This window comes from Gopherus flavomarginatus, chromosome 3 (genome assembly GCF_025201925.1).
Source record: "Gopherus flavomarginatus isolate rGopFla2 chromosome 3, rGopFla2.mat.asm, whole genome shotgun sequence".
NCBI lineage: Eukaryota > Metazoa > Chordata > Testudines > Testudinidae > Gopherus > Gopherus flavomarginatus.
Window position 1 is genome coordinate 218,955,190 of NC_066619.1, and position 576,716 is coordinate 219,531,905.

Below are 576,716 nucleotides of genomic sequence, written 5' to 3' on the forward strand. Positions count from 1 at the left end.
TTTGTTTTTGAAATGCGATGCCAAATCTGAACATTGTATTCAAGCATAGGCACTGACTCCATGGGTGCTCCAGGGATGGAGCACCATGGAAGAAAAATTGGTGAGTGCTCTGCACCCACGGGCAGCCAAGCTCCCCTCCTGAGCCCCACCCCAGTTCAGCTCACCTCTGCCTCCTCCCTGAGCACACTGCATCCCAGCTTCTCCTCCCAGCACTTACCACTGCAAAACAGCTGTTTCTCAGTGTAACAAGCTGTGGGAGGGACGGAGGGAGGAGAAGGGGGAACACGATGCACGCGGGGAAGAGGTGGGGCCAGTGCAGGGATTTGGGGAAGGGATTCAATGGGGCAGGGAAGCGGCAGAGTTGGGGTGAAGACTATGGGGAAGGGGTTGGAATAGGGGTGGGCAGGAGGCGGGGAAGGAGTGGAGTTGGGTCAGGCTGAGGGAGGAGGTGGTCGAGCATCCACCAATGGCAAGAGAAATTGGCACTTCTGTATTCAACAGGAAGGGATATCAGTGACTTACAATGGTTCAGTATTATTCACTAGCCCTTTCTTAATACAAACTAATATACTGTTTACAGTTTTGACAATTGCAGTATGCCTCACATTTCAGTCAGTTGCCCAGAAGAATGCCTGGTGGTGGTTGTTGTTGTTGTTTTTTAAGCAAGGGGTGACAGTGAAATTAGAACATTCATCATGTAATACTTAACTATTTTCCTGCTAGGGTGAATTACCTTGCACTTGTCTCCATTGAATTTCATCTGCCATCTTATTCCCAGTCATCTCATTTTGGTTCTGAAATTTCTCTCAGTCCTTTCTAAGAATAACCTGTACACTATGGGCTCAGTCCTCTCTAAGTGTGTATCTACACTGCAGTTAGAAACCCACAGCTGGCCTGTGACAGCTGATTCAACCTTGCAGGGCTTGGGCTAAGGGGCTGTTTAATTGTGATGTTGATGTTTGGACTCAGGCTAGAGCTCAGGACTATACCACCTTGCAAGGTCCTAGAGTCCAGGCTCCAGCCTGAGACAAACTAAGACAAATTTCTGCTTCTCCCAATTCTGGAGGCTGGAGAGGAACTGAACTGGCTGCTTGCCAAAGCTAGAGGAACCACATAGCTGCTTTGATTTATGAGTGCTGGGATGATTGCTTAGGAACCATTCTACTGGCCAAGGATTGCTAGAGTGCAATATGTTACAGCTACTTCCCTTTCACCCTAGTCCCCAAACCCCCCTATAAAGAAAGCATGTAGCCAAGCAGGGGATTTCCTGTGACAAGAAGATCCCCAGCTGCCACTTTAGAGCAGCTTTAGGTACTGAGTGGTTCTCAGTTTGGGGCCCGTGGGCTGCTTATGGCCCAGTCAGCACACAGCTCTGGCCCACATGACATTCTGCTAAAAAATTTTAAAGATTTCTCTGAGGTGTGTTGAGTCGTGAAGTCGAGCAGTTAGTATAGTTGAGTGTCACAGCAGTGTTATGTCAGCAATTAAGTAGGGCACATGAGAGAAAACATATCACTTTATTGTCCACGGAGACATGTAACCATTGGTAGCTTCAGCAAATGATGAAATCAAAAACAAGTATGAAGGAAAGAAGCATCAGAGTTTGGCAGTAGAAGGAAGAAAGGTAAAAGATGATTGGAAAATAAATGTTTTCAGTTACAGAAAAATGGGAAGCCATTTTGCTTATTATGTTGTACAGCCCTCACTGCATGCAAAATATACAATATAAAACATTGAGACAAAACATCAAGACTTTCAGAGTAGATAGCCAGAAAAATCTGAAGATTGAAAGTTGAAAATGAGTCACCTCAAGAAATCGCTAAACAATGATCAGAAAGTGTTGTGTGCCATGTTTACTTGAGCAGATGCCTTGACACTTGCATCTTACAAAAATTCTTGGATGCTTTCCAAACACTGGCAACCATTTAGTGATGGGGAGCTAGTAAAACAATGCTTTTTAGAATCCGCAAAGTATCTCTCTCATGACTTCAAAAACAAAAACGAAGTCATAAGAAGCATAAAAAATCTGCAGTTAAGCAATGGAACAGTATGTTGGCGGATCTCAGATCTTTCAGAAAAAAAATGGCAGTACAAGTTAAATCAAAGATTGCCTATTCTTGCAGTTTTAAGTTTAGCAGCTGATGAACCAACAGACATAGGAGACAGAGCACAACTTTGCATTTGGATTCAATGCATTGATACTGTCGCCTTTGAAATTATGGAAGACTTGCTTTTACTCCAGTTATTACCTGATCAAACTTGTGGGGAGATATGTACATTGATGTTTGCTAAGCCTGCAATGAAATGAATGTTCTGCTAAATTCAGTTGTTTCTGTTACTACAGATGGAATCCTGGTTTGACAGGTAAACATCGGGGACTAGTTGCCGAACTGACAAAGAATCAGGCAAATTTGTTGACATTTCACGGTATTGTGCATCAACAGGATCTATGCAGCAAGTTAGGAGAAGGCCTCATGAAGGAAATAATGTACATAGTTGTTAAAGTAATAAATTATATTTATGCCATACCTTTACTACATTGCCATTTACTTTCTTTGTTGCAAGTAATTGAGTCTTCATATGGAAATAAACTGTTACATACAGAAGTAAGATGGATAAGTCGATATAAGGTTCTTTAAAGATTTGCTGCCTTACTTCTAGAAATTGTGTGGTTTCTTTCTGAAATCAAAGAGGAGGATAAATATCCTAAATAAAAAGATGACAACTGGAAGAAAGATTTGCCATTCTTTGCTGATCTCACTGAGCATCTAAACAAGCTGAATGAACAATTACAGTCTGAAGGATAAGTAATTGATGAATTAATGTGCGCTGTTGCCAGTTTTAAGATCAAGCTTGAAATGTACATTGCTCAAATTAAAGGAGACCTCACACATTTCCTGATATTAAACAAAGCATGTGAAGGTGCTCTGGAAAGTGACAAAGAGAAATATTTGTTGCTTTGGTAAAGCAGCTAATAGAAATTTTTTCATCACGTTTTGGAGATTTCGTGAAAGTAGAATCTGCTGGTGCTTTTCTATGGGATCCTTATACCTTCTCTATTTTAAAATTTAAAGATCTTCTGCAACATTTAATGTTCCAGGCAGGAACTGGAAGAGGAGCTGTCAGATTTGCAAGGACGGGAAGCAATTTATACAGCACAGCATGCAACTTCTATTCAGGAATTATGGAAATGTGTTGTGGGACAAAATATGTGTCTTTTGAGTGCCAAAAGAATTTGAGTCTCTGTTTGGACCAACTTACATTTGTGAATGTACATGCTGAATTAGGTCTTGATATTGTGCATGCTTGACTGATGCAAATTTTCATGTGATGTACTGTCACCCATCTTCAAACTGATTGTGAAGCAATTACTGTTTTGAGCAAAGGAAGTTGCCAGACCTCCCACTAATGTAAGCGTGGGACCAAATTAATTTTACAGTTAAAGTTTGACTCACTTTGCTAATTTACAATGCTCTTGGTAGACTTTTGCTAATGTTGAAATGAAAGGTACTATATTGGTTTGATTTCCATTGCTGTCAGATAACAAATACTAAACTTTTTTTTTTTTAGATGTACAGGTAGCATATATATTATGTAGATGTATATGCAGCCTGCAGTGGTAAATAGATTGAGAGCCACATTCTGGCCCAAAGATCTGGCCCCTTATATTAAATAACACTGAGTCATTGGGACACCCATTATTAATTTCCTTCTGTGTTGAAACTATTTATTTTTATTCTTTGTTTCCTATATCTTAACTAATTTCCAATCCATGATAGAACTTTACTTACACCCTGCAACTATTTAGGTTTTTTAATTGCCTCATCTGAGACTTCATGACAGGCATTTGTGAATATCCGGTATATTGTATATGCCAGTTTATCTATTTGGTTTCTGAATTTCTTGAAGAGTTTTATTAGGTTGGAGAAGCACAATTTCCCTTTGCAGATCCATGCTGATTTAACACTATATTATGCTCAACCACTGAGGTTTGACTTTTTTTTTTCTAATTTACCTTGTAATGAAGTCTGCTATTCACAGGCTTGCCTTTTGTAAAGAGAACCACAATACTGGCTACTGTCCAGTCCTCCAATATAGATTTTAATGATAAATTAACTATTTTTATTAGCCATTACTTCATTCATCCCATTCTTACCATCCAGTTCTGGTGAGCTATTACAATTTAAATTATCATTTTGTTCTGACATCTCCCCTTTTGTCATGTCAGTTTCTGACAGTGTCATCTTTATTACCTGAAAAGAATTGCTTTAAAAGTGGGAATCTATCTCCTGATCATCCTGTGTGGTGAACAGTGATGGAAAAAAGACATTTTCCTTCCTCTTTGTGGCTGTTTCTCTTACTCCCTGGCAATCTAGTGTGATATAGACTCTCTGACTACAGATGGCCAGGAAACCAAATCTCAGTTCTGTGAAAATATGAATTTTTGGAATTTTTTTCCATCATGAGTTGGGACAAAAGGCTATAACCTCAAAAACTGGAAACTCTAAAATTTGGTGTTTCTGAAACAAAATATGCTCCCTGCTATCCCAGCTTGACCTTCTGGCAGGCAGCAAAGTGAGGGACTCTGGAGGCCTGGGGTCCCTAGCAGCTTGCCAGGCAGCTATAGAGGAGTCAGATTGGGCAGCTTATCAGCAAAATGAGGTAGGATCAGAAGCTAAAATAGGAATAGAACAAGTTAAATATTATTTAGACAAATTAGATGTGTTTAAGTCACCAGGGCCTGATGAAATGCATCCTTGAATACTCAAGGAACTGACTAAGGAGATATCTGAGCCTTTAGTGATTACCTTTGAAAAGTCATGGAAGATGGGAGAAATTCCAGAAGACTGGAAAAGGGCAAATATTGTGCCTATCTTTAAAAAGGGAAATAAGGACAACCCAAGGAATAACAGACCAGTCAGCTTAACTTTTTGTACCTGAAAAGATAAGGGAGCAAATATTTAGAAGATAATAAGGTGATAAGTAACAGTCAGCATGGATTTGTCAAGAACAAATTGTGTCAAACCAACCTGATAGCTTTCTTTGACAGGGTAACAAGCCTTGTGGATGAGGGGGAAGCAGTTTACAGTCATGCTGGAAGGACAGAATGAGTGGGGTTCTGCCGGGATCATTTCTGGGTCCGGTTCTGTTCAATATCTTCATCAATGATTTTAAAAATGGCATAGAGAGTACACTTATAAAGTTTGTGGATGATACCAAGCTGGGAGGTGTTGCAAGTGCTTTGGAGGATAGGATTAAAATTCAAAATGATCTGGATAAACTGGAGAAATGGTCTGAAGTAAATAGGATGAAATGGACAATTGGACAAATGTTCAATAAGGAAAAATGCAAAGTACTCCATTTAAGAAGGAACAATCAGTTGCACATATACAAAATGGAAAATGACTGCCTAGAAAGGAGTATTGCAGAAAGGGATATGGGGGACACAGTGGATCACGAGCTAAATACAAATCAACAGTGTAAAACTGTTGCGAGAAAGCAAACATAATTCTGGGATGTATTAGCAGGAGTATTGTAAGCAAGACAAGAGAAGTAATGTTTCCGCTCTATTCCGAGCTGATTAGGCCTCAGCTGGAGAATTGTGTCCAGTTCTGGGCACCACATTTCAGGAAAGACGTGGGCAAATTGGAGAAAGTCCAGAGAAGAGCAACAAAAAGGATTAAAGGTCTAGAAAACGTGACCTATGAGGGAAGATTGAAAAAATTGGTTTTGTTTAGTCTGGAAAATAAAAGACTGAGATGGGATATGATAACGGTTTTTAAGTACATAAAAGATTGTTACAAGGAGGAAGGAGAAGAAAAGTTCTTCTTAACCTATGAGGATAGGACAAGAAGAAATGGGCTTAAATTGCAGCAAGGGATGTTTAGGTTGGACATGAGGAAAAACTTCCTAACTGTCAGGGTGGTTAAGCACTGGAATAAATTGCCTAGGGATACTGTGGAATCTCCATCATTGGAGATATTTAAGAACAGGTTAGACAAAAACTTGTCAGGTATGGTCTAGCTAATACTTGGCTTCGCCATAAGTTCAGGGGACTGCGTGATGTCATGGTGCACTCCATGGCTGAAAAACAAGAATTGAAGGAGTGGCAGGACAGTGAGAAGAGGGACTGAAAGGAGACCACGGTGCACCAGAATGAAGCGACAGAGTGGCTCTTATACATTATGAATGGCCAAAAGAACATGTTTCAGGCACTACTAGAACAGCAAACTGAGCAGCTCCGAGCCTGCCCTCCCCAGCAGCCACAGTCGCAAAACTCTTTCCCATGTGCGTCCTGCCCCCCGCAAGTCACCGCCAACACACTCTTATCAACCTCCTGGCTCCAGGCTCTCCACTGCATTCCACTCCTCCCATATCACAGTCCAGCACTGTGGACTCCCAGTACCCACTTCACTCAACACTCTACAGTTTAGCCCTGCTGAAGTACGGTACCCGCTGCATTGTAGTCCAGAGGAGAAGGTTGGATATGATCCCTGGACATACAAAAATCTTTAATTGTCCTGTAACCCTACATCCTCCTGGGACCCTCCCTTCCACCATCCCTCTCAGTGCTAATGTTTTTGTTGTTTGTCTCCTCTGGTTTTTGTTTATTAATAAAAGAATTGTGTCGGTCTGAAAGCAATCTTTATTCCATTAACTGAGAGCAAACAGAGCCCTGCAAAGCAACAGGTAATTTTTTTAAACTTTCATACTGCGTCGTCTGCACCAATCACAATTACCTCCTAGCATTACAAGCACTGCACTCCCTAGCGTAGCAACAAATATTAATGGCTTTCAGCTTCAAATTGCTTCCTCAAGACATCCCTGATCCTTATTGCCTCATAATGCACCCTTCTAATAGCCCTGGTCTCTGGCTGTTCAAATTCAGTGTCCAGGTGCTGAGACTCAGCAGTCCAGCCATGAGTGAAGCTTTCACCCTTCCCTTCACAAATATTATGGAGTGTACAGCACGTGGCTATAAGCATAATAATATTGTCATCATCCATGTCTAGCCTCCCATATAGGCAGTGCCAGGGGGCCTTTAAATGGCCAAAAGCACACTCAACAGTCATTCTGCACTTGCTCAGCCTGTTGTTTTACCACTCCTTGCGGCTGCCAAGATGCCCCGGGTATGGCTTAATAAGCCACAGCATAAAGGGGCAGGTGGAGTCTCCCAGGATCACAATGGGCATTTTGACTTCCCCTACAGTGATCTTCTGGTCCAGGAAGAAAGTCCAAGCTTGCAGCTTCCTGAACAGTCCAGCATTCCAAAACATGTGTGTGTCATTTATAGATTCATAGATTCATAGATTCTTGGACTGGAAGGGACCTCGAGAGGTCATCAAGTCCAGTCCCCTGCCCTCATGGCAGGACCAAACACTGTCTAGACCATCCCGGATAGAAATTTATCAAACTTACTCCTAAATATCTCCAGAGATGGAGATTCCACAACCTCCCTAGGCAATTTATTCCAGTGTTTAACCACCTTGACAGTTAGGAACTTTTTCCTAATGTCCAACCTAAACCTCCCTTGCTGCAGTTTAAGCCTATTGCTTCTTGTTCCATCCTTAGAGGCTAAGATGAACAACTTTTCTCCCTACTCCTTATGACACCCTTTTAGATACCTGAAAACTGCTATCACATCCCTTCTCTGTCTTCTCTTTTCCAAACTAAACAAACCCAATTTTTTCAGCCTTCCTTCATAGGTCATCTTCTCAAGACCTTTAATAATTCTTGTTGCTCTTCTCTGGACCCTCTCCAATTTCTTCACATTTTTCTTGAAATGCGGTGCCCAGAAATGGACACAATACTCCAGTTGAGACCTAACCAGCTCAGAGTAGAGCGGAAGAATGACTTCTCGGGTCTTGCTCACAACACATCTGTTAATGCATCCCAGAATCATATTTGCTTTTTTTGCAACAGCATCACACTGTTGACTCATATTTAGCTTGTGGTCCATTATAACCCCTAGATCCCTTTCTTCCGTACTCCTTCCTAGACAGTCTCTTCCCATTCTGTATGTGTGAAACTGATTGTTCCTTCCTAAGTGGAGCACTTTGCATTTGTCTTTGTTAAACTTCATCCTGTTTGCCTCAGACCATTTTTCCAATTTGTCCAGATCATTTTGAATTATGACCCTATCCTTCAAAGCAGTTCCAATCCCTCCCAGTTTGGTATAATCTGCAAACTTAATAAGCATACTTTCTATGCCAATATCTAAGTCATTGATGAAGATATTGAACAGAGCCAGTCCCAAAACAGACCCCTGCGGAACCCCACTTGTTATACCTTTCCAGCAGGATTGGGAACCATTAATAACTACTCTCTGAGTACAGTTATCCAGCCAGTTATGTACCCACCTTATAGTAGCACCATCTAAGTTGTATTTGCCTAATTTATTGATAAGAATATCATAATACACCTTATCAAATGCCTTACTAAAGTCTAGGTATATCACATCCACCGCTTCTCCCTTATCCACAAGACTCGTCATCCTATCAAAGAAAGCTATCAGACTGGTTTGACATGATTTGTTCTTAACAAATCCATGCTGGCTATTCCCTATCACCTTACCACCTTCCAAGTGTTAGCAGATGATTTCCTTAATTATTTGCTCCATTATCTTCCCTGGCACAGAAGTTAAACTAACTGATCTGTAGTTTCCTGGGTTGTTTTTATTTCCCTTTTTATAGATGGGCACTATATTTGCCCTTTTCCAGTCTTCTGGAATCTCTCCCGTCTCTCATGATTTTCCAAAGATAATAGTTAGAGGCTCAGATACCTCCTCTATTAGCTTCTTGAGTATTCTAGGATGCATTTCATCAGGCCCTGGTGACTTGCAGGCATCTAACTTTTCTAAGTGATTATTAACTTGTTCTTTTTTTATTTTATCTTCTAAACCCACCTTTTTCCCATTAGCATTCAGTCATGCACCTTTCCGGACCAGCCTGCGTTAATGTCCGTGAAATGCCCACAGTGATCCACAAGTACCTGGAGAACCTTTGAGAAATACCCCTTCCGTTTAATGTACGCAGTGGCTAGGTGGTCTGGTGCCAGAATTGGAATAAATGTGCCATCTATCACCCTCTGCAGTTAGAGAAGCCCATTTGTGCAAAGCCATCCACAATGTCGCACACATTGCCCAGAGTCACAATGTTTCAGAGCAGAATACGATTAATGGCCCTGCACACTTCCATCAGTATGAGTCCAATAGTTGACTTTCCCACTCTGAACTGGTTAGTGACTGATTGGCAGCAATCTGCTTCTCCAATGGCAGGGCAGCTCTGATTTTCATGTCCATGCACTGCAGGGCTGGAGCGAGCTCATCACACAGTCCCATGAATGTGGCTTTCCTCATCTGAAAGTTCTGCAGCTACTGCTCATCATCCCAGATGTGATGACGATGTGATCCCATCACTCACTGCTTGTTTCCTGAGCCCAAAAGCAGCGTTCCACTGTGATCAACACCTCCGTGAATGCCACAATCATTCTCATGTTGTAGCTACTACGCGTGGTGAGATCAATGTCAAACTGCTTTTGCCTTTGTAGTTTATGGAATAAGTCCACTGCCACTTGTGATGTGTTATTGAGAGTGAGCCACATATTGGTCAACAGTGTGGTATCCATTCCTGCAGAATGAAGAGGCAGAGTGTGCAGTACACAAACCATTTAAAGATGCCGCTAAATGCGGACAGAAGCACAGGGATTGCTGGGGTGCAAGGCAATGCATGACAGGGCATTGGGACAGGACCCAGGATACCCTGCAACCCATTCTGCCTTCCCACAACTCTTAGCGGCAGAAGGAAGAGATGATCTGTGGGATAGCTGCCTAGAGTGCACCGCTTCGAATACTGCCGCAAGTGTGAACACGTTATTGTGCAGGCAGCTGACTGTGAACACACAACATCAGTTTCCCTTCAGCGTTGTCTGAGTGGCGCTGTAACTGCTGATGCTGTAACTCTGCCAGTATAGACATATCCTCAGCTTCATTCAGGTGTCTTCATTTTGTCATCTGTTGCATTGAAAGATTAAATTATGATTCAATACTTAAAAGCAATTTATTAGCTAAATATTCTTTTTTATGTTTACTCATGAGAGAGTACATTAATTGCACCAACACCTTTTATCAGTTACTTAAGTTTACATGAGAGAAGATAACATGAACTCCTGGATTGTCAAATTCTATTTTCAAAGAATTATCTTCCTTTGATCAATGGCATTCACGTCATCTCAGTGACAATCTGGGGATTAAGTTCACTAATTAAAATATCTTTACTCTTTAACTACTTTTTAGAAACTTTTCTTATTGTCTTTAAGATAACTTTTAAGGCATGTTTGCTTATACATTTCTCAATTTTGAATATATGATACAGTTGTGCTGCTGCATCTATTAGCAGAGAGAGCAACAAAAGCTTGAATCAGTACTTGTTAAATTTCATTGTTATTCATTTCAAATCTTTTTGGTAAACTTTCAAAGCAGTGTGGAGGAGTTCTGCACACAAACTCCATTATTTATTATTGATCTACTGAATCTTAAAGAGGATTTGGGCATTCAGCAACAGACCATCCATCAAAGGTTTCAAATAAATCATTGTTTGATAAGTCACCTATCAGTTGCTCTAGTAACAAGAATGATACTTTCAATTTTTGTCATTCCTGTAGTTGACAATTTACATTGTAGCTTACATTTATAAAAGTGCTCTCTAACATGGTAGGTGTCAGTTTGTACCACTGTGGATAAATACTTAAATAGACAGCAGGCCAGACAGAGAATGACTCTATAGGCTGGTGCCTGAGGCACCCACCTGAGAGATGGGAGACCTGGGTTCCAATCTCCCTACTCCAGTCACTCTTTCATTATTTACCCACAATGCCACAGCTTCAACAGGAGAGTGTGAGGGGACTCTACATCAGAATATCACATAATGCTCTAACCACTAAGCTTTCCTGAGAGGTAGGATTTGAACAAGAGTCTCCTTTCTCCCCTTTAGGCAGAGGGGAGGAATTGAACCGGGGTCTCTCACATCCCAAATGAGTGCTCTAATCACTGGAGCAAAAGTTATAAGGTAGAAGACCCCTCCTCGTCTTTTGGCCATTTTGTGTGGAAAAGCAGCAAAGAATCCTGTGGCACCTTATAGACTAACAGACGTTTTGGAGCATGAGCTTTCGTGAGTGAATACCCACTTCTTCAGATGCATGTGGTGGAAATATCCAGGGGCAGGTATGTATATGCTAGCAAGCAAGCTAGAGATAACGAGGTCAGTATTCACCCACGAAAGCTCATGCTCCAAAACGTCTGTTAGTCTATAAGGTGCCACAGGATTCTTTGCTGCTTTTACAGATCCAGACTAACACGGCTACCCCTCTGATATTTGTGTGGAAAGAGACAGGTTCCTAAATTAGTAAACAAGAAACTGTTTAGGTGCTAAGACACTTGACTCCAGGATACTGGTTCCTGTTTGTGGATCATTAGGCAGAAATGACCACTCCCTGAAGCCAGGGCTGGCTCCAGCTTTTTTGCTGCCCCAAGCAGTGAAGCGAAAAAAAAAAAAAAAGATAAGGTAGATTGGTGGCACTTCGGCAGGGAAGAGAGGGACTGAGCAACCCGCCGGCGAATTGCTGCCAAAGACCCAGACGTGCCGCCCCTTTCCATTGGCTGTCTGAAGCACCTGCTTCATTTGCTGGTCCCTGGAGCCAGCCCTGCCTGCAGCTTGGATTTAGGTGCCTATCTCCATGAGAGGGGCAGGGTTTAGCACACACAATCCTTTTGGTATCTCCCATTGGCTAGCTTAAGTAGTTTCCTGCTTAGTGTGCTGGTTTTTGTAACACCTAAAACTCTTTGTGAATCTGGGCCTACACTTCTAAATCCTCAAACTTGCAAATACTTGAACATGTTTAATGTCATGCACAAGAGTATCCCCATTGAAGTAAATGGATCAATTGATTTCACTGGAACTACTCAGGTGTTTAAGTGTAGGCCCTGTACCTCCGTAAGTTCTGATTGTTTCTCTATTAATTGTGGGAACAAAGTTATACCTGCAAAATAAGCACAGGTTGAGCCCATGTGCCCCATTATTTGTAAATGACCAAATAAAGGTTGGGAGGTTCAAAATAAGACCGTGATACAGGCATTAGCATTCCTTATGCCTAACTTCCATTCTCCATAAAATTATTGAATGACTATTAAGAGAAAAAAATCACTAAATATCTGGAGGATAACAAGATTATTAATATTATACAGCATAGGTTTAAAAATCTTGCCAGAAAATACTTGATTCTGGTTTTGAAAGAATTTCAAATTTATTGGATGCAGGGTATGGAATGTATGTGCTATATGTGAAATTAGTAAAATATTTGACTTTATTTCTCAGAATCTTAGTTGAGCACACTTTTGACAACAGTACCATACTGTATAAATTGCATACATGTGAGATACAATACATTTATTGAGTCCTGAGTCTCAATCACACTAAGGCCTTGGCAACATAAAAAGGCCTTAAAAGCAATAGAAATGGTGCACTGAGACTAGCTCTTGTGCTAGGAACCCATTTCCCTGAAACCACTTTTATCCTTTAAAAAGAAAATGAAATGAATCAAGTCTATCATGCAAAACAACACAAGCTACAAAATCTAAATGTAAACAGAAAGTTTTTTCACTTGTTCTCAGTCCTATATCTTGCATTTTCTTATTTCTTCACATTATTTGCACAACCACCCTCCCTTTCCCACTCTTTCCATTCAGGGTGTTTGGATGATGCTGAATATAAAGATTCTCCAGTGATAGAGAGAGACAAGTTTATCCTTTGATTCCAGCACTCCTTGTCACTGGTTCACTGTTAAAACTACCCATGTCAATGGAGGTAAAACATGTTTTTGGTGAAAGCTTCCTATGCTTATGGCAAAAACTTGGTAAATCATACAAGAGGGACAATAAACCCAGTAGATCTTTATTCACCATTGTCTTATACCTTGTATAGTTATTTATACTAATGCAAAGTGAATGCTGAGTAGTTGATAAATACTCCTTTTCTGATCTGGTAATGTTATATACTCACTTAGCATGAGTGCAAAGCATTCGAGAATCAGGATCAATAAATTGACTGCAACAGCATGATCAGCTTAATGGCATTATGTATCAATAACGTTTTAATAACAGTAGTATTGATACAGATTTGAATGACTAATTGAAAATAGACATTGTTTAATACAATCAATTAATTTAGGACAAGATTCAGAAAGCATTACTCATGCAAAGTAGTCCTTTGAATCAATGGCCTGCTATGTCCCTACATATGCTTTGTTTTAATTTGCCTATATTCGCTCATATTTTATGACTGAAATACTATGTTAGTTATTAGCACTCTCTGAGATGTTTCCATCAAAATATGTGCTATACTGGCAGACCAAGTGCCACCACATGCCAACGCCCCTAGGTCTCAACTGAACACTGACAAATACATAGCTGGAACCAGCCTGGCTCACCTGTGTGCTAGTATTGTTAAAATAGAAATTAGAGATGTAAAACTGTGCTTATTGTGTAGACTTGAATGCTTATAATTTGCTGCATGCATTAATCTCACTTATGATATCTGTATCCCATGTTATAAAGTAAAATGTCAGTGTTTGCTCAGTAACTGTAAATCACGAGACAGGAGAGAAGCATTTAGAAGTGTTAATAACAGGAGGTGTTGTCTACTGTCCAACAAAAGGTGCCCATCAACACCAGCTGGACTATCATGAAACATCAGAGGACAGAATAATTTGTTGATTGCTTTCTCCTCCCCAGTGTTTGGCTTGGGGTAGCCCTAAAGAACATATAGAGCTTGCTTATTATAGAAGTGTCTATTGTGCATTGAAACTTCTGTGTGTATATGTTTGCCAGCTTTAACCTTGTAAATAACTCATTTATTTTTCTTAATTAAGCATTATTTTTGGTGTGAGATCTAAGGTGCAATTGACCTGGGGTAAGCGACTGGTCCTTTGAGACTGGGAGTAACATGAATATTGCTGTGGTTTTTGGCCTAAGATACCATCCGTCACAAAGGCAAGCTTACTTGGAAGGATAGATAGACTGCACTACCCAAGGGTACTGTCTGTGATTCCATGATAAAGGCAGTTATAGTGCTTAAGGAGTTTATACTTGACAAATGATTGGCGAAAATCAAGTATAAAGCTCACAATCAATGTTTGGGGTTTGTTCCTTGCTTCTTAATGACCTGCCCAGTGGTTGGCATTCATACTCTTGAGCCACTGCGGGACAGCTTGACAATATAGTTTCATAATTTTCATAATTGTCTTCTTACTCCCTTCCTTCTCCCCATATTTTTCCATATATTTATAGCTTTTATCTAATTTACCCATTTCTTTTTCGCTTTTGTCTCCTTAATCAATTTGAATCCTGGTTTGTCTCATATTTGTATCCCTACTCAAGGCTTCTTTGTTCTTGAGAACTATCTTCCATCTAATCAAAGTCCTTTAGTAATGATGCATTTATGATATTGCACCACTTTGCAGAATAATCTCCCATTGTATTTTCCAAACAAGATTTCTGCTGAAGTATTTAATTCTCATATGGCATTTACGTTTTTAACTGTGCATTTAATTCTTAGCTAATTGCCATCAATATTTATGCTATTGAACTTTTATCCTGTTACATCTTGTATAATTGCTACCATTAGATCATCTCCCAAAGGTTTTCCTTTCTGATTCATATACTCCACCAAAGTCATTCTTTTTCAAAGCTTGTTTTTTTATAATGGTATTAAACTATGTACTCAGTTTATACTTTAGTGTAGAATTGAGGTTGATGACCTTTTAAGTTAATTTTAGTAACCACTTTCAGTTTCTAATTTTAAAATAAATAAAAAAATTACTGCTAGAGTCGTCCACTCTGCTTTTTTCCTTTTTTTTCTTTTCAAAAGTTGCTATTTCAGTGAAATCGGGCTTGATTTTTGAAAGCAACTTCTTAGGCCAGATCCTCAACTGGTCTACATTAATTTGTACATCCTGCAATTTTCATTGACTTCACATTTACCCGTATATTCCCAGAGCCTTAAAATTCGCCCTTTCCTGCAGCAATGATGTGTCTTTACTTTAATTGGATATGCCATTTAACCATCTTCCAGAAGCAGAAAGGAGAGCTTTTCTCCTTCATTCCATCAATCTGTAAAAGCTTTACATTATGCTGACCAAAGCGAGAACCCAGCTCCTCTGATCGCATCGCTGCTGTTTCTAAATCCTGAGAGCACAGGAGGCAACTTAACTCTTTAATAAACTTGGTCATAAAGTTTAAAAATAACTTGTCTCTAAGATACTAAAAACTAATACCATACATGGTGAAAAGCTTGACAAGAACATTTTCCCCATCTATATCTAGGAAGAATGGGTTACTAGAGTCAAAGATGTTAACATTTCATTATTTTATTCTGTTTTTCCCCTTGTTATTCTACTAGTGAGGGGAAATAGTAGGGATATGTCAGCTCAGATTACAGCTCAGTAATGTCTGACAATGGACCACAGTTTAGTAGGCCGAGTTCAAGCAGTTCATGGTGAAGTACAGGTTTAGACATGTAACTGTTCGTCTCTATTATCCCCAAACCTGTGGGTTGGTGGAAAACTGTGTCAGAATAATAAAGCATCTCCTGAGAAAGATTGTGGAGTCAGACTCTGATCCATATTTAGCACTATGAAATGACAGACTGAGGTTTACAGAGGTTGTCACCTCTTAAACATTTTATTCAACAGAAAACCTAAAACAACAATACCTGCAGTGTAAGAAACTGATGTGAGAGTCACTTGGCGCTAGAGTGACCAGATAGCAAGTGTGAAAAATCGGGACATGGGTGGGGGATAATAGGCACCTATATAAGACAAAACCCTGAATATCAGGATTGTCCCTATAAAATCAAGACATCCGGTCACCCTACTGGGGGCTTGCAAATGTATAAAGGGACAGATAAAGCAACACAAAAATTCAATATGCTATTGGGTCATGGGAAATGCTACCACTTCATGAAAATGGTACTGTGTGCCTTTATGATGGGAAACAATGGTTGCAAACAGCAGTGTTTCACAAGAGATTACCATGTGGTCATATGAGTTTGTCACCCCTGCTGGACACATCCTGTGCAGCAATAGGCAAGACTTTTCCATATCCCAGAAAGGAGAGAAATAAGAGGTGTTGTGAGTCTGCTGTTTTGCCTGAGAGGATCTTAGATGGGCAATAACCACAGGAGGTTGTGACAACAGAGCCCCCAGATGTGGAACAACCAGAACAAGTGGACTTGCCACCTCCCGTCACTGGTCCAGGGAAACCCTGTAGGTCCAAGCATTGGACTAATAGAACATAGTAAGCGTAGTTATTAGGTTGGTTATAAGTATTTGTAATTGTGAGGATTCCCTTAGTGTTATTGTTAAGTTTTGACTTGGAAGGGAAGATGTAGTTTTGGGGCCTGAGCTTCCCAGAGAGAGTCTGGCAGGTGAAATGTTTGCTGTGCACGGCCAGCTGGAAAGGGACACAGTATAAAGCAAGTTCTTGAAAGCACTTAGTGAGCACTCCAGCTGCCTTATTGGATGCCATTATGTCAGCTTGTGTGATGAGTCATCACTGAGGCAAGACAGACCCTGCTCTTGTCCTTTATAATTGGCTGAACCAGCTGAGTGTTGTTTGACTCACACAATATTTTATGTGCAGCAAAATTAAGGAATGTTTGTAATAAGAGATTTAAACCAATGCAAAAAAAGCCATATCTATTTACGGATTGCATGCAGGGAACAGGGTATTTAGCACTGTGGTGCAGGGCAGTAGATGTCCATTCAGGACTGAGTACCCATTATTTCCCTGGAATGACAGATAGTCTGTAAAGTCTTGCTTGGTTATGATTCCCAAAGATTATTTAAATGATTAAAAACATATTTTGATGAGCTCCTCAAATCAAGGATTTTATATTGGAAAACTTAAAGAATTAAGGGGAAAATACCCTTAAAGGAAACTTGCTTATGCATCTGGTTGGTCAAAGTGTTTTTAATAATCCATTTGTTTCTTCCCTATTAGGTAGTGACACTGCCGTGGAAAAGGGGGAAGGAGTGGGCAATATAATTTGATATCACACACAAGACCCTTTACAAAATCCTATTGCTATGTCCATAGCCGAAATCTATGTGTACTTCCACATTTTGCCCTAATTTTCAGGCTGTGCTGGCTCCCAGAGAGCTTTTTGAACAGACACAGCTCGGTAGACAGCAGACCAAGCACCTACAAGTTCTACTGTATGTGCATGCACAGAATTGTTTGAAAATGTTGACTCTTCTTTCTTTGATGTCATATACTGTACCTGTGCAAAATCAAATACTACCCCTTGTGGCATGTGATCACAAAGACAATTAAGTCCAGAACCCATTTCTGGATTCAGATCATGAGGAACTTTATTGCTATAGCTGCAGAAGAGTATCCCAGATGCTTTTTTGCAGCTATAACAATGTCAAGAAAGCTTCTGATAGATATAAAATCATTGTGATGGATACATTATTGTTTTAAACAGAATAAAGAGAACTGTCTTAAAAATCCCAGTGGCTAGAATTCTGCCACCACTCAATAACTGAGAATTAGCAATCCAGCAACTCTGGATTTTTATGGTGGCAATAAGATTAAAATCATACATTTTCACAATAAGTATTAAAAATAAATGGAGGCTAATAACTAGTTTATATATATATATATATAACTGTTCCTCAGTAGGTTTTGCATTTTGAATTATGCATATACATGACTCATCTTAGAAAAGAATAAAATGGGTATTAAACTAAGAAACCTCAGAATAAAAGAGCTTCTAAAATAACATGTGCACTTATGAAGGCCAGATTTAAATACCAAGGAGGTCATCTCACAAGGTAGTGAATCACTGCTGACAGTCCTCTCTGCTGGAAGGATTATGTGCTGACATCTCATTATTAAAGTACAGAAACATGAATAATTTGTCATACATGATGCCCAAGAGATACATGCACATATTCAAGGTAATAAAAAGGCTATGTAAACTACTAGGAGAAAACAACTAAAAGTATAGAAATATTTAATTATTTTTAAATAAAAAGTTACATATGTTTAAAAATAATCTCTCAAAAAACAGGAAAACAAACTATGACAAAACCAAATAATTGCTAGTGAAATATACTGTAATTTTACGCATGTCCAAAGAACTTAGTTTTTTCTCACTTTTTTTAAGGCAGATGTGATCTTTTAGGTATAAACCCTTCAACTGCCCTACTGATGTTTTTTAAAAATATCTAAGTATTTATTGACTATATGATATATATTAACAATGAGCAGGAACTGTTTTCAGTTCTGCTCAGTGAATCACACAAATACGTTTTTGATTTCTTTAAATAGTTTTTGATTACCATCAATTAAGTTATTCTGAAACAGTTATCGCGATCACACTCATCTATCTACTGAAAAATAATGGAGAAAATGAAAGCAAATACTGAACTGAGTTAGACCTGAAATTCCATTAAAAACTTGTTTAAGGACAATGACTGAAACCAAGAGATTACTTCTTGCTCAGTATAAAGAACCCATGCTACCAAATGCATCAGTTTAGAAGATGTTGCAAAATTTGAAAAGATGTGCTAGGCATTTGCAAGGTTTATTAAAAATTGGTACATCCATATAGGGTTGTATGCTGATTTACCCACATTGCACCACTGAGTCCCAGGGCTACTACTCCCTTCCAATCCTCACACAGGTAAGTGGTTAGCGGGCAGTCTTGTCTCTATCACCCAATGCACTAGCCAGAACAGCTGAGCTGTCACAGGAAGTGCTGCAACCTGCTGCTGGGCTATGGCAGCAGCAGATTTCTTTCCTTCTGAAGTGAGGAGAGAAACAGGGAAGGAAATAGTGAGCCTTTAGGTTGTAATTTCTTCCCTGGATTGCCACAACTATCCATCTCACCTTGTAAACATAAAAGGCTAAATCCACAAAGGGGACTTGCACTTGTAACATCTAATTTATAGGTGCCTTGGCACTTAATGGCATCCACAGCCCTGTGTTAGGTGCACAGATTGCCCTTAAACCCTGCCTCTGAAAAGGAGTTAGGCACCTCTATCTACTTCGGATTCACAGCCATGAACACTCTTCAGCGGTTAGGTACCTAAGTCAGGTCTGTCCTGTCTTGCAAAAAACTGGAGGAGGAAGTGATGGTGCCACTATACCTCCTCCTTATAGCTTAGTGGTAGACCACTCAGCATGTGGAAGACCTGGATCCCTACTCTGCTTGACATGAAGCAGAGACTTGAATCCAGGACTCACATCCTAGCTAAGTGCCCTAGCCACTGGGCTGTAGGGTATTCTGGCCTTAATCTCTCCTGTTGAAGCTGTTCCACTTTTCATGAAATATCTAAATTGTCATTGGATCAGGGACTGGAACCTGAGTCTCCCAGCTGACTGCCCTAGTCACTGGGGCTATAGAATCTTTCCCTCTGGGGCCCAATGAATATTTAAGTATTTCATTTAAAAAATAAGCTGTTTTAAGGAACAGAGTAAATTCTTTGAGGAACAAAATCTGATTGATATGGACTCGGGGAACTACAGACTGGTCAGCCTCACCTCAGTCCCTGGAAAAATCATGGAGCAGGTAGTCAAGGACAAAGGTGTCGACTTTGCAGGTGCCCTGGGGCTGGAGTACCCATGGGGAAAAATTAGTGGGTGCTCTGCACGCACCAGCAGCCAAGCTCCCCTTACCCCCTGCCTCACCTGCTTCTCCCCTGAGTGCACTGCGTCCCCGCTCCACTGCCTACCACCCAGAGCTTCCCACCTGGCTGCCGCCAAACAGCTGTTTCGTAGCATAAGCACACTCTGGGAGGGAGAGGGAGGAGCGGGAACATGTCATGCTCAGTGGAGGAGGCAGGGAACAGGCGGGGCTGGGGCGGGGATTTGGGCAAGGAGTTGGAATAGGGGCAGGGAGGGGTGGAGTTGTGACGGAGACTTTGGGGAAGAGGCTGGAATGGGCAGGCCTCATGGAAGGGGTGGAGTGGGGGTGGGGCTGGAGGCAGAGGGGGGTTGAGCACCCACGGGAAAGAGGAGAAGTCAGCACCTAGGCTCAAGGCAACCATTTTGAAGCACTCGGAGGAGAGGAAAGTGATTAGGAACAGTCATTATGGATTCGTCAAAGGCAAGTCATGCCTGACCAACCTGATTGCCTTCTATGATGAAATAACTGGCTCTATGGATATGGGGAAACCGGTGGATGTGATATATTTTGACTTTAAGAAACCTTTTGATACTGTCTCCCACAGTATTCTTGCCAGCAAGTTAAAAAAGTATGGATTGGATGAAAAGATTATAAGGTGAATAGAAATCTGGCTAGATTATCGGGCTCAATGGGTAGTGATCAATGGCTTGATGTCTAGTTGGCAGCCGGTATCAAGCGGAGTGCCCAGGGGTTGGTCGTAGGGCTGGTTTTGTTCTTTATTATATTATTTGTTCTTTATTATATTATATCTTTATCAATGATCTGGATGATAGGATGGATTGCACCCTCAGGAAGTTCGCAGATGACACTAAGTTGGGGGGAGAGGTAGATATGCTGGAGGGTAGGGATAGGGTCGAGAATGACCTAGACAAATTGGAGGATTGGGCCAAAATAAATCTGATGAGGTTCAACAAGGACAAGTGCAGAATCCTGTACTTAGATCGGAAGACTCCCATGCATCACTACAGGCTGGGGACTGACTGGCTAAGGAGCAGTTCTGCAGAAAAGGACCGGGGAATTACAGTGAATGAGAAGCTGGATATGAGTCAGCAGTGTGCTCTTGTTGCCAAGAAGGCTAATGGCATTTTCGACCGCATTAGTAGGAGCATTGCCAGCAGATCAAGGGAAGTGACTATCTCCCTCTATTTGGCACTGGTGAGGCCACGTCTGGAGTATTGCATCCAGTTTTGGGCCCCCCACTACAGAAAAGATGTGGACAAATTGGAGAGTGTCCAGAGGAGGGCAACGAAAATAATCAGGGCTCTGGGGCACATGACTTACAAACATAGGCGCCAACTTCTCCTGGCGCTGGTGGGTGCTTGACCCCCCCACTCCCAGCCCCGCCCCAACCTCACCCCTGCCTCCTCCTGCACCAGCCCCACCCCCATGTCAATCCCTTCCCCAAAGTCTCTGTTCCAACTTTGCTTCCTCCCTGCCCATATTGGACCCCTTCCCCAAATCCCCGCCCCAAACCCTCCTCTTGACTGCCTCCTCCTCTGAGTGTGCCACTTTTCCACTCCCTCCCACAGCTTGTTCCATCAGGAAAAGAGGTGGAGGCAGAGGTGGAGGCAAGAGGTGAGGGAGAGGAGCTTCTCTGCCGGTGAGTGCAGAGTTCCCACCAATTTTTCCCGTGGGTGCTCCAGCCCTGGAGCACTCACGGAGTTGGCACCTATGCTTATGAGGGGAGGCTGAGGGAACTAGGATTGTTTAGTCTGCAGAAGTGAAGAGTGAAGGGGAATTTGATAGCGCCTTCAACTACCCGAAGGGGGGTTCAAAAGAACATGGAGCTCGGCTGTTCTCAGTGGTGGCAGGTGACAGAACGAGAAGCAATGGTCTCAAGATGCAATGGGAGAGGTCTAGGTTGGATATTAGGAAACACTATTTCATTAGGAAGGTGGTGAAGCACTGGAATGGGTTACCTAGGGAGGTGGTGTAATCTCCATCCTTAGAGGTTTTTAAGGCCTGGCTTGACACAGCGCTGGCTGCAATGATTTAGTTGGGGTTGGTCCTGCTTTGAGCAGGGGTTTGGACTAGATGACCTTCTGATGCTCTTCCAACTGTAATCTTCTATGATTCTATGATTGTCTCAGATTTCCACACAATTGTTCATGTGCAAACTTTGTGATAGCAAGTGTTTTATATAGCAAATGAACCTCAGTTCCTAGTCTTCTTTTTTCTTCTCTCTTCAGGGAGGATAAAGGTAGAGAAAGATTTTTTGAGGCTTGGAGTACAAGAATTGAGATCATTTGTAAATACCACACTACATTTACTACTTCTACTCTAATCTGTTTTAGTTTGCTCTATGTTTATATAAATCCTATGGCCTAAAGTTATTGAGGATAAGGAGCTCTCTGCTCACATTTGTTGAAGGGGTGGTGGTGGAGGGAAGCACGGGCACAGAGAAAGCTTGGTTTGCATAAACTGTCTACCTGGAACTCCTCCAATGACACTTTGGAAGTCACCATAATTGTACATGAACTCAGACTTGGTTGGGTAGTAGAATGAACTAAGAAAAGAAAAAAAGGCCTTCTACCTTGTAGTAAGGATTCTTTTCAAAGGTTGTCTATAAACTGGTTCCCTTCCATTAAAGTCCTATGCTTGTGGGAGGATTTCTCAATGGGAGAAGACACAGAGGCAGCTCTTTCAATGGGTGAAACACAGAAAGGGCTTTTCTGTGAAGCTGCAGAGAACACTAGAAGAGCTCAAACAACTCTGGTGAGGCTTCTCCTACCCAGCCACTAAATAAAATTGAACACACAGTAGCTGATATGTTACTGTTTCCTTTCTTTTGAAGAACTTGCACTATTGGGAGGGTTTTTCAAATAGTGGTTCTGCATTGGGGTACAAAATAGAGGGCTCTTTGCTGAAGTCACAGAGGACAGCAGCAGAGATGAGTGAACTTTGAGGTCCCTCCCTCCCCAACTATTACAAAAGCTAAAATAAATAAAACTAATACTGGGTTAGGTGTTGGAGTCTCAGAATAAGACCAAACAGCAATTCCTAGGAGACTGGAGACAGGCCTTCAAGTGCACCTCAGAACTCTGTGGCTATACTGCCCACTGACATCAAACTATGACTTGGGTTGGGAATGGGGACAAGGACCGTGATGTGGGAATGGACAGTTGCCTGTTGGGCTTCACGCTAGCAGGTGTTTTGAGTTAACAGGCTATAGCCAAAGTTATTGTGGGGGGGCAGAGCTTTATTTATCATCCATTATTTATCATCCATATAGACATACCATGCTGTTTTCAGTTCCCCCAATCAAATTCTCCTTGTTTCATAGGCAGACTCTGCTTGTGAAGGGAAAAGTAGTGCCTATTAAAGGTGCCCATGGGAGGTCCTTATTGAGCCCAGAAATACTCTTGGGGTGTGGAGGGGCTCGAACTGATGATATTTGTTAATTTTAAGAGGGACTAGTAGCTATTTGAATCTGGCCTTGTTGCTAAAAACATCTAGCAAAAGGGTAGCAATTATGTAACTTGTCTTTGAACATATTTAATCAAAAATCAATTTTATAAGGAAAACTTTGCTTATCTGTGTGACTGAAAAGCTGTCAGCCATGAAAATGGACACAAATCTACATTGAATCTGTTGTTGTCTGCTTTACCTTATCTTCAGCGGCAGACTTCTTCCTAATACCAACATTGACAGTCATAGGGAAGACTACCATCAATTATGAACTGATGATTTGAAAACAATTTTACTATGAAGCACTTCACTGCTGATCATCTGCTCCACTATCTGTCCTGCTGCAGTATATTAATAGGTCCCAATGGAAGGCAAGGACAAGCTGTGTATATCTAGCAGTGCTGACTCGCACACCTCTTTACCTGATCAGCAGTGAAGCAGTTAAAAACACAATTTATGTGAAGGCCTTCTCCCCTGCAACTTACAGCTATTAACTTCTCTCTCTGTCTGCTACTGTTTAGCTCTGCCCATCATTTTGGTACACAGTGTGTACAGAAATCGCTGAACAAAATAAATGGCTCTTGATCTGTATTTTAAGAAATCTCTTTTCTCCTGCTGCTGCTGCTGCTGTTTTTATACACAGAAATCCAGCAGGAAAATATTTCATGTACAATAAGTCTGACCATGCTGGATGACAGGTCAGGAGATGGTGTCTACAAGTGATGAATCTGACAACTTTTGGGGGTCAGTTAATTTGAAAGTGGAACATTGTCTGGGGAAAGTGTGCATTGCTTTTAAAATATGGTTCCCCAGCATAGTCCAACAATAGAATAAATGAGAATTCAGTGCTAGTGAAAGGAAATAATTTCCTAACATGTGATTCGAGGGCCATTAATCTTGGGTGCCTATCCACCAGTTTGAGTCCGAAAAACATTTTAGCTCAGCAGGTGATGATGTCAGTGACAAATGAACAAGATTAAAACTAAGTGATCTAGACAAAGTAAACTTTCTCAGAATGAATTTTCCCATATTTGGAAACTGTTATGATAGTTGTGTTACAGGAAACAGGCAGATCTAGTGCCTTTGTGAATTTCTCTCAACTCAATTTAAAGAGGAACAATCCCATTAGAAACAACTTTAAAGGAGAGGATATGCATGAAAGCAACTGGCACTGTTATTTTTGATGCTAATGTAGGCTTCAACTGGGCCTTAAAGGCACAGCCTTCCTCTGAATGGTGGGAAGCTATGTTGCCCTAGGAGGCAGTGCAGAGCTGCACATCACACAGATGTGTGCACATTGCTATACTCCATCCTCTATATGCCAGATCAACTCCGTAGACCAGGACTTTTCCTTTTTCTCAGGTTAAAGTTATCTGGCTTTTGCTTTTGAGCCAAGAAGTCTATCTGGGCTCTCCCTTATTGTGCACCAGTGAAAGGGTGAGACACAACTTAACCCTTAAATATTCATGCCTGAATATGTACTTGTTGTTGAAACAGTTAATTCTCTCAGTTCGGCTTCTATGTCTTTAACAGAATCATAGAATATCAGGGTTAGAAGGGACCTCAGAAGGTCATCTAGTCGAACTCCCTGATCAAAGAAGAACCAATTCCCAACTAAATCATCCCAGCCAGGTCTTTGTCAAGCCTGACCTTAAAAACCTCTAAGGAAGGAGATTCCACCACCTCCCTAGGTAACTCATTCCAGTGCTTCACCACTCTCTGAGTGAAAAAGTTTTTCCTAATATCCAACCTAAACCTCCCTCACTGCAACTTGAGACCATTACTCCTTGTTCTGTCATCAGGTACCACTGAGAACAGTCTAGATCCATCCTCTCTGGAACCCCCTTTCAGGTAGTTGAAAGCAGCTATCAAATTCCCCCTCATTCTTCTCTTCTGCAGGCTAAATAATCCCAGTTCCCTCAGCCTCTCCTCATAAGTCATGTGCTCCAGCCCCCTAATCATTTTTGTTGCCCTCTGTTGGACTCTCTCCAATTTTTCCACATCCTTCTTGTAGTGTGGGGCCCAAAACTGGACACAGTACTCCAGATGAGGCCTCACCATTGGTGAGGCCTCATCTGGAGTACTGTGTCCAGTTTTGGGCCCCACACTACAAGATCACATCCCTCGATCTGGTGACAAAGCCTCTACTCATACAGCCCAAAATGCCGTTAGCCTTCTTGGCAACAAGGGCACACTGTTGACTCATATCCAGCTTCTGAATCATGGAACATCTGAATTAAGGGTATCAAAAACTTATCAACTAGCAATGTTCAATTTATTTCTTCACCACAGTTATCTAATGAATTTATATAGTAGAGCAATTCAGGAAATTAAAAAAAAATCATGATTGATCTGTTACTGTATAATGTTCCAGGATTACTAAGCCCTGTGCCTATTTTGGAAGAGCTTATAGACATACTGGCAGGACACAAATATACACCGAAGAACCGTACAGGATATCTATTCTTTTCCCCTATAGTAATCTTGTCACCTGGATCGATCAGTCCGTCAGCCCTCACAGAGAGAGTGCTGATCACAACAGGCCATTCATGTTGTTCTAGCCAGTCCTTCAGCTACCCACTGGCCAGGTCGTCAGTGGCACCGAACACCCGATCGGCATAGCACACTACATCCCAGAATCACTGAGCTCAAGTGATTTACTAGTCTAAGGGAATCGATTTATTGAGTCTCGTCTAGATGTCCCCGAATAAACGCTGGTACTCCACCTTGGCAAGAGGAGTAAGTGGAGTCGACGAGGGAGCCATGGTGTTGACTCGCCGCAGTGAGGATGGCCAGGTAAGTCAAACTAAGATACTTCGACTTCATCTATGCGAATAGCACGCTGAAGTTGCGTATCTTAGTTAGAAAACCACCCCACCCCACCCCCAGTGTAGCCCAGGCCTTAGCCTCCCAAGTATCTGGGATTACAGGCACACACCACTGCACCCAACCTGTAATATATACCCTTCTAAAAAATAATGGGTCAGATCAGGGTAGGCAACCTATGGCATGCGTGTCAAAGGCAGAATGCAAGATGATTTTCAGTGTCACTCACACTGCCTGGGTCCTGGCCACCGATCCACGGGGGCTTTGCATTTTAATTTAATTTTAAATGAAGCTTCTTAAACATTTTAAAAGCCTTATTTACTTTACATACAACAACAATTTAGTTATAGATTTATAGAAAGAGACCTTCTAAAGAGTTAAAATGTATTATTGACACACAAAACCTTAAATTAGAGTGAATAAATGACGACTCGGCACACCACTTCTGAAAGGTTGCCGACCCCCGGGCCAGATTTTGCTCTGAATTTTACCTGTGCAAATTTGGAATAGTTTTCTTACAGTCAATGGTTACAGTCACTTGGTGATTACCTGTTATGTTCATTCCCTCTGGGGCACCTAGGATTGGCCACTGTCGGAAGACAGGATACTGGTCTAGAAGAACCTTGGTCTGACCCAATATGGCTGTTCTTATGCTCTTAGGTAATGGATATGTTTACACAAGGATAGAAAACCCCTGTCTGGTCTGAGTCAGCTGACTTGGGATCCTGGGGGTCAGGCTCCAGGGCTGAACAATTGCTGTGTAGATTTTCAGGTTTGGGCTGGAGCCTGAGCTCTGGGACCCTGTAAGAGCCCAACCCTGAACATCTACACAACAATTTTTAACCCCAGAGCCCACACTCTGTAAGGCCAAGTCATCTGCCCCTGGCCAGCAGCTGCTGTGGCGTGTGGCTTTTATCCCTGCGTAGTTGTACCCATAGCATGGGAGTGAATGTAATCAAGCCTAATAATGTGTTCCAACTCATACCAATATCTAACCACGAAATCCCTGGTCCTTTCTTTTCAGACAGTAAGGGTGCTCATACAAAGGGGTTATTTTCATGCTTACACTTGCGGTGAGCAGGCATTACAATATTGACAACTTTGAGCATATCGAACAAATATCTGTTTGCTGTTGAGGAAACTGGATGCTAATCTCAAAAACAGCTCAACTATTTTCTATTTTCACTACCAATTAGGCAATAAGGCTCAATGGTTATAGGACAATCAAAGCCCTGGTGACTTACAAGGCATGATCAACAGTAGAATTTAATTATGTAACTACATAGGCGCTACGAATAAAAACTATGCACCTTCCCTCTGTAGCATAGTCTCTAAAGGAACTATGGAATACCTTCAAAAGATATAAGTTACAATAAAAGCAAAGGAACATGGCTAAACTAATAAGCCCCAACTTTGACCTGGCTTTCCTTACATCTGCGTTCAAAGCCCAGATTCAGACCATGGCTCCATGGTGCCTTTTACTGTGTGTCTGGTTTGAGTCTCCAACAGTGGATTGTCTGCAGCAAGCAAACTCAACCCACCCAGCCCTCTGCTGGAGTATTTGAGCCAGACCTCCCACTAATGTAGGTGCTTCTGCCTGGAATGGGACTCCTAATCATGCAGCAATAGAAAGCTACTCCTACTTGGCAGAAACTCAGAGGAAGGGTAGGTGGCTATGCCACTGTCTGTACTTACGTGGTGTGAATCTTCTCTGGGGTGAAAAATTAATTTACAGTTTCTTTCATCAAGTTTGGTAAATCTAGCCCTCTGAATTTACCTTTCACCCTAAGCAAATGCTTCAATGTTCATTCCGGGGGAACCATATCAGTGCCTGGAGTCCAGCATAAATAAGATCCTTCAATAGCAAACCACTGTGCATCTGAAATGTAGGATTGTGGTGAAATTTGATAAAGAAATAAGACTTCCATTTCAAACTATCTAAGTGTCAGCAGAAACCAATGTGAGGTAGGAAATAAAACATATTTATAATTATTAGAAAGTTTTTGAATGAGTCTTTTGAAGAAAAGTCCCATTTAACAAAAAGAAAATCCTTGAATATCCAGACAATAGCAGACTGAAATAGAGAGGACTTAGCTTGTAAATATGAAAAAAATGAAATTAAGTTGACCTAATACTCAAGGCTAGATTAAGGTATATATACTGTAGGTCCATGGCTAAGGACCTGGCTCCCAGAGGGATGCAATGAGATCAGAATCTCAACTTTACTTTTTTTTTTAAATGTGGCTTTAGACCTCATAGATCTTTATGAAGAAAAATATTGAAAATATGAACAGAAGGCAAACCAATTCCGTGACATCTGCCCAAGTGTGCTCAGAGCATGAACCACCCACTCTGAGAGAGGGGAACTGCCCCATTCAGTTTACTGACTCTGAAACTTGCTGCTCAGGAATGGGGATGACACAATCCCAACACCATAATAACAGAGGACTCTCCATTTGAAGAACCCTCCCTGGAGCCAGTCTATCATGTTTCTCCTGAGGTGGTATTGGCATGCACTACCCACATAGAAAAGAGTGGATGGAGGCTGAATTCTCTCTCTCCAGAACAGATTTCAGCTTGCCTGAAAACAAGGAACAGTAGTTGAGGGTGTAGGGAAGCCCAATCTGCCCAAAGGGATGATAGGACCCCACCACCAACCTTGCAGAGAGTTCTCATGTTGGTAGCCTGTACCATTCTCACCTGAATGAGAATGCCTTGGTGTTTCAAGGGTGTGGCCAGAGCATGGGAATATGATCACAAAACATGTGTCTAGGGCCCCATTACGTTAATCAATCCCTGCAAACATCTATTAATAGATGACAGGTTTAGAAATACCTCTTAACAGGAAATACAAGATTTAGTTATTTATCCCTGGCTTTTAAAACTAGGACACTTCTTTTCATATATCCATAAAGTCAATAGACAATAGTTCTAATCATCTAGACCACTTGAAATCAGGTGAACAGCATCATGAATGGATGTTCAGGGGCTTCCTCGCCTTTCTTTGCCCCATATACTTGCACATCTCTTTCTGATACTGAGGTCCTTAATTATCTTAAATATTTAAAACTCTGGCTCTCTGTGAAAACAAACCTATCTACTTTTGGTGGTTGTAATGTAATTAATTTTTGAAGCAGGCTTTTATGGTTGTTTTACAATTTGCATCTCTTCTCACAGTCTAAAGTGTAGATGATTGAATATAATATGAATTTCTAGTGTAAGCCCTGTTTTTCTAAATGAATTGTTCTTTGTGATTTCTACCTCCATAAATAATTGCACAATAAACCACATTGTCCAATATCTGTTCATTTTTATGTTTGATTTGCATTTTCCTTTTGCGTATGGTGGGTATTCCTTGGTTGTATCTTCTGAAGTTATTGGATTACCTCTGCTATACAGTAGCTCTAAGTACATTTAAATCTGCTATGTGATAGAAATCTGAATTAAGCAATATCAGCATATTCAGAACTGCTTTGCATTCAAAATGTTAATTTCTCATAAATGTTAAACTTCATCAAACTATAGTAGTTTGTTTTGTTTATAATAAATAATTTTGAAACATGAAACACATGGCACTTTAATCATACATCAGATCAGTATTGTGAAATCAGATATTGCTCCAGAGATGGGAACAGATTTTATTGGAAAACGATGAATAGTTTTTTTCTTTTTTTCCTTAAAGAAGAGTATGAATCAGTGTTGCTGCAGGTAATATTTTATTATAGTAAATTGCTTGATTAATTGGTTATCTAGTTATTCAGATCTCTAAAAAATGATGCCAATTTGATTTAAATAATTGAAAATCTACAAACCAGAAATACTTAAATTCATACAGCTGGTTTTTGTAATGATAAAATAACATATTTATTTCTAAGATTTCTGAACCCTATTCTTTCAAAGAGGGCTAGATCAAGAACTAACAAACTGTTAATGTGTGTCAGCAGGATCCATATTGACAGTTAGTCTGTGGCAAGTTAGTGTGGAGTAGCCTCACATTCCAGGTTAACTGTTCATGGAGACAAGCTCTTAGATAAATTAGTATTTTGCTAAATCATAACCTAAACAATTACTTCAGTGGGATTACTTGCGATCTTAAAGTTAGGCACATGCTTAAATCTCTTGGTATCTTATTGAATTAAAGTCTTAATGGTCTTCCAGAATGGATGGCCTCATTTTAGGTTGCTTCCACTGCCTCTTCTTTTATGGGTGAATAAGGTGAATTAGGGACCATTTCTCAGTGTAACTCAGCAGCTCATATATAGATATGCAAAAACATGATGAGAGGAAAAGATGTATATAGCCCAGGGACACAAAACCATGTTGCTGGTCAGTGAAGTGCACCACTGGCACCTGGGGGGAAGTCAGAGTTCTGCTTATCTTTTTTTTTTGCACTATTTTATACTTTACAGTGGCTTTTCTGAAACCAGTGTTTAATGTAGCCTGCTGCAAATCCAGGTGAGTTGTTGCACACACTGTGTGCTGCCTGGATAACAGGTATATCATAGATAAACAGTGCTGTGATACTTAAGTTTAGAAACTATGGATTGAATTTATTAGTCTTATAAAGGGTAGAATGGTGATGGTAGATTTAGACTTGTATTGTGTAAGTGAAATGAAAACAGAATTTTCATGCTACTAAAATTCTTTGCCAGCGGAAGTGTAGGCAGGAAACAGAGCTTAATTCATTCAAAGAGATGTATGTCTACCTGTGATGGGGTGTCTTCCCAACACTGGCCCCTGAAAGAATTGAATTAGGCCAGCTGGGCCCAATCAGCAATTAAGCTGAAAATGGAGAGATGGCTAACAGGAGGGTGCTAATCAGAAGGAAGCTCAACTGTGAGGGAAAGGCACAGCTTTTATAAGGCCAGGAAGTGGCAGTAAGAAGCCTGCAGTCCCTCTCCTTGAGGTAGGGGAGATAGGAATTCTGGAGAAAAGGGATTAGAACTGGGGGAAGAGTTTACCTAGTAGACCTAAAAGAGATGAGCCTGACTCAGAAGGCTGAGAAAAAAGAAGCATGAAGAGGCCTGGGTAGGAAGTACTCCAGTAAAGAAAGTAGTAAGGTTGATGAAGATCCAGCCCTTAACAGCTCACTATAGGGCCCTGGACTACTGTCTAGAGCAGAAGATGGGTCTGGGTTCCTATGCCATCCACTAGAGAGTGGTATTGCCAGGGGCAGTGAATGGGAAGATTCTCTGAGTCACTGCTGGAGTGACCTAGTCAGGGCAGTGTGTATAAGGATTGCCTGATACTGTTTATGCAGCAAAACTTTGAAAGCCTGCCCCCGAAGGGGAACTCACAGTGAGACCTGGCTGGAGACCAAGTCACAAAGCAGACATTGCAACTCTGTGAGTATGTGAGGAGCTGCAATGGTTGGATCAATGAGTAGCAGTGTCTAAAAGTCTCTTTTTGTAGGTCTGTCTACAATCTCAAATGAGCTGCTTGCCTGGTCGCACCACCACCTAATGATTCAGATTTATTAAGATACTAGAAGTCTAAATACTAAGATTGGTGAACTGGAGTGCCTCATATTAAATGATGGCATTGATATGCTAGGCATCATGGAAACTTTGTGGAATGAGGTTAATCAATAGGACATAGTAATAACAAGGTATGCAATAATATATATATGACAGAGTAGGGTCGTGCTGGTGTGAGAGGGGCATGGCATTGCGAAAAACTGCATTAGCTAAATAAAGTAAAAATCTTAAATGAATCAAACTGTACCATAAAATCTCTATGAATAGAAATTCCATGCTTGAACAATAAGAGTTAAGAAATAGGAATATACTACCGACCACCTGATCAGAATGGCAACGGTGACTGGGAAATCTCAGGGAGATGAGAGAAAGCCAGAAAACACAATAATGGGGGATTTCAACTATCCTTGTATTGGCTTGGTATGTGCCTCTGGAAGGCATGAAGGATAAAATGTCTACACACAATAAATGATCACTTCTTGGAGCAGCCTGTTCGGAACCCACAGGGGAGAGGAAATTCTTGATTTAGTCCTAAGGGACCATAGGATCCATTCCAGGAGACAAATCTATTTCATCGTGGTTGCTGTTACTGAGTGGTTCAGCTATGTTCAACATCCTTATGGAAGGAAATGCCAAAGAAACCACCACAGTAGCATAAACTTCAAAAAGGGAAACTATGCAAAAAGGAGGAAGCTAGTTAAACAGAAATTAAAATGAACAGTCACAAGGAGAAAATTCTGCACACTGTATAAAGACTATTTAAAAACACAATATGCAGGCTCAAACTAAATGTATACCCAAAACAAAAAACAAAACCCAACAATTAGCAGACCAAAAAAAATACCACCATGGCTAAACAGCAGAGCAATATAGGCAGTTGGAGGCAAAAAGCATCTTTTAAAAATTGGAATTCTAGTGAGGAAAATAAAGGAGCATAAACTCTGGCAAGTCAAGAATAAAAGTACAATAAGGCAAGCAAAGAAAGAATTTTAAAAGCAACTAGCTAAGGACACACAAATTATCACCTCCTTTTTTTTTTTTTTGGTTGCTCCATTAAAAAAAAAAACATTAGAATCAGAAAAGGTGAAGAGAGGGACAATGAAAATAACTAGGGTTATGAAATACCTCTATGAGGGGAGAGGAGAAGGAGACAACTAAGAGGAGGTATGATAGAGGTTTATAAAATCATGAATGGTATGGAGAAAGTGACTAGGGAAAAGTTATTTACCCCTTCACATCACACAAGAGCTAGGAGTCACCAATGAAAATAGCAGAGTAGGTTTACACCATATCTGTGGAATTCATTGTCATGGGAGTGTTGTGAAGGCCAGAAGTATAACTGGGTTCAAAAATGAATTAGATAAGTTCATGGAGGATGTGTCCATCAATGGCTATTAGCCAAGATGGTCACAGATGCAGCTCCATGTTCTGGGTGTCCCTAAACCTGCATCTGCCAGAAACCGAGATTGGATAACAGGGGATAGATCACTTGAAATGACCCTGTTCTGTTTATTCCTTCTGAAATATCCAGCACTGGACACTGTCAGAGGCAGGATATTGAACTGAATAGATCATTGGTCTGACCCAGTATGCCATTCTCTTGATAAGTAGGGCCTCACCAGAGTCCACTTAATTCTGCTGCTGTCCTTTTAATAGTCCCTTGCTGCAGAGCCTTCAGTCTGCCTTGTATCTTGCCACAGAGTCCCCAGAGGAAAAGAAATAAGCCCACTTAGGATCCTTGAGTACAGTCTTGGCTATGTGCTAAATAGTGCATTTCCAAAAGATTAGAGCTCTTTCTTTTCTTTGAGAGCCTCCTACCACCCAAAATCCAAGTTTATGTATAGCCATGATTACTTTTGAAGTGTCAGTAGAGGAATTATGGATAGACAGCTTCAGCAAATTAAACTCTCTTTGGTGGTCCTCTTCCATTTTCACCAATAGATCTCTTCCCCTCTGGTGCTTCTGATTTACATCATACTAGTATTCTTATAGAACACTCCATAATTTGACAATCTGTAGTGAACCATTTTTTCCCTTTGGCTGATGTGTGTGGATCTTTTCCTTATATGGAGGAAAAAAAAAAGTGTTTGCTTTTAAGCACTCTTCTGCAAACATTGTTTGGGAAATATCACTCATTTTTATTTAATTCTCAGAATTTTAATAAGACACTGAGCATTAATATTTAAATTCACTTATAAAATTATTTTCCATGGTAGTATTTGCTCAGTTTTATGACTAACTGAAGCTCAATACATTTGCATTTCAGGGAGCTCAGATGAATTACGAACTCTTGTCTGCCACTGTAAGTGGAGTTCATTTAGACTCATGTTCCATACAAAAGAGTCCCTAAAGACACCAAACAAACTACCAGAAACTGTGACTGATGATGAAAGCAGAATGAGAAAGCATTGTGAATCCTATGCAAAACTGTTACTCAGTAGGGATGGTTTTGTGCATTCAAATTGGTGTTACACTGACTTGACTGAAGTTAGTGCCACTAAAAGAGAATAAATAATCATTTTTAAATTGTGCAGTTTGTATAACCTTGGGTAATCAGTATTACATTGCTTAAAGTAAAATTCATTTCCTCACAGATATGTGCTGATGTATCTGATGAAGTGGGTATTCACCCACGAAAGCTCATGCTCCAAAACGTCTGTTAGTCTATAAGGTGCCCCAGGATTCTTTGCTGCTTGTGCTGATGTAATATTCCTGAGGGTTATGTACTAATACCCTTTCTCATAATGATTTCGATGGGATTATGCAAGGTGTGAGATCTATTCTATATGTGAAAAGAGGAGGATACAACAGTATGCCCAAATTTCTTCTCCATTTTAAATTAGATGCAGAACTATTTTTCATTTTCAGTCCAAATCTTTTTGTAGTATTCCTGATACCCTTAAATAGCTGTGTTCTACCCCAGAAATATTTGCATATCACTGTTGGATGCGGGCAAGAGATCATATGTACTGTTGTTGTAGTATGTAGTATGAGATCCTTCAAGGTATAAGTAATTCTATAAGTGGAAAGCTTCTGCCAGGTGTTGGTGAGAGGAATGGGATGAGTTAGAGTAGTTAGGGGTCCCTCTTGCAAGCAATGGGTTTGTGTATGAAAGAAGAAAATCTTGGAAAGGAACAGGAACAGAATTAACTTGAGAAAACACTCTCCCATGGTAACACTTTCAGTAGTCCTTTAACTCAGTCCCCCACATGTCCATATGAGCATTAAATAAAGTTCATGTCACTTCTTCATACACTAAGCCCTGATCATGGTTTGGTATCAGTGGTAGCCTATTCCCAGCATCCTGACATGCATTCAGGAAGGCTTGTTTCTGGTCCCTTGGGAAGTGCTACCTGGTCCTGTCCTGAGGCTTCACCACATAATCCAGCTATCATGAGTTCAGCTTTTAGTGGCCGGGTAGAAAGTACCTCACAGAAATTCACTACTCTGTTGGTAAACTCTACAGTTTCACTGAAGACCCCTCTCTGTGTTCCACTCCACTGAGGAGGAGCTGCCTCTGTGTCTCTTGCCATTGAAGAATCCTGCCATTAAAACAAACAGCGTGGCTTTCCCTTGGACTGGACAGTCTGGGGCTAAGCAAGCCCTGATTACATGATGAGTCTGAGGGGAATCAAGTGATCTCAGGTTATAAGGCAGCAGGAAGCAACAGGGAGGGGTAAACAGAGACAGCAAGAAGCAGGAGGAAACTCTTCAGACACTGAGAGGGACCCTGTCCAAGAAACAAAAGAGGTACTTACCGCAGACCCTTAGGGAGTATGGGACTGTGTTCAGCTGAAACTGGAGAGAAGTCTACATGGACTGGTGTTTTGTTCTGAAATGTTTTGTGTTGGACTAATAGGAGAGAGACCCTGAACTGGAGTTGGTCTCTGGAGGGCCAGTATGCACCAGAGGCCTCAATAAATAGGATCCCTTTTGGGAATTCTTTGAATTACTTTTAAAGGGCCCTGAAGAGACAGCATTACCCATGGGTACTGGAACAATTTTCATAGCAGGGGTGCTCATGATAGAAATCATGTATTTAGTGTTTATTACTATTTCAAGCCAGGGGGTGCAGTAGTTCCACTGGCATGGCCTAAGAGGCAGGATGCCATGGAGCAACATCTGTCTGAGAGGAGTGCTCAAGAGACAAGAAGAAGCCACCTCACTACAAGGATCTTCAGTGGAAAGGAACCAATAGCAGAGATAACCTTTGGGGAAAAAAACCCTTGCCATGAGTTAAAACCCCTTTTCTCCTAGTACAGATCAGTTCCACTACACAACCAATTCTGAGACTATAGTGACTCCTAAAGTATCACTAGAAGAACCCAGGGCACAAAACTTATGCAAATCAGGTTTGCTGGAGCTGTACTCTTCTTGTTCACTAACAAATGGGAGCAGATAGCTCTTCATCTTCAGGAACTACAGGCCACAGGCTCACTTCACTGTAGAGGTATTACTGAACAGCAGTGTTCATAAGGCTATGCAAATTACGGTCCTATGAACTCACAAAGGAAAACTATACTGGAGCAACCCTACTTTCTTTCACTGCTTCTTGTTCTGGAGGAAGCCTTTCAACATTCTATTAGGGGTCTGCATAGCATCCCATGCTAGGGAGCCTGCCCAGGAAATACAATGTGCTGAATCAGAAAATCTCCTGAGTCCCTAGGCCTTCCCTATGCTTCCTGTGCCTTCTCCCACTTTCTGTGGAGTTTTTTTGGAGGGAGAGTGCTATCTAAGGCCCTGTGTCCAACTGTGCTTTGTGGGCTGCTGGCACTACTGTATCTCCTCGTAGCTTAGGTTCCACTGGCAGAAGTTTATTGGTCCCAGAAATTATCAGCTCCCATCTGCTATCACCACTGGCTTCCCAGGAAGCTTCATATTTGTTTAGAAAATAAATTCCATGGCTTTAACTGATATTTCACACGTTTAGACTTTTGTGTGTGCAATATTACAACTGCTTCTTCTTGGATTTCTCATTGGTCTGCATCGGTCTATGCTGATATTAACTTTACTGTACAGTCTGTAGTAGAAACCATATAGAACTAGAGTCTGTCTCAGAGTTCTAAAAGATGTATAGTGATGTACACCTACATAAATAGATGTTAGTGATAAAAGTGGCCTTAATAAGCAACACACACCACAGAACTATTAAAAGAGGCAGAGCTGCAGCTGTTGACCTGTTGAAGGGAAAATTGTGCTCTTATGGGAAAATTGAATGTCAGTAGCTCTGATTAATTGAAGGAACAGGAGAAGATCTCGTGCTTAGTGCAAATGCTGTTGTTGCTATTATAGCAGCACTTACCTACTTATTAGAACTGGTTGGAAAACTTCCTGTGGATTTTTTGGCAGAAATTTGTTTATATTTTTTCACAGAGCTCTACTATTTATTCTGTCTTCATCAGGGTAGTATCTGAGCAATCTGGGCCTGATCCAATGCCCACTGAAGTCAATGGGAATCCTTCTGCCCATCAAAATAGGGAAATTGATTTAATGGGTTTTGGATTAGGTTCTTGCACCTGCCATAATTACTAATGATGGCTATAATTTGCCACTACCTCTGTCTCTATTCAGCTACTCTTGTACCATGTATGCATGATTTTTGCTCTGCCTTCTTTAGAGACTCAGATCTGTGAGCTGCTGAGTGCCTCTTTCTTCTGTAGAATTTTGTGGGGTATCATGGTGCTCAGCACCTTGAAAGACTAGGCCCCTAAAGAGAACAATATTTTTCAGGGCTCTGCTGGTGATTTTACAAGTGGAGTGTCTTTTCCCCCTGGGCCCTGCTCTTTTGCTCCCCTATTCCAGTTTCCATTTTGTTTCTGTGGTAATCTCCTGCCTCTATTCTGCTTCTTTATCTCCCCTTCCAACATAAAGGATAAAAAGAGGGATAAAACAGCCATTTTATTTTCATTTGCAACACAAAAGTAAGACATGAAGAGACACAGTAAGACTGAAATTTTACACATTCTTTGTTCATCTGGGAGCTAGGAGAAATGTTAGCTTCTCTTACAAGGTGCTATAGAGGACACCAAGTTCAAATACTCAGAATTGTGCTTCATAATAATTTCTATCAATCAAGTACATGTAAACCCAAAGCTGGATGAGCTTGGAGATAAATCTACCTGAGAAGCAGGTTGCTCTCTTGCTTGCCAATTTCATATATACACAGGGAAAGCTGATTTAAAGTCAACAAAGAATTTTAAAGTGACAGAAAATTCTATGCCAGTAGGAAATGAGGTTTTATTTTATATGAAGCAGATAAGTTAGAAGCAATTCAAGAGAAGCCAGATGATGTTATGCCCAAATTGATGAGAGGGATGGGTTATATAAATAACAGCAATATTTATGGGGAATGTAGTGAAGTAATATGTGAGAAGTGGACAAATAAACAATCATTCCATAAGAGTTGAAAACTAGTCACCACTTTAAAGTCAGCAAGGATATATGTTGCTGGGTATTAGTAGCAGGTGGGAAGGAGAAAACTTAGCAAGCATGGCTGTAATAATGTCCAGAGCTTTCATGAAGCTTTTGATGTTAATTCCATCTTCTCCTAGTGTTTTCTCTGGCACCAATTTTCTCCCTCCAGTTCCCAGTTCTATTGTACTGTCTGTAATACTCTGGGAATAGCTAGTAAGAGCTTACACTGTGGAAGCCCTAAAACTGGTTGGATTTAAATGTAGTGATAGGCTATGGCCCCAGAGATTTGACCTAAAACATGACTTCAGAGTAGGAGAGCTGGAAGTGTTGCATAGATGGCTAGAGGAGCCCAGAGCAGCATATTCGAGATGGATAGATGAAATGTAATTGAAAACATACTACGATTCCACAGTTAGATATGGGGATGAAATATCCCCTAACTAAACATACAATTACAATTCAGAGGAATATGTGGCCAAAAATGACTCAGTGCCCATTCCTTTCCCTATGATGGCGAACATCATGCAAACCGATACTAACTACCTTTTCCTAGAGAGACAAGGTGGTTGAGGACAATATCTTTTACTGGACCAACTTCCATTGATAAGACAGAAGTTGGTCCAATAAAAATTATTACCTCACGCAGCTTGACTTTTTGATAACCTGGGATCAACACAACTACAACACCACATCTTTCTTAAGTTATAGGGGGTGCTGCTGCTCAAGTTGGGTGAGATAAATACTAGAATACACTGAATATCAGCAGATATTAAACTCCTTCAGGTTCCAAAATATAGCAAATATTCTTATTGTTGTTTGGTACATACTTTATATTGTTCACTAATCCCTGCCACCCACAAATTTATAAGAAATTATCAACCACCTCCTCCCATCCTAGGTCCTATGCAGAACTGGGTAAGCTATTCATAGAGGAAAATTTGTCTGTAGAATTTCAGACCCAGTTTGTGAATTATCTGTGAACAGACTGATTTTTTTTTCATTTTTTTAAAAATCATAATAGGTTGAAACATGTTAGCCTGAAGTGATACATGCAAAGAGTTCAAGTACATGAAAGCATATTGCAAAAAATCACCTGTCTGTTTCTCAGATCACTTGACATATATTTGTAAATGGGAAATTATAAGCCAACAGTAGGACAGAATGTGCAAGCTATGATTCCACTGACATCACAAAGGGAATCCATAAATTATCCCAGAATTCTCCATTGAGAGGTAGCTTAAACATATCTGATTTTCTTGCTTCTTAAAATGGGAAGGGAGAAGAAGAGTTCAATGAAATGTTTAATTTTCCATTAAATGTTAATGTACATATTTTTGTATATTGTATAAATTAATCTATATGAGGTCCTCAATATATTTAAATATGAAATACATGTTTTGAGCTAGGTCTGAATATTTTTTTTTGGAAGCAGAGCTTTAGTTTGGACCCCTCTTTGTAAAAGTATTTCTGTAGAACCAATAATCCAATAAAAGATCACTGTAGAATTAGAGTCATCATTCACTGTCACACATAGTAACATAAACAAAAGTGAAAATGGCAGCCAACAGAATAATAAAGAGCATTTCAGCTATGTTCATTTGTTGTATGAAACTGTCTCCTATTTGAAAGACTTTTCTCATGAACTCGATCTATTTGAAAATCAGTCACACAGATGTGTGTGTTAGTAGCATAAATGATGAGCCGATTACTTTGGAAATTAACACATTTCTGAGAGTTACTCTCTCGATGGTTAAAATAGCACATAACATTCTCTTGAGCCAGGTTGTTCTCTTATTTCCCCCCTTCAGATCTAAAAAAAATTGTTTAACATTCACCAAGGCCCAGGTCCTCAGTGTTATTTAGGCACCCAGCTCCCACTGATTTCAATGGAAGCTAAGAGCCTAAATACCTTTTGAGGATTTTGGTCTAAGTGATTAAAATAAGGATGGACTTTGTGATATTCTGTCAGCAGATAGTGAGACCAAATTACTGTTTTTTCTTTTGATATTTACCTGATCACTAGCATTGTCAGAATATGCATAGCTACTCTCTCGTTACATCTTTCATGGTATGTTCAAGCAGTTTAAAAATCCTGGGAGACAGCAATGCAACCCACCTGAAACCCCAGAACTGTTGTGTTTTCTAGAGTATTTTCTTTGTGATACTTTCTTAATTCTTAAAATTCCTCCCAGTAAATAAAATCTCAAACCCACAATGTCCTTTTTACCAGGCCTGAGGCATGAGAAGACTATTACAGCACTGCTGACTGCTTGCTGGTTAATCTTCTCTGTGCAGGTTGGAGATTGAACTCCAACCAGTTAAGTATTAATCTTTACCATTGGCTCTGTCTGTTTCTGCATATAGTCTCTGTATAAAATTTCCATAGAGGTCTCCGTATCACACTATCACGTGTATCTGATATCCACTTCTTGTGATTTTTATTTTCTGATTCTGATATAACCAGTGTCTCCAAAGATGTTGGCGTCTATTCTAATTGTCAGGTTTCAGAGTAGCAGCTGTGTTAGTCTGTGGCCTGGTCTACACTACGCGTTTAAACCGACTTTAGCAGCGTTAAACCGTTAAACCTGTCCACACTACGAGGCCCTTTATATCGATATAAAGAGCTCTTTAAATCAGTTTCTGTACTCCTCCCCAATGAGAGGAGTAGCACTAAAATTGGTATTACCATATCGGTTTAGGGTTAGTGTGGCCGCAAATTGACGGTATTGTCCTCCGGGCGGTATCCCACAGTGCACCACTGTGACCGCTCTGGACAGCAATCTGAACTCAGATGCAGTGGCCAGGTAAACAGGAAAAGCCCAGCGAACTTTTGAATTTCATTTCCTGTTTGCCCAGTGTGGAGCTCTGATCAGCACAGGTGGCAATGCAGTCCCAAATTGAAAAAGAGCTCCAGCATGGACCGTATGGGAGATACTGGATCTGATCGCTATATGGGGAGACAAATCTGTTCTTTCAGAGCTCCGTTACAGAAGACAAAATGCCAAAGCGTTTGAAAAAAATCTCCAGGCTACACAGTGCTGCATGACAAGCGTAACGGAAAGCTAAAGAATCAAATGGACACTCATGGAGGGAGGGAGGGGGTACTGAGGACTCCAGCTATCCTACAGTCCCCAGCAGTCTCCAAAAAATATTTACATTCTTGGCTGAACTCCCAATGCCTGTAGGTTCGAACACATTGTCCGGCGTGGTTCAGGGTATAGCTCAACAATTTACTCCTTCCCCCCCACGTGAAAGAAAAGGGAAAGAAATTGTTTCTTGACTTCTTTCAATGTCACCCTATGTCTACTGAATGCTACTGGTAGACGCGATGCTGCAGCAGTGGGGGGAGGGATAGCTCAGTGGTTTGAGCATTGGCCTGCTAAACCCAGGGTTGTGAGCTCAATCCCTGAGAGAGCTATTTGGAGATTGGCCCTGCTTTGAGCAGGGGGTTGGCCTAGATGATCTCCTGAGGTCCCTTCCAGCACAGCAGTATCCACTCCTCTCCCCTCCCTGGTGGCAGATGGTGCAGTAGGACTGCTAGCTGTCCTTGTCATCAGCCTGTGAGTGCTCCTGGCTGGCCTCAGGTGAGGCTGGCTGGGGGCGCCTGGGTAAAAATAGGAATGATCCCCAGTAGATGCTACAGAACAGCTGGTAACTGTCCTCATCATAGCAACTAGGGGCTGAGCTCCATCAGCCCCCTCCGTTTCCTGTGTAAAGAAAAGATTCTGTACTGCCTGGACTATCATAGCAGCAGGATGCTGGGCTCCTCTCCTCTGCATCGCTTAATGTCCTTCCTGGACTGTCATAGCAGCGGGAGGCTGCCTCCCCCTCTTTTTATCTCACTAACAAGTCACTGTTTCTTATTCCTGCATTCTTTATAACTTCATGACACAAATGGGGGGGGGACACTGCCACGGTAGTCCAGGAAGGTTGGGGAGGAGGGAAGCAATGGGTGAGGTTGTTGCAGGGGCAATCCCCGTGAATGGCATGCAGCTCATCATTTCTGCGGGATCTGACATGGAGCAGCTGTGCTCTCTGATACACTGGTTCTCTAGTACACTTGCCCCATATTCTAGGCAGGACTGACTCTATTTTTAGATACCACAAAGGAGGGATTGACTCGGGGAGTCATTCCCATTTTTGCCTTTGTGCCCCCGGCCGACCTCAGCCAGGGGCACCCATGATAGCAGCAGACAGTACAGAACAACAGATAACCATCATCTCATTGCCAATTTACAATGGCAGCAGATGGTACAGAACGACTGGTAACCATCTTTGCTATCATGCAAAAGTAAATGAATGCTGCTGTGTAGCACTGCAGTATTGCCTCTGTCAGCGGCATCAGGTAGACATACGGTGACAGTAAAAAAAAAAGCTGAACCAGCTCCATGGTTGCCGTGCTATGGCGTCTGCCAGGGAAATCCAGGGAAAAAGGGCGCGAAATGATTGTCTGCCATTGCTTTCCCAGAGGAAGGAATGAGTGACAACATTTACCCAGAACTACCCGCGACAATGATTTTTGCCCCATCAGGCACTGGGATCTCAACCCAGAATTCCAAGGGGCGGGGGAGACTGCAGGAACTATGGGATAGCTACAGAATAGCTACCCACAGGGCAACGCTCTGGAAATCAACGCTAGCCTCGGACCATGGATGCACACCACCGAATTAATGTGCTTAGTGTGGCCACGTGCACTCGACTTTATACAATCTGTTTTACAAAACCGGTTTATGTAAAATCGGAATAATCCTGTAGTGTAGACGTACCCTGTGTCTGCAAAAAGAACAGGACTATTTGTGGCACCTCAGAGACTAACAAATTTATTTGAGCCTAAGCTTTCGTGGGCTACAGCCCACTTCATCGGATGCATGTAGGGGAAAATACAATAGGAAGAGATATTATATAAGCAGAGAGCATGAAACAATGGGTGTTACCATATACACTATAAGGTAATGGTAATACCTTATATAATAATAATAATTAATACTGTATTTTCCATTACATGCATCCTATGAAGTGGGCTGTAGCCCAAGAAAGTTTATGCTCAGATAAATTTGTTAGTCTCTAAGGTGCCACAAGTACTCCTGTTCTTATTCTGATTGTGTGTTTCTAGCTACTATGACATGACATACTTCTGATTTAGATATCTGTTGGCATTGTACGGTCAAGTCATAGGTGCCTTTTAAGTTTATTTTACAAATCTGTGCTGACTGTAGTGGTGGCCTTACCTGTATAGATAACTTTTTCATCAGTGGTTTTTGTTATCTGGAACTGTCATATGTTCTATTGCTCTCAATAACATTAGTTCACAAAAGTATATGGGACTTCAGGATCCTATTTCTGTAACTAAAGTGGCATGCACTACAGCCTTGCAAGTGCTTTTCCAAGAAGCTTGGAGAATATCACCTACAGTGCTTTAATATCAGACAGTACCTCAACCTGTACTCCATATATGTACTGATGAAATTTCTTTGTGGCAAACACAATAGCAAGTAGTTTTGGATCAGGAGTTCTGGCACGTGGAAATATGGCCTCTGCCTTGCAGTAGACAAGCTCCTAAACATTCTTTGGATACATATGTCATAAACAGATGGTAAGGGGGTTAATGTCTCTTGTACCTGTAAAGGGTTAACAAGCTCAGTAAACCTGGCTAACACCTGACCAGAGGACCAATTGGGAGGCAAGATACTTTCAAATCTTGGTGAAGGGAAGTCTTTGTTTTGTGCTGTTTTCTTTGTCTTCTGTTCTCTCTGGGGTCTGAGAGGGACCAGACATGCTCTCCAATCTTTCTGAAAAAGTCTCTTCTATTCAATACTGTAAGTACTAGATAGCAAGCGGATTAGGCATTTGTTTGTTTTCTTTATTGCAAATGTGTATTTTGCTGGAAGGATTTTAACTCTGTTTGCTGTAACTTGTATCCTTAGGCTGGGAGGGGGAGTCCCTCTGGTCTAGGTGAAGCTGAAAGACCCTGTAACATTTTCCATTTTGATTTTACAGAGATAATTTTTACTTTTTTCTTTCTTTAATTAAAAGCTTTTCTTTTAAGAACCTGACTGATTTTTTTATTCTTGTGTGAGTCCCCAAGGGACGGGGTCTGGACTCACCAGGGATTGGTGGAGGGAAAGGAGAGAAGGGGGAGGGAAAGGTTAATTTCTCTCTGTGTTAGGATCACTGTCTCTCTCTCAGGGAGAGTCTGGGAGGGGGAGAGAAGGGGAGGGAAGGTGAATTTCCTTTCTGTTTTAAGATTCATGGAGTTTGAATCACAGTGATCTCCCAGTGTAACCCGGGGGGCAGGAAATTTGGGAGGAAGAAAGGAGGGGGGAATGGTTTATTTCCCTTTGTTTTGAGACCCAGGGGATTTGGGTCTTGGGTTCCCCAGGAAAGGTTTAGGGGGACAGAGAGTGTACCCAAAAACTATATTTTGGGTTGGTGGCAGTGTGATAAGATCTAAACTAGGAATTAAGCTTAGAAGGGAATAAGCAGGTCCCCACTTTCTGGATGCTAAAGTTCAAAGTGGGAAGCAGACCCTGACAATATGCTTGAAGGGTGACTAGCTTGTTGCAGTCATAGAATCTGACTGCTGATGTGTTACAGAACACTGCCATGTTCCCATGACCACTGCCAAGCTATACTCTTGAATAGCAATTGTCTCAGTGGAGCAGTCAAAGTTGCTTCATCTGAGCCGTACTGCACAAGGAATGTGATCCCCAGGATCTTTTGTAATGCCTTAGGTCCTGCAGAGCTTTCATATTAGTTATGACTTCAACTTTACTGTCATCTGGCCAGATTCCTTGTGATGAGACTGTTTGTGTATTTTGGTGTTTTATCATGAATTGGATTTCATCCAGGTTGAAGCTGGTATTCTGTGCTTGAGCCCTTGTCCTCTCTTTCTCAGTATTTGATCATAGCCTCCCTGAGTTGGTGCTATCATACCATATGCTATTATACAGACAGCTGCAATATCTCCAAATGTTTCACTAATTCTTTTGTTGAAACACTTCCCTAGTTGACTTTACTCCAAAAGGTAGATAGAGAAACTTGATCCTGCCCCAGGGAGTATTGAAAGTGCACAGTTCATTTGATTCTTTATCTAAGACGTGCCAATATCCATCTTTTTAATCAATTATAGTGAATATGCTTTTACCAGCTAGCTGACATTGGGCATATCATAAACAGATTGTTAAGGGTTAATGTCTCTTCTACCTGTAAAGGATTACAAGCAGGGAACTGGACACCTGACCAGAAGACCAATCAGAAGACAAGATACTTTTAAATTTGGGTGGAGGGAAGCTTTTGTGTGTGTTCTTTGTCCGTTGTGTGTTCTTCTCTAGGAGGGTCTGAGAGAGACCAGACATTACTACAGGCTCTCTAAGTTTCTTTTCAAATAGTAAGTAAAAACAGGCGGTTTAGGCTTTTTGATTGTTTTACTCTATTTGCAATTGTGGATCTGGCTGGTTAACTTTTATATGTGTAGTTGCTGGGAATATTTTGATTTGTATTGGTACTGGGGGGAAAGTCTCTTTCTGGTATCTGTAAGCTATAGGACCCTGTAATATTTACATCTTGAAGTTACAGAGATAATTCTTTACTTTTTCCTTTCTTTTATTAAAAGATTTCTTTTCAGAGAACCTGATTGATTTTTTTTTCTTGTTTCCCTTGTTTTATTGGGATAACTCACCAGGACAGGTGGGGGAGACAGGAGGGGGGAGAGAGAGAATCTCTCTTTGTTTTCCTTGAATCTGTTTGCCTCTTTGTGGAAGGGAAGGGAGATGCGTCTCTGTTTGGTGATTTAAGAGGTTGGATCACTATCTCTCAGGATAGCTCAGGGAGGGAAATTCTGGGAGGGGGAAAGGTGGGGGAATGGTTTATTTCTCCTTGTTTTAAGAACCAAAGGGATCTGGGTTCTTGGGGTCCCCAGGGAAGGTTGGGGAGGTCAGAGTGCCCCAAAACACTATATTTTTGGGTGGTGGCAGTGCTATCAGTTCTAAGCTGGTAATTAAGCTTAGAGGATGGTCCTGCCATGAGGGCAGAGGACTGGACTCGATGACCTCTCGAGGTCCCTTCCAGTCCTAGAGTCTATGAGTCTATGATTCAGGTGCTAGTATTTCATTTTCTGAACTCTAAGGTTCAGATCTGAGAGGGAATGCTATGACAGGGCATCAATGAGGAACTGCCCCAATGAGTACTGGTGATAGAGTAATGCTGCTTCAGATTAGCCTTAATAGTATCCCTGGCATGCAAACAAATCCATATCTTGCTGCTTTTCTTCAGTTATGACCCAGCTGTTAACTCGTAGATTGGGTGCATTCACTTTGTCTATCAACCTTTTCCTTTTCTAAATGTCTGAGTGCATCTCTGGGTCTGTCACTACAAAGGTTATATTTCTGCAACCATATATGACTGATGGGTATGTATATATGTGATGCTTTTCATGGAACACTGCTAGTCTCCTGAAAACGTCTGGGTATTATGCAATTAATTCTTCTTTATTGCTGAGTGCCTTGGTATGCAGCAAACGTATTTTGCATATTAGGCTTAGCTGTGTGCAAACTTCCCAGGGCAGTGTAGATAATGATGGAGATAATGGTGTAGATAATGATGAAGAACTGTCCTTGTCCTTGCTGCTATTAGTGTGAGTTCTCCTTCAAAGTCCATTTTGGAAAGTCCATCTGCTATAAGCACAACATCAGACGGTTATCTGGATGGAACCTAGTTACATCCGTTTTAAAAAGTGAATTGGTAATACATTAGCTCTAGTTCCAGTATCAAGCTTGAACTTTTTAGGTACATTCATTATATAAGTGTAGACTACCAAGGTTCTTCTGAGTACTCTGTGCAATGTCTATTACCCTGTGATACTGTATCTACAAGAAAAGATTGCTCACACTCTAGTTTAGCTAGAAATTTGCGGCTTTATCTTTTTAGTAAGTTTGTTGTTCTGTACACAGAATAGTGATTTAATTTTCCATGTTTCTTACTTCTAAGTCTGGGCAGACCCTGGTGGGTGTGTCTTAGCACAGTATGTGCACAGGTCTTGTCTGAGTTTCTGGTATGCCTGTTTTGCTTTGGCTCTTAGGTGGTTGGGCACTGCACATCCTGCTCTGAGTAATCTTTTGTGTAACAGCCTGTATGAACTTGTCAGTATGTATCCCAGACATGATTATTTGTGTTTTCATGGCTTTTAGATATCTTCAGAGCCCCTTTTTGCAAGTCCGAATCAGGATCTATCAACAACCTTTCCTTTAGTCCTTTATCAGTGACACTGAACACATCTGAGTATGTCATTTTCAGTAAATCCAAGCTCAGTTTCTTGCCACAGCTCTGTGACATACTTGTCTGTCTGCTCTTCCCCCTAGGTGTGGATGTGACCAGAAGGGATATCATTCAAACACACTTTCCTAGGCATTGTTAAGACCACACAGAAAGTAAAAGCATCTCTGCTGTAAGACTGTTTTATAAACTTCCAGAGTCTCTTCTTCCACTGTGTACAGTAAAATGACACTTTTAAGTCCTTATTATTATCTGTCCTGAACTTTCATATAGATGTGGAAGGATTGTTCCCAATTCTTAGCAAAATTACCAAGGAAAGATGAAAGCAGGGAGTGGTTTTCAACCCTGCATATTTGGATATGTTTAATGTGATGTCCTAGTTTAAATGCTTCACATGTGGCTTCATTTCTGTGTACTCTTTATGTCAAAGTGCTGTGAACCTTCTGGTTGGTTTCTGCTGATTTGCCGTGTTTTCTCTGCATAGGTGCTGTAGGTATTATCCCCTGCCTTGAAGTGGTTTCCATTATATACAAGGCTGACAGTTTGGTTCAGTGATTCTCAGCACCCCCACTACACAAATTGTTCCAGCACCACTGTGTCAAGCAGTTGACACCATTTACTGATCCACTGTGCTCCTAATGGAAAACAGCCATTTCTTCCTTCATGCAGAACGTGGTTACTTCTAACCACATGTCCTGATTTCCAGCATGGCCAGGAAGTCGAGTGTGTTGTCTCTGGAAATGCTGCAGCCCCTGTACTTCAGGAACCCAGAGTGAGTCTAGGGATATAAAGTCTAAATCACACCACTCTTTATTAGATACTTAAGAATTTAATTTAATAAATATAAGTTGGCTTCTACAGACTGAGCATGCAGATGCTGAGTATACCTGCATCATGTGAGACATCCTTCACAATGCAGGGCTCTATGGTGATTACACAGGACTCATTTTAAAGGGACAATACTGCAATATACATGTACCACTTGGATGCCCAGAGCCAGCTAGTACCTTCACTCCATAGAACCTCAGCTGAGTTTTAACGTAGGGTAGCAGAGGTACCAACATCTGCACTTTCCTATGGATGACTCCACCTGCTTGTGCAGCTATTGTAAAGGCATGAGTTCAATTTATATGCCTCTGCACCCACAAGTGTAAGTCTTGTCTTAAAAAATTCACATCTACTAACCACTATTCTTATAATAGGAGCTCCCTTTGAGAACAATAAATCCCAAGAAAAAAGGAGCTGGATATTTCAGGAAAATGGAAAAACAATCCAATGCTTTCAACTTTAGGCTGTTGGTTTGGATTAATCCCAGGATAACAATTACCATGTGATAGTTTATTATCCAATCAGTCAAATGGTGTCAATCAATTCCCAATAACTGTAGATATATTATAAATGCTGCCCTTACACATTACCACTACTTAGCATCTTTCCTGACAAAAAAAAAAGTTGGTAGACACACAAATTATAGTGGGTGCAATAGGCACGGACCAGATCTACTCTTTTCAGCCTCTATCAGAGTTTAAGCTTCTGAGTAGCTAACTTTCTGGATTTGTCAGGGTGGATCTTTTCCTGGGTAATAAATTAACAAATTTAAGTAAATATAACAAAAATGACAACCAGGGGAAATATTTTTATATATAAGACACATACTTATTTGGTTTATAATCCTTAATACTGGGCTGGCTACTTTGTGATGCTTAACCTAAAAAATGGAAAGTCCAGCTTGTTTCTGAAAGTCACTGCCAGGGGCTGAAACAGATTAATCTCAGAAGCACAACTATTGAACTCTTATTCATAAAGATGAGTGTTTTTCCATTTGCCCAAACATGGAATTTGGGATTAATATACTTAGAGCTTGTCTAAAGGCTTGTTTGATTATTTCAGGTAACAATCTATATCCACTATTTCTCCAGTCACTCTTACCTTTCTATCTCAGTTGTTTCCCAGCTTGCCTCCTTTTCCTTCTGTCAATAACATGGTATCTAATTCAGCTCAGCCTTCTGTACTCTTGACTTCTCTTATTTCTCCCACAGCTCTGTCTACTGCAGCTGGCTGAGAAGCTTTTATCCTTTTCCAGGAAAACATCAAAATTTTGAGTCCTTGTCCCAATTCCAAACCAGGAAGAAATGTCAAGATGAAACCAAAAATACTGCTACCCACCATAATTTGGTTCTCTGCTCATTCTCACCTCATCTGTTTTTCTCCTTTCTTACCTTTTGGAGACTTTGTTCTTTGTTATATATTTTTTATGTTTATTCCATCTTCTCCTACTCCTTTCTCTGGCACCAGTTTTCTTCCTCCAGTTTCCAGTCCTATTGTACTCTACATCTGGAATACTCTGGGAATAGCTAGTAAGAGCCTACACCATGGGAAACATCTAACCCAGGAATCCCTGGGCTGGATTTAAATGTAGTGGTAGGCTCTGGCCCCACGGATTGACCATTGATGTAACTTCAGAATAGGAGAGTTTGAGGGGAATTGTTGCAGAGATATCAGGAATGGGTTGGGAAGCCCAGAGTTTTTGAGATGGATATTTGAGATGGATAGATTAAATGTATTTGAAAAATATACTATTATTCCACTGTTAGATATGGGGATGAAGTATCCATAGTTCTAGGTAAGAACAAGGACTGTGTATTCTGTGGAGGCAGCATGCTCAGGGAAGGGTAGAATAATTGATATCATGATCTCCAATGACTTTGTTGCAAACCAAAGAAGCAGTATTAATTAGTTCTTCCCTTTTCCATACAGGCCTTCTCTGTGAGGCAAAGCCACCTCAATGTGGGATTTTAGGGTGAAGGAGAGACAAATGAGGAATTGTAGCAAACTCCTGCAAAAATGCACCAAACATGGAAAAGCACCTCTGAAAATGGATTTTCCTTGTCACATATGATGTGCTCGTAGGCTGCTAGCATTCTCTGCTTTTCATCGACAAGTAGAGGAGAATTATGTTTTAGATGTAATAAAATGGAGATTTCTCTGAGATTCTGATTAATAATGTGTTTCTGATCTTATCAAATAATTAAGTTAAGAATGAATATCTGTGTTTTAAGTTAAAATCTTGAGATTTATGGAAAGTAAAAAGAAGTCGGTGCTTAAGAAATATAATTAAAAAGGTAATTTTGGTTGGTCTTTGCAATCTTTTTAATCTCCAAATGCAAGACTTCAGCTGCTGTAATTGTAACTCATGAGAACCTTGAAAAGGTCTGAGATTTTGATAGGCCCTGTAGAAATTTCCTTGGTTCAAGCTCTTGTAATTTTAGAATTCTGTTTTTATTTTTGGTTTAATGGCAAAAAAGCTAATCATGCCCTCCCCCCCCAAAATAATCAAGACCTGAGGAACCTACTGATTTGCTGTTCTTCCTCAACCTATTAAGTTTTTATCCTCTTAAAATAATCTGAGCGGGAATAAGGGCTATAAAGAAAGGAAGAAAAATCTGTTAGAGATAACTGAGAAATCTTCTAAATATCAGATCACTAAATACCCTGCCACTTTGCTTTCATTTTGTTCTGTATTCAGTATCTTCACTGGTGCCATTCTGGAATCAGTAAGAATTTCAGAATATGGTGTCTTGAGTAGAGCTGGTTGGAACACTTTTGAAGTCCAACTGCTTTGCAAAGATGTCTGTTTTGATGACCTTTTTATTAGGCAGCTTCTTGGTCCAGGGATCTTTCTAGAGAAACTTTTTCAGTGGTGTGTAGTTTCTGGTCATATCCCGTAGCTTCATAGTTATTGTACTTACTTGTGATGTGGGAGACCTAGATTCAAGTCCTTGCTCTGCCCAATTCAAGGTTATCTGGTCTTAAAAATTCTGCTTTGAATCAGGGAAGTGTCAGCTTGACTCTTAAATACTAAAAAAGTGGTTGTAGTGATGATAGATGTCTAGATGAGCTTCAGGTTTGGATAGGAGCTAGCTGTGATGTAGACAAGCCCAAGAATGTTGGTGGGCTAGGGAAGCCACCACAAAAACCTGACAAATTTATACTGGTGCCCCTTAGTGATGGAATGCAAACACCATTTCTAAGGTAGGATTAACACTTGGGGATGCTGTTAGGTCCTGGGCTACTCCTGGATGTCCAGATAGCGGCTGCAGCCACAAGCACTTTTTTCCATCTGCACTTAGAACAAGTCACACATCTTGCTTTCCTGAAAACATTGCCTCAGTTGTCAGTTTGTCACCTCAGTTTAGATCACTGTAATATGCTTAATGTGGGACTACAATTTGGGATCACTCAGAAGCTTAAAATAGTCTAGAATGCTACAGCTTCCTTATTGTGGAGTTGCATATGGAGTTGGATCAGTGCTTCATATTCTATGCTAGCTTTTAATAAGCTTCAGGGTAAAATTCCTTGTGTTGGCTTTAACCTAAGTGGCCTGGGATCTGGTTACCTGAGAGTTCACATCTCTCCCTTTGATATACTGCCAGAGTTGAGAACAGTAGAGGTACTCAAGCTGGAGCTTTGAGTAAATGAGAAGAAATTATTAGAAGGATGTTCTTTGTGAATGGTCTTGGGTTTTGGAATTTGTTGTCTCACACTCTGGACTCCAGAGTCTAGATCTGTTAACTTGCTTAAGACCAACTTCTCTTTTCTCTAGGACTGTTGAGGAGTAGGGGTGGCTGAGGTGGGTATATTTATGGGCCATTTGTTTCCTTTTCTTTGAATGTGACCTTTTTTAATTTATGCAATAGTGCACGGAATTGGTGTCCAAAGATATATTTTTAGAAGTATGAAGAAATTAATAAAAAATACTCCCCGTTATACAGATCATCTAAAGATCTTTCTGTCATTGTTGGTTTCTCAGTGGATCCCTCTCACTGAAGGGGAGGATTTTCATAAGTGCAGAAATGTGAAGATGTCTCCTCAGCCCCTTATCTTCAGTTTGAACCTTCTCAACTCCTCTCTCAGCTGCAAATCCATATACCCAAATCTCCCACCTAGAACTAGGCAAAATTTTTCAGCCATAATTTATTCACTGAAATATTCAGTTTTTGGTTGTCCTGGAAGTGTTAATGAATTTGACAGAATTCTCATAATAACTTTTGGCAAAACAAACAAACTGGGGCCAGAGGGCTAGATTCACAAAATGACTGGAGGTGGAGGAGGTAATGCCCTTCTCATCACCTTCAACACTTTGTCTAGGGAACTCACCTGGGATGTGGGCCTTGTGGGTTCAATTCCCCCTCTGCTAAAGAGTGGGAATTTGAACTTGGGTCTCACCACCTCCCAGGTGAGTCCTATTAACCAGCAGGTTATAGAGGAAGATGAAATTGTGGAAGAACAAATTTAAAAACTGCTCCAATTGTTATTTAATTATTTATACAAAGTAGAACAGCTTCAAGATAGACCGAGAAACCCACCCCCAGAATAGCTTATGGAGCCTAGTAGTTAGGGCACTCACCTGGGAGGATAGGAGACCCAAGTTCATTATGCTGTTCCACATCAGGAAGGGAATTTAAATACAGGACAGGGGGATTGGATTAGGTTTGACCCAAATCTTTAGAATTGCCAGTGAAATGAAAAAAATGAATTGTAGGAGCAGAGCTGAGCAAACCTTTGAGTAAAGATATCCTCAGACTCACTATCTCATTCTTATCAGCTGCTACTACATGAACCAAGAGCTCTGAACCTGAATGATGAGATGGTCTCAGGCCTATCCACTTTCTCCACTTGCCATGGCCTTTGGTTCTCAAAGTGCCAAGAACTAAGGATCACTGAGGCTTCTCTCTTTCAGTTTTTATTTATGAGAAGACACCAGTAGTAGTACACAAAGAATTTAAACTCTGAAATAATATGTCTTATTCATGCAAAAAGAGCCCTGAAAAAGAACAATTGAAGTAGATGACAAGAAGTAAAGCTTAGTTGTTAAAAGTGCCACAGCTTTCTAAGCTTTCAGAAAACCTCAACAGTGGTCAGAAATGGAATCAATGTACAATTTTTGAACTTTCTTTTAGTTGAAAGCTATTTAAAAGTTCAACTTTTTAATCAGTGTCTCACACAAGGAAACAATAATTGAGGCTATCTAAGTTTTTATATGCTGTCCTTGGGCGTGCAATAGTACTTTGTTCTGCATTTAGGCGGTTAATGCAGTAGATGCTTACTGTGGGCACCTAAAAGGGTTTTGGGTGCTCAGATGTGAAATTAGTTGCCCTGAGATACCCAGGGCCTGGTTCTCTATTCTGCTATAGTGGATTTACACTGTCATAATTGCATAACTTGTATGGATTCAACTGATAATGGAGTGGAGCATCAGGACCATATTTTACCTCAAGGGCCCATTTTGGAAAAGTGCTCTTCTGTTAAATTGCCATTAAATAACTTGAATGCTTCTCCAAGGAAGCATTTAGCTCTGAGGAAGTTGCATTTTAGTCCTCTTTGGCAACTAATTAGTTAATAATGAACTCGTCATTGAATACACATGTACAATTTTATATAACTGGTGTGATGGGGCAAGGCCAGATGGCTACAGTAAAGTACTGAGGAACAGGTATGTTAGCCCCAGGCTAAATAAATACCTAGTACCCTGGTAACCAAGTGGCAGTTGCTCCAGGTTAATCAAGGCACCTGGGGCCAATTAAGATCTTTCTAGAAGGCAGTGGAGATAGCTACATTGATTAGAACACCTGCAGCCAATCAAGGCAGGCTAATCAGGGCACCTGGGTTTAAAAAGGAGCTCACTCCAGTCAGGCGGGGAGGAGCCAGAAGAGAGGAAGTGCGTGTGAGGAGCCGGGAGCAAAAGACACAAAGAGTTGAGACTGAGAGGGTGTGCTACTGGAGGATTGAGGAATTATCAGACAATCAAGCATTATCAGACACCAGGAGGAAAATCCTGTGGTGAGGATAAAGAAGGTGTTTGGAGGAGGCCATGGGCATGTAGCCCAGGGAGTTGTAGCTGTCATGCAGCTGTTATAGGAGGCACTATAGACAGCTGCAATCCACAGGGCCCTGGGCTGGAACCCGGAGTAGAGGGCGGGCCCGGGTTCCCCCGAAACCTCGCAACTCCTGATCAGACACAGGAGGAGTTGACCCAGACTGTGGGTCTGGGTTCCACCAGAGAGGAAGATCACTGAGGTGAGCAAATCCGCCAATAAGCGCAGGACCCACCAAGGTAGAGGAGGAATTTTGTCACGCTGGATAACCTATAACTATGGATGTAACAAAGACTATATGAAATGAAGTCCTGGACTGCTACTATACATCACCCTTACAACACATCTCTATTGCTCTCAGACATCTTCTACTTGTACATCTGTATCTTCCTTTAAATAAGAGACAGTTTTCCGATATCATAGGAAATCTTCTCTTGTTTGTCTTCTGTGGTACAATCCCTGCCATGTCAATAAACCAAACTTATTTTCCCCAACCTTCTAGGCATTAGTCGCTTTGTGTAACTATTTTGCACAATGCATTTTTAAGATACCCTAGTATCAATGAAAAACATAGAAAATACTGATCCACAATTCTCCAGATACTTACTTATGTAGGTAACTTTACATCCAGGTAACTTTCCATAGCATTTTAAAATATTTCACCAAATTGTTAGAACATCATCACCCTGATCCTCACACTACCAGCACACATTGTCCAGGAAACAATATTTGAACAATAGTTCAGGAATAAAATTAATTTGTATGATCTAAAATTGTACTTTTAGTTTCAGCAGAAAATCTTGCAGTAATTGTGACCAGACTCTCATCAAAATATTCACATAGCTCACATTCCCATCTATCATTGAGAGACTAGAATGCACCAAGAATGAGTCCTAGCATAACACTGCATACACTTTTGAGAATGAGGATGCAAGTTTTAATATGGGAAGGTCTTTAGGATAGGACTTTGGAGCTCTAAGCAAGCAGGAATTACACTTTTCACGTGGGTTTCAAAACTCAACAGATGGCCAACTCTTGGATGTGTCTAGCTGAGGAAGTACTGTGCAGATGATAACATGGTCTTGTGATAGGTCATACAACCAGCATACTGGGCAACACAGTTTTAAGGAGGTATTGTGGGCTCAGTCAGCCCTGCCTGCCACACATGTGAGAGATGAAGAGGGGAACTTAAAAAGGGAAATCAGAACACAGTGAGCAGACTTCCAGGCTTCCGTTCCTGGACAAAGGGCTGGCTGAAGGCAAGAGGTCCTCAGACAACCACTTCCTGACAGACCATCCCTGAAGGAAGGAAGGGCCTGACACACCCTTGGTGGGACTATTTCTCCATATTGGCCTATGAGCTCATAGATTAACAGAATTAAGGATTCATTTGTGTTCATTTCTTATGTTTCTTGCCAACCCCTAGAAAAGGTGGACTGTCTGGGGCTCAGCTGGAGAGCTGAGATTTTTACAACCGTGCTGTCATGGTGGAAAACCCAGACATTGCAAAACAGATTTGCAGGTGAGTGCAGAGGCCTAGGCCAGGGGACTCAGTGACAGTGTGTTGGAGAATGCAGGCATGATCTGCGCACCCCTGAAGAAGGAGGAGGCTTGAGTGACCTGAACAGCTGAACATCCTAGGTTTAAGGACATAGGTTGAATATCTTCTCAAATGAATGATCGAGAACCAATAGCTCCAGATGCAGCAGCTCCTGGAGAAAATAACTTCTCACCAGCAACAGCTGCTCTGGGATGTAGCAGTGCAACAGCAGGAACAATAGCAATAGTTGGTCCAATAGGTAGCGACACCAATGCAGTCCAGAGGATCCCTGGGGTTTCCCCTCCAGCTCTGATGACTGATTGCACTCATAAGACTCCATGAAATTGGCCCTGAGGACAACACAGAGGCTTTTATTGCCATTTGTTCAAACATCACAATGGCAGCCTAGGGGAGTGGGATGTCTTGTTAGCACTTTACTTAACCAGGCCTGCACAGATTGTGAACCAAGGGCTGGATGCAGTGGCAGTGCAAGACTATATCCTGGTGAAAGTGATTATACTGCACTACCTTGATACCATGGAAGAGACCCTTCAACAGCAGGTCCATAAAGAAAAATATCCCAGTGGCCCAGAAATTGACGGACTTGTGTTTACACTGGTTGAAATGGGAGCCCTGGACTGAAGTCTAGGTTTCTGAGCTCATCTTGGATGAGAAGTTCATCCACATATTCCTGGATGGGAATGGTAACTGGGTACTTGAACTGTGGCCAGAGACCCTAGTCAACACAGTCCAGCTTATAGATAACTATGTGGTTGCAGAACTGGCTTTGTTGATGTAGCATGAGAATCTACATGAGACAAAGGGTGGGTGTCTCTAGAGCCTGAAAGAAAACCTACCCAGGAGGATTGGAGGCACTGATGACACTGTTCTGGGCCCAAAGGCTGGGGACCTGGGCTGGTTCTCTTGATAAAACCTCAACACCCTAGGCCTGAGTCTGTAGCCTCCACGGAGCAGGAACAGACAGACAGACTATGTAAGGAAAGTCTACCTCAAGCATAGTGGAACTCACTTCGTAAGCATTAGGAGTTTGGGTTTCATATCGGTGCTTAGGACACCTGTATTGAGAATGGCCCTATATGCAGCATGGTTAGGTAGATGGTAGAAATTTAAGCCTGTAAGCTAACAGTGGCTAAAATAACTGTCTCCATCTGGATAAATGGGACAGAAATGATAGGCCTGATGGATCCTGGTTGTAGTCAGGCCCCAGGGGAAACTATTTTCTTACAATGTATTCACAGGGACATAAGACCTATCTTAGTGTGCTGATCAAATTGATTGTAAGTGTCAGGAATCAGGACCTGTAGTAGAGTCAGTCTCCAGGCAACCTAATGAGCACAGCTGGCCTGTAATAGGCTGCCAGATTGGTTGGAAGTTGGCAGACCATCTCGTAAGCCTTGCAGCAGCTCAAGACTAGTCTACCCATTTTCTTGGGATGAGCAGGGGAGTGTTACTCAGAAGTACTGAGTGAGATTGAAACTGATCCATAGCCCATCAAGAGGCAATCACAGGACGCTCTGGGAGACAGCTCAGACCCCTGGCCACTAGCAGGTGTAGGCAACAAGCTGAACCTTGGCAAGAAGATATCTGGCTAAGGGGAATTCCCTCAGAAGCTCTATCTAATGATTAAATGATAGTGGGACCTCTAACAAGAGGATGACATATTAACTAGAGGGTGACCCTGCCAGCAGGTAGGGGATCTTGGGGGACTACTGCACTGGTGGGGTGCAAAATAAACTTTATTAAGAAAATGCAAAAACAGGGAAAATTCAATAGTGAGGGGTATGGGGTTTGTTAAGGTAGACAATTGGGGAGGGGTTTCTTTTAGTAAATAGTATAGGGGTTTCAATAGTGGGGTACAATACAGTGGGGTACAATACAGTGGTGTAAATGTAAAATGTGAGGTGTGTCAGAGAGAAAAAGGGTAATCAATGGGGTTTTATGCTAGACTTCAGTAGTACAATTGAGGTGTGGCAGCAGTAGGAGCGAGGTGAACATGGGGGGGAGGGATTAAAAGAGAGAGAGAGAGAGAAAGGCAGTGGTAGAGGAATGAGGTTGGGGGATGGGGGAAGAGGAGCACGTGGTGGAGCAGAGACCAAAGGCAGAGGCGCTGCAGAGGGAGATTTAAACTCAGGGAGACACAGAGAGCAGACAGGCTGCAAGTTTAAACAGCAGAGAGACTGCAACGAGTGACTGGGGAGCTCGGGGGGAGACACGGGCAAGCTTGGGGGTGGGGGTTAGGGCAGCGGGAAGACAAACTTAACCACAATTATACAGAACACAGCAAAATCTTATTTATGATCTAACTTAACCAAGACTATACAAATTAGCAAGTAACAGAACACAATGCAACAATTATTTTTTAAACCTAACTTACAGAGCACAATACAAACAATTCTTTAAACCTAACTTAACCACAGCTATGCAAAATGAAATTACAACTTATCTAAACTAAGAACCTGATTCTAATAGGTGCACCTTACACTATGCTGATTCTTTGATCGGGAGGGGGAGCAGTTCCAGAGGGCAGAGTGGTGTGTGCCCAGGGTACAGCCCGCGGGTGGGGGGGTGTGGCTGCAGCAGTGGGGCGGCTGCAAGCCGGCGGCCCAGACTACAGTCCAGGAAGGCACAGTTTAGCAGCGGCACAGGCTTATTTTTAGCAGCAAAGGCGCTGAGGAGCAAGAAACAGATTACAGATACAGACCAAGGAGTTAGCTTGGATCTGTCTGCTGGGGAAACAAGGCCAGCAGCTAGGACAGGGGGAGTCTGCAAGAGGGAGTTCTTACCAATCCCCAGGACAGCAGCAAGCACAGAGGCAGGAACAGCAGGAGCATCAGAGGATGGAGAAAGGACTCGATTCGCTTACAATAATCAGGAGATCTCCAGGCACAAATTCGTTGTTCTTGGGAGGGGAGTTTAAAAACGGGGGTAAGCTCAAAAACAAACGAGAGCGGGGAGAGGGCCCCCCAAAGACCCCTAGCTGATCAGACCAGGTGGCAAAGCAAGGACCTTCTCAGAGGTCTGATCAGAAAATGTCCGGCTTTAAAGGCAAACTCAGGCAGTTTCCCACCAGTACTTTTGATTGGCTCCTCTTGATACAGGGGAGGGGAGAAGGCAGGGAAAGGCTGCAGGTAAGCATAGGCATGCCTGGGCATGTTCTGAGCCACAGGTATGACTCATATGCTTAATTAGTTGGCCACTTCAGGTCTTGCATTTCTGGGCAGTGCCCCCCACACCGAGCCCGGGTCTGAACAAAGGAGCCAAACAAAGAAGCAAGAAGCCCCCTCCCTAGGCACAGCAATGGCTCCAGTTAGTCTGTACAAGCCATTCCTATGAATAGGGCTGTGACTTTAGTTAGCACAACGGCCGGGAGGGGCGGCCACACAGGACAAACAGAAAGGAGAGGGGAAAAAGGAATGCAGCAGGGGGACAGCTGTAACAGACAGAGGGATCAACTTTGTCAGAGATTAAAGGGAGGATGAAATCTTGAGTCAGGTCTCTGACCAACTGTCAGTGGTCAACAGGGAGGTGATAGACCAACACTGAGCAGAACAGTATTGCTGACTTGAGTTCCAGGCAAAGCAACTCTACTGCAAGGAGAAAAACTTATAGGTGGACACAATTCCATTACAACTAATTGTTGGTATCACCATGAGGTTATGCAGTTGGCTCACGCTGTCCCCTCTTCAGGCAACCTCAGCTATGAGAAGACTCCAGGCAGGATTCTGGGTTGCTTCTACTGATCCAAGATCATCAAGAGGTCAAAGACTTTTGCTGCTCCTGGCCTTTAGGGTCAATGAGCTGTCGCTTAGGAGTGACCAGGGCTCCTCTAGTCCCTCCCCTGGTGGTGGGCATTCAATTTGAAAGAATAGGGATGTAGCTGCACAGATCCTTTGAAAAGAGTGAAGCCACATATAGGAGTGTATTAATCGTACATGATTACACCACCCAATATCTCCAGGCAATCCCACTGCACTCCCCAAAGCAAAGGCTCTTGCAGCACAGCTGCTAAAGATCTTTGTCATAGTCAGTGTGCCTAAGGAGACCCTAACCAGTCATGGCACCAACTTCATGTCCCATCTGATGAAAGACATATGTGATCAATTAAAAATGAGGAGCACACAATGTCCTATAATCTTCAGATTGATGGTCTGGTCCAATGGTTCAAGCAGACCCTGAATATTATGTTAAAGTTTATTGTCGTATATCCCAGCCACTGGGGTCAACTGACCCTCCTGTTTTATTTGCCATTTGGGAGGTACCCCAATAATCTACTGGATTTTCCCTGTTCAAACTTTTATACTGGAGACAACCCCAGGACCTTGCCTATGAGATGTGGAGGAACAGACTCCTAGAACATAGTATTATACAGTATGTACTGAATCTCTGGGAGAAGTTTGAAATGATGGGGGAGTTTGCAAAGAAAACCTCCTTTAGTGCTCAATAGACCCCCCTATAACAAGAATAGCTCAATAGTTTGAGCACTGGCCTGCTAAATCCTGGATTATGAGTTCAATCTTTGAGGGAGCCATTTAGGGAACTGGGGTAAAATCTGTCCAGGGATTGGCCTTGCTTTAAGCAGGGGGTTGGACTAGATGACCTGCTGAGTTCCCTTCCAACCCTGATTTTCTGTGACACACATGTGGATATTTAAATCTGGGATTTAGGAACTTGCCCTATTCCCCAGTATAGAGTTCAATTTACTGGCCAAGTGGCAAGGATTGTATATTGTAAATCAGGGTGGGGCTAGTTAATTGTGAAATAAGACAACATGACAAAGGAAGACAATACATGCCTACCATATTTCCTTCCTGGAAGAATTGTAAGGCTTGTTTATCTCTCCTGATTTGTTGAAGCCAGAATTGGGAACTGAGTGTCCATCTCCCAGGACCATGAGCCTGTACAGTTGGGGAGGGATCTTCTGACTGAAGCAAAGGGCCCCAGTAAGACAATTAGTGAATAGCATCTCTGCAGTATTTTCATCCTGGTGGGACACACACATCTAATTCAACATCATGCCCAAATAGAGATGGGGCAATGCATACAGGAGACCACTCATCTGCTTCCAAAAATGTATGCTGCAACAAAAGAGAAACTCCACACCAGGTTTGAGTTAAAATTCATAGAAGAATCTCACAGCAATTGGCAGAAAACTAGATGGCAGTATCTGGTTCTGCATAAACTTTAGAAAGGTTAATGCTCTCTCTAAATCTGATGCATACCCTATGCCTTGAGTGGATGAACTACTGGACCATCTGTGTGAGGCCTAGTATTAGACCTTACAAAGGGATACTGGCAGATCCTATTCACAGTGGAATCACTACTCCATTTGGCTGATGTCAATTTAGGACTATGCACTTTGGCCTCCATGGGGCACTAGTGATGTCCCAACTGCTCCTGGACCAAGTCCTCTCACCACATGTCCTATATGATGCAGCCTATCTGGATGATATGGTTGTATGTAGCCAGGATTGGAATGCTCACTTAAACAGGTCACAGTGGTCCTCTGATCTCTATGGGAGGCTGGCCTAACTACAAATCTGGCAAAATGTAAAAGTGGAAAGGAAAAGACCAACTAGGATATACTTTGGTGAAAGGGCAGGTCTGGTGCCCAATGAATGAAGTCCAGGCCCTAAAAGCCTGCCCAGCATCAGTGATGACAACAAAGCTGTAGAGGTCTTTACTACTAGTGAGTTAATACTGCTGGCTTGTGCCAGTGTTTTCTGTCATAGTTTTCCTTACAGACCTGATTAAGGACAGCAGTCCCAGGAATGATTGCTGCTCCAAAACCTGCAATAAGACATTCCAGGAGTATAAAGACCACATGTGCAAAAAGCCTGTCCTGTTCAGCCCATACTTTTCAAAAGAATTTATTTTTCAGGCTGATGCTTCAGAAGCAGATCTGGGAGTAGTGTTATCCCAGGAGGTAAATGGAGAAAGACACTGATTGCTATATCTTAGCTGCAAACTGTTCCCTTGGGAGTTAGTCTGGTAGGGAAATGGACTATGGATTCTCTCAGATGTTACCTCCTGAGAAACTTTTTTAAATGGGTCAACAATCATACCCTTTTGAGGAGGCTAAATGCCACAAAAAAGACTAGCTTCAGGCTTATGTATTGTGCCTGTATCTCTAGCCCAGGGCTTTTCAGACTTAGGGTTGGGACCCCTCAAGGGGTTGAGAGGTTATTACATGGGTGGGTCATGAGTTATTACATGGTGTTAAATATATAAAACAGTGTTTTTAATTTATAAGGGGGGGCACACTCAGAAGCTTGCTATATGAAAGAGTTCACCAGTAAAAAAGTTTGAGCGCCACTGCTCTAGACATAGACTTTCCAAGTACAACATAGCATTCTGATGAGCCTTTCCAGCCCTATTTTTTTTAAACCAAGGAAGTGAGGGACCAGAAAGCTGTCTTCAGTCCCCCAGATAGCATCTTGAGGAGGAGAGTGTGTGATGAGATATACAACCCTCACACTGGGCAACACAAAGTTAACGAGACATTGTGGGCTCTGCTGGCCCAGTCCTACCACACCTGTGAGAGATGTCAGACTTGGAGAAAGGAGCTTAAAAAGGGGAAACACAGTATAGTTGCCATGAACTCCTTGGATGACTGCTGCCTGAATGGCCCTCTCTGAAGGAAAGCAGGGGTCTGATGCTCATACATCTTTGATGGGATTATTTATCCATATTTAGCCTGTGAGCCTAGTTGGGATCATAGCTTAACAGATGACCTTTGAAAGAAGACAGCCTTAGCACACCTGTGGGACAATTCCTTTGTGTTAATCTCTTTTTTTGGTTCATTACAACCCCAGAAGAGGTGGACTGTCTGGGGCTCAGCTGGAGGGCTGAGGCTTTTACAACTGGACTAGCCAGATCAGTATGTGGCAGAGAAGAGGCCTGAGTGAGTGTGGAGGCCTGTGTTAGGGGGGTGCCATGGGGAAGGGACTCAATGGTGCTCTAAATGTAAGGTAAAGTGATCAGCAAAGCACTGTATTTCACTGATATTGCTCCTCAAAGCAAACTTGTGCCATTAAATTTATTTTCTATATTGTGTTTTATATATAGCAACATTTCATTTCACCATGTCAGTAAGTCTACATTGCCATTACACTGTCAAACATATTAGTGTTCTACAGAAGCATTTAAGGCATAACACTGCAGCAGGGTGCATTGCTTTTTGGTGATTGGGTGTATAAAGCAACCCTACAAGCCTTTTTGACAGCATCTGTCTTTGCACCTCAAATGCAAGAGTAAAATGATTTGATGCGTTATGTCTGCTTCTGTCAACATGAGGCACTGTGTGGCTCCAAATAATGTGATGTGACATATTACTGAAACTTAAAAATGCTTTTGAAGTCTGCATAATGACAGATGGAGTAAAAGGGCTTGTTTTTGCTCCTTTTATATATTCTTACTATATGACTTATGTAATATCACTGTTAAAATAAAACAGTCACAAAAATAAGATTATGGGTGAGGGGAAAAGGAGAGACTGTGCCCCTGTACTTCAAATAAAAAGTAATTAGAAAAGAAGGCATAGGTGCATCTGTAAAAGAATCTTTAAGTGAGACACAATACTCTTTCACATACAAAGACAGTCTAATCTTCATGTCTACAGCTGAGGAGAGAGCAAGGTAGTGAAAAATAGATACTGTGATGGAGCGCTGCACTCCAGCACACACCCTTATGGCCCAGCAGGTGCATTACATTCAGTAGTACCCCTTCAGCCTCTTTCAATCAGTTACCCAGATCATATGTTCAATACATGGTGTCTGATTAATTCAGTCTTTGCACAAAGTGCAACTCATCTTGTTAGATGCCCAGGTTCACCCTACACTGGGTTCCTAGAAGTCCTGGTCAACCCTCACCCCTGTTCAAAGGACCAGCAGCTGCCTTCCTGAAGTGGAATGGTACTCCATAATGGTCACTGTCTGAAAACAGGAGTTGTGAGAGCTGGACTGTACTCCTTGGAGCTGGACTGTAAATTAGCCAATCCATTTCTCTCTTAAACTATGACCCCCCCAACTTGTCTCCTGGAACAGAGTATATATAAATTAAATGTAGTCTAGATGCCATTGCTGTAAGGTGGGTGCATAACTAGTTGACAGACCATACTAGAGTTATCAATGATTTGCTGTCACAGTGGGAAGGCATACTTAGTGGGTCCCTGCAGGGATATGTCCTGGGTCCAGTACTAGTGAATATTTTCATTAATAACTTGAATAATGGAATGAAGAGTGTACTTATAAAATGTGTAGCTGACACCAACCTGATGAAGAGGCAAGTCTGTGTGATTGGGGACTCCCTGCTAAACAGAACAGACAGGCCTGTCGCCAGAGCTGATCCAGATAACAGATGGCTGTATTGTCTGCCACAGGATGTGGACTGTATGTCCATAGATCACTGCGATTCTGAGAACAAAATTGCTGTTGTTGCTGGAAATGTAAAGCTGCAGTAAACATATAAGATGTTACATTTTCATAGCTACTAGCAGTTATGTGTGTAAACGTTTTAAAAATTGGGCTGCCAGGAAAAAATCCACCATATCCCAGGTCACATGTCCTTGCAGAAAAAGAGGTAAAAGTGAGGGGAATCTGTTAATTTGTTTTCCACTTCAACAATATGCTTTCTCATACCCATAGCCGAGACAGAATGTGATACCACTTAGCAGACAACTTCAAAATGTTTATAAAATAAAATGCACATGGGAATAGTGCATCTGTAATTTGAAGTGGAAATTGGGGCAAAGGCTTTTATGAGCCCCAGCAATGGCCAGTAGGAATGATTAGCATTTTAAGGGGAAGCTCATCAGACAGGCATATGAACCCAGCATTCCATTTATTATGATGACAGAATATTCAGAATATTAACATGAGTCTTCTCATCCACTTCCAGCACCTCACTGTTACACTGGAAAATCAAAAACCTGATTCTATGATGCCTTGCAAGTGTAGAGTGAGTTTAAATGCCATCATTCTGATTTGGGAGTGTCTGATGTCCTCTTTGGACTGCTGCAAATAACTACAAGACTCAGGATCAATATTAACAGGTTTGGGGTTTGTTTTTTTTTGTAAAGACAACATCTGACCCGATTCACTACTGCTTTACTACATTTTTTTCTTGTTCGATTTCACTGCAATCAATGGAGTTACAGTGGTGTAAACCTGGAACAATATAATGATGAGTTAGGCCCACTCTCTCTTAACTTTGAGAGCAATTGAGGTGTCTCTATTCAAGATTGGATAAGTCTTCAACTGTAATTGTAATTGTACACTATAAAACAACATTTTCTTCCAATCTTACACTATCACTGTGATGACTGTGGTATAAATGTCTGGACTGGAATAAAATAGAATCTGAGTCTCTCTAGGCACTGAAAATAAAAAGTGGGTGTTTTTTCCCTAAAGGTAAAGAATATCCTAATATAACTTTGTGTTATTACCAGAAGATAAGGTCAAAAACTACACTCTTTTCTGTAGATGGGTGGAATAACTTGGGAGCTCAGAAACCAGTATGGCTCATCATGGAAGAGAAATGAATGAAGCAGGGGGTATGGCAGGTGGAATTGCAGCTGAAATGAAAGCCTTTGAGTGAAGCATGATGATGGCAGAATCCAGATGTCTCTTCCCTTGATCTTATTATAATCATCACAAAACCTGACTAAGATATAGAATTTAATGAAATGGCCTCTTGTAAGCAATGGTACAGACAACAGGCTGCAAGCTGATGGAAATATATCAGTCATTGAGAAGATAAAAGTTAGAAAACAAAGCCTTCTCCCAGAAGCAAGAATGCAGGTTCTCTGTGTTGCACTAAAACTAACACTTCTTGAAATTTAGCGAAAAATGTTATACAATGGGAACTAAAACGATGGTTACCTCCTACTCACCATGAAGAACAGATGAAATTAGCTGCTGACACTTTTGATGCCATATCAGGTACATAGACTGCATATGTCAAAATATTTTTAAAGACATTGATAGATCTAGGATAGATTGTCCCCATGCTTTCTGAAGTTGTGATTTAGTGAACCATTTATGGCCAAACCCTGAACTGAAGTACAAGAAACTAAAAAAATAACTATATAGCACTTCTCATTTTTAATATACTCATACTTAGCGATATGAATTGCAAGAGAGGAAATTAGGAAACCAGTAAAAATGTGGCCAAGTTACAAGATTTGATATGTTTCAACTTCATCTTTTTCCCTCCTACCTTCCCCCACTTGACTATTGACCAAATAATTATATTGCATTTTGCCTTTTTTTTCCGGAGGCATTTTCTTTGCCTGACCCAAATTCTTCTGGTCTATCTTATATCAGTTTTATAGTGCTGTAACTTCACTGGATTCCGTGGAGTTCTCGTGATTAATACAGGTATAATAGAGAGCAAAACAGGCCTATGGACTTTGCAGAACTTCATACTGTGATAGTAGTTAGAGATCCTAATCAAGAATCAAGGCCCCATTAGGCTAGGGATTGCATACACGCACCTACACACTGAAAAGACAGTGACCTTTCATAATCTATATAGCAGTGAGCTGAAGTGAATTAAGTGAGCAACAGAGGGAATATTTTGGTCCAGAGTGTCAAGGCAGAAAGAAGCAACCTTCCCCATCATGTTCTTTATCCAATATTTCATGTTTACTTTAATCAGTGTCAGCATATCACTTGTGGGCACACTTCAGCAATGTGCTCCCAGAGTTATTTATGTACTACATTTATGTTTGCCATGTCTTTTATTTAAGGATGCTTCTAAAAACATTTTTTATAAACTTGGCATGGGTCATTATTCATCTTTGTTATATGGACAGTGTACTAGTTACTTGGCAGCCAATACATGATTTATTGGAAGAGGGCTCTCAATGCCTGCAGCACCTGTTCCTCAAAATTGGTTGAAGTGGGAGTGATTTCCTGTTTGAGAGTCATGTATATTGTTTTGATTATGTTTTTATAAATATTTTGTTACTTAATATGGAGAGCACAGGTCCCCAATGAAACCACAGATGGGGAGGGGCTGTGCTACCAACCAAATGACAAACATAAATCAGTGTTATTGAATACAAAAATCTGGGATTTGATTTAATATGTGCTTAAGGCTCTGTCTTTTCAAGCTGTATATTTGGAGATTGAATGGCTTTTCTATTTTGTTTTATTTTTCACTCCCTATCTTTATATAGGCACCTGTCAATTTGTTGTATATTTTTATTCCTTTGTTCATCCTATGCCATTGTGGATGAATTACCGGTACGTATTGATGAATATTGCCAGCAATTGGGTACCATTTATCAGAATACTATATACTGTATGTTGGACATTTTTTTTGCTATTGTACATATTTTCTGTGGGCTGTATTTACATTGACTTAAGTTCTGAGTAGCTCTTATGTATCATAGAAGTTAGAGATGGAAAATAACTGTTAGGTAGTCTAGTTGATTCCCAAGACACATGCTAATATGCAGTATGTATATCTTCCAGTACTTTGTCCAACATAATTTAAATGATTCATCTGATAGGACTTCTACTATCCCTTTGAGAGATTATTCCACATTCAGACCTAATGTTAAGAGATTTCTCTTGGTGTGCAATTTAAATTTACCTTTGGTCACTCTTGGCCCAGAGAGCTTAGCAATATACAATCCTGATATCTATAAGTTAGAATCCTAACTTCCCAGAACTCTGTCATTCCCTGAATTGGGACATCATGGAGAGGACTCTTCACATGGATATGACCATACTCAATATGAATGGACTGGGGTGCTGTTCACCTCAGCACTGCTGTGGTTAGCAGTGAGTGAACTCAAGAAAGGTCTAGAAAGGAGCAGAGAAGTATATCATACCTCCTCGACTCTTACAGTCTGGGACAAACATAAAGTCACCTCAGGTTGCCATTCATGGGGAGTCCTTGTGCTTCAGTACTTTATTGAATATAGATGGCTTGAAATATGTGCTTGAATGTGTTGATGCATCAGAGTCTTGATGGGTAGATCATGGATCAGCTATAAAAATATTGGATGCCTTTTTGAATTGGACACACCCATCTTTTTGCTTCCCACCTCTTACAGCTGCAGATATTGTTTTCCTACTGAGATGCCTCTAAAGTATTTGTGTTAAAATATTCCAAGAGCATGAAATGTGCCTGAATGCACATAAAAGTTGTATCTACAATCAAGACTGTTGCTTTATCTAGTATTTTCTCATTTTTGTCAAACATGATATTTACAGGTAAAGGTTTCTTAGAATTTATGTTGACAATGGAGAGAAAGAGGAAAAATTATATATCAGATGCTTAAAAGGAGAAAAACCTTCTGAATGTTTGATTCAAACACCCCATTTCCTAAAGGAACTTATAGATTTTTGTAATAAATATGCCTTGGATCCAGCCCAGTATAATTCCATTGACTTCAGTGCATTACAAAGTTTTCTCCAGTTAAATTCTTCTTCTATTTTTATTACTTTTCCTTTTTAGACTTATTTCCTCTCAATAGGAAATGACACAGTTCTTCAAGAAGGAAACAAAATACGATGCCTAGCCTTCCATATAACAACCACCTGTGTATATTCTTATCTTGTGTGCTAATCTTGGGGATGATCCATCTGTGCTTTATTTTACTGTTCAAGCAACATTATTTAAATGGTCACATAGATCCCTTGTGACAGGAACACACAGAATAATTATTGGCTATTTATTTTCTTTTAAAACTTTTCACGATATGCATATTCTGTAGTAACTTTTAAAGAGTCAAATATTTTCTAACACATAGTGGTATCTGGGATTATCATTATTTTCCCCTATACTATACTTAGAATAGGAGACTTCTAAGGCAATTGTGTCTAATGGTTGGCAAATGTTGACTAACATAATATCCTCTTTTATATGCATTAATTACTAGATTCTGCCACTTCTTGCTTACACTGAGCAGTACCCTACTCTACAAATACCAGTGTGACTTCTTGTGAAGTAAAGGCTAGATCCACAAAAGAATTTAGAAACCTAAATTAAAACATTAGATCCTCAAAACCTGTGCTCAGCTTCTGCTTAAGCACGGTGGCACCTAAATGCCCTAGGCACCTACATCTCAGTTGATGAAGTTCTGTAGGTGCCTAAAAATCTGCTGCTGGGTATCTACACAGATGACACAGTCCAGACACCTGGATGCCTAGCTCATGCCCAACTCATGGTTGGGTCCTTGACCACTCCCTCCATATCTTTGTGGGACCAAAGCCTCAGAGGCTGCCTAACAGATTGGGCTCCATACAAAACATGACAAGATGAGGTGGTTGTTTCCACACCCTCCCTTATAACTTGTAGCTTGATATTTAGGGCACACACGAAGATGTGGGAGACCTACATTCAATTCCCACCCTTGTCTGATCTGAAGCAAGAATTTGAACCCCTGGCTCCCACCTCTCAGAAATGTGCCCAACCTACTGGCCTATGGGATATTCTGATATGGGTCAATCTCAGTCTCTCCTATTGAAGCTGTTCCACTGTGTATACATATTTAAAAGTTTATTGGGCCACAGAGACAGTGAGAGGCAGAGACAGTGAGAATTACTCTATAACCCAATGTTAAGATACTCTCCTTACATAAAAGTGACCCAATTTCAAGTCTCTGTTTCAATGAGAGTGTTCACAGCTGTGAATCCCAAGCAGAGTGACGTGTCTCCTTTGGAACTGGATTTAGGCCCCACCCCTTTCCTCAGCATTTCATATTGCCTGGCTTAAGAGAATTGCCATTCAGCTTGCCAGCTTCTGTGGATCCCATTCTTAGATGCCTAAGTCTCCCCATGCATTATACAGGGAGTCAGGGTGCTTAACTCAGGGCTGTGGATTCTAATAGACAGCAGGACACACAAATGCTGGACATTGAAACATTGAATCCAAAGCTATGTCTACACTATGAAGTTTGGTCAATACAGGTTGCCACCAGGATGGAGGAGTAAGACTGACTGTCCATCTGCTGAATTTGAACAGACTGATACAAGGACTGTTGGAATAGTCAACCATGAAGTTATGTTGTTGATGGAGGTTTTAAAGGAGCATATTAACACTCAGCAACAGAAGAGTTTTCTGTAGATTTCATTAAATAGTATCTATCTTGTTTACTTCACAACATACAGCACTATGAATTCTGTAATGTTTGGTGTACGTTTATAAATCTAGTTGGGTCTTTGCCTTCTATGTACTCTGAAGTGCATGGTGTGAACTAATAATTCTACCCTGACTTTCCAAAGATAGAAGTTTGTGTGCAAATCAGCAGTTAACAAAATCAAAGTGCTAATGAACACCTACAAATTGAGACTGAACCACTTTTCATAATCCCAAGAGGGGAAAAAAAATAAAACAGGAAACATTTATTTTGATTAATATAAACAGTAGCTCAATGCAGTTTGTTGTGTCTACATACACACCCACTGATGTAGTTTTCACAGGTTGGTATATGTACAGCTACAGTTCTTGTTGTCTCACCATGTGGAGTGCTGGGGAAAGGATGTACACTAGTGTCATATGGAACATTGGGGTGTAGGCAGCAGCAGCCCTAGGATCAAGAGCTTTGTGACTAGCTTCACTGAAATCAGTGGAGAGTAGGACACTTGCAGAGTAAGATGCTACTCAGCAGAGTAGGGGGTTTGGAATCAAGCCAGACTACAAAAAGATGCTCTCCGCACTTCCAAGAAAAGAAAAAAAACCTGCAGTAAGAATCCATTTTTCTAGATTATCTCTTGATAAGATTAATTATTTAAAACCATTCTGAATGGTGCCTTTAACATTAAAGATGTCTCACATGACCGTCTCACTAGCTAGAGGACTAATTTTGTGGCCCCTGCACTTCTGTAGATCTCGTTGAAGTCGGTGAAAAATTTCTATGCACTGGTGCTCCAGGGCCAGATTTTAGAGGAATCTCTATTTCCATTAAATATAGACTGGAATTTGCCAAATATTTTCAGGTCACATTTTTACTATATGTTTTTAAATGTGAATTGAAAGTAACCATAATTGTGCATATGGTTTGGTCTTGGAACTCTTATTTTGAAGTTCTGATACTTATAGACCTGCTTCTACAGTGTTGGATAGATTGCCTAAACCTAATCTCAGGATTTGGCCTGGGATTTTCAAATGCATCTGAGTGATTTACAAGCACAAGTTCATTGACTTTCAGTGAGACTTGTGTTTCTAAACCTCTTTTGCACATTTGAAAAAAATCTATGCCTAATGATAAAAGGATATGAACCAAGGAGAAACTTTGAGGTGCAAGAAAATGTACTGATGTATACTGGATCTAAGCAAGTGCTGCCCCACTGAGACGTACCTGTATGAAAAATGTAACTAGGAGATGTGGCTGATTTTTAAAAATAAATGCAGGTAGAGAATCCAAATGCATATCTGTAGTATTGATATGGTGCCAGATTCTGTATCTCTTAGTTATGCTGCACCAAATTAAAAAAAAAAAATCTAGTCATTTACTGTAAAGCTCAGAGGCTGAGTGCCCCAGAGAAAAGCAGGGACACCTAGGGTTGCCATCTGTCCAGGTTTTCCCAAGATTTTCCCTTTTTTGAGATATATGTCCAGGGAAATCTGTAAGGGTGCTCAGCACACACTGCCAGCTGTCCATATTTATTTAGTCTATATCATCCCTGATGTTCTTGTAGATCAGAAGTTGCAATCCTCATGTCACCTATTGCTAGAGATAAAATAAGAAAGGTTTTATTTCATTTAGAAGTTTCACAAAATTCAATGCTGAACAAAGGTGCAGAATTACCTTAATAGGCCTACCTCCATTCTAGCTTCCATTAATTAATTATGCTCCCTGAAAAGCTACTAAGTATGCTTGGGATCATTTTACCCTCTAACTTCCCTTTTTCAATCATAACAATGCTCATGTATACTTTTTGCACAAGCAACTCATATAATCTTGTTGGAAATGTAGCCCTAAGAATGTATAAAAAAAGAATAACATCTTTATTCTGCTAATTGGGGATGCAAAGAGCATTTACCATTTCAAAATTAATTCATCTAAGTTTCATTTTTGTTACACTTCAACAAACACTGTTGTGAATTTTTTAAAGGGTTTGTCGATGTATGTGGATGTGTTACAGTGAATGTAAATATGGGCTGTCATTACTCAGATGTTCTTTTGAGTGGAAAATAAAGTTGATTAAAGTGAAACTTAAAGGTTGATTCAATATTTTTTATTCATATCCTTCTGCTTATGAATCTATTTATCAAAAGGACAGTATCACAATGAAAATGATACATTTAAACACATTTCTCTACTTGTGATACTAACAACATCTTGGATTATTAATAGTAAATACAATTAGATAGCTAATTTATTTTTCACCTAATAAACTGTTTGATTACTTATGCTTTTTGGACAATTGGTTGCATTTTTAAAGGTATTTAGTGTTAAAGATGCAAAGAGACACCCAACAGATTTTCAAAAGGGCCGAACTCCTATCAATTGAAATCAATGGGATTTACATGCCTCTCTGAATCTTCAGGCCATCTAACTGCCTTTAAAATTCTAGCCATAATACTATTTCTATAAAGTCAGTGGGAAGGATCCAGTGGATTTCAATGAGAGTTGGGAGAACATTCAATTTTACTTTTGTTTGTTGTGAGTTTCACTTTCTAGTTCTCGTGCACTAGCACAATTCCATTAAATGCATTTCCAGTATTACAGGGAAATGTAGAATTCAACTTTTCCCCCTCCCCTAACACACACACCCTGTTTTCACAACCTTCTGTTAATCCTGAAACCAATTCTATTCATTTTACAGTTTTTTTGGGCCCAGTTACAGTATCTGATGTATTTGACAGTGTTCTTTTTATGACTGTGGGACTACAATGAACCGAAATTTATAAAATAACGTTTGTCAGAAAAGAGAATATTTTCATAAGATAAATCTTTTAAGGGATTATTGAATCAATGTCTTTATTAGTGTAGAAATAATCAGTGGTAAAAGATTTTGAAGACAGTAGTCTCCATTTCATCTTCAAAATTAATTTATCATGCACCTTTGGAAAAATCGATAGTTGAAGGCCAATGCTAGAGGTTTGGTATATAGTAATAGTATAACTAATAGTGGCACAATGAACAGAGAGAAGTAGTGCCATAAGGTTACTGAAGTGTAGAAGCAGGACTCTCAGGAGAAGATAGTGCATAAGGATATTACACTCTCCCAGAAAAGAGATGTCATGGGCATAACGTTACCCTCCCTCTTCATATGATCACAAATCTCATCATATATAATATTTTTTGAAAGCCTTATCTCCTGGAATCATGTGACTACACAACTTTCAGAGAATTTCAGGTTTCGTTACAAAAAAAAAGTTTCTAATTCTCATAATTGCAAGGAAAAGTCTGAAAACACGAACCCCAAAGGCTTGAAAAGTCAGAAGTAAAAAAAAAACAAAAAACAACCATGTCTTGAAAATCCTGATATTTTAAAATTTCTCATCGTTTTGGGGGCCTGACTCCTCATTTTGAAATGCTCGAACTTCTCAGTATTGGGTGAGAGAGCCAAAGCTCTGCCAACTGCACACCCACTCCTCTACCCAAAGTTCAATTGGCTCACACACAAAGGCAAAGAGCATTCTTTCAGCTTGTTACTGTCCCGAATGGTAACGAAGACCCTGTCACAATCTTGTCCTTAATAAATAAAATGTAAAAAAATCCTCACAAAGATGGGGTAAATTTAGAGCATGATCCAAAATCAAAGGAAAGACTCATTGATTTCAATGGATTTTGCATCAGATCATTAGTTTAGGAAATGTACAGACCTCATTTAAATTTAAAATCATGCTCCTACTGAACTCAATGGCAAAAGTCCAGCTGACTGCAATGAGAACAGAAGCTGGACCTTCGTTGTGGGCTCAGAATTTCTGAAGAGCAGTGCCTTGTAAAATGTAACCACAATTAAAAAAAGTAAAAGGTATTTTACTTTGTCAAATCCTCTTTCTCTGGCCTTGTCTATACTAGCAAAAATCCATAATGTAGATGCTGTTTATAACAGAAAAAAGCTACTGGTATAGCTTACAGCAGTACCCAGAACAATACAAAATATACCCGCAAAAGGACATTTTTGCCAGTGAAACTGCATCTACCCTAGGGCTTTTGCCTCCACAACTATATTAGTTAGGGGTGTGATTTGCCCCGCCCCGCCCCGGCCACACACACTCCTAACCAACCTAGCTATGCTGTTAATGTGTAGATCAGACCTCTGTGTCCTCAGTTATCTGCTCAGTTACTGCTAAAATAAGGCCTTTACTATTATCAGTGATGGAGGGGGTGGGGGTACCATAGTTATAGCACATCAAGGTATGATCTAGTTTGCCTCCTGCATAATTAACAGAAGTTCTAACGAGAAGGAGGCTTATCTGATTTTCATGGAGAATATTATCTAATTTAATGTTTTACTTCTTCTCTTTCAATTCAAATGGGATAATATTTAAAAGACCAATGCCCCACTTTTCAGAGGTGCATCCACTGAAAGTAGGCCATGTTTTTTAGATTCCAAATTTTAGGGATCCCAGTTTAAAAATGTTGGCCTGATTTTTAGACTGTTGCAAAAACTATTTCTCCAAATTTGAGGATATAAACTTGGAAAATCTTAATTTTAAAATAAAATTCTCAAGTGTAAGAAACTACATTAACTTTTTAGGCTTTATGAAAAAAGTCATATTTAATCCATTCTTGTCTATTTTCTTACATCTTGCTTCATCATCTTCTTCAGCTCCTCAATCACCTTCTTTTCAGAATTCTTCTCCTCTCCCTGATAGAGAGAGACTAAACTGACAGTCTCTCCTCTCCCATGCATCCCTACAGAACAGTTGTGTTTTGTTTAGATTTGCTGCATCATCTATATAATGTTACATTCCTGGCATCCTAGATTTCTCATGTGTACGGCTATGAGACATTAAATTGACCCAGGACATACATTATGTTCCTGCATCTAGCTCATCATCAACCTGAAATATCACTCATCAAGGCTTCTGATAAATTGTATACAAGGTCAAAAACAGGTGCCTTCTGGGATGAGTAGTCATCTTTGTTTCAGTATCTCATATCAACAGGTTTCATGGAGTTAAAGTAATAGCTTGGCTGCCTCCTAAATGACCCTTATGGCTTAGGTGGACAATACAGGCACTATGCCTCAGTTCCCTCTCTTGGACTGTTCAAGAAACTCATAAAAACACTTTTGTCTAATCCAGTCCCTTCTTGGCTCATGTTTTATTAAATTAACAAACATTCAAAATAAAGTTTTCAAGACCATCCAAAAGTCCAGAACAACAAAGTTGTCTTTCTCCTCCCAGGGCTACCTGCTTTGGCAGGCATGCCCCAGCTCTATCTGGCTGCAGTCTTAGTCCTGACTCTGTATTACAGACCACCCACTCCTAGCAGTCTCTATTCACTGAACATTCCCCCACTTTATCGCAGCTTCCTGCTGCTCTTTATAGCGCAATCAACCTGATCTCTCCCAAGTGTGGGTCATTCTGTAATCAGGGTTGGCTAATCTCAGCTCTTAAAGAGTTAGCTTCCTTGTTATAAGCCTGCATGTGCAGAGCATCACATAAACCTCTGAAAAGCTCTGAGATACATCAGCTAAGAGATAATTGTGGTAGATTCCTGCAGCGTGTTGTGATATTCAACCTTCATTACTCCCTGAAGAATTTTCATGTAAGAAAGCCAGATTTTACTGATCAAAAGTGCTTCCTAATCATTAATATTAAGACAGTACATGCCACTTTTAGAGTTCTACCTGCACTGAAGATAGCTTTTATTCTCAGTCTTACATTGCTTTTTCTTAGTTTTAAATCATAAGTATATACACTTCCAACATTCATTCCAATACAAGTTAGATGTTTCATTGAAGATGAGTTTTAAAATTCTCTGTAATGTACACAGGGTGGTTGATGTGGAATGTGAAGCTCTGTGGGCATAAGTCATGTTCTGGAAGAAAAACTTTAGCACCTGAACTCCTTTGAGGAACAGTCAGAGATCTTGATAACAAAGTTAAGGTTTATTCCTCTCACGCTTTGACACAGGGCAGTTTTCCTTTCCTTCTCCTTTCTTCCCCCCTCTGCTGCCAGTGTGAACTGGGAATTGTAGTTCTTGAACTCAAAGCTACAGCAACCACCTAAGAACAAACTTATGAATAGAAACTAGAGTAGCTATCCACACCTAGCTAAATACAACAAAAGGCTCTCAAAAAGTCAAAATCATAATATAAGAAAAATAAAATCTCATAGTTTCTCTAGAAAAACAGACTGAAATACAGCAAGAATTAATTTAAGTAAAATCAGGTCCAAATTGCAGTGTACTCTGTGTGGGTGCCCAAAGCAGAAGGTGCAAAGAAAGAGCCTTCCTACCCTTTCCTCCAGGCCTCCTCACAATTGCAGAAATTACTTTCTCTCCCAACCACCAGGGCTGCTCTGGAACAAGGCTCTTGTAGGCACTAGCCTCTCCAAAACCAAAGAGGGAGGGGTAAGGAAATAGTTGGTCCCCAGCACCAGAAGATGCAGCTGCACCAGTTGTAAAGGGGAGGTCACACCACACCACACAGAGCTCTCTAGCCTCCCCGAGGCACATCTCTTCTCAAAATTCTGTCTCTATCACTCTAATAAAGCACCTACTCACCAGAGTATCCAAATGCTGCACAGAATAATGGTTCACTGCAGCCTAAAACAAGATGGTATTTTTTTTTCCTGTTCCAGGGCTAAGGAACATGACTGTGCCTGTGTACACATTTTGTGAATGTCAGTTTTAGAGGAAGGCTTTAATGTGCACCAAAAAGTCAAACAAACAAAAAAGACAGGATTTAACTCTGAGCAAACCTGTTTTATAATGAATCTGTCTATTGAATAGTGAAAAAAATAAACTGTGAAGTGACTGCAAAATATGGTGCGCACACAACATTCTTTGTCATTTACAAAGGTACTATATCAACCCTATGTAAAGCTAGTCTTTTAGTTTAGTTTCTTTGAATCCACAGTTTGCAAGAAGGCTTTATTTACCCAAACTGAAGAGTTTGTTTATCTGTAACCAGATATTCCATTTTGGTGAGGGAAGATTACATGGATTTCTCAGGATGGATTTTCAAAGTATTAGCATTATACAGAATGCACATAGAAAAATCCCTTTAAGAAGTAGCAGAATTTGTGCATATTCCTCCTCCTCTACTTGATTTGAAAGAATTGCCACTAAATATTTAAAATGCTATATTAATGAAGAAAAAATAATATATAATGCTAAATATGTGAGACTGAATTCAGATTTTTACGCAACACAAAATAGATTGGAGAAATTTCTACTATTTTTAATTGCATACTTGGTTTTCTTTGTGATTCAAGTCTTGGTTTAAAAAAATATATATCTATCCCATAGAACTGGAAGGGACCCCAAAAGGTCATTGAGTCCAGCCCCCTGCCTTCACTAGCAGGACCAAGTACTGATTTTTCCCCAGATCCCCAAGTGGCCCCCTCAAGGATTGAATTTACAACCCTAGGTTTAGCAGGCCAATGCTCAAATCACTGAGCTATCCCTCCCCTAATTGCCGCAACTGAACTTGTAGTGTGCTTGTACCCCACGGCAATGACACAAAGGCACAGCAGTGGGAGCAAGGATCATAGTTTTCCCTTCCTACATACCTAAATTACCTTGAAAAGATCTATCTGAGTATATACCAAGTGTCATCTTACTGGCCCAAGTGGATAAAGAAGAAATAAAGAAAACTCTATGAAAAGGAGATAAACATAAAATTTTCCCACTATCTTATGTTCCTCCTCCTAACATACTCTATCTAAAAAACTCATGTCACAGATGGATCAACAGTGGCATCAGAAAAAGTACAGCTGTAAAAATCTGGCCAATAGGTGTGTAATTCTGTATTTGCTAACTACTCAAAAAACACCAGGAGTCTGAAGAGTCCAACACAATTGTTTGAGACAGAAATAGAGAAAATTAATTGTTTCTCACCAGCTTAGTGCTCATACCACTTTCTGCCATTCTCTGCCAACTCTGAGCATCTGTCAGGTACTCCACCATATTCCACAACTGAGTAGGAAATTGTTTTAGTTAGGAATACATAGTCACGAGTTCTCAGTGCTTCTATATTTTAACATTGCTGCAAATTCTTGCATTCTTGTGAGTTTAACAAAATTAAATTTAGGTCCAAATTTATGGAATAGAGGAGATGAAAGCAAACCTGCTGTATTGTTTGGAAGTATCAGGTTGGAAACCAGGAGCCCAATCTTTCAGTGAACTTATTGAGAGTACGTTGGTCCAATTGCACGCAGTTCACCGATGGATCAGGGCTCAAATGTGACACAATACTTATTCTTCTGTAGGTAATTGTTTTAAATGTTAAAATGCCATATATTTTCACAAGATCTCAGTTATTTTGTTTCCAGTGGGCACCTGCCCAGAGTGAGTTATTGACATCAGCATTCCAATAGAGCGATAGCCACCAATATATGGTATGCAAACAGTCATGCACACATTGCAACGCTATTTGTTATATTTTTCCCATAGATAAAAAGCAGAACTTGTCTCTCTCCATCTGAATGACTTATTTCAGATTAATAAAAAAACCCAAAAACAAATACAATGTATCTATGGGTATGTCTACACTACGAAATTAGGTCACTTTAACAGAGTCGATTTTTTAGAAATCAATTTGATACAGTCGATTGTGTGTGTCCCCACTAAGCACATTAAATTGGCGGTGTGCATCCACAGTACCGAAGCTAGCATCAAATGGCGGAGCATTGCACTGTGGTAGCTATCCCACAGTTCCCGCAGTCTCCACCGCCCATTGGAATTCTGGGTTGAGCTCCCAATGCCTGATGGGGCAAAAACATTGTCATGGGTGCTTCTAGGTACATGTCATCAGCCCCCTCTCCCACCTGTGAAAGCAATGGCAAAAAATCGTTTATCGCTTTTTTTTCCTGGGTTACCCATGCAGACAACATACCATGGCAAGCATGGAGCCCGCTCAGCTCACTGTCACTGTATGTTTCCTGGGTGCTGCTGGCAGATGCAGTACTGCAGTGCTACACAGCAGCTTCCCCTTGCCTTGCCTAGCTGACAGCATATGGTACAATACGAAGGTCGGGAGTGCCTGGGCAGAATGGGTGCTCCTGACCAGCCTTGGTGAGGTCGGTCATGGGCACCTGGACAAAAATGGGAATGATTCCAGGTCATTCGCTTCTTTAAGTTTGGTCTAATGGACATTCAGTCCTACTTGGAATATCATGACAGCTGGAGGCTTCTGCCTCAGGCTGCTCTCCCAGTCAGCAGCACCACGCGGTCGCACCTACCTCAGCCTACCCCTTGCTCCCATGGCTCATGAAGCCTGGACAGTAGTAAAGATCAGTTCAACCAAAGGCCAAGAAAGTTTATAATGGTAGTAGAATGTACCTTTGGATGTTTAAAAGCTTAGTGACTCGGTTAGACCTCAGCAAAACCAATATTCCCATCTATATTACTGCTTGGTGTGTGCTCCACAATATCTGAGAGAGTAAGGGGGAGATGTTTATGGCGGGGTGCGAGGTTGAGGCAAATTGCCTGGCCACTGGTTACGCGCAGCCAGACACCAGGGCGGTTAGCAGAGCACAGCAGGGTGTGCTGTGCATCAGAGAAGCTTTGAAAACCAGTTTCATGGCTGGCCAGGCTACCGTGTTTGTTTCTCCTTGATGAAAACCCGCCCCCTTGGTTCACTCTACTTCCCAACTCTCCTTCTCTCCCCACTTTGATTTCCACTTGCAGAGGCAATAAAGTCATTGTTGTTTCAAATTCATGCATTCTTTATTAATTCGTCACACAAATGTGGGGATAACTGCCAATGTAGCCTGGGAGGGGTGGGGGAGGAGGGAAGCACAGGGGTGGGGTAGTTGTAGGGGCACCTCCTAGAATGGCATGCAGCTCATCACAGAAGCGGCATGTCTGGGGCTTTGACCCGGAGCAGCCATTTGCCTCTCTGGTTCTTTGGTAGGCTTCACGCGGCACTGCTGCAGGTCCCTGTTATAAACTCTGTCCTTCATGCCCTTGGAGATTTTTTCAAATATTCTGGCATTTCATCTTTCGGAATGGAGTTCAAATAGCATGGATTCATCTCCCCATACAGCGATCAGATGCAGTACCTCCCGTTCGGTCCATGCTGGAGCTCTTTTGCAATTCTGGAACCCCATGGCCTACTGTGCATATGAGCTCTGCATGTTCACCTGTGCTGATCAGCTCACTACGCTGGCCAAACAGAAAATGAAATTCAAAAGTTTGCAAGGTTTTTCCTGTCTACCTGGCCAGTGAATCTGAGTTGAGAGTGCTCTCCAGAGTGGTCACAATGGAGCACTCTGGGATAGCTCCCGGAGGACAATACTGTCTAATTGTGTCCACATTACCCCAAATTCAACTGACCAGGGTCGATTTCAGTGCTAATCCCCTCATCGAAGAGGAGTACAGAAATCGATTTTAAGAGCCCTTTAAGTCAACAAAAACGGCTTTGTCATGTGGACGGGTGCAGGGTTAAATCCATTTAAATTCGACCTAAATTCATAGGGCTAAGAGAGAGAGAGCACAGTGAATCACCCCTTAACATTCTACATCTGAACTGGAACCCTAAAGCGAAACTGGCTCACAACTGTCCCTGCAGCAGATAGGAACTAATCTATATTTAAAAATGGAGGACATGGAAGGCCGAGTGACAGAACTTAGCTTTAGTTACACAGATGTGTGTATTGCACAATATTCTTGATATCTATGCCTCTCTGTATACAACTTACTTGTTCATGTGAATAGAACTGAATGTTTTGTTTAAAAATTTTGGTAATAAATATGATTTAAAGATGTGTGTCTTCACTGTAAGGAATGTGTGGTATTGTTAATCAAAGCATGTGGTATAAACAAGAAATGTGGTCAAATTAATATCAGGCATGTTGTGATAATGTATGATAAAGTACCAGATAACCAGAGGGACAAGCCATTACTTAATGATACATGAATAGTGACTGGTGGAAAGCTGTGTAGGATTGGACTCCTGTACATTAAGGAAGCTTTGCCAACATTTGGTATTGACTTTGGGAATATAAAAGTTGCTTTTTCATTTCCTCTGCTATAGTAAATACAAATTGAGTATAATGGATGGAATTTGCTACAAGATAGTCGAGAAATGTTTTAATGACTATAGTGGCTAAATACCTACCCCTTCTACCACATGACAGGATCTACTTTAGCTTTACAGATGTAATTTTGAGAAATAGTACCCTGGTAACATTGTCTACAGGCTGACAGCAGCAGTAGCTATAGCAGAGGCAATATCAGCAATTACATGCCCCCCCGACACAGTTTTGATTGATATTCCAGAATCCACAGGGAGTGTGTGACAAAGAGCACAATAGGGACTGGCCAACTTTACCTCAGGAAATATTACTTCTAGTTGTGTCACATGCGTTTTGCATACAGGATATGTGAATATACACAGAGAGTGTGTTTTATGAAGTGCTTTCGATCCAAAAGCATCCTTAAGAACTTGTGTGCCTAAAAACAATTAAAGCTCAATACAAAACGCTTTCAAACAGCTCCAGAATATTACTGTTAATATGAACTATTCCTTTTGAAGTAGGAGGAAGGAATTCTGTTATTTTGAGGGAGGAAGAAGCTTTAGAAATCAGGCAGGAGTTTCAAGATGACCGACATACAACTGTTTGCTTTCTTGCTAACTAAGACTTCTAAGCTTAGGTTGGTTTTTGGTTAGTTGTTTCTTATTCTAACTTTTTTGAAGATCGTAGCAAAGCAGTTTGTGGCAGAGCCAGGAATGGAATCCAAATCTATCTGCTTCCAGTTCACAGCCTACAGCTTAAATATGAACTGTTTATTTTTATTACAAGTAGCTTTATATTATTTTAGTTTACTTCTACTTATTTCTGCCATTATTTTAGACATAAAAACATATCATAAACTTTCCTTAAGAAACTGGGAGGAATCCAGACAAATCTAACTAGTAAAAACACCATACTGTATTAATATAGGATTGGAGGAAGGAGCTGTCAGCCATGGCATTCCTGAGCTGGCTTGAGGTGCCTTGTCATGTTAACAGTTTACAGAGTCAGACAAGATTTCCGCTATTGGTGATATTCTTTTGAAAACTATGCTGGCTTCATTCCAAGTTTTGGAGCTGGAGACTTATGCCTTCGCACCTTGTCTAGTAAACTGTGTCTACTTTACAGTAGTTAGTAATTCTCCTGGAAAGCTGAATACAAAAGTGCTTTCTCTCAGACTGAGTAAAGAAAATCCTTTGCCTAATGGGACATTCTGGATAAAATTCAGTTCACAGAATCTAAGCTGTGACTACAGTTCACCGACCTCATTTTAACTAAACTCCCCAGGAGGATGTAACTTGTGAGAGTCCATCCATCAATGTTAGGGTGTAAGTTAAGAAGATGCAGTTCTGGTTTAAATCATGAGTGGTGATCCCAAGGGTAAACAGTGGTGGAGGAGTGGATTGTTAAAACACAGTGGTGGCCTCTGTCAAAATTATTTCCATAGATCTCAGTGGGAGCAGAGCTGAGTTTACAATGAGTGGTTTTGAAAATCCCATGCACTAAGCCTACTCAGCATAATCCAGACAAAAGTATTTAGTGTATTGACACAGTTGAAGGATGGAAAATCAATAACAAAAGGTAAGGATAGGTTTCAGAGACCAAATGAGAAATCTTGTGGCATTTCAACTTGCCTGTGAATATTTCCCCTAGTGACTAGTGAATATCAGGGAAAACTGTGTTTAGATCAGACATCCTGGTATGATCAAGCTATGCTCACTGCTAAGGCTGATTGGAAATTTTCCATCAAAACAGTTTTGGATTGGAAATTTTTTTTAATGGAAAACAAAATATTTGTCAAAAAGCCTCTGTATGGAAAATTTTGACTTTGTTAAAATAAACAAATATCCAAAATCTTAAAAAAAAACCACTCAATAGGAATAATTGTGTTGACTATGTGATGCCATAATGCATTGTGGGAGTTGTAGTATGGATGCCCCAGGACCCTCTCTGGATTGGTTTGTCCAGCTGGACTGCATCTACCATGATACAGAGACTCAGGAAGACTGTGGAAGATGTAGTCTGGTCAGGAGTAATGAGCATGGTTAAACCACTACAGTCTGAGCATAAAAGTATGCAGGAAACCATCCCATTTGCATTTGTACTATCTCCTACTTACTACCCAATTTTCAGCCTAACCACATCCTCTCTTGTAAAATAAAAGACTGCTACAATTTAAATAAGAATGAAACTGATTCTACACCAAATCTCTAAAAATCTGCAGAATGCATTAGTAGTAGTAGTGGTAAATATTGGTATTTTGATAGTTCCCAAAGGCCTTCAGCGCCATTTTGTTGAGTGCTGTACAAACACAGAAGAGAGACAATCTGTGTCCCAAAGACCTTATGACAAACAAATGAAACATACAGGGTAAGGATACCACACACTGAAAATGAGTAGAGTGGAGAATTGGCCCGGCTTTGTTCATTACATATATAGTTAGCTATCATCTCAATTTTATCCATTTTTAACTGGGATTAGAGACTGGGAGATGGGAAAGATGAATACCACAATGTGTCAGCTACCTGGCCATGATCAGCAGACTGATTTCTGTAGTCATAATGGAAAAAGATGTGTCTTATGGAGGGATTTGAAGGAAGATAAGAAAGTAATTGTTCAGCATATCAGAGGAAAATAAATTCTATTTCTTTGCTTTTTAAAACATTCTAGAATCCTGTAGGAAGGACATCATTCTCTGTTACATTTCCTAGAATGATTTTAAATAAAAAATCTAGCTAGATCATTTTCTGTTTTAATTCTATAGATCTTTTTTCTTTAACAGCAATAGCTTCGATAGTTGTTGGGATTTTAAACACAGTCTCAGTAGTTTCAAAACTTTTCAGTAGAGAATGTGCAAGTTACATCTGCCAGATGCTACCTAATGTATTAATTATTAACGTAACTAATAATGAGCCATACAGATGAATAAGTTCACTGACAGATACATGAATGTGTACTAGAAAATACTGGGGGAAATTATATAATTAGATTCACAAAGACCCACCTTTACAGGTATTGTTTAGAAACTGGTAAAAATCTTAAAGCTAGACAAAAAAGAGGACAAAAAGACCCTTTTGTGGAAGGAAGGATGATACCGCAGATCATGCAGTTGGCTAAAACCACAAAAGTGCTTCAAACTGAATAGAAATCAGATATTAACTAAAACTTACTAACATCCACCAAAGATGAAAATAAAACCCAACATCAAAAGACACATGCAAATATTTTCTTTTAATTATTGGAAATTTGGACAAGATTTTTCATAGCCAACACTTAAAAATATCTTTCTAGTTCTATATCTTTTCTCCCTCCCTGAAAACCCTGCCTATGCATGCCTATTAAAACAAAACAAAACAAAAACAACAACTTTTAGAAGCCACATGCTGCCTCAGATTCAGCTGATTAGTATTGCCTCAATTCAGACTTTCAGTTAGCCACAGCGGGGCTAGTGTTCTAATGGTTAGGTGTAGCTAGGAAATAACTCCAATTTTCATTCCTTCTTTGGCTGCAGACATAGAGGTCACAACCACCATTTCAGGTAAGAGAAGACAATAATGAAAAGCAAACAAATCTAAACCAATTTTCAATCCCTACAGGAGCTCCTTTTTAGATAGGGGAGTCTAAAGTTTCCTTGTAACCACAGTTTTGCGGCACCAGTTTGCCCCTTATTAGAAAAATGGAACAACCTAGTTCTTTTTATGATTTGGAGATATATTAAGAAAGATGCTTGCAGTGATTTAGGAAGTAAAAGAATACTTAAGTCCCGTTTGCATCCCACCTCTATCACATTCACTCACTGAGATGCACACACATATAAAGGAAATTCCTAAATAGGAAAAGAACTAATCAGTGATTGCAAACCACCCCCAGAGATTGTGAGGGGGCTAAGCCTGTTCTTAAAGGGGTCCTTAAACAAGAAACAGGATTACCAATAAGAAAATCTGTTTTGTGTTGAGATCTCCTTCCCCAAACAAATCAAAGGAGACTAAAACTAAAATAAACTTTCTAACCTCCTCCCCAAATGCTAAGTAGATAGGCCTTCCTATCACAAATGGGTAGTTAAAAGGACAAAGAATCATAAAAGATTCAGACTGTACTCAAACTTTTAAAACATAAAAACATACATTTTTCTCCACCTTCAAAAAGTGATGTTATATATAGTTGATGCCTTAATTACAAGGGTATTGTGGGCTTTTGGGAAATATGAATAACTATATTGTCTAGAAAGGGAACAGTTTCATATCCTTAGGACTTGTGAATCATAGTCAAGAACTTGACAAAGCTTTTACACTGGAAAGAAACATTGTTCTCTTATGTGAAATTTTCAGGGATGTTGCACAATACTTTTTAAGTTAAGGCATAGACTTGCTTAGAGGAATTATCCTTAGCATCTACTTAGACAAGTGCATTTTTTGTTTATCCTTTTAAATCTTTTGGTTTCTGTTGTGCGCTATTAAAATATGCTTTTGTTTGTGGAAACTAGAACTAGCTTGACTCTACTGAGTTGAACAGATTTGCTCTATATTTACCTCTGTGCAACTGAGTGCTGAATCTGTCCCCAAAATTTTTCATGTATTTTGCTATGTAGCATTGAAAATAAAGATTATAAAACAGTAGATAGTGCAGTAGTGTCTCTCATAGTGGAGAAAAGACAGGATTTGGCTGGAATAAATATTAAGATGATTCAGATTTCTGGACATAATAAACCCTATGGGACTCTCTGGCTCATAGACTGACTTTAAACAAAGTGTATGCTGCTTACTATTCACAAAGATGTCTGTACATGTCCTAGCATGAACTAAGTAATCATGGGAAGAACTGTTGACTACCTTACAATAGCTACATATGTTCTTCGGAGGGGTTGTTCTGTCTTGGTAAGCACCTGTCACTGTGGCGTCCTGGTCTGTGGATAGTGTTCATAGACTCTACTACAATATAAATACTACTACTAATAATAATAGTAATAATTAATTAAAAAAATTCAGTAAAGTAGTTACAGAATTTGCAGAAACAGCAGACCTGATTAATAGATCTTTGCCACATGAATTCCCCTGAATATAATGTATCCCAACATCTAGATCTGAGAAGATACTAGAAAAGATATATTTTGCAACAAAGAGAAGTCAAGGAACTAAATATTAAGGGCGGTGAAATGGGAAAAAAGAAAGGTGAAGTGTGGTGCTATAATATTCCAGAATATAAAATGGTACTTGTACTTAGCAGTGGAAGAAGTCACCAGAATCATATTTGTGCATCTTTTTCATACTTTGCTACAACTGGAACTATTTGGTCAGGAATCTACTTGTTACTGAGCACTTCTGAAAATCTGGCCTCCTAATTAGAGGTACCTAACTGGGATCTGAAATCTTTTGGTTATCATTGGCAATAATTTACAAACTTGCATCCTGGGTAAAATAACTCATTACCATTCAGCAGAGGACATTAGCACACCACACAGCAGGTATTAGTGCACATGAACATAGGACATTTTCTGATGTTTTTCCATTTGAAAATTTCAGTTTGCTGAAAGCTAAACATTTTGCAGATGCATGTCACTACCTACATTCATTTTGAATGAAAAATTGAAAAGATGTTTCCATAAAAAGGAATATTTCAATTTTCCATTTTGAAATAATTTTTAATTTCCAGTGTTAAAATTTTATATTAATAAAATGAAAGGTTTAAATGTATTGTCAAAACAAAACATTTCAATCAACCAGCAATGATTTTTTTTAAAAGTCTAGTTTGTGAAAAATTTAAAAATCTTTTGGTTTCATTGAGCTCCAGAACAGAGAAATATCTTAAATAATGAAATTTCCCCTGAAACAAAATATTAGGTTCTTGCACAGCTCTACACATCAGCCAGTCAGTTTTTGGTCTTTTGGATGTTCTAGCAAGTGGAAGGTAAAATGTGGCAAGCCTAGAACCACATATCTGCATTCCAGAATATCTACAAGCCATAAATCTATTGAGCTGGTTGGCTGCAATTGTAAGGCAAACCATAATATTGAATCACTTTAAGGCTCCTACGTCTTTCCTCCTGATTCCACTTCTCATTTTCTGCCTTTCCTCCTCATCCTCCCACTTCTCCTTTTCTGAACAGAGAGTTAAAAGACTGTGACCAATAGTTGTTGTACAGCTATCCTAGCAAAACTAATCTGCACTGTAAGTGAACAGAAAAAAAAAAGACAGAAATAAAATTTTACAGTGACTCCCAGTAATAATAATTAATCAAGAGAAAAGTGAGGATTATGTAATTAGCAGTGGAGAAAGTTATGGAGGATTGTTGTCATTTGTGCCAATGGACATGGTCAGTTCTCTACCGCTCTGATTACTGCAGTGTGACTGTCAAATAGAAAGTGAAATATCCATATGCCTGAGATGCACTTACGATTTTTCTGCAGTATGTGTCAGGTGGTTTTGGTTTTTTAAATATAAGGTAGGTTAGGAAGGAGATCCACTGATGAGAGGAAGTTTACAAACATGCAAAGAAACAATTTAGCAACCATTTAACACACTCCAAGCTTTCTACGACACTTAAACTAGCTTTGTGCTCAAGAACTATGGCTAGATGCTCTCCTCCAGCCTACATCACTCAGGAAAGCAAAGAGAGAAAATAGGGTGCAAAGGATCCATTGCTCACAGAAGAGGGGGAGCTATACTGTGAACACAGAGCAGCTGACATTTTGAGGATTTCTATGGCAGGTGGTCAGAGTTTGGGATCAGCAATGGTATGTGGTGTGTTCCTCTGCAGACCTCACAGATTTTTAAGAGGAAAAGTCTAGAGGAAGGGAAGGAGTTGATGGCAGTATAGTTTACTCTGAAGCAAGGAGAGGGAATTTAGGGAGTACAGTTAAGGGGCTAGCTAGCCTCACAAATCCTCCAAGACCCACAAGGATTTTCCCAAGGATCTTTGAGCTCCATGATGTTTTTGGTTGTAACTCCTAATCATTCTATATGGGTGCAATCCTGCTTCTAGAAGAGACTGTGGCAGACACTCCACTCACTCACTCACTCTCACTCATGCCCGTTACCCCAATCAGGGTATGGGCCGCCAACAACAGATCTCCAGAGTCCTCTATCCTGGGCCATTCATTCTAACTGATTCCAGGTATAGCCAGGTGTTTCTTGGACGGCCTCTTTTCCGCTTGCCTTGAGGGTTCCACCGCAGTGCCTGTCTGGCGATGTTAGTTGGCTGCTTGTGTAGTGTATGTCCTATCCAGCCCCACCTTCTCCTTCTGATTTCTTCCTCTGCTGGGAGTTGACAGGTCCTCTCCAAGAGGTGGATGTTACTGATGGTGTCTGGCCAGTGGATCTGGAGAATCCTTCTGAGGCAGCTTTTTATGAAGATCTGGATCTTCCTGATGGTTGTTTTGGTTGTCCTCCAGGTTTCAGCTCCATACAGTAGGACTGATTTCACATTGGAGTTGAACAGTCGAATTTTTATTGCCAAAGACAGCTCTCTAGAGCTCCAGATGTTCTTGAGCTGTAAGAAGGCTGCTCTTGCCTTACCAATCCTTACTTTGATATCTGCGTCTGTGCCACCCTGCTGGTCGATGATGCTACCTAGGTAGGTGAAGGACTGCACTTCTTCGAGGGGGCTTCCATTCAGTGTGACTGGGTCATTGCTAGTGGAGTTAATCCTAAGGATCTTGGTCTTGTCCTTGTGAATGTTGAGGCCAACCTGTGATGACGTGGCTGCCACTACGTTGATCTTCTCTTGCATCTGCTGTTTACTGTGCGAAAGGAGTGCAAGGTCATCAGCAAAGTCCAGGTCATCAAGCTGCGTCCACAACGTCCACTGGATTCCGTTCCTACGCTCGTAGGTGGATGTCTTCATAATCCAATTGATGACAAGAAGAAAGAGAAGTGGTGACAACAAGCATCCTTGCCTGACTCCAGTTTGCACCTGGAAGCTGTTAGTAAGCTGCTCTCCATGGATCACTCTACAGTGTATACCGTCATATGAGTTCTTGACTACCTTTGCTGGGATGCCGTAGTGCCGAAGGAGCTTCCAAAGGGTCTCTTGATCCACGCTATCGAACACTTTTTCATAGTCAACAAAATTGATGTACAACAAGGAGTTCCACTCTATAGACTGCTCGACTATGATGCGAAGCGTTGCTATTTGGTCCGTGCATGATCTGTTCTGCTGGAAACCTGCCTGTTGATCTCATAGCTGTGGATCGACGACATCCTTCATTCTCTCTAAGAGGACTCAGTTGAAGACCTTCCCTGGCACCAACAGGAGTGTGATTCCTCTATAATTGGCACAGTTGCTAAGGTCTCCTTTCTTGGGGATTTTGATGAGATATCCCTCTTTCCAGTCTACTGGAATCATTTCTTCTTCCCAAAGAGAGGGTACAGCATTTCCACTGAAGCATCCAGGTCTGCTTTCAGGGCTTCTGCTGGGATGTTATCAGGTCCAGCCACCTTCCTATTCTTCATCATGGTGATGGCTTTTCTGATCTTGTCTCTGGTTGGTTTATCGCAATTAATTGGGAGGTCCTCGTTAGCTGAGTTGATATCTGGTGGATTTGGTGGTGCTGGTCTGTCCAGGAGTTCCTCAAAGTGCTCCACCCATCTGTTCATCTGTTGTTCTATTCCTGTTATAGACTTTCCCTGCTTGTCTTTAACGGGACGTTCTGGCTTGCTGAACTTTCCAGACAGTCGCTTAGTAGTATCATACAGCTGTTCCATATTACCGCTGTATGCTGCCTGCTCTGCTTCTGCTGCCAGTTCAGCCACATACTCTCTCTTGTCCTTCCTGATATTCCTCTTCACTGCTCTGTGGGCTTCAGCATACTCTTTTTGAGCTTTGGCCTTTGCTGCTCTAGTTCTGCTGTTGTTGACTGCTGCCTTCTTCTTCTTTCTGTCTTCTATCTTGATCAAGGTCTCTGCTGTGATCCACTCTTTCTGCTGGTGTTTCTTAATTCCAAGCACTTCCTGGCATACTGACCTAAGTGTCTCTCTCACTTTCTGCCATCTGTTTAGTACACTGTCTTCCTCTTCCTCAAACCGATTCTGTAATACTGAAAACTTATTCTTCCGCCTCAGTCCAAAATCTTCCTTGGTCTTATGGTCCTTCAGAAGGCTGACATTGTACTTCACTCTTCTGTCTGACGCATCTATCCAGTTCTTTTTCAGCTTCAGCTTCAATCTGGCCACCACTAAGTGATGGTCGGACGCCGCGTCTGCTCCTCTTCTAACTCTAACGTCCTGCAAGGATCTTCTAAACTTCTTGCTAATGCAGACATGATCGATCTGATTTTCTGTCGTGCCTGCTGGTGATATCCAGGTACTCTTGTGGATCCGCTTGTGAGGAAAGATGCTACTTCCTATGACCAGGTTGTTAAGTGCACACAAATCCACAAATCTCTCTCCATTCTCACTCATCTCTCCCAGAGCGTGGGTCCCCATGACTTGTTCGTATCCTGTGTTGTCAGGTCCAATTTTGGCATTAAAGTCTCCCATAAGGATGATGATGTCTTTGTCTGGGAGAATCTCTAATATTTTCTGGAGTCTGTCGTAAAAATAATCTTTGTCCTCCTCTTCACTGTCATTAATTGGAGCATAGCACTGAACAACATTCATCTTAATTCTCTTCATTTTAGTTCTGAAGGATGCTGTGATGATCCTGGGACCATGTGCCTCCCAACCAATCAGTGCTCTCTGTGCCTGCTTGGACAACATGAAGCCTACTCCCTGTGTGTGAGGTGCGTCGCTCTCTTCATGTCTTGAATACAGCAACAGCTCTCCTGTCAACAGTCGTCTCTGCCCCGCTTGCATCCATCTTGTCTCGCTAATGCCTAATAGGGTCAGGTTGTTGCTCCTCATCTCTGCTGCAACCTGTGCCGTCTTTCCTGACTCGTACATGGTCCTCACATTCCATATGCCTATAGTAATCCTCCTGGTTGCAAGAAGGGTAATCGGCTTAGTGGCTTCCTCATGGCTTTTACCACCCAGCATCATGCATCTTTGAATTGAAGACCCTTCTTTTTCCAGGGTAAAAGTCTCTGTTGTCTCTATTGTTGGCGTTTCTGTAGCAGGTTGATTTTTTTACGGGGTGGAGTTGCTAGCCCCACGCCCAATCCTCCTCCTTTATCCTGACTTGGGACAGGCAGATGGCCCCAAAGGACCTCTCTGGTGGAGTTGGCAGACACTCCACAAGATAATAATTGTGATTCTGAACATTATATACTGTTTTAGGCAATGCTTTTGTGGAGTAATCTGTGTACTTGTAAGGAGACGGTGTTTCACCATGGTCAACACAGAGTTTATAAACACCATGTAAAATCCAAATTTATTTTATGGGATTTGGATATACAGATAGTTTAAATAATAAATACAACATCTGTCTAAACTCTCTACCAAAGCTTAGTTGATCCCAATTTCCTCAGCATATTTTATCTGACCCGGACCTTGCTCCCCTTTGCCCCTGAAAGAAGTTCCAGTCCCTTTTTTGTATCCAGATTGGAGTTTATTGAATCCATGAGCTAATGTGACACTGTGGCAATCACACTGCATTTTCATGACGGTGTATGGGTATGATAACTTGCTCAACCAAGCAGCTTTGTATCCATATACAAGACTATGGTCTGCAACCCTGTTAAAGTTTCAGACATTGAACCTAGACTACTTGGGTAAGAGCCAAAATTAAACAGTCATTCTGGAATACCTTGGTGGTATATGTAGACACCCAGATGAATCAAGTGTTGGAATCCCCTCCCATCCTAATTTTGAGTAGCCTTTCATTTGTTTCCCTGTTTTCCCCTCCCTCTTTAGAACCACAAATACCAAAGCTACTGTGAATATCTTAGAGGTGCTCTTCTCTCTGTGCGTGAGGAAAAGCTCTGAAATTTCACTCCCCCACATGCCAATATTTTACTTAATACAGTTAACTGTGCAAAGAGTAAGAAAAAAACATGGAGGCGTGGCACATACTATTTCAGTGAATTGATATCTAAATTGCAGTACTGTCAGTTTACAAAATTTCTCATAAAACATTTATTATTCTTTTATTTTTATATTACATGGCTAATTGGAGATAGTTGTGCATTCCTTATTTACACTGCTTAAAATATTGGCACAGAAATAGCATTAGATCTATCTTATGGCAAAATGTCATAACATGATCCAATTTCTGGGGAACCATATGGCAATGGTACAGCCATCTGTTTATCTTGATAGTCCTTTCTTGGCAAGCTTTGCACCCATATGGGTTATTGGTGCCCTCATCTGTGTATATCATGAAGAGAGCTAAAATCAAAATCCATAATTTTCCATGGTATTACTTTTAACAATTACAATAAACATAAAGATCACACTATCCTCCTGTTTATCTTTATCCATTTCTGTTTTGTGCATACTTGCCTTCTTCTGTGAGATGCAGGAACAATCTGATTGTCAGAATTTGTGAAAGCTGTCAACGCAAGCTGTCAGGTTCGAGGCATCATAATCATCTCAAAGGACTGATAGCTTCTGCTTTGTGGATTTGAAACTTCATCACTAAAGAGATGAAATGATCTGTCCTTTTACGTGCTGACAGGGTAGCAATTTTGTGTCAGTGTAGAGATTCTCACATTCAGGCAATAAGGCCACATACAATGTATGCAAAGTCCTTTTACGTTTTCTGTGACAGCTATTTCCAATAATGTCTAAAATACTTGACATGAGCTGTTTAGAATAATTTTCAGTTAGGGAGATTGTTGACTTTCAGCCTATGTGTTCTCAAACTTGAGGGAAATCATTTTTATATCCCATTGAATAATCTGTTCTTTTTAATTTCTTTTTATGTGAAAGAATTGTTTTAAATTGGATGTAATCAGAGTAAAACTAGAACATTTTATACAATGATATATGCACAAACATACATGTTTCAATTCATGTCAGAGTAGATGAGCTCTTTTTTTGTTTTTTTGTTGTTTTTTTTGGGGGGGAGGAGGGGAATTTCTTCATTTAAAATTAATTTACAGCTTTGTAGACACCAAATAGCAAAATTCAAAGATGTACTGGACAGAAAATATTGTTTTGTGAGCAATTCTGAATAAGATGCATAATTAATTGGATTGCTTCTCTTATCTATGTGTTGACTAATGAAGTGCACTGAACTGTTGCATTCCGCAGATTTGTAACTTAGCTTCTTTAAGAAATCCAATGGTTTTATTTAACAACGTTATTGCTTTGTGTTCGCAAAATATTGTGTTGTGTACAATATACTTGTTACAATTCATTTTTATGAAATTTAATTGGATTATCTCATGTTATAGTTTTTCTATCAGTCTTGATTGTGTGCATTTTAATTGTTCTGGGCCTATTGTTGATGCCATTAAAATAAATAGCAAAAATATCACTGATTTTAAAGGATCCTGATCAGGCTCATTGTCTTGTTAAATTGTTGTGGTTTAATAACAAGCCACTGGTAGAGCACACATTCTGTCCATTTACCTCTTAGCTGAATTTGATCATAAGGCACATCATTAATTCTAGACTCAACACATCCTCCTTTATTTTCACAAACCTGAGACTTTATTCTGCCCCCACTGAAGTCAGTGGCAAACCTTCCATTGTCTTTGGCAGGAGCAGAAAAAAGCCCTATGTAAGCAAACACCTGTTAGGGGGAGGCATGCATCTAATATAGTACCATGTAAAATATTATGTATAGTGGATGTAATTTAAAAGTTGTTCCATTTCCATGACGGTTTCTATCTTATTATTACCCTTTATACCATACATATTGCCTGTAATGAACAGAAGCAGTAAAAACACTCCTCCCTTACTCTTTCCTCTGCCATTCCACTTTTGTGCACCATGTGGCAGAACTATTGCAGTTTTATCTAATCTCTCTTCAACCACAGATATGAATGCCACTGTCTCAGTGGGGACTGTACTCCTTCAACCCTGGTGCCTAAATCAAATTTGGCCATAGACTAGGTAGAAAGATTGTGTGTGCATATCACTTTGGTAGAGAAGGGAACAACGTATCTACATGCATGGTAGACCAGAGCTGAGCCAGAAAGGGGTTGTGTTTGTTTAAATGATTGAGTCTTTAATTCCCTGGAGAAAGCATTCTGAATTTAATTTTTCACTCTCTCACTGTTGTGTTCAGCTCTCCATACCAGGCACTCCAATGGTTCCTCCTCTTCCTGAGCCTGTTGTGTTCTTTGTCTCATTTTGGTTTTGAATAGAGATCTGCCACTTCGGATATGTCAGAACTCAGGAGGGATGGTATTTGTGTTTGTACAGTTAGAGTATGTCTACACTGCAATTAAAAACCCACAGCTGGCCAATGCCAGCTGACTTAGGCTCGTGGAGGTTGGGCTAAGGGGCTGTTTAACAGCAGTGTTTACATTCAGGCTTTGGCTGCAGCTTGAGCTCTGGGACTCTTCCACCTCACAGGGTCCTAGAACCTGGGCTGCAGCCCAAGTCCAAAGGTCTACACTGCTGTTAAACAGCTCTTCAGCCCAAACCCCATGAGTCCACATCAGCTGGCATGGGCGAGCTGCAGGAGTCTAATTGAAGTGTAGACATATCCTAAATGTACAAACGAAAATGCTTTCTTCCTGAGTGTTGTGTATTGGAAACTGTTAAGATTGTAAGATATTGCTCTAAAATGTTTGTGGGTTTTCCTAGTCCTGCTTGCAGGCTAGTTGGCTCTGTAGGAAAGTGTGTGATTTGGGTCTAGTAGCAGTCTTCAGAGAGCCAGCCTACAGTAAAATAGGACAGTTGTGCCCAGGGGCATCTCTATGTTTTTTGCCACCCCAAGCACGGCAGGCAGGTGGATTCAGTTGCACGCCTGCGGGCGGTCCGCTGGTAACATGGATTCGGCGGCATGCCTGCGGGAGGTCTGCCAGTGCCGCGCCATCGGCATCCCTGCCGCCAACTTTCTGCCAAAGCTGTGGGACCGATGGACCTCCCACAGGCAAGCCACCGGAAGCTACCTGCCTACCGCTCTCACAGTGACCGGCAGGCCACCCGCTGCAGCTTGCCGCCCCAGGCACACGCTTGCTGCACTGGTGCCTGGAGCCACCCCTGCTTGTGCCTCTCTATTTTAGGGAGCAGCCTGCTTTATGTATCTCTTTTTGGTTCTTGTGTGTTATCATTCTGTATTGATGACACCAGCTTCTGTACCAGCAAGTGTACTTTTATAGTTTCTATTTAACTTCTCTGTGTGTATGACGTGAACATAGCTCGGCATTATGTTCAGCTTTTTCAGTCTTTTCTTGCTCCCTTTCAAGCTATTAACTGAAAACATTTATGTTTAAAAAGCTGGATGTTTCTCCAAAGTCTCAAAGATTCTATTTCAGTAACAGTTTGAACATAACTTCTTGGTCCCCGTTTAAAAAATGTCCCTCCCCAGTCACTTAGATTCAGTCTTAGAGGGTTTGTTGGTCCTAAACAAGCTTCTTTAAACTGTATCCTGTCCTCTAACAATCCACTGTTGTTCCAGTAATACCCAAAGAACAGAAGGCCAGGTTGGGCAGGATGAACAAACAGAGCAAGTAATCGGATGAACTTACCCCATATGAGACATTGATCTAAAAATTTCAAAAGCACATCAGTCTGATTTTCAAACGTGACTTAGGAGCCTAAGTCTCATTAAGTACCTAAGACACAAGTTTAATTGACTTGCAGTGAGACTTAGGCTCCTAAATCACGTTTGAAAATCAGACTTAGATGCTTTTGAAAATTTTACCCAGGGACAACATGAAGCTTAATTACTGCCCCTCCTCCTCCCAAACCCCTCCCTGAATAGTTTTCATAGCTGCATCCTTTGCATTGGGGTCTCATAGCATCCCAAACACACCACTTGAATAGTGAAGATGAGGGATGGTCAGACTGGGCAGGTAATGCTGGTCACTTTGACTCTCAGTTAAGTGTTCTTACATAACTTCTGGCTTTTCCCATGGGTGCTCAGAATGATCCATCCCCATTCAGATCTCAAGGGGCACTGACAAAGTAACTGTTTTAATGAAAATAGTTCAGTGCCATCTTAAAATTACACTAATCAATTGCTTCTGAATACACATAGCAATAATCAAATGAAATGGTCACAGTATACAGTTTGTTGCCTATAAGAGGACTGAATGACAGCCTGTCAGGGTTCCTTCCCCACTCTGAACTTTAGGGTACAGATGTGAGGACTGCATGAAAGACCCCCTAAGCTTATTTACTAGCTTAGTTTAACAGTAAGCTGCCACTACCAAGCATGTTCCAAATCTTAGAGGAGAGCCACTTGGAACTCTGCCTTCTCCCAAATATTTCCCAAGTCCCTAATCACCCCCTTTCCCGGGCAGATTTGAGACTAATTCCTCCCCCCCAGGTCCTTAAACCCCTTTTCCTGGGTAGGCTTGAGAGTATATCCTCACCAGTTAGTCCTGGTGAACACAGATCCAAAAGTCTTGGATCTTAAAACAATGAAAAAGCAATCAGGTTCTTAAAAGAAGAATTTTATTAAAAGAAAAGGTAAAGTTCATCTCTGTAAAATCAGGATGGAAATAACTTTACAGGGTAATCAGATTCAAAGAGCCCGGAGGAACCTCCTCTAGCCTTAGGTTCAAAGTTACAGCAAAACAGGGATAAGCCTCCCTCTAGCAAAGGAATATTTACAAGTTGAGAAAACAAAGATAAAACTAACATGCCTTGCCTAGTTGTTACTCACAGGTTTGAAATATGAGAGACCTGTGCAGAAAGATTTGGAGAACATGGATTGATGTCCAGTCCCTCTTAGTCCCAAGAATGAACACATACCAAAACAAAGAGCACAAACAAAAGCCTTCTCCCCCCCCACAAGATTTGAAAGTATCTTGTCCCCTTATTGGTCCTTTGGGTCAGGTGTCAGCCATGTTACGTGAGCTTCTTAACCCTTTACAGGTAAAAGGATTTTGGTGCCTCTGGCCAGGAGGGATTTTATAGAATTGCATACAGGAGGGTTGTTACCCTTCCCTTTATAGTTATGACACAGCCCTAATACAGGCTTTAATGTTTTTCTTGTCACTGGCAATAAGCTGCATAAATCTGCAGTTAATGAACTCATCAAGTGTATTCCTGACTTTACTAGGAAGTGTAAACTTACCTCTTGGGCCACAATATTTAACATATGAATATGAATACTATTCATACCATTCAGGGTGTTGTCAGGAATAATTCCTTTAGTCAGAAGACCAGCATACACACCAGCTTTACTTCTGGTCTCATTAAATTGCTCAGCCTCATGGAGAGGATTCACAGTGAACTACTCCTGTACAACGGGGAGGGCTAGCATCATGCTAATGCATGGGTGGAAAGTACTGTGAAGCACCCCCATATCACTGCTGTGAATGTTGACATTACCACTGATGGCAACACTACATCTTTTTCAGGGTGTGGAGGGCAGGATTGTCAGCGATTGCCTAAAAAGAAGAGTGCAAAAGTACAGTAATTTTTTCCCAGTTAACACCCAAAGTACATGTTGCTATAGTGGGGTAATGGCACTGCAAAGCAGACTAAAAGGAATATATTTTCACAGACTTTAAAATCATACTGTACTAATTGTTTTTGGGCAGTAACGAGGTGGGTGGGGAGAGTGTGTGTAATGTAGTATGGTTAGATACAGTAGTGGAGAATTGGAAAATATATGATATTTAAAAAAAACAACAAAAACAAATGGTCCTCAATATATCTGTCTGATATTGCCATGCCTGAATGCATAGTGAGAATAAAAGGGATTGTTAAAGAAACCAGAGAGGAAAGGTAAAACAATGGCCTAGATAAGGAGCACCCCCTCAAACACAATAGCCTGGTTTATAATAATGAAGAAGATCACCTCAGCCCCCAGTCCAGCAGGAGGGCCATTTTGCAAAGGCTGAGAAGAAAGGGAGATCAAAAGAGAGATCTGTTAAATGATATGCCCTTCAAAGAGGGAAGGGTGCTCTCAGCTGCTTCTCCGCAGCTGCAGGCTGGCACAGAGAGACTGATTGTAAGTCAGGGTCTGCAGCAAGAAGACTTTAACTTGGCCCCCAAGAGAATAAGGCACACCAAGGATAAGTCATGTCTTCCTAGTGGCTTGAGGATAATGCCAGACAGATATAAGACAGTATGCACATAGGTCTCTGTTATTCTGTACTTCTCTGAGTGCTCTATACCTTCTGGAAAAATAAATCATACTGTCAATCATAAAAATAAATCATCAAATTGAAGAAGTTGCTCCTGTGTCACTGCATATGGTTACAGTCCATGAGCTCGCAAAGGAAAACTCTTGCAGATGCCAAGCCCACTGGGCCTGCTTAATAACAGGGTTGGCAACCAGGCAAATAGGCAGAGACCTAGTCAGGGAGTGGTTGGATCAGTGGATGGGACCCTATTCCAAAGAGAAGTGGAGCCTGCCACTTGAAAGGGGTGCACTTGGGGGACTGGAAAAGTGTTTCAGAGGGGGCAGCCTGCCCAGGGGCCATGGCAACAGTTTCAGTTCTCATGGCCTACTTAGTACATAGTAAAAAAATAAACCGTACTGCATTTATTAAAAAAAAACTAGTACCTGCTATCTTAGGAAATGTCATCACTCTAGGATGCCATGGGGTTATTGTGTCTGAATTATTTGCTCTACAGGAAGAAATTTTTTTAAAATATTTAAAATATTTTTAAAAATCAGATAGCTGATAAGATTTCTATAGAGTCTTTGGGAATACAAACTGTGCAGAAAGATGGATTGTGTCAGTTAGAATGGGAGAACAGCAAAAGTTATATATGCTATTTCTGAAGTCTGTATTAGCAGATGAATTGAAGTAATAAAATTAAGTGTGCCTATTGTATTGGTTTAAATGTAACAGCAAATTGTTGGCCAGATTTAATAACATCTCTATCCAGATTTGATGCTTTTGTTAATTTTTATGGCACAGACTGATCCTTCATAAACAAGAGATTAACTTCAGTTCAGTTTCCCCTTCCTCTTCCTTGCATAAGTGCCCATGAGAGAAGCTAGAAGTCTCTAATTTGGATATGGAGGATGGGAGAGCATAACTTGGGGGGGGCTGGACTCCATGTTTAGGGAGTTGTCAGGAACTCAACTTGGGAGTTTCCTGATCCCTCTCTTATCATGTTTAAAATATTTTGTTTGCTTGTTATAAACACTAACCACTGAGGAGAAGATCTTGTTGTTTCCAAACAAGACTATTTTTCCTGCTCAGTCATTCCATTGCTAACGGATGTGGTACTGCTAAAGTCTAATTAAAGCTGTGCAAACCTGGCCAGTTTTGGTTACATAAGTTTTATCTAACTTATTGTTGATTACATTTGCATGAGCTTATCCTTATATTCCATATTTTTTGAATTCCTAAATTAATATGGTGAAGGGAAACTCACAATAAAATTATATCAAACTGTATGAGTTTTGTACACTTTTGTGAAGGCTCCCAGTATTAGCATATGATCAAGAGTACCTTTCACGTGACCAGCTATCAATAGTTTTAAGGAACTAAGACATTAGGCATCGAGACACTTTTGCCTATCCTGAGAATGCAGAATGTTACACTCAGCTGATTTTGTTTCTATGAATTTGGCAGAGGTATGCATGGTTTGGAGGCTTTTGTACCAAAGGTATGCATAGACAATATGTGCCAAATACTGCCAAACTTCCCATGGGTTTCAGTTTGCACAGAATAAAAATCACCTCACTTTAAAACCACATTCTGATCACTCTGTTCAACGAAGAAGTCCCATGAACATTACAGGGACTACCAGCATGAGTAAAATGGCCAATATTGGCCCCTTACTTTGTGCAATGTTTTTCACATGTGCTGTATCCAAGTTATCTTATAGAGTTAAATAGTGTACTTACTGAGCTTGCGGTGGGGCAACTGCCCCACCTGCATGTGAGAGGGGGCTAACGTAGGCCAGAGTGCCTGCACAGGCTGGCAGCCAATCAGGAAAGGACTTACTGAGAACCAATGAGGGCTGAGATTGGAGATAGCCAATCAGGGCTAAGCTTGGCCCTATATAAGGGCTGCCCAGGACAGTAGCAGGCAGCTTCTCCCAGACTTTCAGAGGGGAAGGTCTGTTTCCTGAGTGAGGAGAGCAACACCTGGGACAGCACCGCACAGTGCTGGGCAGGCTTGGGGAAGCTACCCACCAGGCTGCAGGCCCTGAGAGAAGGGCCTAACTGGTGCAAAGGGGAAGCAGCCCAGGGAGAGAGGTGCACAAGGGGAGAGAAGGAGGGTGGGGAGGCTGCAACTAAAGGGCCCTTGGGTTGGGACCGGACTAGTGGGTGGGCCTGGATCTCCCACCCCCCTTGTACTGCACTTGGCCATGCAGTATGGCTGAAACAAACTGCAACTGGCCCTTGAGACAAGGGGCTAGACTTTGGAGGTTGTGGTTGGCCACTAAGGCCAGTGCAAAGACTGTTGCTAACATTCCCCCCCTCAAAAGGGGATGGGGATGGACTAAGGGGCGCTGCCAAAGGGCAGCATCCTGAAGAGGACACTGCTGAGTGGGGAGCAGCACAGGTCCAAACACCAGCAAGGAAGAGATGGCTGGGACACCACTGGCAGAGGGTTCTCCGCATGAACTGAGCTAATTCTCAGAGGTAACCAGCAGGAGGTGTTGCATTGGTGAGTCCCATCCCTGGCACAGAGCTAAAAACAGATAACAGCAGAAATAGAAATTAAGAGTTCCAGACAAGGGAGTTTTATTGCCTTAATTATTTAAGATCAAATAATTCTGCTTAAATGTGTTTTAATAACTGGTAATCAGCATCTTGGAGAATACTTGCTACTGTCAAACATATAAGGAAGAACACTTTGTGACCGATTCTAAATGTAACTTTAACTTGGCATTTGAATTCTGTGAAATTCTCAACTCTCACTTGAATTAAACAGCATAATGGTGACTATAAATCATTAGGGTATCAACTAAAATGAAATGAAGACAAATTCCCAATAAATATGTTGGCATCATTGTGACAGCTCACAGGAATCCTCTGCTCTGCATCATTCAAAACGATTTTAAAAAAAGGATGTTAGAAGCACACAATTGTATAGAAATTGCCTACAGTAATAGGCTCTCTCATGAACTACTATGTTAAATTATGATCACTGGTCACTATTTCAAAAAAGGATATAGCGGAAATAGATGGGTATCCCAAGATTGGCAAAGAAAATAATTAGAGGCACAGAAAGAATTGCATGCGCAGATTGGGGCTGTTAAGTGTGAAAAGGAGACAGCTAAGAGGGGATGTGTTCAAGTATACAGAATGGTCATAAAAAGGTAGATGGGGATTCCTGTTTATTTTTCTTCATAGAACAAGAACAGGGAACATACAAATTGCCAGACAGCATCAGACCTGTGATCTCAAAACTAGTCCAATGTCCTGTCTCTGTTGTTGGTTAGTACCAAATGTTATAGAGCAGTGGTTCTCACCCTTTCCAGACTCTCTCTGTATAAACCAAACAACCCCAAAACAACCACTTACTTTCTAGTGATGCATTCAATAGCTATGGCATGAGTCAAGATGACAGATGCTCTAGAAATATAAGAGCTTATGCAATGGAAAAGTGTAAGTACTATTAACTGAGAAAATACACGTAGACCTGGTTTTATGCAATATTTGGAAATGTTCAGTATTCAGAGCGATAAGAGTTTTGTCTAGCAGAAAAATGCTAAGATCTATATGGTTAAAAATGAGAAGATGAAAAGTCAGTAACATTTATAATAAAGCATGAAAATAAAACTATTAGCTGGCCAGGTTTCTGTTTCATTGAAAATTAAAAATAGAAAGTGAGTCAGTTAATCAAATGTGATTTCTTTGGTCTTTTTCTGTTTAGTATGAAATACAAAATAGTGAGTATGAAGTGACAACTGAAAAGGTGTCAGAGGCCAAAGAGTAAATGAGTATGTAAAGTTACCCTCCCTTTTGATACCTAACTAATTCCTCCAGGCCAGTATTGAGATACATTTGTGGGAGTAGGGGAGGACAGCCTGTGGCAATGTTACACTTCATTCTATAGGATTGGCTATGCAACAACTTTCAGAAGTACTAACTTTCCTTTAAAAATTGAACATAATAAGAGAAAAGGCAAACAAAAAAAATCACTTGCAACCGCAAAATATGAGTAGGTGAATTGAGAAGAAAGAAAAAAGTAAACATTCAGATTAGCATGTAGAAAGGCCCAATAATATCATAACACCACAGAAACAGCCAGGCTCTAGCTATTTCACATCATTTTATTTGACTACTTGTTACCCCCTACCATCAACTTCCAATCCAAGAGCACTGAAACCTCTTGTGAGTTATTCTCCTGAATTCAGACCACAATTTCTGGCAGCAAGACAGTTTCTGATCATTAATTACAGCACTTCCCCAGCTATCTCCTGGTGAGTGGTGTCTAATTCTTGACTTGTCCTTCTGCTAGGAGACAGTGTCATCGTTACAGCACCTTGTTTAGGATGCTGTAGTTAAGATTCTGTCAATATTTTCATTAACTCATAGTTTCTGGGGTTTCTAAGCTTATGGCAAGTATTCTGTGTGCAACTGAACAGGACATGACAGAGCCTGGGGCCAAAGTTTATACAGAACATTAAGACCTACGGGTGACAGAGATAATATATAAATTAAAAATCCCTTATGAGTGATATGGACGTAGATGATGGCAGACGTGTCCAGCACAGCATCTTAACCATTTGGCCTTTGAACATCCACATGTATTATTATATCACCTTAAATGTCTTTCATTACTAAAACATCTAATAATGAAAAGCTGTGACTGCTGTGGGATAATATGTCAATAAGTGATTATTTGCTAGTTCTCTCTGATACGCTAACATATAACTTGCCACACAGAACTGAGAAAATCACTGTTAACCATTTTATCCTTGATGTGTCTTTTGACTACACTAACATAGTTCTTGTCTGAGAAAGATGACTCATCCTTACAGCAATGACAATTTGTTGCTACATAAGTCACATAATGCAGGAATTACTATAGTGTTGGGTCAGAGATACTGTATGGTCCAGTTCTTCTCTACCCTGGACAACTAAACACTATAAAAAAGTAACAAAATTAAAACAAATCCAGCAGCCTATCACTATAAAGACCTGCTGAATTAATAGGTGGAATGCAGAAGCTCAGAAATTTTCTGTCAGCCTAAAACTCCCAGCCCTCTTTCCATACATCCTTACAGCCTAAGAAACTGGTGATGTCCCTTGAATGTCAATAGATTTGGGGTATTTCTGACCGAAGAGAGAGTTTGAATTCCAAAGGCATTGGCACCTCACTGAAAATGCCCCGCTGCAGCTCCCTGTCAATTATATGTGGTGGGTTCCAGGTTAATTATCTCTACAGATCTAACAAGCCACCTCCCTCACTCAAGATGTGAGCATGTCATCTACATCAGAGGGGCATATATAATCCCTGCCACATTTTGTGGTGGTTTTTCTGAACTAACTAATGTTACTTCTGTCTTTCTGAATTGAGCCCTGGATACCTAGCTCTTATCCACACTCCAATTTCTCTATCTCAACAAGAAGCCAAAGCACACAGCAGCAGCTACTGGGTCAAAATAGAGACAGGGCTGGATGTTATCACCATATTGAAGATACTTGCCCCCCTTTATTCCCTCAGCACTCTGGGTAGCTCTAAATTGTTTTCTGGAAGCAAACTTAAAATGACTCTTCCTACAGTAGAAATTCTGGAAATATCACTGAAATCTCACATTACCGAATGGTTTCTACACCAATTAATCAAGTATTTCTTGGCATTTTTCAAATACAGTGCCCACAAGGTAATGCAAATTTATTTATTTAGGTGTGAGAGAGAACTTTTCCAGCTACTTACAAGGCATTATTTGGTAAATAGTAGCCTGTAAAATGTGTGGTTTAATGTTGCAGTGTGAAATTTGCAATTTTGCTTCATGAAAATGGCACATTTTTCAATGGGGGGAAAACACAGCCTCAGTATGGTAGACAGTAAAGCTAACCACTTAATTTCATAGCTATTGTTTGACTTTTAGGCATGTAGGAGTAACTCTTAGATTTTTAGTAGTGTTTGTAGACATTCAGTTGATTTGAGGAGATGGCTATTAATGGTTGTTCTATACCTGACTATGCAGCTCTACAGGAGGTGATTGAAAAAAATCTCCCAGAGGTAGATCCAGGGGGAGGCTGGTATTCCTGTAGCCTAGAGACCTGGTGGTTGGGAACATTAGTTGATACTCATAAGTGTATCACCATTTTTGAAGGAGCCTGACATTTGGAAATTTTTATTACAGCAGCTCACCCTGTAAGTAGAAAGTGTCTGAGTAACAGATGTTCTTATTTAGAAAGGATGTTATGGAAAGAGCAAAGCACTAAATATGCTGTAGCCTGTAAACTTCTCATTTAATCATAGAAAAGTCTTAGACTGAAGAATCTCTGATAATAAAAATAATGTGTAATTACATATTTTAAGGTGCCACTTGATGAAATAATTTAATTTGATCTGAAGTTCTATAATGTATTCCTAGCTGACATGAAAAGATGCTAGTTCGTTACTTCATAGTGAATGGTTTAATGGCTCAGTCTGCTCTAACAATCCAAAGTGATACAGGGACAACAGAAGTGTATAGCAAACTCTGGGTACCCCTGAACCATGACTACACTATTTTTGTGCCTCCCGAGCCACATTCTACTGAAGTAAAGAGAGAGAGTTAAAAACCTTCCATCATCATGCCCAATAACACCAATTTTAGAAGACAGTTTGTAATAATGCAAGTCTCTGGATCTGTTTCTGTTCCCATTCAAGTAAATATTTAAACTCTCATTAACTTAAATAGAAGATTAATTGTGCCTATTATGAAACAGTGCAGAGGTGCTTTAAAATATGTGGTGAAACTGCACCACTCCCCTCCTAGTAAAAACTCACATTCCTGACTCTAATCCTCTACTTAATAACAACTCAAGTTGTGCAAAACACAGTGGGCTGCTTAACAGAGGTTCATGTGAAAATTTTCCTTTGATTTCAATTCACATGGCCTCACACCCCCAGATATGTGCTTTGGCTCATAGCAAAACTCAGTCAAAATCACTGTGCCTTACATTGTTTTTCAGAGAGAAGATGAATCATTCCATTTATCTATTCTACAAAAAAAATAAATAATAAAGGCACCAAGAGCTAGTCAATAATTAAGAACAGTGTGAGAAGTGACTAGTACCAGCGGAGCACAAAGTGCATTTGTTATCAGTGGACACAATACTAGACAGTGTCTAAATGATTCCATAGGCTTTTTCAGAGACATGACTAGAAGTTTACCAAATCAACAGTTTCAGGGTCAATCGAAGAAAATCAATGATTGGCTGTAATTATTTTCTTCCCCCAATTGAAAATGATTGTCCATCCCAAATAGTAAGCAGAATTATTTTGAACCAAATTCAGTAACTGGGTTCCACTGCGTGTGTGGTTTTCTCCCCCAGCCCACTCCCACTATGAACAAACTATTTGCAGCATTCCCTCCTGACCAAACAGAAGGATCTACTGCCTTATTTCTTCAAAGCTTGCTTGATGGTGCCTACCTAGTTACATATCACAAATATATCTATACTCCTCACTCTTATTTCCAGTACCTCTTATACAGAGGGCAGAGCATATGTACCAAGGGTTCAGATTGTGTGATAATCTGCTGTAAAATTTAGAGTTCACTAGTCAAAATACTGCTAGGCAAGTCTTTAGTTTTATACTATGGGCTGCATTTTTTCAAGAGGGGTCTCACTTTGACCTCTATTTCTAAATCTGCAATCCACTCTGTAAAACTGTAATTACAATTAACTGAGGACCCAGATTATGGCATTTTGAAAATAATGTAAGTGTCTGATTTTTTCAGTGCAATCAGGTTGCTGTTTAAATGGTATAGTTTGTGCCAGTTACTGATCACAGTCATAAAACTATGAGTTGAAAGCTGAGGCCATTTTTTTTAAATGTGGCCTAATGTGCTTAGTTATAGCCCTTCTAGAGACCATGGCAGAGAACATGGAAGGTTTGAGTGAAGGACATAACGTAATGTAATTCTAATTGCTATTGGCTGAAAATTCTGATCAGGCACTTGTTGTGAAGAGGGTTTTCAAAAATACAAACTCCTTGCTTTTTGGAATATTGATTAGCAAATAAGTTGTACCAGTCAGGGAAAACTATTTTTCATGAACTATAATCTATGTACCAGCTCTATTATCAAAGCACTTTCCATCTCTCTCCACAATCCTCTTTCTCCATCTCCCACACACACAAATGCATATTCTGTGCAGTGGTAATGCTTCTAAAAGCCCATAGGTTGTCCATAATAAGCAAATTCTTTCCATTATATCCAGAGAAAAATAGGTTCAATGTAAAGTGTTTTGCTAAATCTGTTTTTATCTGCTCTGATTATCTGTGATAACAGCATACTGTGAATGGAGTGCACATAATGGACTTTAGGAGGGATAGCAAGCTGCTTTGTACCTATAATTTAGCTCATTAAAAATGTATGGTTCATATATTGCTTCTATCTAAAAGCATTTGAGACCTTTGATGTTTCTAAATTGGAAGGAGCATAAATATTATTAAAATTAGCCAAGGATACTTGCAATTGTCAACTGATGTTTTGTTTGTTGGAATATTGTTCCCTTTCATTTGAATGGCTTTCTGAATTTGAGGTTATAAAGGTTATTATTGTTAGGGAAATGTAAGTGCATTCTGTTAAGGGGGAGAAACAGTTCCAGAAACTGGAAGTTCTCAAAATGTATTAGTTAAAACTTCTGAAACATGTCTCCTTTCAGTTTCCCTAGCCCTAATTCAATCTGTTCTATAGGTATACTTACAAGCAAACCTTTTATTAGGACAGTATAAAGGAGACCAGGTAACACATTTCAAATGGATATATATTAGCCATAAATACATTCAGGCTAGAAATTTGAAGCAGGTTTCTAACCATCAGAGGAGTGAGGTTCTAGAAGAGAATTCCAATAGTAATACTGGGAACAAACAACCTAACAAGTTTTAAGGAACTTGATCCATTTATGAATGGGGATATATGTCAGGGTTGCCTGTGTTAGCAGGGCACTGGAATCGATGACCCAAGAGGTCCCTTCTGGTCCTGTGTTATGTGATGGTGGTGTTACTTGGTGACTTCACCCCTACCCCCAGATTTTGTGTAGTAGCTATAGTATTTGTGTCCATTTTCCGGGCTGTAGAACTTAAGGTTTATTAGTATTGAATCTCCTCTCATTGTCTACCGCTTCCATAGCTCTGATCTCCACAATGCACTTTGGAGTGTGGTTTGGTCTTCTCACTGTGTTCTGAAATATACACATACACACACTCCTGTATTAATAGAAATAGTCAGGCGAGATTTTCAAAAGTATTCAGAAGCCACAAATGGGACCATATTTTCTAAATAGCTCCCATTGAGAATGTTCTGTGCACTGAATGAGGCTGAGGTTAAAAAAAGTATGTAATCATGTAATTAAAACTGTACTATAATTCATTTGAATGGGGGTAAAGTTAAGGTTGTACAGGAAACCTTAACTATGGAATTTACTAACTTTGGAGTCCTTGACATTGCAAGCTTAACAAATTTAATGTATTTTTTGTGTGTGTAATAGATTGCTGTTGACACCCAACTCTAGCTTATTGAGAATACTGGATCTTATGCCTCCTTATTAACCCTGCTAACAGACCCACACATTATGTATTTGTGTTATGATACTACCTATGGACTCTCGTCCCAGCCCAGGACCCCATTGTGCTAGGCACTGTACAAAAAACAAAACAAAATGACAGTTCCTGGGCTGAGGAGCTAAATTTAAGACAAGACATATTAGGATGGTATAACAAACAGAAGGAGCACAAAGAAACATTGAGACTATACTGGTCATTGTGAAAAGCAGTGATTACAGTATGCCAGCTGCCTAAGCACTGTCAAGTTTAAATAATAGCAGGGACAGGAAGGAAAGGGTCAACCAAACTATGCTGGGAATCTCTCCAAGAGATAATTAAGCAGCTCTACTACTGCTGTAGTCTTGCTCTCCCTCCCTCTCTCCCTCTCCATGTAACTGGCTAAGCAGCCTGGGGAACCATGACACATCATTATAAAGGGTGTAACAGAGTGTGTCTGGCTATGATGCCATGGTGTTCCTGAATGCATTGTACCTATGTCACCCACAGCACTTTGGGAGCTCCCATTGAGTCAGTGCCCTCACTCCTGGACTTTGACTATTCCTACCCTTCCCACCGTTTAGCCCTTAATGTTTGGAAAGCATTCTGTGGTTTCTGGATTCATAGATTCTAGGGCTGGAAGGGACCTCGAGAGGTAATCGAGTCCAGTTCCCTGCCCTCATGGCAGGACCAAACACTGTCTAGACCATCCCTGATAGACATTTATCTAACCTACTCTTAAATATCTCCAGAGATGGCGATTCCACAACCTCCCTAGGCAGTTTATTCCAGTGTTTAACCACCCTGACAGGAACTTTTTTCCTAATGTCCAACCTAAACCTCCCTTGCTGCAGTTCAAGCCCATTGGTTCTTGTTCATCTGGGCCTCTAAGAATAGAACAAGTTTTCTCCCTCCTCCTTATGACACTCTTTTAGATACCTGAAAACTGCTATCATGTCCCCTCTCTGTCTTCTCTTTTCCAAACTAAACAAACCCAATTCCTTCAGCCTTCCTTCCTAGGTCATGTTCTCAAGACCTTTCATCATTCTTGTTGCTCTTCTCTGGACCCTCTCCAATTTCTCCACATCTTTCTTGAAATGCAGTGCTCAGAACTGGACACAATACTCCAGTTGAGGCCTAACCAGCACAGAGTAGAGCGGAAGAATGACATCTTGTGTCTTGCTCACAACACACCTGTTAATGCAGCCCAGAATCACGTTTGCTTTTTTTGCAACAGCATCACACTGTTGACTCATATTTAGCTTGTGGTCCACTATAAGCCCTAGATTCCTTTCTGCGGTACTTCTTCCTAGACAGTATCTTCCCATTTTGTACGTGTGAAGATGATTTTCCTTCCTAAGTGGAGTACTTTGCATTTATCTTTGTTAAACTTCATCCTGTTTACCTCAGACCATTTCTCCAATTTGTCCAGATGACTTTGAATTATGACCCTGTCCTCCAAAGCAGTTGCAATCCCTCCCAGTTTGGTGGAATATATAAACTTAAGAGTACTTTCTATGCCAATATCTAAGTCGTTGATGACGATATTGAAGAGAGCCGGTCCCAAAAGAGACCCCTGCGGAACTTCACTTGTTATACCTTTCCAGCAGGATTGGGAACCCCTGAGTATGGGTATCCAGCCAGTTATGCACCCACCTTATAATAGCCCCATCTAAGTTGTATTTGCCTACTTTATTGATAAGAATATCATGTGAGACCACATCAAATGCCTTACTAAAGTCTAGGTATACCACATCCACTACTCCCTTATCCACAAGACTCGTCATCCTATCAAAGAAAGCTATCAGATTAGTTCGACACGATTTATTCTTTACAAATCCATGTTGGCTATTCCCTGTCACCTTACCACCTTCCAAGTGTTTGCAGATGATTTCCTTAATTTCTTGCTCCATTATCTTCCCTGGCACAGAAGTTAAACTAACTGGTCTGTAGTCTTTTTATTTCCCTTTTTATAGATGGGCACTATATTTGTCCTTTTCCAGTCTTCTGGTATCTCTCCTGTCTCCCATGATTTTCCAAAGATAATAGCTAGAGGCTCACATCTCCTCTATTAGCTCCTTGAGTATTCTAGGATGCATTTCATCAGGCCCTGGTAACTTGCAGGCACCTATCTTTTCTAATTGATTTTTAACTTGTTCTTTTTTATTTTATCTTCTAAACCTACCCCCTTCCCATTAGCATTCACTATGTTAGGCATTCCTTCAAACTTCTCGGTGAAGACCAAAACAAAAGTTATTAAGCATCTCTGCCATTTCCAAGTTTCCTGTTACTGTTTCTCCCTCTTCACTGACAGGGCCGGCTCCAGGCCACAGCACGCCAAGCGAGTGCTTGGGGCGGCATGCCGCAGGGCGGCATGCTGCAGGCGTGCCTGCGGAGGATCCGCTGGTCCTGCTTCTCTGGTGGAACATCCACAGGCACACCTGCGGGAGGTCCACTGGAGCCGCGGGACTGGCAAGCGGCAGAGTGTCCCCCGTGACGTGCCGCCGTGCTTGGGGCAGCGAAATGGCTAGAGCTGGTCCTGCTCACTGAGCAGTGGGCCTATCCTGTCCTTTGTCTTCCTCTTGCTTCTAATGTATTGAAAAAGTCTTGTTTCCCTTTATTCCCTTAGCTAGTTTGATCTCATTTTGTGCCTTTGTCTTTCTAATCTTGCCCCTGCATTCCTGTGTTTGCCTATATTCATCCTTTGTAATCTGTCCTAATTTCCATTTTTTATGACTCCTTTTTATTTTTTAGATCATGCAAGATCTTGTGGTTAAGCCAAGGTAGTCTTTCCCCACATTTTTTATCTTTCCTACCCAGTGGAATAGCTTGCTTTTGGGCCCTTAATAGTGTCCCTTTGAAAAACTGCCAACTCTCCTCAGTTGTTTTTCCCCTCAGTCTTGATTCCCATGGGACCTTATCTTTCAGCTCTTTGATGAAACTGCAGAAGTTCAGGTTTATTATTATTATTACAGTATTGTTCACTGCTAAACAGACTAAACCTTTATGCACAGGAGATTGTATATTTCTGCAGGTCACTAAAAGCAGACCATATTTTCTGGTGCTGTTACATATTGGCAAATAGACTGTGATTTGTTAGAGACATCTTGTAATATTCCTATGTTGGTTCTGTTAACTCTATTGATTTTTCAATAATTATAGGATATCGGAAAACATATTGTCAAAAAGTCCTTAGGCAGTCAGGCTGTTGGTACTCTATATAATAAATGAGCCCAACTGGCAGTTTTAAATCTTACATTTCAGAAGCATAAGTGTATATCAATTAGCAGACTAAAGCTGCTGAACAAGGCAATGTGCTAGTTACTGTTGTAGATTCATGCTCCACTGCGATGATGCTCTGCTTAATAAACATTTAATCAAGAAGTCAACAAGCATAGACTTCAAGCCACAGTCTGTTGTAGTGTAATGGAATTTTTAAAAAGGATGGGTGTATACATTCGTCATGAGGCCCTATTCCTGCAGCCCCTTGCACATGTATGTAAATTTACACAAGTAAATAATACTACTGTGGAAGTTCACATGGATGAAATTACTTGTGTGTAAATGCTTGTACAAGCTGAAGCTCAGCATATGTCTACACTGCAATAATTTGAATTGCTTTAATCTCACTAGCTCAGATACAGGAACTGGGAAACCTCAGCAGCACTGGCTTCACCTGTAGAAACCCACTTGGTAATTGGGCAGCTAGAGTTCTCTGAATGCTGTGCTCCTGTGCCTTCACAGATCTAGTAACTAACCAGCTAGATTAAAGCTAGTTTATCTACATAAGCTACAATCATGTCCCTTAATTGTGGTATAGACATATCCTAAATCACAAGGGAAGCAAACTCTGTGATCTTCACCATAAGAAACCCCACACCTAACTTGGTGTAACTAAGGTAAAAGGCTCAAGTATGCTAAGGTATAAGGCTCAAGTGTGGAAGAACATGACACTGAAAGTCAAGATTAATTTTACTTTGGCAGAACTATGTGCATGAAATTTGCAAAACCTTTGCAATTTGCCTAACTCCTAGGAAGTGGCATTAATCCTTCCTTTTCCTGTGCACTAAATTTGCTCTCATGTTTAAAAACAAAATCTGAGAGGGAAATGAGTGAAAAGTGTCAAGTCGCCAAACTTTTACCACCATATATACACTTAAATTTTCCAAAAAATTCAAAAAAAAAAGGGAGACAGAAAATTGTTTCCTAGACTCTCTTTGACAAGCATGATTGCTTGCAACCCTTGACAAATTTGAGTAGGCTGAATAAATTCAATGAAATGGAATACCTGTTTAAATGGGAACCTTCTATACAGTAGTGCACATAGAACATCACAAAATACAAGGTGCACACTGTACATTTCCAGCACTATAGAACCCAGAGAATTTATATTTTCCTACTTTCTACCATGTTATTTCTTTTGAGTCATTTTTGTCAATAACATTTTACTGGGAGAGGGGGTGGAAATAGTATCAGATTTTTCTCTCTCATGCAGCCATTTCTTGCATTTTAATGCATGGCTATTTCTATTTGTACAAACCTGAAAGATATCAAAATGGTGAATGTATTTTTAGAAGAGGAGATAATGCTTATAGAAGTGTCGTATTGAAATGTAAGTAGTTTTGTTAAGTACTTAATTTGAACATGCTGAAGACAAAAATATACTTTAATCACCACAACTGTTCATCTCATAACTGAGATGGATGACAATCCATTCTCTGTGCAGGTGTGTGTGTGTTTGTGTGTGAAAGATACAGTAAGTGCTGAGTACAAATTCTCAAAGCCTTATGAATATGCATAGGTATCTGTGAGGATGCCTGGCTAAAGGAATATTTTCAAGTGATAATTCCAGAGTTTTTCTCACCAGTCTGCATGTAGTTTGCCATCTGTAAAGTCTCTTAAAGGAGTATGAATATGGAATAAGTGCAAGATGTAACTGTGGCCTAGTTACAAAATGACTTGGCAGATTTTGTGTTGCTTGCTCTGGAGAACTACTGCAAATATGTCCATTCAAGATTTCATTTAAGTTATGTTTATAAAGTTATGTTTATAAAGTAAGTCAAATCAGTAATAGGAAGCATAAAAAGGATAAAGCATAAAGCATTAATATGTCAGATCTAGAAACCTCAGATTTTTGCAGCTTCAGTCCTATTGCATGTTTTATGAATATTATTTCTCTGTGTGCGCCACCCTGGGGGAACCAGGGGAGTAAAGGAAATTGGAGTGATTGCATAGTTGTTCTCTGAAAAGACCATTCATCTGTCAGAAGTACTATATCAAGGCTGACATATTTTCAGAGCCTGATAATTTGACTGGAAATACAAGTAAAACCTTAAAAGCCAAATCACTTCTATTTTTATGCTAAACCGAAGTAAAAGGTTCACTGCCACTACCCAAGCAATGCCTTCAATAATTTGTCTGAAATAAATTATACAACCAAGTGAAGCATTTTTTTCCCAATGAAGAGGGAAGAGCAACTCCATCTGGATTTAAAAATATGATTTGACCTACAGTCATGTAAATCCTAAAAGAGGAGAAGGATTTCTTGGTTTTATCTGGATCAGATGACACAGAGGTGAAATACTGCATGTGAGAGATACTATTGTGAGGCAATAACAATGTCATTTAGCACACTGTTCCCCTCTTACTGAACACAACAGCAATGGTTTGTGAGGTGGAATAACTGAGGAGTAACACATCCCACCAGAAGATCCCAAAGCTTATGAAACTTTCTTTAAAGTACCATTAAGAGTAACTTGAAACTTACATAACAAATAAAACCCTGGCTTTAACACTCTGCCTATGCTAGATTGTACCTAGCATTTATCAAGCGGGTAAAGGGGAAAAGAAGAGGGTACAAGGAGCCTGCCTTCTCTCACTCTCTAGCCCCCCTCATCCCTGTGCACAAGCTAAGCATGCTATGAGCCTGTGTTTGTAAGATTAGAAAACTATAGCATTGACAACAATGCTAGAAACACCATAGATGTGGGAGGAGCAGGACCACCATCCCATTCCATGACACCACACTATTCTTTAGACTGAGCCAGCATTGTTGGAGGAACATGTTACATACTGTTCAAGAGTCTAGTGATAGCTTCCTATGTATGTATTTCTCTCTCCCATTCCTCCAGAGTCTGAGTCATTGTGCCTGCATCATTGGGGACGTGGTTATGGGAATACTAATGGAAGTCACTGCATGACTTGAGTTAAAGCAGGGCTACTTTTTGTGGCATGGCTGAAGAGGGTCAGTTAACTCTAAGGTGCAAATATATATCAACCATGTATATCTTTGGAAAAAAGATGAAATGGGGGTTAAAGGCAGCACTAATTGCTTATAAGTGTCAATCTGCAGACGAACTATGAAAGGGTATCATTGTGCATGTATTTGTGCTTTGCTTTTATTTAGTAACAGTAGACATTGGGAATGTTCATAGTGGCTCTGATGTATTTAGGCTATGGGCAAACTGAACCTTCTACTTCAGTACAAATTGTGCATAGATGTGCACAAACTGCTCATTTCTATGTTGCCTCCAACGCACAATGAAGTTTATATGGAGTTGAGTTGCAGACTTCTCTATAAAAAGGAGAGAGAGAGCACATTCTGAAGCAGGTTAATTGTTGACCATGAAAGTGTAATAAATGTTCCTTGAATAAACTGCCAGTATCCTAAGATGTAGTCATGAAGAAAATAAGTTTTATCTCAGGCATTGACCCACTCCTAAATCCCACATGAAATACTGTTAGAGAGCCTTCCTAAGCCTTCATTGCTGCCTCTCTTCTGTTGATGGCTTTCTATATTCCTACTAGCTCCCAGATACCATGGTGCAATACTTAGATTCATTACGTACAGTTCTATTAGAAATACGTAGATTCTAAATTTCACATGGAAGATATATCTGGTCTCTGTCTGTTTTGAAGCCAAGGGACGAATAGTTCTCCCAGTTCAGTGCACATCCATAAGCAAGCTGTAAAAATACACTTATTTATTTGGGTTTGGAACTAATTTGTTTCATTTTAACTGTTCTGTATGAGAGCTGATGAAAGCCAGTAAGTATGATCCATGGGGAAAAACATAACACTTTCAATCTTCAGTGGTTCAATAGGAGTCTCCTCTGATTGAGAACCTTAGAACTAAGTTGCTGCTGTGTGGAATGAAAATTGTTGCCTTCCCCCCCGCACTTTCATATTTACTAACTTTTGGCAGTTTTAATGTAGAACTAATCTAAAGATCTGATTTTTTTTTTCCAAAGGGCTGAGTACACAATTTCAACTAAAGTTCATAATTGAGGCAGTTGTTTGATGCCTCTAAAAATCAGCTCCTACGTGTCTGAAACTAGATCATTCATTGATAACATGCACTGAACTGGGAGCACTATTTGTCCCTTGAAAAGAGGATGTATGATGCATCAACAAAATGGGAGTTTTAGCTTTCACTTGAGAGAGAGAGTTAATGTATCCTCAAACTAAAATATTGAATACCCATCAAAACAATCAGTCAAATGCAGTTCTATAGTTATCCAAAAAAGGTGCTTCTATCAGGAATTTCCTCCCTTTTTTCAAGGTATAGTAAAATCTGCATCTACAAGTTTAAAAAATTATTTTTTAAAAAATCCTCTTTGAATGTTACTGATGGTCAAAGAGGCATTTGAGTCCTAGAATGTGATATAGCCACAGGGAATTTCCTCACATGGGAGAGAGGAATCTTTCCTCCAGGGATTGGTGTTGCACAAATATCTGTGCTGTGAGATTCTAATCTCAGGTGGGCAGCATGTCTGTTTAAAAAATAAATGAGAGAAATAAAATGCATCTGTTAGAGATCATTTGGTCTCTTCTAACCAGATAACAATGACTTAATTTAAATCAGCAAAGAATCCTGTGGCACCTTATAGACTAACAGACGTTTTGGAGCATGAGCTTTCGTGGGTCTATAAGGTGCCACAGGATTCTTTTGCTGCTTTTACAGATCCAGACTAACACGGCTGTGAGATTCTAATCTCAGGTGGGCAGCATGTCTGTTTAAAAAATAAATGAGAGAAATAAAATGCATCTGTTAGAGATCACTTGGTCTCTTCTAACCAGATAACAATGACTTAATTTAAATCAGCAAAGAATCCTGTGGCACCTTATAGACTGACAGACGTTTTGGAGCATGAGCTTTCGTGGGTCTATAAGGTGCCACAGGATTCTTTGCTGCTTTTACAGATCCAGACTAACAGGGCTATCCCTCTGATACTTAATTTAAATCAGAATTACTAAATAAGTTACAATCACTAGTTTGGTCTTTTTGTACCAAATTTTCAGAAGGATTTCAACTTGGCCTCCATTTTTAGAGAAACTTTATGGTGCAAGTCACTTACACGTACAATTGTTTGTGTACTAGAGCTGATGCATACATTTAGTGGAACTGACGTTCACAAATTTCTGTGCACTAAGTGACAAAATCTCCCCGACCTTTATGGCTTCAGAGGTTCCTCTAGCACTGGAACACATCAATTTCTGCTGTGTATATGGGAGTGAAGGATAAAATAACTGCTTAGGGCCAGGAAGGGCATGTTCACTTGCTGCACACCACAAAGCCTTCCTTGGTGTTGGCCTCCTACACCTCAGTGCACAAGAGGTAGGAGGAGATGGACCAGGGGCAGGCTTGGCAACAAGATAGGGCTATTCCTGTTTTGTTTTCCATCCACTGTCAGGCCACATAAAGAACCTGGAAGTCTACAACAGCCGATATGATCCAGGGCCTTGAGATCTATTGTGTATATTTCTTTTTGTTATATATAAGGATGGGCTAAAAAAAAGGCACATATACTGTATCTGCAACAAAATAAAATCCATTTTGACTTAATCCAAATATTTATTTTAAAAAAAGAAACAAAAATATATATTAGAGATTGGAGACTCATACCAATGCCACGGAGAGACAAGAATAAGGGATCTTGTTGCCATATTCTTCAAAGCAAGTCCCAGTATTAGATACTAGATGGCTCAAAGTACATGTTAACATATGACGGTATTTTTTAAATTAAAAATTACCATCTTGACTGACCAATTGCACAGTAAGTTTGATTACAGTGAACACCTTTCTTCGCAAAAAAGTTATAAGTGATGGAGATGCTGACCCGTCCTGATAGGTACTTGATATACCTCTGCTTTACCCCAGGAGAAAACAGTTAAAGATGTGCGAAAGCTGCTTAGAGATATATAATTGATAGGCTTCACTTTTATAATACTACTGAATATAGAAAAGAACTCAAGCAAGTAAGAGATCCTTTAAAGCAAGAGAGAATAAAGAATATGCTGTAGTTCTAGGGTTAGCCTGTCTTATGAGCATTGCTTATTGATGTCCACTGGAATTGCTGCAAAAGACCATAGAAAGAGGAAACTCTGCTACATTAATATTTTATCTCACTCACTTCTCCTTAAAACCCAAGGAGATTTTTTTGGGGAGGAGTTGGTTGATTTTCTTATCCTGCCTATGATGTAGAAGTGTTTGCCTTTGTGATTCTATTTTTTTAACATACTGAAATTTAATCAAAACCTTTCCTTTTATAAGTTACATCCTGAAATCTGTTTTCTTTGCCTCTAACAAACTGAGTCAAAAAGGAAGCTTCCCTGCCATTTTTATTCAGTTAAAACTGAATAAAATAGTAGTTTAACCTCTTTGGGGATAACAGGTGACATATCTGTATGATATTATACTATGCAAAAATAATTGAATACCCAGTGATCTCTTCATGAAATAAAGAATCTTGTAAATATCCAAATAATAACTGAACTGAAAATTGATTTTAAATATCACTGCCCTACCACAGAGATTTAGTTTGGAACTGAACTCAAATGTATTGACTAGATAACAATTTACCTTAACATTTTCAAAAATCCACTTAGTGAAGTTAGAAAAAGAAAAGCTGGCGATTTTACCAATCAAAAGCAGCTAGAAATGGACTTAGCCATTTAACAACTATGTCAAACAAGACTTTATGGCTATATCACCTTCTCTTACCTGAAACTTTCCTACCTGGATGTATCACGAGCCATAGGAGTAATGGGAATGACAAGGTAAAACATTCTACATCCAGTGAAGGCCAAACTGTAGTTCTGTTAATAGACATATTTGTCCCCTAACACTGATAATTCCAGAAATATCATACAGTAAAGTAAATGGTGTATGACTGATTCTGAGATATCATTTTTAGTAGAATTCTCTTTAGGAGCTGGAGAATTATATCCTATCATCATACATTAGCATCCTACTAGTCTTGTCTATTTTATCTGTACAGCAAGGTATTTTTAGTACCATATATCATTAGCACCTACAATATTCCTACATAAATTATAATTCTAAAAATAAAGGACCAGATCCTCAGTCATTGGAGCTATGCCAGTTTACACCAGCTGAGGATTTGGTCCTACATTCTTAAATCTTATATCTTTATAATGGTTTAGATAAAGCTTTAAATGTAAATATACATGACCAGTTAAGTAATTATGCAAAACAGGACCTGAAGAATTAGGCAAATGTATACCTGTCTTGAGAGAGTGAGAGCCAAGTACCTCCAGCTGCTAGTGTCTCTGAGTATCTACAGCCCAATGAGTGTTTTATTGCACTTATATTTAATTATACACAGAAAAAGCTATGAAGAAATCAATAACTGTCATAAGAGCAGAGTTTGAATAGTCTACAGCAAATAAGGCTTCGGGTCATTCATTGAACAATGAATTGAAGACAAAATATTGACTAGTTGTTCATTAATTGAGCACCATCCATACTGCACAGTGCTCTGAATAAGGCAGGGGTCTTCTGAAAAACCCAGTATGTGATCAATTAAAAAATGGACCATAATACATACACACCCAGGGACTGAATTAAAGTGGCACAGGCAAACTTAATATTGGTATTTTCTGACATTTAATTGCTTGACTTTGTACCCTTAGTCCTTTGTACCCTTTTCTTTTGGGGGGAGGGAGGTGAGGAGTAATTTCCCAGTTCTTTAAAGAACGGCAAACAGCGTGGGGGAGGGGACAGAAATTTCATCGTGGCATCACATTGACACCACATGGGTCATCAGTAGGGTTGAAACTTTTAGGTCCACCACACAGACCTCTGTCACTTGAGCTAACAAAAACTGATGGCAGTTAATCGCTTATTACTGCTATGTGGACAGTCCTAGAGGGGGATGAGACTTTCAGTGGGTTCCACAGATATTTACTGACAGCAGTGGATTGGTGAACCTCAGAGATTCTGGGTTCCATTCCAGGCTCTGGAGGTGGTGTGGTCCCGTGGGTATAGACTCCTCTGTCCATTGCCTCCAAGCTTGGAGCCCTTCTGTCCCATCTCCATCCTACCTCTCACTGTCCCAATCTTCTGTCTACCCCACACTTGTCTCCTTACCTAACCAGTCCCGGGCTCCACTTCTCAGGCTTCTGATCCCAATCTCCTTCTCCAGCAAGTCCTAGTCTCACCCCTCCTGACTCCCTGTTCCTTGCCCGCTGTTACTTCCAATTTTCTTGGCCAGCCACCATAGTCCTGGGCTGGAACACAGTCAGTTGCTCTGTGGAGATGGAACACATGCCATCTGACCATCACTAGGAGCTCTAAGAGGCTCAAGCATGCGCAGTGGGGATGGACTCTTCAATGATTTGGGCTGTTCAGCTCTTGCAAGCCTCTACTACATTTGCAAACTGGACTTTTATTAAAGGCTTATAACCTGGCAAAATTTTGGCAGGTTTTCCTAGGGATGGCAAAAGGCATGTCCCTGACACAAATGCCACCTTTCTGCCAAATTTCAATCCAAATACTCCAAAGCATAGAGGCACTAGGTGTCGAAGGAAAGCCTTCAGAAGATGTCTTTTTTTTCTTAATAATGTGAAAAACACATTTTCCCCTAGCCTTGTTCTCAGAAACAGCTGAGCCATTTTGGCTGATGTTTTCCAAAAGCATTCAACCTGAGGCAAACATCTAACATGAAAAATTTAAGTGCAAATTTTTAAACTTTAGCAAAGTTGTAAGAAACTGAAATTAAGCTCTTATAATGGGAAGTTTCAGGCAATCTTAATATGTAGTGCCATCTATAATTTAAAGCCCTTTCTTAATTTTAGCTATTATATACACCAGTGCTTGGTCTGGAACAAAAAGCAATAAATGTTGCTATATGTAGTATTTATATTTAAGTGACTGCATTAAAATAGTTTGAACTGAACACATAAATATATCAATAAATAATATAACACCTGTGACAGACCCAGGCCAGTGGGGTGCAGGAGTCTGGTAGAGGGCAAATATACTAGTCACTGGGTGACTAGTTTTCTGTTCCCTGAGGGATCAGAGCAGGGTCTGCACTAGAGTAGTCAGGAATTTGCTAGAACCAATTAAGGAAGACAGGCTGATTAGAACACCTGCAGCCAATCAAGGCAGGCTAATCAAGGCACCTGGGTTTTAAAAAGAGCTCTCTCCAGTCAGATGGGGAGGAGCCAGAGGAGAGGAAGTGCGTGTGAGGAGCTGGGAGCAAGAGACATAAGGAGCTGAGACTGAGCGGGTGTGCTGCTGGAGGACTAAGGAGTACAAGCGTTACAGACACCAGGAGGAAGGTCCTGTGGTGAGGATAAAGAAGGTGTTTGGAGGAGGCCTTGGGGAAGTAACCCAGGGAGGTGTAGCTGTCACACAGCTGTTACAAGAGGCACTATAGACAGTTGCAAATCCATAGGGCCCTGGGCTGAAACCCGGAGTAGAGGGCAGGCCCGGGTTCCCCCAAATGTCCCAACTTCTGATCAGACACAGGAGGAGTTGATCCAGACTGTGGGGGAGGTCACTGAGGTGAGCAAATCTGCCAATAAGCGCAGGACTCACCAAGGTAGAGGAGGAACTTTGTCACAACTGGTGTCGGGGGTGGGATCTTGGTGTACACAGTGCGGCAGAAGGAGAGTGATTTGAAAAAAAAAAAAAGTAGAGGGTTTATTTTTTTTCACCACAATGAAGGACTTAGTATGGGCATTGATACAAGCTACAGCAGCCCAGCAGGAGGCTACTCGTGTCCAGGCAGCTGCCCAACAGGAGGCAGTGCGGCTGCAGCAAGAGACTAATCGCCTGCTGATAGACCAGGCTTCTCAAGACCGAGCTATGTTGTGAGAACTGGTAAACCAGGTAAAGACCCTTACAGAGCTGAACCGTGGCCATAATAGGAGGCAGTTCATTCGGGCCAGCCATTGGCTGCAGAAAATGATGCGGGAGGATGATGTAGAAGCATACCTTCTGGTCTTTGAGAGGACGGCCCTACGGGAGGCCTGGCCTCGAGATCAGTGGTCTGGCATCCTTGCCCCATTCTTGTGTGGAGAGGCCCAGAAGGCTTACTATGATCTGCCTGAAGAGGCTGCAGCAGACTACTCCCAGCTGAAAGCAGAGATCCTGGCCAGATCCGGGGTAACGACTGCAGTGCGGGCCCAGCAGTATCACGAGTGGAGGTACCAGGAAAATAAAACCCCGCGGTCGCAATTGTATGACCTCATCCATCTTGCATGAAAGTGGTTGTGAACGGAGTCCCGGAGTCCAGAAGAGATACTAGAGGTTCTGGTCATCAACCGATACATGAGGAGACTACCGCCAGACCTTCGTGCCTGGGTAAGCTAGAACGAACTCTCTGCCTATGATGAGATTGTTGCACTGGTAGAAAGGCGAAGGACAGTGAGGGAGCTGACCCAACCAGTTAAGGAAGAGGTACCCCGGATTAAACTAGCAGCACTAAGCCCTAGAGCTCGAGTGATGGGGCCACCAGGAGAGCCCAGGTGGAAAAAGAGAGGGGCTGAAGGCTCATGAGAAGCCACAAAGAGTCAGAGCACTGAGAGAGAAGAGGATCGAGATGTTAGACTGCCCAAACCAAGAGACTGGGGAATGCCTAACGCCCCATACAGATGTTATGCCTGCAGGGAGTGGGGACATATAGCTGCACAGTGTCCCAATGCTGAGAGCCTATGCAGTGTAACCTGGGGAACTGGGCAGACTCATGCTCCATAATCCACCTTTTGGGGGTCTCACTAACCCCACACATGTACACCAGACCAGTAAAACTAAATGGAGTAGAGACCACAGCATTGTTTGATTCGGGGAGTGCTTTCACGCTTGTCTCAGGGAAGCTTGTGAAGTGTAGTCAGCTGCTGTGGGTTAAGTGTACGGGGATAACATGCGTCCATGGGACAGCTGGTTACTACCCCACCATCCCAGTAAAAATTGAGATTCAGGGGAACACTACTGAGGTAGCAGCAGGTGTAGTCCCTAAACTCCCGTACCCGGTGCTCATAGGGAGGAACTTCCCATGATTTGGAGACTTACTCCCAACAGGAGGATTGGAGAAAGAGGGGAATCCAGAAGTTAGTGAGGCATCCACAGTAGACTGTCAACCCCCAGTCTTCTCTGAAATATCCCCAGATTTATTTTCCATTCCCAGACATGGTAGAAATTTGAAAAGGGAAAGGAGGGCAGCTAAGGCCTTGGAAACCCGAATACTGGCCCAAAGCCAGAGGGTCGCTCTCGTAGGTAGGCGGACCTGAGCAGCTGAAAAGGAGGCCACCCAGGAGGGAGAAGCTCCTGAGTCTGACCCCCACCCTAATGCTTCTGAACCAGTAAAGGCAACAGAGACTGGGCCCCTAGATCTTGGGCAGATTAGCCCCGGAAAAGGAAATTTTGGACGGGACCAGGCTGAAGACCCAAGTTACAACAACATTAGAAAGGAGGTGACTGAAATAGATGGGGTCCCCGTGGAAGGGAGAACACAGGGACCAGGACCCTACTTCATAATGAAGAATCTCTTATACCGAGTTGCATCAGTACAGGGGCAGAAGGTACAGCAGATCTTAGTACCTCAAAAACACCAGAATGCTGTATTAAGTCTTGCGCATAGTCATCTTTTTGGGGGCACTTGGGGGTAGAGAAGACCCTGGCACGAGTCCTATGATGGTTCTTCTGGCCTGGAGTACCTGAAGAAGTGCAAAGGTACTGTGCATCCTGCCCAGAGTGTCAGCTGCACAGTCCCCGTCGCCACCTGAGGACACCTTTAGTACCCGTTCCCATCATAGAGGTCCCCTTTGAGCGAATAGCCATGGACCTAGTGGTACCCCTGGAGAAGACGGCTCGGGGCCACCAATATATACTTGTTGTTTTGGATTATGCTACTCGCTACCCAGAAGCCGTCTCCTTGCAGAACACAGCCTCTAAAATAATAGCCAAAGAGCTGGTGGGGATCTTTGCCCGAGTGGGGCCACCAAAGGAGATATTAACAGACCAAGGAACCCCATTTATGTCAAAACTAATGAAGGATCTCTGTATGCTGCTTCATATACATATCCTGAGTACTTCAGTCTACCATCTGCAGACTGATGGATTGGTAGAAAGGTTTAACCGAACCCTCAAGGCTATGATAAGGAAGGTGGTAAGTCGGGACGGGAAGGATTGGGATGCCCTACTACCCTACCTTATGTTCGCTATCCGGGAGGTACCTCAAGCCTCAACTGGGTTTTCCCCCTTCGAGTTATTATACAGGCGTCACCTCCGTGCATACTAGACATCGCTAAAGAGATTTGGGAAGAGGAACCCAATGAGGGGAGAAATATAATTTAACATGTAATACAGATGTGAGACCGGATAGCCCGTGTCACCCCTATTGTACAGGAACATTTGGAAAAGGCATAGGAGGCCCAGAGAACCTATTAAAATCACCAGGCAAAAGTCCGACAGTTCCAACCAGGGGATCGGGTGATGGTGTTTGTACCCACGGCAGAAAGCAAGCTGCTGGCCTAATGGAAGGGGCCCTATGAGGTGGCTGAACCTGTGGGGGAAGTCACCTACAAGGTGCGGCAGCCAGGATGCCAAAAACAAGAACAGATTTATCACATCAACCTTCTGAAACCCTGGCATGCACAAGAGGCGTGCATAAGTGTCCAAAAAGACCTAACCCAGGAAAACAAGCCTTCCAAACATAGGTGATTTAACACCAGACCAGAAGAATGAGGTGTCTGAGATGATCTTCCGGAACCAAGATGTGTTCTCAACAAAACCAGGTCGAACAAGCGAGACATAGTGCCACATCGTCATGAACCCTGGGGCCAGAATAACAATGAGGCCCTATCGGGTGCCAGTGGCCAAAAGGGAGGAAATAAAAGCAGAAGTAAAAAAAATGCTGGAGTTGGGGATCATCGAAGAATCCCACAGTCAGTGGTCCAGCCCAATCGTGCTGGTGCCCAAACCTGATGGCACCACAAGGTTTTGCAACGAGATCCAGCGACTAAATGAAGCATCCCAGTTCGACGCGTACCCCATACCTCGCATAGATGAGCTAGTGGACCATCTGGGTAATGCCCGGTACTTGACTACTCTAGGCTTGACAAAGGGGTACTGGCAGATTCCCCTTGCAGAAGATTCAAAGGAAAAGACTGTATTCTCTACACCAGAGGCTCTTTTTCAATATACTGTCCTCCCTTTTGGACTACATGGGGCCCCAGCTACTTTCCAGCGCCTCATGGACAAACTATTATGCCCACATAACGGTTATGCTGCTGCCTACTTGGAATATGTGGTCATTCATACCCCAGACTGGGAAACCCACCTAGAGAAGGTGGAGGCAGTCCTTGATATCTTCAGGTGAGCTGGCCTTACAGCAAACCCTGCCAAGTGCACTGTAGGGTTTATGGAGGCCAAATCTTGGCTACATTGTGGGAAAAGGTCTGGTAAAACCCCAAGTGAACAAGTTGGAGGCCATCCAAAATTGGCCATGACCACGTTGCAAGAAACAAGTCCGGGCATTCCTATGTGTAGTGGGGTATTACCGACGATTTGTCCCCCACTTTGCCACAAGGGCAAGCCCCCTGACAGACCTAGTAAAAGCCCATGGACTTGATCTGGTAAGGTGGTCTGACACAGCAGAGGAAGCATTCACAGACCTAAGGACTGCCCTCTGCAGTAACCCTGTCCTAATAGCCCCTGATTTCACCAAGGAATTTATCCTGCAGACGGATGCATCGGAAGTAGGGTTGGGGGCCATTCTATCACAAATGGTCGGGGAGGAGGAACACCCAGTTCTCTACCTCAATAGGAAACTCCTTCCGAGGGAATAAAAATATGCAATGGTGGAGAGGGAGTGCCTTGCCATAAAATGGGCCATGGATGCATTGCGCTACTACTTGCTTGGGCTCAGATTTGTCCTCGTGACTGACCATGCCCGTCTCCAATGGATGCAGCAGAACTAGGAGAAGAGCACAAGGGTGACCAGGTGGTTCTTATCCCTCCAACCTTTCCAGTTCCATGTGCAACACAGAGCAGGGAGCCGTCACTTCAATGCCGATGGCTTGTCACGTGTGCACTGTCTGGCTTCCCAAGCTGCCGAACCTCTTGGTGTTGAGCAGGAGGGAGGGATATGTGACAGACCCAGGCCAGTGGGGTGCAGGAGACTGGTCAAGGGCAAATATACTGGTCACTGGGTGAGTAGTTTTCTGTTCCCCGAGGGATCAGAGCAGGGTCTGCACTAGAGTAGTCAGGAACTTGCTAGAACCAATTAAGGCAGACAGGCTGATTAGAACACCTTCAGCCAATCAAGGCAGGCTAATCAGGGCACCAGGGTTTTAAAAGGAGCTCACTCCAGTCAGGGAGGGAGGAGCCAGAGGAGAGGAAGTGCGTGTGAGGAGCTGGGAGCAAGAGACATAAGGAGCTGAGAGTGAGAGAGTGTGCTGCTGGAGAACTAAGGAGTACAAGCATTATCAGACACCAGGTGGAAGGTCCTGTGGTGAGGATAAAGAAGGTGTTTGGAGGAGGCCTTGGGGAAGTAGCCCAGGGAGGTGTAGCTGTCACACAGCTGTTACAAGAGGCACTATGACAGTTGCAAATCCATAGGGCCCTGGGCTGGAATCCAGAGTAGAGGGCAGGTATGAGTTCCCCCCAAACGTCCTAACTTCTGATCAGACACAGGAGGAGTTGATCCAGACTGTGGGGGAGATCACTGAGGTGAGCAAATCTGCAAATAAGTGCAGGACCCACCAAGGTAGAGGAGGAACTTTGTCACACACCTTTTATTTCTATAGAACATTCCTTTCTAAACAGCTTTGAATTAGACCTCAGAAGACTGTGTGAAACAAGGAAGTATAATTTTTCCCTGTTTTCACAGGTACAGAGAGAGATTAGGTAATTTGCCCAAAGGCACAGGGATAATCTCTAGCAGAGCCGAAAAAAGAACCCAGATCATTTCATTCCCAGTCTTATTCTCTAGTGCCTAGACAATGCTTCAAAATCCCTATATAAATAATTTGAAGGCTTTTTATTTATACTGTTTTAAATTCTCTCTAACTCAGGTAGAACATGTATACAGGACCATATAATCCAATAGGATCTGAGGTCCACAGCACTTTCCAGCATATACTGGTGCTTTAACCTGAGTTGCTCTGACTTCACTCTCAAAAAGTCCACTGACTCTTTGAATTTGAGATTACCCGTGGAGAAGATGTAGTTTCCTGAACAAAAATGTGTGTCTTTAAGACTTTCTATTTTCTCCAGCAGAGCTGAGTTTTAAAACTTAGAACTGTTCTCTTTCCTTCTTCAACAGAAAAAAAAAATCAGCTATATTAAATATTGGCATGAAATCCTAGCTCATTGAATCAGTAGCAAAAGTCCTATTGACTTTAATGTGGCCAGGATTTCACACTGGCAATCCTGTTTTTTCCTATCACGAGCATTTCAGATAAGATGCTGTTAAAGTCAGGGTGGTTCCAGTTCAAGCAGATGATATGTCTTAAACTGTTGTGGGTCACGCAGCATCCTAAATCTTGTGGTTTACGCTCAGTCTCTGGTAAACTAAAGTTAAGTTAAAACAAAGGCACCGATCCTACAAATCCTTCCACACACACTTAACTTCTGTACTCATGAGCAGTCCTATTGCCAATTTGGGGAAAAATCAAATTTCAATTATACCCTAAAGCTGTAAAATCTAAAATTGAAGTACCATCTTTTTCCTCAGTCAGTATTTTCCACATCAGATTACCTAAATTTACAGATCAAAAATTAATTTTCTAATGTCTAGTTCCAAGCATTCACCATCGGATAAACTGATTTTTCCACCTTTGACATCATCACCAGTAACAATGATTCTGAAACTAGAATAGATAATATTGCTGATGATCGTAAGGCAGAGCAGAACTAATCTAGCTTTATCACTTTAATTTATAGCTTCAAGATATCTGCAGCACTAACAGTAGTAAAAGCTTATTTTTGTTAGTTGTTTGGCCAGCTGTGATTCAAAGATGCATCTATTTAGAACGGATGGGCTCTTGCATAAGTCAGAATGTGTATACAAATTAATTTTGTGAACCCTAATAGGTTTTTGCATACACAAGTACTCAGTGCAGGTCAATGGTGTGAGTGGGAGGAGAATATGTGCAAATGTGGATTTGTGCATCTAAATATTTGTATATAGGGATGTGTAGATGTTTTATGTGCAGACCTTAGCCTCTCTCCATAGGTGCTGGAGCTAGGGATGTGGGGAGTGCTGCAGCACCCCCTGGCTTGAAGTGGTTTCCATTATATACAGGGTTTACAGTTTGGTTAAATGGCTCTCAGCACCTCTATTCTACAAATTGCTCTAGCACCTCTGCCTCTGTTTTTTTGTTTGGTTTTTGTTTGTTTGGTTTTTTTAAATTCCCTCTGTGGTGTGTTTCTAACCACAAATGCACTTGAAATATTTTTCTCTCCACTGTTTCTTTGTTTTATTTCTTTTCTGTGTGCACATCGCTATAATGGAGAATAATTTGGCTACAACTTGTATGATTTGTTTTTTAGTAAGGTTAGATAGATTGGAATCCTTGTCAGCCAATCATTATGCTTCCTCAATATTACCTATTAAATATCAATTTCTAGACAAAAGAGAGCCAACTTACTTTCTCATAGTAACATTTACTTTAATAACTGTGAAGAACAATGGGCATAAACTGAGATCATCTGCTTTCACTACAGTATTCTACAAAAAAAGCACAATCAGTAACTCAAATAGTAAAAGACTGATATATTTATCTGGGATCACACTATTTAAATATTAAAATATTACCACTTTGGCCCATCCCCTATTTGGAAATATGTTTCCTCCATTTTAAGAAAAATGTTGTCATTTTATGTTCTATTACTGTAGTAAATTAAGATGACTTTTGCCAGCTACCTATAAACAGCAAACATTGTACTTATATTTTACGCTTCACTGTAACTCACTTTCCTGTTGATGGTAGCAATACTTAGCCATTTAAAAAAAAATCATGTAGCTGCAGACTTTTATTGTTTTGACAAGTGCAGCATTCTTGAGCTGTGCTAAATGCCAGAATAAAGCCATATCAAAATGTAAAATGTTAACCAGAAGTGCCATTGTGACCTGAGAAAAAGCAGTATTTAAAACGCTCAATCAGAAAAGATTGTTGATATTTAAAGAGAATATGCTGTGACTTTTCCAACTATTAGAAGTGCAGAATTCTTACTGGCAGCTTGCAAGAAGAGACATGAATTTAAGAAGCATTCACATGAAAGTATAAAAGACAGACAATTCCCTGCTGTTTTAGACCAGTGTCCCTGTTCTGTTCTCAAGTACATCAGGCCTGTCGAGACATCTCAATTCTCTTGCTGCTAACAACAAAACTATGTAAATGACAACAATTCATTGCCAATGCCCAGTACATATAGTGCAATATCTCAAATACTAAATTTCCAATCAATTGTAGACTGTAAATGTTTACGTTTAGATGTCCCTTAGCCCCTAAAGAAAATAGTTTAGACTTGATTATTTAGAAGTTTTGCATACTGAAATACTCAGTTATTTTCCAAATGTGAAATACAGTGCTACCAGTCAATGGGCCTGATTTTTAAGTTGCTGAGCCCCTAGAGTTCCCATTGATTTCAAATGATCTTTGGGGTGCTCAGCACTTGAAAATCAGCCCATTTGTTTTGCCATCTGCTCATTTTATCACTTTAAGAATTTGCTTCACAATATTCAAAGGATGCTTTGAATGCAAATCAAAGCCAAATGATTCCTTTACCAAATGTGGATGGTAACTACATTATCAGCAGTTCATGGATACATACTGTAATATTTGAAAACCAAGCGCAAGTGGAAGTTTGAGCATCCACAAGCATAAGACTATTCTAGCTTTTCAGAAACTGTATTATATATGAGTAGCTGCTTTTCTCCTCCAGTGGCAACCATGACTATAGTATCAGAGCACCTCAGATACATGAATGAATGTATAAAATTCATAACAACCCTGTAAGGTAAGGAATAATCTCCATTTGGTGGACTGGGAACTGAGGCATTGTAACTTGCCCTTTGTCACAGAGAAAGTTTGTGGAAAAATCCAGCAACAGATTCCAGGAGTCCCACATCCCCGACAAGTGCCTTAACCTCAGCTTTTTTTTCCTGTACACACCCCTCACTTAAAGAGAAAGGGTGGCATTGTGTATAGGAAAAAGAAGCTGAGGTTAAGGAATATATATAAAAATATTTTAACTCTACTGTTAGGAACCTAAGGATGCGTGCACTGGTTCCATAGTGTTCTATCCACTTAGCATTTAAATTTATGCAGAGGTTTCAAAGCAAGATTAGGCTAACATGTTCAGTTAGGAAAAGCTATCTGGGGGAAACAGAGCCAATCCATTTAGAAGGCACAGAGTAAGTTTGGACAATTTCCCTCTATACCTTTCTCTCTTTCTACAGTCACTTTACAGAGGTGTAGATGACCACGCATTGGGCAAGGCAATGGAGAGTTGGATCCCTTGATTTTCAGATCTTAGGCTGTGTTTGCGGAAGAAGAAACAGTTCTTTATTAGTAAACTGACCCAATTTGTCATGCAATTTATGAGACAAATGGAAACAGCACTGTGACATTTTTCCAAAGTCACTCTTTAGGGTACAGATACACTTTAAATTTCTCAACAAGTATAGATAATGAAGAGTAGAAGTATTTGCAAATGTTCCTTAAGGTCATTTCTATTAGACGAGTTATAATTCTATGGCGAAGTTAAAGTATTTTTATAACTGTTCTTTGAGATTTATTTGTAGCTCTTTGTTTCAGTTTCAGTATGCTTTTAATATTTCTCATTCTTTTTATTGGACTTGTGCTTTTTTAGCATAATACAGGAATCACACATTCCTACTATGATTGTGGGAGTAGGGAGGTGGATGGTGGATGTGTAATTAGACTTGGAAGGATTACATTTGTAATGGTAAATGTCGTTTTCACTGCACACATACAAACCAATTAAAATATTTCCATTGATGATGATAAAAATTTACAGATAGGCAAAGTAAGAAAAATTATGCATGAAAACTTATTAGTGTCAAAAATCTAGTGAGCTAGACTTTTGAATAAGGCTTCTTACAACTAAACTAGCGAATGAATAGTAACAACAGGTAGAATTTGATTTTAAAATATTTACTTTGTGTATTGGGACATGATGTTGGCAATCTGTGTTTTCATTGTTTATAAAGCTTTACCTTTTTGAATCTCAATATCTACTGTCATTAAACAATGTGAAAATAAATAGATGAAAATTTAAAAAAAGCTTAAAAATAAACAGCAATATTATCTGCTGAAATTACAGCCCCCCACACATCTAAGTCTTCCGAGCCTATGTACAATCCAGGAAACTATTAGAAAAGCAAACTGTGGTGATGGGTGAAGGTGATGATGGTAGTCAAGAAACTTGGAAATCCTTGTTTAGCACACAAGCAAGATGAATTTGATAGTCACCACACAATTTGACAAAATGTGTTATGACTGGTCATCCTTACTTAAGAGAACCTATTGAAAGTGCATTGCTATAGGCCAGGACTAAGGTATATCTGAAGAGCTATGTAGAAAACCTGACAGAGCACTAGTTTACAATTCCAGATTCTGATACTCTTAATCACACCAAATAGTGCCCGCTAGATAAAATTCACCCCTTTGTAAAGGGCCACACAAGGCCTGTGAACCACTTAAATCCCAAACAGGGCTTCAGTGAGACTTGAGTGGAGCATAGATCTTATGGTGGCCTGTTGCACAGGGATACATGTCATCATCTATGCTCAGCTGTCTACAGTGCTCTTATTGTCCTTTTCAGGAGCCCTAACTTACTCTCAGATTTATAGACAACATATTACAAGAACCAAACTTGTAATCTCATTTTTTAAAAATCAGGTTAGTTTGACAAGATTTATTTGCCAATCAACATGGATTTATGGAAGTAATTACATTACTCCCCTTTTAATTCTTTATTAAACAAGTCCTGTAACAGCCGCTCAAAAGAGAAAAATTAAAAAGTGAAACCATGCCCAGAAATAAAAATGTGAAAGCTATGGATAGGATTTTCAAATCAATGTAACATTAGCCTACCACTGCCCAAACTGAAGTCAATGGTAAAACTCCAAATGACTTTAATGGGTATTGAATTAGTCCATTGCTGAGCACTTCTAAGAATCCACTATACAACTGTAAGACTCCTCTACATGAAAATATCAGCATTATTTCATATTTGACAGAAACAGTAGTAACAATATGTGAAAGAATACATCACTATGATACGGAGAGAAAGAGAATGTAGCCATGACAAGGAAAATTTAAAAATACAGTTTCATTTCTTCCCTTTTATTTTTCACATTTATTTTTCTGGATCTTATTATTTCTGGAATATTTGTTATGTTTACTTGTTTTGTGTTTAAATTTCACAATGGACAGGTATTTATAATATTTTTGGTAGCAAATTTAACTATATACATCACTGCCAGCTCCACCCATACTGCACACTTTTCTCAGACTCTGAATCACACAGTATTTTTCCTCAGCAAGTCTGCATGTCTTCCTAAGTATAGTGTGGGATATTGTGGAAGTTTAGAGCCATTGTTGAGAACATGGCAGATGTTCAACAAATTGGCAAGTCATTACTTCAGTGTTTAATAGTGCAGGAATGTAGTTTGTGTTTGAGACCCATGCTGAAATTTACTGTGAACTGCACCTGTTCCAAAGGTAATAGGGCACAGGATGGTTTGCTTGAGGTGCTATATGGAATCATGATTTTTTTAAACAATTTTTTGTAAACTTAGCACTGTACACTCTAATGTTCTGCTTCTTAAACTAATGCACATTGTAAAAGGAGGATGCATAAACCAAATGCACCAACAACTTAGGTGTAATACTCAGAATTTGTTCTAAATCTAGAGAGAGAGAATTATCTGTGACCACGTATTCTTCTCTGACTTTCCTTATTGGCAAGATGGCATCAATGCTGCACACCTTTTTAAGTATTAGAATCCTTAAGTATGTTTTACCATGATCCAATAATAGAAAATTTCATCACTTTTCATGGTAACTTAAGAGATACATTTGGGTTAAGTACACTACATATTAAACACAGAAATCACCATATTTTTAATAGTCATAATGCTGAAATAACTTAAAATCTAATTCACTTTTTCCCACTATCTGTGTTTGTTTACATGACATTGAGTTTAGACAAGATAAAATAACTAATTTCACATTCTGGTTCTTGCACACCAGCCGAATGCTGTCATGTCTGGGGAGTAAAATACTTGGAAGAATGTTTAGCAAAAACTATTTCACTGGAATTTACATGTAGCCCTGTTGAAAAGTGGAGCAACTACAAGGCTACTCATCTGCCAATGCTTCTCTGTCCCAATATGGAATGAGACTAGAAATTTTTCCTATCTTAACAAGTTATAGTCAGTTGCGTTCTCACTAATTAGGTCCTTATCTCAGAGAGCAGCTACCTTGCACCCACTTACTGGCAAGCTGCGCTTACAGGGTTTGACATAGAGGAAAGGACAAGAAATTTAATGGTAAAGGGGCAAAGAAAACTTTTCTAGTGTGCCTCTTGGAGGTACTGCAGTGAATCATGGGAGTGATGGTCTGGCAATCTGCACACTGACAAGACAAGTAGGAGTGAAAGACTTTACAAAAATAACTAATTAAATAAAAACACGGTCAAAGTCTAAAAAACTGTCAGTAATAAAAAGAATGCTAATACTCCACTCCTTGTGTTTTATAGCATCTGAGAGTATTGCTCTGTAGCAAACTGAATCACCTGCTCAACAGCCTGTTCTGCAGAACAAGCCTTTCTTGTTCAAATAAAAATGTAGGAATAAAAACCACAGGATTATTTAAGCTTCCTCCATAGTTGTCTACGGTGATCATTTTCAAACTCTTAACTACCAGTACATATCCCAAGACAGACTCATTCTGCCAGAAGAATGCAAAGCTAACCCTGAACTGAAAAACTTATTAAAAGCAGGTATCTTCTGAATAGTTAAGTGAGTTGTTCATCATTTCAGGAAAAAGCAGAAAGATGGAGGTAGACCTGGTTTTCGCATAGCACAGCTACAACCGGATGTAATAAAATCTGCTCTCTCTGTGTTCTGGTTTGGACACAGAGTCTGTCACAAGTTTGTTTTTGAAGGTCCTGCAATAACTATGGACAAATCATTACATCAAAACATTGCAGTATGAGGAAACAGAGTGAAGTGAAGTCTTAATTAAGGAAGGATACATCTACTCATAAATTCATTCCCTAGAGGGCTAGTCTCTCACTCTAATTGAATGCCTCAACCATGGCACCAGCTAGTAGTCATTTCCTTGACACCAGGGATTGTTAGGAAATATAGTTATTTTCATTCTAAAGAGATGCTTAGGGCTATGAGAAAATTGTTGAGTGGGACTCTATCCTTCTGTACATGCCCAAAGATAATGCCAGACTGGACTGCTAGTTCTTTGAGTATGATAAAATTGATAGCTTGTCTTATGAGGAGTACTCTCTAGGCATGAAGTCATCATGGTATCATTTGTCATAATCAAGACAATCATGTCTGTGTCCAGTGAATAGAGAATTACTTTGTGGCTGGCACTGTGTATAGAGAATCTTCTGAGAAGAGTACTGAATTGTAGTGCTTATTGGTTGGTGACTGAATGTGAAAATTCTGTGCCATTTTGAGGAAAGGGGTTTCTAAGGGCCTGGAGAACTTTAGATCAGTCAGCCTAACTTTGATACCTGGAAAGCTATTGGAACAAGTTATTAAATCCTCAGCTTGCAAGGAGCTAAGTACAAAAGGGTTATAAGGAATAGCCAACATGAATTTGTCAAGAACAATTCATGCCAAACTAACCTAATTTCCCTCTTTAATGGGTTTGCTAGTCTAGTGGATCTGAGGAAAGCAGTAGACATGATATATCTTGATTTTAATAAGGCTATCGACACAGTCCCACATTACATTCTCATAAGCAAACAAGTGAAATGTGGTCTAGATGAACTTACTACAAAGTGGGCGCACAGCTGGTTGAAAGACTGTACTTAAAGAGCAGTTAACAATAGTTTGCTGTCACACTGGGAGGACATAGCCAAGTGGGATCTGGCAGCAATCAGACATGGATTTGGTACTAGTCAATATTTTCATTAATGACTTGGATAATGGAGTGGAGAGTACGCTTATAAAATTTGCAGATGATAGCAAGCAGGGGGAAAATGCAAACACTTTGGAGGACAGGATTAGAATTCAAAATGACCTGGATAAATTGGAGAGTCGGTCTGAAATCAACAAGATGAAATTCAATAAAGACTAATGCAAAGTATTTCATTTAGGAAGGAAAAATCAAATGCACAACTTCAAAATGGGGAATAATTGGCTAGATGGTAGTATTGCTGAAAAAGATCTCAAGGTTATAGAAAATCACAAATTGAATGAGTCAATGTGATTCAGCTGTGAAAAAGGTGAATATTCTGGGCTGTGTTGTACCTAAGACACAGAAGGTAGTTGTCCCACTCTACTTGTCACTGAGGCCTCTGATGGAGTACTGTGTCCAATTCTAGGCACAGTGCTCTAGGAAACGGGGGTAAATAAGGGAGTGTCCAGGGGAGAGAAACAATTTTTTTCTTTTAAAAAGGTTTAGTAAACCTGATCTCTGAGGAAAGCTTAAAAATACTGGGAACCTTTAGTCTTCAGGATAAAAAAGACTGAAGGAGGATCTGATCATAGTCTTCAAATATGTTCAGAACTATTAGAGGATGGTGATCAACTGTTCTTTATGATCACTGAAGATAGGACAAACACTAATGGGCTTAATCTGCATCAAGGGAGATTTAGGTTAGAGATTAAGAAAAAAGTTCTAACTACAATGACTATTAAGCACTGGAATAGGCTTCCAAGGGAATTCCTCCTACTGGAAGTTTTTAAAAACAGGCTGGGCAAATACATGTCACGGATGGTCTAGGTATCTTTGGCCCTGCCTCAGTGCATTGGGCTGGACATTATGACAACCTGAGGTTTCTTCTAGTCTTTCAGTTCTATGATTGTATGGAAATCTCGGCCATAACTTACTGTAACCTCTAAATTGGATGGAAAACTTTGTAATGGGTACTTCTCATGTGTTTACACAGTGCCTAACACAATGGGGATATAATTTTAATTACTGTAAAGTGCAAAACAGCTAAGGCAGAGTAGGAATTTTAGTTACTGTTTTCTTTCTGGTATATCTTCAATTTATTTTTATGAAGAGAAGGGAGTAATTTTGACAGGGGCTGAAGACCCACAATATGTCTCCTACCCCAACATTTGTTTCAGATAGTAAAATACTGTTGTTTTGGGGCTCTAAATGAACTAACAGACTGCTTCAAAGTTGTGTCATCTGCCATTTGATGACTGACATTAGAACTCCTTCTAGAATTATCATGTGACATTTAATTTTGAGCCCAGTAGTAAATCATCTGAAATGAATAATGTGAGCAATAGTTTCTCCATAGATGTCAATACGTAATAAGCTAAGGCTCAAATCCTGGGATTCAGTACACAGCCTTAGTGGTGGCACGTGTATTAATGATCTCCTATTCAAGCTAATCTCCTATTCATGGGCCTGAGTGTGGGGGAAGCAATATTTCTCCTTAGAGTTTCTGCACAGCTATTCCATGGTATGACGGGTTCAGTCACAGAAACCCCTTGGGACTGTCACCTGATGCTGAAATTACCTCTGAGCCCGTTTTCTCATATGGCTTAGGATTCCAGAACTCTGTCTTGTTGAGCCAGACATGCTAATCTGCTGCAACATGGACCCAGCTCTGAACCTTGCCCCCAAAGCTGTAGGCTTTAACTGAAAACCACACAGCACGTTACCTATCTCTAGCACCCAGACACCCAGCTCTCAATGGGATCCAAACCCCAAATGAATCTGTTTTACTCTGTACAGGGTAAATGCATAAATTGTCCACCCTCTCTAACACTGATAGAGAGAGATGCACAGCTGTTTGCTCCCCCAGATATTAATACTTACTCTGGATTAATATTAATAATTAATAATAATTAATAAACAAAAGTGGTTTTATTAAGTATAAAAATAATATTTAAATGGTTTCAAGTAATAACAGACAAAACAAAGTAAGTTACCAAGCAAAATAAAACAAAACACGCAAGCCTAAGCCTAATACATCAAGAAACTGAATACAGGTAAAATCTCACCCTCAGATGTTCCAATAAGCTTCTTTCACAGACAAGACTCCTTCCTAGTCTGGACCCAATACTTTCCCCCATACAGTTCTGGTTAGTTCCAGCTCAGGTGGAACCTAGGGGTTTTCTCATGATTGCATCCCTCTTTGTTCTATTCCACCCCCCTTTATATCTTTGGCACAAGGTGGGAGTCCTTTGTTTCTCTCTGGGTTCCCACCCTTCCTTCTAAATGGAAAAGCAGGTTTAAGATAGATTCCAGTATCATGTGACATGCTCACATATTGTGTGAGATTTCATTACTCATTGGCTGGCACCCACGTATACAGGAAGGCTTACAAGTAAACAGAGCCATTTACAACCAATTGTCCTAGTTAATGGGCGCCATAAAGATTCCAAGTCACCATTGATGACCCACACTTTGCATAGTTACTATAGGACTTCAGAGTAATACTTCATATTTCCAGCTTCAGATACAAGAATGATACATCCATACAAATAGGATGAACACACTCAGTACATTATAAGCTTTGTAATAATACCTTATAAGAGACCTTTTGCATAAAGCATATTCCAGTTACATTATATTCAGACTCATTAGCATATTTCCATAAAACATATGGAGTGTAATGTCACACGTGGTTCTCCCAAGAATGCAATAGCCTCCTGTTGCTTGCACTCCTCTTGCAGAGAGCTGTGGCTGCTGGATGAACAGAGATGTAGATCCAACAGATGACCCTCCTCAGGCCTACCATGAAGTGCTCCCAAAGATCCCTGCACACTGTATAAGGGGATATATGTTGCCTGCATGGCCTCCAAATCCTATTTCTCTACAAGAATGGTATTACACTTGCTCAAAGTATGAGGCACTTTGTACTATGAAGAGGAGGGCAGATTTGCCCTCTGATAGGGTCTTTCAGGCCTTCTCTGCCCCCACCCCCCATTGAAGGCATCAATGCCCTGACATATCCTGCCCAAAGAAAACCCACTCAGACCAGGCTAACAGCAAAACTTAGTCCTCCAGAGGCCTAGAATGCCCAGGAGGAAAGACTGCCCAAGTGGGAGCCAGCAGGCCAGTTAAGAAGGCTTATTTGCTTCTTCTCAGGGCAGTGTGTGTTGAGACTGGGACAGAAAATGAGTGCCTCCCTGCTAATCCAGAAAGACAGAGGCAGGTCAGGACCTTGCTTTCAAGTGCTGCAACTAAGTTCTTGTCTTTGAAGTTTGTTTGTTTGCTAAAGGCATGGGCAGACAAATTCTGAATTTTGCTATCCTTAGTTAAATGATTAGAGACTGACACCAAGATTACAGGTTGGGGCCACCCTGCTGTAAATAGGCAGCAATAACTTGTGGACTAAAGCAGTTAGTGCTTGCAGCACTATGCTTGGCTTCACAGAAGTGCTATGGAGCAGCCCCACATGTGATGTGCCCCCTTTCTTTGTTTCAGGTGCAGGGAGAATACTTGAGATGCCATGTATCTCAACAAAGTTGAATATAAAGAAAATGATGGCTAAAACACTTTACTGAAAATCTCTGTATGCCTTGGCTTTATAGCTCAAGTCCTAGTTTCCAAAGTAAAAAAAAAATCTCCTCTGTAAAAGTAGGGAAGAAGCTGAACTTGGTAACACTGCTGATTTGCAGCAAAATCAGAAACCTCATCCCCTAATTTGCTTTCTGATTCATGGTCATGCTTGGCAGGAGGTTTGTACATTTTGTAAAATGTGCATCATAAATATGCATCCCAAGCAAGACTAGGACTTACCAACTACACTGTTTTACTGTAGGAAAGCATTATCATTAAAAGTCCATGTGTGGCTTGCTCTGTACTGAAAGCCATTGAATTAAAAGGAGATTTTTTTTTCTTTCAAGTGCTTCCCCAACAGCTGTCACAGAATATATACGCATGTAAAAGATAAGTAGGCTTAAATTTTCTGATTAATACCATCACTTATTTAAAAATGTGTATAACTTGTAAGTAGCAAGCATTGGTACTCAGAGTCTGCAAGGGAAAAGCTCTCTGGAAGCACTTCCCCTATTTGTAAGACAGTATCGTTCCTAGAGCCCACCAGGACAAAATTTCATCCTGTTCCCTGTCAGGATGAAACATTTCAACATCTTTTGTGGAAGAAGAGGAATAAAGAGAGCCAGCCAACCCTCAGAACAGGAAGTAGCTCAGCTGTTTAGGGTGCTTTCCTGGGATATGAGAGAACAAGATTCAAATCCCTGCTCCAAATGAGTCAGAATAGGAGCTTGAATCTTGTTCTCTCTCATAGACTCATAGACTCTAGGACTGGAAGGGACCTTGAGAGGTCCTCGAGTCCAGTCCCCTGCCCTCATGGCAGGACCAAATACTGTCTAGACCATCCCTGATAGACATTTATCTAACCTACTCTTAAATATCTCCAGAGATGGAGATTCCACAACTTCCCTAGGCAATCTATTCCAGTGTTTAACTACCCTGACAGTTAGGAACTTTTTCCTAATGTCCAACCTAAATCTCCCTTGCTGCAGTTTAAGCCCATTGCTTCTTGTTCTATCATTGGAGGCTAAGGTGAACAAGTTTTCTCCCTCCTCCTGATGACACCCTTTTAGATACCTGAAAACTGCTATCATGTCCCCTCTCAGTCTTCTCTTTTCCAAACTAAACAAACCCAATTCCTTCAGCCTTCCTTCATAGGTCATGTTCTCAAGACCTTTAATCATTCTTGTTGCTCTTCTCTGGACCCTCTCCAATTTCTCCACATCTTTCTTGAAATGCGGTGCCCAGAACTGAACACAATACTCCAGTTGAGGCCTAACCAGCGCAGAGTAAAGCGGAAGAATGACTTCTCATGTCTTGTTTACAACACACCTGTTAATGCATCCCAGAATCACGTTTGCTTTTTTTGCAACAGTATCACACTGTTGACTCATATTAAGCTTGTGGTCTACTATGACCCCTAGATCTCTTTCTGCCATACTCCTTCCTAGACAGTCTCTTCCCATTCTGTATGTATGAAACTGATTGTTCCTTCCTAAGTGGAGCACTTTGCATTTATTTTTATTGAACTTCATCCTGTTTACCTCAGACCATTTCTCCAATTTGTCCAGATCATTTTGAATTTTGACCCTGTCCTCCAAAGCAGTTGCAATCCCTCCCAGTTTGGTATCATCTGCAAACTTAATAAGCGTACTTTCTATGCCAACATCTAAATTGTTGATGAAGATATTGAACAGAACCGGTCCCAAAACAGACCCCTGCAGAACCCAACTTGTTATACCTTTCCAGCAGGATTGGGAGCCATTAACAACTACTCTCTGAGTACGGTTATCCAGCCAGTTATGCACCCACCTTATAGTAGCCCCATCTAAATTGTACTTTCCTAGTTTATCTATAATAATATCATGCGAGACTGTATCAAATGCCTTACTAAAGTCTAGGTATATCACATCCACCGCTTCTCCCTTATCCACAAGGCTCGTTATCCTATCAAAGAACGCTATCAGATTAGTTTGACACGATTTGTTCTTTACAAATCCATGCTGGCTATTCCCTATCACCTTACCACCTTCCAAGTGTTTGCAGATGATTTCTTTGATTACCTGCTCCATTATCTTCCCTGGCACAGAAGTTAAACTAACTGGTCTGTAGTTTCCTGGGTTGTTTTTATTTCCCTTTTTATAGATGGGCACTATATTTGCCCCCTTCCAGTCTTCTGGAATCTCCCCCGTCTCCCATGATTTCCCAAAGATAATAGCTAGAGGCTCAGATACCTCTTCTATTAACTCTTTGAGTATTCTAGGATGCATTTCATCAGGCCCTGGTGACTTGCAGGCATCTAACTTTTCTAAGTGATTTTTTACTTGCTCTTTCCTTATTTTCTCTTCTAAACCTACCCTCTTCCCGTAAGCATTCACTATACTAGACATTCTTTCAGACTTCTCAGTGAAGACTGAAACAAAGAAGTCATTAAGCATCTCTGCCATTTCCGAGTCTCCCGTTACTGTTTCCCCCTCCTCACTGAGAAGTGGGCCTACCCTGTCCTTAGTCTTCCTCTTGCTTCTAATGTATTGATAAAAAGTCTTCTTGTTTCCCTTTATTCCCATGGCTAGTTTGAGTTCATTTTGTGCCTTTGCTTTTCTAATCTTGCCTCTGCATTCCTGTGTTATTTGCCTATATTCATCCTTTGTGATCTGACCTAGTTTCCATTTTTTATATGACGCCTTTTTATTTTGTAGGTCACGCAAGATCTCAAGGGTAAGCCAAGGTGGTCTTGTGCCACATTTTCTATCTTTCCTAACCATCGGAATAACTTGCTTTTGGGCCCTTAATAGTGTCCCTTTGAAAAACTGCCAACTTTCCTCAGTTGTTTTTCCCCTCAGTCTTAATTCCCATGGGACCTTGCCTATCAGCTCTCTGAGCTTACCAAAATCCACCTTCCTGAAATCCATTGTCTCTATTCTGCTGTACTCCCTTCTACCCTTCCTTAGAATCGCAGATTCTATGATTTCATGATCACTTTCACCCAAGCTTCCTTCTACTTTCAAATTCTCAACAAGTTCCTCCCTATTTGTTAAAATCAAGTCTAGAACAGCTTCCCCCCTATTAGCTTTTTCAACTTTCTGAAATAAAAGGTTGTCTGCAGTGCAGTCCAGGAGCTTATTGGATAGTCTGTGCCCCGCGGTGTTATTTTCCCAACATATATCTGGATAGTTGAAGTCCCCCATCACCACCAAATCTTGGGCTTTGGATGATTTTGTTAGTTGTTTGAAAAAAGCCTCATCTTCTATGAGTGCCCTAACACCAGTCATTTTCTTTCAATGTCTCCCGTGGGAGCTGTTCCACTTTGTATAAATTAAACTATCAGTGGACTAGAGACAAAGAGACTGACTGACTGATTTTAAAGGCCCTTGGTTGGGGTGCTTATGTTCAGGATTTTGATTCAGGTTCAAGTACCTACATTTCCTACATCTAAGATGAGTGCTCTAAATGCTGGGAGGCTGTTTGTTCTGGGATCTCTTGCTATTTCTCTTATTTTGACCAAGAAATCTTCCTAATGAAGGTTTAATTAAAATGGCTATATTCCTGTTACAAGTTTTGGTTTTGATGAATCAGCATTTTTCAATGACAAACTGTTTAGTTGAAAAATTTCTGATCAGTTCTAATTTTTGCTGCTCAGTGTTCTAAGTTACATGTGTGATATACTGTAATATAAGGGCCTGTAACTAGGAGTGGTTGAATAACATAAAGTAGAAATTTTCAATGAATATCAGGAAAATTTTCCTTACAATGGAATCTTTTTAGCTATATATGTTTGTGTACCTTAAGGCCTGATCCTGTTCCCATGGAAGTTGATGATTGGTGGGAGTAAGACTGGGCCCATGTCCATTGATTGTATGATTCTATACTTTTCCAGATAAGTGTTCTGTTTAGAGGAATATGGATAAAGCTAAGTAAAAATACTCAAATAAAAATATAATATATTAGAGTTTTCTCTTTTTGAAAATGTGTGTGTGGGGAACCTAATTTCAGCACAGCAGTTTTTATGTTTGTGCAATGGAATAAGCCAAGGAAAGATTTTACTACTGATAAACATGTCAAAGGGAACTTTGTCATTTTGAGGGGAAAAACTGGAGGATAAAAGGCTGTTTGCTGCCATAGTTTTGTCAAGATAATTATTTATGTGGTCAGCAACAATTATCACAAATACTGGATAAATCTTAAGAAAGAAGGAAGGTCATTTCTTAGGAGAGAACCTGGTAAAATTTTTCATCCAAAACTTCTGTTTGCCAGAGAATGCAGATTCAATTCAACTTGAAACGCTTTGTGAATTCAGGGTGAGTTTGGCAAATTGTTTCGATCACTCAAAAAAAAAAATCAGGAGTGAAAAGTTTCAAGTTTTTAGACTAGGCCCATAGGGAAATTTTAGGTGCCATTCATGAAATGGAGAAGGAGGAGGCCCTTGACACACTTATATCCAGTAACCCTGGGGTTAGGATGCTCATCTGGGATGTGGGAGATCCAGGTTTGAGTCTCTGATCTTGAATCTTCCCCTTCCATGTGAGTTGCATAACTACCAGTCTATAGACTATTCTGGGGTGGAGCTATCTCACAGTTTCACTTTGTATAAAATATTTGAGTAGTCATTCGGCAAGAGAGAAAATGACTCAATAGCTTAATGGTTAGGGCACCCACAAGGAGGGAAACACCAGGTTCAAATAATTGCCCTGCTGAACATTAATTTTTGTCTTTGTGTGTCATTCACTCTTTTTTTTACTTCCATATGACAAAAATAGTTTTAAAATTTTTTCTTTTTTCCGAGGGAGAAATCCGTTCTAGGTTTTCAAAATCATACAGAAAAGGTCAAAGGAAAAAAGTCACAATGCAGTCAGAGGCTATTGAAGCCATGGGCACAGAAATATTGTGAAAAGTATTCCCTACTAAATAGTTCTTGCATGAAATAGGGCGAGACCAGCATCTGTAGAACCTGGGAGTTATGATCTGATTCTAGTCTTAATAGCGTCAAATCCCAAACTGTATTCCTCTTCTACAAATGATGGAAAAGGGTAACCTAAGTACAAAAGTTGCCATTAACACCTCCACCCGGTGTCTTTGTCAGAACTGTGGCAGGTACCTTTCTCTCTAATTTTGAATGTGGTTCTGGAGCCCAAACGATAAGTATTTTCTCTCTCTTAAACATGAGATTAGTGTGGAATGACTACGTCTAAATCCAGTGGACTCAGTTCTCAATAGAATTCTTAAGACCAGTATTCTTCCATAATGTGTAGAAACAACCTTGTATGCATTAACTTACTGAAGTGTTGATCTAAGACTGCATAAACAAAGGTGTCATGACGACATGAATCAGGGAAGACTTTCTACTCTTTCTTTCTGAAATAGTAGAATGGGCGAATGAATGAGTGGAGCTGAAAAGAAGGAAGTGTAGAGGAGTCTTTCTGCAGCATCCCAATTTTGGGATTGGTAATCCATTGATCCAGTCCTCAGCACCCTTTAGATCAGACTAGTAGTTTATTAGCTAATTAGAAGTAGTCCAGGGACCAGCAACAAAAATGAACAGGGATAGAAAGGATTGGTGTATGAGAAAAAATAAGGGTAGGATTTTCAAAACCACTCAGCACTTGCCTAATTGAAGTCCATGGCAGTCTTGCTGTTGATATGAATGGGACCAGAGTTAGAATAGTACTAATTCTGGATGCTCTGAATAGTTTTTTTCATTTTTTAATTTTATTATTGTGTTCTCCATCTTTCAGACTATTTTTTTCCTTTAGCTCAGGACATTTTTACTTTTCTTTAATTCCTGTTTTTCATTAATTTCTTTTTCTTAACACTCTTCCCCCATTTCCATAAAATGAGGAGAGAATAGGCTGAAACCTGATTAACTAGTGTAATCCATTCCTCTGGTGGAATATGTCCACTTTATAACTTATTTTTTCTAGAGTTTTATTCAGAGCTTCCGGAGTCAGGTTCCCTATATTTTCTTAAAAGATGGCTCAAGCCAGAATGTGGAACAATTTAAAAATTGTAAGTTCTATATATGAAACAGAAAATTACATAGGCCTCTTTTAGGACCATGTTGGGTTGCAAACTCATGGAAAAATGTGATGTCTGCCGTTGTTCCCTGTATCTCGTTTGGTGATACTGCTTTCCAGGTTTTGCCCTCTCACTGTGTGCATGTTTCTCATAATTTTACTATTTCACAATTTTTTTCATCATATGCCCTTACTCATAATTGAGCCAAACTTCTTTGTCTTTCCTCTACTCCTTCAATTTTTCCTTTTTTCCCCTTAACTCCATTTTGTCTGCCTTTTTATCCTTCTCATTTTATTTACTTTTCCTACTCCTGCTCCTGGAATCAATGCTTTCTTCTCCTCCACTCTTCTCTATTTTTCACCCATTTCCCTCTTCTACTTTTCTTTGTCTTTACTATATTCTCTCTCCCTTGCACTGTATTCAAATTCTCTAATCTCCTATATCATTCATAATGTTGGAGATCTCTGAAAATGGAGAAAAACCAGAATATCAAAATACTTACTTTATTTGGGGGACTCATTTTGGAGTTAGCAGAATCCACCTATTAATTCAGTTCATACTCTATGTATCCCTTTTCTCTGTATTTTTAAAAAGTAAATGAGTTCCCAGTAGAACCGTGAAGCCATGGGAAAAATCCTATGTTCTAGTTCTCTTGTAAAATACATGCTGAATATTCTCAAGCATATGAGAGAGGGAGAGCTCAGTTAAAGTCAACTGAGAAATTTCCAAGACCCCCCCAAAAAAAACCCCAAAACACTTCAAATTTCTATTGCTGTATGGGCTCCTAAATGATTTCTTGACTGGTCGCACTCTCAGAGAAAACAAATGTATCAATTATGTAAATACTGAACTGGCAGTGTTCAGCTTTCACTTTCATCCAGTTCTACCTGGAGAATAGTAATGAACTCACAAGCTCTTCTAAGCACATCTAAAGAGGCTTGTTTGGCAATCTTCTTTCTCTTGAGCAGCTTTAGGCAGCTGTAGTTCTCATTGGCTAATATGTTTTACTAAAATCTTTGCTATGTCCTTAAGTATTACTTATATCCCTAGAGCTTGAATCATTTGTGTTCTTGTTCCTCTATAGAGTGATACATGTGGCCTCTCCACTATGTAAAAACTTATGAATTGTCACTTCATTGTATGCAATCTTGCATTTGAAATGTATATTTTCATAAGTAACCCTCACAAAACCCTCACTACAGCAACAAGCAGCTGAAAATCACAGTTCTCTGAGATGCTTGTCTATGGGAATTGGAAGAAGTAATAAAATTTGGCCAGTAGACTAAGGATATTCAACCAAGTAAACGTAACAAGCTGTCAGTGTCCTGTTGGCTATATAACTTCAGTGGGTTTCCTCTCAGTTGTACTGTATATTGGTTGATCTTTTGCTTTTACCCTGCTAGTCTTTTTATTTTTGTAAATAATATTTATTATTTTGTAATCCAGACAGAATTATTAGTGAGAGAGAACATAAAAACCTATGCCTCTAACTTTCTACATAGTTCTGAATTTATTTACAAAGCCTGAACCACTGTCCCTTTACTATGTTTTAATACAACATTGCTTTAAGTTCCTAAGACTTGATGTAGAATGTGTAACTATTGGTAGCTTGCAATTTCTATTTTTGTCAATCCAATAAAAGACATTATCAGCTAATGTTGCATTTTAGGTAGTAAACTCTTTTGAAGAGATTGTAAACTTTTGTCACTGTTTGGTCCCTGATTGCTCCCTCTGTATGCTGTCACAGTACAAATAATAAATAATAGTTTTTAGTTAGTGTTATCTGCATGAATTGATAATTTTGAACACAATTGTCAGTGCTTGGGTAGCATGGTAGTGAGATGTTTTTATATGGAATATATCAAATCTATTTTCTTATAGGTCCTGATTCAAACCCCATTGAAGTCAATAGGTTTCTTTTCACTAGCTTTTATGGGCTTTGGATCAAGCCTATATTATCACTGTGGTACCTGAGCACCTGCTGTCAGATCATTGTTCTGAGAATTTATTTGGTTTCCACCTGAATCTGACAGCGTCCTGAATCTTGATTTCATTTAACATTGGTTTCCATTCTATAATACTTAGGTGTACTTTAGTATATTTATATCAAACAGATTTTTGCAGTCATTCAAAATGTGTGGTTTTATTGTTCAATTCAACTAAATCCACTTGTGGATTAAGATATTTTAGGAAGGTAAGATTCCAATAACATTGGTCTGATCAGAAACTGTGCCAGTTTTCCCAAATGCCTCTGTCAATACTCCTCACATGAAACACTGCTGCTTTTCCACATATTGGCTATATATTTTTTAAAGATGAAAATCAGTCAGGCCAAATTGGGTGGTGAGGATACATATTTTTTATTTATTTATTTTATGTGGCCAAATGCCCATGTAGGTTTGAGGTGAGGGTAAATTTCCAGTGGTGAATAAGCAATTGACCACCCTACACCTTTAAGCAGGGGTGGTTTTTTGGCTTGTCTGGCTGAGTGAAGGGAACAGTGCTTTTTGGCGGGGGGGAGGATAAAAACTGCTGCAAAAGGGGCAGAGTGGTAGCTAACTGACTCCCTGGGAATGCAGGGTTTGAAAAAGGTGCCTGGATCCTTCCTTTTACACAGACCAAGGCTGCTCCAGGCAGACACAGAACAATGAGAGCGGGGAGGATCAGGGGGAGGTTTACCGTACTTCTCTCTTTTCCCTGGTTCAGGCGGGGCGAAGCAGGCATAGTAGAATGAATTCACAAAGGGAGGTGCAGATGAGTAGCGAGGTGGCTTGGAGTCAGATTCTATCCCTAGGTATGCAGATGAGGACAGGGAGGGGGAGTGTGGCCTCCTCTCACAGCAGCTGTGCGATGCACAGAGCAGAGGTTTAGGGAACAGGGTTTCTGGTCTTACCTGCTGTGGGCAGAAGACAGCAGGGGGGTGGAATTTTGCTTCTCCCTCCCAGTTAGTGTCCGTGGAACAGGGAACTGGGGAGGAATCAAACCCTGCATAGGATGGGCAGTATCCTTGCAACAAGGTCGAGAGGCTGGGGAAGCCTGGCATAGTGCTTTTCATTGCCAAGGGCAGCCTATCAGTCTTGGGAAAGGGAAGCTCAAGGTGAAGCACTCACCCAGGCAAGTGAGCTAGCTGCATTTGATGGTGGGACAGTCAGCTGGGATTTGATACAAGTAATCAGGGTTATTGCATCTGAGGTTGTTTCCACAGCTTTGCAGGCTGTACAAGGTGTAATGTTTCGCCTAGATCTAGGACATTCCACTCAGGTGATTGCAGGAGACGAGGCAGACCCTGAGGGCAGGGGTGAGTTAAATCAACAACGGGTAAAGGTTCCCAATTGCAGAGGTGTTTGGTTCCGCTTTGGGGAGCGAAACTAGAGGTAGTTCAGGGTCCCATCGCAAAATAATGTAGCAAAGGTGGGGATTTCGGGCAATAGTGGTTCCTCTGAGACTTTAGCCCCAAAAAAACAAACAAAAAAACCCACAATGAGGTATCAGATGGGCCAGCCAGAAATTATCTCAGTTTGTCAGGGAGGTGGGGTCCTTAATCCCTGTAAGCAGACGCAGAGTATTTCAAGGCTGATACAGGCTAACTATAAGTTCCTCCAACATGGGGACAGCCATGGGACAGGTGTCGTGCTAAGGCTGAATTCATTAGCTATGCTTATGTTACAGCCAAAGCTTACCCAGAGAGAAGCCTGCCCTTGATAGATATATAAATATAATTGTGTGGGCATGCAATACATTCAGTGGCATACCTCTAATCACAGCAGTTGCTGTTGCAGCATCAAGTGGGTATGCAATACATTCATAGGCATACATTTCTTTATAGCAGAGGCTTTTGCAGCATCTGTACATTCAGGCATGCATTCAAACATCTTTTGTAGTGATAATCAGGATGGTCCATTTCCAACAGTTGACAAAAGGTGTGAGTAACAGTAGGGAGGAAAAAACAATAAATGGATACACATCAGACATCAGGAATTATAACATTCAAAAACCAGTTGGAGAACAGTTCAATCTCCCTGGTCACTCAATTACAGACCTCAAAGTCGCAATACTCCAACAAAAAAAACCCCTCAAAAACAGACTAAGTGAGAAACTTCAGAATTAGAATTAATTTGCAAACTAGACACCATTAAATTAGGCTTGAATAAAGACTGGGAGTGGATGGGTCATTACACAAAGTAAAAATTGTGTTTTCCCCATGCTAATTCCCCCCACCACTGTTACTCAAGGAGCTATGTGAACAAGGAGGTGGCTAAATTCCTTGGGACTATAGGAGGAACAGTAATTTCACATTCTGGCATAGTATATGGGACAGCAGAGTTGTTTTGGGAGCATGGGGTTCACCTGTACAACTTAGGTACTGTCATGTTTTTAACTGATGTAAAAGATGGCATTAGAAGATGTCTGGGAACCTGACTGGGTGTAGGAGGGGGCAGCCAAGCTAATTTCTAGAGCTTCCTTGTGGTGGACGTCCAGTGCAGGTACTCCATAGGAAAAGTATACAGTGATCGGATAAATGGCTTGGAAAAGGACTTAAAAAGAGGTATTAATTAAAGGAATGAATGGGGGGCAGTTGAGGACTCCTATGATTGGTACGGCATTCTTATAGCCCACCTTAACCCTCCTACAAAGTGGGGGTGGATGGTAAGTTCCTGGCAATGGATTTGCTGGAGGGACCGGGAGGGAAAAAGAGGGGGAGCTGGTGGAAGCCCCTCACCCCAGGTATGATAAGGTCCCAGCAATGGATTTACCAAAGGAACATGGATGGAAAAAGATGAGGAGCTGGTAAAAGCCCCTGGGTAATTATGGAATAAACATGGGGTTACCTATACTGTACCCTGTTATCTGCCAGGTAGTTCCAGACATCTAATAATAAAGTTGTGGCCTGATTAAACCCATGTCAGATGTCTCCTGTTCTTCTTTTGGCATAGCCAGACAATTAGGTTTCCATTTCCCATTTTCAAACGAGAGTTAGGAGTCTAAGGGTGATTTATTTGGTCTCATGGGGCTCACACTATGGGGCTACAAATAACAGCGTAGACATTCCTGCTCAAGCTAGAACCTGGACATTGAGACTCAACGAGGAAGAATGTTCTCAGAGCCCAGGCGCTGCCTGAGCAGGAACGTCTACACTGCTATTAGTAGCCGGTAGAGAAAACCCAAGTTCGTTAACCTGGGGTCTGAGGCTTGCTGCCCTCCTCCCCCTTTTTTGGCACTGTAGACGTAGTCTTAATCTTGTTGACTTTGAATGAGACTTAAATTCTTAAATGCCTAAGTGACTTTTGAATATAGTATTTAGGCCCATAAATCCCTAAGGCCTTTTAAAAATTTTTACTTTAGACTAGGGATTGGCAACCTTTGGAACGCGGCTCTCTAGGGTAAGCACCCTGGCGGGCCGGGCAGATTCAGCCAATCATGGCTCCCACTGGCTGCAGTTTGCTGCTCCAGGCCAATGGGAGCTGCAGGAAGTGGCGGCCAGCACATCCCTTGGCCTGGGCCACTTCCCGCAGTCCCCATTGGCCTGGGATGGCAAACCGTGGCTAGTGGGAGTCACAATAGGCTGAACCTCTGGATGCGGCAGGTAAACAAACTGGCCCCTGCCTGCCAGGGTGGTTACTCTGGCGGTCCGCATGCCGATCCCTGCTCTAGACCATCAAGCTCCTTCTCATTTGTGACTAGAACCGATTAAATAATATTCATTGAATGCTTTATTCAACAAAATTTGCAATATTTTTCAAATAATATTGAACAATTCCTCCACCTCCCCTCATTCATTCAACTCAAGCATCAACATTTTCCTTTCTAGGAATTTTTAGCAACCATTCATAAAATTCATTGGTGCACCAGAAGTGAGATGTTGGATTCTTTTACTATTCTGTTTAATAATTCTACATTCTGTCCTGCATTCAAAATTAATTTGTTTGTCACTTACTAATTCTTAATATTGTGCCACTTTTCTAATAATAACAAGTAGAAGCATGAATGGGAAAGGTTATTATTTACTAGATACAGCTCAATGCACCATGTAATCAAATCCTTTGTCAGAGCATCCTGCCACATAATCAGATCTTGTGAATTGTCAAAGGCACTTTTATAAATTTATATATTCATTTAAAGCCTCAGTAAGCTTGTCATGGTGTGGGATAAGTACATTTTTCCTTTAGTTGTGTATTGTTCTAGATCTTCATGTATTCAGTAATTACATTTTCTTCAAATACTTTTTCACTGCAGAAACTGTAACACATTCTCTCTACACCTACATCAAATTCATCTCTACAGAGCACAATACATTAGGCTATTGTTGAGATGATTTACCTACAGCATGCTCCCTAGATGACGATTTTCAAAAAGTTTAAAGACATCTTCCACATACCCTAATAAGTATTTTGCTGAGACAAGTTAATAAATAATAATAAAAATACCCAAGCTACTGTGAAATTAATCAGACCATCCCACAAAGAATGATTTTTAATAAAAATTCTGTGAGGTTTGTGACTTTGGCTTCAGTCTCATGTTCTGTTTCTAACAGGCTGTTGAACACCTTTAGAATTTTTATTTACTTTAAGGAACAACTGGAAGTTTTCTTCATAAGGTTCATTGTATTGATTAGAATGACTAAGTCCAAAATCAATCTGAACCTCCCTGAAGAGGCTGGTTGACTCACCACTAATAGAGAAAAATGGTATTGCACAAATATTCTTACAGGACAAAAACTGCATATTCTCTAAGGAATCACAGTAGAAGACATACAAAACTGCCAGAAAATATAACATTTGCCACAAAAAATATATATTTGTTAGGTATTTATATATAAAAAAATGCATGTGTATATATGTATATTTCCAAAATGTGCTTTTCCATATAGGCTATGAACTCAAAGAAACATTGACATTAATTTAAATCTTCCTTGATACCTGAAAGTGTTCAGAGCTCTGTTCTAATTTCTTGCAATATTTGCAGTCATACATCCCCAAAGAGATAGCTTGTGTGTGTCATGCAAGTCATTTTTACAGTTCAAGCATAATACCTGGTATTTAGTGTCTACTCTCCAGACAGGCGCATTTAATCTACTGTAATTAGATGATGATGATGGAGATATCTGCCAATTAAAAAAATCAAGCAATGTATGTGTCATGGTACAATTCCCTACTCTGAACCTTAGCGTCCAAAAGATGGGGTACCAGCATGAATTCCTCTAAGCTCAATTCTAGCTTAGAAGCTGTAGCGCTGCCACTAATCAGGAATTCCAGTGCCTGGTACACTCTGGTCCCCACAAAACCTTGCCTGGGGACCCCCAAGACCCAGACCCTCTGGATCTTAACACAAGGAAAGAAAACCCTTTCCCTCACTGTTGCCTCTCCCAGGTTTCCCCTCCCTGGGTTACCCTGGAAGATCACTGTGTGATTCAAACTCCTTGAATCACAAAACAGAGAGGACAATTCACCTCCCTCCTTCTCTTTCCCCCTCCCAGACTCTTCCTGAGAGAAAGTAATCCTGGCACAGAGAGAAATCAGCCTCTCTCTACCTCTTCCCTCCTTTCTCCCCACCAATTCCCTGGTGAATCCAGACCCAGTCCCCTGGGGTCTCACCAGAATAAAAAAACAATCAGGTTCTTAAACAAGAAACTTTTAATTAAAAGAGAGAAAAACAGTAAAAATGATCTTGTAAATTTAAGATGGAATAGGTACAGGGTTTTTCAGCTATAGGCACTGGGAACACCCTCCCAGCCTAAGTATTCAAGTACAAATTTAGATCCTTTCAGAAAAAATACAAATTTGAACTCCTTCCAACCAAATACACATCTACAAATAAAGAAAACAGACATAAGCCTAACTCGCTTTATCTACCTAGTACTCACTATTCTAGATCTATAAGCACCTGTATCAGGGAGATTGGAGAGAAACCTGGTTGCACGTCTGGTCCCTCTGAGCCCCCAGAGTGAACAACAACCAAAACTAACAGCACAGCACAAAAACTTCCCTCCCTCAAGATTTGAAAGTATCCTGTCCTCTGATTGGTCCTCTGGTCAGGTGACAGCTAGGCTTACTGAACTTGTTAACCCTTTACAGTCAAAGAGATATAAAGTACTTCTGTGCTATTAACTTTTCTTATCTGTTTATGACAGTATGTAAGCCAGAACAATAGCAAGAAGAAGGAAACGGGTTAGGGGAGAGAATAAAAGTATCCCAATGAAAATGAAGAACAAAATAGCTGAAGTGGAGATGAGTGACAGCTTTCTATAGCCAGCACAGAGAACTAGTGCAGTGCAAAAACTTCTAAAATAGGCTTGCAAAAGAGCCAGCCAACCACTGGAAAAAAAATATTTATCAAATAAATTATTGGATAATATTGCCAGAATTAATCTAATAAACTATATATGTAAATTCACAAAATTCGCTGAGCAACGACTCAAACAATATATGGATCACATCTTCATATCAATGACTTTATAAACTCTTACCATCAGCCTGGTCTTGCATGATATTCCTGATTAATGAATACTTTATATATTGATCTTCTTTACATCAAGAGACACAGAGGTCAAGAGAGAACATTTTTCAGCAGGTGTGGCTTTATGTCCACTGCGATTTCACAAGTGTAGAATAGCCTGTCTGTAGTATGGAATCATATGGAATTTTAATGGTGATTCCAATGTAGTGAATTTTACCCAGTGTGCCTGGCAATTTGGAAGATTGGTTAGAGTACAGAGTTGACTTTAATGAGACTGACATTTGGTCCTTCTGTGGACACTGGTGCATTGCCCTTGAGATATTGGCTAATAAGTAATAATTACATGTTATATTTAAATATATTCTATATCTGATTAGTGATAGCTAGGGCCTAGCAAAGTGAAAGGATGATCCATTTGTTAGCATCCTAGCCCACCACAGTACTTGAGATACCTAGGTTCTAGCCCTTGCACTACCACAGACTTCCTGTGTGCCCTGGGCTCTCTGTGCTTCAGTTCCCTATCTGTAAAAATCAGAGGGATGTTGAGATACTATAGAATTGGAGGGCACAGAAGTACCTAAGACTGACTGACTGAACAGCTTCATAAAGGCCACGTGCTTGTAGCTTGTTGCTTCTTTTTGATCAGCTCCCAGCAAGCAGCGCAAGGGGGGACAAGTAGGGCCAAGGGGGGGGAGAGAGTTAGGGGTGCACAGCTGCCCCCCTCCACAGTCCCAGACTGCATGCCGGGGGTATCTAGTCACATAGAGCTTTGGGATTCTTTGGGATGGGCTTGTTTTGGCCTTGTTTTCAAATAGGATTAGCTTGATTTTTGGCTTATTGTGAATGTCAGGGTGCTTATTTATGATGTGAAAGTTGGTAACTGTGATGAGCACCTTAACTCTCTGCTTCTCTGGCAGGTGGTCTATAGGGCTTTTGTCAAGTTCACAAGTGAAATTGTCATGAGCCTTCCAGGTGGGCCGACAGGAAGCTGAAAAATTCTGTTTCAATTCTGCTGTAATGGAATGAAGAAAAATCCCCTTTTTGCAAATTTATTTTTGACATTTTCACCCTGGTTTGGAACAAAGATGTTTTGAAAAAGTGTGAAATTTTTCGCAGGGAAGTGTTTCCAATTTCTGGTCAGCTCCATTATCCACACTGATCAGAATGGTAGAAAATGTTTGAATTTTTGTCTTGGTTTGTATTTGGTTTTGAGTTTAAAATTGGGTCAGTTCTTACTTCTGATGAATTGGTTTAACAAAGCCTTAGGAATAACTTCCAGATGACATTAAATCAGGAAAAAGAAAGTTGTTACTGTCCTGTTTTTCAGTCTCTCTTAAACAGAACACCACATAACTTTTACAACCATAAGAATTTGTTTTGTAAATACTGTTACCATAACCTGTCAGAGCGTAAGACTACACATGTCCTTTCTAAACTGACTTAGGGAAAAGAATTACTCAGTTGCGTGCAGTGTATGTTTATGGTTGGGCCAAATATTTTTCCTACTGATGCCATTAGAAGATTTCTGATTGACTTTTAATGAGACCAAGATTTGGCCCTTGCATTGTGTGTGTGTGTGTGTCTTAACCTTCTACAACACTAATTTACCACAAAGATAGAAACTGAGAAAATCTGAGTAAGGTTTCTTTAATTTACTTAGCTAATGAGGAATATGATAGAGAATCATAATTAATATCCCTCATTATTGACCAACAGTGTGTCCCTGTATCTGCCTATGATGATAAAGACTTGCACAATCTCATAAAAAGCAGCAAGAGGGCAGTTGGTGAATTTTCCTTTCAACCGCCTCTACTGTGTTCTTGGGCAAATAAACAACTTAGACAGACTAAAAATGAGAGAAAGGGAGAACAAACATTTACAAGATAGGTAGGACCAAAAATGCTCATGTTGTCCTGACCTTCTACTAATAAATGTTAAAATAAAGAGCTATTTAACTTCATGTTGATAGTTATTCCTGCAGTGCATGCAAGTATATTTTAATTAAAGATGGGAAAAAAAGTTATTTAGATAATGTTTTTGACCTCCCTAATTACCAGCTATAAATATATTGACCCAATGTTGCTAGAAAGCATATTGCAAATGAAACCCAACACATCTTATTATTTTGTTTATTATGTGGTGTGTCATACTGACTAAAATATTAGATGCTTTCCAAACACACAGCAGGTTACAGTCCTTGTCCCAACAAGTTTACAATCTAAAGGGACAAAGACAAACAAAGGATGGAGGGAAAGGATGTAATGGTAATACTAGGCATGTGTTTTAATTAAATGTTTTTATTTTTTTTAAGTTTAACACACTAAAGTCCCCTTCCCCTTTCCTCTCCACAATTTAACCATCTTTTCTTTTCTCCTGCAGTTATTACCAGTTCCAGTTCCAATGTACTTATGTTCCTCTTTCTTGCACTCAATTCTTCCTCCATTTACAGATTACCACTTCACTTACAGGTGAAATAGATAAACAGATGGCACATTTTATTCTTTAGATGATGATGGTATTGGTGATCATGTTTACATGCTGTCCACTAGATGAGTCTTTGCTTATTTATTATCACTTGTATTGTATAATATCAGCACATGATTGGGACAATCTGGAAAATCACAACAATACTAATTGTATATTTTTAGTTTCTAAACTGGTTAGTCTCTCAGTATTTCCACTTTCCAAAGACACTTCAGGTGCCATTCACTGCAGTACAGATGGCCCAAGAATTGAAGGTCACTGTGTCCTGGAATTAAGGGGCAAACTCAGCCCACAGTGCAGAGCAATTATAGCCAAAGTGGAAGGGGAAGACTTCTCCCTAACAAGCCATGGAGGGAGAGGCTGTGCTACTGCTTTGCAGAAGTTACTTCAAGACAGCTGAGGATGTAGCCTAGTTGGATATTTGTTTATCAGTTCCAATGCAAAGATGTCTTCCACAGCCACAGAGGTGGCAGCTGGATGTGCTGCTGATGGTTTACATGAGGTTTAGGTGATGCTTAGATTTATGTGGGGCCTCTTCATAGAGCTAATTTCTCTTTTTATGTATGTGACCAGATGAAGGGGGCTTAACCACTGAAAGCAGAATTGCATTTTTGGGACTAGATTTCTGCTGCAAAAGGTAGATTAGTAGCAGACAGCTTCTTTTGGTAACAGAAAATCTTTTGAGTGAGATAAAAGAATTGACAGACAAGTGAAGCATTTGCTTGAACATATTAAAAAGTTATTTTCAATAGATTATTCCTTTATTCTGACAACGTTCCGTGTCCACAATTATACAGTCAGGAAAATTCAGAATAAAGTACCAACTTTGCAGCGGCTGAATGCTGCTTTTAGATGTTCAGATGATAATACTTGAATGTTCTCCAATGAAGTGAATAAACTTTTATCATCTCCTCCACAGGGCTAATATGGATTAATTTTACTTAAATCAGAAAACAGGAAAAGAGTGTGAGAAGAAAAAGCTATGTAAAGGAGAAAAACCTATTGCACATACATTTACTAGTAAAGTATCTTAGAGTTGCTGCAATAATGAATGTGGTCCTTTGAGCAGTGCCACTATAAGATTCTTATTTCAGTAATTCCTTAGATTCATAGACTCTAGGACTGGAAGGGACCTTGAGAGGTCATCGAGTCCAGTCCCCTGCCATCATGGCAGGACCAAATACTGTCTAGACCATCCCTGACAGACATTTATCTAACCTACTCTTAAATATCTCCAGAGATGGAGATTCCACAGCCTCTCTAGGCAATTTATTCCAGTGTTTAACTACCCTGACAGTTAGGAACTTTTTCCTAATGTCCAACCTAAATCTCCCTTGCTGCAGTTTAAGCCCATTGCTTCTTGTTCTATCCTTAGGCCCAGATGAACAAGTTTTCTCCCTCCTCCTGATGATACCCTTTTAGATACCTGAAAACTGCTATCATGTCCCCACTCAGTCTTCTCTTTTCCAAACTAAATAAACCCAATTCTTTCAGCCTTCCTTCATAGGTCATCTTCTCAAGACCTTTCATCATTCTTGCTGCTCTTCTCTGGACCCTCTCCAGTTTCTCCACATCTTTCTTGAAATGCGGTGCCCAGAACTGGACACAATACTCCAGTTGAGGCCTAACCAGTGCAGAGTAGAGCGGAAGAATGACTTCTCATGTCTTGTTTACAACACACCTGTTAATGCATCCCAGAATCATGTTTGCTTTTTTTGCAACAGTATCACGCTGTTGACTCATATTTAGCTTGTGGTTGTCATAAACAGATAGCTAAGGGTTAATGTCTCTTTCACCTGAAAAAAAAGTAACCTGAAGCACCTGACCAGAGGACCAATCAGGAAACAGGATTTTTTTCAACTCTGGGTGGAGGGAAGTTTGTGTCTGAGTTCTTTGTCTTCTGCCTGAATCTCTCTCAGCTAGAGAAGGATTTTTCTATTTCCTGCTTTCTAATCTTCTGTTTCCAAGTTGTGAGTACAAAGTTGGTTTTTTGTTTTGTATTTACATGTCTATAGTTGCTGGAGTGCTTTAAATTGTATTCTTTTGAATAAGGCTGTTTATTCATATTTCTTTTAAGCAATTGACCCTATATTTGTCACCTTAATACAGAGAGACCATTTGTATGTATTTTTCTTTCTTTTTTATATAAAGCTTTCTTTTAAGACCTGTTGGAGTTTTTCTTTAGTGAGGAACTCCAGGGAATTGAGTCTGCAGCTCACCAGGGAATTGGTGGGAGGAAGAAGTCAGGGGAAAACCTGTGTGTGTTAGATGTACTAGCCTGACTTTGCATTCACTCTGGGTGAGGGGGGAAGAGAGATTGACTCTCGGTAATTCTGTTCTCCAGGCTGGGAACGGGGAGGGTGGAATCCCTCTGTTTAGATTCACGGAGGTTGCTTCTGTGTATCTCTCCAGGAACACCTGGGGGGGGGGAAGGGAAAAGGTTTATTTCCCTTTGTTGTGAGACTCAAGGGATTTGGGTCTTGGGGTCCCCAGGGAAGGTATCTGGGGGGACCAGAGTGCCCCAAAACACTCTAATTTTTTGGGTGGTGGCAGCAGTACCAGGTCCAAGCTGGTAACTAAGCTTGGAGGTTTTCATGCTAACCCCCATATTTTGGACGCTAAGGTCCAAATCTGGGACTAGGTTACTGACAGTGGTCCACTATGATCCCTAGATCTCTTTCTGCCATACTCCTTCCTAGACAGTCTCTTCCCATTCTGTATGTGTGAAACTGATTGTTCCTTCCTAAGTGGAGCACTTTGCATTTGTCTTTATTGAACTTTATCCAGTTTACCTCAGACCATTTCTCCAATTTATCCAGATCATTTTTAATTTTGACCCTGTCCTCCAAAGCAGTTGCAATCCCTCCCAGTTTGGTATCGTCTGCAAACTTAATAAGCGTACTTTCTATGCCAACATCTAAGTCATTGATGAAGATATTGAACAGAGCCGGTCCCAAAACAGAGACCTGCGGAACTCCACTTGTTATACCTTTCCAGCAGGATTGGGAGCCATTAATAACTACTCTCTGAGTACGGTTATCCAGCCAGTTATGCACCCACCTTATAGTAGCCCCATCTAAATTGTATTTGCCTAGTTTATCGATAAGGATATCATAATACACCTTATCAAATGCCTTACTAAAGTCTAGGTATACCACATCCACCGCTTCTCCCTTATGCACAAGGCTCGTTATCCTATCAAAGAAAGCTATCAGATTGATTTGACACAATTTGTTCTTTACAAATCCATGCTGGCTATTCCCTATCACCTTACCACCTTCCAAGTGTTTGCAGATGATTTCTTTAATTACTTGCTGCATTATCTTCCCTGGCACAGAAGTTAAACTAACTGCTCTGTAGTTTCCTGGGTTGTTTTTATTTCCCTTTTTATAGATGGGCACTATATTTGCCCTTTTCCAGTCTTCTGGAATCTCTCCCATCTCCCATGATTTCCCAAAGATAATAGCTAGAGGCTCAGATACCTCCTCTATTAACTCCTTAAGTATTCTAGGATGCATTTCATCAGGCCCTGGTGACTTGCAGGCATCTAACTTTTCTAAGTGATTTTTAACTTGCTCTTTTTTAATTTTATCTTCTAAACCTACCCCCTTCCCATAAGCATTCACTATGTTAGACATTCCTTCAGACTTCTCAGTGAAGACTGAAACAAAGAAGTCATTAAGCATCTCTGCCATTTCGAAGTTTCCTGTTACTGTTTCTCCCTCCTCACTGAGCAGTGGGCCTACCCTGTCCTTGATCTTCCTCTTGCTTCTAATGTATTGATAAAAAGTCTTTTTGTTTCCCTTTATTCCCATAGCTAGTTTGAGCTCATTTTGTGCCTTTGCCTTTCTAATTTTGCCCCTGCATTCCTGTGTTGTTTGCCTATATTCATCCTTTGTAATCTGATCTAGTTTCCATTTTTATATGACTCCTTTTTATTTTGTAGATCATGCAAGATCTCGTGGTTAAGCCAAGGTGGTCTTTTGCCACATTTTCTATCTTTCCTACCCATCAGAATAGCTTGCTTTTGAGCCCTTAATAGTGTCCCTTTGAAAAACTGCCAACTCTCCTCAGTTGTTTTTCCCCTCAGTCTTGATTCCCATGGGACCTTGCCTATCAGCTCTCTGAGCTTACCAAAATCCACCTTCCTGAAATCCATTGTCTCTATTTTGCTGTACTCCCTTCTACCCTTCCTTAGAATTGCAAACTCTATGATTTCATGATCACTTTCACCCAAGCTTCCTTCTACTTTCAAATTCTCAATGAGTTCCTCCCTATTTGTTAAAATCAAGTCTAGAACAGCTTCCCCCAGTAGCTTTTTCAACCTTCTGAAATAAAAAGTTGTCTGCAATGCAGTCCAGGAACTTATTGAATAGTCTGTGCCACGTGGTGTTATTTTCCCAACATATATCTGGATAGTTGAAATCCCCCATCACCACCAAATCTTGGGCTTTGGATGATTTTGTTAGTTGTTTAAAAAAAGCCTCATCCACCTCTTCCACCTGGTTAGGTGGCCTGTAGCAGACTCCTAGCAGACTAGTAGTAGACTCCTAGTAATGAATGTGTAAGTTAATTATGCAACCTGATACTCTGGTGCAGTCCAAGAAACCTCTTTATGGTTTAAAACCTAGCCAGTCAAGATTTGCAATGTCTTTCAACAAAGCCCCAATACAGGAAAATGAGCATGTGTTGTCCTAGTCCTGTTTCTAGTCAACACCATAGAAAAGAAATTTGTTACCAAGATGAGCGTAATTTCTGGGGAAAACCCACGTAAGGTTCAGAAATAAGCAAATATTACCTTTTCTATCTATCTTTCTCTCTTCTCTCTCCCCATTCTTCTGACTCCTCATCTGGTTATGAGTCTTCTGGCTGAAGTGGGTGGTGTTTTCTCAAAAAGAGAGAGCCTTGCAACATGCCATGCAAGTGTTTAGACTACGGATTAATCTAATGTCCTCTGAAAGCTGTTCCACACTGCATGCTCTGCAAGGGCCTTGTGTAGGGCTTTTAAAGATGATTGTTTCAGAAGACTGTAGCTGTCCTGAGGGGCATAGATGGAAGTTTATTTACTGAGATAGCTTTGAAGACCAGGGCCAGGACTGTGGCCTGGGAGGAACTGGCATATATGACTAATGTGGGTTGGGAGGAATTGGCATACTTGGCTAATAGGCCCACTGTGCTAAGGATGGTGAAGAGGAGCATTTATCTACCACCATCCTTTCCATACTTTTGGAGAGGTATTGGAGCCATTGTAGTGCTGTCATAAACAGATAAGTAAGAGTTAATAGAACAGAAGTACTTCATATCTCTTTTGCCTGTAAAGGGTTAACAAGATCAGTGAGCCTGGCTGTCACCTGAGCAGAGGACCAATCAGGGGCCAGGATAATTTCGAATCTTGAGGGACGGAAGCTTGTGTGTGTGCTGTTAGAATTTGGTGGGTGTTCTCTCTGGGTTCTGAGAGTGACCAGACGTGCAACTAGGTTTCTCTCCAATCTCTCTGATACAGTCTCTTATATGTCCAGACTAGTGAGTACTAGGTAGATAAAACGAGTTAGGCTTATGTTTGTTTTCTTTATTTGCAAATGTGTATTTGGCTGTAAGGAGTTCAACTTTGTATTTTGCTGAAAGGATTTTAATTTGTACTTGTATACTTAGGCTGGGAGGGTGTTCCCAGTGTCTATAGCTGAAAGACCCTGTAACATATTCCATCTTAAATTTACAAAGATAATTTTTATTGTTTTTCCTTCTTTAATTAAAAGCTTTTCTTGTTTAAGAACCTGATTGTTTTTTATTCTAGTGAGCCCTCAGGGGACTGGGCCTGGATTCGCCAGGGAATTGGTGGGGAGAAAGGAGGGAAGGGGGAAAGAGAGGTTAATTTCTCTCTATACGTTAGGATTACTTTCTCTCTCAGGGAGAGTCTGGGAGGGGGAAAGAGAAGGAGGGGGGGAAGCTGGATTTTCCTCTCTGTTTTAAGATTCAAGGAGTTTGAATCACAGTGATCTTCCAGGGTAACCCAGGGAGGGGAAGCCTGGGAGAGGCAACGGTGAGGGAAAGGGTTTACTTTCCTTGTGTTAAGATCCAGAGGGTCTGGGTCTTGGGGTTCCCCGGGCAAGGTTTTGTGGGGACCAGAGTGTACCAGGCACTGGAATTCCTGGTTGGTGGCAGTGCTGCAAGTACTAAGCTGGTAATTGAGCTTAGAGGTATTCATGCTGGTACCCCATCTTTTGGACGCTAAGGTTCAGAGTGGGGAATTATACCATGACATGGTGTGCAACATGTGGGATAGATAGATAGAAGTCAAAAAGCCAGTGAGGTTTTTATTTCTCGCCCTGCTAGCTATCTGCAGGCAGACTGAGAGGTTTGGGTTTAGAAGCAAAAGCCAGTAGGATTTTTTCTTTCTCTTTTCTCTCTGCTAGCTGTTTGTAAGCAGGAGAGAGGGTTTTTAAAACTACATCCGGAAAATTTTTTCTTTTTCTCCTTTCTGGTTGTGCAGAGAGACTGCCTGAAGGCAGAGACATTAAGTTTAACAAGGGTCTTTTGTTAAACAAAGGGACTCCAGTTGTGAGTCAGCATACACCAGCAAAACACATTTGCAAATGAATGTTTTTTTTTCTTTCTAACTCTGTCGGGAATAGCTAGGTAGAAGGAATTAAAAAAAGACTCTGTTGCTAAGCAACCCTAAGGAGGCAACAGAGAAGCAGCATTTCAGGCAGTAAACAGCAGAGGGTGCCCCAACACAAGAAAGCAGAAACCATGACTACCAAGGATTTCCTGAAACAGGAACGGGCTAAACTGGAGGCAGAGGAACAAAACAAAGACGCAGACCACAAACAAGACATGGAAAAGAAACTACAAGAACTAGAAATAAAACAAAAAGAGATGGAGCTAAGAGAAAGAGAGGCTGCCCACAGGAGAGAGCTGGAGATAAAAGAAAAAGAGAGGGAAGAGAGGGAAAAAGAGAAAACACGAACTGGAATTAGCGCAGGCTAAGCAGAATAATACAGTCAACCCTAACAACCCTTCTCCAGTTATTGTTCCACATCTCAAGAAATTTCCCACCTACAAGGCAGGTGATGACACTGAGTCCGTCCTAGAAAATTTTGAAAGGACCTGCAATGGGTGCAGCATCTCTGAAGACCAGTACATGATAGAGCTGAGGCCACTGCTCAGTGGACCCTTAGCAGAGGTGGTGGCTGAAATGCCTAAGAAGAACATGAACTATTATAAACTTTTTCAAACCAAGGCCAGAATCAGAATGGGGCTAACACCTGAGCATGCCCATTGGAGGTTCAGAGCCCTAAGGTGGAAACCAGATGTGTCATTCACCCGACACGCCTATCACATTCGAAAGAATTATAATGCCTGGATATCAGGAGCCAATGTTAAATCTCTGGACGACATGCACCTCCTAATACAATTGGAGCAGTTCTTAGAGGGTGTTCCTGAAGAAATAGAAAGGTACATCCTAGATGAGAAGCCCAAAACTGTAACTGAGGTAGGGGAGATTGGAGCCAGATGAGTGGAAGTGGCAGAAAAGAAAAAAGCTACTAGCAAGGGGAGCGAATATCACAGGGGTCACACCGACAATAAACCCTATACCCAAAGGCAACCAAGGCCCCACCTACAACCCAAGAAAAGCTGCCGACTCCCTATTCTCTCACCTTACCAATCTCCAGTAACCCACCTCGGCCCAGTGACCAGTCAGCTGGGTGATGCTTCAAGTGTAAAGAACTGGGACATATAAAGGCCAACTGCCCCAAGAACCCCAACCGAGTGCAGTTCATTATATCTCCATCACTCCAAAGATCCCCAGGCCCAGATGCCTCTCAAATACCCTCGGAGCAAAGGGAAATTTTGAGAGTGGGCGGAAAGAAGGTTATCGCATGGAGAGACATGGTGGCACAAGTGTCAGCTATCCACCAATCTTTAGTGGACCCCAAATTCATCAACCCAAAGTCGCAAGTGACAATTTACCCCTTCATGTCACAAGCTGTAGACTTGCCTACAGTCTACAATTGCCTACAATTATCCCATCCCCATGCTACTGGAGGAAGACTTGACCAACCAGGTAAAGTGGGCCAAGAGGGTGGGAATGGTCACACATAGCCAAGCCAGGCAAGCTTCCAGACCCATCCCTGTTCCTGAGCCGTCCACAGGTTCCCCGTCTGTGTTAGCAGAGACTCAGACAGAGGTAGTGGACCTGGATTCCCTGCCAATGACTGTAGCAGCCACAGTACTTTCAGTCCCAGACCTGGACCTGGAAACGCAACCAGCACCAGAACCATTGCCAGCACTGACACCAGCGCTTGCAAATGCATCTTCAACCCCAACACCAGAGGGCGCCAGCGAGCCAGAACTGGCAGAAGCAGCAGACAACCATACCCAAGAGGCTCAACTGGAGCCTGAAATACCACCTGGTGCCCCAGCGGGGAGTGGTTCACCAGCCACGAAAACAACCCCATCACCTACATTGCTTCCAGAGGGACCAAGCCCAAGTCCACAGTCTAAGAAAGAACTGGTGTCTCCAGCCTCCAGAAAACAGTTCCAGACTGAGCAGGAAGCAGATGACAGCCTTCAGAAAGCTTAGGTGGCGGTACGGAGCACCCAACCGCCTCTCAGCGCTTCTAACCGATCCCGGTTTGTTATAGAACAAGGGCTTTTATATAAGGAGTCTCTTTCTGGTGGACACCGGGAAGAGTGGCATCCACAAACAGTTGGTGGTTCCAACTAAGTACCGGGAAAAGCTCTTAAGCTTAGCCCACGATCATCCCAGTGGCCATGCTGAGGTGAACAGAACCAAAGACCGGCTGGGGAAGTCCTTCTACTGGGAGGGGATGGGCAAGGATGTTGCCAAGTATGTCCGGTCTTGTGAGGTGTGCCAAAAAGTGGGAAAGCCCCAAGACCAGGTCAAGGCCCCTCTCCAGCCACTCCCCATAATTGAGGTCCCATTTCAGTGAGTAGCTGTGGATATTCTGGGTCCTTTCCCAAAAAAGACACCCAGAGGAAAGCAGTACATACTGACTTTCGTGGACTTTGCTACCTGATGGCCAGAAGCAGTAGCTCTAGGCAACACTAGGGCTAAAACTGTGTGCCAGGCCCTAACAGACATTTTTGCCAGGGTAGGTTGGCCCTCCAACATCCTTACAGATTCAGGGACTAATTTCCTGGCCGGGACCATGAAAGAACTGTGGGAGACTCATGGAGTGAATCACTTGGTTGCCACCCCATACCACCATCAAACCAATGGCCTGGTGGAAAGGTTTAATGAAACTTTGGGGGCCATGATCCATAAATTCGTGAATGAACACTCCAGTGACTGGGACCTAGTGTTGCAGCAGTTGCTCTTTGCTTACAGGGCTGTACCACATCCCAGTTTAGCGTTTTCACCATTTCAGCTTGTGTATGGCCACGAGGTTAAAGGGTCATTACAGTTGGTGAAGCAGCAATAGGAGGGGTTTACACCCTCTCCGGGAACTAACATTCTGGACTTTGTAAGCAACCTACAAAACACCCTCCGACGCTCTTTAGCCCTTGCTAAAGAAAACCTAAAGGATGCTCAAAAAGAGCAAAAGGCCTGGTATGATAGACATACCAGAGAGCGTTCCTTCAAGGTAGGAGACCAGGTTATGGTCTTGAAGGCACAACAGGCCCATAAGATGGAAGCATCATGGGAAGGACCATTCACGGTCCAAGAGCGCCTGGGAGCTGTTAACTACCTCATAGCATTTCCCAATTCCTCCCTAAAGCCCAGAGTGTACCACGTTAATTCTCTCAAGCCCTTTTATTCCAGAGACTTTCAGGTTTGTCAGTTTACAGCTCAGGGAGGAGATGACACTGAGTGGCCTGACGGTGTCTACTATGAAGGGAAAAATAACGGTGGCGTGGAAGAGGTGAACATCTCCACAAACCTGCAGCGTTTGCAGCAGCAACAGATCAAGGAGTTGATGCACTCTCCCATGAAAGTTTCCCAGAATAACTGGTTAAAAATTGTCCTTATAATGTGAAGAATCTTGTAGTTTTACATAATTAGTAGTGTAGGTAAAGGTGTATGTGTTTATTAATCTGTTTATTCTAAGTTCTAGGGAAAAATCACTGCCAGTGTGGTCCCACACTGTCAGCGATTTGGGGGGCATGTCATAAACAGATAAGTAAGAGTTAATAGAATAGAAGTACTTCATATCTCTTTTGCCTGTAAAGGGTTAACAAGATCAATGAGCCTGGCTGTCACCTGAGCAGAGGACCAATCAGGGGACAGGATAATTTCAAATCTTGAGGGATGGAAGTTTGTGTGTGTGCTGTTAGAATCTGGTGGTTGTTCTCTCTGGGTTCTGAGAGTGACCAGACGTGCAACCAGGTTTCTCTCCAATCTCTGTGATACAGGTTCTTATATGTCCAGACTAATAATTACTAGATAGATAAAGCGAGTTAGGCTTATGTTTGTTTTCTTTATTTGCAAATGTGTATTTGGCTGTAAGGAGTTCAACTTTGTATTTTGCTGAAAGGATTTTAATTTGTACTTGTACACTTAGGCAGGGAGGGTATTCCCAGTGTCCATAGCTGAAAGACCCTGTAACATATTCCATCTTAAATTTACAAAGATAATTTTTACTGTTTTTCCTTCTTTAATTAAAAGCTTTTCTTGTTTAAGAACCTGATTGTTTTTTCATTCTGGTGAGACCCCAGGGGACTGGGTCTGGATCCACCAGGGAACTGGTGGGGAGAAAGGAGGGAAAGGGGAGAGAGAGGATTACTTCCTCTTTCAGGGAGAGTCTGGGAAGGAGAGAGAGGAGGGGGGAAGGTGAATTTTCCTCTCTGTTTAAAGATTCAAGGAGTTTGAATCACAGTGATCTTCCAGGGTAACCCAGGGAGGGGAAGCCTGGGAGAGGCAATGGTGAGGGAAAGGGTTTTCTTTCCTTGTGTTAAGATCCAGAGGGTCTGGGTCTTGGGGTTCCCCGGGCAGGGTTTTGTGGGGACCAGAGTGTACCAGGCACTGGAATTCCTGGTTGGTGGCAGCGCTACAAGTACTAAGCTGGTAATTGAGCTTAGAGAAATTCATGCTAGTACCCCATCTTTTGGACGCTAAAGTTCAGAGTGGGGGATTATACCATGACAAGTGCAGTGCCATCTGTTCCAGCTATGTGGACACATCAGTAACACCTTTGAGTTATTTGTGTCAAAAGCTGCGGAGAGGTTAAATAGTAGAACCAATAGATTATGTCCAGGCATTAAGGAAAGGGAAAGGCTGAGCTTTGAGATCAAGTGCTTTTTAAGTGTGGAAGAACAAATCTCTCCTAGTTGATTGTAATAGGGATTACAAATTGAAACTAAGTGTCTCACAGATTTAAGGTCAGAAGGGACCATTATGGTCATCTAGTCTGACATCCTGCACAATGCAGTCCACAGAATCTCACCCACCCACTCCTGTAACAAACCCTTAACCTATGTCTGAGTTATTGAAGTCCTCAAATTGTGATTTAAAGATCTTAAGGTGCAGAGAATCCTCCAGCAAGAGACCCGTGCCCCACACTGCAGAGGAAGGTAAAAAACCTCTAGGGCCTCTGCCAATCTTCCCTGGAGGAAAATTCCTTCCCAACTCCAAATATGGTGATCAGTTAAACCTTGAGCCTGTGGGCAAGACTCACCAGCCGGCACCCAAGAAAGAATTCTCTGTAGTAACTCCGATCTCACCCCATCTAACATCCCATCACAGACCGTTGGGCACATTTCCCTGTCTGAGTTGGCCAGCTAATTTTTTACTGCCTGAATCACTCCCCCTCCCTGCCCCGCCTGGAAACAAGAAAAGAGGAATGGCTTAGCAAGAATAAACATATTTGGAATATCTCAAGAACAGATAGGACAGGAAGCCATTGGATAAACTTCCAAGGGAAGTAATGTCAACAGTTTCAGAAGAGGTGCTAAGGTCCTTTTATAACTCAGATGGTGCCTGGTATGTCTACACTGCTCACGTTACAGTGCAGCCACAGCATCAAAGGCATTTCCCAGCACACCAAACGTTTAACAGAATAACTAAAGTTCTCAAAGGCCTGAGGAGCCAGAAAGTTTCCTAAGGAGAACTACCTGAAAAATTCCAGAATGAGGTAAACCTAGAAAAAGGAGAATATAATCTGTGGATAGCATGGATACAGTGTCTAAAACAGACAGGAGCTACAGGGCAGCATCTTAACCCCATTTCTCTGGATTTACAAAATAAAATAAATATTTAATTATATTAGCCAACTAGTAGAAAGAGTATTGATTCCTATTTGACTTTAGGCTATTGAGGGATATTGAAGTTTCTTTTTACATTACTGTGCTTATTGGCCCATTTTTGTACAATAAAGTTTTCTTATTGATATGAATGTCATGTTTCAAATTAGGATTGCCAGAGAAATGCAGTTGGTAGTTGTCCAGAATTCAAAAAAGACATTTTTAGAAGAACAGAAATATGTTAAACTGTTTTGGTCTAGTCTGATACCAGACAACCAAGCATAATTCCATTGAGAAGTCATTGGAAGTTGACTCTGTACATAGGAGGGCAGAGCTGGACCATCCTGTAGATGGTTCCACATTTAAAACTCATACCAACCCTTTTTTGATGTTGCAAAATGTCCAGGTAAATGGATTGTTTTTTGCTTCTAGCTTGCTTGAGTAAGAGCTGAAAAAGAGTGATGGCTCTTTCCCTTTCTGTTTAACCTTTATATCAACAAAGTACAGTAACAGAGAGATGGAAAGGAAGCCAGTTATTTTTTCTGGGTCAAGTCATCTCACCTTGGGCCTTAAGACTTCTTATAATGTGTTGAATTATTGTATCTGCCTCTGAACTCAATGGAATGAAGGGCTCCCAACACCTCACATGCTAAGGCATTATCAGACTTAGGCATCGTCAACCATTAATCTGGAAAAGAAGGGCAATTCTGATCCTGCTCCCATTGAAATCAAATAGTTTTGTGTGTTTTTTTTGTTTTGTTTTGGAACACAGCACAGTCCACATGCCCATCTGAAACCAATAGCATATAGGCAAGAAGTGTGTCTGCTTACCAGTAACTTGCTTTACCTTCTGCAGTTGAATTTTTCCAAGCCTGTTCGAATAAGCCCGGACACTATTGCCAACTAACCCCCAAAATCAGAAATATAGATTTAGCAAACTAATCCTTTTGGCAGGATTATGTTAATTTTGCAACACCAGCCTAGAAATGCTTGTCTTCTGGAATGTCCTTGTCTTGACCTGTATTTTACTAGACTCAGATAGTGTCTGTGCTAGATTTTCCACTGTCAAGGTTTTTTCCTCACTTTGAACTTTAGCGTCCAAAAAGTGGGGACCTGCATGATCACTTTAAGCTTAATTACCAGCTTAAATTTGGTATGCTGCCACCAGCCAAAAACATAGTGTTTGGCACACTTCCTGTTCCCCCAAAACCTTCCCTGGGGAACCCAAGACCCAAACCCCTTGGATCTGAACACAAGGAGAAATTAGCCTTCCCCCCTCTTTTTCCCCACAGACTTTCCCCTCCCTGGGTTACCCTGAGAGGCGAAGCAGTGCATGATTGTACACATTCAAGTCTATACAATCAGTTACAAAATTCTTTGTGACAGCGTTGCTCTTCAGACACTTAGAATGAAGCTTTTCCTCTATCTGTACTTAGTTGACTGGAAAATTTATGATTTTGAACCCACATTTTCAGTCTGAGACCAATATACTCCATCATGAGGAAATTAAAATTTAACTAATGTTGTGGCTCTAGACTGACACTTCAGTCTTAATTCATCCTTAATACAGCAGCACATATGCTATGTAAAATCATTCATTGTTTTGAGACTCTGCAAACCCTAATTACATCAAAATGAGTTATTAATATTATATTATTTATTTGTACTCTGATAGTGCCTAGAGGCCAGAGTCCTATTGTGTTCATGTGTATATAGAGAGCTGTTGAGAGGCTAATGAGAGGATATATAACAGAGTCATAAAGATATTACAACCTAAGTATAATTTCAAATCTTAAATTCTAACTCTGTTTATATTTTAATGGGATTAAGCCAGCACGTTTGTTACTTTATTGCAAAGATCATGTTTAATGATGTGTAAATAGTTTAAATATTTTAAAACACTTAAGAAAAAATAAAGGAATAGACCCTTCTTCTTCGAGTGCTATCCCTGTGGGTGCTTCACTCTAAGTGATGGCGCGTCCCGGCGCCATTGATCGGAGATTTTCAGTAGCAGTGCCTGGTTGGGACGCACGCACTCAGTTGGTATCTCCCATCTTGTTGGAATCTTCCTGAGTGCGTGCGCCCCACACCCTCCTCAGTTCCTTCTCAACCGTCCTCAGCCAAAGATGGAACTCAGGGCAGTGCTGCCTTTTCTTCCTTGGTCTCTATAGGAAACTTTAACAAAGAACATAGAAATAATTATTAGTTACATCCCAGTTGTTTCCCTTCCTTTAGTGTAGTTACCTGGTTAGTTACTTAGTTAAAAAAAAATCCCTCAGGCTTGTCTCTGGTTGAGACACTCTCCTCAGCCATCTCTAATTCATAATGCCAGGAGCTTCAGGATTCAAAAGTGCATTTCCTGTCAGGAATCCATGCCATGGACAGATGGGCACTCATGCTGTGTGAAGTGCCTCAGGGACACCCACATCCCTGTGAAGTGCGTCCATTGCACAAGCCTCAAGTCAAGAGCTCGTGGTGACAGGGATCTGCAGCTCAAAATGCTGATGATGGAAAAATTCTTACAGCCACTTTCGGAGACGGGAAAGGTTAAACCCGTTCCCACATGCTCCCCAGCCAGATCAGAACTGGTGAGCAGCATTGCTTCACCCTTCCTGGAATGGAGGCAAGAAGCAGAACAGTCTCACAGGAGAGACTTTAACAAGGGTAGGGGTTCTCCCGCGAGATCCCTACCGTCTGTGCTGACAGCACCAAAGGCAGGTGCCTCAGCTTTTTCTAGTGCCTCAGCTGTGGCTTTGACAGAGCGCAGAGGCAGGGACCCGACCTCCCATGTCAGGAAGGTCCTTGTGGCTCCAGTCCCCTCGACACCGCAAACGGCCGCGGTGCCGGCAGCGCGCTCTTCCTCGGCACCGCAAACGGCCGCGGTGCCGGCAGCGCGCTCTTCCTCGGCACCGCAAACGGCCGTGGTGCCAGCAGCGCGCTCTTCCTCGGCACTGCAAACGGCTGCGGTGCTGGCAGTGCACTTCTCCTCGGCACCTCAAACGGCTGCAGGGCACCTCCAAGCAGTCTGCAGCACTGCTGTCACTTTCATTTTCTCCTGCTAATGAGCTAGAGCAGAGAGCAGGTTCAGCTCAGCCCAGGGAGCAGGAGCAACAGTTTCTCACTCAATGTGACCTTTCAGTGCCACCTGAGCCTCACTCTCCGCTCTTAGATACACAGGGCTCATTTTTTGAACCGCCACTCTCTCCATGTGAGCTGGTTTTCATTGACGGTGAACTTGATTTACAGCAGCAAGTGAAGTTCTCCCCTCCTGCTTCTCCACAGGCACCTCTGCCGCCTCAGGTCACGGCTCAAGGCCACCACCCTCAGTTTCCCTACTTTGCCCCCCCATGGGCAACACTTGGGTTCTCCTACCCTGTGCCTTGGCCTCAGTGATACTCTTGGCAACATACACCTACCAATCATCCTCCTTCTCTTCCTCAATCTCCTTCTCCGTCCACTTTTAAGGTGCCTGAGCCCCCTCCTGAATATGCAAGTTATGCACCATATCCTGACTCACCGACTCCTAACTCTCCATTAGCCCTGGACGGAGCCCTCCTCCCTCTGCCTCCATGGGCCGTGGACAACTGTAAACAATTTGAAGAACTTTTCAGGCGGGTGGCACTCAGTCAAGATATCCCCTTTCAAGAGGTTCAGGAGACGCAACACAGACTCCTCAGAATCCTTCAACCATCTGCGCTCTCAAAAATTGCACTCCCTATAAACGAAGCACTCCTGGAGCCAGCTGACACTCTCTGGCAAACCCCAGCGTCTTTAGTATCAACTTGCAAAAAGGCCGAATGTAAATACTATGTTCCTGCTAAGGACGCTGATTTCCTATTTTCTCATCTACCACCAAACTCCCCTGTCATGGATACAGTTGCACAGAGGATGAAACAGTCACAATATCGACCCACCCTGCAAGACAAGGACCTTAGATGCCTTGATGTCTTGGGCCGCAAGGTTTATATGTCCTCCACACTACAATTCAGAATTGCAAACTATTCTGCTCCCCTCGCCAGTTACGACTTTGATAATTACAATAAACTTTTGAATTTGCCTCCTACATTCCAGAGGATATCCTTCAAATCAATCCTAACTGAGGGCCAACTGATTTCCAGAATGGCCCTACAGGCATCTCTAGACATGGCAGACACAGCAGCCCGTACAACTGCAACTGCTGTGGTTATGCGCAGATCCTCATGGCTCTCTGTATCTGGCATCCCCAAAGAACTGTAGACCAAAGTGGAGGATCTCCCTTTTGATAAGGACAAACTTTCTCCTAGCCTCCTACCCTTCCCTCTTCCCCGTCCCTCTTCAGGGACCCTTCTCACGACCACTTACTTCGCACAGAAGTGGCACATCTTCTACAACTAAGTGCAGTGGAACCTGTGCCGATGCAGAATCAAGGGACAGGTTTCTACTCCCATTACTTTCTAAGTCAGAAAAAGACTGGAGGATGCAGGCCTACACTAGATCTATGCCGACTGAACAAATTCGTCAGGATACAGAGATTCAGGATGGTCATACTGGGCACAATAATACCTGCACTGGATCAAGGGGACTGGTTCACAGTCCTCGACCTACAGGATGCTTACTTTCATATATCAATTCATCCAGCTCACAGACACTTCCTATAATTCACAATCGGTCACGACCATTTTCAATACAGAGTTCTTCCTTTCGGACCCTCCACAGCACCGAGAGTTTTTTTTTTTCCAAGACTCTAGTCGTGGTCGTGGCTCACCTCCACAAACACGGGGTCATGCTGTTCCCCTATCTGGACAATTACCTCATCAAGGGCAACTCCTATGGTGAGACACTTCAAGCTACCCGTTTCGCCATCTCCCTCTTTCACAGCCTAGCTCCAAATAAACATCCAAAAATCCACTCTGACACCGAAACAGATTGAGTTCATCAGAGCTCATCTCGACTCAATCCAGAGCAGGGCCTCGCTCCCATATCACAGATTCCTCGCTATCACGCAGCTCAAACGCACGTTCTCTATTCGTCCTATGACACAGGCAAGACTCTGCCTACAGTTCCTTGGTCACATGGCAGCCACCACCTTCGTGGTTCACCACACCAGGCTACACATGAGATGTCTCCAAGGCTGGCTCAATTCCAATTTCAAACCCAACAGACACACCTTAGGGATGCTGCTAACTCCTCCTCCCAATGTTATAGCTTCCCAACGTTGGTAAACAAGTCCAGAAAACCTCTGCACAGGGGTTTCCTTCCAGCAATGTTCCCCAACGCTCATGCTCACCATGGACATTTCCCTAATCGGTTGGGGAGCGCACCTAGGGCGGCACAGGGCACAAGGCGGTGGTCCGCATCAGAGATGCACCTACACATAAATCTCTTAGAGCTCAGAGCAGTGAGGCGAGCATGCCTTCACTTTCTTCCCCTCATAAAGAACAAATCTCTTCAGGCCTTAAAAGACAACATAGCATGCATGTATACATAAACAGACAAGGGGGAGCCCAATCACGTTCCCTTTGCATGGAAGCCATTCAACTATGTGGAGTTGGTGCATGCGACATCGAATACAAATCATCGCTTCCTACCTACCAGGCTGCCACAATACTACTGCCGACGCACTCAGCAGGCACTTCTTGACACAACGTGAATGGGAACTACACCCCGCAGTACTCCAACAGCTCTTCTCCCCCTGGGGCACCCCGTCAATAGATTTCTTTGCCATGACCCAGAATCGAAAATGTTCCGTTTTGTTCCAGAGTGGGACTCAGGACTGCATCCCTAGGAGATGCATTCCTCATTCCATAAAACAACTTCCTCCTATACGCCTTCCACCAATCCCTCTGTTACACAGGGTTCTTCAGAAGATTGCGGACGAGAAGGCCCGGGTCATCCTTATTGCCCTGGCTTGACCAAGACAGATGTGGTATCCCTACCTACTCTGCATGTCCTCCTGTCATCCACCTGCTCTCCCCAACAGGCCAGGACAACAAACGGGTTCTTCACCCCCAGTTCCAAAAGCTCCTCATCACAGCCTGGTTCCTTCATGGTTCCAAACCCATGAACTAGCCTGTTCCGAGCCAGTCCAATATGTCCTCCTGCACAGTAGGAAAGACTCCACTCATAAAACCTACCTGCCGAAGTGGAAGCATTTCACCCTCTGGTGCTCACATAATCACTTAGCACCCAATAACGTGACCCTCCCTAACATTCTAGACTACCTCCTGAAACTAAAACAGGACGGACTTTTGCTCAGCTCCATCAAAGTACACCTGGCGTTACTTACCACCTTCCATGACCTATTAGACAGTTATTCATTCTTTACCCACTCCACCATAAAATGCTTTCTCATGGGCCTGCAAAATCTCTACCCTGAAATTTACCCAACAGCGACTGCATGGAATCTTAACCTCGTTCTTCATGCTCTCATGAAACCTCCATTCGAGGCCTTGGCTATCTCATCTCATCTCCATATGTCCATGGAGGTGGCTTTCTTAGTTGCCATAACTTCAGCAGGGAGAGTTGGTGAAATGAGAGCCCTAATGGCCCACCTTCCCTACACAATCTTCTCCAAAGACAAAGTCACTTTGAGACCACATACTAAATTTCTTCCTAAGGTGGTATCGACCTTCCACCTCAACCAACCTATATACTTACCTACTTTCTATCCCAAACCTCACAAGACTCCGCAAGAGGCAACCCTGCATACTCTCGATGTCAAGCGAGCAATTGCCTTTTATTTAGACAGGACTAAACCGTTTCGTAACTCCCCATGACTCTTTGTTTCCATTACCAAAAGATCGAAAGGTACGGCTATCTCTAAACAACGTCTATCCAAGTGGATCTCTGACTGCATCAGATCCTGTTACCATGCGCAAAATCTTCAACCACCCGAAGGCATTAGAACTCATTCCTCTTGAGCCATGTTGACATACGTTGCCTTCCTACACAATGTTACCATTCCTGACATCTGCAAAGCGGCTATGGGGTCATCTGAACACAAGTCTGCAAAACGCTATGCTCTCACACAAGACACCACGGCAGACACCATAGTAGGCCATATAGTACTATCTACAGTACTCACTGCCGCATCTCCAAAGTCCCACCAACCATAGTGGGTTCTGCTACACATTCACCTAGAGTGGAGCACCCACAGGGACAGCACTCGAAGAAGAAGAGAAAGTTACTCACCTTGCAGTAACTGAGGTTCTTCGAGATGTGTGTCCCTGTGGGTGCTCCACTCCCCGTCCTCCTCCCCTCTACTTTGGAGTACTAGTATGATTCTCCACGGTAGAGAAGGAACTGAGGAGGGTGTGGGGCGCACGCACTCAGGAAGATTGCAGCGAGACGGGAGATACCAACCGAGTGCGTGCGTCCCAACCAGGCACTGCTACCGAAAATCTCCGATCAATGGTGCCGGGACACACCGTCACCTAGAGTGGAGCACCCACAGGGACACACATCTCGAAGAGCCTCAGTTACTGCAAGGTGAGTAACTTTCTCTTTAGGGGGGGGCATATCCTACAGAACATCCATTGATGTACATAAAAGCTTTCTTCAAAGATTGAGGGTAGCACACTGTCCTATATTTGGATTTTGGGGCCTGATCTTCCATCCCTTGCACCTTATCTAGTCATTTGTCCCTTTGCAAAGTGGGTGTAGGAATTTAGATTCAGAAATGTTAGTGTTTTACACCCACTTAACAGTCATTTTCCAAATGTAAAAGTGAGTGCATAAGATTCACGGCAGGAGTGATCCAGATGTCACATACACACATTCTACTGTATCACAAGATGCAATGAGCATTTTGACTAGAAACAAGGAACTTCATGATAGGTTCAAGGTGCATTTCTCACTGGTTTTACTTTCCATTATGAGCCTGACATTTCTAATTAGGCTAATGGAAAAGCAAGACAAAAATTGTACCATAGCACTGCCAATATCTTCAAATTGCTGTGAGCATGGGGGCCAGCGAAGAAGTCTGATGTAATTATTCAGTATTCTGCATTTATGAAGGTGAGGTGGGTGTGTATATCAGACACACACCCACAAATTTGACTATATAAAATAGATGTAAAAGAGAAACCGACTATGGATTGGATATCCAAGAATGGATTCATTAGAAGTGCCAGTCAGGGATTTTTTTCCCTTTATTAATTTATATCCAACTCCTGTCAAGGTGAGTTAAAATCTATAGAAGCCTTACTATAAGTGATTCCTGAAAACCGTATGAAGGTGACAAGCCACCATCTGTCTGCTCCATGACATGATGCTTCTTATATAGCCCGAAGCTTCATTTGTTTTGTTGCTGCTATCATGTCTTTCCATCATATCCCATTGCAACTTGTATCTAGTTTTATGTCTATTGTCACCTCTTGGTCTTTTTAGTGGCAGTCCTACTTTCCAAGTTTTGCCAGGCAGTATGGATGGCTTATATTGATTTGCCAAGATGAATTAACTCTGTGATCTCTACCTATCTATTTTCAAGCCTCTCTAGGTTCCTTTGTCTAATTTTGTTCTACCCACTGGTATGGGAAACAGCTCCAAACTTAGTGGAAAAGGTTAACCATTGTCCTCACTACTTTATAACATAACTTTGGAATTTTGATTGTACTATATGGACAAATGTTCATCTTTCAACTTTTCATAGATTATTAGGAGTTAAGGGTTATTCCATGTAGTATGTCATTCGGAAAAATGTTTTTCCTTTATATGTGAACTATGCTCTTGAATTTGGTCTAGGAGACCTAGAAACACAATAAGCTGAGCGTGTTTAATATATCTGTTCTTTGAATGAGTCCAGTCTGTACAATGGATGGGTTTTCTCAATTATCAGAATTTCTTTCTCTATTTTTTTTTGTCACTGAAATACACACACAAAGAAAGATTTTTAGGGTCAATGGGATCCTGTGTTTGAATCTGAAGCCAGAATTTGATCCTTAAAAACACCTCTTTGTAAAATGAAATTGAAAACCAAATTTCTTGTTGCCAATTCCTGGTGACTTCCAGGTAGTAATTAAAGATTGGATTGTACTTTTGGAAGAGATGAGAGGGTCTGAGGACATGAAAGAATCCTAGAGGCCTGGTCAACATTCCCTTATTCAATTACAAGAAGTTTTATTCAATAAGCTAAATTGTCTGAGCTGCTGGAGTTCCAAACCTGCACAACACTGGGGTCTTTGCCCCCGGTCCAGGTAAACACTTTTAAAAACTGCTTAACTTTAAGTGCACAAGTAGTCCAATTCAAATCACGGTCACATCAGTGAAACAGGTCATGCTTAAGCGCCTTCCTGAATAAGACTACTTTATTGAATCAGGGCCTATGTTTGCTCCAGCAACCTACATAGTCAATGTGTGAAGAATATTATGGTGGGATAAAAATCCTAACCTTTAAGGTGTTTAGAAGCACAAAGTATAATTTTGTTTTACAAATTTACACTTGCAGTTATGTGTAAACAGTCATTTTCCTTCAAAAGCAGCCCCCTACTGCTGAATGATGTTGATTGCTGAGATAACAAGAATGACTGATATAGTTAAATTCATTTTGTTTAATTCTCTACTCCTTTCCCTTTCACTCCTTGTTTCAGGTTCTATTAGGGGAAAACAAATTTTCACTAGTAAAATTCAGAAAACAATAAAGGGTAAACACTGAATCTCTCCACCCCTTCTTTCACACAACTGGTATAAAAGCAAAATGGACCATTTTTTTAATGGGATGTAGCTTGCAATATTTGGAGTGTGGTTGAATGTAATTTCAAGTTTATTTTACATCTCTAGTGTGTGACACACAGCTATGCTAGACAGGCTGAGTGGCTGCCTGAGAAGCAGAGCTTTGACTTGCATAGGAAGACAATTTTGTTTAGATGTTCTAAGAGAAAAAGCCTGTGGATTTTGACATTTTTCCCTTTTACAGAGACAATTAAATTATTCACTGAGATCTCTGGGGATTGGTGTGCTGGGGTTCCTGAAGTTAAAAAAGAAAATGGAAAATTGCTCTTTATTGCTTACCTTTTGACTGGAATAACTTGCCTGCTGATCTGAACGATGCATGAAAAAATAAATTGTCTTTAAAAGGCCTTTGCTTGTTTTTAAACTCTTTATTAATCATTAATGTCAAACAAATTAAGAATGATCTTGTTTCTCGCTTACTGTCACTGTGTATTTTATAATGCCAAGCTTCTTGAGCATAGATCTTTCACTGTTGCCTGCTGTCATTCCAGAACTCTCCTGCATATTTTTTTTTTGTTTTAAAAGTCTTCATCAAAAGAAAATTTACTTAAAATACAGTTTTTAGTTAGTATCCTATGTTTAATTCCAAGTCAAAATCATTTACTGAATGTTCTGAAAATAAAAAACTGAAGCTCTGTTCCCAAAAAGTAAAAAACACTTTTTTAAGGCCAACTCAAGGCTTGGGACTAAGACAATCAAAGACTTCAATTTTTGCTTTATATATTTGGCTTTGGTGGGCATGTTTGACTTTCCCCACATACCCTGAACCATGTGACAAGGGGGAGAGAGAATATATCATGGTAAAATTTCTTTATGTAGTAAAATTGATTGAAATTACAGCACATAGAATAATCCCTTTAATTTCTCTTAGGAATTGTGAAATTAAGAAATATCCTGTGACTCACTTTAAAAATAAAATGTTGGCTTAACTACCTGAATAGTTAGTACCTTGTGAAAACATCATAACTTTCACTGTTCAAAAGTGTTTTTAAAGTTGAACATACTTAATAAAGAAATATTTCTTGTTCAATTTATCATATCTCACCTTCCCTTATCAGTTGAACCTGCAGAGATTAAATTATCTTCAGCTCCATTAAGAAGAGGAGAAACCTGCTTATTGTAATTGCCTGTCATTTTGTCTTTTTCTGAGTTTCCATGCTTAGCTTAAATGGCTAGAAAAATACATTAACTGTTAAAAGAAGGTTTCAGAATTTATTAAATGAAATATAAAATTTCTTTCCCTCAACTCTAATACATTTTAAATTCTATACTGGGATTTTAGTGCTGCGTTAATTCATACACAATTATTTGGATTTAAGAACATGACATAAAAATATAGTAGCAGATCCCTGCTGTAGGTGAGGAGCAGACCACGCTCGAGAGGCAGTGCAAGGATAGTGTGAAGCTCACCTTTGCCCTTCTCAGTCCTGGGGCCCCTGAGAGCTGATCTAGTAGCCCAGATAATGTGTTAGAATTGTCTGATGGTTTCTCTCAGTTACAACAGCTGCCAAAGATGTCAAGGGGCCAAAACTGCAGGAAGGGATCAGCAGGGTATAGATAGGTCCTGGGATTTCCTGTTTTTCTCCAGCTACACCCCTCCAGATAGTGTGATGGGGGGTGTTAAACCATATGCTACTTCCATACCACTGAAGATTGAACATTCCTTAAACCTGGCGTGAGACTTCAGATGGAATCTGGCCAGCATAATTTGCCATAGTTGTGTGGCTCAAAGGGGTAGCAATATTCTTGAAAATCTGGATCATAATGACAATTCTTGCTTACTCTAAAGCTTTCATTTTGTTTATCCACAGCTCTGCCACCATGCATAACATTCTCTACTTTTACATTATAAATGCACCTCTTTAATGAATAGAAATGAACAAAAACATTTTTAAAAGCATAAGAGTAGACAGCTGGGGGAAAAATACTCAGTCTGTTCAGTACAAGGAGATTTCTGTTAGGGTCATGAATACTACTTAAGCAATAGGCCATTAGGGCGGTATGGTTATCATGAAATAATCTCACCCCTGGAGAGTTAACTATGTACCAGATGCAGCCATGTGCCTCCAAGCACTCAGGGGTATACTTATTATGATAATCACACCTGCTGATTTTGCCTCATTGCCACTATAAAATGTCCTTTATTTTGTCTCAGTACAAACATAACACAGCATTTAAATATATTATTCTGACCACAGGAAATTGCCAATTAATGTTAGAATGGTGAAGCAATTCAGGCTATGAGGCTTCTGCAAAACTACATTAAAATGCAGAGCAGCCCGTAAGAGATAATACTACCACAGTTAGTTTCAATAAATGTATCTGCCTTTCTCAGAAGTGGATGGGGCACAGTAATATATATTTAAGGTCTTTGAGTAGTTGGAAAATAGGTCCTTGTACTGTGCTCCACTAAGGGAAGTGGAGGGGATGTGGACTCTCAAATAGCAGCATCAGCTGCTGTGTTTCAGGCCCTTCAGTGACCTCTGTTAGGATGCCATGACATCAAGCTTGCAACAAATCTGTGGATCTGTAGAATCATGGTTCTATCAACTCTGTGATACAGAAGTGAAACCTGGGCTCTGAGGAAGGCTGACGATCTCTGGATTATGTTTTCTATTCTACTCATCTCCATCCGGGATGCTATTCGAGGAAGGACTGCTAGGCAAAGAGGAGGGTAAAGACCCTATTTGCACACAGACTGGCTAACCTAGTGAAGAGGGCTTTAAACTAGGTTCAACGGGGACAGGTGTGCAAAGCCCATAGGTAAGTAGGGAACATGAAGACCTGGGAGATGGGTCGGAAACAAGAGGGAGCGTGGGCTGTAATGGCACAGAGAAAGGAGGGTCAGGGCAAAACTAGGAGGCAAGATCAAACCAGTATCTTAGATGCCTATATACAAATGTGAGATGTATGGGTAATAAGCAGGAAGAACTGGAAGTGCTAATACATAAATACAACTATGACATTGTTGGCATCACTGAAACTTGGTGGGATAATACACATGATTGGAATGTTGGTGTGGATGGGTATAGTTTGCTCAGGAAGGATAGACGGGAAAAAGGGAGGAGTTGTTGCCTTATATATTAAAAATGTACACACTTGGACTGAGGTGGAGATGGACATAGGAGACGAAATTGTTGAGAGTCTCTGGGTTAGAATAAAAGGGGTAAAAAAAAGGGTTCTGTCGTGCTAGGAGTCTACTACAGGCCACCTAACCAGGTGGAAGAGGTGAATGAGGCTTTTTTAAAATAACTAACAAAATCATCCAAAGCCCAAGATTTGGTGGTGATGGGGGACTTCAACTATCCAGATATATGTTGGGAAAATAACACCGCGCGGCACAGACTATCCAATAAGTTCCTGGACTGCATTGCAGACAACTTTTTATTTCAGAAGGTTGAAAAAGCTACTGGGGGAAGCTGTTCTAGACTTGATTTTAACAAATAGGGAGGAACTCATTGAGAATTTGAAAGTAGAAGGAAGCTTGGGTGAAAGTGATCATGAAATCATAGAGTTTGCAATTCTAAGGAAGGGTAGAAGGGAGTACAGCAAAATAGAGACAATGGATTTCAGGAAGGTGGATTTTGGTAAGCTCAGAGTGCTGATAGGTAAGGTCCCATGGGAATCAAGACTGAGGGGAAAAACAACTGAGGAGAGTTGGCAGTTTTTCAAAGGGATACTATTAAGGACCCAAAAGCAAGCTATTCCAATGGGTAGGAAAGATGGAAAATGTAGCAAAGACCACCTTGGTTTAACCACGAGATCTTGCATGACCTACAAAATAAAAAGGAGTCATATAAAAAATGGAAACTAGGTCAGATTACAAAGGATGAATATAGGCAAACAACACAGAAATGCAGAGGCAAGATTAGAAAGGCAAAGACACAAAATGAGCTCAAACTAGCTATGGGAATAAAGGGAAACAAGAAGACTTTTTATCAATACATTAGAAGCAAGAGGAAGACCAAGGACAGGGTAGGCCCACTGCTCAGTGAGGAGGGAGAAACAGTAACAGGAAACTTGGAAATGGCAGAGATGCTTAATGACTTCTTTGTTTCGGTCTTCACTGAGAAGTCTGAAGGAATGTCTAACATAGTGAATGCTTATGGGAAAGGGGTAGGTTTAGAAGATAAAATTAAAAAAGAGCAAGTTAAAAATCACTTAGAAAAGTTAGATGCCTGCAAGTCACCAGTGCCTGCATCCTAGAATACTCAAGGAGTTAATAGAGGAGGTATCTGAGCCTCTAGCTATTATCTTTGTAAAGTCATGGGAGATGGGAGAGATTCCAGAAGACCGGAAAAGGGCAAATATAGTGCCCATCTATAAAAAGGGAAATAAAAACAGCCCAGGAAACTACAGACCAGTCAGTTTAACTTCTGTGCCAGGGAAGATAATGCAGCAAGTAATTAAAGAAATCATCTGCAAACACTTGGAAGGTGGTAAGGTGATAGGGAATAGCCAGCATGGATTTGTAAAGAACAAATTGTGTCAAACCAGTCTGATAGCTTTCTTTGATAGGATAACGAGCCTTGTGGATAAGGGAGAAGCGGTGGATGTGGTATACCTAGACTTTAGTAAGGCATTTGTTATGGTCTCGCATGATATCCTTATCGATAAACTAGGCAAATACAATTTAGATGGGGCTACTATAAGGTGGGTGCATGACTGGCTGGATAACCATACTCAGATAGTAGTTATTAATGGCTCCCAATCCTGCTGGAAATGGTATAACAAGTGGGGTTCCGCAGGGGTCTGTTTTGGGACCGGCTCTGTTCAATATCTTCATCAACGACTTAGATGTTGGCATAGAAAGTACGCTTATTAAGTTTGCAGATGATACCAAACTGGGAGGGATTGCAACTGCTTTGAGAGACAGGGTCAAAATTCAAAATGATCTGGACAAACTGGAGAAATGGTCTGAGGTAAACAGGATGAAGTTCAATAAAGACAAACGCAAAGTGCTCCACTTAGGAAGGAACAATCAGTTTCACACATACAGAATGGGAAGAGACTGTCTAGGAAGGAGTATGGCAGAAAGAGATCTAGGGGTCATAGTGGACCACAAGCTAAATATAAGTCAACAGCGTGATACTGTTGCAAAAAAAAGCAAACGTGATTCTGGGATGCATTAACAGGTGTGTTGTAAACAAGACATGAGAAGTCATTCTTCTGCTCTACTCTGCGCTGGTTAGGCCTCAAATGGAGTATTGTGTCCAGTTCTGGGCACCGCATTTCAAGAAAGATATGGAGAAATTGGAGAGGGTCCAGAGAAGAGCAACAAGAATGATTAAAGATCTTGAGAACATGACCTATGAAGGAAGGCTGAAAGAATTGGGCTTATTTAGTTTGGAAAAGAGAAAACTGAGAGGGGACATGATAGCAGTTTTCAGGTATCTAAAAGATGTCATCAGGAAGAGGGAGAAAACTTGTTCTTCTGGGCCTCTAAGGATAGAACAAGAAGCAATGGGCTTAAACTGCAGCAAGGGAGATTTAGGTTGGACGTTAGGAAAAAGTTCCTAACTGTCAGGGTAGTTAAACACTGGAATAAATTGCCTAGGGAGGTTGTGGAATCTCCATCTCTGGAGATATTTAAGAGTAGGTTAGATAAGTGTCTATCAGGGATGGTCTAGACAGTATTTGGTCCTGCCATGAGGGCAGGGGACTGGACTCGATGACATCTCGAGGTCCCTTCCAGTCCTAGAGTCTATGAATCTATGAATCAGCTGCTCCATATTAAGTGGTAGGATAAAATCAGAAATGAGGATATTCTAAGCCACACCCAGCAACTATCTCCATAGCTGTTCAATTTTGGCTGCTTTCTTGGTGTGGGCATATTATTAGAATGGAAGACCAATGAATTACAAAGCATGAATGCCACTGTATGGTTGGCAATCACATGAATGCGAAGAGCTTTGGTGCTGTGATTAAAATTGCCAGTGATGGACATAAACTGAATATCCAGACAAACCACTGTAAGAACCTAGTCAGAAATCGATCCGAGTGGTGCTCAGTCTGCCATGTCCCTTTGGGATTTTGCCATGATAAGTGGAGAAAGGAATATGGAGGAATAAGGAAGGCTCCTCTTTCCAGCATCAAGTTGTCACAAAACCTCAGTGATGACCCCATAAGAGACAGTGGCAACAATGAGAGGAATCTCTCACTTTTTAAGCAATGAAGCTCCCACTCCTTTTCTCTGGAGGCCGTGGTTAGGTCAGCTGTCAGCAGGAAGGCAAGGCAATCATGACTTTCCAGGGAATCAGGCTACCAAGTGGAATCAGGGTAGTAATGCACAATAGAGAGGCTCTGGTTAACATGTAAATGTGCCTCCTATTTTGCAGATGTCCCAAGTTGCCTTAGATACTTCCATGGATCATGGGAAGTCTAGGAACACTCTGAAGGACCATCTGTCCCATAATTCATTGCAGTGAAACACAATTCAGAGAATGTATTACGAATTATAGGTAAATCTATAGTCATCTGCTTCACTGCTGGTTGGGTGGCAATTTTTGTTTTTATTTTTTAAATAAAGCCAGATTCTTTTAAAACAAGCTAGCATGAGCTGTCTGAAAGACCTGTGTACAGCAAAGAGTTATGTTAGGTCAGACAGAAGGAAAATGAAATGTTTTAACATCAGTAGGAGTGCCCATGTGAATTTTCATAGCTGTTATGTAACACTGCAGACTATTTGATATGGCTGAGGACATGATGGTATAAAAGCTCCTCCATTAGTGTTAAAAAAGATCAGTCTGTAGACTTCATAGTTAGTGTACTGAGTCTGATTCCATCTTGCAACCTACACTGGGATTTGTGCATGCTCATTTGAAGGCAGAATTTCACCCTAAAAAAAGAGTGATTTTCAAATGCTGTGTTCTAATTGATGTCTTGCCACAAAGACAGAAAGAGGAGCAAAAGGAGCTGGAGAGTAGAGAAAACAAACTTAGAGAACACAGAAAAAAGAGTGGGGGAAAACACACGGCAATAAGATATTAGAGTGAGAGAAGAGTGGGGGAAACAGGCAAATAAGATATTGGAGTGTGAGAGAGACTTGAAGAGTCAAATTGGGAAAATTAAGCAAAGAAAAATGGAGAGAAGTGGTACATAAGAAAAAAATTGACTAAATAGGGGATGCAAAAAGATATGGAATAGAACAAAACAAAATGCATAGAGGAAAAAACTAAAACAGCAGTGATAGTGACGCCTGGGGAAACTCATGATAGTCACTGCAAGCACCAAGAACATGTCCTACAACAGGAGATGATCATCATATTACCTCCATCCTTGTGAACCTCAGGTGTTCATATAAAATGAGTTCTGGATCTGAACCATTCCAGGTCTGGTTTGGGAAAACCAAAATATGATTGAAAAGGCTTTCCAAAACAAAAATAATCCAGAGTTTTGCACTTTTCTTGTTCTTATGGCAAGTTCATATTTAAAAGGCATGAATCAACTCTATAAATAACATTTGGAAAACAGAACTGGAAATATCTTGGGGGATCATCACTATGGTTTCTTATTATTTGTGGAGGACCTGTCTCAACTGTCAATCTCTATCAACTTTTATACCATATATAGAGGATGCAATTTTGAAAAATGATCACCAATGGACTTAATGTCTTCTCATGTAGCTCCTGATATATGTATTTCTTTTAAAACATATTGATGATCATGGCTCTACTATTTGTTTAGACTTGCTTAAAAGATATATTTTGACACAATGCTTTTGAAAGCAGTCAATATATTTAACACTTTAAAATCTTATACCATCACCTAGTTCTTCATTACCTGACACAAAATATATCCCAATGTTTAATATAGTTTGTAAGGATGAAGGTGCATAAGGATGAGATCAGAACAATAATCTGTATAGTGTGATCACAGCTAATAACAGAACATACTATCATCTGAATTCCATGGGGGGTGTTTTTAAGTGGCTACTATTAGTAGTAGTAAAATATTTATATTATTGGGGACCTGAAGGGCAATATTCATATTAATCTGTTAGCTAATAGAGGGAAAGAGAGAGAGGAAGAGAAGTGAGAGGAACTGTATAACATACATTTGATAGAGATTCAAATTAGAGCCAAGAACTCCTCTAACCTTGCGGACTTCATCCCATGAGCTCATTGTCACTTGACTATTCCACTTTTAATAAAAACTGACTCGAAAGCTGTACCACCGATCTACTAAACTGTCAGGAAATTGGTAATTACCAAATGGAATTAACAGCAGATTGCAATCTCAAAGTCATCCTCTTGTTGAGTAGGGAGGAAGAGAAGGAAGGATGAGGCAGGCATTTTATGATATGAGCTTAGGCTTCAGGGATAGAGAGAGTGGAAATTGGAATGTGACATCATGCAACACTTTTATGTTTTTCTTCATAGGTGGGTGGCAGGTATGGCTTAAGTCCACAACGTGTGTGTCAAGACTTTTGAGTATCGTTAACTAAAGAATATTGGGGCATTAGAGCTTTTTTTGGCTTGGACACTATTTGTTTAAGCAACCTTGGTCACTGAGTAGGTTTCTAACAGTTTTAAAATGTTATCGTAACCCAAACTTAATATAATTCTCCTCTCTTCTCACTTCTCTCCCGCACATACTCTCATGCCCTACAAGAGGATTCCAGGGGAAGAATTCAGTAAGGTAATTTCCTCAACATGCAAGCAAAACATTTTGTAATTAACTGTTCTCGCCTATTTTAGCTTATGCAGATGTAAGCTATCTAATTGCTACTTTATTAGTTCTGCTTAGATTGGATGTCTTCTAACGACATCTGTACGTTTTGTGCTTCACTGCATTATAGAATCCATTAGTGTGTTCTTTATAGAAAAACTATATTGCTTGAGTTTGTGATTGAAGAGAATTACATGCTAAATGCTTAACAGAGGAACTCTGTTTTTTCCTATTTAGTACCAGGACTAAAAGTCTAGTAAAGTAAAAGGGTCTGATTCTGGCTATCTACTGTACCTGTGTAACCTATCTATCCATCCACATATGTGCCCCTCATCACCCTGAAATTTGAACATGCAATTTGCTACATAGGTCATCTGGATTTAGGAAATAAGAAATAGAAGCAGATCAATTGTGGCTGGAGATTACACTAGTTGAATTCAATTAAAATTCATGAAACTAGCAAACAGAAGTTCAAAAATTTATTAATTTGTTTAAAACAGTCTGAATACAACAAATAACTATGATTAAAGTGAATGATATTACTTAAGTTTTGGAGTATATTGATTTTTTTATGATGTTACTTTTAAAAATAAATTACTGTTTTGGATGTGTAAACTGCTATGGCGTAATTTATTTAGTGCATTGATTTATAGTCTTTTAACTAGTCTCATATGCCTGCTGTTTCTGGATCACTTGAAAAACAATATGCCATTTGAGTAAGTAGCACTGAAAAGACAACTTACGTGCTAAGTTACTAGAGAGCCAAGGTGAGTGAGGCAATATCTTTTATTGGACCAACTTTGCTTGTTGAAAGAGACCAGCTTTTGAGCTACATTTTTCTTCTTTCCTTCTATTATTTTACTTCTATTGCTAATTTGATTGTAAGCCTTGATATTTTATCCTCTGAAGCACTTGTATCAACAGCCGAGTTACTGTTTATATAAGGCATGAATACTACATGAACAGTTTGATCCAAGGACAATAATAATTTGAAGTACAGGATTATAATTAAAGAATAATGTTCATGCCTGTGGAGCACATAAAAAGCGAATGTCTTTTTTGGGTGATTAAATGCTGAAATGAAGCTGAAGCATGTGAGAGATGCAAAAACAACGTATTGAAAATATATTCCATTGCCATGAACGTTATTCCTATTCTATGAAAAGATAAAAGAACTTACAAGTAACCAAAACAATAAACAGAAGAAAAGAAGTAATGAAAGACTGGTGCATTCAGTGATGTCACATTGGGAATTGGGTGAGGATGAATAATTCTTCAAGAACAAGATTTTAGAAATAAATAGTTAGGTTTTCCATAATAGTCACACAAATGAATTAGTCAAGTATACCAGATCCTATACATAATTATTTTCAATAAAAATAGAATGTGCTTGAATGAATATAATTTTGCAAGACCAGAATAGTTACAGGGCCAGTAAGTGCTCCCCTAGTGTTTCCAAAGCACTATATGCTGGCTTCTCTGTGCAACTATCGTTGGCAATATTATCAAGCAAACTCCTTCCAAATTTAAGGCAAGAATCAATAAGTGTTTCAGTGGCATCCATGAGGAGATAATGCCTTTGTTTTGTTTTTTTTGCTGGGCTGTGATCAGCTAAGGTTCCTCTTTTCTATAAAAAACAAAAGATAAAGTGGTTCATATTTACCTTAAATAAACTTGATGCCCAATTCTGAACTGTCCGTTACAGCTATTCCCCTATTCCATTTTGTTTCCCCAGACTCCATTTTGTTTTCTGTTCTCCTGTGGCCGCCCTTCCCTGGCTGTTAAGTTGTTTACCAGGGCCACTGCCCTTCTCAAAGGGAGGGCCCCTTAAGTTGTTTAACAAGAGCCATTGCCCTTCTCAAAGGGATGGCCACTTGTGCTGCATGCTAAGTGGGACCACTGCCCTTTTCAAAGGGTTAGTCCTGTTATCACCTCGTTGAACCTGGGCTTGGTGTAGGGTAGGCAATGTCCAGAGCTGCAAGGCCTATTGTGGTTTTAAGATCCTGGGCATGAGTCATAGTCTCATGTGCTCTTGAGTCACCCATTGCACAGGACTATGTCCAGGCATGTCTCTGGGCTTACCTTCAGTTTTTCCCCTGTGCCCCCTCCCCTGTGACAGAGGGAGCCTATCAGGATTACTGGTGGGAAACTGCCCAAGTTTGCCTTTAAAACCAGACATTTTTGAAACACACCTCAGAAAGGTTCCTGCATTGCTGCCTGGTCTGATCAGCCAGGGGTTCTGGGGGGTCCTTTCTCCGCTCTCGTTTTATTTTTGAGCGTACCCCCGTTTTTGAAACCCCCCCCACGAAGAATGAATTGCTACCTGAGAGATCTCCTGATTATTGAGACTGTACCGAACCCTCCTTGCCTCTTCTGATGTTGCTGCTGCTTCTGCCTTTGCTGCTGCCTTGGGGACTGGTAAGAATCCCTCTGTAAAACTTTCTATACTTTTATTTTATTATTTTAGCTGCTGGCTCTGTTTCTCCAGCACACAGACTCAAGCTAAACCTTGGTCTGTGTCTTAAAACCTCTCTTAAACTACAGGGCTCTTTGCCACTGCTAAGCTCTGCTCCTGTGGGCTTTGCCTTGGGGCTCTCTGCTTTCAGCTGTATCCACTGCTGTAGCCACCATCCCTTGGCTTCCTTGGGAGCTGGGTCCTGGATACATACCACTCTGCCCTCTGTAACCTCCCCATAGCATAAGGTGCACCATAGGTCTTGTTTTTTTTTTTAATTTAATAAGTCATAGTTTGTTAAGATTGTAGAGCTTGTAAGTTTCTGTGATATTTGTTGTGTTGCCTAATTGTTGGTTAAGATAAGTTTAGAAAATCATTGCCTGGTTGTATTCTGTAGCTGCTTGTCATTTTATATAAGTTTGATTAAGTTAGGGGATAGATAAGGTTTTTACTATTTGAATTTGTCTTCCCACTACCCCCCCCCCGAGCTCCCCAGTCACTCATTGCAGTCTCTCTGCTGTTTAAACTTGCAGCCTGTCTGCTCTCTGTGTCTCCCTGAGTTTAAATCTCCCTCTGTAGCGCCTCTATCTTTGGTTTCTGCTCCACCATGTGCTCCTCTTCCCCCATCCCCTAACCTCATTCCTCTACCACTGCCTTTCTCTCTCTCTCTCTCTCTCTTTTAATCCCTTCCCCCACGTGTTCACCCCGCTCCTACTGCTGCCAAACCTCAATTGTATTACTGAAGTCTAGCATAAAACCCCATTGGTTACCCTTTTTCTCTCTCACACACCTCACATTTTATATTTACACCACTGTGACACATTTTTACCTAGAGTTGTTGGTTATTTAACACATTTTACCCATAACTGTTAGTTGGTTATATGCTGCTGTGACACACCCTTTACCTAGAAATTGTTAGCTACCTGTTACATTTATACTTCAGTGTTAGTTGGTTACCAACTGTATTGTACCCCACTGTATTGTACCCCACTATTGAAACCCCCTATACTACACTAAAAGAACTCCCTCCCCAATTGCCTACCTTAACAAACCCCATACCCCTCACTATTAAATTTTCCCTGTTTTTGCATTTTCTTAATAAAGTTTATTTTGCACCCCACCTGTGTGGTAATTGCTCCCCAAGATCCCATATACCTGCAGGCAGGGACGGCAGGGACATGAACATGGGAAGTCAATGCTACCATATATTGGACGCTTAGCCACCTTGGTCAGCAAAGAACAGTAGGAAGTGCCTTGGCCCAGAATGGACAGGGATTGTTTTCATCAGTAAATAATTAACTACCAGCAACCTTAAATCTTGTGACGCTGCAAGTACCATTTAGTACTAAAGATCTTTCCAGATGCCAACCAGTATCGACTCTATCCTTTTGGATATGTTAATAGAAAAGATGGTGAAATATAAACTGCAACAGCAGTTTTCACTTAAAGCCTCTTAGGACTCGTCCATTTTGGTTTCAAACCTATACTCACCAAAATGTTTTGTACATATATGAGTTACATGCCATTATTGTGAGCTTTGTTGGTCGTAAGGTGGTACTAAGCTAACTGTGTAACATTTGTAGCCTGATTTATGGTGTGCTGATAATATTAATTTGGATAATAAGGGGAATTTAATTTATCATTTTAATTTCTATTTTAATTTATTTTATTATAATTACTTATAAATATTAATTAGTATGGTTTATAGGCGCACCAATCTGTTTGATCAGAAGATAAAAGTTCTTGTCCCGAATCAGACACCACAGATTTTACAAAGGATCCTCGGGGGTATGACAGGAAGTTCACACTGAGACATATATAGCCTTAAAGACTTTTTATTAAAATCAATGATAGTAAGTAAATGGTAAAATACTCAATTACAATTGCATTACTGCTATTCTAAAGATACATATGATAATATAGTATTATATGCAACAAAGTTTTGGTTAATATACTCACACCTTTCCTTGATCACCTGGTGGTAAGAGACACAGGACAAGCCCTGCAGTGCAGGTTTCTCAATTCTTGAGTGAGGTATGCAGTGCTTAGAAAAAATCTAATACTAAGAGCTATAAAAACTAAATTAGGGTTTACCAGACTAACAAACTTAAAAACAAAACCTAATAAACAAAACTAAGAATACAATGTAGGGACCAAGCTTAGCCTAGTTCCCTTGAAACTTAATTTAAGAACAAGTACAGCCTATTAATAGTAGCAGTCATTGTAGATAGATAGAATAGATAGAGATAGAGTAGAAACAGAATAAGTAAGAATAGAAATGGAGTACTCTGTTGAGGTGGGTCACCTCTTTTATAGGGCAAAGTGCCAGAAATCCTTCCTCCTATGCCCAAATTTCATTCCTCACCCACAAAATGTTAGGGTATGCTTACCCCATAGGCTAGTATGTATGTGTGTAAGGATGACATGTATGTACGCACGTCTGGTGTAATTGTTAAGTCTGTGGGTACAACATTGGAAAAAACCCTATGCCATTCTCCATTGTGTATTGGTCTAGATAAAGGTCTTAGACATAGGCATGAGTACTTATCTATTTAGGTAATGAGATAAAGGTCAACTTTGCTTTCTGAGTAAAAGGTCTTAAGCTAAAGCAAGTTAGCATATTTATATTAACATACAGGATATGACTTGTAGGTCTCTTGCATTACAGCCAAACTTACTTTAATAGAAACCTATTACAGTAAACCAAATACTTAAATTATAAGAAAATATATATATATATATATATATATATATATATATATACAAGCAAGCAGGTTAGTCCTACAGGCTACACATTGTAGGACTCACAGGGTCATCCTTTGAGGCATTCTTGAGGACTCCCCCTTTTGGAGCTGCACAGGCCTTATTACTTGGGAGAATTGCAGCACACTAGGCTACATTCCATCCATATACATATGACCATTAGTTTTCTGTCTCATCATTAATGTAAAAATGTGCTCCTGCACGGAGGGACCATTGCTATGCCATCAGATGCCTGCCTTGCGAGTCCTGTTTTGTCTTTATAGATGTGAATTTCATCCTAAGTGTAAATAGTGTTGTTGCCATGATGTCTCAAAGAACTACAGATCTATATGAAAGATAGTTGCCTCATGCACAGGAAAAACAGAGGTGATGTAGATGGAGTATGGAAAATCATCTGAGGAGCTAGCAGCAGCTGTGACTTTAGTTTGAATAGAAAGGGTCTGTCACCTTATTATTAAGAAGTGTGTAATTTTGGGGTTCTTTTAGACTCAATACTTGTCTTGAACATGCATATGGCAAGAGTAACCAGAAATATTCCAAGAAGCACCACATTCACAGCATGGTATGCCAGCAGCTCATCTGTATGTAGAGAAGGGAATAGGATACAGTACTTCAATATTTATAGAACTCGAACTTACAAATGTATTGTGTTAGCAGAGCTCAAAGACCATGCCATTTGCTTAAATAAAAATTATTTGCTATGAGGGATTATTTTATTCATTTTCTTCTGACATTTCTGAAAGTGAAATTTTGGTGCCCAGAATGCTTTTGTTGTAGCAAACAGGCTGATATAGGCTGACATATATTAGCACAAATCATTCATTGAATAATTACACTGGTCTACAATTTTTGAGAAGTCGTCTGCTTCAGAGATAAAATGTGCTATTTATTATGTATTTTGATGTGCTGAATTCAAATATGACAATTAAAACAACTGATTGGCTACTGTGTCTAAGATATTTAAGTTTTTACATTTTATGTCTATGTATATTATGTAGATAGTAGAGTTTTAATCATAAATTGTAAACCTAGGTCTTTTCATGTGTTTATGGTTGCTTTACATGATAATATTTCACCTGTCCTGTTTATGTAACACTTTAAAAATCAGCAAAAGGGTTCTATAAATAAAATTTATTATGAAACAAAAGGCAAAAAACTATTATGTACATAGTTTAGTCCTATTCAGTGTCTACTCGGCGCTTCTTGGCTTGTCTCTTGTATTCATTAAATGGAGCATCTCTTGTCACTGTCCAGCAATAGTCTGCAAGCATTGATGGGCTCCATTTGCCCTGATAGCCTGCCAGGAGATTTCACTGCTGTAGTCTGGAGCCCAACAGCTCTGCCTTACTCTTGGGTAGTTCCAATTCCCTGACAAGGTCAGGTCAGTTCACCTTGTATTATGAGGTGTGGTTCAGAGGAGGAGGATGGGAGAAAATGTGGGTCCTGTGACATTGATGGTTCAGGACCAGAAGTTTCATCTCTTCCTCTTCCTTGTCTGACTCAAGTGAGAATGATTCTGGTGCATCAGGAACCGGCAGTCCTTCTCCGTGGGGTACTGGGCGTATAGCTGATGGAATGTTTGGTTAATGCACAGTCCACTTTTTCTTCTTTGACACACCTTTCCCAGCTGGAGGTACCATGCAGAAATAACAATTGCTGGTATGATCTGTTGGCTCTCTCCAAATCATTGGCACTGCAAAAAGCATAGATTTCCTTTTCCTGTTCAACCACTGGCAAAGATTTGTTGCACAAGTGTTGCAGCATATGTGTGGGGCCCACCTCTTGTCCTGATCTCCAGTTTTGCAGCCAAAAGAAAGGTGATAGGCTTTCTTAATCATAGTGATTATACTGCGCTTTTGTGATGCAAAAGTCACTTCACCACAAACATAGCAGAAGTTATCTGCACTTTCACAGAAGTACGAGGCATCTCTGCTCGCTTTGGCTAAACAGAAATGTGTCCCTTTGCAAAATCAAACACTGACAAAGAAGAGAGCACGACACTGTATGATTTCTAGAGCTGATATAGGGCAATTTGTTCAGCAGAGTGATGTAAGCTTCGTTATGATTGCATCATCCATGACTTCTAGGAACAACATGATGCAATTCATATCATGTATGATGCAATTCCAGCTTCAGATTGCATCATTCATTGTTTTGCCTCAAAAGCAAGTACTGTCCAAACCCAGTCATAGATTTATTCATAGATCCAGTCAAAGATGTATTTTAGTCATTTCTGGTTTAAATTGAGATCCCTTCCCTTTATAACTCACTTATCCTTCGCCATTCCCAAGTCAAGGGTCGTATAAACTGACCCAATAGCATATCTTGAAAACTAGAGCCAATCAACAATTTTAAGCATCATTTTTGTTCTCAGTGACTCAAAATTAGTAAAGTTGGACTACATTTATTTCAGAAGCATTTTGGCTGTAGAGCAGTGTTATAAATAACAAATTCATAAAAATCAAAGCATATTTATGGATACCTTGCAAACTGAAAAGGGGGCAATACGCAATGAATACATTGTTCTTTGCAAATTAGCTGATCCATTTCTATGACACAATACATTTACTTGAGTTTATTCTTGGGTGTAAAATTTCCCTTCCCCTGCCTCCCCTTCAATTTGAAGAGCAGGCAGCTTTAGTGGGAGTCATAAGGTTAACTGCACCCTAGAAATAATTTAATTGTATGTTGTTTGATTTTTATAATCTTTAATTATCCAACCCCATCAGGACTGGCTCCAGGCACCAGCAAAGGAAGCAGGTGTCTGGGGTGGCCAATAGAAAGGGGCAGCACATCTGGGTATTCGGCGGCAGCTGAAGTGCTCCATCTCTTCCTCTTCGTCGGCACTTTGGCAGCAGCTCAATCAGGTTTTTCTTTTTCTTTTTTCTTCACCGCTTGGGGCAGCAAAAGAACCTGGAGCCAGCCCTGCATGGCAGAGGGAAGCACCGGGGGGGATGGTTATCCAACAGCATCAGTGATTTCTGTCCCATGGGACAGGGCTGAGCTCCCCACTCTGTGCACTGTGACCTGGCACATGTGGGATCTTAGTACCTCTCGGGCTTGGTCCAGCCGTCTCTCCATCATGAATTCTGAATGAGTTTCAGCATCACTCATGTTCTGGGGAGCTGGGTCCAGCCCCATGGGAAAGTCTTTGTGGCTGTGGGGTGGCCTTGCTCTCCACCCTGCACTCAACCATCCCCAGGCCTCCCCTCTGCACCAGGCTAGGATTAGAGTTGTGGTGCTGGGATGGAGGGAGTGATAGTTGGTTTCCCCTTTGGACTTCAGTATGGTGCATCCATTGAATTCACCCTATCAGAGAGCTGAAAAGTGTATATGCAGTCCATGATCAATGACTTCTTGGATCTCCTTCTGTAATTAGTGGGGTAATCCATAGTGTCTCTTTGTTGATATTTGGTTTCACTCTGGTAAAAATAATCATTGTTCCTAAATAATCACATTCAAATATTCTGGAGATCATTTTTATTAATTTTCTTAATTCTCATATTTTCTTCAAATCATTATGTAGATTTATATCATTTTCTTGTTCTACTGTGATGTTTCAGAAGAATATTTCCATCACATAGATATTTACAGTCTTTAATAAAGTAATCTCACATCATTTTGTAGCATTAGCAAAATTATAATTTAAGATACAAATTTCCCACTTACATAGAAAACAGATATGGAGTTTTAGAGATTTGTTGAGATGTAGGTTATTCTGTTTGTAACAGCATTGATCTTTGTACTCTTGCATCCAGATTCCATTTTGATAGGCACTTTACAAATGGATAAATAGATGAAATTAAATGGTAATGTGAATTTTGTATGGTAGATAGCATGCATAATCCTGACTGAAGATAAATTTGAAATGACATTGACACCAACAAACCAGTCAGGTGCAAAAAGGAATGACTGCAGACCTTTTTTAAAATTGTTTATCATGATATATGAGATCTCTGCTTGCACATTAATGTTGGGCCAAGGAAGAAATGGAAAGTGTATTTTGTCATCTGCTGTTTTGTTTTATATTATCTTACTATGTTTTTGTCTGTTCAACAGACACAAATACTCACATATGCTGAAATGTAAGTGGACCAAACAAATAACCCACACAGCTTCATCCATTTGGTTTTCACAATTGCACAGCTGTGAGTGATTGATAGGCTTGCATATTATCATAATTTTGCCACAAAAACCATCCTGAACTTTTATGCCCAACAATGAACCAGCATGACTTATAAAGCAGTCTTTATAAGTCTCCCACCTGTTAAGTAAAACTATTTTAGTCTCTGTCAAATGCTTTTCCTGTAGAATTAAAATCAACCTAGCTTTACTTGATAAGAATCCTTTTCTCAGATGATGATAATGTAAAAACTGGTATACATTGGCGGGGAAAGAAAAACAAACCTTGGATTGATCTTCAGATAATAGGGTGAACTTTTTTGGGAAGATGGCAGAGAAAATGTTGGAATTGTTTGAAATTACGAAATTGAAACAATATTCACATGTAAAACTTATTTTGCTTTTTTATGAAAGTCTAAAATATGACTAAAAAAAACCAACTTATTTGCCTGAAATAATAACCCTAGTGGGTTTTCTAAAGAGTGAGTATCACATGTTCTGCAGTTTTTTTAAGTAACTGAGCTGGGAGGGCATTGCCATGGTTTCTCCCCTTCTTTCTGTTATCATAATTTTGAGTTGCACTTGAGCCATGCAATATTTAGCCTGTCTGACAATTTCAGGAAGCCAGAATACTGTCCCATAAAATGAAATATGCCAAATGCCACTAATGTACTGGATCATTACAAGGGCACAAGCTCCAATCAGATTAAACAAGGAAGCACTTTCAGAGCAATGTATATTTTATAACCAGATTGGATGTTTGTTTAGAGGCACACAAACAGCTTTAAAAACAGTAATCCTGTGATGTAATCTGATTGTATTTACACTGTAATTACACAGTTACATGCTTACTGATTATCAGGTAATTATTCTTACACTTACCGTACCACGGGTAGAATTTCCAGTTATTTAAGATTATGGCAACATATTAGTAACAATATTTCTAAAATCATTCCAAAGTCAAATAAGGTCTAGTCTACACTAAGAGTTTATGTCAAATTTAGCAGTGTTAAATCAAATTAACCCTGCACCCGTACACACGACGAAGCCCTTTACTTTGATATAGAAGGCTCTTAAAATTGATTTCTGTACTCCTCCCCGATGAGGGGAGTAGCACCGAAATCGACGTTGCCATTTCGAATTAGGGTTAGTGTGGCCGCAATTCAACAGTATTGGCCTCTGGGAGCTATCCCACAGTGCACCATTGTGTCCACTCTAGACTCATAGACTCATAGACTCTAGGACCTCGAGAGGTCATTGAGTCCAGTCCCCTGCCCTCATGGCAGGACCAAATACTGTCTAGACCATCCCTGACAGACATTTATCTAACCTACTCTTAAATATCTCCAGAGATGGAGATTCCACAACTTCCCTAGGCAATCTATTCCAGTGTTTAACTACCCTGACAGTTAGGAACTTTTTCCTAATGTCCAACCTAAATCTCCCTTGCTGCAGTTTAAGAACATTGCTTCTTGTTCTATCATTGGAGGCTAAGGTGAACAAGTTTTCTCCCTCCTCCTGATGACACCCTTTTAGATACCTGAAAACTGCTATCATGTCCCCTCTCAGTCTTCTCTTTTCCAAACTAAACAAACCCAATTACTTCAGCCTTCCTTCATAGGTCATGTTCTCAAGACCTTTAATCATTCTTGTTGCTCTTCTCTGGACCTTCTCCAATTTCTCCACATCTTTCTTGAAATGCGGTGCCCAGAACTGGACACAATACTCCAGTTGAGGCCTAACCAGTGCAGAGTAAAGCGGAAGAATGACTTCTCGTGTCTTGTTTACAACACACCTGTTAATGCATCCCAGAATCACGTTTGCTTTTTTTTGCAACAGTATCACACTGACTCATATTAAGCTTGTCGTCCACTATGACCCCTAGATCTCTTTCTGCCATACTCCTTCCTAGACAGTCTCTTCCCATTCTGTATGTGTGAAACTGATTGTTCCTTCATAAGTGCAGCACTTTGCATTTATCTTTATTGAACTTCATCCTGTTTACCTCAGACCATTTCTCCAGTTTGTCCAGATCATTTTGAATTTTGACCCTGTCCTCCAAAGCAGTTGCAATCCCTCCCAGTTTGGTATCATCCGCAAACTTAACAAGCGTACTTTCTATGCCAACATCTAAATCGTTGATGAAGATATTGAACAGAGCTGGTCCCAAAACAGACCCCTGCGGACCCCACTTGTTATACCTTTCCAGCAGGATTGGGAGCCATTAATAACTACTCTCTGAGTATGGTTATCCAGCCAGTTATGCACCCACCTTATAGTAGCCCCATCTAAATTGTACTTTCCTAGTTTATCTATAAGAATATCATGCGAGACCGTATCAAATGCCTTACTAAAGTCTAGGTATATCACATCCACCGCTTCTCCCTTATCCACAAGGCTCGTTATCCTATCAAAGAATGCTATCAGATTAGTTTGACACAATTTGTTCTTTACAAATCCATGCTGGCTATTCCCTATCACCTTACCACCTTCCAAGTGTTTGCAGATGATTTCTTTAATTACTTGCTCCATTATCTTCCCTGGCATAGAAGTTAAACTAACTGGTCTGTAGTTTCCTGGGTTGTTTTTATTTCCCTTTTTATAGATGGGCACTATATTTGCCCTTTTCCTGTCTTCTGGAATCTCCCCCATCTCCCATGATTTCCCAGCAATCTGAACTTGGACAGCTATCTGAACTTGGATGCACTGGTCAGGTAGACAGGAAAAGCCCTGCAAACTTTTGAATTTCATTTCCTGTTTGCTCAGTGTGGAGAGCTGATCAGCACAGGTGACCATGCAGTCTAAGGTTCAAAAAAGAGCTTCAGCATGGATCGTACTGGATCTGATCACTGTGTGGGGAGAGAATTCCAGGCTAGCAGAACTACGTTCCAAAAGACGAAATGTCAAAACATTTGAAAAAATTTCCAAGGGCATGATGGAGAGAAGCCACAATAGGGACTCACTACGGTGCCACGTGAAAGTTAAGGAGCTCAGACAAGCCTACCAGAAAACCAAAGAAGCAAACAGAAAGTCCAGGTCAGAGCCGCAGACATGCTGTTTCTACGCTGAGTTGCATGCAATTCTGGGGAGGGGGGGCACCACCACTACCCCATCTCTGACCTTGGATTCCGAGGAGAGGGTAATCTCAGCCATGGTTGAGAATTCTGTGGACGGGGAAGATGAGGAGGAGGAGGACGACCTTGTAGAGAGCATACAGGACTCAGTTCTCCCCAACAGCCAAGATCTTTTTCTCAGCCTGACTGAAGTACCTCCCAACCCTCCCAAGGCAGTATCCCAGACCATGAAGCCATGGAAGAGACATCTGATGAGTGTACCTTTGTAAATATAAAACATGGTTTAAAAGCAAGGGTTTTTTAATGATTGATTTACCCTGACAATTTGGGATGCATTCACGGCCAGTACAGCTACTGGAAAAGTCTGTTAACGTGTCTGAGAATGGAGTGGAAATTCTCAAGGGACATCTCCATGAAGTTCTCCTGGAGATACTCCAAGAGCCTTTGCAGAAGGTTTCTGGGCAGTGCCGCCTTATTCTGTCCTCCATGATAGAACACTTGACCATGCCATGCTAGTAGCAAGTAATCTGGTATCATTGCATGACAAAGCCTGGTAGCATATGGTCCCGGTGTTTGCTGACATTCAAGCAACATCCATTCTTTATCTTGCTTTGTTATCCTCAGGGGAGAGAGATTGTTCATGGTAACCTGGTTGAAATACGGGAATGTAATTAAGGGGACAGAGGTGGCTGTTCCTACTGGGCTCTTTGCCTGTGGCTGAAAAGGAATCCTTCTCTGCAGTTAGCCAAATTGGGAGCATTGGCTCTGAGCTTTTCGAGTTTGGCTAGCAGGGATCTTCCCTGATACCAGCCACAGGGTAGGGGAGAGATAAAGTGATCATTCCAGAGAATTGGATGCGGGGGGGGGTAGTTTGGTTTCTGCTGCTACACGTTAACAGGAAAACCGCAGCACTCAACAGGCTTTGCTTGGTATGTGGGAAAGCAGGGCGCTGCTTTTATGAAGGCTGCAGAAGCTGAAAGACAGTGTCTTACCATGGCCGCATGCAAACCGAATTCTGTTGCCCGGACCTGCGTCTGTGATCTCTAAGACCAAAGTCGCAGGCATTCAATATTAAGATGCAAAATGCAACTTTGTACTGAAATCACATATGCTATGTAATGTGAATAGTGTTTTTCACTGTGAAAGAGTATAAGCATTGTTCTGTAAAATGTATCTTTTTAAATACTTCTCTCCTTTTTCTCCCTCTGTCCCGCAGCTGCAATTTTTTCATGCCTCCCTCCTCCATCCCGAAGGCTATCTCAGATAAAGCGGCGAAAAAAAAGGGATGTGAGATGAAATATTCTCTGAAATCATGGAATCGACCCGCAAAGAAGGTGCTCATCTGAATAAGTGGAAGGTCACCCTATCCCAGTACAGGAAAGGTGCCAGTGAATGTGAGGCCATGAGGGATGAACGTGAGAAGACGATAGATGCTCGAGATGATAGGTAGCGGGATGCAACACTGTGTGATCAAACTGACATGGGTGGCATCTGGTGGAGCTTCAGGAATGGCAGCAGGATCACAGAGTGCCACTGCAACCCCAGTATAACCACCCTCCCACCTCCCCAAGTTCCAAAGCCTCCTCATGCAGACGTGTAAGAACGCAGGGGGGGAGGCTCTGTGCACCCTCCCACTCCACCCCAGTGGACAGCCCAAGCAAAAGGCTGTCATTATTTTGAACTTTTGAAGTGGCCTTTTCCTTCCCTCCTATCCTCCTCCCAAACCCCACCCAGGCTACCATGTCAGTTCTCTCCCTCTTTTTGTAATCAATTAATAAAGAATACATGATTTTTAAACAATAGTAACTTTATTTCCTTTGAAAGCAAGCTGTGATCGAAGGGGAAGGGTGGGTTGCTTACAGGGAATGAGTCAATCAAGGGGGCAGGTTTTCATCAAGGAGAAACAAACAAAACTTTCACACCGTAGCCTGGGCAGTCATGAAACTGGTTTTCAAAGCTTCTCTGATGCGCAGTACTACCTGGTGTGCTCTTCTAATTGCCCTGGTGTCTGGCTGCGTGTAATCAGCGGCCAGGCGATTTGCCTCAGCCTCCCATCCTTCCCTAAACATCTCCCCCATACTCCCACAGAGATTGTGGAGCACACAGCAAGCAGCAATAACAATGGGAATATTGGTTTGGCTGAGGTCTGAGTGAGTCAATAATGTGCACCAGTGTCCCTTTAAACGTCCAAATGCACATTCTAGGACCATTCTGCACTTGCTCAGCCTGTAGTTGAACAGCTCCTGACTACTGTCCAGGCTGCCTGTGTATGGCTTCATGAGCCCTGGGATTAAGGGGTAGGCTGCGTTCCCAAGGATAACTATAGGCATTTCAACATCCCCAACTGTTGATTTACTTCCCAGACCAGAAAACACTTGCTGCAGCTGTTTAAACAAATTGGTGTTCCTGAAGACGCGAGCATCATGAACCCTTCCTGGCCATCCCACGTTGATGTTGGTGAAACATCCTTTGTGATCCACCAGTGCTTGCAGCACCATTGAAAAGTACCCCTGGCGGTTTATGTACTGGCTGCCCTGGTGCTCTGATGCCAAATTAGGATATGGGTTCCATCTATCGCCCCACCACAGTTAGGGAATCCCATTGCAGCAAAGCCATCCACTATAACCTGCACATTTCCCAGAGTCACTACCTTTGGTAGCAGCAGCTCATTGATTGCTTTGGCTACTTGCATCACAGCATCCCCACAGTAGATTTGCCCACTCCAAATTGATTCCCGACTGACCGGTAACTGTCTGGCTTTGCAAGCTTCCACAGGGCTATTGCCACTAGCTTGTGAACTGTGAGGACTGCTCTCATCTTGGTATTCTGATGCTTCAGGGCAGGGGAAAGCAAGTCACAAAGTTCCATGAAAGTGCCCTTATGCATGCGAAAGTTTTGCAGCCACTGGGAATCGTCCTCCACCCGCAACACTATGCGGTCCCACCAGTGCTTTTTTCCTGGGCCCAAAATCGGCATTAACAGCATGATCTCCAAAGTGCCGGGGCCCGTGGTTTGAGAGAATTCTGTGTCCATGTCCTCATCACTCTCGTTTCTGCGCTGCCGTAGCTGCTGCCTCCTCACCTGGTTTTGCAGGTCCTGGTTCAGCATATACTGCGCGATAATGCGCGAGGTGTTTACAGTGTTCATGACTGCTGTCTTGAGCTGAGCAGGATCCATGCTTGCCATGGTATGGCGTCTACACAGTTCACCCAGGAAAAAAGGTGCAAAATGGCTATTGCTTTCACAGAGGGAGGGTTGAGGCTGTACCCAGAACCACCGGCGACAATGTTTTTTTTTGCATCAGACATTGCGATTTCAACCCAGAATTCCAATGGGCGAGAGAGACTGCGGGAACTATGGGATAGCTATGGGATAGCTACCCACAGTGCGACACTCCAGAAGTCGATGCTAGCTTCAGTACATGGGTGCACACCACCAAATTAATGTACTTAGTGTGACTGCATGCACTCAACTTTATACAATCAGTTGCCCAAAATCAATTTCTGTAAAATTGGAATAATCCTGTAGTGTCAACATACCCTAAGTGTCATTTCTCAAGATTGTGGCCCAACTTGCACAGCCATTCTGGGGAGTGAGTGGCCAGATTCAGAAAGAAGAGCAGCCTCAGTGGGTCTGTTGTCCCCTCCCCCGCAGTTAAGTAAATTAAATTAATTAAATATGAAAGTTCAGAAAAAAGTACATAATTGAAACTCAGTAAGACTATGCATTATCTTAACATAAGTGCAATATTGGAAAAAAGATAAAATCTTAGTATCAAGCAATTATGTATATTTAAAATCTGCTTTTATAGCACTGCTGTTACCACTTACTATGCTCTTCTATTGGGGCCAAATTTTGCTAATCTTAATCACATTCAATTGCACCTTATTCCATGAGTAGACCCATTAGTCTTAAGGGGACTGATCTCAGATTAATGTACCACTCAATGCAAATAAGAGTGGTACATCTGGGGCTCTCTATAAATAGCTTCTTGTAACACTCTTAGGTCCATAGAACCTACCATCTAAGTACATAGACAAAAAATACAGTATGTTTAGTAATATACCTGAATGGGCAGAGCTGCTGGAACAATTTTTGTAGTGGGGGTGTGGAAAGTCATTGAACCAAATTGTAAAACCTGTATATAATGGTAACCACTTCAAGACAGATGGTGCAACAACACCCCCTGCACCCCTAGCTCCAGCACCTATAGTTATGAGTAAGAAAATGTGAATATAAATACAAAATTAAATTTGAGTTTCTGCAAATGTTTTCTATTCCCAAACAATAGAACAATAAATAGATAACTAAATTTCACTATATGTGATTTTGAAAGATACTTTTTCCTTTATATAATATGGTTGGAAAATATACAAGTCTTAAATTCATTTCTTAAGTTTGTATACTCCTTGAGAGCAAAGAAGCAATCTTTGTGTCAATAGTGTACACTAACATGTTGGTCTTGCCATATAGGTCTCAATCTTGTTCCTATGGATAGGAATGGGAGTTTTGGTCATGATTTATATGGGGACAGGGTAAGATCTATGGTGTGACTCAATTATTTTAGCACCAATTTCTCATGATGCTGGTCCTGATGATGTAGTTTCTGCTGCCCTCACATCACCTGAAGCTAGTGCTTTGACATCTCCTAAATCTTCATCTGCCAAGTGGAGAAATAAAAATTCCAACACCAACAAAAAGAGTTACGTGTTCAACAATGCCATTTGCTCCAGATCCTTTGCATGGTGTATGTGAACTAGGGAAAATTGACTTGGGTAAAATTTACATCTGCACAATTTCTTTCACTGTTATAACCAGGATTTGGGCAGCTTGACTTAGTGGTCAGAGCAGAAGTCAGGCCAAGTTTGATACCAGGAGGTCAGACTCAGACAGATAACCAAGGTCAGGTGTCAGGAGGCAGGTGAGGTCAGGTTACCAGGAGATCAGCAGCAGGCAGTAGGTGCAGGTATCTCATGGGAAGCAGTCTGCAGCAGGGAGAACCCAGTTGGGTGGACAATTTCCTCTTCTTGTGCTGGTTTTATATAGAAACTGTGAACCAATCAGGATCCACAGCATTCTGCCAATCAGATTCCAGGATTGGAGAAGTGTGTTGGAGTTCAGCTCCTATTCTGACAACAGTTAGCAAATCGCTTCGTGGCAGATTGGAGCTTATTAGCCCCATAGAGTCCTATGGGCCAGAGATCAAGAGGCCCAGTCCCTGACATTTATGAAGCTGAAAGTTCTGGGATCACCAGTTAGGGCTTGGCTCAATGAACCTGCAGCAAGAATCTTGGAACCCCTCCAGCCTGGGTTCTGAAGGCTTCCAGACTTCTTACCATGGATCTGGGAAGCTGGTAGTCTTGGAAGCACAGCAGCTACTATATTAAATTGAAATTCTTCAGTTTTATTTCTGCTATCTGAATAGCACTTGTGAAACTGAAAAGACTGTCAGTTGCAGTATTGTAGCCTTGTTTGTCTCAGGATATTAGAGAGAACAAGTGGATGGGCTGGTCCAGTAAAAGATATTACCTCACCTACCTTGTCTCTCTCAGCCTGTTGATTTCACTCAGCCCATGACTGTATCCTGGGAAGCAGATTTTGTTAAGGAAACACAAAGAGATGTTTCTGAATTCCTTCCCCCCCCCCCCCCGAATTTCTGGGTCACAGGAGACTTTTTAAAAATATTGAAATTTCTTTGCAAAACAGAAATCTCAAATCTCATCCAGCTATGCTTGTGAAGTAGGCTACAGACCCTGACAGAAATTGGGATAAAAGGGGTTAACCTGATCAGGAGGAGAAAACCAAACATGTGGCCACAGTGTAGGGATCCACAAAATGCAGGGTTGGGCCAGCTGTAAACAATTAATTGGCTGCTAGAGAGCAGGGTCGGCTCTAGGTATTTTGCCACCCCAAGCACCCCTTGCCTGCGGGAGGTCCCCGGTCCTGCGGATTTGGTGGCAAGCCTGTGGGAGGTCTGCCAAAGCTGCGGGACCAGCAGACCCTCCACAGGCATGCTGTTGAAGGCAACCTGCCTGCCGCCCTCACGGCTACCAGCAGAGTGCCTCCCGTGGCTTGCCGCCCCAGGCATGTGCTTGGCATGCTGGTGCCTGGAGCCTCCCCTGCTTGAGAGAGGAAGGTGCTGTGGACTGTCAAGGTCTAGTCAGTGATTTAGGCACAAATGTCAGTGAGAAAGCTGAAGCTGAGTAACAACAGGCACTTGGGTGATCCCTTTCTTAAAGTGAAATTTCCCCTCTGTGCACAGGGCCATCACAAGGCCAATATGATACTTTTAAGTTCTCAAAATAGGGTTTGTACTGCCCTCTTAATAAGATTGAATCTTAGCTGCAGAGAGGTAGATGACAAATAAGCTGCACTCTGGACCCAGTCCTGTTTCCACTGATATCAATGGCTAAAACTGTCATATCAGTGAGAGTCTCATCAGAATGGGACATGGATGAATCAAGCAACTGTTTTTGTTTTTTTAAATATTGCTTTGAACTTTAGCTGAGGAAAGAGATTTTCACTTGTTTGGCTCTAAAAATAGCAGACAATATTTTTGCAAATATTGCAACATATAGGTATCTAAATTGCACCCTCATATATAAAGTTGTTTGTCTTTACACTTGTCATGCCTTTGATTGGTTTGCCACAGCATTCCTGCAAGAGTAAAATACCAATATAATTATTGTTAAAGTAACATCAGATTTTTTTTTAAACTGTAGCTTGAATAAAAACAAGCAAGGTGCACCAGTTCCATCCTGTTCACCATTTGAGATAAATTCACTACTGTATGGTTTTTTTGTTTGTTATTTTACTCTCTGGAATTTTAAACTTAGTAATATTTAGTTTTTATGAAAATCTTTGCACATTTTGAAATCCAAAAACGTATTTCTGTTCAGCTAAATGCAGAACTGCTTAATGTAAAGATCAGCTTCTCATTTTTCATCAATAAAATGTAGACCAACCTTCAGCATCTTTATTGAATTTCTAAATGGGTTTGCCATGTTTGATGTGTAATTAAGGCTGCAAATAATGTGAGGAAGCCATTTTTTTTACCTCCACTGACACCTATAGTGACAAACATATCTGTAATAAAATTAAACATTGCAGGAAGCTAGACAGAAGCAAAAATAAAATTAAAAATAATTGATGAAAAAGTAATATATCATTTCTGCAGATGAGAAAGGAACATTGTGATAGAAAGCTTAAGAAACTCAGACACTGAATTAAGATAACAGTACTGATCGAATTCCTGAAGTTAAAATCCTATATATTTCTTTATCCAAACTGTAACTTTTTAATAGGGCTGTTTTGAACAAAGACACTAGAACTATGGAAGTATACCAAAGGTTCGGGTTAGAAGAAAGAGACAGAGGCCATATCTACACTACAGCTGCTACCATGGCACTGCTACAGTTGTACAGCTGTGCCACTGTAGTGCCATATTGCAAACCTGTCCTATATGGACATAATCATTTTTTCTGCTGATGTCATCAATCCACCGCTCTAAGAAACATTAGCTAGATCAATGGGAGAATTTTTATGTAAGCCTAGCCAAATCCACATCAGGGATTAGGTCAAGCTAACTGTTGAGCTCAGGCTGTGAAATTTTTGGCAGCTCTAAGCAATGTAGCTGCATCAATCGAATTTTTAAATTGTAGATCAGGCCGGAGAGAGAGGATCTATGGATGCCATATGAAACAAGGAGGCTGGTAGGACAGGGCTGTAGTCCACATAAAATTCTACTGGGACTCTCATTCTTGGCTTGTTGTCTGACATTTGGACAGCCCATGTTTACTTATCAGCTGAAGAAATGTAGTTATTATTTTAAAATTTTAGACCAAAATTTTGAGACACTCATTCTGTTTTCAGCTGTTGACTTTGGTATTGGATTGGTTTATTTGTTGTAAATGTAGTATTCACAATCAATAATAAATATCGTCTAAAAAAAGAGGGATCAAAAATCATATTCTTAAGAGATGCATCACCTGAGATAAACAAGGTCTATAATGGATAAAGGACCCTGATTCTTACTTTCTCAGAACAGAATTCTGAACACAGTACATCAGAACGTAAGAATGGCCGTACTGGCTCAGAGCAAAGGTCCATCCTGCCCAGTATCCTGTCTGCTGATAGTGGCCAATACCAGATGTCCCAATGAATAAATTATCTCTCTCCTGCCATCCATCTCCACCATCTGACAAACAGAGGCTAGGGACACCATTCCTTACCCATACTGGCTAATAGCCATTAATGGACTTAATCTCCATGAATTTATTTAGTTCTCTTTTAAATGCTGTTATAGTCCTAGCCTTCACAACCTCTTCAGGCAAGGAGTTCCACAGGTTGACTATGAGCTGTGTGAAGAACTTCCTTTCATTTGTTTTAAACCTACTGCCCATTAATTTCATTTCATGGCCCCTAGTTCTTATATTATGGGAATATGTAAATAACTATTCTTTATTCACTTTCTCCACACCACTCATGATTTTATATACCTCTATCATATCCCCCCTTTAGTCTTCTCTTTTCCAAGCTGAAAAGTCCTAGCCTCTTTAATCTCTCCTCATATGGCACCCATTCCAAACCCTTAATCATTTTAATTGCCCTTCTCTGAACCTTTTCTAATGCTAGTATATCTTTTTTGAGAGGAGACAACATCTGTATGCAGTACTCAAGATGTGAGCGTACCAAGGATTTATACAAGGGCAATAAGATATTATCCGTTTTATTTTCTATCTCTTTTTTAATGATTCCTAATGTCCTGTTTGCTTTTTTGACTGCCGCTGCACACTGCATGGACGTCTTCAGAGAACCATCCAAAGTGACTCCAAGATCTCTTTCCTGATTAGTTGTAGCTAAATTAGCCCCCATCATATTGTATGTATAGTTGGGATTATTTTTTCCAATGTGCATTACTTTACATTTGTCCACATTAAATTTCATTTGCCAATTTGTTGCCCACTCACTGAGATCTTTTTTAAAGTTCTTCACAGTCTGCTTTGGTCTTAACTATCTTGAGTAGTTTAGTATCATCTGCAAACTTTGCCACAACACTGTTTACTCCTTTCTCCAGATCATTTATGAATAAGTTGAATAGGATTGGTCCTAGGACTGACCCTTCGGGTACACCACTACTTACTCCTCTCCATTCTGAAAATTTACCATTTATTCCTACCCTTTATTCCCTGTCTTTTTACAAGTTCTCAATCCATGAAAGGATCTTCCCTTTTATCCCATGACAACTTAATTTAAGTAAGAGACTTTGGTGAGGGACCTTGTCAAAGGCTTTCTGGAAATCTAAGTACACTATGTCCACTGGATCTCCCTTTTCCACATGTTTGTTGACTCTTTCAAAGAACTCTAATAGATTAATAAAACATGATTTTCCTTTACAGAAACCATGTTGACTTTTGCCCAATAATTTATGTTCTTCTATGTGTCTGACAATTTTATCCTTTACTGTTGCTTCAATTAATTTGCCCAGTACTGACATCAGACTTACTGGTCTATAATTGCCAAGATCACCTCTAGAGCCCTTTTAAAATATTTGCATTACATTAGCTGTCTTTCAGTCATTGGATACAGAAGCTGATTTAAAGTACACGTTTCAAACCATAGTTAATTGTTCCACAGTTAAACACTTGAGTTCTTTCAGAACTCTTGGGTGAATGCGATCTGGTCCCAGTGACTTGTTACTCTTAAGTTTATCAATTAATTCCAAATCAACCTCTAATGACACTTCAATCTGTGACAATTCCTCGGATTTGTCACCTACAAAGGATGGCTCAGGTTTGGGAATCTTCCTAACATCCTCAGCTGTGAAAACTGAAGCAAAGAGTCCATTTAGTTTCTCCGCAATGACTTTATCGTCTTTAAGTGCTCCTTTTTTATCTCGATTGTCCAGGGGCCCCACTGGTTGTTCAGCAGGCTTCCTGCTTCTGATGTACTTTAAAAAAAAATTATTACCTTTAGAATTTTTGGCTAGCTGTTCTTCACACTCCTTTTTGGCTTTTCTTCTTACATTTTTACACTAATTTCAATTTACCTCACTAGGATTTGACTTCCATTTTTTAAAAGATGCCTTTTTATCTCTCAGTGCTTCTTTTACATTGTTGTTAAGCCACAGTGACTCTTTTTTTTAGTTCTTTTACTGATTTTTTTTTTAATGTGGGGTATACATTTAAGTTGGGCCTCTATTATGGTGTCTTTGAAAGGTATGCATGCACCTTCCAGGGATTTCACTCTAGTCACTGTACCTTTTAATTTGTTTAACTAACCTCCTCATTTTTGCATAGTTCCCCTTTCTGAAATTAAATGCCACAGTGTTGCACTGCTGAAGTGTTCTTCCCACCACAATAATGTTGTTATAATATGGTCACTATTTCCAAGCAGTCCTGTTATAGTTACTTCTTGAACCAGATCCTGCGCTCCACTCAGGACTAAATCGAGAATTGCCTCTCCCCTTGTGGGTTCCTGTACCAGCTGCTCCAAAAAGCAGTCATTTAAAGTATTGAGAAATTTTGTCTCTGCATTTCATCCTGAGGTGACATGTACCCAGTCAATATGGGGATCATTGAAATCCCCCAATATTATTGAGTTTTTAATTTTGATAGCCTCTCTAATTTCCCTTAGCATTTCATAGTCACTATCACTGTCCTGGTCAAGTGGTCAATAATAGATCCCTCCTTTAGAGCACGGAATTACTATCCATAGAGATTCTATGAAACATATGGATTCATTTAAGATTTTTACTTCATTTGATTCTACATTTTCTTTTCCATATAGTGCCATTCTCCCTCTCTCCCCCGGCATGACCTGTTCTGTCTTTCTGATATATTTTGTACCCTGGAATGATTGTATCCTATTGATTGTCCTCACTCCACCAGGTTTCTGTGATGCCTATTATATCAATATCCTCCTTTAACAAGAGGCACTTTAGTTCACCTATCTTACTATTTAGACTTCTAGCATTTGTGTACAAGCACTTTAAAAACTTGCCACTGTTTATTTGTCTCCCCTTTTCTGATGTCAGATTCTTTATGTGAATGTTTCTCATCTGAATGTTTATCCTCTTCCATCCTCTTCTCCTGACTAAAACCAAGAGAATCTCTATCAATAGATTCTCCTCTAAGAGAAGTCTCTGTCCGATCCATGTGCTCCTCTGCATCAATCTCAGAGTTTAAAAACTGCTCTGTCACCTTTTTAATGTTAAATGCCAGCAGTCTGGATCCACTTTGGTTTAGGTGGAGCCCATCCTTCCTGTATAGGCTCCCCCATCCCAAAAGTTTTCCCAGTTCCTAATAAATCTAAACCCCTCCTCACTACACCATTGTCTCACCCACGCATTGAGACTCTGAAGCTCTGCCTGCCTACCTGGCCCTGTGCGTGGAATTGGAAGCACCACATTCAGTATAAAATACATTCACATAGATAATTTCAGTGGTTTTTTCTCTTGTAACTGAGGCCAACAGTGGGTGAAATGATAAAGATAATATCACTGACCCCCTGAAATCTGGTCTGCCTGCTGCTTCTTAATGAAACCTAAGGAAAATGTGAAGTTGATATGAAAGAAAAGTTTCCGAGCTTAGTCTGATTTTGTTCCTTGTTTAGCATATTCTAAAAAAAACCTGCTGTAGATAAGTGTGGCAAGAAATAAGGCACAGATTAAATGAATGTCTTCTTGAATAGTGATAATACTGGGGATTTGTAGCCAAGAGACAGTTTGACTCTCTTTTATTTATTTCCTTTGTCCTTGAAGTTTTCTTCTTTCTGCCTTGTTATGCCCATTCATCTAACTGGGTATATTGGGCCACTTTCACTTACATGCATTAGTACCACATCTCATAATGTCAAAAGAATTATTCATGAGACAAGTGCTCACCAATATGCATAAGGGTTGCCCAATATAGCTAATAATTAGTACCTGTATGGTGATATAGTATGATGTAATTAATGCACCAGTGCCCAATTCACTCTGTGCCCAATCCACAGAGGATATGAATTTGTAATAGTCCCCAGCTACAGAGCCTCTCAGTGGAGCTGAAGCTGTAGGGATTCATTCTTTCAGCTCTAAGGGACCTGAATTCAGTTCCTGGTGTCAGTCAAGATGACAGCCATGAAATAACTGAAAACCTTCAGAGATGTAAGAATGAGTCCTAGGCTAACATCCTCTGTGAATTAGGCACAGAGGTGAATAGGTAACAGACATGGATAAACAGGCTTCACTAACATGTATACAAGCAAATAAAAAGGCTGTATTTGACTGTCAAAGAAAAGAGTTAATATCTCTTTTTTACAAGAAATGTATACAAATGAAATAAATTGATTAGCTAACTAAAGAGAAGGGAGAGAGATTTTTTGACATGGAGCTAATTAAACTGTAGGATTTTCTATTTTGTTTTCAAACAATGTGAGGATTGATCCATGTGGTGTTAGAGGTGTTAAATGCATGTTGTTAACATTCTGACTCATTTGTATAATGCCAACCAGTGTGATTTAATATTTTTGCCCCTACTTTGGTGATATAAACAATATGTATCTTTAAAAATCTAGATGCTCTTTTAGAAAATTATCCAGCACACAATGTTTTAGAGGATAATTTTAACTGTACAGTTGATGAAGACACTAGTGTGAGATTCCAGACGAGTTCAACATTATCTGTTAAACAGCTGTCAGTGACTCAATTGATTCATGGCAGAATTTTACCTCTCATGAGCACCAGCAGAAATTAGGGTGACCAAATAGGAAATGTGAAAAATCAGGGGGAGTAATAGGAGCCTATATAAGAAAAAGACCCAAAAATTTGGATTGTCCCTATAAAATCAGGACATCTGGTCACTCTAGCAGAAGTTGCTTTATTTTTTTCTTTTCGAGGCCAGACTGGTTTTATGTTTTTAGAAATTACTTAATAAAATGATATGCAGGCAATACATTTCCAGATGGGCTCTCTGATTTTACACTGGTTTTGCTTTAGCTTCCCATGACTATAACTTATAATGATGCTTTAATACTCTTCTGTTACAGGATGCATGTTTTCAGTCTGTTTGGAGTAGAATGGGTTAAATCCAGGATACTGTTTTCTTTTTGGGTGACTGTGGTAGGAGGTGAGTATTAAATGTTTCACATTAAATGCCAGAAATATACACAAGTAACACTTAGGGTCAGCTATATAAACTGAGAACTTGTCTCTTGACCTCTCCGTCCTTCATCCAGATTGTGAATGTTTGAGGGTATCATTATAGGCTGATGACTTCCCAATGTGCAATGTTCATGACCTCAATATATATAGGCCTTAGACTTCTGGATCATTTTTGAGGGGTTATCTTTGTTTGGATTAATGTGGTGGAGGAAATGCCACACTTCCATCAGGGGCTGGGAGAACTTTTGCTGATCCCAGATTTGCTGGGGATAATGCATTGAAGCTGAAATACTTTAAAAATTTTCCTGAGGAGCGATGTTCTTCATTAGAAAAGGGTAACAGTTTAAGATAAACTTGAGGGGAAATTATGAAGGTGAAGGTGATATTTGCCACAACTGTCTTTTGGAAGATGAATATTAATCTCTTATTTTTTTGCACTCTGTGGCATACACTCACCCTTCTGCAACATCCTATATTCTATTTAGAAAGAATCCTAGTGTTCTGATAGATGTCTATGGTGAAAGAGGGTCAAAAGCTAAGAGACCTTGAAACCTGATGCTGTGGTTATTGGCTATAGTCACGGGAATTCATTTTTATTTTTGACAAACTTTCATCTTGGACGCAATTGACTTTTACCTTCCTAGGTAAGGGGATTTATGTTTTGGTCATGTGCTGATTTTGTTAAAACTTGACTGAACTGATGGACTTGCCTTACCTGCATTTTGTAAGTGTTTTAATTACTCAAAAACTTTTGAAGATTAGGAAATAAGGTAGTCTTTTGATTTTACCAGGGCTTCTTGCAGAACTCTTTTTTCATAATGCTGTTCTTTTTACAAACCATTTTTATGCCAATAGATTGGTTTTCTGTTTTATTGAGCCAGATATAATTAATTGGTACCACATTATAGGCTTTAAAAGTTTTATGTTGATCTCAGCAGATACCCTCACTGCCAGGCTTCAGCTTAATTCTGTTCATCATGCATCCAATATTTGGTGAAAGGTAAAATCTGTCTTCTCTTGTGGCATAAAATAATTGGAATTTTGTTTCTTGGACAAAAATGTCCCCTGAAAAACTCTGTTTGGTTTTTTTTTATTTTCAATAGCTCCTGCCGTTGATCAGATTACAGGACAAACCTCATAATTTACTTATTTTCAGTGATCTTTATATATTCATTTTTGATACGCCAAGTCAGAAGACATTATACATGATTACTATAGAAGTTAGTTATTTTCATGAGCTCAAGGATTTTCTTGATACTGTGAGGTGAAAGATTCTGAGAGGCTAGCATAGAGAACTGTATATAAACCTCTAATCCAAAAGTAACCGAGTGATCTTCACTGTGGCTTAACCTACTAATGTTGCCACCAATCTAACTGCTGAGATATCAGTGTCCTCCTACTCTTTTTCTATCCAGTAAAATCAACTCTTATTTTCATGTTTTACTGCTATCCTAGGTTGCAGCCTCTTCTCAAAGTGGTTAAGAAAAATGTTAATGTACTTTCTATTGATTTTTCTCTCACTGTGCATTGTTTAATGAACTACTGGAATGCGTAGAGATACAATGATAATGATAAAGGCAGTATAAGAATATTTGTGGAGTAAAAATAGGATTCTACTCCTCTTTGCTATTAGATAATAGTTTGGAAGAAGGCGTGAAGTATGCATTACTATCTTTCACTGTGTCAGGCAAAACTAACTAGTCTAAAAAACAGTAGGTATCGTTTTGGAGTTTCTTAATTTCTTCCATTTTTAGTGGTTTAGAAATGTGTTTGAAATTTAGATATTTTACAGTAATTCATTATATTGATAAATATATTGTGAAATGGGCTGTTGATGCACTTTTATACTGCTGATGGAGAATTTTTTTTTTAATTTGTAACTTTTCCTGTTGTGTTTCTTTACTGATTTGATAATCAAACTGGATTAAAAAAAATCAGTTTTTCTCTTTCACATACATACACAGTAAAAATGAGGGTGATAGCATCTGACCTGGGGAGAGGAGGAGTGGAAGAGCAGGCAAGAAAATGAAAATAAGGATGAGGGGTGAAGAAGAAGAAATAATGAATGAATGAAGAAAGAGAATAAGTAGAGAGAGAGGGGGAATGAGTGAATGATGGTGAAAACAGAATGAGAGCAAAACTAAAATAACAGGTGGAGGTACTTCATTGAACTTTAGTTTTAAATTTGAGATCAGACAATCATTTGTTCAGCTACCAGAAGACAAAATTGGAGAGAACATTTGTTTAGCAGAGTCTCCGCTACCTGATTACAGACACGACTGTAAGTGAAAGTACAGGAAAGTACAGGAAAGTCTTTCCTCATATAATCTTTAGCTCAATTTTATAGACCCAAGAGATTTTGTTAAGTATGTGTGGATTAGCTTTCAGACTTTCAAGTGATACTGAAGATGAACCGAGTCTTCAACTCTTTGAGAATCACACTACTAATTTTGACTTGTCTGGGACTGTGGGGGAAAATAACATGTTTTATTGATTGAAAAACTATGAATTAATATTTGCACAGTACTCTGAAAACAAAGCACTCTGGGCAATATTGTGCACGGTCTATATACAGAGGCATAGTGTGGGGACAAGTTTCCAGGAGCCTATCACCTCTAGAGCAGGTTGCAAAAGGGCCAGGCATAATTGCAAGGGAGCCTGTGGATGGTTTCCTCACTAAACTATGGAGGGCTGTGGAGGCCTGGGATGGAGCAGGCCCCATTTGAATTCCTCCACTGGCTTCTTAGTCTCTCCTACATAACCATACTTGACTTCATATTCAAGGCCCATCTCTATTCTGGCCTATTACTTAATATCCTCTGTTTCTTAGGGTGTTATGTTCCACTTCTTTGTTTTGCCAGAGATGCCAGCCTTGATCCCTCATTTTCTGCATCTCGAGCAATCAACTTCATGCCTTCTTTCATTCCAGGTCATTACCTGTGATGCCCTGCCTGAACCGTTCTATAAAGCCAGTATACCCTTCTCCGGCAAAAACCATTTTTCATTCACCTAACTTAGTATGTTTCATTCATCTGACTTAGTATGTTGCCTAGCACGTTGTGAATGCTACTGGCAAAGAAATAATAAAGCATAATCTTATTGAAAAAAACCTTGTGTGTGTTAGTTTCCTGCCTATCCCTAGGGAGGTGCAATCAACCAAGTAATATAATAGAGAAGGGAACTAGAGACTTATACACCTGTGCAGATACTCTGCCCAAGAGATGTTAATAAGTAGCTCTTATCCTCACTCCTTTATGCATTCAGTTGGGTTAGAAGGAGTGCTGAAAACATAAATGCAGAATTTCGTATGCATATCAGACATTTGTTTGTGAAATCAATCAAATGTCAATGCTATAAAGAGATACTGAGGGCAGAGTTTATGCATAACAAACACAGGGAAAGGAGGATTGTGTAGGTGTTTCAGGAAGAGAAATAAAGCCTTGCCTAGCCACTCCGAATGTGAGATTCCTGACTTGTACAACTCTGCCATTTTATTTTTCTGTTTATTTGTCGACAAAAGCTCCAGTTCCTTCCACACCATTCAGATTCATAGCCCAAATTCAAGTTCTAGAATACAAAACGTCTGAGGATTCCACTCTCCCCCACTTCCCTTGTATATCACTTTCCAGATTTTTGTGAATTCCTTAAGTAATCTTGGGAAGAAAAAAACAAAACAAAACAAAAAAACCTCTCTTCAAAACTTTTATCTTATTTTCTGGTAAAAACATAACTTTATCTTTTTAATATTGAATGAGTGTCACTCAAGCTTTTCTTCTTAGAGCGTCCCAATCAAATGATGAAAGCTGATAACGATTTCCTGAGGCAAACTCAGGAAAACAGTCCTAGCTCTTTAGAACTGAAGAATGAATCGTCATGAAGATTGTTTCATGTATATAGCCTCTGAAAGTGCTCTCTGGGAAGAAGTGCCAGCTAGATAATTGTTACTCCTTCCAGCTGGCAGGGGAGCAGCAGGGACATTGCCAGAATTAATTACTGATTATTATGAACAAAGATATGGATTTTACAAAAAATACTGTTGTCTCCTAGTATTGTTATCACTAGGGAGCATAAGTGTTTATTTCTGTATGACAATGTAATTCTGCTAATATACCATTTGATTTTTTGTGGGGGAAAAACATAAACATTTTGTCAGTTTTTGTGGGTGGGTGGGGAAACATAAAACTTGAATTGAACTTAATTGTTATTACAGATGAATAATTTGGGACTAATTTACATTGCTGTTGTTTTATTAGTTATGTAGTTCCCCCTGCGTTATGTGTTGAGTCCAGGCGTTATTACTTCATTTGCATGCTGCCCATCCCTTCCTTATCCCATTAAATAGATGGTTGCCAAATGTCCCTGTAACTAGTGGGGTCCCAAAGCCATGTAATAATATTCACCTACTCTTTTTTTTGTCATTTAGAGTCTTTATCCTGGGGCAGTATTCCTTTCAAGAGCCTGTCACTTGCATATAATTTCTCATCCACAGAACTTTTTGGAGTTTACAAAAGATCCTTTGCATCAAATCAGTTCATTTTTGTTTTTTCATACACAGTAGGCTTCACACCCCCTGCTTTTTGGGGTGGTTTGTAATTTCCAGGGTCTCCCTAAATTTTTCTGCAGCAAAGAGTAACACACTATGAAATACTTTACCATTTTCAAAACCGAAATGTGTTCACTCAGACTCTCTCTCTCCTTAATACAATATTATTTTAAAGGACATAACCATGGGTTTGCTGGACAACTGCAGGACAAGGAGACATTCCAAAGATTATACAAGCTCAGAATCTTCTTGTGCAGGAAGCATGCACAGATTGACAATGCAGTATTACACGTTTAAATACATAATATATCCAAATCCTGCAAGGCTTACTTAGGGATTATTCACAGTGACCATGTGAGAGTTTTGCCTGATTGCAGATGAGCCCAAATGTCCTGGAAAATGTGAGAGTTTTGAGAATGAATCTGTATTCAACTTGCTCATATTGTAGGCTGAATTAAATCTACAAGTCAAATGGAATCAATCCTTATGTGATCTCCCATACACTCCACATTTTATGGCATGCTGTGCATTTTAAACAAAGTGGTTCTAGCAGTGATTTGAGTTACCTCAGTGTATACATAGAATAACTTCAATCACTTCACTTTAATTAATCTTGAATTTCATTGGTCTAACTGAAATTAGAATCTAACCTAGTAAAAATAAAGGGTGATTTCCCATTCCCTTTTTTAGAAGGGTCCTTTTGCCACATAAATGTGTCTGTAAAAAGTTCCTGTAACTGGGGAGTTCATTTGTACAAACATTTCACTATTTTGATAAGAAGTACAATATGTACTCTGAGGAGAAACAAAACAAACTGGCAGTTCATTCCACTGTGGGAGTAAAATATTTTTCCTGATCATAGCTTTTCCCATGAACTAAGTAAATTAGGGAAATAAAGACCATTTGCTAAAATTAGATTTTACTCCATTTAACAGGTGTTTTGGTCTATTTTACCCGAAGGGTAGATCACAATGCAGTCCAAAAAGTTAATTGTTCAATAATTGTACAATCTGCACATTAATTTCCAACAGTTTAGTCTATATTATAGCTCTATTAAACTGTTGTCATTTATCTTTGGATGTGTTTTATTTACCTGTGCCCAAGGGTTACTATAACAATAGCTTCTTTATATTCTGAAAATGTTTGTAATCATCATAGCTGATGCAGTTTGTAGCATTTGATATATGATTTAAGAAACACAACTGGACTCAGTGGGCTATTGTAACAAAATTAGACCTCTTGGGATATCTTTGAAAGAGGAAAATACAAATTCCCTGCTTATCTTACAAACTTGCTTACAAGACTGAGACTTGCTAATAAAATAACCCTGTCATCAGGATGTGATGTATGGTTTTAACACTAGAGGGGACACTGCCAAAACTGCTAGGTTACATCTATACACCACTTCTGGTAAAGATGCTCTAAGCAAACAGGAGAGAGCTCATTCATCACCTTAATTACTCCACATCCCATGAAAGATTGTAGCTATGTCGGTGAGAGAAGCTCTGCCACTGACATAGCACTGTCTGTACCTGTGCTTAGGTTGGTATAACTTATGTCACTCAGGGGTGTGAATTATTCATAAGCCTGAGCAATGTAAGTTATACTCAAATAAGTTCTAGAGTATACAAGGTCTTAGGTGTGGACATCTATGCAGGAAAGACAGACAGACACACGCTCTTTAAAAGTTCATAATATTCAAAGTGTGCATGTAGTGCACTTCCTAAAAAGTATTTCAGTAAAATAAAGCATAGACATACAGTAGAACAGCAAGGACCTAATTTTCAAACTGCTTCTGCTCTATGAGCATACAATGTGTGTGAACCTCATTTTATGTGTTAAAACTACACTACTGTGCACAAATATGCATTTTCCATCAACATATTAGATTATATGCCCAGTAACATGCCTCATATTTGCAAGTGGGTGTACATAAAATGTATGTGCTTAGGAGATGAATGACCTTTGAAAATGTGGACCTAATTTTCTGACCATTGAGCAAAAAAATTGATGTTTATAAGACCCATATCAGCTCCAGTTGTTCCTGTTTTCATACTCAATATTGGTCTGTTTCTTTTCAGGAAGCAGAAGTTTCAGAGCCCTTACTTCCCTTCCTTCATCTTGGAGAAAACCCAACTAAAGAGTCAGGGAAAGATACTCTGGCCTAGTGAAATAACCATACTCAAAAATAAAACAGTATATTTTCTATTTTTCCAGAAAAGGCACATTGGAGACCTATCTATAGCCCATTAGTTTTCTCTCTAATTATTAAGTTACCTGACCATCCTATAAATAGCCGCAATATGAAATTTATGATTTTTCTTTCCTAAACTAAGTGATACAAGTAAACCTCTCCACTTAAAGATATTCACTTCTAGCAAGGGAAATAATTCATAATCTTCTTCTCCCAAATCTATACATTGTGCTGCTAATTTCCTGTCAACCACATTCTTGTCTTCTCCTCTGTCTCTCTCAGCATATCTGTTACACAAATCTTCAGTTTGAATTGGCTCCTTGCCTAAATGAATATCTCCCCAAAGGTGAGGTCTCCAACCATTTTAGAGGGAACATACAAATGTTTAAAGGAATTATAGAGATGACACTCTTGTCCCTAGAAGCACTTCTATTTTTAAGTATTTCAGAGGTCTTAGGCAGCTCAGCATTTACACTCGAATGAACACAGGAGCAAAAGTTGACAAAAAGCTAGGAAGTGACATGACGAAAAGCGGTGAGAATTCTAGTATGTATAAAACATACATTTGGATCCTTTAAAAGGTTAGGAAATGACTCTTGTTCATTTCCTCTCATGCAAATGTCATAGAATATGGAAAAAATGGTTTTCCCCAAGAACTCACAACTGATTCTAGTTCCTTTAGTGTTACCAATGTACAATATATACATGTTATACTCTAAATACCACCTTAGGAATGCTAAGGTGTATAATTCATACTTAATCTACTGTGTTGTCTGCAATAACACAACAAGCTTTTGTTTTAAAAAAAAATTCAATTATTTTTCCAGTAAGTGTCAGGAAAATAGGTTTTATGACCTATTCCTGATTTTAATTTTAACAGCTAGCTATGCAAATCCGCTGCCTCGCCTGACCAGGCTTACATTATAAATAAATGCTATCCTGAAGAATTTTTCTTCAAGAATTTCTAAACTTTTAATTGATAAACAGAGTTTTGCAGTTTTAAAATAACTTCCAACCTAAATAATAGGGTTACACCCTTGGGACAGTACAGCCTTGCCTTTTGATATTTACTTTTCATGGTTCCTTAATGCCAGCATGCTATGAAAAAAAGATGAGTTTAAAGCATAAAACGGCTTTCGAACTCTGGTGGACATCAGTGAAGCTTTTTGATTGCCAGTGACCGATGCCCAGCCTTTGCCAATAATATCTAATAAATGCAGGGGTATGGCCTTTTATTCTTATTTTTAATATATTTTCCATTTAGACAGGACACTCCATCCACTATATATTGCACTTTTCAGGTGATTGAAGTCCCAGTCCCTTTGGCCTCAAGCCTCAGAATGCAAACACAAGTTCCAATAATCTCCGCAAATGCACCATCCATCATTATTATTGTCTTCCATTGTTACGACACTTGGTCGCTTTAGTATGTACTTATATTTTGAAATAATGAAAAATCATGTTTCCTGTCCTTTGTAGAGCAGGTGGGCACTTGCATTGTTTTCTCATGTTGATAAGCTGCTCTCAACTGTAATTATTGAAGTCCTTAGCTAATGCCAAATTGCACCCAAAGAAGTGCATTATCACTAAGAGCTTTTGTTCCTGCCAGGAATACAGTGAGCAATAGAACTTACTTGTGTTATTCATTCTCTATGCGTCCTGAGTTTAGTGACTACAAGTGCTTTAGGAGGTAAAATATTGTACTGGCTGCTAATTATATGTGTGTGTGTGTGTGTGTGTGTGTGTCTGTCTGTCTGTCTGTATTCATTTTCTCAGTCATTTATTTTGAGCCTTTTAAATGGTGCCAATTTACAAAAAGAATATAGGTTCTAAATATAATAAATCAATAGTACTGTTGCATAGGATTTCTCCAATAGAAAATATGTACATATATTTACAGAATTATATATCCGTAAAGTAATATACATTTTCAGTAGAAAACAAAAAAATACTGTAGCTCACATATCATTGCAATGGATTAAAGTATGACTTGTGCAAGCATGTATACAGTAACCATACTGTATCTTGTCTCTACACTTCATATTCCTTAGATCATGCTGGATAAAGCTGGTTGGAAAACTCAAGTTGTAGTTTTATTTTTCTGTGTTCACCAGCTCTAATATTGAAGTAACAGTCATAACTTAAAAAGGAAACAATTGTAAGCTATTTGCTTTCCAAGTTATTTGCTAAATACTTTTTGGGAAAAGACTCACTTATTGCTGCTCATGTTGGAGTAAATCCATTTCACCTGCCCGAAGCCAAAGAAATGGTATTTGTGGGAGTGTATTTCTAGAGTTGTTTGAAATCTTACTAAAGTCTAGCTAGGAAATGAGGCTGTGTCATAGTCCCCTCCCAGCTGCTGCTTCTTTCTGTTGTTGGAATAGAGCAGCAGTACCCCCATCTGTTTTATATAGAGTGTTAGGTGATTATGCATATCTAATAACCCTATCTTGTGTCTCCCTTCCTATGTGCTGCCTGTCCCTGGTTTGCCCTAATATACCTACCACACCACTTTATATGGGACAATCAAGGACTTTTCACAAAAAACAGTGGGTGCAGAGATCCCCCTGAACAATCACCCCGTAGGTACCAGCCCTGCCTGTGAGACTCCCTGTGGTACAGAGACTCTTGAACCATCCTTCACTTACTTCGAATCTGACAGTCAATAGGTAAGTTACATAACACTATAACAACAAGGGCCACTCTGTGTAACCCATAGGAAACTATTGCTTTACCCTGAAGACTTTTGTCTATCACATTTCATATTAAAGTTCAGTGGAATAAAGGGCTAATATATGATTGATAGATCTGATAAGCATGCTGCACAAATAGATAGCTTGTGTGATAGATAATTATAAGCAAACCATTAGAAGGCATTCCGGGTGATTATAGGTCACACTTATAAGCAACCTGTTGGACTCTAACAGCCTCTAAAAATTTATTAACTGTTTATTAAAACATCTATTAATTTATTAACTCTTTGAAAACTCTTTATAAATTTCATTTTAATATAAAGTGGGACCAAATGTAGTTGTATTTGGACCCAACAGAGAAGAAAACTAGACACAGAGGGAGCTGATAGAAACACAGCTGTATTGGTAGCTTTCTTTGTTTCTGTAGCAAAACTGAAAACAACAGAAAAGTGAGGCTTTGCACTGGGGGCAGGGTATGGGTGGGGTTGAGAAGAGTTTGGGCATGGCGAGCACGATGGCCCATCAGCATTGCTCTTTTGAGTCCCTTTACAGGGTTGAATAGTGTAAAAATAAGCTGAAAGTAGCAACACTCATCACCGCATTTGAGCAGCAACTAATGATGGAATTCCGTGTTTCAGTCAAAAAATTGAAATTAACAAGTCAAATTAACCATCAGGAAGGTAACATTTCTACTGAACAGATTGGTATGTATCTCACACATTCTGAAGATAATGAGACTTTCTCATTCTATTCGCATATAGTTCTTCTCAGGCATGGTGAGTGTTCTTGAAGCAATGGCAATTGGTTTCTTCATGCCATTAGGAAAATTTGCGAAAGAAGTGCACCCACTATATATTGTGAAGCATCACAAGTCCATTTTAGTGAAGCATCAAAATGTAAAAGAGCTGTTGCTCATGTCAGCAGTTTCTTTGCTTCTTTAAATGCCTATTCAAGCTCTTTACTGCATTTCCATTTTTTTCTTTGCTTGTAACGGTTCATGTAAAGCTGCCAATATCATCACCAGATCAGACAGAAATTTGCCATAATAGTTAAGCAGCCCTTGAATGAACATAACTGCGAAGTGTTCTTTGGTGGGGGTGCTTGAAGAACTGTCTTCTTTCTCTGGCAATTTCCTTAAGTTCCTGGCATTAATTACATGTCCAATGTATTCAGCTATGAAAGTCTGAAATCTTGCATTTGTGTCAATATATTCTCAGTTCATGGTCTCCCAAACACTGCAAAACAGCACCCTAATTTTGAAGATGATCCTCTTGATCCTTTCCTGTAACAATGATGTCATTCAAATAATACTAAATTCTTTTCAGTCCCTTCAGAATTTCACCCATGGCTTTCTCGAACATGGCACATGCTCATGTGATACCAAAAGGAAACCTGTTGAAACAAAATGAGCATTTTTTGTACATTGACTATGAACTATTTGTGAGATGCCAGATCAATTTCCATTTGTTGGTATGTGCTAAGCAAATCCAATTTACTGAAACACTGTTCTCAACTGAGAGTATCAAACAAATATTCAATACAAGGCAGTGAATACTGGTTTGCACATAAAACTGGATTAAATGTTATTTCAAAATCTCCACAGATTTCAACTTGCACTATCCTTCTTGATCACTGGTATGATGAGTGTAGCCAATCACTATGTGAAACCTGTGACAAGAACTCCAATCTTCACTAGCTTTTTCCAAATAATCTTCCACTAGAGGCTTCAGAGCATAAGGCACACTCTGGGCTTGCAATATTTTGGCTTGCTGTCAGACTTAACAGTAAGCTTCACTGACACATTACTCATCTGTTCAAGCTGTTTTTCAAAAGCTTTGGAGTGTCTGCCCAGTATTTCCTGATAATGTTGAGGTATTGCCATGATTGCCTGGATTTTGATCCAATTCACCTTGAGCTTCTCAAGCCAAGATCTGCCAAATAATGATGGATACATTCCTTCAATCACATACAGAGCAAAACAACAGATTGTCCATCAAATTGAACTTTCATTTAGAGTGTCGCTTTTGAGAATACATTTTCTTGGCATAAGTGTTCAAAATTGTGAAGATTTCTTCCAGAAAAACTTGTGACAAAGTCTGGTGATAGATAGGAGCAGAATCAGTGAAACAACACCTCCAATATCAAACTCAAGGGTGTGACCCAGATGCCATCTCTGACTACATGTTCTGATAACATGTGTAGTGCTAAATCTTGATCAGGTCATGAGAACGCTTGTCTTTTTCCACATTATGAATTTCCAACTTCTGTCCTTTCTTAGGTTTAGTCTTCATAGGTGGATGTACAGTTACTCTGTGTTGCTGGTTGTTAAATGATGAACAAGTCATCACAATGTGTCCTTTCTTTTGGTACTTCCTGCAAGTGACCTGGCATGCCCATCAATCCTTCTCAGTCTATGTAGTTTGTTTGCAATATACATATGGATATTTCTTATGTTATCATGGTCTTCTGTCTCTCCAATTCACGAGATGAACTTCTCAACTCAACTCAATCCAGAGAATCCTTGTTTGTGGTATCTATGGCCATTATTACTTCAACAGCCTTCTTGAATGTAAGTGTTTGTGTAGTAAGTAGCTCCTACCTGATCTGGTCATTACATAAACCAGACACTAATTTGTCATGTAGGGAATCACTTAATGTCTGTCCAAACTGACAGTTCTGTGACAACTAACTTAGAGCAGCAATGAACTGTGCTACTGACTCTCCACTATTTAATTCTGCTATCATCAGTGGGATAGGAGAAAATTGTTCCTGCTTTTCGATAGAAATTGCAGCCATATGACACTTCCAAGCACAGTAGGAGACAATAGCTCACACAGCAGTCCCTATGCCTTTGGACCCATCACAGTCAGCAAGATTTGGAACTCACTGTCCATCTGTAATGGTGTCGCTTGTTATAAATTGCTGCAAACATTTGAGGTGATGTTTCACAGTTTTCATCAAACTCACCAACACTGCTGACAAAAATTGCCATTTCTCTGCTGTCTTGTTAGACTTCACACCTCCTCAATATCTGCTCTAATGCAAGGTAACTCTTTATTGTTACTATTTGTGCTCGACCTGCCTCTTGTGGTGGCATGTATACACCAAAAAATGCACAATTCTTCCTTTACCTGCATGTGGACTGCTTGTGCTAGCTATAGACACCCAGTAGAGGCTAAGCTGTTTCTCCTACTGCTTGCACATGATCAGTCAATATGACTGTTTTCTTTCCCCTCACTGCTTTGTTTGCAGGAGCTCTGGGTAGCAGCCAGATGAACTGTTCCCTCTTTTTATAGTATTTGCTTAAGTTTTCTTCTTCTTGCTCAGGCAATGGGAGCACTGGACACGTGAGATAGAAATCCTCTGTTGCCAAATGTTATATTTGGACCCATTAGAGAAGGAGATAGAGACAGACACAGAGGAAGCTGATAGGAAAACAGCCATCTGCTGTTCTTGCTTAATTGTTCTTACAAGGAAAAAATAAAAACACAAAAGTGAAGCTTTGCACTGTGAAGGCGGTAGTGATAAAATATTTAAAGGGACAGAATATCAGAATTCTCATTATCTTTTAGTTTATTTTTGGTACTGTATCTGATGCTTAAGGAGCCATCTGACATGTATAATTGAGTTATGTCATGTGATTTACCTACCAGTTACTTTCTGCATGAAAGGTCTTGTAATAACATAGAATCCAACTAGATGTTATCACAATATAAGAACTGTGGCCCCTTTTTCTGTTGCAAATTTTCTACAAACGGATTAACATGTTTTTTATGAAATTATCATTCATCTAGTAGATTTTACAAACCTCTTTGGGCCTATTAATCAATACGTGTTCATAGCAAGTACTCATTCAAGTATTCAGTATTTGGAATTTGCTTCTGAGATCTGTGACTGATTCCCTATGTCATGTTGTATGGTTTCTCTTCCATGCTTGGATGACCGAAGAGAAGAAATCATTGGTACACTGAATGTCACGGGCAGTGTGTGATGCTAATTAGGATCAAGATAGATAAAGCACAAGAAAAGCAAATTCAGAATGTTTTAGAGCATGTGAATTTTACCTGCTTTTTAAATTAGAATATAAATAATCTATTAATCAGAATCAGTGCCAACCACGACCTTCATCTCACAGAGTTCTGAAGGCTCCCTGTGATTCACTGCATTTCTCTGCTGTTAGTTGCCATGTAATCTTGATCCCAACCTCCTGACCATGTCCGTGCTAGCATGAGCTACCCAAGTGTCTTTTTAGTCTCTTCCTCTACAGTTCAATGGAGCATGGGGACACAGTTGTCCTCTGTTAAACTGGCATTTATCATCCTCAAGCATGCCAGAAACTATACAGAAAGTCTGAATGGTCACTCTCTATCATTTGGGAGTAACTGGTCACATAATTATTTTAGTTATCCTAGTTGCTTTCTAAAGGCAAGGTATAACAAATACTGGATTATAAGTATGCAGTGATACTGCTTCACTATACTTAGGGACCAGCGGACTCTGTCTCTTCATGCTGGCCAGTAGCAGTGATATGTACTCCTCAGTGTTTAGGTTTAGCTCTTTTTTGAGGAATATCATTCTCATTGACACACATTTGTCTACATACTGTATGTATGTGGACTCTAGATTATAAATTACTTCCTGATTGAGAGAGAGAGATCAATTAGATGTATTAGTTGTCCAGCAGACATTCTCATATATCCAATTTTCCCTGGTCACATTCCCACCAAGTAATTACTATGCCTGTTGCTCTATTTCCTATATGTTGCTTCAGTTGCTAACTGGTCTTTTTGGGACTGATGACTTTGCTTCCAGTCTGGACCTTGATGGTCACAGGACAAAAAAGATGGCCCAATATCTTTCCCAAAGGTGGTTCCAAATATAAATAAATTGTGTGGTATCGGGAAAGAGCTAAAAGATGGTATCTGAAAGTAGGCAAACAAAATGGAAGCATAGAAGTATTTTCAGAGCCCACTTAGAGCTCTTTCTGTATTTGAATGTAAAACGGGTTAGGCGATTGTTGTATCAACTAGGCAAGGTACTAACAAACTTCAACAGGACTTTAAAAATAAAGTGGAAACCTCTTTACCAAGCTGCTGCTGCACCCTCTGTAACTCTCACTCTGCCTTCTCAACTCCTCCCCCCTCCTTCCTGTTTCCTCTCCTTTCAGATTCCCAACAGCCAGTGCTCCCAGTTATAATAATTACAAGAAACATCTAAACACCACACTCCCTTCTCTCTTAAGAAACTCTCCCAATTAAAATAAACGTTGTTCTAACCACAGGAACAAATAGGAAACAAGACACTATACTATTGGCAGAAATATTACACTGAAAACACTGTAGATAATACATAAAAGAGTCTGTAGTCCAGACAGGTGGTTGTCTGGATCTGACAGGCTGTCTCTCAAGCTCTGGTTCCAATGCAATGTCTTGTTGTGTTGATACTATGGTGAAGTGATCCAATGCAGACTGGGTGTTGGCATAATCTCCTCTTGGTGCAAGATAAGAAGGTAGGTGCAAGATAAGAAGCATTCCATACCTGTCCATCAGAAAGTAGATAGGTGTAAGGTTCCTTTTTCTCTATGATTTTAAGAAGAGCTGTGAATTTATGGTCCCCTTTGCGTAAAATTCCAGGTTTTCTTATTCTGACGAAAGAACCACACTCAAACTTTGGTTCCTTAGCACCCTGCCGCTTGTCTGTGAAAGCCTTATACTTTGCTTAGTTCTGTTCAACTGTTTTTCTCACATCATCCTCGGGTGGGGCCTCAGGTCGTGCCTTTAACAATCCAGCAATGCTCAGTTTAGTATTCATCTGTTTCCCATGCAGGAAACAGGGGGGGAGGGATAGCTCAGGGGTTTGAGCATTGGCCTACTAAACCCAGGGTTGTGAGTTCAATCCCTGAGGGGGCCATTAAGGGAACGGGGGTAAAAATCTGGGGATTGGTCCTGCTTGGAGCAGGGGGTTGGACTAGATGACCTCCTGAGGTCCCTTCCAACCCTAATAGTCTATGATTCTAAGTGATCTTTGCATTGTGGCATGTCGTGTAGGTATGCTTGCAAGAAATCAGTAGTGAAGGGTATCCACACATGCCCTTCCAGTTTAGCAATTTGGAAACTCTGTTTCAAACTTCTGTTAAACTGTTCGATTTCCCCATTGGCTTGAGGGTAAAATAGGGATGACCTTCTGTGTAAAATGTTCCTTTCTGATAGAAAAATTTCAAATGCCAGGGAAGTAAATTGACTACCATTATCTGAAACCAGTTCTTTGGGGTTACCTTCCCTGCTAAAACTGAAGAGAGGAACTTAATTACTATAGCAGAAGAGATCTGCAATGTAAAGGCTACCTCAAGCCATTTACTGAAAAAGTCTATTAAAGTGATGGCATAACGACAGTCAATTTGAGCAGTATTAAAGGGTCCTTGTCATAAACAGATAGCTAAGGGTTAATGTTCTTTTACCTGTAAAGGGTTAACAAAGGGACCCAAACACCTGACCAGAGGACCAATCAGAAAACAAGATTTTTCAAATGTCAAGGGAGGGAAGTTGCTGGGTGGGTGTTCTTTGTCTTGGTTCGGTGATCCTCTTGGCTCTGAGAGTGATCTCTCTATCTCCAGGCTTTCTAATCTTCTGTTTCCAAGTTGTAAGTACAAGGATAGTAAGACAATAGGTTTATATTGTTTTTTTTTTTGTATTTACATGTGGGTAGTTGCTGGAATGTTTTAAATTGTATTCTTTTTGGATAAGGCTGTTTATTCATTTTTTCTTTTAAGCAATTGACCCTGTATATTGTCACCTTGATACAGAGACCATTTTTATGTCTTTTTCTTTCTTTTTAAGACCTGTTTGAGTTTTTTCACTGGTTAAGACTAAGGAACAAAGGGAGGGGGAAAATCTCTTTGTGTTAGATTTACTAAGCCTGACTTTGCATACTCTCTGGGTGAGGGGAGAGAGAGATTTGATCCCTCGGTACTTGTGTTTCAAGGACTTGAAGCAGGGAATATCCTAGAGTACCCAGGGTGGGGAAATCTGGGAGGAGGTAAAGAGAGGGAAGGGAAGTGGGTTATTTCCCTTTGTAGTGAGACTCAGGGCATCTGAGTCTTGGGGTCCCCCAGGGAAGGTTTTGGGGAGACCAGAGTGAGCCAGACACTGGAATTTTCTGGCTGGTGGCAGCGATATCAGATCCAAGCTGGTAATTAAGTTTGGAGGTTTCATGCTAGCTTCTCATGTTCTGAACTCTAAGGTTCAGATCTGAGTAGGAAAGTTATGACAGTCCTACAATGCCAATCACCACTATTTCCCATGCAGATTCAGGAAGAGGAACAGGCTGTAATGGAGGGGTACATGTCACTGCTGTCTTATCATGCATTTGGCAAGTGACACAGGATTTTATGAGTGCTTCAGTTTGAGAGTCCATCCCTGGCCACCAATACAGATCTCGTACTCATTGTTTGGTTCTGACAATTCCTTGATAAGTATCGTGTGCCAGGTGTATGAGTTTTGACTGTAATGCTTCTGGCACAAGTAGCCAATGTGTACCTCATAGCAAACAGCAACTGAGCAAAGAAAGTTCATCCCAAACTCTAAAATAAGGCAGCAAAACTGGGTCAAGGTTTTTAGGGTTACTGGGCCATCTCTTTGTCAGAAATTCCCATAGTTTTTGTTGAACTGGACACGTTGAACAAGCAGCTTGAAATTGTTCTCTTGTAACTGCAGTAAGAGTGCTTGTAATAAGCGCATTGTAATAAGCGCAACTACTCCATCTTCATCCTCCGGTGGACCTGCTGGTGAGAAGGCAAAGGCAGGCGAGAAAGGCAATCAGCTACCACATTTTTGTTTCCAGGCTTATATTCCAGTTTATAATTGAAAGAGAGTAGTCTTGCAGACCATCTGGCAATACAATATTCTGCTCTTCCCAGTCCTTTTGTGGTGAGCAATGTTGTCAAAGGGCTGTGGTCTGTGTGCAACTTGAACATGCAGTTCCACAGGTAAGTTCTCCATTTTTCAGTAGCCCAAACACAAGCACGTGCTTCTTTTTTGACTGTAGAATATTTTCTCTCAGCACTACTTAGTGTCCTTGAAGCAAATGCAACAGTCCTCTCTGTGTTGTCCTCATGAAGTTGTGTGAGGACAGCCCCAAGTCCATAATCAGAAGCATCAGTATTTACAATTGTGGTCAATGCAGGACTAAGTAGTGCAAGTACTGGATTATGTAGAATCAAGTCTTTCACCGTTTCAAAACTAGCTCATGCATCAGTTGTCCACACTAAGGTTGAACTTCTCCATAGCAATTCTCATAACGCTTCAATGACAGAAGCATAATTGAAAATGAATTTTGCATACTAGGAGGTAAGACCCAAGAAGGAATGTAAGGTTGGCAAATCTGTTGGAGGAGGAGCATTTGAAATTGCCAGGATATGATCTGGATCAGGCTGTAAAATTGTATGCCCCAGAAAGGAGAGTTCAGTTTGTCTAAATTTGCATTTGGACCTATTGAGCTTGAGGAATGCTTTGCTGATGCAGTTTAGTACAGACTGCAGGTTATTGTCGTGCTCCTCAGTAGTATTTTCAAACACGATAATATCATCCAAATAGCACTGAATTCCATGTTGATTCTTCAGAATCAATGACATCATTTTTGGAAGGCACTTGAGGCTGATGTGAGACTATATGGAACACATTTAAAATGAAATAGTCCCTCATGTGTAATAAATGTCGTGAGGTCTCTGCTATCTTCATGCAACATAATTCTCTGCAAATCAAGGGTAGAAAACATCTTTGCTTCATGGAGTTCTGCAAATACTACTTCTGTATGAGGAAAAGGATGGCTGTCAATCACAATAGCTTTATTTGGTTCCCTTAAGTCCACACAAAGGCGAATGACTCTACCCTTCTTCTGCATCACTACTATGGGTGAAACCCATTCTGAGGAGTTAATCTCTTCAGTAATGTCCATTTAAACATGTTTTCCAAGTTCCTCTGAAACAGCTTCCACGACTGAAAATGGTAAGTGCCGTAATTTCAGTCATACAGGCATCATGTTATTCCACATTTTACCTTTATGCAGAAACCCATAAGCACAGTCAAGTTTCTCCTCAACCTGGTGTTGGGTCCCAGCTGAAACTGGTGTGTGTACACAAGAGTGCTTTGCTGAGGAAGATCAATTCGTCCATTAACTATCTTGAGAGTTAAAGCAGCCAATAAATCTCTGCCAAGGATAAGAGTGCCTTTGTGGACAATGTAGAACTCTGCAGATACACAGCAATCACCAAAAGTAACTATTGCTGGCAGGCAGCCGTGTACTGTAATATGTTTTTTCAAATAGCACACCAACTGAAGTTTGGGTTCAGTAAGAGGCACATTTTTAAAGTAATGCAAATAGATAGAATCAGATAGTATAGATACTGCTGAGCCAGTGTCCAACATTAGCTGAATAAAGTGTGATTTGCCTGAGGGTATGACAGAAATGTTCACAGTGCACTTTATCTGTTCTGGAATATGTGCAGTAGTGGTTTTGTCCATGCTCAGCACAATAACTTCTGGTATTGTAATTGCATGCACCCGTTGATTGAACTGGCTACTGCGACATACTTTAGCAAAATGCCCAATCTTTTTGCAATGATTGCACTGAGCTACTTTTGTTGGACATCCTGTGTAGCTTGCAAGGTATTGTGGGGATCCACAGCAAAAGCATGCTTTTACTGTATTTTGAATTTTCTGATTCAGTGGCTTTTCATTAGTTTTCCTCCTGCAATTGTTTGTCTTCAGCAATAGTGAACTTTTCTGCAAAGGAGTCACAGCCTGGACTGTGCCTCCTGTATCCTGCTCATTATTTTGTCTTCAGCTGTAGCTGATTCAATCTGAGTAGCAATGGTTATTGCTTTTCCTAGTGTAAGTTGTGGTTCTAGAAGCGTTCTCTTACATGAAGCATGGTTGTTTTCTCAATGAGCTGGTCTCTTATCATCTCATCTGCCATATTCCCAAAGTCATAAGTTACAGTCAGACTACTTAGGGAAGCAATATACTGCATTATGGTCTCCCCTGGTTTCTGCTCACGCTGGCAAAATCTGTAATGATTAGCTTCTACATTCACTTTTGGCACACAAAAAGTTCTTTAATGCAGTGAGTGCAGTCTCATATTTATCATCTGCAAGGGGAAAAATGCAAAATATATGCTGCCCTTCTGCTCCAAGGCAGTGGATTACCAGAGCACGCTTTCTTACTTCAGTAATTTCTGTAGCACTGATTTCAAGCAGGAAAGGCTCAAACACAGGGATCCAGGCAGTAAAAGTAATTGGAGGCTCACCTGGGCTTTGCAGAAAGGGTGCAGGTGGATTCAGAGGCAGAAGATCCATCCTTGTCGCCAAAGTGTTGTATCAACCAGGCAAGGTACTAACAGACTTCAACAGGACTTTATTTTTACAGTGCTAACCTCTTTACCAAGTTGCTGCTGAACCCTCTGTAACTGTCACTCTGCCTCCTCAACTCTTCCCCCGTCCTTCCAGTTTCCTGTCCCCTCAGACTCCCAACAGTCAGTACTCCCAGTTCTAATAATTACAAGCAACATCTAAACACCACAGTGATGCCTGGCAACTCAACTATGAAAACTTCTCTCAAGAGCATATATTAGATTCCCAGAGCACTTTGAAACTCTTATAATTGTTTTTCAATAAAAAATGTTCTACAGTTTTTATTAAATGTAAATATAATCTGTTTGAATATTGCATTTTGATTTTTGATCTAAGCAGACACTGTCCTATGTGAATAACAAGAAAGGGATACTCGTAAGGCTCAATTATCTGTTGCATTACATCTTGTGTAGTCATGCTTACCTGTGCAAGTGAGTGTAAAATATTCCCAATTCTGATTTGATAGTGTTTTACACCTAGTTTGCACAGGTGTGCATGACTACACAAGATGCAAGGCAGTGAACAATCAGGCTTAGATACATTAATTGCATTTGTTGGACCAGCTTCTGTTGGTCAAAGAGATAAGCTTTCACGCGTACACAAGCATCAACTTCCTGGACAGTCATGATCAGCATCAAAAACACAGACAACTATATACAAGAAACCCCCAAATCACCATAATTACCTTCATAGACCCAGTAACTACCCCAAATACACCATAAATCTTTTCTCTGCAGTCAGGTACTCAGATAGCACAGGATATGCTCAGAGGAGAAAGTCTAGAATATATACCTCAACGCACACAAAAAATACCTTTACCAAACAAGGACACTCCATCAGAGAAGTAGATCACATCATGGAATGGGCCACTCAAATACTCCCCGAGAAACGGATTCAATACAGAAATAAAATCACCTTTGATCGCATGACCTTAGTTGTCACCTACCATCCCACACTGCAATCATACAGGATATCATCAAACAATTAAAACCCATAATCGATGGGGACCTCATCCTGAAATAAATCTTTCCTAAACCCTCTCTTCTGGCCTTTAAATGACTTCTAACTTCTCTAAGCTCATCATCAGAAGCAAGCTCCTACATATCAGGACTCATCAACTGAAAGCAGCACAGATGCAAAACCTGAAGACGTATATCCACTGCTACAATGATTGTCATCCACTCCACCCCACCCCACCCAACAACATACCTTTCAAGATTCATGGATCTATACATGCTTATGACCCCCTGTGATATACCTCACCCAGGGCATTAAATGTCCCAATAGCAACTCTGTGGGTGAAACTAGACAATCACTGCACTCTTCAATGAACTCTCACAAGAAATCATAAAAGACAAAAATCCTACATCATCTGTTGGCAAACACTTTTCACAAAGTGATTACTATCTGACTTATCAGTCTTCACCCTCAAAGAAAACCTGCACCATACTTTCAAAAGACGAGCCTGGGAGCTTAAATTCATAACTTTTCTAGACACTAAACATCATTTACTGATTTATGGCTTATTACAACCCATCAACAGCCCTTCCCCCAGTTACTCTGCCTCCCGCCCACCTCTTTTCCTTCCTATGACTGGAGGCATGTTAACGGGGCACTTCATCTTGCACGGTCCCTTGAAATATATGTTCACTACTTATACTAAACAATCTGTTCCACCTTGTATTTAGCAATGACACTCTAAATTAATTTCCCAGACCTGAAGAAGAGATCCATGTTAACTTGAAAGTTTGTGTCTCTTGCCAACAGAAGCTGGTCCAATAAAAGACATTACCTCACCCACCATGTCTCTCTAATATCCAGGACCAACATAGCTGGAACAACAATACTGCATACATTAAGTGCATTTATAACTCAAGAGAGCAACTTGAGTGAATTGTTCATGGCAGGAACAATTTGTAAGTAAGCCTGATTATGAGAGGTCATCACCCAGAGAGTTAATGGGGAGAGAGTGGGAAGAAGAGAGAAAGACAGTTAATATGGTTAGAAAATTCCAAGGTCAGGCAATAATGTGCTCCATAAGCCTTCAAACCCATAAAGCTTCATAATACAACATATCAGCTTTTGCAGGGCTTGGGAGGTAGTGTTTATAATTGAAAACTTTTCCTAATCTACTACCAACACACTGGTGGCAGTTTGTAATCTACTTCTCTATGCCAGACACCGAATGCTAGATAGCATCTGATTACCTAGCTATTTAGATAATAGAATAGTTGAAATTTAATGGTGCTGTCAGCATACTACACCTAAAATTTCTTTCCTGCTGAAAGAAAATAACTCTATGGCTACAGTCATTGAACACATAGAACCATGTTAAATGTAACCAGGTTCTGACATGTACATCTGACATGGTAAACATTTACACAGTTCAGTGCACCAATATAACAATATTTTCCCAGCACAATCATGTTCGAAGTCTAATCACACCAGTTTCACTTTGCTAATAGTTTGTAATGATATTGTTTATATCAATGTGTCCTCTGAGAATCTGACTGCTATATGTTTTTGGCAAGGACCGTCTTTTCCATTCATATGTGTGTACAGAGTAGAATGGTAGGGTCCTGACTAAAGCATGTTGTTGTTATAGCAAACCTGAAACTTGTAAATTCAATTAATACACTTGATACTTAGTTATCTATTATTGGAATACTATTGTATTTGGGGTGGGGCACTGTTTTTTTTTTCAAACAACAATGTTTCTATATCCAATGTCCAGATACCTGATGCTGAGATGGTTAATCAAATGAGTCATATAGGACTATGCACTTCGCAAGTGGGACCAAGTGAGCATACACATGCAGCTACTAAATCATCTGTGACAGTGACAGTAGTTAATTATGATGGGAGACAGCAAATTGGAGGCCAGTCGACTCCATGAACTGTCAGTGTGTATAGAATGGAACATGCTTTACATTTCTACAGCAAGTCGAAAATTTATGTCCCCCACAATTCAAGCTCCTAATCATCATGCAGGCAGGCAAAAAGATTTGTTTGTGGTTCTCATTGTTGCCTTTGCTTTTCTTCTTCCTTCTTGATTGTTCCTTTACTAATCCTCCTGTGTCTTGACATTTGTCTCTTCCCTAGCTATGTTAGCTTACTAATGTACTGCTGCTTTGAACCGAAGGATCCACTTATTTCCTGATGTGATCCTAAAGGCCTCAAGGTCCACATTTTTTAAATTGTCCTCTAAAATTGAGGGTAGAATTTGAGATAGTGTAGAGGACATGGCCTGAAACAAGAAAGAGCGGGACCCAGGTTCAAATTCAAGATAATGCATGGGAAAAAAAAAAAAGGGCTGAACTGTTGAATACAGCTTTCTGCCAGTGTTATTGCACATGGAATTCTTCATGATCTAGCTGCTTTGCATGCAAAATGTCAGGTCTGTGTGTACATATTGCAACTGAATGCACAAATTGATTGGTTGGCTATGCATTTTGAGTGTCACATGTAGCTTGTGTACAGAAATACAAGTTTAGATGCGTGCAAAGATTTTGGATGAAAAATTGTGGGTACAAAATAATATAGACACAAAATTGTACCTGAAATTCTACAGGTCAATATTTTACACCATTGAACATTTTGAAAGTTAATACATTGGAGGCATCTTTAAGGAGTTAGAGCAGGAGTCGGCAACCTTTCAGAAGTGGTGTGCCGAGTCTTCATTTATTCACTCTAATTTAAGGTTTCGCATGCCAGTAATACATTTTAATGTTTTTAGAAAATCTCTTTCTATGTGTCTATAATATATAACTAAACTGTGGTTGTATGTAAAGTAAATAAAGGTTTTAAAATGTTTAAGACACTTAATTTAAAATTAAATTAAAATGCAGAGCCCCCCAAACTAGTGGGCAGGACCCAGGCAGTATGAGTGCCACTGAAAATCAGCTCGTGTGCCGCCTGCGGCACACGTGCCATAGATTGCCTACCCTTGAGTTAGAATATTATTTTGATTTAAGTGTTTCTGATTTTCACATACACCTCTTAAATTTTGGTTATAGCCATTTTAAGGGCCTTCATGATGAAGCTGCATAGATAAAGCTGATTCCAAATAATACAGTCAATTAATTAATTTTGCTTTCTGCTCAATTGGATTGAGATTGCCTCTCTTGTATTGGTTATCTGAGTTGATATAAAATTCTGTCAAATCTATCTTGGTACTTACATAGTTGGTGCACAGTATCTATCTTGGTACGTAGATAGTTTTCATCACTACAGTACTCTAGTGTCAAAGAGGTATTCTTTCTTTTTCCTGTTAGGATGAGTGAACAAGCATTTATTTCTCACTCAAATATCTGCACATCTGAACATAAAATTCATTTCCTGTGAATTTTTATTTACCTGGCTTTGAAATACAGTTTCTACAAAGATAATTCAAATGTTCACAGAAAAAAGTGCAGATATGGTCAAAGTGAATTCTTTAAAACACTCAGAGCAATATACATTCTGTCAACCTTGAAGCTGCTTGGGAATTAAACTGGATCAACTTTTTAATCTGCTTTCTTCTGTAATTTTAAAAAATTCTGGTGCTGGAATTAAATAACACTTTTAAGGAAAATAATTTCATGGAGTTAGGAAGCATTAATGAACTTTTTTTTTCCGAAAGAATAATGCTGAAATTCTCCAGTGGAATATGATGAATGGATAGTAGTTTTCCTTTCTTCCTGAAAACAGTGAAAGCACTGCAATTTTACCTTTTTCTCTAAAGAGCTCTTGGTAACATGCTGCTTGGCAGAACCTTAGTCAGGATTATTTCCCTCCTCCTCCATCTTTTCACCAAGACACCAAACACTAAAGTTTCACCTTTATGTGGGATTGCTAAGGCCCTAGATAATTACTAGCACTGGGAAAAACCTGCTAGTTTCAGTTCATGTGGGTTTCATGAACTAAAACAAGTGGGACGTGCTTTCAGATCTTCATGTATGCTTCAATAGTCATTTTTGTGTGGAACACAGAACTTGAGAATAAGCCTATATAAATCACTATGTAAATAGAACGAAATCAGCAAATTTTGATTCACCTTCTGACCGTGCTGTGCTCTGCCCTAGAGGTGACTTTCCCCTTACCTTAAAGAGTGCTTTAAATGGCAGACCAATGGCCAGCAGCCTTCTGGGCACCGTTGTCTTCTGGTCTGTTTCCTTCTCTGCTATTTCTCAGAAGACCTTAAAATGCCGGTTTCAGGATAAAAGTGTTTTATCTGGCAACTCACACAGATCAAGATTTATTTGTCTGTGGGAGGGTGGTTCCGTTTTACCTCACCTACTACTGCTGACTAGAGAACATAACTGTAGTTTGATTAGTGTGTGTAATGTGGCCATTTCCAGATACCAGGTAGGAGACTCAACTTTCTGGTTTGGATTCTAGTCATAAAATAGGGCACTTAAGGTGTCAAAGAAGAAGATGAAAGACTAGAATGCAGACACATGAACAAGATGAGATGAACTGGAAAGAGGAAAAGAAAGTAATAATTGACAAACGGACAAAATTTAACAAGTCATCTTGCAGTCTCTCTTTGGTCTCATGTATATATTGAATAAGCAGGGCAGCAAAATAGAGGTTTTAAGAATTCTCCACATAGACAAATTGTCATATTCTTCCCTTACAATCTCTCCCGGAGGATCAGTGGGTAAGTTAACATGACATTCTGTTCAATGGTACGAAGGCAGGTTACATATATAAGTCAACAAATGATACCTATTGTCTACTGCCAGGACGAGGTCATCTGGAGAAGTACCCATGTTATATCTAAAGCCATATTAAAAACTATCATGGAAATATAAATGCCAGATTTCATCACATTTGATAATCTTCCCAAAAGGAATGTTTAGAGGCAGAGTTATAACTGGTGAGATTCTCATCATCAAGAAATGACTTCTTGAGCAAGGGCTTAATGATTGCTCATTTGAGGAAAGCTGCATCCATCTCTCCCATAGCTGAGTGTTAATAAACTAACCATCAACAGGTGTAATACCACCACACGTGCTTTTACAAACAATGTGCATTGTAGTAAACATTTTTAAATGTACAAGATTGCTAGCCAAAATGAGTCTAGATTGCTATATAGTTTAAATACTTATTCCATGGTGTGAATATACATAAATGCACCGCATACATCCTTAAAAATGTGTTCTGGGCATTACTTTATAAACATAATGCATGGTTTTATTTAGTAAGAGAGAATTAGTGTTTTACAGACAAATCTAGAGCCTGCAAAACATGTCATATTTGGCAACCTTAGAAAGAAGCTAATCACAGACAGGCAGTGACTGTGCAAGCTTCCTCATTCTATCTTGCCAATATTCCTCAATTCTGACCTTGAAGAAAAACCTATGTAGCTGTATGAATCTCTACTTTTATATTTTCCTAAAATTTGCTCTGTCTTCCGACCCATATTTTTAAACCCAAGACCTCATAGATCAACATTGTAACTGACCTAAAATATGTGAGAAACAACCCATATTTTCCTGAAAATGTTTCTATGATGCACGTTTTTTTAGGAGGAGATGCTCAACCTAAAGTAAAGCTTATCTCTAATCAGCCACTTAAGAAACTAGCAGAAATCAGCTACCCAGGAAAGGGATGCTGGTGTACTTGAATTAAAAAAAAAATGGAATCCTTAGAGATACTTTGAAGTGTTGATCATTTATATACATACTTATTATATTTGTTTGATTTCTTCTATTTGTACTATTTGTAAAAGTTATATTCACAAATACATAGCTTAGCATTGCTCTGTTCTTTAACAATATGTATTTCAAAATTTCCAGATATTTTATGATCTGTGCATCCTTTTCAGTAAAGACACAGCTATATTGTAAGGTGGCTTTTCATCTGTGAAATGCCTTAGAGGCAGTGACAAGTGTCAGAAATAAAAGAAAAATGATCCCAGACTATTCCATGCCTTTCACTTCATCCACTGACATGTAAATATACATAGCAGCCAATGTCCCCAGAGTGAAAACTGGTAGATTGCAGTGACACAAGGTGGATGGAAGGGATAAAGGGATCCCAACATTTTGATTCTTGCCCTGAATATTAGCATTTTGTTCTCTTCCCTTCCCTCTCTAATAAAGAATTTATACCTTCTTTCCCAAAAAACAAATTTCATTCAAAAAACATCACCTCCAATTTCATTTTTAAACCACCTGGTTTCCTAAAAGAACATTTTATGACTTTTTCTCCCACCTCCAAAAATATCAAGTTTTGAAACACTCCCAACACAGAATCAATCTAATTCTTAATATCTAAACTCTGCTCCAATCTAACTTTAATCAAAAACTCCCTCGTCCCTCCTACATCCCCTGCAGGGGCGGCTCTAGGTATTTTGCTGCCCTAAGCACTGCAGGCAGGCTGCCCTCTGCAGCTTGCCTGCAGGAGGTCCCTGGTCCTTCGGATGCTGCAGCATGCCTGTGGGAGGTCCACCAAAGCTGCTGGACCAGTGGACCCTCCGCAGGCATGCCACCAAAGACAACCTGCCTGCCACCCTCAAGCGACCAGCAGCGCACCCCTTCCCCCCGCTGCTTGCCACCCCAAGCACTCGCTTGGCGTGCTGGTGCCTGGAGCCACCCCTGATCCCCTGCAAAGAGTCTCCCACAAATGTCATTCTAAACAACCCTCACTTTGATAAACCTTGGGAAGGACAGCAAAAGGCAGCTCTTCTTTTGGAATTCTCAGCTATGAAAGGGGAGTGACTGAACAGAGAGGATCCTCCTTTCCCTGTCCTTAAGATGGAAAGTCCTCTGGAAAATTAAGATGTCTTCCCCTTCTATCACAGCGCTGGTTGGGGCACATCAAAGATTCTATCATTTTCCTTATGAATAGGGAACTTTCTATTTCCCTTAACTCTGTCTGTAAACCCACACTCTATTTTTATATCAGAGGGTTAGTTGTGTTAGTCTGGATCTGTAAAAGCAGCAAAGAATCTTGTGGCACCTTATAGACTAACAGACGTTTTGGAGCATGAGCTTTCATGGGTGAATATCCACTTCGTCAGATACATGCCACAAAAGCTCATGCTCCAAAACGTCTGTTAGTGTATAAGGTGCCACAGGATTCTTTGCTGCTTTTACTCTATTTTTGGACACACGTTCTTCCTCCCCACCTCCGTTTTCATATGGCATAGAAATTTGGAGCAGGGGGGAGTGGAAAGAAAGTTGCATGTGAAATATTGAGTCTTGCAGCTGGGGAATCAAATTGCAGAGAACAAATCTGCTTAAAGCTACAATGATAAATAACTGGCACACTTTGAGAAGAGGAAATACTGCTTAAGACTTAGCTCATAGTTTACAAGATATACTATTATTTAGACAACAAGAAATTAAACATAAATCATTCAGTACAATACAGTGATATAAAGTAAATTCAGTTTTGCATTGCAAAAATAAAGCACATTAACGTCCATGGATTATGTAACAAGCTATACAAAGAAATAATTTTATAAATCTGTTTGATGGCTTGATGCAGTTATTCAGATACATAATGTAACAGATTTAACTGGGTGAAGGCCTTTGATTTTGGATAAATAAAATACTTCTGGTTTAAGCTATTTGAAGTAAATAACTAAGTAATCACTTTTTGTGATGGTTCTATGAGCTTAGGACCAAGCTAAGCCCTCAGTTCTAGCCATGTAACTCGAATAATTTTCATTGGTTCACACAGATGTAAGGAAAAGCAAAATTTGGCCATGTAATATGTAAGGGCCCACTCTCATTGCAGCTATCTGCAGAAGAGAAGATTTGAGGTTTTATTTTTTTGAGTTATTTTTGTAGCTCTTTTTTACTCCTTGCATGGAGTAGCCGTTGGAAAGTACATGACTTTAACCAGTTACCATTAAAGTAATTATAACATGTAACCCTTCTGCCCCTCTGAGTTGGCAGCAACAAGGGCCGGGTTCAATATCCAGGGGTTCTGTTTCAATAACACAATGCAAAACTGGCTCGAGCCCCCACCCAGTGACCTGGGACAATTACATACCACCCCCGCGGGCACCTCTAGGAGGCAATACTTCTCCACTCTCAAGCACGGAATCTGAGTGTAGCAAAATCCTTTTAATAAAGGAGGGAAACAATGCGGCATCAAGTTGGATAAACACCACGAACAGGATTATAACACAACCATAAGCAAAAGCCCACCTCCAAGTACGTTTGGCAACATCCTTTCCCCCTTAGGGTCTTAAGGCCAATCACCCCAAAGTCCAACAACCCGAAAGTCTCTGGTCAGTGCCATCCCAGAATTCAAAACTTTATCTGTAGAGTTTTACACCCACAGCCTGGGTGAAAATGGTGGGGGGCACACACAGGGTGTTAAGGGGCACCTTACATGGGCCAGGGCCAACTGCTTTGCCTCTCCATGGAGTTCTGCTGCAGCCTTCACCACGACCAGCTCCACTACACCAGCTGTGCCGCTCCTCCAGCTGACCCGTGAGCCACTGCAGCCGTCCCCGCAAACCACTCCACTCCGCTCACTGTTCCATGGGCTGCTCCACTCTGTCAGCCACTTAGCGATAGATCTTCAGGCTCCCCCACTAGTTAACACAGCACTCAGTGATCTCAGCTCAGTAAGCTTAGCTCTTTTAGTGATTTCAGCTCTTAGTGATTTCAGCTTGTAGTAGGGGAGCCCCGGTACTGGTGCACCTTTGGCCCAACATGAATTCAGCTCAGCAGCCTCTAGATGGACTCCTAATGGAATCAAAATTAGCTCTACTCTTCAACAGTGGAGAAAGGAGGATGTGCAATTGGTGTATCAGGCCCTCAAAAGGGGCCCATACCATCAGGGACACACACCAGTCCCCAACCTCTCTCATTTCAATGGGATTTGGCACCCATGTCCCTTGTCCAGCAAGTGCTACTTAATTGATATTGAGACATCTCTGTCATAAAGCAGTCTCATAGTTCCTCATTCACATAATCAGGGTGACAACACTTTATTCCTCCTGCCCCAATAACAAAGAAATTGGGGATCCCAGAGCTGTCAAAATAACCATCCCAATCTGCCATGGGCTATGCTAGGTGGGGTGGGTGTGCCAATGCAAATACCTAAAATTCCTTTCCACACTCCCCACAATTCACCACCAGATGTCAGAGTAGAGCTCATCCTGACTCTGCTTACAATATATTGCCTGTTTCTTCCATCCCTATCCTTCTGATTACTGTAACCTGACAAGCTCTCCCTTTGCTCAAACCTAGCCAGCCACCTCATTCAGGTTCTCTCAGAACAAAGCTTTCTTTACGAGTTATTCACCAGCTTTTCACCTGACTTTGGAAGGGACAATCTAAGGCTCTTCATCTCCTATCACAAGCAGGCTTTTGGAAGAAATGGCATGTCCCATGTGACTCGCTCAGACACTGGAAAAACAGCAATAAGCAACAATATTATTCCCAGCTACCACCCAACCGTGTAGGGAGAATTTTCTGCTACCTCTTTGAAGCAGTCTTCAGTTGCTTTGAACTGCTTGAGTAGCCAGAAGCAGGATCAAGAGTGTAACCCAAGGTCTCACTGAGTACGTATTCAAGTTATTGTTCCAAGGAAACTGCATGCAGCATTGCTTGTAATGAAACATATGCATGGCTGCAGTTTTTGGGTTACAGACATCAGCTGGGAAGATTTTTTGGCTAAAAATACCCCAGTTTAACACATACCAACAATAGCTCTTAATTACTATTATTATATATACCTTGAAATACAAGTTTATAATTAAAAGATTATACTATTTCTTTAAATCATTTTTTTTTTGTCTAGACAATGTCTTTGAGTCTATTCTGGAATTTTGATTCTTAACATTTACTTTTAATATTTTTCCTTAAAGAAAAAGTATTTTTTTTTATTTTTAATGTTAAATATAGTGAGTATTATCTGCCACTGATTTTCTTGAATATTCAATATGGTGTACAAAAGCAAATTAAACCAATAGGTGACATTAATTCAACATGAAATCAGTTTTCTCAATTTTATAGTTCCTTTCTATTAAAGGAAGATCTAAGTGTGTAACCTATGTTTCATAACTGGGAATAGTTACCAGAATCATAACAGCTGGTTCTGGCTCTTCCCCCACCCCCCAGATTCCACTCAGAATGAAGCCATTACTGTACTTTGGCTCACCAAGGTAATTAAGTGTTTTAGCAGCTTCATTAAGAGCCCCGCAAATATATTTCACTAGAAAATAATTTCTGTTATCTTCTAGCTGTCTAGAAAATGAAGAATTTTTTTAGTGAGAGAAGTCTATAGTGCTATGTTTCTTCACTTTAGACAACAGCCTCTTACAAATCAGTAGCAAATGATGCACAAAAATCCCTAGGTATCTTAAAGAGGAAAAAATTACATAGGTAAACAGATAAATCTTTAGTATATTTGTCTTTCTGGGAGCAGCTCCTGCTGTTGGTCTCTAACCTGCGGGGCATTATTCTTCTCTAAATTGCCAGTAGTGTCCCACAGCTCTGTGATAAATAGAAATCACTGAAAGAAATAACGTTCATTCTAACACACAGGAACTTTCCAGACAGATACTGGCCTCTGAGAACAAACATTTAGACGAAATAGATTAGTTGCAATTGCAACATATTTCACTCTGGGACTATGTAAGCAGACATTATCCCAGCTGCGCAAATAAGTGGCTTTATGCCACTCATTAAGTAATAAATACATTTAAAAGATATTCTAAATCTTTAAGGAAAACAGACAGAAAGATCTTTCTAAATCCGCACGTATTGTTATGTGGAACCAGTGACTTATTCCCATGCATCAATTTAAAAAATCATTAATAATGTAGGTGCTTTTATATTGTTTTGTGGTGGCGAGTTTCATTTACCAGACAATTAAGAAAACAGAACAGAAACTGCAGCACTGGAGAAATGCAATTAAAAGCATCATCTTAAAAAAAAATCTAGGGTAGAAGTTGACTCACTTACTGTTGGTTATATTGTGGTGAAATTTAGCTTGAAATTATTTTTCCATATTTTCCTAAATCTGACTAAAGACTTAAACCTGCATGGTATGATCAATACTCTTTGCATGTGGAGTGGGTGTTTCAAACTATACTCTAATAATATGAATAGCTTTATAGAGGGACTGTGCTATAATGGAGATTAATTGCAGGGTTGCTAGTGAGGAACAACACAAGGAGTGAGTGAATAATGAACTTAAACATGGATCTTGTTAATTCTATGTTTTCTATTGCACTTGGTTTTAGGTAAAGAGTTTAAAGTGTCCAGTTTGTTAGCACTCTTCTGAGGTTAAAATTAGGGTTAAAAAGTGTTTTAAAAAATGTACTTATTAAAAAGAGACTTGAAGAAGGAAAGGGTGCAGACATGGCAGGTTGGGGAGGGAGTTTCAGCCATAGGGATCCTGGAGGAAAAAGGCAGAAGTATCAAGAGCGGTAGAAAGACACAATGTGGGTTAAGTTAATTTGGTGGAGGCATAAATGTCAACTTTTCCTGGAAGTGAATTAAATATAATGAAATATCAAAAGCTTTAACTTTGGCTTATGATGACTATTATTTTTATGCTGCAGTTAAAGAGAGAAAAAATAACAATAGGCTTTCTAATTGCTGATGCATTCTAAATGTTAAACAACTGCATTACATTCTGGCATAGTCTTGTGGGAACTCAGACACTGTCTTTTTTTCCCTATACAGATTCTCCTTTTGTCCCAGACTTGGGATACTATTAATTTTGTTCTGAACAAACATTCTGAGATATTTTGTTGATTCTTTTGTGTCCTCTTCTGTGTTTCTCTTCCCTGACCTGAAAATCTAATGGCTTATACCACATAAAATACGTAACACCTCCCACTCCTTTTTCCACTGACCTGTTCCCATGTGTATTACCCACAGTTATGCATACCTATACTTAATCTGCTTTTATTCTCATTCACACATTTAGTCTTTCACTTATGTGATGTATACATATAATGTGATATATTATAGTGTAAAGATATTTGTGGGTATATTTTTCCTATATAGTGTGAGGATATGTATACTGTTTCTTGAAATCTGAAGCAAGTGGCTTGGCAAAGTAAGTGGGCTGAGGAAGATACTAGACAGGTGGAAAAGTGACTTAGGGAAAGATTTTTAAAGTTATTCAGGTCCCTAAAGATGCTGATAGGTACTTAGTGAGATTTTCAAAAGTTCAGGGAAAGTAGGGTACATCTGCACTTTGAGCTGGAGGTGTGATTCCCAGCTCGGGAAGACTTACTCACATTAGTTTTTGTTGAGATAGCTTACTAAGAATAGAGTATAGCCATAGCAGCACAAGTGGTGGGAGAGGCTATCCACCCTGACTATATGCCTGTGGTCTCAGATGGGTATGTACTTGGGGCAGCTAGCTACTCTTGCCTCTTGTGCACTCTTTTTAGTCTACTAGCACAATCAGAGCTAATGCAAGTATGTCTCCTTGAGCAGGGAAACACCCTCCAGCTTGAAATGTAGACATACCTATATTCATCATATTTACAAAAGGGAAGAAAGAGAACCTGGGGAACTACAGACTGCTCAACCTCACTTCAGTCTCCAGCAAAATCATGCAGCAAGTCCTCAAGGAATCCATTTTGAAGCACTTGGAGGAGAGGAAGGTGATCAGGAACAGTCAACACGGATTCACCAAGGGCAAGTCATGCCCGACCAACCTGATTACCTTCTATGATGAATTAACTGGCTCTGTGGATATGGGGAAATCAGTGGATGTGATATATCTTGATTTAGCAAAGTTTTTGATACGGTCTCCCACAGTATTCTTGCCAGCAAGTTAAAGAAGTATAGATTGGATGAATGGACTATAAGGTGGATAGAAAACTGGCTAGATTGTCAGGCTCAATGGGTAGTGATCAACGGCTCAATGTCTAGTTGGCAGCCAAGTATCAAAGGCGTAGCCGTGTTAGTCTGGATCTATAAGAGCAGCAAAGACTTATAGCACCTTATAGACTAACAGACGTTTTGGAGCATGAGCTTTCGTGGGTGAATACATGCATCTGATGAAGTGGGTATTCACCCATGAAAGCTCATGCTCCAAAATGTCTGTTAGTCTATAAAGTGCCACAGGATTCTTTGCTGCTTTTAGTTGGCAGCCAATATCAAGTGGAGTGCCCCAAGGGTCAATCTTAGAGCCGGTTTTGTTCAACAGTTTTATTAATAATCTGGATGATGGGATTAATTGCACCCTCAGCAAGTTTGCAGATGACATTAAGATGGGGAGAGTGTTAGATAAGCTGGAGGGTAGGGATAGGGTCCAGAGTGACCTAGACAAACTGGAGGATTGGGCCAAAAGAAATCTGATGAGGTTCAACAAGGAAAAGAGCAGAAACCTACACTTAGGAAGGAAGATTCCCATGCACCGCTACAGGCGGGGACCAACTGGCTAAGCATCAGTTCTGCAGAAAAGGACCTGGGGATTACAGTGGATGAGAAGATGGATATGAGTCAGCAGTGTGCCCTTGTTTCCAAGAAGGCCAACAGGATATTGGGCTGTATTAGTAGGAGCATTGCCAGCAGATCAAGAGAAGTGATTATTCTCCTCTATTTGGCACTGCTGAGGTCACACCTGTAGTATTGTGTCCAGTTGTGGTCCCCGCACTACAGAAGGGACCTAGACAAATTGGAGAGAGTCCTGCAGAGGGCAATGAAAATGACTAGGGGGCTGGGGCACATGACTTACAAGGAGAGGCTGAGGAAACTGGAGTTATTTACTCTGCAGAAGAGAAGAGTGAGGGGGGATTTGATAGCAGCCTTCAACTACCTGAAGGGGGGTTCCAAAGAGGATAGAGCTTGGCTGTTCTCAGTGTTGAATGACAGAACAAGAAGCAGTGGTCTCAAGTTGCAGTGGGGGAGGTCTAGGTTAGTATTAGGAAACACTATTGTACTAGGACAGTAGTAGAGTACTGGAATGGATTGCCTAAGGAGGCGGTGGAATCTCCATTCTGAGAGGTTTTTAAGGCCTGGCTTGACAAAGCCCTGGCTGGGATGATTTAGTTGGTGTTGGTCCTGCTTTGAGAAGGAGATTGGACTAGATGACCTCCTGAGGTCTCTTTCATCCCTAATATTCTATGATTCTATGATCAATTGGAATTTTCAAATCTGATTAGGCACCTATCTATATCTTAAGGTATTAATGTACCTTTTAAAAATCTCATAAGGGAGGAGGGTCCCAGAGCTTGGCCTCTAGCCCAAGCTCAGACTTCTACACAGCAATTAAATAGCCCATAGTCTAGGTCTCAAGAGCCCAAGTCAGCTGACATGGGTCAGCCATTGGGTGTTTAAATGCAGTGTACCATATCCTATGTCTCATTAAAAATCAATGAGGCTTAGGTGCCTAACTTACTTAGGCGCTTAAAATACCTAGAAGGTTTACAGTAACCCCCAGAGAAAGAGTAGCTTTAAGGATAACAATATTTTACTTATTCTAATAAAGTTCCTTGTTCTGTATTAGACAAAAGTGACTCATTTTCTCATCATCATTGTCAAGCAGTATGGCTTAATTTGTAGCAGTTTTATCTCCGGGTGGTAGTCATGGCTGAATCCTAGAGCACAATTACTCAGCAAGTTGAACTCTGTCGGGTGGCTTGATTGTAATGAGTACCTCTGAGCCTGCTTAAGCCTGAAGAATCATCCCTGAGGCAAAGTGTGAGATGATTCAGAAGTGCAGATCTTGTAACAGACCTCACATAGCCAACATGGGTTCAGCCAATCTACAGATGAGGACCCACCTAAAAGATCACAGGGCAGGTATATAAGCTCCTAAGTGAAGCAATCTCTCTAGTCTTCTCAGCATCACTACCTTGCTGGGAACACTCACATTGCAGTAGTCTCAATAGGACTGCCCTTGCTCCTGCTGCTTCTCCAGCCAAATCTTGCTTCTGCTCTATCCCCTGCCTGTTTCCATGGTAGCCAGCCCCTGCTCCAGCCTGCATCTGTTCTTGCTGCAGACAGCTGCTCAGAGATTCTGACATTGATTTGAGTGTTCTGTGTGAGCTTTACCACTGCTGAGACTTTCAACCAGGACCCTTATAGTTTGAAAGTAACAACTGTGCCAGATGAGACAGAAAGATAAACTTCCTCTGGCTAAAACAATATAAGTTCTAAGCTTCTTGAGTTGTAAATAGCTGAGAGGGGGATTTGAGTGCTTTGAGTTTTGCTGACATGATGGTTTGAAGAACATGAATTTCAAATTTATACGTGAGAATACTTGTAAAATGCGCATTGTGTGAATATTTGCATCAGCCCAGTTTGCATGCTCATCCTCCGGGGAGAGAAGAAATGCCATATCACTTAGCTGACCAAGTGTATCTAATCTATTCAGCTCAAGAAGTGAGTATTGAATACTCTCTGGGAACTATTTGTAACAAGTCCATAGAATTGACCACAAAAAAAAGGCAAAAGAATGTTCTGAATAATGAATAATTCAAGTTTCAGAGTGCTAGCCATGTTAGTCTGTAACAGCAAAAAGAACAGGAGTACTTATAGCACCTTAGAGACTAACAAATTTATTTGAGCATAAGCTTTCGTGGGCTAAAACCATCTTCATCGGATGCATGCAGTGGAAAATACAGTAGGAAGACATATATATACAGAGGACATGAAAAAATGGATGTTATACTAACTGTAAGAAAAGTAATCAATTAAGGTGGGCTATAATCAGCAGGAGACAAAATAATTTTGTAGTGATAATCAGGATGGCCCATTTTCAACAGCTGACAAGAAGGTGTGAGTAACAGTAGGGGGGAAATTAGCATGGGGGAATAGTTTTTACTTTGTGTAATGACCCATCCACTCCTAGTCTTTATTCAAGCCTAATTTAATGGTGTCCAGTTTGCAAATTAATTCCAATTCTGCAGTTTCTATTTGGAGTCTGTTTTTGAAGTTTTGTTGTTGTTGTTTGAGTATGGTGACTTTGAGGTCTATAATTGAGAGACCAGGGAGGTTGAAGTGTTCTCCAACTGGTTTTTTAATGTTATAGTTCTTGACATCTGATTTGTGTCCATTTATTCTTACTCATTTTTCTCTACACAAAAGAATAAATGGACATAAATCAGAACATCAGACATCGGAGAACACTTCAACCTCCCTGGTCACCCAGTTGGACTATTTTGTCTGCATAGTAAAATTTCAAAGCTGCATGAAGTCAAAGTTCAGTTCTAAACTTTTGAAAGAATAACCATAATGTTTTGTTCAGAGTTATGAACATTTCAGATTTACCAACAACCTCCTTTCCTGAGGTGTTCATAACTCTGAGGTTCTACGATACTTGGTGAACTGATCATACCTTTGCATAACTGTTCTATTTGAAGTTAAAGTTAACTTGAAGATGGGAACAATAAATGTGATTTGATTTCCCTCCCAAAACAAGACAGCATTTTAAAATGGCAGTTTCTCTATTCTTCCTATGCCAGTCAGAGTAGGCAGGAGAAAAGTCATTGTTATGTCCTATTTTTCTGACCATTTTGGACAATATTTTATCTCTTTCTCAGTTGCACTGAGTAGAGGGTGCTGTACAATGTTAGGAGAGAAAGGTGGTGTTATCTACAAACAAAACATTGGGACAGTGCAAAAAGCCCAAAGTTAATTAAAGTTAATGCTAACAATGCATCATTAAAACAAACCAAAAGAGAGGCAACACTTTTGAGATAAAAATTGTCATCTTGAATTTAGATTAAAAAAACTTAATGAAATTTTACTAGAACTCTTTGTCTGTGAACTTTCTTTAAAAATTATAATTAAAAATAAGAAGGCTAGAAAATATGTATTGTTTTCCAGGAAGGCAAGTGTCTCTCTAAGCGGCTCAGATAAATAGGTACATATTTTGCTAATTGCAATACTTTTGAAACTGTTTATCATATATTTGGTAGACTAATACTCCCACTACCATTTCTGTACCTAAATTAATTTTAAAAAGAGATTTTTGATTAGCATATTTAGTATCCAAAGCCTGAAAATGTTAATTAGGAACCATTTTAAAAAGTGATTTTTTTAAAGCCCATTATTTTATGCTATCATGGCTCTGATTAAACTCTTGATTTGAATTGCTAATTCAATAGTCATGGAGGCTCACTAAAATCCATGAGCTAACAATCCTTATGAAATGATGATTGCATTTAAAATCACTTGATCATTATAATAAAATTTAAATTAATTATTATTTTTTCCTGAAGGATCTGTTAGTGCTTTACAAACTTTTTGACAGTGCTTTTTATTCCTAGTTCTACAACTCTGTCAAGGGTTCACCTACATGAAACCAGTTGCCAGATGTGGACTATCTATGTACAAGACTGCTGAACTGTATCCTCCTCTAAATAAAGTGAACAATAAAATATCATCGGAACTTAATATGCTCTAAAACAAATTTAGCTACAGAGTCATAAAGCAGCATTAGAAACCAGTTATTCTCATTTTGTTTTGCAATCGTTATAAAACTTGACAGTAGTTACTATGATTTCCAGCAGATTTTATACAAACAAATTAATAAGGTCATTCCAAGATTTACCCCCATAGCAACTTTTGCAGCTGAAGATGTACTGCTGGGGCGGAGGGTGGGGGCGTTTGAAGATATTAACATTAAGTACAACCTTGACATTAGAACGGTATTTTGTTCCTTGTTTTGTGCTGTAAATCACAAACGTATTCTCCTCCTGCCTAAATAATACAACGTAGAAAGTTTCCAAGTTATCAGTTTACAGACACGCTTAACGTAGTCTATAACAAGTTCAAGACAGCATATAAGGAAATGTTAAAACATATCCCACATGTAGTGTGAATTAACTGAAAAATTGTTTTTCGAAAGGTGAAACCTATATCATTTACTGCAGCGGGACAAAGCAGTGTCTGTAACCATTACCTGGGTATCATGTTACCAAGAAGATAGCCACCAAAGCAGCACTACTTCATCACTCACAGCTTGGAAATGTTGGCTGCTTGTTAATAACACAAACAATGCACTACATGTAAAATGATGTTGATTACCAAACTCAAATGAAAACTGGTCTGTGCAACTAAACTCATAGATTTTAAAGCCAGAACGGACCACTGTGATCATCTTGTCTGATTTATATAACACAAGCCATAGGACTTTCCTAATGTCACCTTGATTGATCAGTCCACCAGCCCTCACAGAGAGGGCTATGATCACAACATATTGTTCGTGTTGTTGTAGCCAGTCCTTCAACCAACTGCTGGCCAGGCTGTCCATGGAAAATTCCTAATGGAACTGGAATATATTTTTTAGATTAAAATCTGATTTTAATCTAAAAAATTTATGTGACAGAGAATCTATCATAACACTTGTTAAGTTGTGCATGTGTGTGTCCTCTACAGGTTTCTGGAGTATCTTGTGTTCCCACACAGTGTAACTCCAAGTCTATACTATATAGTTTTGGTATTTTTACAGGTTTACATGGATTTATATAGCTGAGAGTTAAATTTCAATGAAATATAATATATGAATCAGATGAAGTTGTGAAAACAATGAATTTACTGAAGTAGACATTACAGCTTCTGATTGTTCTGCAATCATCATTCTTCAGCATGAAAAGCAACTATCCTTTGATTCCTTTATTTGAATAAGTGTATGTCATAAGATCCTAGAAAATTCCATGGTTATAGTTTGCATAAAAAGGTGGGTTTATGGAAAATCATGTGGTAAGTCAATTCTGACTTTCAAATGTCCCCATGGCCTGGAAATTCTCTTAGCAGCTGCTGCTAACTCTAATAGGCACAGTTTTTTGGACATGTGTCTGCAGTTGCTGTCAGAAAAAATGTAGTAAATCTGGGTGTTATTGTTTTTCCATACAACAAATCATATCGACCTATTCATCTAAGCAGCAGCTGCCATATGTAGATCTCTGGGGGTGCTAACAAATTTAATAACAGGAAAGTGAGCAATCATAACAATCATTTAAAAAAAATCCTTGCATCTTGTGATGATATTGATTTTGTGGGATTTCACTACTGCAAACTATTTGTGTCATAACTTATAAAGCAATTTTTATTTGCTTTTAATTATTTTACCCTTTTTCAAAAGCATGCCAGTTTTCTTAAGAGTATAGTAATCTTAGTTGTCAAGACCAAGTTCTTGTTCAAGTGTGTTAATACAACCTAATTAAATTATCCTTCCAAGTATCTATCAGCACATTCGGGGTACTTAAACAACTGTCTCTTTTTATCTCAGATATGGCTGCATGCGTTGACTGGATATCCCTTTTAGTATCATTACTGACCTCCTAGGAATGTTGTGATTAATTAGTAAATGTTTGTAAACAGCTTTCAAAGCCTTGGATAAAAGGTCCTAAAGTAATGCACAATTATTATTTATGTATCTCCTTTACATATGTAAAGTAAGCAATATAGTCTGTTGAGTAATGATTAGCACAAGATCTTACTACTCAAACTGACAGTGAAGTTTGTAAATAAGGCTTTGAATCTATCCTCATAATGTGATTATGAGGATTGGAGCCAACTGCTTCTTCACAACCAGACAAAAAGGAAAGCTTGACTGTTAGTGGGAAAGGACCAGAGGGATAGAGAAAGGGGTTCTCAAACTGGGGGTCAGGACCCCTCAGGGGGTTGCAAGCTGTCAGCCTCCTCCCCAAATCCTGCTTTGACTCCAGCATTTATATAGGTGTTAAATACATAAAACAGTGTTTTTAATTTATAAGGGGGAGGGGGTACACTCGGAGGCTTGCTATGTGAAAGGGATCACCAGTACAAAAGTCGGAGAAAAACTGCCCTAGCAGTTGGATGTGTCTCTGAGGGAAAGAAACTCTGAACTCGATCTATGTCATTTGCTTAAATTTAAGACAGAAAGAGAACACAAGATGGAGAATTCACAGTTCTTACTAAAAATTAGAACCTACTTGAACATTTCTGTTAGAAAATGCCATTTCATTGAACTTTTTTTTCCTTGGAAACATGTAAATTTGGACAAAATTTTGCTTTAAAAAACACATTTCAACCTTATTGGAACTAAATGTTTTAATATTTTTGTTGTTGGTTTGTTTTGTTGTTTTTTGTTTTTAAAATTTATTTTATATTCTCAATTATAATGTCATGTAGAATAAAAGTTGAGATTGAATGTAATGTTTGGTCAACCTGAAATGAATGTTTCAATCAACCCACAATGATATTTTCTTTTCAGAATTTCATTTCACAGGAAATTTTGATTGTTGGTTGTTTGCTTTTCATTTCAACTTGGAATGAAAACAAATTTCAAAATGTTAAAATTTTCCATTGAACAGAAATTCTAAGTTTTGAACAGATCTACTAGGTTGGGTGCTTTTCTAAAGATATGCTCTAATTCAAACAAGATAATCACAGTGGTCCCTTCTGGCCTTACAATCTATGAATCTGTAAAGGCTTGGTTTTGCTGTCACTGCTCTGTGGTTAATCGCTCACATTTTTGTGGAATTTCTCCTCTTAATCACACTACTAGCATTGATTGCTGATGAGTCAATATTTGGTCTAGCTCTAGGCATTCCATGTCTGATAATTCCTCTGGATTCGTATTTTTGGGTATCAGGCAGACTTTTTCTGAAATACATCCTTGAAAATACATTCATACTGGAAATGCTGAGAAACTCTAACAATAGCTACAAGAAATTCAATCCCCTTGGAAACAGAGACAGCCTGCTGCCAGTTTTATTGTTTCAATACTTTATAGTATAAATTTAAGATCAGAGACTAGAATCTAGCGCTAAATTTATTTGTTATAATGCATTAATATTTATTTAGGTGAGTCCGACTCTAAAACTCAGAGCTCCAGTGCCCAGGTTGTAAGCTTATTTGACAATCTCATACTATCACAGTAAAGAGTCTTGGACAAATACTTCAGATCAAACACCTTAAAACATTATAAATGTAATTAAATTTAATTAATTCCCCTGACTAAATCCACATGTGAGTTCTCCCCATATCACAATCTAATCTTACATACCTCCTTGTGGACAGGGAGAAAAGATGCACTTCCCTAAGAGCTAACAAACTCAGGTTGTGATGGATGGTCCATCATGGACCAGATTGGGAAATGAGTTCCAAAGGCACACAACCTTAATGGAAAGCACCTTGTCACCAGCTTGCTTTTTTATATCAATGGGGTTCCAGCACTGGGGGCTCATCTCACCACAGCTGTTGCAGCATCTTACAGAGAGAGAAGTGGTCTTTTGAATAGGTATCACAGGTCATTTATGACTTTGTAAGTCAAAACATCTTAAAATCCACTCATAAATCAATAGGCAGCCAGAAAAGATAACAGAGTACCAGTTTAATGTGATCATGAAAAGAAATACCAGTTAACAAATGGACAACAAAATTCTGCACCAGCTGGAGACTCCAGATGGATTTTAAGTAAAATGAAAGAAAATGAAAGAAAATGGATAGAGTAGAACCTCAGAGTTACAAACACCTCAGGAATGGAGGTGTTCATAATTCTGAACAAAATGTTATAGTTGTTCTTTCAAAAGTTTACAACTAAACATTGACTTAATACAGCTTTGAAACTTTACTATACAGAAGAAAAATGCTGCTTTTAACCCTCTTAATTTAAACAAAGCAAGCAAAGAAAGTTTCCTTACTTCATCAAAAAATCTACAAGGTGCGAGACTGTATCTACCCATGGGTTATTACTGTACTTTTCATGATAGGAATCCCATGGGTGAGGTAGCCTTGTGGCACTATCACAATAAAATTAGTATTCCAAAAGAATGAGCGAATATTTCCCCAGTTCTTTTCCACAGCCACTAATCAAAAAGAGGAACTATGAACATACATCTAAGCTCAGCTTCTTGTGATAGTCCTTTGGTAATTCAGGGCTCTCTGGTCACAGGGCTTGTAGATGCTGAGGATTAACCCTAAGCATAGTAATGAAATTATTCAGAGATTATTTTACAGAGCGAGATCATGGGGAGAAACAATAAGTTTTTGTCTCAAGCAGTAACCCATGTAATCAGCCTCACGCTGAGAACCATTTATTACCATAACATGTGATACAGAAAAATCTAAACAGGCAATAAGGGATAAATTTTCAAATTATCACATACCATTCTAGCTGTGACTTTCCCATTAACTTCAAAGAGTCGTATTGCTCAGACCAGTTAAAGCTTTGAAAATTTACCCCTATAAATGTCTCAGAACAAATCTTGCTAAATACCATAATATAATTTTTCTCTATTTTATTTCACTTTCACTAGAACAGTAGAGAGCTCTCCTCTTGAGCGTAGGACATTACTCCAATTATAGTAAGACATGGCCAGAAGTTACAGCCTTTCATTAAATATACATAAAGAAGGAGAAAGAGGGGAAGCCAATGAATATAAATCATATGAAACAGATACATCATTTTACATTTCTAATCACTATTTAAAAAGTTAGAAATAGGTTTTTCTGTCACTAAGAAGCTTTTACAATGGAATTAGTGACAAATAAATCAGGAGGCTATCCAGAAACGTAACTAAGAGAACAGGGAAATAAGTATGTGACAATGCTTCTCTACTATACCTTGAGGTGTTATGGTGGCTTATGCATCCAAAATGAGGATATAACAAAGAGATGCCAAATTTTTTATCCCAGCTACTCAAACAGAAAGTTCCATACTCCTGTCTACCCTAAGCATACTGTCTATTATATGCTCAAAGGCCATAATTATTCAAAAAATAGACATGTGAGAGCACCAGATAATTAGTCCAGTGCAGCTGGTATAAAAATTACTGGCACAAATAGTGGTACCATTAAAAAATTGGCTCTAACATATACCACCAATACCCCAGAGCAAGTTAAACACAGAGAGCTCCTAGTAAATTGTTTAGAACCTAGAAAAATACACACAGAGGGCACCAAAATTTTAACACTACTGAGCCAGTCTGCACACACACAGAGAACAGAGTTAAATTGACCAATATTTTAGGCTGCTTTCTGGAAAGTTTATTAAAGTAATTCGCTTTGTTTCTCAAGCAGAGCTAGATTCAGGCACAGGCATTACAAACTAGTGCCCAGGACCCTCACATCTGTCTCTCATAATGATGCCAGAAGCGCATCTTTCATTACAATTATTTTCTGGTTTTATGGTTGCAAGAAAAAGTTTGACTGTGAACTTGGATATGAACTGACAGTGAAGTCCCCCTGACTCAGCAGAGAGCCTGAAATAATAGTTCTCTGAGGTAGGAACTGCTTTAGTCCTCACTCCTCCAGTACAGAGCCCAGGACCCATAAAGAGGGGGAGCAGTGGTTTAAGGACAGGGAGGCCAGAGCCTTCTCCACAAGAACTGTTAATGGGCCCCCACCAATCCAGCAGAGGGCACCTATGTGAATGACCTTTGCATGAATCATGCCAATCAGAGGTGTGTTCACAGTGCCGGGGCATAAGCCTACATTGCAATACACATAAGGCAGCCTGGTTTACTTGAATATGGACCTGTTCATAACAAAATGGTGCAATCCACCACAGACTAGATTATCTGTGTGGACCCTTTTCTTCTTCCAATCTTTTTTCTTTCTTAGTACAAATAAGGAGGATCTCTCTGCCTTCGTCGTGTCTCTGCTATATCCATGCTTCACCTCTTCTCTTTGTTCCTCTTACTTTCTTTTCTGTGTGCCCCACTTTCTCTTTTATCTTCCCCTCCATTTTTTTTAAAAATAATATATATTTTCCTCCTTCTTTTTTTTCAAAGTTATCTCTTCAGCTGCATTTTTTTCCTTCTCATGAAAAATCAACACTTGAAAAAGGATCACCTCATGGTGGCCAAACAGAAGGCAATCCTTTCTGTAAATGTTACTTTTGTGTAGCAGGCATGGTCATATCAGTGTCAGAAATATAGTGAATGACTCATCTGGCTCACTTTCTCTTCTTGACAAAATATTGGTTTTTTATACTTTATGGTACATGTAGAATTTATTGCTTTCCTTTCCTTTTTCTTTTCTAGCTCTTATTCTTTCATTCCCCTACTTTATGAAAAAAAAACAGACTTTAGTCATCAAGATTCACTCAAAGTCATAATTCTTCCATGTGTTAAGACTTGTCTGTGTGCTTTCTGTTTTTCATCAGTGACACACAGACTTTCCTTTCTACTCTTGAACATTTTTGTTCCTCCTATTTTATAATGCATGCACAGTTGTGTAATAAAGACTCATCAAAGTCACCACTGTTCTGCATTTATCTGCATTGAACTGCCTTTATTACTCTTTTAAATGTTCTCAGTCTTTTTTATCTAGCTACATTCCCCTTCCTTATTTACTGTTCCTCCATCATCTTTGTGATTCACACTATACTTTGTTCTTTGTCTGTAATTTTCTCAGCCTCATATACACATACTTTCAAATGAATCTTAAAAGTCACAAATGTTAGCAGTGACTTTATTTTAAGTTATCAATGTGAATTTTTGTTAATTAGTATTTATTTGTATCAATACGCTCTTTCCTGATTTATTAACCAAGGGTACGTTTTCAAACATTTATGTGAGGGCTTATCCATCAGATTCCCATTGATTTTAATGGGAACTGTAGGGCACAAATCCTGAGCAGTGCTTTGAAACTGCTCCAGATTGGGTACCTATCAAAGTGCTTAATAAAGCTGCTACCTGCACCAGATTCCAAATGTAGAGCCAAGTTCTCCTATTGACCTTCACATTGAGCTGTGCACAACTCCAAAGGGTAAAATTTAGCGTACAGTGCACATAATCAAACATACAAGCTCAATGTCTTTCATTCCTCATCCCTGACATACTTGTTCAATGGACTAGTTGTCCCATTACACACAGGAGTAAATCCAGAAATGAAACTCTTTCTGTGTTGCACATTTTTGGATCCATCTCTTATCACTATGGGTCTGTGATGTTAGCTCTGTGTTAGTATCATAGTTCCACTTTTGATATATCTTACCCCTGTAAACTGACTCCTGCTTCCCTACGGTGACACATAAAGAGGAGATCAACCCCATCTACTGTTAACTAGTTTTGGAAAAAAAAATTAAAAAAGAATTAGTGGCCACCATGCTGATACAGCTTCCCCACAGATACTTGCACACTTGGTACAAACACATTAGGGTTCTGTGTTTATCTTGCATTGGATAACATGAGAGCAGCAGGGAGAACTAGTGTCATAGAATTACAGTAAAATAGTTATTTTTTTAAAAATGGAGATATATTTTATAAGCAGCACCAACTTATTGATGGTCTCCCTAGATACTTTCTACTATTAATCTTGCAGATTAATTTTTGTCTGATTTATTTTGTACCCTTCTAATGGCTGGATTTATTTAAGAAGTTCATCCATCAGTTGCATTATAAAAGTTGGGATAAATGTACAGAAGCCTCTGTATTGAAACCCTTCATGTAATATGCTTGATAGATTTGCCTATCTAGCCCTTAAGAAGGCACAAGGTGGCTACTATTTTGTTTGTTGTGCCTCATTCTGACAGCTGAGTTGTAGTTTCTTCTCCACTTACTTGTGTCATTTGTCTTAATGCGTAGTTTGTCTATCTGCTGCTTCATTTGCCTTCCTAGCCCTCTGCTCTACACACCATGGTCCTGGTTCATGGCAGTCCATGGTGATTCATTTCATGAAGCTAGTCATCTTCATTCCTGCAGTAATAGCTAATGATATCTGTTTGGGGCTGCTCCAGTCTGAAATGTGACCTGGCCTCATATGGTAGCCGAAGTATTTTAGGGAAGGTGTATCCCAATGATTTACATAATGGCAATTGATCAAATCCTACATTCCTTGCGCTTCAAGGGAAATCTGCCTAGCTCTTCAATCCTTCATCATGTTCCAACTAGGGTTTTCTTCATTTTTTAAAACAAAAACTGGAATCTGCTTTTAAAAAATTGTTCTATACAATGTTAAAAGAAGGAAAATCTATAAAATTGTAAAGATCTATAGTTTGATTTAAAAGTTCTGTAGAAAGAACCTTATCTCGGTAATCTGCAAATACAAATTCATCTACCATCACATTGCTCTGATCTCTCTCTCTCTCCCTCCCCTCCAGATCTGTCTCCTTCTGTCCAAACTAAAATCTCAGCCAGTGTCGCATTCATCTCCTCATGGATGTCAAGCCACCTCAAGCCAAATAATTCTCTTAATGCCTAGTCCTCCCCACTATCTTCTTTCTCAATCACTGTGGACAATACCATTGTTCTGCCTGTCATTCAGGCCTGTAACTTGGACATGGTCACTTTAACATGTCACCCCTATATTTGAATTCCTCCCCTGGCTCTACCTTCACTATCACATATGCTGCTTGTCTTTATTTTCAAGGTCCTTCACAATCAATCCCCACCCTACCTATCATCTCTCATTCACTTTTGAAATGTGAATTCCCACCTCCAATTGGTCCATTGTCCATTGTTAAATTTTCAAATAAGCAGCTTTGTGCTTTCTCCCACGGAAATATTATCCAGACTCCACTGAAATTAATGGCAAAATATCTGTAAACTTCTGTAGGACCATAATTTTTCCCTTTTGTGAATATAACTTACAGAGTTGAGTCTTATTTCCATACAAGGGACATTACATCCATTTGTACTGCTTTGTGGCTCTTTGTCCGGAATGGAACCAATGTTCCTACCGTTGAAGGGGCTGGATTCCTGGAGACCATGCTAAAGGTGTGTACATCTCCTCTGCCTGTGCCATATTAGTAGGGCAGGTTGGAGCAGGGATGTGGTTGGTGGACATATGAGGTTCAGGGTTGAAAATATCTTGAGCCATTAGCCATACTCCTCTCTCCTTGTAAGAAGAGAAATTATGGCAACAGGCTTGATCCTGAGTCCTCAGTATTTCTCATGGAGCAGTTTTTCTGGTATTTGGATACCTTATATCCTCCTCTCTCTAGTCCTTTGAGCTCCTCCCCAAGCTCAGCTAATTGGATTTAGAGGAGATTGACTTTTTATCTACTTTCTATTTACAATCACTACCGCAATATTAGAAATGTAATACAAAAATTATGACTAAATTAACAAGGTAGCAAGTTAGATACTAAGGGTTGTTTATGCATTTAAACTGTAAACTGATGATAGTGTAACAGTCACATTCTATCCCAGTAGCTTCAATACTGTTCAGTTTGGCAGCCCCTTCATGCTGTAAACCAGATGGCAGAGATCTGGGGCTATATCATTGCATAAGTTTTATAGCAGCACTATTTACACCACAGCAGCACTGAGGCTGGTTTTCTGAGCCTTTCTATTTTAGAATCCTCTTTTTTACAAAGTGTATAACTCAAGCATCAAAAATATCACTCCAGATTCAAATTGCCATCAAAGTTCTCAGCCTGAAGGTGTGGCTGTGTTTTTAAATTTCAAGGGGAAAATTGTTTTCACTATCTTTTAGTTGCTGAAGATTTTGGCTTCAAAAGTTTGTTAGCATTCCTCCAAGGTAAAGGCTGTTTTATGGGATTTTTTTTTCAGCCAGTAATATAAAACGTTAGAGTATTTTCTTAACTAGAATAGTTTGCTTTGTAATTATAACTCTATGCCTAGTGTCATATAACCTTAATAATTCTTTTTCTGCTGGACACTCACCAGTCTCTTATGTACACTGGATTCAGGTACTTTTAAGCTTCCATTGGTCTGGATAGGCTCCATCACTGTTTCTTTCTTTGGCCTCTCTAGGACACTTCCTGGGTCAGATTTTGTTTGTGACCTCTTCTTGGAAGGGGGACCTAGCAGTCCAGCTGCCTCAGCCTCCAGGACCAGTGCTGACATCCCCCCAGGACACCCTAGTTTCCTAAGCACAGCCTTTCCCTGAGCTCTGCCCCTGTAGGTGTTCTCAGTTACCATTTACCTTCCATAACACACAGACTTTGCAAAGGTTTCTACCACCATTACTCTTTACCCTAGATAGCACAAGATATAAAGATTCAGACAACACAACAAAAAACCTACATTCCCTTCCCAGACTTGGTTCCCTCACCACTCTTGAACATTCTTTGAGCTCAGCTCAATATTTTAAAGAGACCAGATCATTTCTCTACCCTTTCTCTTCTACCACATGGCTTCTTCTCCAGAACAAATAATCTCCTCTCACTCCTGCAGCTAGTTTTCTACCTCTGGTCTCTCTCTGTGTCTAGTGAGAGGCCCTTTCTTTTATAACCTTCAGTCCTTTTTTTCATGTGACTCCCTGATCAAGCTTGTTAGGTAATCAAAATCTCCTGTCAGGCAACATGCATTTGCTTAGTTCAGACTTGAAAAACTGGTTTACCCTGGTTAATAAACAACTCTTTCCCCAAGGGGGATTCAATGTAAATAGAGGACCAACAAAGTTTAATCACACACACACACACAAACACACACACACCCTTCATTGTTAGCTTTGCATCACAATCAATTCTAATTTCAATCCAACATGAAATTAAAAGGACAGGGAAGACAGTCAAGCCCCACTTTCAAAATGAAGTTTGCAGTGTGACACAGATACATATAAATGGTCCCCAACATGAAACAGAATTCAGAAGCTGTAAATAAACAAATTACCCAAAATATCACACCTGGTTATAATATTCAACCGTTATGGGGATTATTATGCCAAGGACAAGGCATTCGTTTTTTATCAACCCAGCCACTCAGTCTACTTGCTGTAGCACCATTAGGGTTTTTTTGTTGTGGGTTTTTTTGGTTTTTTTTACTGTGTTTGGGTGCTTGAAGGTCAGTTAATACAATGGGTTCCTCTTCCTCCCTTGACAGCAAATACTCCCTTTTCAAAATTGTGCAAACAGCAGCTGTACACCCTAAATAAACAGTCTAAAGCCAAAGCAAAGCTGCATTTAGTTCTGGTTCTCTGCTGCCTTGTACCTTCTGCAGTTATTTACATCTGTGTAAATAACCAGATATTCGAGTTCATTTGAGAACAGAATAAGAGTCAGAGAGAGAAGAAAAAAGATAAAAAATAGTTATTCATTTGTTTCTCTATGTAGATTCCAAACTACAGAAAGAAAGAATTCTGAAAGCTTCAGTTACAGAGGTCAAAGACTGGTAATTATATTCTACATCTTGGCACCCCTGATTCATTTTCTACACAATATCCAAACACTACAGTGAATGAGGCAGCACCTCTTTGGACCCTAGCCTCATTAACTATACAATACAATCTCTTTCACTGCCCCGGAAGAGTCCTGGGGAAAAATAGAGTCTGGTTATGGAATTAAAGAGAGTAGTGTAATCCAGAATTATGTTTGCGCAGGCAACCAAAGCTTTAGTGATTTCAGAGCTTTTGAGAATTTTAGTGTGCAATCTTACATTCTTCTAATGTAGATTATGTATAGAATCTTCTTGTTTTCATAAAAGAATAATGACATAATGAAGAAACACCTTAGCTCAACAGTTACTAGACAGCAATCGAACACATATACACCCACAACGAGACAAGTCCTACAATGTAATGAGCCAAAGCTATGTCAGAGTCATGCCTTTTTTCCTGTGTACCTTCAGACATCAAATACAAGCCCTGCTTCTCTAGACATGCACTCTCACACACCTTTCTCCATGAGAGTTTACATATTAAAATTGAAATTTCACTTATTTTTTTAATGCACATGTGCCCAACCCCACTGGAACCATGAGATATGGAAATTTGTACTGTATAGAGTATGCATGTATATTTGGGACCAATGGCACATTAGCAGTCAGTTAGTTTTATTGTATAGCAAAATCCAATGTGAATGCACAACTTTAAAGATGACTTGCAAATGAGGTTTAGAAAAATGAGGTTGATGCTGTTTATTTTGTTTGGCCTCTTGAATATATAAATAAGGCCCAAAAGATTTATTTTTGGGGAAAGTCATTTTACCGGTTATTTTTACCTTAGAAATATCAGGAATATAAAATCTATTTTTTTTTAATTTCTGGTTTCACTGAAGAGCAAGTAGGATGTATGAGGGCTATTTGTTGTGAATTTTTAATACTTTCTTTGAAGGGTCATAGTCATTGAGTTTAAGTTAAGAAAGGACCGCTGGATCTTTAAGTCTGACCTCCTGTATATCACAGGCCAGCAAGAACACCCAGCTCCCACACACTAAACCCAACAACTGAAATGAGACCAAAGTATTACAACCCACAGGAAACCAAGCGTAATGTGCCACAGGCAGAGAATAGAAGGAACTGAGGTACAAATGTGCTTGGGGCCCCCACAGTGGCAGGGAAATGATCACATCAGATATATCCAGATACTTCCTGACCCCACGTTTAGTATTCAGGGTGAGGAAGTAGAGCCTTTAACAAAGTCTACCTTCATCCAAAATTTTAATTCATACTGGAAAATCAGTAGGTCTGAAAAACAAAAAATCCAGTTTTAAACTGTCTGACCAAAAAAAAAAAATCCTTTCTTAAGGGCTCACTTACTATACTCTTGTGATTGTGATGTCACCAGTTCACGAGTTCTCCAGCCAACTGAGTCTTCCAGCACACAGATGATGTGAATTTGTGATACAAAAAAACAGTAAAAGGAAACATATATACAAGGCTTTCTTCAGCATCACAAAAAAGCAACAACAACAAAAAAGGCAACAGTAGCAGTTTCTTTTTTCTTTTGAAAGTCACCTTTTAGCCTTTATAATTTAGCTAACTCACTGCCAGTTTTCACTGGTCCACCAAAAGGCAGTTCTATGCTCCTATCAAATTTCATTTTTTTTCAACCTCTTCTTCTGAAGCATTTTTTATATAGCTGCAAAATTTCTTGTTTCTCAAAAACAACAGAACTGTTGCTGCTCAAAACTTCCTCATAAAAATATTTTTGGACTGAAAAAAGTTCCAATTTTTCATTGCAAATGTAAGAATTTGTCAAAGTTTTAAAATTTCTGACAATTACTATTTTGAGTGAAAAATGTTTGGGCAATTTAGTTTAAGCATTACTACATGCTTCAAATAACATGCTGTAAATTATAGCCATGGTATTGTCCCTGAAGGAGACTATGAAAAGCTTCATCTATGAATTTCTTAGCTTTTGTGAATTTACACTTAGTCCTTAATTCCCATTTTTTTTATTTTTTACAATTTACAAATCAGTGTGTTGTAATGAAACATACTCCTGAAATAACCTCTTGAATATTAACCTAACACAATAAAAATTTTAATTACTCCAGAAAATTAAGAATTGTGCATTAAAATTACTTTCTCTAGTTTATTAAAAAATAAATAAAATTTGTCATATCCACTGAATTAGCAAGGTCTGATTTGGATTAGAAAAATTACCAGTATTATTCAAAAATATTTATAACAGGTTGTAGTGTGGCTTGGTTAATTTTTTTTCCTGTTTTGTTTTTTGTTCGAAGAATGAGAGGCCAAGGCCATGTAGTCTTATGGGACATAATCAGCAAATAGAAATCAATATCCTCCTGGCATGCACTTTCATAAAGAACTCCATTTAATCAAATTTTATTTTAAAAATTAAGTAATACCAAGACCCAGTTGATTCAATCTCTAAAGTCAGTTTAACAAAACAGGATTATTTTGAAAGAAAGGAAAACCTTCTACGGTGAAATGAGTATTAAAAGCAGCATATGTTTCCCTGATATGAATTCTCTGGGAAAATGTCATATGGTATAATTTACATATCAAAGCATATTTTAATATATTCAGGATTAAGAATAGTAGTGAATGAGAGATGATGAAAAATCTATCCTGGGCCTGAACACTGAATATTTTTTATTATGAAAGGAGTCTGAGAATTCTTTAAAGGCAGATGAAATGTGTCTTCCAGTCCGCTCCTCACAAATAGAGTTATTCCTTTCCTCAAACAGACCCTAAGAATTCATCAGCCTGGTTTGTCAGTGATCCACATGTGACACTGCAATCCATTGACTGCACTACCAGTTTGGTTTTGACACATCTCAAGGTCTTGATATTTTATTCAACAAAGTCCTATATAGTTTGGATGTTGGCAGTGTTAGAGCCCATCCATTAGTTGAGATTGGCTGGGAAACTCTAGCTCATGTTTCACCTTTGGTTCTAGAATTCACATCTCCTGTTGGTCTAATGAAGCCTGAATTTGTATGCTTATCACTGAACTGAAGTCACTGGGCGACTTAAGCAAACGTCTACAGTTTTTTGGGATTTTTTTTTGTTTTTTGTTTATTTTTTAATATTGGGAATAAGGCCAGAGAATATCAGCAGGCATATGTTTTACAGAGCAATAAGCACTACAAAATTAATGTAATTAATAATACCTCAAATTAAGAGACTTTTTGCCAAACAGCAACGGTTTTACAAGTGCATATATCCAGTCAGAAGATTAATACAACAAAATCCAGAATGCTTTTTTTTATTTACTGATCAGTAAAATAACCAAAAAGACATGTTGTACTTTATTGAGTTGTAGAGAACTCACATTTCTAACTTTGGGCTAGATTGTGCCTTTGATTTATGCAGCTGAAAAAGAAGAGAAGGGGGAGGAAAGCCCCTCCTCTTCATCCTCCCCCTGCATAATTGTTTAGGAGCTGGATTTTAGCCTTGGATCAAGTATAAAACATAGTCCCTTTGTTCCATAAACTCCTCCCACAAGTAATCATGTAGGTAAGGGGCTGGAAGTCACAAAAGCCATGGTTTCAACATCCTTCTAATACACCTACTAGCAGAGCTGATCTGGTATATGTGGGAGATGTAAACTGACTCCTTTAAACCAAAGCAGTAATGTATTTAAGATTGCTTTAAAACAAAGGTAGGTGGTGCGGGTATGGGGGTGGGAGGAAAGAGAAAAATCTAAGCTCATTAGGCTTGTGTTTCAACTATAAGAAAGTTTATATTCTATCAAAAGGCATAAACTTCAGCTGATCAATAGCATCAATAGTATTGTAATTCCACTGATTTCCATTAAATGTTAAATATGTTATATTGCGCTCAATTTTAAAAGAATTTTGAATATCCCCCATATCTTTTTTCTTGATTCCTTGAGTGACATTCCAGCTGTTCCTTTCATGCATTACTTTCCATTTTGCTTATTTCTATTGTGTCTCTAAGTGCTAATATATTTGCTTCATATATTCTTTGTTTTAATTTGGAAATGGAAATTGCTTTGATTCTTTACTATGGCATATTCCTGAACATTGTAGATTTGGAATGTTTACAGTTCCTATCTTATGCCTTTTATTATTTTGGGGATCACACAGTTTGATGAAGTATAATCCAAATACAAAACAAATCTAGTATACACAAAAACACAGCTGTCAACACAAACACAGAACCTCAAAAGTTTCTAACATGACTATAAACAGAGCCCTATCTATGCAAGAATTGTGACATTCCATTGCAGGTTAAGGCATGTAAGCTCTAATGGGAATGGAGAAAGCTGGATACCTTGAGAAAGACATTTTAAGAAAATTGAGATTAATAAAATGAAATGGAGTATTTTAGAAAAAAACTTTGCAATATGAAAAATTTCTTATATCACTGCTGATCTCAGTATATATTCTGAAAACTGAGAAAAGTTAAAGAACCTAAAACTTTGCTAGCAGTGAATAGATAACACATATAAATGTCAGTTGTTAACAAGGCTGAAAATATATCATTTTATAGTCCATGGAAATGAATTGCCACTCTTTTATACATAGATCAAAAAAAGAAATTGTATAAAAGTGTAAAACCATATCAACAGAAATGAGACTGTCTGAATCCATATGAAATATGTCCTGAAACACAATATAAAGAGGTAAGACTTTTCTGTCAACTTATGTTGCCACATTTTGAAGTCATCCGAGAGATAACAGAAGATTTTAGCTGATTCATTTGGATATAATTTTCTTGGAATTTTAGGACAAAAAGTAAATGTAGAAACAGTACTATAGATTCCATCTTAAACACATTATTTTATTTCTGCAACTAAATATTTTTATAATACTTCACAAATTAGTAACAGATAAGAACTTGCCCGTGTTCAAAGTAAACATAAGTCACACACATGAAAAAAGATATTTAGTCAGTTGTGAAAAATAATTCATTTTTCTGCAAATGGTGTTAAATCAATTTTTAGCACCAAGGCTCAGGGAGCTGCCAGTTGCCTTGAAGATTAAGAGCTTGAATCAATAGCATTACATGTTGTTGATTTCATTCTAAGGAACAGATTATAGGTCCTGGTCAGAGACTGACATTCATTTTTATATTTGTTAACCATAAAAACCATTTTAAGCAGGTAATATTTATTTTTAATAATTTAGTACAAGTGACTTTGTTTTATATACGTTTTCATTAATCAGTGAAAAACTGCAACATTTGCCATTTCCATCATGATCAACCCACTAAATCTGTCATCCTTCCCCAGGATTTATATGGGAGCCTTCTTATTAATCATTTTTATTCAGTGACAAAAAGAATTACATTTATATTACAAATATTTTTTCTTATTTTAAATCTGTGTCTTAGGTTAGCTTTACCTAAAGTAGCAGATGTTAACAGTGCTGTAAATTGGTGGAAAAAAATAAAAAAATATATGAACAGGAGAAAGCAAGGAGAATAACACCCTAAAGGCAAGGTTCTTACATGTCAAGTGCCCTTTCTCAGCTTCAACCATTCATTTTGAAAATGGCCTATCAAAAAGGCTTAGAGGGATCAGTTTAATTACTGTTCCTCTGACATGTGTAATATATTTTCAGGAGCAGGCCCATACATTTATTTAAGGCCAAATGTTGTACAACAAAACTGTCCTCTGAGGTATTTCATTCTACCATCTATTTTTTTCCACCTGGACTATATGGCCATTTTTTTCTCAATATCTGTCATTCTGGAGACATTTTAAGATGAGCCTTAGATTATATTCTTCTTTAATAGGACATAAGCTACCCAGGGAGGGTGGGGGGAAATGCAAGAAAAAATTTAAAAAAATTAAAACACAATCTTAAATAAAAGATGTCCTGTCTTCTAGTTGGTATATATAAATACCAGGGGGAGAATAGAACCTGCATCAGTATTTGCATCCTATGCAACAGCTAATTCTTCTTGTGTCCTGAACTTAATCAGAAGCTAGAGCTGGTTGCTGGAAGATTTGCTAGGCAGTGAATTAAAGGAACAATCCTCTGAGGTGCTGAGCTCACGCTGAGTTCAATAATAGATCCCTATTACTGCAATTGTTGTACCCCATTGGCAAGATGATGAATAAATTCTTCTGCATTTTATTATGACTGCAAAAGATTCCAAGTGCTGCTCACAAAGGAAAAGGAGCATCTGATGTCTTAAACAAAATATGTTGTCCCTTACAATGCCAACTTAAAATGGGGTTGGGAGAGTTCATACAATGAGTAACTGGGTGCCAAAAAAACTATAGAAAAAATAAAAAATTAAATAGATATCTATTTTTCTTATCCCATGAACCTAGTAACTAACAAATAATCTTAAATAAAACTAATATATTGCCCCTAGCTGACATGCAAATGCTCCTGTGACCTAGTCCTCATAGCTACTCCTGCAGAATGAATTTTTTATACTAATAGACTCTTTTATCATATTGTATTACAAGCAAATTTGTTTTAGCAGTCTCAGTCTGATGGTGGAATTTATCTCTGAATCTAGAAATTCATCAGTTTGAGTAACATAGTGCTGTTTCAGTTCTATATGTTAGAGTAATGCACATAAATAGTCTTTTGCCATTTTAACATATCCTGGGGAGCCAGAGAGTGATGCACAAAGTAATTAGAACCCTACTCCTGAATCTTTAGGTCTCAATATTGATATGCTGTAATTGTTTCTTTTTCATACATTATATAATGTTGCAGCACTAGGCTGTCATCTTATTTGCTAAAACTAGTAAACAGATTTTTTTATGGCTAAAATGAACAGAACTTCATTATTTAATATCAGATTAAATTCCATACAGCCCCTCTTTTGTAATAAAAATAAACAAACTCTTCTTATGTCCAAACTTAAGACATATGCTATGGTAATACTTTAAAAAAAATAAGAACACAGGGTAGCTGAATGACAGATTTTTAATACCACATTAAAAAGGGACAGTTAATTTCTATTTCCCCTTTTTCTTCATCCATGGAGAGCATAATATGATTTTCTTTTTCTCTAGACTGTCCAACCCAAGAAAGAAAAACCTGTTTTGCTTTGTGCTTTTCCGTTCAGGATGTGTGTGATGATTAATCATTGTATGTGTCTAGACCCCTTGGTAATCTCTGTCCCTGTTTCTGTCTCTACATTCATCTTTGACATCATGTCTTTAGTTTTAATACAGTCCGATTGATTTGTTTGCAGCTACAATACTGTTCTCATTCTTTTTTCCCCCACTGAAACGTCTTTATAGAACAAATACAAACTTGCCCATATTCTCAAGCTGTATCAAACTGATTTGAGAGAACACATTGCAAAACTTAAATGTATGGTAATGCAACAGCGGAAACCACAGTATCTGTTTAAAAAGACGGAGGAGTGAAGTTAAGAAAACTAATATTTATTAAGACTTTCCAAAATCTTAAGGGTCATATTCTTTCACCTTTATTCAGATAGGAACCTAAATCCACAAGAATCACTGGGAATTACAGGTACCTAGTGCTGCATGATTAAGGATGGTAGAATTGGCCCTGTAAATGCATTTTTTTAAAATGTCTGCTCCCTATAGGCAGCTAAGTGGGCTTAGAAATTCATAGCGTTAATCTCCTATCACTCGCATTAGTGTAAATCATGAGTAACTACAATAAAGTCAAAAGAGTTACACTAGATAAAACTGGTGTAAGTGAAAGGAGAATCATGCTCTCAATTCTGCCCAGACAATCCCTAAGAAACCAGACAATACTAAGACAATACTAATCAAAGCTCTTTGAGGATTTTTCTTTTTGCCATCTTTCTCTGTACTCTCACTCATCTCTTTCTAATCAAACTACATTCTTCACCATATCTCACATTAACTGATCTGAAATTTGCTTCCCATTCTTCCCTCCTAATCTGCTTGATTTTCCACCTGCCTCCCCCGGTGACTCCTATTCTCCTTTCCCAAATGTCTCTCCCTCTCCTGTGCATGATTGTTCTGTCCCTAAAAGGTTTTCCTTTCCTGATTTTCTGAAGATTATAATGTAGAGGCTTGTCAATCTCAAGGCTATCAACCAGCAATATTGTGACATTTTGGGGATCACCCAGACCACTAAGGGGTCCTTTCACCACCTGCTCTTTAACCTTGGGTGCCTTTATGCTGTGCTGCTTTGGCTCAGGTCCCTGACACCAGTAGCTCTTCCAACTGTGAGACTTCCCCAGATTTGTAGTCCCTGATTTCTTAAGTATCAGACACTCGACCATTCCCTTCTGATTTGTCAGCCCTGAAAGCATGAAACCAGCCTGCCAGTTATAAGTTTACTTTACCACCCAAACTTCACATAGTTTTCACGCAGAGACCTGCTTGGGGTAAAAACAAACAGAAGGTTTATTTAACAGAAAAAAATGACAGATTCAAAGATGAAATAGTAAGGGAAAGCAAAAACATACAAGTTACACAGAAAAATACATTAAAAAGTTACACAAGTAAAGACGAAACCACAGGCTTTACACTTCTGTATTAGATACATTCTTTTTTTCTAACAAAAGTTACTATTGCCTTTCAACAGTTTCCCAGCATACCTCCTAGCCCTAAGGGGGATTCAGTTCACAGACAGCCTCCCACCTTTGAGACTGTCCCTTAAGTCTTGGATGGATTTCATGTCAAACCCCTTACACTGCCAAATCCAAAAGCAAATCCTAGCCCTGAATTGGCCTCAAACTCAAAACTTTTGCCTGTAGTGAAAGTGGCTCCAAGTGACACCACATACAAAATCCATTTCTCTAATAATAAGTAGGACTAGATGTAAGCAAGTTTGCTCAGAGTAAGAATGGAAAGCATGTGGGCATTAGGTGTGTTGTAATTAACTTGGGTAACAATCCCATTCTTACTGCTTCAGCTTCTCATTACACTTAAGACAGCATATTGGTGATACAATTTATTAGAATGCAAATAGTGCACAAAGCAAGCATGGTGAGTGGTCTGTCTGTTGTGCTACAGACATTAGAAATGCCTCACTTAATGAGAGGAAGGGTGCCAGCTTTCCTTAACTACAATATACAGAGGTCTGACACCTAAAGAAACCACCTCTTTGTGCAGAAAAGCTATACAGTTATCACCTACGCTTCAACCTGCTTCTTCTGAGCTAGGGTGATGGGTGTATGCACTCAGATACCACCCACTGCTTAAGGACGCTAGCACCATGCCTTAAAGGCCCAACTGCCATTGTTTACTCTTAACTTTGAAAATATTTCCATTGGCATCAAACTACTACTCAAGGGTTGAAAGAGTTGGGACTTTGGCCATTGACTTCAATAGATGTGGATTTCACCCTGTAGAAGAATACGGATAGCAGAATCTGGCCTTAAATCAGTAAGTGATCATGCCTATCCTCTGGCAAGTTCTAGAGTGGAGAACTTGGGCCATTTGAGACTACATTTCAGCTCTCACAAATTTAAACAAATATTATTAAAACTTTTCATTCCAAAACAGATTTTTTTTTATGTTGACTACGATAGTCTCTGAATGTATTTAGTTCCTTTCTTTGACCTTTTATTTGAATTCAGTTGCCTGTTTTTCTTTAAACATATAGAGGGTTTATCTAGTATTTTTTAATTGTTTTGTTTTTACTTTGATTTACAATTGAAACAGACTATTCTTTGCAGGGAATGGTTGCTTCATAATGAAAATGAATAATTATTATAAATATAAATTGTGTGTAGTTATGCTGTGGCAGAAGAGAAGGCTGCAATGGATATAGTTAAGCTTTGGTTTTGAAGAAGTATCTGATATGTCGCTTAAGAGAGCAATGTCTGGATTTCAAAGAACTTATAAGGAGAAGAAAGTTTGCAGGTTGAGTTGAAGTTCTGGAAAGTGGCTAATGGACAAGAAACAGGTAATAGTAAATGGATTCTTTCTGAGCTTGAATGAGGGTACTAGTAAGTGTACAAGAATTTGTATTGGAGCCCAATATTTTGTTTAATACTTCCTAACAGTTTATGGATATTTTTCATTGATTACTTGGATGGTACCTTATTGTGAAGAAGAGCAACTAATGAGGACCAATGAAGTCTGATACAAGATATTTGGTTCCCTTATCTGAACTCGTGGGTGATGAATACAGGTCAATGAAGATAAATGTTAAATCTTGACTCCTGGAGAACAAAAATAAAGTAAATAGAGGCTCAAGTGAAAAGTACTGTAGCAAGAAAGATTTATTTGTTACTGGTGTCAAGTTTTAAAGCCTTCAGAGTTCAAAATAATGTACAGATAGAGGCAAAAAGCCAAAATTCTCGTTGTATTCTATGGAAATATAAGTCAAAGGTGATGGTTTTGTTAGAAAATGAAAGGTCTGGAGGAATAAACAGAGAGTTCAGAGTGAGGAAATCCAGATTTGCAATCGAGGCTCATCGCTAATTTGCTATGTGATTTTTGGAGAACCCAGTGTAAATTGCTATATCTCATTCTTTCCACCATAATAATGGCCTTCCTCCTGGGGGAGTTATGAATGTGAGTGTGATTGAATGTCTGCAACTTTGAACTACTACTACTACTACTACCTAGCTCTCATAAAGCATTTTTCATTAGTAAATTTCAAAGCACTTAAAATTTTGTGAATGCGGAAACTGAGGTACAGGGTGGTGACATGATTTCCAAAAGTCAGGCCAGTGAATAAAACCCAGCTCTTCCAGCTTTCACTCAAGCATCTGTCCACTAGGCAACATTGCCTCCTATGGCTAAGTATTATTTTCAGTGCCTAGATACATGTTCTATAAATGACTAAAATACATAGTGATGGATTTCCTATAAAGGCACAGGAAAGTTCTAGTATCTGGTACTGGTTATACTTTCAAAAAGAGGAGTTGTAATTGCTCTTTGGGGTTCAGAAGAATAGAAGCACTAATCTCAGTTATAAATTCTGATCAAAACTCTGATGAGGATGAGCTTATTCTCATAAGGAAAAAAGGATATTTTGCAGTGACCTGACTTTTATAAATTATGAAGGTTATTTCTAAAACTGATTGATTAAATCTTTTCCAAGGGAAAATAACACAGAGCAGGAAGTCATAATCTTCAATTCAGAAACTGAGAGGAGAAAGGCCTGAACTAGTTAAGGCAAACCTTTTTGACCTAGTAGAAATCATAACTACACAAGTTCATTTATCAGGCCTTTGAAACTTCATGTAGATCAATGCTGATGAGATGAGATTCTTACTTTCCAGAGACACTCTTCTTTATTCCTTAAGCAGGCAAAATGGAATGAATTACAGCAAAAAGAGGCCAATATAATAGCATCTTAAATGCTTAGTGTATGAAGATTTAATCAAAAGAGGTTTCATTATCATTTGTCATTGTTTCCTTTTGATGATGATGAAGATGATTACTGATCTACCTCCTACCATTCACAGAGCTCAAAGTGCTCTACAAACATTATAAACTGATTTATAAACTATGGACAAGATTGTGTCCATCCTTTCATTGGTGAACAGGAGGGAAAAGATGCTGCAAGGATTTAGCAAGGCAATCACTGTCAGGTACTACTTTAGCTTCTCCAAAAATAGTGGAGAGGGTCCAAAAGCCCAGTATTCTTCACTGACCCATGGATCCGGCCCTGTCTTGGTGAGCATATGTTACTTTTTTTTTTCAAAGGGTTTCCCAGTGGCTACTCTCCACTTAAATTCATAGGTAGCATAGTGCTTGCCTGAAGTACAGTGCCTCTAGGATCTCCTGTTTGTGGAGGAAGGAATGTGTGTGGTAACTCCACATCATCTCCTACTTCAGAGAATTCATTCCCTCACCACATAAACACACACTCGTCACCCACCTTGAAATGCAATGACCTCTAGGAATGCGGCAGCAATGTAACCGTTTCCAGGAATACAGTATAGCACAGTGCCATGATCTCATGACATAAGGGCCTATCCTGCTTCTACTGATGTCAGTGAGAGTTTGGATCCTTAGCTTACCCATGCTAATATATCGCTATGTTTGCAGTTTCTTGCGAAAAACAGCAAGCTTCTCTCATGTAAATATTTTGTTCAATCACATCAGTATATGAAGACATTTTGAACGATGTGCATATTGGAGAACCAGAGGCATATTTATCATTTTAATTAATATCAGGCTTTGTTCTTTTGGGAATAATTATTAATAAGAATCCAGAGGCAAATTACAGGAAAAAAAACCTGCTTTATTTACAGGGTGATGCATAATTTCCCTTTACAAATGACATGTTGACTCTTACCCAACATAAAATGTTCAGCTACATGTCTGATAATTTTGTCCTGTTTCAAACTATCTGTCTGGTACTGAAGTTAGTCCTACTGGCCTATAATTGACAGAATTGCCTTTGGGGTCTTTAGCCTCCAGTCATCTGGTATAGAGGCTGATGATAGAAATATGTACCGGTTAATTCTGCAGTTTCGTATTTCAGTTCCTTTAGAACTCTTGGGTGAACATCATCTGGTGCTGGTGACATTACTGTTTAATTTATTAATTTATTCCAAAACTTACTCTATTGACACCTCAATCTGCGACTGATCCTCAGATTAGTCATCTAAAAAGAATGGCTCAGGTGTGGGAATCTCTCTCACATACTCTACAGTGAAGACAGATTCATTTAGCTTCTGCAACAACCTTGTCATCTTTTGGTGCTCTTTTAGAATCCTGATTTCCCCCTGGCCCCATTGATTGTTTAGCGGGTTTTCTGCTTGTAATGTATTTTTAAAAATTGCTGTCAGTTCCTGTATCTTTTATTAGTTGCACTTCAAATTCCTTTTTGGCCTGACTAATTTTATATTTACACTTGACTTGCCCAAGTTTATTCTCCTTTCTATTTTCCTAAGTAGAATTTCACTTCCAATTTTTAAAGGATGCCGTTTTCCTCTAGCCACCTCGTTTACTCTGTTGTTTACCCATGGTGGTATTTTTTTGGTCTTCTTAGTGTTTTATTAATTAATACTACTAGTGCTAATAATAATAAAGTATTTATTTGGGGTATACACTTAGTCTGAGCCTCTATTATCGTGCTTTTAGATAATTTCCATGCATCTTGAAGGCATTTCATTCTTGTCACTGTTTCTTTTAATTTCTGTTCCGCTAGCTTCCTCATTTTTCTGTAGTTCCTCTTTTCAAAATTAAATGCTATGATGGGGGGTTTCTTTGGTATTATTCCCCAAAAGAGATGTTAATTTTAGCTATATTCTGGTTGCTATTACCAAGCAGTGCAGCTATATTAACCTCGTGGACCAGATTATGTGCTCCACTTAGGACTAAATCAAGAATTGCCTCTCCCCTTGTGGATTCCAGGACAAGCTGCTCCAAGAAGCAATCATTAACAGTGTCTAGAAATTTCATCTCTGCATCCTGACCTGAGGTGGCACATATCCAGTCAACATGGGAATAGATGAAATCTCCCATTATTATTGAGTTTTCTATTTTTGCAGTCTCTCTAATCTCCCTGAGCATTTCACAATCACCATCGCCATCCTGGTCAGGTGGTCAGTAGTATATTTCTACTGCTATACTCTTATTAGCCAAGCATGGACTTTTTATCCATAGAGATTCTATGGCATTGTTCCATTCATTTAAGATTTTTACTACATTTGATTCTGTGCTTTCTGTCACACATGGTGCCACTTTTCTTCCAGCGGAACCTACACTGTCATTCCTATATATTTTGTACTCTGGTATTACTGTGTCTCGTTGGTTAGCATTGTTCCACCAAGTTTCTGTGGAGCTTATTATATAAATGCCCTCATTTAATATCACACACTCAAGTTCACCCATCTTAGTATTTAGAATTCTAGCATTTGAATACAAGTATTTATGAAATTTGTCAATATTTAGTTGTTTGCCTTCATGTGATATAATTGAATGGAACTCATTTTCATTTGACTGTTTTTCTTCAGTTCCTTTCTGTGTTTTATCGACTTCTCTCCTCTTCTTTTTAGTAGGATATAGCATATCCCCTTTAATAAATCCTCCCCTAAGTGATGTCTCTATCTGAACCATGTGCTTCTCCACACTTATTGACTTTCCCCAGCTCTTAATTTAAAAACTTCTCTATGACCTTTTTAATTTTACATGCCAGCAGATCATGTTTCAAAATCATACATTTCTATTGTGTATAATTATTTGCATAATTATTACTCAAAAAAGTATGTTTTATCTCATCAAATGCTTCTTAGTGGCTATGAGTCATAGGCTGTAATGCATCAAATATGGGCAAATCCTTCGAAATGATCTGTCTGTTTAAGAATGGAGGTATGAACTTGAACAGAATTATTTCAGTCAGGTTTTCTAAGTAATTTAAGGTAATATTAAAGCTCTCCATTCATTCAAGCAGATTAGTTGACTTGCTATTAAGTATTTTTGTGGAAAAAAAGATATTATATTCTTTAACGTTGCGTAGCAAACTGAGCATATTTTTTATTCAACAGTGATGTTTCTCAGATCAAATTTTGTCCACTGCCTTGCCTTCATTATATTCTGCCTTTATTGTATTCAGCAATAATGCAAGAAACCTACAGGCGTGTATCATGTAAAACATTAGTTGAAGCAGTAGCATAAGGTTTGAGCCCTATGAACATGAGCACAGATAAACAGCACAATAGTCACCCCTAACTTTTGGGGAACTGAAAATAGAATATGAGGGGAAGTTTATCCATAACCACACCAGCCAACCATAGAAATATCAGCTAACACCAGCTTTTGGAAACTTTTGGAAAGAACATCCAGAGACACCCAACAACAAGAGTGCCAGAGTTGAGATCATTAATATACAAACCTATAGAAGAAGGACACCCCAACATTAGTAGTGTGAGGAAATATAAATAAGAAAGAGTGGAGAAACCCCTACTGAATATGTATTAGACATGATGGTATCAGCATAACATAAACGCTGTATCCCAGCCTGTGTGCAGTATGGGACAGAGAGATGTAGTCTTTAGGAAGTGGCAAAATGATGGCCACTGATGATGATAAGGAAGGGGATGGTGAGGAGGAAGATAATGGCTAACATTGCAGGTTGTTCTGCAAGGAATTGTGTGAATATGGATGTTCAGATGTACTTCCTGTATTATCTCTATCTACTTTACTGAGTTAGAGTGTTCGTGACTTTGCTAAATGTGTTAATAAATGATTGTTAATATAGAAGAGTCTATAGATCTATAGATCAGGCTACAGTAGAGATATATATATATATATGAAGGCAGTGAGTAAAATATATTTCCTTCTGCAGCATTTCAGTTATATACTAGAGCTAGACTTGCTTCCTCTCTGAATTTTAGTAGTCAACAGGATTTTCAGTAACATCCTGTTTGGTGGGGAGAGGAAGTATCCTGTGAACACTAATTTCTTGAAGTTGCCTCTCGGAAGTAATACAAAAGTAATGACCAATTAACTAATTATGAGGTTTACTCACAGGATAAAGTCAAGCATTGAACAATCACTTATTATTTTTATCCAATCAAATCCTTTATAAACCTCCTCTGATTAAATGTTTGTTTATCCACAAGTAGATCTCTTAGGAACTGTAGCTGTAAAATCCCTTTAAAGAGAATGAGCTAGGTATAATAATTCTACAGATAGAATGAGAACAATTGCTTCTGTACACAATTAAAATGTTGTATATTTGTGACTCAGTCATTTTCTGTCAATGGATCCTTCCCTGTATAGTTGTTGCCAGAAAAACATTCACAGTTTCCATGCAGTGTAATTTGAGAGACCACAGTATTTATTTTCCCGTAAACAAATTTAGTTTGAGCCCTGACTGTCCCTCCCTATTGTTCAGGGGTGCTTAGCCTCTTTTGTACAGAACTTTGGATTAAAAATATCATGTCAGGGTGAAAAATCAATGTTAATCTATTCAGACTTTATATCTGATACATCAGATCAGGGTTAAGAATGAATAATAATTATATAAGTCATATATTTTTTCAAAGCAGGATGATCTGATTTCAAGTTAGTACCTCCTGCCAAGTCCATTAATATACATACACCTGAACCAGATACTTTTGTTGATGTGAATCACCAGAGCGCCACTGAAATACATGATGCAATGCTTATTCACAACAGATGAGAATATGGCCCATGTTCTTTAGGTTAGGACAATGGGTATATATAAAGGGCCCTTAAGAGATTGAGAGGTCTTATTTGGAAATAAGATATTAAGTTAGTCTGTACAACACAATTGTGTGCATATGACTTCAAAATAACTTTTTTAATTGCTCAGGAAAAACTGGAACCAAGCTGTTTGATCAAAGCAAACAATACAAGCTTGAACAAGATGCATTATTCAACTGACATTTAAAAATGGATGGTGATAACCTCCTCAGACAGTACAGCTGTATAAAAACCTATATGTAGAATTCCTGATGTTAGAATGGACATTTCAGATCAAAGGAGTCACAGGTTATAACTGAGAGAAAACAAGATAGTAAAAGAGGAAGAGACACCTAACCAAGAAATCTGAGATTTTTTTCTCTGACATGCTGCTTTCTGAAAGGATTGAGAAAAATGTATGAGTAATGCATGCAGGAGATGTGTTCGAAAATCTTGAAGTCAAATTATTTTGCATATTTGCAGAATATTTCTAACAAGGGAAATTTACAAACTAACTGGGATTGTATTTTGCAAGATGTCAATCTTTTCCCTCAGTATAGTAACTCAGAGACCTGGTATAGGTTCTGATGTTTCAGGATGGGGAAACTCACTCAAAGAAACAGCTAGAGAATGTTGGCTGGTTTATTAGATTGCTGGGCCTGGGGTTAATGCTATGGTCAAGTAAGTTCAAGAATCTCCCCTAGAGGAATTTGGGGGGATCTCTTTTATTTTGATTAGCCCTAGGAGACATCTAAATTTAAGAAATAATCTGTTTCTGCTTCGTTGCAAACATTATTTGTTGTTTTCATTGTGTTAATTCACATTGTCACATTAAATAAAGCTTGGCTTAGGTGCTCTTCTTATCACAGGGCGAACATCCTTGGCAATATACGACATTGTCATAACATTTTTTCTCAGATCTGGACCTTAGCGTCCAAAATATGGGTGTTAGCATGAAAACCTCCAAGCTTAGTTACCAGCTTGGACCTGGTAATGCTGCCACGAGCCAGGAATTATACAGTGCCTAGCTCACTGTGGTCTCCCCAAAACCTTCCCTGGGGGACCCCCAGACTCAGATTCCTTGAGTCTCACAACAAAGGGAAATAACCCCCTCCCCTTGTTTCCTTGTTACTTCCTCCCAGGCTCCCCTCCCTGGACAACCCTAGGAGATTCCCTGCTTCCAGTCCTGGAAACACAAGTATCGAGAGAGCTAATCTCTCTCCACGCCTCACCCAGAGGATATGCAAAGTCAGGCTTAGTAAATCTAACACAAAGAGATTTTCCCCCTGACTTCTTCCTCCCACCATTTCCCTGGTGAGCTGCAGACTCAATTCCCTGGAGTCCCAACTAAAGAAAAACTCCAACAGGTCTTAAAAAGAAAGCTTTATATAAAAAAAGAAAGAAAAAGACATTAAAAATAGTCTCTGTAATAAGATGACAATATACCGGGTCAATTGCTTGAAGGAAAAAAATGAATAAACAGCCTTATCCAAAAAGAATACAATTTAACACATTCCAGCAACTACACACATGTAAATACAAAAGAAAACAATATAAACCTATTGTCTTACTATCCTTGTACTTACAACTTGGAAACAGAAGATTAGAAAGCCTGGAGGTAGAAAAATCACTCTCAGAGCCGAGAGGGCACAGACACAAGACACAGAACAAAGAACTCACACCCAAACTTCCCTCCACCCAGATTTGAAAAAGTCTTGTTTCCTGATTGGTCCTCTGGTCAGGTGTTTGGTTCCCTGTGTAAACCCTTTACAGGTAAAAGAACATTAACCCTTAGCGGGATCTCTTTTATTTTGATTAGCCCTAGGAGATGTCTAAATTTAAGAAGTAATCTGTTTCTGCTTTGTTGCAAACATTATTTGTTATTTTCATTGTGTTAATTCACATTGTCACATTAAATAAAGCTTGGCTTAGGTGCTCTTCTTATCACAGGGCGAACATCTTTAGCAATATACGACATGCTACCAAATAACTATCCCTTTGCTTCTTCCTCCAGATATTCATTGTATTGCCATGTAGATGGTTGTTTGGAAAGTTGTAATGCCGATTTCATCTGAGTATGAATGACTGAAATTCATCTAATATATTATAGCTTCCTATTGCCAGGCTTTAATCAGAGTGACCTGATAAACCTCTACATGAGTTTTTTTTCACCATGACAAATGTTATACACTCATAACAAGCCCATTTTATACATGTTTGTACAACCAAATGACTGTTGATTAGTAACATTTAATACCTTTTTCAAGCAGAGGTTCTAGTAGTTTGCATCAATTCTCTAATATTAAATGTTTTGTATGTGAAAACTAATAAGGCCTATTAGCAATGCACATTACATCTTGCTGTAGCTTGTTGATACTCAAATACTTTTAAAAAGCACTTTCTTTTGGGACTGACTTTAGCATCACCAGCTCCCAAATCAAATATTCAGTCACAGAAACAAGTGAGATGTCAAACCTGCAGGGTTTCTGTTGTACTGAACGTTAAGTGTGGCTGACAGCATTAAACCTTTGAAATATTGAATAATTCAAGGAATTCAATTTGAATCTCAACTAGAACTTCCTCAAGGTGCTCTTATAGCTAATGACTATGGAGGCAAGGTAATTCCATCAGTTGTACACATGCAACAGACAGTTAATTACACTAAAGTTACTGGGATTTTATAAGCATAAAGCGAGGTTAGACTATGCCCACAGTATTTCCCTGGAACCAAGACTCCATTATCTGTACCCACTAAATCATGATTCCCAGGCTAAGCACCCGGGATCTTAGATGGTCATAAAGGGCTATTTGATTAAATGAAGGTAAACGAGAGGTATACGGATCAAAGGAAACAATTTTGACCATGTGAGATGTTGTATACTAGGATGTTGGCAGTCTCAGGAGACTGGTAATAAGATAGGGATGGTCTCACCATTAAGTCACTAGTTTGAATCTGGTCTAGGTTTCTGACCAAAAGTTATCAAATCTGATTCCTTTGCTGGCATGAAATGATGTGTCCATGCCAAATGTGGTCTCAGTGAAAGACAAACCAATATAGGTACCATTAAAGGCAAAGGCCACATTAAACATACAAACAACGCAAAACTTCACCCGTCCCTAGAACTGAACCAAAGTAAAACATAGGTTAGGAGACAGAGCAGTTAAGTAAATATCTGCCTCCTTCCTCTACTCACCCATCTGTTTCTTTCATTATTACATATGGAGGCTTGGAAGAATTCAATTATTAAAAATAGTTTTAACAGATAATATCAATGTTTATTTTAAGCATTTTTTATATTTCTTCACTGAAATGTTCCCAGTTGTGTGAAATTATGGGGAAGCAGACAGGGAGGTGGTCAGACAATAATTACTCAATGACAGTAGACACAGATTTAAAAATTTACAGCTTTGTAACATTTAAAATACGAGCAGTCAACATCATATGTCAAAATTTCCGCCTTAAATCAAACTTCTAGAAGTTCTCAAGCAGCATTCTTCTGACTTTGCCTATCTGTACATTTTGATTTTTATCAATGGAAATATTTTATCATTGGTCGGCATGTATGCAGAGAATTCAATGTTTAGATTTTTATGGGTAAATGTTGATAATCTTTCCAAGCTTATGCATAGGTAAGCCTTAGAGCTCAAAAGACTGAGAGGAATGGAACTCTCTGCTCCCTCCACAGAGAAAATACTAGCTTTGCCAAGCCTCATTTACATCCATTATAAAGTTCTTTACTTATAGTTCCAAATATTGTTTTGCTACTTTCATTGGAATTTGGCTATGTTCCAATTGTTACTGTGACTTTTCTCAGAAAAGGGCATAGGAATTGTGGAAGATGTGCCATGGAGGAAACGAATCACTCTGACTGTACAGGGAGTAGATTCTTGTTTGGGAAAAGGATTCAGTTTCAGCAAAAGAGAGTAGAGGGCTATGTCATAGACACCACAAGCTCTATTTCAAGAAACAGGGACTCTCCTCAATGGTTCTGTTTTGTTCTGGGTCCCTATTCAAAGATTCTAAACCCTGCATGCAATGCTTCTTTGAGACTGGAGTGGTCTGAAGCAAGCTAAGCTGGGAGGAGCACTTCAGAGCTGTCTTTGTAGTGAGGCCCAGGTGGACCAGTGAAGATGGCATAGAACTGACTTTGCAGCAAGACTCAACCAGACCAGTAGCAGCAGCTCAGAGCTAAGTTCACTTCACCCTGGCAGGTGGTGACAACAGCACACAGCTGACTTCACAGCAAGGGGTGACCAGACTACCTGTGGCAGAGTGATGTCTCAGAACTAGACCAAGCTAGCTGCACACTGAAGCAGCTTTGGACTTCACTAGAAGCCAAAGACAATCAAGTTAAAAATTAATACTTGGAGCTGTGCTGTTAACTGTACTCCTGATGCACTGACTGGATTTTGCTCATGTGTGTTTGTTTTAGAGCTGAGTAGTAACGTAATTTTTCATGGAACCAAAAATTCTAAAGATTTTGATTTTGTTCTGTAGTGAGGGGAAGGGGGGTATCTCTGATTTTTTGCTAAATGTTTGTCCACCCAACACCCTGGGGACCCAGCCAGGTGGGGAACCAGCCACCCTGCTTTCCAGAGAAACGGGGGCTTGGGGAGCTGAAGGTCTTGGGGACCTCAAGCTCCATGAAAGCCCACCAGGCAAAGTTCTTGGAGCCTGGCAGCCCTGGGAGTCCACCAGCCCAGTTGTTAAGGAGCCAGGAAGGCAAACTGGCAGGAAACTAGCAGTTTTTAAACTTGCCTGACAGGCAGAGTTCCACTGAGTGTGATGGATTGGCATTTTTGGACAGAAAAACTAATGTATTGTTTCTTTATTGGTTTGTTTTTCTCTTTTCCACAGATAATATGTGTGTATGTGTGTGTGTGTGTGCTTCCATATTCTCAAGGAGTTCTGAGTGCTTGTGAATGTGTAAGAACAACTTAGAAATGTAACCAGTTATATTTTAATTTTCCAGATTCAAAACCAGCTCTGAATGGGAGCATAAGTCATTGTTTTATTTCCTGTAGAAAACTACCTCATGATGGATTGAACCCAGCTCTTATTGCTGAGATTAGCAGCTAGCAGAAGTATTACCCATAAGATATGCAACCACTCCCCAAAGATTTTCCTTAAATCTGTGCATTTCTTTGGCTAACTTTCCCAAACTTCTGCTCCATCCAGCCTGCCTTTTAACATTAGATCACTGCATAGTTTTCAAGTGGTGATGACATATGGTTTGAGCATAAGTTTCCCTCAAATGGAGCTGAGTTGGGTTCTTTGTTTGAGGTAAGGCTGGAGAGTGAGTATCTATTGGATCTGGATAAGCAATTGCATTAGCTTTAATTATTGGAGTGCTTGCCTTGTAAGGAACTGGCGGTACTCAGCATTGACTGTTCAGGATAAATTACTCAAGTAAAGACATACTGGAACTACAAGTTGTATGCAGTGGTGGTGTATCCGTGTTGGTTTCAGCATATTAAAGAGACAAGGGGGTGGGGTAACATCTTGTATTGGACCAATTTCTGTAGGTGAGAGAGACAAGCTTTTGGGCTTATGTAGAGCTATCCTTCATGTCATGGAAATGTATCCAGAGTGTCATAGCTAAATACAAGGTGGAACAATTCCCAAACTTGCAGAAGAGCTCTGTGTAAGCTCAAAAACTTGTCTCCCGCACCAACAGAAGTTGGTACGATAAAAGATATTACCTCACCCACCTTGTCTGTCTAGAATTTGTCTCATTTCTGTCATAAGAGTTACACTTAATAGCCATTTAAAAGTACACTTTGTAAGGCACTCAATAATATACTGCTGGAAAAATTCCTACAGTAGGGAATGGACATGATGATCTACTCAGTCATTTCCTTCTTTACTTTCTCAATGACTGACTCACATAGAAACAGGCATTAGCTGAGATACAAAAAATGGAAAAACAAAAAGTTAAAATTAAAAAAAATCAGATAAAAATTGAGGAATTGAGACAGGAAATTAATACACATTTTTGTTGCTCTCTCTCTCTTTTGTCTTTTTGTATGCAGTCTCAGGATCAATTCTGTGACATTTATAAGATCAACTTTTTCACACACAGGTAATCCTAGTGTCTTAAATGGGAGTATTTATGTTAGGAAGGTTCACAAGAGAAATATAACTAGAAGCTGGAAAACAATTTATAACCAAATTTATGTGAGCAATTTTGCCCCTTCTCAAATTTTTGTTTTATAAATTTAAAATTTTACTTCATGTGAATATTCTACAAAATGTGCAGTAATGGAGAAAACTCTTGCCACTAAACTCATTCACTAGTTTATATGCAAACAGCACACCCAAAATGGGTATGAACATAACCTGTTACCCAGGGTTTTCAGAACCCAAAGCAGTGATAGCTTAACTGTTTATCTCCAGGCAGTGTCAGGAAAAATTCAGTGAGGACACAGCTCCTCTGATAAATGATTGGTACAAACAAGAGTGCTCTTACCTAAAACTACTTTTTTATTTGTTCTCAAGCACACACACACACACACACACACACACACACACACACACACACACGCTCACCAATCAGCCTTCCAGGGCCCTATGTCCCTTCAGCTGTTAGGGAGTTTAGGTGCCAGATCCTTGCCCAAAGAAACACTTCCTCAGATTCCCCCAAAGCATACTTTCTAACTAAATGTTTTATAAATTTTCTGTGGGCAAAGCACGTAACTCATATTAGCCCCTAATAGGCTAACAATTTCCAACTTCCCTAGAAACAGCCAGTAAGAATTAATTATTCACCTCAGCAACAAAGCTGCTTCAGAGAAAAAAAAATTACAAACACAACCAAAATCAGTCTGTTTTCCACATTCCCCCTCTTTCTCTCCCACCCCACTTCTCATGAATCTGTCTATTTACTTTATCTATCCAAATTGGTAAAGCTGCAGCTTGCAGCTGTTTTTGTCTGCCTAAGAAAGGTCATTTTTTTCTCCTGTCTCAATGGTGTCCTTGCTTCCAGCTTGTGGGGAGGAGGGTTAAGTGCAAAATATGGCTGTGGATTATATCAAATCCAGTTCTCTCACAACAAGCCAAGGTTAATTTGTTTAAAAATTCCTCCCCCAAAATTGCAGACTTCACCCAGCTCCAAAAAAAAAACTAAATAGGACCAGAAAAAAAATGCATCTTAAAATTTGCTCAATAATTTTAATGAACAATAATAATTCTCCAAGCACCATTAGGTGTTCCAGGTGCTGGGATCATATTTCTTTATATACTTAGTTACAGGGGTCTTATATGCAGTGTTGTTGTAGCCATGCTGGTCTCAGCATATTAGAGAGAAAATGTGTATCAACTTCTGTAAGATTTTGCATTAATCCCTTTAATCATATGCTTTCACCTCTGTCCCTGAATGCTGAGGCTATATTTTTTTAATGATAGACACATGTTAATTAAGGGTCTGATCCAAAAACCGTTGAAGTTAATGGAAAGATTCCTGTTGACTACAGAGGCTTTTAGATCAGGACTTAAAGAGAAGAATTATGTACACCACCATTGTTAATATCCATTTTATCTAATTTCACTGCTGCTCACAAAGATAGCCTAGTGAGATCCACACCTCATTTTTGTGATGGTCCTGAGAAGGAAAAGAGAGAATCATGCAGTCATGCTGCAAGGTATGTCAGTTCAAAATAAATATTATGTATGGCACCTAGCCTTAAATAGCTGGCAATACCACTAAATGGTCACCTTTTCAGAATATGTCATGTGAAGAGGCTTCTTAAAATAAAGGATTAAATTTTTCTGTAAAACAAACAATTACAATTAGGATCCCAGCTTCAGATGAGCAGATAGCTTATTACAGCTACTGGGGGCTGTCTCCTTCAAGTCCTGTCTCTTCTGTAGTGTATAATGCCCCACTCCAGTCTAATGTCTGTGTCTTGGTTATAGCCTTTGAAGCGGAGTGCAGACAGTTATATTGCCACCATTGGATATTATTAGAATTTGGGTAATCTTTACCATTTCTAGTGGGTTTTCATTTCTCTCATCATAATAAATTATTAAAATCTCCTCTGTGACTTCATTAAAATGGTTTCTATTCAAACTGGTCCCTATAGGTTAATGAGGGCTCTAAATATGCTTCAAATGGACCTAGGGTTCATAGGTTGATTTATTATTTTCCCGAGACAGAACATTGCACTAAAAGCTATTTCCCTACATTTATCTGATATATTACGTTCACAGTCATTTATGCAAAATACAGTAAGATGTACTCCCTGAAATAAGAATTATTTCTTCATTTCCAACTATGCATGAATGCGCACTTGTATTAAGAACACGATGGGATTCATTATGAAGGTCTTTGAATCCTGACGTATAGCGGCGGAACAGGTTGCAATCCCACTAGATATTATTTCCATTGGCTATAATGGCTCATGGGAACAGAATTTACTATGGTAGTGAAATTTAAATCGTGCAATTGTGGCATATGTTGCTCCTAGTTATCTGTGAATCTTTTAATACCGTAGAAAAAAGGATTATGCAATGATTAAGCAAGAAGGGAAGAGGAGGCCACGTGTTTATACTGGGAGAAATCTGAAATATCTGTGTTACTTAATATAGAATCAGCCAATATTATATTCTTGCTGTTCAATATTTAGATTCCACTGTTCTGCAAATAAAGCATCATGGGTCAAACTGAAAAATGAGGGTATTTAACTATCAGAGACTGAAGAAAAGCTCTTTTGAAACCTTAAAAAATATGTTGGTTCTACTATATTTTTATCTCAAACAGTTTTCTAAATAGAAATGTTATGTCCTATATTTATTTGTTTACTTTTTATTTCAAGGTTATTTTTTAACATTTTCCCCTTAGCTATTTTTTCCTTCACAGTTCTTAAATATCTTTCTCTTACTGTTCTTAAGTGTGAAATCATATAATATAGTATTCTATGTAATCATAGATGCAAATAGAAGTTCTCATGTTTGACGCTTTATAAGCCCTCAAATAATCAGTCATTTGTATCAGTTCCAAGATACTCATTTCAACTCTATTGATACTTTGCAAACAAGTTCTCAATATGATAAATTGATTAACTTTTTTTGAAATTTAGAAGTCTGAGCCCTGATCCCACAATGTGATCTGCATTCACAGACCACTGCACCTGCATGAAGCTACAACAATATCTATAAGGCTGTGGTTGAGGATCCATTCATGTGAGGTCACAGTGCAGGATCAGGGCCTTTCCTAGTGAAAATGACACACAAATAAACTTCTAAAATTCCTGTTCTAGAATTAAACTAAAAAAATATTTCCCTTCAATCCCCTTTTAGTGCAGTAAAGATTTACTTATTCACCTTATTCCACATACCCGCAAGGCTCTAAATCATAACATTACTGTTGTCTCTGGCTCTTTTCAAAGTCCCTCAATGCTTCTTTTGAACTTGCCAAATTATTACTGCAAAGTACACTCCCTTTCCATACTGACTCTTCAGCACCCTCAATCCCAAACTCTTTTGATACAGGAGTGTCAAAATCACAAACTTTCCTCTACTGCTAAGGTGGTGGGACAGCATTGGTCTATTTCTTAAAAGAAAATAGGTCCAGTCATTGGTTCTTAAAGCTTCATCTACTGATTTAAATTCAAACAAGCTTCTGTGTGAATTTTCTCAAAATTTGAAGTCAATTCACACACCATAAAAGAGTCTCAATTTCCAGTGAGGGGCATGGTCCTCTGTATGGTGCCCAGACCCATTTAGAGTAATACCAAAATGGGACAATCAAGATTTGTAAGTAGTGGGCTATAATAGAAACATCTGGATTATCCTGTTTGCTAACAGTTCTCTTTGTCTCCCTGTCCCTAACAATTATTCAAATTATTCCCACCCACTCCTGATGTGCCAGGCAACCTCCCTCTTCTAATTTTAATAGCTCCTTAAAGTGTATTTCTTTCCAATGGTGCTCTCCTTATGTCTCAGTGATGTCTCCCTTGGAGCTGTACAAATAACTGGCAGTTCTGAAAAATAATAATAAAAAAGTCTGTTCTGGTTGTATGAAAAGCTCAGTTAAAAACTAAACAAAACATTTCATTTTGATTTAGGGCACTTGCTCTTTTATTAAAATGAAAGGAAATGTACAGAGGAATATAAGCACTAGTCCAGTGGTTAGGGCACTCCCTGGGAGGAGACCCAGGTTTGAAGGACTGGAACCTGGTTGCCCCGCATCCATCTGCCCTAACTACCAGCCTGTAGAGTCATTCTCACAATCTTATGACCAATAACTATTTGAGTTTTTATATAAAGTGGAACAGCTTTGACAGGAGAGATTGAGGGAATCTTTCTCCACCCCTGAAGAATAGCCAATAGCCTGGTGGTTAAGGCACTCACCTGAAAGATGCAAGACCTCTATTCAAACCTGGGTCTCCTGTGTGAATGCCCTAACCACAAGGCTATTGGGTATAAAGGAGGCAACACTATTGCCTGCTGCAGTTATGTGAATGACATCTAAGTCCCTCTTGTATCTTGCTTAAAAATTTTGTAGGGGCCAAAACTATTTGGTGAATTTGTGCTGAATTAGCGAATAGGTTCAAATTGCCCAAAAGTGCATGTTTTGGTGACTAAACCATTTGTCTGAAAAATTGTGCCCAGCTCTATTTTCCGTACCTCCAATGCTTGAATCCATATTCTGTTAATCGCATTTGTGGGAGCTACATTTTGAGTTCCTCAGAAACAGAGTTTTGTCTTTTACATACCTTATTACATATTATTAGTGTTCTCTGTAGGTAATAATCTAGAAGTGGAACAAAGGGTTGCAGATGGCAAAAAAAAATCATTTAATGAAATAGATGAATGAGGTAAAGGAGGAATTTGCTTTACGTTTTATTATTTATATTTATGTATAATTGTTCACTCCAAATAAACTAAACTGTAAGTAGTATACAAAATTCAAAGAGCAACAGAGTGTTGTTTGTCTCTGTCATGGGTGCTCAGTCTGAGCCAGGGCTCAAGTCATGCTGGAATGCTTTGGATCATCATTCTAATACTTTTTGAAGGAGCTATAATGTTGTTCCAGTAGTTCCAGTAGCATCACTTACCAGAAGTACCAGAAACATATTCCAACACTTCAGTTTTTTAGGAATGGAGCACTGATTTGAATATAAGGTCCTCACAAAGGAGATAAAAAGGACATAATATATTTAGTCCCTTATCAGTTTTGTATAAAATTTTTCTACAAAAATTGTGTAAAAATAGGCCTACCCCATTTTGATGATATACCATTCTTTAAGTAGTCAAAGTTTTCTCTCCTCAGATAAGCTACACAGAAGATGTCAGGGAACACATCTGCTCAAAGGATACCAGTAACATACTTTCTCTACTTTTATAGTTATTTCCATTTACAGAATGAGGTGTAGCAAGTAACAATTCATTTCCTAAAAGAGATTTTTCTTTAAATACTATATAGAACTATACCGGCCAGTAGTCCTGCCCAGTCTATCATTTTTGGTGATTAGAAAATTCATCAGTTTGGTGATACAGTAATATCACAGTTAAATTTCACACAACTTGGAAAGTTTGCACAATATCAATAATTTCCATTCAGAGCAAGAAGCTCAAGATGTTTGTCAGACTTTCTATTCAACAATGCCTTTCTTTTAACAAGTAGTGAAATAACTTACATGCTCTCTGTTACAAACAGTCAGTGTGTAGAGAGGTTTAAAGAACAAACCAAAAATCAAACCAAAAAAAAAGCTGACATTTACTTGAAGTTTGTTGAATAAATTGTGAAAGAAATATATCAATTTCATAATCATAACTTTAATGGCAGATGATAAAATTTTCAAAGAAATCTCCCTAAGAGTTTCTAGCATTATTGTGTGCGGCAATAAGCTACTTATTAGAAGCAAACTTTAAGAAATTATCTAGTTCCCTCTGTTTACACTTCACCGCCATGTTCTTTGTAGACCCAGTGTGGAACTACTGAAACTACTGAAATTCTGGTCACATTGTCAGAGAGGTGTATACAAGGGTAAACTATCTCCTAATAGAAAGCAAAATTAGTGCTCCTCAATTCTCCAGTTAAACAAATTACAAGTAACAGAAAAGAAGTAAAAGAAGAGGTATGGCAAAAAGAATTCAGATATGCACTGTCTTGGTAGGTCTACAGCTTGGGCACACTTTCAATGAAGCCCAAAGTTGATGAGAATAGTTTGGCCTACTAAGAGTGCTGGTTCCATTCAACGCTAGTTTTGTGTTAACAAAATTTTATTTTTTGTTTATTTGTTTGGAGTTTTGTTTGTGTTTGGCAAAACTTCATTCTTTTTTAAGAGAGCTGCAGCCAATATTTATATTGTTGACTAGCAGAGTGACTGTAGCCAACAGACCAAACTGATTTGGATTATGCCCGTGTTTGATACAGTTAATTGCAAGCTGAATTTTGAAGGAAAAATTGTGGCTAGTAAGTCATGCCCAGCATGAAGTTGAGGGCAGGAGCTGCCCCAGGAGCCCAGTGAGAAGTCTGCCTGATATAGAGTGCCAAGTGAGCATGTGGGGCAACAGTAGCTCTGTCATCCTTTGTACAGGTGTAGTGTGTGCTCTCTTGTGCAAGGATAATGGAGGGGGAGTGAAATCTCCTAGCATCTTCTCCCTCACCTTCTTCTAGTGCAGCTACATGACACTGGGAATAATCTACCTCCAAAAGAAACTTTAAGGTAATATTGGTGCTTCAGAGAGATGCCATCCCTCCCAAAGTGGGCCAGTTAGCAAGGGTTGCACCTTATTTAAAGTTTCAAGTCTTTTCAGGTTTCATTCAGATTTCCAGCTGAAGGCAAGTTAAACACCAGTAACATCCAATCACTCCTGTTGAATTTACTAACCATACTGTAACCATTTAAAAACACACCCCAATTTAATCTTATAGATACGTTCCAGGATGTGTTATCAGGAATAAAATGTCCATTCAAAATGTTTTAAAAAATACTCATGAAAATTAACTGGATTTGTGAAATATGTCTTTGCCTCCCTATAATATAATATGGAAATAACCAAATCCTACAAAACTATAAAATAATTTCTGATCCTTAAAACTACAACATCCTCCCCAAGACAGTAATTGTATTACTTGTAATACGTGCGTTTAGATTATATTGGTTTGGTATAATTTGTTTCTGACAAATCCATGCTGAGTATTCCTCATTATCCTATTATACTCTAGGTGCTTACAAATCAATTGTTTAAAGTTTAGAGAAGAGAGATGTGGATCTTCGCCTAAGAGAGGTTAGGTTGGGAGCCAGAAACCTAAAGTTTGTGTCCTCGATGAACCATGGTGAGGGCTGTGGGGAGAGGAGTTAAACAGATGTAGTTGCCTGGAAACTGTGACAATCACTATTAACCTTTTTAGTGAAGACTGAAGCAAAATAGGTAATGAAGACCTGAGCCTTCTTGATGTTCTGAATTATGAGCTCTTCTTCCCTGCTAAATAGGGGACTTGTATTTTTCTTCATCTTTCTCTTGCTTCTAAAATATTTTTTAAAAACCTCTCCTCTTTTGCCTTTTTTCCCTTGTTAGGTGCAACTCATTTCGTTACTTAGTCTTTTTGATTTTGACCTTATATGCTTGTGCTGTTCTTTAGTGCTCCTCTTTAGCAATTCATTTATGTTTCCACTTTGTGTAGGATTCCTATTTAATTGTGAGGTCATTAAACAGCTCCTGATGGAGCCATATTGGCCTTTTATTATTCTTCCTATCTTTCCTTTGCACTGAGATAGTTTGCTGTTATGCCTTTTATATTGTCTCCTTCAGAAACTGCCAGCTCTCTTAAGCTCCTTAGATTTTCATCCCATGGGAACAGTTTTTGGAGTTTGTTACAGGTTTGTTTGGTTTTTTTAACCTACCAATGTCCTTATTCTGCTGCTTTCACTCTTTCCTTTCCTTAGAATTATGAAAACTCTCATTTCATAATCACTTTCACTCAAATTCCCATAACATTCAGATTTGCTACCAATTCTGCCCTGCTGGTCAGAATTAAGTCAAAAATGTCTAAAAGCAGCAAAGAATCCTGTGGCACCTTATAGACTAACAGACGTTTTGGAGCATGAGCTTTCGTGGGTGAATACCCACTTCCTCAGATGCATGTAATGGAAATATCCAGGGGCAGGTATATATATGTGTGCTAGCAAGCAAGCTAGAGATAACGAGGTCAGTTCAATCAGGGAGGATGAGGCCCTGTTCTAGCAGTTGAAGTGTGAAAACCAAGAGAGGAGAAACTGGTTCTGTAATTGGCAAGCCATTCACAGTCTTTGTTCAATCCTGAGCTGATGGTGTCAAATTTGCAGATGAACTGAAGCTCAGCAGTTTCTCTTTGAAGTCTGGTCCTGAAGTTTTTTTGCTGCAGGATGGCCACCTTAAGGTCTGCTATAGTGTGGCCAGGGAGGTTGAAGTGCTCTCCTACAGATTTTTGTATATTGCCATTCCTAATGTCTGATTTGTGTCCATTTATCCTCGACAAACCTCGATGCCAACTCTGCCCACATATCTACACCAGCGACACCATCACAGGACCTAACCAGATCAGCCACACCATCACTGGTTCATTCACCTGCACATCCACCAATGTAATATACGCCATCATATGCCAGCAATGCCCCTCTGCTATGTACATCGGCCAAACTGGACAGTCTCTACGGAAAAGGATAAATGGACACAAATCAGACATTAGGAATGGCAATATACAAAAACCTGTAGGAGAGCACTTCAACCTCCCTGGCCACACTATAGCAGACCTTAAGGTGGCCATCCTGCAGCAAAAAAAACTTCAGGACCAGACTTCAAAGAGAAACTGCTGAGCTTCAGTTCATCTGCAAATTTGACACCATCAGCTCAGGGTTGAACAAAGACTGTGAATGGCTTGCCAATTACAGAACCAGTTTCTCCTCTCTTGGTTTTTACACCTCAACTGCTAGAACAGGGCCTCATCCTCCCTGATTGAACTGACCTCGTTATCTCTAGCTTGCTTGCTAGCACACATATATATACCTGCCCCTGGATATTTCCATTACGTGCATCTGAGGAAGTGGGTATTCACCCACGAAAGCTCATGCTCCAAAACGTCTGTTAGTCTATAAGGTGCCACAGGATTCTTTGCTGCTTTTACAGATCCAGACTAACACGGCTACCCTCTGATACTCAAAAATGTCTGTCCACCTGGTTACTTCCTCCACTTTGTGAAACAAAAAGTTGTCCCCAGTACATTCCAAGAACTTATTGTACATTTTGTTTTGCCATATTACTTTCACAACAGATGTTTGGGTAGTTCAAGTCCCCATTACTTCCAGGTCTTGTGTTTTTAATACAACTGTTATTTATTCAAGAAATGCCTCATCCTCTTCTTTCTGATTTGGTCATCTATAATAGACCGCTACCATGACCTCATTATCTTTTTTTTTTGCTCATTTTCTTTACCCAAAGACATTCATCTGGCTTGCCTCTCACCTCCTTCTAGACTCAGAACAGGTATATATATTCTTGATACATAATGTAACACCACCTCCCCTTTTCCCCTGCCTGTCTTTCTTTTAAAAGTTATACCCCTCTCTACCAATATTCAAGTCATGAGATTCATCCCACCAAGTCTCTGTGCTGCCAAATAAGTTATAGTGTAACTTATGTACTAATTGTTCCAGTTTTTCCTGTTTATTCCCTAAACTCTTTGCATTTGTATATAGACATCTAAGATGTTGAGGTTCCCCACTGATTTTATACTTGTTGCTCTTATGACTATATTGTATATGCTGCTGGTTGGTTTTTTTTTTTTTTTGTATATATGGATATAGACATCATTTTGCCTTCTGTGACAGTGGAAGGAACTGTCTTCCATCAGAGAGTTCTGCTGCTCGGACCCTTTCATTGATTATATGAACAACTGTTTTGTTTTTTGTTTTTTGTTTTTTTATGCTAAATCACTCCCTATGTTCATGAAACCATTTTCAGGCTCATTTGAGTGTGCTGGCTCTACTTGAATGTACAAAATGGTCTCTTACTGCACAGACACAGATCATCCTGTAACTGTTGGGATGGCATACCAGATCCAATCACGTTCCACTATCAGGTTTTCTCCACCCCTGCTGGAGAGGTGGGTGCCCTGATTCCTGCTCAAGGAAAAAAACACCCAGACTGGGCTATGAACAAGATTTAGTCCTCAGATGCCTAGAAGAGACACTGACCAATCAGGACTTGGCAGACCAATTAAGAGGGCTTACCTGCTTCTTCTCAGGGATTATGTGGATGAGAGTGGGACAGCGGAAGCGCCCCACAGTTCTAGTCCAGAACCTGAGGGGCAGGTCAAGGCCCTGCCTTCAAGTGCTGCAACTCAGAGCTTAATTTTGAATTTACGTTTGTTTATTTAAAGGGCAGATTGCCAAATTCTGAGTTTGTTAATTTAATGGTTTATAGACTGACACTGAGTTCATGGCACAGATTGCCCTGCTCCAAGAAGGCAGCCACGACTCATGGACTAAGCCTGCGGAGGCGGGTAAGGAGCTTGCCAACCCCACCAACCCTCTCCCCCAGCACCAGCAGGGGTCCCGGTGGTGCGCCGCCTCCCAGCTCCCGCAGCACCAGCAAGAGTCCCAGGCCACGGGCTGCCATCTGTCCCCCGCAGCACCAGTGGGGGCCCTAAGCCACCCCACCCCCCAGCATCTGTGGCATCCTTGGACTGCCTCCACCCCACCAGCACCCCTGGCACAAGTTTTAGTCAGGAGTATAGTACAAGTCATGGAGAGGTCATAGGATGTGAATTTTTGTTTACTGCCTGTGACCTGTCTGTGACTTTTACTAAAAATGCCCATGACTAAAACATAATCTTAGCTATAAGTAGAGGACGCAAAGTAACTGTTGCTCTGGATGGCCATCCCCTCTGTCTATCCACTCACTGACCTTTTCGTGACTTTTGCAGCCTGTACCCGCTCCATCTTTGCATTGTCTTGATAGCCCATAAACAAAGTGGCACAAGGTGGCTTTACTCACCTGAATAACTGTTTTGCTCACCAACAGTGCCATATATCTTTCTAACTCCTAATGCACAAGCTTTTCCTCTGTATGTACAAGATTAGTCACTAAGATGGTTTCTCTCAAGGAGTGTTAATATCTCCCTCTGTCCCACAATAGATGCCAGCACTGGACAATCTAGGATATTCTTCACATCACTCAAACTTAAACTGCCTATCCAAAACTTTTAGCCAGCCCTGTCTTTTCTGGGCAGTTAAAAAATCACCCCATCATTTCTGCTTTCAAATCAACATTTTAGTCTCCTGAGAAATAAGGAGGGGAAAAGGGGAAAAGCAAGTTACATAAAAAATAAATCATGTCCTGTCACAGCGTTACTATCCTATTTGTCAACCATTTTTCACCATCTTTTAGTGTCATTACAATCTTCCACACAAGATTAAATGTCACAATATGGTTATATCTAGATAGCAATATTTCTCATATATGGAAACTACTACATAGTGGGCAGTTTTACTGCAAAGACATATCACACAGATATGTTAGCATACTAAAAAGAAACGCTATACTGGATTGTACATTAGAATTAAGAGGTATCAATCATTTAACACTGAATAAATTTCACCACATTTCTAAATGTTTGCCTGAAAAAATGCCATGAATTATTTGTTTCAATATATTGGGTTTCTTCATTTTTCTGTGTATTGTTTGTGTACAAGGGTTTTTGTTTGTTTGTTTTTAATCAAACTTAGTCATGCAAGTCATAAATTAGAAATTAGGTGATTTCACATGGAATGACCCTAAAGCAATGTATAAACAGAGAGCAAAACGAAGCCAGAACTGATTAGTATGGAGAAAGGAAAGATGAGCATCTCCAGGAAATGCGAATTGAAGGAGATGTTCAAAATACACAAGCAGATTAAATTGTTCAGAATAGCTCACGATATTTATTACCAAGCAAAATAACACTGATGCTAGAAAGAGCTAGTTCATGTGCCAGATATCAATGAAAGGTGCTTGCTATCAGTGTCTAGTAGAGGACATCATATCAGACAGCAAAATTGCTAGTTAATAATATTTCCTTTTTTAACATAGATACATTATGGATTTGGGTTCCTATACTCCTTATTCCAACACTGCTCTTCTGATTCCAGGCAGCATGGCTCCTTGCCACTGTTGCCATCCTGCTAATTACTTCCTAATCCTCCTAAACACAGTTCAACGATGTGGAAGGCAGCTGGAGAAAATATAATATAGCCTAACGGTGCATTCACTTGTCAGTAGATTCCCCCATTATTTACCAGAGAAGAGGCCAGGCCTAATTGCCCCACTGACACATCGACATTCTTATAGAAATGTCCCATAGATTTTAGTGGTAAATGCTCTATCTCTTATATGTTTTTATTTTACTCCACCATGTTCACTGTAATAGAGAATTATATCCCTGCTGTGGAAATATGCAGGATGGTTGCAAAAACCTGTGAAATGGAACTCATTCTTTACTAAATTCTATATGTTTTTAGAAAAAATGTTGAAGGACTCTCATAAAAGCCATTGTACATAGGGTATGGAGAGATCTGTGCACAGAGAGTCTTTATTTCTTCACAGATTTTAAGGCAAAGATCCTTTCAAGTATGCTTCTTGGATCTCCACTGTCCTCTGCATACCAGTGGAATGAATAAAGCTACATACACTCTCTTACTCTCTTTATCAGAAACCATTCAATGTTCCTTCTTGCCCTCATTCTTTCTGCTTATTTTTGCTTAGAATTGTGCACTAGATTCTTTGTGTTATGATTTTGCTCCTTTATTTGTATCTCAAGCTATTGATTTCAGCTAGTACTTGCATGGAGTGTTAAACCATTGCTAATGTTTTGTCTAGTCTTGTTTCAAATTTCCCAGACAATGGAGCTCCGACCACTTTACTTCGGAGAATTTTCTATAGCCAAATACTAGTAAACAAAACATTTTTGTTATGGGAAAAGTGTGGGTCAATGGAGTCTACCGAACACCCAGAAAATGTTTTGTTATTTCTGCAGAATAATTCTTCTACTAAAAAGCAAACAAACACCTGATTGCTGAAGGAGTTTCCTGATATTCAGCTGTTTTTTCCCCCTTTCTTAATTGCATCCTATTACCTCCACTGCTACCATTTTGTTCCACACTAAATTCCTTTCCTTCTTTGGTGTTTACAATCTTTAAATAGTCCAATTGTTTCCATGTCTTCCTGTTGTTGTCACTTAGCTAAAGTAAACTGATATTTAGCTCCTTTATTTTCTTCTCATAAATTGCTCTCCTCAGTCTCTTGTTATTGCTCTGCTATGAAGTGCCCCAACGTTGCTAATACTTTTCTAGTAAATTGGTGCCCTGAACTGAACACAGTATTCCAAACATAGTTGCCTCAGTGTTATATTGAGAGGGACTATCTGTGATACCTCTTTGTATGTAGCCCAAAAGAACATTGGCTCTTTTAATGCCATGTTATACTACAGATTGTCTAATTTGCTATCCATTACCATTTCTGTGCCTCCAGGTTTCTCTATCCCACGCAATTGCTTGTTTTGGATTATTTTTCCTCAGCTGATATTAGATTGCCTTGCTCCAAATTGAATCTCATTTTGTCGTTATGGTCATGTTTCTAATATCTCCTGGTCCCTTTCTATTATTTTCCTGCCCTCGCTGGTGTTTGCAGTACCTCCCAATTTAGTATAATATGTGAATTTCATTAACTACTTGTTTACTCCCACTTCAAGACCATTAATGAAGATGTCAAATAAGCCTGGAACTAATACCAGTCCCTTTGGTACCTGTTAGATTCCACCTCCCTACTAGTTACATTGCTGTGCATCATTATCCTTTGTTAATGGCCCTTCAGTCACTTCAATCCACATGATAGTGTTCCTATCCAAACCAGTTTTAATTAATTTTGAGAGAAGGGTTTTGTGACAGCCTTTAGCAAACTAAAACTTTTACAGTGTCTGAAAGGAGAATCATGCAATGGATATTCATCATTTTCCCTTCTTCCACTAAATTTATAATTATGTAAAAAAAAAGCGATTGAGATTTTTTTCTGGCAAGAGCCTGCTGCTTATTGATTATGTTCCCATTATCACCTCAATGTTCAGAGATTATTTTGCTCTTAAAAATTGTTTTGTTACTTCATTGGTGATAAAGGTTAGATGAATGGACTGGTGGATAAAAGATCACTGTTGGTATTACTGTGTTTGCTTTTATGACTAGCTTGCCTGCACCACTCCAGTTCTCTGTGATTCATGCAAAATAATTACCAGAATTACAATAAATTTATTAGACAATTCCCTCTATAAGAATATATGGTCGACAGAAATGATTTGTGTGTTAAACCTCTCCAAGATTTTCATTTACAAGGTTTTCCCACATTGCTCAAGTTTTTTTTGCTTAAAATATTGCAAAAAGCATCTGTCATTTCTCAATCACAAATTTCCTCTGCTCTCTGGTAATCAGTGGGGGGAATGATAGGGAGTACCTCCTTTCAATCTCTCTTAATTGCTTCTTCTACAATGGCTGTCATTAAACAGATTTCTTAGTACTTAGAATTCCCCAGGAACACAGATTCACTGCCCAGTTCTCCTCCCTGCCTCCCCAACTTTTCTGACCAGCTTGGTAGGGGTAGGGGTGTGTTTGGTTTCTAACTAGAGCCCCGCTCCCTGTCTCCCCACTCTTTTTTACCAGCTTGTTAGGGGCGAGGGTGAATTTAGTTACTAACCAGACCCCTGAATAAAGACCCCAAACTGTTCTTTAAAAAATCTTGTCAGCTTATAAAAAAAATACATAAATAAGAAGTTTAGGAAAACACTTGATTTCTGAAATCAATGAAATAAACAGCTTTCTTTTCTCCCAGCATAGCAATCATGCAGCTTGTTGTATTTTTTGAATCTCAGAGCACATGCTGAGCTATTTCAAATATGTACAACCCCCCCTTCTTTTAAAGTAAGCAATTATCAGCTAATAACTGACAGAGATGGGAGTGCTGATAGATAGGTTTAAATTACTGATGCACTGCAAGATCTTGCATTGGATCCTAAATTATATTTCCACTGGCAATTCAGGCACTGGCTGTGGTGATATGCCATAAAACCAGCACATTATGTCCTGATAACAGCACCATAAAAAAGATTCACTACTACACTTATCCTCACTATTCACCAGAGTACATTTGTGGCATCCTTCCAACAAGACTGAAAACTTTTCTGCTTCTTTTCTAGTTTATCATGTTCATTTCAGGATTCTTTTATAAGTACATAAAATACAATAAATATATGATGCATAAAGTTTGATGCTTTCAAGTGGATGTTTGAAGGGTGTCTGTTTTGCTTCTGCTCTTGTATTTGTTTGGGAAATCTGCCAATTTACATTGACTATGCTTTTGTTTTTTGTTAAAACATCTAAAAATCTATGGACATAGACAATAAAATTTATTTTATTATAATTACTATTACTACTGCACTGAATTCTGATGATCTATTCAGATAAGCAAATAATAGCAGATCAACTACATACTGCCATCATTTTACATGTAGTACTCGTGGTCAAAAGGAGTTTGGAATAATGATCGGGGTTGGAGCACAGCCTGTTCTGTAGTGGTTCTTCACTACTGCTTCAAAAAGAATCAGCCTGAGTATCCCGAGCATATACTTTCAAAGCTTTGAGGTAGGATCCAGGGACATCTACATCCCAAAATAGCTCACTGCACTCTTTTTTTGTCTCTGAATAGATTAGGGAAACTTCAGTTCTTTCAGTATAAAGCCCTAAATAACAATATTGAGGTGAATCAGATAAACTAGAAATGAAAGCAGAATACATGTTAAAAATACCTAACATGATTAGAGATCCATCAACATAATAATATAACATATTTACAAAACAAAAATTAATTTACATATGTTCTTAAATGCTTGTCGGTAATCTCAGAGCTGATGTGTCATATATTAACTCCCTTAAGCCACTTTGACATTGAAAATCCAGATTCCTTTGTCCAAAGACGTATATGGTACAAGTGTTTTTTAATAATAAAAAATACTGAAACTTAAAAGAGAAACAAATCCCAGCCTAAAAACCTGAGGCTGATCACAATATCTTGAGGTTTGGAAAAGGTAAGTTAATATTAAACCCTGATATCATTTGCCATGCCAAAAGCAATGAGATAAAGCATTTGTTTTCTGGTGAGAGATTCATACTGATGGTAATGCCTGTGTATCTTCCCCAGTTACTGAAAACATGAAATCTAATAATCAAAGAAGTATGCACCTGTCATCATGAAGATTATTTCTTGATGCTTTCCACATGAGATTATAATGCTAAATGTACTAGGGAAAACAATATAGAAGTTCATATAAGTACCAAACAACACACACTTGGCATCACAGGTTTTTGTCAGCTCCCTAATAGAAAAAAACATGACTTAGCCACAGGTCAGAAAATAAATACTGGCAAAGTAAAAGCAATCACCAGAAGAAAACAAATATTTGAACTTGAAATAAAAGAAGCTTTGCATACATGCATGGCAAGAAATCCAATGATTAAAAAAAATTACAACTCCATTCCCCATCATGACTCTGTGTCCTGAACAAACAGAGTATTCCCCAGTGAGAGTAAAATCTCACAGTGCTTTATAGTTGGAACAAAAACCAAAATAAATATTGCATTCCTATAAAAATTCACTCTGAAGCCCGAACATTCCAAACCCCAGAAACAAAGAGTAGAAAAAAAATTCCATACACTGCGACAGTTGGACAGGAGGAGGAAAAAGCAAAATAAGATTGAGCAAACATTTTTAAACTAAATCAAGTGAATTTAACTGAGGTACTATAGGTATTAGAATTCACACCAATCTGACTTCAGGCCCATGAAGAATGAGCATCACAGACATCCAGGCATTGAGACAGACAGACACACACACTTTTTTTTTTAAGTGTGTACTTGTATACTTTATTTTTTTCAGTAGATAAGTATAAACTTTTTGAAACAAAAGCATATTAGACCAAATCCTGCTTGACTTACTTGCATGCAGTGGGTTTGCTCATATAAATAAAGAGGGTAGTATTGAGACCATGACTCCTTAGATTTCAGGACCAGGGTAAAACATCAGAACAATGTTGTTCTAGTAATAATATTTTGAAAATGTACATAATTACAAAAGCCATTTTTGAAGTCTAAAGATCCATTACATTTTAAAATGTCTTTTAATTTGCGGTAGGATATTCCATGGCCAAAGTCTAAAACCATTTCTGGATTTTTTGAGGGTTTGTTCAATTTATTTCCTTAAAATTCTAAATTGAGGCCTTTGTAAAGTCAGCCACTGTCCCCACAGAAGACTTTGTGATAGACTTTCACTTACATTTTAGGATCCTTAAATACAAAGGTGATAGACATTTTACGCATTATGAGCCTGATTCTCTGTGCTCTGCATATTGTGTAATCATTTACACCAGTGCAGTATGGGTAGAAAATGGTACCAAATCAGATGGTAATCTTTTATCACCAATTTACACTGATGTAAATCACTACATAAGGTACAATGTCTAGACATTCTTTTATTTCTGGCTCCTATTGATAAGAATGCCATAAAGTGAGCCATCAATTCCAAATCAGAAAACATAAATGGGAAAGAATTATCATATTAAAATAAAATAAAATAAAAAAACAGAATAACATTTATGCAAAATGTGGAAAATCCTGGGCCTCCTCTGTCATAAACAGATAGTCAAGGGTTAATAGAACAGAAGTATTTCATGTCTCTTTTGCCTGTAAAGGGTTAAGATCAGTGAGCGGAAGTTTGTGTGTGTGCTGTTAGTTTTTGGTTGTTGTTCATTCTGGGGGCTCAGAGGGACCAGATGTGCAACCAGGTTTCTCTCCAATCTCTCCGATACAGGCTCTTTTAAGTTCAGAATAGCAAGTACTAGGTAGATAAAGCGAGTTAGGCTTATGTTTGTTTTCTTTATTTGCAAATGTGTATTTGGCTGGAAGGAGTTCAAATTTGTATTTGGCTGGAAGGATTTTAATTTGTACTTGTATACTTAGGCTGGGAGGGTATTCCCAGTGTCTATAGCTGAAAGACCCTGTAACATATTCCATCTTAAATTTACAAAGATAATTTTTACTGTTTTTTCTTTCTTTAATTAAAAGTTTTTCTTGTTTAAGACCCTGATTGTTTTTTTATTCTGGTGAGACCCCAGGGGACTGGGCCTGGATCCACCAGGGAATTGGTGGGGAGAAAGGAGGGAAGAGGGAGAGAAAGGTTAATTTCTCTCTGTGTCAGTTTTACTTTCTCTCTCAGGGAGAGTCTCAGAGGGGGAGAGAAAAGGAGGGAGGAAGGTGTTTTAAGATTCAAGGAGTCTGAATCACAGTAATCTTCCAGGGTAACTCAAGGAGGGGAAGCCTGGGAGAGGCAACGGTGAGGGAAAGGGTTTATTTTCCTTGTGTTAAGATCCAGAGGGACTGGGTCTTGGGGGTCCCCGGGCAAGGTTTTGGGGGGACCAGAGTGTACCAGGCACTGGAATTCCTGGTTGGTGGCAGCGCTACAAGTACTAAGCTGGTAATTGAGCTTAAAGGAATCCATGCTGGTACCCCATCTTTTAGACGCTAAGGTTTAGAGTGGGGAATTATATCATAACACCCTCCTATTTTGGTAGATAGGTGGCAGAATAGTCACAGTAGGCTTGAGGATCTGGCCTATAGTAACTTCATGGAATTGGATTTAGTCTGGATTTATACTTGTGTAACCAAGAGTGGAAAATGGCTCAAAATCTTTGCTGGGCAGTTTTAGCTCAAGGAAAATCTCCAATAAAGAGAAGCTTGTTAAAATTAGATTTCTTTTATGAAAATGCTTATTAGCTAAAAAGGGTATTTCAATAGGAGCGGGCTTGTTGCCAAGTAGCAATTAAGAAAACATGATATACATTACCAATGTGATTGAATTTAATCAACCCAGTGATAAAATAAATTGGTTAAAATGCTCCAAGTTCAAGAAAGTCATGTATCTGTTTTGAACTACCAAAAAGTAAAAAAAAAAAAAAAGTGTGCTTTTTATGTAACAGCTATTGGCAAATGGGACAGATTAAAATAAATACAAGCTATGCAATTGGAAAGATGTAGTACGAGAGTACAAAAAAGAGAGAGATTCTAATCTCAAAGCAATCCCTTTCCAGAGTAACAAATTCCTTTCCCAGCTTGTGCTACTTAATAATGAAAATGAATAATAAAACAGCACTTGCATGAAGCCAAAATCTTAAGTGGAAACTTTGGGCCAGCTAGTATAAATGGGTTTAGCTACATAGACTTTAATGGAACTGTGTCAAATTACACCAGCTGAGGATCTGGCCCTATGTATCCTTTCTTTTCTTTACTTTTTCAAAATGTTAGAGTTGTTATAGCTCTATGAGGGGGTAGCTATTATGAAGAGCTATAATACTTGCCACAGAGGCTGAATGAATGAATTTTACTGACATTCATAAAGAGCTTTTCAGGTGATTTCCCCCCCCCCACAACCTAAAACCCAAAATGTGTTGTTTAAAGATATGATTCTGCAACCCATGCAAGGTCTTGTTACTTTATTGAGACTACAGAAGGATCCACCTGAGCAGCAGCTCACAGAATTGGAGGCTTAATTTGCTCAAGGTGAAGTGCCTGAAAGCCTTAAATGCATTAGTGATACTTTAAAAAGTTGACAAAATTCAGAGGATGAGATCTTCACCTCTACTGTTGCCCCTTTAAAAGCTGGGTAAAAGTGCTGGATCCGGTGGAAGGAGAACTGCCCTGGGAACTGAGGAAGTTACAAGCCTTAACACAGAGGGCATGCCAGAGGCAGGAGATGGGGCTGCAGCACACAGATCTGTGTGCTGCAGCCCATAAGGAGTTGATGAGTGGTTGCTGGAACTTAGATGGGCTCCCAGGACTGTCTAAATAATTCCAGAGGCCAGGATCAGGAGGGTGCAAATGTGGCTTAAAGCCACAATAACACCCTGCCCCTGGACTGCGCATTCTGTTTGGTGCCTCTCACCCATAATCTCTAAAGTGTGCATGTCTAGCTCACTGTTAGACGCATAATGAGGCACATTTCTAAAACTGATACCTGAATTAGGACAATAAGATATACACTATGCCTGCATGCACACATGAGAACAGATTGTGGTGCATGTAAGGCACACAGTTATGTTTATGAAATGGATTCCTGCACACACGTGCACACTATTTGCCATTTCTGGGAGATAACACATTTGCCACACACCAGTGTGTGCTTTTAGGCAATCAGTTATAAGTTTTTATGTGTGTTGTACATATTTCTTGGCTTTAGTTTAGTACAATTTTAAAATATCAGGGTCCTATGAAATCTTGACTCGTGGCTTAGGTCTCACCTTCAGTTATATTGCACCTGGCTACATCAACCCAATTTGAAATGTCTGAAGTGGAAATGTGCCAAATGCTACAACAGATATTTGAAGTGTACGTATTGACCTTTGACTAGGATGGGTATTTTAATCCTGCGCTTGCAAATTACCCTTCAAAAGACTTGAATTCAAATTGCCAACATGATATGTTGTCTTCTAATGTGATGTGACTGGGATCAGAACACTTACTCTAATGTGCAATGTAATCCAGTGTGACTGATTAGATCTAACCTGCCATAACACAGCACAGGGCAATGCATCACATTTAGAAATTAAAGCCATGCTATTTTCTGAGATCCACTGTAAAATAAACTTGCCTGACTCTTGGTTGTTACGAGGTCTTTCAGAGTAAAATTAACCCAGTTTTGATGATGTCTTTTGCAATTATTTAATTATTTTCTCCATATTTCTGACTTAGGTGCAGGCATTAAAGACAATGCTTGTTCATTGGCTAATTTTTCTGCAAAGAGAAGGCCAAACTCTAAAATATTATAGATGTGCATCATGGAAAGAAGGTGGTTTGCATATCCTAAGCACAGCATTTCTGTAACTGATTGAAATAGCAGCTGCCATTATCAATGCAGAAAACACTTCAGCAGTTATCTGAGATATAGCCAGTGATGGGAGGTGAGTAAGCTTCCCAGTAGTAGCAGGGGAAGGCAGGTCCAGCCAAGGCTCATGTTGATGCTCCATTTTTTTGAATGACACTTAACATATCCAGTTCCTGGTACCAGGCCTCCAGTGGTTTCTTCCCACTCCAGGGGACATCATCTGTCTCCCAGGCATGACCTAGAATAGGCCTCAACCTATCCAGAAGAAAGAGAGACTATGATCTGCATAAACCTGGCCACAATTCTACAATACTCTGACCAAATCCAAATAAACCTTAGAAAAATGTTAATTTCTACAGCAAAGGGAATCAGAGAGTGATGCAGAGGAGATGGGAGGAGATGACTGGTGTGACTGGTGCAGGCAAATGCTGAACCCCTTAGGCTAAGCCTAAAGGTCATTTTACTAAAGGTCAGAGGAGGGGAAAACTCATAGGCCTATAGGGCAGATTTCTATGGAATAAATATACAACAGAAATAACTTTCTTTTAAAGATTATCTCTGAAAAAATGTATTTTCAGGAAGAGCTAGTGATTTATAAAGTAACCGTGATTCTGTTTTCAGTATACTACCTCTTTAAATGTAAAGCATTGGCCAGCCTGTCTGCTTGATGTGGAGCAGGCCTATGGAAGTGTAACCCACTGGTGAGTGTGTGTTCCAGGTCCCGATCTGTGCCCAGTCCACAGCATTTATGAGTATATGCACTCCCTGGGGGGTACACAAGATTTTACAGGGAGTCACACTTGGCTTTCTATCTCTTTTTTATGGAAATTTTGTATCTGACCTGTTTGGTTTCCTTAACTTTAGGAATATGGACTGGAAAGAAAATATAATAGATCTGACTGAGGAAAGTGTGGGTGAGTTATGAATTATCCTAGATAAAAATTCCCTGACATGGTGATCAGCTGTTAGTGTGTTATATTTCTATGGCAGGATCCAAATTTCAAGATGTTGTATACATTTTACTCCCTGACCAGCAGAAGTTAAGAGGAAACTGGGAGTAACTTTCTCAGTTCTAGGAGAATGCTTTAGTCTGCTCTACCTGTGGCTGATTTTGGGAAGTGAAGAATAAATTCTGTGAAGAAAGCAATATTTCTGTTCTGACAGAAGTGTCTGTGTGTATTAGTGAGGAAGCCACTAGAAATTGTAACCAATCCCATGTAAACTGTACAACAGTTCCCTATGATCCTCAATAAGTGTAAGAGGGGCAGAGAAGAAGTTAAAGGAAAAATTCTCTCTCTTATAGTAAATGCCCTGATTCTTTCCAAATATGACTCCAAGATTTGTGGATGGTTTTCTCTCAGATATATCTGGCTTGAGGTGGGCCTTTATGGACTCGTAAGTCTGCAGGTGGTTAAGGGTAAGGGGCTTATGGTTATATCTGCCCTGCAAATAAAAAATGCAGTCTGATTCGACACTTAAGCTCCCTTTACTGTAACCTCTAAAACCTCCTTTTTTTCCCCTTTCCAATTTCCAACATGATATTTTATTTTCTAATGGGATGTGACTGGAATGATAACACTCACTCAGATGTGTAATGTAATCCAGTGTGACTGATCAGATGCAACCTGCCATAACACAGCATAGAGCAATGCATCACATTTAACATTTTAAAGCAAGCTATTTTCTGAAAACCACAATGAAAGAAACCTATCTATAGCCTATCTTGCTAAGTCAATCAAGACTTTTATGGCCATATATGCTGTTTTTTTCCTCTCAAGTTCTTGTTGGCAAAGCATGACGTAGGATACCCATACAAGTATTCATCTAACCAGATAGGAAGCTAAGTTCCTTTTGACTAACTTGTATTGAAAGAAAAAATCATGATGCCTTTGCCCAAAATACCCTCTCCACAAAGTCAGCCTTCCATGTTTATAGCTGCCAGATGACACATAAGCTACCTTCCTACTTTCACTTCATTGTCATTCATCAATATTCATCATGGCAGTGTTATGTTTGCAATTGCAAATGCAGTCATAATGTGGTGCTTGTCACTGGATCATTATGTAAATAGACACAGCAACTGCAGGTATGAATATGGAAGGAGCATTCTCTCACTTTTATGTTTTATCCAGAGTTCTGAACTGACACTTTCATTGCCTCAAATGCTATTTGTACTAATGAAAAAAAGCTAAAACGTCAAAACCGTTCCTACAATTATGTATTAGTACGTTTGTCTGGAAATTAGGATTAAGAAGTTTAACCATTTTCTTACTAGGTTTCTGACAACATTTCTTTTTTTATTTGTACAAATCAAGAGCAACTCTTGGAAACTTCTGAAGTTCAAATCAAGATTTTGCTAGTAAACTGTCTCTTAATTCTACTCAGTTTCTTCCTTCAGGTCCACTAAGAAGGAAGAAAAGCTTACAAAATGTTATTTCAAATGCAACGTAAATATATATGCCCTTTATAGTTACAATAAGTTAGTTTAGGAAAAATATTGTGTTATGCTCCTCTTAAAAAAATCTAAAACCTTTATGCCAAATTTGGACATCTTTACCCAGACAAAATACGTGGACCTGGTCCACGGCCCACTGAAGTAAAAGAAAAGTTTCTCATTGACTTGAATGGGCTTTAGATTGGGCCTTTCCTTTAGTCACCACTCTAGCAAAATTCTTTAAAGTATTTGACTTGAGCTAAATAATACATTGAAGCAGTGAAGTTGAGTAGAGAAATGACAGAAGCAATTGAAGATGGGCAAATCATTACAGATATAAAGAACTATCCCAAGTTTCAGCCCAAACTTTGACAAAACTTGAAGACATTTTAGAGTCAGGAAAATGGAGGGATGGATTTGGAGAACAGAGAAAAAAAACAGTTGAAATGTGGGAAAAGAGAGACAAAGGGTTGGATAAGCCTTGAACATTAGGAATCAGAAATATATGTCTTTGACAACTAAAAATAAATGAAAACAAGGTACATAAAAATAGTTGGTCTTCCTTACATATAATTACACACTGAATTCAGAAGAATCATAGTCTTTTTCTAGTACTTTTGTACGCTGTTACAACTTTTCATTCTGGTCCAAGCTTCTCCCGTTTAAGAGCAAACCAAATTTTTCAATATTTTCTTGTTATTACAGTGGTACTCTGCTATCTTGCATATGAAAAAGATAGTGAAAAGACTGGCAAACTCTTTGTTTGTATGTTATGCTGAAGTTGGGACAACACAATTACATATTAGCACTGAAGTTAAGTGCTTATTTTCTAAAAGGGTCAAAAAGGGCAGGTAGCTTATTAGGCTATATGGCAAGATACTGTTTCTCTGTTTTGTGCATTATAACCATCTATCGCTTGAAAAAAGGTGAAGGAATTTAAATGATCATAAATTATGAACTAAGCTAACTCAATCACAGCATAACGTATCCTATATCTGTATATATTACTAGAAGTAGCAAAAGTAATAGAAAATACTTGAATAGGTATCGTGGTGATGAGCATATTACATAAATCTGAATAGAATTGTGATTTTCATCATAATAATGACCTACAAAGAGGAAAAAAGGCTTGTGCTTTTTTTTTCCTTTATGCTCCTATTTGTCTACAAGAAGGGCAATGTTAATAAGTGTAGGGTCTGTGACACCCAACAAAGTAATTTTAATTCAATTCAGTAATGGTAATGTAAAATGGTAATGGTACACATTCACTATACTCAGCATCTTCAAATGTGAAGAATCCCAATGTTCTTCAACTACAAAACAAATGAATTTCAGCCGCTTCTGGTATAGCAGGGAGAAAGCAGCCAAACAACTGATCCTCAGCACACTGCACAACAGCATAGGGTGGGAGGAGAAAATTTTGCCAAGGATGTTGTGACAAACACCTATTTTTTTACAAAAAATGTTTGTTAGAAATATTATAGTTTTAAAATCCTTCATATTTTTAGGATGTTACTTATTTTAAACTCTTACCATATGCTCCTCAGTCGATAAAGACATATGGTTCATATAACAATACCATATGTCTGGTAATGTGCTGTACATAACAGCAAAAGCAAACATGCTCAGTTTGTAGAGGAACTCAATTCAAATTATGTTTTCTCTTAATTTTTCCTGATTATAAATATTTCTGATGACATTTATGAACAAAACCTATAAATCTAGAAAACAACTTAATACTGCAAACTAAAAGTTTAGGTTGTATGTCACTCTCAAAAAAATGCAAAGATATATTACTGTGAGGGAGAACTGCTGTAATTTGATTATCCCATGCATGCCACTTAGATAACAAAGCTTAGAGAAACAGTTATTTGTATAGATATTAAGAATCATCATTTGATTTATTCAAAGCATAAAGTAGTCAGATTCATTTTTTTTTGTGGGTGTAACTGAGAGCAGAATTTGTCCTTATAGCTCATCCAAAACACTTCATGTGTGGTTGGTTTGTGTGAAGGGAATGAGCTTCTTCTCCCTTGAGATACAATTGCCTCAGAGGAAAGCAGGGAGAGCTCCCTTTCTACATGCCTTTTACTTTTTTTTTTTTTTAATTTGTACTTCTGTAGCATCCAGGACTCCCTTCAGGATCCAAACTCCATAGTGCCAGGCAAATTACAAACATGTAGCAGGAGACAATTCCAGTCCCAGATGACAAGTGATGTGCTAAGGTTTGGAGGGAAGATAAACAGTCCATTTATGAACTTAGATCATGGCTAGCCTTAATGTAGGTACACAGGAGGAGAAAAGGGTGTGTCTCTACTTTCCCCAGAATGGCCTTTATAAAAAGCAACTGCAGACAAACAGATATGTCTGACATTGTTAGCAGAGCAGAAAAGGCAGTTGGGGTGGGTGGGGGCATAACATGAGAAGATTTAAGGGCAAGAAAGAAGTAGTAGAATTGTGGCTGGAGGAGGATGTTAAAGAATGTAGAAACATGGAAGTTACAATAATCAAGATCAGAACTGATGAAGGCTTCATTGAAAATCTTAGCTGCATTGGCATATATTGGAAATAGTTATTGGGAAAGAAGCAGCAAGCTTTGGACAATACCTGGATGGGTAGGGTAAGAGAGAGGAAGAAGTCACAAATACCCTGGTTAAGGACATAGATGACAGGAAGTGTCATGGTGAGGTCAACAGTAACAGTGAATTGAAAGAGTGGAAAGGATTTCAGAGGGAAGATCAAGAGTTCAGTTTAGCCCGTTCAAGAAGACATCCAGAAGTGTTAGAGACATACTGATAGTGAGCAGTCACAGAAAAGGAGAAGGTTTAGAGCTGCCAAAGCTGTGGAGGCTGGAAGGCCACTTCTCTTATCAGCTAGGAAGACAAGCTGCACCTCCTTATTGGATAGTGGAGCACTGTCACACTCCCTTTGCCTTTCAGGGGCACAATCCTGCCTCATACTCCCCCATTACCATATTGTGGCTTCTCGCTGTCCCCTAGTCACACCACTGAGTATCAATGCTTATATAAGGAAAAGAATAGTTTTAAGAAATGAGATCTTGTTTAAAAAAACTATAACTGGGAGAAACAGTCATATTAGAAAAAGGTTAGCCATTTCATTTACATGATCAAATTAAACAAGGCAAGTTAGGTGCACAGAGGCACCAAATGTTGCTCTACACGTGTCTGTTTAACTCCAAAGTAACTTCTTACCCCAGCATCAAAACAAAAGAGAATTTGAAAGCAGTGGAAAGAAAATTCCCTTTTTACATAACAACTACTGCTAATTCCAGAACATTTCTTCTTTTAACATCTTATTATGTGATGATGAAAAAAGCAATGGAAGGCAAAATGGGCACTCAAAATGGGCCCCAGACAATCATTTTTTTTTTACCTTAGGTGATAAACAGCATTAACACTACCCTGTTCAGCATCAGATACTTCACTGGTCTTTGGCCATTAGAAACAGCAGCATCTCTTCTGACATACAGTTGCTATGATGGATATTTGAGAACATGTAGGGCAACCTCAGTAACTGGAACCTACTGAGTGATTGCAGATTCCTGGATCTCTCCTTTTTCATTGTTTATAGGAATATTATCCTGTATTAGTAACCAATGCCAAGGAGGACAGGGAGGTTGCTTTCAAAATATCTCGCACATTTTAATTAAAAAATTGTACTGGCAAGTAATTGCTTTTGGATGACGTAGGGAAATGAAACATACTGTACTGCTGACCACTTCCTCTGCACCAAGAATATAGATAATATGATGCTATACATCACTGGAATAGTTGGCATTAGGCACTTTTATATAGTCTAGAGAAATAAAAATGCAGGTGTAAAAGCTCATTTTCCTAATAATCTAATCAAGTCTCTTTAAAAAGATATACAGCGTAATATTAATATTAAGCTACATATAATATGATTTGAATATCATCACTCCATACTGAAGTAGCATCCAGAGGCCCAAGTCAAGATCAGAACCTCATTTGGGTAAGCTCTGTAAAACAGGTAAATAAACATTGTTCCTGCCCCAAATTTCCTACAGTTTAGGGCATTGTGATCTGCTAGGGCAGACTTGCACCCATACAGAGTCCTTGGATTAGAATGGAAATAGGAGTGGAGCCTAATAAAAGACAAGACACAACACATTGGTGCAACAAACAGCGGAAAAGGAATGAGTGAAGGAGATAAGGATTGCAGAAATCAGCTTTTTAATTAGTTGTTTTAATCCTTTTCCTCTTTATCTACTTCACAGCATGTGCCTGTGAATAAAACAGCTAGGGCAAAAAAATTATTCTGTTACAGAAGATTCAAGAAAGATGACTGTGGTGATTTGGACCTGTGTCAAGAATAGACCTTGAAAGAGTACCATACATGGCAATAAATACCGTAGTGCAAGGAACTAGACATGGTGTGAAGAATAACTTAGAATAGAAAGGTTTAAAGATAAATGATGCCATGAAGCTGGTACAAGACAGAAAATGGTAAAAAAAAAAGACTTATTTCAGCCCCATCATTGCTGCTGAGCTGATGGGTGGGAATCCTGTATAATTATTTTAACATTTGTCTATATAAAACTGTTTAATTTTTAAACCTCTGCCTATTTTAGAATGTTTTCCCCCCATTACATCCTGAGATTGATGTAGTAATGAAAAGAAAATTCCTTGTCTAGAGACAAGACAAGGGCATATGTATCACAGGCAATAATCATAGCCAGGAAATAATCTTGCAAACAGCAGCCAAAACAATTAACCAATTGTATATGGATACATTTCATTTGTATATGGATATAGCCAATCTTTTAGATTAAAACATAGTGCACATGTTCATAGAAATACTGTACAAAATGTAGTGCCTCTAAAGCACATAGTTCTTTATGGTGAGATTGGAAGGGAAAGTTGAAGTGCTCTTCTCTCCTCTGGTATTTTCTATTTCAAGATTTTCCTCCCTTTCCACAAGTTCCTCTTCTTGGGGGAAACATCAAGCTTTCTCCTCCTCACCAAAGATGTACTGCATGCATCACTGTGTCTGTCAGGCCTCACTAGTGCTAACTTCAAATTATCTGCATCCTGAGGTGAAGTATATTGCTTGCAAAATTTGGATTCAATAATATCTAATCCAGAGGTTTTGGGGGGAACAGGAGGCCCATTGTACTAGCTGGAAGGACATGTGGAAAGTGAAGTAGAGACTCTTCTGAGATACTTCCTATCTTCCCAATTCAATATTCAGGTTGATTCATATTTGGTTGAAGAGATTGCTGAAGATTTGTGCTTAGTTCTTATTTTAACTGAAACAGTTCACCCATTCCTTTGAGACATATATACGAGATTGCTAGAAAGCATTTTCTTGTGTGATTCATATTAAAATATGATTTACTTTAAATTTATTAGAATGGACAGGAGAAGCTGGAAAGATCTTGACTTTCTGAAACATTTATGGAAGGGCACACAAAAATAACCCGGCTTTAAAAATACATGCATTGTTCTTAAGTATAACAAACACTGAGACATACGGTTTGACATCATTTTGACAATTCTTGGCATGTGACTGCTGTTCTTTTTAATGCCAAATAACATGGTGAAATCAGACAATTTCCTTTAGAGACAATGTTCTGGAGCTCAATAGCAATATTCAGGGAAAATGAATGTACAAGAGAAAAAATATTCTTAATTAAGTTTCATAGCTTGTAGAAGAGTTGTTATGATTTCCTTGACCTGCCCATATAAAGTTGTTTTTCTAACCAATTCCATAAAAATGAGTAGTGACCTGACCCTTCAATCCTTTACTCAGGTAAAACCCTTATTAACTTTCTTTCCTTTCAGTTGAGTAACGAGTGCAGACTACGGTTCAAACAGTTCACATTATGTTATTAAAAGATGGCTTTGCTGTAAAGTGACAGACTACTTAATCATTCTCTGATTCATTAGCAGCAGTATTTTCATTACAGTACTGTACTCATATGCAGTAGTAAATCTTGCAAGGTTAACTTTTAAATGCTCTATAATGGACTATATTCAGTTTTCAGTTACAGTCTGAATCTCACATGTCAAGAAATGACTTCTTCCATTTTCAATATTCATTAAGATGATACACTTGTTTTCAGGCAATTTAAATATTCAGTGGCTAGATAGACTCAATTTGACTTTTCTGATCTGCAGTGATACAGACTGCTTGTATTTATATGCATTCGCTGATGACAGTATACCTTTACAGGAAACGCTTAATCATTATGTTCAGGGACTAATGTAGCAACAATAAGTTGAAACCTACTCTAAGTCTAAGGTTTCTAGAGTCAAAGAACTGCTGTGAGGCCACTAACACTGATGCAAATAGTGCTATGACTGCTGTTCTACATCCTCTTGTGCTAGTTGTTCTAAAAGAGCATATTGTTTTCCATGACAGCTCTTTTACTTGAATGGTTACATTTCCTGAATGATATTGTTATTGTGTGGTGAGCCACATGGAAACAGTCTGGCCTTGACCCAAATGTCTGTGAGTAATGGGAAAATGTTCCATGCTATTTGAATTAGGATTGCTGGTCATTTTATGCTAGTAATCATTAATAACCAGTTATTGGTCAGATGCTGTCAGTTGTTGCTGCAGCCATAGGAGAGCATTTTCACTTTTAATGTATTATGTTGGGTGATGATGATAACATAAGAAAATGAAAACCTTCCTAGCTTCACTATGAGGTGTTTTAGATCATTCACAATTATTTCTTTTTGTTGTTTTGGGTGACTTTATTATTGGCCACTGTCGGAAGACAGGATACTGGGCTAGATGGACCTTCGGTCTGACCCAGTAGGGCCATTCTTATGTTCTTATGGTCTTAAGTAATCTATTTTATGTCATTTCTGTTCTGATAGCTAAACATAAGAACAATAATGAACAGTAAGCATCTTCCACACTTGTACAGGAAAACCTTTCATTCATATTTGTCCTTTTGTATATTGTGCAATATTGTAGGGGATCAAGAGGTGGACACCAGAATCTGTCTTTACTACCAGTCATTCTATTGCTGCCTAAATCACCCTCGGAAATTGCTGCTTAAATCACTCCTGTTGTAGACTTTCCCGTTTCCTTAATCTTTACAAACTGTAAGTTAAGATCAAAATCCACAGAAAAAGAAAGCACACAGATACATTGACCTTCCAGTTGGTACATGTGGGAATACTAACTGCAAAGTTATGCCATACTCATCATGATTTCTGCTGAGTACATTAATACCAGATGGTGTGTTACATTAAAAAAAAAAACCCTAAGTTTTCAAATGTAAGTCACACAACTAATAAAAGACAGTCTTGTTACCTGCTACTTCTTTTTAGATGCTTTGAATGGGTAAATGGCAAATGTGACTTTAAGAGAAGTTGTGACTATCAAGTATTATGGTTTAAACTTGTTTATTTTCATGATAATTTTCTTAGAGTTGGGCTGATTACCTGTTTATTAAATTATCTTGCTATCATTGCTCTATATTTTGCAGAGAGCCAAACTGTACCCAGAATCAGGAAGACTGTGGAAAAGTAGCTTAAAACTATCTTTCTCTGTTCCAGTGCACTAAGCTCACTAAGTCCATTAATATGATATGAATAATGCCAGATATATTCAGTTTCTTTGAATCTACCAAATACTCTCTATCATTTATTCTTGTCCTTTCAATGTGTGTTAACTCACACCTTTCTAATCTTTATTGTGTAACACAGACATTGATATTCAAAGTGTTTTGGTAAGGACTAATCTCAATAAGAGAATTTTGCATGATGATGATTTTATAAATTGTGTTGGTTATGTTGAAACTGATTAGTCTCACCCTCCTGTAAGTGCAAGATTAAGAAGTGGAACTCCATGATGTTATATTCAATTACTACTTGCAAATTAACAGTAGGTGAGTTTGGGAGTATAAGCAAATTGTTTAGCTTATTATCCTTCCCTTCTCACAATCTACTATTAAAAAAACTTTATTGTAAATTAATGTTGCCAAAATATGAGTCATTCATTGAAACTATACACAGACATTTGTTGCTCTCTAGTTTTAGATGAATTAGCCAGGCAATTTTATATAAACTCACATGTCATTATTTTCTCTTTACTCAGAAACATTTTTTTTTCTAAAGAGGGAAACTTTAAGTATACCTGCAAAATCAACAATGAAAATTAAAAAAAACATGCTTATACTCTTGTGAAAAGTCTGTTTGATTCACTGCATACTGTACATTTTGGAGATGGGGTAGCTGCTCCACAGTTAAGATTATAGAAACTTTCCATTATAAAGATACTTGTGACTCATCCGCTCAGTTCCAAAAATAAGTTTCCTTTCTGCCTGTAATTTTACATAATTGGTCTCCTATAAGTGAAGAATTATTATGCAAAATTTGATGTGTCTTAAGCCAGCTGTTTGAGAGATGTGGTTAAAAAAAAATGACTCATTTCACTTTTGAAGACATAACATCTTTGTCATTTCATTTCTCCAAAAGAAGGCTTGCTCTAGAAACTCAGAAATTATTGCATTCAATGGACTTCATGGAAGAATTAGGTCCTAAGTCCACTGAAGTCAACAGAAAGTTTTCTGTTGACTTCAGTGGCCTTTGGATCAGGTCCTTCACACAGAAGGTTATATTGAACTATGTTGGGAACCTAATTGCTATTGAAAAAAATAGCATTGTGATCTTCCAGAAAACACCATCCTGGCCACTTTGGAAGTAGAAGCCCTCTATACCAACATTCCACACAAAGATGGACTACAAGCCGTCAGGAACAGTATCCCCAATAATGTCATGGCAAACTTGGTGGCTGAACTTTGTGACTTTGTCCTCACCCACAACTATTTCACATTTAGGGACAATATATGCCTTTAAGACAGTGGCACTGCTATGGGTACCCACATAGCCCCACAGTACCCCAACATTTTTATGGCTGACTTAGAACAACGCTTCCTTAGCTCTCATCCCCTAAGGCCCCTACTCTACGTGTGCTACACTGAGGACATCTTCATCATCTGAGCCCATGGAAAAGAAGCCCTTGAGGAATTCCACCATGATTTCAACAATATCCATCCCACCATCAACCTCCAATCCACACAAGTGGTCCATTTCCTGGACACTACTGTGCTAATAAGTCTGGTCAAATAAATATCACCCTATACCTGAAACCTACTGACTGCTATATTTACCTACATGTATCCAGCTTCCATCCAGGACACACCACACGATCCATTGTCTACAGCCAAGTTCTAAGATACAATCACATGTGCTCCAATCCCTCAGACAGAGACAAGCACCTACACGATTTCTATCAAGCATTCTTAAAAGTTTAATACCCACTTGCTGAAGTGAACAAACAGATTGTCAGAGCCAAAAGAGTACCCAGAAGTTCACACCTTCTTGTCAAACTGTCTGAAATGGGCCATCTTGATTATCACTACAAATTTCTCCTGCTGATAACTGCTTATCTTAATTAATTAGCCTCTTAGAGTTGGTATGGCAACTCCCACCTTTTCATGTTCTCTGTATGTATGTGTATATATATATAGCCTCACTATATGTTCCATTCTATGCATCCAATGAAGTGGGCTGTAGCCCACGAAAGTTTATGCTCAAATAAGTGTGTTAGTCTCTAACATGCCATAGGTACTCCTGTTATTTTTGCAGATACAGACTAACATGTCTGCTACTCTAAAACCTGAAAAAAAGGATTTCTCAGTGCTCCCACCATTTCCTCAAAAACATAACAGTCATAAGGAGTGCAAGCAAAGACAAATGGAGAGCAGAAGCAAGGACTTAGTGTTCATAAAAGACTTCCATAGAAAGCATACCAATGCCAGACACAGACAGAGCACACCATCTTGAAAGGCCTTAGTATGATATACTTGCACTGAGCTCACCAAGATGCTGAAGAAAATTGGAAATATAAAACTAACTCAGTTTATAACCACAATGATGAGCAGGAAGAAAAGTGATACTTTAAAAGAAAAACAGAATAAATGTCCATTGAACCATTTTCACACATCATAAAACAGGACCTACACATGAAGCCTTGATTCCACCTACTGAGGCATAACCAGACAAATGTACTTGATGCCAGATAATTTCCTCAATTCAGTTACGATTGTCACAGTATTCAGCAGGGAGAAGGAATGGAAGAGGGGGTCTCAGGCACTTCTTTCATGTAACTCTACCACCCTAACAGTACTAATTTTCATGCTTTTTTAAATTAATAAACAGCTACAGTGGTGGCAGACAGAATTCTGTTGCTACTTCTATTTCCACTATGCGTACCAGATGTTTGAAGAAAATCACCCTACATCTCAAAACTCTGAACTTGGGTCTATAATTGGCCCAATTAACCCCCTTGATTTGTAATTCTCCTTTATTAACCCTCAGATTAGTCTTAATGTTTTTATCTGTTTGATATATGGAAAATGCTGCAGCACTGCTTGAAACAATACATCAGTGATACATACATCAGCCATACATTAAGTGATAAGGTGCACCCTGACATGCTATTTCTCTTTGGGAGTTTTAAAATCCAAATCTTACTTTTGTAGTTGGAGTCCATGTCTAATATGGAGTGTGCAATCACTCCAAAATACTATACTAATGAGCCAAGATCTGACTTTGAAGAACATTATCTTCCTCCTCCATTAGAAGGGTTAACATATCCAGAATAAGGTCGAAGAGACATCTACTGTAAAGACCACTGTCGAAAGTCAGCTGGGTGAGGGATTTTAACTGAGCTTTAAACTCAACAAAGAAAAGCCTGAAAGTAATACAACCAACTAATAAACACACTAGGCCTGGCAGATGCCTAGGGAGACAGCAATGTCAGACTTATGGATTATACCTGCTAGTCTAATGTATACAAAGTTTACTCCAAAATAGCCCTCTTTCTCATTCCTAGAGCACACTGACTTTACCAGAAATTGAAGAATGTAAAATCCTCCCCTCATTTCTGTCATGTCACTCCCCGGTCCTGCTATCACTGCAAGCAGCCTCTTGACCAAACACTAGCTCCCGGCAGCTTAGCAACTCTCTTTTACGAGATTCACCTTTCAAACATGTCATAGAGATGGGAATAAAAAGATTTCCTGCAAATTAATAACAATGGGGAGATAACACTGGTAATGCTGTGGGAAACCCTTAAACAAGTCCTCAGGGCAAAATAATTGCCTTCACTTCAGCCAAGAGAAAACAATGGTCAGAAAAAGTTTAAATCCTGCCATACCATACCTGCGCAAGTAGAAATAAAACTCAGAAAGACTCAGCCAGAAGAAGTTGTCAAAATCTCTGCAACATATGAAGATAGAATTAACTAACACATTAAATGTAAAATTAAACTAGTGATAAAGGCAGAATTAAAGTACTGTTATGGGCATGAGTTTAGATTAAATAGACTGCTAGCTTTCCAACTGTGTAAACAGCAACCTGCTAAAGCAACAATACCCCAAATTTCTGAACCAACACAGAATAAAATAATTAACAAACCAGAAAAATTAACTATAGCCTTTAATAATCATTATAGGAATATTTAACAGCAAGGTGAAATAATGTGAGGTTTCAGGCAATCAAATTACAGAATTTTCTGATAAGATCCAAACTAACCTCACTGGAAATCACTTGGCAACTCTCATAGTATCACTGGAAACAAAGGAACTAGATGATACTATTAAATACCTTACAGGGGTTCTCAGGAGAAATTTTTTGGTGGCCTCAGAGTGCAGCCACCAACTCTTGCTGGTGGCTGCTCTCACGCTCTTTTCCTAATTATCTTTAGAAAAAAACTAATAAATACGCACATATCCACGTCCAAATCATTATAATTTATTTATTGCTAGCTAGTAAGTCTGTGCTAGTGCTGTGAAAATTCATATTAACACACATACAGATATCACTTTTCACAGCAGACTTACTTAGCCCTGCCAAGCAGGGGGACAAATTAATCCCTGGATGGGGGAATCGAGAGAGGCAGTGGGGGGCCCCACAGCCAGAGCCTAAAGCCCTGCATCCAGAGCCTGGGGCCTGCCACTGTGCAGCTGCAGCCCAGAAATCGAGCCTGAAGCCCCTTGGCCTGAGCCTGCCACCCCGCCACCCAGGGCTGAAGCCCAAGTCCTGAGCCCCACTGCCCCTGGGAAGGTTCGAAATCACTAGCTGCCTGGTCTTCCCACATTGTGCCACAGGTGACTCCAGAGGGGGGCAGGACCCACCCCTGCTGGTGGCCCCAGTAATCAACACCAAGGCGGTGCATCCAGGAGCAACAGCGACCAGGGAAGGCTGCTACTTTGCCCTTTCCCATCCAAGTCAAAGCCCAGGAGGCTGTGGACTCAAGAAAAGCCCCTGGTTCCAAAACTCTGGAACCTGATAGGCATGGGATAGATTTCTACAAAATCTTCCTGTAAACATACTTCAACCCCTGCAGGGGTCACACACACAAATTCTAACTTCAGGACTATGAAGTGAAAGCTGATGAGCAACACTTATCTCAGTATTGCCAAAGGAAATTAAGGACATAACCCCTGTGTGCCTCATAAAGGCCCATCTCTATATAAGATGCAGATTTACTAACTCAATGTGGGTGAGGACTAGTATATCAAGTCAGCTAGGGTAGACTACCAAGAAAAAAACTGTCTTCTGGGGATTGATTATAATGGACCCTAGGGTTAACCATGATTGCGAGACAATGCTAAACATGACACTGCCTCTGTACACTGAGTGCACAGCTGTGTTTAACACTGCTAGTTATTGTGTGTTCTAACATAGAATCATAGAATCATAAGATATCAGAGTTGGAAGGGACCTCAGGAGGTCATCTAGTCCAACTCCCTGCTCAAAGCAGGACCAATTCCCAACTGAACATGATGAAATTCTCTATTGTAGAATAGCCCAAAGACACTGCTATATCTTGTCCTGTAGCTAGAAAGCAGCTTGCTTCTCTGACTCTTGGTTTCTGTCCTTCTTGCTTTCAAAACCTTGTCTAGCCTGCCCTCACAGGTCTTACTTGGAAAACACCATGGTCCAAGATTTGGCAGACTTCTCAATACTAAGGAAACATGCATTACTTTATTGAGGGATCTAGGCACTTATTTTTACTTTGTTTAGCTGCTCTCCATCACAGAGGGAAGGTCTCACACAAACTTGATAATAATCAAGTCCCAGTGAAGCCATTTTTCTGATAGCCCATGCTCTGGTTAGCTATGATAATCAGGCCAACTCTGGCTTTGCTGAGTGTTTAACATTGTTAGTTAACACAATGCAATTTTACAATTCAGAACCCCATCCCTTATATGGGGTTTCTGCAAGGGCAATTGCTTATGTTCAGTTTTTCTGCTTTTTATCATTGCTGCTGCTGATAAAAAGGGCTCATGTACTTATTGTAGATAGATAAATTACTCTTGGAAGAAATATTCTTCCATCTGGAAATGGACCAAACCTCTAAAATTTGCTCCTATTCAGCAAAAAAGAATAACTATATGTGCATGTTTCAAATTAGGTTGATTTTTAAGGCTCAGTGTGATCTATTAACAAGCAAAGTTAGACAAAAATTAGCTGAATGCTTTTAAAGATATGAAAATTTAAATCAGCGCATTGAGACAAATGTCTAGAGATCTATGCTTAGATTAGCATTGCAACCTGAGGAGTCTGAAGCAGTGACCAAACTGAGCCATTACCTGTTGGCCATATGAGGGTCAAGCCAGCTACCACTCCAAGAAGACTCCATTGTATTTGTGGGAGTTGTGTCCTGATCTGGAAGCCCACTGTTAGTGTCACTGGGAGAAGTGGCCAGACATTGCCCCATGAAGACCTCAACAAATGGAGACATCAGAGTCCTGAAGATCCCTGATGTTGAATGGTTTGGTTAAAGAGGGGTCAGAGATAAGAGTGAGGGAGGTGCTGGGGGTGGGGAGGCAGACATCTCTTCTTGTCTTCAAAAGATGTTTCTCATTTGGATGGTGGGTGAATTTCAGATAAAAAGTCTGAACCTCATATTCTAAATTCTGGTGTCTGTATGTGAACATATTCATTTTGGCCTATCTCTGGTATGCTTAGTCTTTTTCAATGCTTGTGCACTATGTTGGTTACCTAGGAAAATATTGTAGCAATAAAATGGTATTTTTGTTTTATATTAAAAAAAATCCTCTTCAGAAAACCTCAGGGATGTTATCTCTAGCAGGTATAAACTCATAGACTCATAGACTCTAGGACTGGAAGGGACCTCGAGAGGTCATCGAGTCCAGTCCCCTGCCCTCATGGCAGGACCAAATACTGTCTAGACCATCCCTAACAGACATTTATCTAACCTACTCTTAAATATCTCTAGAGATGGAGATTCCACAACTTCCCTAGGCAATCTATTCCAGTGTTTAATTACCCTGACAGTTAGGAACTTTTTCCTAATGTCCAACCTAAATCTCTCTTGCTGCAGTTTAAGCCCATTGCTTCTTGTAGGTATAATACAGCAGTATCCAGAGAAAGGAGTTCCATGAAAATTGAAAAAAAATCATTCCTACCTTTACATCTATTTGGTAGCAAAATTTTTAAAAGAGGCTCCTGGAAACCTATGCTTGCCTCCCACCAGTTTTTTCTACTAAACTGAAGTAAAAGTTGTGGCCATTTCTCATCTTTGATGGAATTCATCTTTTCTCTAGATGCTGATGTATCATACCTGATAAAGATAACATCCCTGTGGTTTTCAAAGAGGAATTATTTTGCCTTTGGGGTGAACCTGATTACACCAAGTGTCAGATCTTTTTAATAAATGTCCTGCAGAAGTATAGTCCCAGGTCCTTTACAAGATCTTATTATGCAGATCCCATTTCATTAAGTTATACAAGTAAAAAAATGTGCAATACTATAGCCAGGTTTCAGGATTATAGGATAAACACTTACATCAGATACAATATGTTCATTTGTCCAGTGCTGCTTCCTCTCTTGATTAGCCTTTTAAGAGTTTTATTTAAATAGGGAAATAAGTAATGAATTCCACAATGCCCCACTCTTTCTGTCCCCTTGTATGTGCAGTTTATCACAGATTATGGTAAACATTTTTATGGGCCCCTTTCAAAAAATTTTATGGGCCCCTTTCAAAAAATATCAACAGCACTTTTATGTGGGTGGAGTCAAATTTGGTTGGCTGTGTACTGAGGTGACCATAAAAAGAACAGGAGTACTTGTGGCACCTTAGAGGCTACCATGATTGTCAGAGCTGTCAGAGGGGTTTTCAGTGGTGGACATATATACAAGAGTCACAATATAAGCCAAGGTTTGGCAGTTTAAATCAGGGCTGCCCAGAGGCAATTTGCCCCAGACTCTGGGCCCCACAGGGGCCCACATGAGAATATAGTATTCTATATTATTGCAACTTTTTTTTTATGGAAGGGGCCCCAAAAATTGCTTTGCCCCAGGCCCCCTGAATCCTCTAGGTGGCCCTGATTTAAATGGTTTACCTCCGAGATGAAAGAAAGAACATTAAACATTAAGTATTTAAGATTAACTTTGAAAGGTTTGCTAGGAAACAAATCAAGTAATAATGCACTGATTTAATTGGAGTGAAAAAATGGTAATTAGGGTGATTGTGTTGGTATAAATTAATTAATATCAGCAATGTTTAAACATACAGTAGCAGCAGTTATGTGCTGAAGCTATTTCCAACTTCTGTGGTATACATATGTTTATGTCTATAATGAGAACTTGCAGGTATTCATTACTTTGTGAACTTTATTACCAAAGTCAGATGGGCCCCAGATGTCTTGAATTTTCTTGAGTACTTTTTAATTGACTTTTTAGAAAAATGTAACCATGCCTCAATTTTCCTCTAACAGCTTTGTAAACAATGCAGTGAGAAAAATGAGTTTAACTGTTTTATAGGGGATAAACAGTCAGCTTCAGGAGTAGCAGTAATTAAAAGAAGCAATAGAGGAAGAGAAGAGAACATATAGAGTCTGCCAGGGTAATACGACAGCAGCTTCTCAATAAGCCCCTGGACAAGTTAGAAGCAGATAGCAATGAGTGTAAAAGTGAAAACAATCTTGACAAGGCAGATAAAGAAAAGCAAGCTTCTGTTTCAGAAAGAGTCTTCATCAAGAGGATGTCAGCTGCAACAGGAACAGAATTCATCAACTTAAAGAACTGGACTTGAAGACTGAGATTGAGAAAGACATTTTCTGTTTGTTCGATTATACTCACCATTGACCTTGTCCAGGATTTTTGTTGTATTGTTGAAAACATTGAAGAATATATTTACCTTCATAGCATGCTGCTTATTCTAAAAAAAATTATGCCATCAAGAGAGTCTGTTGGTCACTTGTTGGATAGGACTAAAAGGGTAGGTGGAACAATATTTCAGCACTCATAAATGGCTTGTAGAAACTAGCATAACAGCCACTATAACAAAAACTCTCTCCACAGAGACATGAAGTAAATTATTCCAACTACTTTGGGTTCAGAATTAATTTTTATTTTTTTTTAATGTTTATACAAGTGGTACCAAATTCTGAAGTCCTGACTCAAGACCCCAAGTGTTTGCATTCCATTCCAGATCCACATATGGAGAAGATGAGTCAGGCGCATCCATAGCACCACCAACCTCCGGACTCCTGGAAATCTCTCTTCAGGTCTGACAATTTGCATTTTGGGGAAAGTCACAATAAACATATGTTCTGCTCCAGAATCATGTAGTGAATCTGCTGAAAATGTAATATTTCCTGAGTCTGTATTAACTTTTTAGTGTTTACTTTACAGCAATGAATCTTCATTTAAGGGAAATATCCAGGCACACAGACACCTCTTGGGAATCCAGAAAAAGATTAAATCTATATGAATAATGAAAACATCCACAGGTCATGGGGAAAATAGAATGGAGGTAAACCTTCATGCTTCTGGGCATAAGCTGAAGCTCAGGGGTTAGGAAGAATCTTTGCCTATTGGCTCATGATTCTATAATTGTTCACTCTGGATTTATCTGTACTTTCCTCTGAAGTAACTGGGACTGGTCACTTTCAGAGACAAGATGCAAAAGTAGATTGTCCACTGGTCTGATCCAGTATGACATTCCTATGTTCCTGAGCTCTGAAATCATAGCTCCAATGAATCTGCAATACTAAGGAGCTTCAGAAAACAGCCAGGAAGCATTACAACACACACAAATCTCTCCGTCCCTCCAAGGGATCTTTGTAGATCTTATAGGGTTTGGGTCTGGACTCGCTATTGCTGCATGGGAAGCATATTCCTCCTTCTAAAGATGTAATTTAGAAGAAACTCTTCCAGGGAATTACTGTATAGTTTTCTTCCTACCACGCCTAGAATTTCCAGGGTGAGGGCTAATCAGACATTTGTTCCTAACTCAGGGAAACTCCCATTGACTTTAATTATAATTTTATCTCCTTCACAATTAACACTTCTAGGAACTATTCCATGTACTGTACATTCTGTTTTCTCATATGTCTCCACATGGATATCCATATTACTTTCTACCTCTCAGACAATTAAGCGCCCTCTGACATTGCAGAGGATTTTAAGAATTAGCAGAAAAAAAATCAGCCATTTCAAGTATGGTAACAGGGATTTCTGTTTTACATAGCTATACTAGGGGAATATCATAAGGCTATAAAAAGTATAGCTAACCTCAGATGTTTCAAAAACCATGCCTCTTACCTACAAAACCTTAGGATGTAAAATAATGAACTTAATAAAATAATAATGAATAAAAACCAACATCACACTGTTTTTCACCTGCCTTTTGATTATTTGCACCCACCCATTTGTAGGGATATGTCACCCACCCTCAATTTGTGTGATCAGTTTGGGATCAAATGTCAATCTCTCTCTCTCACACCCACCCACCCACCCACACACAGATACAGTTTTTTTCTCTCGTTCACTGATCAAAGTGAACTCGATTTGCCCTTTACTATCCAGTGGGGATCTGCTATTCTAGCCCTTTCTTTGTGTCTCCTTACTCAGGATAAGCAACTTCCCCACCCACATCCTCTTTGTATTCTCCCTCATAGACTCCTGTCCCCACCTGCCCACCAGGTATGTATAGTCCTTATATTTTCTTCCCTTTCTCCCACAGGCCACTATCCATCCAACCCTCTCCTGCTCCTCATAGTCCTCTGACTCTTCCTAGTTTTCTGTCTTTTTGTCCCCCACCTCCCCACAGTCTTATTAGGGAGACCTCCATGTACCCAACTTTGCCCTCATGAGGTGACTAGGGTCACCAGCTTCTTTGAGGGTAGACTGGCTTGAGCTGTTGCACATGGTTTAATGAAGCCAAACCACATGTCTACTCCCCCAATTCAAGGAGCAGGAGGAGCAGCAATAGCAGTGGGAGTGGCAGAGACAGGAATGGCTGGAGAGGACAAAAGATTAGGGGGTTGAGTGCAAGCCGTAGGATCCAGTAGCAATCCCCCTGAAAGCTCCCTTGACCCTGAAAACCCCCCACTCCAGTTGGATCCAGGTCATCTTCCAGACAACACCCACCTACCTACCCCAAAACTCTCAGACATTCCAGCACATACCCAACACTCCCACTGCAGCAGCCTCCCAATGGGACCAAGCCACTGCAGATATCTTTCATCACTATCAAGTGAAGCATCCCCCACAAACTCACCTTCAATTCTAGACACTCATCGCATCCTTTGTTCCAGTTTCCCTAGACTCCACCCCACTCAGCCAGCCTTATAGCTTCCATGCTTTTTGCTGCTCCACATCCTATCTCCATTGCTGCTTGCAGAACATGAAGTTTGTGGTCATATGCAAATTAGCTCATTCAGTAGTTTGCATAAATGCCACACCTGGAACTGTGTGGAATTTGGCAGTGACGCTGGAGTTCCCTCTGTTCATTGGTGCCTATTCAGCCTCTAATGTTGTGCACTTTACATTGTGCAGCCAAGAAAGAAGCCCTGCTGAATAACGGTTCCAAAATCAGCAGCAATGGGCTGAGCACTGCCATCTGCTGCTACTAGACAGAACACCAACAAACATTTCTCTCCAAGATTTCTGCTGTTAGGGAGTAGTATACCTGTGACCCTCCATAAAGGTTATCCATGGAAATGGAAAGGTGCACTGCCCCATTGGAAGGCTCCTGCAAGTAGCTGGTGTGACATGGTCTGGCTAGATGGCTACAGGAGAGTGCAGGAAAGAAAGTATATTAGCCTCAGAATAAGCACGTCCCTCCTCCTGTGGTAACTGAGCAGGGGTTACTCCAGGTTAATTAGGATACCTGGAGCCAATTAAGAACCTGCCAGAACAAGTTAAAAGCCTTCCCCCCAGCCAGTCAGGCTGGGTGATTGGTGTTGTGAGAGTGGAATTGAGCTGTTGGAGAGCTGAGTGGTGTGGATGCTGACAAGGACCAGGGAAGAACCCCACAGGTATAGAGATTGGGAAGAAACCCTACCCTGAACAGGAGCTAGGGGTCCTTCCAGGTCCAAAGACTGAAGTAAAAGACCCTGCTAGAGGGGAAATATTGAGCCATGTGTTTGCTGTGGTACTGCCATGCCCGGAAGGGCTACCAGAGACTAGGGTTGTCCATCCCCTGGCAGGAAGGTTGGGAGGAATCCCACCCAAGCAAAGTGGTTACAATAAGCCAAGGGGTGTGGGGAAGTAATGCAGGAAAACTAGGAGCTTTTCCTGGGAACTAACAGTGTGAGGCTGCTACTGGTAGGGTCCCTGGGTTGGGGCCTGAAGTAGAGGGTGGGACTGCCCCCCCTTTCCTCTCACTGGATGTCCACTGAGGAGGCCAGAAGCCCCAGTGAAGCAGCAAGGGCCTAGCCCTCCCAGAAACGGAAAGGTTGCTTGGAGACAGAATTTTCCTGAGAACTATAAATGGAGGAGGGGGGGAATTCTGAGGGACAAGATCCTACCCTGACCCACCACTAGAAGGGAACATGGGACCCATCGAGGTGGAGAAGAAGCCCCGTTACACTGAATAGTAGTTTGTTCCCAAAGAACTCCTCTTAAGACTCTAATTTAACAGCTTGATTAATTTGTCTTTAATACTTTTAAAGTCTTGATTTAAATAAAAAGCGAGAATTACATAAATTCTTATATGATAGCTGTGGACTAATTTTATATTCTTGCCTTCTGCAGTTCCATTTTAATTTCCTCTGAGTTCCTATTTCCCAATGTATCCATTGTTTGGTATATTGTTAGGTATTAAAAGAAAGAGAAAGGGGTAGTTCAGACAGAAAAGGAGTGTGTTATGAGCGGGGTGAAACCTTGTTATTAGTTGAGTTAAAACCTCATTAAAATTGGTGTGTGAATGCACCCTTCACTTCAGATAGTTGTAAGAATACACAGAAATTGAGAACAGACAGAACAGAGAAAGATGTAGAGGCAAAAGGCAAAAAAGTGAAACAGGAACCAATGAGCACAATGTAGCCCTGAAAAAAGCTTGAGAGAGAGCTTTTGAGTTGGTTGGCTACAGAGGCTTGGGGCTTTAAGTTAAGAAACTGCTCCATTTGTTCTGGGTTCCTCCTGCATGAGAAGAAGCAGGGCTTTGTACATTCCTTGTAAATAAACAAGATTGCATCAAAGAAAATAACAAAATTCATCAATTTCTACTTCCAGCTGGAATATCATCAGCGTCCTGAACTTTGAATAGCCGCTTGGGTTGAAAAGAAACAACAAAGAGATCCACATATTTTAAAAAAATACAAGTCTAAAGGTACACCAAAGAATATTTTATTGAGAGTAACAGTAATAGAGGTTTCACAGTTTTCCTTTTACCTATGCTTACTAGAGTTTATAAATGAAAGATGTCCCTCATATTTCATTTATTAACCATTATCTCCCTTGATTACAGTGGGATTACTTGTGTGAGTAAGGGTTTCAGGATCCAGCATCTTCTTGATATGCCCATTGAATATTCAAGTACTAAAATAAATTGGGGGAGGGGAACTGCTTGATAAGGTTACTGTTGTTAAAATGGGAATTCTTCTGCCTGCTTGTGTTTCTGCATTTGCAGAAAAACAAGTACATATGGAAACAATAGCAGAATGCAAAACAGTACAAGTCCACTCTGCAGTGCAGAATATTGGTAATTATGGTTAATACTTAATATTAGTTCCTTTCATGCTTCAGGGGTAAATCCTAACCTCAAATCCTTCTGCAACTGATGCAAACTCTAAACACAACAACACCACTGCTGTTCTGTGTGAGAGAGAAGGGAGGAATCTATGCAGCATGTCTGCATTCTCTCTAAGCCAGAGTGTTCTGCTCTGTGGGAGCTCTATCTGCCTCAGCATGCAGGAGGTACAGATGCTGGTCCATGAACATATGTACCCACCACCTGAACCACTGCAGCAGAGATGGGGACACAGCAGTGTCAAAAGGTATAGGGGCTGTGAATGTATTGTAGTGGCTGTGGAGCAGCTGAAGTGCTGCATCACAGCCTGGTGACAAGAAGGAGAAAATGACAGTGAGAGAATCCCATTCTCTACCTCAGATCCTAAGCATCACCCCAGTTCACAATCCTTGTGTACTGGGGAGAGGATTTTATGTTTAGAGTATTGTTCTCTGATCACTGTCCCTTGTGAACAGATACATATTCCTAAAACTGTAAGAGAAAATATTGGTATAGCAAATAGTCTTCAGCATCATGATTAGTCAATTATTTAAAGTCAAAATGACATAGAAGGCTCTTGGGTTCTTACAGGTAATCAACACATTTTTCATGTAAAAGCATTTATCTGCCAGTTTATAATAAGGGCAAACACAACCTACATATGAGTCAAAGAATTATACCATTGACAGTATTCTACACTGAAAATTCTATAAGGCAATTGGTTTCACTTTAGTGTTTAATCAAATCCCTTCAATAGCATTATTGCTTCAGTTCAGGAACTCACATAGCACTTTTCAGCTGAAGAGTTCAATGTATTTTACAAAGGAATGCAAATAGCATTATTGCCATATTACAGATTGCCAAAAATTAAACCATAGAGATAAGAATAAACCCCAAGTTTCCTGATTTTAGTCCAGTGCTCTACCCACCAGATGACACTGCCTCCCTAAACACACACATAGCATCCCAACCATCTTGAATTTTTGCAAGGAGTAGTCAAGAATTAAGTAATATATTATTTGCTGACTGCAACATATGCATGCCTATTCTGAAACAGTTTAAAATAAAGACACTAATTTCCATTAACTTTTAGAAATCTGAAAAAGAACATTTAAAAATTATCATAACCTTCCATTATTCCTAATAAAAATTATTACATTATTAATTTTATCTTCCTTAAATTATTTCTTCTTTCCAAATTCTGGCATATTGTTGTTTGAAACAGAATAGTGACTTTTTGGTTAAAGCTTCATAATCTTTACTCATCAAGTAGAATTTTTGAGACTGTGTAACTCTGAGAAGCAGTTAAGAGTTTTGCTTATATTTACCACAAGAAAATTCCCTTCACAGGTTTTCCTTTATCATTCTCTGGAATCATCATGATGTGGATAGATATCTTTCTACAACATATAAGAATATTTGGATTATGTAGGATTAGTGTTATTGTGATTGTTTCTTTTTTTCCTTCTCTAATGAAGGATAGTGGAGCCTGTAAGAGTTTGAAGAGATTGGTGAATACCATGCATTCCGAGATTGTTCAGAACCAGAACTCGCAGACTATGTCTACACTTGAAGCTGGGGGTGATTCCTAGCTTGGATAAATCTAGTCACATGAGCTCTCATCAAGGTAATGCACTAATAATATAGCCTAGCCACGGTGTGGGCAGCATCATGGGTGAGCAGCATCATGGGCGAGCAGCTCCACATATGTTTGCCTGGGTTTCAGACAGGTTTCTACTCAGGATTGCTAGCCTGGGCTACGGTGGCTATGCTACTATTTTTAGCACACTAGATTGATGAAAGCTAGTGCAAGTGTGGCTAGGAGAAGTAGGAAGCACACACCTAGCTCCAAGTGTAGACATAGCCTCAGAGTATTGTTGAAGAAATACAAACTTTAAGTATTTTTCATTTTTTATCTAGTAGTTCAGACATAAAGGGCACAGATTTTCAGCAAGACGCTAGGACATCAATCACTTTGATTTACTACTGTGTTCTTTTTCTTGATGATCATGATGCTAGTTTATTGATTAAAGTTTTGATGACCTTTTCCTGGCTGTAGCTGTCCAGGCAGCTGTGAGGTTAAAGTAATATTCCCTCTTCATAGCATTTAAGGCAGTTTAAATAGTATCTGTCAACAGTTTACTTCATGGCCTCAAGTTTCTTTATAGTCAATCATACTAGTGTTTTAATATACCTGTATATGTCATGTAGTGGAATATGTCTGTAAGGGGCTGCAGTTAGGGAAAAGCCATGTGCAATTTTGAATGTACTATATGCTTCTGAAAGAATTTGGATGGCCCTAGGTTTGGTGGTATGGCAAGTATGTTAAAGGGGCACTGCCAAGTAAAACTGTGGTATGATTCATTCCCACTAGCAGAGGCAGCTATTACTGTACCCCTGAAAGGATTCACCTCCCAAAAGAGGGTAGGTAGCCTTTGCTACCCCTTCTAAAGAGTTTATTCAGGAAAAGACAGCTTTAAATTGTAGTCTGCTTCATAGGAGCTCTGCTGTTAGACGCTTCTCATGAGATGACCTGTATCAGAGAATGCCTCTGGCCCAAACTCCTCAGCACCACATACATGGGGTCCCTACTGGAAAAGGGTTAGAATATACCACAGAATTTCCCACATGAACAGACTTTACACCTCTGGGAAAACAGAAGTCCGTAGAACCCAGGCTGAATGAAGCCCTTTGTAGCTTACATGAAGTTTTATATGTAATAAGAACCTACTTCATTTTTCACCATTTGTCAAGGATTTTCCTCCACTTTGAACTTTAGAGTTCAAGAAGTGGGGACCTACATGAACACTCCTAAGCTTAATTATTAGCTTAGGTCTAGTACGCTGCCACCATCCAGAAGTTAGTGTCTGGCACACTTTCTGTTCCCCCCAAACCTTCCCTGGGGAACCCAAGACCCAAACCCCATGGGTCTTAAAACAAGGAGAAATTAACCATCCCCCTCCTTTTCCCCCCCAGACTTTCCCCTCCCTGCGTTGCCTTGAGAGGCTTACACAGATCCAAACTCCTTGGATCTTAAAACAAGGAGGAATTAACCATCCCCCCTCCTTTTTCCCCCACCAATCCCAGGTGAGTTCAGGGCCAATTTCCTTCATTCTTAAAACAAGGAAAAATCAATTAGGTTCTTAAAAAAAAAGCTTTTAATTAAAGAAAGAAGAGGTAAAAATTATCTCTGTAAAATCAGGATGGAATATGCTTTACAGGGTCCTCAGATTCATATAGACTAGAGGGACCCCCACCCCCAACCTTAGATTCAAAGTTACAGCAAACAGAGGTAAAAATCCTTCCAGCAAAAAGACACATTTATAAGTTAAGAAAACAAACAAGACTAATCCGCCTTGCCTGGCTATTACTTACAATTTGGAAACATGAAAGACTGATTCAGAAAGATTGGGAAAGCCTGGGTGTACGTCTGGTCCCTCTTAGCCCCAAGAGTGAACAACGAACCAAACAAAAAGCACAAACAAAGACTTCCCTCCACCAAGATTTGAAAGTATCTTGTCCCCCTATTGGTCCTCTGGTCAGATGTCAGCCAGGTTCACTGAGCTTCTAAACCCTTTACAGGTAAAAGAGACATTAACCTTTAACTATCTGTTTATGACACCATTTATGACATTTGTTTATTTCTTGTAATTCATCCACCTTGGACAGACAGGCCCCCACACACTAATATATTGCTGCTGTGTTTGTGTCTGCACAGCTATAAACAATATGGGGGGCGGGGGATTTGCTCAGTGGTTTGAGCATTGACCTGATAAACCCAGCATTGTGAGTTCAGTCCTTGAGGGGGCCACCTAGGGATCTGGAGCAAAATCAGTACTTGGTCCTGCTAGTGAAGGCAAGAGGCTGGACTCAATGACCTTTCAGGGTCCCTTCCAGCTCTATGAGATAGGTATATCTCTCTATATAAATAAAATAACATTTCTGTTTATATCCAGTTTAGAAAGCTCTTTTCTCAGACACTAAATTTTGTGCCTATCTTGTCCAAATGCCCTTTTAATTTACATTTTGCACTTTGATTGTCAAATATTTGTGTATACTATTAAATCTCATGAATAATGTCCAATAAGGCCCAGTCTTTACTACATTGTTACTAATTCTGAAGTCAAGCAGCCTTTTCTAAATCCTTAGAAATGCCTAGGATACCTCTTCACAAATCTGCATGCCTCTTCAAACTGCTGGATAAACATTTCATTTTTTAAAAAAGTCTAGTTTTGTTCAGTACTTTCTGCTGTTTGCTACAGAAATGGCTTTGCTACGTTTAGGAATACATTGCTCGCAGTTGTGACTCATACACTTGCTGCAATGCTGATTTTTCAAGGATAAACACACACATGGCAGTTTCACAGTGGGGAAAAATAAGTAAGGTGATCATATAGCCTAATCCACCTTGATAATTCAGGTTCTTGTAAAGATAAAAATTGACCTGTTTTTGTAAGTTGCCCCACATTACCCTGCTGAGTGATCTGTAACCCTCACTGTCCATATGCTTTATTGCTTTTGCCAGTTTGAATCAGTCACTAGCATGTTGTCTGTGGAAGAACAAATTCAGCATGTTAGTCATAGGTATAAACTGAAGGGGAGAGAGATCCTGAAAAAAGTAGGGAAGCAGGAAGGAGGAACGAAGCAAAAGATAGGAATAAGGGAGAAGAAAGAACCCATTCCCACATAGGAAAACAGTTATAGTGGCTCATCCAAACATGTTTCCTGCTAACACAGGGCCAAACATAATCCTTAGCTGCATTCATGTGACTCTTTTGGACTTCAGTAGGACCTGCTCTACACATATCTGAATGTACAATCTAGTGCTAAAAGAATTCCCAGAAGACAATTCTATTTTTTATGGAGGACAGGCAGCTTCCAGAATATGAATGTTCTTCAGTAAGTGGGTGAAGAGCTCATAATATAGTAATCTTAAACTCTACTGGTGCTCACTTAGACAAAACAGCTTATAGGGTGTGAGCCTGCTGTTCTTAAGGCAAAACTTTCTTAGTGTGCAAGATAGAAGTAACTGACTCATTGAACAGTAATTTGTCTGGAGGGAGATGAATTATACCAGGAAGATGATAAACCATACACAACCTTACAAAGGTATTTTTTCTATACGGGTTTTCCTGGATGGGTTAGTCGATGATGAATGATTTCATACAGGTCATACCATTGAATTTTCTAGGCATTAAAATCAAAGTTAGGACTAATTCTTGAAAATGAATGTCTAATTCCTTACTTCCAACTTCCAGTTTTGACTGTATTAGTCTAGAAATAGCAGTGTGCTCTCACTTAGACTAATTGTAAATTTTGTTTCTGCCTCCTTCCCTCCCAGCCCTTTGGTTTACCATTTTGTATCTTTACATAAAAGGTTGGATGACTCACTTTCTCTGAAGGTGATGCTAATGCTTCTCAGTATATGACAAGGAGAAGAAGGTGACCTGAAATGGTGCAAGTCATGGGAAAGGTATTCAATTTTCTTCTATTATGAAAACAATATTTTCCTTTAAGCATGTTTACTGAGCTTCAGTAACATAATGTAAAATAATATAGACTTAAGCAAGTTGACCTCATTCATCATCCCTAGATCAGCTGGAGACATTGGAAGTATTCTGAGAACTAGCTAAAGAAACACTATTTTTCATTAAATAAACTTCTTAATCTCTTAGGGATCAGCTGTCCAAGATGCAGAATGGTGCTGAAAGAAGTAGAGAGCTAAAGCAGTAGCTCTCAGCACTCAGCATTGCTCAGCACCTGTGCTGAAAGGCTGGAGTAGAGTTTAGATAAATGTTCACAGTGATCAGCAATATGAGCAAATCTCTACATTTGCTATGAACTGGTTATTGGTGAGGAGAGGGAAAAGTAGGCATTGCAGCATCTGATTTCGATGGGCTATGGATCAGGCCCATAATGTATAACATGCCAAAGCTGCTAAACTGCAATGTGGTGAATGCAAAATATTTTAATAGCACATATTTTAGAAGTTTAATTACTACTTCTACTGACCAGGATTAGTGGCTTATTCAAGTGTGCTAAAGAATACTGCTTAGTAGTAGACAAGTCAGCCACTGATACAGAAATATGCCTGCAGGTTCTGAGCAAACAGTCTCTCTGCTTAATGCCTCATAACATATGTTGGGCAGAAGGGCTGAAATCCATCCTTGTGCGGAGAACCAGTTTAAGTTTCTCTTTTACTTTCAGGTGGGACTTAATCCTTGCATAGACATTATGTCTTTTCCACGGAGTGGTGAAAATCATCCTGCAGCAGCTCACCTCAGCACCATGTTTAGTACTCCAAAAGTGGTTCATGAGTGCTTTCTCACAACTCTCATCCACACCCCTCTGGCTCTGAATGCTGAATTATAATTGTATTATTTTATTACTTGGAGGGAAACTGTTTCAATAACAAAATACAGAGAAGTTCAAAGTAATATCAAATTATTGTCAAGGAAAAATGGACCTCAAATCATCTTGGAGATGAAAATATAAAACAGAAACATTGATCTTTTAAAATAATTAAATATAACATAAATATTATTGCCATAGTATCACATTATAAGATCATCAGACAGTACACTGATTCAAAATAAGACAGTAATGAAACAGACATGTCTATATCAAGTCCATTTATACTGTTTTCAGGAGCAAATTTCTTGGTCTTGGGGAAACAAAAATGATTTGCCATCACCCTGGTCACAAAACACAGTTTTCCTGGTCTTTATTCAGCTGAAATTTTGTGGGAAAGTGTGTAGAAGCAAGAAAGGCTAAGAATAAAATTCAGCATGGAAAAGTAGTAGTTCTTGAGACATGAGGTGTTTTTAAAACATCTGAAAAGATATAAATGTCTTTCTTACTACATATAATAATACTTGATTCATTACCCTTTCCTGATCATGAGATGATGCAAACATTATAATCACAGTATCAGAGGGGTAGCCATGTTAGTCTGGATCTGTAAAAGCAGCAAAGAATCCTGTGGCACCTTATAGACTAACAGACGTTTTGGAGCATGAGCTTTTGTGGGTGAATACCCACTTCGTCAGATGCATGTAGTGGAAATTTCCAGGGGCAGGTATATATATGCAAGCAAGCTAGAGATAACGAGGTTAGTTCAATCAGGGAGGATGAGGCCATGTTCTAGCAGTTGAGGTGTGAAAACCAAGGGAGGAGAAACTGGTTTTGTAGTTGGCAAGCCATTCACAGTCTTTGTTTAATCCTGAGCTGATGGTGTCAAATTTGCAGATGAACTGAAGCTCAGCAGTTTCTCTTTGAAGTCTGGTCCTGAAGTTTTTTTGCTGCAGGATGGCCACCTTAAAGTTGCTATAGTGTGGCCAGGAAGGTTGAAGTGTTCTCCTACAGGTTTTTGTATATTGCCACTCCTAATATCTGATTTGTGTCCATTTATCCTTTTCCATAGCGACTGTCCAGTTTGGCTGATGTACATAGCAGAGGGGCATTGCTGGCATATGATGGCGTATATTACATTGGTGGACGTGCAAGTGAATGAACCGGTGATGGTGTGGCTTGATCTGGTTAGGTCCTGTGATGGTGTCGCTGGTGTAGATATGTGGGCAGAGTTGGCATCGAGGTTTGTTGCATGGATTGGTTCCTGAGCTAGAGTTACTATGGTGCGGTGTGCAGTTACTGGTGAGAATATGTTTCAGGTTGGCAGGTTGTCTGTGGGCAAGGACTGGCCTGCCACCCAAGGCCTGTGAAAGTGTGGGATCATTGTCCAGGATGGGTTGTAGATCCCTGATGATGCGTTGGAGGGGTTTTAGCTGGGGACTGTATGTGATGGCCAGTGGAGTCCTGTTGGTTTCTTTCTTGGGTTTGTCTTGCAGTAGGAGGCTTCTGGGTACACGTCTGGCTCTGTTGATCTGTTTCCTTATTTCCTCGTGCGAGTATTGTAGTTTTGAGAATGCTTGGTGGAGATTTTGTGGGTGTTGGTCTCTGTCTGAGGAGTTGGAGCAGATGCAGTTGTACCTCAGTGCTTGGCTGTAGATAATGGATCATGTGATGTGCCCGGGATGGAAGCTGGAGGCATGAAGGTAGGCAGAGCGGTCGGTAGGTTTTCAGTATAGGGTGGTGTTAACGTGACTATCACCTATTTGCACCGTGGTGTCTAGGAAGTGGACCTCCCGTGTAGATTGGTCCAGGCTGAGGTTGATGGTGGGGTGGAAGCTGTTGAAATTGTGGTGGAATTTTTCCAGAGTCTCCATCCCATGGGTCCAGATGATGAAGTCATCAATGTAGCATAGGTAGAGAAGGGGCGTGAGTAGACGAGAGCTGAGGAAGTGTTGTTCCAGGTCAGCCATAAAAATATTGGCATATTGTAGGGCCATGAGGGTGCCCATAGCGGTGCCACTGATCTGGAGATATATATTGTCATCAAATTTGAAATAGTTGTGCGTGAGGATGAAGGCACAGAGCTCAGCAGCCAGTTGTGCTGTGGCATCATCAGGGATACTGTTCCTGACAGCTTGTATTCCATCTGTGTGTGGGATGTTTGTGTAGAGAGCCACTACATCCATGGTGGCTAGGATAGACTCATAGACTCATAGACTCTAGGACTGGAAGGGACCTCGAGAGGTCATCGAGTCCAGTCCCCTGCCCTCATGGCAGGACCAAATACTGTCTAGACCATCCCTAAGAGACATTTATCTAACCTACTCTTAAATATCTCCAGAGATGCAGATTCCACAACTTCCCTAGGCAATCTATTCCAGGGTTTAACTACCGTGACAGTAAGGAACTTTTTCCTAATGTCCAACCTAAATCTCCCTTACTGCAGTTTAAGCCCATTGCTTCTTGTTCTATCATTGGAGGCTAAGGTGAACAAGTTTTCTCCCTCTTCCTGATGACACCCTTTTAGATACCTGAAAACTGCTATCATGTCCCCTCTCAGTCTTCTCTTTTCCAAACTAAACAAACCCAGTTCCTTCAGCCTTCCTTCATAGGTCGTGTTCTCAAGACCTTTAATCATTCTTGTTGCTCTTCTCTGGACCCTCTCCAATTTCTCTACATCTTTCTTGAAATGCGGTGCCCAGAACTGGACACAATACTCCAGTTGAGGCCTAACCAGCGCAGAGTAAAGCGGAAGAATGACTTCTCGTGTCTTGTTTACAACACACCTGTTAATGCATCCCAGAATCACGTTTGCTTTTTTTGCAACAGTATCACACTGTTGACTCATATTAAGCTTGTGGTCTGCTATGACCCCTAGATCTCTTTCTGCCATACTCCTTCCTAGACAGTCTCTTCCCATTCTGTATGTGTGAAACTGATTGTTCCTTCCTAAGTGGAGCACTTTGCATTTGTCTTTATTGAATTTCATCTGGTTTACCTCAGACCATTTCTGCAATTTGTCCAGATCATTTTGAATTTTGACCCTGTCCTCCAAAGCAGTTGCAATCCCTCCCAGTTTGGTATCGTCCGCAAACTTAATAAGCATACTTTCTATGCCAACATCTAAATCGTTGATGAAGATATTGAACAGAGCCGGTCCCAAAACAGACCCCTGCGGAACCCCACTTGTTATACCTTTCCAGCAGGATTGGGAGCCATTAATAACTACTCTCTGAGTATGGTTATCCAGCCAGTTATGCACCCACCTTATAGTAGCCCCATCTAAATTGTACTTTCCTAGTTTATCTATAAGAATATCATGTGAGACCGTATCAAATGCCTTACTAAAGTCTAGGTATATCACATCCACCGCTTCTCCCTTATCCACAAGGCTCGTTATCCTGTCAAAGAATGCTATCAGATTAGTTTGACACGATTTGTTCTTTACAAATCCATGCTGGCTATTCCCTATCACCTTACCACCTTCCAAGTGTTTGCAGATGATTTCTTTAATTACCTGCTCCATTATCTTCCCTGGCACAGAAGTTAAACTAACTGGTCTGTAGTTTCCTGGGTTGTTTTTATTTCCCTTTTTATAGATGGGCACTATATTTGCCCGTTTCCAGTCTTCTGGAATCTCCCCCGTCTCCCATGATTTCCCAAAGATAATAGCTAGAGGCTCAGATACCTCCTCTATTAACTTCTTGAGTATTCTAGGATGCATTTCATCAGACCCTGGTGACTTGCAGGCATCTAACTTTTCTAAGTGATTTTTTACTTGCTCTTTTTTTATTTTATCTTTTAAACCTACCTCTTCCCATAAGCATTCACTATATTAGACATTCCTTCAGATTTCTCAGTGAAGACTGAAACAAAGAAGTCATTAAGCATCTCTGCCATTTCCAAGTCTCCCGTTACTGTTTCCCCCTCGTCACTGAGCAGTGGGCCTACCCTGTCCTTGATCTTCCTCTTGCTTCTAATGTATTGATAAAAAGTCTTCTTGTTTCTCTTTATTCCCATAGCTAGTTTGAGCTCATTTTGTGCCTTTGCCTTTCTAATCTTGCCTCTACATTCCTGTGTTATTTGCCTATATTCGTCCTTTGTGATCTGACCTAGTTTCCATTTTTTATATGACGCCATTTTATTTTGTAGGTCACGCGAGATCTCGTGGTTAAGCCAAAGTGGTCTTTTGCCACATTTTCTATCTTTCCTAACCATCGGAATAGCTTGCTTTTGGGCCCTTAATAACGTCCCTTTGAAAAACTGCCAACTCTCCTCAGTTGTTTTTCCCCTCAGTCTTGATTCCCATGGGACCTTACCTATCATCTCTCTGAGCTTACCAAAATCCACCTTCCTGAAATCCATTGTCTCTATTTTGCTGTACTCCCTTCTACCCTTCCTTAGAATTGCAAACTCTATGATTTCATGATCACTTTCACCCAAGCTTCCTTCTACTTTCAAATTCTCAACGAGTTCCTCCCTATTTGTTAAAATCAAGTCTAGAACAGCTTCCCCCCTAGTAGCTTTTTCAACTTTCTGAAATAAAAAGTTGTCTGCAATGCAATCCAGGAACTTATTTTCCCAACATATATCTGGATAGTTGAAGTCCCCCATCACCACCAAATTTTGGGCTTTGGATGATTTTGTTAGTTGTTTGAAAAAAGCCTCTTCCACCTGTTTTGGTGGCCTGTAGTATGACATCACCCGTGTTTTTTACCTCCTTTAGCCTAACCCAGAGACTCTCAACACTTCCATCTCCTATGTCCATCTCCACCTTAGTCCAAGTGTGTACATTTTTAATATATAAGGCAACACCTCCTCCCTTTTTCCCCTGTCTATCCTTCCTGAGCAAACTATACCCATCCACACCAACATTCCAGTCGTGTGTATTATCCCACCAAGTTTCAGTAATGCCAACAATGTCATAGTTGTATTTATTTATTAGCACTTCCAGTTCTTCCTGCTTATTACCCATACTTCTTGCATTTGTATATAGGCATCTAAGATACTGGTTTGATCTTGCCTCCCAGCTTTGCCCTGACCCTCCTTTCTCTCTGCCGTTATAGCCCGTGCTCTCTCCTGTTTCCAACCCATCTCCCAGGTCTTGTTCCCCACTTACCTGTAGGGTTTGCTCACCTATCCCCGTCGAACCTAGTTTAAAGCCCTCCTTACTAGGTTAGCCATTCTGTGCACAAATAAGGCCTTTCCCCTCCTCGAAAGGTGAACGCCATCTGGATGGTGTTTTCTGGAAGGTTACCAATGCATTGTAGTTTCCTCAGGAAATCAGTGGTGTCATGGAGATAGCTGGGAGTGCTGGTGACATACGGTCTGAGTAAAGAGTCCACATATCCAGACAGTCCTTCAGTGAGAGTGCCAATGCCCGAGATGATGGGGCATCCAGGATTTCTGGGTTTGTGGATCTTGGGTAGCAGATAGAATAACCCTGGTCGGTGCTCTAAGGGTGTGTTGTTTTGTTCCGGTGTTAGTGTAGGGAGTGTCCTGAGTAGATGGTGCAGTTTCTTAGTGTATTCCTCAGTGGGATCTGAGGGAAGTGGCCTGTAGAATTTGGTATTGGAGAGTTGTCTGGCGGCCTCCTTTTGGTAGTCTGACCTGTTCATGATGACAACAGCACCTCCTTTATCAGCCTCTTTGATGATAATGTCAGGGTGGTTTCTGAGGCTGTGGATGGCATTGCGTTCTGCACGACTTAGGTTATGAGGCAAGCGATGTTCTTTTTCCACAATTTCTGCCTGTGCACGTTGGCGGAAGCATTCAATGTATTGTCCAGACTGTCATTTCGACCCTCAGGAGGAGTCCATGTGGAGTTCTTCTTCTTGTGCTGTTGGTGGGAGGGTACCTGTGTATCAGTGCACTGTTCAGTGTTGTCCTGAAAGTATTCTTTGAGTTGGAGATGGCAAAAGTAGGCTTCCAGATCACCGCAGAACTGTATCATGTTGGTGAGGGTGGCAGGGCAGAAAGAATCACCGAGATAGGACAGACTTTTCTTCTGGGCAGAGTGTGTAGTTGGATAGATTGACGATATTGCTGGGTGTTATTGTTGGGGGTTCTACGGTTGTGACCCCATGAGGCAGGTAGGAGTTTAGACAGCTTACAGTCCTTTTTCCTTTGTAGAGAGGTGAAGTGAGTAATGTAGATCTCCTGTCTTATTTTAGTGAAGTCTCTTTGTATGGAAGTTTGGTTATTAATGAGAGTCTCCAGGTTGGAGAGCTCTTTTTTGATGTTTTTCTGTTTGCTGTATTGGATCCTGATCAGGTGGTTCCTCAGTTTCTTTGATAGAGTATAGCATAACTACAATACCTGCACGAGGAAATAAGGAAACAGATCAACAGAGCCAGACGTGTACCCAGAAGCCTCCTACTGCAAGACAAACCCAAGAAAGAAACCAACAGGACTCCACTGGCCATCACATACAGTCCCCAGCTAAAACCCCTCCAATGCATCATCAGGGATCTACAACCCATCCTGGACAGTGATCCCACACTTTCACAGGCCTTGGGTGGCAGCCAGTCCTCGCCCACAGACAACCTGCCAACCTGAAACATATTCTCACCAGTAACTGCACACCGCACCATAGTAACTCTAGCTCAGGAACCAATCCATGCAACAAACCTCGATGCCAACTCTGCCCACATATCTACACCAGCGACACCATCACAGGACCTAACCAGATCAGCCACATCATCACTGGTTCATTCACCTGCACGTCCACCAATGTAATATACGCTATCATATGCCAGCAATGCCCCTCTGTTATGTACATCAGCCAAACTGGACAGTCGCTACGGAAAAGGATAAATGGACACAAATCAGATATGAGGAATGACAATATACAAAAACCTGTAGGAGAACACTTCAACCTCCCTGGCCACACTATAGCAACCTTAAGGTGGCCATCCTGCAGCAGAAAAACTTCAGGACCAGACTTCAAAGAGAAACTGCTGAGCTTCAGTTCATCTGCAAATTTGACACCATCAGCTCAGGATTAAACAAAGACTGTGAATGGCTTGCCAACTACAAAACCAGTTTCTCCTCCCTTGGTTTTCACACCTCAACTGCTAGAACATGGCCTCATCCTCCCTGATTGAACTAACCTCATTATCTGTAGCTTGCTTGCATATATATACCTGCCCCTGGAAATTTCCACTACATGCATCTGACGAAGTGGGTATTCACCCACAAAAGCTCATACTCCAAAACGTCTGTTAGTCTATAAGGTGCCACAGGATTCTTTGCTGCTATTATAATCACAGATTATGTTGATTATTATTATTAATTTATTACCCTATATTACAGTAACATCCAAAAGCCCCAGTCAAGACTGGGGTCTCATTGTACTATGTATTTCATCAATATATAAGAAAGACACCTGAAAGTTGTGGGAAATCTAATATATGGATGTTGGAAGTTTTTCTACATGGTTTTCAAAGATTCCTAATCCTTCATGTAAAAGGAAATTATCTTTGGTCAAAGAAGCACCTCTATTATAATTATATTTTATATCACTCTTTTTTTGGTGGGATTTTAACATTTTAACTTGAATTCACTTTATCTGAACTGAGATTAATGCATATAATAATCCATTAGCTGTCCATCAAATCAAAACATCTGAAGTAATTAAGGAAGTCATTTTTCTCAAGTACAGTGTCTATTTTGACTACACAGTCAGGACTTGAGCATCAGCTTCTATATTTATATTCTTGCAAAGTTCAAGTAATGTTGTGTTTTTTTCCATCCCTCAAGTACACTAAAAAAACAAGATGTGCTTTAAAAATATGTAACGTTGTCATGGTATATTTCCCCTATTTGAACCTTAGAGTCCAAAAGTGGGGTACCAGCATGAATTCCTCTAAGCTTAATTACCTGCTTAGATCTGATGGCTGCCACCAATGAGGACTTGGAGTGCCTGATACACTCTGTTCCCCCCAAAACCTTCCCTGGGGACCCCCAAGACCCAGACCCCCTGGATCTTAACACAAGGAAAGAAAACTCTTTCCCTCACCAGTGCCTCTCCTAGGCTTTCCCTCCCTGGGTTACCCTGGAAGATCACTGTGTTTCAAACCCCTTCTCTCTCCTTCTCAGGTTTTCCCTCCCTGGGCTGTCCTGGAGAGAGAGTCAGATTCAAGCTCCGTGAATTTAAAACAAAGGGATTCCACCCTTCTCCCCTCTCTTCTCCTTCCCTGTTAAGTACAGACTCAATTCCCTTGAGACTCAACAAGAGGAAAAAATCAAACAGGTCTTAAAAAGCAAAACTTTTAATAAAAAGAAAGAAAAAAAAAGTAAGTTGTTTCTGTAATTTAGATGGTAAAAGTTACAGGGTCTTTCAGCTTATAGACATTAGAGAGAAGCCCCCCCCTCAGCAAAATACAATTTAAAATACTTCCAGCAAAATACACATTTGCAAATACAGAAAACAATCAAAAGACTATAACCGCCTTTCCTACTTAATACTCACTATTCTGAATATATAAGAGACTGTAGCAGGGAGATTGGCAAGAAACCTGGTTGCACGTCTAGTCCCTTCCAGGACCCAGAGAGAACAAAGCAACCCCCCAAAAAAACAAACAAAGGCTTCCCTCCACCGAGATTTGAAAGTATCTTGTCTCCTGATTGGTCCTCTGGTCAGGTGTTTTTGGTTCCCTGTTTATTAACCCTTTACAGGTAAAAGAGACATTAACCCTCAACTATCTGTTTATGACAAATGTGGTATATGTAATTCTTTACAATTGATTTATTGTCCAAACAAAAAACAATTACAGTTAATCCCTTTCTTTCCTATGATTTCAGTTTAAAAATCTCCCTCTTTAATACTCAGTGTTTCCCTCTTTTACTAATGAACACTTTCACCTATAAAATATTAACTTCTTCTTTATATCAGCGTGGTTATTCTGCATTTACATTAGCGTACCTCAAAATTTTAACAATGTAATGTATTTCATAAGCATTTATGGCTAAAATTGAAAAACTTGGACCACTTGTTGCACATACGAAACCCAGAGTTGCACATTTTGAATGGGAATTCATATATGTAAATACATGCCTTTTTTTTGCTGCATAATTTACTATCATCAGTAGTAGCATTGATTATTTGTATCATGTGAGTGTCTAGAGGCCCAAATCAAGAACAAGGCCCCATTGCTATTGACATTGTTCAAGTAAATATGAAGACAGCACCTGCTTGGAGGAGTTGTAAGAGAATCTAAGGCCTCACTCCTGCAAAGCCTTATGGGCATAATAAATATACACATGAGTAGTTGCCAGGGATGGCAAAAGTCACATGTCTCACATGACAGTCATGCATTTGATAGCCCTGTCAAATATTCCTTCATCTCACCTCATGCATCCAGCTGAGAAGGGGGAAGACAGCAGCAGTTTTCCTGCAATTTAGACTTTCTGTCACATGAACACTATCATGTCTGCTAAGCAGGCAGCCTAGCAGCCTCTCTGGCTGTTCTGCTGGGGAGCAACAGATGGAAACCTCAGTGAGAAGAGATCAGTGGCTGTAGCAATAGGGGCTACCTGGCAGGTGGGTACAGAAGGTAAGGAGGCTCAGTACTGGCCCATGGATAACCTGGATCCGCAGCCATCTAGGCAGATCCTGCATACCCTCCATAGTCTGTGAGAATGCAGACTTCCAAACTCTCCAACACCCAGCAACTTTTTTCACCCAGACACTCTAAGCTCCCCTTCCCACCTTCCAATCTCAGTCTATTTCAGCCAAATCTCAGACATTCTCTAGTACCCACTAACTGGATCCAAGCACTTTGAGATAGACACCCTCCCTCCCACTTGCTCCAGTGACTCTAACCCACCCTCCCAGCCAGATACCCTAGCACCCAGCAACCTTTGTATCTTTGACACCCTCACTCCCCTAGATGCCCTTCAGCACCCACACACTAACTCAAGGACCATCAAACACCTTTCCCAGTATGACCCCCGCTCCCACCCTAGCTATACCTGCCAAGTTTTGTGCAAGTCTCTTTGTTACCTCCCCACGCACGCATCCTCCATCTTGTAGTATGGTGTGTTGACCATAAACTGAGGTTATATAAACATTATTTGCAAATATGCAGATTTGCTCATTCAGATGCATAAAATATCAGATATGCACAAAACTTGGGCTTCTGTGAATCTCACTGAGTTTAATAGGACTACTGGCATGTGCAAAGTCAAGCATGTTGAGCAAGTGTTTGCAGAATCAGTGCCCACGATGACACATACATACCATATGAGAGGAAGGGGAGAGGGTAACAGTAAGAAATGGTCACTGCCCCAAAGAATTTGCAATCCAGTTTAGGTCTGGCCTTTAATTTCTGGTCAGTTTATTGAAGGATATTTTTAAAATATTCTGTTTTCTTGTTTCCCTTGTTTCTGTATAGCTTATATCTGTTTGTGCTTAAAATCCAACTAATTGCATTTTGAAATGCATTTCACATTTTTTGTCACATTTTTCATCAATATTTTTCATTCTGAGGATTTCATAAGTGTGCATATCACAATATATCCATCTAGCTGCCACATAGCCACATAGAATTTCCATTTGTTTCTTCTTTTTTATTGGAGGCATTCTGAAATATGCTGCTTATTATAAATGACATACTGTTCCATTGTTGTTGTTTCCATTATTTAAACATAGCTTTTCATTAATATATTCTTCAGGATTAAAATGTGTCATTAACCATGAACCATAGAAATGAGAATGAAAAGAAGAAAAGCTTGAGTCCTATTCATAAATGTAATACTTACTTGCTTAGGTTTCTATGATCATGGTATTTTTTTAAACATGTAAGGCGGAATCTTTGTAGCAGCAATAAAGAAAAAAACATAATTTTAACCTGGATATTTATGCTGTCCTTTGGACAACTTCATAATGTATTTCCATTTACATGCAACATTAAAGATGCCCAGGTATTTAGTTTTTCTTCTTTGGAAGAAATAATACATCATTCACTTATGGACATTGAAACAGATTGACATCAAATACATTTTGTGCAAGGACTAGCAAAAAAAAAATGTTATGTGACAACTATTGATATGCCAACATATTTGCAAGAAAATAATGTATGTCCAGCATCAAACCTACTCTTGCAGTGCCAACTTCAATGCTCAAAGTTAGAGAAATGTCATCCATCTCCTGTGACATCTGAAGTACAATGAGCAAAGTTCAATACACTTCAGATTTGAAAGAGACTATGAAAAAGTGAGGGACAATGGAAGTAGGCTAAATATTGCTATGTGTCACTGAACCAACCAGCGCATGTACAACATGAGATTTATTACATCAGACCTGGAACAAAGAGACTTTGCAGTCCCACCCTGAAATATATCATTCAACAATATGAAGAGATCATAAAAATGAGCACCAGTAAATTGAAGTCAGCAGAACCTCAGCTTGTGATCGCTGGACATTTTAAAGATCAGAACCCCACAGAAGCTAGTGGCAGCAAGAAGTTAATGTCTACAACATCTCCTTATATTACATTAACAAAATCCACTGTGTCAAGAACTCACCTCTATCCAGACATGGTCACCTGACAACCCAATGAGCTTGACTGGGCCCAATAAGCTCTTACTAAGTGACTGTACTCCCAGGTTGGAAAAAAGAGACAACAAATCATAATTTGAGCTTTGTAGTAACAGTAACAGTGCAATGTGTTCCATGCCCACATCTGCGCCAGACCAGCTGCCTATACTGGGCCTTACTCCGACCCACACCTGTTCCTGGTCCAGCCCTGGTCTTGACCTTCCTCTGATCACCTGGCTCTGACCTCTGGCTTATCTCCTGAGCACAAGTCCAATTATGTTTTGATTTCTACTCCAGTTTCACCATCTGGCTCTGCATTGACCACTAGGTCTGACTCCTGGTTTGATCACTAGATTGCACCACCTATGCCCCAGTGACACACTCCAGGCAGCCAAAAGAGCAAGAGTTTATTCTGAACATACCTATCTACAAATATCTCCTCTTACTGATGCTCACTGCCATCTATTAATATTTCTCTGAAATTCCCACTTGTAGCCAGCAAGTTATTTTGCCAGTTTAGTTTCTGCATGGTTGTACAGTAACACTCCACCTGTCCTTATCTCTTTTGGAAAGTAACACATTGTCATCATTTATTTATAATACAGTATCAGCCAAAGGCCCCAATCAGTATTGGGGGCCTCCAGTGCTCGGTACTTCATAAACTGATAGACCATGATCCCTTTCCCCAGACAGCTTAAAATGCCCTATATAGTCATTCCTCACTCTGGCCTTTGAGTGCAGAAGGTGGGGCCTGCAAGGATTCTAAAAATTAATAGTAGCCACTCCATGCTTGTATTAAACTTCCAAGGTTACAGCTTTTCTCTGACGTTGGATTGGTGGATGCTGCTACCACCCAAGTGCAAAATCCCTTTGAGAACCCAGGAAGGTGCACTTGGGAATTCCTTCCTGTGGGGTACCCTCAAGCCCTTTCACACACACACACCCTCTGGGGCAGAGCTGAGAAGAAAAACAAAGGAAATCAGCTGTTGCCATCAGCTAATTAAACAACATGTGCACAAACCTCTTAGGAGACCAAAAATCCAATCTTGTTCTTAAAAAAGGTAAATTTTATTAAAAACAAAAAGAAAGAAAATAAATCTGAAACTTAGGCTTTTGCTAGATTAAAAAAAAAACACTTACAAAAATTAAATATCAAGAATAACCAGCTGACAGCTTACAAGCAAAACAAAAAAGCATTTGGTGTTAGCACAGAGGAGTCCACAAGCAAATTAGAAATAAACCTAATCATGTTTTTTTAAAACATTCCTGATCTACTAACATATCTGGGCTGTTAAATAAGTAGTTCTAGATGTGATCTGATGATTTTCATGTCTGGGCTTCAGCTTCTCACAGTATAACTGCTGCCCTCTTCCCCCTTCCCGGAGAACAGCCAGAGACAGAAGGGAAGTTTTTTTCCCCATTTGAAAAAGTTCTAGCCTTCCCATTGGCTCTTTTGGTCAGGTGCCCACTCCCTTTCCTTTACCTGGGGGACTTTTTTTTAATCCTTTACAGGTAAAGCAAGCAGCGAACAGCCACCAAGAGGGACTTTATAGCTAACTGGCTGGCTGGGTGTCGGTAAAAGGGAGCTATCCCCCCCCTTCATTTATCACAAGTCATTGTGGGCCAGACTGTAAACTTTTACACAAACTGAAGAGCATTCACTCACACAAATAATCCGATTGAACTAACTGTGACTCCTCCATCTAGACCTATGTCCTGACATGCTAGGCTGTGATTGTGTACTATGATCAGCAGAAATCCATCTTTTCCCCAGGGAAAGTTGTACCATTAATTCAAAGTGTTCCCTTTCTAAAAGGGAGTGCATAATGAATTACGTGTTGGAGAGGAAAGAGGGTGGGGAGGGAGGCAGCAATGAGAGTGGTAAAAGAAAATTGCTAGGAAACTGTGGAAAGCAGCCATTAGGAGGGCAAGAGGAAAAGATAATAGAAAGAAATATTGAGACTGATGGAGCAGAAATGACAGAAGAAAAATGGAAAACATAAACTGAAGATAACACGAGAGGAAGTGATTAGAAAGTGTATAAATGAGAAAAAAAGAGATGGGAAGCCAGTGGCTGGGGGAAAAGTGGAGGGTATTGGGAAGAAAACACACCAGAGGAACCTGAAGTGCAAGAAAGCAAGAATGAGATAGAAAGGTCAAAGGGGCTTACATTTCATCTCCGCAACAGCAAAAAAGAATGTCAGCAGGAAAACAAATACAATAAGAACCTGATTATGCAGCCACTGCATTTGAACAATTGTAATTGTCTTAATTGATGTCAATGAGACTTGCTGCTATTCAGGGGCTGCATAACTAGGCACACAGAATGTGCACATAATTTTCCCATAACTGACCTTGTGAATGCACAATGCCTAGGGCTGCCAACTGTCTAACTGCACAAACCCAAACACCCTTGCCCCACCCTGCTCCAGAGCCCTGGCCCCCCACTCACTCCATCCCCGCTTCCTCCATCGCTTGCACTCCCCTAGCCTCCCTCATTTTCACCAGGCTGGAGTAGGGTGTTGGAGTGTGGGATGGGGTGCGGACTCTGGGCTGAGGGGGTGAGGTCGAGAGGTTCAGAGTATGGCAGGGGGCTCCGGGATGAGCCTGGGGTGGGGGTTTGAGGTGCAGGAGGGGGTGTGGGGTTCTGGCTCTTGGAGGGAGTTTGAGTGCGGGAGTGGGCTAAGGGTTGGGGTACAGGAAAGGATGTGGGGTTCTCGATCTGGGAAGGAGTTTAGGTGCAGTAGGGGGCTCAGGGCTGAGGCAGGGGTTGCATTGTGTGATTGGATGAGGGGTGCAGGCTCCACCCAGGCAGAGCTTACCTCGGGTTTCTACCAGAAGAGACTGGCATGTCTGGCTCTTTGGCTCAGGGCGGCCAGGCGGCGCTGCGCACTCCCCCTGCTTGCAGGCACTGCCTCCGCAGCTCCCATTGGCCATGGTTCCTGGCCAATGGAAGCTGTAGATTCAGCACTCAGGTCGAGAGCAATGTGCAGAGACACCCCCCCTCAGCCTTCCCTGTGTCTAGGCACCAGACTGATATGCCGGTCGGTTCCGGGAGCCATGCAGAGCCAGGGCAGATAGGCAGCCAGCCTTAGCCCCGCTGCACTGCCAACTGAACTTTTAGTGGGCTATTAAAATTTTCTGGCTTGCTTTCAACAGCCACCAGGAGATCAAGGATGATTCCATGAGACTCCCGGCCAATCCAGGAGAGTTGGCAACCCTAACAGTACCTGGTTCACACACACATCTTAGATGTTTTACAACTTCAGTAAGTTAGGGATGTGCAAATACACACCTGAAAACTGCATATATTTAACCAAATGTGTTATCCAGGCTATCTGATATTCAGCTGTACTGTTCTTGGGCCCTGATTATTATTTCTAAGAGCCTCAGTCAGACAGAAAGAGTGAGCTGGAGTAAAAAGGAAGGAACATTGCACTAAAGCCCACCTGTGACAGAGCACCCTCTGCTCCCACTCTCTTTGCTTTATCTAGACAGCTCAGAGACCTTCTCACATGTAGATTCAACAATGTTATTTATCTACAGTGTTTTACTTTACCACCTTCTGCTTTCTAGTGTAGTTACCAGTGAAATGTGCTCAAATTTTACTACCCTCCCATTCCCACAGAACAGATCCATAGATGATCAATCAGCCCATATACTCCCTGCATCTTATTCAGTCTCCTTGTTAATGGGCTAATTAGCTCCCTTGTCCCAAACTGATCTGGTAATCAGGAATTAGGCCTCGTCTACACTGGTAGGTTTGTGCACAGTAAAGCAGCTTTGAGTTCTGTAACTCTCAAGGTCTACACACTGCCAAGCCACTTCGTGTGCAGAAACACCCTGGTGAGAGGCGTACAGCTTTCTGCACTGTGGATACAGAGCTGTGGTGCCAGTGTAGACACCATGGTGATTACAGTGCTGCGATTGGCCTCCAGGAGATGTCCCACAATGCCTGTTCTCACCTTTCTGGCCATTGGTTTGAACTCTACTGCCCTGTCCTCACGTGACCAACTATCAGCCCTACCCCGTACATTCTTTTGCAAATTTGAAAGTCCCATTCCTGTTTGCTTGGTGATGCATGCAGTGGTCTCAGCGCATCTTTCCAGGTGGCCATGCCTGCTCCACACACCAGGCAATCCCCTGCTTGGAGCAATGCTGAGCTGCTGGATCTCATTGGCATTAGGGAAGAGGAGGCTGTGCAGTCACAGCTGTGCTCCAGCTGTCGGATTTATGATACCTATGGACAGATTTCTAGATGCATGATAGGAAGTGGCCATGACCTGGGACACACGGCAGTGCAGGGTCAAAGTGAAGGAGCTGCAGAACGCCTACCACAAGGTGCAGGAGGCAAACCAATGCTCCAGTGCTGCATCCACGAGTAGCCGGGTTTACAAAGAGCTGGATGCAGTACTTGGTGGTGACCCCACCCCCTCCACTGTGAAGGAGCCTGTGGATATTTCATTGGTTCACATGCCAGTCGCGAGTGGACCAAGCCAGGAGAAGGCAATCTTGTACAATGAGGGGGAGAGGGACCCAGAGGCAGAGGATGACTCAGAGGCCCAGAGATGCATGCAGTCAGGAGCTCTTTTCTACCTCGGAGAAGCCTAGCCAGTCATAGCAGTCGGATCTTGGCAAAGCACAACCAGGAGAGGAGGCCTAAGTGGACCTGATGTTGGGAATTGCTGAAGCAAGTTGTTGGGGGCAGGAGAATTGCAGAAAGCAGGCTTGTCTCCCACCTCATGCCTAGCTTGAGTGGCAGAACAGGCTGTTGATACACTCTCTGACTTCACGGGAAGCTCCCTCAGAGATCTCTAGGAAACTTTCATGTAGATAATGGGTAATCCACTGCAGCAGGTTCCTCGGCAGAGCTGATTCGTTTCTTGCCCCATTAACAGTAACTTTCCAGCACCACTTTGCCGTGACGGGTGGGGGGACTGTTGCAGCACACAGCCTAGCTGCATAAGGGTCAGGGCAGAAGCTGTAGGCTTGGTGAAGACCCTCCCTTGATTTCCTGTGCACCCTCAGTAGTGAGATAACTTCCATAATGATTACCTCCTATGGAAAGTGTGGAGGCGGGAATGATTATCAGGTCCATCCTATAGTGCTGGATCTCCCCAAGTGCCCAGTGTACAGCAGGGTCCAGGAACAGTGATTTACCCTGTGGCTACTCACCATTTTGGGGGCCTTGTGGCTAATGTGTGCTTGTCTGCAGTCAGCCAGTTAGTAACAGGTGTGTGAGTACTGACTGTGTTTTAAAGCACTGAAACAGTGTTGTCCATATTGCAAACAATACTACTTCTGTAAAATGTTACATTTAAACTTCACAGAGATGACCTTGGGAGGCCAGCCTCCCTTATAGGGGGCAGAACAGCTGCACAGAATTAGAAAATGTCCAAGAAGAACTAAGGAGGACTTTATGTGTGAGGTTATGATGCACTCCACCATCGAGAAAAAAGAATTGAAGGAGTGGCAGGACAGCAAGAAGAGAGACTGAAAGGAGAACACAGCACACCAGAAAGAAGCCACAGAGCAGCTCTTAACAATTATGGTGTGCCAAGCAGACATGCTTCAGGTGATACTAGCTCTTCAAACCAAGCAGCTATTTGCTCGCCTTCCCCTGCAACCGGTGTCGCAAAACTCTTTCCCATGTGCCCCCCGTCCCACACACTACCAACACACTTATTAACCTCCTGACTCCACTTTCTACCCTCAGCATTCTACTCCTCCCTCCCCACAGTCCAGCAGTGTGGACTCCCACTACCCACTGCACTCAACACACATCACTCTACAGTTTGGCCTTGCTGAAGTCCAGCACCTGCTCCATCGTACTCCAAAAGAGAAGGTTGAGTATGATTCCTGGACAAACAAAATGCTGTAGCTGTCCCGGGACCTCTCCTCCTCTTGAGACCTTCCCTTCCTCCATCACCTTCCCTGCTGATGTGGTTTTTTTTTTGTTTGTTTGACTGTCTCTGGTTGTTTTTCAATACAAGAATTGTGTTTGTTTTTAAAGCAATCTTTAGTCTATTAAGTGAAAGCAAAAAGAGCACTGCAAAGCAACATACAATTATGTTAAGGTCCCTTCTTGCATCATGTGCACCAATCACCTAACTAGCATTACAAGCACTATAATCCCGAGCATAGCAACAAATATTAGTGGCTTTCAGCTTCAAATTGCTGCCTCAAAGCATCCCTAATCCTTATAGCTCTGCACTGTTCCCCTTTAATAGCCCTGGTCTCTGGTTGTTCAAACTGAGCCTCCAGGCACTGAGCTTCTGTGGTCCATCCCTTAGTGAAGCTTTCACCTTTCCCTTCACAAATATTATGGAGCGTACAGCATACGACTGTAAACATAGGAATATTGTCATCAACCATGTTAAGTTTCCTATACAGGCATTGTCAGTGGGCTTTTGAATGGCCAAATACACACTCCAAAGTCATTCTGCACTTACTCAGCCTGTTGTTGAACCGCTCCTTGCTGCTGTCAAGTTGCCCCAATATGGCTTCTTGAGCCATGGCATTAAGGGGTAGGTGGGGTATCCCAGGATCACAATGGGCATTTCGACTTCCCATACAGAGCTCTTCTGGTCAGGGAAGACAGTCCCTGTTTGCAGCTTCTTGAACACGCCAGTGTTCCAAAAGATGTGTGTGTCATGCACCTTTCCAGACCAGCCTGCAATAGTGTCTGTGAAATGCCCACAGTTATCCACAAGCGCCTGGAGAATCATTGAGAAATACCCCTTGTGATTAATGTACTCAGTGGCTAGGTGCTCTGGTGCCACAATTAGCATATGCATGCCTTTTATCGCCCCTCTGAAGTTTGGGAAGCCCATATGTGCAAAGCCATCCACAATGTTACGCATGTTGCCCAGAGTCACAGTCTTTCAGAGCAGGATGCGATTAATGGCCCTGCACATTTCCATCAACACAGGTCCAATGGTCGACTTTTCCACTCTGAACTGGTTAGAGACTGATCAGTAGCAGTCTGGAGTAGCTAGCTTCCACAGTGCAAGTGCCACATGCTTCTCCAGTGGCAGGGAAGCTCTCATTCTCACATCCTTGTGCCACAGGGCTGAGGCAAACTCATCACACATTCCCATGAACGTGGCTTTCCTCATGCAAAAATTTTGCAGGCACTGCTTGTCATCCCAGACATGCACCACCATGTGATCCCACCACTCAGTGTTTGTTTCCCAAGCCCAAAACAGGTGTTCCACTGTGGTCAGCACCTCCATGAATGCCACAACCAATTTTGTGTTGTAGCTGCTACACGTGGTGAGATCAATATCCCACTTCTCTTGACATTGTAGTTTAAGGAATAACTCCACTCCCACATGTGACTTGTTGGTCAGTGTGAGCAGCATAATGGTCAGCAGCTCTGGATCCATTCCAGCAGCCCAAAAGAGGCAGGGCAAGGCATGCAGTACATAAACCATTGAAAGATGGTGCCAAATGTGGATGGAAGCACAGGGATTGCAGGGTTGTGAAGCATTGCATCATGGGGCATTGGGATAGGAGCCAGAATGCCCTGCAACCTCTTCCACATTCTCACAAGTCTTAGCGGCAAAAGAGGAAGAGATGCTCTGTGGGATAGCAGCCCAGAGTGCACCACTCCGAATAGCGTCACAAGGGCTAACACGCTATTGCGCAGGCAGCTGTCAGTGTGAACACTCAACAGTGGTTTTCCTTAGGTGCTCTCTGAGCAGCACTGTAACTGCCGGCACTGTAACTTTGCCAGTGTAGATGTGCCCTTAGTCTCATTCATCAGGCCTTCTCAATTGTTTAAAAAGTGACCAGCGTGCTGGTTCAGCTATTGATTCCCAGCACTCTATCACACCACCAAAACAACACAAGCATTCCTTAAAACTATAAATGAAATGCATTACATGCTTCTGGACGCACTGGGTAACTAATATTTGACATATGAGAATCTCCATGAAAAGGCACTCCAGTACGGAGGTGCTAAACTGCAGATATTGTGCTTTTGGTGACGGTTTATGGGCCAAATTCAGAGGTAGTGTTGGAACTTTGTTACACTAACTCAGGTTACCAGACCTACATATATTCAGTGATATGTAAGAAAGTCAAGAATTGGTTGGTCTTACATGCTGAGGTACCAGAAGAACTTCAAGAGAATTTAAAAGTCCCCGACTGTACTTTAACATTTTAATGGTGATCACTATGGACTTCTAATGGGATTTTCAAAAGCACTCAGCATTGGCCTAACTTTGGTCCCATTGAAATCAATGGGAATTTTACACTTCTCTTATGGTTAGCACAAAGTGCTTTTGAAAATCCAATCCTTTAGCTTTTAATGTCTTTTTTTCTCCTGAATATTACCTTTCTGCAGAGGGGTGGGTCCCATCCTACTTAAAAGATAGGAGATACGTTCCCCTATATAGAGAAATAAAGGGTATTAGAAATTATAGATTTTTTTAAAACTCACCAATTATTTAATATATTCGTAAGTAATGTCAGTTTTGTTTTTCACAATTTTGGAAAGGTTTCACATTTCTCTGAAGTCAAGGTTATGAATGGCTCTGCTTGTGAATTTTTATACAATTTTTACAAATCTTCTTGCAGTATAAATCTATTGTTTGCATAAAATAAGTTTGCTGCTTTTTAACTTCTGGTATTTTTTTGTGGTTTAAATGTGGTTTATATTGCCTGTTTCAAATCACTTTAGCTACATTTGGCATTATTCGCATATAATAAATGTTCCATTCCACCTGACTAACACCAACTGGCTGCTGTTTAACCCTTAGTGTTTTTTCCTTATAGTTTGGTTCTCTTTTATTCTGTGCTTGAACTGTAGTTTGCTGCCCTTTTACCGTACCTTTGTTATTTGTAATATTTTACTACAAGAAACCTGTTCCCATTTATGAATAATTCAACTGACACTTATCATCTGTTGACATAAATGCACTGAATGTGCATAAGTATATTTTTATATAATATGATATATGTATAGTATAAATACTGATTACAAACTCATCGTAGGATGCAACTCAGATTGTCTTATTCATGAATGCTTTCGTTATTTCATTGGGACTGCTATTGTGAGAAAGGAGAATAAGTTTATGGCTTATAGAATATGGCCTGATTTCAAATGCAGGCAAACATCTTGTGCGAAAGGTTAACTCAAGCACAAAAGTTTATCAGGTTCATGTTCCGCTGAAGAAATTCTGTGAGGAAGGAGCAGAGAGGGCAGATGGAAAACCTAATTTAAAAGAAAACAACCAAACAATAAAACAGAAGCAGTAAGAGGTAGATAAGAGAAAAAGTGGGTTGTTTCCCCAGTAGAAAAAAATCATTAATTCCCTCAAAATTACATGGGGCCACCTTATAACCCATGTTAATGCCCCTTTGTGCTGCTCTGGTGTTACAAAAAGGATGGGAAGCTCCTCTGAACAGGCAGCCAAGGAATCCAGCAGCATAGGTGACATATTGGAGATATGCTGAGTGGGGAAAGGGCATAAATGGAGTTTTTAACTATAAGTCTGAATGGAGGGCCAGAATTGGTGGGGGCAAGCCAGTGTTGTAAAGACATTGTTGCCCATCCCTCTTAAGGGCACCTATCACAACTCTGTGGCAGCTGACGATATAGCATATGGATAGGACAAACTCAAAGTAGTTTTCAAACCCATCTCAAATAGTACAAGATGTTTACTGAACCCTAGAAGATGGGTTTGCAAATCCCTATATTGCTGAGATTGTTAAAACTGAAAGAAATTTAAAAATTGAATGTACTTTTCACTATTGATGCTTTTTGCATTTCATTCAGCTTGGGCAGTTGGCCAATTTCACGTTCCGTTTGTACTTAGTTTCATATTATGTTCTCATATGTCAATCCATTGCTGTTGAGCAGAGTTTCTAATACTGCAGAGATAAAGGTAATTCCAACCCCACCACAGGGCTTTCAGAACATTTCTTTAAAAAAAACAGAAATATTTATATTCATTAACTTTTACAAGCATCTTCCCTCCCTCATTTGTAAAATGAAACACATTTAAGGTTTAAGCCACTTGGTGGCATCCTTTTAACTAACACATTTAGGTGACCAGATTATAGCTGTAGGCAACATAGCTGAGGGGGGCATTGTTATAGAATACTTTAGAAATGTACCTCAGGAAAACTGAGATTCATTATTCGGTCTTATTCTATGTGTGATATATTTCTTTCATGTGTCTACCTGTCCTATTTATTGGTTCTGCCTCAGTTCCTTGTCCAACTGATAAGAAATCATTTTTGTTGTTTAATTAGTCTATCAAGAGAGTGGTTAACTTGTTATTTGACCTTTACCAGACAATTCCTAGGTGGATAAATGGACACAAATCAGACATTAGGAATGGCAATATACAAAAACCTGTAGGAGAGCACTTCAACCTCCCTGGCCACACTATAACAGACCTTAAGGTGGCCATCCTGCAGCAAAAAAACTTCAGGACCAGACTTCAAAGAGAAACTGATGCGCTTCAGTTCATCTGCAAATTTGACACCATCAGCTCAGGATTGAACAAAGACTGCGAATGACTTGCCAACTACAGAACCAGTTTCTCCTCTCTTGGTTTTCACACCTCAACTGCTAGAACAGGGCCTCATCCTCCCTGATTGAACTGACCTCATTATCTCTAGCTTGCTTGCTAGCATATATATACCTGCCCCTGGAAATTTCCACTACATGCATCTGAGGAAGTGGGTATTCACCCACGAAAGCTCATGCTCCAAAACGTCTGTTAGTCTATAAGGTGCCACAGGATTCTTTGCTGCTTTTACAGATCCAGACTAACACGGCTACCCCTCTGATACTTAATTCCTAGGTGTTAACTCTTGAGCATTTTCAATCATGTTCAGAGGTGCTTATTTAGGCTTTGTGATCTTCAGACTGGATTATTCTTACTTAGCTTTGTCCCTGATAAAATGTTATTTAGGGTCCCATTAATCAAGGCTTTAGTTCAAACAACATATTTTCAGTACACCCCATATTCATTATGGGGCTATGATTATGACATAATTATGATGCAAGTTGTATAAGAGACATGATGTAAAATGTCATTGGAAAAGTTATGATTTGCTGAATATAATCATCCTATATGTGTGAATGTAGCATTTTTGTATCTGAAGTTATGAATATTGACTATGAATCTATATTTCAAATGTGGTTACTCTGAAAAAACACTGACAGCTAGCCTTTCAGGTACAACAATGAAGAAGCCAGACAGTGCTGATGGCCCATCAACAAAGACAACAGGCTATAGAAGAGTTTAGCCTTCCTGTAAACATTTCAGCCAGCCTGTAAGTAATAGCTGCTATGACTCAACAAGGACCTGTTACCAAACCATATGATACTGAACTTCATTTTGGGTACCTGTATTTTTCCAAAAACTGGGCTAGGAACTGTTTTTTGTAACAAAAGGTTCCTGCCATATGTTAAAGCTATATAAGATGAGGTGTGATATCATCTACTGGCTTCACTCTCCACACAAGGACACTCCTGGAAAAACCTGAGGAACAAAGACTGAACTGGGGGAAATTCTGGTCCCAGGCTAAAAGAATTTCTAGCCTGTGTATGGAAACCTGGCAGACTGCTTGTTTCATTAGCCAGGGGGAGAAATTGCTAGTTTATATCCAATCTATCTAGTATGTTAAGCTTAGTTTGTGTTTTGTTTATTTGTTAGGTAATCTGCTTTGATCTGTTTGCTATCACTTACAATCACTTAAAATCTATCATTTGTAGTTAATAAACTTGTTTTTTGCTTTATCTAAACCAGTGTGCCTTTGAGCAAGGTGTCTTGGGAAAAATCTCAGCTTGGTTAACACAGGCTTGTTGCATATCCTTCTCACATCGAGGGGAGGTGAACTTTATTAATGAGCTTACCTGGTATAGATCCCTGTGCAGTGTAAGATGGTATGATTTGGGGTTTATAGCTGTGCAGGGGTGCAAGGCGAGGAGAGCTGGGAAGTTGGCTGTATGTCCTTACGTGCCATAGATAAAACACTATGGTAACTCAGTTGGGTGTGTGGCACCACCTGCTGTCATTCTGGGTGATAACAAGGCCTGGTGAGGCTGGCTGTCTCCAGCAAAGCAGTGTAAGAAAAGAGCCAACCCAGCTGAGTGGTTAGAGGGGCATAGCGGTTCCCATGGCTCCCAGACTGTACCATGGGGGTGACAACCTGTCACACTGCATTCCACCCAATTTTCACAGGGCTCACATTTCCACTGAGAGCTGAAATTTAAGTTGATCATAATATTGTGTTTTTTCCCAAGGTGCTGAATAGACAAAGTCTTTTGTACTTTTATGAACTCTGATTGCATTTGTTCCATTGTGACCAGGTGGATTTGGCTTTTTAACTGTTTCATTTTTTCACCTTAAGTATTTTGGATAAAATGCTGTTATTCTGTTATAAACCTTGACTGTGGAATGAACACATCTTAACTAGAACATGGACATGGACACAGACACAAACACACACGGTTATCTTGTAATTGTGGGTTTTTTTCCTGAAGCGTAGTTATGAATGTCCAGAATTTACAGTATTGACCTGTTATCTCAGAGTTTGCTCTCAGATACCACAATATGAATCATAAAATACATGTTCTACTAATCTTTTGACAAGGAGGTCCCATAGCTTTCCCTCTCATCTGGGATAAATTCTGTGTCATGCGGTGTGTGAGTTTGGAGAGAGGAAGAATGAAGGGCTGAGGAATATATTCATTTGTTTTCCCATTTAAAGTAAAGTGCTTTCTTATTATAATCAAGAAAACATGCAGCACTATCTAGTAAGTAAATATTTCTATTATGTACTTATGCAGAGAAGGTTTATTCTGTAATTCTGAAAGGTGCTAGTGGCCTTGGATGCAGGACAATCACAGAGCTCACTGTGATGAATTGGCATGCTTCATCATTCTTCTTTATACCCGACTTTAGTAACAACTGAGACCCTCGTCATAAGCAAAACAAAATAGTGACTCACAAAGCGTGGGGCTAAACCCTTAAGCTCACCTAAAACATGTAGTGAGCAAGAGGTTTTCCCAATCAGGAAATACATGTCCTAGAGACAGTACTGTGTGTTCAGGAGTTGCAGGAAGCTAGTCAAGCTTTTCAGAGTGACCCCATAAGGAATAGAAGCTAAGATACCATAGCTTTTTGGGCACTGGGCTTGAGTGTTTGTCTTCAGATTTCTGCAAAAAGGCTTTGTGCTGTATATTCCTACTGCTGTTCAGAGAAACAGCACTTCCGGAATATATTGTAAATAAATGGATAACACCAAAACTTCTGATGTCTATCACCAAATTCTCATGCAAAAGGAAACAATCTTGCAAGATTTCAAATTATGGCTTTCTGCCTGATTTAAGGAGCAACAAAACTTTGTTTCAAAAAACTATACTACAGTCCCAGGCAGCAGTCTGTGGCCCGCATCAGCTGGTGCGACTGGCCCCGGGAGCACCCTCCAGCAGCAGTTCCTGAGTCTCCCCCCAGCAGCAGCCCCCTGGATGCCCCCATCCTCAGCAGTGGCTCCCCAGAGATTTAATCACAGGTATTTTTAGCATAAGTCATGGACAAGCCAAAGGCCATAAATTCTTGTTTATTTCCCATCACCTGTCCATGGATTTTATTAAAAATGCCTGTGACTAATCGTAGCCTTAGTTATAGGTTATATGGTAAGCAGCCTTGAACTGTGGCACTAATTATGGGTAATATGATAAAGAGCCCTGTAACCACTGAACTGGAACCATGTCCCCTACCAATAGGAACCCTGATCTTAGCCCCAAGTCTCTTACCCATAAGAAACCAAATCCCTACATCAGGAAGACCTATGCATAGGAACCCCAAACTTAGAGTGGGGTGACCTACATATAGGAACCCTAACCCTAGCCCCAAGTTCCCTACGCATAGGAACCCTAACTCTAAAGGATGGATCCCAACCCATACAAACTCACTGTAGGGTGCAGAGATCTATCCATAGTAATCCTAACCCTAGGGTAGAGACTCCTACACATAGGAATCTTAACCCTAGCCCTAATTCCCCTACCAATAGGAACCCTAATCTGAGGTTGGGAACCCCAACTCATAGGAATTCTAAAGCTAGATCCGGGACACCTAGCCATAGGTATCCTAATCCTAGCCTAAAGTACCCTACCCATTGGAATGCTAACCCTAGCCCCAAGTCACCTACACATAGGAATACTAACCCTAGGGTAGGGAGATCAACCCACATGAACCTTAAGGTGCAGACCCCTACCCATAGGAGCCCTAATGCTAGGTTGGGGAGATCTACATGTAGGAGCTCTAACCCAAGCCCCAAGTCCCCTACCCATAGGAAGCTGAAAGGGTTCCCTTCCATTAGGAATCCTATCCACAAGGTGAGGAGACCTACCCATATGAACCCTAACCCTAGGAATGCTAACCCTAGGGCGAGGAGACTGCCCCATAGGAGTCCTAACCCATGGGAACCCTAACCCTAGCCCCAAGTCTCCTACCAATAGGAAACCTAAACCTAGATTGAGGAGCCCTACCCATAGGAACTGTAACCCTAGAGTGTGGATCCCTGCCCATAGGATCTGTAACCCTAGGGCAGGTAGACCTTCCCACAGGAACCCTAAGCCTCAGCCTGGGACCTCCTACCCATAGGAAAACTAAACCTATGTCAGGGATCTCTACCCATAGGAATCCTAAACATAGGTCAGAGACCTGAACCCATAAAAACTCTAAACCTAGGGTGGGGAGACCTACCCATAGGAACCCAAACCGTACAGTGGGAAGAGCTATCCATAGGTTCCCTAAACCTAAGGTTGGGACTCCTATTAATAGAAACCCTAATCCTAGGGTGGGGAGACCTACGCCTAGGAACTGTAACCCTAGAGTGGGCAGTTCTAACCAAACTCTAGAGTGAGGACTCCTACTCAGAGATCCTCACTCCATGCAACAGAAGAAGTGAGATTTTTTACCCACAAAAGCGTATGCCCAAATAAATCTGTTAGTCTTTAATGTGCCACCCAATATCCTAATCCAAACCCCAAATCCCTTACACATGGGAACCCTAACCCTAGCCCCAACTCCCCTTCCCACAGAAATCTTTCCCCTAGGTTGGGAACTGCTATCCATAGACATGCTAAACCTAGATCAGAGACCCCTACCTTAGGAACCGTAATCCTAGGGCCAGTAGACCTTCCCATAGGAAACCTAAACCTATGTCAGGGACCCCACCCAAAGGAATCCCTAGCTAAGTCTTAAACCCCTATCCACAGGAACCCTAAACCTAGGTCAGGAACCCTGTAGTGGGGTGGTCACCTGCTTTGGCCCTGGAAGGGTCAAAGAAAGAAAAAGCCTGGGCTGATTGGGGAAAGCAGCCTCAGCTGGGGTCATGCCCCAGTCAGGGCCAAGCTGGCCCCAATAAGTGGGCAGTAGGCCAGGAGCAGAGAGTCTTTCTCTGTCTCTAGAGGGAGATGGGCCTTGCTGCTGGGAGCTGAGCAGGGTACCTAAAGTGGAGCAGGGCTGGCGAAAGGCCAGATGAGCTGGGGAGCTCTGGCCTAGAAAACCCCCAGGCTTGTTAAGGGCTGAAAAGGTACTGAGGTTGCAATGGGACAGCCCAAGGGTAGGCAGAGGCAGCAGGTCCAAACCCTCCTTGCCAATGATGAGTGGCAATTATACTGCAGTCTGCCCCAGTGAGCAAGGGCTAGATGGTGACTGGCAGTAGCCAAAGACTGAGGTGAGGTGAGGATAGGGGGTTAGGGGATTCCCAGGGGAGGAGAGACCCAGAGAGACCGTGAGGTACTGCAGGGGGCAGAACCCTGGCAGAAGGGGCACCGGGATCCAGGAGGGATACAGGGGCCAGCGGCAAGGTGAGTCACCGGCCTGCAGAGGGCACTCCTGGGTCAAAGAGCTAATTCCCAGGACGACCGATAGGAGGCGCCGCAGGGGAAGTCATTGCCCTGTTACAGACCCCAACCCCTAGGAACCCTAATCTTAGGGTTGGGATACCTACTCATAGGAACCCTAACCCTAGAGTGGAGACCCATACCCATAGGTACCCTAACCCAAACTCCAAACCCCAACCCTTACACATATGAACTCTAACCCTAGCCCCAACTCCCCTATCCACAGAAAACTTACCTCTAAGTTGGGAACTGCTACCCATAGAAGCTCCTAACCTAGATCAGGGACCCCTACCTTTAGGAACCCTATCCCTAGGGCAGGGAAACCTACCCATAGAAACTCTAACCCTAGCCCCCAGTCTCCTGCACTCAGGAATGCTAACCCTTGCCCCAAGACCCCTACCTATAGGAATCCTATCCCTAGGGTGAGGATCCCTACCAAAGAAACACAAACCCTAGGGCTGGGATCCCAAGCCATAGGAACCCTTAACCTAGGTCAGGGAGCCCTGTGCATAGGAATCTGAACCCTGGGTCTAAGACCCCCAAACCAAAGGAACCCTAACTTTAGGAATCCTAATCCTTACCTCAAGTCCCCTACCCATAGAATGGTATTCCTAGCCCCAATACTGCTACCCATAGTACCCCTAATCCTAGGGTGTGGAGACCAACTCATAGAAACTTTAACCCTAGGGTGGGGAGACCTACTCATAGGAACTTTAAGATGGGGACCCCTACCAATAGGAACCCTTAACCTAGGTCTGGGACCTCTACCCAAAGGAACCTTACTCCAAGGGCATGGAGACCTATCCATCAGAACTCTAACCTCATCCCCAAGTCCTCTACCCTTAGGATCCTGAATCCTAGCTGCAAATCCCCTACTCATAGGAATGCTAACGCTAGAGCAGGAAGACCTACCTGTAGGAACCCTAATTCTAAGTCTGTGATACCTACCCATAGAAACCCTAACCCTAGGGCATGGATCACTACACATAGGAACCCTAAACCTACTGTGGGGATGCCATTTTATAGGAACTTTATTCCTACGGCAGGGAAACCTACCCATAGGAACCATAATACTAGCCCCAAGCCTTCTACCCATAGGATCTCTAACCTTACCTCCAATTCTCATTCCCATAGGAATGCTAATCCTAGGATAGAGACCCCTAAACATAGGAACCCTAACCCTTGCCCCAATTTGCCTACCGATAGGAACACTCAGCCTAGGGCTTGGAGATCTACCCATAGGAATCCTAATCTAGACCCAAGTCCCTGACCCTTAGGAACCCAGTCCCTAGCCCAAAGTAAGCTACCCATAGGAACCCTAATCCTAGAATGGGTCCTGCTGCCTTAGGAATCCTAACCCTAGCCCCAAGTCCCCTACTCCTAGGAACTGTAGCTCTAGGGCTGGGATCTCTATCAATAGGATTCATAAGCCTAGCCCCACATACCTTACCCTGAGTAACCACAACGTTTGGGTGGGGAGACTAGATCACAGGGAACCTAAAGTTATGGTGGGGACCCCTATCCATAGGGACCCTAACCCTAGGAAGGGGAGACTTACCTATCAGAGCCAAACCTTAGAGCATGGACCACTATCCATACAAACCCCTAATCCTATTCACCCAAGTCCTCTACTCAAAGGAACCCTAACCATGAGGAGGGCACCTACAAAAAGGAATCCTAACCCTAGGGCAGGGACTCCTACCCATAGGAATCCCAATCCTAGGGTGGGATGACCTATCCATAGGAACCCTCACCCCAGCCCCAAGTCCCCTACACACAAGAACCCTAATGTTAGGGTGGGGAGACCTGCCCATAAGAATCCTAACCTAGGGCAGGGATTGATACCCCATAAGAACCTTAACCCTAGGGCGGAGACCCACCCATACTAATGCTGTCCCTAGCCCCAAGTCTTCTACACATAGGAACCCTAAACCTAGCTTTGGTTTATGCAAAACAGAGGTGAAGTTAAAACAACAGTTCTATCCAATATGTTCTCCTTTCCATAGGGTTCCTAACCCTGGAGTGGGGAGACCTACTCATAGGAACCCTAACCCTAGTGGGTAATACCATTCCCCTGTGTTAAAGTGTGTGGCCTGCTTCTTAATTCCATGCATGTGTCTGAATGCATTTGGTACAAGGCCTATAATCATGTGAGGTTCTGCATATCTCTAGCTCCTATTGCAGGCTCTCAACACTCTGGCAAGGTCTGGCACTTAATTTATGCACAATTTAGGTAGTGATATTGACATGAACACACCTGGAGAGTGTACGACTTAAGCTGTTGAACTGGGATTCTTGATTTTAATGTTGCTTGACTACTCAGAAGTTGTTGTCTCTCTTTGCCAAATGAATTTAATAATGCCTGGAAGCAGGAAGAGGGGACCTGAATATAGAAACAAAGTAAAAAAAAAAATCAAGCATCAACAAAAAGAGAAACCATTCAGGCTATCATCCCTCCTTCCAGATCTGCTCTAAGTCAGAGATACTTGTGTTTTTAATTTGTTTTTTTCATGCTTCAAGATGTAAATCAATATAGTCAATTTAAAAATAGAGGATAAAAACAAAGATACAAAATGCTACATCACCAATTCCAAAATCCAGGAACTTCGAAGGTTTGTAGACTAGTAATCTCTCAGGACAACCATTTTAGCTATAGCAACAGAAACATTCTTTGCTAATTGACCATTATTCATAATACAAAGCTGTGTTACTTTACTAAAGGAAGTCTTTGGAGCGTGTAGCAACATATCATTACAAGAAACAGAACACCGCATCAGCAGGGCTGTCAAACTGTGACAAGTGAATGAGGGACATTTTTTTTAAAAAGCACAAGTGAGGTTTTAAGTGTTTCATTAATACATACAATAAAATCCTCTCTCAGAAGAGGAAACTATTCAGAAGTTGCCTTATAACATATTGCAAAATGAGGAAATAACTATCAAGATGAATGAGACTTGATGAAGATCAAATGTTTCTTAGAGAGGGCGCTTAGGTAAAGGACTGAAAAAGTTTCAGAAAAAGAGAGAAAACACTATCAAGGTTTTCTGCAGCCATATACTTGTAAAGTATTATTTGATTTCCAAGGTTAAAGACCACCTTGTTTTTACAGCTAAAAGATATGGTCTGGGTTTTGCAGCAAGCAATTGCGAAGCTGCTTCTATCATTTGCTGCCAAATTCCATAGAAATCAGTCACAGAAATTCCTTACAAGAGATGAGACTCAAGCTTGAAAGGAAACATCTACAAAACATCTGGAAAAGAAACAGAAGGGAATCTTTTCAGACCTTCTGAGAAATCACCATCATGCCAAATATGTATTGAAATAGGCACAATCAAGCATCTCCATTTTGCCAGCATGTTTAATAATGAATTGTTTATAGAAATCTTTCCAGAAAACAATGTGGTTTTTAGGCCAGATTCACCTGTAGGAATGTTGCATATTTCCAATTTTTGAATTTTAGGAACTAGGTATACAGAAAATCTCTGTTCCTTATTTACATACTTCCAAATTGTAATGATCAGATCTAATGATAATTAGTACATTTCCCTACTTACAGAAAACTTTCATATATGCAGATATAATACAATTCAGAAAACCAAATACAGATTTTCTGTAACTAGAGATATTTAAAACTCGACTAGGCTAACTCTTTTGAGGATTTATGGTATGAGACCATATTTGAGTAACTTACATAGTGGCCATCCATAATTGCAGTCCCTCTTTGCATTGCTGGGAGTAATGAGGATGCCCCAGTGATTAGGGCACTAGTACAGGACTTAGGAGATCTGAGTTGCATTCCCTTGTCCATCATGAATTTCCCGTGTGCTCTTGGGCAAGTGTCTGTGTCTTATATTTTTCATTACCTCATGGGGATAAATACATTAAAAGATTGTGAAGCACTCAGATACTATGGTAACAAAAACAATAGAGGTACCTAAGATATATTGCTACATTCAGCTTTGACCAGCTGAATGAGGCCTGTGTGCATAGACAGATTATGTTGCACCCTATGAAGAAATATAGCAGCATCTATATTTCCCAGTAAGCTGAGGAGCTCTGACAGCATTTGTGCCCTTTTCTATGAGACTGTGTGCAATTTTCACTATCCAACCTTTAGTAATTATCATTACAGCTCTCTTTGCAAATGAAGTAGCTATATAAAAACACCTTTTATTCATTGAATTCAGGGTTTGTTAAACTTGAACTGTTTCACTCACAAAGTAATTTGATAGTAGAGGGTTTTTTATATACCCTTTTATTATTTGTGCATGGTACTTTGTTTAGAATGAGCCAACATGAAACATATTTTTGCCAACTGTCTGGGTAACTACCAAGTTTCTTGTCAGACCAAAACTGATTTTGAAGTTCACTTCATTAAGTTTCATAATTGTGAAGACACCTGGATCCACCAGTTGATAACATGGATATATAGTTTTACTTACTGGGAAAATGGCTATATAACTCAGTTATCATCACTGAAGTGATGAAAAAATACTACCTTTCATTATTTTTCAGGAAAAGTGGGGTCTTCACTCACTTTAATAATATGATCCAACATAAGATTTAGTCTTTATAGTTTTCTAGCAACAGAAGAACCTTAAAGTTTTACTCTCACCATGGTAAATCTCGGAGTCTGGACAGCTGTAGAATTCAGTTAACTGAGTCTTTAGGTGCCAGTTTCAGATTGAGAAATAGTATCCACACACAAAAAAACACAAACATTATTTGTTTCTTGTAGTTTTTGGAAGAAAATCTAGAGAACCACTAAAATTAGCAAGAAAACCAGAATAAATACAAAAGTTCCATTTGTTTTAATTCTTACTATCAAGGAAAATCTGGGAAACTGTCATTTATGATTTCTTTCTATTCTTTCTACTCTTTCTGGGATTTTTTTTCTCTGACCCACTATTGTTAGAGACATGTCTGTAAAAGTACCAGAAAAACCTATTACCATGTTCCATATTACCCCTTTTAACTGAATTATTTATTACCCTAGTTCTATGTCTATATCACAAATGAACAGTCTGTTCACTGACGATACTTAGTACCTGATCCAGCTCCCATTCAAGTCAATAAAAGTAGTCTTGCTGTAAGGACCTGATTCCATTTTTATTAATGTTAGCATGATAGATATTAAGGTCACTCATCCTTAAAAAATCACTAGCCTTGTGCTATTTATTCTAAATCCCAAATTAAACTCTTAAGTCCAAGTCCAAGGTGGTTTGTTTTAAAATACTGAATCCAATCAGTCTTTTTTATTACAATCTTTTCCCCACTTCAGTGGTCTCTGTGTAGACTCAGGGTCCACCCAAGGGAAGCCATTTGCAGGAGCTAAGTCTAAGATAAAACATATGAAGACTGAAGGGATAGAATCAAATATATACATTTCACTCTCTCACACACGCACGGCTATATTTACACTTTTCACATTAAAAAAATCTTATAAATCAAGTTTCGTTATGACCTTGAACTAGTTATCATTATTTGGTTGATTTCTTACAGCTGGTTGAGGAGAGATTTGAAGGGTGTGCCAAAAACATTGCCCAGGAAAGTGAGTGGCATGGTGGACTAAGAAAATAACCTTAGTAGAGGTATTTTGCATGGATTGAAGTATGAGGATGTAGATATCAGGGAAGCAGGAAAGGGAGAAGATATAATAGACAAGACAGAAGATGATGAGGACCTCAATGGGTTTTTTGTCTCTCTCATTATAAAGAAAATGATGAACCATAGAAATAGTAAGGTGGAAGAAATGGCAAAAATATTTGTCTGTTTCTGTTTAAGTATAAGTTTCTCCCCATCTTTCCTGAAAGAAAAAATACCTATAAAACTTTATGGTAGATAAAAAAGCCATGCAAGGTACAACCTTACTGCAAGCATCTACAAAAACTAAGATAAGTACAAAAAATGTGCCCAGCAAGCGAAACAAGTAAAATTAATGTGCTTATGTGTATCAGATTTGCAAGGATGCAAATAGTGCAGCTTTTGGTCAGCATGGTTTAGAGATTAATGTCAAACAAGTAAGTTTTTTCCCTTAAAGAAACGGACTAATAATAGACTAATCATATCTATCCAAGAAGGGCTGACTCTGCCAAAAAGGCAGAATAGATTGTCATCTAGAGAAGTAAAATATTGGGGAAAGCAAAATTAATAATGATTCTTTATGGTGTGTGAGTGTGTAGATACTGGGAAGCTGTCAGTCTCCAGTTTACCTTGAGCATTAAACTCTTAAGACTGGCGCTGTATAGAAATTAAGGGGTTACCCAATAGACCCAATTGGCTATGTTACTCTGAATTAAAAGACATCTTTTAAAATACCCATTTTAGTGTCTAGGGTAAATAATCACAACTTTATAAAATTATAGACAGAATCTTTTTGTTAAAAATATATTAGTATCTAACTAATCGGAAAGGCTTTTTCCAACCTTCTCTAATCTTTTGAGTGAAAGTGAGAATGTTAATTTAAAGGTTTTTTTCCTCTTCAAAATAGGATGTTTTTTTAATGAAAATTTTCAGAATGATTTTGGTGTCTTAATTTTTGGATGCTCTACTTGAGATACTGACAGAAACCTGACTAACAGAGTGCTTAGCCTTTTTTGAAAATCAGGCCTCTTAAGCAGTGTAGCAAACTCTAAGTCACCTAAAACCACTAGTCACATTTGATAATTTAGGCCTATAATCAAAGGGCTAATAACAGACCGGGAGAAAAAGTCCACTCTTTGGGTAGGCTACCACAATGCATGCTTCCCCAGACTGTCCTCATCCATGTACTTCACACATAACCCTGCAGGAGGAATCATCTCCAGAATTATATTTAATTTTCTGTGCCCATTCAGTCATTCCAGTGAAAGACTGCAAATGTTCCACTTTTATGGAGATAGTTTTTGTTACGCTGACACCTGCTTGTTGGCTAGGGCTGAGAAAATGGCCAATTTCACATACTGTAGAATACAGGAAGGTCATATCTTAGTAACTTTTAGCTATGACACAGCTGAGATCAAAATCAGAGGTGATGTGTTGGTTATGACTTTCAACTTCTTCCAGGCCCTTCGACATTCAACTTAGACAGATACATGCATAGGTATCAAGTATCAGCGGGGTAGCCGTGTTAGTCTGGATCTGTAAAAGCAGCAGAGTCCTATGGCACCTTATAGACTAACAGATGTAATGGAGCATGAGTTTTCGTGGGTGAATACATGCATCCGACAAAGTGGGTATTCACCCACGAAAGCTCATGCTCTGATACGTCTATTAGTCTATAAGGTGCCACAGGACTCTTTGCTGCTTTTACAGATCCAGACTAACATGGCTACCCCTCTGATACCACTGGTCTACAAATTTTGAGAAGTCGTCTGCTTCAGAGATAAAATGTGATATTTATTATGTATTTTGATGTGCTGAATTCAAATATGACAATTAAAACAACTGATTGGCTACTGTTTCTAAGATATTTAAGGTTTTACATTTTATGTCTATGTATATTGTGTAGATTGTAGAGTTTTAACCATAAATTGTAAACCTATGTCTTTTCATACATTTATGGTTGCTTTACATGATAATATTTCACCTGTCCTGTTTATGTAACACTTGAAAAATCAGCAAAAGAGTTATATAAATAAAATTTATTATGAAACAAAAGGCAAAAAACTATTATGTGCATAGTTTAGTCCTATTCAGTGTCTACTCGGCGCTTCTTGGCTTGTCTCTTGTATTCATTAAATGGAGCATCTCTTGTCACTGTCCAGCAATAGTCTGCAAGCATTGATGGGCTCCATTTGCCCTGATAGCCTGCCAGGAGATTCCATGGCTGTAGTCTGGAGCCCAACAGCTCTGCCTTACTCTTGGGTAGTTCCAAATCCCTGACAAGGTCAGGTCAGTTCACCTTGTCTTATGAGGTGTGGTTCAGAGGAGGAGGATGGGAGAAATTGTGGGTCCTGTGACATTGATGGTTCAGGACCAGAAGTTTCATCCTCTTCCTCTTCCTTGTCTGACTCAAGTGAAGAGTCAGACAAGGACTGGTGCATCAGGAACTGGCAGTCCTTCTCCGTGGGGTACTGGGCATATAGCTGATGGAATATTTGGATAATGCACAGTCCACTTTTTCTTCTTTGACACACCTTTCCCAACTGGAGGCACCATGCAGAAGTAACAATTGCTGGTATGATCTGTTGGCTCTCTCCAAATCATTGGCACTGCAAAAGGCATAGATTTCCTTTTCCTGTTCAACCACTGGCGAAGATTTGTTGCACAAGTGTTGCAGCATATGTGTGGGGCCCACCTCTTGTCCTGATCTCCAATTTTTCAGCCAAAAGAAAGGTGATAGGCTTTCTTAACCATAGTGGTTATACTGCGCTTTTGTGATGCAAAAGTCACTTCACCACGGACATAGCAGAAGTTGTCTGCACTGTTCACACAAGTACGAGGCATCTCTGCTCACTTTGGCTAAACAGAAATGTGTCCGTTTGCAAAATCAAACACTGACAAAGAAGAGAGCACGACACTGTATGATTTCTAGAGCTGATATAGGGCAATTTGTTCAGCAGAGTGATGTAAGCTTTGTTATGATTGCATCATCCATGACTTCTAGGAATAACATGATGCAATTCATATCACGTATGATGCAATACCAGCTTCAGATTGCATCATTCATTGTTTTGCCTAAAAAGCAAGTACTGTCCAAACCCAGTCACAGATTTATTCATAGATCCAGTCAAAGATGTATTTTAGTCATTTCTGGTTTAAACTGAGATCCCTTCCCTTTATAACTCACTTATCCTCCGCCATTCCCAAGTCAAGGGTCATATATACTGACCCAATAGCATATCTTGAAAACTAGAGCCAATCAACAATTTTAAGCATCATTTTCGTTCTCAGTGACCCAGAATTAGTAAAGTTGGACTACATTTATTTCAGAAGCATTTTGGCTGTAGAGCAGTGTATACTTGATGCATAGGTATGTGGGTGTGAGTCTGAATATTGTATGCCCCAGATCTTTAGACAGCACCCACTGACTCTGAGTGTAATGGAGTGCAGGACCATCTAAGATTAAGGTGGTGTAATTCATGTGGTCAAATATCTTAAGAGAAGATTGTAGAAAGTAAAGCAACAGGAGGTAAGGTAAGGTACCCCTTTAATTTTATTGTACACCATCCTACTCTTTCTTTTTTAGTTTGACACTAAGACATCCTTTACACTCAGTTCCATTTTGATGAGAGAGCATCTAATTAAGAGAGGCTGTAATTATAAGGATGCAGGAATCTAAATTACATGTCTGAATTTGACCCTTAAAGTGGATTTCAAACAGCTTAATGTTTACCTATTGCATCCTGATACTGAGACTGTAATTCTCAGAGCCAGGGACTGTCTTTGTTATTGGTCTGTACAGTTCCTGTTGCAATGGGACCATGGTGCTTGCTTGGGATTCCTGGACATTACTGTAATGCAAATAAATAATACCAAATTAATAGAGCTAAATAATACATACATCAGTATTAATAATTTTCTGAAGCATTCACCTCATCTTATAAAACCCTACAGTATCATATTTATCTCAATTTTACAGTTGGGAAAACTGAGACACAGAGTTTAAGTGATATGCTAATATCACATGGGAAGTCTAACTGACAGAACTGGGAATGGATTCCAGGTCTCAGTCCTGTCCCTTAACCACAAAATCATCCTCCTTTCCATATCATTAAAATATTTCATTTTTCTTCAGTGGTGCAAGTTGATGAGAGAGTGACAATGTTAACTCTGAATTTCCAGGCTTTTTTGTTTATCCTTGTTTGCCTAATATTCACATTTTGTATTTTCCATTTCTGTTATGGAAATATATTCTTTCTATTTCACTGCTAGGGTACCTCTTCTCACCTCTGTTGATACAGAATGCCAGAATTGTATTTGAACTAGGTCCAGCTGCATTGTTACTTTAAAGAAAGCTTTTTACAGTTTCAAATAAATTAATTGAACTTTGAATTAGAAAACAAGCATATTACCATATTTATTATTAGAAACTATAAGATCACTACCAATTCACACCATTGTTTTTTTTTCTATTCTATTTCCTATATTCTATGACTGCCAGTAAAGGAAGGGACTTATATTCTTTTACTTTTGTAAACAGCATTGATTTAAGCAGGTTTACTGTCCGCTGAAAAAATATACAGTTCAGAACTAGCTGTGATTCTTGGAAGATTAATGATATTGCTGATACACTGCCTTATTTTCACTGGCAAAAATTTTACTTCCTAGTCTGGGACAGCTATCAAATGCTTGACCATACTTCCTCATGCAACTTTGACTGATACAGATTAGCTTTATTGTTGCATATTGTCTCAATTAATACCATTAATTCAGGTATGAATTCTTAACAAGAACTTGAAGAAATTAGTAAATAGTGTGTCTAGCTTGTGCATGATCATTGAATAAATATGGTTTGGCTCACCTACAAAAGCACCTATAATCATCCAACTGGTCTCCAGAACATGGCTAATAGTGCCATTTGATTTTGTTTCAGCAGCTAGCAACTTTATATTGAGAAAAATAACAAGGAAGATCCAATATAAAATGTCCTATGTCTGAAAATGCCAAGGAAGTTGTTAAAATATTAAGAGACGGCAAAGTACAGGATTATGAAGTTTCCCTTCTTCAATTTTTTGTTACTTGCATTTTGTAATTCTATACTAATGTGATATTTAATTTAATTGTAGGGTTTTACCTCTTAAAGAAAATACCTTTAGGAGGGCTGCAAGATCTAGGAGATTTGTAATAGGTCTTTTGAGTTCTTAATAGAAAGATGTTCAAATCTACCACAACATCTACCAATTCCGTTTTTGCTCATTTACATTCTTCTTGGCAGAAATAACCAGGAATGAGAATGGAAAATAAACAAATCTTTCCACCTTATATGAGATATTTCTAGCTCAGAGTCCATGCACATCACTGAGTTGATTCAAGGAGACCAGTACTGCAGCTACCTTTTTAATATCTGTTATATGAATAAATAAAGATCTTCAGGTCTTAGTGCTATTGCTCCATTATCTTTCACAAGCACTGAATTAAGTTTTTAACATTTTAAATATGGCTATGCATATCTCAACCTGAAGATATCAAAATAAAAATAGATGGCATTAAACTTCCACCATTCTAGGGATGTGAAAACATGCCTGTTATTCAAACCAACTCTTAATTCATGACTTTAAAGTTTACTCACAACATGGAAAATACTGAAATGTTCCATGTTCTAAGAATCCATCTCCTGTGACATTTCAGCAGCAGTACTTCAAATGAAAAGGCCTACAGGAGAAAGAAAGAAGGAAAAGAGCAGAGAGGAAGACTGAAAAGAGAGGCATGGGACAGAGAATAAGGTGTGATAAATGAAGGGGGGGGGTAGCTCCCTTTGATGGAGAACCACCCAGCCAGTAGCTATAAAATCCTTCTTAGTAGCTGTTCTCTAATTGCTCTATCTGTTAGTTAAAAAGTCTCACTGCTATGTATAGATAAAAGGAAGTGAGTGGACACCTGGCCAAAAGAGCCAATGGGAAGGCTAGAACTTTTTAAACTTGAACAAAGGCTCCCCTTTTGTCTGTCTGTCTGTTCTCCCAGGGAGAGGCAGACAGGGCAACAACTAGGCCATAAGAGCTTGGGGTCAGGTATGAAAAATCCTCGGTATCATACCTAGAAAGCACACATTTGAACCCCAGATATGTAGGTAGACCAGGAAATGTCTAAGGAGGTGTGATTTGGTTTATCTCTTTTTATTTCTTTATGGCTTGTGGTCTCCTCTGTGCTAACCCCAGCTGATTTTGTTTTGCTTGTAACCTTTAAGATGGACCTAAAGAAAGCTATTCCTGGTGCTTAATCCTTGTAGTTGCTCTTTTAAAATCTAGCAATAGCCTAAGTTTCCAGATGTATTTTCTTGTTCATTTTTTTAAAATAAAATTTACCTTTCTTTAAGAACAGGATTGGATTTCTGTGCCTTAAGAGGTTTGTGCCCATATTGTTTAATTATCTGGTGGCAACAGCTGATTTTCTTTGTTTTTCTTCTCAGCTCTTCCCTGGAGAGGGGGTGAAAGGGCTTGAGGGTACCCGACCAGAAGGAATTGCCAAGTGCGCCTTCCTGGGCTCTCAAAGGGGTTCAGCACTTGGATGGTGGCAGCATCTACCAATGGTCAGAGAGAAGCTGTAACCATGGGAGTTTAATAAAACCCTGGAGTGGCCAGTATTAATTTTTATAATCGTTTTAGAATTCTTCATTCAAAGTGCCAGAGTGGGGAGTTAGACTTGACATAGGGTCTGGAGTAAGAAAGAGTTCCTCAGAACCTTTAAACAGAAAGACTGAGCAATCTTCAGGAAGGAGAAAGGGCCTGGACAGAGTGGGACTGTTCTTAATGTTTACTCTGAATACTGTGTGGGTGCCTCAGTTTCCCCTATGCATTTCTTAAGTCTCCAGTGTGCATAAATGGCCGACAATCTGTCTCTTAGCAACAAATGGCCAGGACCCTTCTCCCCCTTGCAAGGGGATCGCTAAAGGTGAACAAAGAGATCAGGTGACCTCCTGGCCCGGGAAAGACACAAAGGCCAGAAAGGAAGGGCTGGAAATGGTTTCAGTTTGGAGCTGGCAGGGGATGGGAAGTGAGTGCAGATGAGGTTGTCTGGCTTGCTGGGCCCCAAAATGGACCCGGCTGAGGGGTTCCGTTCTCTGTACCTACAATCTCTGTTTTAGACCTGTCATAAACAGATAGCTAAGGGTTAATGTCTCTTTCACCTGAAGCACCTGACCAGAGGACCAATCAGGAAACCGGATTTTTTCAACTTTGGGTGGAGGGAACTGAGTGTTTTGTCTTTGTCTCTGGCTGCCTGCTTGCTCTGAGCTTTGGAGAAGTAGTTCTACTTTCTAGTCTTCTGTTTCTAAGTGTAAGGACAAAGAGATCAGATAGTAAGTTCTATGGTTTCTTTTCTTTGGTATTTGCATGAATATAAGTGCTGGAGGGCTTTGATTTGTATTCTTTTGGAATAAGGCTGTTTATTCAATATTCTTTTAAGCAATTGACCCTGTGTTGTATCATTTAATACAGAGAGAACATTTGTACTTATTTTTCTTTCTTTTTATATAAAGCTTTCTTTTAAGACCTGTTGGAGTTTTTCTTTACTTCAGGGAAATTGAGTCTGTACTCACCAGGGAATTGGTGGGAGGAAGAAATCAAGGGGAGATTTGTGTGTTGGATTGCTAGCCTGACCTTGCATTCCCTCTGGGGGAATAGGAAAGTACTTTTTGTTTCCAGGATTGGGAACAGAGAGGGAGATTCACTCTGTTTGAATTCACAGAGCTTGTGTCTGTGTATCTCTCCAGGAGCACCTGGAGGGGGGAAGGGAAAAAGGATTATTTCCCTTTGTTGTGAGACTCAAGGGATTTGGGTCTTGGGGTCCCCAGGGAAGGTTTTTCAGAGGGACCAGAGTGCCCCAAAACACTCTAATTTTTTGGGTGGTGGCAGCAGGTACCAGGTCCAAGCTGGTAACTAAGCTTGGAGGTTTTCATGCTAACCCCCATATTTTGGACGCTAAGGTCCAAATCTGGGACTAAGGTTATTACATGGTGGCAGCTGGTGGGAGATAGACAGAACCCAGAAGCCAGTAGAAATATTATATTTTTCTTTTCTCTGCTAAGGGCTTTTTAGCAGAGAGAAGCAGTTGGTTTTAAAAGGGAACCAGAGAGAATTTTTTTTTTTCTGCTCTCTCTCGCAGTTTGTGGCTTGCATGTTAAGCAGAAGTCGTTAAGGACTATTAACAGTCTTTTGTCACACAATAGCACTCCCATTGAGAGTCATACCAGCACTTATATGCATGCAAATAAAGTGGTTTTTCTGGTTTCCCTTCATTGAACATTAGCTAGAGAGAGAAAAGAACAAAAAGCACTGTTGCTAGGCAGACTTCAGGAGGCAACAGAACCTGCAGTTCAGAAGATAAACACCGGAGGGCACCCCAACCCAAGAAAACAGGAACCATGACTTCTAAGGCAAAAATTAAGGCCGAAGAACAAATCAAAGAAGCTGAACACAGGCGAGAGATGGAAAAACACAAACAGCAACTGGAAATAAAACAAAAAGAGATGGAGATGAAAGAAAAGGAAGAAAGCATGAAACTGGCAGCCTTCCAAAGAGAACAGGCAGCCCAAGAGGCAGCACACAAAAGAAAACTAGAAGAAGAAGAGATAGCCTACCAAAGGAAACAAGCAGAAGAAGAGTTGGCCCACCACCGAGAAATGGAAAAACACCAAAAACAAATGGAAAAACACCAAAAAGAAATGGAAAAACAACAAAAAGAGAATGAAGAGAAGGAAAAACAGAGAAAACATGAACTGGAGTTGGTAAAAGCTGGGCTGCATGTGCCAGCCAACCCTAACAACCCGGCGCCAAATATTGCTCCACAGCACAGGAAATTTCCCACCTACAAGGCAGGTGATGACACCGAGGCCTTCTTGGAAAATTTTGAAAGAGCCTGTCTTGGGTACAGCATTCCCGAAGACCAGTACATGGTAGAATTGAGGTCACAGCTCAGTGGACCTTTAGCAGAGGTGGCAGCTGAAATGCCTAAGCACCAAATGAATGACTATAAACTTTTTCTAACCAAGGCCAGATACAGGATGGGGATAACCCCAGATCATGCCCGTCGGCATTTCAGAAACCAAAAGTGGAAACCAGAGGAGTCATTTCCCAAACACGCCTACTACATTGCAAAAAACTATGAGGCCTGGCTAACAGGAAACAACATTCAAACCTTGGAAGAACTGAACCTCCTCATACAAATGGAGCAGTTCTTGGATGGTGTTCCTGAAGACATCACACGGTACATACAAGATGGAAACCCCAAGAATATCGCTGAGGCGGGGGAGATTGGAGCCAAATGGATGGAACTGGCAGAAAGCAAGAAAGCTACTGTCAAGGGGAACGATTACCCCAGGGGGCACACAGACCATAAACCCTACCACCGAGGACAGCCAAAGACCCCACATACCACCCAAGTAAAGCCACAGATACCCTACCCTTCAACCTCACCAGTCTCCAGTAACTCACCTCGGCCCAGTGACCCATCAGATGGAAGATGCTTTAAGTGTAATGAACTGGGACATATCAAGGCCAAGTGTCCCAAGAACACCATGCGAGTGCAATTCATTACACCACCATCACACCAAAGATCCCCAGGCCCGGATGCCTCTCAAATACCCTTGGAGCGAAGGGAAAATTTGAGAGTGGGCGGAAAGAAGGTTACTGCGTGGAGAGACACGGGGGCACAAGTGTCAGCTATCCACCAATCCTTCGTTGACCCCAAATTCATCAACCCAAAGGCCAAAGTTACAATTTACCCCTTCATGTCACAAGCTGTAGACTTGCCTACAGCTCAACTGCCTGTCCAGTACAAAGGCTGGTCAGGAATGTGGACTTTTGCAGTCTATGACAATTATCCTATCCCCATGCTACTGGGGGAAGACTTGGCCAACCAGGTGAGGCGGGCCAAGAGAGTGGGAATGGTTACACGTAGCCAAACCAGGCAAGCTTCCAGACCCATTCCTGTTCCTGAACCGTCCACAGAGGCCCCGTCTGTGTTACCAGAGACCCAGACAGAGGTAGTGGACCCAGATTCCATGCCTACCACTGAAACAGCCACAGCATCTCCAGTCCCAGGCCCGGAACTGGAACAGCAACCAGCACCAGCAAGTGCAACCCCATCTTCAAACTCAACGCCAGAGGGCGCCAGCGAGCCAGAACTGGCAGAAGCAAAAGACAACCATACCCAAAAGGCTCAGCCAGAGCCTAAAATACCCTCAGGTGCACCAGCGGAGAGCGGTTCACCAGCAACGGAAACAACCCCATCACCTACATCGCTTCCAGAGGGACCAAGCCCCAGTCCACAGTCTGAGAAAGAACTGGTGACCCCAGCCTCAAGGGAACAGTTCCAGACTGAGCAGGAAGCGGATGACAGCCTTCAGAAAGCTTGGGCGGCGGCACGGAGCACCCCACCGCCTCTCCGCTCTTCTAATCGATCCCGGTTTGTTATAGACCAAGGACTTTTATACAAGGAAATTCTTTCTGGTGGACACCGGGAAGAATGGCAGCCGCAAAAACAGTTGGTGGTTCCAACTAAGTACCGGGGGAAGCTCTTAAGCTTAGCCCATGATCATCCCAGTGGCCATGCTGGGGTGAACCGAACCAAGGACCGGTTGGGGAAGTCCTTCCACTGGGAGGGGATGGGCAAGGACGTTGCCAAGTATGTCCGGTCGTGTGAGGTATGCCAAAGAGTGGGTAAGCCTCAAGACCAGGTCAAGGCCCCTCTCCAGCCACTCCCCATAATTGAGGTCCCATTTCAGCGAGTAGCTGTGGATATTCTGGGCCCTTTCCCAAAAAAGACGCCCAGAGGAAAGCAGTACGTACTGACTTTAGTGGACTTTGCTACCCGATGGCCAGAAGCAGTCGCTCTAGGCAACACCAGGGCTAACACTGTGTGCCTGGCCCTAACAGACATCTTTGCCAGGGTAGGTTGGCCCTCTGACATCCTTACAGATTCAGGGTCTAATTTCCTGGCAGGGACCATGGAAAAACTGTGGGAAACTCATGGGGTGAATCACTTGGTTGCCACCCCGTACCACCATCAAACCAATGGCCTGGTGGAAAGGTTCAATGGAACTTTGGGGGCCATGATACGAAAATTCATCAACGAATTCTCCAATAATTGGGACCTAGTGTTGCAGCAGTTGCTGTTTGCCTACAGGGCTGTACCACATCCCAGTTTAGGGTTTTCACCATTTGAACTTGTGTATGGTCACGAGGTTAAGGGGCCATTACAGTTGGTGAAGCAGCAATGGGAGGGGTTTACGCCTTCTCCAGGAACTAACATTCTGGACTTTGTAAGCAACCTACAAAGCACCCTCCGACACTCTTTAGCCCTTGCTAGAGAGAACCTAAAGGATGCTCAAGAAGCGCAAAAGGCCTGGTATGACAGACATGCCAGAGATCGGTCCTTCAAGGTAGGAGACCAGGTTATGGTCTTGAAGGCGCAACAGGCCCATAAGATGGAAGCATCATGGGAAGGGCCATTCACGGTCCAAGAGCGCCTGGGAGCTGTAAACTACCTCATAGCATTTCCCAATTCCTCACTAAAGCCTAAAGTGTACCATGTTAATTCTCTCAAGCCTTTCTATTCCAGAGACTTACAGGTTTGTCAGTTTACAGTCCAGGGAGATGATGCTGAGTGGCCTGACGGTGTCTACTACGACGGGAAAAAAAGACGGTGGCGTGGAAGAGGTGAACCTCTCAACCACTCTGGAACGTCTGCAGCGGCAGCAAATCAAGGAGCTGTGCACTAGCTTCGCCCCATTGTTCTCAGCCACCCCAGGACGGACTGAACGGGCATACCACTCCATTGATACAGGTAATGCTCACCCAATCAGAACCCCACCCTACCGAGTGTCTCCTCATGCCCAAGCTGCTACAGAACGGGAGATCCAGAACATGCTACAGATGGGTATAATCCGCTCATCTACCAGTGCATGGGCATCTCCAGTGGTTCTGGTACCCAAACCAGATGGGGAAATACGCTTTTGCGTGGACTACTGTAAGCTAAATGCGGTAACTCGTCCGGACAACTATCCAATGCCACGCACCGATGAGCTATTGGAGAAGTTGGGACGGGCCCAGTTCATCTCTACAATAGACTTAACCAAGGGGTACTGGCAAGTACCCCTAGATGAACCTGCCAAGGAGAGGTCAGCATTCGTCACCCATGCGGGGGTGTATGAATTCAATGTCCTTCCTTTTGGCCTTCGTAATGCACCCGCCACCTTCCAAAGGCTGGTAGATGGTCTACTAGCTGGACTGGGAGAATTTGCAGTTGCCTACCTCGATGATGTGGCCATTTTTTCTGACTCCTGGCCCGAACACCTACTACACCTGGAAAAGGTCTTTGAGCGCATCAGGCAGGCCGGACTAACTGTTAAGGCCAAAAAGTGTCAAATAGGCCAAAACAGAGTGACTTACCTGGGGCACCAGGTGGGTCGAGGAACCATAAACCCCCTACAGGCCAAGGTGGATGCTATCCAAAAGTGGCCTGTCCCAAGATCAAAGAAACAGGTCCAATCCTTCTTAGGCTTGGCCGGATACTACAGGCGATTTGTACCACACTACAGCCAAATCGCTGCCCCACTGACCGACCTGACCAAAAAGACCCAGCCAAATGCAGTTAAGTGGACTGATGAGTGTCAAAAGGCCTTTACCCAACTTAAGGCAACGCTCATGTCTGACCCTGTGCTCAGGGCCCCGGATTTTGACAAGCCATTCCTAGTAACCACAGATGCATCTGAGCGTGGTATAGGAGCAGTGCTCATGCAGGAAGCAACAGATCACAACTTCCATCCTGTCGTGTTTCTCAGCAAGAAACTGTCTGAGAGGGAAAGTCACTGGTCAGTCAGTGAAAAGGAATGCTATGCCATTGTGTACGCCCTGGAAAAGCTACGCCCATATGTTTGGGGACGGCGGTTCCAACTACAAACTGACCATGCTGCACTAAAGTGGCTTCATACTGCCAAGGGGAACAACAAAAAACTTCTTCGTTGGAGTTTAGCTCTCCAAGATTTTGATTTTGAAATTCAACACATCACAGGAGCTTCTAATAAAGTTGCTGATGCACTCTCCCGTGAGAGTTTCCCAGAATTCAGTAGTTAAAAAGTGTTCTTAAAATGTAGAAGTCTGTTAGTTATATACTTAGGAGTATATGTAAAGGTGTATGTGTTGTATTAATCTGTTTATTTTCAAGTTCTAGAAGGAAATCGCCGCCAGTGAGCTTCCCCACTGTCTGCAATTTGGGGGGCGTGTCATAAACAGATAGCTAAGGGTTAATGTCTCTTTCACCTGAAGCACCTGACCAGAGGACCAATCAGGAAACCGGATTTTTTCAACTTTGGGTGGAGGGAACTGAGTGTTTTGTCTTTGTCTCTGGCTGCCTGCTTGCTCTGAGCTTTGGAGAAGTAGTTCTACTTTCTAGTCTTCTGTTTCTAAGTGTAAGGACAAAGAGATCAGATAGTAAGTTCTATGGTTTCTTTTCTTTGGTATTTGCATGAATATAAGTGCTGGAGGGCTTTGATTTGTATTCTTTTGGAATAAGGCTGTTTATTCAATATTCTTTTAAGCAATTGACCCTGTGTTGTATCATTTAATACAGAGAGAACATTTGTACTTATTTTTCTTTCTTTTTATATAAAGCTTTCTTTTAAGACCTGTTGGAGTTTTTCTTTACTTCAGGGAAATTGAGTCTGTACTCACCAGGGAATTGGTGGGAGGAAGAAATCAAGGGGAGATTTGTGTGTTGGATTGCTAGCCTGACCTTGCATTCCCTCTGGGGGAATAGGAAAGTACTTTTTGTTTCCAGGATTGGGAACAGAGAGGGAGATTCACTCTGTTTGAATTCACAGAGCTTGTGTCTGTGTATCTCTCCAGGAGCACCTGGAGGGGGGAAGGGAAAAAGGATTATTTCCCTTTGTTGTGAGACTCAAGGGATTTGGGTCTTGGGGTCCCCAGGGAAGGTTTTTCAGAGGGACCAGAGTGCCCCAAAACACTCTAATTTTTTGGGTGGTGGCAGCAGGTACCAGGTCCAAGCTGGTAACTAAGCTTGGAGGTTTTCATGCTAACCCCCATATTTTGGACGCTAAGGTCCAAATCTGGGACTAAGGTTATTACAAGACCGTGTTCCTGTCATCTAATAAACCTCTGTTTTATTGGCTGGCTGAGTCATGTCTGACTGCGAAGTGGGGGTGCGTGCAGGACCCCGCCTGGGTGGACTCGCTCTGGGAAGTGCACGGAGGAGCAGAGGATGTTGAATGCTCCAAGGTCAGACCCAGGGAGGTGGAAGCTTCTTGCCCTGAAGACAGTCTGCTCCAAGGGAGAGGAGGCTCCCCAAAGTCCTGACTGGCTTTGTGGGGAGCAGTTCCAAAGCATTGCCCGGGGACTCCGTGACAGCCTGTAGTATCATATCTCTAAAATTATGGTGTTTCCCAGTAGAACAGTTAGGTTTGAATTGGTTGTGACATTTATTATTTTGGCAGATTGTCAGTTACTTTCATTGGGTTAAGGCTTAGCAGAGATGCTTTGCTGAGGTTTTAAGGGACTATGTTTATCAAAGGGACTTTAGCCTCACATTAGTGCAAGATCAGCTGTAATGATCTGTTTAGTCTGTTAGTTGTCTCTTGGGATTGCTGTAACATCTAGTGCACTGAGATTAGGTAGATTTGTCACCATAAAGAATTGGTATTTCAGAGGTGATAAGATGATGATCTTTGATCAGCCCATAATGTTGAGAAACTTTATAATGATTGAAATTATCATCCTGTCACTTGGACTTGAGGTAATAACATTGTGTATATATAGATCTGCAGCCTGGCAGTTTGTCTAATCACTCATCCAACACAAACCCTTTGATATTTAAAAAGGGCTATTGTTTTAAATAGGAGGCCCAAGAGCCGCCAACAAAGTTGTGCAAGACATTCTGTGCCTGCCACATCCAACTACTAAGCAAGCAAATAGCTAATTAGTCATTCAGAATAACATAGGCATCTTAATACCCATTTGTATATGCATTCAAAGTAACTACTCCAACATAGGTGCCCACCGTGCATGCATTTTTGCCTGCTGGCCTTTCTTTCAAAATTTGAGAGTGATTTATTAGGAAACTTTGATTGTATCCCTGAATTTGAGCTCCTTGTGGCAGAGACCTTTTTTTTTAATGTCTGTCAAGTGCCGTGTACATATATAGAGAATAATGAAACTAGAACATAATAATTTGAATAACTCTATTTAATGATTTATCCATATGTGATGCCTGAAAATTGCTAGCGTTGATTGGGCACCAAATTCACATTCTTCTCACTACTTCTGTGTGATGTTTGTAAATCAGAGAAAGCACCGATATCAATAACATGGTATCTAGCAATAGGTGATTGGCCAATCCAATTCAGATAAAATCAGAATTAAATGAGGGAGGGAAGGTCCCCTAACTTTTTCTTATATTATTTGTGATTTTCATATAACCCTGCCTTTTACTTGATTCCATCCAGGACAGGAAGCAGAATTGTCAAAATACAGTTGGAAAATCTGTTCTCAATATGTTTGTGGTCCAACTGGAAACAGAGTGTGTTCTTAATCTCACAAGAAAGCCATTGTCATGAGATATCAAGCCAATTTTGTAGGTTCAAGATAGTTCAGGTACTGTTAGGATAAACATCAATACAAAGTGAATTTTCAAGCCTTTCAGGAGTTATTACTAATACCATGGCAATAAAATTGTCTACGTGAAGATGGACAATTCTGGTGGTAATACGTGTATGTTTCATTTAGCACATTTTATTGCTGACACTGTGTACTATGCAGGATGCCTAACAAAACCCCAGTGAAGATGAGTCAATGTGGGCCTTTGTGCAAGTCGCTGTCCCTCTCTGTTTCTCAGTTTCTCCATCATAAAATGGGGACAATTATAACCATATTTGTAGAGCACTTTGAGATTCTTCCATTAAAGCCTCTGTACGGTATAAATGCTTAGTGATACCATCTAGGTTGTGTCCAACTGGATGGTCTTTGTGTCTGTTTCATACCAGATTATAAATCAATGGCAGAAGAGTGCTTCAAAAACATCGGGAAAGGGAGTAGTTGAAAAGCTGCTAGCAATTTGGATTGTAGATAATTGTTTCTTGAAAATCTTATTCCACCTAGAACTGTTTGTTTTGTACTTAGGCCTCAAATTTTAGATTCTTCTATTTTCCTTCTATTCTACTTTTTGGTTAATTATGTTAATGATAGCCTCTCAAAAGTGCAACTTCCAAACTTTGCTCTTTGCAAACAACGGTGCACCAAGTATGGCAGAACATTTCCATTATATTTCTTCTTTTACTTCTGAGTGAAAAAATAGTGGTTGAACCTAGCTGAAAATATATGCTATGCTTACAAATCCAAATTGTCCATCTCTAGAAATAATGGTGTCTCTGTAGAAAGACCTGATACTTTTTCAAAGTTTCTTTAACCCTGCTTGCAATGGAAAAAATTATGACACTATGAAAAGAAGTTCCACATCAGAAAGCACTGATACTGCTTTCGCTCTTGTAATGTCATGATGAATCTGTTTCAAGAAACAACTGTTATCTATCTTTTTGTCCACACACAAAAATGCATTTTTAAGGAAATTTTTCTATTGATTTTTACCTAAATTTTCCTTATTTTATTCACTCATAATGGATTGTCTTTGCAAATATTGGATTAGAAAGTGTGGTATGATGATTCTTACATTGTATTGAAATAAAACATCATGGATTTTACTACTGCTGGAAGTTCTTTGATAATCAAATACAGAGTAGCTGTCAGGTGAAACGACTGCTCTGTTGAGTAAATGACATCACTTAGTGCTGAATTTATCTTATCACAGCTCCCTCCTTGAGTTTTATTCTTCCTTGATGCACATAAATAAATAAATACCAAAAAGAAAAAAGAGGCATAACAGGCAGATTATCTCTGGTCCATGCACAGTATGTAAGGAAGCATGCAAGCAGCCTTTTGTCTCCTTTTCTATTTCACACTACCACAGTCTGTGTATTCCTCAACTGCAGAGACTCTTCCTTCACGCAACCAAGTGATGAATATCATGGCAAAGGAAGTGGGGAATTAGGACCATGACCCTATTCCCTTCTTCCCCAGCCCATAGATTTGGCCATATGCACTCAGAGGAGGCAACCTGTTCTATTTCAAAAGATAGTGCAGCTTACAAACCCCTCTTATGCTCCATGGAGTTCAGGGAGAAACTTAGCCTCATCCTGTCTCTCTGCTCAGGGCTGGCTCCAGGGCCCAGCACGCCAAGAGCGTGCTTGGGGCGGCATGCCACGGGGGGTGCTCTGCCAGGTGCGGCTCCGGTGAACCTCCTGCAGGCGTGCCTACGGAGGGTCCGCTGGTCCCGTGGCTCTGGTGGAGCATCCGCAAGCACGTTTAGGGGAGGTCCACCAGAGCCGCGGGACCGGCAAGCTGCAGAGCGCCCCCCATGGCGTGCCGCTGAGCTTGGGGTGGCAAAATGACTAGAGCCGGCCCTGTCTCTGCTCCTACCTTGTGTAATTGATTCAGTCTGCCCTGTGTCATTAAGGAGAAAATCCAACCTCATCTTCTGTACTACAGAGGAACTGCTTCTAACAAAGATTCCTGTGGACATCTCTTCCCATGTTGTCATTTGTCATTATTTTCCGTACAGTTCTTCAGTTAGCTTCTTGTTTGTGTCATTGTGTTTGCAGCCAATTTGACTGAATTCTAGAGGTGTTTTTTTTAAACAGATATGAAATGATTTACTACAACCCACAGAAATTACAGGTGAGATGATCTCAGTGACAATGGTGCAGACCCAGATAAACAGATAATGACCCAGTTCTTCACTATTTCTGAACTGTGCTTGGACACAATGGACGTGGCATCTACAGGGAGCCAGCTGTGACTATTGGTTTATGCTCTGTAATGGCATTTTGGAGATCAGTTGCATCAAACCCTCCAGCCCACACCAGGATTGCCCCCCCCTGCTTATTCTGGGAACCTAGTAGAATGGATAATGCAGCCCTAAGTGTGCATGTGGGATGTGTGTGGTTTTTTTCCTCTTCATTCAGGAACCCAAGTATGGGTTAACTTGGGATTCATGTACATAGCCAATTACAATGCTTGTTTTCTGGAAAGTGGGAAAATGATTAAAATGTTCCAGAATTCCTCAGGCCTGTTTATCTCCTGCACATTCTCTTGTGGTAAAGTGTTCCTCCCCACACTATTCCTAAGATAGTCAAAGACAATATTTGGGGTTCAGGCACTGTTCCCATTTATATAGGTAGGTTATCCAGTCAGGGAGCAGAAATAACGCTATATGGCTTAGATGACTTTACCTGTATCTTCAACTGAAAATTTCAAAGATCAAATACTCAACACAATGCTAGCAGTAAATAGACTAAAATTGGTCTGAAGATCTGTCAAATACTTTTGAATAATGTACAAATATTCCAAAAACAACAACATGACTTTTTCCCATAGAGGCGCTGATTCAGCAAAGTGCTTCAGCTGAAATGTAAGTTTTAGCATGTGAGAAGTTCCATTATCCTTATCAAGACTATTTGTGCTTTATGATACACATGATCTTAAGTTCTTTTTCTAAAATGGGTCCGGAGAGAGAAAAATTACATTAATGAATAATGTCACTCATCACAAAAATGCAGCTACCACAGTGGAGGAGCATTGCAGCATGTGACAAAGTTATGAAATTATGAAACACTGCTAGTGAGAAGTGAAACTACCAACACATCAAAAATATCCAGAAGGAAGGGAAGAACAAGAGTAAGAATCAATTTATAAAGAACATTCCTTCCAGAATATAACATATACTCAAACAGTCATGATTGATATCATCTGAGAGTGAACTGAATCAGAAATATTCTAGTCTTCCTGCCTAGAGATGATAGCTTTTTCATATTGAAAACCAGGCTAAATCAATCATGCAAGCTGTATTAGTTTGATGGTATTGTTTTTGGGAAATGCTTGGTGGCTAGGCACTTATGCAGCACACTTCTGTAGTTCCAAGAAGTATATTTAAAGAATACAGTGTCTGTAAAGAATAATACTTGCAGCAATTTTTAGCTATTATCAGATAAAAAGTGAAAACCTGTGTAACATTTTTCTATAATGCACTGTATCATGGGATGAAAAAAGTACATGAAAACGAATAACTTTTTTAGTGATTTATGAATTTTCCACAAAAAACCCATTGTTAATATGACAGTTCATTAATTTTGTTGCCATGTTCCTTAATTTTTTGTCATAATCAAATCACTACTAGCAGAATGCAATCAATTATTTATTATTAATTATTATTATTATTTAAATGTAAAGTCAATAATAGACTTGTATATCCTTTTTCACTATTTCTTAATAGCTGCATATATATTTGTTTGATAAAAGGTTGGCTCATGAACAGGAAATCAAGGCTATTTTCATGATAAAAATTGGTAAAGATGACCCTGAATGGACTGCCTAAGTGCTTTGAATGGGGTTGTGCTGCTGAAAATATAAAAGTTATGAACAGTTTATGTAAAGAATAGCAGCTACATTGATAATAATTTCTTGGCTGCATACAGGCTCATGCATAAAATAGAAAATCTGTATGGACAAGAGACAACACTGTGCCTCGTAGTAATTTGAATTGCATCTAGAAGGGATTTTCTCCTGATAAGTTCCAAAACCTGAATGGATAGTAGTTTGGTGGCATTATTTTGATTTGTTTGTTTGTTTTCTCCCTCTGGCATTATATGTTATGAGAGGTATATGTAGTACACTAGAAAGTTTTAAAGCAATTTCCGTGGTCAGATTTCACATATTATCCAATGCTTATAGATGTTCAAATAAGGGAAAGATACAGTTACTCTGATGTAAGAGGTTTGATTTCTCTTTTGTTAAGAGTGTGCCTGGACAAATAAGTCTGCAGTTCTTGGGACTCAGATTTTTAATCATTTTAATGTGGTGGAGGCAAAAATCTGTGGGGTCTTCAGTATGATCATTGGTTTCAGCTGTCACAGGTCTATTAAAGTTGAAGACATTATGAAGTTCCTCTGGCTTTCATCCAGCCCTTCAAATTACATAGGGCAATGCAAATCCATCAGTGGGGAAGATGCTTCTGGGAATTGTTATGGAGAAAGTCACACTTCTGCTTCTTCCCCAGAGGAATGACAATTCAACTGTTTTTAAAAGAAGGGGAAGGAAGAAACTGATGAAAGATGCATACGCATGCCAGATCAGGTTTTCTCTATTTCCCTGCTGTTTGTTAGCCTTTCATGTCATGATCCTGTTCATGAAGTCGTGGTAGCTCCCATAACCCCAAATCATTGATTTTTTTGTTTTTGCCTTATCTGCCTCTTTATATATCTGTAAGTCCCCAGTGACCCTGGCATCAATTGTTAAGAGTGCAGGTATTTTTGTTTTCAATTTTCTGTTGAACAAAAATGTCAGCAGGTGGCAACCCATGCTTCATTGGCTGCCATTCTGTAATTTAACAATGCTAAATACAGATCAGAGTCTGACTCTGCAGTCTTTTTAAGTAGGTTTTAATATGCTGGCACTGTTTTCCACCCACTCATTAGACTGTGAATAATGGGGATTAGTTGTGACCTGTCTAAATGCATGTTTCACTACAAACTGCTTCAATTCATGTCCACTAAACTGTGGCCCATTATCAGATTTCACTATGTCAGGTATACCATGCCAAGCAAAAGTAGGTTTGATATGTACAGTCAACTGCTTAGCTGTAGTATGGTCTAGAAAGGCTATCTCAGGGATATGGGACTAATAGTCTAAGATAAGAACATAGGCTGGAAAAAGTTATGTTGACAAATCAATGTCTCCTTTGCTCCAAGAGGCTAATTTTTCATGGGCCACCACCACCATGGGCTGTTTAGCTTGACTTAACCAGTATTTTTGGCACATGCAGCAAGTCTTAACAGCTTCCTCAATGTCACTATTAATCCAAGGACAGTGTAAAACATATTTGGCCCTTGGCTTAGATTGTTCAATGCCCAAATGACTTTCATGTATTATTTTTATAAAAAAATACTTATAACATTTTAGTTGTCACCATCCTAGTGTCTTTAAACAAAATCCCATCTAGTACTGAAAGCTCCCTCTTAAATTGATAATAGGGGCTGATAATATGTTGTCCCAGCCAACTTTTGCTAATAGCCTTAATTACTTTCTATGGGGTCTCAAAATGAACAGTAGCTCTGGCAATCACAATCCACATTTTATCTGAGACCAGACAGATTATTCTTTATCAGATTGACATGTCTACAACATTTTTGTCAAATCATCTAGAGGTAGTGTCTTCAGCCACCAAATCTCTCCTAAGTTTATATTCAATTTTCAAAACTTACAAATGTATCTTTAAAGAAAAAAATCTGTATTTTTTAGGTTGTGCTTGCCAGGCCCCCTTTGGTAATGAGTGGTTGATTGTCAATTTCAGCAAATGCAGGCCATCTGCAAATAAAGACGTAAAACTTTTTACACCAATGGACTAAAGGCAAAGCATCTACTTCTATTTCACTATATTGACACTTATTTTTGTTAGTGCCCATGAGGTATAAGCCACCCATCTCCAGTTTTGATGTTACTACTGCAAGAGAACTGCAAAACTACCCTGTTTAGAGGCATTCATAGACAATTTAGTTTTTCACTGACTGTCAAAGTACCCCAGGACAGGAGTTTCTTTAATTAGCTCCTTCAGTTTATCTAACTCTTTATTAAGATTTGCATCACATGTCTGTGTACATCTTTCCAAAGTAGCACTCTCAGGGTCCTGGTTCAGGCAGCTAGATTACACACACATTTACCTATGTAGTAATCCATTCCAAGGAATTGTTGTATACCACCCTTATCTGCTGGGGCAGGCATCAACCTTTCTTTGATATAAATGCGCACCTTGCTGTGTGACTTTCTCCCAGGTAGTTATTTGCATTACACAGAATGTACATTTTTGTTTGCTTACCTTTAGCCTAGAAGCTCTGGGTCTTTCCAAATCTGTTCAGAGACCCTGGCCATGCTCTACTTCTGTTTAAAATGACATTTATATAAACATTATACCATCAAATAGGTGTTGTTCTGTATTTTTCTTGAGGAACATCTTGGGTGCTGAACAGCATACATACAGCTGTCTATAAAAACAATATCTCCCAAAAGGGTGTTCAGTATGCAAAAACAAGCACTGTTTTTCTAAGAATATCTGCTAGAAATTTGCTGATACATCCAGTGTAGAAAAATATTTGGTATCAGCTAAAGGCCTTGCTGGAGACCTAAGAGTATGAACCAGAATAAGCCTTGCAGTGTAGTAACACACTAGATATTGACTAACCAATATTCTTGACCAGAGATGAAGGTACAAGAACATCCAGGGTTCTTAAGTAACTACATAAACAAATTCCCAAGGGATTATATAGGAACACACTGACTCCTCGTAAGATAAGGATGGGATGACAGGATAATGGATGAGAATGTTTTGTTTGAACTAGTAGGTACAAGATATATAAGGCTGGTAACTAACAAGATGGAAGCAGGGTCTGAATAAGTTCTCCCCCGACAGCTAGCTGGGAGAGGGCGAGACTTCAGGAGCAAACTGTATTTACATGAACACACCTACTCTGAGTAGGTATCCAGAAGACTTGAGCTATGTTGCTCAAAAGTGATCAGCTTTGGTTGGTGTTGGGTTACAAAACATTGTAGGACTGATTGCAGCAGTAGAGAAATGTTGTTATCCGTGTCATTATCTTTATTTTATGAGTAAAGGGGAGCAAAACTGTGGTGGGCCTGTCCTGACTGAGGGGTCACTCTCAGTTGAAGGAACTCCTTAAGGCAGGGACTCGAATGCCAGACCACTGTGAAAGTAAGAGAGGGTGGGGACAGATGTTCCAGCTACCAGGTATGGACTCTCCCTTAGGGTCCCTGGTCTGGTTTAACTTGTTCATCCCCACTGTTCACAGATACAGCTAAATAGGCTCCATTAGGAGCCTTTTGTTATTTTGGGTGCTCCATAAGAGCTGAAACCACTTGTGTTAGGACAGCATTTCAGCCCAGCCTACTAGGAGCTGAAAATCACTTACAGCTGACCGTCACTGAGAGTTGGGTGGAAGGTCAAGAGACTGACCTGCAGAGGTCACAACAAAGAAGCAGTTGGCAGTAGAAGGTGACCAATGGGTGGCTGGTGGGAGTGGTGAGCAGTTAGTCGGCGGGAACGGAGTGGAATGAGTGGCGGGCAAGGCACTTGGGGTTATGTATAGTTTTTCCAAGGTTATTGGGTGGAGGCTTGAGCCAGTTTTGTGTTGTATTGTTGTAGAGGAACTCCTAAATATTGAACCTAGCCCTGGTGGCTGCCAGTTGCACCTGGCAGCAGGGTTACAAACATCTGGAGTGAAATGGGTGTAACTCATTTGTATTAACATATAAAAGGAGAAGTCATAGGAGGGGCATCTTTGTGTCAGCTGAGGGGACAGAATCCTGTAATGTTGACTGAGCCTGTATCATGTCACGGGTATACATGTGTTAGTGTCCCTGTGACTCGCTGGACAGGGCACTAGTGTCATGCTTTGCTGACAGTAAACCTGGCCTAGTGCCTTCGCCACTGAACCAAGCCTGTGGGCGGTCTTTATGAATAACATGGGGGTCTGCTGAATCAACATGCTGCACTCTGTTATTGCAGCTAACACCACAGCTCCAAGAATAGGAGACTAATAGTACTTTAACAACTCTGCAGTACTTGGTAGCACAAACAACGTCAGCCATCTCAAACGTTTCTCCCTTTGTAGGTAGTGGAAAATGTTCTATTTTTACATATTTATTTAATTATTTTGACTACATACATAAATGAGGGGTTTCATTTTTGTTTTGTTTTTTTCAATGACCAACAAGTGTACCAACTCTGCTTCATCTACTTGGTCTATGAATCCCAAAGCAATAAGTCTATTCAGCTCCTCTTTTAGTATCTGCCTTAGGGGAGAGGAACTTTCCTAGGGGCATAAATTGTGGGGCAGTTGAGTCCTTAAGCTCTATTCTGTACTCTATTGAGAGCGTCCCAATCCAGGGAAAACATCCTCTATCTCTTCCACAATTTTTTTGGTCCCTTGCCCTTTCAAAGAGTACACTCTCTTGAATCCTATGTGTTAAAAATAGGTGTTCTTTTTCCTGGTACTATTACATATTTTAGCTCTTCCAATATATTGTTTATCCATGCATTTAGTTCACATGCACCTTGAATGGGAATAAGCTCATCACTGAAAGCCCTGAGTTTCATCCATTTACCCTCCTCCACCAGTGTTTTTTCCTTTAGCGCTAATAACTGTTTCTAGCAACGCATTGGCTTGTGAATCAGTGTCTAATTTAAATTTAATAAATGTTCCATTTATTTTCAAGTAAATAGGCCAATCATCTTCTGCTGCAATGTTGTCCATTGCTTCTATGAAGAATTCATCTGCGCTAGTGGTCTTGACATAGTCCTCTTTGTCCACTCTACTAGTACTTGCAAACTCTTGCAAAGTGCTATAAACCGCTGTGTTTCTTTCCTCTTTTCCCATATGCTAAGCACTTGCTTGGCACATTGTTTGCAGCTCCAGGTATTGTTTTTGCTGGACTTTCATTTTGAGTAACACATCTTTCTCTCTTAGTTCTCTTTTCTTTGTAGTATATTGGATTCTTTGTCTTGTTTACAGTGTCCTGGCACTGTCCACCCTCCATAAGTTTTATTCTAGACTGACTGACTTTTGCATGACAAATTCTAATTTATTTGTCAAGGATAAATACTGGGTCTTCTAGTAGTTTCTCTAAATAATTTTGTTCCAGATCCCAATCATGATCTAAACTCATATCACAGACTCAGTTCCCTCAGAAGTTTAAGATTGGCTTTTCTACCTTAAATCAGCCATACGCTTTTCTATGGTTTCACGTTCTTTTTGTATTCTCTCTTTAAACACATATCTCATACATTTCATTTTCACAAAGAGTGCAGTACTTCTCAAATGCCGTTATACGGTTTCATAGTTAGCTTGGTACTTAGGCCAGTTCCTCAGCTCAAGGTCCAGGCTTGCCATGTGCCCCTTTATTCCCTCAGTGTCTTACATTATACACAGAAATAATTGACTCTTAACATTTATCTTTATTAATTATTTTACAATTTTACAATTATTCCCAGGTAGAATGGCATATTGAAGGGGATCGCAGGAGAAGTCTAAACTGTCCATGGTGTATATTATACCTACTCTATGAAATACACTTGAATAATGAATTTTAGCTTCCAGTTTTGTGCCTACTGAATAAAATGGAGTATCAGGAGCTCTCCTTTCACAACACAGTGTCCTGAGAAGCTCTGAAGACCTGCATCTTTCTGCAGTTTCCTTCATTTCTATTCTGGTTGCCAGAATGCCTATTTTAGTTATTTAAATGTTTTACTCCTTTTAATCTCAGCCTGAGACACCCATATGAATCTGCTTGATGAAACTATCAGAAAGAACATTCCTGCTCCCACACAGAGTTCCCCCACACCCCACACTACTGAAACAATAGATTTTAAAGTTCGAAGTATTCTTGCTTGCTTTTGCCAGTTTCTAGTTGTTTTTCCTCCCAACAACTCTTTAACAGTTCCTGACTCATACAGAGAGGAACTAAAATATTAACAGTGGGGTAGCACATATGTCAAGTAATAGAGATAGTGGCTTCAGAAACAATGGGACACAAGTTGTCACTTTATACAAGCACTTATCTGCCTGAAAAGCAGTTGGAGTTAGTTCGGAGTAAATTATTCACTTTACCCACAGGCATCCAAACATTTTGATATAGGCACGAATGAATACTTCACCCACGTTTCATATTCTTCAGCTCTATTTAGAATGTGTTCTGCCACTCTCTAATAAGAATAAGATTGATATTAACAAATGCTCAGAGATTTTTTTTTATTAATGGTTATATAGGAACATTTTTATTTTTTCCTGCTTCAGTTGATATTAGGGTGAATGAACTTCTTTTTCATAATTTCAAAATGATTTGAATCTCAAAGATTCAAAAATCTAGCTAGAAGAATATCATGTTCACCTTCCATTTAGGAAAAACTGTTAAAAGGAGCTGAGAGGGTAGAAAAAAACAGTAAAAAAATGGAGACAACAGGTGCAGAAAGAAAAGCAAATACAGACACTGGTAAAGAAAAAGAAGCAGAGAAGGGGAAAATCTTAGATATGGTATGTATAGCATCCTTTGTAAATTGCTTAGATATCTATTTGAGGAACCAGAAAAAGTTATCTTTAAACAGAAACATTTAAAAACCTATTTAACAAGGGAAAAAAAACTGGCAAAATTATATATATATATATATATATATATATATATATATATATATATATATATATATATATATATATATATATATATATATAATACACACACAGTTCCAGGTTTAAATGACTACCTATGGATCAAAACAGTGAAGAATCAAGTGCAATGACTTCTCTCTCTGCAGTTTCATTTATGTATAAAGAACCTTCATCCTTTGATGGTATTTGGCTCATTAGATATAAACACAGATTGTACTAGAAATCTGTAACGTAAATGTACATCAGCTGTTTGCAGTGATATTGCATAGGTACATGACATACATCAGTAGTACCTGTATCAAAAATCTGAATACTGTTTTTGTTTTAATAAACCTAGCCATTTCAAGGAGAGACAGGGAAGCTATCTACTTAACTAATGAGATTCGGGATATGTCTTCTTAAAAACTAGCAGTATCTTGGCTAAAACAGGAAACGATCTTATACTGTATGCTTAGTGTGCTTATCACTTGATAGTAGCCACTGTTTATCTACATAAATGCAGTTGAAAGAACATATGATATCTTTAAGTCAAAAATAATTTGACCAAAATTCTACCTTCATGTATACTGGTGTAAATCTGGAGAAACTCAAATGATTTCAGAGGAGTTATTCTATGCTTACCCCAGTGTAAGTGAGAGCAGCATTCTAATCTAAGAGTCATAAAAAAAATAATTTACTTGTGACTTCTTAAGCTTTGAACATCTTCACTTATCATCTCTTGCCGCAGTGCCACATTCTGATTCTTTTGTGGACATACAAGTTGCACTTCTGTGACCCATCTTTGATTGTATTTGCCACTTCTTTTTATTTGCCAAGTACAGGTCTGATTTCAACATACAACCTAGTGTGATCAGGACATTCAAGTATGTTCTTGTTTCCATTTCAAAACACCTTCAGTAAAGTAACAGCAAAAGCAATTCTTCTCTTCACAGGATGCCATCTCTTTCTGTAATGAAAGTTTAATTAGTGTCCAGGACAGAACATCTATATCCCCTCACCAATGTTTTTAGTTTTCTACTTCCTCCTCATCTTCAGTTTTTTCCTTCTCTTTTCAAATCATATTAAAAGCCTCTTTTCATTCTAAATATTTTTGGACAGCTGCAAAAATGGTTATTTTGAACTTAGGTTTCACTCAGATAGATATATTACAAAATACAATGGCTGCAGTTAAAAACATAAATTAGCAATATTTATTTTATCTTTTGAATGGTATGTAAAATAGTATTGCTTTGAGCAGGTATTTTCTCCTATTATAAGTATAAGGAATACCTCTTCAAATAACTAATAGCAGTAAAAAGGTTTTATAAATTTTTCAACTTCTCTAATTAGTATATACTAATTTGTTATTTTTAGTAGCATGAGAAATATAAGATTCCTACACTTGTAATGTAGCAAAACATTGTTACCACAGTAAATTAACATTAATCCATTTAAGAGTTGGTTGGTTGGTTGGTTTTTTTGTTGTTGTTGTTTCACGGCATGAATTTTTTATCCAGTTTCATCAATGGAGTTTTTACATCTGTTCTTGAAATATTATTTTCAGAGTTGTGATCCCAGTTTAATTAATGCATTCCCATTTGGCCAAGAGGAGATATTCTATTCAATAACAATGCATTCTATGAAATAACTGTTATTTCAATAATTACAAATATTGTGAATTTGTTGTCTAAAATTATTTTTAGTTCAATTTCTTATGAACATCCTGAAGGAAAGAGATTTAGCAAGAGATTTGGCCTTTTTCATGTAATCCTTTGATCTCAGCAGGAGTAACACACCTAGTAATGAGAACTAGGACACAAAATTTCAGTTTTCAATTTATTTCACTATTTCAGCAAAGTGCTTAAGCATAGGCTAAACTTTAACCCCCTAAATCACTGGAATGTAACCTAGAATGCTCAATACACATGCATTCTAGAATATTCAAGGTGCTGACTGAGGAGATATATGAGCCATTAGCTATTATCTTTGAAAAGTCATGGAAGATGGGAGAGATTCCAGAAGACTGAAAAAGGGAAAATATAGTGCCAATCTATAAAAACGGAAATAAGGACAACCCGGGGAATTACAGACCAGTCACCTTAACATCTATACCTGGAAAGATAATAGAGCAAATAAGTAAGCAATCAATTTGCAAACATCTAGAAAATAGTAAAGTAATAAGTAACAGTCATCATGGACTTGTCAAGAACAAATCCTGTCAAACCAACCTGATAGCTTTCTTTGACAGGATAACAAGCCTTGTGGATAGGAGAGGCGCAGGAGAGGTGGTCAGGGGCTGCTCTAGACATTTCGCTGCCCCAAGCAGGGCAGCATGCCGTGGAGGGCGCTCTGCTGGTCGTTGCGAGGGCAGCAGGCTGCTCTGGTGGACCTCCTGCAGGCGTTCCTGTGGAGGCTCTGCTGGTCCCGTGGCTTTAGTGGATCACCTGAGCCGCGGGACCAACGGACCCTCCGCAGGCGTGCCTGGGGGAGGTCCACTGGAGCCACGGGACCAGTGGACCCTCCGCAGGCACACCTGTGGGATGTCCACTGCAACCACCTGCTGCCCTCCCGGCAACCAGCAGAGTGCCCCCCATGGCATGTCCGGGGCTTGGCGTGCTGGGACCTGGAGCCGCCCCTGGAGGTGGTATATCTTGACTTTAGTAAAGCTTTTGAAACTGTTTTGCATGACCCTCTCATAAACAAACTAGGAAAATGCAACCTAGATGGAGATACTATAAGTTGGGTGCAAAACTGGTTGGAAAACAGTTCCTAGAGAGTAGTTATCAGTGCTTCAGTCATGCTGGCAGGCTATTAGTGGGGTCCCGCTGGGATCAGTTCTGAGTTCCATTCTGTTCAATATCTTCATCAATTATCTAGATAATGATAGAGTACACTTGTAAAGTTTGTGGATGATACCAAGCTGGGAGGGGTTGCAAGTGCTTTGGATGATAGGATTAAAATTCAAAATGATCTGGACAAACTGGAAAAATGGTCTGAAATAAATAGGATGAAATTCAATATTTAGGAAGGAACAATCAGTTGCACACATACAAAATGGGAAATGACTGCCTAGGAAGGAGTACTGAGGAAAGAGATATGTGGGGTCATAGTGGAAAACAAGTTAAATATGAGTCAACAGTGTAACACTGTTGCAAAAAAAAACAATCATTCTGGGAAGTCTTAGCAGAAGTGTTTTAAGCAAGACACGAGAAGTAATTCTTCCACTCTACTCGGCGCTGATTAAGCCTCAGCTGGAGTATAGTGTCCAGTTCTGGAAGCCACATTTCAGGAAGGATATGGACAAATCAGAGAAGGTCCAGAGAGGAGCAACAAAATGATTAAAGGGCTAGAAAATATGACCTATGAGGGAAGATTGAAAGAAACGGGTTGTTTAATCTGGAAAAGAGAAGACTGAGAGGGGACACGATAACAGTTTTCAAATACATAAAAGGTTGCTACAAGGAGGAGGGAGAAAATTTGTTCTTCTTAACTTCTGAGGATAGGACAAGAAGCAATGGGCTTCAGTTTAGATTGGACATTAAGAAAACTTCCTCACTGTCCAAGTGGTTAAACACTGGAATAAATTGCCTAGGGAGGTTGTGGAATCTCCATCATTGGAAATTTTAAGAGCAAGTTAGACAAACACCTGTCAGCAATGGTTTAGTTAATACTTAGTCCTGGCATGAGTGCAGGGGACTGGACTAGATGACCTCTTGTGGTCCCTTCCAAGTCCTATGATTCCATGATTCTATGTGCTGAAAGTTAAGCACATGCTTAAGGGCTTTCCTGAAACAGGTCCAGTTAGGCACATTCTGCATAACACTGATGTCAACTGGAGTTGTGCAGGTGGATCTGGGTAGCTATGGCCCTAAGGATTTACAAATTGTTCGTCTGGGAGAATATGAAAGAAAGCAGTTTTAGCTGAAATAGATGAATTTGGGTTTTGAGAAGATTCAGGTAACTCAGGACATATGTTGCTCACAGACATAGCTTGTATTTTGTTACCTATGTCACTCCTTAAAGCCATTTCCCTAAGCCCACTGTACTTTCTGCATTTGCAGATGACACCATCTGAGAATATCACAATACAGCAAGCTTGCAGGATAACTAATCAACTATTTTCAGTGTAATTAGTCAGAGCAATGTGACATAATGTACATTTTTAACTGAAGAGCCATTTTTCACACCAGTCACGAGGTATAGAAATGACTCAGAAATATTTATACTGAGCTGCAGATAATTGTAGTAACGAAGCAAAAATATGTAAAAATCTGAAACCTGCTTAAAGTATGGTTTCAAACTGCTTAAAATATTACAGGTCAAATTCAGCCTGATTTCATTCCAGTTGCACAGAATTAACACAGGCAGAAATTTGGCCTATTAATTGTTGATATAACTGTCTAGAAGAATAAACAATTTTGAATAGTACTGTAACAAGACTGATATAGTGGTTATTTTGTAAATGTCAGCGTTTGAAAGCAGATATCTCTATTACTTGAGATACTGCAGTAATTTCTTATATTGAGTACAGGAACATATTAAGATGTTTGCTTATTGATGGTAAATGTCTACATCTTAGTGGAAAATGGTACAGGTTAAATTCTGTCCCCATTGAAATCAATGGAAGTTTTGCCATTGACTTCAGTAGGGCCAGAATTTCATCCCATATATGATTTGTTTTTTAAGGTTTCACAAATAAAATGAAAATTAATTTCTTACATCTTTTCAGATAGAAAGCAAAGATGTGATCAGCAGATCTTTCACTGATTATGGTTTACCATACATAATACTATTTGTATAAAATAAAAATCTATGCAACTGTCAATCAGAAAAACTGTACTGCTTTCAGAAAATGTCTGTCTTTCTTATATTATTTTGTTTTTCTTCCCCGATCCTTTCCTTTTATTTAGGATTGTGTTCACTGGCACATATTTTATTTCCGATTTAATGAAAAGAAATATTGCTACTGTACTCTGCCCCTCAGAAGGAAGCAATTCTACATTATTTGTATACAACTCTCACTTGAACTGAGGAACTTGTGTTAGGCATTTGGCAACAGAGGTATAACAGATGCCATCTGCAAGGTCTTGAACCTCAAATACTGGAATTTATGTTGTTCTGAAACAGTAAACTGTTCTGTTTGTCACTAGAGTTTCATACAGGGAGTTTTTATTAGCCAACCTTTCAAGCAATAAACTGGAATATTCTTTTTTTTATTTGGGTTTCTATGGTCTTCATGTGAGTCTTTTGCAGACAATCCTTAAAATTTCTGTATCATAAATTTACTAGAATCAACTTGAAACTCATATCAATTCTCTTCATGCTTATTAAACAAGGATATTACTGAAGCTCTTACTGGCATTATTACAGCACCCACAAAGAGTGCAATAGGTCAGCTCCCTTCTTTGCTCTTCACTGTTTTAGCAGATGTCTCACTACTGTGATTTTTGGTGCCTTTTGGTAAATGAAAGTTTACAAACTTTTTATTGATTTGCTCATGAGAAAATTCTTCCAGTCCTCTAAGTCTGTATTCAGTTGAAATATGGATTCATTTTGCTCTTTGAATTTGGACCAAGCTGGCGTCTTCTTTTCTAAAAAGTATCACTCACTATATGGCAGTTCTGCAGACAGCCAAAATGATGTGTGTTCTGTCACAGTTCCTGTAGCTACAGTTTCTGCACGTATCCTTTAATTTCACATGTCATTTTAATTGCTTCAAGCATAAGGTATATATTTTGTACTGATATCTGACAGGACAGGCTTAGCTTTAGCATTCATTTCTTTTCTATAGCTCTACCCAGAATACGGAGGATGGTAACTGAACTGTCTATAAGGAGTCCAGTTGATGGAGCAAGATAAAGACAACCTCTACCTTTCATACTTTATTCAATCCTTGCCCATTATTTATCGGTATTTTTTTGTTGTTACAAAGTCTAGTCACAAGCACATTGTAAGCAGAGTTTCAATTGTTTGGAACTGTTTGCTTGAGGTGACATTCTGCCAGGTTGTTATCATACTGTAGCTGGGTATGTTTTGGCTTTTGAATAAGGGGCAAAGTGTCCACAGATTTTTGGAGCCACTTCCAATAGACAATAGCTGATGCTAAGAGCCACAGAGCAAGTGGCTGTTAAACCACAAAATTCCAGATATTCGTTGTAAAGTCAACATGCCATGACTAGAGTGGCTTTAGAAAAGAAAGGAATCATACCAAAAGGGAAATGGCAAACTTCAGCATGTGTGTTTATAAGGGAAACAAAATACAAAAGATCTCACCTTTCACCAAAGGCTCTGTTACAAATATGTAGTGTTTGTGTGAAACACCACTTATTCTCTCTCTCTCACTCACTCACATGTACACACACATACACCCTTTTAGTCACATTTACCTCCTTATTGCAATTAGTGGTCAGAATTTTTAAAAGAACTCAGTAACCACAACACTGGCTACATTTTTCCATAAAGCTCAGCTCTCATTGTGGCATCAAAATAAGTGCCCAGGTTTTCAGAGGAGTGCAGCACATTGGACTATGAGCAGTTCTGAAAATCTGGCTATAAGTGTCATAATGATAACTGCTGGGTTCTGAGCACTGTGAAATTCTAGCCTACATAGGAGCTCAACTTTTGAAAATCTGGCCACAATAGAGGGAGTTGGACACTTGAAAACCTTGCCCTATGCTCTTTTAAAGATTTGGCCCAATATGAATCTCTGCCATTGAATTCTAGTTTTTCATATTCATATAAAGCCATGTTCCATAAAGTCTATGTAAGTAAACCATGGCATATATAGACAATCACTCTCTATATGCAAGATTACTCTAATGGTTAGACAGAGGAGAAGAAGACTAGCAGTCAACACTTTCTAGGTTCCATCCCCATCTCTGCTACTTACTCATTGTGTACTTAATTTGTTTGGGCCTCAATTTCCCAACTGTTTGCAAGGTTGTTGTAGAGTTTAATGAATTGATGTTTGTAAAGTGACCTGGGATCCTTGCATGTAAATTGTTAATTAAGTGTTCAGTAGTAGTATTATTAAATTTGCATCAGTGTAATGTACTGTACTGCACATTTCATGATGATGAATAGGTTGGAGTTGCCCAGGACAGAGTTATTAAATTGGAGATTGTTTAATATGCTATGATGGATAGAGAGAAAAGGATAATATAATCATACAACTGTTATTGTCATTTATGAGGTTACATATTGTAACAAAACTACTACTCTTTAAGTACTAAACATTTTTTTTCCGATTCTGGTGTTTTCTAGGAACCATTCATATGTACACATTGATGGAGAAGAAGGATGCTGTATTCAGTGCCAGTGCTTCCATTTAGGCGATGTAGGCAATCGCCTAGGGCGCCAGGATTATTGGGGGGCGGCATTTTGCCGGGGGGGGGGCGGCAGGCGGCTCCGGTTGACCTGCCGCAGGCGTGCCTGCGGACGGTCCGCTGGTCCCACGGCTCCTGTGGAGCTCCTGCAGGTACGCCTGCAGCAGCTCCACTGGAACCGCAGGACCAGTGGACCCTCCGCAGGAACGCCTGCAGCAGGTCCACCGGAGCCGTGGGAGCAGCGCGCGGGGTGGTGAAATGGCCGTGTGCCTAGGGCGCCAAAAACACTGGCGCCGGTCCTGGCTGTATTTATAGCAAAGTTTCTACATTTGGCAAAACTCAGGATTTTCCTGTGAAAGCTACTTTCAGAGTTCGTAATCAACGAAGATGATAATGGAGATGAAATTTATTTCATGTAAAAACATTTTCCATTGGTAAATATAGACTAATGATAAAAGGTGGAATATTCTGTAACTGTAGCTGTATATTCAGTTTCTGCATCTGAGTGCTCACTTGAAACTCTCTTTCCTACTTATCTCTGCTATTCCTTAAGACCCATTGTACTTTGAAATTATCATTTTCTTCAACTCTATTCTTATAATTAAAAATATTATGAGATTAAATGAAAGGGAGAGAGAAGGGTGGGAATAGAAAGAAATATGAGACAGATTCATAAAAGACAATTACAATACATTCCAGTTTCATAGGATAAATCTTTAACAAGACACTATTTAAATATATACATCAGTTTCTTAAAATGCAAACCCTTTTTAGGTAAAGGAGAATTCCTGCCAGAGGAAGAGGTGCTATATAATACAACCTCTACTTTCACTTGCCATGGTCAGCTGAAACTAAAAATGCAAAACGATAAAGTGCTCCATTAAATCTCTGTTTTATTGTATAAGTGCCCTTATGAAACTGTAAGACTGTACAATAGCATTATATCAGGCTAAAATTAAGGCTTACAACAGATGTTAAACCACAGCATTACAGTGACCAGATGTAAGGCTTATTTAAACTGGAATTTAAAGTGAAATATTTATGGACTGATTTAAATGCTAATGAACAAGTACTCCTATGGTAGCCACCATAGCAGAATAATAACAATACTATGTAGGAGCTTCTTAGACATATGGTGGGCTCTCTCATGACAACTATAGAAGTAGGTTTCTCACTCCTGTGGTCAGAGGAGTGGGACAGAGGGTGGTGGACGTGGTAAGGGGAAGGAAGTTTACTACTGGAGGCACTTCCTTTCCCCTTCCCTCTTTCTCAGGGTATGTCTACACTACAGGATTATTTCGATTTTACATAAACCAGAGTGCACACGGCCACACAAAGCACAATAATTTGGTGGTGTGCGTCCATGTACCGAGGCTAACGTCAATTTCTGGAGCGTTGCACTGTGGGTAGCTATCCCGTAGATATCCCATAGTTCCCGCAGTCACCCCGGCCCATTGGAATTCTGGGTTGAGATCCCAATGCATGATGGTGCAAAAACAGTGTCACAGGTGATTCTAGATAAATGTCATCACTCATTCCTTCCTCCGTGAAAGCAGTGTCAGACAACCATTTCGCACCCTTTTTCCCTGGATTGCACTGGCAGATGCCATAGCATGGCAACCATGGAGCCCGTTTTGCCTTTTGTCACTGTCACCGTATGTGTACTGGATGCCACTGACAGAGGCGGTACTGCAGCGCTGTACAGCAGCATTCATTTGTCTTTGCAGGGTAGCAGAGACGGTTACCAGTAGTTCTGTACCGTCTGCTGTGCCATTGTAAATTGGCAATGAGATGACGGTTATCAGTTGTTCTGTACCATCTGCTGCTGTCATAGGTGCTCCTGGCTGACCTTCACTGAGGTCGGCTGGGGGCAAAAAGACAAAAATGGGAATGACCCCCCAGGTCATTCCCTCCTTTATGTTGTATCTAAAAATAGAGTCAGTCCTGCCTAGAATATGGAGCAAGTGTACTAGAGAACCAGTGTATCAGAGAACCAGAGAGCACAGCCGCTCCGTGTCAGATCCCACAGAAATGATGAGCTGCATGCCATTCTAGGGGGTGTCCCTGCAACAACCCCACCTGTTGCTTCCCTCCTCCCCCAATCCTTCTGGGCTACTGTTGCAGGGTCCCCCTATTTGTGTGATGAAGTAATAAAGAATGCAGGAATAAGAAACACTGACTTTTTAGTGAGATAAAATGAGGGGGAGGCAGCCTCCAGCTGCTATGATAGTCCAGGCAGGACATTAAACGGCGGAGGGGAGAGGAGCGCAGCATCCCACTGCTATGGTAGTCCAGGCAGTACAGAATCTTTTCTTTAGACATAAAGGGGAGGGTTGATGGAGTTCAGCCCTCAGTTGCTATGATGAGGACGGTTACCAGCTGTTCTGTACCATCTGCTGGGAATAACCGGGAGTCATTCCTATTTTTACCCAGGCGCCCCCGGCCGACCTCACCTGAGGCCAGACAGGAGCACTCACGGGCTGATGACGAGGATGGCTACCAGTCCTACTGCACTGTACCATCTGCCACCGGGGAAGGGAGAGGAAAGGATGCTTCTGTTCATTGCCCCAGCACCAAGTCTACCAGCAGCATGCAGTAGACATATGGTGACATTGAAAAAAGTCAAGAAACAATTTTTTTCCCTTTTCTTTCACGGGCAGGGGAGGGGGAATAAATTGACGAGATATACCCTGAACCACCCCGGACAATGTGTTTGACCCTACAGGCATTGGGAGCTCAGCCAAGAATGCAAATGCTTTTTGGAGACTGCGGGGACTGTGGGATAGCTGGAGTCCTCAGTCCCCCCTCCCTTCCTCCATGAGCGTCCTTTTGATTCTTTGGTTTTCTGTTACGCTTGTCACACAGCACTGTGATGTGGACTCTGTATCATAGTCTGGAGATTTTTTTCAAATGCTTTGGCATTTCGTCTTCTGTAACGGAGCTCTGATAGAACAGATTTGTCTCCCTATACAGCGCTCAGATCCGGTATCTCCCGTACGATCCATGCTGGAGCTCTTTTTGAATTTGGGACTGCATCGCTACCTGTGCTGATCAGAGTTCCACGCTGGGCAAACAGGAAATGCAATTCAAAAGTTCACAGGGCTTTTCCTCTCTACCTGGCCAGTGCATCCAAGTTCAGATTGCTTTCCAGAGCGGTCACAGTGGTGCACTGTGGGATACCGCCTGGAGGCCAATACTGTCGCTTTGCGGCCACATTAACCCTAATCCGATGTGGTAATATTGATTTCAGCGCTGCTCCTCTCATCGGGGAGGAGTACAGAAACCGGTTTAAAGAGCCCTTTATATCGATATAAAGGGTCTCGGTGTGTGGACGGGTGCAGCGTTAAATCGGTTTAACACTGCTAAAATCGGTATAAACGCATAGTGTAGACCAGGCCTCATACACACTGACTATGTAACTCAGCCCCCTCTTATTCCCTGATCTCCTTTACTCTGATTCCTGCTCCCTTTCCCATTTTGGGATCTTTTTGAACTTTGTAAAGTCCACAGGCCTGGTGTTGAAGTGAATAGCTGGAACACTGGGACTATTATGCTCTCTATAGCAATTGATCTTGCAAATATATTTCTATAGTAAGTCTCAACTCTGGTCTATAGTCATTATATATAGGCTATATTAAAGAGAACCTCCACATCTTCATGCACATATTTTAATAAAAAATGAAAACAAATCAGAAAAAATGTTAGTTTGCTTTTAACTAAATAGCAATTGTGTACATAGATGTAAACGTATTTTGTGATTTTGATGTTGCTTGCTTATTTATGTTGAATGTGCAACTATACAAGTCAGAATCAACTGGCCAGATCTGATTTATTTAACTGTACTTGAGAGCAGAATCTGGCACTGACAACTTAAAATATTGTAAGTGGTCCAGGAAAATTTGGGAATTTCTAAAAATGGGGAAATTTGATCAATCATTGGAAGGACAAATATTTTGCTACCCACATTACTACTTTCTTAAGGATGTGATGCCATCTCCCTTGTATTTTGATATCTTGGAAAGGTGTTGGAAAGTGCATAAATCTACATTAATACGCTAGAGGTAGTTATTTTACCATGTTTCAGTGTTCAGACTGAACAGTGTTTGAGTATGTTGTGGTACTTTTCCATTTTAAGTATGAGATTCTTGGTTTGGACTAATTGTGAAAATCTCTCAATCTCTATCTATCAAAACAAAGAGATGGAATTAAGGAATCAAGAGAAAACTACAGTTGCTAAAAACCACTTTTACCCCATGTATACTATAGCGAATATATGTTATGGAAACTGATAGACAAAGTATGAACACTTTCTGTTAAGAAATCTGCATGATCCAATTGTCATGTGGCTAATTTGAACATTTTAAATCACTTCTGGCATCTACAGATTATGTACTTTTGTATGATTTATGTTCATTATTTCCACAGCTGTTCCATAGTTAAAATAGCTAAATTCTTAAATAATAACAATTTCCCCTACTTAACCGTTTCATCACTTATAGAAGTTAGGACATGGATCCCCATTTACAGATCCCTATCTGGTGCATCTTTGAAATCACAGGCTGGCAGCTCCTTACTCTCTATGGCAATGCTTGCTCATGCTGCTGCTGTGGAACTCTGCACAAAGGCTGTCTAGGATCCATGTTTCTTCCCCAAAGACAACTGAAAAGGCAGTCAGTAAACATATTTTTCAATGAAAGGAAGTGCTCACTTAGCACTAGATCCTTGGTAATATATATAATAAGATTCCAGGATTGTCACTCTCTTTATCACTATGAAGCCTGCTGTGTCTGCTGAGTCTGCGAGGAGTGATGGAAACAGCCACAAGGATGGTTGTGGGCTTTTTTTTCAGAATATCACCAGTGATATAGATTACTTAACAATTCCCTTTTATCACTTTTGAGGGTTGACAGGTGCTTGTCCCAAGATCAGACTCAGTATTATTAAAATTATTATGCGGTTGGGAACCCCGATGTGTACAGCTGCAACACTCACACTATAGGAACACTTCTATATTTCCAAATAGTTTATTAATACATTCAGCAAAGTCACAAATACCCCAACTCAATAAGGTCAATAGAGAGACTACACAATGTACATATTCACATCCATATATTCACATCATCCCTTGCAGGATGACCTGAAATATTCCTCATCACCATCACCAGTGGCCATCATTCTGGCTCCTTCCAAGGGCTACATCTCTCTTACCACCCATACCTCCCAACAGGCTGGGGTACAACTTTTATAATATGTTACACTGACGCCATTATGTCTAATACATATTCAGTAGGGGTTTCCCCCTTTTGCTTATTTGTATTTCCTACTAATGTTGAGGTGTCTTCTATAAGTTAGTATATTGATACGTCTAACTACCATTTCAGCTCATGAGCATATCCATCACCCCTTTGCTTAAGCGGACATGTGGTTATTACTTCCATGTTCCTTGTAGTAACACTTACTGGAACATTCTACCTCCTACCATTGAGCAAGTTCTCCTTAGTTCCTAAAATCTAAAGATAACCATTGACCTATCCTACTTAACCACACTTATGCTAGTTTATGCTTCAGCTAATGTCTTACAAGTTGCAGGATACTGTAGGTTTCTTATGTTAGAGCTGAATATAATGAAGGCAACTAAATATAATGAAGGCAAGGCAGTGAATATAGTAAAGGCAAGCCTATGGTCTACACCAGGTTGAATTATCATTAAATTTCATGGTCTGTTATGCCCAAGTTTTATGTTGTCGGCCATTTTGACTTTACAAAGACTCCTGTGCATAAGCCACACTAACGCATGTACCTATGTCATGCCAATAGCCCACTGTAAATTCAGGGTTATCTCACCTAGTCTGCTCCTTTACTCTACTCTACATCTAATTTGTATGCAACAATTTTATAGGTTGTATACAGAAGACTGCACAAATGGTGGATTACATAGCCCCACTGCCACATCTGTCTGCCCAGCCACTACATGTACAAATAACACAAATCTCCCAACACAACACCCTCAGACACAAATCAACATAACATATCCAACACATACAATAATCCCAAACACACACAGCCTCTGACTGCAGAACACATTTCTTATTCACTACCCGCACAAATCCACACAACTCGTCCAGCACAACACAACCATCCACATACAAATCAACACAACCAAGACACACAATAATCCTAGCCATAGCCCTGAAGCCTAGAATGTCTGGTGAGTCAGAGTTAAGCAATGGAAATAGCTACAAGCATGATTGAGAGTTCTTTTTTGTTTAGAGTATCACCAGGATCAATCATCACTGGGATTCATGATCAACTACCTTCCAGTTTCTAAGTTCTCAGCCATTTGCAGGTTTTTTTACACGACTTTATTAATTATATCTGATTGAGAGAACAGCAATTTTAGCTATTAGTTAATGTAAAGAGCTTCACAAAGTGCACAAAACAAGAAGTTTTATTCATCCTGCAAAGTCCAATAACTATGCTACAAAATTTTGAGCATTATTGACTGGCATCTTAACTATGATTTAACTAATTGAGAGAGAGAACTTTTGTAACAACCTTGTCTACTTCCTCCCTCTCCTGATTGCACTCTATGGTGCTTCTGTATAGAAGATGCTAGAATTTACTAGCCCCTCTTTCTGCCCACATTCTGCTGCTCTCTCCATTGTACTGCTAGAGAGAATGAGGGGAAAAGGCATGTACTACAAAGTGTTTTTTGTGTATTTAACAAAACACGGAGGGTGATCTAATTAATGAAGTGTATCCCCATTAGTTCATCATTACCAGCAGCTATGACCAAAGAATGCAATGGGGAAAAATTCTTACCTATGATAGATGTGGAAGAACTGGCTGTATACCACGTTTTCTGCCAGAGTTACATTGGGGATGGGGGATGGAGTTGTTGCCAGAGATTGCTGCCTCCCTGTTGTGGATCATTACAGTTGGCATAATTCAGAGAAGGCTTTGCTCATGCAGTTCTACATTTATTAATACATCCCGGAAGTACTGGCTCCTAGTTTGGCTTATGATCTTTTGTGGACCTGATGTGTTGCTTGTGTAAACCCCCTTTCTTTAATACATTTCCCTTTGTTAAATTCAAGTAGTAACTAACAGTGGCATACTGAAAATTTTAAAAAAGGGTGTCTGTATGTACACTATATTTAGAATGTTAGCTAATATGTATATGTTTGGCGTATGCAGATAGTTATGTTAACCAAATTATATTATGTCTTTCCCATAATGCTATTCACTTTGTTTATTCATGTCAAGATATATATCCCACAATGCATTGCAACTCTGACATCGGCTTTGGTATTAGAAACTAGTATGCCTGTCAAGAAAGAGATATGAGTGGTGTGTCCTTGCACATATTGGGATGTGCCTTTACATCTAACTCTTTTGGAATGTAGTGTCCAAAACAGAAATAAGGAATGGTACGGAACAATAAGTTAAGGAATTTTGATTGGATCTTAGGTGATATATAAGTACCATACATGTACAGTACCATACATACCAGCCATGATATAATTACAGGTCCTTTTGTGGGTATATCTTTAAAGAATCCCTTCTATTTAAGGTGAACTATGTGCTTCAAGAAACAAGCTTCCCAGAAGGTAGGTTATTGTATTAATTCTTTTCTGTATGGTATTACTTTGTTTTTAGTTAATAAACTTGGCTAAACTAGGTCATTTGGTCTCTTAAACATTTTTCATATTGAACCACAGTATTAGTTAAGTATTTGGATATACTTTTTAATCAATAAATGCTTGCACCAATTTGTAAAGGACATTGAACAATAATATACTGAGAGTACCCTAATGGCCTCGGGTAGCCTTCCTTCACAATTCAGATTAGAGATTACACCTCTGTTTTATAATCATTATCACAGTATTTTCTTGCCAAAGGACCTTCAATATTTTCAAAAACCTGTTTTGAAAACAAATGGAATTATTTTTACTTTTATATATCAATAGAATCTGTCAGACTCCTCTTCACAACCCCTTCATTTGCAAACTTTACTTCACTTGCCACCCTTTTTCTTTATTTTCAGCATGCCAATGTTAGTTAACTAGTTTAATTTTACAAAGCTTCAGCTACTCACATGATTAGCTCATTTAGCACCTGCTCCTGTTTTCCATGTGAAGTCAGACTTTTGGCATTGACTTCAGTGGGAGCAGATGGGTCTACAGTGATTTCCTTAGAACTTCTAAAGATGATGTGAGTATAACCCTGACTGCAGCTTCTGCTATTGTTATATTAATTGAATAATTCAGCATTTCCCAAAGTATTGGGTGTGCCTCCCTGGAGGGCATACAGGACTACTCAGGAGGTGGGATCTGAGAACAGAAGATGATACATTTTGATGCGTAGACTTTTAACAACAAATGACAAGCTTGAAAGGGTATGTGACAGATTTCATTTTTTCTGAGTTGGTGGGGTGAGGCACGGGAGGAGGGTTCAGCTTTCCAAGTTTTGGGAAACTGTAGAATAATTTATTCAATTGATGACTGTTTTAAAATAAATTCTTTGATTTTTTAATCATTTTTCCTGCTCATAACGTTGGCTGAATATTTCACAAATATTCATAAATATAGAGATATTTTGCCATTTTTCCAAATAAACAATATTTACTATAGTTTGTTGCCCTTATTTTCTCCATACTAACTTCCACCAATGTGAATTTAAAAATATCATATTCATTTGGAGTAATGAACCTCAATCCTGGATTCTGGCTGAGCTGCAGTCAGCAAGTGACTAGGGGGCTACAGGAGGCAAAGATGACTGTGTTTACCATCTTGTCACTTCCTTGATTGCCAGATTTGCCTGGGGATGCTTCAGCCCCCAGCAAAAATTAGAACAGCCTCCAGGCTGCTCTAATTTTGGGGCAGTAATAGCTCTTTAGGGGCCACAAAAGTAGCTGAAGATCATCCCAGCACAGTTTGTTTTAGGCAAATGCCCCTAGGCCTGATGGAACAAGGGCCATAACATAAACCTGACTATCCTGACTGTATGCCAGCCAGAGATTCTGTCATGCCAGAAGATCCCTACCTGCCCCAGTACAGTAGGGAATGATGCCTGTGAATCAGTGCACAGGAATCATAGTGGGACTAAGGATCTGGACCATTTGATTTAGTATGTCTGCATCAAGAAGGAATGAAAGAAAGCAATATTGTCAGTCCAATCTGTTGTGCTGTTTCTGTCACTGGCTGATAATTTATTTTCAGGTTCACAGATTCAGTTAATTGACCAAAGATTTTGAAGATCTATGATGCTTCTTGATTGCAGATCTTTACATGATATATAGCAGAGAATGAAAAGTTATTATATCCAGGTTATCCCAGTGAATTTTGAGTTCTTCCCTTCTTGACATATGCTTTGGAGACAAATTATACTGGTTCATAAAGAAATTTGAAGCACACTGAAATACACATGAGCCTGAAATCTAGATGAGCATGGATTAAATACATGGTTACCCTTTTCCAAAGTGGAATCTCTGAATTTCTCCTTCCTAGAGGTTGGAGAGGTCCACAGATTGTGTTCTGCATGTTACTAGGTAATGGTAGAGTTGGAAATATAAGTTTTTAAGATGAAAGTAAAATACTGAAAATCAAAGAAAATGACTTCTGAAAAAAATTAAAAAGGGCTATAATTTAAAATACAGATCACAACTCTCTATATACAAAAACTGAAATTACTGGTTTCTAACACTTCTGTATTATGTTAACTTCACAAAATCAATTCAAATAAAAGATATTACAGCCTAAGTCATGTGAACAGGACTTGGCTGAGTATATACTTGTCCCAAAGGAATAAGTTTATAGTTGTAAAGTGATGTTTAGAACATAATGCTGTTTAATAAAAATGTGTAACTGAGTAGGAACTTTGTTGTTTCTCTTGCCTTTCTTATTGATTTTATAAGAAGGAACTGATTAATCTAAATTTTACAAGTTAAAGCTATAATCTATTCATAAAATAAAATTGCATTTAAAAAGCTAATAACAAAAGCAGATTGAATTATTGATTGCAAACAATTTATGCCTTGCATTTGACCTCTTAGCCTGTTCACAAATTGCCAGTTGGCAGGTCATGATTTTTACTAATGTATTTCATTATTCAACAATGTTTAATAGATTCTTTATGTGAACATATTTATACTTATAGATTGTTCAGGAACTCTTTCCTGAGCTCATTTATTCAAGTATTTAATATGCTGAATTTGCTTTTCAAATTGTGTGATTGGTCACCTAAGTTACCTGCTAATGTTTTACTCTGGTTGGATGGTCCAATAGTTAGGGCACTAGTTTAGGATTTGAAAGGCCAAAGTTTCAAATCTCTCCTCCTCACAAACGGCCTGTGTGAACTTGCTGAAGTCATTTACCCTCTCTTCAGATATCATGTGTAAATCAGGGATAATACTACCTCACAGGGATATGTTGATGATGAAGACTGTGAATTACTGGGTTAAGACATTGATGGAGGACATATTAATATCGATGATAGCTAATATGGAGGAGCCATGTCTGAACATCTCCCTGGAATCTTTTTTTTTCAGGAAAAAATATAGGAAGCACGGTAAGGATATAAAGCTAGCAGAAACAAAACAGGTCTATGGGATTTCATGTCTTCCTTTGCATGAGGAAGCACATTGTTTATGACTGTTCATGTAGACTTCTAGACTGAGGGAGAAATAAATAAATATGTAGATAAGCCATATTAGCTGGCTCTTTAGTAGGCTTTACAACTCTTGTCAGATTCACATATGTTAACTGAATCTGTCCTATATGTACAGGATTCAGTCACCTACTATTGTCTGTCATCTTATTCACTGTCTGAATGCTAGGGCTCTGGTCAAAATGGTTAAGAAGCTGTTGTGTATTCCCCTGTCCTATGTATATTGCTTGTCTGTCAACAGCAAATTCACTGGACTCCATTTTTAACTTACTATAAATAATCATTCACTGTAGTTAGTGATCGCATATAAGTATATAGTACCTGTTAGTAAATGGAATGGTTTCCTATCCTTGCCTGTTTGGTTAATTTTCCCATTGCCAGGAACCTGGGGGTTGGGGCACTGCTGTGTTAATTAGTAATAAAATAACAGTATTTTACATATCTGCCATGTATTACATTTACTTTCTGTCACTATTCACCCCAGTTGGTACCAGTCACAAACAACTGAGTTGTCACAGGTGCATTATGGGGCTTAACTGAGAAGAGTGCAGTCACATCAGAACTGTCATCTATTAGCTATTTACATAAATATTGACATAAAATGCTCATGCAATGCTATCTGTCTCATTAAGTATCTTAACGCAACAGCTGTTAAGAAATTGCTGTTAACTATCTCATATAATATTTCACATATCTGCAAAGTCCATTTTTGTCTTCCATTTTTTATCATCGCATTAACATTGCTCATAGTCACTGATGCAGTAGTTCTGTGTATTTGCTCTGTTCTAGCTGCAACTGTTAAGAGTCATATCTTGGGAAAGGTCTCTGTGCTGTGGATATGTCCCAAAATTTGGGCATCATTCACAAAAATATTTGTTTTGTTGGTATGGGAATTTAAGCAGTGTCTCACTCCTATTTATAATTTTAATGACTGATTTTCAGAAAAGGATTAAGATGCATACTAAAATATACATTTGAGTCCTGGACAGAAGGCATAGGAGAATCTTAACATGGGTATTGCCAATACTGCACATGCTTACTCTTGATTAGAATATCTTGCTGCATCCATCTACGTAATACTTAAAAGATTCTGCCTTTATTGTCTGTTCAGACTGCTCAGGATGTTGGTAAGTCCTTCATCTCATATCTGTAATTCCCTTCTCTCTCACCTTGACATCAGCCACATTGCACCCATATTATCCAATCTAAATGCTGCTACTAGGACTGGGTGAGGTTGCCTGAGTGGACTGGCTCACAGCATATGGTCATGACAGCTGTGTTCTATAGAAATAACAGAAATATCAAGTTGTAAGGCCAAACACATTTTAACTAGTATACGCTACCTCTCACATCATCAGTTTCCTGCTCAGCTTTTTGTGAATCTTGAGATTTCTGCAGTTGAATCTAGTTGTTCCTCCTAGGATTATATTTCCAAAAGGACTGTTTCTGTCTATAATTCCTTGAGAAGATTATCCTAGGGCTCTCATTTTTTTCTTCAAGTGATGTAGCAGGTTGAAAAGACAATGTATCTTGACCTGTCTTGTACTCTCTGTTTGCTGCACCAGCTTAGTTTTTCTTTTATTTCACATTGCCATCTTTAAATTCAGCATTTACTTTGTTCTTTTCATTCTGAATGACTCATCTTCAATGAAACTGGTGCCACAATCAAGTCAATTTAAATCTTTTAAATTATTTCTGTCATAGAGTTTGTCTGGCCAGTGAGCTGGATCACTGATGCATCTACTCACGACATGGACTTCTAGTGAAACTTGCCTCCCTGTTGGACATCTTTTTAAAGAGCTTTCAGAAATGTATTTTTGTACCTCTCGCTGTATGAATCCCTCCTCATCTAGCAGTCTTTACTTAAAGCCAGAAAATAAAATTAAGAAATTAAACTACCCCCATGCTTCACAAAAGCCTACAATTTTATAGCCAGTTAACATGTTTTAACCTGTTTGTTTGTTTGTTTGTTTGTTAGTTTTTCTTGCCAAATTTTTCCCCAAGCCACAGATGCAATTTCCTATTCAGCTGCTGCTGTTTCTTACAGACACCCTGCAGATTATATGGATAATGTTCCAACCCAAACTGGATTATTTGAGAAAAAAATAACTTCTGAAAATCTGTTAGTATTTCCCTTGCATTCTTCCCTTTTTTTTCAGTCTCTTGTAAACTCTTTGTGTACCTACAGTCCAACTCTCGAATACATACAAATGAAAACATTTGTTTTCTTTTACCAGAGGGGTAGCCGTGTTAGTCTGGATCTGTAAAAGCAGCAAAGAGTCCTGTGGCACCTTATATACTAACAGACGTATTGGAGCATGAGCTTTCGTGAGTGAATACCCACTTCATCGGATGCATGTAGTGGAAATTTCTAGGGGCAGGTATATATATGCAAGCAAGAAGCAGGCTAGAGATAACGAGGTTAGTTCAATCAGGGAGGATTAGGCCCTCTTGTAGCAGTTGAGGTGTGAAAACCAAGGGAGGAGAAACTGCTTTTGTAGTTGGCTAGCCATTCACAGTCTTTGTTTAATCCTGAACTGATGGTGTCAAATTTGCAGATGAACTGAAGCTCAGCAGTCTCTCTTTGGAGTCTGATCCTGAAGTTTTTTTGCTGCAGGATGGCTACCTTTAAATTTGCTATTGTGTGTCCAGGAAGATTTAAGTGTTCACCTACAGGTTTTTGTATATTGCTGTTCCTAATATCTGATTTATGTCCATTCATCCTTTTCCGTGGGGACTGTCCAGTTTGGCCGATGTACATAGCAGAGGGGCATTGCTGGCATATGATGGAGTATATTACATTGGTGGACTTGCAGGTGAATGAACTGGTGATGGTGTGGCTGATCTGGTTAGGTCCTGTGATGGTGTGACTGGTATAGATATGTGGGCAGAGTTGGCATCGAGGTTTGTTGCATGGATTAAACAAAGACTGTGAATGGCTAGCCAACTACAAAAGCAGTTTCTCCTCCCTTGGTTTTCCCACCTCAACTGCTACAAGAGGGCCTCAACCTCCCTGACTGAACTAACCTCGTTATCTCTAGCCTGATTCTTGCTTGCATGTATATACCTGCCCCTAGAAATTTCCACTACATGCATCCGATGAAGTGGGTATTCACCCACTAAAGCTCATGCTCCAATACGTCTGTTAGTCTATAAGGTGCCACAGGACTCTTTTCTTGTTTTCTTTTGATCTTCAAGCTTTGTTAGTCATGATCACAAAACTTTATTTTTAAAATTTAGGTAAACAGCATCTGGCACAGCTATTATTATCTCTGTCATTCAAGAGTGACATCATTACAGTGTTTTTTAATGTCAATATATAATTTCAATAACCTTTACATCTTTCTAAATTAGTTGAATGCTATCAATTTTAAGTTCTCTGTAAACCGAAATTTCAAAGTTTCTCCCCCTTTCAGTGTATAGAATTTAGAATCAATAGTGTAATGTGACACAGCCTGAAGACAATTGATTGGCATCTTTTAAAACTCCTGATGCCTTTTTCAATGCAAATAAATAATTTGGTGTTGGTAAAAAACCAGGCAATTGAAAAGGCCATTGACCAACGTCTTCAATTCATCTTTGGGCTCTAATGCAAACTGGATTAGTACTCAACTGCGCTATCAATAAACCTTAAGTCCATAGAAATAGGTCATTCTCTAATCTGTAATTAGACATCTTATTCTTTATGATTTTGTTTATTTTACAGAGGGAAAAGACCTCTAACACTGCAGAACTAGGCAAACATGTAATAGTTTTAAGATGGTAGTTCACAAGAAAGTGAATCCACTGCAGAATGCCTGTGTCATAACATTTTTTCCCAGATCTGGACCTTAGCGTCCAAAATATGGGTGTTAGCATGAAAACCTCCAAGCTTAGTTACCAGCCTGGACCTGGTAAAGCTGCCACCAGCCAGGAATTATACAGTGCCTAGCTCACTGTGGTCTCCCCAAAACCTTCCCTGGGGGACCCCCAGACTCGGATGCTTTGAGTCTTACAACAAAGGGAAATAACCCCCTCCCCTTGTTTCCTTGTTACTCCCTCCCAGGCTCCCCTCCCTGGACGACCCTAGGAGATTCCCTGCTTCCAGTCCTGGAAAAACAAGTACCAAGAGATCTAATCTCTCCCCCTCACACAGAGGGTATGCAAAGTCAGGCTTAGTAAATCTAACACAAAGAGATTTTCCCCTTGACTTCTTCCTCCCACCAATTCCCTGGTGAGCTGCAGACTCAATTCCCTGGAGTCCCCACTAAAGAAAAACTCCAATAGGTCTTAAAAAGAAAGCTTTATATAAAAAGAGTGAAAAAGGACATAATATGGTCTCTGTAATAAGATGACAATATACAGGGTCAATTGCTTAAGAAAAAAAAGTGAATAAACAGCCTTATCCAAAAAGAATACAATTCAAAACACTCCAGCAACTACACACATGTAAATACAAAAAAAAAACAATATAAACCTATTGTCTTACTATCCTTGTACTTACAACTTGGAAACAGCAGATTAGAAAGCCTGGAGATAGAAAAATCACTCTCAGAGCCAAGAGGGCACAGACACAAGACAAAGAACAAAGAACTCACACCCAAATTTCCCTCCACCCAGATTTGAAAAAGTCTTGTTTCCTGATTGGTCCTCTGGTCAGGTGTTTCAGGTTACTGGTGTTACCCCTTTACAGGTAAAAGAACATTAACCCTTAGCTATCTCTTTATGACATGCCCCCCAAATTGCAGACAGTGGGGAACCTCACTGGTGGCGATTTCTTCCTAGAACTTTAAAATAAACAGATTAATACAACACATGCACTTTTACATATACTACTAAGTACATAACTAACAGACTTCTACATTTTAAGAACACTTTTTAACTACTGGATTCTGGGAAACTTTCACGAGAGAGTGCATCAGCTACTTTGTTAGAAGCTCCTGAAATGTGCTGAATTTCAAAATCAAAATCATGGAGAGCTAAACTCCAACGAAGAAGTTTCTTGTTGTTCCCCTTGGCAGTATGAAGCCACTTTAGCGCAGCATGGTCAGTTTGTAGCTGGAACCGCCGTCCCCAAACATATGGGCGTAGCTTTTCCAGGGCGTACAATGGCGTAGCATTCCTTTTCACTGACTGACCAGTGACTTTCCCTCTCAGACAGTTTCTTGCTGAGAAACACGACAGGATGGAAGTTGTGATCCATTGCTTCCTGCATGAGAACTGCTCCTATACCACGCTCAGATGCATCTGTGGTTACTAGGAATGGCTTGTCAAAGTCCGGGGCCCTGAGCACAGGGTCAGACATGAGCGTTGCCTTAAGTTGGGTAAAGGCCTTTTGGCATTCATCAGTCCGCTTAACTGCATTTGGCTGGGTCTTTTTGGTCAGGTCGGTCAGTGGGGCAGCGATTTGGCTGTAGTGTGGTACAAATCGCCTGTAATACCTGGCCAAGCCTAAGAAGGATTGGACCTGTTTCTTTGACTTTGGGACAGGCCACTTTTGGATAGCATTCACCTTGGCCTGTAGGGGGTTTATGGTGTCGCAGGTAAGTCACTCTGTTTTGGCCTATTTGACACTTTTTGGCCTTAACAGTTAGTCCGGCCTGCCTGATGCGCTCAAAAACCTTTTCCAGGTGTTCTAAGTGTTCGGGCCAGGAGTCAGAAAAAATGGCCACATCATCGAGGTAGGCAACTGCATATTCACCCAGTCCTGCTAGTAGACCATCTACCAGCCTCTGGAAGGTGGCTGGTGCATTTCGCAGCCCGAAAGGAAGGACATTAAATTCATACACCCCCGCATGGGTGACGAATGCTGACCTTTCCTTGGCAGGTTCATCTAGTGGTACTTGCCAGTACTCCTTGGTTAAGTCTATTGTAGAGATGAACTGGGCACGTCCCAACTTCTCCAATAGCTCATCGGTGCGTGGCATTGGATAGCTTACGGTACTCCACGCAAAAGCATATTTCCTCATCTGGTTTAGGTACCAGAACCACTGGAGATGCCCATGCACTGGTAGATGAGCGGATTATACCCATCTGTAGCATGTTCTGGATCTCCCGTTCTATAGCAGCTTGGGCATGAGGAGACACCCGGTAGGGTGGGGTCCTAATTGGGTGAGCATTACCTGTGTCAATGGAGTGGTATGCCTGTTCAGTCCGTCCTGGGGTGGCTGAGAACAATGGGGCAAAGCTAGTGCACAGCTCCTTGATTTGTCGCGGCTGCAGACGTTCCAGGGTGGTTGAGAGGTTCACCTCTTCCACGCCACTATCTTTTTTCCCTTCGTAGTAGACACCTTCAGGCCACTCAGCATCATCTCCCTGGACTGTAAACTGACAAACCTGTAAGTCTCTGGAATAGAAAGGCTTGAGAGAATTAACATGGTACACTCTGGGCTTTAGTGAGGAATTGGGAAATGCTATGAGGTAGTTCACAGTTCCCAGGCGCTCTTGGACCGTGAATGGCCCTTCCCATGATGCTTCCATCTTATGGGCCCGTTGCGCCTTCAAGACCATAACCTGGTCTCCTACCTTGAAGGAACGTTCTCTGGTATGTTTGTCATACCAGGCCTTTTGCTCTTCCTGAGCATCCTTTAGGTTTTCTTTAGCAAGGGCTAAAGAGTGTCGGAGGGTGCTTTGTAGGTTGCTTACAAAGTCCAGAATGTTAGTTCCTGGAGAAGGCATAAACCCCTCCCATTGCTGCTTCACCAACTGTAATGGCCCCTTAACCTCGTGGCCATACACAAGTTCAAATGGTGAAAACCCTAAACTGGGATGTGGTACAGCCCTGTAGGCAAACAGCAACTGCTGCAACACTAGGTCCCAATTATTGGAGTGTTCGTTGACAAATTTACGTATCATGGCTCCCAAAGTTCCGTTAAACCTTTCCACCAGGCCATTGGTTTAATGGTGGTATGGGGTGGCAACCAAGTTTCCCACAGTGTTTGCATGGTCCCTGCCAGGAAATTAGATCCTGAATCTATAAGGATGTCGGAGGGCCAACCTACCCCGGCAAAAATGTCTGTTAGGGCCTGACACACAGCGTTAGCCCTGGTGTTGCCTAGAGCTACTGCTTCCGGCCATCGGTTAGCAAAGTCCACGAAAGTCAGTATGTACTGCTTTCCTCTGGGTGTCTTTTTTGGGAAAGGACCCAGAATATCCACAGCTACTCGCTGAAATGGGACCTCAATTATGGGGAGTGGCTGGAGAGGGGTCTTGACTTGGTCTTGGGGTTTTCCCACTCTTTGGCATACCTCACAAGACCGGACATACTTGGCAACATCCTTGCCCATCCCCTCCCAGTGGAAGGACTTCCCCAACCGGTCCTTGGTTCTGTTCACTCCGGCATGGCCACTGGGATGATCATGGGCTAAGCTTAAGAGCTTCCCCCAGTACTTAGTTGGAACCACCAACTGTTTTTGCGGCTGCCATTCTTCCTGGTGTCCACCAGAAAGAATCTCCTTGTATAAAAGTCCTTGGTATATAACAAACCGGGATCGATTAGAAGAGCTGAGAGGCGGTGGGGTGCTCCGTGCCGCCGCCCATGCTTTCTGAAGGCTGTCATCTGCTTCCTGCTCAGTCTGGAACTGTTTCCTTGAGGCTAGGGTCACCAGTTCTTCCTCAGACTGGGGACTTGGGCTTGGTCCCTCTGGAAGCGATGTAGGTGATGGGGTTGTTTCCGTTGCTGGTGAACTGCTCTCCGCTGGTGCACCTGAGGGTATTTCAGGCTCTGGCTGAGCCATTTGGGTATGGCTGTCTGTTGCTTCTGCCATTTCTGGCTCGCTGGCGCCCTCTGGCGTTGAGTTTGGAGATGTGGTTGCACTTGCTGGTATTGGTTGCTGTTCCAGTTCCGGGCTTGGGACTGGAGGTGCTGTGGCTGTTTCAGTGGTTGGCATGGAATCTTGGTACACTACCTCTGTCTGGGTCTCTGGTAACACAGACGGGGCGTCTGTGGACGGCTCAGGAACAGGAATGGGTTTGGAAGCTTGCCTGGTTTGGCTGCGTGTAACCATTCCCACTCTCTTGGCCAGCTTCACCTGGTTGGCCAAGTTTTCCCCAGTAGCATGGGGATGGAATAATTGTCATAGACTGCAAAAGTTCACATTCCTGACCAGCCTTTGTACTGGACAGGCAGTTTAGCTGTAGGCAAGTCTACAGCTTGTGACATGAAGGGGTAAATTGTCACTTGGGCCTTTGGGTTGATGAATTTGGGGTCTACGAAGGATTGGTGGATAGCTGACACTTGTGCCCCCATGTCTCTCCACGCAGTAACATTCTTTCCACCCACTCTCAAAATTTCCCTTCGCTCCAAGGGTATTTGAGAGGCATCTGGGCCTGGGGATCTTTGGTGTGATGGTGTGTCATAACATATTCCCAGATTTGGACCTTAGCGTCCAAAATGTGGGGGTTAGCATGAAAACCTCCAAGCTTAGTTACCAGCTTGGACCTGGTAAAGCTGCCACCACCCAAAAAATTAGAGTGTTTTGGAGCACTCTGGTCCCCCCAACAACCTTCCCCGGGGACCCCAAGACCCAAATTCCTTGAGTCTCACAACAAAGGGGAATAAACCATTTCCCTTCCCCCCTCCAGGTGTTCCCTCCCTGGGTTCCTGGAGAGATACACAGAAGCAAGCTCCGTGAATCTAAACAGAGGGACTCCACTCTCCCTATTTCCAGTCCTGGAAACACAAGTACTTCCCTCTTCACCCAGAGGGTATGCAAAGTCAGGCTTAGTAAATCTAACACACACAGATTTCCCCCTGACTTCTTCCTCCCACTAATTCCCTGGTGAGCACAGACTCAATTCCCTGGAGTTCCCCACTAAAGAAAAAACTCCAACAGGTCTTAAAAAGAAAGCTTTATGTAAAAAGAAAGAAAAATACATAAAAATGGTCTCTCTGTATTAAGGTGACAAATACAGGGTCATTTGCTTAAAAGAAAAAATGAATGAACAGCCTTATCCAAAAAGAATACAATTTAACACATTCTAGCAACTATACCCATGTAAATACAAAAGAAAACAATATAAACCTATGGTCTTCCTATCTTTGTACTAAAAACTTGGAAACAGAAGATTAAAAAGCTTGGAGATAGCAAGAGATCACTCTCATAGCCGAGAGGGTCAGACACCAGACAAAGGACAAAGAACTCACACCCAAAACTTCCCTCCACCCAGATTTGAAAAAGTCTTGTTTCCTGATTGGTCCTCTGGTCAGGTGTTTCAGGTTACTCCTTTCCAGGTGAAAGAGACATTAACCCTTAGCTATCTGTTTATGACATGGTGGTGTAATGAATTGCACTCGGTTGGCGTTCTTTGGGCAGTTGGCCTTGATATGTCCCAGTTCATTACACTTAAAGCATCTTCCAGCTGACTGGTCACTGGGTCGAGGTGGATTATTGGAGACTGGTGAGGTGGAAGAATAGGGTGGCTGTGGCTTTCCTTGGGTTGTAGGTGGGGTCTTTGGCTGCCCTCGGTTGTAGAGTTTATTGTCGGTGTGCCCTCTGGGGTATTCGTTCCCCTTGACAGTAGCTTTCTTGCTTTCTGCCACTTCCATCCATCTGGTCCAATCTCCCCCGCCTCGGTGAGATTTTTGGGTTTTCCATCTTGTATGTACCGTGTTATGTCCTCAGGAACACCATCCAAGAACTGTTCCATTTGTATGAGAAGGTGCAGTTCGGCTATGGATTTAATCTTGGTTCCTGATATCCAGGCCTCATAATTCTTTCCAACGTAGTAGGCGTGTTTGGGAAATGACACATCTGGTTTCCACTTTTGGGTTCTGAAACGCTGACGGGCATGATCCAGGGTTATCCCCATTCTGTATCTGGCCTTGGTTTGAAAAAGTTTATAGTCGTTCATTTTCTCCTTAGGCATTTCAGCTGCCATCTCTGCTAAGGGTCCCCTGAGCTGTAGCCTCAATTCCACCATGTACTGGTCTTCAGGGATGCTGTACCCAAGACAGGCTCTTTCAAAATTTTCCAAGAAGGCCTCGGTGTCATCACCTGCCTTTTAGGTGGGAAATTTCCTGTGCTGTGGAACAAGTATTGGCGAAGGGTTGTTAGGATTGGCTGTGTTTTGTTGCTTAGCCTTTTCTAATTCCAGGGCCTGCCGGTGGGTTTCCCTCAGGAGTTCCAACTCTCTCCTGTGGGTAGCCTCTTTTTCTCTTTCCCTCAGCTCCATCTCTTGTAGTTTTTTTTCCATATCTTGCCTGTGCTCGGCATCTTTGATTTATCCCTCGGCCTCCATTTTTGCCTTAGAAGTCATGGTTCCTGTTTTCTTGTGTCGGGGTGCCCTCTAGTGTTTATTGTCTGAACTGCTGGCTCTGTTGACTCCTGGAGTATGTCTAACAACAGTGCCTTTTTTTCTTTCTTCCTCTAGCTAATCTTTTAAATGTAAAGTAAACCAGAAAAACCACTTTATTTGCATGTGTATTGTGCTGGGTACTTGACTCTCAATGGGAGTGCTATGTTTAACAAAAGACCCTTATTAGTTCCTTGCTTAATATGCAAGTTACTGCCAGGAGAGAACAGAAAAAAAAATTTCTCTCTGGTTCGTTTTAAAACCAAACTGTCTCTGCTTAAAAGCCCGTAGCAGAGAAAAGAAAAATATAATATTCCTACTGGCTTCTGGATTCTATCTTTCCATCCCACCTCTAACACCATGTCATAACATTTTTTCCCAGATCTGGACCTTAGCGTCCAAAATATGGGTGTTAGCATGAAAACCTCCAAGCTTAGTTACCAGCCTGGACCTGGTAAAGCTGCCACCAGCCAGGAATTATACAGTGCCTAGCTCACTGTGGTCTCCCCAAAACCTTCCCTGGGGGACCCCCAGACTCAGATGCCTTGAGTCTTACAACAAAGGGAAATAACCCCCTCCCCTTGTTTCCTTGTTACTCCCTCCCAGGCTCCCCTCCCTGGACGACCCTAGGAGATTCCCTGCTTCCAGTCCTGGAAAAACAAGTACCGAGAGATCTAATCTCTCCCCCTCACCCAGAGGGTATGCAAAGTCAGGCTTAGTAAATCTAACACAAAGAGATTTTCCCCTTGACTTCTTCCTCCCACCAATTCCCTGGTGAGCTGCAGACACAATTCCCTGGAGTCCCCACTAAAGAAAAACTCCAACAGGTCTTAAAAAGAAAGCTTTATATAAAAAGAGTGAAAAAGGACATAATATGGTCTCTGTAATAAGATGACAATATACAGGGTCAATTGCTTAAGAAAAAAAAAGTGAATAAACAGCCTTATCCAAAAAGAATACAATTCAAAACACTCCAGCAACTACACACATGTAAATACAAAAAAACAATATAAACCTATTGTCTTACTATCCTTGTACTTACAACTTGGAAACAGCAGATTAGAAAGCCTGGAGATAGAAAAATCGCTCTCAGAGCCGAGAGGGCACAGACACAAGACAAAGAACAAAGAACTCACACCCAAATGTCCCTCCACCCAGATTTGAAAAAGTCTTGTTTCCTGATTGGTCCTCTGGTCAGGTGTTTCAGGTTACTGGTGGTTTCAGGTTACCCTTTAGAGGTAAAAGAACATTAACCCTTAGCTATCTGTTTATGACAGCCTGGTCCCATCCTTCTGAATGCTGGAAGAGGTAGTGATGGTAGATGGAGGTTTGTGATGGTCATTCACAAGAAACTGAAACCACTCAACTTCCCCATCCCTTTATTTTTCTCTGCATTATTACAAGTATTCTCCTTACTAATATAAGGCATATCCTTACTTGATAAATAAAAACATAAGCATATTTCTTATCTTATACAATATTATGTCTAGGTTTCCGTTGGATGATTCTAAGCTTGCCCACTTTTCTTGTTCTGTGGAAACCTTGGAGGTTCTTTGAAAAAAGAAAGTTGCAGTGTTGTGGGGTTCTGAGCAAGTTGAAGATTTGTTTTCCCTTCTTTTCCTTGACTTTCCAAGAGCTACTAAAATAGAATTGGATGTCCTCTTTGATAAAGCATAACATAATGAAGATGTTTACAATTAGAGAAAATGATCAAATATGACCTAATTCCATAAAATTATTTAACCCAATTTAAAATGTTTTTGAATTTTTTAAAGTCTGTTAAAACAACTGGCCTGTTATTTATGAAACTGATACTTTACTTAAGCACATCATGTCATGTCTGTTGCTTGTGTTCCTCATTTTAAGCATAGTATTTTAATGTATATACTTCATATTTCTGTGATACATGTGGCAGAAAAAGACAAACGTATCCTTGTGGACCACTTCAGCTTCCTGGTCACTGCTCTATCGTGTACAATCCCTGGGGATCAAATGCTTCCTTTTGTTCTCTTTCTAGCTGGCTTTTGTAAAATTGGAGAGTTCCTATTCTCACCTGCTCATTTCTTTAGTGTCATAACAATCTCATTTTAGATTGAAAATTGGTCTTCTCTGAGGCTTAAATATTGTTTTATACTCTTTATGGTTTCTATATTCCAAATAAAAACTAAGATTTATGATGCCCTAGAGGGACCACTTGGTTTCAGTCCTTCCAAAAGCAATGTTACATTTAAAGACAGTGGTGATATCCCTGCAGTGTATCAAGAATTTATTATGAAATATAAACTGCACAGGAAAATAGAGATAACAGTGAACATGTATGAGGAACTAACATTGTGTATTTTTTTCTTGTTTTAATGTAGTCATGAATATTTACTGCATTTTTGAAAATTTCAGTTTGTCAGTATAAGATAGTTTACAACGGTTGAACTACTCTAGGCAAAGATGAACTCTCCCATTCATGTCTAAGCCCTCTCTGTTTATCACTGTACAGAAAGTTGTTCAACATCCTCCAGAGTGTTCATATGCTGTCTTGTAAAAGAAAGATTTGTCTTTTTATTTTTGAAATATAAAGCCTTATTAAATTCCTCTTTAAAAATATTGTATCATTTTAGCACTCTTGTAAGCAAAAGCAACTAAGACTTTGAATACTTTCAGTGGGATAATACTGTGCAGTTTATCTTTCACCAGCAATGACAGCTGCTTACAAAGCATTCTTTGGTTTACATTGGAAACCTCTGATAGAACACTGTGCTCTGGTATCCACAACATTTACAGATCTATGTAGTTGGAATTCTGTCTCATTGTTTGAGGCTCAAATCTGGGCTTTCTGTACTGCAGCTGATGGGAGTCAACAGGTGCACGAATGAAAAACAACATAGCAATCAGGCGAGATCAAGTTATCAACGACAGAGAAAAATAACGTGAAAGATTAGTGAACAAGACTGTTAGGCATCCATACAATGGCAATACAGAGAACAACTAGACATCACAGCTTAGCATTTTGGAGAGATTCAGAATGTCATAGTTCTGGCAGGGCTCCCCAGCAGCTGATGAATGCTGGGAAACATAGTCCAAAAAACCACTTGACTCACAAGAAAGGGCCAATCTCTTTCACTTGTAATGCTGTGAGATAGACAGATATATAACTAAGAAGATAACTTGCACCAGATTAATAAATATAACTTTAATAGTAGAGGAATAGCTAGTGAAGAATTTGGAATCAAGGTGCTATCTTTATTCTTGATAACAAATGCATTGATGAAAAGCTCTCTCTTCAAAACAATAGTTAATTTCCTGTGTTCTCTTTGCCAGCTACAAAGCAGTGGATTGACTCTAATTTGGCACTGTCTGGTTTTTAACCTCCCTTAATGCTGCTAGCCCTGGTTTTTCTATATTGCTATATTTGAAGCTCAAACCAAGGGGTATTTACACTGACACACCATCCGCACTTTCCGGAATCCCACCACTACATCCTAAGTCATGAGACAATTTCATTGTCCTTGCGGTGAGTACTTGGCTCTACACATTGTCTTCCTGCTCACTACTGCTGAAGGATTAATATGTATATTTGGCAGTAATTTTCTACACTACAGAGATATGCATAAGGATTAATTGAGGTTAAATGGTGACTTTGATGTAACAAAGCATGAATAACACAATCTAACATAACATGTCCAAACGTTATCAGTTTGTTTCAGTTTTTTAATTTTTCCACCCTGAATTGTGGCTTCTCTGTAGAATTGTAACATAACATAAACTATTGGTGTCATAAACAGATGGTTAAGGGTTAATGCCTCTTTTACCTGTAAAGGGTTAAAAAGTTCACCTAGCCTAGCTGACACCTGACCAACGGAACCAATGGGAAAACAAGATGTTTCAAGAGGAAGGAGGGAAGTTTTTCCTTTGTTGAGACTTTCAGTTTCAGCCGGAGTGAAAAAGATCAAGGAACCAGCCTCTTATCAAAGTAGTAAGTTTTAGAAAGGAATAAATACGTTTGTTTATTTCTTTGTAACCTGTCTTATGCAATTAGAGGTAGAATCAAATTGGATATTTGGGCATTTTTTGTGTAACTAAATTTGTGCCCAGGGGAACATCCTCTGTGTTTTAAATCTGTTGTCTGTGTGAGTAGCTGGTATGCTAATCTCTCCCAGAGGGTTTTCTTTCACCTTTCTTTTCTTTAATTAAAAGCCTTTTTTCTTAATACCTGATAGATTTTTTCCTTGTTTTTAGATCCAAGGTGATTGAATCTGGATCCACCAGGAGTTGGTGGGAGAAAGGAGGGGGGATGGTTAATTTCTCCTTGTTTTAAGATCCAAGGGATTGGATCTGTACTCACCAGGGAATTGGTGAAGGAGTCTCTCAAGGCTACCCAGGAAGGGGAAGGTTTGGGGGGGAAAGGGAGTGATCCAGACACTGAAAATTCTGGATGGTGGCAGCGATACCAGATCTAAGCTAGTAATTAAGCTTAGAAGTGTCCATGCAGGTCCCCACATCTGTACCCTAAAGTTCAGAGTGGGGAAGGAACCTTGACAATTGGCAAGAAATTATTTTGGCTACTAGGCTTCTGCAGGTAATTTGGAATAAAATTATATATCTGACAATTCTCTCAGTAATAATGATGTGGAGATAAAATGATGATGATGAATTAGGACCTGATTCTGGAATTGTTGCCACATCAGCAGACTCCTGTGTCTGCATGGAGCCTCAATGAAGTCAGAGGCCTCTCGCTTGGTGGACTTCAGTGGGGCTCTGTGTGGATGCAGTGGCCTCTTTGTGATATGTGAATTTTAGGATCAGGGCCTGGTGAAGTAGGGAATTCTGGCCAAATGGTTAATCATACTACAGGAACTTGTTCTTCTCTAAAGAGAATAATCCTTTTTTTTCCTGAATGAGGCTTTTCTGGTGGTGACTTTGGAAATGCTCACCATGCATCTGAAGAAGTGAGCTGTAGCCCACGAAAGCTTATGCTGAAATGAATTTGTTAGTCTCTAAGGTGCCAGAAGTACCCCTGTTCTTTTTGTGGATACAGACTAATATGGCTGCTACTCTGAAACCTGTCACCATAAATTGTGTGGCTCCACTGCTTTTAGTTCAAGTTTTAAAGTGCTTTAGATGAAAACTTCACATAAAGTCTTTAGTGAAACAACGCCCAGCTAAAAGAAAAATATCTTTGAAGTCCATTACTGTAAAGGATTCGGAACAGTTTATTTTTACCTATGCTGCCAAGGTCTATCATCTTTTACTTCTTGAGCCCGCATTGCCTTTCATAGCAAACTTCCATAGACTCCTATTTTCTGTTACTGTAAAAATCTAAATAAATTATTCTCATTGCAGCAGCAGGAGCTCTGTGCCCAGAGCTCCTTCAGAGTCAGACCCAGTATTAGAATTTGTACAACTACTTTTTTAATGTTAGACAACATGTAATACCACAAAGTGGAATTGTCCTTTTCCCTCAGCACCAGATTAGCCACACATAGAGGTCTCTGGACTTGATATGGTGGCCAACCAGCTTTGCTATACTGTTCTCCCTGCATATTTTATGGTCTTCAGCATCCAAGTGCCTACCCACTTGAGGGCTATGGGAGGTGGATCATGCACATAGTCCTCCCTCCAAGCCCTGCAGGGAATCCACCAAAAATATAATGCAGCCTGTGTAGCCTGTTCCACAGTGTGGAACCTGCTTTCATGTGGATTATTGCAGATCCCAATAATATATCTCCATTAGAGTTCTGCTGTCAAATAGCTGAAGGGCAAAGGGTAGGATCTACAGAGCTGATTAAGACAGAGGCACCTACTATAGCAGGGATCGGCAACCTTTGACTCGCAGCTTGCCGGGGTAAGCAGTTTGTTTACCTGCCTCGTCCACAGGTTTGGCTGATCGTGGCTCCCACTGGCTGCGGTTCGCCGCTCCAGGCCAATGGGGGCTGCAGGAAGCAGCACAGGATGAGGGATGTGCTGGTGCCACTTCCCGCTAGCTCCATTGGCCTGGAGCAGTGAAACGCGGCTAGTGAAAGCCGCGATCGTCCGAACCTGCGGACGCTACAGATAAACAAACTGGCCTGGCCAGCCAGGATGCTTACCCTGGCAAGCTGCGTGCCAAAGGTCGCCGATCCCTGAACTATAGTGACAAAATCTTTTGCTTGTTTAGTAGGGATAAGAAGATAATCAAATGAGTTTGAAATAACTCTGTGCAGAGAAGCTCATGGAGCTCTCTCTCAACTGAACCTCTGTATCTTTTTTTTTCCCCCAAAGGAGGAATTAACCCCTCATTTCATATATGCCATATCACTATATTCTCTATTGCCCTGCACCTTTATACACTTTTGAACCATTGCAAAATGAGTGTCAATAGGGTGGAAAATGCTAACATTCTTATTTGCCATTGTTTCACACTCACTTGATGCTGGTAAGTAGCTACACAACATGCAGGGCAACACAGAATCAGACTCCGAATCTGTTACTGGCCTAACTGATTTGGATTCCTTGCCAATTTTTTTTTCTGCTTTTAAAGTTGCAACCATTAAAAAAAAATTGATGTAAATAATGGCAACGGTACTGTACAATGAGAAGGTGCCATTCCACGAGGCAAGGATTGAGAAATAGGAAACTGGGAAACTCTTCACCATCAGTGCCCTGCAACAGCACAGCAGGCTGCTCAAGAGATTACCAGGCACAAAGCCCTCTGCCACGGTGCACAGTGCACACCATCCAAAAGGCAAAGTACGGCAGTCTACCAGGTTGCAGTCTGTCCCACTGGATATATCAGCACAAATTAGTGTCAGAGGCACACTGACCTACCCAATAGTAGTTGACTGGGTACTAGTGAGAATCATATGGTAACATTTACTGTGCAAAAATTATGGCATCAACCACGAAGGTAAATTTGGAACACTGAAAGGGTCAGTTGTTTACAGGTGAAACCAGTTGTCGGCATAATTTACTGCAAATATAAATTTAAGGGGAGAGGGAATTCAGAATTGTTCAAAGATCCCCAAGATACCATGCATGCTCAATCATCCAAAGAAGTTATGCTAGAAAAAAATATCCTGGTTAAAAGAAGATGTGGCAGTAGAAGTAAAACTTTTTTAAAAAATCAATAAATATATAAAATCAATATATAATAAATGGGGGAAAAGGGAAGTAAATGACAATGACTAGAAGTTACACATTTCAAAAAAGAAGTAACTGATTCCTTTGGCTTCCCTTTTCAATGAAATATCAAATGGCTCATTGAGTTAAAGGAAATAATAAGGCATTTTGAAACATATTAAAAACAAAACAAACAAAGATCCTAAATCAGGACTAGGTCTATTGGCCATGGTGGTACTTTCTGACCTTGTAGTCTGTGAATCTCCAGTCTTTCCCTTCATGGGCGCTGCAGAGAACAGGAAACTCATTTTTGGCTCAACATGCTCATAACACTTGCAACTCTTCATTAAAACAATGAATATAATCCAATGTCAAGTTTCAGAACTTCAGTGAATCACCTGAAAGGGTCAGGAAGGATTTTTTCCTCAATGGCCAGATGTATTTTGAGGGTTTTATTTCACTTTCCTATGAAACATTAATGATTGACCACAGACTGTACAAATAGTCTTTCTTAGGTGCTTGACTGGTGTGTTCAACTCACATCAGGGACATAATAATTGCCAGATTTGGGGTCAGAAAGCAGATCTGGGGCCAGGCTAATTTGGGATAGATTTTAGTTTGTTTTTGTTTTTCCTCTGCAGCATGGGGCATGGATCACTTCCTAAGATCATCTTGCATATCATTTCTAATCAATTCCCTGCTATAGCTGCTGCTTTGGGCACTGATGGCACCTATGTCTCTCCTGTTGTATGAGAATATAGTTTAATCTCCTTGTGACTGAAATGCTTTAGCTATTGGGCTCAATCCAGCAATGATGATTCAGGAATGTGATGATCTGTTGTACACAGGAGATCAGACTAGATGATCTAATAGTCCCTTCTGGCCTTAGACTGTGTGAAACTTTTCTTTCCTGCCTTGAGCAATCCTTAACTGAGCTGACAGGATGGCTAGCACATCTCATTACTATGAGGGTGCTACTACCATTAGAGTGGTTTCACTCTGCTTCCACCCAAGTACAGTTTAGACTTTCACCCCAAATCAGAAGGAAATAGCTACACTGTATTAATCAATACGTAACATATTATTTTCTATTTTATTTCAATGCTTATCATATTTATATTGAATATCTGCATTTTGATTAATTTCACAATATGTTTACATTCAGATACTATGACAAAAAAGCCTTTTGACCATTATAGGTTACTCATATAGCCATTCAAATGTTTTAGGTGATGCTATCATATAAGATGTTATAGCATCACATGATTCAATGCTGTCTTAAAAGCAGTTACAGGAATTTTCATTTGATGAAGAAGCACAGGCTATATTTCTTTTATTTGACTAAATTGTTTCCTATTACTTGTTGTGCTCTCTTGACAGTAATACATTTCATAATGGTTCCTAGATCTCAGATCAACTATTACACTATCTAGATGTAACACTCAATCAATAATGCATGATATATAATACAGATCTAATAGCAGGAATGCAGTTCTGCCTTTAGGTGTCTCATTCAATAATCATTGTAATATGTATTGAAAAAGGAGTGAAATGCTACAATTTCAATAATAAATTGGCATGAATGTTTGAGGACATTTTCATAAATACACAAAATAGACCTTTGAGGAGAACAGGTGCCGTTAGTTTTGTATTTGAATAAAGGTTCTTACTCTTTGAAAAATTGCCTAAGATATCATATCACATACTTTGCATTTACAGCTTTCTTAAGACACTTTCATTTTTTAAATTATCACACACAACTGGTGTATAGTCTAGTGAAATATTTTACAACAATATGTCTATGCATTTCTATTTTCAGTAGATTTATATTGTTCACAGTTTGCATTAGGAACATTTGTTGCTATGATAGAATCATAAAAATGTATGACTGGAAGGGACCATGAGAGGTCATCTAGACCAAGTATACCTAGACAATCCCAAACAGGTGTTTGTCTAACCCAGTGATCTCCAACCTTTTTATGATCGAGATCACTTTTTGAATTTAAGGGCAACCCAGAATCTACCCTGCTCCTTCCCCTTCCTCAAAGCCCCCACCCCACTCACCCCAACCCTCTCTCCCCCTGTTGCTTGCTGTCTCTCATCCTCACTCACTTTCACCAGGCTGGGATAGGGGGTTGGGGTTCGGGAGGGGTGCAGGCTCTGGGCTGGGGCCGAGGGGTTTGAAGTGTGGGAGGGGGCTCTGGGCTGAGCCTGGGGCAGGGTGTTGGGGTGCAGGAGGGAGTGAAGGGTACAAGCTCTGGGAGGGAGCTTGGGGACAGATAGGGCTCCGGGCTGGGGCAAAGTGTTGGAGTGCAGGAAGGATACAGGGTGCAGGCTCTGGAAGGGGGGGTCAGGGCTGGGACAATGGGTTGGGGTGCAGGAGAGGGTACATGGTGCTGGCTCCAGGAGGGGACTCAAGGCTGTAGGTTGCAGTGTAGGAGGGGATTAGGGTGTTGGCTCTGGGTGGGGGTTCAGGGCTGGGACTTGGAGTACAGGAGGAGGTTTGGGGTGCAGAAAGGGGCATGGGTTGCTGGCTCTGGGAGTGGGCTCAGGGCTGAGGCTTGGGGTGAGGCCTCCCACCAGGCAGGACTTACCTCTGGCAGCTCTCGGTTGGTGGGGCAGCATGGCAGGCAGGCTAATCAGGGGACCTGGTTTTAAAAAGGACCTCACTTCAGTTAGTGAGGTGTATGTGAGGAGCTGGGAGCAAGAGGTGCAAGAAGCTGAGAGTGAGTAGGTGTACTGCTGGAGGACTGCAAAGTACAAGCATTACCAGACATCAGGTGGAAGGTCCTGTGGTGAGGATAAAGAAGGTGTTGGGAGGAAGCCATGGGGAAGTAATCTAGGGAGTTGTAGTTGTCACACGGCTGTTGCAGGAGACACTATAGACAGCTGCAGTCCACTGGGCCCTGGGCTGGAACTGGGAGTAGAGTGTGGGCCCAGATTTCCTCCATCCCCTCAACTCCCTATTTGATATAAGAGGAGTTGATCTGGACTGTGGGTACCACCAGAGGTGAAGGTCTCAGGCCTGTCTCCAACCCATTAGATGGGCCAGCAGAGACTGTGGGGGATTGTTCTCCTCCTTTTCCCAATGCTGGCCAGTGATAAGGTTAGCTAAGTGAATGGCAGGTTTGTGCCACTAACAAAAAGAGCCAAACTGAGGACTGCTGTGAATCTCTGAGATGAGCAAATCTGCCAGAAAGCACAGAACCCTCCAAGACAGAGGAGGAACTTTGTCACACAATATAATACCCAATTCTTAAATAGCAAGCTCAGCCTCACTTTAAAGTGGCCTTTTCAACTGATCCCTATTATTGCACTTTCCATACCATACATTTTGCTGTAATAGCTAAAAGCCCAACCTAAAAGACTTGATCTGAGAAGGTTCTACTGCTAGAGATTTGATACTCAGATAGGCTTCTTTTTTCTAAATTAAGAAAATCCCACTAGATTGGGGGGAGCTTTATTGCTACGGCTATTCTGCACCTGCTCACATTGTTAGGTGAGACCCAGATCTGGCAGCAAATTTGAAATTGGAGACTCTTTTTGTAAGCTGAATCCTTGCAGCAAGAAATGAGTTTACTCACCCAGGAAGAACTCAGGGAATGAATTGTCACAAATCCCTGCCCTTTTCTTCCAGGGGAAAATAATTTTGTTACATCCCCTGACGAAAAGCAAATTAATTCTCCTTTTCCCCAGGGCTAGCTCAGCTGCAAAGGCTGATATCTTCCCCTCTTTTTTATTTTTATTTTTTTTATTTTTGCCTATTTCCCACATCTCTGTAGGGAGACAAATGAAAGTACCATGCTCACAATTCCTGCTGTCCCATCATACCAGAGGCCAGGTCAAAACCTACAGAAGCCAATGGAAATTTTTCATTGACTTCGATGGACTTTGGATCAGGATACCAGAGTCTAGATACTGGGAGGTTAAAGATACTTCAGAATATCTGGTGTAGTCTATAAATGAAACATTATATGGCTATGGAAGAATGGGACAGAAACAAATAGAAGAATCTGAGTTAGAATTCGCTTGGGAAATACTAAGAGAGATTTCTATAGCCAATATATTTTGTGGGGATATATTTCCATTTGTCTTTCTATTACTTTCTGAAGTGCAGTGCAGAGAAGGGAGGGACTGTTCTTAGTAGGGCAGTAAAAAATGGCCTTTGTTAGCACATTTCAACAGTAAGCAAAAATATACCGGTACTGTTTTTTTTTCTGACGTGAAGGTCGTGAAGCAATAACAGTTATCAAATGCTGGAATGTAATACAGCAGAAAGTAAAATAGCATCTGCAATGAAAAGATGGTAGAAGAAAACTCCTGTTTAGAAAGAAGCTTATAATATCACTCAATTTATTTAAATATGTCTGTTTAGAAATGTCTAACTTCACCAAGATATATTAGAAAGACAACGTAGGTGAGATAATATTTTTATTGGACCAACTATATTGTGACAAGCTATATTCTTTTATTTGGAAAGCTACATTATTTCATCTTAATTTTGCTTTTTAATACTAATGTTTATATGCCAAATTTAAGGTTAAGATTATTCAGATTATTCCTTATATAGGTCTGGAATATTAAAATATTCAATTCAGAGGGACTGCTTGTAATTCACAAATTGTCAATTGATTACTGCATTCAAAATATTACACACCAAAAAATGTGTTATAAAGGTTCTATTTTTATACTGTAGTCTACTGGGATAAAGTGTCAGGATTTCCTTTTTTAATAAATAAATTTCTTTCAGCTGTTAAATTGAATGCTAAATATCTTAACTGGGTAATGCAAGCCTGGAACTCTTATTCATACATGTCTGTCTTGCAAACGGTCTGAAAAGAATTTGCTTTTGCAAGTCATTTTGTTCATGATACAATGACCCAAATGGCTTGCTGGAAAATTGGATAAATTCCAGTTGAACAGCCACTAGTCAAATTGATAGTGACAGCTCATTCTGAAAAAAAATGTTATTTTCAAATGATTGATATGCACTCAAAAGGGTGTGAAGAACTATAGTGTTCATATTGCTCAGGAGCTGTTGACAGTTTGGCACATATCTAATGCTGATTAGAAACAAGCCAGGGCACTGCAGTTTGCATTTACATTAAGCTCACAGACCACATTAAATGATTTGATTCACGTGAACATTCAATCTACAATAGTGTGCCAAAATTTTCAAAACTGAATGTCTGTTGTTTGCTTTACCTCAGTATACATGGGTATGATTCTGAACAATGAATAAACGAACTAAGTTGGAAAATGACATAGTTGTTTGGCCCATTAAGAGGTAGTAGATACAGTGCTGGACTGGCTATTGCCCAATAGGTCTTAAAGGAAGGCACTTCATCCTTTAATGGGGGAGACAGCTGCAGGTGATTGCTGGCAAATGCCTGCAGGCACTGCAGTGAGTAAGAGGGTCCCTGAGTGAGCAGGGGGATGACAGCAGCCAGGGAAAAAACAAATTCCAGGCTAGAGAGGCTACAGGGTAAGGAAGATAACTCTCTCAGAGAGGAGGGCTGGACCTAGCTGAAACTGGCATGAAGACTTTGTAAGTTTGAGTTTTCTTTTTAAAGACTCTGTGTGGCACTTCTCAGAAGGGGGAATATTTTGACTATCTGGCTTGTGTAGATTTTTTTAAAAGGCCATAAGTGAAGGGTAAACCGAGGCAGGGTGCTACTGCCCTATGCTTGGCCAGAAGGGCGTTGTAACCTTTGATTTATGTGTTTGCAATTAGCTATTTTTAAAAAAGAAATAAAACCAAACTGAATTATTTGAAGTTGGTGCCTCCAGGAAGGACTGTGAATGATCCAACAAGTGATAAAATTAAAAACTTTATTTAATATAAAATAGTTAGATAAGCAAACAGGCATTATAATTTAACCATACACTGCATTCTAAGATGAAATGATGCATTATGAGGTGATTAGTTCCTACATGAGGAGAATGGGTATAATCTTTTCTCTAACAATATCTTAATGGTGGATGAGCATGTCTACCTAAAATTAGCACGCAACTCTTCTCATAATCAGTTATAATAATGTCTCTTAACATTAAATCCACCTTTTTAACCATATTTACATATTTTCTATTTTCTCATTGACTATTTAATATGAAGCTTCTCTTTAAAATATGTCTGTCTAAATGACATAGCAATAACTACCAATAGAGATACCATTTTTTCAAAATATCAACTTTTTAATCTAAAACATTTGTAAAAAAACAGAACCAAAACTATTCACTATATGACCTGGGATTACACCTGAATTTACCTCTAAACCTGCCCTGATGTATCTCAGGGGGGAGGGATTGCTCAGGGGTTTGAGCATTGGCCTGCTCAATCCAAGGATTGTGAGTTCAGTCCTTGAGGAGGCTGCTTAGGGAACTGGGGCAAAACCAGTACTTGGTCCTGCTAGTGAAGGCAGGGGACTGGAGTCAATGACCTTCCAGGGTCCTTTCCAATTCTATGAGATAGGTATATTGCCATATTTAATTAATTTTTTCTATTTAAAATCTCACTTCACTTTACTCACATTTTACCAGGCCTCACTTGACTATTGTCAAGCCTATTTTTAGGAAATAGATTTCTGGGCCTACTCACATTTCTATATAAACATAAGCAAACATCATTTCTATAGGCTACAGGGTGCTACAGGGCAGGCATGCCCTTTGACATATATTAATTAAAACTGAAAAACAATTTAGAATGTTCTATCCTCCAATGAACTGCAGAACTTTTTTAGAAACATAAAACTAGAACCTGAAAATTATGTGAGTACTGTATGCTTGATCATTTAAATAAAAGGGTCTTAACTCTTTGGTGTAAACTTGGAATATGCAAATTCATCATGCTACTTTTCTATTATGTCAACTTAGATTTCACTTATTTTGTCTGGGATAGTCTTCACTTGGCTGCAATTGTTTTGCAAAAGTTTCATATGGTGATTTAATACCTCTTCTCAATGAGAGTCCTCTTCATTGTGCTCTCTCAGTAGACCTTCAAAGGCAAGTGTATATATAAGAATTTCTTCAGCTTGACATTCTGTTTAGAGTGGAGTAAACTTTGAGCTCAATAAAAATGTCAGCTTCTGCATATACAATAGAGTCCTGTCTGTCAGAAAGAGATGCTGTCACAGCTAGCACACACAAATTTCATGGACCTCTCTGGCACCATAAGGCTGCCTCTAATTCCTATACAGTACTTGTCTGTTTATGATCAACATATTCTCATTTATGTATCCAGAATTCCATGCCTCCTAGATATGTCTCAGAAGTATGATAAACATTTTCAATTTCTGTCTAACATGGGAGACAGGCTATTTCACATCTAATTGAACACCAGGGAGACCTAAAGGTATCTCTTCTGTTTGGTTGATAGCTTTGTTACCGGCGGCGTAGTTGTAGCTGTGCCAGTCCCAGGATATTAGAGAGAAAAGGTGGACTAGGTCATATCTTCTATTGGACCAAGTTCTGTTGGTGAGAGAGAAGATTTTGAGCTTTTCTTTAGGTTACTACTTTTCCAGAAAGAAGAGAGCCAACTGAGCTGAAGAGTGTCCTCTTTAATCTCCAAGGAACTGGTAATCAAAGACCAACGTCTTGGAGTCTTACAAAGAGGAAAAGAGAACCAAGCACTATCTGTTTATGAGTTTGAGGAGAAAACTCTTATCTTTCTCTTCAGAAATCTGAGAGTGGAAGAGGCCCTGTCATAACATTTTTTCCCAGATCTGGACCTTAGCGTCCAAATTATGCATGTTAGCATGAAAACCTCCAAGCTTAGTTACCAGCTTGGACCTGGTAAAGCTGCCACCAGCCAGGGATTTATACAGTGCCTAGCTCACTGTGGTCTCCCCAAAACCTTCCCTGGGGGACCCCAAGACTCAGATTCCTTGAGTCTCACAACAAAGGGGAATAAACCATTTCCCTTCCCCCTCCTCCCCTCCAGGTTTCCTCCCTGGGTTCCTGGAGAGATATACAGAAGCAAGCTCCATGAATCTAAACAGAGGGACTCCACCCTCCCTGTTTCCAGTCCTGGAAACACAAGTACCGAGAGAGCTAATCTCTCTTCCCCCCTCACCCAGAGGGTATGCAAAGTCAGGCTTAGTAAATCTAACACAAAGAGATTTTCCTCCTGACTTCTTCCTCCCACCAATTCCCTGGTGAGCTGCAGACTCAGTTCCCTGGAGTCCCCACTAAAGAAAAACTCCAACAGGTCTTAAAAGAAAGCTTTATAAAAAGAAAGAAAAAATGCATAAAAATGGTCTCTCTGTATTAAGGTGACAAATACAGGGTCATTTGCTTAAAAGAAAAAAATGAATAACCAGCCTTATCCAAAAAGAATACAATTTAAACATTCCAGCAACTACACACATGTAAATACAAAAAAAAAACAATATAAACCTATTGTCTTATTATCTTTGTACTTACAACTTGGAAACAGAAGATTAGAAAGGCAGGAGATAGAAAAATCACTCTCAGAGCCGAGAGGGCACAGACACAAGACAAAGAACAAAGAACCCACACCCAAAACTTCCCTCCACCCAGATTTGAAAAAGTCTTGTTTCCTGATTGGTCCTCTGGTCAGGTGTTTCAGGTTACTCCTTTCCAGGTGAAAGAGACAGTAACCCTTAGCTATCTGTTTATGGCAGGCCCTCTGTCCATTTAATAAATAAATAAATAAATAAATGACACTGCACCATAATTTGCATCACACTCATGCACGCCTTTTATGTAGCTTCCACAAAAGGTTTCCATGACCATTCTCTTCTGCACTTTACATAAAACTATTATGGGACTTTTTTATTATGCAGCAGGAAATGCTGGAGGGATGGGGTGCAAGCCTGAAAGGACTCAAAGTAAGGAAAAGAGCAACTCAAGCACAAAAGAATAGGAATAATAACTTATGGATAAAAATATTGAAATGGAATAAAAAGGATAATTGGCTAACTGCAGTCACCCACCCATGGGAAGGTTTAACTTGCATGTCCAGTATCTATGTAGCACATAGCGCAAGCTCTGACTGACCTTAGTAATATTCTCACTAGAGTGAGCTGTCCTTGGATAGCTTCTCCTGTGTAAAAGATAGTGTTGTTGTTTTTTTCCCTTCCACACCACAAACAGATTTTCTTTTTTCTGTGTATCATATACATGAACAAATCTATTCAGAGTGGTCATTATATGGAAACTCTTATAGCGGCAGATGATCAGAGTAGTGGTGTGATACTGCAATCCAGGCTCTTTTTAATACGTCTTCAAGACTCTACTACTAAAAAGCTTTTTCCAGTGTTCTTCTGCACCAATAATATCTTGGAATAGGAACTGATTTTATTTATTTAATCATATTAAGATCAAAATCTCCCTCTCTCCTGAGACAGTGCAGTGGATACAACATCAGAAGATGTGAATGCAGCAGTTTTTAAGGCATCAGAAATGGCAGCATCAAGAAAATGGCAGAAGCAGACTGAGGCAGCCCTTCCTATCATTACTCACTCATGGAATATAGAATGTCAAGAATACAATGAAGATAAATGTTGCAAATATAGAATTTTAAAATTTAATAAGGAAATGTTAAAACTGCTCTAGGCAGTGCCCCTTAAAAATCAGCCACATCAACTAGGGCCTCATCCTGAGAGTTGCCACACTCCATTTAAATCAGTGGAAGTAGAGGGCATTCAGCACTTCTCAGAGGATCAGCATTCTGTGGTTTGAACCCATGTTACCATATTCAGAGACAAGCGGGAAACATCTGCCTTTTTTTTTTTCTGAAAGCCTATCTCATATGTGCAAACAACAAATCATGCTCAAATGCCACTGCATTACCTCCTGTTTCCTGCTGGTTAATATTTAGTAGCTAATGTACCATTGTAAGAGGCATATCCTACACTCAGCCGAAATATGGAACTTCTGTTGACATGCATGAGGATTAAGTATAGCAGTTCCAAGTCTAATATTGATGGTTGCAGCTATTTATAGATTAACATGATTCAGTAAAACCAGCTAAGTTGCATTTATTTAAAAATTTTCATCCACATAGGACCTAAGCATGCAAATAGTGTTCAGTTCTGAGTCAGTCTAAACCATATTCATTTTTACATGATGGTGAGAGGAATCTTACTGTCCATAGCACTGAAATATTTCATTTTCAGTTAGCTTCCACTTTCCATAATACAACACAACACAGACAATATGGATTTTTGATGCTATCTTTGCAGATTCTATTTATTTATTTTTTGTTATTGAGTTTGAAAGCCAACACAAACCAGAACTAGATGTTATAGCACAAAGGGATCACTGACTTAATTTGTATCATATCTTTAAAAAAAACAAGCAAACAAACCACAAATTCTTTGCATGACCTGATGCTATCTGGTGTGCACATGCTAGTTTGTCACATGTAATGTCACTGTTACCATTACCCTCTCTCTTCCATTCCTTCCAATTGTTTTTTCCATCATTTGATGCAGAGCTAGTGAAAAGGTGGGATTTCTTTCCTATGTGAATTTTTGGAGGTGAAATATCTATTTGGAGCTTTCCTATAGATAAATAATGGTCTCTCTGTAGGAAATTCAAAGAGTTGAGGAACAGTGTGTTTTCCCACACTTGCTTATTTTCTTACTCTTTTCAAACTTTGGCTAGAACAGTTAAACAATTATGAAAAGTGGGTTCTCCCTCTCACTTTCTCTCATTTTCTAAGTGTTCTCCAATTGGCGGAGAAGGGGAAGGACTGGATGGGGGAGGAGACTGTGTTGTTTTATCTCCTTTTTTCCTCTTTTTAAAGAGGAAAAGTTTAAAAAGTGACAGAAAAGTTGTTACTTTTAAAAGTGAAAGTGTTACTTTGTTTATTAAATGTTTTGTTTTACTTTTCCCACTTCGAATGAGGAAAGGGGAAAAAGAGATGATGGGCACTTTTACCCAATCTCAATATAAAAATACTCAAACTTTTTTCCTTGAATTTTTCATATCACTTTTTTTTATTTTTACAATTTAAAATTAGATATTTCTGCAAAAATCATTTTGTTTTTGACTAAATCTTATTTTTCAATAAAAATAATTTTCCTTACAGATAGCTTAAATTTCTTTAACTTAGTGAATTTTGTCTTAAATTAAGTGTTAAGTTGTTCAGGGCAGGAGCTACCTCTTACTTTGTGTTTGTACAGCACATAGCACCACAGAGCCACAATTTTTATTAGATCAGATTATGACAAAGTGAGGCTGAAGCTTGCACACATTTCAGTTCCTATTGCTGCATGTGAAATTAGCACAGTTACAAATGCAAGATGTATTCATGCTTGTGGAGCTCAGACTAAAAAAAATGAACAAACTTATGCAGACTTAGGGCGCTAGTTTTGAAAATCTAGCTCATTTTCAGAAAGATAAGATGATTTTGTTTATGGGATATCTCTTGAGGGAGAGACACACACAGAAAATGACTACATACAGCTAAAGAAAAGAGATGTTTACAACTTAGGGTTACGTTGTTTTTGGTGTGAGAGCTATAACCGTATTGTCAGTAACTTCTGCAATGAACATTTAGTTTTCAGTACTAGCCATAAATATTCTAGAAATACCAAGAACCTTCTGGAAAACACTATCTTTTAGCATTGTAAGAGTGAACCTTTTAAGTCAATGTACTTAAACAAGTTCTTCTTTACTCATTGTACTTCCATAGATTTCACTGCACTTTTCATGATTCACATATGATGGATCAGTGTGAGAACCATGTTTGGAGGACTTGGGAAACATGGAGCATATACTGGGGGTATCATTATGGAGTTAGGCCTTGGCTACACTGGCACTTTACAGCGCTGCAACTTTCGTGCTCAGGGGTGTGAAAAAACACCCCCCTGAGCGCTGCAAGATACAGCGCTGTAAAGCCTCGGTGTAATCAGTGCCGCAGCGCTCCCACCGCTGCAAGCTACACCTGTAGAGGGTGTGGTTTACATGCAGCACTGGGAGAGCTCTCTCCCAGCACTGGTGCTGTGACAACACTCACATTTTAAAGCGCTGCCGCGGCAGCGCTTTGAAATTTCAAATGTAGCCATACCCTTAGTTTCAGCTGCTAGAGGGTGGCATTTGTTAATAACTTTGTCTTGATCCTGTGAGGTGTTTTTAAATAACAGAAAGTATGTCTACACCTCTGGGACCTAAGCCTGCAGGATTGTTGTTTGTAAGCCAGGCCTTGAGCATACACACTGAATAATGGCCCCAGGTTTAGAATTTCTGGACCTGGGTCTCATACCCTCACTGAAGCATCTATGCCACCCAGCTGTAGCCATTCTAGCCCTTTGTTCATGGAGAACTGTGGGAAAACTAGACTGTCCATCCCACAGTGCTTTTCAGGAAGTTCTCACAGCCTGTCAACATACGCAGCCAAGCCATTTTCTAGGTCTGCACACTCCTGGCAACTGGAGCCCAGAACATGAAGAAGTCACCATTAGAAGAATCCTAGAATATCAGGGTTGGAAGGTGTCATGGTACAATTCCCCACTCTGAACCTTAGCATCCAAAAGATGGGGTACCAGCATGAATTGCTCTAAGCTCAATTACCAGCTTAGAACCTGTAGTGCTGCCACCAACCAGGAATTCCAGTGCCTGGTACACTCTGGTCCCCACAAAACCTTGCCCGGGGACCCCCAAGACCCAGACCCTCTGGATCTTAACACAAGGAAAGTAAACCCTTTCCCTCACCGTTGCCTCTCCCAGGTTTCCCCTCCCTGGGTTACCCTGGAAGATCACTGTGTGATTCAAACTCCTTGAATCACAAAACAGAGAGGACAATTCACCTTCCTCCTTCCTTCTCTTTCCCCTTCCCAGACTCTTCCTGAGAGAAAGTAATCCTGGCACAGAGAGAAATCAGCCTCTCTATACCTCTTCCCTCCTTTCTCCCCACCAATTCCCTGGTGAATCCAGACCCAGTCCCCTGGGGTCTCACCAGAATAAAAAAAATAATTAGGTTCTTAAACAAGAAAAGCTTTTAATTAAAGAAAGAAAAAAACAGTAAAAATTATCTTTGTAAATTTTTAAAAAAATGGAATAGGTACAGGGTCTTTCAGCTATAGACACTGGGAACACCCTCCCAGCCTAAGTATACAAGTACAAATTAAAATCTTTTCCGCAAAATACCAATTTGAACTCCTTTCAGCCAAATACACATTTGAACTTCTTCCAACCAAGTACACATTTGCAAATAAACAAAACAACCATAAGCCTAACTCACTTTATCTACCTAGTACTCACTAGTCTGAATTTATAAGAGCCTGTATTGGAGAGATTGGAGAGAAACTTGGTTGCACGTCTGATCCCTCTGAGCCCCCAGAGTGAACAACAACCAAAAACTAACAGCACACACAAAAACTTCCCTCCCTCAAGATTTGAAAGTATCTTGTCTCCTGATTGGTCCTCTGGTCAGGTGACAGCCAGGCTTACTGAACTTGTTAACCCTTTATAGTCAAAGAGAGATAAAGTACTTCTGTGCTATTACTTTTCTTATCTGTTTATGACAGAAGGGACCTCAGGAGGTCATCTAGTCCAACCCTCTGCTCAAAGCAGGACCAATTCCCAACTAAATCATCCCAGCCAGGGCTTTGTCAAGCCTGACCTTAAAAACCTCTAAGGAAGGAGATTCCACCACCTCCCTAGGTAACCCATTCCAGTGCTTCACCACTCTCTGAGTGAAAAAGTTTTTCCTAATATCCAACCTAAACCTCCCCCACTGCAACTTGAGACCATTACTCCTTGTTCTGTCATCTGGTACCACTGAGAGCAGTCTAGATCCATCCTCTTTGGAACCCCTTTTCAGGCAGTTGAAGGCTGCTATCAAATCCCCTCTTATTCTTCTCTTCTATAGACTAAACAATCTCAGTTCCCTCAGCCTCTCCTCATAAGTCATGTGTTCTAGCTCACTAATCATTTTTGTTGCCCTCCACCAGACTCTTTCCAATTTTTTCACATCCTTCTTGTAGTGTGAGGCCCAAAACTCGACACAGTGCTCCAGATGAGGCCTCACCAATGTCGAATAGAGGGGAATTATCACATCCCTCAATCTGCTGGCAATGCCCCTCCTTATACAGCCCAAAATGTCATTAGACTTCTTGGCAACAAGGGCACACTGTTGACTTATATCCAGCTTCTCGTCCACTGTAACCCCTAGGTCCTTTTCTGCAGAACTGCTGCCTAGCCATTCCCTAGTCCCTAGCTAGCTTTCTATCTGCCTTATTGTCCATTCATCCAGCTCATACTTCTTTAACTTGCCGGCAAGAACTTATCCTACTTTCACTCCTATTTCAGGAAATGGGCCAGATATCCATGAGGTGGTTGCCATTTTGGCTGTGATTTCTGACATACTAAAGGCACCTGTTGAAGGAGGATACAGACATGGCAAACTCACACTGGCTGATGCTGCTCTTAGAATAAATACTGATGCCCCCTATGTAGACTTGTTCTTCTGGAGCACCTATATTATGGATTTTCATGGACCAATGATTAGTATGTTTATGGATGTACTTGTACAGCAACTTTTACAGGAAATTAATTACTGTTGTATGCTATGAATGGTGATTGTGTTATCATGGATTGTTAATTGTGGATGAGGTGACTTCTCATACGATGTTGGGAGATGGTAGTTTGTATGACATGAATTTTGGATTTTCATTATTGACTGATCTGATTAGATATATTGAGAAATTGTATTTGGATACAACTTCCCAATTATGCCTTATCTTGTCTTAATATTTATTCTTTGAAATACTCATATTAGTGTGGTGCAGTGGTGGTAATAAACATTTTTATTAATAAAATAAAAGCCTTTATTTGTGAACTTGGCTCTGTGTTGTGTGTGTGTATAATAATTAAAGCACTGCCAGCTAGGCCAGCTGTTATTACAACACTGAAACACCAGTAATAAAATAAAGTGCAAAACACAAACAATGAACAGTGCAAAACAGTGAAACCACTGCAATCAAATAAATTCCCTACTTTTGCATGCACCTTCTCCCCCCATTTCCGCCACCCCTAATTCTTCCTTCCCTTTTTAATAAGTTTTACCACACACTTGCCGCTGTGGTGGAAGACTGGAGGACTGCTAGAAGTACACTCATCCTGTCCAGTTAGTATTCAATCCCAGTTGCACGGGCCACCCAAACATAGCATTGTCCAAAGCATTCCTGGTCTGAAGGACATGGTACCACTGAGGGGACTTAGGACATGGGGTAAGTGGAGTAGGAGGCTGAATCTTGCGCCATTGGAACAAGTAGCCTCTCAAGCAGATCTTTCTGCTGCACTCTTCCCTTTTCTTCCCTCAAATGATGCTCCTGCTCCAAAACTGTGCTGCAAGTCTCTCCTCACATACTACAAGTCTCTCCTTGTGCTCTGCTGCCTGTCTGTGCCTATCCACTTGCCATGAATCCTGTTGCCTGCTTTTTGGCCCTGTCCAAAATATCCCCTATGAAGTTAATCTCTTGAAATCCCAGGATCTTGCTGGAATGTAGGTGGGCTGCAGAGGTGGAAGGTCCTGATAACAGACGTCAAACAAAATATTGTCTCTACTTAAAAAAAGGTTCAGTGCATCCTCAGAGAAAAGTGTCTGTGGAATCCAATCAGTGCCTCCCCACCCCCAAGCAACTTTTGCCCATCAGCACCCTATCCCCAGCACCTTCACCCACTGCAATCAGCTGTTCTGTAGCATGCAGGAGGCACTCAGGGGGAGGGAACAGGAGTGAGGGCTGGGAGCACTCGGGGAAGGAGGCACAATGGGGAGGAAGAAGTGGGGTTGGAGAGGGGCAGGAAGAGGTAGGACAGGGGTGTGCTTTTGGAGGAAGGGGTAAAGTGGAGGTGGGGCCTGGGGCAGAGCCAGGGGAAGCATTCTGGCACATTAGAAACTAGAAACACATGTAGGGTGACCAGACAGCAAGTGTGAAACATTGGGACAGGCGGTGGGAGGTAATAGGAGAAAAAGACCCAAAAATCTGGACTGTCCCTATAAAACTGGGACATCTGGTCACCCTAAATGTATGGTTACTACTATGGTAAATGCTTGTGGCTAATAGAACCCAGGATTGGGTCAAAATTCATGGTGGAATCAACTGAATGGGGTGTTAGGATCTATACGGACTACTGCTTCCCTGTCACTTGTGACTACATCTACCTATGGGCCATGGGTAAACATACATGATAATTTGGACTCTCAGAGAATTGCACAGCCAGCTTCCCCAACCCCACCAAATTTCTGGACTGCATACAACCCCACTGCTGCAGTTTGGACATCCTTCTCCCTTCCCTCTCTCCCCCCGCCCACCCCACCCATGTATGACATTTCCTCTTCCCTTATACAGTTTACTGTTTACAAGAAGTTCGTAATCCTGTGGTGTGGCCAATTTGTAGAGTGAGATGTACAAAAAATGAAGGCAATAGAATGTACTAATTTTTTATACCCCAACAATTCTTTGTAAGAATGTGAGAGTATCTAGTCTATTCTCAAGACACAAGTCTCGAGACTTGGGCCAAAGCTCGAGCCACACTGCAAAATGATACACTGTGGATCTGACTTCAGATCTGCCACCTTGCTGGGTCCAGAGGACTTACTGGCCCAAGTCAGACGAGCATAGACAGAAGGGGGTTTGAGCTCAAGCCTGAGCTTAAGCCAAGACTTACATTATAGAGTGGACATACCTTGACAAGGGAATCTGGGAACAGGGGTAAGATCTTTACTTTGCTTCAGTTTGTACAAATCCAAATAAAATTCTGAATGAGCGCTGCTATTTTTTGTATTTTTTCTATATTTAGAGAGCTTGCTCTACTTTAGCGTTTAGCCATCATTTCCAGAAATGACAGGAGGCTTTGGGTATTTTAGGGGAAACAGCTTTAATGAGTTCAATTATCCTACACGTGTGCTCAGCACTTTCTGAAAATTAGGTGTTTCAAATTGTGTACACAAAAATGGAGGCCTTCTAAATTTCTAGCTGCTTATGAAAATCTTGGCGTTGTCAGCTATTATTAATCCCTTTGAGAGAAAGATATGTGTATTTGAGTTCTCCGTACCAAAAGCAGCATTTTCTAAAATGCCTAAGGGCCAGATTCTGTACCAAAATTATAGACATTCAAGTACCCAGGTTGGATAGTACAGAATAATGGTGAACTTAATGACAAACTTATAAGCAAATAGGAAAGGCATGGACTAAATGGAGAGAAGAGAGTGGAGTGGACTGTGATAGGAGACTGCCTATCAAAGTAAAAAATAAGATTGACAAGATCCACACTAAGGGACACTGAGACCAGGGGCCGTGGGAGGAGCAAAGAAGGCCATGCCCTCCCCCATCCCCAGCTTTTTAAATGTTATGTAGACGACGAAAGATACAGGTAAGTGTTTAATAGGATTTTCAAAAGCACTGAAGCAGCTTAGTCACCTAACTCCCATTGACTTCAATGCTCATTTTTGGGTGCTTGCAGTAGCCAGTCTGTTACCTGTCTAAAATTATTTATTGCTACTTGGTAGGGAAATGTTTTGTTAGTCAAAGCTTAATGAATGGTTATGGCAGCTAGAAATTACTATATGACTGTTGTTGTTGTTGAAATGTAGAGAAATACATAAAATATCACCATTTGGTAAACGTTACTACACAGTTGTTTCTGAGAAATTTAATTTTCCTCCTCTATTTAGACTATTTGATAACTTCAGCATCTAAAGGACCACAGTACGCTAACTTTATAAATGCAGGCATTTTTATGGTAACCACAGAACCCAAGCCTTACAGCAAGAATATACATTTTGTTACTCAGAAAAATCAACAAATGGGAACTTTCTTCCATTTCAGGCATAGCATATGTAAAGATACTCTTATGTCCATTAACACACTACATAAAATATAAAACTATCACTATGTCTGTTTTTCTGTTAAACTGCTAAGTTTTCAGTGATCACTTTCTTGGAAACATAAATAGGCTCATCTTCCCCCAAATTAGAAATAATATATCTCATTGCCTGGAACAAAGAAAACTAAGTTTAAATACTGTGACCGTAAGCTTGAACAATTCTAAATCAATAATCTGAAATTGCTTCAGCAATCATCTATTTCTTATGTTAGAATGTTTAGTTAAGTTTTTTACTGGAATTCTATTAGCATATCCTACAAATGACATGTCATCACACTTATTTTTCTAATACCAATCAGTCGCTATATCTTTGCTACTACTTTTTGGTTATGCAGCTAAAATTCATAACACCAAAGCTATTAATGGTGTCAAAATGAATACTAACATCATGGGGAATAAGAAAAATCAGAATCAAATACATGGTTTATAGGTGTAAAATGTTCCTAATTAATTTCGTAATAGATTTTGTGTGTAGCAGCTCGAGGGCTTTAAAGTAACTGTCAGGTGTTAAATGATGAACTAAGGGCTCAGTTGTACCTTGAAGGGACAGTCCCATGCTGTTATGGCATGAAGCTGCGCCTCCCTGGGGAAAATCAGAAAGAAAATCAGGAGCTTCACAGTGCACAAGATACACCCACTGCTATACCTCTTAAGGGTGCTAGGGTCTTGTCCCCCATGTACGGAGAATGTGCATTGCCATATGAGTAGTGGAGCTTTCTGCATACCTGAGGCCTGATTTGAAGTCACTGGGATTTGGAACAGGTCCCCACAGAGTAGCCAGGCACAATCTGGCACTAAAATATTAATTACAAATAGGGCTGTCAAGCAAGTAAAAAATAATATAAATGTTTAGCATATCTGGCATCTAAATACCTTGCAATGTCAGCTACAAAAGTGCCATGTGGACACCTATTCTCACTTTCAGGTGACATTGTAAATAAGAAGAGAGCAGCATTATCTCCCATAAATGTAAACAAACTTGTTTGCCTTAGCAATTAGCTGAACGAGAAGTAGGACTGAGTGGACTTGAAGGCTCTAAAGTTTTGCATTGTTTTGTTTTTGAGTGAAGTTATGTAACAAAAAATTTACATTTGTAAACTACACATTCACAATAAAGAGATTGCACTACAGTACTTGTATGAAGTGAATTGAAAAATACTTTCTTTTGTTAATTATTTTACAGTGCAAATATTTTTAATAAAAATTTTTTAGTGAGCACTGTACACTTTGTATTCTGTGTTGTAATTGAAATTAATATATTTGAAAATGTAGAAAAACATCCAAATTATGTAATACATTTCAATTGGTATACTATTGTTTAACAATGAAATTAAAAATCCGATTCATCATCATTCAGTTTTTAATCATAATTCTTTTTAGTTAATCCCATGAGTTAACTTTGATAAATCTACAGCCCTAATTACAAACAACAAGCTTGTTATAACCTTTACTGCATCACTACATCAGCAAAAACTTATTTTAAATATAATTTTATTAAAATAGTACTGCCCAGCATCTTGTCTAGTAACAATAGGTAAAAAAAAATGTACCAGTGGAGTCTCAATTTCCTCTGGCAATATAACACCAGGATCAAATTAGAAGCAGGACAAGAATAAATCTTTGATTTAATAATTTAGGTGCTATACTTTCAAATGAAAATGTGAATTTGGCCACAGAATATGGTGCAGTTTATGTTAAATTATTAGAACATTACAAGCGTAGAATTTGTGATAGAAGCACTCTGTAGAGAGAGAGAAATACAAGCAATTGCTTGAAATCCTATTGTGCATCAGTCTCTGAACATCTATTGCCATCAAGTAATTAATTATTGGAAGGAGGGATTCCTACATATTCCACTTATTTGAAAGGTATTTTGTCTTATTGGTAGAAAACATCACACCTTAGTATTCATATATAAAAAAGTAAAAATGCCAATAAATAGATCTATGAGAAACAGGAAAAGAAAATGGAGCGATAGATTACAGATGAGTGTTTTACTAAGTAAATTCAGCAGTTCCATTAGCCCATATTCTTATTATTCACAACAAGTAATTCCATTTAAAAAGTCAGTTTGGGCCAACAGCTACCCAGTGGGGCCTCTGAGACACCACTAGTTGTAGTACAAGGAAATCATGTAGTACCATGATGTGGTAACTGACCATAAAATTTGATGTTTTAATCCTATACCTAAAACAAGATTTTTTTAAAAAATGAAAGAAAAAGATAAGATACTGTTGCTCAGATCCCATGGTTATGACTATGGTACAGACAAGAAAATCAGACAGCTGTATTTCATCACTGTGTAAGGCCTAGTGCCGTCTGATGACAAATTTTAAAGCATCTGTAACAAGCACATTCATGCATACATGCACCAAATGCTGTGGTATTTTTGTGATTCAGCAAGAGTAGACATGGATTAGTGCCCGAGTCTTGTCGGCTCTGCCAGAACAACAAATTTTGGTGGCATAATGTGAGAATCCTTCAGGGAAAAATCTATTCCACTGAAAACATAATGCTATAACAATTTGGTATTATAACACATGGCAATATAATGAGTGTTTAGTGAGTGTTTTTTTAATGGATTTTTATCTAGCTCAATATTTACTTTTATAGCAGTATTTGTGGTATTCCATATACTTAGAATAGGAATAACTCAAGCTGCAATAAATTTAACTACTGTCAGTGGTAAATGTTCAATTTTAATGGTCCTTACTGTGTACAATGACCCACACTTTCATGCATTGTTATTTATAACAGTATAGTGCCATAACAGTACACAGTTTTACACCCTGTAAAATATACTAAAAACAAAACATAAACTTTGCCCTGGAGAGCATGTCTGACTGCCTGGGATTTGGCATGCATTCAAAGCTTGGTCAAAGAGACAAGCCTTGCATGTCTTTCTAATGTGGTCAGGTTGAGGAAACCCTGAAGTTCTCTCTCTCCTAAGAGAGCTGACTCTCTACCACATTTGCTCCTCATCCTTGAGACAGTCATTTCTTTCATAGAACATATGGCATGTCAGATTTGGATGGTTGTCTTGTTATTAGCTTGGGTCCAGGCTGTAAATGAATGGGGCTTTGTCGTTAGCAATGAGCATCTTGAAATTCAGCTAATATCTCTCCATCCATACAGGTTCTATTATGATGCCATTACTATGACAGCTGATCCCCTATGTCATCAATTGACAGCTAATGCCCAGAACATAACACAGGTATATGTCCTTGCCAGCCTATTTCCCTTGGAGGAGTAGGCAGCTACCATGAGCTCTGGCTGGAACATCCCATTTCTTTGCAGAGGTAAACCAAAATGAAGTCAATATGCAAAACTAAAGATAACATGGGCCTGGCTGACTGAAGGTAGGGGACATTATGATCTGGTTTTTCTGGCCATAGATAGAGTCTGGGTCTCAGGGAACACAGTGATTAATAATCCGTGAAGATCATGAAACAGTGGACCACTGAAAAACACAGTCAGTTGTTGGAATGATAATTCAATAAAGTAATATAAGGCCATTAAAATGTGTTTGATATTTAGTATTTACCGTGTGTGGAAAACTAATTATGTAACTGGTAGAAATAGACTCAGATAAGATATGTAAAATGTTAAAAATGAAATTAAATAAAATTTGAAACTTGGTATTTAGAACCTCTTCCCTGAATTTTGGGTGTTAGATAAACAAACTCTAGCGTCTAGAAGACCATTGTTTGATTACAATTCTGAAAAAACAAAACCAGTTTTGATTCTCTTCACTCAAAGTACAAATGAATAAGAATCAGAACCATTTTTCACCATCCTCACAATGAAAATTTTAGCGTTTGCATCTTTGGATCCAGATAGGAAAAAAATGCAACTCTAAAGGAGGAAGGACTCCTAAATTAAAATCCCAAATGATATCACCTCTGTGCCCTTTCAGTACAGTTCAGGCCAGAAGCCCTGAAACATAAAGCCTCAGCAGCTGGAGGACTCCCTCTTGCTGCTCTGACAATATAGCTAGATACTTCTTATATAGACTAATATAAAAGATTTGTTTGAAAAGTGTAATGTAGTCAAAGCACATTGCCCTTAACATGTATTTAGATGTGTTAAAATTTAGGGAGGAGTTTGGAATTTAATGTGACTAGCTTAGAATTTATTAATGTATGCACTGTCTTGTCTACACTGGACATTTCAAATACATCAGAATATATTAGTTAATGTGTTCTAATATCACACCTTTAACTCATAGTCTATTCCAGGCCAGAGACAGATTCTCTCCCTCTGCCTCCTCTACTTCCCCCAATCTGGAATCTTCCCCTGTCCTGAAATCCTTTTCCTTCTCCTTTCAAAGATACAGATACTGTTATGGCAGAGCTAGCATTCACAAAGCAAAGAAAAATAGAGATAGACGTGTTTTAAAGATATAGGGTAGAACTTCTCAGATATACAAGAGGGGATTTTTATTTATTGTTAAATTTGTTAATGTAAAACCATGTTTGTGTAATTATTGCTAACCAATCAAAAAAGGAAAATGTATTAATTTATTATGAACTTCTTAGTGACTTTAGTAGCAAATATTTAAAAAAATATATAGGTTTACCCAAATAGTTGAACATATGGGTGATACTTCTTCAGACTGCATCACAGTGCTCATGTTTTAGGGCGACATTTGATTCAACTTTTACAAACTATTTACAAATAGAAAAAGACAATTAACTGAAGTTCTTTGACAGCAATCTACATCAGCCTATATTCTTGGTTCACAATTTAAAAGGAAGAAAACATGTAAAAAATATCTTGCCTGTACTAGCAAATTTTCCTTTCTTTCAATGATTTCCATCAGGGGATCATAGGTAAAAAAATAAAAAAGCTAAGAGATACTGGGAATGTTAGGAGGCAATAAATACAAAGAATATGAGAAGAGTGGTGATACAGTAGTTAGGAGCTCAGAGATTCTTTGAGCTCTGCTATGATGGATTGACTTTCTGAAAGGCTTTTTCCATTTGAAAAAACAAGAATCCTTTTTAGTTTAGACATGCCAGATGGTTTAGCAGAACATCCATTAGTCAGCCTGATAGTAGACTTTGTAATTTACTGCCTGCAATGCTAACTAAGGTACTTGCATCTCTAAAACAGATGTGAATGATTGTTACACAAGTGCTTGGCAGGTACTGAATCTGAACAAGAGAGGAGGAGTAATTAGTCTTGAAAGTGCTGGTGTATATCACCATATTCTACTGGGCCATATCTGATTATGTCACAATGATACAGCCATGTGTCATTTTTTTTATCATAGCAGTCTTAACAGCAAGTTATAAAATAACAAATTACAACTTGAAAAAACACATATTAAAATATGATCTAAGAATAATTTTGGGGAAGTTCTGTGACCTGTGTTGTACAGGAGTTTAGACTAGAAAATCACAGTGGTCCTGTCTCACCTTGGAAGCTATGAATCCATGATAAGAGCATTTGTTAATTGATGTTTATAAAAATGTGGTGTGCATATATAGAATTTATTTCATATAGGGTGGATTATGGCAGGGTAAACTTAACTAAAAGAAGATAGCAGTCTGGCTATTTACATCTGAGAATTATCATTCAAAATCTACCAAAGACCACATAGATACAAGAATAAAGTAAGAAGTGAAGTTTGGCATCATGAGTCATGTAAGTGGCATTAAAAAAGCAAATAAACATCCTCTAGATTTTGCATAAATTGAATGGGGGGTTATTAGTGTTCATCAGTTTTTTCTTGTTCTAAGTTTTGGCTACGCATTTGCACTCCAAATAGTTTCTGAAACCATTACACAAATGGAAAGAGAATATGTCACGTTGCTGCTGATTTCTGTCTTTCATTCATAGCATGTGTTGTATTTACATTTTACTCTAGATGTCTCTGGTAGCACCTGCAATACTGTTAAAAGTTGTCTAAGAAAAGAATAACAGCACTTAAAGTACTGGGGGTGGGGGAAGAAGAATCCCCCTGTGAGATGCTCATCATTTGGTGAATCTGCAAGAAGGTCACAACATTTCTAATATATCTGTTATCTACATGGCAGTTCTGAGGTAAATCCCCATAGGACAGCACATTCAAGAGGTCTCCATTTTAGGGTGTCCTAAATACAGTTAATTCCTGATTCAGTTTATATTTAATAGAATGTTTGTTTGGTCTAAAATCTGAAGACATGCAAGCCTCTCCCTGTCACAGAAGGAACTTTACAGTGGCCCCACCTATCCTACAATTGCTTTTCTAAAATCCAAATATATTACTTATTTGGTGTTCTCCCTGTGACATTGCACTCTGTATGATTTTATGAAAGTATTCAGATGAATGTGAATATAATGTGAATAAATATGCTTCATGCAAAAGGTCTCTTGTAAGGTATCATTACAAAGCTTATAATCTACTGAGTGTGGTCATCCTATTTGTATAAATGTATCACTCTTGTGTCTGAAACCAGAAATATGAAATATAACTCTGAGGGCCTACTTTAATTATGCAAAGTGTGGGCGATTAATGGTGGTTTGGAATCTTGATGGCTCCCATCAACTAGGATAATTCACTGTGGATGGCTTTGTTTGCAGGCAGGCCTTCCTGTGAGTCAGGCTGGGAGGAATGAAGGCTTGAGGTTTTACAGTGGCATGTGATCATGTCACCCGAACTAGAATCCATCTTTAACATAGTGTTTTTTCCATTGAGAAGGAGGGGTGGGAACCCTGAGAGGGACAAAGGATTTTTGCCTTATGCAAAAGATATATAAGAGGGTGGAACAGAACAAAGGGGGGCAGCAATCATGAGAAATTCCCTAACAACTACCTGAGCTGGAACTAACAAGAACTGTACCAGAGGAAAGGATTGGGCTCAGACTAGGAAGGCATCCAGTCTGTGAAAAAAATGTATTGAAACTTCTCTGAGGGTGAGATTTATCTGTATTCAGTTTTATTACTGTACTAGGCTTGCATGTTTTATTTTATTTTGCTTGGTAATTCACTTTGTTCTGTCTGCTATTACTTGGAACAATTTAAATCCTACTTTCTGTATTTAATAAAATCACTTTTTACTTTTTAATTAACCCAGAGTATGTATTAATGCCTCAGGGGAAAAACAGCTGTGCATATCTCTTTATCAGTGTTATAGAGGGTGAACAATTCATGAGTTTACCCTGTATAAGCTTCATTCAGGGTAAAACAGATTTATTTGGGGTTTGGACCCCATTGGGAGTTGGGCATCTGAGTGTTAAAGACCGGAACACTTCTTAAGCTGCTTTCAGTTAAGTCTGCAGCTTTGGGGCACGTGGTCCAGACCCTGGGTGTGTGTTGGAGCAGAGTGACATGTCTGTCTCAGTAAGACAGAGTGCCGGAGGCTCAAGCTGGCAGGGAAAGCAGGGGCAGAAGTAGTCTTAGCACATCAGTTGGCAGCCCCAAGGAGGTTTCTGTGATCCAACTCGTCACACTCCCCTCATCTCTTAATTTTATAATATGTGAAAAAAAGGAATCAGATTTGCCTGGGAATCTGTACGATCTATAATTCCATGCTATTTATTTAACATACTTTTATTATTCTCTAGGATTCAGATTAATCTTCTATGGCCTTCAATCTCACCAGTACAATCTCACAAAGTTAGAGAAGAGAGTCACCCAGGTAAGCAAGCACATTAGAGCTGAAACTCTTCCCCCTCCCCTCCCAGCCCTCCTTTCCCCCCCAAAGAAAAGGAATCAGATTGAAGGGGCATGATTGATTCTTCACTACTAAGCCTCCCAGACCTTCCCTCCACTGGAGGCCGGTTAGTCATCAGTTCCCAAACCTGTCTTTCTCCCTCATGGCTGCACCACATTGCTACTGCAGTGCAAGAGAGAGACAAGAGGCAAGATCCATTGAATGTTCCTTGGAGGTCGGGTCCTTGTTTGCATGAGCTTGCTTATTTCTTCAGCTCCATGAAACTTCTGTAGAGCTTCTCATTGCCCTCTGCCCCACTGGGACCACAATGTGGAGTTGTTTGAGCCCAGGCTGGTGTCATAAACCTAGTCCCAGATTTGGACCTTAGCGTCCAAAATATGGGGGTTGGCATGAAAACCTCCAAGCTTAGTTACCAGCTTGGACCTGGTAAAGCTGCCACCACCCAAAAAATTAGAGTGTTTTGGAGCACTCTGGTCCCCCCCCAAAAACCTTCCCTGGGGACCCCAAGACCCAAATCCCTTGAGTCTCACAACAAAGGGAAATAAACCTTTTCCTTTCCCCCCTCCAGGTGTTCCTAGAGAGATACACAGAAGCAAACTCCGTGAATCTAAACAGACGGAGTCCACCCTCTCTATTTCCAGTCCTGGAAACACAAGCACTTTCCTCTTCACCCAGAGGGAATGCAAAGTCAGGCTAGTAAATCTAACACACACAGATTTCCCCCTGACTTCTTCCTCCCACCAATTCCCTGGTGAGCACAGACTCAATTCCCTGGGGTCCCCCACTAAAGAAAAACTCCAACAGGTCTTAAAAAGAAAGCTTTATATAAAAAGAAAGAAAAAGTACATAAAAATGGTCTCTCTGTATTAAGGTGACAAATACAGGGTCATTTGCTTAAAAGAATATTGAATAAACAGCCTTATTCAAAAAGAATACAATTCAAAGCACTCCAGCAACTATAGACATGTAAATACAAAAGAAAAAAACAATAACCCCTATTGTTTTTATGATCTCTGTACTCACAACTTGGAAACAGAAGATTAGAAAGCAGGAAATAGAAATCCCCTCATAGCCGAGAGAGTGCAGGCAGAAAACCAAGAACAAAGGACTCACACACCAAAAAACCCTCCACCCAGATTTGAAAAAGTCTGGTTTCCTGATTTGTCCTCTGGTCAGGTGCTTCAGGTTACTTTTTTTTTCCAGGTGAAAGACACATTAACCCTTAGCTATCTGTTTATGACAGCTGGTTTGTTGGACTTCCGACTGGAGGATGAGAGTTAGGTAATAACGGAGAGAATCTGTGCTGCTTGAGTGTTACAAATAATAACAATCAAAGAGTTATTATGTATATGTTTTCAAATATTCTACATCTTTGTAAAATTGGCCAATCATTGCAAAACACACAGTAAATATATTTTACTATTCATTGATATTAAAAGAGCACACAAAATAAAAACTCCTTTTTATCCAGAGTCCACACAACTATTTTAAAAGAAAAGAGGCCTTGCAATGAAAACTACTTATTATCCCACCCTTTTTATGTGGATTACTCCCATTTTATGAACGGGAGCCCCACCCATGTAATTTATGGGGTAATTAAGCTTCTATATTTTCTTTTCTTGATCTTCTGATTAATCCTAAATTGAGTGTTCCATTAAAAGTTGGGCCTCACACAATGTTTCAACGTCATATTGCAGTGAAATTTTTGGAGTCTTGAACATGAAATCAATAGGTCTGCTGTCTTGTTCAAAGAATTGAGTTTCCCTCAGGCAAGACCTACACTGATCCCTGAAGTGAAGCTCATTATGTTTCTAGTGGACTAAGACTTGACATGTTTCTAATAAATTATTAATATAACATGGCTACAAACACCAAAGAGTTTACTTAATAAAAAGAGAGTTCTTTGCCAGCCTAGAACGCAGCTCCTAGGTAAATGTTAACATAGGACAATACAAGCCTTTTCTATTTAAAAAATATTAGAAAGACCAGATTTGATAGTAGAAAATGACTTACAAGAAATATACCTAAAATCTTAAATGTGAACAGGGTGGTATCAGATATGGGGATAAAATATGAACAATTGCAAGAAAGGCAAGAAAAATATAGACAAAGATGGGGGAATGATTCTTGTGCTACATAATAGCCTAGTTCTGGATACACTTACTCTTGAGTGTGGTGCTATGATCAGTAGTGTATGAAGGACTGGGTCCTAAAACTGCAGATTTTTGGTTCAAATGATGATTAAAACAGTATTACGGAGAGACAAGGCTCATCTATCTACTACTTTAAATTTGAATTCAATTAAAAGCCCGATTTTGACTGCCTTCCCCCCTCTCAACTTCACCGCAGTTTAAGTCCACCTGAAAATTTACTTATGGAAAGAGAGAATTTTTCTGGAAACTTACTTGAAGTAAATAAGAAAAGACATTTGGGAGATATGTAGGTACTAGAGAGAGACAACCACACTGGCAGATGGGAAGATGGTCTGAGGAGAATGGGAAAAAGGGGGTTGGGGACCAGGAGAGAATGACCAGAAGAGGAAAAACGTCTCTGAAGGAAAGAGAAAAGAGACAGAGAAACATTGTGCATTGCGGAAGCTGATTTGGTGAGGAAATGGGTCTCATCTAGCAATCTAAAGATGGATCCTCCTATATGTCTGCTAAATCAAGTTCTTATCTTCACCTTTCCATGTGGGCCTTCATGATGGGGAAAGAGGAAAGCGGGGAGACACATAAGCACAGGGCACAAAGGTGGCTGGGGACCAGAAGGAAAGAAGAGGCTGGGGAAGTGCTGGGTGTTCTGGAGAACAACAGAGTCTTATTTGTTACTACAGAGCTTCCAAGGACTCCCAGAGTCACTGTGCAACCTGCAAGCAGCACAAGATTTCCCATCAGTGAGCAGTTCTTAAACATGTATTAAGTCAACGAATTTTCAGGTAACACTAAATGTGTAAATATTTATCATTTACTTAACTGAAAAAAACTAAAAAAAAGAAAAGTGGTTTACTAAAAAAGGCATGTTAAAATGTCTAGAAACTTAAAGTGAAGATTACATTAAACAAGAAAGTCAATATGAGAATATAAAATTATCACTTCTTGCCACCCCACCAGCCTTAACTCTGCCCCTCAATCTCCACTAACAGAACAACCATAAACTACAAGTCAATTCTATCCAGAAGCAATGCAGTTCTTCATGGCATCAGTGACTTCAAAAATGAATAAGTAATCACAGACTGACTGCTCAACAAAACTATTCCTGCCACCTTTACAGACATAAGTAATTCTCAAAGAACAGAGGCTTTTAGATCCCCCCAAGTAAGGAAATCAGATTGAAGACAATTGCTCAGGACAATTCCTTTTTGCTAAGGAATCTGTATCTCCCCAATGGAACAATGAATTGGAGCTTAGCAAGTCACATGTTTACCTAACCAAGCCTCAGCTGTGACCAAATTTCTGATAAAATAAGACAGGTTTATTTGGCTACATAAAAATGAAAAATCAAGTATGGGCCACTATTGTGGGTAGGACACAGGATGACCAGAACCAATGGTCTCTTGTGTTTTTGTGACCAATTCTCCCATCTTTCATCCATTTGTCTATCTTTGGGTCTTGCTCTTTGGGCTAGTGATCATGCCTTTCAATATGTTGTATATCATGTGGCACTTTATGTGTCCTATAACTATGCAAATAATAAATGAACCTTATCTTGAAAATATATATGCACATACTTAACTTCAGTTACCTAAGTAATCATATTTACTTTAATAGGACTATTCATGCTTAAAGTTAAGCACATGTGAATAGTCAGATTGAAGTAAATAGGATTACTTTAAAATTAAGCGTAATCAGAATGATAACCATAGTTTGCAATTTTTGAGAAAGTTCATTGTACAATGTTTTCATAAAGATTTTTTTCCCTGAGCAGAACACTGTGATCTCAAAACTCAAGTTTATAATAAATATTCCTGTATGTTACAAATAATACCTTTGAAATCTCGCAGTGAAATTAGTTTTCAAATTGGATTTTTCTTTCTACAGTGTTGTTTTCATATGCTATTTCTGTACAGATTAAGGGTGCTTGAGGGTATATCCTGGTACTTGCTGCTTATGTGCACTAGCATGGTAACATCACACCACCGTGGAACCCACATGCACTCTTTCCCCTAGGAAACGACTGTCATTACATTGATTAAATGCATGAATATCAGCAAATCTTTAAGATTATTTCAATTAGAATAAAATAGTTGAAAAAGAGAATGTAGGTTATCAGCACCTTTGTGCCACTCAGATGGCATTAAAGAGCCATCATACGGACACAAATCACCATCACAGAAATCCTCTGGCAAAGATTAACTCTCTGCTGGGGCATCTGTGCTCTTGCTGATTCCTACATCACCTGCTGGGAGAGGGGGTGGTGAAGCTAAGCACCATAGTCCAGTGGTGTAATTTAGAGCTGCCCTGCTACTGCTTTATGTTGTTTGGGGGCTATCCTCAGAATCAGTAACCAGCTGCCCCCTTCTCCTGATTTGAGCACAACTCTGACAGAGGATAAAATCTGAGATCTCTTATTTTATTTATTTTAATTGGTCCCAGTGTCACTGCTTAGATACCAGGATGATATAGGCCTTTAAAATATCTCAGAAAGATATCCCCTACCAACCAGCAACACCATCTGTCTTTAATATCCTATGAGGAGTTCCCAGCATGGGTGCTTATATTCCTTCTTCCTGGTGAGGGGCATCTCATCTTTCTCCTCCTCCATCCAGCAGAGAGGATGTGGGGGGATTGCTTCCTAGTCTTATGGGCTCCTGCTCACCATTGCCAGCCCCACGGAGCCAGGCAAGAGAATCCTGAATTGTGCTTAGAGCTGCTGTTTGTCTTTCCAAAGGAAAATATTTCTGCAGTGGCAACAGATTGTGCTCATCAGGGCCGGCTTTAGGAAGTGCGAGGCCCAATTCAAACAGTTTCGACGGGGCCCTGGCTGGGATGACTTAAAAAAAAAGAACACATGTAAGAAGACACATGGGGCTTGTATTCACTAGGCGGTGCTCTGAGTCTTTGGTGGCACTTCGGCAGTGGGTCCTTCACTCACTCCAGGTCTTCAGCAGCACTGAAGGACCCGCTGCCGAAGTGTTGCCGAAGACCCAGAGTAAGTGAAGGACCTGCCGCTGAAGTGCCGTCGAAGACCCGGAGAGAGTGAAGGACCCGCCATTGAAGTGCCGCTGAAGACCCAAAGCGCCACCAGGTGAGTAAAAATTAAAAAGGCGCCTCTAACCAGGGAAGGGATTCTCACTGGGCGCGGGGACCTCTTAGGTGCGGGGCCCAATTCAGGGGAATTGATGAAATAGGCCTAAAGCCGGCCTGGTGCCCATAATCATAGCCCACTGGTATGAAGCACCCTGATGTAGTGGAGAAGAGAACTCTGTCCCTGGCAGCCCTGTTCATTGTAGATGGACTCATGTGGCAGGCACACAGTCCTCATCAATATTTGTGTTTTGATTACATACACTACAAAGGGAGGATTTCGGGGGGAGGGGGTAATGTTTTCAGTGGGATTTATTTAAAATAAATACATGGAAACTTTTATTTTATTAAAAAGTTTTAGGAGGGAAAATCTTTCCAAAGGTTGATTTTGGGGCTTATTTCAGGTTGGCAATATCCCTTTATACATTTGACAGCTGTTACAACTGTTTACAACCTTTACTTTGACTTAACAGCGTAATTTGCCTGGGATTATACCTAGACTCTGATTAGGATTCTACAGGGTCAATAGTATCATGTTACTAACTAAACAATGTTTCATAATCTTAGCCAACAATCCAACGAAAGACTTCAGACAGAATTGAGCTGTTCCATTTCATCTTCATTTTTTAAATTTTTTTAGTCAATACATTAATTTAGTCTTCTCAGAAAAGGCATCTTCTAATATTGTGTCATCTTTAATTAGCTTTGAAAGCATAGTCTAATGGAATTTGCTCAGATAACCTTTAACAGTTTAACCAGGTTAATTTTTAATGTCATTTATGTTGGAAAGGTGCTCAAAATATTATACTATTAAATATTCAATTACATCATTACATAAATTTTTGGCATTTCAACCTCAGACTCTGGAGGAAAGGAATATTGTTGTACACTAGTTCTTGAAACGTTAAACTGATCCATTGAGACTTGTGCTTTTTTTCATAATTTAATAATGTGGTTTAAGTTTTGCTAACTTTGCAAAATATAGCATTTTTGCACAGATGTGACTGTTAATTGAAAAGTCTCTTGTGAGAGCAAATGGATTTCAGGGTCATGTTTCTGTTCATGTTATTTGGGAAATTCAGAGTATATGTAAATAGTAAACCTAATATACATAAGATTGCAGTCATTCCTAAATATTACACAGAACTATAAGAAAAATCACATTTAAGTTTACATGCCTTCATTGGCTTATATCTATCATATTGCTGTAAAGTTTTATCTTTGATTTTTGACAATCAAGCTCTGGAGTAAAAACACTTGTACCGTGAATCCACTGGAGCACTTATTCCTGTGAGATGTCTGCAGACTGTGATTATTGTGTGTTCTGCAGGAACGGAATCACAGAATAAATTTTATTTTAAAAGTCATTTGAAAATGCTTCAAGAAAATCTTGGTTTCAATGGGAAGATATTGAGAGGCCATTATCAAAAATCAGAAGAAATACACAAATACATGACAGTAACACATTCATTTCTGTATAGAGTAAAGAAATGCTCCAGTGCTAGATTTCATAAATTAAATTATCCTGTGAGCACAAGGAAATGTGTTTAAAGTTATTTTTCACTCATGTAACGGTGATTATACTTGAATAAAAAAGACAAGTTAGATATTATTACAATAGAGGTGAAAGGAGGTGGTATAATTTCTTCCTGGAGCACAATATATCTTTCTAAAATTTTCTACATTTCTTTATACTTCAAACAAAGAACAATCCATTCTCTAGTTCTCATGTAAATGTGTTAAAACATAAATCAAAAGTAACAGTTTTAATGGCTTAGGCACATTGCTGTTAACTCCTTTTAGACTGCTCCCTTTTAAAATTTTCATGGAAAAGGACCATAATGATGATGTACTGTATGGTTTTATCTTGGTAGGTTCCACTATTTATTGATTTTTAAATGGTGATTTTAAAAAAAAAAAGTAGATGGTGATATATATGATTCTTTCCCCATAATTATAATCCACACCAAGCCATATATAGTATCCCACCACTAGTCAGGGAAAGTAATAAAGTAACATAGTGAAAGCTACTTAAAAGAGAAATAAATAAAGCATGGGACTAGTAAGCTCATAGTTGATTTGCAAACATGGTCCCCAGCTTTTATTTTAATTTTTTTCCCTTAGGTGAACCTGGGATTTTTTTAGCATACAAAATATCTTGCATGTGTTTCTTTTGATTCTGATAGAAAATTGTGCATGTCTGGGATTGATATATTAGGATTTGGAAAATGTAAGACAGGAGCTTAAACATTCTCTGAAAAGTGAATATATACATGAGAAACCATCTGTAGATGTGCAGCCTCACCCCTGCAGCGCCTCCTGCTAGTCTCTCGGGGAATTAGCTCATTCCAGCATCTGGAGCGCCCTCTGCAGGCCAGTGATCTGCCTGTCTCTCCCTGGACCCTGGTGCCCTTTTAAATGGGGAACTTCCCCCTGGCAGTGGCCTACCAATCCGGGTCTCCCCTCCCTGGGGAACCCCCTACCTACTATCCCCACTTTGCCTCAGTTTATGGCTACTGGCCAGTCTCCATCTAGCCCCCGTTCACTGGAGCACACTGCAGTATCAGCCACTCATCATAGGCAAAGGAGTTTGGACTTGCTGCCTTTGCCTACCCCTGGGCTGCCCCCTGCAGCCCCCAGTACCTCTTGGCCTAATGCTAGGCTGAAGCCTGGGGCTTTCCAGGCAGGAGCTCCCCAGCGCCTCTGCCTTTCCCCAGCCCTGCTCCACTCAGGTACCCCATGTCTAGCTCCCTGCAGCCAGGACTTTTTCCCTCTATAGGCAGAGGAAGATTGTTCCTGGCTTCCCTGGCCTTTTTATACAGGTCAGCTGTGACCTGATTAGGGTGTGGCCCAGCTGCAGCCGCTTCCCCAGTCAGCCAAGCTTTTAGAGCTGCAGCTTTCAGGCCCTCACAGGCCGCTTTTTAAACCCCTCAGGGCAGGAGCGGGTAACCAACCCACTACACCATCTAAGACAGAAACATTTGAAATAGCATCCAAAATATGGATGCAATGAATGAATAGAAAGGAATGTAGAGCTACCCCCACTTAACTTAATTGCCTGAATTGTCCCATTGACTTCTCTAGAAATAAGCAGGATTTAGCTATTTTTAATATCTGAAACATATGTTTGAATATGTTACTAGTAAATGCATAGATTCCAGCTGGCCCTTATATGGGTGCATAAAGACCTGTTCCTCATTCCCCCCACCTTGTGACTCTATATAGGCCAGGATCCCATTGGTAATACTGTGATTTCCTGCTAGCACAGTCTTTGGTACTGTCTTATCTAAAAGTAGGCTGTAGCCCTGCACAACTACATCAACAAGCAGAACTGTTTGGAAATAGAGTGAGAAGCACAGTGAACCCTCTACAAATTGGCTATGTTACCATTTAATGTATCCTGGGAAATGACATGAAGAATCATGGCTGACTCAGCTAGAATTCCACATCGCAGATCCAGCTGCTGTGCAGTCCCTCCGTAGCCTGTGTCAGTGCAACTTTGTGCAGATCAGAATCCTACTCATATTCTTTAATACTCATCAAATGGTATTACAGCATAGCACAAGAAGTGGGAATACCAAAGCATCTGCAGCTATGGTTGCACTTGAAGTGTAATCCATTTTTATGTATCAGAGGGGTAGCCGTGTTAGTCTGGATCTGTAAAAGCAGCAAAGAGTCCTGTGGCACCTTATAGACTAACAGATGTTTTGGAGCATGAGCTTTCGTGGGTGAATACCCACTTCATCAGATGCATGTAGTGGAAATTTCCAGGGGCAAGTATATATATGCAGGCAAGCTAGAGATAATGAGGTAGTTCAATCAGGGAGAATGAGGCCCTGTTCTAGCAGTTGAGGTGTGAAAACCAAGGGAGGAGAGAAACTGGTTCTGTAATTGGCAAGTCATTCACAGTCTTTGTTTAATCCTGAGCTGATGGTGTCAAATTTGCAGATGAACTGAAGCTCAGCAGTTTCTCTTTGAAGTCTGGTCCTGACTTTTTTTTGCTGCAGGATGGCCACCTTAAGGTCTGCTATAGTGTGGCCAGGGAGGTTGAAGTGTTCTCCTACAGGTTTTTGTATATTGCCATTCCTAATATCTGATTTGTGTCCGTTTATCCTTTTCCATAGCGACTGTCCAGTTTGGCCGATGTACATAGCAGAGGGGCATTGCTGGCACATGATGGCGTATATTACATTGGTGGACGTGCAGGTGAATGAACCGGTGATGGTGTGGCTGATCTGGTTAGGTCCTGTGATGGTGTCGCTGGTGTAGATATGTGGGCAGAGTTGGCATTGAGGTTTGTTGCATGGATAGCTCAGGAACCAATCCATGCAACAAATCTCGATGCCAACTCTGCCCACATATCTACACCAGGGACACCATCACAGGACCTAACCAGATCAGCCACACCATCACCGGTTCATTCACCTGCACGTCCACCAATGTAATATACGCCATCATGTGCCAGCAATGCCCCTCTGCTATGTACATCGGCCAAACTGGACAGTCACTATGGAAAAGGATAAACGGACACAAATCAGATATTAGGAATGGCAATATACAAAAACCTGTAGGAGAACACTTCAACCTCCCTGGCCACACTATAGCAGACCTTAAGGTGGCCATCCTGCAGCAAAAAAAAGTCAGGACCAGACTTCAAAGGGAAACTGCTGAGCTTCAGTTCATCTGCAAATTTGACACCATCAGCTCAGGATTAAACAAAGACTGTGAATGACTTGCCAATTACAGAACCAGTTTCTCTCCTCCCTTGGTTTTCACACCTCAACTGCTAGAACAGGGCCTCATTCTCCCTGATTGAACTACCTCATTATCTCTAGCTTGCCTGCATATATATACTTGCCCCTGGAAATTTCCACTACATGCATCTGATGAAGTGGGTATTCACCCACGAAAGCTCATGTTCCAAAACGTCTGTTAGTCTATAAGGTGCCACAGGACTCAATCCATTTTCAGAGAGTGATTACTGATTCCAGCAGTATTTCCTATTTGACATATAGATGATATCTCTCAGATTGGTAGAAACTTTTAGAATAGAAGAAACTTTTTAAGTACAAATACTGTGATTCATCCTTCTTGTACAAAAAGTATCAACAAACTAATCTCAGATAGTGTTGTTTCTACAAAATGGGTGTTTTTGATATTTTTCTTCATATAAGTAACCTACACACATACTCTTATGCAGGAAATAGCTTTTACCCCAGAATTGCCAGAAGGAAAATGAGCAGTTCTTGGGTAAACAAAATATAACAATTTATTGCACTTAGTTTTTATGAATGTTTGAACTTAGAGCCATATTATCCTTTCATACTTGTCCTATTTTTGTAGCCAAAATAAAAGTTTAATAAAACACCAGAAAACATACTATAAGAAATAGGGTGCTCAGAAGGGGATGGAGTAGATGATCTAAAAAGACTTTTCTGAGTCCAACATCTCTGATTATATGGAGAGCACTCTCCTGTCGGCATAGCACATCTTCACCAAATGTGCTACAGCAGCACAGCTGCATCATTGCAGCTGCATTGATGTAGTTTTGTAATGCAGGCTTGCCCTCAGAGTCCCAATTTCTTTCTTCCTTCCCCAGTACTGCAGGGTGTGAGGTAAGTAAATTAATCTCTTGCCCCCATTTCTGTGGGGCAGCTTTATTCCCCACTGTACACCTGACCAGTCATTCTGGCTGGTGAGTGAGACTAGGGAAATAACAGCTCTTCCCAGTCTTTACTCCCCTTGTTCACAAGAGACAGCATTGGACAAGTAGTCCCTCTTCTCCTTCCACAGTCACAGTCAGAATCTGGACAGGCCAAAGAGAGTGACCTAACTCCGTCTCACTCCCTTGCACTGCTGAGTAAGATTTGTGGCAATCTTATCCTAAACCCTTTAATATAACTATGCTCATTAACAATATTATAAGTAAAGCTCAGTTACATTTTAACCATTATTTCAAACGTTTTATGCAACTCTCCATTTACCATAATAGTTTCTCTAAAATAATTCAAGTTTGGTTTTCTGGCCTGTTCAAATTAACATTTGAAATTTCACAGATATTTTGAAGTGAAATTTCAGTGCAGTATGCTGAAATCAGATAGGTAATTTTTATTACAAAATGTTTCTAAAACTAATTTGATGAATGTTATTTAAAACAAATCTTGTAATCCTCACTAACAGTTTTTTGTATTTAATGTATAATTGTTTTTCAAATTGAAAGGTATTATAATTCACATGCAGACAGTTCTTTTTACAGTTTGAGGTTCCAATCCAGCCACACCTATTCATATAAGCATTTCCCTTAATTTCAATGGAACTTCTTTCATGGGGTGTCTGCCATTGGTCACCACTGTTTGCAATGTGGGGATGAATGTCCTTGGATCCTTAGCGCTTTTAGATTATTGTTATGGAATTGGCCTTCTAACTGGATAAGAGATGTAGCATTTTTTCCTCTCTGATGTGGAACTTGTGCTGCTATCCAGGGATCAGGATTACTGGTGCTACATGTAAATCTATTCAGAAACTGAATGGTGCAGAATAGAATAGGTCTCCTGTTAAGCAGTTTCTCACAATAAACATATCACCAGTGTTCTGTGACCTACAGTGAGTGCCTCTTAAAAAGTGAACCTGGAAATCGGATGTTGTTTTTGATCTATAAAACTCTAATTGGCTTGGGAGCTACCTGCCTCATGCTCTACTTCTCTCCCTGAATGATACTATCATGGTTAAAGCCAGCTGAGATGTCTGAGCTGGAGCCCTCCTCTCAGTACAAAAGAGAGCTACTGATGATAGGGTGGTTCCTCTGATGTCCTGTTCCCCCACACCAGCCCCTGAAGAGGCTAAGGTGGGAACTGCAAACTGTGGCAATTGGGAGCTGTGAGCAGCAGTACCTGCAGACACTCAGGTAAACAAAGCGTCTCATGGCCTGCCAGGGGCTTGCCGTGAACCAAGTTTGGGAACCCTGGCCATAGAGGAATACTTTTTTTTTACCTTCTCTGTATCAAGCTTTATTTCCCACATCTTGAATCTAACCATAGCCCTATCCTCCTCCAGCTGACAGGTAGTCAAGCAGCTTTTTGCATTTAAAGTTGCAGTATGCAGAAAACACAACTGTAGCTACATGTAGCGTTGTCCTTTCCTGATCTGCAGTATCACCATCTGTAACTGGTCACTAATTATAGGTTACACAGTGGACCTCTTTTGGCCAGGTGCTAGCATGGGTGCCTGCTCATCCTGCTATTAGATGAGGCTGACTCTTTGCACTTTGAATCATCTTTTCAGGAGCAGAGACACCCAGTAATGAGCCGGGAAGCTTAATGTTTTTGTACGCATTCAAACATTACTGTGAAATGCTTCTACTAGTTACTACAGTAATGAATGGGGTGATGGGAGCAAGAAAGAAAGAATATGGTTAGCAAAAACTGAAGCCATTTGAAGATATATATCAAATATGAGATTTTTTGAAAGTTGAAACTTATGGTTATGCGCTGCTTTAGCTCCCATGCTTGAATTTCAAGTTCATAAAATGTATGCAGTGTTGTTTAACTATGTCATTCCCAGGATATTAGAGAGACAAGGTGGGTAAGAGAGACAAGCTTTTGAGCTACACAGAGCTCTTACTTGGGTCTGGGAAAGGTTCTCAGAGTGTCACTATTAAATACACAGAACAGGCCACTCAAATATCCTGAGAGAACCTTATTCCATATAGAAATAAACCTTCTCTGATGCCCCTAATAGTCACCTTCCACTCCAGTCTGGAAACCATAGAGGGAAACATCAGACTGGAACCCATACTTGATGAAGAACCAAGCCTGAAAGAAATCTTTCCTGGACCCATCTTCTGGTCTTCAAACAACCCCACAACTTCTCCAAGCTCATCATCAGAAGCATGTTCCCCACAGACCAGGACACATCAACTAAAGCAGCACCAGATCCTAATAAAATTACAGATGCAAGACCTGCAGACATGTCTCCATACTACAATTATCAATACCCTACACAACACACCTTTCAAAATCCATGGATCCTATGCAAACCTATCACAACATGTGGTATACCTCCTCCAGTGCACTAAATGCCCCAATAGCAACTATGTGGATGAAACCAGACAATCATTACAGTCTTGAGTGAACTCACACAGGAAAATGATAAAAGACAAAAACTCGCTAACACTTTTCACAAAGCAAACACTTATATTTGACCTATCAATCCTCATCCTTAAATTAAACCTGCACAACACTTTCAAAAGATGAGCCTAGGAGCTTTAATTTGCTAGACGCTAAAAATCATGGTCTTAATAAAGACACTGGATTTATGGCTTATTAAACAATCTGTAACCATTAACCCCCTTTTTTGTCCAACACCCGATTAACGGGTGTTAATGGGTACTTCACCTTGAATATGTCTTAGAATATGTACTAACTACTTATGCTAAACAACACTCTTTGTACCTTTTCCAGAACTGAAGAAGAGCTCTGTATAGCTTGAAACTTGTCTCTCTCCCCAATAAAAGGTATTACCTCACTCACCTTGTCTCTAAATTCATAATAGTTCACCCAGAAAAGGCTTTACAGTTTTCAGAAGCAAAAATACTAATTTTCTAATACACAATATATAAACCAAAACTCAGTTTAAGGGAGATTAGCATATAATGAATGTGTCTCAGGTCCTGTTACAAAATTGATCTAAGGTGACATCTTGATGCACTGTTAATGAGAATGTTTTATGTAAGGCTATCTAGAAACAAGATCATCTCTAATAAGAGTATTCTGAAATAATCTCATTAAAGATTAATTTAATAACTGATATTCTTGCTTCAAGAATGCAGAACTAAAAGAACAGTTAACTTGGAGAAGCAAATAATAGCAATTGTATTTGTGGGAATGAAGAATGAGAATGAACTAAAATGGCATGTTGGTAATGTTCTTGTATAACTGCTGTCTGCCTGGTAATAAAGGAGGGTAATGGAGATATGTTTTTGGAAGATGATGGAAATAACTACTTTCAAACAGTACATCCTAAATGTTAGTTTTTTAAAATCTGTTTCTTTGGTATGGGAATGGTATGTGTAGCAACAAAGCAACAACTCAATCAAAACTATAGGCTGCATCTGTAATTATGATTCTGTGATACATAGTGGTCTCACATTAGCAATTTATTCAGAATTTAATCATATATAATTTCTTTTTTGTGAATATTTTTTTCATTTATATGTTGAATAGTGGCTACAAGAGCCCATGAACTATATCTCTACACATGGGGTCTGTAGAAAGTGTATTTGGTAGTTTGTAGATCCACTGGTTATACCTACATTTAGTCATGGAAAATAGGCTACTAAAGAACTCAGACTCTCCACCATGGAGTGGGAATTTGTGTGTACCCTTTTCATGTACAGCCCTCAACCTATGTACTGGAAGCACAGCAAATGGGAGAGGGAGCAGGAGTTCACCTATTTGAAACAATGCATCCTGCCATCCATTAAAATAGTAGCTGGCTTTAGTTTAATTGTTTCCATCCCTTTGTAAAAATATACATTTAATATAATATAACTTTTTAATGATTAATTAACAACACTGTAAAACAATAAAATACACAAAAGCTATAAATGATCAAGAATTATGTTGCCATAAACCTGACAAAGGCTTCAATTCAGATTATTTGGGTCCATTGCTCAAAAAGTTGCCTGTGTTTTTTGTCTTCTTAGGAACTGAATTATTAGCTAAAGGATCATCTGCAGCTATGTATTACAGTACATTACAGAGATGTACCACTGTTATCAAATGAGGTGATGTGAACTTGGTCAGATGATATGCTCCTTATAGCTAAGCTAGCAAAGCTGCTCCTTTAGAACATTAGTTATATCATTACATTTGCAACTGGAATACTCAGAACACATCTACACAGAACAGCAATATGCGCTTCCCTAGTGTTTTACAGTAAAGCACAGTAGGACCTTTAGTGCACACCAGCAGGATCTATGTGAACCAATTAGTGAACAAAAGTTAGTGCACTTTAGAAATTGTACCCCGTAGTGTGCATTGCTGCATTGTGTGGACAAGCTCTATAACACCACTACTGTGTAAATCTGTTTACTAAAAAGTCCTAAATCCAGAACAAACTATCACTAAGGGTGCATATAATGTAGAAACTAGATATGAATTTTTCTTGTAAAATGAAGAAAACAGTATTTACTACTGTGTTTTGATAACCTGTAGTAATGGGGATGATGTAAAGGTCTTAAAGCTTTTTTCCCAAGGAACTAGTTTACATTGTTTCAGAAAGAACGGCTCATTGAACAAATAGTACAATTTTCCTGCTCAGAGAAATGATTTTATTTACAAGATCTGAATACTCAACAATTTCCCAACTTTAGTATAAATGTAGTAAAATATATATATGCAAGGTCCAATTGCCTCTACACTCAAACCTTCATTGATGTGTAAGAACCTGATCCAAAGATTATTCATATCAGTCAGACTCTTTTTCACTGACTTTAATGGGACTTGTTAGGGAGATTAAGGTGAACAAAGAATGGAAGATCAGGCTCATAATTTCTATTAATTCAGTTGTCTCAAGCCTGTCCTACTGCAACAAGAACATAGTGCTGGTTCCTTGCTTCATCATGGGGGTTATCACACTCTAGGTGATGTTTCTACTGGATACGTTTGAATAAAATCTTATCTCCCACAATCTTTCTAATACTGTGTTTGATCTAAAGAATTGTCCCTTCTGGTATCTCTTTCCTCAAAACTTCGTAGGATGGACAACACTGCTAAAAACATGTTTAATCTTCATATATGATCACTGTTTAAAGTTAAAGAAAGAAAAGCTTTATACAAGCATACAGTAGTATATCTTTCAGCTAAGTGAGAATGATATTGTTAGAAGCCTAAAACTGCATTCTAATACATAGGGTGTCTCAGGGTAAGCTAAAGTATTCATTTTATCCATAAACATTTGCATCTTTTACTACATATATACACACTCTCCTTGTTTTAAAATAAGTTATTTATAAAACATCAACTTAGACCAAATTAATGATTCCACCAAAATACATCTGCAAAACCTACTGAATGCAGATGGCAATTTATAAAAGTTGCATTGATTTGTCTAAAGTGTTAAATGACATAATGGCCATAAACTAAAGTATTGAATAATTTAAGTAAATCAATGTTTTCTGAATTTTGTAGGAGGACAAACTGTCTTGGGTGCTAAGGTAAATCAATATAATAAAATAAAAATGAAGTGGTTTATAATGACGAATGTATGGGCTGATAATATCCAGAGGTAAAATCTCATTTTACCATTGTAACAAACAACTTCCAGTCATCTTTTCCGATATATTCCCATCAGAAAACATGGTATTATATAGCTAATTGATTTTAGCTCTTAAATAGCTTTTCATTTGCAAGACACCTAGCCGAAGTATAAACTCAACGTTTCTCAGACTGTCATCATTTATGGTTTGATATGGAGGGATAATACATATTTACTGACGCTGAAGTTTTTTCATATATTTTATGTGGTTTCTAGACACTAATATATAATATTTTATAGGGAGTATCACTTTTGATAGCCTTAGAGTTAGAGTGAAGACCAGACTATCTCTTGGATTAAGCCATGAAATTTCTGCCCCTAATCTTAGGCATTTAAAAAATAAATAAATCAATTAAATTCAGAGCTCAAGAGGGACAAACTTAAGGCTAGTAATCCTATTTTCAATAATTGATTGGTGCCTATTACATCTAAACATTATGTCCTTCCACTAACATTTGAATTTTGCAAAGATTCATAAAAAAGGAATACATCTTTTAAAGTTGCCCATAGCATTTACTCTAAAAAAATTCTCTAATTCATTTCAGAAGTTGCCCTAGGATTGTAAATCCTTTTAAAAATGGCTCCCAATGCTTCTTATAGCAATATTTATGAAAGCTATTAAATTCTTGATCCAAAGACATAAAGGGAATTTTCCTATTACAATTACTTAGCAGAGCACTTCATTTATAGATTTGCAGGCTTAGAACTCTTGTAGAAATAATATGGTGAATATCAGAGCTAGCTGAATACAGAAGATTATGCAAGTACAGTAACTGGAGTATTTTGCCTTTTAGACGTGCCTCAACAACCGTGGGCAATATTGATCTCCTGATGCTTCGACACAATTTCCAAAAGCAACAGGTTTTGAAGGTGAAGGAATCTGAATCAAAATGCAGAAGCCCCTAGTGTGTATCCTAGAACATACTGTTGAGTATAGAAATATCACTTCTGAGGATGTATAAAAATCTCAATTCAGCTAGTAAACTTTTGACAGTTTTATGTGAGAAATGGATACATTTCTTAATCAAATTTGGTTTTTACACAGATCCACTAAAAGAGAAGGATTTCAGATTCACTCTCAGGGTTTTAAAACATACTATTGAGTTGATATATCACTTTCACTCTGTCAAATCCCAGAGCTGATTGCTAGCATTCAACAGCAGCCAATCAGACAGGTTTGAGGACAAGGTCTTCCTATTCTTCTGGGGGCAAAAGGAGTGAAAGGAAATGCAATATAGTCTGTGTATAGTTTCTGTGTATTTCTAACTCTAATTCCAAGTTGGTTATTTTATACAAACCGCTCAGACAGCATTTTTCATAGTACAGACATAATTTAGGAGAATACATCTATCATAATTTGAATTTGTATTCCTTTTAACATTTCTTAGTATGTGACCTGATAGTATATCAGTCTATACTGGTGTAAAAAGTTTTTTTTATACAAACATCAGAGAATGTTCTAATTCTACAAGATAAAATGTTTTAATACACAGTTTTCCCCATAAGTTATTGTTAAATACTTTTATATACTACTTGTCGAAAACATGGCTCTTCCTTCAAATCTGTTGCTAAAATACAATTTGTGTATAAAACTTCCACTGAAAGGATGAACTAAAAGATTTCTGAGTTTCTTGCTTTCTGATGGGAAAAATGCACAAGCTCAAAATATTAAGCTATCCATAACTTGGAAAGGTACAATTGTCTCTTTCTATATATGTATAATTGCGAAGTTTCTTGGGAATTATCCTATTTTCTCTTTTTCCCCTTGAATGTTAGGATATTTACTTCTTTATAATGTTATATTTTGAAATGCATTTTATTTTTGGATTCTTGCCAGTGTTCTGCAATTTTTCTGTCTCCTTAACCACTACTTTATCCAGGGTTAAAGGAATTATATGGCACACTTCATGCAGTTATCTTCTAAGATTTTTATATATGTATTCAAAAAAATTGTTGAAGGTAAAAAAGGTAAAAATGTTTATCAGTGGAGTCCAGCTAACACCCCAAACCAATATTAATTCCTTTACAAAAAATCAACACCTTTAACAAAAAAGAAACATTGAACCGTGTGTTTATTTCAATATGGTCAGACATTTTTAAAAGAATTAGTGTTAATTTTGTTCTGTCAGTTAACTAGCTAGCTGGGCAATTTTCCACAAAGTTAGAACAATTATAGAATGGTTTATTTCATTCAGCAGAATCATCCAGGCCTAAATTCAGTCCAGTATCCTATAAGCAAAGATTTCCAAATCCTACTTTTGTTCAATATGCATTCCACCTTTTCAGCAGAACTTCTTTGCTTTTTATAGCCCAACCATTCTTGAAGCTATAGCTAAAATATATATTGTATACGTTTGGCCAAAACAACAGAAGTACATGTGACGAGGCTCTATTTCCCGAGAATCACAACCTCCTTCTTTACTTTAAACTAACCAATTTAACATTGTGTCTTTTCATTTCCAGATATACCCACAGTTGTTCACACAAGGTACAAGCCTACTATGTCAAACCTCCTTTACATAAATGAAATGTAAATAGAAATTCAAACTAGAGAGGTCTAAATGATTTTAGAACCTCATGTTATTCCTCTGAACTTTAAAGGCAAAATTCTCAATGCTTCTTACAACAGGAGAATCACACACATCACATGAATCCCTTATTGTGAGCAAACTTTAATATCTGTGTACGTAAATCCAGTAACTGAATGCCCAAAGTGGTGTTTAGGTGGCCACTTAATCTGATATGTGCTCACAATGGCCCATTTTCATGAACAAACATTAGTTTGCCTATACTACAGATTAACTAATAGGCATTTTCTGTGATTAATTCATTAGTGCTGGGGTTGAAAACTAGTGCCCAAAATATTTCTACATTCTTACCTACTGTACATATATAGCAAATAATTGGCTTCTGCAACAATTCTGGTATGTATCACCCTGAGGGCCGTGCTAATCAGTCTTAGAATTCCCTCTTTGAAAAGGATAGACAAAACAGCCAGGACAAAATTAATAGACTATGCCGACATAGTGAGAAATGAGCTTAAAAAGTTTTAGAGGAGGATCAGAAAAAAAAACTGAGCAGAAATGGAGTTTTCAGTATGGCTATCTCAGCCCAGGAAAAGTTGGAAAGTGTAAATATCAAAATAGAATGGAAGGCTGAAACTTCTGCTAAACATGGGTGTGGAGATTAATAGAAGGAGGAGGCACACCTTAGGGCCCCAAAGGTGCCATGGGTGATTGCTGCTTTCCACCACCCAACAAAAATGTAATGAGGTTAAGTGGTGTCTGAATAAAGAAATTAAAACTACTGATTATTCCTCAAGAAAGGGTTTTAATGATTTATGGCTATAAATGCAACACAAACAGAATAGGAAAAGAAAAGTTAAAGAGCAGCATTGAATCAGGAAGACAAGCACAAGTACAAGTAATACTATACATCAGGTACTTTCTTACTACTATTTTTAATACTGCAGCATTGATATAATCTCAGATTAAATTATTCCTACACTACCATTTTTAATACTATAGTGTTCATACAATTTGACATTAAAACAGCTTGAGCAACCCAGACCTTTTTACTGTTACCTTATTTTGCATGCAACCAGACTATTTTATTTTAAAACCTTACCCTGTCGAGAATACCTTACCCTTTAGTCAACCGCTCTTTGCACTGGCCAGGTACAGATTGTCTGTGTGATTCAGGTTTCCTTGGTTCAGGGGGTGTGGGTTAGACGATCAAAGAGAACAACATCCTAGACCAAGACACACACACACACACACCTAAGCCTTTACACATTTATTCTTATTTGCCCGTCATGTTTTGAAGCAGGTCAACCAATTAGGTTAGACCAAATCTTTAATGTGATTAGAGTTGTTGCTTTGGCTGTATAATTTATGCTTACTTATTTTTTTTGTAGCCAATTGTTGTTTTAGTTTTATAAGTTGTGCACAAGGAGATAACTTATGTCCATATAGCCTATTGTCTTGACTGTGGTTTGTCTAATAGCCAAATGTTCTAAATATGGTCAATGTGGGCTAGACAAGTTGTGTCCTGGGGTCGGGGGATAGAGGGGTGTACAATTTATCTAATTTTATAGGAGTTAGCATAATGTGGTAACTGGTAACAGAGAGTTTTGACCACAAGTCTGTTTCCTTTTGCAAAGCTTGCTTCTTAAAGTTAATTCTACAAGGCTTGCTTTGTGAAGCTTCTGGAAGTTTTAGGCCTTATACCGACAATACTATTGTTCTTTTTAAGCTTGACAACACTTTTGTTCAAATTAATTACAGCGGGGAGCATGAGCTGAATACCCATAGGTCACTAAGGGACTATTCCTGGTCTCTCTCAATGGTTTTCTGGAGTCCAAGATACCTCCCACTGTGATTTAGGCACATCGGTGCTTAGTGCGATTTTCACTATGGGATTTTCTGTATATCTTTTTAAATATGTCTCTTACTAGCCTAAATTTTGAAAAACGAGCCTTAAGAGTTTTTGACAACTTTATCCCTTGTCACAGTTTCACTTGTTTAGGCTTCAGGGAAATTGTCTCAATTTTAAAGCCATTGTTCTTTTCTTCTTGTCTTCTTTTTTCTTTCATATGGAAGGCTCTGATTCATATAGATACATTTTCATTTTTGACAATTATATTTGGTACACCCAGCCCAATATTAACAGTCTGCATATTAACTTTTCCATCTGTTGCAGCATTCAACCAGAGATTGGTGCTTTCTTAATGACGATGTTAAATTCCAGGCAACACTTTGACTGCCTTATGGCAAGGAACATCTCAGAATACATGGAGACATAAACTAAATTTCCTCTTGCCACCTTGATTTCTGCCTTTGAACATTAATACACTGCCTCAATCTAGGTGCCTGGGTGCCTTTGTCATGCCAAAGGCCTAGTGGGATCCTCAAACCAGGTGAAATGAGGCTATATTGGGGAAGGAGACATAATATTGCACTTATGTGGGTAAAAATTGACACATATGACAGGATTCAGAAACTGCAACATTCTAATTGGAAAATATGCGCTACAACAGGGTATAAAACCATTAATATTTCAGAAGTACCATAGACAGGATTAGATGTTTGGATATTTACAACAATGCTAAACTATGGAAAAAAGTCATACAAGAACGGCACCAGCCTTACATAGGTTAAAAGACAGCAATTATGTAAACAGAGAACAGGTATCAAAAAAGCAATGGATCAAAAAAGAACAAATATTGAAAGAAAAAAACAATAGCTAAGCCCATGTTTGAGTCTGACAGAACTCTGATTTGGGGAACTAGTTTCCCATTAATTCACAGAGTTACCAATATAACTCAATGAATGTTGATGGTAGTTATAAACCTCCTTTGCAAGAATAAGCCCCTTTTGCTGACAATTTGGAGAGGAAAGCTTAGGTAAAAATCAGAGTATGTGCTTTAAGAATTTGTTTGACTCAGTGATCTAAAAATCTCCTTGGAAGCAGGCAGCTGTGGAGTAGTTGCAACTGATTCTTGTACATTTCAGCTGTGGCTGCTGGTTGAGACCTGAGATTATGTAATCAGTTTTTGTGTGTATACACCCATCTGTTCCTCCATCTGGCAAAACATACAAATGCTTTATAAACTCTTACCAATACACCGATTGTTTGCTTCCTGCTGATAGCCCTGGTGAAGGCTTCATTGGGTAATTATTTCAAGCAGAAAACAACCAACCCACATGTTCAAGAGTAATTACTAGTTCAATTAAGTAACCAGAAGCAGTTTTTGTTTTTTTATTAAAGTATCCGGAAGCAAAGCAGCAATGTCTCTGTATCTTAAATGTAAGTATTTAGATAGCATCTGTGCAATGTTATACTGCAACAGATTTTCTTAAATTAGACAAAAATAGTAACATAAATTTTAGCAATTAGATAATAAATAAAGAATGGATGCTTGAAACTTCCCAGGTACTGGTTATGACAGGTTCAATATTAAGTTTAGTCTTATTTAGCATCTATATTAATTATTTAAAATGTAATCAAACAGCAATATAAACATTCACAGATGATATTAAATTGGAAAGAACTTCAAACATGAGTAGGTGCAATAATAGCAGGCACATGAAAAAGCTAAGTAGCACAAACAGGAAATAAGTCACTGAAGAATAAAAATAAAATAAATAAATAAATATATGCACTATAGATCCTAGAGCTGTCAGTATTGCTGTTTTCAAAGTTTCTATAGTGGACAGCCAATCAGATTGAAAACAGACCTGAGACAGTGCAGAGGATGGAGGGGAGATTAAGATGCACCTTATCAATGATTGCAATAAATTTACTTTACTTTTCCCTTCGAGCAATTCATTCCCTGAAACCTCCAGTTACTTACCTGTTTACTTATTCTAGAGTTTCTTCCACCTTTCTCTATAGCAGTTGATACAGGCTGCTGTCTGAAACAGAATGTTGGACTAGATAGACCCATGGTCTGATCCACCATGTTGCCAAGCAGAGGAAGCTTTATTGTTTGGGCATTTAAACAGGGGCGGCTCCAGGCCCCAGCACGCCAACCATGTGCTTGGGGCGGCAAGCCACGTGGGGTGCTCTGCTGGCGCCGCGAGGGCGGCAGACAGGTTGCCCTTGGCGGCTTACCTGCGGAGGGTCCGGTGGTCCTGCGGCTTCTGGGGACCTCCCGTGCTTGGGGCAGCAGAATTCCTAGAACTGTTCCTGCATTTGAAAACTAGGCAAGACAATATGCTAAAGAATGTGCTGTAGGGAACAATCCTACATCAATGTGGAAATGGATTGGATGGCCTACAGAGGCCTTTCCCATCTCTAACTTCTGTGGTTCGACAAATAATTTTCCATTTCAGAAACTTAAATTTTGTTTGAAAAAAAAAATGAACACTTTCCCCAGCTACAAATGAAACACCAGAGCCTTAAGGCAAGAAACACTTACATTGGGACTTAAGCACCAAAGATCAGTAGGGGCAAATGTGTAGAGCCATCAACTGGAAAAAATGTAGGCATCTAGGGGACCTTACCGCTGGAAACTTACATGCCTAGGAAATTTAGATGCCTACAGTATTAAGCAGGCAGCTGAGCATGGAGGAGTTTGAGGATCTAACTTTTGGACTTCAGACTTTGGCAGTTAGTGCCTAACTCCCTCTGTGGGTTTAGTGCTCAGTTACCGCTTCTTTGAGATTACCTTCAGAATCTTTAAATCAGCTCCTAGTTACAACCACAGTGTCAGTGTTTCAAAGCATGTTCTCAGCTGTTGGTATCAATATATTTCTGACCATTCAATTTGTGTGTGATTATGTGTGACATATTTCACTGCTCTTGCCTACTGAGTAGAACAAATGACAGAAACCAGATGCTCAAATCACTAATGTATTTATTGTGCAACATAGGTGGTTCCAATTGATATAATAATGAAAAAAAATCAAACAATATTCAGATTCCATTAAAGATGTGAACTGCCTGTCAAGTAGGTATATAGATTTGTGAGTGGATGACTACCATAAGTATTAGGTGAGGATTCCTGGAGAATTATCCCATATATCAAACTATTTATCTATTTATAATAAGAAAAAATATTGGCTAGAAACCATAATTCTGATGTGTCTTGCGCTTGTGAACTGCAGGAAAGAATCCTCTTCCCATCTTAACTGCTGAGTATATGGAACACACTATAACTGGGTGCAAGCCTGCCTTGTGATAGTTAACTACTGTATTAGATATTCACGGCATTGTACAGCCATTAACCTTACAAACACTCTTGGGGGTTAAGAAAGTAAGTATTACTATGCCAGTTTTATGGATACAGTAACTGAGACAGAAAGGCAAAATAACTTCCGCAATGGCACATAGTCTGTGGTATTAGACTATTAGATTAGAACTCAGGGTCTCCTGATTAGATCAAGGTCTCCTGATTCCCAGCCTCATGCTCATCCCTCACTCCTCCCTGTCTTGCACACATCTGGCAGTGTTATGTGGTTGTGCAGGAGGCATGGCTATGCTGATGGCCACCGGTGTGACTACCAACATCCACCTGCAGGTCTTGGGGAAAGCAAGCAAATTCCTTTAGATGCTGCAGTAAGAAACTCTGCAGACTGGAATAACCATGTTGTTCAGGGACCATCCACTAGGCCACTACCATCCAATTCCTTACCCCATCCTCATGAAGCTCTGAAAACCAAGAGAAGAATTTCACCTCTAGTATCAGCAAACCATAAGGAAAAGGTGATTATAAAGACTGGTTCTGTCATAAATGAATAAGTGGGAGGTGGAGGAACTCTACTAGCGAGAGAGAGAGAATCCTATTTAAAGCAAAGACTTTCTTTTTTCTTGACTGAAATATAAAATCTGAAATTGAATTTCTAGGCTAATATGCTTCCTGTAGCAAAAAATCTATATTTTATTGATTTTAATTCACTCGTTTATTTTTTTTTCTTTGTCATAACTCAGTGTTTTATATGTATTACATTGTTTCTTGTCAGTGTATATGCACTGCATAGATTTGACTTGTTAGCATCTTCCTATGGTCCATAATATCTACATCATTCTCTAAACAGATACATCATGGTATGGTGCGATATAAAGTTCAATTAGCATATGTTCTGAATGGCTTCATTACCCATAAGAAGATGCCAAGAGTGAATTATGTAGGTCATCCACGATGAGTGCTAGTAAAACCTTTTTCAAAAACTAAATATATTGTCATTTTTTAGGTTTTTGTTTCTCCTCCCCTGCCCCACTGGTAATAGGGGGAAAAAGTGGGAGGGGAATAATATTCCAAATTTGTTAGTTTTTTAACCAATTTTATTTTTTCAGTTTTTGCTTTTCTGTCATAAAAAAAAAAAACCTTGAGAATTTTGACCAAAACATTTTCTGCAAAAATATTTTAGTCTCTTATTTTTCATGGAAAATTAAGATTAAAAAAAAGTAAACAGTTGTAAATCATCTGTTGAGTTTTCTCAGCTTCTTAATTTTAACTCTTCAGTCTGTGGAAGCTTTGAGGAGTTGAGCAAGAGAGTGTGGGAAGGGCACTGCTGGACACCAAAAGTCTAGCTACCAGCTAAGAGGCAGAGCTACCTGCAACAATATGATGAGAAGCAGCATCCCAAGTTCCAGAGGAGTGATTTCTTTGGTAGAACATTTGACAAGGTAAGACACATCATCTCCTTTTTCTGTAAAATAGTGAGATTAATGAGTTTTCTCTACAGCCTTAGCTAATAGCCATATGGCTTTTAGCTCATACAGGAGAAACTCGTGTACTAAGTTTCAAAGGTCTCATGTTCAGTTCTGCCTGTTGTTGACGGGGTCTGCTGGTGTTACGGGAACACTTGTTTGAATGACCTACATAACTCATTGGTGGATTATGCCACAGCACACTGTTATGGATTCTCTTTCAGCAGAAAAGTTTCCTGCTCTAAGAATCTATTTCTTCTGGTATCAGAAGGGTAGCCATGTTAGTCTGGATTTGTAAAAGCAGCAAAGAGTCCTGTGGCACCTTAAAGACTAACAGACGTTTTAGAGCATGCCGGATGCATGTACATATACATTCATCTGACGAAGTGGGTATTCACCCATGAAACCTCATGCTCCAAAACGTCTGTTAGTCTATAAGGTGCCACAGGACTCTTTGCTGTTTTTATTTCTTCTGGAAATGTGTCAATTCTCAATTATTACATAATATAAGTGGAGTTATAGCTTGCTTTAGAATTGTAGCCCTTTTGTTTCAGGATTAAAGTCTCTTTTTACTTGCTATATCCTTTAGTAATTAAGCTAGATGGTTTGTTCTCTTAAAATGTTTTTGTTGCACTTTCATTTGTATGCAAGACCTCGTTGTTGGACTGCTCTTTACTGATGCAAAAAAAATGCTCCTGTAAACATTTTGTCGTTACCATTAATAGTTCTGCAGGAGACAATCCACATTCTAATGGTGCTGCATTATTAACTGATAAAGTCAAATGTGGATCTGTTACCCGCTGATGCTTTTCAACAGTCTTTAACAATCTGTATCTCCGGGTTTTTTTGCCTTGATGTTACAGTGCATCTGGAGACTAGATTACTAATATTTCCAAAGAAGCATAGAAATCTTGTTTCTTTTTGTGTTGTCCTCACAGGATTACTGAAGAAAACTGAGAAGAAACTGATACCATTTAGGACAGATATTCTTTGCCAAGACCTGTGCCAGAAAAGAAGTGATGCTACAGCAACCCCAGCACAGGCGCTGACTTTTGTCTTTGCCAGCAGGTCCTTTCTCCCTTCCAGTTTCGTTGTGCACCATGTATGTGCTCCTGCTACCTACTGCTGAGCAAGTCCTTTTTTTTTTTTTGATGGGCACTTCAGCCCTGGAGCACTCACAAGTCATTGCCTATGCTTTACAGCAATGTTCTCTGACTGGGCAGATCTTTAACATTGCAAGATGGTGGTTGTATCCTGCTAATTCATTTATCAAGACTGAATTTAAATCATTATAATGCAAAGCACAATCCTAGTTTGTTCAGGTACAATGGAGAAGCAGGTTTACTGGATACTTCTGGTTCTTTATTTATTTTTGTTTGTTGAATAGCAACAGTGTTCTCGGGGATGCACTGAACAGAGAAGACGTTTGCCCCTCTCTTCATGTCCATCCAACTTCTTCTTGGTTCAGTGCCTGAGGATATGAAAAAGCAGCTCTCTCTTCTTCAGTCCTGGAGCCAGCTGATAAGAACATAAAAACTAAGAACTCTAGTAGATTGGTGAGGCATGATTTCCCTTTACAAAAACCATGTTTACTCTTCCCCAATAAATTATGTTCATCTATGTGTCTGACAATTCTGTTCTTTACAATAGTTTCAGCCAGTTTGCCCAGTACTGAAGTTAGGCTTACTGGCCTGTAATTGCCAGAATCACCTCTGGAGCCCTTTTTAAAAATTGGCATCACATTAGCTATCCTTCAGTCTTTTGGTACAGAAGCTGATTTAAATGACAGGTTACAAACCACAATTAGTAGTTCTGAAATTTCACATCTGAGTTCCTTCAGAACTCTTGGGTGAATACCATCTGGTCTTGGTGACTCATTACTGTTTAATTTATCAATTTGTTCCAAAACCTCCTCTAATGTCATCTCAATCTGGGACAGTTCCTCAGACTGCAGTGTGAAAGCCATTCATCATAGGCAAGGGGGTTTGGACCTGCTGCCTTCCTCTGCCTCCTAGCACCTCTCTGGGCCTTGGACCAGACCCTGCAGCCTGGGGATTTGCCAGCCTGGAGTTCCGCTGATCCTCTGGCCTTTCCTCAGCTCTGCTTCACTCCCAGTACCCTTTCTGCCAACAGCCAGACCCTGCTCTCTCCCACCCTGGAGAGAGACTCCTCTTTGGCCTCTGGCTAATAGCATTTTTATACAGGCCAGCTGTGACCTGATTGGGGCGTGGCCCAGCTGCGGCCACTTCCCCAATCAGCCCAGCCTAGCAGCTCTCAGCTGCAACCTTCTCCCAGGGCTGACTTTAACCCCTTTTCCACTGGAGTGGGGGAGCCGCCTCACTACAGCATGGAACTGGAAGCATTTCAGAGAATGCTACAGTGGAGGTCCTGGACTTCAATCTCTTACCTACCTGCCTAAATTTGGCCTTCAGGACATCTCTCCTGTTCTTCCCTATGTTATTGGTATTTACATGCACCAAAACCACCAGCTTCTCCCCAGCACTACACATAAATCTGTCTAGATGTCTCAAAAGATCTGCAACCTTTGCACTAGGCAGGCAAGTCACCAAGCAGTTCTCCCAGTCATCGCAAACCCAGCTATCTATGTTTCTAAAGATCAAATCACCCATTATTTATACCTGTCTCTTCCTAAAAACTGATGTTCCCTCCCGCGGAGAGGTATCCTCAGTGTGGGAAGATACCACAACATCATCTAGAAGGAGGGTCCCAACTATGGGATCATTTCTTGCTGGTCCAGTTGGATGTTCTCCTTCCCTGAGAGGGCACAGAAGCTGTCAGACCAGGGCTTGGACAGTTCTACTGTGTCCCAGAAAGACTCATCTATGTACCTATCTGTCTCCCTTAGCTCCTCCACTTTAGCCACTGTGGTCTCCAAAGCACATACACAGTCTCTGAGGGTCAGGAGCTCCTTGCACTGAGTGCACATGTATGCCACTTACCCATAGGGCAGTGATCCTACATGCTGCATGAAGTGCAATAAACTGGATAGCCCCCACTGTTGTTGGACTTCTGCTTTCATTGTCTTTTTACTCCTGCAGCTTGTTCCTTTGCTGAAGTTTTGATTTTATCGGGATGGTTTTGTTCTTAAGTTTAAAAAAGTGTAAAGAATGTTAAGTGTGTTAGCACACCACTCTCCCTCTAAATTCCCTCACAAAACTCCTCTGTTAGCTGCTCCTGTTCACTAGCTCCTCTGGTTGCTTAGGAGCGCGCTTTTTAAAGCCCTGGTCCCTTGTTAAGGATTGATGGGGATCAAAGCCTTGTTAAGAAGCTCTCAGCCTTGCCTTGCAGGTTGCTAGGCTCAGCACATGATCCCTCGAACAAACAGATCACAAGATATATCTCAGACAAGCAGCAAACACATCACAAACACACACACTACGGACAAAAAACTTACCCCAAAGGTCATGTAATCACTTGTCCTTTACCTGGAGAACTCAGTCAATCCCATTCCAGGCAGAAGGAAGTCTAATTCATGTCTGGCTGCACTAACCCCCAAGGGGCTCTTAAGGCAGCTGGGGGTTGCCAGCAGTGCTCTAATCTTTCCTCTTTTTAATGACCATGCCCTTAGTATGCTCTGGAGGGCACATGATGGGGTTTGGAGTTGACCACACTTACTCTATGCCACTTCAGGATTCCAGCCAAACTGTTAGAGCAGTTTTACAAGCCTCTTTGCACTGCTGAAACAGCACAAATGGGACTTGTCCAAGGCCACGATCTGTGCCCCCGAACTTCACATTCTGAACTAAACACAGGCAAGCTCCCCACTGATGTCAGACCTTCTACAAAGGTATTTTTGTTCTATTGAAACTGGGTTGTCCGCTAGTGATCAGATGTGAAATGGGTTGGAGGTCAAAGTCCAGTCCATTGTCTACAGCTTTCCACAACACAAAAACTCTCTGCATCGTAGTAGAATGTGAATGGAACCCTTGTGAGCAGTCAAAAAAGGTCAAAGGATCATGAAAATTAGCCTTTCTTCCATTTCTGCTTAGAGATACTTAAGGGAAAAGGGAGAGATTTGTAAGGGCAGTACCCATGTTGTTTTCTGGCTACATGGGGAACTTCACTCTTCTAGGTTGTCAATCTTATGATTCCAAAAAAATACATATAAATCTACTGTAAATTCCTAGGACTCTTCTGAAGTCTTGCAGCCATGAAGGGGTTGAAATATGCAGAGGGTTTTTTAAATATCAAATACCAATCTGAAGAAGGGGAAAACACTGATCTGAGTTTCATAAGTGCTAAGTACCTTAGCTCCCATTCACTTTGCAGGAAGCCTGGAACTATCAGCTTCTTTAAACAATCAGGCTGTATAGCTTTGCTTTAAGGGAATGATTGTTAAAAATATGCAGGGCCATCCTGGGGGGAGAGCAGGGGGCAAGTGGGGCAACTTGCCCCGTGCCCCACAGGGGCCCCGCGAGCCCTGGCCTGGAGGTGGTCCAGGTCTTCTGCTGGCATTTCAGCAGTGGGGGGCCCTTAAGTCACTCCAGGTCTTTGGTGGCATTTCAGCAGCGGGGGACCCTTCAGTGCTGCCGAAGACGCAGAGCGACTGAAGGGCCCCCCACCGCCGAAATGCCACCAAAGTCCCGGGCTGCCACCGGGTGACTACAAGCATCGCAGTTCCCCTGCTTTGCCCCAGACCTCCTGAATCCTCTTGGCTGCCCTGAAAATATGCAACAGACTTAAAACTGACAGCTAAGATATGTGATTGTCAAGTATATCTTTATTAGCTGTTACTAAAGTATTTTCTAATTTTATTTACAGTTTAACTTATAATTTGCCTTGCCAACTGTTACACAATCTTGATCAGTTAGGATGTCATTGAACTTCATAGGAAAATTATAGTTTAGTTTTTATGGAATACTTAATTATAAAATCTGCAGCTTTTACGATTTTTAAATATATATTTTAATATGAGTTTCACCAGGGAAATTTTTGTCCATTTAATTTCTAATTGGAAATAATAAAATAACACACGAGTAAAAAGATAATCATAAGAAAATTGATGGTTTTTATTATATGTGTCAGCAGTTTTTTTATATGCTCCTTTGACGTGTCAGCCATGTTAAGTACTGCAATTGTCAAATGCAAGATATTTAAGAAAGTATTTGGGGAGATTGTAACTGAATTTTTGAATATTTTAGATTTTGTAGAGAAGACATAGATGAAAACTACATATTTCTCTTCAATTGTACAAAGTCCTTACAATTTCCCCTTTTAATTGCACTGCTTTGAACTGTGACACCTCTTATGCAGGGAGATTTGGTCATCTGACAACAGGCTTCCAATGATTGCATACATTTTTGTGAACTGCCAAGAGAGGGCTTATTGCTGTATAAGATCCAGAAGTAAACATGGTTCCTGCCCCAAATAACTTGAAACCTAAGGTCTGTATAGAGCCTTTCAGATCCCCTCTGCACACAGAATTGCCCCTGCCTGTGCAGAAAAAATGAATAAGACTCTTTTATGCCACAATCCCCCCTCATATCCAGACCTTGTGAAGGTAGCTCCACAAGGTCAAAGATCCATGTGCATGAACTCACACATCACATTTAACCCCCTTCCCGCTGCCTTCCTTGTGGTGGCAATACTTGGGAAGTTATTACAGCCAGAAAGTCACATCCTCCAGTGCATTAAGGCTGATGTGTGCTGTTCTGGTAGCACAAAACAACCCTAAAGCTGGTACAAATGGCAACTTGAGGTTGGCTGCAGTTCAAGATCCTGAGACTTTATTAACCTTCCTGTGGAATAAGCTGCATGCTGTGGAGTACCACATCAGGGTATTTTCCAGAGGCAGCTGCAGGTGCCTGGGTCTGCCTTAGCTGTGCAGATAAACATTTATTTCCAATAGTGGGTGAAAATCTGCTATGTAGCCCACTGCAATGTTTTCTTCACCCACCAAATATATTTTTGAGCCACTCTTAAAAAAGAAAAACAATCCAAAAAGCTAAAGTAAAAAAATCCACAAGCCAATCTAGACATGAAATTAGTTTTATGAAACAGTTTAAAGTCTATCCCAAATTCATTATCTCAAAACCTCAGCACACTTTGGGGAAGATCTCATATGTCTGTCACAGGAACATTATGTTCCAACGTTAAAACTATTTGGTCAATCTACATTACCATTTTTCTGTCTCCTGGGTACTTTTTGGAAGTGGGGGGAACTTTCACTAAAAGCATGTTGATGGAACTCTTTCCTCATTTTCAATCAAGAAAATCCCCTCCTGTCCAATCCCTTCCTGTCCAAAATGGGACCTTTTGTAGAAGCACATCCATTAGCTCCAAAAGAATACATTTCTGGTCAGCTCAATGGTAGATAAATCTTTTTCTCCTGATGTGTTCATCATGAACTAAGTGGACACATTTGGGCACAGTACGAAGAAGGAACTTACCAGGCAAACAACAGTAAGCACATAAAGTGAAGCTTAAGATACTGTACATTTTTATGTACTTTACTATGAGCTTGCTAGCTGAAAGAATACTTTGTTGTACATCTAGCCTACTTCTACCAAGACATTTTTTTGTCCTTTGTATAGCATATTACATTTTTGCATTAATTGACTGGATTTAATATAAAATTTAAACTGTAGTGCTCAAGTAGCATTTAGGTACATGATCTGTTGAATTCACTGAGTAACCCATTTTAATTAAAATGCTGTCAAAAATCTTCATAATAACTTGTCAGTTGCTTTTTATTATTCAACAGTAACATGCCAAAGAAACATACTTTCCTTTATAATTCTAATGAGGTAGTATTTTAAATTAGTATATTATTTAAATGTGTAAATTGCAAATTGACAACATCTGGTACTTTAATGCAGGATGATCTGACATTGAGTGTAAGATCAAGGTTATAGAATTTGACACTGGTTCTTTATGCAGCATAAAAATATCAGTTATTAATCCAAAACTGCAAATTACTACACTTTGATGCCCTTTGAACTTTGAAATGGGAAGACTCATAGTATACACTTAATTGGTGCACAGCAGTGACTTTGAAATGAATTAAGACAGAAAATATACCAGAAATTGTCACTATATACAGCATTTGATGTTCTACCCACATTGCTGCACCTTTACTTTATATGCAAATTTAGTGTAAACTTTAAATAAAATTATTGGTCAAGCACAAGTTTCCATTTTCCCCATCTTTAGGATTCACAAAAAGTCTTCTTGATAAATTTAGTTTATTATGAACTAATTATATTAACATTGGCATAAATTAATGTGCTTTGTAAATAACACTGTGGGACTCAGAAGGGGAAAGATTAGTAATTTATTCTCAGATCCACACAGATTTTTCTAGCTAAGCAAGAGTTCATATTTGATTGATTATGATGAGATTCAAAAACACAGTTTAATGACTGCTTAAGCTACCATTTTATGAATGTATCTAGCTGATGAAATTTTAGCATCAAATGAATGGGAGGAGAAACAAACATACCATTTAATTCCACCTGCTGGTGTTGGTATTTACCTAAGAAAAAAAACATAGCTATAGTTAAGAAAAATCTCCTAGCTTTCTAGGGCCATTTTATTTGCTAAAATTTAGTCTACAAGGAAAAAAAGTAGAAATATATATTTTACTGTACTCATTAGGGTTCCATTATTTGTTGTGCAAAATGCTCAATAGAAAGTTCTTTTTTTTCCCCACCATGATCATTATATACACGAGTACATCTTATTAGCAACTGTTACAAAATACTTGTTCTTTTCTAGTTACTTCAATTAAATGTGAACATTAAAAATGAAGCCAAAGGTTATGACAGAAACAGCAAATCCAGGGCTGGAGTAATCAATATGCAAACTAGGCGGCCACTTGCGTGCCAAGATTTGGGGATGCCAAAAAGCGGTGCCCCCCAATTTCTTTTTATACTACAATGGAGTCACATCTTACACGGGGATTAGGTTCTAAGGTCAATGCGTAAGAGGAAAATCGAGTATAGTGAAAATTACTATAAAGTACAATACACACATTATACACAGTATACACTGTATGCAATAGAACAGGGGTCCTCAACCTATGGCATGCAAGCCATTTTTTTTTAATGGCAGGCTGTGGGTCCTGGCTGCCACTGAGCCCGCTGCTGGCCTGAGGTTTCGTTCACTCAGCCAGCAGAGGGCTGAGCGGGGCTGGCAATGGGCTGAGCAGGCCAGCGGCCAGGACTCTGGCTGGTAGGAGCCGGCGTACGGAACCCCAGACCAGTAGTGGGCTCAGCGGTGGCTGGGACCCGCAGCCTGCCATTAAAAAAAAAATCAGCTCGCATGCCACCTTTGGCATGCATGCCATAGGTTGAGGACCCCTGTTCTAGTATATACTGTGTATACTGTGTGTACAGTACTTTATGGTAATTTTCACTATACACGATTTTCCTCTTACACGCTGACCTTAGAACCTAACCCCCGCGTAAGATGTGACTTCACTATATTCATTTTTTAAAGTTTATAATAAGCGATGCTCCGGGGGGAGGAGAGAGGGAGAAGGGGTTCAAGGTGGAAGTTTCACGTAGGGTGTAAACTATCCCTAAACAAATCAGTATGCTTACTTAAGGATATACAGTAAGTGATGTCACTCTGTTATAAGTCAATCCATGTAGTCATGGGATTTCAAGAGTTTTGAAGTATGTTTTCAATGTACTGCCTTTAATGTACTGCCTTTAAGAAAAAAATTTTAACTCAGAGAGTAGTGAAGCTCTGGAATGGGTTACCTAGGGAGGTGGTGGAATCTCCTTCCTTAGAGGTTTTTAAGGTCAGGCTTGACAGAGCCCTGGCTGGGTTGATTTAGTTGGGAATTGGTCCTGCTTTGAGCACGGGGTTGGACTAGATGACCTCCTGAGGTCTCTTCCAACCATGATATTCTATGATTCTATGATTCTAACAATGGGGAAGACTGAGATTAAACAAATAGCAAAAATCCAGAAAGACAGACAAAACAATGGATGGTATTCACAAAAGTTTTAAAAACAGTTGGTTATGGATTCAAAGTCCCAATCCACTCTCATTAAAGAAGGTGGAGAAAGATCATTTGATACAGTTTTGTCCTTAATTCAAAACATCCCAGACAACCCATGTCATATCTACCTTTATTATAGGCTGCTCCAATGACACCCTGGAAGTCTGTGATTGCTGTGGACAGGAAGATAATATAAAGGGTATAGGACACTGGGTAGAAGAATGGAAAGGTAAATATAGTGACAGAAAGACAAGGAACTGTGAAAGCATAAGGATGGTAAATGTATTTGAGTATGTATATGGACACTACCATTGTATCTGCAAGACATATGGTGGTCAATGTATGGTATGGAACAGTATAATTGCTACCTCAACGTTATAAAATAAAAAGAAAAAAATTAAGGAAGTTGCAAGGTTCTATGAACACAAATCTTAATACGTTCTTTCTATTGCCAAAGTGTGAACTCACGTGGCCAAATTAATCTCTGACGTATCTCCAGTATATACAGTGATGCCAGGGATGAATTTTGCATGTAATATTTGATAACATTCAAAATTTGGCAAAATGATGACTCCCAACTCTACTATTGGAAAGCAGAGTTAAAAATGGAATAGAAAAATAAAAGACCTTGAGCAAATAAAAGAGCAGATAAACAAAGCATTATGGACTACACCAAAAGAGAAACCAAAAATAGATTAGGATTCAAAATACTGACAAACTATACCAAGAATTTAGCAAATAAAAACAACACAGGATCCAGCACAGTCTTATTCCCAGTTAGCGTATTTGGAATAGGGCACAGTTATTCTAGAATTAATCCTTCCACATGTGAAGTTAATCAAGAATAGCTATTTCACTTTGAAGTCATACCCCATCTTAATCCACATTAAAGTAACAATGTAGGCAAGCCCTAAGAATAAGATGACACCATAGACTGGATACAGTTAACAGATGAAAGCAGCATTGCATTGTTCACTTGAGCTATAACTTGACTTTTGCCCTTAATCTGACTCATATCCACACACAAAAATCTCTAACTCACTTTAAATGGTGCTTGAAACTCAAGACAGCTTCAGTGAAAGCTCGAGTGTGGCTGCTGCTCTAGCTAGTAATCTAGTGGGGATGAAGTTTCTCAAGTTACAATAACTCCTCAAATGTTAATGCTATCACTCTGCATAGTGGTAGTATTGTTTTGCAGAATGGTCACTCTACTTGACCTAGGCTACATTAGCTCAAGTGGATTAATTCAAATGTACAAACTGTTGCAGTTAGACCAAATCCCATGACATCACATTCATCAGTATGAAAAGCAGCAGTCACAACACACCAACTGCATAACCATAATATAGATATTTTATACCCAAGCAACCTTAATTCAGCCCCTTGTATCTATGCAATATGATAGCCTTGCCTACATCACAAGGAAATGCTATGATAGATGCAGGAATAGCATCCAGCTCTCCAGTATTCCAGTCCAGTGTCACATGTGTACTGTAAAGGTAAGTACATTAAAAATTGTGAAGTGCTCATATACAATAGTGATGGGGACAAAATAGGTACCTTAAACAGATTTAGCATACTCATTTTCTAAGAAACTGTGGTTAAGTAGGTGAGGCTTAGTCTGGATATTAGAGACCTGGGGTCAGATTCCATTCCCCACTCCAGTGATATGCAAAGGCCAATCAGCTGCTTATGCAGAAAACTACCTTTTCCCTGGAGCCTGCATCTGCTTTGCTGCACCTCCTGAGAGACACAATGTAGAGTCTGTCCCCTGGGTTTTATCCCCAGTGATGCCAAAAATGACCTTGTGCAAGCTTTCAGTTATCTCATCTGTAAAATGATGTTTGGCTGCCTCTTATTGTCTCTTCAATGCTAAGGTCTGTGAAGCGTACAAGTTTAACAGCAGTCAGTGGAAAAGAGAAAACTAGAATGTATGTTCTCCTGCTGGCTACCAGCACATTTTAGTTAAACCTCCCTGTCCTCACTTCCTCTAACCCATGATTTCTCCTAGGGCAAAGAAGAAAAAGGAGCAGCTACTGCTGCATCTAGTTCAGTGTCCTCCTTGCTGAGTTCTGGCTCTCTTCCTAGAACCTGCTGTTTGTGGTCACCATGTTATAAGGAGTTCCAAAGGGCTGGAACGTACTCATTGCAGATGGAGTGAGTATGTATAAATGATGATTTTCTGGGGCTTATTATTTGGTCAGACCTGGAAGTGTTTAAATGGGGATAGCAAAAGTAATCTTTCTGACCAAGACCACTCCCATACTGAATTTCAAGTGGCTGCTCCAAACCTTGGAAGGTCTGAAGCTCTTCAAAGGAATGATACGAAATTAGTTAACATTTCTGAAATCTATTTTTCTCTAATTTAATTCTCAGAAATAACTGAAACATTTTGCTGAAACTGTTACAAAATTATTCAGCCTGAGGCAGAAAGCAAGGGAAGGTATGGGAGGATTTCAGCTCATATGATGAATAACCAACAATGTTATAAGAAATTAAAAGCAGGGATTAATAATAGAAACTGTTCGGCAACTTTAAATATTGACATCACTACAGGCACTGCTTATAACAATAATAATAATAAAGCTAAGGTTGGAGGGTAGGATCTGAGCAGTATTTGGCTAGGACACCTTCAAAACACTCCACCAGGTGCAAGAGGAAGTAGTACTAGCAAATTAGTACACAACACCAAAGCTTGATTGTGTAGCATTGGAAATGCCACCTTTGGATGAGATGTAAAACTGTGATCCTTACTTGCCATTAAAGATTCTATCCACTTTTCAAAGGAGTGTTAAATCCAGATTCTGGGCCAAATTCCAATGTGAGTAATTACATTCTGCCTAACTAAATTCCCCCTGTAGTTTCAATTAGCAAAGTTGTTGTTCACTCCATCTCCAAAAATTGAGTAGTGTTAGTAGTGCAGAATATTTACTCTGTTTCTGCCCAGATATTGATAAATTTTGTCATAGAGCTTATCCCTGTATTCAAATTTTCTAATAGGTTTTAAGTAAAGTATTCAGGTTTGATTATGATGATTTTATTTTGCAGCACAGTTTTTTAATTGGAATAACTAAAAATAGCTACAGTTCAAAGCTTGAAACCTTGCTTATAAATAGCCCTCACTGAAAAGGGCTTGCTTCATTAAGTGTGAAGGAAATTTGGTATTGATTTAACAAAGTTACGACTGTTTGAAATTTGCATATTGAGCACTTAGTGAAAGTTTTTTGTTATAATAAATGGGCTCCAATTCTGCAAACACTTCTGTAAAAACTACTCACATGTTTAAATTTAAGCAAATGTATAAACATTTGTATGATCAAGGCCCTAATGTGCATTTGTAGAGCAACAAGGTCATGTGCTTTGCTGTTATGTACACAATGTTTAAAACAGGTGCAAGCAGAAGTTGGGCTTTGTCCAGCTGGTACCTCTTAGGAGACCCTCCTTTCTATAGCAAGCAAGTTACCCTGACTTGTCTCTCCTCCTGCATAATTTTTTGTTTTGCTTTTTGCACTCACGCAACTCCTACCCATATAGAAATGGAAGGCCATAAACACAGTAGGAAAATAGGTGTATATCCCTTATGCCCAAGTGCTGTAATGTCTCTTTAAGATCCCTTTCTACTTACAATACTACCAGAAAGTTCACAGAATCTCAGCCCATGTGATATAAACTAATTCACAGTGATTTCCAGTTAGACTGAATTCCAGTAAAAATCATGTGCTGCATAACCATCTTCACTGTAACACAAAAATGTTGGGATCCAAGCAACCTCCTTAAACAGACATCTATTATTTCTACCATTTGAATCACCCTGTGGAGTATGAAGGAAGCATGTTTAAATAATAAGTGCTAAATGTCACCAAACTGAAAAGCAACCTTATTTGTATAGATTTAATGCAATAATTTTTGTAAAACACATCAGTTTTCCATGCTGTTGACATTTGGGAGCATTAGCAATGTTAATTAAAACAAACCTGCATCTTAAATGAAAATTAAGAAAATGAACAGTATATGCACCAGGCCTTGTGGCAGTTAACCCCAGTGTTATCAAGGAAAAGTAAACTGAATGAAATGTTGTGTTCTGGACTCAGTAATAGCATCTCTATCACTTTGGTAGCAGGTAAGCAATACCAACTCAATGTTATGGTGCAAAAGCAAAAAGGGGTTTATTAACAGGAAACTAGTAAAACATCTCATAGGTTTGTTCTCACATGCAATGAAACCAAGGTTCCACTATAAGCCCTTAAGGAACTATAGGCTTATTGACAGAACTTTACTTATAGGTAGATGACTTCTGGTGCACAGATGGAGATGAACAGATAGCTGGACACGTCTCAGATCTGCCACGGCTACCAGTCGAATCCAGACCTTGAACTGTGCTTTGGTGGGACACAGAAGGACACAGAAGGAACATGGATCTGGATATAGGAGATGGTCTTCGAGGTAAGTAACAGTGATGGATCTTGACTCACAATGCAAGTGCAAATAAATGGGACACAGGCTGCCTCTCGGACGGACAGCACTCTGTGCTGGGAGTACTAACTATTTATACAGTCTAGTTATGTGCCCTTTTCCTGCCCTTCCTTCCAGCCTTTTAGGGGAAAAGGTGCCAATATTTCAACAAGGACACTCAAAATGTAGTCCACACAACAACTTGTATGAATCCAAGATGGTGATTTAACAAAATGGTGATCATAAACAAATAAACCTTAGACCAGTGCTCAAAAATATATTTTCCATAGAAAGCTCTATCAATTATGTGGAATTTCTTATTGAAAAAAAACCCAACAAACCAACCCTCATCACAAAAATAAAGTTCCCTATGAGAATATTCATGTAAGATTAAAATAAAAGCAAACAAACCAACAACAAAAACATGAGTACCCCAAAACCCTACTAAGATGAAAATAGATAATGAACTGGGAAAAAAGTATAAAGACTGTTTGGGTTAGTTAAATTACTTAGGAAAACCATTTGCTCCTCTCAGCTTCCTTGACTTCATTTTCATCTTCCATGCCCCATGAAGCTACTAGGTTTAAGAGGCTTACAAGCTTCACCAGAGGCTTACAAGCTACAAGCTTCAGTGTCTTGAACTACAGGTCTTGAGTTCACTGTGTCTGGAAGCCCCACAACTTGCACTTGCTGTGATTTATAAACATTACAGGGAAAGGGACCAGCCTACTGAGGTTAGAAACAAAGAAATTTCAAAACAGAATAAGTTTCTGCACTGAAATATGCCAACACTGAAAACTTTCTCCATGGTTGCTAATTGTGGTGCTTAAATTAGGGTCCACAGCTGATTCCATTGACCTTGGATTGACCAGGATCAAACTCTTTGCACTGTAGTTAGATTCCAATACTAACAAATGTTACCACAGCACATCAGCAAATTTATACTTTTTTAAACACATTCGTTGTTTTTGTAGTTAAAACAAATAAAACCAAGCAGAAGGTCCTAGGGGCTGACTTGCAAACCCTTAGTTTCATGAATAGTCCCAACTCATTTAGGTAAACTTTGAGTTCAGTGAGGCTACTTATGTGAGCGGGAACTGATTGATCTTGTCAGTTAGGATTGTTAGATCATACCCCTGGACTTTTGACTATTTCTGCCATTTCAGAGAGACGTGTAATCAAAAATCACCTTAAAACATAATTTTAAATAAGTATTTTGCATTCCTTAAAAAGTGAGGGAGAGGGTAGGGGGAGATTCTGCTGAAACTTTCAAAACATGCCTCCAACCTAGTCTTCTCCATAGAAGAAAGTTATCTCTGGCCTGAGAACAAGCATGGACAGTTTCATCTGGAAGCAATATTCCCTCCACTTTCAGGAGTTGTTTTTAAAGTTTTAATGTGTCAGCAAATATAAGAGAACTTTATACCAGTGTTTCAGTGCTGATAGTTGATGGCAAAATAAATCATAATTGGCTTGTAATACTGTTTCTCTTTTTAAGGTTTTAGATGTGTGAGTGTGACAGGGATTTCTCCAGTTCAGTGTCAGACCCTGCTTCCGCCTAGGCTTTCCCTTCTTGGGCTTCCCAATAATCGCACTCAGGCTCTCATGTGAGTCAACTGACACCCTTCTTGGAGTCTAGTTTATTAATAAAATATCACAGCTCAAATGTCAACATAAACCAGCACAAGTTTTTCCCCATCTCCCTAGTTTCTTCAGGTCAGGACAGTGAGGGCATAACAGTTCCTTCCCAAAAACCCAGGCCCTGTTGCTTTATATTTCCCCCAGCCTCTTTAGGCTTCTTTTCCTGCTTCTCACTGCAGGCTGCTTCATCTGGCTGGAGTAGATAGTCCCTTCCCCTGTCCTATCTGACCCTGAGTGCCACCTAGCTCCACTGTAGGAACCTCCCTACAGCTCTCTCTCCTTCTCCTTGGAGAAGAAACAGGCTCCCTCTTAACAGAACTCCTTGCCTGTTCTCACTACTATCAGGTAATCCTGGTGATTTGACCTATCTACCTGCCCAAATTCAAATCCATCGCCTGGGATCAGATAATAAGTGGGGCTTGAACCAATTCCCTTACAAAAGCCAGCCTACTGTGTGACATGTGGTCTCTATTGTGAAGGGCCAAAAGCCTGGGTCCATTGAAATCAATGGCAAAATTCCCATTGATTTAACTCTGATCATGAATATATCCTGGTAAGAGTCTCGCCAACAAAAAAGTAACCTTTGCTGGTAAGTAAAAGTGCCACCACTGATTTAGTTCTCTTCTACAGTAATTCTAAATCCTAGCACTATCTCTCAATGCTATTTTGGGGTGTGATGGAGGTACATTCATCTATTTGAAACATGCTGGTTCAAATGTGAGAAGTTAAGATAAAAGTATTTTAATGGAGTCTCCAAACCAATTTCTCTCTGAGAGACTTTACATCCTTTCTAAATTGTATCTAGCATTATATAACTCCTTGTTTTTTATATGAGGCTCAATTTTGTAAGAGTAGCTTCTGCTTTTCAGCTTCATGAGATGAAATTTGTTTTTAATTACTCACTTATTTCATGTATTGGATGGAGAATTTATTGCTCTATGAAATGCTAAGTCTTTTCCTATGCATCGACAATAAGATAATTTCCTGAAGTGGGGTGTGCTCTTTTGGTTTTATTTTTTGCTTCCGTTGAGATTGAGGAAATTGTTAATGTAACATATATTAATACAAAACAGATTCAAATCCTCCTTGTGAGTCAAGGGAACATGAAGCTTACTGTAAGACTATTCAGTGTAAAGTAAGAAATATGAAGTTGGGAAAGGCAACGATGTATTCGACAGATACCAAGAAAAATAAGCTTTATTTCTTCAATTTATTTGATTTGGACATATACTTACCTCATAGAGCTGGAAGGGACCCTGAAAAGTCATTGAGTCCATCCCCCCTGCCTTCACTAGCAGGACCAAGTACTGATTTTGTCCTAGATTCCTAAGTGGCTTCCTTAAGGATCAAATGCATAACCCTGGGTTTAGCAGGCCAATGCTCAAGCCACTGAACTATCCCTCCACCAAGCTTTGTTAAGTATGGTGAAATGCACTTCACCAAAATAGTGGAAACTTGGATAGGTTAGTCAGTCTAGTTGCTCTCTATTTCCTGTCTTTTCAGGTGACAGGGAAGTTCACTTCAACATAGAAAATATATCTGGAAGGTCAGGTCAGTGGTAGACTGTAGAAACAGGCTAGGTGGGAATAACGTTTTATTATGACACTGAAGAACCAGCATTTCTCCTAGATTTTCAACTCATCATTGTGGTCTCTGGCCTCTGTAAATTCCAACTTTACATTTGTTCCTGTCACACCATATCTTTAGGTTCATGTATGCAAAGTATAACTGCAGGATGAGTGCCCTGAAATATTGTTCAGTTGAACTCTCTCTCTACACTTCCAGACAGCCTCATTTTTCCTGCACTGTCACCAGAGGGAGTGGACTTCTAGATTTCTTGCTCCACTAATGAGACTGCAGCCTGCTAAAACTTTGAATGATTGCGAACTCATACTGAAAAGGTGGCTAGGGGCATACATTTTTCTACAATTTTGCCATGTAACTTTTATTAATGCAAATGGAAATTATGTATGAATGTTTAGAGCAGAATACCCCTTAAAATTTAATAAATAATTTCCAAGACTGCCAGTCTCCCCAGTACATCTGTACAGGTAAGATAAACCATGTGAAAATATAAATATTTTCTGTTGCTCTTTTCTCATTTTATATGAATATGAATATTCCATATGCATTCACCAAGGACAATTAAGTGCAAACATTGGCACAGACCATGCTGGAAATAGAAGATGCTGTACAGTCCAAAGCCTTTGCTCCACAGTCTGCAAAAGGCAGTTTTCAGTCTAAACATTAACTATTCATCTGTTTTTCCTACTTTTCAATTGTTTATGATTCAATTAAAAGTAATAGTAATTATGAATATTTTGTGCTAGGGCTCTTTGCTTCTGGGTTTCTCTCCAGCCATAGCATAGAAATGGTTCTACCACATGTAATTAGTGGTATTTCTTTTCTGATAATGAGTACTGAGAAGTGACAACTTCATTCCCTTTGAAGTCCTGGACACCACCATAACTATTCAAGCAACTGTTTCCTACTGTTCTACATCTCAAACTGCTTTTTATCTGTTTTTGATTCTGGTGTTTCTTTTGAACCACATTGCATCTCTGTGACGTCTCAAAAAATTCTATTTTGGACCCTTTCCTCTTTTTTATTTATTTTTTTCCATTCAGTCATTTTATCACTACCTTTAACCCCAGCTACCACTTTTCAGTAGAGGTACATATTGAGTCATTTCCATAAGTGGAGGTATCTGCCAATAAAAATCAAAAATTCTTCCCTAATAGGTATAATCAAGCAAGCAATATCAATAATTGTTAATTTCCAAATGCAGCCACAGTGTAGTTTCAATATATACTTTCCTTTGGTCAAGACCCTGGCATGGATAACCTGAGAATAGCTTGGGAACAGGAAACTAGTATGTATATCATGTGAAACTGAAACTAAATATGTTCTAATAGCAAGTCTTCTATTATTTATAGCTTTACAGATAAATCAAAATGACCAGTCTTGTCATTCACTTCTTATGCTCTAAATTAGAAACAACAAGGGATTATAACTAATGTTTATTAAAAGAGTGGGGAGGGATTAGAGAAGATGAGCAACTGTAGACTTTGGGAGATGAAGTTATGATTTTTATGCAAGTGTCTTGTTAACTCCTTTAGAAGTTCAATATATTAAAATTTTGAGATAAATTCCTAGAATAAAGGACAGAGGTAAAGAGTCTTCTACTTTTGAAGGTTGAGTCTAATTCAGAAAAGGTTGAAAAATCACACTCCAGTAAAATGGCAAAAGTAGTATAAAAGTTATTTAGAAGTGTTGAAGATGTGTGGCACTGAGAGATACAATGTTGCACATATTAAGATAGTGTCATTCCATTTAAAATATTAAGTCTAATTCTGCCACAATTACTCATGTTGCATATATCTTAGTCCAGTGGTTCTCAACCAGAGGTATGTGTATCCCTAGGGGTACAAAAAGGTCTTCCACAGGATGCATCAACTCATCTAGATATTTGCCCAGTTTTACAACAAGCTACATAAAAAGCACTAGCAAAGTCAGTACGAACTAAAATTTCATACAATGACTTGTTTATACTGTGCTATATACTATACACTGAAATGTAAGTACAATATTTATATTGCAATTGATTTATTTTATAATTATATGGCAAAAGTCAGAAAGTAAGCATTTTTAGTAATATTGTGCTGTGACACTTTTGTATTTTTATACTTGTAAGCAAGTAATTTTTAAGTGAGAAGTGAAACTTGGGGTACACAAGACAAATCAGACTCCCGAAAGCAGTACAGTAGTCTGGAAAGGTTGAGAGCCACTGCCATGGTCCACAAGCAGTCCAGTGGTTTCATTTGGGATCCCTGCAGAGTGAAGTACAATGCAGGCTGAAATAGGCTCACTTGAATGTAATTAGCCCAATCTTAAATGTATTAAATGCCTCAAGGTCCAGTGACTTTCATTGTTGAACATGTGGATGTTATAAAGCATATTTTACAACACTGGTATATAGAATGAAATGGAGCAGCCAGCCTAGAAACTGATAATATATCAGTTAATAAGAGTTAATAAAGAGTACAAAATGGTATCTGAGACATTTCGAGTGCCTTTTTAGAAGTCTACAATTGATTAATAAGATTTGGTTTAATTAATATAATTCAGTGTTAGCAATTTATGCTTTTGCATTAAGGAATGATCCCATTGATAATGGGCCAAATTCTGTTCTCATTACTGCTTTCATTTAGATTGGTGTAGATCTGGAGAAACTCCACTGACTTGTCATTTTAATTACAATACTTATTGTAGCATATGATGTGTAGTTATAACATTTGTTAATAATGCATATCTGTTGGTGCACAGCATTCTATACACATCCAGCCAGTTTTCTCACTCAAACATCACAAGAATTGGTTGGCAACACAGGTGACCAAAGTGCTCAGTATGCAGTGAGCCTTAATATGGATGATGAATGGAGGAGGAGAAGCAGCAGGACATATCTTCTTGAAGCAATACTATCCACAGTTTCGCTTCTTCCAGATTCCAAAAATTCATAATGCTTAATGAAGCTTCATCTCCTTGCCCTTCCTCCAGCCTTCTCTTTTTCTTAGCTCTTTGCAAATTCTGCACAAATGCTTTCTTAGTTGAAAGAGTATTGCAGAGAAATTAATCGGAGTTCATCTAAGACCTTTTTAGGCATGATTCTTATTTACAGCAAAGCCTCTTTAAATTGTTTCAGCCTTACTGCAAATGAGAATTAAGCCATTTGTCTCTGGAGGGCCAAAAGGCTTGGCCCAGCACTTTGTTGCTTCAACATGCAAATACAAAATCCCTCAGTCTCTCTCTCTCTCCACTTCATTTTTTAATAACCTTAGCAAGCTCCACACAAACACTCCCTCAGCTGTATTGATTGTAAGCCAAACAAGTTTATTAACCAAACATAACACGACAGAATTTTAAAAAGGCATTAGCGCCTTAGCATTATCTGGAGCCCAATTGAGAAGCAGCTTTATAAACAAGACCGTCCACTGTATTGATTTTAAAGTAAACAAGAATGTGGAGTAGGGAGGTGAGCCGAGCTGAGGTGTCTAGGAAGGACAGACTACTGGGTCCTGTTGCCCGAGATGTCTATGGTGCTGCTGCTGATGGTAAGGCAGGGGAGAGGATGGGCATTTCAAACACTCACTCCTGGAGCTGTTCACTGGAACACAGCTCGATTCTGGGTTCTCTCCCTACCAGCCCTTTGCTCATGGGGGAGAGTGCAGGGGGAGAGTGCAGGACGCGGCGGGGACAGCATCAGACCTTCCTCCTTTGCTTGGAAATAATGCATCTGGGGAATTGGGCAGCTGGTTCACAGCTTCTTCTGGCAAACAGTTCCACAGGTTGACTGTGCATTGTGTGAAGAAGTACTTCCTTATGTTTGTTCTAAACCTATTACCTATTAATTTTATTGGATGACCCCTGATTGTTATGCTCTGTGAAGAAGTAAAAAACACTTCCTTATTCACTTTCTCCACACTATTCAAGAATTTGTAGCTCTCTATCATATCCCCTCTTAGTCGTCTCTTTTCCAAGATGAACAGTCCCAGTCTTTTTAATCTCTCCTCATATGGAAGCTGTTTCATACCCTAAATATTTTTTGTTGCCCTTCTCTGTACATTTTTCAATTCTAATATATCTTTTTTGAGATGGGGTGACCACAGCTGCACACGGTATTCCAAGTGTGAGCATACCATGGATTTATATAGTGTCATTATGATATTTTCTGTCTTCATATCTAACCTTTTCTGAATAGTTCCTAATATCCTTTTTTGACTGCCACTGGACATTGGGCAAATATTTTCAGAGAATTATCCATGACTATAAGATTTCTTTCTTGAGTGGTAACAGCTAATGCAGATCCCATTATTTTGTATGCATAGTTTGGATTATGTTTTCCAATGTGCATTACTTCAACATTGAATTTCATCTGCCATTTTGTTGCCCAGTCACCCAGTTCTGTGAGATCATTATTTAACCCTTCATAGTCTACTTTGGACTTACTATCTTGAGTAATTTTGCATCATCTGCAAATTTTGCCACTTCACCATTTATCCCTTTTTCCAGATTATTTATGACTATGGACAGCACTGATTCCAGTACAGATTCCTCTGTCCATTCTGAAAACTGACAATTTATTCCTACTCTTTGTTTCTTGTCTTTTAACCAGTTACTAATCTATGGGAGGAGCTTCCCTCTTTTCTCATGATAGCTTACTTCGTTTAAGAGCCTTTGGTGAGGGACCTTAACAAAGGCTTTCTGAAAGTCCAAGTATACTATATTCACTGGATCACTCTAGTCACATCTCTATTAACCTCATCAAATAATTTTAATAAATTGGTGAGGCATGGTTTGGAATAACAGAGACTTGGTGGGATAACTCACATGACTGGAGTACTGTCATGGAGGGACATAAACTGTTCAGGAAGGACAGGTAGGGCAGAAAAGGTTGAGGAGTTGCATTGTATGGAAGAAAGCAGTATAACTGCTCAGAGCTCTGGTATGAAAGTGCAGAAAAACCTGAGAGTCTCTGGATTAAGTTTAGAAGTGTGAGCAACAAGGATGATGTCATGGTGGGGGTCTGCTATAGACCACCAGACCAGGGGGATGAGGTGGACAAGGTTTTCTTCCAGCAACTAGCAGAAGTTATTAGATCGTAGGCCCTGGTTCTCATGGGAGACTTTAATCACCCTGATATCTGCTGGGAGAGCAATACAGCAGTGCACAGACAATCCAGGAAGATTTTGGAAAGTGTACGGGACATTTTCCTGGTCCAAGTGCTGGAGGAAGCAACTAGGGCAGAGCTCTTCTTGACCTGCTGCTCACAAACAGAGAAGAGTTAGTAGGGGAAGCAAAAGTGGATGGAAACCTGCGAGGCAGTGACCATGAGATGGTCGAGTTCAGGATCCTGACACAAGGAAGAAAGGAGAGCAGCAGAATACGGACTCTGGACTTCAGAAAAGCAGACTTTGACTCCCTCAGGGAACTGATGGGCAGGATCCCCTGGGAAAATAACATGAGGGGAAAAGGAGTCCAGGAGAGCTGGCTGTATTTTAAAGAATCCTTATTGAGGTTACAGGAAAAAAACATCCTGATGTATAGAAAGAATAGTAAATATGGCAGGCAACCAGCTAGGCTTAACAGTGATATCCATGCTGATCGTAAATGCAAAAAGGAAGCTTACAAGAAGTGGAAGATTGGACAAATGACCAGGGAGGAGTATAAAAATATTGCTCAGCCATGCAGGAGTGAAACCAGGAAGCCCAAATCACACTTGCAGTTTCAGCTAGCAAGAGATATTAAGAATAAAAAGAAGGGTTTCTTCAAGTATGTTAGCAACATGAAGAAAGTCAAGGAAAGTGTGGGCCCCTTACTGAATGAGGGAGGCACCTAGTGACGGAGGATGTGAAAAAAGCTAATGTACTCAATGATTTTTTCCATTACATGCATCTGAGGAAGTGGGTATTCACCCACGAAAGCTCATGCTCCAAAACGTCTGTTAGTCTATAAGGTGCCACAGGATTCTTTGCTGCTTTTACAGATCCAGACTAACACGGCTACCCTCTGATACTTGACAATGATTTTTTTGCCGCTGTTTTCACAAACAAGATAAGCTCCCAGACTGCTGCACTGGGCAGCACAGTATGGGGAGAAGGTGACCAGCCCTCTGTGGAGAAAGAAGTGATTCAGGACTATTTAGAAAAACTGGATGAGCATAAGTCCAAGGGGCTGGATGCGCTGCATCTGAGGGTGCTAAAGGAGTTGGCAGATGTGATTGCAGAGCCATTGGTCATTATCTTTGAAAACTCATGGCAAACGGGAGAGGTCCCGGCAGGGGCGACTCCAGGCCCCAGCACACCAAGCGCATGTTTGGGGCAGTAAGCCACGGGGGGCGCTCTGCCGGTCGCCGTGAGGGCGGCAGGCAGGCTGTCTGCCATGCTTGGAGCAGCAAAATGCCTAGAGCCGCCCCTGGGTCCCGGATCACTGGAAAAAGGCTAATGTAGTGCCCATATTTAAAAAAGGGAAGGAGGAGGATCCGGGGAACTACAGTCCAATCAGCCTCATCTCAGTCCCTGGAAAAATCATAGAGCAGGTCCTCAAGGATTCAACTCTGAAACACTTAGAGGAGAGGAATGTGATCAGGAACAGTCAGCATGGATTCACCAAGGGTAAGTCATGCCTGACTAACCTAATTGCCTTCTATGATGAGATAATTGGGTCTGTGGATGAGGGGAAAGCAGTGGATGTGTTATTCCTTGACTATAGCAAAGTTTTTGATACAGTCTCCCACAGTATTCTTGCCAGCAACTTAAAGAAGTATGGGGTGGATGAATGGACTATAAGGTGGATAGAAAGATGGCTAGATCGTCAGGCTCAATGGGTAGTGATCAATGGCTCCATGTCTAGTTGGCAGCCAGTTTCAAGCAGAGTGCCCCAAGGGTCGGTCCTGGGGCCGGTTTTGTTCAATATCTTCATTAATGATCTGCAGGATGGCTTGGACTGCACTCTCAGCAAGTTTGCAGGTGACACTAAACTGGGAGGAGTGGTAGATATGCTGGAGGGTAGGGATAGGATACAGAGGGACCTAGACAAATTAGAGGATTGGGGCAAAAGAAACCTGATGAGGTTCAACAAGGACAAGTGCAGAATCCTGCACTTAGGACAGAAGAATCTCATTCACTGTTACAGACTAGGGACCAAATGGCTAGGAAGCAGTTCTGCAGAAAAGGACCTAGGGCTTACAGTGGACAAGAAGATGGATATGAGTCAACAGTGTGCCCTTGTTGCCAAGAAGGCTAACTGCATTTTGGGCTGTAGAAGTAGGGGCATTGTCAGCAGACTGAGAGACGTGATCTTCCCCTCTATTTGACATTGGTGAGGCCTCATCTGGAGTACTGTGTCCAGTTTTGGGCCCCACACTAAAAGAAGGATGTGGAAAAATTGGAAAGAGTCCAGAAGAGGGCAACAAAAATGATTAGGGGGCTGGAGCACATGACTTATGAGGAGAGGCTGAGGGAACTGGAAAGAGAAAAATGAGGGGGGATTTGATAGCTGCTTAAAACTACCTGAAATGGGGGTTCCAAAGAGGATGGATCTAGACTGTTCTCAGTGGTACCTGATGACAGAACAAGGAGTAATGGTCTCAAGTTGCAGTGAGGGAGGTTTAGGTTGAATATTAGGAAAAACTTTTTCACTAGGAGGGTGGTGAAGCTCTGGAATGGGTTACCGAGGGTGGTGGTGGAATCTCCTTCCTTACAGCTTTTTAAGTCAGATTTGACAAAGCCCTGGATGGGATGATTTAGTTGAGAATTGGTCCTGTTTTGAACAGGGGTGTCATAAACAGATAGCTAAGGGTTAATGTCTCTTACACCTGGAAAGAAGTAATCTGAAACACCTGACCAGAGGACCAATCAAGAAACAAGACTTTTTCAAATCTGGGTGGAGGGTTTTTTGTGTGTGAGTCCGTTGTTCTGGGGTCTTCTGCCTGCACTCTCTCGGCTATGAGAAGTGATTTCTGTTTCCTGCTTTCTAATCTTCTGTTTCCAAGTTGTAAGTACAATATAGTAAGGCAGTAAGGTTTCTATTGTTTTTCTTTTTGTATTTACATGTCTATAGTTGCTGGAGTGCTTTGAATTGTATTCTTTTTGAATAAGGCTGTTTATTCATATTTCTTTTAAGCAATTGACCCTGTATTTGTCTCCTTAATACAGAGAGACCATTTTTATGTATTTTTCTTTCTTTTTACATAAAGCTTTCTTTTTAAGACCTATTTGAGTTTTTCTTTAGTGGGGAACTCCAGGGAATTGAGTCTGTGCTCACCAGGGAATTGGTGGGAGGAAGAAGTCAGGGGGAAATCTGTGTGTGTTAGATTTACTAGCCTGACTTTGCATTCCCTTCTGTTGTCCAAGGCTGGAAACGGGGAGGGTGGAATCCCTCTGTTTAGATTCACGGAGCTTGCTTCTGTGTGTCTCTCCAGGAACACCTGGAGGGGGGAAGGGAAATGGTTTATTTCCCTTTGTTGTGAGACTCAAGGGATTTGGGTCTTGGGGTCCCCAGGGAAGGTTTGGGGGGACCAGAGTGCCCCAAAACACTCTAATTTTTTGGGTGGTGGCAGCTTTACCAGGTCCAAGCTGGTAACTAAGCTTGGAGGTTTTCATGCTAACCCCCATATTTTGGACGCTAAGGTCCAAATCTGGGACTAGGTTATGATAAGGGGGATGGACTAGATGACCTCCTGAGGTCCCTTCCAATCCTGATATTCTATGATTCTATGATTTCCCTTTACAGAAGCCTGGTTGACTCTTCCCCAACAAATCGTGTTCATCTATGTCTGATAACTTTGTTTTTGATTATATTTTCAACCAATTTGCCTGGTACTGAAGTTAGGCTTACTGGCCTGTAATTGCCAGGAACCTTTTTTAAAAATTAGTGTCTCGTTAGCTACCCTCCAGTCATCTTGTTCAGAAGCCGATTTAAGTGATAGTTACATTCTACCGTCAGTAGTTCTGCAATTTTATATTTGAGGTCCTTCAGAACTCCTCGGTGGATACAAGCTGGACCTGGTGACTTTTTACTATTTAATTTATCAATATTTAAACTGTAATAAAATCATCTCTCAATCTTTTTTTGATAAGCTAAACAAATGGAGCTCTTTAAGTCTCTACTGTAAGATGTTTCCTCCAGCCTGCAAATAATTTTTGTAACTCCTATCTGCACCCTCTCCACTTTTTTTCAATATCCTTTTTAAAATGTGGGCACCAGAAGAGTACACAGTGTAAGAGTATCAGTTTCATCTGTGCCATATACAGAGTGAAAATCTCCTTGCTACTCTTACTTACTATTCCCCTGGTTTTACATCCTAGGATCCTATTAGTTTTTGCAACAGCTTTTGCACTGTTGAGCTGCTTGTCCTCTGTGACCCCACAATCCTTTTTAGAGTCACTGTTTTCCAGGTTACAGTCCCCAATTCTGTAGGTATGACCTGCATTCATTGTGCCTAGATATATAACTTGGCATTTGGCAGTATGTAGTGGGGCAGCTGCCCCACTCCTGCAGAACAGGGGTTAAAAGCAGCCCTGGAGAGGGCTGCGGCTGGGAAAAGGAGTGAAAGCAACTGAGAGAGTAGCTGACCACAGGTGTTGCCAGCTCAGTCAGGGCCCAGATGGTCCTGATAAGAGCGCTGGGTCAGGAGCTGTAAGAGTGTCACTCTAGCCCTGGCGTGGGAAGGGCTAGTTGCCTGAGAGCAAGGTATCTGAAGCAGAGCAGTGTTGGGGAAGGGCAGGAGAAGCTGGGGTGCTCCAGCCTGCTAAACCCCTAGGCTGCTGGCCTTGGTGAAGGCCTACAAAGGTACTGGTGCTACAGAGGTGCAGCCTGGGGATAGGCAGAGGCAGCTGGTCCTAAACCATTGCCAATGATGAGCGGCCATTACAGACTGCAGTCTGCCCCAGTGAGCGGGGGCTAGATGATGACTGGCAGTAGCCACTGAGGCAAGGTGGGTTTAGAGGGTTGGGGGTTCCCCTGGGAGGGGAAACCCAGAGTAAGGGGGCACTACGGTGGGGCAGAACCTGAAGGAAAGGGGCACTGAGGTCCGGGAGGGATATGGGTCCTAAGGCAGGTGACCCACTGGCCAGCAGAGGTCATCCAGAGCAGGAGTTGAGCTAATTCCCAAGGTGACCAGCAGGAGGCACCACACCAGTGAGTCATTGACCTCGCTACACAGTATTAAAACACATTTTATTTGAATGGACCCAGCTCATGGGCCCCATTCAATGACAATTCCCCACTGATGACATTTGTTTGAGATCTGTCAGTCACTTCTTAATCCAATTAATGCGTGCTGTATTGATAATTATATTGCTATTTTCTTAATCAGAATGTCATGTGGTGCTAAATCAAACACTTTACAAAATATATTACATCTACACAGTTCCCTTTATCAAAAAAAACTTGTCATATCATTAATGAATGAAATCAAATTTCTTTAACAAGACCTATTTTCTATAAAACTATGTTGACTGACATTAATTATATTCCTATCCTTTAATTCTATATCAGCTGAATCCCATATTAGCATTGTTCATACCTATATGACAGAGTCAGAAAAAGAAAGCAATAGTCTACTATACGTGTGGGAAAAATATCTGAGCTTGGCAGGAGGGACCTAGGGGTTGGGTATTGCGACACTAAAGTAATTTTGAGAATCTGGCCTCAACTGCCACAGGATTGCAGAATTGAAATGTTCACAAATTATTTTCTCTCTTTAAGTCTCCAGCATCCCAGCTCCTGGCAATCTCAGTCTTCTAAGCCACTCTAAAGTAGCCATCACAGTGAGGCAGTTGCCAAAACTGAATGCTAAAATGTAGACTAGATAGGGCAGAGTAGAAAAACAGTCTCAGCACAACCAAGTATTAAAATATAAAAAACATGCTCAGACTTAGAGAATTGCTCATAATTAATCCATGGAGTTAAAAAAAAATCATGAATAAATCTTACAAGCAAATGGAGACTACCTGTTTTGCAAGACTGTTTATATGAATGCTGTGATATAAAATAAAGTTGTATTTCAATGTATGTATGCCCATATGCAAAGCAGACAAGATAATATAAATATTGCAAATACAGGTGAGACCCTCAGAGAGTGTAAATTGGCATAGTTCCATGGAAGTTAATGGCATTATATCAATTCATAGCAGCTAAGGATCTGGCCCACAGATACAATTAAGTTGTCACCTGTGAATAAACATAAAGGATAAAGTCTAATATTTTTATAAGTAGTTTTATAAATTCAAATTTCCTTTAAAGAGATTTTTTAAAGTATCTTTTAATTAGCTTGAAGTTTGTAAGTGCTTTGAAGAGATAAAACATTCTATAAATTCTTAGTATGCTTATTTCAGAATGACCTCAAAGTGTGAAGAAATTAATTCTGTGTATTTAATAAAGCTATTAGCATTTTAAGTAACTTATCCTCTATGTGAGTAATTATAAAGAAGTACAGGTAGATTAATTAGTATATATGTGATAAAAAGTGAGGAATGCTCAGGGAAGACTAGTATTAACCAAAGATTGTATGGATTATGTTGTTAATTCATTTGCTAAATTTTGACCTCTGCTCTGAGATTAATTAAAATATAGTATTGAGAAAAGAAAAGATGTAAAATAAATGAGAATGTTAGCTATTTCCTGTCTGAGCAAAGATATGATACACAATTTAAAACCTAACTTAGTTCCCTAATAGATTTGTAATAGTAGTTTGAAGAGATACACTTTTGGCTCTCTAGGCCCATATATTCCATCTAAATTAATACCACAGACCTGTAGATGGACCCATATGCAAGAAAAGAAACTATCTAGTTGTTGTCAACTAGTATCACTGAGGGGTTCATTCTGCAGAAGATGCAAAAGAACTGACTATTGGAGGAGAGCCACTGTGATACAAAGAGCACACATGAGTTAGAGCAGAATATATTACTTAATGACTGTAGAGAGCTCCGTCGGCAAGAATTTACCTCCTTACACCAAGACTAGTGAATCTGCTGCAGGAAGGTATGTAATCTTGTTTACCAGTTTCTTCTCTGTCATTTTGACACAAACTAAACTGTATAAGACTGAACTTGTCAGCTAATGTCAGAAATGAGTCTCTCTCTGTGTGTGTGTATGTGTATGTGTGTGTATATTAATACTCCAGTAATACGGGAGTGCGGTTTCAGTTTTTCAGTGTAGCCTGTTTTATTAGTAAATTAATGTGAGCTGATTTTCAGTGGCACTCACACTGCGCAGGTCCTGGCCAGGGGGCTCTGCATTTTAATTTGATTTTAAATGAAGCTTCCTAAACATTTTGAAACCTTATTTATTTTACATACAACAATAGTTTAGTTATATATTATAGACATATAAAAAGAGACCTTCTTAAAAGGTTAAAATGTATTACTGGCATGCAAAATCTTAGAGTGAATAAATGAAGACCTGGCACACCACATCTGAAAGGTTGCCTACCCCTGATATAATGTTTTATGACTCTTTGTATTGATAACTTTATGATATTAGCACTAAACATGTGCCTAAAACTGACATGCCTGTGCAACAACCTTTCTGATGGAAAGGATGAACTTCCTTCAGACACTGCACACATTTTACAGACTTGCCCAGTTCTCTATAATTTTCAGTTGTAAATAACACTCTATTTTTCTGATTGTAGCTTTTTGAAAAACATTGATAATAATAGCCTGTCTTTCTCTTAATGGACTAAAGCAATGTGCATCTGACTTAACATTTCTGGACAGATTGTTAACTTTTTCAGGACAGAAATTGCTTCAATTTTTATCTAATTAGAATTCTATCTGCTTCATATTTTTTTTACCTACATAAAAATAAATACAAAAGATTTCTACAAATCCATTGATTTAGGTATGTTTCTTTACTTCTACTGACTTCCTCACTTATTCTTCCACTTGTGCAGACTTATCACTCTACTGATTTGAGGAATGGCCAGGGATTAATATTTCTCATGAAGGAAATGGGTTTTAATGAAGGATTTCAAGAAGAAAAAAGGTGGTGTAAAGGTCCCAGTGAAAGCTGTCAGGAAGGTGAAAATGAAAAAAGAACACAGGGAGTATGTGAACAAATGGGATGTAGTCCATTTTGCAATCAAAATAAGACTTGCTACGCAGCATGTGTTGAGGCAATGCTTGTAGCTCTTAGGGAAAAGTAATACAGCACTGAAAGTTCCGGTGAACGAGAGGAATCCTGTAGAAATCCAAAAATGATAGTTAGGGACAGGGTTTCTAATCTGAAGCCTGCCCATGAATAAGTTAAGATGGAAATTAGAAAAATGATTTCTAACCATCAGAGAAATGAGGTTTTGGAACAGCAACCCAGTAGGAATTGTGGGGGCAAACAATCTAATTTAGTTTTCAGATACAGCTTGATAAATTTATGAATGGAATCATCTGCTGTAGATAGGCAAAAGGAATGGAACCTAGTTAAAAGGCTTCAATTAAATCTCCACAGAGGAGTTCCTTCCAATATGTATCATCTGCCTTGCCAGCAAAAGTAAGAGCAACTGAATGAGCCTTGCAATATGCCATGAAACTAAGCAAACTCAGGTTCTGCCAGACCAGCAAGGGCAGTATTTTATGTGATTTTTTTTGTATATTTGAACTTTCTTGCACCCTTTGTTTTCAGTTTTACATTGCAAGTTTGTTCAAGGCAGGGACTGTCTCTTGCTCTGTCTGTAAAGCACCAAGGAGGTTTTGATAATTTATAGTATCCCCGTTAAGGCTGATTCCCCATTCTGGCACTTTGAGTGCAGAAGGTGGGGGCCACAAGGATTCTAAAAAATAATACCGACCACTCCAGGCTTGTACTCAATTCCCAAGGTTACAGCTTCTCTCTGACTTTGGATGGGTAGAAGCTGCCACCACCCAAGTGCAAAAAAAACAAAAACCCTTTTGAGAACCCAGGAAGTAGCACTTGGGAATTCCTTCCTGTGTGGTACCCTCAAGACCTTTAAGCCTCCGCCCCGCCCCCTCCAGGGGAGAGCTGAGAAAGAAAACAAAAGAAATCAGCTGTTGCCACCAGCTAATTAAATAACATATGCACAAACCTCTTAAGACACCAAAAATCCAATCCTGTTCTTAAAAGGTAAATTTTATTAAAAACAAAAAGAGAAAATATATCTGGAACTTAGGCTATTGCTCGATTTAAAAAAGAGAAAATATAATAATTAAGCATCAAGAATGGTTTTCTTGAGGTCCAGCTTAAAGGTTACAGGCAAACGAAAAGCATTTGGGGGTTAGCACAGAGTGAGAGTTCTTCATAAGCCTTACAGAAAAAAAAAATCTAATAGCATCTTCCTAGACATCACTGATCTACTTACATATCTGGGGTTCCAGATAAGTAGATCTGGTTTTTAAAGCTTCTTCTAGCACTGCTGCTCTTTGTCTCCTCTCTCCAGAGAACAGCAACAGATGGACAAAGGGAAGTTTTTTTCCCAATTTTAAAAAGTTCTAGTCCTCCCATTGGCTCTTTTGATCAGGTGGCCACTCACTTCCTTTTACCTATGCATGCATCAGGCTTTTTAACTCTTTACAGGTAAAGAAGAGAACAGCTACAGAGAGGAATTTTATAGCTAACTGGCTAGCTGGGTGTCCATAAAAGGGAGCAACATCACCCCCTTCATTTATCACAACCCCTATTATAATTGTGTATTCTGGAGTACAAGCCCTGTGCCAGATATATAATAGTTCTGATAGTGTTCAATGTGAATGGCTTTATCTCAGTTGCCTTGAAAGGAACATGAAGAGAAATTACCTCTAAAACAGACATGACACAAATCATGAGGGATGTTATACATAAAAAAAACAACAGATTTGGATTGGGGGAGATGGAGCCTCACTACCAACATGAAGGAGACTTCACGGGTTGCTCACGGATACTTTGACTACTGTATTAGATACACTGTATTACTGCACATCACTGAGTGCTTTCCACATATAATAAGTAACATATATAGCACACGTGTATGATAAATGACAGATATCTTTACTTTTTAAAAACTTTTGAAGATGCCACAGTCCAAGCACGAGACTATGGAAAACCTTTTTGTTGCAACCAGTGATTTTTCAGGAGACTTGAACCATGGCCACCACTGTCTTTGCAAACACATTGTCAAATGTTTATTCTGGAATAGTACAAGTTAGTGAAATAAATGTTTGAGCAAATGTTATGAAAAGCTGATGTTTTGCAGAATTTTATGACAGCCCAACAAAGAAAACTTGTGGGGACTTTTCCTTAATCTGAATGAGAGACTAGATGAGACAGAAGCCATATTATTCTATCCCAAGAGCAGGCAAAAGTTGTATTTATAGAGTAAAGTTTAATGCCTGACTCATCTTTCATTAGGAGTACCACTGGCTTACAATGGAAAATAGAAAGCTTAGACTCGCATTTAAGACTACACAGTCTGAGATTATTGAACATCTGCATAAAAAGAATCCTGCTGAATGATGTGGCCTAGTTATTTGTTAAATTATTTGATTTAAGGTTGGAGAAAGATATCTCAATATTTAAAAGGATATTCGATCCCAATTTGGATGAATTAACTCAGACTCTAATTGTGTATCTCTTATAAAAGATAAAGGACAAATCTTTCAAGATGTGAAGAAAAACAAAACATCTGGAAAAGATCTTCACTCTTCTTTACTTGAGCCCTATCAAGAAAAGCATAAGGAAGGAATTTGAGAAATGTATAGATGATGGATTGTAAGTGTTTTGAGTGAAATATCTTCTCTAAATGCATGTTTTTACTGGGTTGTAAAAGTAGCAAGTAATTTCTTAAAAGATTCCAAAAAAGACAATGCAAAAATCTCTGAAGACTATATGCTTCCTGGTCATGAGTACCTAAATTCCCCCTCCTCTGCCTCTGAACTATTAAATATGACCTTATCTCTCAAATACCTCCAGTGTTAGGTTATTATCTTACTCCACCATAGTGGGTGTATGAAGAACTCTAGGAATTGTGTGGGGTTCAATTAATTTCTTGTCATAGTTTTATAAGCCCTGTTCAAATTGACTTGTTTAATGCTTTTTTTAAAAAGACTGTGAAGGACATTCTAAGCTCGAGATGGGCACTCCAATTATAGTTTCCAAAAAAAATATAACTAAATAAATATAACCTGAATATTAACAGTTCATTTAGTATAGTGTTCTCTTATGATATATGTTATTTTCCTGGACAACATATGGATAAGAGTTTAAAACTTCCAGGGGCTAGATCCTTGATTCATAAGTCTTCCTTGCACTGCTCTGGTAGTGCAATAAAGACTTCAAGTTGCTTTAAGGCAGCAGCTGAGGATTCCCCCCTAGAGTAAGACTGTTACATTATATGGACATCATTAGGAAATGGTATGTGTTGGGGATATTTGGCAGAATGGATCATATGTTACTGACTTACCTGACATGCCTGCCAAAAATGTGTGATGTTTTATTCAGCTGGATTATTAGTCAAACAGATCCCAGAGTTTGAGATAGCTCAATTTCTGCTTTATGAGCTCTTACCTGTGGCTTCATGCAGAATTCAATCTCATACTCCTCTTGTCTTTCTACACATATTTAAAATATGTATGGGGGAAATATGGTTAGGTGACGTTCTTTAATGCAGAGGGCACCTGGTTCTAAGCACTCTTCATGCCAAACATCTCTGGGTGACTGAGCAAAATGATCTAGATAAAGAGTGGCTGGCTGAAGTAAAACCAGACCAAGACAGATGATGCTGGCATTTTGACGGACTGACTAAAATCATAGTAACATACTCCATTAACTGTGTCTCAAGGTGAGTCACAGCTTTGGAGTCCTTCTGGATGCTTTTGAAGCTCTTAAATAAAAAGATAACAAGAGGAGCAAGAAATGCATTTAGGTTAACCAGGAACCTATGCCCATTCCTATCTAATGATGATATGGACCGTGTATATTCACATATACATTGCCTCTCTGGCTGTTTCTTCAGCACACCCAGACTTGGTTATGATGGAATGCCATGAAGAATATTCAACTGGTCCACCATGCAGCACACGTTCGGAAGAACACATCGTTCTGGTGATCTGAAATCTGTGCTGAGTGTCTATTCTCTGCAGAATGTAACTTAAAACTGTGATCTTAGACACTGAATTCATTGTGCCAGAGAACATATCTGAAATAGCTTCACACAACAGCATAGGTCATGGGAATTATGTAGTTTACAGAAGCAAGAACAAGGATCGTAAGGGCAGAAAAGGGGGGCTTCTCAGCAGCTGGCTCATGAGTCTAGAATTCCTTGCCACCTCGCCACATTTCATCACATTCAGAAATGTAGCTTTCCCTCATAATTATTTCCAAGAATAGGTTCATGTGGCTAGACAGACTAAGGAAGAAACTGAAGAGTAAAGGGAAGTTGAAGGAGCAGGAAGTAAAAGGAAAAGTAAATTATAATGAAAGCCTATTCAAGTATATACCCCAACAGCATTTATAAAGAAATGATAGGGAAAAAAAAACCTGCTCTCTCCTTGCATGTCTAAATTTTGTTAGCACGATGAGGCATTCATCGTAAATAACCAGACTGACACTTCCCATGGACATTTAAAATATCCATTGTGGACTTTATCAAGCGTCCACTGAACTCAGAGAGCCTTTATATTGATTTCAATAGGCAGCAGAGTAGACTGTTTGGAAGGAGATTAAATACAGCTTTGCAAAGAAGATACTAAAATACTTTAACCAAAAGAGTTTAATTTATGGAAATTGTGTTTAACTTCTGTGAACTTTGGGGCAATTGGGCTGCCTTAAATGGCATAGATTTTCACGAGACTGTGGCTACATCTGCCCTTGGATCTGGGAGTATGATTCTCAGCTCACACAGACATACTTGTACTAGCTTTCATCAAGTTAGCACATTAAACGTAATTGTGTAGCTGGGGTAGCACCGTCAGCAGCAACACAGGTCACCTCCACTTAGTATGTATGCATGGGGTTCAGGTAGGTTTGTACCTAGCATGGCTAGCCCATGCCACTGCTACCCCTCTTTGTTAAACCTCTTTGTTCCTTCATGAGACCAATGGCCTTTGAGGACTTTATCATGTCATTTAAGGGACTCATATTTTTCCCACACATACAGTAGACTATTGCTTTCTTCTTCTGACTCTGTCATACAGGTATGAACAATGCTTCACTGCATTACATATTAATAAATACTATCCCATATTTTAAAGTGTGAAACAGGGTCACCTTATGAGATGACTCATTTCCCCATGTTTTACCTGCCCAGTTACCTACACATTGCTGACTGTCCCTTTGCTGCTGTCCTGAGTCTGTTTTTCTTCTGCCTCAATATTTTGTGTATGAATTTTCCTAATTTTCTCTTGTGTTTACATTTTCAGATTGCTGTGTTGACTACAATACTGGCAGCTAATATTTCATTTTATTTAAATGCAAATATGACTGCCATATTTTTGTACCATAGTATGATAGAAATATTGGCTAGCTGTACTGATACATACCAGTTTCACTTTACGTTAAAAATAAAAACACAACAGCTCCACTCTTATATATTTCCAAGCAATGTAACCATGTGGTCCAATAATTTTTGAAAGGAGACTATTACATCATTAAAAGCATATCAAACACATGTGAAACTTATTTTTTCCTCTTACCAGGAAAATGCAGCTCAGTTATTTATACTGAACAGTAGCATCAAAGACAAACTTGGCAATAGAATTTTTAGTGAATAATTTATAAGTCCAGAGTAAAGCCAGGGGTGCAATCCAATGTATATAAATGCACTCCATTGTTTGCTGGACTCAAACAATACATCAAACCAAATAACTTACAAAAGCCCATAGACCATATGTAAACTAAATAAAATGAAATTAGAACCTCCTTATCTGGGAAATCACCTTGCCAAAATTTCCCTAGGGTGAACCAACAAAATAGGTTAATATTACATTGTCATTGTGCTGTTTAGCATGTTTGATCAAGACAGAAATGGGATCCATTTATATGACACTTGTTTCCTTGTCTGTTCTGGAGACAATGAAAAGCAAGTGACTCTATTACAAGATGGTAGTGACCACCTTTCACTGATGTAAAGGTAGTGGATCCTCAAAGTCAGATATCAGGTCTGTCGTGGTATAATTCCCCACTCTGAACCTTAGCGTCCAAAAGATGGGGTACCAGCATGAATTCCTCTAAGCTCAATTACCAGCTTAGTACTTGTAGCACTGCCACCAACCAGGAATTCCAGTGCCTGGTACATTCTGGTCCCCTCAAAACCTTGCCCGGGGACCCCCAAGACCCAGACCCTCTGGATCTTAACACAACGAAAGTAAACCCTTTCCCTCACTGTTGCATCTCCCAGGCTTCCCCTCCCTGGCTTCCCCTGGAAGATCACTGTGATTCAAACTCCTTGAATCTTGAAACAGAGAGGAAAATCCACCTTCCCCACTCCTTCTCTCTCCCCCTCCCAGATTCTCCCTGAGAGAGACAGTAATCCTAACACAGAGAGAAAATAACCTTTCTCTCCCCCTTCCCTCCTTTCTCCCCACCAATTCCCTGGTGGATCCAGACCCAGTCCCCTGGGTCTCACCAGAATAAAAAAAACAATCAGGTTCTTAAACAAGAAAAGCTTTAATTAAAGAAGGAAAAAACAGTAAAGATTATCTTTGTAAATTTAAGATGGAATATGTTATAGGGTCTTTCAGCTATAGACACTGGGAATACCCTCCCAGCCTAAGTATACAAGTACAAATGAAAATCCTTTCAGCAAAATACAAATTTGAACTCCTCCCAGCCAAATACACATTTGAACTCCTCCCAGCCAAGTACACATTTGCAAATAAAGAAAACAAACATAAGCCTAACTCGCTTTGTCTACCTAGTACTCACTATTCTGAACTTATAAGAGCCTGTATCGGAGAGATTGGAGAGAAACCTGGTTGCACGTCTGGTCCCTCTGAGAACCCAGAGAGAACAACAACCAAAAACTAACAGCATGCACACAAACTTCCCTCCTTCGAGATTTGAAAGTATCCTGTCCCCTGATTGGTCCTCTGGTCAGGTCACTGAACTTAACCCTTTACAGGCAAAAGAGACATGAAGTACTTCTGTTCTATTAACCCTTGACTATTTGTTTATGCAAGATCCCACTCTTTAACAAAGATCTCTGTGCACTTTCTGTGGATTCTGTACCTGATGCCAAATCCAGCATTAACTTGTGCACAGCATTCCACTGGATGTTCATTACAATCTGGACCTTTATGTTTCTGAGGACTGGGTTCTGAACTTGTGTTTATTTGACTAATTCCCTCTGGAGTTCTGAATTCTGTACTTCAGAATATGATACTACCCTTTTGTCTGCAAAAACCTGTTGAAGGCCTCTATGCAAGACTTGAAATCAAAGACAGAATCTGATAGTGGATGTTGTTGCTGATCACTCAGAGTATCTCGGTTTAAACTGACTCATTAGTGTTTGTTTGTAGTTTGGAGGTTGAACATGAAGTATTTGATTATTTCAAGAGCATGTAAATAAGCATGTAACCGAACTTTGAACAAGTTATAAAAAATGTAATTTAATGGAAAAGTTGCAATCCGTGCACAAAACACTTAATTATGTAATATTTTTGTATATAATATTTGAGCTATATTTAGCTCTAGCTGCAATAAAACCATATTGGCATAAATTTAAATGAAATTTTGTTTGAGTGTTACCAGTTAGGCTGTCTTGAATACAATAGTATTTTTTGCTAAATTTATTAGTTTTTATTTTGTGATTTCATGCAAATATATTCTAAAGCTGAATTGCATCAGCAGGAAGTCAGAGAATCATTTTCATTTTTCTAAATCTGTTTTCATAAAATTTGCCAAAGCTCAAACAGATAATGGGAAATTATGCAATATTATGCCACCAGATTAATACTCAGTATCAGTATGGAATCTAAATTAAAAAAATCAGTGGGTTCTTCATGTCGCTGATATAGAGTGATGACTCTAAGATATGGCTCTTTTAGGGGGCACAGATATGCAAGAAGATGGGGAGGAAGTGTACTGTTTAAATGGTGGTCTCAAGAGACAAATATTTAGTAAGGTGTAATGGCTCCTTGGTTCTGGGGAAAGCATGGTGACTTATGGGATTTGCTGCACCCTAAAAAGGTGAAACCAGTGCTGTCCTACCAGGGCCTGGCAGTGTGATACATGGAGGCATGCTCCATCCCCTACCTTACTAAGACTACACTACCTCTGAAGTAGTAAACACAGCAGGCAGCACTGGCTGGTCAGCCTTTCCCCACCACCCCCACACATCCCCCTGCACCTACAGCTAAATTATGGTTGCCTCCTTCATGGGTGTGTGGGAGCTTCAAGTGCTATTCTAAAACACCTAGCATACCTGCAGACCCAGCCATAATTTGGTGTACAAAAATTTGCTTTTCATCCACATCTTTGTAAACACTTTCTAAACATTATTGTCCCCATTTTTTAAGACGAGAAATTAAATCATTCAAAGGTTGAATAACTTGCTCAAGGTCAAACAGCAACTAGAGTAGAGCTGAGAATTGACTGAGACGAATCAGGTTCGACTAAGTATTTAATCTGGCGAGGATCAACTGAATGCAACCAAGTAAAGTTCAAAACCAAACAGCTGTTTATTAACCGAACGAGCAACAAGGATAAATTGCAACTTGGATCAAAAAGGGCAAATCAACAACTACAGATACTATTAGACACAACCTGGTACCAGGCAACAAAAACAACAACAAGCAGATAGCCAGACTGAACTAACAACAGGAACGAATTACAATTTAAATTGAACAAGGCAATTTATCAATCAAGGATTCTATTAACAATTATATACAAAACTCTATACACAACTTTATACAAAACAAGGAAGAAAACAGAGGAAGGCAACTATGCAAAATGGATTATATACAAAAATTAAAATGTTCTTACCACACTCCAGATGCAGCTGACCAGCAGTACAGACACCAAGTGCATGGCAAATTGGAGGGATGTAATCCTAACACGACATGACACGAGCCGCCAAAAACAGAGAAGACCCTGGCTGAAGGGTGATCAGGCCTTTCAGCTAACACACAGGCACTTCTGATGGTTTTTGGCACAAGACATAGTTTTATCTGAAGACTCTTACTCGTATCGGCATTGCATTGGTTCCCAGCTCCTGCACCTATCGGGTTCTGAGCTGGTACCCTTTACGTCAGTAGGAGCTGCACCTGACACACTACTTTTGCATATGGCACAAGTAGTACACGGCCCACTAGTAGCACACGGCCCTATACTGACTTTGCGCTGACCCTGTACTGACCGACGATCGGCCAGACCGAGAGCCAGAGTGTGAGTTTCGGGTTGTGACAAGAATAAAGGTCCTAACTGAACAAAGTACTTCAACATGTGCCTATGTCCCATTGACACACACATAACATTGTTAAATGGTACATGTACTTATGACCCATTGAAATAATTTTACATATTCAAACATGCGGGAAGGGCTTTGCTGAATTGGGGCCTTAACACTGAATTGGAAGATGCAGAGACTGGTACCCTACATATTGGACCAAGTTGCTTCCATAAACAATAAGGTAGCTTTCATTACTATTCTCAGCTGGGCAAAACTTGCTGAAGTTCATAGGACACAGTCAATGGGAGATTTGCTTGGGTAACAGCAGCAGGTTTTGGCCACAGAGGAATAAAATATGTTGAGCTGTGAATATTTTTAAAGGAGTCATTGAACTGGTATTAATTTTAAAGGCCTTTACCATAGTACATCAACAGCATGAAAACAGTTCTATAATGCTTGAAATATAGGGTGGGAGTCAGTTATTTTCCTGAGTTAGAACTTATTTTTGGATTTGTAAAAAATCTCTGTTAGATAAAAACATAGTGTCAACACTGCAAAATGAATGATGAAGTCTAAAGTGTTCAGAATGTCTGAAAATGGATCCTTCTTTATGGTATTCAAAAGTTATGAGTCATTTTTGTATTAAGCAAATGATTATAGCTCCAGCCATTTGGCAATACCTTCTTCATAGTACAAAATGTGTTATTTGAAATTAATAACATTTATTGTCATGGATAAACAGGTGCTATTATATAAAATTGAATATATTGCTGAAATGAAAGGCCTGCAGCGGGGATCATAAGTGAATGAAAGGGGGAGAATTGTCACGGGAATGAGTAAAACAAACAAAATGTGAAAATTTGCCACTTTTTTAAGCAGTTCATATTAGGTTCAGCAACATGTATACAGAACTATTGCCAGTATATTGAATCAAAGATTGTCCATAACTTACTCATGTTATAAATGTCTATGAACTGGTGTGACATTCAGCTGTAACATCCAAAAAATACTGTACTGTAGTTTCTTATTTACTGCAGGATTTTGCTTCTGCTACATACAAAATGCCACTGTTTTGAATAGAGTTAAGCGAGCATCTTGAGAGACAGTAAATTGAAAAAAAATTCTTGTGTTTATAAAGGACCTGATCCTTGCTCCCATAAAGCTGGATTCTATTGAAGTGAATAGGAATAGTTGTGAGAAAAGTTGATTTCACTGAGTAAGAGTGTGAAATATTGGGTTCCTGAATACTTTACAGCTTAGGATTCTGGAAATTTTTTCCTGTCATCCAATCCAAAATAAACATGTGCACATACAGAGAATACTCCTGGTACTATATGAAATGGAATCCTCATTTACAGACCGTATTCTGCCTTTCTGAATGTACAGGGCACATTGAACCAATATATTGAATTAACCAAAGAAAGGAGAAAGTAAATACATTTTAAGAAAAAGGAATTCTTACATTTCTTAATTTTTAGAGGAAAGTAACCTGCTATCACCTTATTTTAGTACAGAACAAGAAAGAGTGCTAAACACACTTATGGGAGTGGGACTCATGACATTGGCAATACAACTTGATTATTGAAGAAAACATGGGTGTGCGTGAGAAAAAATAATCTAATGTGAAAACTAACTTAAGTCTTTCAAGCTACATACAGCAATATTAACCATAAATGGTTCAAAACAATTGCACAAATCCTATAATTTTTCATTAATTCTCAAGCCCTCATTCTCCTCTCTGCCCCTCCCAGCTCAGCCTTACTCAAAGTAATAATCCACTAGCAACCTCTCCCAGTGGAAACTAGAATTACTGCTATTTAATTATTTTTTCATGAAGACAGGGGCGGTTCTAGACATTTCGCCACCCCAATCACGGCATCATGCCACGGGGGGGCGCTCTGCCGCTCGCCGGTCCCGTGGCTCCAGAGGACCTCCCGCAGGCATGCTTAGGTGGAGCCGAGAGACCAGCGGATCCTCCGCAGGCATGCCTGCGGGAGGTCCACCGGAGCCACAGGACCAGAGGACCCTCCACAGGCATGCTGCCAAAGGCCGCCTGCCTGCCGCCCTCCCGGCGAGTGGCACAGCACCCCCCACGGCATGCCACCCCAAGCATGCGCTTGGCGTTCTGGGGCCTGGAGCCGCCCCTGCATGAAGCCAAAATACTTTTTAATAATCATTTAATTTCAATATATATTAAGTCAAAGAGATATATTTTTAAAAGGAAATTAATATGTAACAGGAATTAAGAAGACCATAAACTATTTTTTTAAAAGGAATTGAACAGACAAATTAAGAAATAGTGGACCAAATATTTCTCACCTCAATTAAGTAGCCTCATTGAAACTGATGTGAATAAGGCAATACAATTTGACTGAAATGTAACATTTAACAACATATTTACAACTCTAATATCTGGCGAGTAATATATTCTTCCTCAGAGCATCTTCTATTGTAAATGTTATATGAATAGGAGCAAGAATGCTAGTCTTTACCTTACATCTACTTTCTGGGCTGTTGATTGAGTTGCATGGCTTTTATTATTGCAGCAATGCTTATGCAATTCAAATCTATGGTTGCTTTTCATTATTTTCCAGCAAGGTCCGTAACTATGTTTGAGTATCTTATATCGGTCTCCATCTGGATGTCTGTTTTTCTCACATAAAATACGGACATCACAGAAGATGTATTAAGACTATCTGGGTACATATTCATTAATTCCTAGATATCAGGTCAATGTCTTTGTTTCCCGCGCAGTCAGCCAAGAACTAAGGTGTTGGGGTTTTTTTTGACATTGGTTTTATCTCACACTGATTCTTTAAGTTTTGTTAATTATTGACCTCATTCATGTACGCTTAGCTGTTTCTAGCTGATGAAACAGTAAACCATGCTCTTCTGACTTCACAATAGGACTAGCACATAGCACAGTAGCCAGGCTTCTTGCCCTCTTGATTGCTTTTCTGTAGCTGGTTCATAATCTATTAGTCTTTATTTTTCTACTTCTTTTATGGTGCTCATGTTGCACCTTTTGTTGCTGAGTTGCATCCTTTAAGTTCCCAGTTCTTAAACTTATGGTGTCATTGTACTTTTCTAATTTCATGGATGTATGTGTTCTTATACAAGAATATTTGGGGACTACTTTACTTTTTTCAGAGTAGGCCAATGCTTTGTCCAGTATTTTGAAAATGGCATAACATGTACATAAATTTAGAAGTTACTAGTTATTTTGAGTGTCTCAATTTTGGGATGTTCACCTCAACTTGAGATACTTTGGGGATTTTATTTTGAGGGTGGGTGTTTAGAAATTACTAGTTATTTTGAGTGTCTCAATTTTGGGATGTTCACCTCAACTTGAGATACTTTGGGGATTTTATTTTGAGGGTGGGTGCTCAGCACTCTCCAAAATCAGACCCCTTTAAAGTTGTCAAGCTGGTCATTCAATTTGGGTAGTCAGAATTATCTAGTCACTTTTGAAAATCCTGGGCATACTTTTTTTCATCCAGTCACTTTTAATTGTATATTCATGGTGATGAGCATAAATCATGCATTAGCATACTAATATATTACTCTAATGGGATTGTAGCCCACTTGCTATTAGATGGTTTGAAAGAAGCAGCTCCTGTAGATAGCACCAAATAGGTAGAGGATCGGAAACTGAAATTGTCTATCTAGCCTGTGCCTAAGATCCAGACCAGTGATGGGGGCTTGGATGGAGAAGAGGTGGAGTTCATGCACCTTAGATCTGACTGACATTCTTGGACAAGCGTGCCCAAAATAGGCTGCACGAGGCTGGGACCACCCAAATGTGCGCCAAGCCGAAATCCAAACACTATTTAGGAGACAGTACATCTGCTTCCAGCCACAGAAGCACATAGATGTTCACAAGCAAGCGGACCCTATAATTCTTTTACTCCAGGAGTAAATTATGCAAACTCCATAGCTGGAAGACAAGCCTTATTGCTGACTAGATGTTTCTGGAATACATCAAATGTTATTGTCATCTGGTTTAGAACTGGCTGGGAATTTTTTTATTTTATTTATTTATTTATTTATTTTGTCAGATAAACGACACCAAAACATTTTGTGGAAACATCAGTTTTGATAAAAAATTTCTCAGGAAGGAGGGAAATAGAAATAATTAGATAAATTCATGGGGTATAGCTCCATCAGTAGCTATTAGCCAAGATGCTCAGGGATTCAACCCCATGACTGACTACCAAATCCTGGGACTGGACAACCGGAAGGATCATTGGATAATTACTCTGTTCTGTTCTTTCTCTTTGAAGAATCTGGCACTGGCCATTGTCAGAGAAAAGGATTGGTCTGACCTAGTATGTCCATTCTTATGTTTTCACACAGAAAAGTACCCTCCAAGAGCCAGTAGCCTGGCTAGGGCACTCACCTGGGATGTGGGAGACCAAGTTTCAAGTCCTTTCTCTGAATGTCGCAGGAATGTGCCCTAACTGCCGGGCTATTGCCTATTGCAGAGTGGGTCTTTCTTTCTTGTGTTCACACAGTTTCGAAAGGTCTCATTTATGTTCTGAATTGGAATGAACAGATTTTGAAAACTCATTATTTTTCAAAATGGAATTCTTGTTTCTCTGTCATCCCTAGTCTGACGCTCTTGCCCTAACTTTGGCATAGTTGGTGTTGAGGCATCTGTTCTTTCTTGAATCACCTTTCTAAAGTGCTATCCTATCCTTTATGGCAGAAGTTCCACAGAATTTATGCATTTATCCATAAAACAAAACTGGAAAGATGAGGCCTCCATACAGCAAACTTGGTGATTGCCTGTGTTTGTAAAGGAACCTGTGCCCTACAAGATACAAATGTTAGAAAAGATTTGCTTCACAGAACTCACACTTCAGTATGAGTGTTTTAATTATCTTTACTAGTAAGTATGTTTACTGCTGCTCTGATTTCTGTGACACAAAGCAACTTGAGGCTTTTTCATAAAAAAGCCATAGTCTTGGTATAGTCTTGATTATGTATAGTCACATAATCTAAAACACTCTTTCCAAACAAGATTTGCTAGCTGGGATGTAACTTTTATATATTTTTCTGTGAATTTTGGTGTATTACTATCTTCGTCTATTCAGTGAGAGAAATAAACTCAATGATCAAAATATATTCTGCAATGAATTTTCCATTTTACTAAAATAATTTTTGTTGTTTTGATAAAACTGTGACTCTTCAAACTTTTGCTGTCACAGATAGGCCACAACCATTCACAAAAGGACAGTTGGTTTGCATGCAGACAGGTCTACAACAGTCTAATAATATGGTTGTGAATATTTTAAGTACTTTTAAAAACCCCATTACCAGAGTATCAGACCTTATAGCCTTTCAATGTAGGATCATCACAACATTAATGTATCCCCACAACACCCTGGTCAGACAGAAAGAAAGGAAATGTTCAGGGATGTCCTTGGGATCATGCCCCCAAGTTGAGAACTTCTGTTCCAAGATGTAAGAGGGGTGCAGTACACTGATGTTTTGTGTAGGGTTGTTATTGTTTTGTGTATCACAGGCTCTGTCTAGTTTAATCAAGTTCAATTTCCATAGAGCACAGGGCCCACAAATTCTTAAATCTGAAGCTGGTGAGAAGCAGCCTTGGTCCAGCACCAGATCTGCATTGGTCATTCTGTTTTGTAAGATGCCTGCTCCTCCCCACCTCAACTGCCCTCATGCCTGTGTTCTGTTGGTAGCTAATTCCACGGTTCTGGTAGAATGGAACTCTCGGGGAGGCTGTGGTTGTAGAGGGATAGGTCATTTCTCAGATAGCTAGGTCTCTCCCAGGTCAGAGACCTTACAAACAGCTTTGCAACCAATATCTCTTCTCACTGCCTTAAATATAGACAGGGAGTATTGGGGCAATGGGTCCTGGCAACATGAGCAACTAAACTACAGCATTTTGAACAAAGTGGAGTTTTTTAGTTATGTCAACTAATCCAGTCTGGAGGCTATGAATGTCTGGATAACCATGGACAAATAAGTGATAATCAGGGGCACAATCTTCTGGCCAGTTGCAGATGGATGTGGAATTTTTGCTGTTATGACTATATGGGCATGCACTCGCATCGAGGTGACCAGAAGGACCCCAAGATTGTAGATAGACTGAACTATCTGAGGGAAGATGTCCTTGATTAGTGGGGTATCTATCCCTTCATCCTCTTAATTTTTCATCTCTGTACTCCTGAATTGTGTATGATCCCTTCTAACCATTGAACGTATTTCCTTCTCTTTTCTTATTATTAATAATCTAAATCCTTCCCAGTTGCCCTAATCTCTCAATTGCCACATATTCATTTCAAACAAATCATCTCACCTCAATATACCTGCTGAATCTACTCATTCACAACTCAGGATATCTGAGAAGGCTACTCAGCACTGTGTGCAATGCACTAGGTGTCTTGGCGATCGGAGGAAGACACAGACAAGGGTGAGTCAGAATTCCTTTTATGGTCTCCTCCTAGGATGGCCTAGCTGCACATCCCCCTTACACTAGGTTGAGCCCACAGGCTCAACAGAGACCTAAAGAAATAAGATTGCACATACAAATGCAACACTACAATGCCTAAACATACATTTCCATTTGCATTCATTTAACACTTTATGGAAGAGAAATGAAAAGTGGAGACTTAAACTATGCTGAAACTAATCTGGCCTGAGTAACAGAAGGTTAGCAAAACACTTCAGAGGTAAATCTCCCATGGTCTTACCTTGATGTCTGAATACCTTTGATCAATAATACAATAGGAGCCTCCAGAATCAAAGAACCCCTAACTGCGAGTGAAAGACTGTCAGTGTGAGAACACTAGAACTGAGTTACTTACATTTTGATATTGTAAGCAAACTGGGATTTAGTTTGTATGGACAGGGAGAGATTTGAGAAACTGTTAAAAAAATAAATTTTCCAGAGTTTTGCTTAGATCTTGTAAGATCTAACGAACGGATGAAAAAGGTTTCAATATTTGACTAAAAGCAAGATGACTTATCAAGTATCTTTTAAAAAAGTCACCTTGGTTCAATCTCTAGACACCTTTTTAGATTGTACAGGGCTGACTACATATGAGAGGGACTGTTAATACTGTCATGGAATTGTATTTACTTTAATTGCATTTTACAGTTGTTGGCACTTCTAATCATAGTCAAATTGTGTTTGTAGTCCTCTACTGTGCAAAGACGATGTATGTAAGATGCACTATCCCTTTGCTTAGAAGAACCTGCTTCTTATCACACTCAGTCAGCACTGCAGGCCAGTATGTAAAAGAGGTCAAGCAGTGATCTTAAGGAAAAAGGGAGTACCCCTGAACATATGGACCGTAACTATCCCTGGCATTGCACAGGATTCACAAGTGGTTGGGGAAACATTCCTTGAGCAAAAGGTTATTATGAACAGAGGCATTCTGTAAGATAGTTATGCCCATGTCTATGGAAAGCTTTGAAAATAAGGACTGAGTTAGAATTTGACTCAAGACTGACCCTAAGAACCACTCAGTGCCAGTTGACAAAGGTTTAATTGTTCTGTAACTGTAACCCCTGGCAGGCCTGAAAAACTCACTACACCCAACACATTTTTCATAGTATTTATCCGAAGAAGGGATAGTGAGGTAGCTAATAAAAACTTATGTAACTGATCTTTGTGAGATGTACGCACAGATGATATTTAAGAGTTCTGTACATATTCTAGAAAATATGTTTTAAAGTCTGACTCAAAGCAGAATCGACAAGCAAGTTTTGACTAGACAAAGTATGTAAATGTACCTGTCTACTTTAGTTCACATGTCAAATAAGCACTGTAAGCCAACACAACGGAATCCCGTTTTCACACAACATCAGGATGAGGATGTGAAAGTAACACATAGCCAAAGTATCAGGGAATAAACCACAGGTGTCATCTTGAAGCTGAGGACAAAACAATGAATTTTGGGGGTACAAGAAGCCAAAAGTACACCTTTTCCTCCTTCTCTGAGGAAGGAGAAAGGAGAACGAGCTTTTTGCTTTCTTGAATGCTGGATCCCAGCCACATTGATTGGAGATGCTGGGAGATTTCTTTGAGTAAGAAACTACCTTTGACAAGGGTTTTAGCCTGTTAATGTTAAATTTAGACTCTAGAAAGCATATATGGATTTTGTTTTATATGCAACCATTTTTGTTTCCCTCATTATCCTCATTCACTATCTCTTAAACTTAGTTTTGATAATAAACTTAAGATTATTGTCACTGTGAATATATCTCAGGGCTGTGATGTTATTTTGGAGCTGGTATTCAGTTGAACCAAACAAGCTGGTGAGCACATTTTTCCTTTTGGGACAGCATACCTGGTAATTTTCTGTGAATGTCTAGTGGTGAAAGGCTGGACGTCAGGGGGACATTTCAAGAGGACTTAGGGATTGTGGTGCACATATTGTTAACCTGCAAGGCAAAGTAAGGGCTGGAAGAGATCTGAGGAGATTGTTTGGGTAGCTAACAAACTGGTGATATCAGGGTTCTGATACCCAGTTAGGGAAAAGCAAATCTTGCTCTTGCTGGAGGTAGGGGGAGTAACAGGGAAACTCAAAGTCCTGGGCACCACAAGGAAGCATCACACCAAGTAGGTGTAGTATAGGAAGCAGAGTACAGGGATGATTGGATTTCCATGGGTGATGGCAATGAAGAGGTACTTTGGAACAATTAAAGATTTTTCAAGTACATACCTTATATACCTAAACATGAGCTGCATTAATTTGTCCTGGAGATTACAAATCTATCAACAATAGTGGCCAAATTACTGTCCAATAGGCTGGGCCACAATGTTCATCTACGATTAGCTAGAAGAAGGTGGTATTTGAGACTCAGAAGCAGCCAAGAGGGAATGGGAAGCCACTTATGCTCTGTTCTTTGTATGAGAAACAAGGGCACAAACATGTTGTAATTTTAAAGTAATGTTGAGGAAATGTGGGCTCCCAAAGGTGTATTCAGTGTTGATTATATTGAGAATCTTGCAATATTTGGTGTCTATATTTAAAGGCCTTGCTTGTGGAATCAGTTGAATACATGATAACTCAATTCTCATTTTTCTGGGGGAAAAAATGAAATAAGCATCTATCTCATGGCTGTGGAGAAAAGCTTGAAAACATGATCTATTTGCACCTAAAGGCTCAGAAACTAGAAGGCAAATTAAAAGAATCTAAAACATGGTTTATATATTTAAATCATAATTCTGGGGACATGGTTCATGATTCTAGAATGCTTCAGGTTGATAACACTGTGCAATGGGCCCATTCAATGGAATGATGGCTACCATACTGGACTCCAGGTGCATCTACATTTCGGTGTAGCAGATTGTTGTTAGCTGTGGCTAGCAGTGTCAGGCTGGGATGCTAAAGCTATGCTGTTGCTAGTCCTGTTAGGAGGAGCTCCTGGGGCCTGAAACGTCTGGCAAAAAGACTCTTATTAGGGCCATTCTCCCTGTGCTGTTACCATTCATTTATAAGCTATGTTGATGTTTATGTCAGGGCCGCCCAGAAGATTCTGGGGTCTTCAGCAGCAATTTGGCGGTGGGGGTTCCTTCCGCTCCAGGACCAGCCGCTGAAGTGCCCTAAACACCCTGAGCAGAAGAAGCTCCGGGGGCCCAGGCCCCACGAGAGTTTTCCGTGCCCCCTGGAGTGAGTGAAGGACTCCTCTCCGGGGGCCCTGAAAAACTCTCATGGGGGCCCCTATGGGGCCTGAGGCAAATTGCCCCACTTGTTCCCCGCTCCCAGGCAGCCCTGGTTTATGTAGTCACTTTGCCAGTTTCGGGGCTTGATAAAAGCAGCTCTCAGACAGCAGCACGGAAACTGAAACTTAGACTAGCTGCGTAGTCTGTTTGAAAGACAAACAACTTGTGGAGGCTGAATGAGCAGTCGGACTGAAAAGCAGAACAACCATCTCCAAATACTGGATAGCCGGCATGTGGCTGGGACTACCTAGACAATGGGAGCTGAGCCCAGGCAGGCCCAGTGCTTGTAGAGAGTTGACTGCAGGGATTAAGTTAGAGCAACAGGAGAATATACAGTTTCTGAGCTGTTCTCTGCTGCAAAGGACCTAAGCTGCCATTTTGTATCTCAACCTGAGTGTAATGCCTGACAGCTGATTCCAGTAGGCCATCCCTGTACCAGGACCCAGTGGTCCTTGAGCCTGGCCAGGAAACCCTGCTGCACAAAGAAGAGTGAGCCTGAAGACTCTGCCTTGCCAGAAAGGACTGAACACCAGCTGTGCCTGGTAGGCCTCCACTGCACTAGAAATCAGGGACCAGCCAGGGCTTCCTAAAAGGTCCCACATTCTGTCTTTGGGTGTCAAGTCCAGAAATCAGCTAAGGCCTGTTTGTGGGAATGCTTTTGGGGGAGTGGTGGGATTATGTTTATTTTTAACAGCTTTTGAAAGAGGAAGTGTTTAATTATTGCTGTGGAATGTGTTGGTTTCTCATTTACTTGACATTCACAATTCCCTCCCTGTTCGTTTTATTCCTTTCTAAAGTTGCTCAGGAACTACAATTCCTATTCTGTGGAAAATACTGTCATTTCAAATAAACTTGCATTTTGAAATTTCCTAAGAAAAATCCACTCCCCTGCCCAATGATTTAGGACTATCAAGATATTTTGTTTTGATGTTTAAAAAATACTTATGTTAATATATTAATATATTCTGTTAAATTTTAAATATAAAAGCCAAAATAAAATGAAATATTTTGATTCTCCTATTGAAAATTTCATCAAAATTTACATAATTCAAAAACATTATGATTTGATAAAACTGCATTTTTGATGGAAAACTGTTCCACCAAAACAAATTTCAACCAGCTCTGTCTTTTTTCTTTCTTTTAACTCCTTTCCCCAGGAATGAAATGTCTATCATGATCTGTTGGTTCTTGATTCACTGCAACTAGAACTTGTAACGTCACAGGGGTCATGCATTAGTTTATGGACCCATCTTCTAGGTGGAGGCACTCAACACTGAAAGCCCAGGGCCCATTGGCCCAGGAGGGTCACCAAACCCTGAAGAGGGAGGAATAATGGGCTATCCCATAGTTGGGATTGGGGGTTCCCCGAGAGGGTACTGCATATAGAATAGTGCTGAACTCCCAGAGCAGTGGGACAGATATGTCAAAATGTTCACAAGGCTCTTGGGCTAAAGCCCTAACAGAGTGATCTCCCTGCACTCTTCCCAGTTAGGACTCTATCCAAACGTGCCAATTAGTGTGTTGTCCACTATGGGGAAAACAGGCATATAGGGACTCTGTGATGGGGCAGGGTCTGGGGAGCATATTTGACTTGCTTCAGAAGCCAGGTTCTACTGGAACTTTGGTTAAGGAGAAATTAATTCTGGAATAAACAGGAGCCTGTGACACTGTCATGAATAAAATTATTCTTTTGCTGCAATCAGAATTTCTTAAAGGAGCATTAATTTTTATCTACACAAAATTCTTAGGTACATCTATTTGCATCTCAGTACATATGTAAGAAGCAGAATGATGTTTCTGGGATTGCACCAGCTGCTTCTGTCAGTTCTATAATTTAGTTTGTGAACTTATTCTTTTACAAATGGTGATTAGTGACAGAATAAATATCAGCCAAGTACCTGAAATCCACTTTCCCCAAGCAGCCATATGAACAAAACATCACTCATAGGAATGCTTGTATACAACAGAATAAAAAGAGTGATGTACATGGTTGTATCAAAGATTTAGCATATATGAAATATTTGTTTAATTTTTCCAAGCACATTATTCACTCAGCCTTTGTAAAGAATTACTTAAAGAGTGAAATTAAACAGAACCTAAATTATTCAACAGTAATTGCAAGTGCACTATAAGTAGAGGTGATCAGGAATTTGATTAATGTTTGTGGGATTTTTTGGTCAAAAAATTCCCGTTCATCAAAACCCAAACTGTCTGTGGTTTCCAGGTTTCTTATCTAAAACAATATTTTTTTTGAAATTTGTGCTAATTAGATGAAAAATGACAAGTCAAAAATGAAAAAAAAATGTTTCAAAGCATTTTTTAATTCATGAATATTTTTGAGGGTGACCTTTTGTCCTGATTTGAGCCAGGAAAATTTGAACTCTCCCATATTTGAGAGACAGTCTGTTTACTGCCCAGTGCTAATCAGGAGATAAGTGCTGTGTAAAACCTAAACTGTCATTATGCAATTTATAATCCTATTTTCTTCACTTGTTAATGTAATTTGTCAGTGGAGTGCTCCAGCTGGTTACAGAATGTGAAACCATCTAGGTTAAAAGCCAGATTTACTTTATATTTTTGTTTTATCTTTTCCATTTATCATTTATAATGCTCTGATTACCATAGTATGTAGGCACTTAAGAAAAATTATACCAGTATAAAGATGAACCCTGAAAGTACCAGTGCTATTCACTTGCAATTTTTAGCCTCTTGGATTTTTTTAAACTTTTCTCTCTCCTCCTCATTGTTCTCTGGCTTATTATTACGGGAAGGTTGGGGGGCAGGCAAGAGACAGCAGGGGTTCAATACTCTACATGGTGGCCATGTGAATGAATTAATTCACTAACATGAATTAGATAGCTGCTGACACTCTGTAAAATTATTTTTATTATACGTGGAAACATTTAATAGTTTAGGGTATCCTGATTTTTAATTTCAGTTCCACAATAAAATTAGTTTAATTGTTCTGTACTTCTGCCACTGTTAACTACAGTTCCAGTCTGAAACCCAGGTGAAAGAGGAGGGCTCTGCCGTTGAGTTTGCAACCCACTCAGCTAAAACTTCACTGCAAAAATACCATATAAACATAACATCACTAGTGAGATGAGATGGGCTGGAGTGGCAAGATGGTGTCTGATGGTGCTACAGTCTGTTACTCAGGAGGTGGAACACATGAATGAGGTGTAGGAATTATGCTGGACAACATCACAGCATAGACCCTGCTGGATTCAGAGCTAGCAAATGCCAGAACAACAGCCAGGCTGAATACAAGACATGTCAGGTGCACAGTAATCCAAGTATGTGCATCAAAAAATGCAGCAGGAAACAGTGAAAAAAGATACATTCTATGAGCAGGTGCAATAGTATTGTATGATATGCCTAACCATGACATCAAGTTGATGATAGGTGACTTCAGTGCACAAATAGGCAAAAATTCTACTGTCTGGGAAGGAGTAATGGACACAGCAGAGGGAGACATACCAACTGATAATGGAAAATGACTCTTGAATCTGTGGCACAAACACCTCAAAGCTAAGAAGCAGTCTCTTGCAGCACAAAAGGATTCACAAGCTCACAAGAATATCGCCAGACAATGCAACTGTCAACCAGATAGACCATGCATGTGCATCTCAGAGAGGGCATCTTCTCTGAGGGATGACAGAGTTAGCAAAGGAGCAGATGTTGGCTCAGATAATTATCTTTTAGTGGCCATGTTACAACTTAAAGTCAAAAAAGACAGACAAGAAGAGCGTTACAATAGAGAAATTCAAGAACAAAGAAAGACATCTGAGATTTCAGATTGCACTTAGCAACCATTTCAGTGTTTTACAGGACCAGGCTGACCAAAGTCAGGAAGACAGTATGTGAAACTGGGAGAAGAAGGTAATTGAGACATCAGAAGGTGTACTGTGATGCTGAAGAGGCCAGAAGAAAGATGCATGGAGTACATCTGGAATATGGGCTATGACTGACTATCAGAAAGCTCTGAAATACGAAGAAGTACAGCGGAAGACAAAGGCAGAACTCAGAGGTGGATGCAAGATAGAGGAAAAAGACCGAAAAATAAAGAAGAGATGCAGACAAGATTGAAATGCCTGGATTCAAGAGAAGGCGGCAGAGGCAGAAGCAGCAGTACAAAGGGGAGACCTCAAGCAGTCTATAGAATATTGAAAGACTTCTCAGGAAGAATCAGATCATCACAGGTGGTACCCATAAGGGACTCTTACGGCCAGACGTTGAAGAACAAGCCAGATGATGGAAAGAACATTTCAGTTCCGTAACAAATTGTCCAGAGCTGATGATATTACACAGGTTTAAGAGAAATCCAGTGATAAGTTAGAAATAGAAAAGAGGCCAATGAAATTAAAGCAGCCATCAGAGGTCTCTGACAAGGGAAATATCCAGGATTTGACAGAATTCAAGCAGAGGTACTAAATGTGGAAGGTGAATTTCTGACTGAGCAGCTAACTAAATATGGCTAAAAGAGCAAGTGCCACAAGGCAGGAAAGATGGTATTGTGACATTGCCAAAAAAGGGTGATCTTACTCAGTGTCAAGCTCTGGTTTCTAGGAGGTCAGGCTTGATGGGTTGGAGCAGTAATCAAAAACAGATACCAAGGCTCAAAGCTGAATGTAGAGTTGGGAACGGGCTGAGGCCAGTGCTAAAACAGGAGTCTAGGGACTGGCTGTGAATCGGAACCAGAGTCAGAGTCCATGGATATGCCAAATCAGGATTGTATGTGTCCGGATGCAGGTCAAAGCCAGGTTGGAGTCAGTCCAAAGGTATGGGGGTGAGGAGGCAGGTTCAGGGCAGGAACAGGACTGGAGTGAAGTCAGAATAGGGATATGGAATCAGTTGAAGCTGTTTGGGAAAGGCTGGGGTAGGATTTAAGGTAGTCTGGAAGGCTAGCGAGTCTGTAACACTGCGAGGTAGCAGAAGGGTTCCTAGGCCAGTGGTGCTGTTGCACAGAGTAAATTGAGGCTCTGGCAGTGAAAATCTTATGCCTGCAAGTCATTTTACCTGGGACAGACTGCTGCAACATGCCTGAGGGATGAATTAAGCTCTACTGGAGGGATGAGCCATTATAGCTGAGTAAGGAGTCTGGGTCCAGCTGCAGGTTTGTCTCACACTCAGTACATGAACTGGAGAGGTACTGTACTGCTATCAATCCCAGGCTAAGTATTGGTTACAGTTATGCTGAGCAGATTGAAGGTGGAAGTGGATAAAATATTATGAGAACAGGTTGGGTTCTATCCAGGTTGATCATGTTGTGAACAAATATTCACCCTTTGACAGATCATCAAAAAAGCTAGTGCTTTGCAAAAATCCATCTTAATCAACTTTAAGAAAGCATTCAATATTGTCCGCACAGAGATCCTGTGGAATATTGCTAGAAGATATGGGACACCAGACAAGCTGATCAACATAAGAAGAAGCTTATCATAGAATATTAGGGTTGGAAGAGACCTCAAGTGGTCATCTAGTCCAATCCCCTGCTCAAAGCAGGGCCAACACCAACTAAATCATCCCAGCCAGGGTTTTGTCAAGCCGGGTCTTAAAAAACCTCTAAGGATGGAGATTTCATCACCTCCCTAGGTAACCCATACCAGTGCTTCACCACCCTCCTAGTGAAATGGTTTTTCATAATATCTTATATGATAGAAGTAGATGCATTGTAGTGTGATGAGGTATTCAAATCCCACACCAGACAACAAGTGTTTAAGGAGCTGCTCTGGCCTCAGCCAGCTCCACCACACCACACCAGCAAGGCATGTGTAATCCGGAGGAAGACCTTAAAAGGAAACCAGAACAGCTCACTTGTTGACAGACCAGGGAAGAGACTAGACCTTCAGCCCTTAGTTCCTGTGGAAAGGGGTAACTAGGGAAGGAGCTTCCCAGATGACTGCTGCCTGATGACCCATCCCCAAGGGAAAGGAAATCCAGATTCTGATACACCCTGAGAGGGAATTATTTCTCTCTATTTTTTATTAACTTTGTTTATTTGCATTCATTCCCCTTTCTTTTCTTTTTCATGGATTTTCCTGGAAGGGAAGAGACTTTAAAAAGACTTGGTCATAGGGCCAAGTCACAGAAAGAGGTAGGTGACTGCAGAGATGGGACAGCCATCAGCAAGAGACACACAGGATCAGAGAGCTATTACGCCATGCCCAGCCACAAGGAGATGCTAGCAATGAGCCAACCCCTTCACAGCAGTAAGATCAGAGGTAGGCCTGGGTTAGTGATTTGATATTGTGATTGGAGTTAGACAAGGGTGTGTATTATCACCAATCCTCTTTCTGTTAGCAACAGACTGCATGATAAAATGGATAGCAAAAGGCATTCTGAATAGTGTAAAGTGGACTAGCAGAGATGAGATACACAACCTTGACTTTGCTGATGACGTTGCTTTACTAAGTTTAACATGGAGCAGAATGATTGCCCTTACCTCAGAGGTAGAATAGGAAGCAGCAAAAGCTGGATTTAAATTAAATGCAGAGAAAACCAAGATTATGAAGGTACAAAACTGAACAATAGATTCAAAGGTGTACATGGATGGAAAAGAAATCAGACAGGTAGAACGCTGCTATCTGAGGAGTATTATGTTTGAAGGTGGCTGCAATAAAGATATTCATACAAGATTAGGAAAAGCAAACCCCACTTTTGAAAGAATGAACAACATCTTGTCAAATGGAGATTTCAACACCAAGCTAAAGCTCAGAATATACCATGTGGTTTTACTGAGCATGCTACCGTGTGAACCAGAAACTTGGCCAATGACTGTGGCTAACAAAACACAAAACAGAGATTGGAAGCTGCCGATCACAGACAGTTGAGGAAGATACTCCACGTTTTATGGAAATACAAAATAACAAATGCCAGAGTAAGGGAGCTGACAGAGATCACACATTAGAAAATATCATCAAAGAATGAAGGCTTAGGTTGGGACATGTACACCATATGGAAGATAGGAAACATGCTAAGCAAACACTGAATTGGGCACCTGTCATGGTATAATTCCCCAATCTGAACCTTAGAGTCCAAAAAATGGGGTACCAGCATGAATTCCTCTAAGCTTAATTACCAGCTTAGATCTGATAAGCTGCCACCACCCAAAAAATTATAGTGTTTTGGGGGCACTCTGGTCCCCCTAAAAACCTTCCCTGGGGACCCCAAACCCAAATTCCTTGAGTCTTACAACAAAGGGGAATAAACCATTTCCCCCCCTTCTCCTTTCTTCCTCCCAGATCTTTCCTGCCCTGGGTACACTAGGAGATCACCGTGATTCAAACTCCTTGAATCACAACACAGAGAAATCAGGTTTTTTTCCCCCCCCTTCTCTCCCCCCTCCCAGGCATTCCCTCCCTGGGCTATCCTGGAGAGATAGACAGATTCAAGCTCCGTGAATCTAAACAAAGGGATTCCACCTTTCCCCCCTCCCTTCTCTCTCCCTGTCTCTCACCAATTTCCTAGTAAATACAGACTCAATTCCTTTGAGCCTCAACAAGAGGAAAAAAATCAAACAGGTCTTAAAAAGCAAAACTTTTAATAAAAAGAAAGAAAAAAAAGTAAAAGTTGTCTCTGTAATTTAGACGGTAAAAGTTACAGGGTCTTTCAGCTTATAGACACTAGAGAGAAGCCTCCCCCCAGCAAAATACAATTTAAAATACTCCCAGCAAACTACACATTTGCAAATACAGAAAACAATCAAAAGACTAAACTCGCCTTTTCCTGGTACTTACTAAAATTAGAACAGAAGAGATTTTTTCAGAAAGATTGGAGGACTCTGCTTACATGTCTGGTCCCTCTCAGAATCCAGAGAGAACAAAACAAAACCCAAAAAACACAAACAAAGGCTTCCCTCGATCAAGATTTTAAAGTATCTTGTTTCCTGATTGGTCCTCTGGTCAAGTGTTTTTGGTTTACTGTTTGTTAACCCTTTATAGGTAAAAGAGACATTAACCCTTAACTATCTGTTTATGACAGCACCCAAAAGAGGAAAGAGAAAATGAGGAACGCCAAGAGAGGGAAGTGACAGAAAATACTGAATGCATGAGTATTGCCTGGGAAGAACTACAACAACTAGTGAGTTGACCATAAACTTTGAAGGAACTGAACTGTCTGACGTGTCATCAGCACAGGAGAAACTAAGTTCTAAAATGGTTAGTCTGTGAGTCAGTAGGAAGGAAATGTTAAAACTATATATATGGAGCAGATTTCTAAAGGTATTTAGGCACCTAGTGGGATTTTCAAAGCTGATAAGCACCTAAAACCCATTGAAGTCAAAGCATTTTAGGCGTCCAGATACTTTTGAAAATCCCACTAGGTGTCTAAATATTTCAAAAATCTGGCCAGAACCAGTAGAGTACATTAAATAACTCCCTGGCCCTGAAAAGTAGTCTATATAGCACCTAAAAATTGCAATTCCTTCAGAAACGAAAATGTTTGAGATCTGTCAATTGAATGAATAGATTCTTTTCCATTTATTGATACAGTAAATGCAGTGCTCTTATCCCTCAGAGGAGTGTGGTGAGGATTAATTATCTAATGTTTGTACAGTGCTTGAAATATGTAAAACATTGTGTAAAGTACATGCCAAGTATATTTTATGTACATAATTTTCTTAGCTCTTAAGATTATACTTCATTAATGACATCGTTTTTATAGTAACTCAACTAGAAATTCTGATTTGATACTGGGGAAATAACAGCAGTATAACTGTAAAGGAAAAGGGCAGAGCCCTTGTCATTTTCTTTAGAGGTGTTATCAAGCCCAATGCTGGCCTGGAAAATATCTAATGAAAATGGCTCATATCTGTTAAGATGATAAATAAAGGTTCAGGGATTTATCAAGAAAAATTCTGAAATCACTCTGGGAAAAATACGTTACACTGTACATGTTTTTGTATAAAAATATCAACTTATATCATGCTAGGATTGTTCAAGGCACTTTACCAAATGTAACTTAATGAAATCTACAATGAAAGCAAAAGAAAGAGTGTTCAGCTTTGATCTGAAAGAGGAAGAATCCTTGACACCTTTGGGTAAGACGCTCAGAAAGAAATTGCTAAATGACTACAACAGTTGCCCAGTGTGACCTGATTGTTGCTGATACACAATTTATCTTCAAAGTGCTTTACAGACAAGTAATTTCAGATGTTTGACAAGTAAGGTTAGATGACCTTACTTGATAGTGGAAGATTTACAGATGGACCAGGTCAGAAGATGTTTAATTAATACCTCATAGAGTTTTACAGTCAATGGCGGCCAGTGTAACTTGGCCAGCATTAGTGTTCATAATTTGCTGTGTTGAGTGTTGTGACAATCAGGGTCCAGACACCACAAGGGGACAAAAAGGGTTATGAACCCCAAAGAATAAGCAATTGGATCAACTGGTTGTATACAATGTTATTGTGTAAAAATGTCAGGTAAGGTCTTTTATGAAAGCTTGTAATATTCTAAAATCAATGCTTATTCAGAGATATGTATAGGGGTTATAGTTATGAATATGTGCCTTTATATATTGGGTGACCAGATGTCCCATTTTTATAGGGACAGTCCTGTTTTTTGGGACTTTTTCTTATATAGATGATGCCTATTACCCCTCACCCCTTGTCCCGTTTTTTCACAGTTGATATCTGGTAACCCTATTTATATCTGTATAGAATATTGTAATTGTAATTAGGATGCAACTACAGAATCATCTCACGGTAGTGTGGAGAAGTTATCAGGCAGGGACAGACATCTCCTGGGGTAGCTGTTTACATGCAACTAACTGCAAGCACCTAGCACTGTACAACCCAGGGGAAGACAATGGTGGACCATTAAAGTTAATTTAAAGACATTGAAATTGAACAAGGAACTTTCTGCAGAGGATTGGTGAATACCACCAAGAAAGTTTCCTAGAGATCTCTCTGGAGGATTCCCATGAAATCTGTTTGTGCATTAGCACCCTAGTCTGTCCCACACGTAGCTGCACAGGGGAATATGAAGCACATGGAAAGACAGCTAGTCTTATTTCTATCTCTTAACCCACTTCTAGCATATAACAAAGCAAAGGCCAGCTCTACCTCATGTAACCAAGCATCATGAACTCAAAAAGATCATTTACGTGAGCTACCTCTCCTGCATCGTGCACACCAGAGACAGAGTGCTAGGACTGGCTCAAATCCTCCAGGGTTGAGAAGAGATCCTGGCTCACCCTGGAACTGGATGACCCTGTCACCTGTCCCATCTCATCCTCCAGCTCCACTTCCTCGTCGGGGTTGAGTCTGCTGTTGCCACCCCTCTGAAGTGTCCACAGGGCTCTTGGCAGTGAAGGTGGAGTCACCACTGAAGATGACATCCAGCTTCTTACAGACACGGCAGGTCTTTGGTGCAGCACCAGAGTGATGGTTTGACTCCCTTGCCTTCTGGTACGCTTGCCTCAAATCCTTTATCTTTGTGTGGCACTTATAAATGTCCTTCCTATTCATAGCCCTTATCCAACATGCCACAAGAAATCTGACTGTAGGTATCCAAGTTCCTATGGCTGGAGCAGAGCTGGGAATGCATAGCCTTCTCTCTCAACAGAGACAGCAGATCCAACAACTCTGGTGTGCTCCAAATGGGAGAGCGTTTGCTGCGTGGTCAGCTGAGAAGATGTGATGTGAGCTCTCGACACCGAGGAAACAGGAAGGGGAGGGACAGATACCCGTGTAACTGGGTGCAGGGCAGTGGAGTTCGAACTGCTGACCAGAGTGGTCAGGATGGGCATCGTGGGACACGTACTGGAGTCCATTTACTGTCATATAACCAAGCGCAATATGTACACTGACATTTTGTCATTCTAAATTTATCACAAAAACTCTAGGATTCTCATCAAGGTGGTTTTATTTTGTTGGCAAAGCAGGAGAGTTTTGTTGATGGAAGGAGAAAACACCTCCACTGTTTTGTCGACAAAGGCTGACATCTGTTGACCAGGGCCGGCGCTTCCATTTAGGTGACCTAGGCGGTCGCCTAGGACAGCAGGATTTGAGAAAGCGGCATTTTGCGGCCCTCAGCGGCAATTCGGCAGTGGGAGGTCCTTCCACGCTCAGGGTCTTCAGCGGCAATTCTGTGGCGGGTCCTTCACTCGCTCCGGGACCCGCCGCTGAAGTGCCCCAAAGACCAGGAGCGCAGAAGGACCCCTGCCTAGGGCGCCAAAAACCCTGGCTCCGCTCCTGCTGTTGACTAAACTTTGCAGTGTAGAAAGGCCTCAGTTTCTAGCAGAGTAATGAATTTAAGCTCCCAGGCTCGTCTTTTTAAAGGGTTTTGCAGATTTCCTTTGAGGATGAGGACTGATGGGTCAGACAGAGAGTGGACTAACCTGCCTTGATTTGTCCCTAGATTCACAAGGGAACTCTGGCAACATTCAAAAGTCTAGACTCTGCAGTCTGGTCTCACTCAAGCCATTACTGTGTCACACTTCCCATTTCCTTCAACAGGAACCAGCAATTTTCCTGAATGCAACCATCAATTCCAATTACCTTAAATCAAGGTTTGTTGGAGAAAGGAAACAGAGAAAATCAATGTGAATAAAAGTTAAGTTGATTAAAACATGTCTCTGCTAGATATAATGCAAACCTTTGCTAGACAGGATACATTGTTTAGTTATTCTGTGTTGACTTACGCAGGATTTAAAGTTTTGAATTCATAAAATTCCATCTCTGCACTCATTCTGACAGGTACCTCCTCATTACTATCAGGGGATAAGTGATGTTCATAGGTCATCAGACTATGATGTTGGGTGTAAATATGGAATAACTGCACTGATTTCAGTTCATTCAAATGTACACGGTGTAATATAGAGTTTAACACATCACTTTCTTCCTGGAAGTGACACTCATAATCACTTGTTTAGGTTTTTTGGTTCTGTCCCCAAGTATCCACCTTCTATTTTGGTAAAATACAGTTTTACATAATTTCACATGAGATAAAAACAGCACTGTCTTTCAACTGTACATGGTCCTGGCAGACATGAGCAACTGGCTGAAACTTAATCCAGGAATGATCAAGGCGATGCTGGTGAGAAGACAGCACTTCAGAGTAGCTGTGATCTCCTGATGCTATGCTCCATTTGAAGGCTGTTGCTCTCAGATTAAGATGGTGCACAGCCGTAAAGTTCTACGAGATACTTCACAGTTTCTGGATACCCAAATAACCACAGCTACATTTTAAAAATCCCCTTTCAACTTACAGCTGGCAAAGATTTGAGACAAAGATCCTATTTGTCTCAAATGTAACTGTGGTGAGCCACACATCTGTTAATTCTCCAACTCATTCCTTTAATTTTAAAGTCACAAAGCATAGATCATGCTGATTTCATGTGAGCTCAATCATTAAAAAAGAAGATAAACATTTCTAAAATCTTGAAAGATACATGTCTAACAAGCGAAACTCCAACTCTTTGATTCTAAAAGTAAAATTGCACTTTATGCAGGAGTTATCTGGGTTGGATATTTGAATTTTGTATGAGAGTCTCTGCTAGATAGTCTCCAGCGTTGGAGAACTTTTAAAGATACTTCACTGAATAGAAACATTGGGATATCTGGAGATTATAGTAGTCCAAAAAGGAAACTGTTTATTTACTCCTGAGAAATTCTGGATACTTTTCCATGCTTTTACCAGGAGCTTGATAAGTCTGAAGTATGTCTTCAGACCAGAAGCTTCTTGGCAGTTCCTCTTGCTGGGGGAGCCCTAATATTATAGAGCAGTTATATAAAGCTCCCAGTTTTATTTGAAAAAATGCACTTTAGATCATACAAGTATTTGACTAAACCCCAGTATCTTTGAATCTGGGGTTCCACTAGAACAAATGCTGAACCAACATTTGTTTGTTTAAACAAAGGAACCTCCTGCAGAAGGTGTCTCTTACTGGCCAATTTCATTTGATTAATGCTGATACAAAAATCTTTATTGCAAGTTCTGTTTAATAATTTATGTATGTTATTTCTCCATTAATCAACCTTGTGTAGGTTGGCTGTATGCTGGGGTGATTTCCAATTTTTAACATTAGCCACCTGCTTACTATAATTTTGCATGTGGCATAATTCTTTCAAGATCAGGAATCATTTTGCTGAATGTGCAAAAAGCATTCAATCAGGTGGAATGGGCCTACTTGCTTTTTAAGTGTTAAAGCATGGAAATCTTACAGTTTTAACTTCAATGGGTCCTCAGACTTTGTCTCTCCCCTTGATTTACTCTTTTACTAATCATAAGCAAGAAAGTTTTCTCAGATGTAGTCACCTCATACCTTGGATTTTTTTTTTAATTTATGATTCTTCTAAAATTAGTTTTCTAAGGGCAATCATGCAGAAATGTACTGCAGCACAAATCATGAACATACCATTTCCTGAACATTGTGTAATAGCTTTTTATGGACCTTACGCTGATGCCTTTGCTAACACTGAATAGTACATCGTTCAATGAATGGTTTCATTCTGATCAGTGAACTTGATTTTCTTGGATAAGAATAACCCCCACCCAGTGACAAGCATCATGCTGCTTATTAGGCACTACCAGGTATAATGCTTCCTGTTCCTCTTCCATGCCTTGTCTGAGCAACTAGTTGCTACGCCTGGTGCTGACCAGACCCCTGAAACCAGGCTCCTGCCTCCTCATTTGGTTCCCACTACATGTTCCTGTTGCCACACCTTCTTCCTGGTTCCTGCTTCCTCACTCTAGCTCCAGTTACTGACTCCAGCATGACCCCAGGCATGACTGCTGACTCTGACCCATGCTTAATCCCAGCTTTGACCTATGACATGTCTTCTGACCATGACCCTGAATCTATCTCTGGCTTTGATTATTAGGTCAGACTGCCTCATTACAGGATATGCTCAAGGGCTAAGTTTTAGCCTAACTCTGCTCCTATTGAAACCAACAGTAAAAGTTCCATTGACTTTGGTGGGATGAATGGTAGACCAATACTTCTGAGAATCCCACCCTAATTCTGCAAAAACACCTATATATATATGTCCTTACACTCTGTGAGTTGCTTAACTGTTATATATATGTATATATGTATATGTGTATATGTATAACAGTTAAGCAACTCACAGAGTGTAAGGACATAATTGAAAATGTCATAGGTGTTTTTATATATATAATGTTGTGCCAGGAGTTTTAAATGGGAAGAAGCCCAAGCAAGAAAGAGAGTGCAGAACCTAGAGTGGGAAAGTCCAGAGAAGCAGAGTTTGGGACTAAGAGTCCTGACAGTAGACAGAGCTCAGAAGGAGAGCAGAGCGGGATTATAGACTCATAGACTCATAGGTCAGAAGGGACCAATCTGATCATCTAGTCTGACCTCCTGCACAAGGCAGGCCACAGAACCCCACCCATCCAATTTTATAACAACCCCTATCCCAGGACCGAGTTATTGAAATCCTCAAAAATGGTTTGAAGACCTCAAGCTGCAGAGACACCACCAGCAAGCGACCCGTGCCCCACGCTGCAGGGGAAGGCGAAAAACCTCCAGGGCACCTGCCAATCCGCCCTGGAGGAAAATTCCTTCCCGACCCCAAATATGGCGATCAGCTAAACCCTGAGCATGTGGGCAAGAGTCACCAGCCAGCACCCAAGAAGGAATTCTCCGCAGCAACTCAGAACCCATCGCATGCAACATCTCCCCGCAGACCATTGAGCAGACCTGTCTGGTGGTAATTCAAGATCAATTGCCCAAATTAACGATCCTATCATAACATCCCCTCCATATACTTATCAAGCTTTGTCTTAAAGCCAGGAAAGTCTTTTGCCCCTACTACTTCCCTCGGAAGGCTATTCCAGAACTTCACTCCCCTAATGGTCAGAAACCTTCATCTAATTTCAAGTCTAAACTTCCTAATATCCAGTTTATACCCATTCGTCCTCGTGGCTACATTAGTACTAAACTTAAATAATTCCTCTCCCTCCCTAACGTTAACCCCCTTGATATATTTATATAGGGCGAGCATATCCCCCCTCAGCCTTCTTTTGGCCAGGCTAAACAAGCCAAGCTCTTTGAGTCTCCTTTCATAAGGCAGTTTTTCCATTCCTCGGATCATCCTCGTAGCCCGTCTCTGAACCTGTTCCAGTTTGAATTCATCCTTCTTGAACATGGGACACCAGAACTGCACACAGTATTCCAGATGAGGTCTCACCAACGCCGTATACAACGGTACTAACACATCCTTATCCTTGCAGGAAATACCCCGCCTGATGCATCCCAAAATCGCATTTGCTTTTTTAACAGCCGTATCACATTGGCGACTCATAGTCATCCTGCTATCAACCAGTACCCCAAGGTCTTTCTCTTCCTCCGTCGCTTCCAACTGATGCGCCCCCAACGTATATCCAAAATTCTTGTTATTAATTCCTAAATGCATGACCTTGCACTTTTCACTATTGTATTTCATCCTATTTCTATTACTCCAGTTTACAAGGTGGTTCAGATCTTCCTGAATAGTATCCCTGTCCTTCTCCGTGTTAGCAATACCCCCCAGCTTCGTGTCATCCGCAAACTTTATTAGCACATTCCCGCTCTTTGTGCCAAGGTCAGTAATAAAAAGGTTAAATAAGATCGGTCCCAAAACCGATCCTTGAGGGACTCCACTGGTGACCTCCTTCCAGTCCGACAGTTCACCTTTCAATACGACCCTCTGGAGTCTCCCCTTTAACCAGTTCCTTATCCACCTTACAACTTTCATATTCACTCCCAGCTTTTCCAATTTAACTAACAGCTCCCTGTGCGGAACCGTGTCGAACGCCTTACTGAAATCTAGGTAAATTATATCTACCGCATTTCCTTTATCTAAGTAATCCGTCACCTTCTCAAAGAAGGAGATCAGATTGGTTTGGCACGATCTACCTTTAGTAAATCCGTGTTGCAATTCGTCACAATTACCATTGACCTCTATGTCCTTAACTACTTTCTCCCTTAAAATTTTTTCCAAGATCTTACATACTACAGACGTCAAGCTAACAGGCCTATAATTACCCGGATCACTCTTATTCCCTTTCTTAAAAATAGGAACTACATTAGCAATCCTCCAGTCATACGGCACAACCCCCGAGTTTATCGATTGCTTAAAAATTCTCGCTAACGGGCTCGTAATTTCACGCGCCAGTTCCTTTAATATCCTCGGGTGGAGATTGTCCGGGCCCTCCGACTTCGTCCCATCGAGCTGTTCAAGTACGGCCTCTACCTCAGTTGCAGTAATATCCACTTCCATATCCACATTCCCGTTTATCATCCCTCCATCATCGCAAGGTTCCTCACTAGTCTTATTAAAAACCGAGGCAAAGTACTTGTTTAGATGTTGGGCCATGCCTAGGTTATCCTTAACCTCCATTCCATCCTCAGTGTATAGCGGCCCCACTTCTTCTTTCTTTGTTTTCTTCTTATTTATGTGGCTGTAGAACCTTTTACTATTGGTTTTGATTCCCTTTGCAAGTTCCAGTTCAATGTGGCTTTTAGCCTTCCTCACTTTATCCCTACATGTTCTGACCTCAGCAAGGTAGCTTTCTTTACTGATCCTGCCTTCCTTCCACTCCCTGTAAGCTTTCTGCTTTTGTCTAATCCCCTCTCTGAGTTGCTTGCTCATCCAGTTTGGCCTACAACTCCTGCCCATGGTTCTTTTCCCCTTTCTCGGGATGCAGGCTTCCGACAGTCTCCGCAGCTGTGACTTAAAGTAATTCCAGGCCTCCTCCACATTTAAATCCACTAATTCCTCCGTCCAATCCACTTCCCTAACTAATTTCCTTAACTCTTTAAAATTAGCCCTCGAGAAGTCAAAAACCCTAATCGCAGATCTACATTTGTTTATCCTTCCATCTAGTTTGAACTGAATCAGCTCATGATCACTCGAACCAAGGTTGTCCCCTACCACCATTTCTTCTACGAGGTCCTCACTGCTCACCAACACCAAGTCTAAAATGGCATCCCCTCTTGTAGGTGCTTCAACTACTTGATGAAGAAATCCATCCGCTATCACATCCAGAAAAATCTGACCCCTATTATTCGTGCAAGTACTCGTCCTCCAGTCTATATCCGGGAAGTTGAAGTCCCCCATAATCACACATTTCCCCTTTGTGTTTACTTCATTAAAGACATTAAAGAGGTCTCTATCCATATCCCAATCCGATCCCGGTGGTCTGTAGCACACCCCAAGCACTATCTCAGGGGAAGCTCTAGTTGCTTTTTTACCCAGCGTGATTTTTGCCCAGACGGACTCTGTCTTATCCATTCCATCGCATCTTATTTCGCTACATTTAATTTCATCATTGATGTACAAGGCTACTCCACCACCTTTGCCTTTCTTCCTGTCTTTTCTGAACAGCACATAGCCTTCAATACCCGTGCTCCAGTCATGAGTACTATTCCACCAGGTTTCGGTAATCCCTATAATATCCGGCTTCACTTCCTGCACGAGTAACTCCAGTTCCTCCATCTTGTTACCTAGGCTCCTCACATTAGTGTACAAACCTTTTAAAGCTTGAGAGCTTCAGGGGTGGGATGGCCTGAAGGAGGGAGCAATAAAAGTTCTCTAGTGGTGAGCAGTGGAGCCAGATCAGGCTGGTAAAAAGTGGAAGGCGATTGTGGGATAACCTACAATCTTCCCCAAGCTGGAGATCCATGGTCAGAGAGGGCTGAAAGCTGAGAGCAGTGAAGAAGGCACCGATCAGCTCTCTAAGCCAGAGGACCAGAGAGGGCTGAAGTCTGGGGAATGATGGACAGGTGAACCTGCTGAAGCCTCCAGGCAGGAGTTTAAACCATAACAGGGAAGAAATCAGGGGGTGGAAGCTAGAGGGGCTGGTCAGAGGCCTTGTGAGAGACCTTAGAGCCTTACCTGAAAGGAAAGGCATGGTGAGACATGGCAGAGCTGTACTTGTGATAACTAGGCTGACGAATTTACCCTAAAATTAGGGTAAAATATATATGAACATTCATAAAATGTCACAATAACTATAATAACTGCTGTGGAAAGTAGGTCAAGTTGCTTTTGGTAATGAATGTTATAAACAAGAGCAAGAGAACCAGACTGAAACACTAAATCAGTTCAAGGACTACGTTCAAATCATACTTGCTAAAAATGGAAGACATGGAACAGAAAATCAATGAACCAACACTGTGTTGGCAGCAAAGAATCCTGTGGCACCTTATAGACTAACAGACGTTTTGGAGCATGAGCTTTCGTGGGTGAATACCCATTTCGTCAGAGGCATGTAGTGGAAATTTCCAGGGGCAGGTATATATAAGCAAGCAAGCTAGAGATAAAGAGGTTAGTTCAATCAGGGAGGATGAGGCTCTGTTCTAGCAGTTGAGGTGTGAAAATCAAGGGAGGAGAAACTGGTTTTGTAATTGGCAAACCATTCACAGTCTCTGTTTAATCCTGAGCTGATGGTGTCAAATTTGCAGATGAACTGAAGCTCAGCAGTTTCTCTTTGAAGTCTGGTCCTGAAGTTTTTTTGCTGCAGGATGGCCACCTTAAGGTCTGCTATAGTGTGGCCAGGGAGGTTGAAGTGTTCTCCTACTGGTGTGTTGGATATTAGACCTCATTATTTGTGGACAAAACAATGAGGGATGGATATTCCACCCATCATTCCCTTTTTTGGGTCCTTGATAAAAGAAACTTTGGGGGAAACAAAGGAAGAACAGACAGTGGCTACCAGAGCGAGCTTCACCATCCTGGCTGCCACTCCTACTGTTTCTTTCCCCAGACCTTCGTCACCCTGAACATAAGAGATGTTCTGACCAAATCGGGCCAGAAAGAGAAATACAGGTGATATCACCACCCCTGTCAACTCTAGCTGAATCCAAAACTGCAGCTGAAATGAAAGGGATTGGACTTTAACAGCTGCTTCAGCTCATCTCAACTAACCTCTTCTCCCCAAAAGAACAGTTATTACTCTTTTGATACCATCTACAAAACTGTCAAATGAGGTTACCTTTCTAAAAGCTCCCTCCAGCTAAAGAGAAAGGGAACAAGGTATGTTATTAAAATGAAAGCCTTATGTAATATATTCTATTTCAAATGTTTTCACTATTCTTGTCTTTATATTTAAAGGGATGTTTAATGGCATGTTTGCAATGGTCCTAAGCAGGCTGAAGTCTCAGTATACCAAACCCTGGACCTTGTTTAACACTGTTTAATGTTGGATAGTGACTGGGTTATGTTTTGAGTCCTGAAAATCCATGGATATAAAGCGGATATCCATGGAACATTTTTATGGATTGCGGATCGGATGCGGATACAAATTTTGTATCTGTGTAGGGCTCTAAATATAGGATCTCAAAGGCTGGGAAGCAGCTGTCTGCAGCTCATAGCCTATGAGGCTGCTTCCCCACCTTCCAAATCCAATATTCTTTTTCCACCGTATACAGAGAAAGGGATGGTGATCGATCAAGATAGGCAGCAAAATCCCCCATCCTCCTCTTGCCACAGTTTAAGCAGCCAAGCAATTTAGGAAACCTCGTCCATCTTCATTGCTATATCAGGTCAGTTGGAGAGGGAGGCAGCTTCTTTTCCAAAGTGAATGAGGAAGCTGTACTGACTTACTTTGCAGAAGCAGCTGCCTCCCTCTCCAACTGACCTGCCACTGCACAAATTAAGCACTATATGGGCAGCTAGAGAGTACTTTCACTACCCTTCTGCGACCCTAACCCTTGCACCTCTGTCCTGTGCCCCTCACCCCGTACTCTCCTCTTCATCCCTAACTGCTGCACTATGCTCCTAACCCTTGCCCTCCCCCCCTCGCCCGTGGGGAAACTGACCTGGAGTCATGGTGTAAGTTTTGTTCCTTCTGGCAGCCCCCTAGGAGGATGACCTGCCAAGCTGAGTGATGCCAGGGCTCAGCCTTGGCAAGTCCTGGAAAAAATTAAGCATTGTAGCTCTGCAATACTACTCCCCTTGCATGCTTCCACAGGGAGAACAGTGACTGGTGCAAAGAAACTGGGATTGCTGAGCTCCAATTGTGCTGACTTTATAAATCACAAGCTAAATAGGCAGCAGATTTTTTTATCGTTCAGTGTGTGTCATTTTGAGCATTATTGACTTGAGATGTTAATTTATTATTTTTAACATAAAAGGATATTTGTTCTGATGCCAGTTATATAATAAGATTGATGTTTAAAATAATAACAGTAATAATAATAATAGTGCACACATTTATAAAGTCATATAGCTTTCTTATATAGTGCACATGCATGCACATAGACACTTTTCCTGAGAGTCACTGTGTAGTGCTGGTGGGGTGCAGATGCAGATAAAGATGGCGCGTGGATTGCAGGTCGGATACATATTGATTCTTGCAGATGCAAATCGGATGCAGATCCACATTTTTGTATCCATGCAGGGCTCTAGTTTGGTTAACACCTTTGCAAATTAATACAACAGTGTTGCTGGACTGTTGGGACTTGAATTAAAAGAATGTCTTGAATAACTTGATTTTAGTAAGGGTTTTGAAACAGTCCTACATATCATTCTCAAATGCAAGCTAGGGAAATGTGGCCTGGATGAAATTACTATAAGATGGGTGCATAAATGGTTGACAAGCTGTATTCAGAGAATAGTTATCAACTGTTCACTGTTAAACTGGGTAGATGTATCTAGTGGAGTCCTACAGAAGTTAATCCTGTAGGTCCAGTACTATTCAAGATTTTCATTAATGACTTGGATAATGGATTGGAGAGTATGCTTATAAAATTTTCAGATGACACCAAGCTGGGAAAGATTGCAAGCACTGTGGAGCACAGGACTAGAATGCAAAACGACCTTGACAAATTAGAGAATTGGTCTGAAATCAACAAGATGAAATTCAATAAAGTAAGTGCAAAGTACTTCACTTAGGAAAGAAAAACATGGGCTAGGTGGGATCTGATCTGAGAGTTATAGTGGATCACAAATTGAATATGAGTCAACAATGTGATGCAGTTATGAAAAAGACTATCATTCTAGAGCATTTTGACAGAAGTGTCACATGTAAGACACAGGAGATAATTATCCCACCCTACTCAGGAGTGATGAGACCTCAGCTGGAGTAGTCTGTTCATTTCTGGGTGCCACACTTTGAAGGAATTGGAGAGTGCAAAGAAGAGCAACAAAAATTATAAGAAGTGTAGAAAACCTGATTTATGAGGAAACATTATAACAAAAAAACTGGGCACGTTTAGTCTTAAAAAAAGAAAACTGAGAGGAACCTGATAACAGTCTTCAAATATGTTAAGGGCTGTTCTAAACGAGACAATGATCAATTGTTCTCTGTGTCCACTGAAGGTAGGACAAGAAGTAAAGGGTTAATCCGCAGCAAGGGAGGTTTAGGTTAGCTATTAGGGGAAACATCCTAACCATAAGAGTAGTTAAACTCTGGAATAGGCTTTACAGGACATTGTGGAATCAACTTCATTGGAGGTTGTAAAGAAGAGGGTGGACAAACAGCTGTCAGGGATGGTCCTGCCTCAGCATAGGGGGCTGGATTTGATGACTTCTTGAGTTTTCTTCTAGCCCTACATTTCTATGATTCTGTGATACTGCTTGGGCTGTGCTGGGGAATTCTGGATTATGGTTCTGGAATTTTTAAAATAAATTAACTCCACCAAGGGCTATTTATACTTGGAAAGCTATGGTGTGAAGTTAATGGGGACTCTGTCAAGACACGGAAAACTGAGGTATTTCCACTGGTTGTGCCAAGGTCTGCGACGCGATGATTCACTAAGTGGGGATTACTTCTTACATATGGTGGAGAATTCAAGCATGCAATTGGCCCCTGGGAAGAGGGCATATTAGAAGAGGGAAATTGAGAATGAGCTTCTTTCAGGGTCACCTGGAAGCAACTAGGTGGTGCCCTGCAGCTGGTTAGTCTGTGCAAATGAAGTGAACCCCAAGAAAACGTTATATTAAAAGACTATTTTTCTTGTCCTGCTCAGGACACTTCATAGTTTAACCTTTGTAATAATTTAATCCCACTTGTATGGGTCTTGTGCTGGAATAATTCAAAAACGGTTTGATAAGAAAACATATGGAAACAGAATGTTTCATTCTGAACAAAGATTAAAGAGCCTATGAACAACTAGATATTATGGAGATTTTTTCTGTGACCAGAGGCTCTTCTACATTTTGTTGTTCTCTCTCAGCAGCAAGAAATGGTGGTGCACAATAGAAATATGAAACATAAGCTACCATGTCTAATTTATATAGTGGATAAAGCAGAGAGCAAAAGAAAAATGCTTCTAGTATAAAGGCAATTTGTAATACTTGAGGAGAAAATGTTTATTTCCCACAGTACACTCTTCTTCAAAGAGTACAAAACAAAGATATTTATGTAACACTAAGTTGTAAGACTTTAAAAAAATGTAGTGCTTGTCAAGGGAGCAACCCACAGGTTAGAGGTGCCCCTTTAGCACCTGGGCATGACCAAGTCTGGTTTCTACCTCTCTAGTGCCCACTACTGGACATCCAAGGTTCCCCTTCCTCTTTGATAGCGACCCTCCAGCCAAATCATATACCATAGCTTCCCAACCTAACTACCAGCAGAAATCCTGTTCCAGTCTCTTAGAGGACCCTATTTCAGGCTCTCCATATCTGGAATTTCTGTTTCCTGCTGGCTTTCTTTCAGAGTCAACCCCAGGTCTCCCTCTTGTCTTCTCTCAGGCTTTGCAAGCTTCCTGCCTACCTCTCTTAGACTTCCTACTTAGCCAGGAGTCCCAGCCTCCTGCCACCCAAGCCTCTATCCACCATACCTGATTGGGCTTTCCCCTGGTACTCTGAGAGCTACCTTCCTTGTAGGCCTGCTGTTGCAAACACACCCCTTTCCCAGGTGTACCAAAGCAATCGCAATTAAGATCACACACATCCCTGTTCCTGGTGTTATAACGCAATTCTAACTAAAACCGTCTTGGTTTCATTAACCTTTTCCTGGATCCTGTTCCTTCTTACAGAAACTCCCCTGGGGGTGTGAGGTGGGGGTTACTCTTTCAGCCCTAGGGATATGTACCAGCCTCATGATAGTGCTCATCTATATTGAAGGAGATACCAAGTGGTGCATGCCACAGTGGAAAAGCAATTTGCATTACAAAGTAGACTAAGAAGTCTACATAGTGGATGACCTCTTAGGCCAGTACAATATAGTAAACTTTCATTACCCGACCTGCTATCCCTGTTCAAACAGAGAACTAATAATTTTTTTAACAGCAGCCTTTTCTTACATCCTACATTTTATCCAATTGTTTAGTGTTTATTTATTATTATTGATTTCCAATTAATTAGCAATTAAAGATCGGTGGGGATAGGGTAGTACCAGAACCAGCCACAACAGAATCAAGATTGTAGAGTCCATTATCTGGCTGAGAACCCTGATGGGCACAAGGATGCCAATCACACTGAGGGCAGAACAAAGCTTTCCCCACTTTTATTGCCACAATTAGTAAATACACAAATGCTCCAAACCACAGGAAAAAAATAGCAAAAATATAGAGTTAAAGTAATATCTTGTACCATTCCTCACATATACTCACACCCTTCCTTGGGGATCTCATGGTAAGGGACAAAGGGCCCACTCTCTCCTTAACATGCCTAACAAGGCCAATGTTCTAAATTCCCCCTTTACACCTATCATGGGGCTTAGGGGCTGTAATTAATATTCATACAAATGCCCATCCTCCTTGTCCATATTTAACTTCTTCACCCTAATAAAATTGGGCTGTCCTTATCCTCTAGGTTAGTATATTAATGATTTTATCATATTACTATGCATGTCAATTTGTTGCCAAGGCAAATTCATAGTTAAGCATCTCTCAATGTTTTTTTGTTAAAATACCCAAGCTTAGTATCAGTTCAATGTTCCTGTGGTTACCTGGCATCACTTTGTTCAAACTCCTCCCACACATCTTGAGGCCAAAGTTCATAGGCCTCCAAGCTATGCTAACTGCTTAAGTTAATGCCTTACAAGATAGAGGCCTGTAGGTTCCCTGTATTACTGACAAGTAAAATGCTAACACTAGCTCTATAGGCTATAACATGCCCTGCTTTTAATCTCCTTGGAAGTTCATTATTTGATTTCTCCACTTTTAACTCAATTTTCCCACAAAAAACAAACAATAATAATAATAAGATCTCAGTAAGGAAGAACATTGGGGCTGAGAGGTAATGCACATAAGATGCATTCACTGACTTTTTGATCCCCATTAATATTTTACCTTGGAATAGTAATGTTTATTTAAGTAATGTCTAACATATATATCTAATTACACCACTGAGGTCTGTAGATTATTTTATTTATTGTTATTGAAAGTTTATTCAATGAAGCGTCACTAATAGCATTGCACATGGGCCAAGTTGTTCTAGGTTGATCTCTGAGAGTCCTGGGTATGGAGTCTCCTGGATATGGTCTGTCATAAACAGATGGTTAAGGGTTAATGTCTCTTTTACGTGTAAAGGGTTAAGAAGCTCAGTGAACCTGGCTGACACCTGACCAGAGGACCAATGGGGGGACAAGATACTTTCAAATCTTGGTGGAGTGAAGTCTTTGCATGTGCTGTTTTTTTTATTCATTGTTCACTCTTGGGGCTAAGAGGGATCAGAGATGCACCCCAGGTTTCTCCAATCTTTCTGAAACAGTCTCTCATGTTCAAAATAGTAAGTACTAGCTAGAAAAGGCAGATTAGTCTTATGTTTGTTTTCTTAACTTGTGAATGTGTATTTTGCTGGAAGGATTTTTACCTCTGTTTGCTGTAACTTGAATCTTAGGCTAGGGGGGAGAAGTCCCTCTAGTCTATATGAGCTGAATACCCTGTAAACATTTTCCATCCTGATTTTACAGAGAGAGTTTTTACTTTTTCTTTCTTTAATTAAAAGCTTTCTTTTTTAAGAACCTGATTGATTTTTTTCCTTGTTTAAGACCCAAGGGGATTGGATCTGAACTCACCAGGGACTGATGGGGGGAAAGAGGTTGGGGGGAGGTTAATTCCTCTCTGTTTTAAGATCCATGGAGTTTGGATCAGTGTAGCCTCTCAGGGTACCCAGGGAGGGGAAAGTCTGGGAGTGGGAAAGGAGGAGGGATGGTTTATTTCTCCTTGTTTTAAGACCCAAGGGGTTTGGGTCTTGGGTTCCCCAGGGAAGATTTTGGGGGAACAGAAAGTGTGCCAAACTCTATATTTTGGCTGGTGGCAGTGCTATCAGATCTAAGCTAGGAATTAAGCTTAGAAGGGTCCATGCAGGTCCCCACTTTTTGGATGCTAAAGTTCAAAGTGGGAAAAATACCTTGCCATGGTGTACAGCGGTGGGATTGGCTTTAAAAGCAAAAGCCAGTAGGATTTTTTTTTCTCTCCTTTCTAGCTGCTTGGATGCAGCCTGAGAGGATTGAGATTTAAAAACCAAAGCCTGTGAGTTTTTTTCTCTCCTTTCTGGCTGTTCGGAAAGCAACCTGAGGGCAGAGGTGTTAAGTTTTTTAACAAGGGTCTTTGTTAGGAGGAGGCTCAAGCTGTGAGCCAGCACACAACCAGCAAAAGGCATTTTCAAGTGAATTGTTTTTTTTTTCTTTCTAGCTCTCGGGCATAGCTAGTTAGAAAATCTCTGTTAACCAAGAAGTCAGTAAGCTGCAGAGGTAGTGTGGCCAGCACAAGAAAAGAAAATGAGCACCAAGGAAGCAGTTAAACAGGAACGGGCAAGACTGGATGCAGAAGAACAAGCAAAAGAAGCTGACCACAGGAGACAGCTAGAGATAAAAGAAAAAGAGGTGGAGATAAAAGAAAGAGAGAAAGAGGCTGACTACCGGAGGGCTTTGGATCTCCAGAGGGAAGCCCACCAGCAGGCCGTGGAATTAGCAAAGGCTAAGCAGAATGACACAGCCAATCCTAACAACCCTTCTCCAGGTACTGTTCCCCATCCCAGGAAATTTCCCACCTACAAGGCAGGTGATGACACTGAGGCCTTCTTAGAAAATTTTGAAAGGACCTGCCATGGGTCCAACATCTCTACAGACCAGTACATGATAGAGCTGAGGCCACAGCTCAGTGGACCCTTAGCAGAGGTGGCAGCTGAAATGCCTAAAGAACACATGAACGATTATGAATTTTTTCAAACCAAGGCCAGAATCAGAATGGGGCTAACACCTGAGCATGCCTGTCGGCGGTTCAGAGCCCTAAGGTGGAAACCAGATGCGTCATTCACCCGACACTGCACATGGGCCAAGTTGTTCTAGGTTGATCTCTGAGAGTCCTGGATATGGAGTCTCCTGGATATGGTCCCTGTCCTAAAAATAGGATGCCATCAGCTCTAGAAGGATAGCATAAGTTCAAATAATGCTCTACCATCAACAGTGGCATCAAAATGCAGAAGTAGTTGTAAATATGTGAATCGTATAGCGTGGTAGCATGGGTATCTCAGTCTTGGACCAATCTGAGGCAGACTTAACCCAGAAGCCTGAATGTGCTATTTAGCACATTCTTTAAAAAAAAAAAATTGACTCTTGGTGCCTCTGTGAATCTGTGCATCCTATGGTTACTTGAAAATATAGTTACATAGCTTCAAACAATCAATTCTAGAAGTAAATCATGTGTCAAAGCAAACACTTGTTGTGTAGGCTGTCTGAAACAGGAAGAGCAGCTAGCAAATACAAGAAATAATGGCAATCAAGTGAATTTTTGTTTATGTATATACTTCAGCTATATAACGGTCACTGTTCCTGACTTTCAATGTCTTATATTCCCATGTAATAGAATTAGTCACATGCTGAGTTGGTCTCCTATCTTCCCTTGACCTTGCAGAAACTCAAGCACTGTTGACATTGTTTTATGATCTTTATCTACTCCACCACACCCCTACCAGCTTGATTGTTTTGATAAGTGTTGTTTTTCTTTCCCCCTTTCTTCTTGGAATGCACCATTACAAATGAGATTCTTCTATTTGCATCCATGTGTAACAAACTTTACCAAGATGGAAATAAAAGGCTGTAGATATATTGGAGGTAATTCATTATTTCTCCAAAATATCCAGGTACAGGCAAAGATAGTCAGCATCAGCCCTGAACTTGGAAAAATTAGGGTCTGGTTTCAATCTTCTAGGAAAAGTTGGCCTTTTTGCCAAAGCAATGGTCTGGGAGTCAGAAGATCTGAGTTTTATTCCCCGATCAGCCAACGAAATTCTTCTATGACTTTGCTTATGTTTGCTGTACTTTTGTATTTGATTGGTAAAACTGATATAATAAATGCCCTGTAAATTGTAGGGGGGTTGTAACTGATGTTCATAAAGTGCATTTAAATCCCCAGATGGAAGGTGCTATAGAAGTGCTAAGTGTAGAGTGGAGAAGGCTCTAATCTCCTAATGAGTGTGGGAGTGGGAGTGGAAGTGGAGTGTTGTAACCAAGCCGAACGGATTGTTTCCTAGGGAGTAAGCAGCAGTGTGTGCTGCTCCTAGCCCCACTAGGGGCAATGGTGGCAGCATGAAATGGGGCAGATTCTCTAACCTCCTTCCTGTCAGAGAAGAGATTATTAGAACTGAGGTTTGCATAAGGAAAGGGAACGTTTACATATGGACTTGGTGTATCTTCCCTCTGCCACCGACCATGGCTCAGTCAATGATATTCTGGTTGGTAAAGAGGGTTTTTTTCCCCATTACCACCTAGACCCAGCTGTGACCAGTGCGGCACACTACTGATGTGATGGCAGCACAGTCTCAGAGACCCCTAAAATTGCCAAAGTTTCTTTAATTTTCAACACAAAGTTAGGTAAAGATCAATTTTCTGAGGTTATTAATGGCTTCTTTCCTTAACTCTAAAGATCACATACACAAAGCACACAGCATCTCCACGTATTCAGGCTTCTATAATTAATATCATTCCATTTTTTCACCAGGCTTAGTTCTAGATTTATTCTAACAAATTATTTCTTGAAGAATACTGGGAATTCTGACTCATCTTAGACTGATGACAATACTCTGGTGTGAAATGCCAGTACAATAGAGCACCAATCCCAAATTAGGAGCTCCAGATCATACTACAACACAAATATTAATAACAATGATCCTGAGATATTGGAGTTATTTCCGATACCTACAATAGGTAATAACTGCAGTATCTTAATTCCACTGTGTGGTAACTGTTGGCAAACAGTAGCTTGCTTGTCACCATAATAACAGAGTGCCCTCTTAAATAAAAATAATCTGACATTTTCCCCCTACTGATCCTCATCACCATGAGAGGTCTCATCTTTGCTCTGCAAAACAATATACTTGATGTCTCCTTTCAGTGGCTTGCCATGTTTTTTTGTTTTACAGATGACTATGGGTGGTTGAGTCTGCCATATTTTGTTCTCTATAAATTTCAGCCTCACAGTGTTTGTGACCTGGCTGGACATCAGCAACGTATTATCTCTTCTTCAGGCAAGACCCTTCAACTACCATAGTACTCACTGACTTAGTCACTTCTGTTCTTGCTAGAATTCACTATGGTGCAACTAGAATAATTTTATTGTACAAATGGCACCTGAGAAGATTTTCCTGCTATAGTGTATCTATTCTCAAGATCAGTCTATGTTGATAATCTGAGTCTGTTGTTCCTACAAATGGCAATAGGCTGAACTTTGACAACATCCTCTTGAAAAGTGCCATGATATAGTGACATTTTTGTGTGCATTATGACGGAGCTTTTTTTTTTTTATTGAAACAATCTGTAGTGTGTGACGCCAGCTGCCATACTTGTGAAAACTGGAGTTCTCAAATACTATATTCTTTTTAATAAATGTAAAAAGAAATTGTCTAGATGATCCATGGTATCTTTCTGGGAAGGAAATGATGTTTCTAGTCACAAAGTTTCAAAAAATCTTTTGGACATCTTGTTCAGCAAAATTGTAGCATCATGGAATCTTGCTGGCAATCATGTGTCACTTCTGCTGCTTCTGTAAAGTTTAGAACTGTCTTACCATTTTTTTCAGCATTTTTGCTGATCAGGGACCCGTCAGATTAACTGAAGGGACAGAAGCACCTCATTACTGCTAATTATATTTTGTATATCATATGAACAATAGCTAAACTGATATTACTGGTGTAATCAAAAGAGAGTTCTTCATGACTTCTTGTTAGAGCAAACTTGCCTGTGGAATCTAACCAGTTGCACTTCTCTGACCTATTGGTGTCTGTCAGAATTAATCTTTATATTTTTGTCTTTATTTCATACATCATTATTTCAGTTTCTAGCTTCTGCAGTTCTATGGCTACAGTACTAATCTCTTGAGCACTATGCTAGCATTTGTTCCCTTTAATTATCCAATTAATGATTAACTACACATCTAAAAGTACCTCTTCTGATCTTAAACCTTGTCTACTTACAAATTTATATCAGTTTAGTTTAAATGATCTATTTAAACCTATTTAGTTAAATCTGTTCAAATCCCTGTGTAGACACTCTTATTTTGGTTTTGCTTAAATCTATTCCTAATCAGTTTAAGCTAAAATTAAATAAATCTGTTTTAAAGCAAACTAAGAACATTCACTCAGCCTCTGGCACTGATTTAACTAAATTGCTTTACAATTGCCCCTTAGGCTCAACTGTGAAATTTTGAATGGAGAGAAGTCCTTGACAACTCTATAGTAGTAGCTTTTAGTACTCAAGTGATTAGAAATAAGTGACTCATTTAGAAAAAAATGCAGGAGAGAGAACCTTTACTGTTCTCCCTTTCTTGGGATTTTGAGAGGGCTCAGGAGAACCCTTCCTCTACAAGATGGTTTTTGAGAAGAGCTAGCCAGCCTAATCCCATCTTCTGGTGAAGGATGCATTCAGATTACAGGTCAGCCTACCTTCTCCCATTAGCAGCAGCTTTGTAGTAGAATGCAGTAGCCTCTAAAGTGGTCCCACTGCTACCCATCTCTTTGTTCTTACCAGTAATTGGGTCTGTGCTAATGTACACCATGCATTCTGAATTCCTGTGTGCACTGAGACTTGAGAGATATTGGGTATGCCCCCAGGTGCAAGTAGTAGAGAAGTCCAAGGAAGCTGCTAATCTGGAAGAGAGCAGCTAAATCAAGGTTTAGTAGAGGAGGAGACTACATCTATTCCCCAACTACAGCTGCTGCTGCCACCACCAAAGACCTGCCTACTTCAGAGAACAAGAATGTGCCCACAGAAGTCTGATCTGCTCCGCAGGAGGAGAGAATACTACCTGGTTAGCAACACTGAGCTTGTCATACTAGGGTAAGTACTGATTTGGAAATTTCCCATCATTATTATTTATACATGATTTAACAGTAGTGCCCATATTACAATCTCTCATACTGAGCACCATATGGATTATAAGAGTTCATTGGAACAGTTTATCCTCCAAAGACAGCTACTGATGTTATTGGACACTTTATTTCTTTTCATTCATAATAAAGTTATAATACAGACATTATATCTCTGTTTATTACCTTTCCCTCCTCTTCAACAGCTATATATAATTTATGCAGATGTCCCCTAAAAGTACAAACAATTCTGCAATCACTAATTCTTAAACTATTACACACAGTCGGCCACAAATAATAGAATATAATTTAATTTTTTTTTTACAGGCATCAGTATCTCCTCTATGTCCCAAAGATCTGAAAGTTCTCCTATAAACAAAGTTTTGCTGTAACTTAAGTCTATGCTACATATAACTGCTATGACAGTTACTTCTATACTGGAAAAAAGGGTTGTAAACACTCCTGTAGACAAAACCAATAATAATGTGTACACATTCCATTCACTAATATATTTCTGTACTTTAAGTTTCAGGTTTAGTAGAAGCTCAAAATACCTTTTTGCAGGCATGTCTCTGCCTACAGTGAAACCAACAAAGTAATTCTTGAGACAGCAACATTAACGTTCCATAACCCAAACAAAATCCTCTTTTTAGGCTTAGTTCTGGGATGCCCAGAACCCTAAAAACCCACCAATGCTAACGGGTTGAGTGTGCTCAGCACTCCCGAAGACTGAGCTTGGGTTTTTAGAGATGGGCATACAATGACAGCCTTCACTTTTTTGATTTTTGTCCTGTAGACAAAAATAATAATAATGTGTACACATTCCATTCACTAATATATTTCTGTACTTTAAGTTTCAGGTTTAGTAGAAGCTCAAAATACCTTTTTGCAGGCATGTCTCTGCCTACAGTGAAACCAACAAAGTAATTCTTGAGACAGCAACATTAACGTTCCATAACCCAAACAAAATCCTCTTTTTAGGCTTAGTTCTGGGATGCCCAGAACCCTAAAAACCCACCAATGCTAACGGGTTGAGTGTGCTCAGCACTCCCGAAGACTGAGCTTGGGTTTTTAGAGATGGGCATACAATGACAGCCTTCACTTTTTTGATTTTTGAAAAAGCAGGATTTGATTTACAATTAATCTGAACCATCAAAGTGGAGAAGATTTCAAATAAAAGTTACATTTTTTCTCTGTCTCGCTTATCAGTAAATGTACTTCTGATGCAGTAGATGTCTAATCCAGTTTTTCTTCCTTTCTCATTTATTTTTAACCTATAATTTCCTATGTGATTATGAGTAATGAATATTTCTCCCACTACATAACTTCTTTAAATCAAAGTGCCCAAAACATCACTTCTAAATATTTCATTATAAACCTGATTAGTGTTGCAGTCTTCAAGTGTGTCAAAACATGCCCTCAAATTACAAAGTAAGCATTTTAAAGCTTGGAGGCAGAGTCCTTGTGACAGGAAATTATTCTTGGGAGCTATATTGCAACAGGTGAACAGGGAAGAAGGAGCTCATCAGGTGGAAAAAATGCAGTTACACCTATAATTTATCATGTGGTGAATTGCCAGGGAACAAAAGAGACACTCCAGAAATGAAAAGCTGAGTATTGAAGAGGAAACTTCGGACATTCAACAGGGATAGTGACAGGAAGGAGGGTCACAGAAAATGATCACTTGGTATCAAGGTCTGGAAGGATCTACAACAGTCCTTAAATTGATTATTGGCTCTCTGGAGCACATCTATATGGTTCCATTGGACTAATAGGCCAAAACATACATGTATTTCTGGGGAGTGTCTAGTACTGGAACATCTGAGGAAAATGTGGGTCACTTTTGCCTTTCAATTTTACCTTTTCTGCGAGAAAGCTTGAACTAACTATCTTTAAAACACAGAGTGGAGTATTCTCCCTTCCAATAAAATATGAGAAAAAAAGTTCAGTTTTCTTTCAGTTTGCATTCATCCTCACTATGTATATTTTTCTTTAAAACTTTATATTAAGACTAGCTAATTTAATAAGGGCATCCCATCACTTTGAAACATACCTGCTTTCTGAGGCTATGAAGTTGAATGCATTATATTTTCCCAAAAGCCACTTCTCTGCCACCCTACATTTGTAGGGATGATACATGTTTTAGAGTATTCAGCAGAGATTACGGCTTTTTTTTTTTATTTCAAAGGAGTAAATAAAGAGCCAGTGACAATACAGTGAGTACAAAAGTTTGCAGAGTGAGGCATATGGTGCTGTTTGGCACGGCGTAAACTCCTTTCTGACGTGGTTTATCAAGAGTCCCCCCCACACCAAAAAAACCACAATATGCTTTCACAAATGGAACATCTGTTGGCAGTCATGGAAAAAGAGGTTATGGCTTTAATAAACGTGAAAGGTGAACTATCCTTCCACATTTGGTGTGTGTGGTTGGGGTGCGGGGTTTTTGGCTGAGGCCCTGTTGCAAGGTCAAGTGTGAGATAATATAATTTTGTTGCCCTTGTTGCACCGACTGAGTAGACAGATGGAGGAATTTGGCCTGCATTTCTGTCAATGGATCACATTTAATGAACACTGCATTTATTTTTATATATGAGGCCTACAAAAAGGATACAAGTTTTACTGGAATCTGTGACACTGAAATTGAGAGGAAATCAGCACCAATTTATATCAGTGTCTATGCTACTACTACACTACTAATACTGCTTTTATTCCAATAACTTGCAAATTAATATGAAGGCTGTGTAAAACAATCTGGTTTGGCTTTTCACTGGTTTGTTACAGAACAGCCAAATTGGCAAGTTCACGTCATGGTTTCTGAGGTTTACATGAAGCTTCATGTCCACACTCCCACATACGCTATAGAAATTTGGAGCAAAACCTCGACATCTTAGTTTTACTTTGCCAGCCCACTTACCACAGTCTCCTCGCCCTGCACTTTAAGGGAATAAGTAGATACTAAAAGGACAAACAAGTTTAGATAAGTACAAGGGTGGCAAAGGGGTGGAAATGCGTAGAGTGGGAAGATGGAAGCCAAGCAGATTTTGGGGATTGCTGGTACTGGGCCCCAGGTACAGCAAAACACTTAAAGATGTGTAAATTTAAACACGAGTAATCTCACAAAAATCAATGGAACTATTAAAGCAATTGATGTTATGCACATGTTTAAGTTAGATCTGGGCCTTGTTCAGGCTACTGTTGTGTAGAGGATGTGGGTACTGCCCTCCCTAATACTTCCCTGTGATGGGGAGTGTGTGGGACCATTGAGAATTGGAACATGATTTTTCCTCTGCAGTAGTGCATAGGCTCAGCAATACATAGTGAGAACACAGCAGTCTTTGTTACTCTGGGTGGTTATTGGAAAGTTTTTGGCCTCACTGTGCACATCCCAATAGAATGGGAAGTATGTATCAGGTGCCTGGTGATGGCATCTCTCCAAACAGGACCAATCCCCTTTGCCTGCCTAAATCCCCAGAAAGTCTTTTATCTGAGTACTGAATGTTGAGTTACAGACGTTCTGCCACTTGGCAGGAAAGGTGCACGGTAAGGTATATAGAAGTATCCCCAAGCGATGCAGAGGTTCTTTACATGAAATGTTTTCAAAGCATTGCTTTGGGGAGAAATGTTTTTTTTATTTTACCTTTTCAATTAATTTTCGGTGTTGATTGGAGTTTTATATAAAGGATTAATTCAAATATAGTAGGGGTAAGGGGTAGAAGACTGCATTTATCAGTTTCCATGGTCTCTGCTTTGGAAATTCTCAAACTGGAATTTGAGAACAACTTGCAGCATGGCCCTAAGAAACCAGAATGTACTAAAATAGTTTGGTCAGGTAGCTGAAGTAAAATGTATCTGTTGTGATAGAAAGTACTTGGTAATGATGAAAAGGTAAACGATGCTTGACCTAAAATGAAAAATAATTAACTTATGTATCCAACCACTTAAGACATTAATTATAAATGATATCACTTATCAAAGTTAACTTATGAACTTAGTCAAATGAAAATAGTTACAGTTTTGAATAATGTATAGGTCAGATCTTAAATTGGTATAAATTGACTGTCTAAGGAATAATGTCCTCTTTAAGTAGAACTATGCCAATTTACACAAATTTAGGATCAGGCCCATGAATTACAGCGCTAACCATATACCTGAAGTAAGTTTTTTATAAAATAATTTAAATTAAATATGTCAAGTTATTCATTAAGAGAGTTTAAAGACAATATTAATTCCTCTGACTGACACAGAAAATCAAGCTAAAGACAGGAAAAGTGTACTGAAAGGATTTTAACCAATGTTAGAAAATAAGACTATTGTTACGTTTTCCAAAGTGCTTAAATGACATCACTGCTAAAAGCAAGCTGATTAGGACAAAGTGATTTAGATACATTCCAAAAACACATGCAAAATAATTGGCAAACTATCTGATTTCCAGAAATCTGTACTTTATAAACAGGTGCCCACAGCTTGCCCAACAGAGCATGTCAAAATTGGTACCAAATAGTTGACCTTTAATTTGGTTCTTCAGTCTAGAATTAATGCAAGAAAGATGTAAAGACATACAAACGGAGGACCTCGTCCTTACGAAAGTACACCTTGGATGAAATGGACTACTCAAATGCAAGGTTTTACAAGATTATGTGACTACATTGTCCCAACATAGAACAATGTTCTACAGAGGGTTACAGACAACAATTTATTCATGAAAAACTGTACTATAATTCAAGTATCAGAGTGGTAGCCGTGTTAGTCTGGATCTGACGAAGTGGGTATTCACCCATGACAGCTCATGCTCCAAAATGTCTGTTAGTCTATAAGGTGCCACAGGATTCTTTGCTGCTTGTACTATAATTTTTACACAATGTTTTATTAAATGGTAGGTACAAGTGATGATATGATTTCACTTTTTTAAAAAATTCTAAGTATGTTGAGCATTACCATTCAATTATTTGCCTTGTCATCTCTTCTTCAGCAGTATGGTGTTTTCAGGTTGTGACTGTGTACTGTGTGCACTTTTACATGGAGGGACTCTCCCCTCTTCTCCCACAAAGGCAGCTGAAATTTCATCTTCAGATCCAACCAGCTACAGAGCAGACAAACATATTGGTTGTGTCTATGTTGGTATTTAAAAAAAAATTGTTTGCAACACCACTGACAAGAATAATAGTGGGAGTATGAGTGTAGACTGGCTGCCAGTGTTTTGGCCACTGTACCATCTAATTTTGCTTAGAGCAAGTCTAGGCCACCAGATGGTAAAAAGATAGCAACCATGTTAATGCTTGACTGTTGCTAGAGCTGGTGAAACTTTAGTGTAGGGAGATTGTAAGAGTAATGGCAATGCAGACAGGACTATAAATGTACTTGCTCATGGAGACTTAACTTTGTTCTCTTTATATAGAATTAGAGCTGGTTGGGAATTTTAATTGGAACTGTTTTTTCCATCAGAAAAATGCCCATTTGTTGAAACCAAAACTTTCCATGGGAATGTACCAATTTCAATGAAACTTTTGTCAGGAAAGCCACTCCTCCCAACTAAGCAATAGCCTAATGACTAGGGCACTCACCTGGGTTAGGGAAAAGCTGGGCTCAAGTCCTTGTTTCAATGATTATTCAATTGTTTAGACATACTGGGACAGCTGTAATGGGAGAGATGGTGAGAGCCAGAGACTGACTCTAGCCTGATGATTAGGTGACTCAGTGGGGTTATAGGGCACTACATTGGGTTGAGCAGGGAGCTGAACCTGGGTTTCCCACATGTCACATGAGTGCACTAAGCACTGAACTGTTACCTAATTTGGGTGTGCATGCTCCCTCTGACTTTTCCACAAACAACTTCTAAAGGTCATGGGTTCATCCCAATGTGGCATAGGAATATATTTTACTATTGCAAAAAGTTGGGCAGAATAAAAAAAGTGTCCCTCACAGCTCTATTTAAAATAAAGCTGATTCTAATGGAAGAGATATGGCTGTTCTTTGTGGCTGCAACAGCAGACTACTTATTCTGAATGCTGGCTGACAGAGGGTTAGCAGGGGGAAGAGGAAATAAGCCAAACATTGTAAAAGGTTGAAAAGCCATTGATGAACAAAACAGGAGAAAATGTCCTATTGAATATTTGCGAAAGGTTATCTACTGAGGGCAGATTAGAAACCCAATGAAGCATACAGTCCTTGAGTATTGCTTGCCAAAATGAAGAAAACATAAATACAAACATATTACACAAATTATTATTGATAAAATGTGTGTGCTTACCAGCAGACGTAATAACAAAAATAAATGTGAAGTGCGCTGCTCTAGGCCACTTTGCCACTGCTGCTGTAAGCAGCTGCAAGTTGATCAGCCAATGAAGCTGCATCCATTCACACCAGTGGTGTATTTAACCATCTGTTTCATTCATGTTTCAGTGAATACCAGTAGGTTACAACACAGGTATAAACAGTCAATCATGTCCTGGGCCAGTAGGGACTGTAGGCATCACAGCAGTATTGTACTAGGGTGAGGGAACGGAGCAGTCTGTCTCATCAGTGGCTCCACTGGCACAGTGTTAAGTAATTCATTGGCAAGAGTTTCACCCAATAGTACTCAACCACTGAGACATATTGGGGCTTGCTATGTTAGCATTTCCCTCCAAAATCTAAAAGACAACAGAGCTGTTTTCTTCTTTCACTGTAAGCTGTTTCCCCCCTAACATTTTGCTCTTTAATCTTCATGTCCAAAAGCTTGCTCACTGACAACTCTACACACTCACACCATTTCTTCACTTCCCACTTGAGCCTTCTGTCTCTTTCTTGGCCTTTATACAAATTCTGTAACATCTCCTTCAGCCAGCTGCTGTATAAGTGGAATTTGTTATTGTCAGTCATCAAGCCAGCAGTTTCAGGTTGGGTTATGAGCTAAAACCTTGCTTAAAAAAGGTGTTGAACAATTTAACATTTAAATTATCATAGAGTCCAAGTGGAAAGATTTCTAGGCTTGCATCCAAACTTCATTCTGTTTGCAAACAAATTGCCCTCTGCCTTCTCTCTCTCATCACAATGGATCAGATTTGATAGTCAGTCCTAGAGTGGATATTCAGCTTTCTGAACAGAAGTGGATTCAACCTTCACTGGAATGGAATCTCATTCAGCATACTGCTTTCACTTTAATGTCTGGTGTGGGCTCCTCTGGGTGGTCCAACAAATCTCTCTGACACTGAAGTGGTCTTAAGAAATATTTCAGCAAAAGATATAAATGATAAATGCTTCCTAACAAATTCACTCAGATTTTTGCATTACTTTCAGTAGCACATTGTTTGGGATCATTCGCACTAACAGGAGCTTCATCAGTAAGATCTCAAGTATTAGGCAAAAAGTTATTTCTACTTAACTTACTTGATTGTATCTCAAAGGGCCAGCCTGTTGGCATCACTCCTACACAAGGATCTATAAATCATCAAAATTCTATTTCAGTGCTTAACATGGGGCATAAATAGTGCATAGTAACTTCTGCACCACTCTGGATGAATTTTATCTGTAGTGAGTTAATGACACGATCAGGATTAGAAAGTTGCTACTAGCTTCTTATCCACGTTTAATCCACTAGATTATTCTGCTTCTCCATATGTTGCTACATTTATTCACTGTATATTAATATCAGTTTTTTAAAAGTAAATCAAGAACAAATTACGGAGCACTCAGCTCTATACAGTAAGCATGCATATCCATCGGGGACTTCTAATGACAGTTTGAACTACAAAAGAAAAGTTCTCCTCCAAACCAGTAAATAAAATTTACTTTTATTATACATAGTTGACTTACTATTATTTAACACTGCCAAAGCAGTTATTTAAAATGGATTTAAGCTCTTTCAGCTTATTTTATAAATCAACAGAAGTACTTTTCAGGAAAAACATTTTACACACTTACCAGGCTGAAAGATGACACATTATTTCTTAGGCAGCACATTTACCTTTCTCCATTTGTTGCATTTGTTCAAAGCTAAAATGTCACTTCAATGAAAAAAACTGCCAGTTTAAAATATGCCTGTTTTCACATTTCTGTTTTCTATGATCAGTAAATCAAAGTTTTCTTATATGAAATACTAAAATAATAATAAATCTGATCACTAAAATGCTATGAAAACTCTCAGTCAGTTTCAGGCAGACAGCCAGTGCAGTTAATAGAAAAGGAATGTACAACTTATAACTCCCCTCTCGCCCCCCCCAAAAAAATTTTTTTCTATAAAAAAAATGAATAATGTATTAAATGAAACACAAAGCACATACTATGACACAGTTCATAAACATTTATTCCCTAAATATAAAAAGGCTAATACATTGTCCAAAATCAAAAGTTTACTATTCTTCAACTAAAGCACAAGAAAAATAGAACCCATAGCCTATCTTTACCTAGTTAAACTTATCTGCCCTTCAATACAAATAGACTTTTACCAATTTATTTGCTCTTTCAGTACTTAAATTCATTGCTGTAGTTGAAATGTTATAAAAACCTAACTGATGCTGAGCGGGCTAGACAGAAGTACAGGCAGGTCTTTCAAAGCTGGACAAAATTCCTATTTTAGTTGTGTCCCTGCCAGCAGGTATATGGGATCTTGGGGAGCAATTACCACACAGGTGGGGTACCAATTAATTTCTTTATTAAAGGAAAAAGGAAGTGGTGGGAATTTAACAATGAAATACGATAGGATGGGGTGTATAGGGTGTTTACAATAGACAATGATGAGGGGGTTCTTCTTATTGAACAGTGTAGGGAGTTCTAACGGTGGAGTACAATAAGTGGGGTTCAGCACAATAGGATACAGTGCAGTCAATAAGCATATGAAAAGAAATGCAAAATAAAATGGTAGCTTCTATATAAAATGGTCAACAATCTTAGATAGAATGTATTAAATGGTGGCCTTATACACAATGTAACACAATGGTATCAATGCAAATACAAAGTATATTAGAAAAGTGGAAGCAACCAATGAGGTGTTATAATTACAAGTAAAATGTGAATATAAGTGAACTTATGCAATGTAACTGTATAAAAGAAAAGTAATGACTTAATTTGTGAGGCTAGGATAGCAGATAATCTGTCAAGGAACAGGAGGGGGGAGGGGAGTGAATGATTAGTGGCAACTGATGAGAGGAGATTGCGGCTGAAAGCAGCGAGGGACTCTGAAACCCTGCAGGGTAAGGACAATGGAGCAGCGTGATGGTGATCTTCGGTAGGGGAGGGGCAGCGGAGAAGTGTAAAGAAGGGCTAGAGAGAGGTTTAAGCAACAAGCGGACACCAAAAACAAAGGAAAAAAGCGGCAAAGGGTTTGGGAAGTTTCACGGGGGGGAAGCAGCAAGGAGTTGGGAGGTTCGGAGAGAGTGCAGATGCGGGGAAAAAAAAGCAGCAAAGGGTTTGGGAAGTTTATACAGGGGGAGAAGCCTCAAGGAGTTTTAACAGGGAGACATGGAGAAGCACACAGAGGGGGGGATTGGAGCGGGGGAAAAACGGACACGGGAAAGTTCAGGGGGAGATCAGGACAGCGGGGAGACGAATTCAAGCAGCAAAAACCTTATCTATCTTAACCAACGACTAGGCAAAACAACAAATATCACAATTCTAAGCAAAACTATAACAAGCAACTGTATGGAGCAACAAAACAGTAAACTATAACAAGGCAGGTGAAATTTACAAGCTCTACAATCTTAACAAACTATGACTTATTAAAACTAAAAAAACCAAAACCTATGGTGCACCTTATGCTATGAGGAAGTCACAGAGGGCAGAGTGGTATGTGCCCAGGATACAGCTCCCAAGGAAGCCAAGAGATGGTGGCTGAAGCCAAGGGATACAGCTGAAAGCAGGGAGCCCCGCAAGGCCCACAGGAGCAGAGCTTAGCAGCGGCACAAACTTATTTGTAGCAGCAAAGTGCCGCGGAGTTTAAGAGAGATTTTTAAAGACACAGACCAAGGTTTAGCTTGAGTCTGTGTGCTGGGGAAACAGAGCCAGCAGCTAAAGTAATAAAATAAAAGTAGGGAAAGTTTCACAGAGGGATTCTCACCAGTCCCCAAGGCAGCAGCAAAGGCAGAAGCAGTAGCAAGAACATCAGAAGGCTCGGTACAGTCTCAATAATCAGGAGATCTCTCAGGTAGCAATTCGTTCTTCGTGGGGGGGGTTTTCAAAAAACGGGGGTACGCTCAAAAATAAAACGAGAGCAGAAAAAGGACCCCCCAGAACCCCTGGCTGATCAGACCAGGCAGCAATGCAGAAACCTTTCCAATGTTTGTTCCAAAAATGTCTGTTTTTAAAGGCAAACTCAGGCAGTTTCCCGCCAGTAATCCTGATAGGCTCCCTCTTTCACAGGGGAGGAGGCACAGGGATAAACCAGGCAGGTGAGCACAGAAACATGTCTGGGCAGAGTCCTGTGCAATAGGTGACTCAAAAGCACATGAGGCCTATGACTCATGCCCAGGATCTTAAAAACACAATAGGTCTTGCAGCTCTAGCCATTGCCTGCCCTACACTGAGCCCAGGTTCAACGAGGTGATAACAGGACTAACCCTTTGAACAGGGCAGTGGTCCCATTTAGCACGCAGCACAAGTGGCCATCCCTTTGAGAAGGGCAATGGCTCTTGTTATCAAGTCAAGGGGCCCTCCCTTTGAGAAGGGCAGTGGCCCTGGTAAGCAACTTAACAGCCAGGGCAGGGCGGCCACAGGAGGAGAACAAAAACAAAATGGAGTATGGTGAAATAGGGGGATAGCTGTAACAGACAAGTTGCTGAGTTTTTAGCAAGTTACTGCCACCGTTTTCCACCACTAGGATGAAAGTAAACTTTGGCATAAACTCCTTTGAATATATTGGGAGTACAATATGTAGCTTCTCAATGTAAAAAAAAAAAAAAAAAAGCTAGATGAGAAGGAAGTTTCTCAGGATTAACTGACTCAGTTCTTACACTGATGATTGGTATTTGCTAATCCATAATCACCTATTAACAGTATTTAAACAGAAACAGTAACTTTTATAAATACTACAGTTAGAATGAATAACAACCATCTAGTGAATTCAACACTTTAGACTAAACTTATTCTATATGAAATTAACTAGAAAAATCATATGACCAGATCACTTTTCAGAGGTTTCCAGAGTCTACCAAATGAAGCCCTCACTACATGTTCACAACTCAATCCATTCTCTCTCTTCAGGTGCCATTAATTGATTTCACACATGAGTAGGATGACCATAAATCTGTAAACTTGAAAACGGGACACTGGGTAACAGGTGGTCAGTGTTCAGTGGAGTTTACTTACAGAACACAAAAAAGATAAGGCAGTTTCATATATGCTCATATATTTTATAGTTTGATATATTTTTACTTATAATTCAGTAGCTACAATCATTGTTCCTTCTCTTTCTGCTGTCCGTCAGGGTGTGAACCCATGCGCGGATCGCCCAAGCAGCCAGGCATTGCCACTGGCTCAAGCTGCCTCACATCACCACTGGCCCAAGCCTTACCGTCTGGAGCTGGCCTGAGGTGCCTGGCATTGGGCCAGGCCTGAACCACCTGGCATTGCTGCTTGCCCCCCCCCGCCCCGTGAACATTCCTCTGCCCCTGGGGGAGGGGTGTGCCCCAAAGTTTTATAACCTCTGGCTTATGGTGTTGCGGTAAGTCACCACTTAATTGATCCAAATACTTTTTTTAATTGTATCATGGATGCTCTAAATAATAAAAATGGTTTCATTTCAAGTAGAATAGTCTATTCTGACTAGCATAGAAATCACCAGTTGGCAAGAGTAAATGGGACAAATGTCAAGTTTTCCAAAAATGGCATGATGTCCAGGACAGAGCTTAAAAAGGAAACTGTTGCAGCCAAATGGGTATGTATGGTCACTGCACATGACCCTCACTCTCAAGTCAGCAGTCTTTCCCTTCTAGACTTCTGACAGTTCTATAATCTTTGTGTTGCTTCTTTTTAGATGTATCAAGAATCTTAATGTTCTCATCAGTTCCCTTTTCATTTTTTTAGAACACTTAAATTTTCAATAGCAAAACTGAAATTAGAGCCTGTCTCTGGGATCAATAATATTGTATGAGTGACACAGAAATTCAAATAATGAAAAACCCAGAGGAGGAAAAAACAAAAAACAAAACAAAACATGTTTTCCCTTTCATAATAACCACACCGGTTTTTCTCAACTCCAGGGACTGGAAATTTCAGTTTAGTGAATTTAGACCCAGGTTTTTAATGTTTTATTTTTAACACACAGGAACTACAGCAACACAAAAAGAAAAATGTTAGGATGGTTTTACGCAGTATAGAGATCACAGCTGTATAATGAGAAGCTGTATCAATAAAGATGAAAGAGGAAAAATGTAAAATAGTAATAATAAATAATAGTAATAATAAGGTGGAATTTTAGCATGCTGAGCTATGATTTAGATGAGTAACTCTTATTAACAGTAATTGGAAGTGTGAGGCTAATTAATTCTCTGAACATTTTACACCAACATTTTTATCTTTAAAATGGGGCCGTACAACGGAAATGAAAACGTTTAGACAATATTGATGATGAAAAGACAAAACTAAAAAATATAATATAGTCTCTTTACGTATGAAGAATATGGATACGGAATCAATGAGAATTTAGATAAGAAGGGGCATAAATGATGCATGTAAGGTTATATTATCCAATTTTGGATAACAGAGGTTTTCAGATAATGAGGTTCCACGGTTTTTATAATCCAACGTCTCTTGACACAAACTTAAAAGCCCAGTACTTCAGTAATCTGTCTTCTGGTGTCCGTGTCTTGTCATGGCAGGACAGCTTACGTGCTCTAACAATCCCCAGAGTCTGTGTCGACAGGGGCTTTTTGCTCCTGGTAGGTTCAACCATGCCAGATTGTCTGTGGGGGAGGGGCCAGACAAAACAGACACCCTGGTCCTCCAGGTTGGGGGTTAGGCACAGGGCTAACAACCTTGTCCCGTAAAAAACAAAGTATGTTACAGAAACAGCAACAGAGAAACCGACCATTACTTTGTGTGATGGCCTTCAGGAGTCAATGACCTATATGACTGCCAGTGGTTAAAGCCAAAAGGAAGCCACTGTCATGAAGACTGAAGTGCTCAACATCAAGACAAAAAACAAACTTGATTTTTGGAACCTACAGACAATGTACAAAACAGGGAAGCTAGCTCAGGTCACAGCAGAGATGAGACGTTACAGCTTACACAACCTGGGTATCAGCAAGAGCAGATGGATGGGATCAGAAAGATTAACAACAGCCTCAGGAGAAGCTTTGCTGTTTTCTGGATGGGATGATGGACAACACCATGACACTGTGGCCATCCTTTTGAAGAAAGGAGTGGAGCATGTCCTGCTTGAATGGAAATACATCAGCAGCAGACTTATGAGTGCCAGACTGAAAGGGAAATATAATAATATCACCCCGATTCAGTGCTATGCTCCAACAAATGACAGTTAGGAAGTAGTAAAGGACAAATTGTACCTTACACTACAGGCGGAGTTAGAGGGAGTACCACACCACGACATACCCATCGTCATGGGAGACCTAAATGCTAAGGTCAGTAAGGACAACACAAACAATGGAAAGAAATGGGTGTGGCACCATGAATGAAAATGGAGAAAGGCTTGTTGATTTCTGTAATATGAATGACCTATTCACTGGCGGAACGCTATTTGAACATTGTAAAATTTACAAGCTGACATGGTGTTCTCTAAGTGGCAGAGATAAGAACCAGATTGACCATATTGTTTTCAATGGCAAATGGTGACACTCACTGACAGAGGTGAAAGTAAGAAGGAGTGCAGATGTTGGCAGCAACCACCACCTTGTGACAGCCTCCATTAAGCTAAAACTGAGAAGTGTGGGTCCACCAAACAAAGAACATAGATGTTATGGTATTGATAAGCTAAAGTCCCTTGAAATACAGAAAACCTTCATTCTGCAGTTAAATAACACATTTCAAGCAAAAGCAGCAAAGAATCCTGTGGCACCTTATAGACTAACAGACGTTTTGGAGCATGAGCTTTCGTGGGTGAATACCCACTTCGTCGGATGCATGTAGTGGAAATTTCCAGGGGCAGGTATATATATGCAAGCAAGAAGCAAGCTAGAGATAATGAGGTTAGTTCAATCAGGGAGGATGAGGCCCTGTTCTAGCAGTTGAGGTGTGAAAACCAAGGGAGGAGAAACTGGTTTTGTAGTTGGCAAGCCATTCACAGTCTTTGTTTAATCCTGAACTGATGGTGTCAAATTTGCAGATGAACTGAAGCTCAGCAGTTTCTCTTTGAAGTCTGATCCTGACGTTTTTTTGCTGCAGGATGGCCACCTTAAGATCTGCTGTTGTGTGTCCAGGGAGGTTGAAGTGTTCTACAGGTTTTTGTATGTTGCCATTCCTAATATATGATTTGTGTTCATTTATCCTTTTCCGTAGCGACTGTCCAGTTTGACCGATGTACAGAGGGGCATTGCTGGCATATGATGGCATATATTACATTGGTGGACATGCAGGTGAATGAACCGGTGATGGTGTGGCTGATCTGCTTAGGTCCTGTGATGGTGTCGCTGGAGTAGATATGTGGGCAGAGTTGACATTGAGGTTTGTTGCATGGATTGGTTCCTGAGCTAGAGTTACTATGGTGCGGTGTGCAGTTACTGGTGAGAATATGCTTCAGGTTGTCTGTGGACGAGGACTGGCCTGCCACCCAAGGCCTGTGAAAGTGTGCGATCATTGTCGAGGATGAGTTGTGGATCCCTGATGATGCATTGGAGGGGTTTTAGCTGGGGACTGTATGTGATTGCCAGTGGAGTCCTGTTGGTTTCTTTCTTGGGTTTGCAGTAGGAGACTTCTGGGTACATGTCTGGCTCTGTTGATCTGTTTCCTTATTTCTTTGTGTGGGTATTGTAGTTTTGAGATTTCAAGCACTTACAGACCTTGATGAAGAGGAGGGGAATGCAGATGAGGAGATCAACAAGAAATTTAACAAAGAAACAGCAATTTATAAACAGAGCAGTGAAGTTTGTCTAGGCTACAGGCAGAAGAGACGGAAGGAGTTGATTACATCGAGCACATGGAATGCCATAGAAACCAGACGAGCCCTGAAGAAAAAAGTTTTAGATACAAAATCTCAGAAGCTAAAGGACTAATACCGTGAGCAGTATAGCAAGGCACACCAGGAGGTCAAACACCTTTGTGAGTGAAGAAATGACATTATATTGATAATCTGGCAACACAAGGAGAGGATGAAGCTGCTCATGGGGAGTGAGGAACCATCTACAAAGTGACAGAGCTTATCAGTGATAAATGGCAGACACCAACAAATACTTTCATCAGGAACAAACAAGGACACCTACTAACAACCGAAAAAGAACAAGAAATGTGCTGGACACAGCATTTCAAAGAATTGCTGAACAGGGAGCCACCTAAAGAGGAAGCAAACATCCAGGAGGCAGAAGATATCTTGATATCAGCACAGACACTCCAACTCAGGAAGAGATCATTCAGACGATCAAATCCTTAAAACATCAGAATGCTCCTAGTAAGGATAACTTGAATGAAGAATTGTTCAAAGTAAATCATAAATTAGCAGCATCTATCCTGGCCCCTCTATTTACATCATTCTGGGAAAGGGAAAAAGTGCCAGATGAGTGGACCAACGGGGTTATAGTGAAGATACCAAAGAAAGGAACTCACAGTGATTGTAATAACTGGCATGGTACCACACTTTTATCTGTGCTATGCAAAGTATTGTGTAAAATCTTAGTCCAACATATGTCAGAGAAAGTTGATAGGGTTCTCAGAAAAGAGCAAGCTGCTTTTCGGAAAGGGTGTGAATGCACAGACCAGATCTTCACTGTACAAAACATAATAGAACAATGACTGCAATGGCAATGGCAACTCCACAAATTTCATAGACTTTCAGAAGGCTCTTGATAGCATTCACAGGACCAGCCTATGGTGCAAGTCCCTCAGCCCGCACCACTTCCAGCAGCATCCATTGGCCCGGAGCAGCAATCCGCGGATTTGCCGGACCTGCGGACGGGGCAGGTAAAACAGACCGACCTGGCCTGCCAGGGGCTTTCCCTACACAAGCGGCAACCCATGTTTGAGAAACCCTGGTATAGGTTTGGATCTTCCCCAAAATACCATGCTGACAGCCATTCCTTTAGTGTCTAAAACTAAAGGTTTATTATAAAGAAAAAAGAACAAGAAGAGAGATGTTAAATGGTAAAGCAGTTACATGCATACAAAGATTCAAAGTTCATGAAGTGCCTAGCAGTATTGGTGAGCTTGCTTGAAAGTCCCTCTGGAATACATCCACAAGTTGGTTGTGTCATTTAGCCCTTTGTTCAGAGCTTTGTTTGTAGAAAGGTTACTCCAGAGGTAAGAAGCAGGAATGAAGACAAGAAGCAGGACTGATAACAAAATGGAGAAGATGCAGTTGCCTTTTATAATCTTTTGCCATGAGGCTTGTGTTTCCTTTGTCCCAAACACAAGCTGCCTAATGGCTTGGAAGCCTTAGAGTTCTGTGCATATCTATAACCCAGAATACAAAGGTGATAATCAAATTTATGTGTTTGTATCACATCTGGCAAATTGTAACATTTTTGCAGATATCTTACATGGCATATCTGGCATAACTCATTGCAATTTTACACAATTGGTATTCATTGTATCTTAAAGTGTCCCCAGATTCCATACAGCGTCACACTCAGTACCTCTAATAATCAGGACAAAGGTGTCTCAGATTTCACTCTCAATAGAAGAACCCCAAATCATTGGCGACTTCAGAAAATGTAAGCCTAAATAGCTAATTGCATAGGAAAGAAAGGGTATTCCAGTGGCTAAGGTGCTAACTTGGAACTTAGGAAAACTCAGGGTTTAGTTTCCTGCTTCAGACTTCCTGTGCAGTCTTAGATAAAAGTAAGTTAGACTCTTTGTACCATCTGTAAAAATGGGAAAAATACTTCCATACAGAGGTGATGCGGTGGAAGGATAAATGCCTTAAATAATGCGGGGTGTTCACATGGGCCACATAGTTAATAGGGGCCACATAAGCAGCTTAGATAGGTAATTACTATCATTCTATTTTTAAGATCAAGAAAAAAAATTTACTTGTTAATAATTTTGTTTTATTTTCACATGGTATTTCTTCAAAATATTATGACTCTGTTTCTCAGCTGGTGTTAATCAGCATTCAATAGAGATATACCAAATTACATCATCAGAATATCTTGCCCTCTGAGTTTTCATTTCTTTACCAATTTTTAAGACCAAAGACCCTGGCATTTTTATATTAGGTAAAAAATATCTCACCAAATTTTGTTTTTGTGTGTGGGGAGGCAAGGGGAGAGAGTTGTTATCATTGGATTTTCTTCTTTTGTTTTTCTTTGTTTGGTCATTGAAGACTTTATGTATAAAAATACAGAAAATGATTTAAAACACAAGATAATTTGATTTTTTAAAAATATTTTCATTTCATAATTTGCTTTTTTCCAGAACGTCTTATCTTTACTTTTTTTTGTAATATTCCCAAGATTTGCTGAGAATGGTTCCAGAGATCTTACAGTTCCAGTAACTGTCAAATATGTTGTTGCTGTGGAATGAGGGATGTTCTCTGCTAGTTTATTGAAGATTATTGTGTTCTTTACATTCTTTGATACCATAAAAACTCTGCCCAGATAATGGGCAATCGCAATCCTGACAATTCACAACTGACTTCCTTTCCTTAGCTTTTTTGAATCAATAACTTCCTTATAAACTCACTGTATAAAAATACATTTCAGAAACATTCTATTGGTGTGTGAAATTAAATTTCTTTACAGTTCTGGAATATCAGGAGAAAACAGATTCAATGTGTGAAGCAAATCTTGTTTGTTTTCAGAAATGTTGATTCCGTAGCTGTCTAGGTGCTCTGCTCAGGCAACCACGAGGTTCTCTAGAGCATGCACAGTATTCAGAGGAAAACAAAGATAGTATGGAGGAGTCAGCAGAATTTTAATAAAATTTATTGAAACTGAGTCTCTCAAATACAGTGAATACCACCAAATACTTTTAATTTTGAGGAGAGGATAACTAGACTATTCATTAAAGAGGATTGAAATATATGGCTAGATGAAGCAGCTGTTAAAGTAACTGTGAAGAAAATAATAAATGTGCTGTTATTTTAGAGCTAAAAATATTATTATATAATTGGAAAAAAACATCAGCCAAGGTAACTTTTCCAAATTAATTTAACCAGATTGGCAGATTATATAAGAAAATCACAGTGAGGAAAGAAAAAAAAGATCACTGACTATATATATTTCATAAAGTTTCATTAACAGTCTCAGAACATATGCATTTCAGCCAACACTCATAACTATTATCCTAGTGAAGTGGTTAGTAGTATGTTAGTCTATATCTTTACTTGTCACATACTTGGTTAGTTGACTGTGTACATGCTCACACATGTTCCCCATGCCCATGTTGAATATCCCTATATGCTGTTCTGGAGATGGGTATACTGCTGTGTTACATGCAAACACATAAGTCCACATGGCCTCTTATTATGTGACATTAGTGCTTCCATTTTAGGGACGGTTTCCCAGTGTTCTGTGCTGCAGAGAAGAGACTCTAAGAACTGCCCTGCTGTGTGTTATTGGTGCCCACCTTCACATATTTGCCAAAGACATTTTCTGCTCACCTCTTTCTCCTGCCAAACCAGATGGAAACTATGGAGTAAGTGAATTACAAAGTGATTCTTCTCCTTCTCCTTACTGAGGAACAAATGTTTATGCAGAGGAGTAGGCAATTGGTGAAAAACAGGATGGATTATAGGAAGAACTTTCTGACATTCAGAAGATGGCTGACTGTAAGGGCAAATAATACATTCAGGTTCAGTGAAACAGGTCTTTTGAATGCTGATATTGTCACGGTACACCTATAG